Source organism: Amblyomma mixtum, chromosome 6 (assembly GCF_055824585.1).
Source record: "Amblyomma mixtum isolate Tamu chromosome 6, ASM5582458v1, whole genome shotgun sequence".
Classification (NCBI taxonomy): Eukaryota; Metazoa; Arthropoda; class Arachnida; order Ixodida; family Ixodidae; genus Amblyomma; species Amblyomma mixtum.
This window is the reverse complement of record NC_143017.1, coordinates 54,988,128-55,473,568: the sequence shown is the minus strand read 5'-3', so window position 1 is coordinate 55,473,568 and position 485,441 is coordinate 54,988,128. Positions and strand designations below refer to the sequence as shown.

The 485,441-nt window shown below is 46.7% G+C and overlaps 6 protein-coding genes across 6 annotated transcripts in view; 2 read left to right on the top strand and 4 right to left on the bottom strand.

Moving 5' to 3' along the window:
* Positions 1-19,595, bottom strand: part of tmod (tropomodulin) — a 123,076-nt gene extending 103,481 nt beyond the window's left edge. Inside the window, exons 1-3 of the mRNA XM_089547982.1 lie at positions 19,276-19,595; positions 19,097-19,195; positions 14,464-14,564 (exon numbers count right to left, since the gene is read on the bottom strand). Of these exons, the coding sequence (XP_089404108.1) occupies positions 14,464-14,564; positions 19,097-19,114 (119 nt within the window). The 5' untranslated portion in view covers positions 19,115-19,195; positions 19,276-19,595. The remainder of the gene's footprint in view (positions 1-14,463; positions 14,565-19,096; positions 19,196-19,275) is intronic.
* Positions 19,596-42,938: 23,343 nt separating this feature from the next.
* Positions 42,939-97,144, top strand: LOC149339187 (uncharacterized). Its single transcript, XM_089547979.1, has 13 exons — positions 42,939-43,097; positions 52,808-53,047; positions 56,923-57,171; positions 76,600-76,784; positions 80,745-80,879; positions 84,223-84,346; positions 84,893-85,065; positions 87,741-87,848; positions 89,828-89,899; positions 92,741-92,909; positions 94,889-95,019; positions 95,134-95,292; positions 96,796-97,144. Exons 1-13 carry the CDS (start codon positions 43,034-43,036, stop codon positions 97,132-97,134), a joined length of 2,148 nt encoding a protein of 715 aa, XP_089404105.1. The 5' UTR covers positions 42,939-43,033; the 3' UTR covers positions 97,135-97,144.
* Positions 97,145-111,434: 14,290 nt separating this feature from the next.
* LOC149339186 (uncharacterized) lies at positions 111,435-155,320 on the bottom strand. Its single transcript, XM_089547978.1, has 13 exons — positions 155,141-155,320; positions 152,398-152,616; positions 149,548-149,781; positions 147,272-147,417; positions 143,632-143,757; positions 141,344-141,443; positions 134,733-134,905; positions 131,887-131,994; positions 124,556-124,624; positions 122,220-122,388; positions 115,813-115,949; positions 115,022-115,186; positions 111,435-112,018 (listed from the first exon to the last, which is right to left on the bottom strand). The coding sequence occupies exons 1-13, from the start codon at positions 155,223-155,225 to the stop codon at positions 111,554-111,556; spliced, it is 2,196 nt and encodes a 731-aa protein (XP_089404104.1). The 5' UTR covers positions 155,226-155,320; the 3' UTR covers positions 111,435-111,553.
* A 5,076-nt stretch (positions 155,321-160,396) lies between these two features.
* On the bottom strand, positions 160,397-212,328 carry LOC149339185 (uncharacterized). The gene is made up of 14 exons (XM_089550886.1): positions 212,292-212,328; positions 211,471-211,689; positions 204,958-205,191; positions 197,725-197,731; positions 188,049-188,092; positions 186,832-186,992; positions 185,960-186,091; positions 183,022-183,297; positions 175,627-175,728; positions 175,325-175,393; positions 171,934-172,099; positions 163,372-163,482; positions 161,202-161,353; positions 160,397-160,432 (listed from the first exon to the last, which is right to left on the bottom strand). The coding sequence occupies exons 1-14, from the start codon at positions 212,326-212,328 to the stop codon at positions 160,397-160,399; spliced, it is 1,746 nt and encodes a 581-aa protein (XP_089407012.1).
* Positions 212,329-229,860: 17,532 nt separating this feature from the next.
* Positions 229,861-372,126, top strand: LOC149339184 (corticotropin-releasing hormone-binding protein). The gene is made up of 8 exons (XM_089547977.1): positions 229,861-230,413; positions 298,928-298,985; positions 333,785-333,942; positions 355,400-355,610; positions 357,238-357,425; positions 362,104-362,212; positions 366,345-366,501; positions 368,383-372,126. The coding sequence occupies exons 1-7, from the start codon at positions 230,309-230,311 to the stop codon at positions 366,491-366,493; spliced, it is 978 nt and encodes a 325-aa protein (XP_089404103.1). The 5' UTR covers positions 229,861-230,308; the 3' UTR covers positions 366,494-366,501; positions 368,383-372,126.
* Positions 372,127-434,593: 62,467 nt separating this feature from the next.
* LOC149339183 (uncharacterized) lies at positions 434,594-436,936 on the bottom strand. Its single transcript, XM_089550417.1, has one exon. It carries the CDS (start codon positions 436,585-436,587, stop codon positions 434,599-434,601), a length of 1,989 nt encoding a protein of 662 aa, XP_089406543.1. The 5' UTR covers positions 436,588-436,936; the 3' UTR covers positions 434,594-434,598.
* Positions 436,937-485,441: the final 48,505 nt, after the last annotated feature.

Genomic DNA, 485,441 nt, shown 5'->3' with positions numbered 1-485,441 from the left:
ATTTCATTTTAATCAACATTCCATATAAAGTGTTAGTTTGGTTTGGTTTTGTGGGGTTTAACGTCCCAAAGCGACTAAGGCTATGAGAGACGCCGTAGTGAAGGGCTCCGGAAATTTCGACCACCTGGGGTTCTTTAACGTGCACTGACATCGCACAGCACACGGGCCTCTAGAATTTCTCCTCCAAAGAAACTCTAGCCGCCGCGGCCGGGATTGAACCCGCGTCTTTCGGGCCAGCAGCCGAGCACCATAGCCACTGAGCCACCGCGGCGGCCTATATAAAGTGTTAGGTGGTATTCACAAACACGCTTGAATGAGCTTTCCGCCTGGTCAGATAGCCTCGCATGGAGAGCGGTACTCTGTCAACAGTCCAGCATTAAAAAAAACAACAAGCCATTGCTGAATAGAGTAAAATACCCCGCATAATAAGTATGATACGCCACGCATTATAGCGAGTGCAATGGATCCAAGGGTGGCCAGGTCTTGCCCAGGAACGCGGCATGTGAAAATCGCAGTGTCACAAGGAGGGAACGGACCTCAGTGCTTATCGACATCGCACCACAGGACACGCAGTGACGGCAAGGCAACAGCGTCTAGAAGTCTGGATGCATCGTTTCCAGAGAACGGAATGAAGATGAATCCAGGTGAGCTCTTCCGTGCCACCCCCAGCACCAGCACTAGTCGGCACGATATTGGAAATGTATTGGCAAAGGCAGCTCCTACAACGAATCAGAGTGAAACCATCCATTTCCAATAATGGGTCGATCACCTGTGTTTCTTGGGCCGCTGCTGAGCTGCCAGCGCGGTCATTATCTACGAAGCCGTAGTGCGCTGTCAACCACTGAGACTGCCCCAACCTTGTGGTGTAATCTAAACATGTGAAGACAGTTGGAAGTTGTAAGGTCGTCGCTTGCACCCGCTTGTACGCGTTTCTTTTGCTTGTGTTTTTTTTATACAGTTACGCCCCGAGCCGCTTCGCCGGGATGCCGGGCGTCCCGGGCGGGGAGGAAACTTTTGCCTTTTGTATGCTGTTTCGAGTTCTGTTTCGTACAGCGGTAACCCCGAGCCGTGTCGGCGGGGTGCCGCGGGCCTTCGGGGGCGGACCTTTTGTTTGTCTGTTGTTTGTCGTGCGGAGCGGGCCCCCTGGACGGACCGCGCGTTCATCACCCGCATTTGAGATGTTTGTTTCCGCGGGTGAACTCGCACTTTGCGTGGAGTGAGCATTGAGTGTGCAACTGGTTTAGTTGGGTCTCGTTCTAGCACCGACATGTAAGGCGTCGTGTGTCCCCGTAGACGGCGCCGCTTCGCGCATGTGCGGGGCTCCGGACGCCTTCGACAGACCACACCTCGCACATCTGTTAGGTGCCTGGGTTTGCGTTGTTTTTCTTTGCCGTATGTCGCAGCCACCGGTCGTAAATTTGCGCTTCTCCGCGGGGACGGACCAAGGCCCAGACGCGCCGGCGCCCCAGCCCCGTCCGCGGTAAATGGATTCCCCGAAACCGGGGGAAAGCGTCCTTGGTAATATGAGAGCGCTGAACGAATGCATGTTTTTGTGGAAGCCCAGCCACGGCCGCGAGCTCTGAGCGGGCGGCAGTTGAGGTCGGAGCTGGGTAGGAGACGGACTTCCTCCCGCATGCTCGCTTAGGACGACGGATTGTCTTAAGTCCAGGGGCGGCCCAGCTCGGTTATTCTTTTCAATGCTGCTGTCATCATTATAACTGTACTGTACCTTTTTATTGCAATCAAGTGTTAATTAAATAAGTGTTCTCAGTTAATCCGGCGGACTCGAGAGGTTCTTTGGGCGAAGCAGGGAAACGGGACCTACTAAGAAGAAAGAAGAATCTACAAGCAACAACGAGTGAAGAAGAAGAGGAAAGAAAGAACGAAACAAACCGAAGAACAACATCATAATTGTTTTACTGAAGTCCACTCATTCTAAGTGGGAAGCACATGCACCTTACTACGCCTGTAAGCTGAACAGCCAGACAACTTTGAAGTTGTTGTTGTTAGTGGCTGTTGAATAATAAAAATAACAATGGAAGGAAAAGGTGTTGCTAGCCGAGACATCTGCCATCGAAACGTTATGCCCCTGAGCTGCGGCTAGCAGGAATAAAAGGACAGAGAGGCGACAGGGAGGGCGAAAGAAAGCGGAAGCGATAGTAAAAAAGGATAGGGGCAGGGCGGCAATGTACACTGCGTACAAACACAGTATAATTAGAAAATTTGTAATCACAGAAGACAGTCATTTTGCAGCAAGAGCTGTTACTGCCCGCTTCCCGAGAATGCGGCGTGGTCGGTGTCTTGCTTCCGCCAAAGAGGGCGCCTGTGGGCAGGGGGAAGAGGCGATGGGGCGAACGAGCTGCCCATTGGTCATCGCCAGGAGCGCGCAAGCGCCAGCCTTTCCGCGTTTCGCTTCGCCACCACCGAGTGCATTGTTTTAAGTGCGACGATATGGTGCGCTTGAAGTAATAAAGAACTTCTGTAATTAAAGACGAATCAACAGCCGTGCTGCCGGCATAGCAACCTGCTCACTCCACGAAGGAAGAGGTACGTCACTCGACCTCTTCGTTGACTGCGACGACGTCGGGGAGGTGTGAGCCGTGTACCTACAGAGTGGACTGAACCTTGACGCCGCGTACATACCCCAAATGCAGCCATACCATGAGATGTGTCATGTCTTACTCACAAACTCGCATTACGCATGCTCTTCTTTACAAAGATCTTCAGGGAGAAACCTTGCGGCCAATACAGAAGTAATACTAACGTCAAGAAAATCTTGCATGCACCGAGTTTTACAAAATGGAGGCCTAGTTCACAGAATACAACGCATCAGTGCACACTTCACCGACCATCAAGCCGGACTAGTAACTCTTAATTTTGTCGAATAATCAAGTTCGACGGGAAAGTATCAAGAACAATGTTCGACAAGAGCAACAAAGGCCGCGAGCCAAGTTACACGAAGATGACGTAATAAACGTTAATAATCTTTGACTGTCGGTCCTGTCCCATCAGTCATCAGCTTTCGATGAAATCCGAGTTTCTCCACTTACAGTAACCGCAATTTGGATAGTGAATGTGAAAACGATAGCTTTATCAGGGAGTACTCCCTATGCTCGCGGCATCGTCATCATCCAGTAGTATGCCTGTCACAACAGAAAACTCAGTGACGCCACCACTTCGGGCTCACGTGATCACCCTCTGACCAATAGGAATGTAGCACTGCCATGGTCACTTGCTGGGTGAGCAGAGTGTGCCATCTGTTGCCGAGTGATCTAAGTAGGTCCGCCTAGGCCAGGGCGTTCCTTAGCATTGTGGGTTTGAAGGGCGGGAACGAGTGGTGCTTTCCGGGGTTTAAAGAGAGAGGGGGGGGGGGGGGTGCGAGCAGATCCATTACGGTCTCTGTCTGGCGTAATGGGGGAATAAATCGCAATGTTTCCTTTTGCATTTAAGGATTTGGCGGTGCCTAGGGGAATCCTCGCGAATAGACGTTCTGCAAGCTGCGTGCACATTCCAGGGTTGTCGCTGATGGCATGCTCGCTCTCGAAGATTTTTGGCTTTGGTCGCAAAGTCCCTTCATGCCCACTCACCACCGTGAGTGAAAAGAAGGTCTCCACAAATAACACTTGACTTCGAGTGAGAGGATGTTTAGTGCTCAAAACTAGGAAGAGGGCCAGTTCTGCGTCTTCCAGAAGGCTTGAGCTAGCTCTCTGCCAGACCTGAGTGCAATCCGGGAAACCCGAATTCCCTCACTCGTAAAAAACCGCTACATCACCCAAAGCGATACGTTTCAGACACACAGCAAGGGCTGTTGTATCCGCGTCATCCTTCCTTCTTCTCGATGCTTGCTTGAGAGCTAGATAAAAAACAGTGTCACTATTGCGTCCGCGGCAGTATCCGAGCTGTCTGCGATAAAAGTCAAGAGCCACGGTCTTCTGAACAAAACATTCGTATCCTATAAAAAAATATGCCGTATTATTAATATCTGACCAAACCGATATGGGAGCCTCCATACTTTTCTTGCATTTAAATCGAGCGAATATTGCTGAAGTCTAGCTGGAAACTGAATTCTCTATTCCGTGCGTCTATCGATTGGTTAGCGATTATTCGGCAGAGGACAGTTTTCCCTTTCGGCAGACGACGAGGCGTAGTTGTCGGGTGGCTTCTTTAGACCAACTCGTTTAACCAATCCAGTGAGCAAGCGACATTCTAAACTTCCGACCTCGACTAAACTCACAGCTCCTCTGGCAGTCGAGTGATGCCAGCACGACACGACAGCACCCTCTCAGACCCATCCCACGCACACCAAGCGGACTCAAACCGCCACTCGAACTCGCGACCTCAATGAAACCTGTCAGCTCTCGTTTCATCCCACGGAGTCGGGTGTCGGCACCGCGCCGGGCGCAGCTCGTACTCGCCTGCCCACGCACACTCGTATACATACAACATCCCCCCCCCCCCCCCCCCCCCCCCCCGTTCTCCTCTTTAACCGTTCTCCTGTAGACAAGGCGGGCGTCCGCATTGCTCGGCGCGGGCGCGTTTCCTTGGGGCTGGAAGCACTGCGCATCCTTGGAAGGTCGCGCCTGGATCGCCTGGCTGGGCTCTCAGCGCGGAATGCGCGCAACGCAAACTCAGCACTGCTGTGCGTCGGGAGAGGGGCCTGCTACCGCCGCCAACACAGCCAGCGAGGCAAGGTCGGCCGGGAAGAGGGAAGATGCGTCCCTCTCCCCTCCTATTTTAGCGCTCCGGGTTCAGCCTCGGCGCTGGGACCGGCCGCTCCACTAGAAGATGGGCCCAGTGCGACTTCCTCCCGAGATTTACAGCCCACCACTCAGTCCTTTACGTGGAGCGTTTACTTTTCTTTTTTTCCCCTCAGTATGCCACGCGCACGCACCCTCGCCACTCTTGGTTCCGCTCGAAGAAGCTGTGCGCGCTCGTTTTTTTTTTGTTTTTTTTTTCTAATGAACACGGGGCCTCTGTTCTCCGTGCTCTCTAGGGCGTGACTCAGGCTCGCTGCGCTGACGTAACCGCGGCCGCCGGGACACTGCCGAGAGCGACACCGGAGGCTCTCCCAGAGTGCCTGCTCCCGTGCTCTTTTACACCTCCGAGCGGGAGCACAATCAACGCGCGTCGTTCTTGGAATGCGTGACAGAGTTCCCCGGGACTGCCGGCGTGTGCGCGCAGCAGAGCGCTCTTGTGAGTGTCACGGGTTATGAAACGCTTAAGTAATCTCCTTTTTCCCGACCCTCCGCTAGTCGCGTGCGCGCGAAAGCAAGGCGCGATAGAGCCTCCTCCGGCGTTTCCCGTCATTCCTTGCGTGTTCGTGTCCTGCTCATCCGTTAATTAAACAGTCGCGATTACGGACGGACGAGCATCGTGTGATTGAAAGGCAATAGACCAGGACTTGTCGCATGTCGCACGCTAGGTGGCGCAGGAAGTGATCTGCGCGACGTTACACATGGCTGGCATCTACGACGTTGTTTCTTCTTTATCTTGTTTTTTTTTTCTCTTTTGCTTTAAGCTCCGCGCCATCGCTCGCAGTATCACTTCTTGATATTTAGAGCTAAGTTTAAGACTAGGGGTGTGCGAATATTCGAAATTTTCGAATACATTTCGAATATTATATTTTTAGTATTCGTATTCGATTCGAAATCTAAGTATTAGTGTTGTTTCGAATATTCGATCCAACGCGAATATTAGTATCTAGCCGAATATTCTATTGCGAGCACCGGCGTTCATTTCGGTCCGCGAGTCCTACCGACAGAGAAATAACAACATGGTGGCGCCCAGAGCAATGCGTAACGTTGGGCCATGACGTAGCTGACTGCGCTCGTGAGCTTCTTTGTGGGTATGACTGCAAAGCTGGTATAGTCAGAGCTGTGAACGAAATTCCTCGCAATACGTGCCAGTTCAGTGTCTGTGGCTGTGGCATTTTCTGTGGCTGGAGAAGTCGTTTCAGCTAGAAGGGAACGACTCCTGCCTGACCATGTGGAGCAGCTGGTTTGCCTTTACGACAACATTTTATGTTCATCCCAGCAACGCGTTTTTGTGCTTATGGCAAGCTAGCCTTAATCAATGCTGTGTACTAGCCATCTTCTCTGATATTTCCACTCTTCTAAGAATAATGTTCGAGACTTTGATACTTTTTGTGCGGCCACATACGCCTTTTGTGTTCATTTAATCATTGATAGTTAAACTGTGATGTTCTTGGGTGCTCAAATAAATGTTTTGTAATGGTTAAATGCGTCTGGCCTTTATTATTCGATATTCGATTCGATATTCGGAACCAAGTATTCGTATTCGATTCGTATTCGAAAAATTTGATATTCGCACACCCCTATTTAAGACTCTTTCTATACGCACTGGCGTCGTCACTGGAGCGCAGAGTAATAGGGAAGTTACAGGCTTGTTTAATCTTTTTTTTTGTCTCCTTCATGTTGACGCCCGCGGCGTTAAGTGCTTGGGGATTAGGATTATAAGCGCTGGGAAGCTGGAGATTATGAAAACATTTTCTAATAACGATGCGGGCCGAAAAAGAAAAAAAATATATGACAAATATGGCGTAATATTCATTAATCTGCGCAACGCTCGAGACTTCGGACACGTCGCAAGTGTAATCCCCGGTCCTTTTTTTCTTCACGGAAAGGCCTGCACTTGTTTTGCTACTGAATTAAGTGCTGTTGCCGTTAACAAAAGCACCCTGGGAGCCATTTTCTAGGTTTGACAATGATTTGACACACCGCTTCTTTTAACGAAACCGTACTGTTCCAGCCTTTTTTGCAGGAACGCCTTAGGGGGAAAGTAGTTTTCACCAACAGTACGGTTTTTTTGGCATGAATAATTCAATAACTGCTACAATTTTTCGTGGAACTCAGGTATCTGGATGGGATTAGTAGAGGCACGGTGGTAAAGTCTGAGCAACTGATAAAATAAAAAAAAAACAATTCCGAGCAAACGAGCTTCATTCGTTGCCATCGACTTTGAACGGACAAAAGCACTGTGGTTAGTCGACTAGTACAATCTTTCGAACAATTTTTGAAAGTCTTCGTTTCCTCTACAAAAAAGCAAGTGTATTTTATGTGTCCAAAATGATTGGCCATCGTTACCTTTATCACCGACCTGGATTCACTGGCGCCGATAATGCACGACGAAACCGACATTTCTAACACTGGGAACTATGTTATGAGCTTGACAACGTGTCCAGTTTCACCATAGGCAACAAGACTGCAATTCGCCTGATTCGCCTGATTCGCCAATTCGCCTGCAATTCGCAGCACGATGCGTTTTTTTTTTTTTACCGCCATAGTGCGCAAAATAAGATGCACAGAACCGTTGCCTCGTGGGTTCACAGTGTCAGACGATCATACTTCTTCGATGGGAAACGTTATTGAGACCCCAACAGCACGGCCGAATACTCAGTACATGTTTGCCCAGTCAGACGTAGTCGCGAATGATCACGGCTTTACCCGTGTTGCTTTAACTGGTAACATAACGGATATGCGCATGAGCCAAGGACTGTCCCAATAGGTGCGGTACTGCGTGCAATGCTCGTAAAGCACAATATGCCTTTGTCTACAGTAAGGACGCCGTGGAACCTCCTACCCCACTACTAACTTACACCGACATATTTCACCACTTAAGATTATCCCGTCGGGTCTACCCTCCGCCGGCTAAGACACTTGACAAAGGAGAAGAACGCCACCTCCGAGAGCTACAGACCAACACTTGCAACAACCCACGAAGACTACACGCAATAGACCCGGAGTCATTTGACTCACACTGCAAATTCTGCGGGGAGAAGGCGGACTTGTACCATATGGTATGAGCCTGCCAACGAAATCAGGCGATCGCTGTTAATAACCAGCCAACGCAGGAGGGGTGGGAGGCAGCTCTGTCCAGCTCGGTCGAAACTAGCCAAAAACAACTCATCGAAAGAGCCCGGACAGCAGACTACGCCAATGGGGTTCCGCACTGAGAGCTCCAACTGCCGCTACAACCTCCTAAACTATTCCATTAAATATATTTTCACCACCACCACCTCCAGTGTCTGGAGCATAATGCTTGCGGTAAAAAAAAAAAAAAAAACTAACTCAGAACAAGCGCATAACGGCCCGGGACAAGCGTTATAGCGGCGTCGATTTCGGAGAAATTCGACGCAGGTTTTGCAGCGAAGTAAACGTTACTAGCGAAGTGGTGGAATAGGAACCGCTTGCAATATCACTGGCTTTTTCTTTGGTCGTGGCGCAGAGAGACGGAAAAGGGCGGCAAAATACACCTAAACTCGAAACAAGTTTCAGAGGAATCGGTTATAAATACTCGAATGTCATCTCGTAAACAAGATAGCCTGGTTGTTTTCGCGAGTGAGAAGAACTGCCTCGGGCATTCGCACTCTCACGAGCTGGTGTCGACAGAGGCCCAGAACCGACTGAGACTGAAACCACAACAACAACAACAAAAAGAAGTGGCGAGGAGGTGGACGGAGTGGAAAGAGGGGGAGCGGGTGGTGGAGGAAGAGAGAGACAAGGACTTCCTCCGGTATGGAGGGGCTATTTTCGAGCAGCGTGAATAAACCTTAAAGGCTGGATTTATACGCGCACTCCGTTTAGACGGCGCCGCCGCCGCCGCCTTTGTTTAGACACAGAGCCTGTTCTCGTTCCGTCGATAGATTGGACGTCGCTCTGACGGGAGGGAGGAACGGATAACTGGCTGCTCTTCGGAAGGGGCCGTCAATCAACTTCGCTAGCTACAATTGGCCGCACAAGTTGAGCCAGAATTGCTCTCTACTGCACAGCAGGTGCTGTATAGATACTGTTCCGAGGGGCCTTCCCAATACCCAACAAACCAAACTGGAGTAGTAGCGGAGACGAAAACGAAAGTTTGCGGGACCTTAAAGAGGTTGCTCCGCTGGAGTAGTAGAAGAAAGGAACAAGAAAAAAAAAGTTATTCCGAACTGTCAAACTGGCATTAAAATTGACAGCGAACAACGAGTTTATAGACGAGCCTATTTTAGCCTCGGCACACGGGTGCGGACGACCCGCTCCTACTCTCGACACCAAGCGCCAACTGGCGGTGCGCACAGAACTTACGCTTGTGTGGACTTGCTGTTAATTTCTGTCTTCGATGAGCTGTGCCACTTAGAGTGCAGTACGTGCGCCCTGTGCACCACTACTAACATTTTCCCTGCTCAAGACAGTACGCCAGATATTCGACGAGCATTGTTACTCGTTGACGTGCTTTGCGAAGGTAGTGATGAGGATGCTGTGAACTGGAAATCGATATTTGCAAGCAGATTCTTGCTCTGGTGTACCGTTCGTTGCTGCCATTTTCGTGCACTGCCATCTATGATAAATGAGTTTGTGTTTTCTGACCTTCTCTCGAAGATTTTATGTATTATAATGCGCATTTTTTGATTTTACTCGATGGTGTAGCGATCTGCAAGAGGTATTCGTGTCGGCGGGCTGCGCGGTTCGGATTATTCGAGCGAAACGAGCGGTTTTTGATCACCACCGGTTCGTCTTCTCCATACGAGTGCTGATCTTGGCATTGCTCGCATTAAGCTCTATTCGTGTAGCGGAAATCAAGCACGAGAGTGGCCAATTTATATTACTGCTTCTCTGCGGAAGAGAGCAGACGGCGGGGCAAAGGAGTGACTGTGGTGTCTCTCTGCTGCTGGTATTCACCTTAACTACAGTAAAATGCACAAGATTTCATTGCGTTCCCTGGCAGTGTCCCAAACGGCAACGTCACGCTATCATGAGCGCTGAGAGCTTCCGAATGAAATAGACTTGCCTTCTTCCTGCACAAGTCATGCATGCTAATATCTATGCAAGTTTTGGAAAGAATCGGTGTAATAATATAATTGGGAAGCAGCACCGAAAGTAAAAAAAGAAAATATTTTCAGCGAATAATTATGTAGGCAGAGTTCTAGGCCATTACTGCAATGATGCGACGAAATCAGCAAAGAATCTAGAGCTTCACAAAGTAGGCGCGAATTTGTGTCGTAGTAAAACAGGAGAAATCAACGCTGTTTTTCGAGCTTATTTGGAACGAAGGAACCTGATATGCAAGCCACTGCAGTACAGTTAAACCGGACCGAGAGGCTATAAAAATGCTCGAAAAATTTCAAAACTATGATGATCTAAAACAACGACGGTAATATTTTGTCTTCAGTGCTGCAAAAAGGCAGGATTTTTTCTCGAAAGGAATTTCACTCACAACAAGCTGTGACTCGGGCTTTCAAGTATTACTTGCTTGTGCGCACGTCGCATCTTCTTTTCTGTGGAAAGTGCAAATCGTGAAGTTTTGCTTACTGACGACTGACATTAAAAAAAGACACTGTGCTTTTCAGATTTCGTTTCGTGAGCGTATTTGGTATGCCATTTAGCACTTGAAATTTTAACCGTGAGGAACAGCTAAGCACGCGGGAACAACTTTGCGCAATGTTTATCGTGTATCAGCCTTCACTTACGTATGCACTTGTAATGACGTCCAATATGGAGACGGCAGCATTGTCTGGCCACGAACAGACCGGCTGTAGCATTAACCAAGTGTGCAGGCAATTGCACACGTATTGGCAATGTTTGAAAATAGCCAGATTTATCAGAACTGGGGAGGCGCTCTTTAAAAAAGAACCAAATATACGTGCGCGTGAACCAAGAGAAGAAGCAATTTATATTACAACGACCCAAAAAAAATCAGCGGCTGTTACCGTCGGCGATAAATAAGAAAAAGATCAATAAATACTGCAGATATATCCATCAAGCATTGTCAGTTTCTAAGTTTCTTAGTCATGTCTTTCGCCAGCTTGAGTTTGGTACGTTTTTTCCAATATTTATGCAGCTGAATATTGTCACAGCAGCTGGATTGCCACAATACATAACACATTTCTAACATTTTCGCATGCAACATATTAGAAATCATCATGAACTGAACAATTTAATGCGTTAAAATCCAGGAAACTTGCCTCAGACTGATTTTCTTGTCTTGCTCGCACGATTGATTTGCGGCCCATCATTGCCTGTTGACTGGTCAGCTATATTACATATTATAGAGCGCGGACGTGATTGGCTAGTACCTTAACCGGTCACGATCGGCATCGAGACGGTAGCTCATATCCCTGTGACACCCGTACTTTGAGATGGCTATTCAGCTCGGGGACTTCGAGGTTCTCAATCGCGATCGAATTCGAAGGAGTTGAGCCACTGCCAGTCGGCAATCTCGATCGCTCTCGAGAAATTCCATTAGTTCACACCAAGATGTGGCGACACCGGTCACCGCCAATAATTTTTCATGTATGCAAAACTATCAGTTAACAAGTTTAATGTAAAAACGGGTTTAAAAAGAAATGTTTATTCGTTATAGTAATATTAAATGTTCTTCGGATAAGCGTAGTAGCACTAATGAGTTTTTGGTAGGGGTGTGCGAATATTCGAAAGTTTCGAATATAATTCGAATATTATATTTTTAGTATTCGTATTTGATTCGAAATTCAAGTATTCGTGTTGTTTCGAATATTCGACCCGGCGCGAATATTGTATCTAGCCGAATATTCTATTGCGAGCACCGGCGTTCATTTCGGTCCGCAAATCCTACCGACAGAGACATAACAACATGGCGGCGCCCAGAGCAATGCGTAACGTGGGGCCTTGCCGTAGCTGACTATGCTGGTGAGCTTCTTTGTAGCTATACCTGCGAAGCTGGTATAGTCGGAGCTTTGCACGAAGTACCTCGCAATACAAGCCAGTTCAGTGCCAATTGAGAGGGCATTTTCTGTGGCTGGAGAAGTCGTTTCAGCTAGAAGGGAACTACTTCTGCCTGACTATGTGGAGCAGCTGGTTTTCCTTCACGACAACCTTTAATGTTCATCCCAATACCGCGCTTTTGTGCTTATGGCAAGCTAGCCTTGATCAATGCTATGTACTAGCCATCTTCTTTGATATTTACATTCTTCTAAGAATAATGTTCGAGACTTGGACACTTTTTGTGCAGCCACACACACCTTTTGTGTTCATTTAATCATTTATAGTTGAACTTTGATCCTCTTGGGCGCTCAATTAAATGTTTCGTAGTGGTTAAATGCATCTGTAGTTGATTATTCTATATTCGATTCGATATTCGGAACCAAGTATTCGTATTCGATTCGTATTCGAAAAATTTGCTATTCGCACACCCCTAGTTTTTGGAGAAGCAGGCGTCGAGTGTTTTTGTACCACTGGCAACAATGGTATTATACCTGGTGCACAGGGTTCGGTGGTTTCCTGTTTTTTTGTTTTCCTGCAAAATAAGTTGTGTATTTTAAAGTTCTATAATCCTTAAATTCTTTCTGGCAAATATACTGCTGATAGACCACGTTGTTGCTGCTCGAAGGGCTTCGAAATCTCTATAGAGTTCCGCACGGCTCCATTGGAGCTGCCCGTATAGCAACACTCATTGAAACGATAAACTATCGGTTCGAAGGTCTTCTAAAAACCAGTGTGAAGGAGGTATAATCCACCAACAAATCACGGACCAACGTGATGTCTGATTGTCATACCAACAGCTCACTGAGCCTGATCAGAAATATCGCTTTATAATTAATTGTCATGAAGCGATATACAACACAATGATCGTCTTAGCGGTCATCTGTTGACGTCGCATCAGCTGTGTGAGAATGAAATATTAAAAAAATCCCTCTTGTTTGGTCCTCTAGCTACTTTCATTAGTTTAATGCACTTTTCCTGCCTTCAATTCCGCAATAACGCTTTTAGAGGCTGCTGAATAACGATTAAAGTCAATCTGAATCAAGCTCTCGCATTCAAAAAGAGAGATTGCAGCTCAACTATTTACGCTGAGAATGTTGCTGGCCTTACGACTGTAGAGATTGAAATTTAAAGATAAGAGTTCCTAATGCCTTATGCCAAAAACTTCCAGCCTGAAATATTGTGCCCTTGCCAGCTATATTTTTCATCCGTTTTATTACTAGTACTTGCATCTCTGTTGGTATTCGAGAGCAGGCGTTATTGTTCTTCTTTTTTTGTGCAGCAGGTGTCCGATGCGAAAGCGCCTGTACGTCCGCGTTTCTTTCTTTCTTTTTTTTTGCAAATGAAAAAAAAAACCGAAGTAAAGAAGAAAACGAAAAGAATGAGTTTTAAAATGCGAATATGGTTCGTTCAGCCTGTTGCACTGGGCCGCATGCTGACACAATTCCTCCAATCCTATGTGACGCAAAGTGCAACAGCAGTGAGAGGTCAGCATGAGGATGTAAACGTATGCCTGTTTCACCTTATATGGTGTGTGTGACCGTGAAGAATGAGTAATGAAAGAAAAAGGCTTTTCGTCATGAAACGGGCGATTTGCGTTAATTACAAAAGTAAATAATAAATATGGGGATGAACTTTTAACGATAAGAGTCACGAGTTTGGTTGTAATGAGCAAGTTTTAGAGCGCCATCATCGCATCCAGTATCAGTTACCATAGATGCGGAAAAATATAACTGCTTTGCTGTCGCATGAAACGCAGGTGGGCGTGGCAAAGCTTGCACCCCAACTGGCCGCCGAGCGCAAGCTTCATTCGAGCGGGAAGCCGTAGGCAATATTTTTTTTTTGCTCTTAACGATTGCTACTTGAGGCGCCGATGGCCCGCTACAAGTTGATAGTTAAAACCAAATGCTTAGGTATTATAATTAACATTAACAGCATGTTCAGCAAATTATTCGAGTATTTAACGCATCTCACCCCTTTCATGACCTTCGCCTTTGTAGACATGATGATCGCAAAGGAGCCAGCATTTTATAAAAAAAAGCCCATTATTGAAACTCTTCCCGCGAACGTCTTGTATAGGACCCCACCAGTGAACTGTAGGGCGAAAAACGTCATTTCAGGGCTGCAGGTATTTTCATTTTGAATAGCTCGTCAGAAAACTCTGCTCGCACCAGTGAATTCAGTCGGCTTTTGGACAAACCGAAAAGCGTGACTGCACCGCAACCTGCCGATTGTAGCGTACGCCAAAACAGCTACGAGGGTTACATTTCGTTACCGGTCACGTGACAGCCACTGTGTCAGCGCGTTCTTACATGCCGACTCCGTCAATACAGCATCCTTAAGACGATAAGCAGCAGGATTCCTCAGGCGCAAAAAGTTGTAACCGTACCGAACTACCATCCAGCTTGATAACATCGCTGGAGCTGGAACAGCATCCTAAGTTGTTTGTGCATCCGCTCGGTTTAGCAAATCGGGCGAACTACGGACTTGGCTTCGAAACGCTGGGTTGCAGCGAACGGTGTCGTGCGCCCTATATGGGCACAGCGTCGTATTACCCGTGTATTTAAACAATGCTGACCGGCGCAGAAGGGAGCACAGTCATGAGGCATCATCGCAGGCGTGCGCATGCACACACAAAGCATGCAGACGGGTGCAGAGCGCGCATTGTCATCGACATGCGCGCTCAATGCCGATGTGTTCGGCGAGGACACCAACGCTGTTTACTCACTTGTTGTGCGACGAGAACATGCCGCCCCCGGAGCTGAACACTTGTATCCGCCGTCCTATCGTTTTCGAGAACTCGCTCGTTCGCTGTTCGAAGATGCTTCCCTGCGCAAGAAAGCACATGCTTTCGGAACAGAGTTCCCAAGCCTGGTGGAGGCAGCCGAGACAAGCATAGGCAGACAGCGTTGCAGATCGTTTAAGTTTGCCGAGATGCGAAGCTCAAAAAAGGCTTAGAAACTGACAAGTAGTGCTGCAAGTTTTAGGATCGGCACACTGCTAGGATACGGGAAAAGAACTTGGGGAACACTTAAGTTAAGGATATGACGCGATAACGTTGAAGTGTCCTTACGGTCGCTTGCAGCTCCCCTGGCGTACCCTTTCGTAGACATCGACACGCTTGTTGTTATCGCATACTGCTTGATTACAAATCATCGTCCATGTGAATTGGCGACGCTAATTAGTAACCCAGAAGTGTTCGTGTAATGGAATTCGCTTACTGTGTGGTCTGGGCTGCTCGTGCAAGGTGTCCATTGATCCCACTAAATGAACGTTCCTCAGTGCTGTACAGGTGGAGTGCCCGGTTCCCGACCCAAAGGACGGCGGTTCGATCCCGTTCGACCACCTTTTTTTTCTTTTCAGCGAAACTGCTTTTTCTACGTCACTACCCCCTCGAACAATAAGGAATTTCCAGTCGCAAGGACGCCGACGTTGAACGGGACCATTGACGCAAACGCATTTAATGAAAGGATTGAAAAACAAGGAAATGAACTTCACGGATGTTGCGTAGAATATATAGACTCCCTTAAATACGTTGAGGCGTCTGTCCCGCACGCCCTCCTTGATGGCAAACATGACATCACAGTACACAACGGTGCAGTGGAGATCGAGAACGGGGGACACGTGCTTTCTTGCTTAAGAACATGCAGTGTACTTACGGCGTAGTAAGACTTTTTAAACGAGTTTCAAAGTTTCGCTCTACAGCAGTTGCAATAAAACATATGCCTGTAAAATATCCAAGGAATCTTAAATATAGACGCTGCTTGTATTAGAGCTGAAAACTAGTTTTATATTATGTATAGTATTTTTTTTTTTCTAGTAATGTACCTTTTTCGTAAAATGAACTGTCCGCGGAGTGTTGCAGTTTTGTAGGAAAGTGACAACCAACGCTTTACACAAGTGGAACTAAAATTATACGCTCCCAACTCCCAACAAAGACTAGATTTGTTATTTTTTATCTTTTGTCGATGCAATAAAGTTGCCAACAATGAATGTTTTCTTTTTGGTCAGAAAAATACAAGTGCACATAGGGTATTGATTCTAGTCCCAGTTATGTAAATGCCATTAATTAACATCTGTGAAAAATATTGCTGGCATACGCCGAGAAAAAGATACACAAACCTCCAAAAAGGTTGTTTTGAGAAAGACGCCAATAAAGTCTATGAGAGCCACCGCGGCGGATCAGTCGCTATGGCGCTCGGCTCCTGACCCGAAAGACGCGCGTTCGATCCCGGCCGCGGCGGTTGACGTTCTTTGGAGGAGAAAATCAAGAGGCCCGTGTACTGTGCGATGTCAGTGCAGGTTAAAGAAACCCAGGTGGTCGAAATTTCCGGAGCCCTTCACTACGGCGTCCCTCATAGCTTAAGTAGCTTTGGGACATTAAACCACCTTAAACCCTAAAGTCTCTCGAAAACATTCTATTCATCAAATGTTCCCTTCACAGAAGAGCTACAGGACGAGCCCTTGTGGCTGAAAAATGTACTAAGAAGAAAGCCAAACTCCAAACCAAAACCTTAATTAATGATCAAAAACACCAGAGCGTTAAATTTTTGCAAGTATCCGAAGCAAAGCGACCACGTCGAGGTGCAACCGCTTTTCCGGTTGACGTGCGGAAGAAAAAGGAGTAAAAATTATTTTTTAAATGGTGTATGCTGAAGTGCAATATGCTTTCTGAAAGATGAAGAAGTTTTCTATCAGATGATCGCAAAAGCTCAAAATCAAATTTTTTGATAAAACAGTCTCACCGCACCCTAAGCGTCGCCCCTACTTTATAAGTAGTTTGGAGCGCAGTAAAGATAGCTTCAAAGTTTTGGTGTGAGGACAGCGTCTTTGGAAAGATTACCGGCCCTCCTCGCCTGCTCTCCATGTTTGATCGGGTACGATGATTCGTGCATGTCTAGGCGTTGTGTACTATGATCCCCTATAGGGCAGCCAAACAGAAAGTGGTAGCTCTCGCTTCTGACTTTGCTTGTTTTCCCAAACCTTTCCTGTCTGTGTTTGCTTACTTTTGCGGACGCCATGCAGACGGAACTGCCACCTGAACAAACTTCAAGGAAGCTGTGCGCATCGCTCTTTGGGCATGTAGGAGTGGGAGCGAAGATCGATAAATATTTGTGCGGGAATACAAAAGCAATTCAAAAAACGGGAAGAAAGCTATCCGTTCTTGATGCGAAGTGCAGCCTTTAATGGTCTGGAACACCCACGGGTTATTGAAATCGAAAGGACCTGGGGTCTCGATTCGCTGGATTACTCAGCAAAGACAAACAGAGATATCGGAGTTTGCAGGTGAAACTTTTCTAACGGTAGTTAAAAACAGTGCACTGAAAGAGACAGTTAGCCACATGTAATCATAAGAATTTTCGAAATTTGGAATCATAAATATCTCAGGTTCGTCAAAATTAGTGTTTTACATGACACGGGACATATCACAAGGAATTCGAGCTTTTAGATTTTGTGTTTAGCCCCAGACAATATAACTGATAATCCTGTGTTCAGCTCGCAAAAAAAAAAAGTCTAACTCACGTGATTAAAACTGGAACGCAAACTTAAAATGGAACGTTAAGTATGCTAAGCTTTCGGCGGAACCTTGGGAATGCATGGAGGCTGCAATAATCATGACCTACTTTTGCCTATTCTTTCTTGGCTCGACTATGTCGCCAGAATCGCTTGACATTTTCCGGGGCTTCGTATTCTGATCTGTACCTCACTTTTCGTGAACAGGTACTCTTGATGTGGCTTGTGTTTGCCGTCTCTGCGCGCCTGCTAATGCAGTATAACCTAACCTTTCAAGCATCGCTTTCATGATTCATCCGTTATCCTTATGTACAGCTCAAGTTTTGTTCAGACAGGACGGATGATTTGTAACCACATAGGCTTATTGCAGTACGTTGCTTTCATTTTTCTTTTGATTTAATCCACAATGAGAAACCAAAATGAACCTCACGCGTGCACTTAATATTGGTTGACCTCGGATTGTAAAAGTGAGTCCCGGCTTTCCAGTGAATATCCAGTTAGTTCTCACTTGGTAACTTCGGCGCACATGAATGCGCCGCATGCTTTAAGGAAGTTAAAATAGATTGTTTTTATGGGGTTCAATGTCTCAGAGAGACTCATGTTATGAGGGACTCCGTAGCTGAGGACTGTCGTTTATTTCGACCACCTAGGGTTCCTTACCGTGCTCTGACATCGCAAACTACACGAGCTTACAGCTTCTAGCGTTTCGCCTCCATTGAAACGCGATCGTAGGGGCCGGGATCTAACCCGCATCTTTCGGGTCAGCAGCCGAGCACCATAACCACTGCGCCACCGAGGACGGCAAGTTAAAGAGCTGACGCGCTTCCTCTAGAAAGATAACGCCGTACAGTTAGGACTATTTTATGCTATAACAAACGTTTTACGGATGGCCCGTTTTATAATTAGTGCACGACTACTCTATTCCAGTCTGGCTGAAGCTTATCTCCAAGCTGTTCCTGTTGCAGGTGAGCATAAAATGAACCGCTAAAGAGAAATTAAACACATCTGTTTGTTGCTGCGCCAATCCTCATCTTTCTCCGTTCCTTTGTCCCGGTTAGAATGCAAGAATTCTTTGTCGAGACAAAATGAAAAATATATTAAGACGGCTTAATATTTTTCTTGGCTTGATGAGAACTTAAGCATGCTTCTCTAATGAGACATATTCCACCTTGCACTGACGCAGTGTCGCTCTTTTTTTTTTCGTTTTTATCTCTGTGTTCGCGAAGCTGGCAAGCACGGGGCGGTGGTGACCTCGTTAGCGCAACAACATCTCGTTATAGCCCAAGCAAGTAAATTGTGTCTGCGTCTTGAAGACTCGCGAACCAGGCCTAAAATGTCGCAGAGATTAACGGACCGCTATTTTTGAGCTTTTATGCAGCAACCCCGTTCTACTTTATTGCGTTGTTTACTATTTTTCACAGCGGTAATAGTTGCCAGTAACCAGTTTCAGTGCAAGTCACAACGAGCATTGAGTTGAAAGATGCTCGGTTATATAAAACACAAAAGTAGCAAATCTTTGCACACCAGAGAAGAAGGAATTGCAGTTCAAAGCATCGGGACTGATGCTGCATTCCGCCATAACCTTTACCTCGTTTTTCTACGGTTCGCGATAGCGGCGAGATACAGCTTTTTTACAGCTGCACCGCAAAAACACGTAGTTTCCTTATTGAACGGCATCTTGCAGTCTGCTTAGATGCTGTCTTCTAATAAATGGCGCCAAACTATAAAATAAGCTGAAGGAAAACAAAACTTTATCTGTTAGAAAAGAATCATCTTAGTCGCTGTTTGCGGAAGCCGTACAATCCTTTTCTGGCGAACGCATCCGTCAAGAAAGAGGCGTAACCCACCTGCATTAGTACCTCCATCGTGACAGGCAGTGGTAGCTGTATGTAAACAGATGATCCTCCAAGCGGAGCCTAGGGAGACGCCCCTTCACACTGGGGGCCCTGGGTGGCCCGTCAGGCAACAACAAAAAAACACTTCCTTCAGGAGCACTGACCACAGCACAGAGGCGGCAAAAACAGACCTCCTCTTCTTTTTCTTCTCTCTGTCGCTCTTGTTCGCGGCACCACGAAGATTGGGAAGTTTGTTTCTCTGGGTACGCTGCTTCTTCGCGGTTATCCTCGGTGAACGCTGAGCTCAGATGTCGAACGCATCTACGGAGTTTGTTGAGTAGTGTTCCTGGACCAAATGGTTTGTCCCCGGTGGTCAAAGGGCAGCAGTGTGGAGAGGAGGCCAACGATGGGGCGTCCCACAGGAGCCGCGTTGTTTTGGAAAAAGGGGCCCTCTTTTTTCTCGGCCAGCGGCGTCTCTCGGAAGATGAGGAAGCTCGAATGCCAGGGAGAGAAAGAGAAAGAGAGAGAGAGAGAAAAAAAGACGAGAGTGGAGAGGAGGGCAGGCGCTCAAGGGGCGCTTGGCTGCATCATGAACGGGAGGAGGTAGCGGGCGGGTGAGTCGGTGGCTAACGGGAAGGAACAAACATGGCGGCGGCAGTTGCAGTGGAGGCTGTAGCAGCTGATATGACTTCTGGCGTTATACTTTCTTTGTGTTTCTGTGTTTTGCACCAATCCTCCTCTTTTTTCGTCGTCGTCCCTCGGTTTCGGTCTGGACGGGCTCCAGGTTGCTTTAAAAAGCGACCTCCCTTGAGAAGCTCGCGTTCGGTTCATTCCTGGACCGACGGGGGCCCACAAGGGAGGGGAACTCCGGCCAGCGGGGGAGGATGCAGACGCGAGGCTCGCGTGGGTGCCGGCTTCGACGGAGACGTAACAGCTCGCGGGTCTGAGCTCGCGGGAACAACATTGCTCTTTGGGTGTGAGCGCAGGCAGACTGGTGGGCACCCGCCGAACTGTGACGCGATCAACGTCGGGAAACAGACGAAGACGATGGACATCATTAATTTGCAAACAGGCGCGCAAGCAAGACTCGTCTTGTGGCTCTTTGGCTTTATTGCTGTCATCATCTTTCCGGTTTATTACGTGAATTTGCCTTTTCAAGAGAGATTGTGAAGACCGTGCGCCTGGGGCTTTAGAGATAAGTCTTCGTTTGGAGTGGCCTACAGCGCTCTAAGCGTGGGGTTCTGGTAAATGTCAAGCTCTCTCTAATAGACATTTCGCTGTGATGAAGCTCATCCATCCATCTTAATTGGTTGGTTTGGTTTATGGAGTTTAACGTCCCAAAGCGACTCAGGCTATGAGAGACGCCGTAGTGGAGCGGTCCGGAAATTTCGACCACCTGGGGTTCTTTAACGTGCATTGACATCGCACAGTACACGGGCCTCTAGAATTTCTCCTCCAAAGAAATTCAACCGCCGCGGCCGGGATCGAACCCGCGTCTTTCGGGTCAGCAGCCGAGCACCATAACCACTGAGCCACCACGGCGGCCATTTTAACTGCTTCAGAGAACATAGCTCGTACGCATAAATGACGAAGAGAATGAAGGAACGCCACCCCCCACGTTGACTTAGACGACAACACGTGCAAGCGTTGTTTCGCGTCCAAAAGGTCGGCTGGCACGCAAATATAGAATGAAAAGAAAACACAGACGCGCCGATCCATTTCTGTAGTCGTAATCTAAATATACCGCCAGGCGTTTCGTCAAAGCGACGCGGGTGCGAGTGACCGTGACAAGGTTATCTGGAAACGACGCCCAGCGAGGGATGCCAACGGGCCGCGGAGTCCGCCAGTTATTTCGAAAGGAAAAACAAGGCGTCGTTTCGGTATTGCTCAAAGGCGATAGGCCGAAGCCGGGACAACAGACGCTAGTCCAGCGGCGGCAACTCTTGTTTCTGCCGCACTTTCCTGCGAATTTTTGTTGCCGTCAAGCGGAGACGCCACTGTCACCACGCCGGTCCTCCCTCGAGTCCTCCCACTTGGGACACGGTGGATGGAACAAGGCCAAGGTCTCCGCTCTCGTGTCGGCGTCAGCTAATTGCGTACAGCGCTGGGAAAACCGCGGTCATGGCGGAGCCAATCAGGAGGTGACGAGGAGCGCTTCCAACGGAGTATCACTCCACCGTCGCTCTTGGCCTCGGTTGATGTCATACGATGTTTGAACGCGTCCCGAAGCCGGCAGCCTTCAAGTGTCACGCGCAGAGTTTAACGCAGTACTGCTGTAAACCTGCATAGTGACGGCGCTATATCCTCCCACGGCCAAACTCAGTGTGCCAAGTTCGTGGCACGAGCTTTGCGCCGCTAGTGCACGGAACTAGTCTGTAGAAACGTGGCATAAATTTGCGGCGCTGAGTGAAGAGCCGGACGGGTAGGAAGCGGTGCCGACGTTGGTGCTCCTTCTTTATGGGCTCAGCTGGGACGGTCCGGGGCGACGGGCAGGCTTGTCCCAACATCGTAACCCTGTCCCGTACCTTCCGGTTAGGCTTAGCGGGCCGGGAATTTCGGGAAGAGGCAAGCGAGACTGGCGCGGAAAGTAGCTGTCGTATTTTTGCACCACGATTACCACCACTGCCGCTGTTTGTTTGTTCGCCTATGTCGTCCTTTTCCTTGATGCTGGAACCAGGACTGTGAGGAAATATTTATTAGCAAGTAAATGCTAGCAATGCATCAGCACATACCGTTCAGAATTATCTTAGGGTATTTTCACAGAGGCAGTAATGCACTGCTCTTCTTGTAGGAGTCTACGAAGCCATTCATACCGAACAGACTTCAGTGACTCGTCTCGAGCTAAATGGTTGCTCATCGATTATCGAACACAGCATAAAAAACACAAACACACACACAGTGGACAAGGAACGGTGCACAAGGTTTGTACCTTCCTTTGTCCACTCTATGTCCCTTTCTTTGTTCTCACAAGAGACTTGCTTATTGTGTTTCGGATGCAGCAGTGTACAGAGAAAAGCACTATGCATTTGAAATCACGCTGTGAGGCTGCCTGAACTTTGCAGCCAGTGGACAGCGTCTCCAAGAGCGGGTTCGTAGCGGTGCATTAACCAAATCTGTTACAAAGAATGAAATTTCTCTCTTAAAACTACGAACAGCAAATTACAACTAAATGTTTCGAGGCATGTCTACACGTTCACTGACTATTGTGTTGGGAAGGAATCATTCAGCTGCTTCGTGCTCTTGTCAATATGCGCGATGATGCAACAGGCGCGTAATTCTTCACGGTCGTCTCTATACTCTGAACACCGCGAAGTTTTGCCTCTGCCTAGTCGGGCTGTTGAAGATAACCAGAAAGAGAACGAAGGGGAGGTTATTATCTGATGGTGCATAGGTCCGCGCTGATGTGAGTAGAATTTGTAAGACTCCAGCTGGGCACCAGGGGGATCATATTGGTAGGAACGGAATGATGAAAATGTGAAGTGAAACTGCGGTTAGCTTTTGCTTCTACGCAGTAAACATACACCGAAAAAACTGTAAGGAAAATAAACACGTCAATATACACTTGCCGTCAAAAGTAAATGGAAGGCGACTTTAGCCGCCGCTTTGGCTCAGTGGTTATGGTGCTCGGATGCTGACCCGAAAGACGCGGGCTCGATCCCGGCCGCGGCGGTTGAATTTATCTGGAGGAGAAATTCTAGAGGCCCGTGTACTGTGCGATGTCAGTGCACGTTAAAGAACCCCAGGAGGACGAAATTTCCGGAGCCCTTCACTACGGCGTCTCTCATAGCTTTAGTCGCTTTGGGACGTTAAACCCCATAAACCGACCGACCGACCGACCGACCGACCGACCAACCAACCAACCAAGGCGACTTTGTCAAAAAAATTTAATTTATTTAAATATGAAGCATAACGGTCCATATCTGTTGGTGCACGTTGCAATTCGCAAAATCACAATAAGGCCGCACATATGTATTCATGGATGCATGAACTGGGGGGGACAATGATTAAAATTTTTCGTTAATATTGTCTTCCATTTACTGCTGACGGCACCAGTACATAAGCGGCAGCGCTAACGTAGAGGCTATGTCGTAAATAACAAACCCAGTGCAAGTCGATGAATGAGAATAATTGTCCAGCAATACGTTATCCTAAAGAGAAACTTTCCAAGAACTGCAAATAAAGCTACCTGAAGGTCAATATAAAAAATTAAAAAAATAAGAGAATGCAAAATGAGAAAAAGCAGATCCTAATTACACCAAAAGTTCGGCATTTAAAAAAGCGGAATAATGACAGATCAGACTACAGTGTTCCTTTTCGGCGAAGGTAATTTTGACGTTCGCGGCGCATGTCACGTAGAGGAGTTCGTTTGAGAAAATCCAGCAATACTGGAAGGCTGCCCACTAGGGCCACCTGGCGCTTTTCGAAGACCTTGCCCGCGAGATTCTAAGGGAGGCAGTTTTTGCTGAGGTATGACGCAACAAATGTCAATTTTCTGCTTGTGAGATAAAAGTAACCTTTTCTGGAACTGCTAGCTTGGGCTGTGCACTACATGAAGAGTATTTATCGGTTCTTCTGGTGCAAGGACTGCTTCGAAGCAACAGCTGCGCGATCGATTGCCTCCACAGGAAATGGCTGCAGTTTCGTCATCACAGTAGGTCGTCGCAAAACGGAGCTCTGTGGTGATGTAAGCTACGAAACTCAGCTTCCAAAACTGCCCCTTTTTCGCGATCACTTCGCGGAGGTCAGTAGACAGTGGCGCCGCCTATGAGCTGGGCAGCCAGCCATCGACGGCGCCCGGCAACTTTTGGCTCTTGCATATATCCGGGTTAGGAGCAGCGCTGAGTAGTTCATGCGAATACCACATGTGGCTCGGCAGTCTGCTAACCTTCGAATTTTGGTTCAGTCAAAGCTCCAAATTAATGAGAGACGAGCTTTGTAGGGAGTTTGGCACCTGGTGAAATCAAACAGTGGTGGTCGTCACCGAAGGCAGTGTTTTTACCTGAAGCTTGAAGACAATGCGTCAAGGTGCGTTATGTGCCGAAAAGTTCATGTGGCCCGGATACAGTGTAGGGCAGTAGGCGCCCGCTAGAGTGTGATACCTGTAGTAATATTGCCCATTTGGACCCTATAGGAGTGTGTGCGGTTATGCGAGCAGGGAGTGACGTGCAGTGCAATGGTCGTTGGAAATTTTTTGGAAGTGTAGTAGTCTTTTAAATGCGATAGAGGTAAAGGCCTCTTTACGCATAAAATCCGGCGTCGGCGTGGCCGGCGTTGTTAGCGAAAAATCACGAGCATGATTCTGGCAGGTGGCGCCCAGAGAGCAAACTAGCAGACAGGTGGGCCACCTATGTCACGTGACCTTGCCTCGTCATCACAACCTGCCCACCGAATAGTAAGCAGTCTTCCCACCGTGGTAGGAGGCAGCTAAAGATTGGTCGCTCGGGAAGAGCTACCTGGTTCGCACGAGCTCCACCAGTGACAGCACCTGCCATCGCAAGGCAGTGGCGCATCGCTCAACCGCTGCACCACTGCGCCAGGAGGGGTATATGAGGACTCCCGAGGATCTATGAATGTAAAGTAGAGAATGGCTTTCTGCATATATTATATTAACCCGTTACGCTATCGGGCCATGCTATTAAGATGGAGCTTAAGTGTTAATTTTAATTTAACACTTAAAGCTTAAGCTTTAACCTTTAAGTTAAGCTTAAGTTGACCTTTTTACAGCCAGATTTCATTGCAGCTGATTAAATTTTTCTACCAGTTAGAGAGTTACCTTATTAGTCAACGGTACAGCTCGGAAAGCTTCGCACTATCTTCACTACCAGACGATATGAGAATGTATCATTCTCGTTAGGCAAAGATATTCGCTTTTATAGCTGAATCTCCACGAAATATATTAATACCTGGACTTTTGGTTCGTACGCGCAACACATAGGTAACTAATTATTATTATGAAACACCAGGAAACAAATTACCACGATTGCTCAGAAATGTGTATGAAATTAATATTATCCTTGAATTAACCACGTATAAAATGATATTCTCTTTCTCATGACTGAACTGTGCAGCAATGAATGATGCTCTTATTGTGTTCTTTCTGTATGCCACTGTGGAATTCATGTGCCATAACACTGGATAATTGTCTCTTGTACCTGTATTCTACGAACTCTCTAATTACCACACGTTCTAAGCCACTGTGTTGCCACCAAAAGTTAAGGTCGGGGGTACGTAGCATTTGTCAAGTTGTCAGAAGGCAGTGTTTACTATGGACACCCTGCCATCATGTATTGCATGGCGGCGAAATAAACATTACTGTTATTATTATTATTAGGCTGCTTGTACCAAAGTAACGAAGCCGCTGATTCTACTTATGGCAGCACGGAGGGCGACGTAGAAAAGAAATCCGCCACTGCGGCTTATTGTCTTTGGCGCTGTGTTGCTGGAAAAGACTTTCTTTTTAGATACCAGTCTTAGCCAGAGCGGTGGAAGCAAGCTGCGGGAACATTTGTTTACGAAGACTTTTGTGCACATCAATCGATCCCTGGCGGTTAAATTTAAACTAATAAACTTTATAACAGTGCGCCTGATTCCTTGAATGCGCAACGTTAACGTATAAAGCAATCTTGAACGATTCAAAAGCGCAGGACCAAGATTAAAACGTACTCTGTGCTTGTACGTCTTTCCAACTCATTAAATGGTGAATTGATCTTTAAGTAGAACTGCAGATTGGGCTAGTTGGTGTAGGTTCATAATGATGGTTCAACAACGCAAACACACACAGACCAAGAAGGATACAAGACACAAACACAGCACTGTGTGTGTCTTGTCTCCTCCTTGGTCTGTGTGTGTTTGCGCTGTTGAACCATCATTATGATCTTTAAGGTTCGTTTCTCATTCACTAATAGCGAACTATAGTAGTTCGCTGTACCACACTGGCAGAACAAGGTCGTTCTCATTAAAAAAAAAAAAGAATTAGATATGTGCTCAGGAGGCGTTGTTTTTTCGGAGCTGGCTACTCCTCTCGTTATAAATCAAGCTGTAGAGTAATTTCTAATCTAATATTTATCAGATTAAAGAACTGAGTGAGCCACGTGCCTGCCCGTACCCTCTCCAGCAGAGCTGGAAGTCAACATAGATGGAGCTGGGGTCCGGTGTCGTCGCTTCCACAAGTGGACTCGTCTTCGTTACGAGCTTGACAGAGAAGGCCCCACTCGTCTTAACGCTGGCACCGAAGGACGTTAGTTTAGTCTTGGTCCCAGAAAGCCCCCCCCCCCCCCCCCCCCCCCCGCTTTCCTTTCCAGCGCCTCCTCGCTTCTTCCTCAGGCGAGTCAAGCTGTCAAACCGTTGGCACGGGCTCCACCGTTGTCTAGGCATAGTCCTAGTGGGGTTTTTACTATTCGCTGACAGTTCCTCGCACACCGTCTCTGCGTGGCAGCGGCTTCTAGGAAAGACCGTGGGAAAACACTGGGCCTGCTACGCAGCCAAAACTAGCCTGTGCAGCGGCAATGTCAATAATGTGCGAGCCAGGAGACCGAATAAAAGATTACTTACTTTACGCACCTTCACCAGAGATGTCCCCTAAACCCGTAGACGCACGAGCTTTTCTTCGAAACGAGTAAGATGAAATCAAATCAGATGAGGCCATGTCAGAATCACTTGAAACCACAAATTTTCGGGGAGAACATAAGAACGACTAATATTCTCATTGGTGACTTATTTTGCATATTATGTATATATCCATTGCTAACGTGCCCTTCCTTAAAAAAAGTTTTAGACAATCTATTGAGTGTCTATAGACGTCAGTCTAAAAAGTCTATAGACTGTCTATAGACAAAAGCCTATAGGCAATACAAATGCCATAGACAGCCTGTAGACAATCTATAGATTTATGGCCGTACACTTTTAGTAGACTTTTCTCTATAGACAGTCTATAGACTATGAATAGACAAAAAGCAATATCTATAAGAAGTCAATAGAGTCTATAAGAAGTCTATAGACTGTCTATAGACCCGTTCGAACCTCATGCAAGGGTACTGTTTGATAATTATTAAACAAGCAATAATAGAAGAAGGGATTGGTGCGATAGCTCTTAGCCTAACTAAAAGTAATGCTCGACATAACTGTTCAAGACTGAAACTTTGCTCACTATAGAAAATTGAGTGCGTAACAGACGGTATTAATTAGAGCACTTGGAAGAAGCGCTAAGTTGCAACTGATTGAAAAGCTTCCCACTTGGCGAACAAAACGTACGCAATTCCGGAATAGTTTTAACACACTGCGTGTAAAAGAAAGCAATCCAGAGTTCGCGGCAAAATAGATATGAACTGCGGAAATTTAATGCACGGTAAGTACCTGCTGGGAGTGTCACTGAATAGATGCAAAAAGACCGACCACAGACACCGATGCATTCAGGAGCCTCGGGATTTATTTTAACGGAAGGCAAGCGTCCATAAGATAGTTGGCGATTTTCTTCCAATTTCGCGGGAATGCACGCGAAGAGCCCTTTTTCAGAAGAAGGAAAAATTCAGGGTGCACTTTGTTGACCTAAAGTGCGGTGAGGCAAAAGGCTTTAGCGCGGTGTTGCTGCTTGTGCCATTGATGTGTGGTTAAGGTGTTAATTAAATACACAATTGTTTCTAGATCTTAAATGCTGGAGTCTGGAGGACGTTTGGGAGGTGTTTGCCTTTCTGCAAACACTCTCCAGCGTCATAGACAAGGAGAACTAAATGTTGCGGGAATTTTAAGCTGACGAAGCCAGTCTCGTGCTGGCTGACCACGACAGTGTCGTATGTATATAGCGTTATGTGTATTTTTGTTGTGCAATGTCATGAGCCAAAGACAGGCAATAAAGCAAAAAAAAGGAGGAAGTAGCGTAGCCATTAGCACGCTCGGCTGCCGAACGGAAGGATGGTGGTTCGAATCCCTTCATGCACAAAGATTTTTTTTTCTGGTCTGACTAGAAAAAGCGTGACACCTCTGCTGACAAACCTCTGCTGACAACCTTCTGTCGATAACGATGAGGTATTCCTTAACATTTTGCTAGGGGCGAGAGCAACAGACGCGGTGCTAAGGCATGTGTCAGACCCCGTCTTTCTGGTCATGAAAACCCTCGCGAATGTCCCGAGCGAGCCTGTAGCAGCAGTGCGCCACATGACCTGCCACTGAACAATCAAGGGCACCTGTACGTATATGACATGCAGTGGAAAGACGTCGTGCTCTTGTCTTTCCATTGCATAACCTACACGTACAGTGGTGAGCAGCCTTGTCTAGAGCGCTTGAGCAGTGCGCACTTGGTAACAAAAACCGAAATTAGAGAGCAGCCCTTCATTACCGGGCAAAGTTTTCGTGCCTGCTTTGTTTACGAGGCTATCTCGCGCTACTTCCGTGCAAGCGTTGCAGCTGGACCCTAGAGGCTGTCACAAAATCTCGATTTGTTTGCAAGGAAGTGCACCGCCCGAGCGCTCTAGACAAGGCTGCTCACCACTGTACGCCCGAGTGCGCGTTCTGCGCCGACATTGGGGCCTCTGAGCGCTCGATGCTGGGTCCACGACCATGCTGCGCGATGTGTTTGCGGCGATTGGCGACAGCTAGTGCCCTGCTTCCGCCCTAACATTGTCTCAGACGCAGCGGCCGACGCCCAGCGGCAATAATGTCAGTGGGAGACAAGCGCTCGGCCGTTCATGTTAAGCCTGCTGCCGGTGGTAAAGGTGCCCTGCGTTGTTCGGCGTCAGGTAATTAAGCGCCGCGTCTGCGCTTTATGTCCTCTTCCATAGAACATACACAGAGCACATAGAAAAGCCAAACGACGACTGGTGTGGCAGGAAAAAAGCGATCGAGAAAGGTGGCGGCCAACGACCAGGTCGTCTGCGTGCAGAGCAAGTAATACCATTTCTCGGCTAATCAAGTTCCCGGCTGATTTGCGTGTACCTGGTCACTGCATTCATCGTTTATGTATTCGTGATCCTTTGCACATACGTGTGCGTGCGTAACTTATATTTCTGGATAAGCAGTGCCTTGCTCTTAAAAACAAGTGACTGACAGCAGAACGTAATAGCAGTTGGACAGGAGAATTTTTTCATAGGCCAGAGCAGGGCTAGACAGCGCAGAAAAATCGCCTTTGCGGGCTTACAGCGCTGTGGGTGTCAAGTGAGGCAAAGACGAAAAGCTAGTGAAAAGAAAAACAAGGGTTTGGTTTGGTTTGGTTTGGTTTATGGGGTTTGGCGTCCCAAAGCGACTCAGGCTAGGAGAGACGCCGTATTGAAGGGCTCCGGAAATTTCGACCACCTGGGGTTCTTTAACGTGCACTGACATCGCACAATACACGGGCCTCTGGAAGGAGGCAATTGCTATGTTGACCACAATTTTAAAATCATTACCTATTGCACTGTCCACGTATCAAGTGTGAACCAATCCTAGATTACAGATTGTCTACTTCGCCGTATCTGCTGCAAAAGTGTGTGGACCGAAGTTGGATGGGAAGTTTAGTATTTTAATATGCAAACCATGCACCTATTGAAGATTTTTTTCAAAATGTAACAGTTCTTTAAATATGAAGTGCGCAAATAGAGGAAGCAATTCACAATGGTAATGAAAACACGTCGTTTTCAGTAATACTAACACAAATAATGCGTAACGAGAAATGTACGCGTATTGTATGTACAAACGCTAAAAATCTGGCTATGACAAATTCAGACAGATTTTACAACGAGAAATCGAAGACTGAGTAAAAACCACGGACGAAAACAGAAGAAATGACATTACGAGTAAAATTAAAAGCAATAACCATATATGAGATCATTATAAGTAGAATTAGGTGATATTAAAACTTTTGCTAATGTAAGTACAAAAGAGCTGCAAAATTCATGTCGAGCAGCAAACTGGGGGAAGAAAAGAAAAAAAATTGTCAGGTGTCCATGGCCTGTGCAATATGAATTCCACCTAGAAGCCACCTGAAACCATTTTCCGCACTTGAACAGCTGTTTTCACTATATAACGGTGGCTGTGTAAATGAACAGCAAAAATACACATCTTAGCAGCAGTTAAGATGCCAGCTAAAACAACCTCTTGAAATTGTTAACCTATTCTGCCATCAGTAAAGCGAAGGCTTGCATATCACCAGCATTGTTTTGTACGCAACGTAGCATCAAACAGCATGTGGCTGGACTAGTGCACTGCACGGGCCCGGGCCGGGCCCGGGCCTGATGTTGCGGGCCCGGGCCGGGCTCGGGCTAAAAGCTGCGGACCTGAGCCGGCCTTGGGTCCGTACAGAAACGGTTGGTGTCCGACTATTCATTCAGTATTGCAGGGTGAAGTACACAACTGCGGCATTGGAGCAGCGACACGAATGAGCTATGAGTATAGTACGCGCTGAGAAAAAAACTAAGCTTTATTCATTGACTTATTTATTTCCCTATTTCCAGGCCGCGGTGGCTTAGTGGTCAGGTTTCTTGACTACTGAGCCAGGGAACCAGGGTTTGCTCATAGCCTCGGTGGCCGCATTTCTATTCAGGTGGCAAGCATGACAGCCATGTGCTTGTAGTATCATTGCTCGTTGAAAAAACCCAGGCGGCCGAAATGATGCGGAACCCTTTGCTTCGGTGTTTTTCACAGCCTGACACCCCTTGGGCCCTTAAGCCCCAAAAACATAGCTTTTATTTTATAGCTATATTTTTCTCATGAGAGAAAATTCACAAACTAAAGCCAGTTTGGTTTTCTTTTTGATCAGCTGACCAGAACATTTCGTAAATAGCCACAAAAGCTCGCGAGATTTTGTAAATCTCATCTCATAACCACATCTATCCCTCCTCGCTTCTTCAGCCTGGTTGTCATGGCAAGTGTTTTGCCCTGTAAGTTATCTCGCGGTTTGCGAGTTACCTTCTGCTCCACCAGTAAGAGTAAAATTCAGCCGGCCTTAACTGGCCATTGATCGTTCGTCATCCCAAAACATACCTATACACTATTAGAAATGCATTCGGGAAGAACATATAAGTTTAGGACGCTTATAGTCTTCAAACACGCACCGTGAAATACTCAAGCGTTTTAGCTTTTTCTTTCTGCTGAAAAGCGACCAGTTCGGCTATGAGTTCAACCTCAGAGATCGCGTTCACTAAAAAAAAAGTCATCCCACTGCTTGATAGGCAGCTTTAATGTTTATACTTCGTGGGCGGCAAAACATAGCTGATTAAAATCATGGGGGAATGTAAAGTAGTGTATTACACTCGTATGCAGCCCTTTTTATTTGGCTCTCGGAACTTCCGAGTTTATCTTTGCGCACCTACACGAGATCACTGTCCAAAAGACGGGCCTGGCGAGCACTACTCTTAATGTCTTCCTCCTGGGTTAAAAAGAACCAACTTTCTGCAAGCCAAACTTTGTTTCAGAACCTTTGTCGGCCAGTTCCTTCGGTCTAGTAGCAGTCTACTTGCTCAGAGTGAGCAGTATACCTCAAGCGTTACTGTGAAACGGGCCGGGCCGGGCCCGGGCTGGGCTTCACTCCGGGATTCACGGGCCGGGCCAGGCACACTAGAGCGATAATTTAGCGGGCCTGGGCCGGGCCCGGGCTTGAGGCCGTGGGCCTGGGCCGGGCTCGGGCTTCAAGTCCCGGGCCCGGGCAGGGCTTGGGCCACAGATTGAGGCCCGTGCAGTGCTCTAGGCTGGACTGGTTGGTGACTGGAGAACATGATGAGGAAATAACATATCTTGTATCGCCTCTGCTTAGGCCTTGTGTCTTCGCGCTGTTTACTAATCAAACTATTCGCACAGCCAGTAGTCAAACGGGCCTGACCAGCAAAAAACGACAGTGTTCTCCTGCCAGTAGAGAGGGTTAACCCCGTCGCAAGGTGAATAAGGTAACAACGCTAATTACGCAACTACGACAGTACGGCCAATGTGGCTAAGCAAGAGCGGCAAGGGTAGCCACGGCAACACGATACTGTATTGACCGTACGCCTTTCTAGCAATGATAAAACTTCTTAATAAATGCATTCCACTGATGCTCCAGATCAGGAGCATCCGGATCATGATCCGGATCCCCCTGATTATGATCCGGATCCCCCTGATCCGGATCATGAGAGGGAAATAACTAGAAGAGTAAGAATGAGGTGGATCGCATATGGAAGGCTCTCTCAGATAATGAATGGCAGTTTACCAATATTTCTCAAGAGAAAAGTCTACAACAACTGTATCTTACCGGTACTCACCTACGGGGCAGAAACGTGGATAACTAAAATGGTTAAACTTAAGAACAACGCAGCGAGCTATGGGAAGAAAAATGACAGGTGTAACGTTAAGAGATCGGAAGCGGGCGGAGTGGATGACAGAACAAACGTGGATTAATGACATTCTTGTCGAAATCAAGAGGAAGAAATGGGCTTGGGCAGGGCATGCAATGCGAAGGCAAGATAACCGCTGGTCCTTAACGGTAACGGAGTGGATTCCAAGAGGGCAAGTGTAGCAGGGGGCGGCAGAAAGTTAGGTGGGCGGATCAGATTAAGAAGTTAGCGGAGCCGCAATGTCCGAAACTGGCAAATGACAGGTTTAATTGGAGAGACATGGGAAAGGTCTTTGCTCTGCAGAGGGAGTTGTCATGCTGATGATGATGATGACGACTTATGCTCCGCCTTAAGGGTATTACGTAATAGCGTTAATGGGTTAATTTTTGTACATTCGGAAGTGGTCATTTTCTACATTAGATTCATACATCCCAGGGAGTCCTCATACACCTTCCGGCGAGGCGGTGGAACGGTTAAATGATGCGCCCCTGACCTGCGATGGCAAGTGCTGCCACCGGAGAAACTCCTGTGACCCAGGTTGCCCTTCCCTTACAATCTCTCGCGACCAATTATTAGTTTAACTTGCACTTACCGCAGCGGGCAGTTTGCTTACAATCCGGTGGGAAGGTTGTGATGACGCCACATGCTCACGTGACCTAGGTGGCCCATTTGCCACCTAGGTTGCGTCTCTTAAAAATTTTTCGTGGATTTTTCGTTCACGGGCAATGACGTCGACGACGTTTCTGGATTCTTTGGGACACGGGCTCCTTAACACTACTGCGCTGATAAAAATTCTACGATGTTAATCTAGAGAGATTTTACGTCCCCATGCCAATTTATTCTTCCTGATTTTGACCAGGATGTAAGTTCGCGTTTGTTCCCTCACCCACTCTGATCTCTTCCTGTCTGAACGTTACATCTGTGATGTTCCTTTTGATAGCTCGCTGCGTTGTCTTCAGTTTAAGTTCAACTATTAGTATCCACGTTTCTGATCACTATGTGAGCACCTGTAAGTTACAACTTTTGCATACTTTTCTCGATAGGATTACTGGTAAATTTGGTTTTACCCAGGCTGCAGCGGTCGCATTTCGGCGGAGGCGAAACGCTAAAGACCCGTGTACTCTGTGGTCAATGCACGCTAAAGAACCACAGGTGGCCGAAATTATCCGGAGCCCTCCATTACGGCATCCCTCAAATCCTGAGTAGCTTTAGGACTTCAAATCCCTAAAACCAAACCAAATACTGGTAAACTGCAATTCATGACCCATATCCAGGAATTCGGAACAGGCGCATTTTTTTAATAACGTAAGATTGCATTATAACAATCAGTACACACGGAGATCCTTCCTAGGACGCTTGTAATTTCTGCTATTTATTGTCAACAACGCAATCCATTGTTTTTCTACGGCAGTCTTAACTACTGAGCGCGAAGCGCAGGGCTAACTTTAAAAGCAAGATTTCGCTACGCATCGCAAAATTACACCGTTTCCATCATTATGTTCATGAAAGTATTTTATGATACTCCACAGTTCCCCACCTCCCAACGAAATGTTCTGTCTAAGAAACCTTGACTTATGAGAGTGCCTACCAAATGCACTCCTCCCCATTCTTATCCTCCTTCTAATTTCACTTTCGTGGTCCGTATCGAATGTCACCACTTGCCCTCAGTAACCGTATTCCCTTACCACGTCCAAGCGTCACTGCTCATCGTAAACTGCTGTTCCTTTCCGAGACTGTTGGAACATTACTTTAGATTTCTTCAGATTAATTATTAGACCCACCATTCTGCTTTGTCTGTCTAGGCTCTCGGTCAATATTTGCAGTTAGTCCCCTGAGTAACTTAGCAAGGCAATCACATCAGCGAATCGGAGCTCCATTAACATTTCTCCTTAGCTCTTCCGAATACAGATCTCTGAACACCTGCTGTGCACAGGCGGTGAATGGTACTAGAGAGATTGCTTTTCTACCTGACACCCGTACTGATCGGTATTTTACCACTTTCCCTGCGGAAGAAATAGATGTATTACAGTAATTTTACATAGCCTTTTCTCAATCCTGAATACGCAATGCCTGCACGACTGCTCAGCTTTTGACTTCTTTCTTGTAATATATGAGGGATCAGCATACAGAGGCTGGCTATACTGTGCGCATTCCTCTATCACCTGATGGGTGGTGTGAGTATATTCTAATGTCGACTCACTCAGAGTACCTGGATAACTTCGCTGCTCGACGTGTCGCCCGTTCTCCTTTCGCCTTTGCGACGCGTTCAGGCACCTTGGCTGCGCTCCGAGGTTCGTGTGCAGCTACATAAAGCTGCCATGATCAACATAGTCGAAGCGGTTCTGCTCCGGTGATGTGAAGGTGACCATGATGATGATCTGCCTCTGAGCCGCGGGGCAAACTGCTTGTGTTTTCATCCGGCAACTATGACGCCCCTTAAAGCGGCGCCATCTGTTGCACTACGCCCACTTAGTCGCTAGGAAATGGCATTAGCTGGGCGTGCTTTGCCAATTGCAACTGTAAATTGTAGCCGTTGCTTTGATGACTGAGTGGTCTCACGGGTCAGCCCGCGAAGCTTATAGACTTGGGCCGGCATTAATTGGCGCGAATCCCGTTCAGGTCACTGAGGAAGTTTTTTTTTTTTTCTGCCGGGCACCATTCAGACCAAGAATTCGGAGGAGGACGTTTCTTTCAGTGCCAGTTCAGCGCTAGGTTTAGAGCCTGCCACAATTATGGGAGTTGAGTTTGACGTGAATAAGAGCTGAAGCATTCGACGTTTGAAGCGTGCCTCATGACCTCTTTGTTCCCCCCATGACAGCGGGTATAAAAATGGTGGTGAGAAGTTGTATTTTAACAAAAGATTGAAAGGTCCTCTAGGGTAGGCTCCTACTTGTCCAATAGTCCATGGGCCTGGGCTTCACGGAAAGCTCCACTGCCCATGTTTGAACAGCTGGGTGAGCAACTCGCAGAGTGTCTTCCCATGAGGAGGGGATGGGTTGGGTTTGGGGGGGGAACTGCCATGAGTTGGGGGCACTCCCACAGGTAGTCTATGAGGCTGTCCTTGGTCGCCCCCCATGCTGAGGTCAGCGGGAGGTTCACGGTAGGGTGGTAGCAATGAAGGAGGTGAGGTGATGTAGCAGTGTCTGCAGTTGCCGCCAGTCCGCATTGTATTTTGGATCTAGTGTACAGTGAGGTGGTGGGACAGTGAGACGGATGTTCTTGTAATGAGTGGTGATTTGGTGGTTTGTGACTAGAGCCCCCGAGGTTTCCTGCGTCTGCGCAGGTTCTGGTGCCGGATCTTACGGGGCCCTAAGGGATAGTTCTCTTTACAGCGCATGAAAGCGCTGATTACCGGGAATCCATGCATGCCCAGGAACCAAGGTCATAGTTATCTCTTGGGTAAGCGTGTGTCCTGATGCGAGAATGCGTCGGCTGGTTGGTGTGATAGCATTTTGCTATTAATGACTGTACGCAGCTTGGGAGTCGGTGAAGATTTCTGTGATGTTGGGATCTTGTGTGGTGTGTATGAGAGCCAAGGCGACGGCCGCACTCTCAGCCTCCGTCCGTATGGTTGTTGGCGTGGAGGGTGGCTGGGGTGCCATGCTCGTAGGCAGCGACAGCGGTATAATAGCCTAGTAGGGTGTGATGAGCCACGGCCACTTAGAAGATGTCGGGTCTGCCTGTATAGTGTTTGATGCAATATTCAGCTCGGGCCCGGCGTCTGGCCTTGTGTGGCTCGTGGTTCATATTTTTGGGTAGAGGTCTGATGTGCAGTTGGGCTGCATGTCAGGTGGGATGATTTGATAGTTGGAGGCAGGTGAACAGGTGGTGGGGGCCAGGTGAAGATGCCGTAAAGGGTGTTGGCCGGTTTATGGGCTGGTTAGCCGAAGTTGCTTCATTGAACTTCGAGTGGTTCCGTGAGAGTATTGTAGGTTCTCGTTTCGAGCAAGTTATTTAATCAGCTGCGGTAGGCGGAGTGCTTAGATGGTCGCCTTTCAATTAAGAACGTCACCTTGGTCTTGTTGCATTTTGGTGATCAAGTGATAGGGAAAGTGGTCAGTAAAGCGGCTGGTGATGAGGGCGTCTGTCATATTAAGGGTTCCCCTCTCAGACAGGCCAGCTGATAAGAGCAAGGTCTTAGTCACTACGGGCTCGGAGGACGATGTTTCCTTGGAGGTGTCCTCGTACTGCAGTTTGTATTGCGATCCGAAGAAATTGGGTTGAGTCCTGTCGGAGGGCGAGATCGCCAAGAACGCGGAGCGCAACCTTGTCATCGGAGCTTGAGAGTAGGGGTAGCCCTTGAAGGGTGTGTCGTTGCCCTTTTATTGGTGGGAGTGCTCGGTTTAGCTCCTCATGTAAGATTTCCACCCCTTGACTCTTCTTGGCACCACCACTATGAACCATAGTGCGTGGGGTGGATGAGGGGGTGGGCCAGAGTCGGGGCGCGTGGGGTCGGCTCCGCTGGAACCCGTGGTGAATGTTGTGCCTCCGATTCCTGTCCGGAGATCGTGCCATCCGCTTTCATTTGGTATTGCTTACTGTCCATAGTACAATTCTTCAATGGTCTATGTCATTGCAGGGGGGTCAATAGCCGTGTTCACAGCTGCTGTAGCTGCAGTCATATAGTCTCAGTGCGGCGGCCGCCGCTTCGGAACTTCACAGTGGGCTAGAAGTCCGAAAAACGGGGTAGAAAGGGGTATTGCATGGCGTCCGCATTGGAGACTTGGGACGTTGGCTGAATTGAAATTATAGGGGACACGTTGCCGAAAATGTGAAAGATGAAGTTATTGAAGATAAATAAGCTATCGTATAATATCGAACTCTCGATTAGGACATCCGGTTTCGATCATCATCAACACCGAGAGAGGAAAATTGACGAAAGGAAAGTGACATCTGTGTTCCAGTTGAATTTAACCGGACTGTGGTGACAGTGAACCAGCGACAGCTACTTCACAACTGAACGTTGAATAGCCTCGTCGCTCTGCCTGATATACAGCCAGCCTGTAAAACGCTACAACGCTTCCTTTCCAGAGCTGTAGTAAAACGAGCTTTTGGGCAAGTTGGTTACTTAGCTTGGACATGACTGCGACGTGTGTCTTGTCTGTGTCTTGTCTCGAGTGTTTTCTTACCTATGTGGCTGTCTTTTTTCGCGCTGCAGTTATTGCCAAGCTTTCCTCTGCATCCACGCTACTACTTGAAATGACCACATGCTATCTATTGCAGTCTTCACATGTCGTATAGGCCAGTCCACTTCTTTGTCTTTTTAGCCGACACCTCAGAGGTTGGTCTTATTGATACAAACCATTTATTTCATTATTCAGTCCATCGATGTCATCTTGGTGGCTCTTCTTTTTACGTTTGCAGCTAAGCCGGCCATCCAATGCCCTCGCCAACAGTGGCTCAACACATGCAACTGTTTTGAAGCTAAGACGCTGTAGTCTCAATGGCGTATATGTAGACGCACAGTTTTTGTCGTACTCGCGCTAGAAAGCGACAAGCGCTAGTATCCAAAGTGGAATATCTCATGGACGTTTCAAAACGCTACAGACAGTTCTTAAGAACATTCACATTGCCGTCGCTGCTCCTATAATGTGGACGTTTGCTAACAAACCAAGGTAGCGACTATATAATATGCCTTTAGGGCATCGCAATGCAGACACTGGAGCAAACGCGGAATGCAGACAGCTAGAGCTAATTTCAGTGAATCTCTCTGGCGATGATAAGCATTCTTCTCATGGAACCAAATAAATATTTGAATGAGAAACCATGGTGTACTCCGGTGTGCTACATAAAACCACCAGCGTGTTAATGTGTAGGCAGGATTAGCCTTAGTGTGGGTTTCTCAGCTACAGCCCCGCCTGTGCTGCTTAATAAAGTGGAAAAAACTTCTGCTACTACTGCCCTATAATGTCATTTTCTTGAAGAAACTTGAACAGTATTTTTGCCACTGCGCGCCACTCATTTTGCATATTCCGTCACCTCAGATGACAGCTTGTTTCACGCTAATCACAAAGCGTGGGTAGATTGAAAGAAAATGACGGATATCCCCCCCAACAGCACAATAGTGACCTTTGTGCAGTCATGCCGGCGTGTAGGCAGAGTTGCTGCGAAGACGATAGAAGATAATCGTATCGCTCTCCACGTGTTAGGCCTTCTTATAACGCAAGGGGCAGACGTAAAATGAGGGCGAGCTTGGTCTAGGACGTTCTTGAATGCAAAATGGGATTTCACAAGTTCAGTTTCCAGGCCTTTCTTGTTGGGAACCTGAAGTCTGTTAATTCCTGATTGAAGGCGCTGCAAAAGGCAGCATGCACAGAACTTCTGTGCTTCCGACAGCTGAGTATGGCTTTCGCATCGCAGATGGATAAGGGCAGGTGAGGGTGTTGACTGTAATTTTCTTTATTGTGCTCTCTAGCTTTTAAAATCTCTGTTTTCAGTGATGGTGGCAACTTTGTCATTGAAACGCGGTGATTACAGCTACAGGTTAAAGTTGAATTTATCGTCAGTGTTGCTTTAAGCGGCATTCTGCGAACAAATACATTTCATTCGCGACAATATACTTTCCTTCTGAGTTTCCTTAGAATAGTACAGTATTATTGCGTGTGTTCGTTAAGATAACTTAAGCCGCGGCGGCCGCGAACTTTGCATGACGGATCCCGGAACGGGTCTATGGGCAAATCTTAGAAGACTCGATTTGGGCGGGCGTTATTTGTATAATACATTTCTTAGACTTTCAATTTCAAACAGACGACAAGAAGTGCAGTCATGCTGTTATCGTGATTTAAAAAAGGACTCACAGGACGGTTACCTCGTTGTAACGCGAGATTCAGTCAGTGCTGTTTGCGATGGGAATATTAATATTGTTTATTCATTATTATTTGTCCTCTTTGAGAGAGTTGTAGTGCCACCCGTGACAACACTCTGTTTGGACCGCTCGGCGGCACGCGTTGCAGTGACGTCGTGCGTGACGTCACTGTACGCTGGCCAATAAGCAAAAGGAAATTTTTACATGCCTATTTTCCTGTTTGTAATGTTGTGTAAGAGGTTAGTTTGCTTGGATTACCACATGGTATACGCCTGTGATCGGTAAATAATTTATAATTGAAATTCGGTTTCAACTCGTGCACGATGGCTGCGACGTCAAGGTTCAGTTTAGATTACGTGATGCATAAAAAAAGCTGGTATGGCCGCTGCTTCGTCGTTTGATTTTTATTGCAAGCCTTCTTCGAAAGCAGTAACAATAAAGAAGCTGCAGCGATTATATAAAAAAATTTTATGTCTCATGTGACCTACACTGAATCTTTACGTCATAGCCCTTACTGGTCTTTTGAAACCGAAACAGCATGAGGGAGGAAAAATCTATTCTCATTTATTTAGGGGCCGAATAGGCGAATACAACGTGGTAATCGATGTATACGAATAATGTGTTACACATCACTACAAAGAAGAAAACATGCAACCAAATTTTTGTTCCTGTGCTCCTTTAGAGGGGCAGAGACACAAAGTATTTGGGTCTTCTATTTTTGCCTTGAAAAAGGCTTACGGGCCTAGTAATTATGCAAATTTAATGAGCTCAAAATACCAGTGCGCAGTATTAATAAGTAACACAGACGATTTTGGGCCGAAGTACGCCTTGACCTCGTTGTCAACGGGCCAACCTGGGCTACCACAGTGCTTGATGACGTCGGCGTCGCCATCGAATGTGGTTGTTTCCGTGAACAATCACTGGGTTGGGTGACGTCACAATAATTAGAACAAGTACACTTTACCGTCACTAGATGTGGGTGAAAATTCCGAGTGGCTCTCGAAAAAGCATCAAAAATAATATTAAATTTAGTTCCACTCCACGCCTGCGACTGAAGTTAGCCAGCTAGGATAGAAGGCATCTCTTCGCGCTCATGTAACAAATCACATCGTTTGTTTAAGAAACTTTGTGTGTACCCGTTTAAGCCTTCGCGAACGCTACAGGAGCTGGAAACGTGCACTTAACAGCTGTGCTGTAAATTTCTTACGCGGGGCATCCCCTCCTTCTAAGTCTGACCCCCCCCCCCCCCCCCCCCCCCTTTGTTCTCTCGACCTTAACAAAAAAGCTCAAAGAGGAAAATTACCAAGGTGACGCCGAAGGAGTGAAAACGGCCCTACCGCGTGATTCATTCTTAAGGGCTAGCCAACCGCAACCCGGCATGTTCTGCTTGCGCTGCTGTTTGGCATGGCGCTTCGGAGGCCAGCACGTTTTGTTTATATTTATTTTTGAGCCTTCTTTTTTCCCCCGGGCCGTTTACAACTGAGCCCGTTGACAACTCAATGTTGATCTTATGAGAAATGCTGCGCTTTTTTTTTTGTGGCGCATGTTAGCGAAGCAATGTTTCTCTGGAGGCGCTGTGCAAGGACTTTTCGCTTCTCAGTTTCTATGGAAGGTTAAGCTGTATGAGGGCTGTAGATTATGAAGCAAGGAGCTCTTAAAGAGTGCAGTACTTTACCACTAGCTCGTTTCTGTCGACTGGACTGAATATGCCCTTTGTGCATTTCGTTTCTAAACGCGCTGCCCCTATCTCGTTCCTATATTCTGATAAACACGCCATCTTTCACTCTTAGATTCTAAACGCGAATTACTCCTAAAGGGATTAAAAAGAGAGTAAGTCTTCCTTTAGCACACTCTCTGATAGGGTAGGTTATGTTGCCCCTGTATTCTGGGGCAGATTTCCATTACTAAAGATACGGAGTACTTACGATTGGCAACAGAAACATTCCCTCTTCGAACCATCCGAGGTTCTTGCAGTTACAAATATTTGAACTGAAGTTTCAGTCGTGTCTATTTGTTAACCTCAGACCTCCACTGCCGTGTTTTTAGAAGTCTCCTTCCATTTCTAATTGCTTCAAGTTGCTATGCTGTGAGGAGGGAATATTCCTCTGTGGCAAGCAGTAGTCATTCTGTGTATTTAGTGATCCAAGTCTACCACGAGATTTGGGCGGCATACTCCGCCCCTAAAAGAGAAAGCGCTAGAAGAGTGCTTACTCTATCTTCTCTCCCTTATAACGTAATTAATGTTTACAGTCCAGGACAGAACTACTCTAGCCGGACGGGGGGGGGGGGGGGGTTTCGAAGTAATTCCACTAGTCAGCCCCCTAAAGTGCACAGTTTCCAGCGGCAACTTTGAAATCATTGCTATCATCTTTTGGCACACACTTGGCAACTTTTCGTCCAGCCTAAGTGCGCCACATGGAAAACACAAGAAAACTGGAAAATGTACGGTTGGGCTTTATGTAACTTCATGTAACTTTTTTCGGTGAATTTTTTTTCCTTTTTACCGAACCTAGGCAGCCTATAGTTTTGCACAGTTTGCAAACGCACTTGTGATTTTTTTTTTTACTATGCTATCATCGCGGCTTAAAATTGAATATATGTTGCAGAATCAGCCTGAAGACCGATTAACAGTGCTGCTAATTAGTCGGGCTCTTGGCTACAGTTCCCTCTGCTATCTAGATCTGTGGTCCATGATGGTTTCCCGACTTCCTGTATACCATGAACAAAATTTACGTGCTGGATTGGATCCATGATTTCCCAAGTCACTTCGTTCGAACTACGGTAGCGGTCGTACATTGAGTCGCCTACAATTCTTTTTTCTGAGCCATGGAGACTATACCATCGCTGCCTAAATATTAGAACACTATAGAGATCAGTGATAGTTTTTATGACGTGTAATACTTTTGCTCAAAGCCATAAGGAAGTAAGAGGGGTGAGAAACACAAACAAAATCGCAATGCCTAAATTCGGGAATCGCAGTATAGTTACAAACCAACTTTACGCGCCACTCGTAAGTTTTATTTTGTTTCATTTTCGCGCAAGACACCAGTGGATATGCTGACTTCCTTCACAAAAACTTCGTATATATTTTCCGGTTACATATTTTAACAGCCGCCGCGGTGGCTCAGCGGTTATGGTGCTCGGCTGCTGACCCAAAAGACGCGGGTTCGATCCCGGCCGCGGCGGCTAGAATTTCTTTGGAGGAGAAATTCTAGAGGCCCGTGTACTGTGCGATGTCAGTGCACGGTAAAGAACCCCAGGTGGTCGAAATTTCCGGAGCCCTCCACTACGGCGTCTCTAATAGTCTTAGTCGCTTTGGGACGTTAAACCCCACAAACCAAACCAAACATATTTTAACAAAATTACGATCTGCGCTTCCATGTGACTTTGGTGAAACCTTCCCAGTGCGAAAAAGAGGGGAGGATAAGAATAACGGATAAATTACGAAAGAAATGCCCATAATGCAAAATTTCTGCACTCCCGTACCGCTTAGATAACGGAAACACAGATAAAAGTATCGCCTCAATAAGGCACGCATCAGAACCTGATAGCGAACGTTCTTTGTCGCTTTATCGGCGAGGCGTATATAAGTCGGGCGTATAGACTCGAGGGGTGAGCAGTATCTGCTTATCGGGATATGTGTCGCCTTTCTCGAAACAAAGGTAGGCTACAGAGACGAGATGCCTTTATCGCTCCTGTCTACGATAAGGAGACGGAAAGAGTACTGCAACCTATAAGCGAGTCTCCTCCTCTCCCCTCTGCTAGAAGGGGGCGTCACTTTCGCGTTCGCTGCTGTTGCCGGCAGCAGCAGCAGTGTGACGCGTAAAGAAGCTCAGAAAGAGTGCGGCCGCGTGCATCCAAGACCCACGCAAAATGCTGCGGTGGCTACGCGTCGCCTTTCTGCTGACGGCCAGCGCAGCATCGGTCGGCGGCCAGGGTAAGCGTCGCCCGCCCACTGTATATCACATTGGAAGCCACGCGCCACTACTGAAACTGCAGGCACCACGCGCCCCTATTTGTAGTTTACTGGCTACGCAGAACTATACTGAATCAATCAGATTTATGACTTTCGTTTGCTACAGTATATCCATCCGCAGAAATTACATGTAGAAATTCCTGATAACAACTCAGTAGGATATGACCTTCGAATTTACAGAAAGTTTATTCCTAAAGTTCGAACAAACTATGGCAAACAAACACTAATTTACCAAGTTCCCTCTCTTCTCAATAGATTCAAATAGGACGTTGACTTTTCTGTCAGCAATGCTACATTTAAAAGAAACATTAAACAATACCTAATTGCCAACAATGCTCAATTTTGTTCCCTCTAAAACTTCCTTCGAATGACTTGTTCGTGAGTGACAGTACGGCCCCGATTCACCCACGTCTGCAGTTTATTATTGCATGTATGCTATTGATCTTGCTTGTATATATAATTGTGATTATGTTGGTCATTTGACTCTCGCTGTGTAGTTTGTGTTCCGGCAGCTCTTGCGTGTGTATATTTCTACACATGTATGTACTAATTGTTCTGTGATGTATGTTTTGCTTTTATTATTTCACCCGTCTTCTCTCTCAAACTGTTAGGGTGCCGGGGCATCGTCAGGCTTTTCAGCCTTTTGTCTCGGCTGCCTCTTTCTGTAGAAAGAAAAACAATAATAAAACTATAGCTCCTTCAGGCTCTACTCTTAACCAAAGGATGCAAAATTTCAAGAGTTTTGCAAGAAACATGTTACGCATGAGCGGAAGCAATTTCCTTCGTCTATGATTAGTTAAGCAATTCAGGCCGGATCCTCATACGTCTACGTCACGATTTAACGTGACTTTCAGAATCTCGGTAATACTTCTTGCGACCCACTCCTGTCGTATCAAGTCGTTGTGTGAACAACTCAGCAAATTTTAGACTCGTGTTTGCTCGTGTTTGCTAAACAAGGAGACGATGACTCATACTCATTGGTGGCATATCAGAGAGGACATAGAAGACGGAAGCGCCAATAAAAAAGAGAAACGATTTTCTGCGTTAGCTTCAAATGCCTGTCTTCTACGTTTGCATACATGGTTTGGTTTGTTGGTTTATTGGGGTTTAACGTCCCAAAGCGACTCAGGCTATGAGGGACGCCGTAGGGAAGGGCTCCGGAAATTTCGACCACCTGGGGTTCTTTCACGTGCACTGACATGGCACAGCACACGGGCCTCTAGAATTTCGCTTCCATCGAAATTCAGCCGCCGCTGCTGGGATCGAACCCGCGTCTTTCGGGTCAGCAGCCGAGCGCCGTAACATGATTTTTCAAACTTCAGCATATTTTATTTAGCGCATATTTGTTCCATTGTGCGTTGTAAGCGACGAATTAGGTAGTGTTCAGGCCGCATCCACAAATTTGGACACAGCGCATAAAGGGGGCAACCGTCATGTACAGAGACTCTTTTACGATGACTACCCCTGGACTGTGTGCGGTTGGTTAATAAAGTTTTATTCTTTTTCCACGTCTCAATTCTCCAGGCGGTGATCAGTGCTTAGAGGACCACAGCAGTAACATTTATTGAGCAGAGTTCCTTCTACTTGACTCCGGCGAATTCCCCCCGTACGGCGAGATTCACAAAACTCATCGGACGCCATTGAGTTTTGTTAAAGAACCGGAGTGTTTTTCGTCGGTGATGTTGATTGCGTTGTCGTCTATTTGGGTACCACGAAGAGCCGATGTGTCTGCCAGGAACTTAAGCTCTCACGTGAGAGTAGTTGTGGGAATATCAGCCCATATATCTGCAATTCGACCGAGAGCGCAGCTTCTTATATTAACGCGTCTTCCCGTCTGTCCTTAATTAAATTTCGTCAGGCAGTTAGTTCTACCAAAGTTGACTGTTCCGGCAAGGAAGATTTCAGGTATACGACTTTTGGGTTTGCTCAAGGCCCGTAAATATGCTAAAGGCGCGCACTATGTACGCTTTTTAGGTCAGTACCGGATCTAGTGCGCGACAGCTATTTGCATAGGTATATGTGTGCACAAGATGAGTTGTACATCAGGAAACTTCCGTATAGGCCCACCTGCCCTGCAAAAATGTCGGATGCGTCCATACGTAGCGTGATTTTTTTTTTATTTACAGATTGTTATTTTGCAAAACCGTGAGGCATAAGTAGGTGCGGTCTGTTGATGTTGACTTTAGAGCAATGCGGTCTTATGTAGCTCATATGGGTTAGTAATTGGTTTATTGGTTTGGTTTATTGGGGTTTAACGTCCCAAAGCGACTGAGGCTATGGGAGACGCCGTAGTGAAGGGCTCCGGAAATTTCGACTACCTGGGGTTCTTTAACGTGCTCTGACATCGCACAGTACACAGGCCTCTAGAATTTCGCCTCCAACGAAATACGACCGCCATAGCCGGGATCGAACACGCGTCTTTCGGGTCAGCAGCCGAGCGCTGTAACTTCTGAGCCACCGCTGCGGGGCGGAATAATAATTAGACGATTCATTAACTTAAATTAAGTAATAAACTTTGTATTTTTACTTTAGGAGGCAAAGTTAGTTTGCGAAGTTGACGTCCGTCAACATCGAAGGTTAGCTCTGTTTTTAAAATTTCTTAACCGGCAATGGGGTTCGAAGAATCTAACGTCAACAATGCGCATTTCAAAGCCTGTTGAGTTGGCTTTACCGCATTACAGATCTATGAAATGCTGTCGATGCGCGTGATATCGTCGCCGAAATCAAATTAACTTCTGCATCAACAAATAGGCCTACTGTGCCTTTATTTGATGCATAAAAAGTGCGAGAGACGCATTTTATAAGCCTTTCAAATGCGTAGTTTTGACGTTCGATATTTTGAACTGCATTGCCGATTTAGAAAATAAAAAATACGGCTTACCTTCGATGTTGACAGTCATAAATTTCTAAATATAACCTAAGATATAAAACAAAAAATGTTATTAGCTGATTTATTTTTGTAATGGCGTTTATATTGATCCATATAAGGTGCGTAGGTAATGTCCATGTCGCTGTAGAATCCAGCCCAACAAACCAAACCGATCTATCTCCCACAGTTTTTGAAATTAAAATCTGTTAAGGTGAAAAAACCGGCCTGCAAATTCATAAAATATCCACATGTCTTTTTTTGTCCAGGTTTTTCGCCCTTCGTTTGTTTCGTTTTTCCGTCTATGAAGGAAAGGGGACCCCCTCCAGAGATTTTGAACTTTTATTTTCTGCTCATTTTCTTTTTTTTGCCTAAATGAAATCCGACATCGTTTTAGACCTTGCTCTTTAAAGCGTTTGTTTAATTTGAACTGATTGTAAATTCTTTTCTAGCGCCAAAAATAAGGTTTGGTTTTGTGGTTGCGTTAGTTGTACAATATGGAAAACCGGCAGGGTTGCTCGCCATGCTGACGCTAGATCCTTTGCGAATACTTTGAAAACTCTCCGTGACACACCAGAACGGTCCAAGAAAATTAGCCTCGTACGCAAAATTGGATACATGCTCTCGAAAAGGTGGCGAGAGCGCTGTCTAATCAGCGCGAAGAGCGGCTAGCTGGTTTGAATCTTAATGTTGTACGATCTTGTTTTCACCTGCTGAGCGGCCTTCAAAAAGAGGTTCTTAATACTAAAATTAGTTCTGTAAAGTGAATCCTGAGAAAGTAGGCGGAAAAGGCGCGTCTATAGAGTTAGCGCGAACTTTGTTTACTTGAACGTGAAGCTGCTGATTGCATATTGATGAAGCGCTGGTAGGAAATGTGATGGCATGCACAATATAGCTGAAGCGACCGTGTTCGATCTCGCGCCAGTCACTTTTTACACTCTAAGGATCCGGCGTGACAAGGTTTCCTTAATGACCTTTATTCTGGAATAACCTGACTGCGGAAATCCTGTTCATGTGCTCTTGGAGGCCGCTACTTGGAAAAATATTTCCGTGGCGTGAATTGTTACACGACACCCTTTGATACTGCTTCTGCCATACGGAATTCCTAAACTCTTCAGCCGTTAACACTGCCGTAAGCCGCGTCCCAGGAACAGAGATTTTTAATAGGCTGGCTCGGCAACACTTTTTTTTAGATCTTGAACACCCCGAGTGGTGACAGATTACTCCTTTCTAGCCCCTCTATTTGTGTATCCGGCTTGCAATGTATAGTGTTCACTGATCAAGGTAGTCATTTCAAGGAAACGCAAGCTTGAGAAAATCGAAAGCTTCGAACTCAAATGTGAAAGTCCAGGAAATACAAGCCACCATATGATCCGGTTGCTCGCACTGGCGCTTTGCCACTGACCTTTACATGTATGCGTAATGTGTAGCAAATAATCGTTTGTGAACCTGAGGGGATGTCAATTTAGCATAGAACCAGGAAACTTGAGCTTCCAGATCACCCAGCCTTGCAATTTTTTTACACTGTTGTCGTAATCAATGCAAATCACACACACCAGATCTACCAAGCCAGGGGTTAACAAGCAGTGATGAGTTGCAATTTGAGCTATTGAAAAATGTAAAAATAGTGATTTGGATATCGTATACGGACCATGAAGGAGTCATGCCCCCATGAATTGGTTGACATTATGGATAAGGAGGCAATCAAAACTTAAAGCTAGTAGGATCACAAAAATTAACAGGTGGAATCAGAGATTACCTGCAGCAGGTGGTCAAAAACAGGTGGCACGCCGGTAGGACAAAAGGCAAGGATATGTCCTTCTGCCGTATTTTCACAAACTACTGCACATGCTGGAGAAGACAACTGCTTGATATGACGTGCAAGTAGCCTACTTGCTAGTGCTGAAGTTGAAAAGGTTGAAGCTTAAACCTGACTTCCCCACAGGGTAGAAGAAGTGGACGAAAGCTCAATCTAGGCGATATGAAAAGAAAAACAAGGATGTCCGGTGAGTAGAGTAATTGAATGTCTAGTGGAAAAAAAAACTTAATGCAGTAGAGACAGAACACGGCAACTGCGAACGTCATTCCTTGTCTTTCTTTGTTCTGGTATTTATCTGCGAAAATTTTTCCCCACCAAACGATCTATTTTACTGAATGGCAATATGGGAGTTGGTCCCCCCTCCCAAATTTTAAAGGATCCCCAGTAATTTTACAAGTAGGCGCACCCCACAAAAAGGATTAAGGCAAGTTAGCGGGGATTGTGTGGTCCATTAAGGTGAATTATTGGCTCTGATTAGTATAATTAGATATGATCATACAATCGTAGCTACTGGAACATTATACAAGGTGATGACTCATGAATGCCATATAAGGGAAACGGAACTTTTGTGAGCCGAAGTTTTGGCTGGAAAATCTCAAAAATATTAGACACTCATTTTAGACACCACATCAGGTAGCTTTAATGCTATCACAGTTTCTCCTTTAAAAATGTAGTTAAGGAGGCCCTGATGTTTTTATTAAGATGGTATTGCAACCAGTGAATGTCTTTGACCAAAATGATGTCCATCTGAACTGGTGTCAGGTGTTGAGCAGTTTGTTACTGCGCCCTCCATGTTAGCTCTATGAATCGCGGACAGACTCGCTCTGGCCTCAAGAAGAGGGCGCGCGGGGCCTAAGTGGCTGAAATTGCATCTCTATAGTTAATGTCGACTTTTTGCCATGTCTGCATGTAGTGTCTTCTCTAATTTTATTAAATATCATAAGAAAGTAGTTTTCTCTTCGCCCTTAGCGTACAGCGTGCTTGTCGCACGTCGGACAGCGTTGTAGCACTAAGAGTACCTCCGAACGACCGTCCAGACACTGTCGTAGCAGAATACAACGCGACTCTTTAAAGGGCAACTGAAGCGGTTTTAGAATTCGACGAGTTTAAGGTTGCCGAATGTGCACGACGTGCAGGTAAAGCCTGCGAAATCGTTTTGCTCTAGCATTTTAAATGGTGGCGTAATCGTCGAATAAAGTCGTCGTCAGCGTTCAGGCTTCAATGAAGTGCACAGCGACGGTCAGAGGCCCCTATAATGACGTCACGTATGACGGCACTATGTTTCCAGCGAAGAAACGGTGATTCCATGGAAGAAAACTAACGCCATAGAAGGTAAAGTTCACGATGCATTGTTTGGCGCTATCTGACGACGCACAGCAGCATGCAGGCGTAAGGGGCGGGCATCTGAAATTTCGGCAACAATGACGTAAATTCCGAGGTTCCTCGCACTCCTCCGACGTAGTGAGGGGAAGCCTAAACATCGTCGCGGTTTTAATCATCGATTATGTCACCATTTTAAATGCTAGTGCAAAAATAATTTGCATGCTTTAGCTGGAAGCTTGATAGATTCGAATTCTTGAATAACCTAGAAATATCAAAAAACCGTTTCAGCATCCCTTTAACGCGATATCGTTAAGGGCCCCGTGCCGCAGAAAAGTCAGCGTCGTCGTCGTGTGCCGTGAGTGAAAAAATTCATGAAAAATCCCCAGAGAAGCAAACTAGGGGGCAGGTGGACCACGTAGGTCACATGACCCTGTGGCGTCATTACGACCCACCCATCGGATTTCGAGCAAACTACCCAGCGGTGCAGGTGGCAGTTGAATTAATTTTGGGTCGAAAAACAGCGCCAAGGGACTGAAGTCAAAGATGAAGGATTCCTTCATCTTTGTCTTCCGTCTCTTCGCGCTGTTTTTCCACCCAGAATGAACGTATACCAACTCGCCCAACTTTCCATTCTACTACCGGCAATTAAATTAAGGATTGGTCACGAGAGGGTGCTCTTTAAGATACGCTTACGGTTGGCCTTCTTTTTGCATTGGCTTTAGGGAATAGGGATGTGGGGGTGCTCGCGAACGCGTACGGGTGTGGACGGATGATGTGATTGCGAAGAACCTTTCTATATATAGTAGTGGTGGAAAAAAAAAAGCTTGGGTCAAAGGCACAAACGATTTTCCACGAACCTGAGACCGGCGAAAAAAAGGCGGGTAAGGTCAAGAGCACCTGGTGCACGTGCAGTCCCGAGCGAAGCAGGAACTTAGCACTGGGAAGCATCGGTTAGCGGTGGCGAGGCTGGTCCGTGTCTCTTCGAGGTCACTCTCCGTGTTGACAAGCACATTACCAGCGCTGATCGCGTGGAGAAATTCCATTAAGGCCTCCGCCGTTACCTGCGTCGCGGTCGTAACAAATTTCCAATCTTTCACTAAACCGATGCGTCACCGCCTTTATTCAGGGAATAAAAAACTTCGCCGAAATTAGACCGCCGCGGCCGCGATCGAATCAGCGTCTTTCGGATCACCAGTCGAGTGCCATAACCACTTAGTCACCACGCTGGCGCCTTCATTTTCTTTATTTCTCATAACGGGGTTTCGCATAGCGGAAACGCAAGAGTCGAAGGATTACAAGACAACCTTTTAGAAGACCTGGGATGAATTCTCAGGCGTAAGTTCGGCGCAAAAATGATGTTTACAAAGGACAACACGCAACACATAGATATTGCACCCGGACTGTTTGTTGCTCGAGAAGATGCTTGAATGTAGAGCACCTGTGCACACACAGCTGGAAACAAATAAAGTAAAAAAAAAAACGGGGACAGAAGCGTGCTAAAAACAGCACCATGTCTTTGAGAAAATGTAGAATTCGAATGGTAGATGTTTCTATATTTCGCTGCCAAAACCAGTGCCATTTTCTTTATAAAGCTTCCAGCAATTTGCGAGTTTAATTCTCGCTTTTGGCAAATATTTCGCAGTGATAATGTTTATTCTGCGTATGCAACTGTTGAGAGTATTTTTTATTTTTCTTGGGGAAACCTTGAGAAGAGTGCTCTTTGCACGCTTTGGTGGTACAGGTGTGTCTTGTTGGCCAGGTAGGGAGCTACTGGACCAACGGGTACGCCCCATACCAGATAGAACTTCGGCGCCAACGTTTGCCGCAGCAATGTCAACATGAAGACTTGCCAGAGGCAAAGAAATTTTACGCCAAAGAAATAAAGTTTACGCGAAAACTTATTTAGAACACATAGTACAGTGAAATAAAAAAAAAGAACTAGGCATGCTTGTTCAGCTACAAAAACTTCCCACTCTTGGCCGAGATGAATGTACAGCGTATAGAACATTCTACGTGAGCTGTTTGACTGCGTCTAGAGGCCCGCTATTTATAGGCTCAAAGTTTAGCGTACAACTTTTTGCATAGCGGAAAAAAAGCGCGTGAAGACGACGACAGGACAAAGAACCACAAGGACGAGCTGAAAACCATTACTTGGCTACTCTTCTGGTCACTCCATGGTCATTAAGAACGGCATAGCAACTTCATGCTTTAAAGCTACGATCGCGAAACCCTGTCTTCACTCATTACGAGGTGCTTATACAGACAGCGCACACACCTCTAGTGTGCATGCAACACAAAATCAAGCAGGACTCAAATACATAACGTGATATATATGCACGTCTGAGCAGTATATTCAACGAAAGCAGTGATACACATACTGTTTTGTACATAGAAAACAACAATGCATATGAATCATGAACATAAATTTCGTGCTGCAGGATTATTGTACAAAAATAAAATCACATTTTCTGAAAAACTTAACTACAGCGAATTCAATCCACGAAACTATAAAGGATATTCATTCAAAAATTTTTTTATATACTTTTTAAATACCTTTGTGGATGTCGGGAATTCCCAATATAATGAACTTTGGTTATGACAAATGGTGCCTGAAAAATTGATTTGTTTCCCATAGTTCGACTCATAGCTACAAGTTTTCTTCGTGTTTTCAGATGGTATATTAAGGCAGTTCTGTCAGGGAGAGCGACATAGAGTCAATTAGGTAAATATGTAGCAGTAAACTAAAGCAATAAATTTAATATCCGGACAGAATAGCAGATTTTTGAATAAGAGTATTGAGGTACAGTTTTACGGTTTGCGATAATAGCCTCCAATAGCTCTAAGGGATTTTATTTTGGAGGACAAACAACCTATTAAATTTCCCTGATTAAGTGTTTCTCCATACGAGAATGCAGTTGAATATTTTTGATCAAAAAGTGTGTAATACATTGAAATCTTGAGCTAAAGAACTATTAAGTCAGTGATTTTATGTAAACATCCTAGAGTTTTACGCATATCTTGTACTAAATTTTAAACACCGTCCATGAAAAATTTTCATTAAAAGGAACAACCAGAAACTTGTGATTCATGACAAATTTTATAACACTGCTATTAAATTTAATACACTGTTTATCTGTGTTGATGGGCCTTAATATTGTGTAAATAGTTTTAGTCAGGCTTAAGCTTACTTCATTTGCCATCATCCAATCCCTCAATTGACTGCATTAGACTGTAGCACTAGTGATGTGCAAGGAAAAAAAATGCCCGCCAATGGTCCCTCTTCTTTTTTTATGTTTTATCCTATTTTTGTTTGTTTTCGAAGCGCTGATACGCGTTGAGAGAAGGCATGAAAGGTAAGACTAGGCAGTGTCTATAGACTTCCTATGTACTCTACTGCCGTCCTATAGATATTTCGTCTGTCAATTCGTAGTCTATAGACTGTCTGTAGAAAAAAGTCTACTGAAAGTGTATGGCCATACATCTATCGATTGTCTATAAACTGTCTATAGGGTTTATATTGCATATAGACTAGTCTACAGAATTTGTCCATAGAAAGACTATAGACTTTATAGACGATATTCTATGGACAGTCTATAGACTGTCTAAAGATATTTTTGTAAGGGTATGGAGTACGCTAACTAGACGAATGGTCTTGCCACGCAGCAATGGGCAAGCTACCGGCTTCGTTCCAAGCCATGGGCCAGTCCTACACGCTCAGCGACTGTTCACCGGAGGCGCGCGCCAGCGAGAGCCCGATAGCGGCCGGTTTCAGGGAGAGCTACCGAGAGGACGCCGACACGGGGGACAAGAGGGCAGCCCTCGTCGTCGACCTGGGCACCATTCCGGCCGTGCGCTTCGTCGAAGACAGCGCTCTCAACGAGACCGTCCAGATCGCCGAGGGAAGTGAGTGCGTCGTGCCAGGAATCCTGGACAGCCCCCAAACCTAGAGACCTGTAGGGCTGCTATGGGAGCCGACAGATATTTTCCAATAACTAGTCGCACAGACATGGGTCCGGACTTTCGCAGATTATTTAGGTTTTTCGATGATATTCCAGATCATCTCAAGCAGCGACAATATAAAAATGATCTGTAGACAGTCTATAGAGTGTTTATTGACTCTATTGACTTCCTATAGACATTGTTTTTGTCTGTTCATAGTCTATAGACTGTCTATAGACAAAAGTCTACTAAAAGTATACGGCCATAAATCTATAGATTGTCTATAGACTGTCTATGGCATTTGTATTGCCTATAGACTGTTCCCTAGGATTTGTCTAAAGACAGTCTATAGACTTTATAGACAGAAGACTATAGACACTCTATAGACTGTCTAAAACTTTTGTAAGGAAGATGTCCGATCGAGATTTTGTTCTCATGCCCTTCGGTGTTTTAAAAACCGGAGTCCAGGGAACCGACCGAAATTTCAAGGCGCGTTGGGGATCGAGAACTTAATTTTTCAAGAATCTTCTGCTACGATCTCTTTTCGGCAGGGGAAACATAGAGGAAGGACTCAGCTTTCTACTCTTTAATCTTTGGTTTGTGAGAACAACGAAAAAAAGTGTCTAAAATTCATATCTTTAGAACACAGTCCCGTAATCCCGCGCAGTCAGCGTTATGAAGATGCGACTTCCAAACCGCGAGGACAACTGATCAACGTTCAACTGTTGTCATAATTTTTTTTTTCGAATGATATCAGCGTGCTTTTTTTTTAATGTTGCAGCATGCGCCACATGATGCCAACAAAGGAAACTAGGAGTGTTTGTACTGAATTCCTGGGAATATTTTATTCGTTAATACGTGCTCACAGACACACAACACAAATGCAGCGAAGGAAGGCTATACTTAAGGCTAGTTGGCTTCTCTGCGCGAAAGGATGAAGGGATGAAAGGACAGACAAAAGAGGGAGCTGCCCATCGATAATGCGTCGAAAAAAAAATGGTGGGCGTAAAAGCTACAAGCTGTCTCTGAGCCCTCTCGGATAGTGCGGTTACAAGTCATGCTCCTTTCTACACACTTGGCTGACGAGGTCAAGGTAGAGAGTTCTTACCTCGCAGGATGGTAGGATGATGAGCATGATGATGATGAGCAGGATGATGAGCACGAACCCCACTGTGAAGTATGGGATAACATAATTTAGGGGCTGCGCTTTAAAGGTATGACGCGAAAGCTTTTATGGGCTGACGTCCATATATGCGGAATTGGTCGTTCTCGACTCTACGTTCATAAACCCCTGGGAGTCATCATACACTCAGCGCCACCGTGTTGGCTCAGTGGTTACGGCGCTCGGATGCTGACCCAAAAGACGCGGGTTCAATCCCGGCCGCGGTGGCCGAATTTCGATGAAGGCGAAATTCTAAATGCCCGTGTACTGTGCGATGTCAGTGCACGTTAAAGAGCCCCAGGTGGTCGAAATTTCCGGAGCCCTCTACTACGGCGTCCCTCATAGCCTGAGTCGCTTTGGGACGTCAAACCCCCATAAACACCCATAACTCATAGCTCAGTTGTGCAGCAGCGGTTAAACAATGGCCCTGCGATGACAGATGCTGCTATCGATAGGGCTTGTGCGGCCCAGGTTGCTGCTCCTGGGCAATTTCTCGTGACATATAATTAATTTAAATGCCACCTGACACGGTGGTCGCTTTGCTCACAATACGGGTGGCAAGTTGTGAGGACGCTATAAGGTTACGTGGCGTAGGCTGCTCCCCTCGGTTGTTTCTCCGCGTATGCCGCTGACTATCAATCAGTTAGACAGGCAGAGCAGAACGGTGGGGCTAAGAATTAACATGCAGAAAACGAAAGTAATGTTCAACAGCCTTGCAAGGGAACAGCAGTTCGCAATTGGTAGCTAGGTGCTGGAAGTAGTAAGAGAATATGTCTACTTAGGGCAGGTAGTGACCGCAGATCCGGATCATGAGAGGGAAATAACTAGAAGAATAAGAATGGGGTGGAGCGCATATGGCAGGTTCTCTCAGATTATGAATGGTAGCTTACCAATATCCCTGAAGAGAAAAGTATACAACAGCTGTATCCTACCGGTACTCACCTATGGGGCAGAAACGTGGAGGCTAACAAAGAGGGTTCAGCTTAAGTGAAGGACAACACAGCGAGCTATGGAAAGAAAAATGATAGGTGTAACGTTAAGAGATTGGAAGAGGGCGGAGTGGGTGAGGGAACAAACGCGGGTTAATGACATCTTAGTTGAAATCAAGAGGAAGAAATGGGCTTGGGCAGGGCATGTAATGCGAAGGCAAGATGACCGCTGGTCCATAAGGATAACGGAGTGGATTCCAAGAGAAAGCAAACGCAGCAAGGGTCGGCAGAAAGTTAGGTGGGCGGATGAGATTAAGAAGTTTGCGGGGATACAGTGGCGGCAACTGACAAAGGACAGGGTTAATTGGAGAGACATGGGAGAGGCCTTTGCCCTGCAGTGGGTGTAGTCAGGCTGATGATGATGATGATGGTAAGAACATGATGAACCTCGCGGTCGTCAATAATAAACTCCTTAAAATAAGTGCCTTTATACTGTCGGTTAATCCAGAGACTGCAGATGAAGCTGCCATAGCACTGGCTTGTGTAGGCCCAAAAGCGAAGTATATCATCAGTGACTCCAAAGTTGCCATCCTAAATTTCAGCAGGGGTCGGGTCTCCCTCCTGACCAATACAATTCTAAGCCGTCATGTAACAGACCGAAGAATTACGCTAGTCTGGACACCAGCACATGCATCCCTGCATGGTAATGAGACGGCCCACGAGTTCGTCCGAGGCTTTTGCTTCCGGGGGGACCCGAGTGAGGTGTTATTCATCACGCGGTCTCCGAGCGAGGCACGCGCGTTGTGCCGATAGACGGCGCATGCATATAGGGTGGCGTAAAGCCTCTTGATAATTTTACAAGCGGCCTTAGGGTGGAGTGGAGTTGTTGTGGCATGGGTGGCATTAGAAGGTGGCGTCAAGGCTCCATCTTGGCGCGCGGGCGATCTCATTCTGGCTCCGTCTCGAGGGGGAGGTCGGCAGGTGAGGACGAATAGCGGCGCTCGCGTAGTGACGTCATCTGACCGGATCACCCGCATGCAAGGCACCCTCTCGCCTCGACCTATCATCCTCATCTATGCAGCGCGGGCGTTGCCGAGGATATACGTAGCATCTGGAAGTTCGCAACGGGGGCCGGTCTTGACCATGTCGTAGAAAGAGCTTTAATGAAATTAACTCGGCCGTGCAAAGACGAATGCTTCCGCATTCTCACACGTAAGGAGTCTTAAGTGTCTCTGCAGCTTTTATTTAGTTGCAGTCACATTTACGGCTTTCGTTTGATCGCTAACTTCAAGGCGATTACATTAAGTTGTTCTCAAGAGTTTGGCGTTAACAATCGATAGATGCATTTTATTCTTGATTATGCACGTTTATGCTTTGCTCTACTATTAAGCAGGAAAATCCTCTCGCACCTAATTAGGCCTCCCAGAAGCTCTCTCTACAGCGCCTCTTTCTGTCACAGGATCAAGCAGGCCCACACACGCAAGCAGTACAGTAGGAGACAATACGCCCAGGAATGCTATGGCATGTAATAGATACTTCAGCATACACGCTAAATTTTACGAAATGAACGGCGTCGTATCATGTCCTGACCAAAAACTTTCCGCATTTACCAGCTGCCTATCGACAACGTTGCCGAAGTTAAAAATCTTGACTGCGTCCTTAGTGGAACTGTGCGAGTATCATACCACCGTTGCCATGACCGAGGTTCATTGAACATAATAAATGCGCTCTGACCTTTGTGCTTACAGGGTGCTCGAGGATCAACATGGACGCGCTGAACATGCAGAACATCCATCTGCTGAAGGACGAAAATGGCTCCATGGCGTTCCCCGTGCGCCAGATGCTGAGCCTGCCACCGCCGAACGAGCGGCCCGTGAGGGGGACGTGTCGGGGTCAGCCCTGCGTCACGTGGACCGTCCGCCAGCAGCCGGTCACCAAGAAGGGTGACGACGGCTCGCTCATAGTGTCTCGCGACGTCTACTCCCTAGTGTGGACCGGTGAGCAAACGCCTTTGACGACCACAGCGCACACATAGTGCAATTTTCTCTAAGTGAGCTCTATTTAAAGATCATTTATTAGAAAAATTCGGCTTCCAGTTCAGGTTGTCTTTTGTAGCATTAGCTCAATGAGGAACCTTCTCATCGAGTGATGCGTCTTCGGCTGCGCGATGGACAAAACCATTTTTAGTTTTCCTTAGGGACACGGGTTTAGTGGACGTACTTTGATAATCATGCGTGCTTGAGAGTTCGTGAGGGTTGAGTACGCTTGATGTCACCTCTATTTTCCCTTTTTTTTTCTTTTCCTTTCACCCTCTTCTTTCATCCTCACCTGGAGTAACATGCCAGGCCCACAATCAGGCAGAACACTCCTTTATTCATTAAAGTCTCCTCTCTGTCTCTTTTCCTCCGTTTTCGGGAGTCGCGGGATAACACAGCCCACACTCCAACGGAACAAAAAGGCTACGAACAGCGCAGCGGGTACGACTTAGGTGCCTTATGTATAGCTCAAATATTCTGGGATTTTTTAACTGCGAGAGCAATGCTACTGTGCAATGGCGACCACATATGAAGTCTTCACTGCTATGCAGACGAGTTCAGGAGTGCGCGTGCGAAAGTGGGTGCACGAAAATCTGGCCTGCAAGCCGTAGAAGGCAGTTCTGCCCCTTGACAGCTCACCTAGAAGAGATAGTTAGAAATCAAAATGCGGCCATACGAAGGCATCGTCGCGTGCTTTTCAGCCACGAGGTTTGCGGTCGCCGCTGTCGGAATCCTACGCCACCTTCAGGACTCAGCTGAAACTTGGCGGTTCAGCGTTTCGCACACGTTCAACGCGTGGCAGCCATGTGCCTCGGACGGGTGACCACTCACAAGCGCGACAGCGTGTCTTTAGTGATGGGAGGTTGACACCCAACTGCGCGGGAACGCGGACGTGCTCTGCATGGGCTCCGTGAATCGTCAGTGTTCTTGACCGGAAAACCCCAGTTTAATGCAAAGTGTTTATTGGATGTGTTCCGTGAAGTTACGAGGACCATCTGGACACCAATTTTATCTCTGTGAGTAGAATATTTTTCCACTTACGGGACATTAAAATCTTGAGGCGGCGAGAGCCACGCTACACCTAACGCCGACGTAGCGTCGGCCGTGGCCGAAGCAGGAGACGCATGGGCTTCGCTGGCCCTACCGGGGCTGAGCAGCCTCGACGGCGGTATGGCATCAGCATCGACTGCGGCACACATTACGGCCCCGGTTATTGAAAATAACCCGGGTACGGACCAGCCCCAAGCCATGGAGCTTGCAAGCACCAACAACGCTGGAGCTACGAGGGGACCGCAAGAACAACCAAGAGTCTACCCAGTCAACGAGACCCCGTGGCGAGTGATGAATTAGTGGAGCGCAGAGCCCAGAAGGATAGGAAAGCTACCGGTCAGGCAAGTACACCTTCGGAGGCAAACAAGACTCCAGTGAGAACGAGCGAGCCACAGCAGCAGAAACCTGGAACGCCGGGACCGAACGCCATGGTCCCGAACGCGCCACCGGCGTCCGCTGCAAACAACCAGCTGAAGACACCCCCTGGTAACAGGCGAGATTTCGTACAGCTCCCGAAAGGAGGATACAAAATCGTATTCCGACCGAAGAGCCACAACCTAAGAGTGGGAGATTTCAAGCCCAGCGATTACATACAAGCCCTGGTGAAGGAATGCAACCTAGTATACATCGGCGACATGCTTGTCGCGGTGAAAGCCATCTCAAACATAATAATAGTCCGGACGCCAGATGGTGCGAAGGCAGAAGCTCTGCAAAAGACGAGGAAGTTGTGCCTCGGAGACAAACAATTCGAGTTCAATGCCTACTGCTCCACGGCGGAGGGAACTATCCGGGGTGTGGTGCATGGAGTGATGGCCGGCACCACGCAAGAGATCCTAATAAACCACATCCAAGTAGCAACGCCGGGAATTCGTGCAGTCTACGCAAGAATGCTCGGGAAGTCAGAGTCAGCGCTCATCGCGTTCGACGGACCGAGGTTGCCCAAGACAGTCGCAGTGATGGGAGGACTTTACAGAGTTTACCCTTACCAACCTACGAAGCAGGTGTGCTTGAGGTGCCACCTGCAGGGGCACCGATCAGACGTCTGCCCGGAACCAGAACCCATTCCGCAGTGTCCTAGATGCAAACGTGCCAACGTCGACGGACACGAGTGTGGGGAGCCCAGGTGTGAGTGGTGCGGCGAAGCTCACGCCACGGGCGATATAGGATGTAAGAGACGTCTCAAGCGGAAAGGCCAGCAGAACCAGCAAGGCAAGAAAAAAGAAGGCAGTTGCCACGGTGGTCACAGGCCGCGGTGGTTCGACAGCGAGGAAGCCGAAACGAAAGGAAAGAACGGATCCTCGAGATCTGCGTCTCGGAACAGGCGCGGCGGCAGCAGAAGCCGAACGCCGTTCTTCAAAGAGGGAGACTTTCCGGGGCTAGCAGACGCGAGAACCACCGACCACGATGCCGACAACGCCTGGGTTCGAGGGAACGCGCACGGAGCGTCCGCATCTAAACAGAAGACCAAGCAGTCCAAGAAGGTGAGTCAGTCTAGGAGCGAGTCTCCAGTCTATCCCACTGCTCTAGACTATTCGATACAGGCTAGATTCGAAGCTCTAGAAGAAACAAACAGGGAACTTAGAGAGGAAAATGAACGACTAAAAAGGAGGCTCTCGTTTATAGAACACCGACAACAAAGAGAAGAAAATGATACAAACCGAGGAAAAGTACACGGAGTACAATCGCCCACGACGAAAACAAGCACGCAAGGGCCAGCAGACGTACAACCGCAAGTAAGGGAAGAAATAGATGCTACTATACCACTGCACCAAATACAGGAGCAACAGAAAACAGTCTTGGCGACGCTGGAACAAATCATGAGCAGACTGAACGCAACCGATCAGAGATTGGCAGAACTGTTCAGGAGACAAAACAAGAGAGCACCGGAACAGGTCGACCTAAACGAAAGCGCGAAGATCTTCGCGGCGCAGCAGTAGTGTCACATCATGGCTAACGCAGAAGAAAAATTTACAATATGGCAATGGAACTGTAGAGGATTTCGAAAAAAAAAACCGATTTCAACATACATGTAATGCAGCATAACCACCCTCCCACTGTAATAGCGCTGCAAGAAACTAACACTTCGCCGAAGATAGTCGGCTACGACACCATAGTAGATGAAAGATTTAAAAAAGTGGCCATTTTATGTCAGAAGGGGGTCACTACGCACAAGCACACGACACCAGAAGAATATATAGAACACCTTTTAATAGAGGTAATACCTAAGAAGCGCGGAGAGAAGAGCCTATTCGTACTTAACATATATTCACCACCTCGCAAGAAGAGACATGACTTCAGAGAAATAATTAGAGCGGTGATCGGCCTGGTAAAACAAAACCACCTTGTGATTGTAGGAGATTTCAATGCTCCGCACAAAGAGTGGGGCTACAAGATGAATACAAAGAAAGGAAAAACCATCCTAGATGGAGTGGACACGCACGGGCTGGAAATCGTTACCGATAGCAGATACCCTACTAGGGTCGGAAGACACTAGCCCTGATTTGACCACCATAGAAAATATCCTAGACTACGAATGGTCTAACACCGGGGAGCAGTTCGGAAGTGACCACTACGTAATTCAAACGCAAATTAAACTTACAAGGTTCAGCACAATCCAGAGAAAGACAAAAATCACAGATTGGAAAAAATTCCGTGAACAGTTGGAGAATGAAGCCGGAAGAACTGCGATAACGGACATCGAAAAGTGGACCAAACGACTACGGGAGGTCCACAGAGACAATACTACAGAGCTAGAGGTCACCGATGAATTTCCACGTGCGGATAAACGATTGCTACATCTTTGGGAGGCTCGTAGGGGACTGACGAAAAGATGGAAGAAACAAAAACATAACAGGAAATTGAGACTCAGAATAGCTCAGATCAATAAGGAGATAGAAGACCACACTGCAAACTTACTTAGAGATAATTGGCACCAAATTTGCAATGAACTAAACGGCAACTTGGGTAGCGCTAAAACATGGGCGCTGCTCAGGCACCTCATAGACCCGACAAAATCGAAAAGAGAAAACAGCAAAACGATAGAACGTATCACGCACAATTTTCAGGGAACGGACGCCCAGATTACAGATTTTCTTTGGTCCAGGTACGTCGGAAGCACGCAAGTGCCACCCTGCACCATGGTATATTCAGGGACAAGGAACTCGAAGCTGGATGAACCGATAAAAAACTGCGAGGTATACGCGGCTGCCAGGTCATTCACAAGAAACACAACACCGGGAAAAGATCAAGTAACAAATGCAATGATCAGAAACCTCAGTGATGACCAAATCGAAAGCCTGACTGGACGAATCAACGAGCACTGGGAAAGGGGCACGGTCCCGGCGGAGTGGAAACACGCTGAGATTATCGTGATACCTAAACCAGGGAAAAAGCCCAGTTTGGAGAACCTTAGGCCCATTTCACTAACTTCATGCCTCGGTAAACTATACGAGAAAGTGGTCAAGACTAGACTGAGCATTTACATGGAGGACAACGGTCTGTTTCCGGATACCATGTTCGGGTTCAGAACGGGGCTCTCCACGCAAGACGTGATGCTCCAGTTAAGAGACACGGTACTAAAACAAATATCGGGCACTCGAGAAGGCGTAATCTTGGCCGTAGACCTCAAGGGGGCCTTCGACAACATCGGCCACAATGCCATTCTCACAGAACTCTCGGCAACAAACTGTGGGGAAAGGATCTTCGCATACGTAAAGGCCTTCCTGTCTAACAGAACAGCAACGATCGTCATCAACAACATTAGGTCAGAAAAGAAGACGACGCCAAACAGAGGGACGCCACAAGGATCCATCATCTCACCTTTGCTCTTTAACATAGCAATGATTGGATTAACTAGGAGACTGAAAAACATCAAAGATGTAGAACATTCAGTTTATGCGGACGACATCACAGTGTGGACGACAAAAGGATCGACGGGAAACAAGCAAGAAATACTGCAAAGAGCGGCGGATGAGATCGGTCAATTTGCTTTATTTAGCGGGATGCAGTGCTCCCCAGAAAAATCAGAATTTATTAGACTTCACAAAAATAAAGAGGACAGGGGAACGATAGAATTAGAGATAGATGGACAACCCGTAAGAAGGACAAATAAGCTTCGCATCTTGGGAATGTGGCTGCAGGAGAAAGGCAAACGGGACCATACCATCCAGCTCTTGGAACACTCCACGAAACAGATATGCAGGATGTTAAGCCGGATTACGAACAAGAGAAAAGGGGTGAAGGAGCGAGATGCGTTACGGATCACTTCTGCGCTCATCATACCGAGGATGACGTACGCGCTTCCGTACCTACAACCTAACAAAGGGGAAAAGAACAAAATGGAAACATGCATCAGAAGGGCGTATAAGCAAGCCTTAGACGTCATGACCTGCGCCTCGACAGAGAAGCTGATGAACATGGGGGTGTACGGCACCTATGAGGAGCACAGCGAAACCATGCTCAGATTTCAAATGGAAAGACTTAAAATTTTAACAGCCGCTGGCCGCGCACTACTGATCAAGCTAGGATACCCGGCAGAAGACGAGGGCGAAGACAAGACAGACATTGACAGCCAAATTAGGAGCACTTTCTTGGTTAAACCAGTGCCCAGAAACATGGACCCGAAGAACCACGAAGGAAGACGGGCGGCGAGATCATTGGAGTTGGACAGGTTCCTAAAGAAGAAACAGATGGTTCTGTATGTTGACGCGTCCAAGTACAGAACGAAGGAAAACGCTAGGGCGGTAGCAGTAGTGAACGCCAATGGGAATATAGTTACTGGTGCATCAGTGCGCACAAGGACAACACAAGCAGCGGAAGAGATCGCCATAGCTCTAGCCCTGACTGAAGCCAATCGGCAGGGACTGAGTTACTGGATAGCCACGGATTCTCAGGCTGCAGCAAGGGCGTACAGAGATGGAAGGATCGGCCGAAAAGCCGCGAGTATCCTCTTCGAACAAAAACAACACAGACATGGATCAAACAACACAAATATTCAACACACCATCATTTGGGTCCCTGACACTGGGGTTGAGGGAAATCTCATGGCAGACACCGTTGTCCGAGGGTTCACGAACCGGAGGGCGGGTTTGCCGGTGGAACCCTTCAGCACGCCAGAATCTTACGGGGAGGCAATGAAGGCGTTGTTGGGAGCGCGCAAGAAGTACTCGGCTCCGGCGGATATCCTCGACAGAGAGCAGGCCACCACGCTCAGACGACTACAAACAGACACCTACCCAAGCAGAGCCATGTATCACAAAATGTGGCCGAAAAGATACGCGAAAGAGTGCGTGTGGTGTGGGGGCTACGCCACAACGTACCACGCCACCTGGGGCTGCGAAAAAAGCCCTTTACTACCAAAGGTAAATAGCCCTAGTCTAGAGCAGTGGGAGGCCCTCCTGGCTGACTCCGACCCGAGCACTCAGCTTATGCTGGTGACGAGGGCCAAGGCAGCGGCGGAGGCCAACGGTATCCTGGACTAGGGAAGACCGACCACTGTAGCTCCACATCTATCTATCCCCATCCCCCTACTCCCTAACTCTTCCTTTTGAAAAAAAAAATAAATGTTTTTACTACTACTACTACTACTTAGTGATGGGAGGGTCCGGCAGAAAGCAGAGAACTTCGTAAAGATAGTGCTTCGAAACTCGCAGTATTTTTATGCTTCGTGATCTGTGCAAGTCTACAGTGCAGTGCTGATGTAGAGAATGGACGCAAGGACATCGAGGGCATCTAGGGAAAATTTGTTACTGCGGAAACAGAAAAAGGAAATCGCGCAGTAATTCTCTGTCATCTCGGTGGACACCCGAATTGCACCGTACACGAAGGGAGGAACGCTACCACCCGTTCGGCGCTTTTTTAGAGAGAGAGAGAGAGAAAAACTTTAATTTAACAGGAATTCGGGGCACGCCCCAGGGTCCCCGCACGACCCCACTGCACTCAAGTGTTTATGTTCCTAAGGTTCACAACACTGGCAGCACGGCCGGTGGCGATGGTCTGCACGGCCGGGTCCTCCGAGCGCAGCAGAGTCTCCCAGTCCTCCCAGGTCTTGAGGTTCTCTAGGTCCCGCGGGGGAGGGTCCGCCGGGCAGAGGGAAAGGATGTGGAGGGAAGAAGCGAAGGGTTCTGGGCATAGGGCGCAAGCAGGAGTGGGGAAGGAGGGATGATAGTGGGTTAGGGTAAGGGGCGAGGGGAGAGTATGTGTTTGTAATCGGCGCCAGAGTGTTGCGTGTCTGTTATCTAGGGATGGGTGGGACGGGGGGTAGAGCTAGCGAGAGGCTCTGTATGCCTGGGTCAGCTCACTGAATGAGTGCATGCGATCCTTCGTGAATCCCCGATCCGAGGCCACCTGAGCCCGGTATAAAGAACCTCGGGCTAAAAGGTTGGCGGCCTCGTTTCCGGGATTCCCGGAGTGCGCAGGCACCCATATCAGCTCCACTTGGCGGGGCGGGGGTGCATCGGGCGAGTCCAGTATGTCAAAAGCAGGGACATGAACTCGGCCTCGAGCAAACTTTAGAATCGCAGTTTTAGAGTCAGTTAAAATATACCGGGCTTCCGTGCGGGTTATAGCAAGTGCAATGGCGGCTTCCTCTGCAGCCTCTGGGGAGGTGTCTGGAGGGAGAGGTAGTGTGAGGAGGGTGGATGAAGAGGAGTCCACCGCAGCTGCTGTCGCTTCTTCACCCGTGCAGGCAGCGTCCACCCATACGGCGTCCGGCTCGGGGCCGTACGCTCGATGGAGTGCCTTCGCACGGGCTCTGCGGCGCTGCTCATGGTGGGACGGGTGCATATTCCTCGGGAGCGGCCTGATGAGAAGCTCTCGGTGAAGGGATCGTGGGATGGCGAAGAGGGTTGGGTCGTTGGCCGGTATTTTGATTCCCGGGGAGTCCAGGATATACCGACCTGTGGAAGTTTTTGTGAGCCTGATGTATTGGGCCTGTCGGTGGGCCTCCACCAGTTCCCCGATCGTGTTGTGGAGGCCCAGGCCTAGTAATCTGTCTGTGGGTGTGTTGAGGGGAAGATGAAGTGCTACGATTTTAGAGAGTCTCGTTGAATCTCGTACGGTGCCCGCTGCCCGGATGTTCTCGTTTCAGTGCCCGGATGTTGGCTTTCGGTCTCGGCGTGACGTCACCACATTGCTGACAACGGGAGCTAAAAGCATTTCATGCTTAAAACTGCCTCTCCCGTAACCGAGAGTAGAGTAAGCATGAAATGTTTACGGGCATAATGCGAAGCGCACGCGGACACGACGAGACGCAGGTCTGACAAGAATGTATATGCAGCGCGTTCGAAACTGTCCGAAGTGCGTAGAGGCGAAAGCGTTTTCAGCACCACTTTGCGTATGTGACACTGGTGATGTTACCACTGGATTACGTCACACATAATTCATGACGAATAATGACAAATTACTTATTAGTGTGTAATGAGTGATTAATGACTAAATACTAATATACTGCTAATTAATGACGCTTAAGCTTCGCCTTTAGGAGTGGAACGCGACAACGTGTTTTAGCGCTGCCAGGCAGTCCCTGGAACGCCACCACCCGTTCGGCGCGATGCCTCGTCCTTTGAACGCGACGCTTTTTGAGGAAAGGAAATTACGCAGTAATTCTTTGCCATCTCGGTGGACACCCGAACCGCACCGTACAGGAAGGGAGGAACGTCACCACCCGTTTGTCGCGATGCGTTGCCCTTTGAACGAAACGCTTTTTGAGGAAAGGAAATGGCGCAGTAATTCCCTGTCATCTCGGTGGACACCCGAACCGCACCATACAGGAAGGGAGGAACGCCACCACCCGTTCGGCGCGAAGCTACCACACTGCCGACAACGGGAGCTAAAAGCCTTTCATGCTTAAATATTGTGGCATGTATGTGCTTTTTGCACGCGTTATTAGAAATCAGAGATTATAATTACGTGCATTATCAAACGCACAGCCCGACTGATATCTTGATAAACATTCAGAAGGCACTGGCAGGAGTTATTTTTTGTGACTCGTTTGGAGACAAACCGGCGCTTGCATGCCGGTCGCGTAGGAGGGCTTAGAGTCTCGTTAAATTTCGTTGTCTCGTACGGTGCCCGGATGTTCTCGTTTCAGAGCCCGGATGATGGCTCTCGGTCTCGGCGTGACGTCACCACACTGCCGACAACGGGAGCTAAAAGCATTTCATGCTTAAAACTGTTTCCTTTGTGCTTTTTCCCCTGAGGCATGGAAAGTTAGAAAAAAAAAACGGACATAGTTTAGTGAGCAATAACGCTGAAAGTACGATGGCTGGCTGAGTGAAAAAAAAAGTGAAGATGTGCGCTTCGTTATCAATAATATTATGAATAAGGTAGAGAATAATACAGGGTTTAGTCATGACTTCATGATTAGTTAGCAGCTCATTAAAGAGGCTTAAAATACTGCGGCACAAAGTACTGGCCTGCTGTATTCTCGTATCGTGCATTTTACTTTCCATTCAAACTTCAGAGCTGCAGCCAAGGAAATATAGATTGTGTTTCAACTAAGACTTTACACACTTTTTAAAACTAGGCTTTTCGAGTTACAAGAGCGCTTTTTTCGCCATAGCACTGGCAGCGGTGTAGCACATCGGAATAGATCAAAGATCTGTTAGCTAGCAGGATGGTTAACTAATATTGAATAGTTAACTTCTTAACTATTGCTGTTAGGTTCTTTTATTATCGAGAGGCGTGTAGCCCACCTTAAGTAATATCCATAGCAGTTTTTAGAATTTCGAAAACGGGGTTACCCTCGTCGATGTGGCCCAGCAAATTTTGGCAACATCAAGCCGAAATACACGCGCTTTGCTTTCAGGCAAAGCAACCTCTCCGGGGCTTGTAACTGGTCGAAATAGCCAAAATTTGTTGGGTCACAGCGCCAAGGTTAACCGTGTTCTCTAAATTCTAAAAATAGTTATATATGCTAAACAGGGTGGGCTGCATGCTTCTGACTAATTAAGGAGCCTAAATGTAATAGTTAAAAAAACTCTGCCTCTCCCGTAACCGAGAGTAGAGTAAGCATAAAATGTTTACGGGCATAATGCGAAGCGCACGCGGACACGACGAGACGCAGGCCTGACAAGAATGTACTACATGCAACGCGTTCGAAACTGTCCGAAGTGCGTAGAGGCGAAAGCGTTTTCAGCACCACTTTGCGTATGTGACACTGGTGATGTTGCCACTGGATTACGTCACACATAATTCATGACGAAGTAATGACAAATTACTGATTAGTGTGTAATGACTGATTAATGACTAAATACTAATAAACTGCTAATTAATGACGCTTAAGCTTCGCCTTTAGGAGTGGAACGCGACAGCGTGTTGTAGCGCTGCCAGACAGTCCGCGGAACGCCACCACCCGTTCGGCGTGATGCCTCGTCCTTTGAACGCGACGCTTTTTGAGGAAAGGAAATTACGGAGTAATTCTCTGCCATCTCGGTGGACACCCGAGCCGCACCTTACAGGAAGGTAGGAACGCCACCACCCGTTCGGCGCGATGCCTTGCCCTTTGAACGCAACGTTTTTTGAGGACAGGAAATGGAGCAGTAATTCTCTGTCATCGCGGTGGACACCCGAACCGCACCGTAAAGCATTTCATGCTTAAATATTGTGGCATGTATGTGCTTTTTGCACGAGTTATTAGAAATCGGAAATTATAATTCCGTGCATGATTAAACGCCTGCTCGACGGATATCTTGATAAACATTGAGAAGGCACTGGCAGCAGTTATTTTTTGTGACTCGTTTGGAGACCAACCGGCGATTGCATGAAGGTCGCGTAGGAGGGCTTAGAGCGTCTCGTTAAATCTCAAGTCCCGTACGGTGCCCGGATGTTCTCGTTTCAGAGCCTGGGTGAGTGGATTTCGGTCTCGGCGTGACGCCACCACACTGCCGACAACGGGAGCTAAAAGCATTTCATGCTTAAAAGTTAACTATTCAGTATTAGTTAACCAGCCTGCTAGTTAGCGCGTCCTAGTTGTATACTGATGTACTACATCGATGAAAATGCTATGTTGAAAAAAGCACTCTTCAAACTCAAAAAGCCTATTTTTCAAAATTTTGTAACGCCTCAGGCGAAACACCGTGCAGAAGTGTTGCATTGTTCTGCTCCGCATGAGGACGCGTCTGCATACAGTGAAAGATGTAAAAATATGCTTTTGAATCTGCTGTATCCCCTCTTGACCGTTTAAAAATGCACGAAAAATTTACTCCCCGAGGAAAAAAAACGTTCTTTCTGGCCCAGGCAACTTTAAGACACTTCTGCCTTTCATCGGTAGAAAAACTGAGAGTCGCTAACTTCCAAACGCAGGGATGAGAGAGAAAATTATGAGTGATTTGGTCAGAAAACACTCCTGCATTGCAACGCCAGCAGATGCTGCGTGAGAGTTACTTGTGCACCTGACCACATATTTTGAGTTCTTAACTCCTTGCAGCGTCATTAGGCTGATTACTTTCATACAAAAGCAAGTCAAGCGCGCATGCGCAGCAACCTGGCTTGTTGACGTTGGTTAATATTGGCTGAATCGCTCATATGCAGCCTTTAAGTTTCTCGGGATACACAGAAGTACATAGCAAACTCTTGCTGACTGTAACTTCTCCAAAACATTTTGAATCTCTCTCTCTCTCTCTATATATATATATATGTATATATATATATATATATATATATATATATATATATATATATATATATATATATATATATATATATATATATATATATATATATATATATATACAAAAGCAAGTCATATATATATATATACACACACACACACATATATATATATATTGCTTACATGTCATCATCAGTCCCCACTACGCTGTAGACAATTAGCCGTGACACAACCGAAACAAAACTCAGCCCGCTCTCTCCGCGTGAACGTTGCTCCAACAGCTGGTGCTCAGTAAGCACAAACACCAAAATGTTCTGGGCTTTTTTTCTGCTTGCCTCATCTTCCTGTCATGTGCAACCTCCAGGAATCGCCAGCCTCTCGAGTGCCTCGGTGGCGGCACGAATGCGAGGCTTGGAAGCTTGAGGGATTCAAGCAGGTAGCGTTTTGGCTAGAAAGTTACCCAAGTGTAGTACGTCATTTATCACAGTGCCTTATCTTACTGCTTCTGGCACTGTGGTGTTATTCGCTCAACAGACGCTTCTGTCCAACTATGCCGATAGGTATGCTTGTCAGCTTCCTTCCTAACCATGCTACTTCCATCTATCGGCAGCATCATCCTAGGCCTCACAACTTCTATACATTGTTCCTGGAGCCACATTAATCAGATGAAATCCTTGAAACGCCGTCTAGTTCAAGCTGATCAGATGTCCTAATATTCGATGGTCTAGCAAACAGCAGTGTTTGGGAAGCCAACGTACGAAGGAATATTGATAGTATGTGAAAAAGAATTCGTAAAAAGACACTTTTGTTGTCAAACGCCGGACGTTCCAGGTGGCACATCGTGCACAGATTGTTGTTTCAAGTCTTAACGGGACAGCATTCAGATTGTGGCCTTGCAAAACGAATCGGTCTCTCCGTAATGAAATTCCCTGTTTTGTCGTCGTTAGCCCCACTAAGTTTGCAAATATGAGGACAAGAATGTCGTGTACCATTCATTATTCATTGGATTATCGTATGGAATTGTGCTTGCTCGACCCACTCTTCCACCTCAATCCATCCGCCCATCACCACGAATCAACATCAACCCACTCACTAATCCCTACTAGTACACAGGAATCTCCACTCGCTAATACCTACTAATGCACCTTAATCTAAAACCTTAAACCGTTCTCTGCGGTAGGCCTACTTCCAAAATTTGATTGTACTTTGGAATAGTTGGGGTTTGGCCAACATCCGAATGCTGTCACATTTTCTTCTTTGAAGGTGGGGTTAAGAAGGTGCAAAGTTTATTTTCTGTTTCAAATTTTCTGATATTTAAGGAAAAAACTTGTTTCTGTTTTTCCCGTCGTTCAAAATTCCTGGAAATTTTACATCTCTTCGTACGTTGTTCCTTATTTTGGAGAAAGGACGCGCACTTTCAAAATAAAGGAAAATACGTACCGTTCTTCTCAAAAACTTATTGCGCATCTTTAACATCGTTTGATTTCTGAAACCTTGCAGCATTCAGTTGCGTCGTTTGTATTTTCGCAAATTTGCTAGAAGTGCCATCGTCTTTTAAATAATATATTGCTCTAAAGGTGCTAATCTTTTCTTTGCCCCCCTTTTTCTAAACAAAGTGACGAGAAAACAATCGCGGTTCAGCCAAGCGTAATTTTTTTCGCGTGGGACATTCCGCGTGGTGCAACCAAGAACACAGTAAAGTAACCGCATAATAACACAAAAACACGATTGATTTTCGTAACGGTGTCGACATCGAAGCAGGCCTAGAAAGGACCGGCTGACACCGACAGTAGGGGATTTTGCGCTTGAGTGCTGTTTCGAACCATTAGCCCAAACCGCTATTACGGTCGAGTACCAAATACCCCACTAAATTGTTGTTCGAAATAATCTGGAGTGACTCGACGTTTGGGAATAAAGTGGTCTTCCAGGCTTATTTATTGCGAGCGTTTCTCGCCAGTTGCTGTATTATACAGAATTTTGAAGTTTTCCCCATAAAGGATCCCTATGCCAACTCCGTATACCGTTTTAAGACAAGGATAGTCGCAAAAACAGAATAAGCATAACCTGAGTTCTACCGTAGTCGAGAAAAAAGTGAAAAAAATGCCATTTCAGAGCAATAGCAGCAGCTTTTCAAAATTCGAGAAAAAAATGGCGGCCCTTACGCGAGCATATGCGGTATACCTCTTCTAATCGATCAGCGTCCTTTGAAAGGCACATGAAAATAAAATGGTATCTTAGTAGTCAGTAAACAGCGCGCGGGGCCGGTATGTAGTGTCACTTCGTGCTAGATAAAAATGCATATTCGCCGAGCTGTCGCGTGGGTAAATAGGAAAATGTCAACGTAATGTCAACGTAAAACCCACGCAACCGCGGTTCCTCCCACGGCCAGCCGATTCGACCCGGAGTGCGAGTGTCGCCCTCTCTCCATCGCCAGAGGCAAGGAAGGTTGCTACGCGGGGCTCTTGCTTCGGCGGTGGCGAAGAATGCACTCGGCTTCGTTGCTAGCTTGACCTGTCAGCCTCCTGAAGTGGTGCCTGTCGCCCTGATTCTCTATGGGCTAACTAATGCCATGCAGCCACTTTAAAAAAAATACTGAAAAATAAAAGTGTCCGGGCCCGTGACAAAGTGCAGCGGGCCCAATCCAATAGAAGTTCAAAAATAATCGATAAAAAAGAAATTTTGCATAGCAGAAAGAAAATGAAATGATAAAAAATTGGCAGTGGTTTTGCTCTGGTTAAACCTGGAGGATTGCGACAGCAACTAGGTGGTGGTGTGACACTTTTTATTAACAGCCTAGCCTTTATGTTATGCGTTCAATAGGTCCTGGGCCAAGGTGACCAGGGTGCGTTGCAGTTTCAGGTCCCGGGAGGCAAGCTAGATGGGCCACGGTGGGGGTGGCGGGAAAGGATAGGCGGGGGACTGGAAGGCTACGTGGCACTTTGTAAGGTAGTGTTCTATGTCTGCATATGTGTGTGGACAGTTTGGGCGCTGACGTGTGGAAGTGTGCCGGTACAGATAAAGTTTGGCTGGTGTACGTAGGAGATTAAACTGTATTCGGCGAAGAATGCAAGCTTCACGGATCGATAAAGATGGGTGTGGTGGTGGCAAATCAGCTAAGTCCAATTTTTGCTGCGTGTAGTATTCGTCGACAGTGTGTTTGTAAGCCCTGACCGCCCGCTCCGTCGGTGGGCTCGTCCATGGGATCCCCGGCGCCCGGTGTATAGTTTCGCAGGCAAGCTGGTGAGCCAGCTCATTGCCGGAGATGCCCATGTGACCAGGGATCCACCGAAGGGTCACTGGTCGTGGGCTTAATGCTAAGAGGGCGGCATCTAAGGCCGATCGGGTAGGGAAAGGGAGGGCTCTCTCATGGAAGGCACGCAGAGCTGCCTGCGAGTCTGTATAGACAACGTATTGGGGGGCGGGGGGTAGGGTGGCAAAGTGTGTGATGGCATCGGCGATCCCGTGTATTTCTAGGGCGAGCGTGGACGGTGAGGAGGTGTATGGACCGGTTGTGTGAGTGCTGGTTGCAGAGAGGGAAGGGGGGAGGAAGAAGGCTGCTGTGGAGCCCGCGGTTTCCGTTAGACAGGCGTCTGTGCACGCCAGCGTCGCAGCGTCCAAGGGTGGCTTGTGGTTGTATGCGTATGCCTGGCGGCGGCCTGCGTGTGTGTGGGCGGACATGTTGCGTGGAATGAGTGCGAGGCGGAGGTTAGGGGGGTAGAGGTTAGGGGGCCAGACTGCGGTGGGTCTGGGAAAGAGATGGGTGCGTAGGGAGTCTGTGATAGTATCCAGCGTCCAGGTGATGAACTGGACAGTCGGATGATTTGTCTCTCTCGGTGCAGGTTAAGGAGGGCTGGAAGGGGATGGAAAAGGCCTGTTCTGTACAGGGTGTCTGTAAAAGCTCCCCTAGTGTTGCTTTGTATAGTGTATTGAGGGCCCGGATTAGTTTGTCTTGTTGTGTACTTGTAAGGGGGCAGTAAGGGATATAGTATAAAAATTTGTTCAGGACCAGCGCTTGAGCAAGACGGTTGGCATGTGTCTCGTAGAGGCCGGCATGTTTTAAGACTACGCGGCGGAGTAAGTGTGTGATTGAGTGGCATGTGCGTATGGACTGATTGATGGCAGAGGTGAAAGTGTTGGAGGTCAGTGGCATACCCAGGATGCGACAAGAGTCGACACGGGGGATGCGTTGTCCGGCTAGGGTGAGGGAGATGGAGGGGTTCATCCTACGTTGATATTTACTGCGTGTTATGAGTAGAAGTTCAGATTTCTCCGGAGCGGGTTGCAGGCCCGCTTGGGAGAGGTGTGAGGAAATGGTGTTAAGTGCCTGTTGGAGTGTAGTTTGGACCTCTCCCGGTGAGCCAGTGGTGACCCACAAGGTGGAGAGAGAGAGAGGCGATGGAGAGCGCGCGGCGGCGGCTCCGGCACGCCAGCTATGCGCCGCTACTGCGCATGCGCAACTGGCGAGCGCGGCGGCGGCACTTCTGAGTCACACGCGCAGCGACGGCGGCGACGCGCCATCTGTGCGCCGTGTGACGTCACTGCTCCTCGCGCATGCGTAGTATGGCTTTCGTCAGCTCCGCGAAATGTCTCGGCGACTCGCGTAGTGTTGCTTTCGCAACAAAAAAGGTAAAAAAGAAGTCAGTGGTACTACCGGAGCCGTGACCATTAAAAGGCCTGGTAACAAGGAGATTTAATGTAACAGGATAAATAACGATTAAATATATTCTTGCTGGGTTGGCTTATCTTTGATGCAATCAAAGCATCTTTACCACATTTCGCTAGTGCAAGAGATAGATAAAAAAAAACTACAGAACTCCAGCCGCTTCCTTGCCCACTCGACGCGAATCTACTTACATAAGAGAAGCTTAAGCTAATGCCCTACCTACTGGGTCTTCTACAACCATCACAAACTCACTTGCTTTGCGCAACACACACATGTTGGTATCACCCACGCGCTCTGTGTCGGCCGGCCATTTCGCACTCGAATTCCACGTTCCCTATTTCTGGGAGAGCTGAACCAATCCTACTGCCGTAACCCGACCAACACTGGGACCGGTTTGAGTTGCTCATATCAGCGACACATTGGGCAACCGTCATAACGCGTAACCCGTCCACTCCAACCACCGTCCTACGCCTGGGGCACGTAATTAAGTTCTCGCTTTTTTACTATGTCCTCGAATTATCCTCTTTAATGGCATTAAATGTCAGGCCACTCGATCCGGCGCAAGATTTAAGGGATGGCTGCTTAGATTCGGCATAACTCTCTGAAACAAGTGTCCGAGTACAAATATTTAGATCTTCTTTTTTCTTCCAACCTGTCCTGGTCAAAGCATATTAACACAATATCTAATAATGCAATGCGGAGGCTCGGGTATCTAAAACGTACACTTTGTGTTGCCCGCCAAGAAACTAAATTGGTAACATACAAAGCTTTAATTCGTGCACTTTTGGAATATGGGTCGGTAATCTGGAAACCTCATAAACAGTCCGATATAAGTAAGCTGGAATCCGCCCAAAGGAAAGCAGTGTGGTTTATTTGCCGACGGTATGACAGAAAATTTTCACCTTCATCCACTCTTCCTGCCATAGGCCTTTCCCGGCTTTGTTCTTGCCGTGACAATGAGTGTTTAAAATATATTTATGGTATTGTTAATTCATCCCGCTTTGCTTCATTGTCTGAGTATTTGCAATTTTCAAAACCTTCATTTACAAGGAGCTACCACCCATTGAATGTAACACCCATTCACGTGCGCACTGACGTGTTCAAATTTAGTTTTTTTTCCATGTGTTATCGAAAGATTGAAATCTTTACCCTACCCGGTGACGTACGCTCCCTGGAATCAAACTTATTTCTCAACCTTGTTGCAAATCTGTAATTAGTCTGTTGAATTACTGTTCTGTATTTTTAACTGCGTTCACTTTTGAATATGATGTCCCTCTCTTCCTTTTCTTTTTTTTCTTCCTCCCACTCCTGCAATAGCCCCATCGGGGCTGCAGTATATGTAAATAAATAAATAAAATAAATAAATAAAATCACTGAGGTGGTGCACAATGCCAGTGGGTCCGCTTTGTGCTGTTTGCCTGAAAAAAAAAAGAGCCAATTCACAATGCTTGGTATAAGCGCCCCCTTTGAATCGTAGTGGTGGCAGGCACCAGCGAGCTCAGAATATTACGGCGGTTATTTCCTTTTAAACCTTTTTTTAGAACCTTAAAGGGCAACTGCAGCACTTTTTCGAGAATTTCGCGATACTAAAGGATTTAAATCTATATAGGCTATAGGTAAAGCATGCCAAGTGTTTTTGGACTAGCATTTAAAACAGTGACGTAATGGGCGATTGAATTTTGCGCTTCTCCTCAATGCACCGAAGGAATGCAGAAAAGTTTAACGTGACGTCACGGAAGGTATGATTTCCAATTACCACTGTCGCCAGCCACACCCTGCCCTGGCTCGTTGGACGCTACCAAATAACTCTCGGCAGGGTTTGCCTTCGGTGGCGTTGGTTTTTTTACTTCAAAGCAGGCGTTTGTGCGTTGGAAATGTACCGATACCTTCGATGACGTCATCATGCTCCCCCCCACTTGGCGTTGTGCGCTGCGGAGAAGCTTGAAGGGCGTCCGGATTTTAATCGGCGAGTACTTCACTATTTGAAGAGCTAGCCCAAAAAGACTTAGCATGCTTTACCTGCAAGTTTCACGCATTCGACTCTCTTAAGATCGTTGATTTCTAAAACCTATGCAGTTTCCTTTGAAGCAGTGCTATTTTAGAATTAACCCGTATTTCAAATAAAAATTTACGAAACTTCTAGTGTACATGGTCTGCCTACTAAAAACCTATCCATAGGTGACTTCCCTGTGAAAGTGACCTATGGATAGGTTGACTTCGTTATCCCGGTCACGTTATCTTCGTTATCTATGAATGCTGGCGCCTCAAATACGGCGATCTCTCGGGCGTCGACAACTGTGCGGATACTGAAAGAACCCGGAGAGCGCCCCCTGCGAGCATGAGCGAGCCCTTTTCTTTATTGAGGCAGCCCTCTTGACTCTGTAGCGCTCGTGTGTTTCCATGAGCGTCACAAAATATAAAACTTGGTATATCTTATCTGAGATAGGTGTTTCGATATTTTTTTATGAGCAGGTATTGCATACAAGGAATACGTCTGAATTTTTTTTATTATTTCCCCGTCTGACCGAGAGGCAACATGCAGAGGTAGCTAAAGAAGCTCGGAACGTGGTTTCTTTAGCCTACATGCAGGAAGATGAAATGAGCACAGCCATATGCTCCTCCAAACTTGTTGGCACGAAATAACTCACTTCTTGCAGCACCAATTTTTGTTAAGGTAGAAAATTCGTGCATACTGATTAAGTTAAGCTGATTCCAAAATTCACTCACCCATTGCGTATTCTTGACAATCGCTGTCAACACCATGTGGTTGAACGAGCTCGAAAGCGACCAGCAGTTGCCCGTGGTTCGTGTAAAAGACTAACGCCAAGTAATTCACTCTTGTAAAATATTATAAAGGGATTTATGATAGTCCCAAAGCTGCCTTAATTTCATGTCTGACAAGAAAACCAGCATAAAACTACAGCGGACAAATGAAAGAGGCGGCAAACACGGTGCTGCGTCCCTCGTTTTTTGGGCTGTTTTTCTTGCGAAACATGATACCTTCACCGATAAGCCAAGCTGGAAGTCTTAAATGAATTCTCCTTTCTCCGCATCCCTCGCGGTTCAGATTTTACGGAAGAAAATTCGTGGTCGTCAATGTCTCAAGAGCGGAACGTGCCCCTGGAGCTGCGGCTCTGCCGCGAGGAAAACACCACTAGGCCCGGCGATAACAGCACCGAAACGACCACGCAGCTCAACGTCGTGGAGATACTTCACTTCACCCACGACGCGGTGCTCGGCGATGATCTCGAGGTAAGGAAGGTGAAGCTTCACGCGCGCGAGCTCGAACGCTGCACAGACCACTTAGACACAGTGACCTAGAATAGACACTGTAACGGGCAGTTGTTTCCACTTGTTCCTAGCGGCGTCGTCACCAACGGCTCGTTTTAAAGAGTGTTCGACCTCAGCGCCCCAAAAGCAGGTGGAAGAAGTGGGCTTGGGCAGGGCATGTAATGCGAAGGCAAGATAACCGCTGGTCCTTAAAGGTAACGGAGTGGATTCCAAGAGAAGCCAAGCGCTGCAGGGGGCGGCAGAAAATTAGGTGGGCGGATGAGATTAAGAAGTTTGCGGGAATATGGTGGCCGCGGCTGGCGAAGGACAGGGTTAATTGGAGAGACATGGGAGAGGCCTTTGCCCTGAAGTGGGCGTAGTCAGGCTGATGATGATGAGGATGATGATGATCGCTAGTATTACCAGGACAATCGAGTGATCGTCTTGGTGGATTTTTTCACCTAAATCACTCTTGGCCCACTGTCTGGCTAATTGGAAAGAAATATTTCGTCTTTTTAAGCACCAGGTGGGCGCCGCAGCGCGAGTTACCGAATCTGTGGAAGAACTTAGCGATGCCATAACAACGCGTTCGAGAGTGGCCGACTGAAGCGCCATCGCTTCGTTGTCCGATGGTAGGGACAAACGCCCAATGCACACTGCCTCTTCTCATCATCATCATCATCAGCCTGACTACGTCCACTGCAGAGCGAATGCCTCTTCAATGTCTCTCCAATTAACCCTGTCTTTCACCAGATGGGGCCACCGTATTCCAGCCTATTTCTTCTTAGCACCCTCCGCTGCGTAACAAGTCTGACCGCCGCCCCGGTCAGCTGCTTCGCAGCCACTGGGGTTTGAGGGCCGAGGGTTAATTGGGTTGTTCATAGATGGTTGCGGCCAAGTACTACACCAGGGTGGCGAAATCCTGCTTTGGTGAGGAAGTGCGTTGCCTCTTCTAGTACACGGTATCTTAGCTGCGTGTGGAGATCTTGGAAGGCACTAGCGACTGGGAGCTTTGTTTGGAGCGGCGCCCGAAAAGGGTTGGGCGATGCTGGGCATTGCGCAAAACATAGAGGGAAAGATAACTGTGACGCAGCACTAAGCGTCGACGTGGTCCAGCGCCAGAGTCGCCAAGGCTTGCTGGGGGGTGCGCTGACGCCAGGCTACCAAGGCCTAAGACATTGGGGAAGGGGGGTATGGGTAAGGGGGAGACTGAGTAGCAACAAAAGAGGAGAAGAGGGAATGTTCTTGATTAACACATGCGTCAGGGAAACTGAGAGCGTGCAGGGGAGGGACGGAGATGGCACAAGAAAGAATAGGCACGTCTCAGGAGAGAACTGAGCCGCATCTGGCCAGTAGCTGGGAGTGATGAGATATTTGTCAGGAGGATGTAGAGTACGAACATATTTTTCAAGTTGCTGTAGTTCATTTATTTCAGGCTTGTAACTGACACTAGTATTTCAAAAGTCTCGAAGGTTGCGCAGTGACTGCAAGCCGGTACCGAAATTGCAGCTTGACCGGATATCTTAACACCGACGATCCTCTGACTCAGCATTTGATCATCAATGCTTTGATACTGGCCCATCATGTTCTAACTGCACTTGAACGAATGAATATAATTAAACTAAAAACGCGGCAGTTAGCCTTTCAACTTTCCTACGAAAGGTCATACATTTGTTACACTAGCGTCTTTTGATTAAAGATAAATGCAGATAATATGCTATCAGGCTCATGCACGCTTACGCGACCGTCGCCGGCCGTAGAAAGACCGGAACGTATAGAGAGTTTAATATTCATGTTTACTACATTTCAGGGCTCATAGCATCTCGCAACGCGTAGTCAGACATGAACTAACTGTTGACTGCTATTGTGCAAAATCAAAGTCAATGATGGACGCCGAGGTGGCTCTGCGGTCATGGTGCTCGGCTACTGACCCGAAAGACGCGGGTTCGATCCCGGCCACAGCGGTCGCATTTACATGAAAGCAAAATGCTAAAAGCCTGTGTACTGTGTGAAGTCAGTGCACTTCAAAGAACGCCAGGTAGTCGAATTTTTCTTTAGCCCTCCACTATGGCGTTCCTGATAACCTAATTTGCTTTGAGACGTTAAACCCCATAAAAACCAAAGTTAAAGCTGACAAGCTCACTACTTAGCAGGCAAGTAGTAAAGAAATTAGCTTTTGCTCATAAAAATGACAGCTTTGCTCTTAGGGCTGAAATTCATGAGGTCTGAGCTGTAGTCTGCTCACGACCGTACATATGAGCAGGAGGCAATTCTATGACATCCCTCAAAGCTCATTTATATGGCTTAGGGATGTTGGACTCCACACATCTTAAATTAAGTCTAATGCGCACACGTTGTACATATCTGCATCGATCGGTACCTCCCGCTGCTGCGCCGCATTGCGCTGTTACAGCCCAGCCCAGTGCCTGAAAAGTCGGGTTACCCTGAAGGTAATATAGCATTATACAGTTTATAAACAGGAATATTTTACTAAAATTTTGAGGTCAACTGCTGTTGCGCATTACGCGAGCCAGCAAGAAAGTCTTTTCTGCTAAGAGCTCAATCATGTATTGTTTAACAAGCGCACCCAAATTGCACAATGCAAGCCTGTTCAGGCGCGATGTGAAATGGCATGTAAATTTCTTTATACCACTCCATTTTGTTCTGCAGCGCAGTGCCGTACGAAAAAACAGCGTAATTAAGTACAGCGTCGTAGAGTGTCGTCGAACGGTGACTAGCATTACCAGGAATTCGGGACAGTGCCCGACAGCGCCGCTAAGCCTACCGGCCTATCACGTTGTGCATCCATTCGGTGATTGTCTTTCTTTTTTGCGTCACGAATGATGAACGCGCTATTTTTGAATATTCAAAGCCATGCACCACACACTGGCAGCGAAAGGAACCATATTCGGATACAACTCAAGAACGAAGCGTCTTTTCCCCGACAAAGGACACAATTCCAGCCATTGGCGTCGGCCGATTTTCATGACCCTGCTAGTGTCACAAAGCAGGAAGTGGTAGACGAAAGAGGATAATCTCTTCACTCTATGGTCGGGTATAGACCCTTCTCTCCAGTGTGGCGCCGCTTCCTGCTTTGCCACGCTAGCAGGGTCATGATAACGCTCCTCCCCCCCCCCCCCTCCATTCCCTCCCCCTTCCCCTGGTCCCCAAGAGTGATGCCACTAAACGGCCAACATACGCCGGGACCAGTATCTTCTCCCCAGAGAGAGAGAGAGAGAGAGAGAGACTTTATTAAAGCAAGTGTGTGGTGGTTACTATGAAATATTCTGGGGAGAATATTTTACAGTAACCACCACTACCACCATGATAATCGGCCAACGCCATTGGCTGGAAGGGCCTCGTCTGATGGGGAAAAGCCGCTGCGTTGTTGACTTGTATCAGACTGTAGAAGCGCTTGTCCCGAGTTTTTGGTAATGTGTCACAGAGCTGTAGTTAGCTTAGCCTTCGAGCTCTCTGCATTCCAAGCGTGGCCCAAAACCTGTGGTTTTAACAGAGAGCTGCTGTTATCAATCACGGCTAGCGTTTTACGGAATGAAGACTAGGATGCAGAAAATAACTGCAATTGACAGACTGGTAACAGTAAAAGCTCTAAAACGTACCAAACTCCGCAGTGAACAGAGAGGCTAAATGCTTGCTATCTCTGAGAATATATGGCACCGTATCGGTTAAGATTACGAGCAGAATGGCTTGCCTCGCTCAGGCAACGTAGGTGTACTACGCTAGGCCTGGTAAAAACGACGCCATTAAAGATGTTCAACCCGGCTAAAGGCGTGTCTTCCGTGTGTTCAACAATAACCGTCGTAGTTTGTAGCTAATACAAAGGTACCTGGAATGAGTTGATATGCGTCAAACTGCGGTTTTATTTTTTTTTCTGTAATAAAGTTATTTGCGAAAAAAAAAACGGCTTCTTTTATTTTGCAGTACCCTGACGGAGTGTATTGCGAAAACTTCGTTTCCCAAGAGTGGAAGCTGGACACATCTCCGTTAACCTACATCAGTTATTCGGCCGAAGTCACTCTGGATGAGGATGGCTTGAATTATTTAGCTGATTCCCGTGTAAGTACGCATTCTTTACCCTATACTTCGCACTGAGTTATACTGTGGGAATATCACGTTATCTTCAAAATGTCTTCTCTGCGCGACGACCTTTCAACGTTGTGCGGTCTTAATCTTAGCTGAAAGAGGGATACGATATGTCTGTGGCACTATACTTTATTTCACTCTGGAGATTTGGGTAGCATGAATATAGGGTGAGTATTAAAAGAAGCTTGAAATTTCAGTGTTTCATCTGTTGCGCTGAAATAAGACGGTTGATGAACTTAAATATCTTAGCATTATAATGACTGAAAACCTAGAATGGATGAAACACGTGTCTTAAGTTGCTAGCACCGCCCTCTCCATCCTTTATTCCTTGAAAGAGTCAATAAAAATTCGCTGTGGCTTAGCTTGGTTAAGCCCGGTAATTGCGAAAGCAATATCCGTACCTACGCCATTGTTCAGCTGGTAGTGTAGCTGGTGGTGGTGCTTGTGGTTGGACTTGTGGCGATGCATCTGTTACACAATCCAATGCAATCCAATCCAATGTAATATAATCTATTCTAATCCAATCCAATCCAATCCAGTCCAGTCAGGCCGCCGGACGGAGCGACACACGGACACGCGGACGGCGCGAGATCGCGAAGCAATGTTAAGCCGCTGGTGGTTGGCACAGCTACTGCTTTCTAGCGACGTGAGTCGAGCCTAATCTCTTCAGCGTAACGCCACAATCGCGCTCCTAGCGGAGAGTGCAGGAGTTAGGCGCCGGTGGTGGCACCGCCGCGGCTTGCGACCATCCATGCTTGCGACGGCGCGATTCGGTCGCCCTTCTCTTCGGCGTGACGTCACAAAGCACCTGTTGCGCTCCTAGCGGAGAGCGCAGGAGTTAGGCGCCGGTGGTGGCACCGCCGCGGCTTGCGACGGCGCGAGTCGGTCGCCCTTCTCTTCGGCGTTATGACACACATGACGTCACACAGAGGTCAACTAAAGGTCAATGGTGGCACCACCGCGCCACGGCAAAGGCTGAAAGTGCAAGTAGTAAAGCTTTCGCTTTAAAAATCGGCAGGTGCTTAGCTCTGATTAAGCCTGGATAAACAAGCGAAAAGCTGCCGTTATGCTTTGTTTGCGTCATGGCTGTCGCAGTTCGCGCACAATGCACTGGGAGCACCACGATAACGATGGAGGCAAGCGCGTTATACAGCCCTCCTTCCGCATGCGTAGTAACTGTGGTAAACACGCGGCTGCAACGAAAGGTAAAACGGTGGCGAGGAGGCGAGCGCGCAGTAGTAAGCGGCGGTGAGGAGGCGGCGCACATGCGCCGTAGCGCGCGGCTAAGGTCAGGCGGCGTAGTTACGGCGGCCGCTCCGACCACCTGCGCCTCTTCTGTGACGTCATTCGGTTCCGCGCACGCGGAGCTGTGGCTAATTCTGATCACGGAGCATACGCCACACCCGGTGTTGACTAGCCTAGTGAAGCTTTTCGCTTCAAAAGCAGCTTCTCCAGATACAAAACTTCCGGCGTATAGTTAGATAACCCGACCGTTGCTCGAATATGGCATAGTATCGTGGTTCCCATGCACGAAGGTAAGCACCAGTAAATGAGGAAACATACAGCGCAAAGAGGGGACATTTATTTACTACAAACAGAACCTCTGCTTTTCACCTTTAGAACTCCTGGCTAGGGCTCGCCTACCTACAATTATCAAGCGGGCTATGTTCTGACAGCTAAAAGTATTTGTACAAACTCTTCAGGAACATGCTGAGAATCGACAAGAGGAAATATATGCTGCTAAGAAGGTCAAAAACTTCTAGGAATAAATACAATACATAGACATATTTAACATAGACACTTACCATTTATCATTTTTCACGTACGCAATCCGTGAAGTGAGCCTGTTTTCTCAAGCGCTTGATGACTTCACATCTATCACTGCATTCTCAACCATTATTTCTAAGTTTGTTTTTCAGGCAGGAATTTGAACTTTTTTGTCTATTCTTCCGAGTGAATTGATTTCAGTATGCCAGGGAAGTCCATATTGTCATACTGTTTAGATGATTTCTGTGAGCTCCAATTTTTCGAGTGTTTATATATTCTTCATATGTCCCAACCCAGCGAAAGCCTATTTTGGCCGTTGCTAGTAGTAAATAAAATAGTCAAATAATTATCGCCTCAATCCACGTACTGTGTTTCACGCAGTGGTTAATTGTTTCAGAGGATTGCGACATCGATGCGCGGTAATCCTATAAACAATTTGTTGTTGCCACTGTGGAGCACATTCGATCATATACGCAAATGAACAAAAGCTAGTCACTCATATCCCTGAAGATTGATAAATTCGTCATTGTAGCCTCATTCTTTTCTGGAAAAAGATAATCGACAATCGCAACATTTCTGTTATGAAAGCCTAAATATGGGGCTATCCGTTTGTCTTTGTGCTAAGGAGGGATTGTGTTCGTATTTTAAAGATGCTGACTTAGTTCAACTGACGAGGATAACAGCAAACAGTGACTTTAGAAGCACGCATCGATTGGCTGGAGATGAGGAAACGGTCCTGCGCTTAGCTACGACGTAACGAGCCGTTAGAACAGCCCTCAAGAGAGCGAAGCATGTGTCTTTAGCCACACGCGCTTGACTCGACCCCTCCGGTTCTCGCTGCGTAGTTTCCGACACCGCAGGTAGGGCTAGAGAACTTGGATTATTTAGGCTCGTCACTGTTTGTTCATATCCGAAAGTGTCAAAGCGGAGAAGGTACCTCGACATCACCACTGTGCGTAGTAGGAGCGCCGAAAAACGATGACATCGAAATTCTCTTTTCCCAAAAAGACAATGTATTTTTTAAAAGTGTGTCGGGGTTTTGGGTATAGTATCTGTTTTTTTTTTGTTTAGTGTTCTTTCTTTCCAAAGGTTGTTCTCGAAATCTCGGTAAAAAGGAAGCTTTCTGTACGTCGATAGGGTAACGAACGTAAACTGCGTGACTGAACGTTTTGTATAGCACCTGAAAAGTGGAAACGCTTAGCTTGCTTCAGCCAGCCCGTGCACACTCACATGAACCAGTCCTCGCGATAGCCGAAGGCAGAACACGGGCTCTGGCTTTTTCCAGCAAGCTGCGATTGGTCCCAGACGTGAAGTCTTGAAACAAAGCAGTACAATCGTGGACGGGTGAGTGTTTTGCTTAACTTTGCGTTCAAGGGTTCTTAACGGCGGCATTCAGCGCTGCTATCATTTTTTTCCCCAGAAACAAAGGGATGGCGCATAGGAATTGAGATTATCTTAGAAGCAAAGACAATTGTCACATGAGCTCATATCAATGGGTCTTTGAAATCTGTAAAAATGCAGTAGGTGAAATGTAGGCTTTTTTTTTTAGGTTCACATGGACACCTTGGAGAGGCTCTATCGGATCGACTTCACGCCAGAGACGGCATATTTCAACAACATCACCGTACCGAGGGGCGTGAAGTCAGTAACCCGAATCATTTCGGGAATTTCCGGTGAGAGTGCCGAGCTTGCCGAACGCGGGTGCGGAGCTCGAGACATGCGCTCATATTGTTCTACAGTTGACGTCGTGCTTCGCAAGCTCATTTCATGAATTCTTTACAAAGGTAGTCACGTGATTTAAGAGTTAAAGAGAAAAAAAAGGTCGGCTTTAAAGGAAACGCTGCCAGAAAACTAGTTTCCTGCTCACATTTTCAATTCATAAGAACTGCGAAATTATTTATAGAAAATGAACTCCGCCGATATTTTCTATTGTCTTCTCAGTGAATTCACTGAGTTAAATTTATTTACAGAGCAATGTCGTAACAAAGATAGTCGCGTTATTGAAGAGCTAAAGAGAGAGAAAAAAAAGGTCGACCTTAAAGGAAACGCTGCGAGAAAGTTAGTTTCCGGCTCACATTTTGAAGTAATAAGAATTGGAAAATTAACGAAAAATGAACACCACAGACATCTTCTATTGTTTTCTCAATGGGTTCACTGAGTTAAATTTATTTACTGAGCAATGTCCTAAATCACGTTTGTATTTTCTTTTTCAAACGCAGGCCTTGTGTTCGACATACAAAGCATCAGCAAGGGAAAAACGCGGTGCCAGCGCAGAAAGCTGAAAAGACTGCCTTTCATGAAAGAGGCGATTATAGATTTTCAACACATGTCAGAGCTTTCGCCTGATCTTTTCTTCGGCACAGACCGGACCAAGTACGTCCTCAAGAAGAAGGTAAATGGGCAGAATACACGCGAAGTGTCTCAAAAAAAGCAAATATTCCGAAAGCGAGGAAGAAGAGGATAGTGGCGTGCATTGGTCGGTCGTGTTATGCTACTAATCTACTTTTGAAAGGCAAGACAACAAGAGAAATATTAGATAATAATAGTTAAAAGATAAATAGTTTTCTCTGTGGTGGAACGAAAAATGTTTTTAAGGGCATATTAAAAAAAAAACTATACCAAAATGGCTCATTTTGGTACCGTATAAGAAGCACCACTGCCATCCATGTTATAAAAGGAAAATATTTGACGAACCCTGTGCGTCAGAAGCCGTTCAGAAAGCCATTCACCCATGTCGAGGTGAGCTCGTCATAAGCGAAAAGAGTGGCGCAGTAGTGGAGGGCTGACGAGTAATAATGGCCGGCTCGGGTTCTTTGACGTGCCCGTGCAGGGCACAATAGACGGGCATCTTTGGTTTTGTTTATTAGGGTTTAACGTCCCAAAGCGACTCAGGCTATGAGGGACGCCGTAGTCAAGATCTCCGGAAATTTCGACCACCTGGGGTTCTTTCACGTGCGCTGACATCGCACAGTACACGGGCCTCTAGCATTTCGCCTCCATAGAAAATCAGCCGCCGCGCCCGGGATCGAACCCGCGTCTTTCGGGCCAGCAGCCGAGCGCCCTAACCACTGAGCCACCACGGCGGTTCACGGGCATCTTTCATTTAACCTCCATCGGAACATGGCCGTATGGGTCGCCATGCGATGGAAGCCGAATGCAAACTACATCCGCTAACTATTAGTGGATTTGGCGTTCTTCTGCTGAGTCTAGCGGGAAGGAACCTTGCCGCGGCGGCCGCATCTGCGGAAAAAAAATCAAAACGCCCTGTGCTGTGCGATGTCAGCTCGAGCTAACTAACTAACCTCGGTAGGTGAAGTTTATCCTGCAGAGTACTCAGATACGTCGCCTCCAACAGGCAAAGTGCAGCGTCAGGAAATTCAATCTCTCTACTTTTGTCGCCAGCAGCTCAGGGCTTGAAAATTAAATGCTGTCATGGACCGATTAGCTAGAGGAAATTGCCTGGTGAATACTGCGGCGATACTTCAGGAACATAGGAAGTCTAAGGTGGAGCACGGTAAAAGCCGCCGTGCATCCGGGTGGGGCTTGACTAAACGGGTTCGAACACTAGCTTTCCGAAGCGAGCCTGATAGGATGAATGACGACCTCATATTTCATTCAAACCATTTCGTATTGTGCGACTCAATGAAAATTTTGGTTTTAATGGCAGCATCACTGGACCCTCTCCGCAGAAATTTATGTCCGAGTTGTTTGTTCCCTATTGTGTTTTTCACCTTAGAGTGTTCAAAATGAAATTTGTGCTCTTTTGGATGCATTCAGTAATATATAAGGTTAGGTTAAGCGTGTTATAAATAGCGGCGCAGGCTGAGACATTTTATTCTTCCTAATATGTAGGCCTGCCTCACGTTACTACTTGTGCTGCGCGCTTCCAATGGCTAGCAAACGTTGTTTGGGGAATCAGGCTCCGCAAACTTATCAGTTAAGCTAGAAAACTCCCACAAGGCTTAGTATGCACTTTGACGGAGATGCTGAGGATGCATTCGCCTATGCAGTAAACGTCAAGAAAACTTATGAGAAAGATGTTTGTTTGGTGGAGAATTTTCCTTATCAACTGTTCGTGGTAGTAATGTACTGCATGCCCTACGAAATCACCAGTTATTTCTGTTCCTTGATTTTTTTAGTAATATAAAGCATGATTAAGAAAGAAACAAATGAATATCGAAAAAAGCTGAATAAAATTACTTTCTTTCCATTCTGAGCTCACATACAGCGCCGATATTTAGCTCGCGGATTTCAACAATATAAAGCTTGAAACTGGGGGGCTTTACATGGGCCATAACGCAATATTTTAACGCCTAGCACATGCTCTATAGACAGCTGAGCTGTATAGCGAGACTTCCTTTCCAAGTATTTCCTCAACTGCACCTCAAAGTTTACTTATCTTTTGCATTGTGCAGACAAGTAGATCAGGCCTAGTGCAAAAGCTGTCAGCGTGCGCCGCACAATGCGTGAGAGGATACATATAGCACACGCTTGGCAGAATGGTCTGAAGCCGAAACACTTCTTGTGTCCAGCGCAGTCCACATAATTTTATGGAGTCTAACCGAAGCCGTAGATTAAAGGCGCACAAGTCAGAGACAAACGTGCATGTCCTGTACTCGCAAGCCATGTACGTACGGAAGAAAGGATGCACAGGCCAAGCAGCAGGTGATAAATGGACGCGAGCCGAAACGGAATTTATTCTCACCCTACCTCACATAACTGGAACAAGAGGGACCCGACGCTAAACAGCGACTGCGAAGTGTAAGAATCAAAGCAGCTAAAAGAACACGACAGAGCTTTCAGTGCTTCAATTTTTTGAATCATCACACATGCTTCTAGTTATAAAACGTTTAGGAAAGACTACCAAACATTATCGCTACATCAGCCGTTCTCTTCTCGACATGCTTGTGAGTTAGATCCTAAGCTTCATTTCATAATAGTAGAAGTCGGGTATATACGGTGTATTGCTGAGAGCCACCTAATGACGCTGTACATTTAAATAGTACGAACGAGTACATTGTGGATAATGCCAAGCAGCTCAAGGGCCCCGGCTTTGGTTCTTGGTAGACACGCAGGCGAGGGATCCCGTGCAACGTGTGGCAGGGCCGACGAAATGACTGGCCTCCCGGAGAGAATATCACCACTGTCTGGGAATGGTGCGTCAGAGAGCAAAAGGTAAGCCATAATAGTGATAGGTCAATATAAGCAGATAATCATGGGCTCACTGTAGTTGCGCCTGCCGTCAGTGGTCGGCGGTTTATGTGACAGTCTATTCTTGAGGATGTGTAGGTGTCAGTGGAACACCATCGATTTTGTGTGTTGCATTTCGCGTATCTTGAGTGGAACAACAATATCCTTACTGCAGAGCAGCTCTTCAGCTTGCGCATAGCAAATCTCGCTGAGGCTTTTCGATATCGCGACGTAGTGCAAGCAGTGTTGCGTTGGCAACACATTTTCTTGTCTGCTTTCTTGCACAGTACTTCATAGCTCATTGTCGCATATGCCATAGTTAATCGCATATTGGTCAATGTGCCTTATACATCGACTCCACAAATTCGGGAACCGGCAAGAAAAGAACAAAAAATGAAAAGTCGCATAGGTGGACCGATAGAATCTACGATCTTCCAACATTATACTAAGTGAAGTCCACTAGTACAGCTTAAAACACATCGCAGCTGCGTCGGCGTAATGATGACCTAGCACATGAGGCGGCGTAATTGCGCATCGAGTGTGAATTCGAAACCTTGCCCGAAACAGACAACTTCAACCTCAGCAGCGTCTTCGATGTCGTACCTCGACGGCTGTCACCTTCAAAGGGTGTGCGGAAAGTACGGCGTTTCGCTTTTGCTGCTTTCCCCATTATCTGGCTCACATTACGGTGACATCGGTCTTGTGTGCTGCCGTACTATTTTTCGACGCCTGCGCACGCAACACGCCGGCTAGCTTAACCCTTTGTCCGTAAAATCTCGAAAAATGTATCAAAATCGCCAAATTTGTTGGTGATTTTTGGCGAAAAGAACTGATGTCAGGCTTAAAACACGCGCTGAAGGCGTGAAACGTGTTTCAGGGCCAACTACCACCCCCAAGTGCTGAAAATGGCAATCAAAGCACTTGATATGGCAAGGGGAGCAGCGCAACATCGGGCATGACGGGTGTGACTAGTCATTGGTGATATTGGTAGTCTCCCATGAGGAGTACAGCTCGGGGCTGGTGGTTAAATAGTTAAATGCTGCCGATATTCCCATGAGGCTGAGCGACGGGGGGAAATTTCGTTTTTGTGATGAGAACACGGTAGACAGAGCCTTTTTCGTGGTTCTATTGACAAGGTGCAGGCTTGTGAAACTTTTGTGCGGTAATTAATGGTATTAACTGCCGTAGTTTGTAAATGCATTAGGGCGGAATGATGACTTGGCTTTTCTCAGCAGCGCCACTAGCGTCGTTGCCTACCTTGCTTGTCTACGTTTGCAGCAGTCTACGCCTGCCTTGGCCGTGATTCCCGCACTGGCCGAACCTTAAGTTAGGAGAATGCGATTTTTGAACAGCAGGTCGACCCATGTGCGAGCAAGTAAAACAGTTCTCGGGGATTCAAGGGCTAGTTTACTCAAATAGTGAACGTATTTCGTGTATTGCAAGTCATACAAAGCGACCATATCTCATCCGCCCTGTTCTCCTCAAGGGCTTTGAAGTAGCACTTAATCGTGGAATATCATTACTAACCATACAAAAGGAACGCATCACAGTGCCTGAAATACTTTCAGTTTGTAATTAACACGTGACTAGGACGAAACAGCAAACGAAACTGGCGTGCAAAAGCTGTCGACGAAGGAAAAACAAGCCAGTCAGTAACAATCGAAACTAACAGAGCAATTGACAAGGACTGATGTGTGCCGGCTTAGCTCAGTAAGCGAGCAATGGTGGTTTAACCCTGTGCAGGTAAAAAAGTGGAGTCTTGCGTTCGCTCGAGTCTAGGACCTCTCACATAAGTGCAAGGCAAAACCGAGTTTGCTTCTGCTGTCCACTACGAATATTGAGAGTATCTTTCACGAGATATTAAAACACTCACAGCAATCGGAGGTCTTAATTTCGCTTTGTTCCACTGAGTCAAATATTGAAGTCTGTGCATATTGACTGAAAAACACTCTGAAACTCTTCAGGAAAAGCCAACGACTGGCATGTGGGACTCTCCAAGCCTTCCTCTGGTCAGTCTGGAAATCTACCACTCCCAGGTAAGGCTTCTTAATTCCGGTCTCTTGTGGCGTGGGCGTGAAATTCGGTGCCCCGTCACCCGCCACCTTAAAAGGCAGAGCTCCATTTAGGCGAATTCTCGCGTGAAGGCTGCATGTGGCGCCGTCGCACGGAGTGTTTTGCTCTCGTCGCTTGCCTTGTCTTTATTTTTGTCTTGGCAGAAAATTTCGTTCGTCAGCCCGAAGTCTCCTCGCGATTAACCACTCAGATAACCGCTGGCCGTTTCCGGTTTGCCATATTGCTCCTGCCGCGTGACGTCATCTTTCAGCTAGCACGCCGACTTGGTCACTGCCACTGCCGTTGCACCGCCATCGTACTGAAAATGTCCTTTTTGGCATGGCTGCGAGGCACAGCTGTAAAACTGAGAAAAAAAAATTACACGTGTTTTAGCTCTGGCTAGGCCTGGTCAGTTGCATTAGCTTTGACGCTTTTCCAGTCGTACAGCGCGTTCTTCTGCTGTCTCTCGAGCGCGTTGTCTCTTTTTAGCTTGGTCCTGTCGCCGTTGCTTCTCTTTAGTGCTCTCTGTAACAAGATTCCACCGAGACGAATCGCCACCTCCTCGCCCTCTACCTCGGCGGAGAGCACGCATCTGGCGGGAGCGAGCGACTACGCGCGCGGCAGCGGCGCGGTGTCCGACGACGGCGACGCCACCTGGCGGAGCTTGGCTGACACATTTGCTAGGCAACGGCTGTTCAAGGCCATTCTTACCTACCGGCCACCGGCTACGCGGCGAGGCGAAAACCTGGCATAGTGTTGCTAGCGCAACTAAAGACAGCAATGTGGTTGTCGTTAACTAAGGGCTAACAAAATCTGGAGCGGGATATCGGCGCGCATTGCGGGTTACTGGCACTTGATCCCTAGTGCCGATTCCCAGTGCCGCTGGCCTCCAGCGGTCGGTGCAGAATCATTCGAAGCGCATATGCTCACTTGCGTAGTTTGTTCATCCCGGCGGTTTACTTCGATGGAGGCGAAATACAACAGGCGCCCGCGTGCTGTGCGATGTCTGTGGACGCTGAAGAACGCCTGTTGGCCTTAATTACTTCTGAGTTCTCCACTTCTGCCTCCCCATAGCCCATGGGTTGCTTCGGTCAAGGCCCATAATTTGCAGTTGGCTTAGTTTGCTCATTTACAAGCGGATCAAGGCGACATATTACGAGAGTGTTCGTTAAGACTGAATCCGCAGGCATTGAAAGAAAGCGCACCTCCGCTGGTACTCGTCGCGTAACGTCGCCGTAGCTTGCATTGTGTTTCCCCACAAAGCGACAGAGCGAAGGTGGCGGTCCTCGCCGCTCCTCTTGAACGTGTGTTATGAGCCAAATTTCGGCGGCATTTTCTCTTCTTTGTAACTGTGCGTGAGACACTACTTACTATACATTGATCACCACGTGTCATTCGCCTACAATCTCTAAATAATTTAGAGTTAAATTTCCACTTTCACGTGTATGGGTTTTCGAAACTGCCGAAAGACGGCTGTGACGTCAAGGAAGAGAAAAGGTCACGAGAGGCATGAAAAAAAAAATGCAGTGTAATCGCTGCTTCTTCGCTCGTTGTGATTCTGGCTCTTCAGGGAGGCTGACTTTAGTGTTGTAGTTAATTAAAGCGAAGAAACAGTGAATTTATAATTCATGTTTTTTTCCTTGCCTTGCTTTTTTAAATGCGGTAAGCATACGTAGCGCAAAAGATTTTGTCACGAAGTGTGTGAGGCAGAAGAGCCGGCAGCGAAAAAGACGTCGTGGCGAGGGGCTGGAGGAAAGGGGGAAACACGTTTTGAAGTGCGCTCTGGGCTGCTGTCGACTACCCTGGGAGTTCAGCTCCGTGGCCCTTGTTGGCGTGGATTGCAGCTCGCCGTTTCAAACTTATTTTGCATTATTTTGACCATGAAAGACATCGCTCTCGCTCCCTCAAATTTCCGCTCTCACCAAATTATTTGCTGTCGTTTGTAGTGTAAAAGGGGCACGTGCTAGCGGCCTTGATACTCCGTTCGATTCGATTCTGAGGATAATGGAGGGAGCGCATGGTCTTTCAGAACTTAAGCCCGGGACCATTTGTTGTATGTCAGGCCTGTAATACAACTATACGCTAACTTTCTTTCGGAGAAACAGCCTCATCGTTTCAGGATGCTGCTACTGAAAACTGGTTTGGTTTGGTTTATGGGTTCTAAAGTCGCAAAGCGACTGAGGCTATCAGGGACGCCGTAGTGAAGGGCTCCGGAAATTTCGACCACCTGCAGTTCTTTAACGTGCACTGACACCTACAGTACACGGGCCTCTGTAACCACCGCGGCCGAGATCGAACCCGCGTCTTTCGGGTCAGCAGCCGAGCGCCATAACAACTGAGGCATCACGGTGGCCTACTGAAAACTGATGGTCTGGAGGAATGATGAATAGCTGCTATATAGCTATCGCAGGGTTCCTTCTCCGAGGAGAATGGCAACGAATTAAGAAAGTTCTAGCGGAAACTTTGCGGCATCTCCGACTAAAACTAAAATTGTTTTTAACCGGCTTTAACAGATTACATGATCGATTCGATATTAGGTACACATAAAATGTTTTCAGACATGCGTTTCTGCATCTCGTAGTGGAACTGTTCTGTGTTGCCTAAATATAAAAAAAAACATAATAATGGAACAGGAGCACCAGTGACTCTAATTTAGTGCTCTTGCAAACGTGCTCTTCTTCTAGAGCTTCGGCCCTGTAAATGTAATAATAAGCAGGCGTGGCTGTTGACATAAATATGGATAGTTGTTAATGTCACTGTGTATCATGCCTGAGGAACAGTTTGATCTAAGTTGTATTCCTCGTGTATTATGAGCTCCTTTTCAGACTGCCGATGACATTCATGATGAGGAAGGACCTCACGAAAACTGGAGGAAGCTGACGTTCTCTTTCTATCGGGTCGATAGCGCCAACAAATGGGTGACAGACCTACAGGCCTTCGATGTCACCGAATGCATGGATGAAGACATAGACCCGATGCAGTTCGAGTTGAAGTGTAAGGACGATATATCGCTGCTTGGGTTAACGGCGTCCATGGAGAGTTTTTGTTTTTAGCTTTTGAACAGCTTCAGAATGTCCGACACTAGCCCGGCGTCGAAGGAGGTTCTAATGAGCTCTTTTGCAGTCTCATTAAGTAAAGAAATTCGTATGCAACAATAATGCTAATTTTCTGTCATAGCCTATTTCACTCTGGGACGTTGAACTCAATATACTGCTGTTGCAAAAATGGGTGAGTGTAGTTTGGTAGTGTTCGTTTCATTTTTATTTTGTCATAAATAAGCAAGTTCACCTAAAAGGGCGAATACTTTCCAAAACAACATATCGACACCATCGGATCACCTTATAAAGGTGAAAAAGCCTCACCGATGAATACAGAGATTAGCAGCTTTTTGCATGCAAACAACATGAGTAGCGAGAAGGTATAGGTTAGCGTGGTAACTCGAAGGATATTTTTAGTGAGCGTATTTTAACAAATGTTACTCAGCGGCACTCAACTGACATCCGCATCAAGCTTTTCCAACAGCGGGCGTTATCCGACTGAGTTTCGTGCGCCTGTTTTTAGTGAATGAAAGTACTTGCAGCTACTCATGCTCAGGATACCATGAGTGATGAGCCCCAGCTTGTTCGCAAGCTGGTAAACACATTGATGACGTCATGCATGACTGCCACTGCCACAGATGGAGCCCAACCAGCTGCAGTAGCCTATGGACGACTGGGAGCTTCGCGGCTGAGAGGAAGGCTACTCTTCGCCGCAGTGTGGGTTAAAGGTGCACTGAAGAGGAATCTGAACTCGTCCTTTTGCCGCGGGAACTTCATCTACACGTTCCGAGCATCCTTAGAAACTTCGATTCATTACGCTGTGTGGCCGATTTCCCTAATTAAATCGAATTAACGTCCGGCTCCCGCCTTTATTTTTTGAATTCTCCCCGTACGGTGGGCGGAGTTGACCAACGCGGGGAGTGCCTTTCAGCCAGCTCCGTGGAGGCTTGCCGCTCTGCCATCGACGGAGTAATACGTAGTAATCCGTAGTAGCAAATAGGCCGCGCGTATTTTTATTTCTGCGGGCTTATTTTTCGGCTATACTATCTGCGAATGAAACTACTTATTCACGGAAACCTAAAAAAACAAAATAAAGCGAAAGCAAAGCCTCTACGGAGCTGGCTGAAAGGCACCGCACGAGTTGGTCCACTCCGCCCAACGGACGAGGGAGAATTAAAAAAAAAGGCGGGAGCCGGACGTTATTTCGATTTAATTGGGGAAATCGGCCACACAGGGCAATAAGTCGAAGTTTCTATGAATGCTCGGAACGTGTAGATGGAGTTCCCGCGGCAAAAAGACGAGTTCAGATTCCTCTTCACTGCACCTTCAAGGCCTCGAATTCAAATTCGGTTGCCCCAATTTGGCCTCCGCCGCCAAAAGTAGAGTGGTCATGCCACCGAGCCGGCAGCGCTGTACATATGTACTGTAAAACAGTTGCCTATATTTCAATACACCAGCGTTGAGGGTGCCGTTCAGCGGAAAACACAAAGTCGGCGTTGGCGTGTCGAGAAAATCGAGATTGGTGGAGATGATCATGACGTCATAACCAAATGACCTCGTGCAAGTAGTTCAAACATCCCACAACGATTGAAAGAACATGGTCGCGTAGGGACACGAAACACAGCCCCAAGGGTCGGTCGTGACCTGAGCGCGCTGTTCCTCGACCACTGAGGAAAGTTCGTTCGATTTAGTTAAAGGAAGGTCTTGCGTGTTTTGTAAAAAAATGAGAATAAATATAAGATAATATAAAAAATTGAATAGTATGAAGAATAGCGTCCGTATCTCCGAAATGATATGCAAAGAAGACTCCAGGCTGCTGAAGAAATCCATTAATATGCTATCGCGCATACCCCCTTTTTATTACCTAGAGCTTCTGAACCGCGCCTAATGGGAGTTTTCTAATGTATTTCAGACTGCTTTATTCTTGCCTTGCAGATCCAGAAGCTAAGTACGAAGACGTAGTGAATATCACCATCGAGCCGCTATTTTTGGCGATGTGCAAACATCACATAGTGCAGAGTTTGAAGAGCAAGATTGGAGTTCTTAGGGTTGGAAGGATTCGAGCTGTAAGTTTTTTCGTATACATTATTAAATTGGTACGAAGCAGATGGTATGATCTGCTTACCAAATCATCGAACTAAAGAAATAATGAATGCAATTATCTTTTTTTGTGCTCGTAGGTGTTTGACGAAGAAAAAAAGCTGCACATTCAGTTTGTGTTACTCGGCAAGTTTCCAAATATTAAGGGTGAGCCCACACTGGAGGAGATGCAAGGGTCGCTTGAGAAAGACGTAGACGCTGGAGCGTTGAAAATCGCTATGACGGCTCCTGGAAAACAGGTAAGGAAACTCGCCCATGTTCTGGGTAGTGACCCCTTTTCTCCCGGGCGTGTCTTTGACGGAAACCGAAGGAACTCTCTGCTTTGGTCTCTTCGCTCATGCAGCGTCAGTGTCAAATTCTTTAAGGTTGCAGCGGACTAGATCGTAGTTGAGACCCTATGCTGCAGTTGAGATCGCAGTTGAGACCGCAGTTGAGACCGCAGTTGAAACCCCGCTTTGCTATTGGCACTCCAGCCCTCCTTCACTTTCAACAGCTGGCGAAGATTCCGAAATACTAGTGCAGACTCGCTGCACAACACTGTGGAAAAATGCGCTACGCGCGTAATGGCATGGAGAGATTAGAAACGGACCTTTCGCGTTAATTCAAACCTTCACTTTGGTGCTGCTTGAGGTTAGCACCGCAACACAGTTAGGTCTAATGCAACTTGCACACAAGCCTATCTGTTCTCACTGGCTCCGGGTTGGGACTTCTATTTTCGTATCCTTTTCTGTACCATATACTATTTTTTCTTACTGTCTGTCGTCCGTCCGTCCGTCCGTCCGTCCGTCCGTCTCTCTGCGGGTTGAGACTTCTATTTTCGTATCATTTTCTGTACCATACACTATTTTTTCTTACTGCCTGCCCGCCTGCCCGCCTGCCCACCTGCCCGCCTGCCCGCCTGCCCGCCTGCCCGCCTGCCCGCCTGCCCGCCTGCCCGCCTGCCCGCCTGCCCGCCTGCCCGCCTGCCCGCCTGCCCGCCTGCCCGCCTGCCGGCCTGCCGGCCTGCCGGCCTGCCGGCCTGTCCGCCTGCCGGCCTGTCCGTCCGTCCGTCCGTCCGTCCGTCCGTCCGTCCGTCCGCGCGTTTCTGCGTCTGTCTGCCTATCGGCCAGGTTACCTCTCTGGGTATTCAAGTTCCTTCCTACGTTCGCAGTCTTACAGGGAGTCCAGCGTTGTATAGCATAGAAATTCGATTGAATCAAAATGTCCTTGTGATATTCGTATTTTGCGGTAATTGAAGCGGCTCTACGTTCCCCTTATCACTGCGTTCGCCCTTTGACATGGCAAGGATCATAGTCGAAATAAGGCAGTCGTTCTCTCATACCAAACCAGACGGTTTAAAAAAATTGGCGGAAGCTTAGCTTTGGTTAAGCCTGGTAGGTTGCGAAAGCAGGTGTTTTGTACTGCATATGCAGCGCCTCTAGTGGGAAGAGCGCGCCGTGCCGTGGCAAGCGGCCGCCGTTACCCGACGAGTCGAGTGCTGTTGCCCGTCTCTCGCTCCTGGTATGACGTCACGCTATGACGTCATTAGGCATGGTATGACGTCAGGGGTCATTTTGAATGTCACGCATGGCTACCGACCGCCGCCGCGCGACGACTCGACTTGGTAGCCCATCTCTCACCCTGGTATGACTTCAGAGGTCATTCTAAAGGTCAAACATGGCTACCGGCCGCCGGTACGCGAAAGGTCGTTCATGAGCGTAGTATTGCTTTCGCAATAAAACAAAACGTTTCCTCTTCTCCAGGAGAATATTGAGTTCACGGCCGTGCCACATTCGCTGCGGAGCGCCGACGAAGACTTCTTGCCCAGCAACGAACCAGCCCGACGGCCCGCTTCCGTCACGCTGTTCCGTTCTGGACAGCCCGGCTGGTCTGTCCACAACGTGACCTTGGACTACCCGCTGCCTGCCCTCCTATACAGATCTCAGGCGCACCACGAGGCCAGCGTGGTCTCGAAGAATGAAACCGCCGGCCACTCAAAAACTGTGCACACGGTTATATTCGTGGGTGCGGCGGCTGGACTGTTCGCTATCGGTGCCATGGTCGGTGTTGTGTCGCTCCGTCTCCAGCGCATTGTAAAGTAGGTGTGAAAAAAAAGAAAAAAAGAAGATTCTTTACAAACTTCTCTAGTCTATCTCGTGCCTTGTATAAAAGAACGAAGAAATTTTCAATTGACAGGTGTGCGTGTAGTTTGACTGTGAAAGAGCGGGCCTCAAGACCTTGCTATGACTTCATGTGACCTTGCTTTAAAAATATCTGGCAAATCGGGCAATTATAGTGGAGCTCCATTTAATTCTCAATATTCCATTTTGTTTTCTCTAAGACGGTAAAACAATCGAAATCATAAAAGCAAGTAGAGAAGACGTGATATATATTTCATGTTTTGTCTCTTCTGTTATTATCACGTGCATTACGCTGAGGTCCATTCAGGCGCAAGATAAGAACATCCGTGCGACGCGTCATACATATACCTGCATGAATGTCAAGGGCGAGACGCGAGAGAACACAGGCATGACGAGGGCGTCATATGCAACTCGTACTATTAACAATAGAAAATTCGATATATTATTCGCTGGTGAGGCTGCGCTCGGTTTGGGACCTACATGCGGGAATGCGGCTGGCGGACAGGTTGGCTGTAAGCGCATGTGACACATCCCATTACATGAATTTTTGTGTTTGACCCTTTAGAGAAGCACAAGGCTGACATTACTGTCGCCTTGTCGGACAGGTCGCTGAACGGTTCCGTAAACCAGAGGCCCAGAAGGAACCTTCCCACCGTTGTCGACGAAACACTCTGCAACAGAGCCTGTTTTTGTTGCTTTCCATACGTCGAATAGCGCGTACTTTTGGTTCACGTGTAAACCTTTACCTCAAGGTATCGCCTCAGTCCACCTACCATCATAGGTACCTTCACTTTGAGGCAATGATTCTTCGATCGTGCGGGCGCAAGACTCATTGCTGTAAAGGTAAGGTGCTTTAGTAACTTCGAAAGGGCTCCGTAAGCTTAGATATGAGCCTGAACCGAGCTACAGTCATTGCCAATCAACGCTTCCCACTAAAGTTTCTAGTTGTTTCGATCAGCACCAGACAATGAATAAGGAAGAAGGAACTAGTAACTCGGAGGCCCTTTTCTGAACTGATCAATTGCCTTTACCCAATCGGCTGGATCGAGTGACAGCAAGCTCGGATAAACTTTATCCTAACGTTTCTGTGAACCGGGCCAAGCGTGGTTTCAACGCTGTGTGCCCTTGAATGTCGGTCTCCTGGAGAGTTCAAGCGAGCAAGCACACCTGGCACTTGCAAACGCCCCGGAGTCTCTGGTATGCTGACTACCTCAGACATTAAGGCAACAACGATTTTTAATTCAGTGAATTTTCTACTTTCCAGGAAATGGAGTTTTCAGCGTGTTTCAGATAATTTTAAGAGCTCAAATTGTTTCACTTTTTTTTTTCAAATTGAAGACGTTTTCTACCAGCTCCAGCGAAAAAAAAAACGATGTAAAATATAAAACTTGATATTTAAATGAGGGAATATTTGATTACAGCTTAGAGTATCACTTGAAACGAATGTGGTCAAACTCCTCTGTCGCATGAGGTGGCGGGAAGTCCAGCATTCCTCGCTATCCCGATAACGTCATGCAGCGTAACTAATTACCCTCACTTGTATTGCTCAGTTGATATAACTGTACAAGGTCGCTCATTATGAAAGAGAACAGGGGAGCGTGTGGCGGTCACACTAGGTGAAGCTCTACCGCCGAGATCCAGCGAGAAGAGGAGGCAAAGGTGGATGCGCATTCCTGCAGGTGCAGTGTGCACGCGACTGGTACGTATTGACATACTTGGTCCGTGATATGCAAACCGCCCAACATTTTGAAGGGCTGGGCGTGGTTTTAATCGTTTTAATCGTTTTAAAATCCTCCATCGACCACGCCGCACAAAGACGCCACCCCGATAGGCCCACGCCGCATACAATGACAACATCGACCACGACACGAACCGCCTTCAAAACGACGCCGCTACCCAGGAAAGCTTCGGCGACATGCCCTACCCAAGACTTACATACCGGACTAAGCCGTGACCCGACACCGAGGACGACGTGCAACTCCTGAGCCAGGACATCTGACTTAGAAGTGGTTATCAATGGCCGGAAAGTTACCGCTCTAGTCGACACAGAAGCCGATTATTCGGTGATAAATGGGACATTCGCTGTGGAGGTGAGGAAAGTCACGACCGTTTGGGACGGCCCACAAATTCGCACCGCAGGGGGCCACCTCATTATACCATCAGGACGATGCGCAGCGCGAGTGACCCTCAAGGGACATATCTATCCCGCGACTTTCGTAGTGCTACGGCAATGTTCCCGCGAAGTGATCTTGGGCATGAATTTCCTTAATGAGCATCAGGCGATCATCGACCTGCGATCCAAGATGATCGCACTTTCCACGGAGGAGGCCATCCCGTCGATGAGAACTCCGGAACATCACGTCACGTTGCGCTTAGTGTCCTGGAGGAACAAGTGAGTCTCCCACCCAGCTTCATCACCGTAGGCGCTACGGAAGCGAGTGACACTGAAACCATTATCGAGGGGAACATGCAGTTGCTTCTCGACCGAGGAATCGGCATCGCAAGAGGCATCGCACATTTCCGCAAAGGACAAGCCGAAGTACTGCTGACTTCAGCGAAGAATACCGACACGTGAACACAGGAACGACGATTGCATTCTTCGACGAAATATCCGACGTACGAGACTTCACCCTCTCCGACCCATCCGTAGAATATTCGCCTGACGAAGAGAACTCGCCCGCTTTCGACATAAACCCAGCCCTGCCCAGCAACAGACAAGACCAGATCCGCAATCTCCCTCGAAGCTAAAGCCAGTGTTTCTCGTCATCGCCGAAGGTCCGACAAACGCCGATTGCCAAGCATCGCATTATAACCGACCAGCACGCCCGACCTCTCCGCCAGAGCCCCTACCGAGTGTCGCCGCGAGAACTACAAGCCATCCGAGACCAAGTGGAAGAAATGCTGCGCGATGACGTCATCCAGCAACCGAGGAGCCCGTGGGCGCCACCGGTTGCTCAGAAACTTCGATTCTGTGTCGATTACCATAGCTTTAACAACGTGCCGAAGAAAGATGCGTACCCCTTCCCCCGCATTGACGACACACTGGACCGGCTCTGCAACGCGAAGTATTTCTCATCGATGGACCTCAAGTGCGGCCATGGCAAATTAAGGTCGGTGAAAGAGAACGGGAGAAGACTATATCCATCACTGCGTATGACCTTTTCGAGTTCAAGGTGATACCATTTGGTCTCTGTTCCACACCAGCGACGTTTCAGCGAGTAATTAATATTGTGCTGGCAGGCCTGCAGTGGCAAATTTGTCTGGTATATTTAGATGACGTCGTTGTCGTCGCCTCAAACTTTGAGGAGCACTTAAATAGGCTTCGAACACTACAAGGCGCAATGAAGTCGTCCGGTCTAAGCTTCAAAGCAGAGAAGTGCCATTTTATCTAGGAGGAGCTGATGTTTCTATGACACATTGTTAGCAAAGAGGGAGTGTGCCCAGACCCGCTGAAAACAGCTATCGCAATGTTTTCACCGCCTACCGATAAGAAAGCTGCGCGCAGATCCCTCGGACTGTGCGCGTATTACCGACGATTTGTCAAGAACTTTTCGCGCATCGCTGAGCCCCTCACCCACCCGACAAAGACAGACGTGCCATTTAAGTGGGAATCACGTCAAGCAGGAGCCTTCAAGGAGCTTCAGCGTCGTTTACAGTCCCCACCGATCCTCGCGCACTTTGATGAAAACGCGGAGACTGAAATTCATTCCGACGCAAGCAGCGGGGGCACAGGCGCCGTCTCCATTCAGAAAACCGGCGGAGAAAGTAATCGTATACGCTAGGTGTTCCCTGTCTGTGGCCGAGGCTAATTATTCTACAATTGAGAAGGAGTGCTCTGCCATCATCTGGGCTACGTCGACATTCCGCCCTTACCTGTACGGACGACCATTCAGGATTGTCAGCGATCACCACGCACTCTGCTGGCTTGCCAGTTGTAGGACCCCTCCAGCCGCCTCGCTCGATGGAGCCTGCCCCTCCAGGAGTTTGACGTCACCGTCGTTTACAAGTCTGGACGTAAGCACTCCGACTCCAACTGCCTGCCACGAGCCTGTGTAGATGCACCGCCGCTGGACGACAATGAGGACGCCTTCCTGGGACCCATCAGCCCCAGCTCTTTTGCACAACGGCAACGCTAGGACCCCGGCCCGCCTCATCGAGTACTTTGAAGACAAGGTTACTTCTGAGAATGTTTTTGTAGGCTAGTTGGTGCATACTGAAAGGGGTTTACAGCGCAGACATATAGACATGGGAAGAAATGAAGTAAGAGAACAGAGCGCTGTCACTGTCACTTCGAAGTGTCATTGTCACTTCGTCCATTGCAGGGAGGCCACGGCCACGTTAGACGCCCCGCTGTCCAACATCACCGAAGAGGATAATATCGAAGACTGCCGAGCAAGCTTTTAATGCGAAATCATTTCTACGGTATGTCGGCGGGGTCGTGTCCCCAAAACGTGTCCGCAAAATCTGCCCGCAAAACGTGTCGGCAACAGTTTTGACGTTCTCAGAAGAGGTAGCATCAACAAGTGGGTGCAATCGAAAGAGGATGATGTGAGGATGCTGCGCAAAAAAATATGTCTTTAGGATGATTAGTTAATTAATTAAAGCCAAAAACGTAAAAAATTGTCAAAATAGCGCAGACATCAATATAGTGACTGGACGTCAAAACAGCCGTGGACGGCAAAATAGTGCAAAAATAGGCAAAGCAATGAAAATAAAGTTTGAAATGAATTGAAATGTGTTTGATGAGTGATAAATAATTGAACTAAAAAGTTGCATTGACATAGATTAATTAGTGGATGAATTATCAGCAAGAACCATTGGATGGTTGGGAAAGCAACCACGGAACCAAATAAAAAAAACAAACATATGCTTGAGATAGAAGAAGGTATAATCAGAGTAAATAAATCGATCTTTCGTTAAAGCATAAGATAATTACTCTAATTCAGTAGTCAAATTAACAAACAAACAGACAATGATAAAGAGAGGTAAAGAGGCGACGAGTGCCGAAGAGGAGCCAATGCTTCGCTCTCTCCCAATGTGGGTCACCGCAGTGGTCTCTAATTTTTGCTTTCGTCGCCGTCGAGTCATTCTTTTCTGGGTCCAGGTCAGCGCAATGGACAGTTTGCTTTTCGACGAACTTTTGGCTGCCTTCCTTAGTGCTTCGACTGCCGTCACCACTACATGACATCTACCCAGCACCTCCACCAGTCTTCATGCAGTGGTGACGGACGGCAGTCGTTCCAAAAGGAAACTTTATTGGGCTGACTTGCGCCCAGAATGAACTGAATTACTCTGCGGCCACGAAAGCAACAAGCTTGCTCGGCGGTCGTCAAACAGAATGGCCGCCCCTCTCGGCCACGCTCAATTTAAAGCTGATGGCGAACTTTCCCGATACAGCGTCTAAAGTTACTGCAACATTTTGGAACAATGTAGAATCGGCTCCGCCTGGATGCGATCAATCGAGATAAGCCTGGTCCCGTCTTGCATGCCAAAGAAAGCTATAAAGCTGCATCCCGGCAGCTTATAAGAATTAACAAACACTACAAACATTCGCGCCAATATTAAAGAACGTCATGTAATCGAATTCAATAAGAAGATAAATTGGTAAATTGGTTTTTAACGAAAGGAAATGTCGCAGTATCTGTCTCTCATATCTCGGCGGACACCTGAAACGCGCTGTAAGGGAAGGGAGGAAGGTGGGAGTGAAAGAAGAAAGAGATACCGTAGTGGAGGTCTCCGGAATAATTTCGACCACCTGGGGGCCTTTAGCGTGCACTGACTTCGCACAGCACACGGGCGCCTCCTGCGTTTGGATTCCATCGAAAAGCGGCCCAACGCAACATTCCTCACAGTACGCGTTTGAAAAGACAGGGTATAAATTATTTTATCCTTATGTTGTGCAATTTTCTAGCTCTCAACGAAGAGAGGGAGTCAACACAATTCCGGCCACTTCTGCAAGGTGATGAGGTGTGATATTGATGCGAAATTGGACACGCCCCGTCGAAGGTCGGCAGTGGAGCGTCTTCTGGTACGAGATGTTCAGGAAACGCACCCTTGTCGAGGATTCTTTCCGCGGCACGCGCTTTGCTTTTTGGGAGAAAAGAACGAAAAAAAGGGTTCTGTTACGAAAGTCAAGCCGCCTGTAGATTATTTCGACTCTCCACGCCATTTGAACCGAGGAATCTTGTGCGTTTATAGCGGTTTCAAATCTGATCGGTTTAACTAGTTGAAAATTTAACTTGCTTCAATTTAAAACAGTGCGGCTTGTTTTAAAGGCAGTTGTAGCTAATGCGTGACAGGTTATAGAAATGCCTGTTGTTATAAAAGCGGTCAGTCTTTATTAAAATTTGTGGCCTACTTGTTGAAATACAGCAGGATGTGGAGTGTCTTGTGACGACACCTTTACTGCGCGTTAAAGCGCCGTATGAGCTGTACGGCGATGCTCTTCTCCAGGGCCGTCTAGCACTTCCCAGATATATCTAGGTCTCTGTCTACGTGACTGGAAGTAAAATAACCTGCGTATTAGTCTTAGCTCACGGCACTCAGCAAGTTTTCAGTTCAGAACTTGTACCGAACTTTGGAAGGAAAGTTCGAATCTATTTCGGGCTGAGTGCTACAGAAGGTTGCGGAAGATCGGAGTAGAAATTGATAGATTTGGAGAGCAGGAGTCTCCAGGCGAACTTCGCGGGTTTCAGGTGTTAAGGCCAGTATTCGTTCGACGTTTTTTTCCGAAGAAGTTTGCGCGGCAGAAAACGTCGCGGTGGCGGGACGCAAGGCTGGAGGCACTCGGAACGAAGAAGCACCGGCGCGGCACGGCGTATCCCTAGACGCGAAAGCAAATGTGATCGACAAGTGGCAAATACCACTGAGCGAGGGGGTCTGTGAGAGCAGCGACGCTGACCATTCTGTTAAAATCACGAAAAAGTGTTCATTTCGACACCACTGTAGTAATTTTAGCACGCGTACATATTTATCTATAAGGATTTGCGTTCTCGAATGCATAAACTGGCGTACCCTGGGATTCGTGCTCAGCCGCGGATACCAGCGACGCGGGTTTCTTCGAAACTGTTTGCCTCAGAGAGGAAGTACACGCATTCCGATCCAAGGTTAGGTCCTGTTCTCTCAAAATTTATTTATTATTTATTTATTTATTTAACAATACTGTCAACCTTCGTGTGAGGGTCCTTACAGAGAGGGTATAAAAATTTCATAGAAAAACAGCACTATTCAAAAGCATTGATAACATTAGCATGAAACGGTACATCATTCAGTCAAGCATCAAATGGCACTTTCAAGCAGATGGTTATCCAGAGATCGTTCGAATTCATGCACATCACTCTGTTCCACAACACTCATTGGCAAATCATTCCACATTTCAACTGCATGAGGGAAGAAGGAATGTTTGAAAGTTTCACCACGGGCGTTGGAAAGCTGAATTATTCGACCATGATTTGTTCTAGAACTGCGTTTGCCTGGTGCTTGTATGTATGTTTCCTTCTGAATATATGACTGTCCTTGGAGCATCTGGAACAATAGCTTCAGCCGATTTTTTTGTCGTCGTGTTGTCGTCGTGTTTGTCGTGCTTGATGAAGCGTTTCTTTTCACGATAATAACATTTTCCTGCCAACCTTTACAAACCAAGTTTTAGATAGTCTATAGAGTGTCTATAGACTTCTGTCTATAAAGTCTATAGACTGTCTATAGACAAAAGTCTACAGGAAATAGAAATGCCATAGACAGTCTATAGACAATCTATAGATTTATGGCCAAACACTTTTAGTAGACTTTTGTCTATAGACAGTCTATGGACTATGAATAGACAAAAAGCAATATCTATAGGAAGCCAAAAGAGTCAATAAGAAGTCTATAGACTGTCTATAGACCATTTTTATGCGGGAAAATCACTGCAGTTTGTCTATTCTAGTTCACTATAAGTTCGTCGCTCACGGCGGCCATGTTGGCCGCGGCAGGCGTAAGCAGTCAAACCGGAAAAGCGGGCTTTCTGCGCTGCTATTGGCTGCTCCAGGCGCCGCTCCCGGTCTCATCGGACGCCGCGCGTCGAATATCTGGCGGGCTCAGATTGGCGGCGATGGGCGTTTTTCTCGATGCTGAGCGTCGAGTGCGCGCCGTCAGGTGAAAATCGCCTACCTTGCACCGTGAAAACGCTTCATCTATCCCGGCCTTTACACGCCGAGATAAATTCGCCGATACCACAATGACCTCCGATAATAGCAAGTTGTGCAACTTCGTTGCCTATCGGTTGCAACAACGCTATCGTGCTTCCCACGAAAATTTCTGATACGCTCGGTCATCTGCCGTCCCGACACGTAATAAGGGGAGGGCTGATTACACGGGTCGTCTTTTAGATCAAAATACCTATTGAGGTGCACTTTATGAGACACGCAAGAAAGAGGAACAAGCTTGTGTGTATTCAAGTGAAATACGCTCGAAATGAGGCATTAAAAAACTTAAGTTAAGCAGCTGCTTGGAGCACACTTTAGTTAATGATAGTTTGGTATGGGCTGACCATTTATTCACCCTGAAACATTAAGCCCCACGAAAATCGAGGACGGCGACGGAAAATAGAGGCGACAGGACAAGCCACTGATCGTCGATTCGTCACTCCACGAAGGGTCGGGCTTCGTCATCGGAGTAACCAGAGTCAAGAAAGCAGCCCTCTTATGTCTTGGGGGACTTCTTGATTGGTTTGGTTTGGTTTATTGGGGTTTAACGTCCTAAAGCAGCCCAGGCTATGAGGGACGCCGTAGTGAAGGGCTCTGGGAATTTCGACCACCTGGGGTTCTTTAACGTGCACTGACATCGCACAATACACGGGCCTCTAGAATTTCGCACCCATCGAAATTCAGCCGCCGCGGTCGGGATCGAACCCTCGTCTTTCGGGCCAGCAGTCGAGCGCCGTAACCACTGAGCCACCGCGGCGGGGGCTGAAGACTTCTTGAAGCTTGCTTAGATATTTGTGCAAAGTTGAAGACTGAAAAAAGCAAATAAATCAGGAATGTTTAAAGGAATGTGGCTTCAATCCGGGTCGTAGAAGGTGAAGGCCACACCGTTTTGCTGAACAAAAGCGCTCTGCAGTCCACGCTCCTCTGGGCTCATGACGAAAGCGCACTAATAAAGGCACTCCACTAAAAAGTAATGTTTGAATGTTTTAATGCGGTATTGGGAAGCTTTTCGCCCGCATTGTGTCTGATGCCTGCGGTTCTTGCGGGCTTGTCGTGTATCTGCGTAGCTATGCGGAACTTTCGTTCTGCAAAATGAAACAATAGGCTGCCCCCACTTACCATTCCAGGACAGTGGAGACTGAGTGGGGATATCAGAACTGCCGAAGGAAGGTACGACACCGTTGTTTCATTCGCCCGGCAACGACGTTGCACGAGCAGTGTCGACCAGTGGCCATTTCAATATCGGAGTATCGCCTTCAAAGCCCTATATCGCTATATCGCAAGAGTTACGAATAGCTTTGCTTGAAGATTGGCCTTATCTTCCGTTCCCGTAGTCTTATCTTTCTTCCATAGCTTTTGACAGCACATATCCCGATCGTAGCCACGTGGAACCTCGAGTAAAATCTTAATATGACGTTTTTTTTTTCCCAAAAATAGTATTTTGAAGTGATAAAGCACGGATATGGTTGTGGCTCGTAACAATGCGAGTCATTCCCTAGTGAAAAAAAAAAGTACGTTGTTGGGCGAGCTGGTAAGTGCACATTGTGAAGGCATAAGCGTTCGTGCGCGTCTGTTGTGCCTGCTTCGTTCTTTTTGTGCTGGGTTCCTTTATAATAACCTCAGTTTTGTCTGAAAATCTGATGCAATTATCATTCAAATGTCATAAAGATGTTCAACTTTCTTACAAAATCATTCTTACGTCATAAAAATGCTCTACAATATCATTAAAACTGTATAACATTTGTATGACAAAGGCTGTACGGTTTTATTGCGTCTTACGACTTTCTTTTACCGTGGTTTACAGGCGTACTTATTGTCGAGAAGCGGACGACAATCCATATGCGCTTAGCGGATGCTGAGGAGAACTCCATATAATTCTTGTCCTCAGTTACATTCGTATTCGATTTTCTGTAGCTCTTGTGATGCTCCTTCGGCAGAAACAAGAATATTTATTGTGGGTAAATTTGGAGCTCAAAATTCAACATTTTTTTCCTGTCACTCGATTCCTTGTTGTGACGTTTATGAGGACGTCAAGACTTTTATAAACTCCATGGTCACTGCTGGCAAGTGGTCGGAGTTGTAGTTTAGCCTCAGGAATTGACATTCGGAAACAGTATTAATGAGAAAGCTTTTCTTGCCTCACGAGTGACGTGGACAGGATGTCTCACCACGGGCTGTGGACAGCGCGTGTTCTCATGCACTGTCAACCATACAGTAAGAGTGTAATTACGATTTCTAACGATTAATAATAATTGAATGAAAGTTTGAATGACTGAATAAGAAATAAATAAATTCAATAATAAGGTGATAAATTTCGCTAATTACTCTGGCTAATTCTAGAAATTGACGAATTACTAAAAGTTCCTGTAAAATTTAGGAAAACACTTGGCCTCATCCGCAGGATAGCCAATCGCTCTGGAGGTGCCCGTTCAGATACAGCTCGTCGACTTGTTCGTACTGTCTTTCAGCCTCGGCTCCTATACCAGGCTCAGTTCCAACAACTTACTAAACGACAGTGGTCCACACTTGAAACACTCAACCACGAAGCCATGCGAGTCATTACTGGCCTACCTCGAGCAACTCCTATTTGTCTGTTGCAGGAGTATGCGCAGCTCAACACACTAGAAGATTTAATTACCCAGAGACAAACAAATAGAGCGCGGAAAGTTTCTCTTCGTCCGATGTTCGCACCTCAACAACCTCCATGAGACTACTGTCACATCACATCAAACAAGCCTGCCCGTCATAAGAAGTCGGAGCTCTTCTCACCGCCGTTACCACAAGGTTTTTCTACGCAACATGACAGGTGTACTCTTTACACAGAGGTCGCCATAACCCCAACAGGAGGATCAACTGCTTTTATAAGCCCGACACACCCTCAACTCTATGGCCGACAAACCTACTCTACTGACACTTCATCATTTCTTTCTTTAGAGCTGCAAACAATATTAAATGCCATAGCAGCTTTACCTGACGACCCTCCTTATAACCAGGTGCACCTATGTACCCATTCCCAAGAAGCCGTGAAGCATCTAAAGAAAGTCCGCGGTACCCTTCGGGTTTCCCAGGCCATACATGCTGCTTGTAAATCTTACCCGGTGCCTATACGCATTCAGTGGGTTCAAGCTCGCACAGATGTCCACAGCATCGCACCTGACATATCTCGTGAGACTGACACTCCACAAACTCCACCTGCCTCTTTGCCACCAGATCCACTTCTGACACATCTAACATCTTCAGCCTCCCTCAGGCAGCGTACACGTGCTCTTATTCCCCCGTGTACCTACCCCCTTCCCCCCAACCTATCACGGGTGGAGGAGGTCTCTCTGAGGCGGCTGCGTGTCGGAGTGGCCCTTACGCCTGCTGTTCGCAACCAGTGGAAAAGTGACAAGATTCCTGCGCCGCAAAAATGCCCTCACTGCGAGGCACCCGCTTCCGACACCAATGTCCCCCACCTACTGTGGACATGTCCCGGAACTTCACTGGTGCGCGCTCGAGTTCTTCAAGAGGCAGGACTGTCTGCAAACAATGACTCTAGTTTGAACGTGTGGGTAACTAAAAACATTTACGCCCGAAGCTTATGTGACTATTTACACGCAACCGGCCTTCATGCATTTCTGTAACTTATTCTACCTTTCGTGACTAACACCACGTCTTATGCCGCGCGGCACACTCAGCGTCACAAATAAATAAATAAATAAATTTAAGAAATAAAAATATCAGTAGAACTAATTCACGAATAATTAACAAAACTTAATGTTTGATGTAATTGGCGAACTAGCTAAATGTTTATTTAATTAAACTAATCGATAACAATTATGTAATAGAACGCAGTAATTAGCTCTTGTTTGATTAATTGAGTTATTAATTATTGTTATTAACTATATAAATAATTTCCATAAATGATTAATAACATTGCTAAGTGACAGAAGACGCAACAGAACTCGAAATGCTTTCGCACTTTTGCATGTAAGGAGACTTAAACTAACTTTTAATTTTTCTACTTTAAAAATAGTTTGCTTGCATAAGTAGCCAGCGGTAGCTACAATTGTATTTCGGTTTTTAACCTTTCCTAGCTTAAAAAAAAGCTCTTTTATAAATGAAAGGTGCCCCTTTGCTATTAGAATACCGGGCTCCACTGACACAGGTCAACTTTAAAGGTTGCACTAAAGAGGAATCTGAACTCGTATTTTTACCGCGGGAACTTAACCAACCGCGGGAACTTAACATCAAGCCTACTTAATAGCCAGCCTAGAAGCCGTCCAAAACCGTGCAGCCCGCTTTATTTCCTCCAACTATGACACCCGCTCTAGCATTACCAAAATAAAATTATCTGCTGACATCGAGCCTCTCGCGCATAGGCGTATAATTGCTCGTTTATCATTATTCCATAAATTGTACTATTGTTTTCCCTCACTTCGACACTCCCTTCTGCTCCCTCCCCTCCGAACATCACGCCGTCTTTTAAACTCCATGAGCATCCTAAGACTTCATGGCTCCTCAAACGCATTTAACAAGTCATTTCTGCCTCTTGCCATTAATGAATGGAATTCACTACTCGAATTAATTGTCACTGAACGCGATGCTCTTAAATTCCGCCAAATGCTGTCATTGCACTTGAAATCCCAATGCGGGTAACTGTTGCCTTTGCGTTTTATTTTTATGTTATGATTGTTTGATCTACTACTGCACCTGTCTGCCTGATTTATAAACGTGTTTTTCTTTTTTTCTCTTCCCCAAGCAACGATTGTTTCAAGGTATACTTTTTCTTCACTGTATACTTTTTTTCACTGTTTTTTTCACTGTTTTACTGTACTTTTTTGTATATGTATTTTTTTTACCTAATAATGTCATTACTTGCTTCGATGTTCGCCCCCCCCCCCCCCCCCCCTTTATAATACCCCGCCAGGGGTCTTTAAGGGCCAATAAATGATGATGATGAACACGTTCCTAGCATTCTTAGCAATTTCTAAATAATATCCTGTGCAGCCAATTTCCCTAATTTAAATCGGATTCAACGTCTCGGCTTCGGCCTTTTTTTGAGCTCACCGCTGACGGTAGGAGTCAGCCAACGCGTGGAGTGGATTTCAGCCAGTCCCGTGTTGGCCAGCCGCTCTGCCATCGGCGGAGTGATACGTAGCGATCGCCGAAAGCAAATAGTACACACGCATTTTTATTTCCGTGGGCCTAATTTCCAGCTATATTGTCTGTAGATGGATCTTATTTATTGACGGAAACCTAAAAAAAAATAAAGGAGAAATTGAAGCTGCCACACCTCTGACTGAAAGGCACTCCACGCATTAGTTGACTTCACCTATCTTGAGCGGCGAGTTCAGAAATAGGTGAGAGCCGGGACGTTTAATCCGATTTAAATTAGGAAAATCGCCCGCACGGGACAATAATTAGAAGTTTGTGAGAATGCTCGGAACGTATAGATCGAGTTCCCGCGGTAAAAATATGAGTTCAGATCCCTCTTTAGTGCACCTTAAACGTGTCCTCAGTTTGTATTTACCAATCAGGAAAAGAACTGTCGGCGCTCTATAGATACTGCCGGACAAAAATCGACCTACGTGCAGCGCCTGCTTGTAAACAATGTGACACACTCTGAGAAGTAGCTAGACATTTGGAATGAAATAAAAATCAAGTATTTTTGAAAGGTAACGAAGACACATTTGGCGGACGCCAACTGAGCATTGACGATCACTTTAGGGTACAGAGTCTCACATCAGGATCACGAATTATCACAAAGAATGACATGTTACTGACACGGTTAATAAGGAAGTATGTACTTTTATAAATACAAATGTGGATGATAAGCGAGTGTTGTTAAGAAAAGATGTGTTATGCCTAATAGTTTGCTGTTTTGCTTGCCAGCCCTACACAATACTGTCCCGTGAACGTAGTGTGTTTCTGACAGCTGCTCTATTCGCTTTTAAGTGCAAATCTGCGCCTCTTACATAGCTGACAGCAAAATATTTTGTTGCTGAGAAGAAAGAAAGAGGTGTTTGGAACGCGGTCACGCTGCTGATTGCAGGTTTTGCACCTGCTTTCTCACGAATTTAGTTTCACGAAACAACATGAATTCTGAAAGTTTTAATTTATAGTCGTAAGTTCTGCGTAAGGTGCACGCCAACGTCCGCACGCTCAGCGTTCGTCGAGTTGCGCAGCGTCCTTGCGGCACATGATGACTTAATCCTTCAATGAAACACTGTCGTTGGCCGTGAAGCCGAAGGGAAGTACAGCCTAGTGACTCCGTACGTCGCCGAAGCACCAATGAGAGCACCGAGCACAAAGAGTCCAACCGTAGTGCCACCTACGACCCCTGGTGCATAACGAGTCGACAGCGTGCCGAGCGCAGCCGGAAGCTCTGTTATGACGTCGAATGTTGGGGTCGTGGTTTCTGTGCCTTCGTGTTCGTCGTCCGTGACAACGGGGTAGGTGATGATTTCAAAACCGGCAGTGGATACGCTGACGGTAGTTTCACTGGGCGGTGCCTCGGTCGACACCTCCTCAGTGGGTGTGGTCACTTTCGACGCTTCAGTCGTCGCTTCCGGGGTGTTCGTGGTAATGGGAACTGGCGCTGAAGTTGTTACCGGGGGAGGCGGTTGGGGCATTGGAAGCACTGGAAGCCCCGTTGACCAGGATGACGCTGTTAGGTTGACCTGAAGTAAAGAAGCATAAAAATTCTATGAAGCGCACTTAGTTTAATGGTTTCGTTATGTAGTGTCACCCGCCAACTTAAGACAAGGTACACACAGTCGTGTGAACGCAGAAAAGGCCAATGCAAGAAACAGCCGGCACCGGCTTTAAGTACAAAGCAACGTGGAAAGGACGATTTTATAAAACGTGATTTAGTTGTTTTATTTGGAAAGTACGAATACAAAAATGCAGTCGATAGTGCAAAAGATTGATAATACAGTTCATTGTAATCCTGCAGAAATGATAGTTCGCCGCAGATAGTGGCGTTTCGGCATAATAATTTCTCTGAAGAGAGTATGGAAGAGAGAAGGTGTGGTAGATGGTCCTTGGCGATCACAAAATGAACAAGGGAGGGGAAAACCTCAGGTTGCTTGAGCCAACGTTTCGACAAGGGGACTTGTCTTCGTCTGGGCCACTCATGTTTGGGCCCTATACCATGCAATAAAATAAGGACATATGTGTACTCACGTAGCGGTTGCTACACGTTGAACACATCTTACTCGAAGCTATTGGGCAATGATTACCTGTTAAGGCGTTTTCTCTAACATTGCGCCCTGTGCGCGCTGTCTATAGCGAAGCATGCGAGTTTAATCACACTGAGCTTATTGCTGTTCGGCTGAAACTCTTCATTAATAGGGACACAGAGGAATTGTTCTATAAAGTGATCGCTACGCTGACTTTTTCCGAGCATTATAGAATGCTCGAAAGCATACTTAAGCAACAGTATACTACTAATGAATTGCATTTTACTTTACGCTGGATAGATGACGCAAATGATCTTCTTCTTTTTATTTTAACTAAGAAGGGCACAAACTGGTCCTAAACGAAGTGAGGTTAGTGACGCTTTGAACCTACCTCAGGAGCGTATGCTCAAATGAAGTAGTGTCTTTGAAAGAACAGAACACATCGGCGGCTTCTAAGAAGGAGAGTTCTGCGAAGTGTTTTAAATTACTGAAATACCTGAAAAATATTTTATTTTTCAACCTGTCCAGTCACACCAGCCACCGAGAAGCTCCTCCAGCTCTTACGTAAGATTGCACTGCGGGAGATGACTGAAGTGCTAGTTGCCTGAACATAAAATCTGTGTACAGAATTCAGCAGCTCACAGCGTCCACATAAAGGATGGTTCAATGCATAAAGTAAAACTGCTCGTGCAGGTCTCTTTTATGTCAAGTTTAAAGAGACAGTAGAAGGCGCATTAAATGACGAAATGGATTAAAGGAGAAAGCTGAGATCAGTTGCAGGGTCAGTATTACGCCAAAAGGAAAACGTAGTGTTTTGAGAGGACAAAGAAAGGCGAGGACAGGACAGATGCTATCGGTACAACTGAACGAAAACGAACAACGGAAAAACATCCCATCACTAAGCAACAACACACATGCGCAGAACTTCACAGAATGCAAAAAAAAAACTCTAACACTGATAACACAAAAATCAGGCAGTAAAAGAAGAAGAAAAAGAGGGTTCGTTCATGAAGGCTGTGTTGTAAACTTAAGTGCGTTCCAGAGAATTTGTTCCTTGTCCAAGACATAAACAGAAGGTGTGCTGATGCAGTTGTCGCTAATGCATTTTGTGACTCCGTGGGCTTTGAAGATCTCCGTCGGCATTTTATCTTTACCACATCCTAAAACCTGAGTACGGTGCAGAAAGGGAAAACAACTTGATCCATTTCTTGCAATGCTCTGGCAAGTGGTCGCCAGTTTGTAAACGAAGTGAAGAGGCATGTGAAGAGGCCCTACGTTTAGACACTTGCACGTCTGCCGAATGTACACACTCCCAAAGCGGTGAGAAAACTGAAAAACCATTGAGCCATCGCGGTGGTAGGACTTGAAGAGGGCTGACCTAAGCATGTGGTTGCTATGCCTCTCTTGATGGGCTTAGAATGCGAAGAGTCGAAAGGCAGTAACGCTTTCTTGCACCGATGCTCGCAAGCCCAGCAAAAATGCTCAACAGGATTTGAATACAGGTGTATATATAAAAACTAAATGGAGTAATGAACCGGTAGTTGAATGGAAAAGGTCAGTGAATTCATGATCCGGAGCCTTTCACTACAGCGTCCCTCATAGCCTGAGTCGCTTTGGGACGTTAAACCCCAAAACCAAACCAAACCAAACCAATCCAAATCGATCATCCGTTTGAATCGGGTTTGGATCGAGTCTGTAACTAAAACCAAATCATCTCTGGAAGAAAATTTAAGAAAAACAAGGAAAGCCACACATCCTCTGCACTTAATTACGCGCGCAACCAAATGTGCGTACTTCTCCTTTAACCGGCTTAAATTTCGGGCATGTTCCCCAATCATTCGTTGATATAACGGCCGGTTTCTCCGACATAAATCTTTCCACACATCATGGGAATATGACATATACCACTACTTTTGAACACTTCACGAACGGATTGTCATGTCGTACTTGAAATCCTCGTTTTTTGGAACCGCAAGAATGAACACCACAATAATTCTGAAAGGACACCAGTCCCGCCTCTCCAATAAGAAAGTTCCTCAATGTGCAATGAGAAAGCACATTCTGCACCTGTCACTGCAGAGAATGTCAACTAATACGGCTGAGCTGGAGACTTTAAAAGTGTCCACAGTAACAAGCCTGCTCAAATGACGCTGGAGGAACCTGCCTATATACAAACTTGCCAGCTATGTCTCTCCGTAATGATCGCTCTGAAGGGGCACTCAGGCTTGTGCATTTTTGACCCTTTGAAAGTCAGTAGATCAACATTGAAATTAACCAGGCTGGCGCTGATTCCCACGAAGTGAGCAAAAAAAAAAAAAAACAGCGCGGTCACTACCACCCAAATCCGTCCCTGCATTCTTGAGAAGAACACAGGTTCCTGTTGGCGAGAGCTGAACCATTCGTGTGTTTTCCAGAAACAGCCACCAGTGATGTCTTTCAAAATACAGATGGCAGACTGTCACATCGAAATTGTCAAAGAAAAGGCAGTGTCGAATTTCTTACCCCCTTGTAAGTTATTCCGAGGCGGCCTTCGCCGACAGCGTTATTCAAGTTATTCATCATGTCTTCGAGAGTAGCCTGTGTGTCCTGGATGCCTACTGTCACTCCAGCAGGGAATCGGTCCAGCAAAACAAAGGTGACAAAAAGAACGTTGTTTTCTGAAAAATACTGTCAGCGAAAAGAAATAAACAGGAATTCGTGAAACAATGCACTAGTAAGAAAATGGTGGTCACAGAAAAATGAAAGCGAGCCTGATGTAACGTAAGTAATTACCGCATACATAAATGGTTTTATAGCTGGTTTTATTTATACAGGGTGTTTAGATTTTAGCCAAACAATACGTTTAGCGTGGTAGAGTTCGAGAAGTTCACCAGCATGTGCAGCGCACGCGTAGGCACCTATGCTGTGCGCGCACGAGGAAGCTTAAATATCACAACAATTATGATTTTAATTAATTATGATAAAGAAAAGTCGCCACGTCTTTTTGCGAAGTAAGGGCAATTATAATACTTTCGCGGTGCCGGTAACAACGAAGAGACTGTCCTTCACTCACAGGCACCGGGGCCGAGGAACCTCAAAGTCCTTTTTCAAACGCCACCTGACAATACACTACTAGACCTCGGAACAAAATGCGATTGATAATGTAGTCAGCAAAGCCACATGTGCTGTGAAAGCGCATCTGTTGGCATTAGACGATAAAAAGATGAAAAACAGGCTTCAGAGGAGACTACATCACTTAAAATTAAATCACAACGTTACAACGCTTAGCAACACTGCAGTTGCAAAATGCTTACCCCGTAAATATTCGTCACACGTAAAGAATGGTCTGATAATGAAGAAGCCTGGTCGATTGCTGTTCGCCACGCTGACAGAAACTTCGGGTCATTAAGCGTGGGCGCCGTAGACAGGCTGGCGTAGTCAGGGGCTGAAACTGTAAAGAAAGTAAGAAGAGAATGCCTAGAACCGCCACTTTAGATACGGCTTTAGGAATGCCTGGTTAAAAAATAGTTATTTATTATATATATATATATATATATATATATATATATATATATATAGGTTCCGAGAGCATGAAGTACTTGACTGCTTGCCGGAGTATATAGCGAAGCATCCGCTTCGTTAAAGGAAACATATTTATTCGACTCGACGTTGGTCTTTCGATCGAAACGTCGAGTCGAATAAATATGTTTCCTTTAATGAAGCGTATACTTCGTTGTGTATATATATATAATTTTTAAATCCTGCTCATGAGTTTATAAAAACACTCAGCTGATGATTCAGGAGCCCAAAGAGCGCAGAAAAATCAGAGTGGTGCGCAGCATTGAGTAGAATGGTCGACAGTGCATTGTTGCGAGCATATGAGTGACATGAGTAAGCCGGTAATCACATCAGGCTGAGCTTCAGACGGCGAAGAGCCGCAGGCAGCCCATCCTCGCGCCATTCGAGACTCTTCTTTTTCTGCTGGTTCATTGAAATATGACCTAAGCCTTGATTCTAAATTCTGCATCCGACTGTACCATTTGAGATTAATTCCTCGTCAAGCGTAGTACCAGCCGCAAGATGAATGAGAATTACTTCAGAAACTTGCTTAGTTTCCAAACAAATGCTTCGTGATGCATTATAATCAAGGGCATTTTTGACATTCAGCTGTGAAATCGGCCACCTCGTTTGTGAGTAGCTGTTTTCATAAGATTATGCTAGAGTGTGTCATCGAAAGCTTATAGTATTATTTTAAAAGGTTTTTTTTTTCTTGAGGCAACCTTGCTGAAATATCAGAAAAGGTAATGAATTTAAGATATAATGAATTCTTTGGTGCTCTTCTTGTCGAGTTAAAGTTGCCTGATCAGGGGCCTTAAATAAACAGCGAGGTGACCACGATGTTTTATAAAACATTGAGCTCTTTTAGAATATGCAATTACGTGGTATGAATTCTCTAAAAATGATGGCCAAAGCTCTCGTAGGAAGGATCTTGGGGTGTCGCCCGAGTTCTGCAAGCTCTTGAGAACAAAAGGACAAGTCAGAAAAACGTCTGAGGTTTCTTAATATTTTTGTAGTATCATAGCAGAGGGTAAAACGTTTTGTGCTGATTATATTTCATAATGATTTGTGTATTAATTGCCACTTCAAGTCCCCCTTGCTATAGAAATGCATCAGAAGTTTTCTTGACCTGCCTGTATTCTTGCGCTTATGATTGTGTATGTATATACGGAGCGTTTCAGAAAATCTCGCCAATAATTTTTAATAATAGGCTTTTTGAGAAATGAAAACGGCGTTGACGGACATTATCAAACAGGGGAATTATGTTAACCAATAAGGTGGTCAGCCAATACTCGAAAATTATCCGCTTTTTACCTCAGAATCAGGCTTCTGGTTGCCACCAGAGATTCGTTGCTGGCTTTTAGTAATAGCCATCATTTTGGAAACTCGATTACCCTCGGCGCTGTGGCTCAGCAAATTTTGGCTATCTCTTGCCAAAAGACGTGTGCATTTGGTAAGCCCGAACGCAAAAAACACTGACAAAACCCCAGAGCACGTCATTCTCTGGCGCAAGTGCCATGGGACCTTCTCTTTCCCGCCTGCGCTGCGTCAGGCCACACGGGAATGAGAAAGTCACGTGGCACTTGCACTGTGAAGTGTGTGTGTGTGTGTGCGCGCGCGCGCGCCCCCACAGAACTGGATAACATGACAGCAATGTCTTGGTCTTGCGCGGTCGTAAACGAAAACCGTAGCTGAACAGAAAATTCAGCTATTTTTCGATGTCCGGGGAGAAGTCGTGTGCTCTTTCTCTGCAACTGCTTTTATTAGGAAACATGCATGATAATGCGCTTTTTATCTCGCTTTTGATAACGCCTTGCTTTGCTCCATACAGATAATTTTCCGGGCTCTTGTGTTTCTTTTTATCTTGTGGGCGGCAAGGATTTGCTCATCTTGATCATTCATTGATTCCATTGTCGATGAAGCATGCCGGCATATGACTTTCAACCCACTCTTCCATCATTCTACGCCCCATAACCTTAGCCTCAATATTTATTATCAGAGCGATCAACTGAAAGATAAACTATCATTCGTCACACTTGTACCTGCAGATAGTTTTGCCGCTTTTGGGAGATTGCCAGGCTGTAGAAATAAGAACTGCGGAAAGAGAACGCGTACAAAGTGAAACACAGGTGCACATACGCTATTGCGACGCTTGTAGTAGAACATTTAGGTGCGTTGGATGGTTCACGTATGTAGTTTTCTTTGCATTAGAGGAGACATGTTGCGTTGTACAGAATGACAGAATAGGTGGAGTCCTAGGAGTGAAACGCTGTCCACCGTGGCAGGTTCCTTTGCGATTAACGACTGATCGCGAGAGGTTGCTAGGGAAGAGCAACTTGGGTCAGGTGGCAGCACCTGGCATTGCAGGGCAGCTGTCATCGCTTCACCACTGCACCATTGCGCCAGTAGTGGTACGGGGACTCCCAGATATCTATGAATGTGAAATAGGGAATGACCAACGTCGCGGCGTTAAAAGATGACGAGAACGAAGACGCCAAGGACGAAAAATGAAAGAAATTAAACAAAAATCGGTGTGTGGTGAATACGCGTAGTTCGTAACGGCGACCGCGCAAGCATTTCCGTCGTGTCGCCCAAGCGAGCGCCATTGAGTTTTTTTTTTGTTTTGCATCATTATAAAGGAGACTGGTTATAAACCATTCAAATTACACGCATGAATTACGCATGAATACTGGCTGTAAAATGTTAGCTGAAACGTTTCTATGATGTGTTACGTTCCTGGCTAAGCAATGTTAGTTAGGGGATCGCGAAAACGCGCGTTGCCAACAACGGAGGTGGGCGAACAGGGAAGGTGGTTCCAGTCCTCTGAAAGGCTGGGAATGAAAGAGTGGAAGGAAGTTTTCGTGAAATAAAATGCAATTCCTACTCTTTGTGCCTGATCAGTGCAAGGGGGGATATACAATGGGGAAATTGATAGCGTCATTATGCGAAAAGAAGTCGTAACGAATTTTGTGATAAAAACAAAGCCGACAAAAAATGCGATGAGAGGCGAGGATAGTTAGCCGTAATGAGTTTTTCATTGAAGTTATGGTTGCGGTCTGTTTGAAGTGTTGTGGCGTGAAACGAATGGAGTTGTTTTGTAGTAGTTCAATGGAGTACATCAAGTTGCCACGGCGTGGGGTCCTAAATGAATGCGGCGTGTTCAAGCTCACTGCACGCATTATAGAATTTGCGTACAGAAAACGATGTGAAAACAAGACGCAGGTACACACACACAATGGCGCACTTTTATCTGTGCACTTGTGTGTCGCTTTGCCTTTGCTTTCTTTTCGTAGTTTTAAATGAGTTACAACCATGAAGCAACTATCCCCTAAAAATGTTATACTTCGACGCAGTCAGGACTTTCAATAACATCTTTAATGATTCGGAGCAAAAGCGCAAACAGGACAAGGGACAAAAGAACGAGTAGACACACACAGCGCTGTGTGTGTCTACTCGTTCTTTTGTCCCTTGTCCTGTTTGCGTTATTGCTCTGAAGTATGAACCAACAAGCCCGAATTTCAACGATCTTTAATGACCTGCTTCACTCCAGCATCTTTTTTTTGCCTGAGTGTGATGTATTAAATAATTCTGGCAGGTATTTCCTTGAACACACGTGTGTGTTTCCTGCCGTTGTTTTTTTTTTTTTTTACAGTTAAAAAGAACTAACATGTCGACATTGAGCCGAAAGCAGTAACGGGTGGTAAACAGCCTCCTTAGGTAGGAACCTAGTAGCAGCGGACCTCTGAATCCTCCTCGCCCATTCCACGGTGCCTCCGCGTGCTATATGCTGTGTAACTCTTCCGATCCGGGCCTTGTGTTGAATTGACGCCTGGTGAAGGGGCGGAGCCTTAGGGTATTTAACCAGCGCCCTAAGAGAGAATGAACGCTCTGGGCCTTGGCGACAAGGCTCATCCAGTCGCTGGACGCGATGAACTTTTAATTATTGACTGTTAGCTCTTTTGTACAATATGTAAATACGTTTCTTCAAAATGTCATTAAACCTGTTCGTGCTTCCGTTCCCAAATGTCAACTTCCATCCTTCCGCGTCCCTTCTCCGCCCCAAACAGGCTACCCTGCGTCACAACAACTGGTAGCAGCGGTGGGATGCTGCTGCCCGGCCCATAACAACTGGTGCCAGCGGTGGGATGCTGCTATCCGGCCCATAACATTTGGTCATGCTACCTGAGCCGTAACACCACGCAGAAGCGAGATTAAAAAGTGACGGCAAGATCGGACTACCGACCAGCCACCTTCCCGCACGAGCCCCTAGCTAGGCGGCTGCCCAGTCAACCGCTATCATCCTCTATCCACCTTCACCCACCTCCAGCCTCTAGAAAAATTCTGTCGCGTGTGTGAAGCGTCGGTTTGACTGAAAGCATTTAGAGTAATAACGTCCAAGTGACAGCCGAGGGTAAATCCAACTGTTTTCGCAGAACTGTTGCATCATGTTTGATTAATGTTATCGACATGAAATGCAAATAATACTGCGCACACGGATTTTTTTTACTCAGAAGTCAGCTGGGCCTATTCATCTACGAAAACTCTGTCCAGCTTAAAATTTTTCAATGGGTTGTAACTTGTCATGACTTTTTTTTTCCCGCCATCTTCGATATCGGAGCCAGCAAGTGAAGTTATCTGATAGTAATTAGCCATGGCATTGTGTATCGCCTGAAGCTCCAAGGCAAGGGGGAGCAATTATCCGCGCTATATGCATTGCTTCCCTTCCACTCGTACCCACTTTCGATATTGTTCACATTTACACCGACTCCCTTGCCGCCCTTAAACAGCTTAAGGCTGTCCGGCGCACATTCCAAGTTACACAATCCAGTCACCAACTTTGCACAAAATACCCCTGTCCTGTGCGTATACATTGGATTCGCGGGCATGCCCAGCATCCGCATAATATTCATGTGGATACAATGACACACCTTGACACATCCGATATCCCGCCGCCTTCCCTCTTCCCTCAGATCCGTTCCTGTCCCATGTTTCCGAGAAACAGTCTTTGCGTCAGCGAACACGCGCTCTAATTCCTCCGTGTTCGTACCCTCTCCCCCGGAGTCTCACTCGGGAGGAGGAGGTATCTGTGCGCCGGATGCGGGCAGGAGCGGCTCTGACTCCTTCTGTGCGTCATCGGTGGCATGACAAACGTTTTGAAGTGACCGACAAATGTCCCCATTGTGGTGCTGCGCCCGACCAGTGTGACGAAAAACACTTGCTGTGGACTTGCCCGGCTACAGCTTCCGTGAGACGACGCTTCCTAAGAAAGGTTGACTTGCGATGGGACGTTGCAGACGACTATCGCAAGTGGACTCAAGATAATCGCTTTATCGCGAACTTTTGCCGCTTTTTAAGCGAGGCTTGTTTGCACTTCTTTTTATGACTTTCTTTCTCTTTTTCATTATGCCTAATGGCAAACAGCTCGAAAAAAAAAATTAGCCATGGCGTCACGTGAGGAGTGAAAAAATAGGAAAACAGCGTTACAGCGTATGGTCAGCGCGAACGACACTGGAATCATATTTGTGATTTTAGATTGCTATCGGTTACAAGAATGAATGCATTACGACGCCAGTGTTTGGCCTGGTTCGCAGTGGCTCATTCGTAATTTAGCCGAGCTCATTATGTCAGGCTATTTACTTTAAAGCTTTTTCCTACAGGCTGCCTCTTTCAACTAGCCACACTTTTTGTTATTGCATGCATAACAGTGACATGAATTTGCTCTGCGATCTGAGTTCTATGCGCTGTGAAGCTGACACTCATCACTTTCATTAGTTTTAGCTTTTGCTTTAGAACTGACACCACTTGAAGCGCATTTTTCCTCAAAAGATTAAGTACACGAACCAGTACTGACTACTGAGTGGGGAAAATTGCAAATATATATTTCATCCTATTAGTATTGTACCTGTATGAATAAGAAAGCGTGATTATAACCGCAACTGGCTTGCAGGTAAATTTATGGTCTGTACTATTTATAGAGCACTAAAAAAAAAGGTGCCCACGAATAGCAACAATGAGAAATAAGAAGAGAAAAAAAGTGTTATGTCTTTGCACACAAAGGTATTTACTATCTTCGGTTAAGTTAAGTTTCAGATAAATGCAATGCTTGACCCGCACGCTTTACTGCGGGAAGACTCAGAAAATTTCACCATTAGTTGGTACTCACCTTTGACTTCTAGAAATGCATTCGTCGAGTCGTTCCCCTTGTAGCAAGGAGAAATGTCGAAGCCGTGCAAATCGATCAGTTCCGGCGGGTTTCTGAAGGAGTCGTAGAAGTGGTAGCTGAACCGTGCACCTTCTTCAAGGCCCAGAGGTTTGTCGCTGTCACTCGAGACCTATGACAAACAAACAGGCACAATACATACAGGCTACCCAGCTTTGAACAGCATTGCTGTATTTTTAAGCTTTCTTCATCTTGCGAACAGCCAGCCTCTGTGGGAATTTTCCCTTCGTGCTCCCAAGTGGATGTATTCTACGAAAATGCACGTGCCCTTTGCCTTTTTTTTCGTTTTTTTTGTGTTCATATTGCTTTGTTTCTATATTATACTTATTTTAGCACATTTATGCTCAATTCGCCGTTTATTCGACTGCTTTGATTTGTTCAGAATTCACTTCTCCCAGCAATACTCAAGCGACTGAGTACACCTAAAGTAAATGAATGCAGATAAACGTCTGTTTCTGGAGGTTGCACATTAAATATACAACAAAGAGAAAACAGAAAAGCAGAAGAAAGCTGGGTGACATAGAGCGTTGCAATAGCCATTACACAGTGCACAGCCAGGCGTAAGCCCAGGTGGCGGCATCTACGAACCTGTAGGACAACTATCCGAACCCTTTGTTTCGCGTTTATTAAGTTAGCAATTTTGAGTGCATGCAGAGAAATTGGGAATTTCCATGAAGGTAGTTTTACTGGTTACGTTCCAGATCATCAAATGTCGCCTCGGCATATGCATCTGTGAATGCATTTTTGTCATGTGGCATGATATCATCCTCTGCTAGTTAGTGTGATCATTATCAGCTAGTCACCAATCAGAACCAATTCGAATGTGCAGTCAAAAACCGTTACGGTTATGATCTCCAATATTTTTTTTTCTGAATTGCTGATTTCTTTTTTGCCTGCAAGTAATACATTTATTATTCCCAGTGCTCTCCTGTGTGAGTGGTGGGCATTTGAAGTTGTCTCGCGGAGCTTTTTACAAATCGCTTCCCGCGTAGTTAATGGTAAATAAATCGAAATAGAACGAAATTAGCGGGAATAACCTCTTGCACATAGTGAAAAGTGGCACGCAAAAAAAAAGAGCGCTAAAATACAAAAAAGTAAGAGTAAAAAGTTTTGCGCGCCACAAAACAAAAATTGAAATCTCGAACTAACAAAGAACTTCAGAGAGCGGTTCACCAAGAAGTTAAGTTCCTCCATATATTTTCTCTGTCCCCTTTCCCTCCGCTTATCTTTACTAAGGTGACGTTCACCGGGGCATTGTATTCTTAAATACAATTTGTGCCTCCAGCAAATATACAGCGTTTATGACGCTATAATTCTGTGAAGGTTATTTTGCTTTTCATGTGTCATCAGCCCTACTCTGCGCTATTCGTCCACTACCCCCTAGACTTTTTGCAACTTGGGGTTATTTCCCTCAACAGAGACAGTGCGTGGTCTCCTGTGCGTACTATTTAATTTTCGGAAGGCACTGTCACGGCTCCTCGAAGTCGAAACACCAAAACATGCCTAATTGAGCGCCTCCAAGACCCACTTCAGACATTCTTGGATCACTTTCTTTGCGGTTTCTTGTTATACAGGTTATCCGTACCCTAAGTGTCTTATATATAACAGATCGATCAGAACAACGGGTGTAGATGTTCTATTTTCAGTGTCGGTTCTTGATTCTTTTTTTTTGCTTGAAATTCTTAACTTGACTTTCTCCTATAATGTTGTAATTCAGCTGGAAAGCTCCACGCCACGGGAAAGTTGGACAGGATGATTTACGTGCGCAATAAAATGTCCCTGAAGTGCGTACTGAATAATGTAATCACCATAAATCATGAGAGACGGCCTATGTGCAACGACGCATCCATTAGGTAGAATGTTCTATGTGGCGTGTTCTGTGGAAACTGTAGAAACTTCACGTAGAAAAAAAAAATTACTGTTTCGCTTAGGAAAAAAAAACAGAAAAAGAAAGCACTCTGCTGGGATGCACCTAAAAACGGAGTAGGTATTTTTTTTTTCTGGTGTCTTTTGTGAGGTTAGGGTTAGCTGTAAAGAATTTGGAGGTTTGTTCTTAGCCATGATAAAAACCGCGCTTAAAGTGCTCAGAACGAATATTTTTTTTAGTTTTGTACATAAAATTCTGTCTACCTTCTTGTCTTACTGAATATCACAAATGTCTAGGGTTTGTTATCGAGAAATAAACAATAAAAAGGCACGCTTGCAATGTCACCAAAGTTAAAAACAAAAACGCCTCTTGCTGACACGTAACGTTCCAGGAGCAAGTAATGAATTCTTACCTGCACTACGGTCATATCGAGGCTCACCATATACGTGCTGCCCCTGGTGCGCTTGCTCTCTTGACCTTCCTGAAGAGGTAAGCATCATCATCACCATCATCGTCAATTATTTCGTGGCGCTCTCATGAAATTACAAGGCGCTGCAACATATGCATGCGCAGAGTAATCTCAATACTCGTCGTTCAACACGCACTGTACATTTACAGGACAATCATATTTTACTCAGGTATAGTAAAGCTCGCGTTAGAAAAATCTGGTTTTCTGTAGGAACAATGTCTCTTCGGAAGACCAGTCCGTGAAAGGGCCAAGAGCAGTAGCAAGAGAGGATGGTTTTGCAGCGCATCTAAATATGATAAAGGGGACCAAGTGCACACGTGTTCGCGAAACTGCTCGTTGGCTTATTTGCTTTTTGTCTCCTATGCATTCTCTAAACGGAAATCAGTAAAAAGAGACTGAGCTGTCATCAAACGCATTCCTTTTTATGAAAGGGAGTTCGCTAGAGGAGAGCTTGCTTCATTTTCAGTTCCATATAGTCGTATTTGGGATTAGAGTGTGGCTACAGCGCTACAGAAGGAACAGAGAAGGAAGGACACAACACGGCACTGTGTTGGGTCCTTTCTTTCTTTGTTTTTTTCTGGCACGCTGTAACCACGAAACACATGACAAGCGAAATAAAATATCCGTCGAGGTTAGTTGAAGAGTAAGTGAAGACTATGTTTTTGTGAGGCACGGATAACTAAAGAGTTAGTTCGAGGGGTCGCAGGCGAAAAACAACCCCGAACAACATTGACTGGCAACTTAACGGGCTAATGGTAAAGTTAGGAGCGCATGTAAGGCAAAGCGAAGGGCGGAGGCCAGCTTTCTGCCAGAGATTCTGGCATCGGCCGGCGAAAGCTAGATGAAGTATAAGTTAAGCGGGTGCACAAGACAGTGACGGATAAATATATCGGGAAAAAAAATAAAACGCAAGAGCCCCGTCGTACCATATGCGCATATAATTGCGCATTGCCTCATAGAACTATGTGTGCGTTCTGGAGTCGACGTCCTTTTCTGTGTGCTCAACACACTTGGTCAAATTTCTCCGTGTGCTGGAAGAAAAGTCGAAACTACAGCAAAACATGTCCATTCCAAGTGCTGCGCGGTACATGCAAATGAGTGCGCCAAGTGCATAACTGATGTTGTCTGGCCTACCTCTATCTATCCCTTCTTGCATGTGATATGTGTATTTGTTGACAACGTGCTGCATAAAAGAACTTAAAAAAATTCGCCTTCATCGAACGCATGACCCTTCAAGCATATTGCAGCGCATAGATCCTCGCGTGGGCGCTGCCCTGACATAAAAAGCGCAGTCGTGTTACACGGGATCAGCGATAAGTGCACGGGCGAGCTTGCGTAAGACTTCCCATCGAAAAAAGTAAGGACGCAGGCGTCAGGTCACCGTAGCATTAACAACAAAGGATGGAGTTCGCATTCACCGATTCGCGGATGCCTCGAGTCGATTTTGTGCTAATGCTTGATTCTGACCTACACGCACTTCATACGACGTGCGCGCTCCCGTGGTCTTAATGTCAATTTTATTTTTACATAATTCACTTGCGAGTCAACGCAATGGTAATTTCTTGCTTTCTATTTCGTATTCTTCGCTGTAAGTTCTTATTATGCATCCAGAGTAACCACTCAGGTTGGCACCCTTTCCGTTTGTTCAGCACGACAAATATAAGAAGCCAGGTGAAGAAAACAGGAAGTTCGCTCACTCGCTTTTGCTTTTCAGTTCCCTGCACTATTCTGAACATAATTTCATGCGTCGATATGGCTGTGCCAAACTTTGCGAGAAAAAAAAGCACTCAAAAGTATTCGTTTCAGCAATATCTCCACGCAACTGCCTTTGCACACGATTATCGTAACAGGTATAAGCATAAAACGTATTTTTGGGCTGCAGTGACTTCTTGTCCTGCTACTCTTCCTTTTGAAGCACTGCAGTCTCGTGCATTGCGTCGCTCAACGGGAACGATGCCATATTCTTCTCTTCAAAAAAAAAAAAAAAAAAGCTCTGGCTGGGATACGGATAACTCAGACTCTGGCGCAAGCTTAGGGCGTACTTATTCTGCCCCGGATAGGAGATTATGCAATAGCGATGGAATGCAGGCTAGCCAGTGCTGGCACGATAAGATTTGCAGAAGAGGCGGGTTTGCAGCGGGAAGCTGACTTTCTTTATATCATTATCGAGAACGCGGTGCGTGATTTTTTTCAGGTGCATTTGATACTGGATCATACGTTATCAAATCGTGCCGCTAGTGGGGAAAGAACTGCAGCAAACGGCGGGCCTTTGTGAGCTGTGAACAGTGCTCCCAGCTTGCTGGGCGCAGCGTGCTTGCTGAGGTGAACCGACAAAAGCGCGGCATTTTCAGCGTAGAATTTCGGCATGATGGCACTGTGAAAAGGACCCCAGACGATATTTTAATAAAAAAAATAGGAGCTTCTTACATTTGAAGTAGTAATAGTTGCACTTCAAAAACGTTCAGAAAAGCAAGGTTCCGGGCTATTTGGTAATGTATTTAAAAGGAAAAAACAGTGTGAAGAAACAAAGACATCACGCTTGTCTGTGTCGTTTCTTCGTGTGTTCGTGCTTCTTCGTACTGTTCCTTCCTTTTTAAATTCAGAAGCATATTGAACAGTAATTGAAATATAGGTTATCCTTTTCTCACGGGAGGCTGAGAAACTGCGCCAGGGTACAATCAATCAATCAATCAATCAATCAATCAATCAATCAATCAATCAATCAATCAATCAATCAATCAATCAATCAATCAATCAATCAATCAATCAATCAATCAATCAATCAATCAATCAATCAATCAATCAATCAATCAATCAATCAATCAATCAATCAATCAATCAATCAATCAATCAATCAATCAATCAATCAATCAATCAATCAATCAATCAATCAATCAATCAATCAATCAATCAATCAATCAATCAATCAAATCTTTTAGTATTGCAACCACCTTTTCATATTTTGATCAATGACTAGATATTACAGTGTCTGCATTACTCTTCATTCCTTCTATGATAGTGCTCTTAATTCTTTCCCTATTGTGCCCATCGACCATCTTTAGCCCTCTAACGAAGGATGCGAAAGTCGATTTCAAAAGGTTCCCCGTAATTCTTGAACATGTTGCGCCATTTGCCTTGAAGCTAGAAAACTAGTCTAATTTTCTCTCTAGTTAGTTGCTCTTTCGCGTGGCGACGAATTTTGAAGCGCTTGTGAAAACAGCGGAGTTGAGAATGGCCGCCTCCGCCAGCGTGGCGCGTGCTCTGAAATGCGGCAAATTCCGTGATTAGATCAGCTACGCCCACGACTGATTTTGTCGAGGGTCTAGGCAGCAGTGACTGCGAGGATGCTACCTCATCATACGACTTTAGTCGAGGGGGCGAAGCTGGAATACGCGAGGAACAAGCTGAGAACATATAGGCTGCAGCGCCTGGGTAATTTATTGGGGCCCAACTCAGTCGGCATTTTGAAAAGGGTATTTTGACGTTACCGATGTTACTCGTCTCATTTTTTTGGCTTCCAAGTCACGTTGGCAGAATTTGATACCACCTGCGTTTCGAAGGGTTGACTCGACTGTTTTGCCGAATGGCGGGTCCAAGTACACAAGGTGCCTAAAGGGATTCTTTTCTACGTTGAAAACTGTACTTAATTCTGTTTAGAAGTATTTGCTATTACATAGACAAGCATGTAGCATTTTTCAAACCTTCTAAAAATTACTTTCATTTTTGACAAAAGCATATGTTTGCAAGTTCTGTAGAAATTTTATCTAGAAATCTTGATTTCAGAAATAAAGTTTTATAAGAAGACATAGGAAACGTTAATGAAGCTCGCATAGTTAAAATGTGTGTTTAATTGACTATCATACATTGCATACCTCATAGTTCGTGGACATGGAGTGTTTAGTGAAAACCCACAAAGTATAGGTAATTTTTCCATTATAGGCAAAGAGTTAAGCTGTAAGCCGCTCATCGCGGCCGTTTGTATCAAGACTACAACAAATTTTTACAAAAGGCCACCGAAATATAACAATTATTGCACTATGCGGGAAGCGAGCTCGAGAGTGACTGTATGGAACCAGCTCACATCATTATTGACTCAATAGCGTTAAAGACCCCGTTACGTTGAAAATCTGGCAACGGCGTTCTCGGCGTTGGGAGCGATGAATGGGGTGTCGTATGGTGGCCCAGGCAGCCGCCTCCGGAGAAGCAACCTAGAAAGGCAACCTTGGTCGCGTGACCTCGTGGGGTGATCACAACCTAGGCACCGGATTGTGAGAAGACTAACCACACTAGCAGGTCGCAGTTAAATTAATGACTGATCGCGAGAGGTTGCTCGCGAAGAGCAACTTGGGTCTCCCAAGCACCACAACAAGTGGCAGCACCTTCCATCGCAGGGCAGCGGCGCATCCCTTCACCGCTGCACCATTGCTCAAGGAGTGGTGCGAGGACTCCCAGGGACATGAGTGTAAAGTTCAGAATGCCCAATTCCGCATATATGGGCACTGATTCACGAACGCTATCACGTCATATCAGTAAGGCGGAGCTTAAGTGTACCCCCCAATTATTCTACTTGAAGAAACAATGGTCTAGCAGTCTTTGCTCATTGTCTCTTTTTCTCGCCCTCGGCGTCAGTGACTCCACTGATTATTTTTTTTTATTTCGGCTGTCCTACCGGCACCGAGCACTTAGAAAGTGCCTGACTTTCCGTGCCCGACTTTCCATGCCCGACTTTCCGTGCCCGACTTTCCGTGCCCGACTTTTCGTGCCCGACTTTCCACGCCCGACTTTCCGTGGCCATTTCTGAATTCGCTCTTTCCGTAGCACAGCTGTTACCTACTCTATGAGCAGGTGCACCACGCTCTTTTCCGTCCGCCGCGTTCAGTGCGCGAGCGGCGCCGATATTACGTCATCTCTGCGCCGCGAGCATGCTAGTGGCGACACCGCGTCAGTTGAAAATTCGATCCCCAAGTGTTTGACTCCCAATTCAAAGAGCGCCTTCGCACTACGTACCTACTAAGTTGCCGGACCTAACGCGTGGCATGTGACGCACGCGAGACGCTGATGGACACACCGGCCACACCGGTGTGTCAATCGGTGTGTCCAGAATGGACACACCGGGCACATGTTGTATGCAATGGAACTCGGCCCGCCGCGATGGCTGTACGCCGCCCGCGTTCTACGGCTCAACTCGAGATTGGTTTTCAATGCTCGGTCACGGCGGTCGCATCTAATGCATGCGAGGTGCAGCAGCGGTCATGTGCCGAGGTTTCGAATCGAGTTAAAAAAGCGCAGGCAGCCAGAATTAATCCCGGCATATTCTATCATCCCAATTATCATCATTGTTGTCGTCGTCCTCAGCCCTGCTACGTTCATTGCGTGAACAAGGCAGCTCCCGTTATTGCCCGTTGCTGTGGCTCACTGAATTTGACGTTCGGCTGCTGACCCCGAGGTTGCGGGTTGGATTCTAGCTGAGGCGGCTGTATATCAGTGCAGAAGAAATACGAAAACACAAATCTGTGCAGTGTCCCCGCACGTTTAAGAAGCCCAGCGGGTCGAAATTAAACCGGAAGCCCTCCATTGCGGCGTCCCTCATAGTCCGTGCGCCGCTTAGTGACGCTATACACAACAGTTTGCAATTCTCCATCTCCCATTGATATTCAAATGAATCGTTTAGTGCGCAAGCAGCGGCCACCTCTTTATTTACAAATTTTCTGATCTCATCTGCCCGTCTCAATTTCTGCCTCCAACTGCTTCGCCTTATATACCTTGTACTCCACTCTGTTACCCGAGTGAATCCTTATTTAGCAAGGCGGAAATTTGGCCGAGTTGGTAAGTATTCGTGATTTCGCTCACAGCGCAACAAGAACGGGACACGGGACGAAAAAGTTACGCAAACAAGCGCTGTTTGTGTCACTCTTTCGTCTCTTGTCCCGTTCTTGTTGCGCTGTTAGCAGAATCATGAATCATTACTTTTTCTCTCCGTTGCATGTTCCGGATAGTCTCTTTTTCTCCGCTTTTTGTTTCTGTAATTAGTTGAAGCTTGTTTCTTAATTAGCGTTCGTCCCTTTCTGCTTCTGAACATGATGTAATATCCAGTTTTTTCCTAACTCACCGCGCTCTCCTCAATTTGATTTCGAGCATGTTCCTTAATTCTTCGGCGCCAAAGGCCTTGGATGTTCATGGGCGTGCGACTGCATTTCGGAAGCGATTCTTATAGCTCGGTATCGCGGTAGTTACCCGCGTTACCAGCGTGGTTATGCGCATGCGCATCGGGAACCGGACTGGGAAGATGACTAGCGATCGTGACTAGTTTTTGAAAACTAAAAGCCGTTATTCCTCCCGCGGATCCAGTAGTCATACTGGCCCATGACATTCATGAATAACGCGCTGCCACTGATGATTGCGCATAATTACGCTTTCGCCGGGTGCTGTCGGCTAACCGAGCGTTACCTTTGAACCAGTGCTGGCACTGTTTTCGAAGAAGGCGTGTCAGCGTTCGTAGAAGAAAAGGGCGCTTTTCAGTCTTTCATTCAAAAGCACTGTCCGTGAAAAGTTGGATGCGTTTTCCGCTCATGATCCCTGCGGAGCTGTCGCTCTAGCCGTGCGTAACTTCTACGAAATTAAGCTAGTTGCCTGTCGAGAAAAGGCTGCAGGTATCACTTGCCACGCATTTCAGTTCGTTGGTTGGTTGGTTGGTTTATGGGGTTAACGTCCCAAAGCGACTAAGGCTATGAGAGACGCCGTAGTGGAGGGCTCCGGAAATTTCGACCACCTGGGGTTCTTTAACGTGCACTGACATCGCACAGTACACGGGCCTCTAGAATTTCTCCTCCAAAGAAATTCCAGCCGCCGCGGCCGGGATCGAACCCGCGTCTTTTGGGTCAGCAGCCGAGCACCATAGCCACTGAGCCACCGCGGCGGCGCATTTCAGTTCGTGCGCGTATCAACATTTTACAGGTCTTTACGTAACAAAAAAAAATAATTCACCTTTTAAAATCTCAAGGGAGGAGTTTCTTAAGAGCGCAGCTAGTCCTTCGCACCAATTTTGCTGAACCTGTCAAGAAGACCGAACTTTGCTTTACGAGGCAGCTTTGCCGCCGCACTCACCCGCAGGTGGTATGGGCTTTCGCAACTGACAACCAGGAGGCCTTGCGACGATCACTGACACGTCTACGGCTACATATTTATCTCGGCCTGCCCAAAATCGCCGTTTTTTCTCAACCGTTTGGAGACCTGGCTGGCACTGACACCACTGCTGATCAAGAACGGAATCTTACCACGAGGATGAAACACCACTCCCACAGCGTGGATATGCCATCCGAGTCCGGCGGCCAGTCCGTGCGCAGTGTTTCCCACACGTGGCAGGGGATTCCCCTCTTCACCGTCTGGAAGAACGCGAACATTCTCTCAGCGAAACAAGCAGCACATATACGTTGATATCCTTTTGAGTAAGGAAGCGACAACACAAACGCTCGATTATCGCGTAAAACTTGGTAATAATTGCACACACACCCTTCATATTGTACCTGACTTCGAAGAGATGAGAGTTATTCGAGTAATTTGCTGTGTAGTCATAAATTTTATGAGTGTGAACACGGGAGCGCGTGCCTGATGGCAGCGAACTTTACTTGTGGCGACACGCGGCGGCCGCTTTCCGAAACGAAGTGGAGAGAGACGTGCGTTCCTTTGCTTGCCAGAAAGAGGCAAGACAGCAATACACTTTCCACCACTTTGTGTAAAAGCAGCTGCCACATATCACCACAAGTAAGGTTTGAGGCTCGCTGCCAGGGGCTCCCGTGTTCACGCTCACAAATTTTATGACTGTACGTTCGTTTTCATGTTCTTAAATACGTTTTTATAATTAAAGTGAGGAGACATTTTTTTTTTCTTGCAGGTTCTACTCCAGCGTACGTTTGCCCTTCTCAAGTACAGGTGCATAATTGTCGGGCTGTGAGGCAGCAAAAACATTGGCGACGCTTGTCACATTTATTCCGTGTACCGTTATCTGTCTGCCACCTTTACCTTATTTCTTTTGCATAAAGGACAGTATGAGATAGAAGTCGCCAAGGTTGCCTCAAAAGGCAATGGCATCAGAAGCATAGGTGGGTTTATGACCTAATCTTGGAAGGGACGATCGAAGGAGGTGGTCCGAGATGCACAACTTATTACTTTGACTTTTGTCAAAAAAACTGGCGTTCGGAGTGCTTCTCCTAGAGTAAAAGAACCGTAAACTCCTTGTCTACCAGTCGAATGCGTTTTTCAACCGCAAGAAAAAAGCACGAAGGGTAACGGGGTGAGAACCCCTCATGGTTACAGGAGTGCTGTAGAGCGAATCACGAGATTTGTTCGTCTACGTTGCATCACGTTTCACCAAAATAAACTCGACGGAATTTGAGGGACAAAGCGATGAACGAGTACACATGTTAGTCGCTAACAGCCTACTTCTGTCGCGTCTAATATCATGCCAGTTAAATCAGAGACCTCACTTTGCTGGCTGCCTGCAATTGGTGACAAACATATGCTAGCAAACGCAAAATATGCGACGACTTAGGAAGGAGTCATTGACGCAAAAAACCTGTAGGGCATTTATTATAGTCCAGCGTTGTTTGCCACCGCCCGCAGTGTACTTGATTTGTTAATGAAGGTTAGCATGATTGACCACGTTACTTACTTTTTATTGTGTCGTTTTGTGTTGCGATGGCTTCGTTATCGTTAACGCTATGCAGCGTTAAGAAACCTTTGTGTTTGTGCTCCTTAATTGAAATCGAATAATTTTGGACCACCATAGCAGGCAAGTGCTAAGCGAATTGCGCGGTAAGCTATGAACCGGTACCACGTGTTCAAAATGATCGCGCATTGAGGACAGGCAGATATCCTTACGAGAGAGTACTACTCACGAGCATGGATCTGTTAAAAAACAACAACAAAAAAAAAACATGTCCTATGGATGGCTTTTGCGACGTTGTTCTTATCACTTCGCCTTTGGTATACTGTACCCTTAAGCTATGTCAGATTCGGGACAGAGTACAGCTTGCCGCTAAGCCCAGCGGTCTATCACACTACGTTGTCGTTGTTATAGCCTTTGACACTACGTTCCGCAGCCATCCGGCCTTTCTCTTTCTTAGGTCACGGATGATGTCAACGCACTATTTTTGAATGTTCAAAGCTATGCGTCACGTTGCGGCAGCCAAAGGAACTAGAAGCCCTTCTCGCGAATACCCTTGAAATGATGCTAAGTTGTCTTTTTTATGTTTTTGCAGACGCGAAGAGCTTTTTTCATTAGACAAGTAAAGAGACTGAGTGGCAGAATACGCTAAAAAAGGGAAGAAAATTACGGCACGCAATGAGTGTTGCATGATGATTGTCATCATGTCATTGACGATCTTTTTTTTTTGCGTTTCGCTGATCACTACCAACTCCGGCAAAAAAAAAAAAAAAGAGACTATCGGCCGCTGTTTTTCTGCGTGTTCTTCTTATGGGCGAAAGTTACCCTTTCTAATATCTCTAGGTTTACTTCAGCATGCATATGGGCTTGCAGAATAGTTTCGGTTTGCTCATCGCGCTTTTGCTAACAGTTTGTAATGAAATTGTGATGCAAGAAAAAAAAAAAGATTTGGCTGTGACTACTCGTTTCTTTAACCGAAGCATTATGACGTGAAAGGTAGTTACTTTTCCCGCACAGAATCAATGCGAAAATTCCGGCCTAGAGCATGGCAACTCCGCCCTATGCAGTATTTCACTTTTGAAAATGCCGTACGTTGCATGGCCACATTGAGTGCAACACGCAAAGCGACCAATAATGAATCAATTCTTTTTCAGTGTTTCTTCACCAAGCGTGAAGGTGTTTCAACTGGTTTTCTTTTGTATAATTCAATTACTAATTTACAGCGTGTAATTGCTAATTTTGTTTCAATACGCAATCAGACGGAAAACAGCAATTACCGTTCGTGTCTTTTTATCATCCACTTGGGAGACAGTTTGTAGTGGCACACGTGCTAAGTATTGTTCGTAACAGTTCAGACAGGACCGGCCTTGTGCTTACAGTGTAGGCGGCCTAGAGGGTAATGCTCCAACACCTTACGTGAAACTGAAAGTTCGTTATTGAGACAGCAGAGTTTCTTACCTGTTTTTTGTACGTTAAGTTGATGTCGTGGTCGTCACCAACGAAAAATGTTTCTGGTGTCATGTGCTTTATGTAAAGAGGGTCCGTGATCATTTGGACGTCGAATTCTAAATCGGGCAATTGTTTCACTTGGCAACGGCTCTTGCGCTTCGAAGTAATCGTGTAAAAGGCATCTGAAAGAGCACACATATTTCTGTTTAAAACAACGCATTACTTCCGCACCTGTGTCCGACATGCATGATGTGTTGCAGTGCATGCGGCGAACACCTTCAACCATCATGAAGGCCGCTTCACTATTTCGTTTAATAATTAGCTCCGTGACATTCTTTACTAGTGATACTCAAACTATTTGACTCGCTTGCTAACGCACGGTCATACGCGTACACGTGCTTACGTAGACTGCCATTGGTGAGGTTCACGGGTTGGCAAGCTTACACTCACTTTACCCTCACCTTACGCTCACGGGCTTATGGCATTGAACGGAAGTTTGTTTCATTAATTTTATTCATTCAGTAGTGCCGGTAGCCATTTGGAACGAATGAAGCAGTGGCTACAACGCGTTTCGTCATGGTCCCACTACTACGACGAAATAAAAATAGACAAGGGTAAAGAAATACACACAAAACCAGCAAGAGATACGCAGTCAGTTAGCAACACACAAACATATTGGCACATGGGAAAAAGAGGTGAAAAGAAGAACGCGAAGCTATCGCATATGGGGAAAAAGAGCGCCTGAAAAAGACTCGTATGTCAGGTTGACGACCTCCTTCGGCAGCACGTTGCAGTCGTCAGTAGTTCTTGGGGGAGAAAGAACCATTGTATACATTTGTTCGACATAGGGGTAGCGATATTGTCTGGCTCAGTTTTGCTCGGTGCGGTTGTGCTGTGTTATATTACACAAATGTATGCAAATATTGGCATCACTGATTGTTAACAGTGCTGAACAAAATTGTAGGGTGGTGCAACTTGCACCGGGATTCTAATATGTAAAGATTGGATCGTTTATAAAGATCTGATTCGGACACCTGCTTACAGAAACCATATAAGCAAAACGAAGCGCTTTTTTTTTTCTCTGAATGCGCTCTATGCAGTTAGTTTCTTTTTTCCTGTGTGTATACTAAACTATAACTGCTTACTCAAGCAACAGACGCAAAAGGGACACGTGCGCAACCCGTTTAGTCTTACTGTTACAATGTTTCAAGCGGGGCTTGAGTAGCCCCCGTCACTTTGATGCGGCTAAAGCTATATGTGGAGTCTATAACTATTCTCAAATATTTGAACTGATCAAAACAGGAGATTTTGCTTGGTTTTTCGTTTTATGGGGTTTAACGTCCCAAATCGACTCAGGTTGTGAGGGATGCCGCAGTGAAGGGTTCCGGAAGTTTCGACCACTTGGGATTCTTTAACGTGCACTGACATCGCACAGTACGCGGGTCTATAGAATTTTGCTTCCATCGAAATTTGACCGCCGCGGCCCGGATCGAACCCATGCCTTTAGGGTCAGCAACCGAGTGTCATAACCACAACCACCACGACGGCTGAAAACAGGTGATTTGGTTATTGTTAACGTTGTACACGGTGGTTTGTAATGGCGGGAAACAAATATCCGTCAAGTGAAAAGTATATAACAGCTGTATCTTACCAGTACTCACTTATGGGGCAGAAATGGGGGAGGGGGGGATTGGTGCTCGAAACTTTTAAATAAATAAAGCGTCGAACTTTAATAGTTAAGACTACCGTATGAAATATTAGTTAATTAACTAGCTAACAATCCTTAGCGGTTCACAGATGCACAACCCCACCTAGAATACGACACCGATGAAAGCGCTATTTTAACTCTAAAGGCTTATTTTTGAAAACTACACGCAGCCTAACAGCTTCTAGCAACACCAGGGTTATTAGGCTGATTTTGCTAACAGGACATTTTTTCTCTGTTTGGTGCCTCCATAATAATAGGGATAGCTAAGGAGAAAGTTGTGCATCTTAATGCGATCGTTTTCTGGAACTCTTACGAAGAACCTGAAAGTTGCTATACTTTGTCTGTGAATGAGCACTTGATGTACATTTCACTCGACGTTTCAACTGAATTATCTCTAGCGTATTGATAGGTTGGGGCCGTTTAGCATTCTGAGTTTAAGAGGGACATGCTTTTGCACACGCTCGCAAACTATTTGATTGGAGGGCAAACATTAGTGGTGAACAGTGAGAGTACCATGCGTGGGAGTTTTACCTAATGTTTTATAGTATAAATGCAGAATGTCCTAAATACTGTTGTCGGCATGATTAAAATCACGAAGCGTGGTTAATGTGATCGCATATTCCAGGTCGAGTTTCTACTGGGAAACCAACCCGGCCATAGGGCGTCAGAAACAAAATTAAAATCGGGGCATGGATTTCTGTCCGACGTGATTCGTGTTGGTGTTTCAACCGCGTGCTTCAAATCGCAGGCAAAGGCAACGTCAAAGAGTAAGTGTGAATGGAGACAAGGAGGCTGAGCGCATGAAAGATTTTAGGTTTATATCGTCCCCTATGACAATCTGTACTTAGATTTTCGTATGTTGGCTTAGGAAGTCATGCAGGAATTTCTACATGGATGAGTCGGTGTTCGGAGACCCGCAGACGGCGTCGAGAAGACTACTTAGACTGAAAACCTTAACCGCTATCTGGACCATTTCTTCGCTAGTATTATGAACTACCAGGGGTTGGTCAAACATTTAGGGGAATAATTTCTTGCGAGTTCGTTATAACGTCACTATTATAAGAGGTGGTTTCGTGAAGCCATGACTCAGCGGGGATAGAATCCCATGTGCAATTCTTGCTACGACGACTTTCATATTCATCGCTTGTGTTTAGGTTGGTCCGTACAGTAACACTCAGCACAAAAAATAAGTTATCGTAGTGCTGCTGAAAGTACGGTGCTACCATTCGTTAGTAACATGCAATGGAAACGGCGGCAGCCTTGTCCCTGTGCAACAAGCGACACTGTATAATTACTTTCATCATCCAAACGAATTGTTTTCCACAAATTTTAATTTTATTGCAGGAGAGTACGACGTTATCACTGTTTTTTCTGTGCTCTTCTACGCTTGTCCGAAGTTATCGTCGGATTTGTTGCTCAAGCAGTGAATAGTCCCCCGAAATTCTAAACGTGATGATTTCAGTTAAATACAGTTTTTAGGACTTTTGCTTTGTCCCTTCGTGTTCGTGTTTGAGAATAATTGATAGCCAATTATTTCCAGGAGGTTTTCTAATTACATGGATGCGTTCCATCGGTACGTCTGATTCATTTAACTGATCTTCAAAGATTTGGTTAGAAACTGTGCGAGCTATGGAGTGGGCCGGGTCTAATTTTATTTACGCTAGGCGATAAATGATTAGGTTATTCTTTCTACGTCTGCTCATCAAGCCATCAACTTTCTTCAGACGATGGTGAACAGTTTTTTTTCTTAGCCCATGAGCCATGAAGCCGTAGACAAGTCGGCCATTTTTTCTCTCTATACAAGACAGCTTTAATAAGCTAATAAATCCCCGAATCGGCGCTTTGCATTAGTTTGCCTCTCCTGTGTCGTCTAGTACGGTCTCAAGCATTGCCTCTGTCAAGGGCTCTGGATTGGGCTTACGTGGCCACAGGAAGCCTGTAAATCCACAAAACAATAGCACTCCGGGATCAAGGGAACATGCAATAATATGTACTCGAGTTTTGGTCAGTGGGTTCGATTCTCGCTGCGGCAGTCGGATTTGAATAGATTCGAAAATCAAAAGCACTGATGTAGTGCAATTTCTGTGCAAGGAATTCAGGCAGAGAGTCATGGCAGAGATGAAATAATTACCGACTAATATCCACCCCGGCGCCTCTATATGGCTACTATGTAGAAGCTTCTAAAGGTTTACAGATAGAAAAGAAATCTACGGAGCCTTCTGAAAATCATCTTAGTAGAAAAATTTGTCCTCGTCCTGGAGTAATATTTATTTTCTAAAGCATAATCCAGCTTGTGAAGGTATGTCATATTATTTTGACTACCACCCCGCCACGGTGGCTCAGTGGTAACGGCGCTCGGCTGCTGACCCGAAAGACGCGGGTTCGATCCCGGCTGCGGCGGCTGAATTTCGATAAAGGCGAAATTCTAGAGGCCTGTGTACTGTGCGATGTCAGTGCACGTTAAGGAACCTCAGGTGGTCGAAATTTCCAGAGCCCTTCACTGCGGCGTCTCTCATAGCCTGAGTTGCTTTGGGACTTAAAATCCCAATAAACTAAACTAAACTAAACTAAATTAAACTATTCTGACTAACATTGTCCCTGCTTGGAGCGAAGATAGAATCGGTTTTACACAGGCATAGTTCATTGCCCTGCTATTGTTTAGCATCTAGAAGCCCAGAGACACACAGGAGTAGCGTGCCTGTAGGGATGCGGCCTGCATTCGAGCATCCCGATTGTGAAACAAAATTTCGCTGAACATCTGTTCGCCAACGAGTTGAATTACATGTAAGCGGTACTTTCCAAATTTCTTGAAACCGATATAGCTAAGTTTGATCGAAATTTGTCGATCAATCGGTTTGTATGTGCTACTTGATAAACCAACAGACTAAGCCATAGAGCTCTCCGTCGTGGAAGTGCAGTGAAGCGCGATGTCCATGGTTACAAAGCGCAGTGAAGCGCCCGTCACCATGGTTTGTATGGTCGGGATTTTCCCACTGCACCGGATGCAAAATAAAATAAAGAAAAGCAAAGCCCAATTTTGCAGGGCTTGTCACATTTGTGAGGGTAGGCTCTTTCTCTAATGTTCGGCCTCGCATTCACTTCGAAGCACGAACTGACGGGCGAGTTGGTTATGCATGGAAAGATTGAAACAGCGCGAGGTCCAAGGTCAAAGAAGAGAGCAGAGGAAAGGAGGAAACGGACAAGACTGCGCTGAACTAACAACTGACATTTATTTGGCACGCTGTGCGTATAAATACATTTAGGCACCAAAATAGAAAACACCGCAAAGAGCTCATTCATGCACCCTGAATCCTGCAAGACAACACAAGCTAAGATGTGCAATTCAGAAAGCCCAGTTCTTTTTGTGAGAAAGATACTATTGGAGCATTTAAACAGGTATCACTATGCTTCTTGATATTCGAAGCCTCGATTAATACACTACACAGCTGGTCTTTGTTCCTAGCAATGTCAGTTGTCATTTCTGCGCTGTGTTGTTTGTTTTCTCCTTTCCTCTCCTCTCTTCTTTGGCCTTGGGCCTTGCGCTGTTTCAATCTTACCATTCACTTGGGTGTCACAGGGTCTTGGCTCGTGGCGCGGCTAGCAAGCATGTTGTCACTCAGTCACTTGCTGCCATAGCAGAGCAGGTAGGTCGCCCAAAGCAGTACCCGGAAGGAGAACTTCGCGAAAGTCGCCGCTTACGCCTGTGCATGTGACGACTAGGTGATCCGTGATTGGGTTTTAGTGAAGCGGACCGAGGAATATTTCCTGAATCATGTTCAGGACTATTTTAGGTTTCCGCGGTGTCTTGTCTTCGGTACACCCATTTCCGTTCCTGGTAGAAAACACCAAACTACACTCCACGGGCTTAGATGGCGCTTGATGTTTTTTGTTTCGTGAGCAAATGTTCTGCCTTGGAAATGTACCTCCCCCCTCCGCATGACATCATCATGCTTATCCTACCTGGCACTCCGCATCGCACAGAAGCCTGAACACAGAAACCTGAATCGACGATTCCGCCAATGTTTCATAGTAGCGCAAAAAGCCAGTACTTCAAATGGCACCAGCACAGCGTACTTCCCCTGCAGGTTTCACACGTTCGATTCCTTTAAAGGAGTATAGACACCTAACTTTTTGGTGCGTGTTTTTTTCTTTGTAATGATGCGTAAGGTATTACAATCCACGGATTAGTACATGGTATTCCCCTGTAACCACTAAATAATTTATAACCGAATTTCTTTCTCGCGCTGTTTCGAATTCTGTTTCGACAGCCGAACGATGGCCGTGACGTCAAATAGAAGTTATAGGTCACGTAAGGCATGAAAAGCTGCAATATAATCGATGCTTCTACGTACGTTGCCATTACGGCTTTAAGGAAGGCTGGCTTCAGCACTGTAGTGAATTAAAACGATGAAGCAGCGAATCAAAGTTTTGCCATGCCTCTCGTGACCTATAACATCTCTTTGATGTCACAGCCATCGCTCTGCTGTTGAAACCGAAACAGCATGACAGAAAAATTCGAATATAAATTATTTAGCGGTCGCAGCCGAATACCACACGTTGATTCATGAATAGTAGTGTCTCCGGCATCAATATAGAGAAGAAAACACGCCACCAAAATTAGGTCTCCGTACTTGTGTATCTTCGTCGAATTCTAAAACTTTTTCAGTTTCCTCTTAAAAGTGTTGGAAAAGCTGCGAGGAGGAAAGAGGAAGAAAAAGATGGGCTCCCCGATTTCTTCTTAACAAGGTCTATCACTAAACTTGGCAGACTGCAAACTAACTAGACTGCAAAGCGTCGTCATCCAATTATGCCATCGTGCCTTGAGGCACCGTCCTTATGTTATAGTGGCGTGCGCGGCCTGCGCACGAACTCAACGGCACTAAGTGGACTCTGGAGTTCCGTCGTGACTCACCTTCGTTTCCCGATACGATTAGCGTTCGCTTGCGTGACTTGACCTCATTAGTAGGGACGTAGTCGATCCGGTGCAAATTTCGCTCCAAATCCATCCACACCTGCATTGTGAGCCCGAACGTGGAAGGAAAATACATGTTAATGAAGTTAGATTTGTATACCTGAAGCAGTCGAGTAGCACAAACATGCGATATCGTATCCTGAATCAGCTGTGAGCCCAAATCGCGTGTTAACGTTTTCTCAAGAGTCATTTCGATATGTGGTTAATTTCTCGTTACCCCAAGTATGCATGCCAGTCGTCTCCTAACTGTCCGTCTGTTTTGCTTTCTAACTGCCTGTATGAGTGATATGTGAGGCAGCCGGCCCCTTTTACACTGCTCCACTGTCACGCCTAACCTCCGCCTAACCTGAGCACGAGACAAAGGGTGCCGCATCTGTTCCCGCTGGCGTTTCAGATGTTTACTGTGTTCCTGCAGTACCTTATGCGTTTCATGACACTAACAATTAATCGCCACCGTCTTAGAAGCCGCAATCGGTTGTGTTAAATACACTGTAAATAGTGACATTGTTTTTGTGTTTACATTTTGCCACACAATTTACAGCAGAATGTTGAAGGTTTCTTCGGAATAAGATTCTGGTTTGAAGAGAGACGCACCTGAGCCTGCGCATTGCTTGCAATGGAAGCAGAAATTAGACGCATAAAACATGCCCTTTCCTTAGGTGACTGCACCTTGAAGGTGGTTTATTGAATCACATTATTGTGAAAATTTTAGACTCTGCTCAAACGACAAAAATTAGCGAAGAGGCGTTGAAATGAGCATGAATTGACAGTTAAATTAATTAATCAGCCTATTTCCTAACACATTCCCATAGTGTATGAAAAGGGCTTTCATAAGATTAGAGCTCTCGCAAAAACATCAAATATACGCCAGTTCGTGAAATGTCGCAGGTCATTTTGGAGGCTAAAAATGGAGAAGCGTGCGTAAGTGCCACCTCAGTTCCCGCCGGCGGGGCTGGAAATATTTTCCGTAGTCCCTTCACACCGGAGAGCTGCATATGAATTCTGGTGCTTCTTGCGCGAGTAGGTCTGTGTTGCCAAGACGTAGTACGCAAAAATATAAACACGTACGCAGTGACGGAAAGGGACGAGCGCTGTACTCAAAACAAAGAGCCCGATGTACGTACGTGTTTTCATTTTTGCACTGCTACGTTTTCCGTAAATATGCACCAACAAGCCCAGCTACAAGTACTTTCCAGGTCGTTTCATGGCGGAGTAAATGTGCATATTTAGCTGGCAAATGCAAACAGTTGGCGGGCGAACTGGTCCAGTTGTCCTCTTACTGAGTGCCCGTACCTCTTTGGGCTGGAATCTTTCTAATAATGTTGCAACTATTCAAACAACAAGTCCGCCTAACGTTCACGTCAGCAGGAAATGGCTACAACTCTGCTTTGGTTGAGACCTGCTATGCTGTAACAGGTCTGTGATATAGTAAGGTAATGTTAAGAAATATTGAAAATAATGGTTCATTCGTTAGACGCATAGCAAAATCCTACTTGTAAAGTATTGCCATTGCTCGCAGAGTGCCATAGAAAACCAACGGTGAAAGTTTTTGACGATAGCAAAGCATTAATTAGAAAAGAAAGGAAAGCCTGTCGACGGGAGATCAGCGGATGTATTGATTGCTAAAGTAAAATCTTACAATAAAAGAAAAATAACATTTATAAACTCCTTCCCGTTGATAAATATTTTTATCCAGAATTGCTGGGTATTTTAGTAGCAGTTACTCGCTTTGGAACATTCGACTGCATGGCGGAATGAGCGATGCTGATCTTTCACCGCAGAAATTCTGAAAACTACATCGGTCGACATTCACCCTGTGTAAGTCCGGTTGTTGACCTTTGCTTTATCATTTCACCATATTTTGTAGACTGCGCAGAAGTACCGCGAAAATTCTTCGGTTTTGGTTTGGTTTTATGGGGTTTCACGTCCCAAAGCGACTAAGGCTATGAGAGACGCCGTAGTGGAGGGCTCCGGAAATTTCGACCACCTGGGGTTCTTTAGCGTGCACTGACATCGCACAGTACACGGGCCTCTACCATTTCTCCTACAAAAAAAATCAACCGGCGCGGCCGGTATCGAACCTGCGTCTCTCGGGTCAGCAGCCGAGCACCATAACTACTGAGCCACCGCGGCGGGGCCGAAAAATCTTCCGCGTACTCTGTAAGACTCGGGCAGAGTTTCTAGCGTTGGTAGGAAGTGCACATGCATGTGTTGTGGAGATTACTCACGTCACTGTAGTACGTAGAACCGTCCGGCGACAACATCTCCGCGTGATAGTTGAAGACCTTCATATCCGTGAGAGGAGGTCGGGAGATGGCCTTTTTGTACCCGCCACAGAAGACGCCATCCGGAAGCTAAGAAAAATTATAAGGGCAGCAGTTACGAGATCCGATGAAGACCCCAAACACGCTGCATGTGAAAGCAGTCACAAATTCCGTTATTTTAACTTGTGTAGAACAGCAGAGGAGAGTGGATAGAACAGCATAGGAGCAGAGGAGATTTTTCCATAAATTACGCAGGTTTAATCCGAAATTTTGCGGGTCACCTTGGACCGCTTGCTACTATTACGCATAACTTCTATTTGAGTTTTGTTGTTAACACACGCCTCTTAACTACCTGTGGGTAATACTAACCATAATTTTTGAAAGCCACTCTCAGATAACTGTTCAGTGGTCTTCTCAATAAAATCTCATTGCAAGTTCACCTTCACTCTGATGAAGGGATCATAGCGATGTTTGCAACTCTAATCATTCTCATTTACGGGAGAACGTATGCGTTTTCCTGATCGTGTGGTATATGGCTACTTAAGATAAATGTTAGCAAGAGCAAGAAGCAGGCATTTACAGCATGACGCTCGAATCGGTCCTTTTTATACAGCACTATTAATACATAAATGGAGCGTAGGCACCAGCATAAATACTTCAGTGTTAACTGTTCTCTTGGCTAAACATACAACCAGACTAGACATAGACCCATCTTCGCACGAACACTGAAATATCAAACATCACCCTTACTATTATCTATGGCAGAGTGGAACTCGTTACCGGCTGACATAGTTTCTGAAACTGAGTTATCACATTTCCAAACAAAACTTTCATCGCACCTTGGCCTACAAAATTCACCGTGATATTTTCAATATTGTCGAAGCATTAAGTCTTATACGCTCAATCTATGTATCTTTCAGCGACTGCAGTGATGTGTACTTGCAATTTGTATATAGTTATTCTTTGTATTTTGTTAACTACTGTGTGCCAATAATCTGTATTGTGTTGTTTTCATGCCCTCCCCCCCTATGTAATGCGCACTTGGGCCTTTAGGGTATTTAAATAAATAAAAATAAATATAGATTACATTGCCAACAAAGCGAGTATAACACTAGGGTTAATTCATTAAACACTACACATGGCTACGGGCAACGATAAGCTTCTTGAGTAGAAAGCTCCATCTATTCAGACCACGGTTAGAACGCTCTTCTGCCACCTAAAGTTAGCACCAGGCTCATTTTACACAGTAACATGGAGATTACAGAATCGACTGATCCATTTACAACCTTGTGACTACGCAGGTGACATGACTGCATAGCTCCGAAACTATCTGAACCCGCGGACACTTAGCGATGTACACACGTTTCCTCACTTGAGTATTTCAAATTTGCGACAGGATTTTTACTCCCCGAATGGCGTATATTCACCCTGGCTTAGATATTCTTCTCCAGGAAGACTACCTATTGGAAGTACTTTATCGTTATCTTGGATAGACTAGTTCCAAATATCGCCTATGTTTTTGACCATTACACAACGGAAGAGGCTAGATTGTTACCTCGAGCCTGTTATTATAACTCTGAACCATTTTTTACAGCTTTGTTTTATTCGAACACATCCTGCATTCCATGGACGGGATTTCTGATATTGAATTATATTCCCCTAATTAAATACACCGGAGTGGGCCTATAAATATATGTCATTTTAAGAAGAAGGGCATTCGCACAAGATGCATTGCCATCCCTAGGCGCGAGATTGCGCTCGACCGAGCTGTGCTCGGGCGGCTTTTGATTTCTGAGCCCATTTACACAATCCCAGTAATAAAAGCCTTTTCAACAAAATGAGTAAACACGCGTCTCATGCAGCCGTAACTGACACATACCTCGACATTGAACTGAAGGCACTATTGGCTCACGCAGAGACGATGTTTGAGCTCAAGAGACAATTCAGCTTTGCAAGTTTCTTTTTGTAGATTATTTGTTGGCAAAGTGCGTTTTTTCCGGAGTGACGTTTAGATTTACAGACCGAAAATAAAGTCGAGCCCGGATACATCGAGCCGGGATTTTCGGAACTATTGGCTATATCGAACGCACTGATTATCCCTTTGAAAACCTTGCGTAAAAGTGTAGGGAAGTAAGTCCCGCCGTATAGCGAACTCCGGTTGCCCAGGTCTTTCGATATATCGAACTGCGCGCTGCGCCCTCGCAAGTGGCGCTTCTCCTAAAGGCGCTCTTTGATCACTTTGAGAGTGAGAGAGAGAGTTGAGATGCTGTAAGCTACAGGTGGTGTTAGCCTTGCGGTTTTTCATCACTCTGAACATGGCCTATGCCGGAGTTCGGCCTTCAGCCTCTTGTGCTCACTTTCCGAGGGGTACACCGCTGTCATGCGCTGATGCCAGCCTAACAGAACCCTTCTGGCGGCCCTCTCCTGGCGTCCTTCATAGCCGAAGGCATTACGGAAACCAACCACATCTTAATTTTAATTGACTATTATACTCTTCATTTTGTGTACGGTACTAACAGCATATCACTATTAGAAGTGACAGAGTATAAATATTTGGGCCTATGGATTACTAACAACCTTTCGTGGTCAAAACACATAGACGCTGTAGTAGCAAACTCAATGCGGAAACTATTTTTCTTGAGACGCTCCCTAAAGTCATCCCCACCTAGTGTTCGTCTATTGGCGTACAATTCCCTCATCCGTCCGTTACTAGAATATGACGTAATCATTTGGGACCCTTTCACGTTAACAAACATTCAGAAATTAGAGCGAATACAGCATAAAGTAGCTAGATTTGTTTTTAACTCATATGGCCGTGCATCTGTAAGTGAGCTCGTGAGGCGAAGTGGGTTACCCCCCGTCACTGAGCGCAATCGTGTTTGTCGATTAACGCGCGAAATAACTGCTTTAAATATTCTTTTTTTTCCGAGGACAATTACTGATTGGAACAAACTTAATAGCGAGACTGTTAATCAAAATTATTTACTTCTGTTTGAAAAGTGCCTGTAAATGTTGTGAATTTGTGTGTGTTTATATGCTTGTATTTTGTTTTGTCCCACCCTGCTATGATCTGTACAAGATCGCAGTATCTATAAATAAATAAAAAATAATTATGATGTACTGGTAGCAGGATTAGACATCTTACGATATGCAGTAGGCCAGTGGCTAGTTCCAAAGCACCACCCGGTGGGTGGCGCTTCTATGCGGTACGCCTAACCAGCGCCTAACCAGCGCTTAACCAGCACACCGGTGGTCGACACGTCGCTGCAAGAACGGTGTCCCTACCTAGGGTGCAATGCACTCTTGCTTCTAGGTTACAGATAATTCTATCTATTGTTATTTTTTATGCGTGGAACTATCCGTGCACCGAACTATTTTGCGATTCCCTTTCAGTCCGTTTTATCCGGGCTCCAGTGTAATATATTATATTGACTGCTACATCTCTAGGCAAACACATCATATTAAGGTAATATTGTCTCCCAGTGTCCTTTGCCGGGCCTCGATACATCGCAGAATGATGAACACTGCCCTGACGTTGTTCGCGAACGTTTTCTAGCAGGTGTGAAGATAAAAGCGGTCGTGGGCGAGATATCTAAAGAGTTACCTGCAAAAGATCGTCGTGTATAGCGGTATCCAACGCTGTGAAGCTGTATATATTAATTTGAATTTCGTCGCCTTCCCCGTTGGCGTACCGTATGTCAACGGAGACGGGTGTCTGGATGGTGTCGGTAGTTGAGTCCCAGGAAATCGCTAAAATAAAAAAAAAATAGGAGTACCAAAGATGAGCATGAAGCAGCATAAAGACTGCAAGGAGTGTTATTAAGGAGCGGCTTTATTCTAAGGCACTCGCCGCTTTTTGATAAGGACGGCTTACACAGCTGGTTAGAGCGGCCTTACAAGAATAGGCGAAAGAAGAATAACAGCGAGCAAGATACTAAAATGCGTGAAGAATTAAACGCAGCCCTATATCGTGCTCGCACGCACGGAGAACTTAGGTAAACCTTTTACAGGTAATCAGCAACTTATGTTCAATCCTTGTGTGCAAGCCAACTGGTACATCAGAAAGAAAACTGACCAATGAAGCTTCTGGAAATTCATTTACTGACCGATGAGCTTGGGCACCTGTTTCTTCTTCGACCAAGAAGTCAACAACAAAACTGAATTGTTCAACCCTTGCACCTGCAGGGGTTGAATAGAGAGTAGCAGCAGTATTTTAAATACTACTGCTATCTATCTAGTATATCTATTCATTTCATGTTTACAGACTGTGGTATTCATACAATCTGTATGTTGTGCTCTCTTCCTTTCAGGAGACATGAAGGCAGCCCAATGGGTCAGGGAACAAACGCGAGTTAATTATATCCTTTCTGTAAGAAAGAAGAAATGCCCATGGGTAGCACATGCAATGTGGAGAGAAAATAATGGATGGTTCTTCAGTGTAACGGGGTAAATTTCAAGAGAAGGGAACCATGGAAGGGCTGGTAGAAGGTCGGGTGGACGGATGACATTACAGCGTTTGTGGGGATAAGTTGGTCACGGCTGCGCACGGCAGGGTTAATTGCGATGAGATGAGAGTGGGCGAAATTGGGATGATGGGGTACAACTTGCGCATTGGTTTCGGCGCTGGTTATGACATCAAATTTACTGTGACGTCAGGACGATATCTGGAGGGATTGACTAGAATGAAAGCTAAAAGTTGCATATTTAAAAAAAAAAGCATACAGCGAGAGGAGCGCGTTAGAGCCTCCAGATATATTGGACATTTACTCTTCGCTGACGTCTAGCGCTGCTTGTAGGTGATCGGTTCTGAACTCACCGGGGCCACGTCCATAATGAGCCAGCCGACATGTCTTGGATTTAGTAAAATCCAGAAACCCTTTATTTGAAATAGGTCAGGCTTGCTTCATTCATTACTCATCTTGCAGGTATATCAGTTGTTCTGGTATGTTTGAAAAGCGTTTCTATCTATCTACTTTCCAGTGAATGACAAAGTACTCGTCGTCTTGTTTAGATGTCAGTTTGCTGCTGGACAGTGCAATAAGCTTTATATCAAGATGCCTTTTTAGCCGATGCCCTGCGAGGGTTTTAGCCGCTGAAGCAGTGCGCAGCGTATTGGCAAAGAATCACCAAGCAATAACTCGTCCGGTGTGCCTTTGTAAAAATACTGCACAAGACATTCTAAACTTTACGCGTTGTAGGACGTCATTTTATGCTATTTAAGGTCTTTGCTTCGGTCAGAGATAGTTACGTACTATTTGCAATATAAGAAATTTCAATGAGAAATACAATGAGGGAAAGTAAGTCTGCAAGAGTTGGTCACCCCCCCAGTGTGGGAAAAAACAGTAGGCACTTAAGTCTCCTTACGTGCTATGAATGCGAAAACATTGTGCACTACTGGTGTTTCCCTTGGAGCGTTTGTGTAGCTTAGTCGCGTTGGCCACCAAACCGCACACAATTTGGAGATCCATGCGTTAATTCCCATATATGTAGAATTGGTCCTTCTCTCTTTAACATTCATATATGGCGGCGTGTCCTCATACCACTACCAGCGCATTGGCGCAGCTGTTAAGCGATGCGCTACTGGACTGGCGGTGAATTATTTGGCCTTACAGAGAGGTTGAATTTAAGTAAAACAAAAACTCAAGCGAGACCACATAGGAAAGCAGATGAATCTATGAAAGCAACAACATAAGCCTAAAATCGAGCTTTATTAACCGCCGCGTGCTGCTTAGGCAGCGACAGGTTTATGGCTACATCGTTATTTAACGCTAATTTTTGGCGTATGACAGTCCAAGCTGATTACGCGCCATTAAGCGCAACATCCCTAAGTAACGCAAGTGCTTGCAGTGATTTGCGATTAACTTCCCTTCAGCAGCTTACCGTTTACTGCCATGGCGATGACGAGTGGCTTTTTGTCGTGCTCAGTGTCGATCACCCACACGTCGCAGGACATGTTACGCGCCGGATAGTGCGCTTCGTCTGGGGTCGAGTTCCACAGCTGAGATGTGACCAGGTCTCTCAGGTAAAAGTGCGGCAGTCCGTCTTCTGACGGCAGAGGGCCGAAGGTATGGCTGTCTGGTTTCGTGCTGATTAAGTTGCATGATGCGTTGTGATCTGAAATAAAAAAGAAGCAGGAGCCTACCTGAATATCCTGAAGGCGATTGTTTTGTTGCGAAAGCAACACTACGCGAGTCGCCGAGCCATTTCGCGGAGCCGAGGAAAGGCCATACAGCGCATGCGCGAGGAGCAGTGACGTCACACGGCACACAGCTCGCGAGCCGCCGCCGTCGCTGCGCGGGTGACTCAAGAGGTGCCGCCGCTCCGCTCGCCAGTTGCGCATGCGCAGTAGCGGCGCATAGCTAGCGGGCCGGGGCCGTCACCGCTGCCACGCGCTCTCCATCGCCTCTCTCTCTCTCTCTCTCTCTCCTCGTTGCTTTCGCAATCCTCCAGGTTTAACCAGAGCTAAACCACTGCCAATTTTTTTTTACACTGGTTTCTCATGAACTCACGCATGAGTAAATTGCCTTACATGCACTGTATGCACGGTTAATAGAGTCCTGACTTGTAAGATTATCAAACCGTAGTAATTTATCCAGTGCCTCCATCCTGACTTCAACAACACTCGGGCTAAATGTTTTAGACCTACGTGGAACTGCTTCGTTGAACAGTACAGTGAAAAACGAGAGGCAATTTGAATCGCCTCTTTTCAATCGCACTTCAAAGTTTCCCCTCAGTAATCAACTCTGTGAACGCGGAAACGAGCAGTTTCTAAAACTGACATAGTGATTGGATTACACTTCCGATACAGCAAAGCGCTTACACCTTAAAGGTGAACTTTACTGATCTTTAGCGGCAGATTGTTTTGCGGCAGTCGGGGTCTACTGCCCAAATAGACATATACCCACGTCTCTGGGTCTGAGAAACACGATAGAACAATTAGAAATGCAATTCTCCGAAATAGGAATGTCCCTTTCTCACATTCTGACATTAAAGACGCAAAGATCACCCGGCGCCTAGGGGGACGGGCAGTGGTAATAAAGAGAGTGAGGTTAACCGAGAAGCATATGTTTTTTTAAGAATTAGCTCGGATCAGTAATTTGGTTAAAAACTCGATTTAATTAAATAATACTGGCGATGTTACCACAGATATCCCGAATGGATTTTTGCCGGTAGGAACCATGGCCGGTGAAGTGCAACCTGCTTTTCGAAAAGATTTTAAGAAATAATGTGAAAGCAGCTGCAAACTCTGCAAGAAACAGTGGCTAGCTACAAGCGAAAAAAGAAATTAAGGCGTCTGAAGTTTTTTGTACTACAGAGATAACCTTCCCTATTGCACTCAGTCCCAGCCAGAAAGTGTAGTATATCTTCTCTAGGTGACGTAGCCCGACGGCATGTAGAACCGCGAAGTTTAAAAACAGAACGGCGCCATGGTAGTCTCTGGCCTGACATTCCTTGCAAATATAAATTCCTCCTAAAACCGCCAATTCTGCTATCGCTATTGCCATCTTACTGAAATATATATGAGATAATGCCAGTATTTTGTTACTTTTCTCCGACAGTACACTGTCCCTTCGTGGGATATATTCTCAGAAGCAAAGCGGCGTATGTGCTGCGAGTGCTGTTTTGTATACTTTATGTACCCAAGTAAAATCGACTAAGGGAGAGTTGAAAAATGCTTAAAATGGACCCTTGTACGTCCCGCTTCCAGTCTGCACATAGCTGGAAGAGTATTTTGAGGTAAAACCTTTATGGTATGACCCTCCTCAATGGTGAAAAGATGTCGGCTGAAACTTTTTCTCTATTTGTACCGAAGTAAAAGGGCCCAAGGAATAGTTGACATTGGTTTAATGGAACTTTCGTAAGCTCTGCTTCGAGGTAGCACAGGTACCATCACGTAACGCAGAGCGTTACGCGTTGGTATTGCCAAACTTGAAAAATTTTGATGCAGAGGCCTTTCTTTTGTTTTGCGCCAATGTAACAAATTCCAGAAGAAAGAGAGGTTGTTCCTGCCGGCCCCACCGTGGCTTTGGCGTGTCCGCAACCTGTATCTTGGTTCTGAATTGAATGAAGTACTATTATTATTATTATTATTATTATTATTATTATTTGTGTGGCTGCATCTGCATTGCAGCATCAACAGCAAAAATGTCTAGACGTGTGTAGTTATGAAGAATCTGGTGTATTCTCGATAGACCAATAGAGAAACCTGGTAAACTGTCAATCCTACTAGTAGATGACCACAGTCTTCTTGAACGTCAGCTTTTAAACTCAGGAAAGTGGAACATTTTAAAGCAAACACTGTGTATGCGTCGGAATGTCACCAAATCAAAACGAGTTTTTTTAGCCAATGGAGGTTTAGTCAACAGTACACCTTTGCCTCCTGTTCTTCCAGGTCCATATAAAAAGAAAATATTTTAAGAACACGGCTTTTCCTAAAGACAAACACTTAAACGAAGAAAAAAATGCATTGAAGACAAGATATATCGGTTAAAAAAACGCACACTAGACGAGCGCTGCTTCGAAGGCGTATTTCAAGCCGTTTCTGCAAAAAGTAGCCCTGCAACTTGCGTACAAGTTGCGTGGTGGAATTCGCTCTTATGGAGTAAGTACCCAACAAACCCGAATCTTGTTTCTTTGGGACATGCGCATACGGCACAATCAGGAAACAAGAACCTTGCTTGGACGACACTTTTAGGCGACTGTTGAACAACTGGTACAAAGCATCCTTACCTGAAGATCTGTGAAGAAAAGTCTGCCTCGTGTCTATATCTTGAAAGTAGGTGAGCGTCTTCCCATCTGAGTGTATTCTCAACGCCGCTTTGAGATTCGCACTGTCGTAGAGTTCCTCAAAGAAACGGACTTCTTTGACTGTGGAGTCCTCACTCGGCCTCGAGATGATGATTTCCCCGAGTGCTCGAAAAGACCCATTGTAAAATGGAGGAGATGGTCCTGGAAGGACAATAATAGAATGCGATAAAAATAAAAAAAAAATGCGCGTTGTTACAGGATACGTAGACTGATAGCGACGACATGGTAACCTTGATGAGGAGTTATAGACCTCAAAACAGATTTTTTTCGGGTTTTGTCGGCAATTGCAATGTCTTGAATGCAGTACTTAATGGAAAGTGCGATGCACTACCTTGTCAATGAATTCTGTAGGTAAAATTGAGGTGGCTACGAACAGAACGCGGAAGGCCCAATACTGTGCCGGTTGTGTTTTGGTCCTAATCATCACCACATCATTTTAAAGGGCATATATACGTGTTGCTTGCTCTGGAAACGAGTTACTGTAATGTCACGCAGAGGGAGAAGTCATATGTTTGACTGAGACCCACTCAATTAACGCCCTAAATTTCGGTGCTCTAGTGTCTCGTATGTGGGCTGTCCCGTATTCTTGCATTAAAATAGCACGTGAACCGCAACATTAGTGACGTGCCTGCACATCAATACTTTCCATAATTTCTGGATTTTTTTTTTCTCCGGGATTTGAACATGCTCAACACTTGCCAAAGGCTCCACTTGTGCCGTTGTTCAAGTGCTCTGCGGAAGCCGATGCTAGAACTCAGCTCGACGCTTTGTTCTAGCGACAGCGCGGCCCAGAAAACGATCAGAACAATCTACAATGGCTACTGTAGAGATGTGGTGAGGAAATGCCTTATCTTGCAATTAGGACTTCGATACACTAAAGATAATGCGAGAAATCCTGCTTTCCTGTCTTTTCTTATTTTCTCGCACCTTCACTTGCGCTACTTCTTTCAAATTTTTGCACTTTTTGAGGCATAAATTAGTTGTTGAATATTATTTCCTGTTTGTAGAATAAAAACTTGAGCGAGAACATACCTAGTCCTCTAACGAATGAGAGTAAAAGTGCGTGCTCTCAAAGCGTCGTCGAGAGGTGTAATAAGAAGCTAAGTAAGAGCTCAATACTGAGCACGGTGCAATTCAGTAACGCGCCAAGATTGGCGAGTGAGCACTGATTTTTGTTGCGTTTTCGAGAATACTTAAAGCAAGAGACTGCTATGAAGTCATATCGCAGACATATCAAACAACAGACAAAACACTGTATTAAACGAAAAAAAAATCATGAACGTTCAGTCTTTGTAAAATATATACAGAGTATGCTTCCGAGCCATGTAGCGGTACTCTTAAACACATTTGAGCGTCCTAAGCTTGGGAAAGCTGAAGAATTAAGTTCCTCACGCCTTTATGTGATTAGGGTACCTGAGTACGCAAGAGGAACCGCGCTGCAGGGCTCAGAAGCAGAACTCTTGAACTATATATTTTTGACAACGACTGTACATGCGCTCGAGCTTTCTCTCCAAAGCTTGTTCCAACTTGTTCTTTCAGAATGAAGTACGTATTGCTGTCACACTGGAGCGAGCATTTCATTGCTCGGCGGAGTAACTGGTTGAGGGACAGAAACTTGCACTAAATATCTGAAAATTCATCCTTGCAGGGATTTCAAGATGCAATGAGTGATGCTTGCGAAAGAAGAAATGTAAAAATGCTGAGTTGTACCAGCGTGAGAAGAGAAAATGCATGAAACAGAAGAAACTTTGTGAAGAGCGATGAGTGTCGTTTCTTTTGAAGCGAGCATATAATATTCTCTAAAAATCCTCTTTCTGACCCTTAGCCTGAGTGCATGAGCCTTATACTTTAGATTTATAAATGTTCTGCAGGGCCTCCTACATGTATCGTGACATATGAGTACATTTATAGGGAAACGTGCCTAGAGAAAATCAGCAACCAAAAAGGCGTTGCGAAAACACCTATAAGGTCGGTCCTGAAACAAGATAAATGTTAACGCACTTAATGCAGGAGTTGTGCCTTATATTTCGGTTACAGCAATGGTACATGTCCAATATTCTAGGACAAACATTTTGAAAATTGACAAATTGTGTGATACTTTTATAGAAATATCTAAATCAATGAGACATTTTTCTGATATGTAGCAAATTCATTCTGTTAAAGTGTTTCAATTGGTTGCATAAAAGTTAAGATGCCACAGACAACCCATGGGGAGCACTTTTGACGACAGCAAAAACGTTCATTGAAAAAAAAAAATGCAAGACTAAAGTTGGATGATCTACAGGTGTATTGATTGTCATAGCGAAATCTTATATTATACGAAAATATTGCATTATTAAGCGCTTTCCTGATAAAAATTGCTTTTGTCTCGAAGTGTTGCGTATGAAGAAGAGGGACGGAATTTTTATTTAAGGCGCAGGCGCAGTATATCAAGCAGGGACTCCATAAAATAATGAAAACGTTACCGACAGGCACAAATATTTACCCGCACATTCACCACTGCGCTCAAAATATAGTGCTGAGAAACGCTTCCATCGACCACGAATGTACCAACTATCAAAAAACAGGACTTAAACGCTAGAGACTGCACATCACCTGATACCACGGGTCTCATCCCAAGGCATCACAGATGAGTTTATTTGCCAAAATAAGCATATGCACTCACCGGAACGCAGCTGGGCTGACGCCGAGTGGTCGAAGGGCGCAAATGCAGCCCAGATTAACGCCGTAATAACAACTACTAACTTCATGTCGATGCGTGAAAACTCATGGAATAAATAGTTGGTTAAACGCTTTCGCCGAGATCGCACTGGGGCGTCACACAGCTACTTCGCATCGCGTACAATGTGACACGCCTCATGATCCTCGATAGCGCTTGCGCTAGAGTGGGTCGTCGATAAGAGCGATATGTGGGACTGAGCATGCAGTCTTTTATTATAGCTTTTGTTCGCACGCCCAGGTCATGATAACGCACCTGCAGATGTCAGATTAGCGCCGATAAGCTCACTGGCGAAGCCACGAAGCGCGGATAAAGAGCGAACTTCAACCGCAGTGCTCCCTGCTTGTAAGGTTGCTGTAACGACAGCTGATTGAACACGTGATGTGAGGCATGCTTATGTATGTTTACGCTCGAAATTGTTTTTAAAGCGCCAAGTGCCAATAATTCTGGTTGTTAAGGGGTGCTTGCATCGAAGAGTACAGAGTGGGTGAGGAACAGCAATTGTTTGGACAGATCAAAGGTCACAGAGGTGATAGAATTTCAGAGGACCTCGCTTTACGGGCTTTCAACACGATGGCCTTCAACCCCGGGCATTCAAGCTAAATAAGGTCGGTGAGATTAGACAAGGTGTCAAACCATGGTTTCAGTGAAATTCTCGAAGCACTGGATCGAGCACGTCGGGCACTTGGAATGCGGTTCAAGCAGTTGAAGTTTTCATTGTGTTTTTTAGTGCTCGAATGCGTGAGCGGCGACTTCAATACCCATCGCATGCTGGGGTACAGTTCCCTAGCAAATGCTAAGGGAAAAAGTCTAGCATTACCTGCTTCGAGTGTCCGTGGAGCCAATGGTTTGCCGCTTGCAATGATGTCCCCTAATGGAGGCCATCGTTCACGGACCTTGACTTCAACCATCGAAGTTATTCTCCCACTGTCTTGAGAATGCCCGTGTTGGCTTCGTGCGGCTGTCCTGTGATTTTCAGGGCTAAGCAACAACGTGGTCGCGGTACACGCTGCAGTGTGCACTCTTTTTTCTTTCCTCCTCTTTCTCTCTTTCACTCCTTTCATCTCCCTCCCCAAGTGTAGGACAGCCAACTAGGCATTGCTCGGTTAACCTCCCTGCCTTTTTTTCCGTCTCTCTCTGTCTCAGGGCTTATGACAGCAGACCCCTGAAGCTATAGTAAGTAGCGGCGCTGACAGGAGGCGCAGACTAGCGTTTTAATTCAAGGCGCTTAACCTACACCTTACAAAGGCAGGCGCCAAGCAAACTGCTTTGTTCAGTCGAGGCGGTTCCATAGGAAGCAAATAAACTTGGCACCTCACATGGGACCGTGAAAGCACGCAACAAGAAAGTAGAGCAGAGAATTCACGGCTCGCACCTCTGGTTGTGAGAACCTTGGACCAAGAGCAATATAGTTGTTATGAAACACATTCCAGAGGATCTCTCCGGCGAAGGCCTTTTGGTCTCTTGACGAACTGCTCTTGTGCAGGCTCAATATGAAGGAGTGAAGTGTGGAAGATGAGGTCTCAAGCAACGCTCTCGCGTTACAGCCTACGAACAACGAGGGGAAAGCTCAGAGAAGATGCACTACGGTAGGCGAGCCAGGAACGTGTCATCACGGAGCGGACGGAAAGGAAACAGGTCGTCCCAGTGAAAACACTAAAGAATCAATGCAGGCTGGAGTTCAGTACGGCTCACAGATTACGGTAAACAAGGGCAGACACCCAACGGTCTTATTCAGAGAATGGGTGCAGCGCATAGCGTTGGTATGAAGTGTCATTGGGAACACAAATTCCTTTTTTTCATGGTGACGTTTGTGTTTGCAGTATGAGTTCATTTAGGGACTGCGCAAGCAAACGAAGGAGCTGAAGGATATGATCTAAACAAACAAACAAAGCGGAGAGAGCAGCGATAATAATGGTTTTGCGTCGTGAACGTGGTGCAATCCTGTCAGAAAAGATGACAGGAACGTGCTCAAAATACGAAAAATATTGTATCTTTCACTCATAAAGACCAATATTCCTGTGGCATTTTAGTGTTTTCTGTGGAATATATCTACGGTAATGTCGCGAAGACAACAGACAGAGCAGTACTAATAGAAGTTTGTTGTTACTACAAAAATTTCTATTCCGTGTGCAGCATATTCGGACAAAAATTTTGAATATTAGAATATTGTAAGGAACTGCTATATAAATATTGAACGTAATGGTCCATTCATCTGATGCGTAGCGAAACCTTTCTTTTAAAGTTTTTACACCACTCGCATCGAGCAGCTAAGACTGGCATAGTAAACTAATGGAGAACGTTTCCGAAGATAGCAAAACCATTAATAGAAATAAAAGATGCAAGACTGCCGACATAAAATTTGCGGGTATATTGATTGTTATAGTGAAATCTTACAACATATGAAAAAATAATGCGTTCAAAAGCAGTTTCTTGTCGAAAAATGCATGTGTCTAGAATTGCTGGGTATGTACTACAGCTGCCTGTCTCAAAATACCCCCAAAGTATTTTGTGGCGACAGAAAATTCAGAGTTGCGTTTTTTGATAGAGATATCTGCAAACAAGTGAGTGAATCACCAAGGTTAATAAAGAAAACATAATAGGCTGAAACACTTAGGTCGGAACTGGTGTGCCTGGCTGGGTTTAAACATCGCTTCTTGCGAAGTTATCAACCATTTAGCAGCCTAACTGAGCGATAAAGGAAAGTCTCTGTTTAGCGGCACTCCATTAGATAAAACGTACTCTTCTAACGACGATACGGGTAGTCCTGAGATATGTAGGCGGTTATGAGCGAAGCGCTGAATTGCTTCAAAGAAACATCTATTCAAAGCAGATATCAAAAGAAAGAGAGAGAGAGAGAGAGAGAGAGCAACTTTATATGCAGCTCATCACTGAGGACGGATCCCACTATGATGCCATCAAACGACAATTAAATAAAAGGCGACTGAATAAAAATTCGACGCATGCGTTACTCAAGCCTCACTGCAAAACTTAATATAAATCAGCTTCTTTCCAATTAGATAGTATCGCTGAAGAGTTGAGAAAGCTGTAAGAAATATCCAATAGCAGCAGAAACTCTAGTTTGCAGAAGCTCTTAAAGAATAGAAGGAATGATTTCAGTAACGCCATAAGCTCGTGGCAGGGTGGCACATGGTATTGACAACGTCTCTAAGATGGATCGCTTCCCCTTACTGCGCCTTGAAACTCGTGAACTTTTCAACGGTGAAGCCCACCCCTCCTCACCAAAGTCGGAGAGCAGAAAAAGGATGGATAGTTTTCGCTAATATCGAAATAAGGGTTAAAAAAGTTTTATTTTGAATTGAATATTTTGTAATTGAATTTCTCTTGTCATGAGTTTTTGTCTCGGTTTCAACAGCCACATGGCGGATATGACGACAAAGTTCAGTAAAATACGCTGTGTAAGCCGAATTAAATGTTCGTCTATGCCAAAGAAGTGCCTTTTCTGTATAAAGTGCAGCATTAGCAAAAACACTCTGCGGCATGGAACTTGGCAGGTACTGCTTGCGAGCCGTAACGATATAGATCGCATGTGACTTTCGTCTTGCCGTTTTACTTTGCTCTAGGTGCCGGCTCGTGTTATTAACTAAGCCAAGCGTCTATCAATATTAATACTGCCCAAAGCTCTTCCATATGAGAATAACTGGGTACGTCATGCACAATGCCTCTTACCGCCTTCAAGGGGGAAAAATATAAATGGCGGAAGATTTAATGTGGTTACGCACAGTGAGAATCAGGTGCACCAGCACTTCTGTTTGCACTTCGGTTTGCACTTCGGTTTCAGTTCGAGGCTCGTTTTTCAAAGCCAAGCAGGCGTCAGACAGAGATCTCTGAAATTCAACTTAAGCTCCTCTTTATGGACGTGACACGACAGCATTAATGGATGAATGCCCATATACGTAGAATTGGTCATTCTCTATATTACATTCATAGATCTTGGGAGTCCTCATGTCATTCCTGTCGCGGCAGTGCGGCGCTTGTCCAGTGGCGCTTCTGAGACGCAGATTGCTCTTCCCGAGCAACCTCCACGTCACGGATGGAGGCTTCGGACTGCCAGCGTCGGCGACATCTGAGATTGGGTTTTTAGGGCTGGCGCACTAATAAGCTGCTTTTCTTGCCCAAAACTGCTTTAAATATTGTGAGCAGGCATTTATTGGAAAGGTGTAGATCATGTGTGCAAATCTGATCAGTGCTCGTTGAAGCACACTTGCTTTGGCGTTACAAATAAATCACTCGAATGTTTATTTTTTCTAGGTCCTACCATTGACGGTAGCGTTTAGGTATGTGCATTTTGGAACGGAACTGTTTTCGTCTTGTGCGCGTGCTTAGGACGAAGGAAAGCGTCAACTCACAAGCGGTCTACTCACCAGTTTAAGAGAGAAATACTGCGTGAAAAACTCGAAGGAAAAAATTTCTTCACTCGTATGGAGCACGTTCCATTGTAAGTTGCTTTCTTGAATTGTCGTGCTGAAATATAATTTTTTTTTTTTTTGGCGGGAAGCAGGTAGTCGCGTTTGTTTCCCTTATATTTCCATGGGGCATTTTTTTTTTTTTTTTTTGCACAGGCTCTACGAAATGCAGGCGTACATCTGTGCAGAGAACAAGCTGCAGGAAAAGGTTTTTGATTCTGCACAAAACGATTAAGAATTCACTTTTAAAGAAAACGTTTAGAAGTTACATACTCGACTGGAAGTTTCTAAAGCATATCCCACGTGCTGTAGTAATGCTGGAGTACTTCGAAAAAGAAGCTTGCTCGCTGTAATGCTGTAATTGTAGTAGAGAGTTCTCCCTGTTTTAGTGAGTGGTGTGTTGGCTAACTTCTGGCTCCTATTAATTGTATGCCATGCTTCGAGCATCTTTTTTTTCCTTTCTTCGGTGACCATGTTATACTTGGGCAGTGCAAGTAGCTTTCAGTTTATGACAAAAAAATAGATTTGAATTCCTTGTCAAAACAGAAGTATTGCGTGTAACTACGGCTGCACAGCCTTACCTAAACTCGATTTTAGTATTAATAACAGAAGCAAACTCAGTTGTGGCAAACCCATGTTTATTATAAGGCTCAGAAAGTTGCAAGCGCGACTTTTTTAGAAGTCCTCGGATGGCGAAGAATTTGCTTCCCATCGCATCACAAAAAGGCTTGTAAACACATCGATGCCTGCTGGTTCAGAGTTCGCACCCGCGACCTCATGATACACACACCTCTTCTACTTCGTTGAACTCCTGAAATAAGAAAAAGTGCTGTTAGCAAATCAAATTAATTTGGAAAACATCTGGTGCCAAATTTGGTGCCGCCAATAAAACATCTCGAGGTTCTCGGGTCATTACTACAACGTCTCTACTGATAACACCGGTCGTTATAAACGGTCCAATACAGCTGCTTCGATAGGAGGAAGGAGTATTTGTAAGTGTCTGCCGTTAATGAGCCAAAAGATATGAATGGGCGAGCTGGCAAGCGGCAAACATGTTTCAAATTAGGAGAACTGCTTCCAAGCCGAAGTAGAGGGATGTAGCACAAGACTTTATAAAATTTTGCAATCTTTTTAGTCTGATATTGGAAGAAGACGAGCAAGACAAGTTTCCCTGTGATGCGTTGCTAGGTTTGATTCTTTTGTATGTCAGAAAACGGTTTATGGTTTTATGGAGGTCTGACGTCCCAAAGCGACTCAGGCTCTGAGGGACGCCGCAGTGAAGGGCTCCGGAAATTTCGACCCCCTGGGGTTCTTTATCGTGCACTGACATCGCACAGTACACGGGCCAGAAAACGTATTTCATAGATGTTCCAGATGCTAAACTATACATAAAATTCCCCGGCATGCTGTAAACTTCTCGCATTTAACTAAAGAAACACCCAAGTTGCTTGCGTCTAGATTAGCCCTACGTGTCATAGGCTAAAGAATCTTTGCCGAGTCCAGTCGACGTTTACGCTGTCTTACAAAGGTGGCAAAAAATATTGCACATAAGAGAGATGCATGCGCAGCTCACATATTACCTTCTCGTACAGCACTTTAAGGGCTTTTTTAGAAATGGCTTGCTGCAGACGTGCAATGCTTGAGTCAAGGTGAATGCTGAGGCTTCCATTTATGGTTCCGAATATGGAAAATTTCAGCGTCCTTTTTTCACCGACTGAAGTCTGTTGGGAATCAGTTAAATATCATGAGACTAAATCAATCAATCAATCAACCAACCAACCAATCAATCAATCAATCAATCAATCAATCAATCAATCAATCAATCAATCAATCAATCAATCAATCAATCAATCAATCAATCAATCAATCAATCAATCAATCAATCAATCAATCAATCAATCAATCAATCAATCAATCAATCAATCAATCAATCAATCAATCAATCAATAAATAAATAAATAAATAAATAAATAAATCAATTCCCCGTAGTGCTAGCAAATGTTCATTGACGGGTTAGGGCTGAGCATCGTTACATGCCTGTTATGTTTCTCAACAGTACTTTTTTTTCTTGCTGGTAGCTATAGTTGCTTTGCGCACAACACGCACGAGGGCGCGGAAACTTCACAAAATCTGCCGGCCACAAGAGCATCAGGCTGCTATGCTCTGTACCAATAATTGAGCGGTTAATTGCTACCACGGCGCTCACAAGCGGTAGCTCTACTGACACAGGGTAATCCGTATTAGGCTTTACAATTTCTTAACATTGGACATTGAGCGGTGTGTGAAATGCACCTTTGCACATAAGTAATGCGGCCAGAACATGAAGTAATGTGACGATATCGCCGACTGCCTCCAAATTAATTAAAATATATTGATGAACTTTTAAACGCCAGCGGCTAGAGTGAATGTATATACTTGTAAGATAGACGTGGTAGCATTTATAGACGGCTCCATTTGGTAGAATATTTTAGAGCCCGCGTGTTCCGAGATATTTGCCCCTTAAGCTTCCACTGATTTCGCGCAGTTACGTGTGCAAGGCAGCTGAAGTCGACGCGTAACTCCTCTCTAGTGTGACGCAGGTGTTGCATCGGGTGTTTTTGTTGCGGAAGCAACACTACGCTAGTCGGCGAGCCATTTCGCGGAACCGAGGAAAGGCCATACTGCGCATGCGCGAGGAGCAATGACGTCACAAGGCGCACAGCTGGCGAGCCCCGCCGTCGCTGCATGGGTGGCTCAGAGGTGCCGCCGCCACACTCGCCAGTAGCGCATGCGCAGTAGCGGCGCATAGCTAGCGTGCCGGGCCCGCCGCCGCTGCCGCGTGCTCTCCATCGCCTCTCTCTCTGTCCTCGTTGCTTTCGCAATCCTCCAGGTTTAACCCGAGCTAGACCACTGCCAATTTTTTCCATTTAGTAGCCGAAAGTGAAAGGAAGCAGTTATCAGTAACCAGTCGTTTCACGCCACTGGCAGACGAAATGCCTCGTCAGACCGGAAAGAATCTCGTGCCTATTGCCTGCACTTTGCATGCGCAATTACGCGTACCCAGCAGAAAATTTGGACTCGAATGTCTGGCAACGCATGCGTACTAGGACAATTCTACCAATTGGAACTGTGTAGTAATACAACGGCTTGTTAGTTTCTAATGCAAACGTCACCGCCTACGCAGTCACTAAAAAGTTCTTACAAGACTTCAGTTAATTAGTTGCCTGATATTTATAATTATTGTCACATTTTGTGTCTCCCTGAACGCATGTTATTTGCAAAGGTGGATTTGATGTGCCTCTCCGCGCCTAAATTTAAGAAATCTCTGCAGCTTAATTTTTACCACCATGTATATTTCGGTCCCTGTAGCGTTTTCTGCGACGAAGTAAGGTTTCAAATATCTTTTTTACTTATAGGGAAAGCGTACGTCTACATACGGCTAAATTCAGCATTCTCTAACCATTCGACCATAATACTGCAGAGGTGGAGAGTTCAGCTCCGAGCCATAAAATTGTACAAAGGTAAGTGGTTATAGAAAGGTAAGGTTATACAAAGAAAAAGGAAGCAAAGACGATATGTTGGCGAAAGAAACGCTCTTGACAACCTAAATACAGTCCAACAGCCTTGTAACTGCATTCTGTAGATGAAGTTGAAGCTTCGTTTTTATGAGGGGGTGCATTAACGACCAGATCGGCGCTTCTGCGACGACTAGAACCTTGTAAACATAAGTTAAAATTCTTAAGGCGGCGTGCTATGCACATACCTTCCAGCTTGTTGCAGCTTTTATATGAAGGACTGGTATTTTTGCAACGCTTGTGAGAAGCTTCTGAGCAGCAAAACGAAATTCTGGCTTCTTGTACACTTTGCTGGATCCTGCTTTGTCTGCAGCATGAAAATGGAAAGTGCACAGGTGTTAAATTTTCATGTAGAACTTTGCTTTAGTTCGGTGATAGAAGGCATTCACAGAGATCAACGTTGGTACCTACCTCGAAACGGTATGCAAATTAGAATTTTTACTAGTAGCAATCGCTTAATATATCTGCATTTCTAGATGTTGAAGATACAGGGTACATGTGGACATTGTTCAGTTCTCTCACGTGGCGATCTTATAAACGATTCGAAATGACCAGCGCGAAAACAAATGGAGACAAGAGAAGAAACACAGACGACAGGATGGGCGCTGACTAGCAACTGTTTATTTTCGACGAAAGCCCAGCACAGTAGATGCCAATAACCACGTGACAGTCATGGGGGCCAAAGATTAAAACTTAAAGAACAGTCATCTCAGTGGTTATGGTGCTCGGCTGCTGACCCGAAAGACGCGGGTTCGATCCCAGCCTCGGCGGTCGAATTTCTTTGGAGGAGAAATTCTAGAGGCCCGTGTACTGTGCGATGCCAGTGCAGGTTAAAGAACCCCAGGTGGTCGAAATTTCCGGAGCCCTCCACTACGGCGTCTCTCATAGCCTTAGTCGCTTTCGGACGTTAAACCCCGTAAACCAAACCAAACCAGTCATCTCAGGGCGGCCGACACAAGCATGAAACGAAAAAAGCCAAATGACTGTTGTTTAGGTTGTAACCTTTGGCCCTTTTTACAAATTCGCCTTTTTTCGTTTCATGCTTGTGTCGGCCCCCTTTGATGACTGTGCTTTAGGTTGTAATCTTTGGCCCCCATGACTGTCACGTGGTTATTGGCATCTACTGTGCTGGGCTTTCGTCGAAAATAAACAGTTGTTAGTCAGCGCTAGTCTGTGTTTCTTCTCTTGTCTGCGTCTGTTTTCGCGCTGGTCATTTCGAATCGTGTCCCACCAACTGGCCCAATCAGCAATTTTGATTGAACTTATAAACGAGACAAGCTTACTATGAGGCAACGGTTACAAAAGCGCCCATACATATACACTAGCGCTCTATAGCTCGACGGAGCCCGTTATTTTTTCTTTGTTTCGTTAGGAGCACGTTGTTGTTGCCCTATGCACGAAGTGCTGTTGCTGGTGTCCGTTATGGACGTCGCTAACACTTACGGAAAATCGTCTGTCTGCTCCCTATGAAACTACGCGTTGGTTATTCGCCCCACTTGAGGATGGTTGTAATAATTAGAGAGGAGTCACAATTGAGCTCAGAGCATTAAGGGTATGTCGCGACAGCGTTTATGCGTTAATACCATATATGCGGAATGCGTAGTTCTCGTCTTCACATGCATAGATCCCTGGAAGTCATCATACCATGTCTGGCGCAGCGGTGAAGCGGCTAAACGATGTGCCACTGCCCTGCGAAGGCAGGTGCTGCCATCGATGAAGCTTGTGAGGTCCAGATTGGTCTTCCCGACCAATCTCTCGTGACCAATCATTATTTAACTGCTGCCTGCCACGTTCGAAAGTTTGCTCACGATCTGATGGGCACGCTGTGATGAAGTCACACGGTCACGCGGCTTAAGATGGCATGACAAGGTGAAGTGACCGGATCATTTTTGGACCATGGAGGGCTGCGTAAGGCTCAGCAGAATAGTGTGCCTCAGGTTGGCCATAGGGTGGCCAACCTGGGAGGATAGGGTGGCCACGTGGGTTTCCTTATACCTCGGTCTGGTTTTCGCTGCAAAACGGGAGCCTTAAGGCTCTCGCGTTGAAACAACAGAAATCTTGCTTGTTTACACTTTCAGTAATCAAGAGACAAACACAGAATAATGCGAACTGCTATGACACCAATTACCATAGGGTATCTTCTAGTCCTTGAGATGATTTGGCGTATGAAACACTCAGTTCGGAGCTATATGTTACTTTGGTTCATGATTATTTCTGAAGCAACTAACCTCGACTTGAAGCAAAACATGACTTGAAGCCTAAACTACTAGGTCCCTGCTAAATGGAAGGGAACAAAATTTAAACATTCAATTAATGATTGTTCCTAAATTATGCGTAACAAGCGCACTCTTTTTCTGTTTTCTAACTATTTTTTCTACGTGGAGTATAACATCCAGGAGTCATATTCAGCGTCGGTGAAGAAATAACCAAAACTAACTATTTTCCTCTTGAAGTATGACATCCAGGAGTCATTTTCAGCCTGGGTATAGAAACAACCAAAAAGTTATTCTTTTTTTTTACAAACTGAACGTTCTCTTTTATATTGGATGGACTGACAAAACAAGCTACAGTGAATCAAATTACAAATTTCGCGCTCATCCGCGCTTGAATACTGAACTCCCATAATCCAAAGATAGAAGAAGATGAATAAACGTACGAAATAATGACAATGAAGGGCAGTGCCGTAGCAACAGTGTTATTACAGATCGGTGTAGAGTAAAGGCTGAAGTGCGCAGAAATAATCTCTATAGGCTCGAAACCAACGCTTAAGAACATTAGCGAACATCTACAAAATTTAACGTAAAGGGCTGCTACGCACTGTGATCGGTTTGCAAAAAGTGCCTACCGAAAATAGCTTAGCACAGGTTAGCATAGGTTAACATAGTTAGCATACGTTGGCAAGCTTAGCAAAAGCATAGATGAGTATAGTTTAGACTCACAATTACCGTTACTTCAGTCTTTGTATCCACAGCTGGAAAAAGTGTTCATGAAGATGAAAGGCATAATGTTCATCTGTCTTGGGTCTCCAACTTGTCCCAGCGCAGCAAAAACTTCTTTTCACCAGACCTAGGTATGGGACTAAAAGGAATTGCTTTCCTCCCTGCCCTCTTCATCATGTTTAGCACTGAGGATCTACGTCGGTAAAAGTTATGTCTAACAATTTCGGGCAAAAATTTCGAAAATTAGAAAATTATTATATACTTTCACGGAAATATTGAAGGTAATGGTCCATTGTAGTGGTATGCAGCAAAATCTACCGTTTAATTTCTTTCCACCAACTGTATACAATAATTAAGACTCCAATACAAAAAAAAATTTGAGAACTTTTTCACAATAGCAAAAATGTTAATAGAAAAAAATTGGACTGCCCCCGGGTGATCTGCAGATAAATTGATTGTTGTAGTGAAATTTTGCACTATATAAAAAATTGCGCTCATAAAAGGTTTCCCGCTCAAAAATGCTTTTGGCCGCAATTCTTGGGTATGTGGCGGGCCCTGCTGGAGTCGGAGTGGGAAGAAAACAAAACAAATGACGACAGCACCAGCTTCCATAGCGTCCTCAAAAAAAAAAAAAAAATACGGGATCGCTTAATTATGACAACGCAACGTTATGGCAGTGCATTAGCAATAAGTCTTCTGATTGCTTTTAGTTGCTTCTCTTCTACTTAGATATTGATTCTCTTGATATTTTCTTATATTGTTTGCCATGTATTTCATGGCTCATTAAAGGTTCTTTCTGAAACTTTGCTGAGAAAATTGAAAAGCAACTTTGCTCTGCTCTGAGTCATTCACAGTCACTTCCATTTTCGCTGAGTCATCATTAGTAGTTCTCATTTTTGGCTGAGTCATTCTCCGTCACCGGTGGTCATTATTAGTCATTATCAGTTTTACGATAACTCTTTCCTTGAAAGCCAGCTTCCGGCCTCTCCTACCGGTCCCCTAGGAGTGGAGAGGAGGATTTCATTCTCTCCACATTTCCACCCGCCAACCGGGGCAGGTGGATCATCTCATATGCCAGATAGCAGGCAGAAAATGAGCAGATACTACACCGCGCAACGCTAGACGCATTTTATTCATGGCGGGGCTTCTACGTAATGTTATCTTCTAATGGGGCTTGAAATGTTACATGTTTCCTGGCAAGAGAAATAGGCGTGCCTAGGAACTCGGAAATAAGTAGATTTGGGTGAATTGATGCCCTCAAAAGAAAAAAAAAATTAGGTGTGGTTTATCTCTGGCTAAGCCTGGTCAGTTGCGTTAGCTGCGACGCCTTTCGAGTCGTGCAGTGCGTTCTTCTGCTGTCTCTCGAGCGCGTTGTCTATTTATAGCTTGGTCCTGTCGCCGTTGCTTCTCTTTAGCGCTCTGCATAACGACAAGATTCCACCGAGGCGAAGCGCACATATTCCCCCGCGAAGCGCCATCTCCTCACCGTCTACCTCGACGGAGAGCACGCATCTGGCTGGAGCGAGCGACTACGCTGAAACGGAGATCGGCTGAAACAGAGCTCGGCTGAAACGTTTGCTAGGCAACGGCTGTTCAATTCCATTCGTGCCTATAGTGGCCACCGACTATGCGAGGAGGCGAAAACCTGGCGTAGTGTTCCTAACGCAACAAAAAAGTGTAACGCATTAGCCCCACTAAGGGTATGACACGAGAGCGTTAATGGTTATTTATATTTTCTTAGTACCTCATTTCTAATTACAGACACCCATTAGCATACACCAGTAGTCATACTAGACCACGTGATTGAATCACCAGAACACCAGGTCTCCCTTTTACCAAATCTAACTCAAAGCGCCTGAATCGACAATGGGTAGCGAGTCTTACTTGCAGCCCAAGGGTCTTCGATTTGATTCCCAACTAATTGGACGGCTTTATTTTCACCGTAATTAATTTACTGCGCATGCCTGCGCCTCATAATGACATTTCAGTCACGCTAGGACCTCACTGCCAAAAGTTAATCGAAGTTTTAATCGTTTTCACTCCACAGCTAAACGTTAGATGACAAAACCCTCTCGTCCAAACCTGTATTGGTGTGACGATGCGCAAGGCTCCTCCGAACGTCAGCTCTAACGCAGTCACGTTAAAAAATCCGCAGACCACGGTAGCGGATCGTGCACTCACCAGTCGTCCGGATTAGTATCACCATCGCTTCCAGCCGTTCCTTGCGGAGAAATGGCAGGGCTCTTGTCGATTCATCATCATCAACCTGACTGCGCCAACTCTAGGACCAAAAGCCTCTCCCACATCTCTCAGTCCTGTGACCGCTGCGGCGTCCCTATCCCCGCAAGCTTCTTAATCTCATCCGCCACCCAACTTTATGCAGCCCCGTGCTACGCTTCCCTTCCCTTAGAATCCAGTCCGTTAGCCTTTACGACGTTGGATTGTCTTGCCTTCGCATTGCACGCCCTGCCCATGCCCATTTCTTCCTCTTGATTTTGACTAGTATGTCATTAACTCGTGTTTGGTACCTGGATCATTGTTCCCTCTTCCTGTTTCTTAACGTTACACGCCTGAAACATTGCGTAGCCGCGAACGTTGTATAAGCTGAGCTGTCGTCACTTCTGATCACAATTGTTTCAGAGCGATCTGAGGACGTATTTTATAACGTTTCATCTCATTGGTCGTGAAGTCAGTTTTGAAGAAACCTTCGTCAGGTTGGGAAGCACATGACCAATTAAAGTTGCCGCAAACCTGGTCGCAACGCTGCCGCCAGCCACTATGCTGCTGCTGCATCCCTCCCAGACAAGCGGAAAGTACAATGCTTCGTCTATTCTACGCGCAGCTACCACACAGTTTCGTACCTGCTACAGGATTAGCGCCGATGAAACTCGCCCTTTAGAAAAGTATTCTATGAGATTCTGCTGTAATGTCACTGACTTTAGACGTCTTGACTCTAAATGGTGACAGCAGGGACGGTCTATGGTCTTCTGTGATTTAATGTGTGCGTAGATGGTGTCTTCTGGAGTGGTCTATGTTATTCTGTGAGTGAATGTGTGCATGGATGGTGGCTCTGCAATGGATTATGTTCTATTGTGACTGAATATGTGTATAGATGGTTACTTTTGGAGTGGATTATGTTGTGCTGTGAGTGAATGTGTGCATAGATGGTGACTGCGGGAGTGGCCTATGTTCTATCAGCGACTGTGTGCATAGCGGGGCAGATGTGACCGGTTTTAGGATATTATTAACATATAAGTGACGCTACGCTGGAGCAATTTCCGGCAGAATAAGCAAGGCTAATTCAACCTGTAGCATACAACAACTCAACTGACTCAGCTTTAGACATCACACTCAACAGGTTTTCCAGGTTACCTCTGAGCGCAGCTACTGACGCATGGGTGATGAAAATTGGTCTCCGCGTTTCTGATTAAGACATGATCTGTTTTCTTTTGTGGAGATGTTGATTAATTTGTCTCAATGGTTTAACACCGAAAGAAATTAATCAGGTCTGGCATGCAGTAAAACTAGTAATGTCCTTACTGCCATTCTTTTAACATCTCTTAAAAATGACACAGAAACACTATGTCAAACCTACACGAAACGATTATATGTGCAAATTTTGCGTAAACATAGAACAGCCCACGACCAAACCCCCGCAATTAATTGGTCGAACGGCTCTCATCGACTACCTGATAAGAAAATAAAAATAAAATAGAAATAGTTAAGGGATAGAATGCAGCGGGAATACATGCCAAACCTACACACTCACTTGATTCGAACCTTTTAAACCCACGGCTTCAATCTTATATATCTGCAATTAAATGTCTCCTAAAAGATGTCAAGGGGAAGGTGTTAATGATGAGAGCATTCAAAAACCCATTTTGTTGTCATGTACGCAATCTCTCGGAGGTAACATTCAGAAAATTTAACTTCAGAGCTCTGTTAATAGATGTGCACTATTACTGCATGACCAATTGAAAAAAATTGTCTGATGCCAAAAAAAAAATACACGCGGAAATTCACCACAAAACTTGTGATGTCAGTATGGTGCAGAAACGTCCAAGTAAAAACTTATCAAGTATTTATGATATCTGTCTGATGCAACAACACAAGTATCGCCTTTGTCATTAATTTCTGGTGGCTCGCATGACCGCCTCATGATACCAGAAATACAATATTCATTTCTGTAAAGGCGTCAGGAGTGTCAAACAGTGTGTATTCTTCGTCGTCGGTTCCCCCGGGCTGCACATGTATTGGATGTATTTGTACAAGCGAGTGGCGGCATGAGCGTGTTCCTACCCGACCAGTGTGACGTCATACTCCACGGCCTATGACACCGGAAACGAAATCCAAAGACAGCGCATCAAATGAAACGAAAACATAATTAAGTTTCAGAAAATATTGCCTCCAGTTCACTTCTCTCGTGGCAGTGACTGAGCTGCCTGCTTCTGTCGATTAGTAAGCGACATAGAAAAACAAACATAGAAAAGCTTCTCGAGATTCATACTCGATGTACTGGAAATAAATTTTTGGGAGCTTCGCCTAGTGTAAGCATATGGCGTGCTCAGAATATAATATAAAAGTTCTTTGTTCTGAATCAATGAATATCAAAGTGTAACTCTTATTTACAATTACGACGTGTTTCTATTAACGATTTTGATTTCTCGACAATTTCAGTAACCACTGGTGTGCCGCAGGGTTCTTTATTATGGCCACTGCTGTTCCTTATTTATATTAATAACTTGGCTGTTACGATTATCTCTTCCATACGGCTTTTCATCGATGATTGCGTTTCATATAGAGCGATTTCTGACAATAATAATGATATTGCACTAATCCGATCTTCGCAAAATATCATCGTGGTGCCATACTTCGTCGAAGAGGCTTAACGCTTCCAAAGGTAAGTTAATAGGGATATCGCGTCATTCTGCTAACCCTTCAAATTTCACTTATTCTGTCGATAACACGAAACTAACATTAGTCGATTCGTATAAGTATCTCGCAATTAATTTAACGCGCGATCTTGCGTGGAACAAGCACGTTGCTTTCGTGTCGGAAAATGTGAGCCGGACACAAGGCTGCCTGCGCCGAAATTTTTCATCTGCTTCAACTCCTCATAAACTCGCACTTCATAAATCTCTAGTTCGACCTAAACTCGAATACGCATGCAGAATCTGGGATCCCCATAGCGTTTTAGTTACAAAGGCTCTAGAACTTTTCCAGAATCATGAAACTCGGTTCATCATTTCCAATTACTCTCGTTACTCAAGCATTTCAGCTATGAAACATTCCATCTGTTTACATGACGTAGCACCTCATCGCAATTGCCTTAGACTGTGTCTCTTTCATTAAATTTTCCACACCAGTCTCGATCTGACACACCAGTTATTACTTGATCTATCACACGTTTATCATGTGAAGATATCATGTTTAATATTGGTGTTCCCCCATGGCTTACTAATATGCACTTGAATTCATTTTTGCCGCGCCCAAGTAAAGATTGGAACCACCTTTCTGCCTCTGCCGCCGCCATCACCGATAACACCGCCTTCAGGAAAGCTGCGACCAATTTCTTTTTTCTAATAGCTTGTTCGTTTCAGCCACTCCTGTTTATAATGCCCTCAGGCCTTGAGAGTACGTAAATAAATAAACACGTTATCGAAAACGTGGTCGTATTTAAAGAATAAAAACGTTTTTCTGGAAACTAAGCCAGGAGCGATGGCAGAGACGTTTAAAAGTTATGCTCTTGTAAGTGCTTCATGGTTGGACCATTGGTAGATATAATTTCTAATGACACGAAGAAACAAGCTTACACAAACCTTTAAATGTGAGCACCACAGTCCTCACAAACGTAGAATCCAGATAACAGGACGAAATATCAAAACCTTGCAGTTCTACAAATGGAGAAGTAGCTGGGTTGAAATCAAAGAATTGAAATGATATCGTTTCGCCAGCTTGGACAGCCAGAAATGGTGCACTGGAGACCTGAAAATAAACAAAATAAACAGCGACTAAATAAATAGCCGGGTTACCATCTCTGAAGCTTTCGCACCCGAATCAAACAAAGCAGATTTAGTACTATTTTATGCGGCTCAGGCTTCTAACCCGTAAAAAGTTCCTTTAATGAGGCGTATGCATTCCTGGGCATGTATCGCTTGAAGGCGAAATTGGATGAGTCAGAGGTACATATATTTTCAAGCATATCTAACTATCGCAATCATGCGAAGCAAGTCGTCGAGAAGTATTAAGGGAAGTAGTGGAAAGGTTTTGCTATGCATCCGAATACTCCATTATGTTCAAAGACACAGTCCTTATTGCGGGGTGGGACTAAAATGAAAAGACGGGAGTAATCTCGTTATTTCGACGATTTATTTGCACATGCTGCAACCTTCTCGGCTCTACAGCAGGAAGGGGTAACCACAAAATATAACGCCGATCATCAACATCCAAGCAACACGAGAAAAAGGTCAATCACGCACGTACGTACCATAACTTCAGTACTGCTTAAAATCTGGTTCAATGGAGGTTGGCGACCACTGCCAGAAAGCGAGTTCCAGTTATCGGTAGATAGCAAAAGCCGTACTTAAATAAGTTTGTCCGAGTGCTCAAAGTAACAATATTTAGCGGATAGTGCCTTATTGAACAGAATGGTTTAGTGAACGGCAGGTAACTGTTTTGTAAGAGGTGGTAAAAAAAATCGGCACTCATCCAATGTAAGCTCTTCAAATAATCAATGGAAACGGGAGTTATATTAACTGGCGAGAAAGGGGAGGAAGAGAAATTGCTATCATAAAAAAGTGAAACCTGCTTCTGCGTAGCCAAAAGTTTCTGAACTTCGCTTTTCGAGCGCGGGGTCCAACCGTAGACGCATAATGACGAACAAGGCACACTACATATTTTTTAATATGAATTTTAGTTTCTTTGGAGCTCTAGATAAAAGATAAAGAATCCAAGTTTCTCCAAGGATTTACCGCATTCTGAATAAAAGCGCACAACCACCACATGTTAGGCATGTAAGTTATTCCAAGGTACTTTAACCTGAAGGATACTTGAAACATTGCTTATTAACGACCCATTGAAGGAATAATATAAAACTGAATGGTAAGGTTTGTTAGTGAAAATAGGATAGCAGTTCTCGTCGTCTTTAGTAAATTATTGCATCAAGGACAGAAACTTGAAAATTAGTGAATAATGCAGATGTGATCCTGGGAGGTGTTAATGAGGCAAATAAAGAGGCAGCCAGCAGCTTAATGATGAATCTCAGACGGGATGTTCCCTGAAGGGCCATAAATATAAATAAAAAAACAGGAGTTGGACAATAACTGAGCTTTGAGGGACTCAAGAGGAATCCCTCATGGAATCAGGGGCATTCCGCACGTTGAACGACGCAAACTGAGGCCGGTAAGAAAACCGCAAATTTATCAGCTAGGCGAGCATAACTAAAAATGCCTGTGAGATTTGCAAAAATCTTAAAAATTATTGCTTTGAAATCTAACGAATTAATTTTTTTCAATCAATCAAACATATATAATTAAAAATGCCTGTAGTTTTTGAAGTTTAAAAGCTTCGTGAATTAAAATTAACAAATTTATTACAGCATCAATAAATTAGGCTACTGTGCCATGAGATACCTGTATAGTGCAGGAAAACTCGGTTCATTCTGCCACTTGAATTCTTAGAAAATCAGTTCGCGTTAAGGAAAGCTTCAAGCACGAAAAATGTCGAGCTGTATTCTTTATGGTGGGGAAATTTAGAAGTTCATGGGCATTTTTACAAATTTACAGGAAGAATTACAGCCGTTTAAATTGAACAGGCAATTCAAATATCCAATAATGTCAGCCTTTGCCGTTTTGTACATTTCTATCCTTCATAACTGCGAAGTCACACACTTTGCAGTACCGTTGCCCATCGTAAATCCCCGCTCAACATCACCTTCATGTTCGATCAACTGTTATGATTGTAAAGGTGCACACCACGAGTACTCACAGCGTCGAATGTTTGCCAGTTCTACTGCCTAACGAAATCGTACATGCTTTCGTAAGCGAAATCTCCCACCAGCAAATCGGGGGTTCAGCTCCCAAACCTATCAGCGAGCAAGAGCAGTCCGTGACTAGCCTCATCTCACGCGATCGGTTGTCATATCCCAAAAATACTAATGGGAGTGAACGAGGCGCATAGAAAAAGCCCTTATTCCGGCATGCACGTGAATGCGGTCACTGGTGAACTGAATCTGAGAGTAGCCCCAAGAGACCTTCGTACTTTCAGCAGTGTACAACATTCTAGCACTTCTTCCGTCCTCTCTTCCCTCGACGTGGCTACCGCCACATCCCTATCCATGTCCTCCTACGTCGTGGCAGCCACGTAGAGGGACATGGACGTAGAAACATGGGAGAAGTCTTTGCCCTGCAGTGGACGTAGTGAGGCTGCTGATGATTATGATCAGTGTATCTGGTTTTATGCGGCTGTGCGTAGGTGCTTCATGCGGCGTTCATCGAGGCCTTCAAAAGTACTCTGCTCCTCGGTGGGGGCCTTCAAACTTGAACAGAAAGTGTTAGCTCATTTAGCACTGTACCGGCGCAGCATATTGGGTGGTGTCCAAGAGCGATCCGTAGGCGGTACTTCGAAGTCCAAGTCATATAATAGCAACCCGGTTCTATAATTAGAGCGATGCTATGGCAGGAAGCCAATGAAAAGTATTGAACACAATATAGCGCAAAGGGTTGCCGAATACGCAGTATACAATAAATTGTGCTAAGCTGAAATCAAAGAGGATATTAATTTAACGGTAAACCAGAGTTGCCGATATTCTGACACTGATAATCATTACCCCAAGAGCTTAACGACGCAAACGAAAATAAACGTCTAGAGGTTGAACTATAAGAAATTGTCTTTCAGTTCCTGTTGAAGGAAGCGTGGTCCTTAGCAGCCATGTCTGGTGTTTGGCTCGTGTGAAAGGTGAATAGGTTAAATAAATCTTAACACACGCCTAGTGATGCACTCCTCTGTAAAAAACGCCATGATCTGCGGACATGGAGAGCCATTCACAAGGGACGGTAGGCATCTTGTCGAAGTATTCTAATACGACTATACTTGCGGCCTATAAGGAGCCTTCGCTTTCGATCTCATTCATTAATGCTTATTTCCTGCTTGATAGTTGTGTGCACAGCTTCTTGATTCAGCTTTTAACGAAGCTGTCAGATGAAAACTTACCTCCAAGACATGTATGTCCAAGCTAGTGATATGAGACGAACTTGCATCAGGTGGCGATGAGACGTAAAGCTGAAAAAAAAAACATATGAACTGAACAAATCATGATACTATAGTTTCCAGCGTCTGTAAAGTATTTTATTCCCAATTGAGTTTCGGGGGTCGTAAGAGGTTGCATTTAGTTCTAGCCACTCGTGTTGGTGATGCCAGCTTAATCCTTGCAACAGGCATGCAGTATATGCCTTCCAACAATGAATGGATGAGACGCTTGTCTCATGTTGTACACATAAGGCAATCGATATTACCTTGTCTACGAAACACCACTCCCACAACGTCTTGACGCCATCCGAAGGCCAGTCGAAGCGCACAATGTCCCAAACGTGGCAAGGAATTCCACCTTTTACTGCCTGTAAACAATCATTTACTGTGTTATGAACTATATGGCATGAGGTTTGTTGCTACCACCAGTACTTTAGACCAGTAAAAAACACGATGAATTTTATTCCAGACATTACCTTTTAGCCTCAACTTCTATAGTTCCAAACAGTGGAACCTAAGATCTCTACGCTTTGCAGAGAATGCAGAATGTCCAAATACAATGAATAGAATGATTATTTATTCTCAGTCCTTTGTACAATGCTTTAAGGGCGGCCTATTTAGGCCACTATCACTGTAGAAACATCACATTTTCCTGCCGGCTTTCTCCTCAGGCATTCTTGTCCATGTTTGAATGAGAGAGTCTCTTCCCCCTCCACACACATACGCGCGCACGCGCGCGTGTGTGTGGAGTGGGTAGGGAAGCACAAACAGAGAATATAAAGTTTATTTATTGTAGAGCTATTCGATTACAGTCACATATCGATCTTGAGCTTTTTTCCGCTCACAGGGTAATCATACGCATCGGCGCTAAACTCAAACTAAAAATAACCGCTGGCCGCGTGACGCATCACGAGGCCAGCGGTGCTTTTTAATTTTAACGTGAAGTCAATCATAGAGGAACAAATAGAGAAGTACAATAGTGGAGAGGATAGCGGAAAAATTAATGAATGGGGTTACCTTCTCAGCATTGGAAGACCTTACTAGAGCCCGTTCTCTACCACCATCTCATACACGAAAGTCAAAGAACTAAGGAAAAATATTTTGCTCAGTTTTATAATGAACACATTGCTTTAAAACCAATGTTACTCTTGACTGAAGCTGTAATCGTTGACACGACTTGCGTGTTTAGCTTTTTAAGAGAGAAAGGTGTTCTCGGCCACCACTAAATTTTTGCCCACTGCTTTGCTTCGTTTTTTTGATACACCTCAGCCACCTTCTCATTCCTGAGAAGAAGGCTGAGGTTTTTATTTGATTGGTTGGGATGCTCAAAATCATTGCCCGGCCAAGGATGGCTACTGAGGCTACCCGACCTTCTTTAAAGTGTTTACTATTAGCCGTGATCACTAAGTAATACGAGCCAATGTTTTAGGCCCTATATACGCTACCGACCATCTTAATATTTCTATACAGTTGTTCAGAAAACAATTTCCCTATACTTCGAGCTTGGAGCATGCTAGCTTAGCTGCCTATGTGCCACAAAACTCGACACAACCATCTGTCGGCTTTCAGAAGCGGCCACTGCGTGACTCAGTTGAATATCGTCTTTAGTGAGAAAGTTCGGGCTGGTCTTTGTTTACATTTCGAATAGCTTTAAATTCTTTGGTACCTAGGCGGATTCCGACTAGCTGTGAGCGTCGAATACACAATCTCTCTTGTTTTAATCTGTATGGATGATTTAAATTCGTAGCGTTTACGTGGATTATATTTGCCGCGTTATTTATGAAGGTTTGCTTTAGTCTCACTGGAGGCTCTCAAAAATAAAAAAAATTGAAACTAATTCCTTCCAAGTGGCTAATTAGGCAACGTGATTTCTTGTTAGGAGCAGAACTGCCTGTAGACGTCGATAAAATCTTCACGCGCTGTTGGTGGGTCCCTCCACGAATTTTTTTTTGTGTTTAGATATTCTCTCATATCAGCATCGCTCGCAAGCTGGGAGTTAGAGGGGCGTGCTAAGTGCTGAGTTCGCACGGGAGCCAACACGACGCGAGCGCCGTGCCCGTGACGCCGTATAGCAGTCCCACTGCAGCATGGTGCGCCTTCCATGGCATCCTCTTCAGAACGCTTGACTGGCGCGGTGCTTCTCGAGTTCCCGTCTAGTGTTCAAATAGTTGCCTTCTTTGACTGTTACTTTTTGTTATGTTAGATTTGAGAGAACTTGTGTTCAAGTGGTACTTTAAAAATGCTCCATTTCCGGGTCTTGAGTAGACCTTACGAGCAACTGGGTGCGTTCGCAACTAATGCAATGTTCTCTCTATGCCATAGTAGAAGAATTACGAAGAATGCTAAAAGTGTCTGTTCTCTTGGCGGGAAAAGCGATGCGGCACTTCGCGCTTACCACACACAGCGGTAACGCCGAAGCACATCGTAGTGTCGCGTAGCGAGCTTCGCAGATTTCGCGCGCCAGTTTCTCTACAAGCTGAATGTGTTCTCCCCGCCGTGCGACTGTTGCTGTCCGTGTGCTCCCTGCTGTGCGGAGAGCCATTAGAGGGGCTCACACTCCGACATTTGGCAGAGCCGTTTTCTCTGGGGCTCTTTGTAAGCAGGCATTGTGCGTCTCCTCCCCGGCCTTGTGTGAATGTTTAGTTAGAGTAAAACGCAGTAAACTGCGAGGGGGCGAGGTCGCCCAAGGCCGCGTCCGGGCCACCAGAGTGGGCGCGCGGACCCCCTGTGGTTTGCAGGAGAGTCGCGCGAAGTGATTGCCTCGGGCGGCACACTGCCCAGCGGACCAGATATGCCGGAGACGAGCCGCGAGGGCTGAAGGCGCGGACGGCGGGTCGCGTGGTGCACCGACTGCGAGGTTTGCGTTCCCTGTGTTTCGGGTGTCGTTTTGTGTGTTTGTATCTGTGTGCCGCGTGGAAATGCGCTCGCTTTCGTGGAATTTACGCGGTGCTCTCGAGTAAACAGCCTCGTGGGCACCGGCTTGCTATTGGCTGCTTCTGTTTTAAAGAAATCCTTGTCATTGGCTCCGACAACAGCAATTCCGATTGGCCACTAAAAGTGTCCCCAGAATCCTGGGCAAACGCATTTAAGAGCGGGTTTTTTGGCGCGAAGAGGGACTCGGGAGAGGAACGGCTCCCGGCTGCTGCTCGGGACCTCCGCTCCAAAGATGCTGCACGCCCCGGGGTATGACTGACTGTTTTACTATGTGACCTCTTATATTTTTGTCTCAGTTTCCAAGTTTAACCAGTGATTCGCATCTACCTTTAATAAATTAAGTTGACCAATGCATCTAATCGACGCCTGCTGGTCCCCTTCTTCGATGCGGCGGAGCCACCGTTCCGTCCCGACGTACGCTTCGTTACAAGTGGTGGAGGTTGCGAGGTAACGAAGACCCCGCTCTACTCGAAATGCGACCCAATCTGAGAAGTGAGCAACGCCGGACACTCGCAGACATCTCGACGATGACGAGCCACCAACCGAGACCATCTATCGCCCCGCCTGTCTTCAAGGGAACCCCGGAGGAGTCCGTGGCGGAATGGCTGACCTGCTACGAGCACGTCGCTTCGCTCAACTCATGGGACAACGACACAAAGGTGAAATTCCTCTATATTTCTTTGGACGGAGATGCGAAAAAATGGTACACTACGGAACTACTGACTGGTGCGCCAAGTTCATGGATCGAATGGGCGGCGAAGCTCAAAACTTGCTTCAGCAGCCGCCACGCTTTGGAAATCGCCTACTTGCGCCTGCAAAATCGAGTGCAGCTGCCGTCAGAGTCTCCGGAGCAGTATTTTTATGACATTCTGCAGCTGTGTGCGAGGGTGGACGCCAAGATGCCAGAAGTGGATCGACTGCGTCATTTGCTGCGGGGCCTCCAACCGGCGACCATGGAGAAAATGATAATCGCCAACCCGAGCACATGCGCAGATTTTTTGCAGACACTGCAGCGCCTCAGCCAAGCTGCGCTGATGGGACTCACTGCTCGAGGACTGCCGACCCAAGCCAACGCCGCCTACCTGACAACCGAGCATAACGCTTGGGGAATGGCCACCCCTGCAGCACACACCGAAGCTACCTTCCAGCCAAGTCCTGCATCACCTATCTTCGGACAGCCTCACGTGCTGCCCACCTGCACAGCAACGTCCCACGAGCAACAACAAGGGCACGCAGGTGAGAGGAGATTTGAGTCAATTGCCGCCTCCTTGGAGTCGTTATCCGCGCGGTTAACGAGGATCGAAAAAGAACTCTTTCGTGGCCGTGCCCCGTGGCCCCCGAGAATGTCACATGCTGAAGACGGAAGAACACGGTGCAGCTCCTGCAATCGAAGTGGCCACATAGCTCGTAACTGTCGCCAGCGATGGAGAGACGAAGACCGCGAGCGAATAAATGTGCGCGCCGATCAAGCCCCCAGTTCGGGAAACGGGAACGGCCGGGCCTAGGTGGTCAGCCCAGCCGGTCAGTATGTATGAGGAATGAGAAACAGCGTCTCAGAGTCCCAGTCGAGGTTAACAACTCGAAGACCACCCACTTGATTGACACCGGCTCCGACAACATTAGACCAGATCCGGAGAAAAAAGCCGCGATCGAAAAGCTCCCAGCCCCGAAAAACAAGAAAGGAGTTCAGAGTTTCCTGCGAATCTGCAATTATTATAGACGCTTCATCAAAGACTTTGCTCTAATTTGCCGGCCTTTGACTAACTTGACCAGAAAGAATGTTCCGTTTAAGTGGGATGCGGCCTGCGAGGCGGCAATTCAAGCGCTCAAAGAAAAGCTGACTACATCGCCAGTTTTACGTCAATTCGAGCCCGGCAAGCCAGTCGAAATCCATACCGATGCCTGCGACTACTGTATTGGTGCCGTGCTGGTACAGAGGGAAGACGGTCGAGAGCATGTCGTCGCGTACGCCAGCCGTCACCTTAACAAGGCAGAGACCAACTACAGCACAACAGAAAAGAAATGCCTGGCTGTCGTGTATGCCTGCAAGCAGTTCCGCCCGTACATTTTGGGAAGCCAATTCACCGTAGTCACCGATCAAGCCAGCCTCGCATGGCTGATGAATGTCAAGAATCCGAACGAACGCCTCATGAGATGGTCCCTGCTATTACAGGAGTTCGACATGACGCTGAAACACCGCCCTGGTGTGAAGAATGCCAATGCCGACACTCTTTCTCGCCTGCCACATGAACCGGCACCGGTTAGTGAAGAAAACTTTGCACCGCTGCTAGTGCTGGGTCGCGTGGATATAGGTAGGAAGCAGAGGGAAGACCCTTGGATGAAGGAGATGATCCAACACCTCGAGAACCCGGATTCACCTGTTGTCAGAGCACTGAGAAGAACGGCACGGTGTTTTCGATTAATCGACGGTGTGTTGCACAGGAGGGCGAATGGATTCGAGGAAGACTGCGACGCAATGGTCATTCCAAAAAGCTTACGAGCTGAAATAATAAGAAGCTGCCACGATGATCTCACAGCGGGCCACCTAGGAGTCAAGCGCACCTGGGAGAAAATACGTAAGCGCTACTTCTGGCCTAAGATGTTCGCACAGGTGACGAACTACGTGCTCTCTTGCCCTGACTGCCAGACTCAGAAAGCCCCACCTGACAAGCCGATCGAGTTCCTCCAGCCTATACCTCCGACAGAGCGGCTTCACCAGGCGTGCGAAGTAGTCGCTCAGCGCGGGAAGCAGCGGCAGCAGAAGAACAAAAAGGCATACAACTCGAGGCGACGTAATGTTTTCTATCCGGGAGACCTCGTGTACGTGTGGACACCTTCTCGGTCGAAGGGGAAGACCTACAAACTGCTCCACAGGTACCACGGGCCGTTCCGTCTACTTCGGCAAGTGGCAGAGAACAACTGGGAAGTCGTCAATCGCACCGGTCGCAAGCGAGATGTCGTCAACGTCAGCCGTCTGAAGCGCTGCCACACTCGTCTGGATTCAGAAGAGGACGCCGACGACGAGTCACCAGACAGCGATTGCGGTGGTGATGGTGGTCGTGAGTCCGCGCACAGTGCTAGTGTGTATGCAAAATCAATACCTGCTGTGTCCCCTACCGTGCAACCCAGCGATCACGAAAAGTCGGATGGCAGTGCGACTGAGACGTACTCTTACAGCAGGTCGTCACCTGATTATGGCCGTGCGGGGGCTCACACCGAGCCCAAAGTGGTCAAGACGCATGGGTATGAAAGTGACACCGAGGAGTACTACAGTGCAGATGAAGGAACAAACTGAAGTAACTGTTGGACTGCCCCTTCCCACAGACAACTTGTGTTTTGTGCCAATCTGTACATACGGACATTTTGAGAGTGCAATGTAAAGTTTTCGATTGCATTGTTAAATCTGTATGTTTCTGCGTCCTGCCTGTATCATGCTTATCTAAGTAATTTACGCGTTCGTTTTTCCATGCCTTGTATAGTACAGCAGATGTATTTATTGTATTCAGTTTAGTCTTGTTGTGCGTTACTGTCTAGTGGATTTTCTTATTTTATTGCCTTGTATCAAGTGTGCACGCCTTTCCTTTGTATTCGATTCTTGTAAACGAGTGGGACACTCTTTTTCGTAGGAGGGAGGTGTCGCGTAGCGAGCTTCGCAGATTTCGCGCGCCAGTTTCTCTACAAGCTGAATGTGTTCTCCCCGCCGTGCGACTGTTGCTGTCCGTGTGCTCCCTGCTGTGCGGAGAGCCATTAGAGGGGCTCACACTCCGACATTTGGCAGAGCCGTTTTCTCTGGGGCTCTTTGTAAGCAGGCATTGTGCGTCTCCTCCCCGGCCTTGTGTGAATGTTTAGTTAGAGTAAAACGCAGTAAACTGCGAGGGGGCGAGGTCGCCCAAGGCCGCGTCCGGGCCACCAGAGTGGGCGCGCGGACCCCCTGTGGTTTGCAGGAGAGTCGCGCGAAGTGATTGCCTCGGGCGGCACACTGCCCAGCGGACCAGATATGCCGGAGACGAGCCGCGAGGGCTGAAGGCGCGGACGGCGGGTCGCGTGGTGCACCGACTGCGAGGTTTGCGTTCCCTGTGTTTCGGGTGTCGTTTTGTGTGTTTGTATCTGTGTGCCGAGTGGAAATGCGCTCGCTTTCGTGGAATTTACGCGGTGCTCTCGAGTAAACAGCCTCGTGGGCACCGGCTTGCTATTGGCTGCTTCTGTTTTAAAGAAATCCTTGTCATTGGCTCCGACAACAGCAATTCCGATTGGCCACTAAAAGTGTCCCCAGAATCCTGGGCAAACGCATTTAAGAGCGGGTTTTTTGGCGCGAAGAGGGACTCGGGAGAGGAACGGCTCCCGGCTGCTGCTCGGGACCTCCGCTCCAAAGATGCTGCACGCCCCGGGGTATGACTGACTGTTTTACTATGTGACCTCTTATATTTTTGTCTCAGTTTCCAAGTTTAACCAGTGATTCGCATCTACCTTTAATAAATTAAGTTGACCAATGCATCTAATCGACGCCTGCTGGTCCCCTTCTTCGATGCGGCGGAGCCACCGTTCCGTCCCGACGTACGCTTCGTTACAGTAGAATGTCTCTAATAAATTGTGTAATTCACTGAGGTGTCTTACTAAGCCTACGAATAGGCCTTCTTCACAGGTGGCAAGCGAGAAAAGAAGTACACCTTCAAAGTGTTTGTTAACATTCTGAAAAAAAAAAAAGAAACGGAAATGAATTCACTTACCGGTTTCTTGTAGTTCATGGTCGCAGAACTGTTCTTCCCCACAAAAAACGTTTTTGATGACATATTCTCCATGTATTCCGGGACAATAATCATCTGCCTGTCTAAGAGGACTTGAGTGATGTTCACGGCAGAGCACACTGCTTCGCTCTGGGGTCTGGGGATGCGATAAGCTATACTTTCCTTTCCAGAGAGGATTATAGTGCTTGGAGTGGAGGATGTGGCGTCCCAAGAGGCGTAGTCTAGCCTTTGCAGTTTGCGGTTCACATCTACAAAACCCTGAAAGGCAGTAATAAAAAATAACAACCGCTTAATACTTTATGATAGCGACTTTGAGCCGTAAGGGTTACATTCTTAATTTATTGCGCCGACTGATTGATTCCGGCCGGTACAATAAGCCTCTTCCATATTAAAATATTACTTCGCTTGAACGAGTTCAAAATTACTCTGCCCGTTTGATTCTTTCTTACTACAACCGAGAAGCAAGAATAACGGAAACGAAAGCTAATCTGAGTCTTCAGTCATTGGCTTCGCGACGACAAAAGGTTTGCGGGCTTACCTTATTTCACAAGTTATATTATCCCTCCAGCCTAGACAATAATTTCTTTCATACACCCTATTACATATCGCGTCGAGTTTACCATCCGCACAAAGATGCCATCCACTTATGCAACGCAGTTTCTTTCTTACGCTCATTTGTACCCCGTACTTCTAAAGAATGGAACGATCTTCCTAATGAAATTACATCTATTACTGACATAAATAACCATCGCAAAGCTTTGGCTACCATTGTACATATAAATTCTGACAGTTTTGTTTAGCACTAATCTGTTTATTGTGTTAGCTAACAATGTAGACACAGGATTAATCTTTTATGTCCCTGATTTTTTTTCTACCATTGTTTGTTGCATATTTTCCTGCCCACTACCCTCTACAATACCTGTAAGGTCTTGTGCGTGAAAATAAAAAAAACAGTAAATAAATAAACAAAAAAAAAATAAATATGAAAGATGATTGCAGGTTTCGTGAGCGGTTACAGCGTTTAGTCTACCGAGCACGCAGTCACAGGCTCAATTCTAGGCCGCTGCTGTGGCATTCCGCTAAGCGCGAAAGACAGTCAGCCGTATGCTGTGATTTCAGGGCACGTGAAATAAATCTGGATAGTGAAAATTCGTCCGAAAGGCTCCAATATGTGCCACCTAAGACCTTATGATTGATTTGGTAGGAAATATTTAATTATTATTACTCACAAAGAGTGGCGTAAATGGTCCACAACACGGAATGCAGCCGAGGATGAAACAGCCAAAAGCGTTTTTCATTTACGTTGCTCTTAGTTCGCTGTTGTGAAATAAAAGTCGAGATATTCGCCTTTACTGGGAGACAGCTCTGACGGTTAACTTATTAGAATCTGTTAACGTCCGTAGGCAAGTTTTGAATGTTTGAAGATTTTTTCCACAATGCGCACACCTTTTCAACGCGGCAAACTTAATTGCATGAGAGTAAGTCAAACTCTTTTGGCTCTGTTGCAGCTTACAGCAAACGTCACAGACTCCGTGGCTTTTGTGCCTTCCGGATACCTTCCTTGGCTTTCTGTCCAGACCATCAAATCTCTCCTTACGATGAGTTTAAATCAGATTACGATCTAGGTTATTGCACGAGAAGTCTTTTCAGAGAAATAAATAAACGTATTAACAGACAACCAGTGTTGGGAGTGTAAACATCGATGAACGATTAAAAAAAATGATCTCTAGTGCAACCCGTCTGAACCTAGTAAGAGTTGCGAAAGCTCTGTTAAAGTAAGCACACGCCACACGCTTTTATATTGCCAACGGCGTGTCACTTGATTTCCGGCAGTTACGAGAGTGCCGTCGGCTTCGCATACGCAGCTATGGCGAGGCCCAGCGAGTCACGTGATTCGATAGTTGCGAAGCGAGCGAGCAGCTGTGGCGAGGCGTGGCGAGTCACGTGTCATGACGTCAGAGCCAGGCCTCCGCTCCTCCTGATTTGAAGGTCAGATTTCATAGCCACATGACCTTCGCTTTGTACTGGACTAGAACTTTCGCCCTAAAAGCCGTACGTAGGCGCATGCTCTAGCTCTACAGTGATACAGCAATACTGCGTTAAGAAAGACGCTCGCAAATTCTTTCAACACTAATGCAACAACACACAAATCTGGTGTCAGCAAGTCCTGAAACAAGCCATGACTAGCGGAGCCTTCTTAATGGGACGCTTCAAAATGTTAGAGCTCTTTGCTTATGTATTGACTTTTAGTTGCAATAGAGGCTTACGATTGAATTAATTAGGCGTTTAGTCTCTCCTTTAGGGCCTTCTGTGCGACAAATATTCCAGCAACGATATCCTATAGGTGCGTAAAAATTGGGCGCTTTCCTGTTGTACCGCAAACCGCAATGAGCGGCTGCAAATCTTAAGCATTCTTCGTTCGAGGGGCGGTTTCAAGCAAAGCGACGCCTCTCGATAGCCTCTTCTACCCCTGATAAATGCTGAACAGAGATTCTCGGTGTGCATGAAAAAAATTGGAGGGGCCATTCAAGCTCCGCCTGGAGAATATGACGCGATAGCGTAATAGTTTAATTCCCGTATATGGAGAAGGTCAGTCTCTGTTTTACATTCTAGATCCCTAGGAGTCGTCATACCCCTCCTGGCGCAGTTGGCATACTTTGGTTCGGTATATCCGAGGTTAACAGACTGAAGTTCGTTATATCAGAGGTGGCATACTAGGGTTTGTGATATCCGAGGTAGCATACTAAGTTTGCATAGGCAGCGTGGTGGGTAGGTTGCTACATGCCCCTTGCCCTGCCTATGCGAACTTACTGCGACAGGTGGACCACCTGCCACTTGCTACATGACAGACGGCGGTCCCCATTCACGCTTACACACAGACCCTTCTTCTAATGCTAACGCATCAATAACCCGTGCTTGCCTTGAGAAGATAATGACGCTTCGAACTGGAGCTGTGAACTCGTGCACTGTAGCGAAACACTCGCATATTGTAGTACACTGGGTGTGGAAGACCGCTCTTGCGGTTGCCTTCGCATCGAACCCCGTCTGGAATCTGAAAACGTGTGGTTAGATCGCAAATTAAAACACTTCACGATGCTAGCTTTCTACGATGAGCTTGTTTTTTTTTAATAACCGGAAAATCGGCTGTAAACCATAAGTGATAGATAACAGCACTGGCTCTCTACTGCGTTCAGTACGTTCCATATAAGCGCAAAATTTAGGCTATTGTACGCTTGAGAAAATTTGAAGCGTTAAACAAGCGCATCCTTAATCAAGCGTCTGCCGTGTTAGTGAAGCACGAGCAAGCTGATTGAAGCTAATGTTACGAGCCGTGCATGGTTATTTAGATGCTATGCTGCTTACATTTTCAAACTTCCAGCACTTCTTAAGAGCCCCCTATGGTGGAGTTAAATAGGAACATTGTCGCTGCAGATTAAATTAAAAATTACTACATGTTCAGAACACTTCAAGAAAAGCACGATATGCGAAGCTGCTCAAAAAGCAATATGACGATGGTTTGGTTTGGTTTATGGGGTTTAACGTCCCAAAGCGACTAAGGCTATGAGAGACGCCGTAGTGAAGGGCCCCGGAAATTTCGACCACCTGGGGTTCTTTAACGTGCACTGACATCGCACAGTACACGGGCCTCCAGAATTTCTCCTCCAAAGAAATTCTAGCCGCCGCGGCCGGGATCGAACCCGCGTCTTTTGGGTCAGCAGCCGAGCACCATAGCCACTGAGCCACCGCGGCGGCCAATATGACGAGATTTATCTCTTATCAATACTGATTTACCTCTAGCAGTTTATTCTGAAATCGCTTGCTGATGAAATCAAAGCTGAAGATGTTCATTATGATGCTTTCACTGACGAGCGGTTCTTTCTCAAATATGAAATGTGCTTGCAAGGGTACTTGGAGCGTTGCGTCCTCTGGGATGTTCATAGCTGCTGTTATGTCTGAAAAGGAATAAAAAAATTGTATTGAATGAAGGAATGAATTATACGGCGCTGAAAAGATTAACACAGGCAGCCCAAGGCGACCTGTGGTTTTGTTCAGTTTCAGAAGCCTAACGAATACAAAGCATCATCCTTCACGTTGTTCCTTTCAGTGCATGGTATGGGCTACGATAAATTCTTCCTGGGCAAATGCGTAGCTCAAAAGGCAGAACTTTTTCACCCGAATACTAAAAAAGATTAAGCAAGGGTTTGATAGCCGACCACTTTCAGCAACAGCAGACATTTTCCCACTGTTGTGCGTAATTTTATTCGATTAATTTGAGTGAAATCTCATAAGTAATTAAGTAATTATCTCTTTCCCTCCGGAGACGGTACGTATATATGTTTTTTTCGTACTTATGCGTCTGCGTTCAGTGTATATGCACCGACCTATCGTGTCGCTGTTTTTATAATCTTTTATTGCCCAAGCCTTACGTAATTTTAGTTTTCATCGAGAGTAAATTGTGTTCAGTTGTCCAAACGAATGCTGCTGTTGCCTCGTAGGCGACGGAGATAATCGATCTGATACTGCAGGTTTTCTCCTCGCCTCCCTTACCGCTCATGAAAATAATGGAATAAAAAAAATAACACACATTGTTGCTCGATTGTAGCTAATGTACAACTCGAGAGACTTCGTCTTTGAGGACGGACTTTGGGATGAGATATGGATTAAATTTTGTTTAAAAGTCAGTGACTAGTCTTGTCCTCTCTTGCATTGCGCCTTATATCTAAGTTTTGTAACTACATTAGATTTGTGCTTGCCAAACTCAGCCGGGGAAGCAGCGCGTTTATCATTCACCCTTATTTACTTTACCGCTTAAAACTGCCGATAGTTTTCTCGGAAGTTTATCATGGTCGTCTGACAAACGTTACAGCGAATTTGTGCTTCATACTTCTGTTGTAATGTGCATGATACGCCGTTCTGAAATGAACTATAGCTCAATAAAAAAATAGAAAAATAGTCTGGCTTTGGCATGAACTGGTCAACGCGGAACTTTTCAATGCACTCCACTTTACCTGTAACGTTTGGTGGCGGTCTCTGTCGCTTGTATGTTGTCGAGCTAGAGGGCCCTGCATGGAAGATGCGCGGCAAGGAAAAAAAGAAGAACGAAGAAAAGCTCTTCATTTTACGCCTTGACGATAAAAGAAAAACACTCATCGCAACGCTACAAAACGGCCAGAAGTTTAAGTGCACAGTTTTGTGCGGAGTCCAAACGCTTAACATTGAACCTGCATTATTGATACGAACGCAGTTTCTTCGCCTTCACAGGAAAAATGAATTTTAAAAAGGAAAACATTTCAATATCTGAGCCAGACCAGTTTGTCCGCTAGGATGAATAAGACGCGATGCAAAACTAGTGAACAAATCGGTGCACTTTCAATTTTGATCGAACTCAAGCAAAATCGTTTTTTTTTTTGTAGTTTCGTTAAAGCGAAAGCATGCAATGCAAGCTCCCATCGTCTGCTCCCGATGTGCAAGCCGCTGCGAAGAGATTTAAGGTTATGCTGAATTTTATTCTTATAACACCATTTACCTCCACATATTTCATTTTTTTGTTTATATCTTATGTTCTTGTGTCTGAAGCTCATTTATTCGCATAAAATACATAACATTGCCCCTACCTTTTGGCAGTATTTATGCAATGCCGCATATAATCTTTGTAGCAAGAGAACCCCGGTTTTAGGAAACCCATTACAAAACAAACGAAAGAGCGGTGCGTTTTAACGCAAGAAAGAACCCTTGCTAAATGCTTCAGCTTCAGGTATTCTGTCATCATCTGCTAAAGAGCGTTCTTAGACGTGACAGTTTTGGTGGCCTGATGCCACATCGTGTCCAGCATTCTCAGGCAAAAACTTTGAATATTGAAAATATGTTAGATACTCTTATGGAAATATTGAAAGTAATGGTCCATTCTTGTGATGTGTAACAAAAACTTTCTTTTAACGTGTTTCCATCGATCGTATCGAACTGAAGACTGCCATAGAATACCGATGGGCCACGCTTTTGAACAGAAAGAAAACGTTAACAGCAAAAAAAAAAGAAAAGAAAATGCAAGGCTGCCGTAGTGTGGTGTGAGGATACATTGATACAAAATTATACAAAAAATTGAGTTCATAGACTGTTCCCCGCTCAAAAATACTTTGGTGCAAAATTGTTAGGCATAGCTTCACGGCACGGCATAAAGTAGACAGCTTTCGAAGCTCCATCATATTTTTTTTCTCCTCGAACGTTCACACCGAAGGCTGCCGAGGCGCGTACCCAAAAACGCCAGCTAGTTCTTGGTTGCGAAAAAAAAAGCCAAGCAAAAGGCTTTGCTGAGGTACTTGTTGTTTTCGTTTTTTTTTTAAAGACTTGTTATTGAAAACACACAGATTACGAGTGACAGAACACGGGGCACTGGCTTCAGGAAGAGCGTTCAGGCGTTAGTGGCATCGATAAAAAGATGAAAGAAGATTCGGCATGTGTTTTTGGCTCTTGGTTCGGCTCTTCTTAAAATTCCGAGGCATGGAGCACGGGTACTTATCCTTGCAGACTGCCTTTCAGCTTTAGGCTCTCTCCAAACTTCTGGCACCTCTCTATTGAAGCGTTCCCTTGGGTGTTTTGTTCCGCGCACAGTAAGGGAGGTCCGCTTTGTCTGGGTACCTGGTCATTCGGGTATCTATTTCAACGAGGTGGCTGAATATTTTGGCCAGGTCAACTCTCACTGCCCCTGTAATACATCCCGTACCTCACCTCACTCTGTTGGAGACCTCCCGTTTCCAGCGGTTCCAACATATATCAGCCAGCTTGGGTGATGCGTTGCTGAATACCGTGGATTTTGAACATTTAAACTTCCCATGAAATGTCTGGTTGTGTAAGTCAAGGCTGTGTGAAGTGTCCATGACGCTTTTGCAATGCAGAATCCCCCACCTCAACTTGTACTTATGCAGATGCGGGTTCGCTATGACAAACATTTGTAACTCAAGCGGAGAAGTTGAAGCAATAGACCATTTTCTCCTCTCTTGCCGGCGGCTCGCATTTCTGAGAAAACCGTATTTGAAGGTCCCTCTTTCGAGGTTAGGACTCCCTTTGTCTCTACCAGTTCTTCTCTCGTCTGGTGCGAGCGCCACAGGATTCTCGTCAAGCACTATTTGCGGCTACCTTCATGATTACATTATTGCAACTGGTCGCCTACCATGTTAACACCATATAAAATTCCACCGCATGTCTAAAAAGGGTATTTTATTTTATTCCTGGTTATCTCATTTGTTTAATTTATTTAATAATTTCCACAATTAATATATTTTCTAATTTCAGTCACTCTACTATTCTACTGTAGGAGGGAGTTGTGGCTCAGCGGAACCTAGGTCGCTTTGCAACGTTCAGCAAAGGTTCAGGCCAAGCGTTCGGGCTGCGAGCGCGCTTCCCACCTAAAGATCGTCGTAGTCTTTCACCCCCACAGTTCACCACAGTGAGCGAGCGTGGCTGCTACACTACAGTACTTAGATTTTAGCCCCCAAACCGCAGGAAAAACCATTAGTGTAAATAAAGTTTTCCCTTCCTTCCCCTCGCATATATACCTCTTTGGCATTCACCACCGTACCATGGCCAATCCCCCGCGTGGGTATGTGCCATGTTTACAGCGGAGAAGAAGAAAATAAAATTATTGCTTAGATTTTTCTTTCTTCGACATTTCCTCTAGTGGTATGATGTATGCATATTATTATAACAACTAAAGTACTGGCAAGAGCTTGCATGCATATAAAATGAATCGCCATGAAAATAAATCTTTGTAGCAATGTTTAAGCTGAAGCCAAAACATATCGTAAATGTTTATGCTGCAAGACTTGCGCAGCACTGTACATTGTCACATAATTTTGATAGTATTAATTGAACGTTCTTTTACTGCGTTTCGATAACAGAAAAATATAAAACTAGAAGAAACGATCTTAGCCGCGAATGCTCATAGCACAACCGACGGACAACCCTGAGCTGAAGCGTCAGTTGTCAAAGAGGTTTAATGTGGCCCGAACACCACCCTTGATTTGCATCTTATGGTTACAACAACCTGGAATACGATGAAGGGGGCTAGGGAATTGCACTGAAACATGCGGCATGCGGAATAACGTAATCCAGGCTCACCCGTTGAGCATGAGCTACAAAATGTCCCTCTGTTACTCTCTCAACCCGCTATGCAGTGAGTGGGGGTCGCTTACAACCACCGAATCGATAATGCGTTTAAGTGAAAGGAAACACGGTTCACGATCTCCAGAAGGCTAAGCATCTACGACTACTTCCAGATGTATAAAGTGCTGCCGTTCGGGGCTTACACTCCTACATCAATGTTGGTCAAACAAGCAGTAGATCCCGCCGCTACTGGCTTTTCAGGGACACCACGCTGGTACAACAAGCTATTGATGAAAAATAAATGCGTTTAGAACACGTACGCGAACTTTCGGACGGGGTTCGTCATTCAGGAACTTACGTCTGCAAAAGGAATCGACCTCACAAGTGAATCCTGACTTTAAAGAGGCGTATAGGTGGGAATGTGGGCGACATCTCTCGCAAGGTCTCTTTTACACCGCTACATCTTTTGTTTAGCCGCTCTCTCAAAAGAGGCGCAGGAGGCAGCCGCTGCTCACTGCCTTTTTGCAGCCTTTCATTTCCTCAAAGAAGGAAACTCCGAATTAAACAAGTGCGTAGTGAAGCGGAGCACTTATTTCGACGAAGGCACTGCATTGTGCCCATTCGAAGCTTTCGCTTTCTTTTTTTTTAGACTGCGCGAGAACGCTTCCTTCTTTTATCGGAGAAAACAAGGAACCCTGCATTATTGAACAATGAACTGAAACAAATAGACTCAGCAGAGTGGTACGATAAGCATAAGCTATTTATTCTTCATGAAGGGCCTCTACCCGGAATTTGAAGTGTGGGCTGCAGCAAAACGATCTTCGCAAAAAAGGTCAAGCCGGTGGAGCCAGTGCGAACAAATAATATGAACCGCAACGCTTGCTGCTAGCAAAAGGCAGAGGCTGGAGGATGCAAGCACACACTTGGGAACGTCAGGCACTTTGAAAAGTGTATTAATCTAGATCTAGTGGCGATGGTGCAGTTGGAGTTTTCTGTTCCAAAATTGAAGACAAGATGGTTCAGCCCATTCCCTGGAGATCTAATAAGCACAGAAACGTCCAGGAGAACACAACACATGTAGGTAATTGAATAGTATGAAACTTCCAAACGACACATCGACGGTGCGAGCAGACGGCGCCACCAGCGGCCACCGTGATCGTTTGTGTGCTGAACGGTCTCCAGCGAAATAACCTCTACGTCCAGCTTCTTTACCTCGGATCGCAACCAACCTTTCTACAAGAGTGTTACTCCATTCCCGGTACGCTAGGTAATCGAAATTCTAAGCATTCTGAGAGGTTTTCCGGCCCACCGGGATCTGGCTGGTCACCTACGACGGGCGCGCCGAACTAAGCTTACATCCGCACCACCATGGCAACGCCCCCGTGCTCGTCAACATGCGCGCCGCCGGCACAACGGGGAGCTCGACTAGCCAGTCGACAGTTCAAGCCTTGAACCCCCAGCACTGTGCCACCGTGGCGAACCGGCAAGCCACCGCAGCCACGCTCGCTAAAAAATTTGCAAGTCACCTCAAACTCGACAATACTTTGTTCCCTGTGCTTTGTCTGTTCATCATGGATTCAGCCTGCGTAACCAAGACTGAACGAGACAATAACTGCATGAAAGTGCACGCCACGCAAAACATCCTGGCCATCGATACGTACCGCCCTGCCGCTGCGGACAAGCTGCTCAGCAGACAAGAGAATGAAAGGAGGTGGTCGTTATGACGTACAGCCGGCCAAATCTTTAGCTGGCGTGCGTGACGGCCGCGTTTTCCGTGCTCTTGGAGCTCATGACGGCGCAAACTTGCTGAGATATCAAATCTAAGCACAGGCTCACTAAACCCGTGCTTAATATTGAGCTTTCCCCAAGCTTGCTTCGGCGCAAAGCGCAGGAGCGCAGAAAAAACGGCCATCGCGCACGCCAGCTAAGATTTGGACGGCTGTACATGACGGAAGCCAACAGTCATTGAAACGAAAGAGCATAGGGGATTTTTTCTTCAATTTGTAGTTTACTTCAATGGGAGATTAATAGAAGGAGAAGAAAAAACAAACACACGCCGCCAGTGGTATCCGAGCCCACGACATCCGAATTCCGCGTCCGGTGCTCTACCAACTGAGCTACAGCGACGGCTGTCCAAACTTCTGCTTTCGGGAATTTGATGTGTAGTGTAACCGAACCTTGAGAGTAGGGTGCCTCGATGGCCGGCGCCGCTTTCAGGGTGAAGACACCGCTCTTGACGGAGGCATGTTGGGCACCACTCTCCCGTTCGGTTGCATTGAGCTCAATGCGGCGGCAGGCCGTTTCGAAGAGAACTGCCACTACCGCGTGGAATACCGCTAATCTGATGTTCTGCCAAGACAACGTGGTAGCTAGAGATGGTTTGAAAACTGAACCAGAATTAGTTACGCTAAAGTATTATTTTTCGCAGCTCGTCTGCCAAGAAACTCGGAGCCTTGTGAACAGCGGTTACATTCTCAAAACTGGAGTAGCATTTTCCGGTGCAATCCCTTGATCCGGATACTTTACATATCAGTTACTTTTACAACAATTAGGATTACTAATTTCGAGCTACACTTGAATATCCGTGCGACTCGCCTTTCAGACAGCTTCTCGTTACCTATGAAATCAAGTGCGAGAGGTCGCCTTTGACGGCTGCTAATTTCAACAACTATGAGGACGCAACGTGAAAGTTGTCCATTATAGCTCCGACCCCAACAAAAATTGTTCTGGAATGCAAATGTTTCGCGTATCCTACCTCGAATATTTTGGAGTTGTCTGTCGGCTTCCAGCCGTGTCGCCTGACCTGCGATTCCCACTTTTTTTCTGCGCGCCTTGCCCCGAGCAAAACTAAATAGCTGCTGTCCGTTTCTAGTGCTGGCAGAACACGTGGGCACAAAACAGCCTCTTGTAGCTCAATCCCGACTGCAGCATCACTCGCACGACACTTCCTCATTTTCCGCCAGCCGGGTCGGTGGTGTCCCGATCAGTACAAGGTCGTTGACTCTTTAATAGACTTCTCCTCGTTGTAAACGTGCCATCAGAGGGGCGTGGCCCAGTGGGCAAAATTGCGCCACGAGTTTGAATTCTTCGAGCGTTTCCCACCGCCTTTCTTCTACTGACTACAACCACCTTCTTACACGTCACGCTTCCTGCACCACGTTGTCGAAAGTCGCATGTTTTGTCTGCCAGACCTGAAGCACATGAGCCGATGACGTAGACCGGGAAAATTGCAGTCGTTCCGCAGCTGTACAAAAAGCAGAGGCGCGATTCGGCATGCGGTTGGCGCTGTAGCATTTGGCGCCTTCAGCTGAAATGATGGAGGAAATGGTAGGTGAGGGTTAAAACCTGCCATGCCACATCAAAATTTCCCGAGCACTTTCTTCACACGCTGACGAAAAAGACGTCTCTCAGTAAGGCAGCCGTATTATTGTGGTGCTCCCGCTGTAAGCGCATATGTGAAGCTCTCTTCAAGGCATTTTGTACAGCTTGTTTATTTCATTGCTATGCCACGAATACTCTGCCACACCCTTCTACTACTTCGCGTCAGCTCGCAATGAATATCCCGGTGCCTTACCTACCTTCAGCGCGTCAGTAAGCAAAATAAATTGTGGCTGCGTGACACCAATAAAAGGAGGCTTTTCCCCACTAGTGACTTATTGCTCTTCCTTTTCATATTGCTTAAAAAAAAAACACTACTCGGGGAAGGCCCATTTCGTTGCCGTCACGCAGCCACATTAATAAAAATCGTCCCACGAGTTCCTGGGCGGGCATATTCTCGAGCTTTCATTTCCCTATTTTCGCTTCTTTCGGTGACAGCAGCGGGGGATGAGAGCTGGTGTGTTGTCTTCATTCGTCCATGTTTTTCTGCACACCTTGCGTCGAACATGGTTTTCAAGCTAGCCCGGACCTGTGCCTTAATGAAAGATCTATTTCCTTGCCTGACGACTATGGAGTGAGGCGGCAAGCCAGCGTCTCTTGGCAACTGGAGCTGACGGTTCCGCGGAAGCGAGGAAGGCGGCGTGTGTAGCTCCGACTCCCCTTTGGTAGTTTAACCTCGCCTAGGTAATGGTTATTAAGGGCTGATTTTGTGAGTTTTCTTTGTGAATCATTCTCTTGTAATGATTTTTTTCTTCAGTCTTGAAAACAAGAATATAAGCGTTTCAATTGGTTTTATTTTTAATGGGGTTTAACGTCCCAAGTGACTGAAGTATGAGGAACGCCGTAGTGGAGATGTCCTGATAATTTCGACTACCTGGGGTTCTTTCAAGTGCGCTGACATCGCACAGCACACAGGTCTCTAACGTTTCTCTCCAATCAAAATCCGGGATCGAACCCGCGTCTTTCGGGTCAGCAGGAGAGCATCAGAACCAGCCACCACGGAGGCTAAATAAACGTCTTAATTAAATTTTTCCTTGAATAAGGACACTTAGCAGCTACGAATTAGCAAGGCGTCATTGCATCGCTTCATTAATCTGGCCTCCCTACCAACCTCGACCCGCTACGGTGTTCTTCAGCTCTCCTGCAGCAGTAGCAGCTTAGGGCAGGAAACTGGGCCAACAAGTCAATCGCGATCCAAGTCTAATAACAAGCGGCATCCGTCGACTCCACTTGATGCAGCCACCATCACCCCCACCTCCACAGCTACCTACCAAGCTTCGAAGATGCAACTGCAGACTTCACCAAGTCACCAGGTGAGTGATTAATCCCCAACTTCCATAGCGCATCCCTCCCGTTCCTTGCTACACCCGTCCTTCACCCTTCCACACCCCTCCCACCCTCACGTCTTCATCCTTCTCGACCGAGATCGCTATTGATCTCATCCAACAATCTGACTTCTTGCACCCGTTCTACTGGCCCTACAACGACTGACGGCTCGCGTCGAACAACAGAGTGGCATCTCCTCTCCCTCAAGTCCTTTGTCAACTCCACTCCCGACACCGACTCCAATGCTCACCCTCGAGAGCGCGCCACCGTTTCTCCGGTGCCTAATCTCGATACAGTGGAGGAAGACTGCCATGATGTTGTGATATCATGCATAACAAAGATCCGCTCCGCAACCCCCTAATTATTTGCCAGTGGAATTTCAGCGGTTTTCGCCGCAAGGAAAACGCCCTCCTACAACAAATGCGAATTACAGGCGTCAATCCAGACATTGTCGCACTTCAAGAAATGAGCGGTACCTTTTCTCTTCCGGGTTACGACTACTTCACTGAAAAAAGAATCGTCAGGAAGAGAAAAGGGCATCAAACACCCCCGCCTCCACTGAATTTAGTTGTTAGTTACCTACAGCGCACCATCCCCACCATTGAGGAAGAAATTCACACCTCAACTCCGGGACGAAGGAGCATGTCCTCACACACTCCACCTGTCGCGGCCATTGCTTCTCGGTTTTAAGCTGCTACTGGACTCTCTCCGACTCTAAAACCAGCATCCCGCCTTTGCACACGGCTCTCCCTGCCTCTAATATCCCCACTACTTCCGTCCTTCCTGGCCACTTCAACTGCCCACATCTTGCATGTGGATACGACGAAAACTAGACCGCTTCACCAGCGTCCATCACTTCGCCCTCGTGAATGACTCGTCCATGCTTACGCGTCAAGGCTATGGGACACAGTCTGACAAAAACCCCGATCTTTCATGGACTCACAGCGGTCTCCGCGCTTCATGGAATAATACGGGCAGTTCGATGGGGAGCGATCACTGTATTCCTCAAGTAACCCTTACTTCTGTGAAGGCACCTGTGCCCCTGCATTACTAACGGCTGCACACGCTCGGAAAAAGGAAAACGCAAACACGGAGCATGCCGGCTCGAACGGGGAGAGGAGGGAAGCACGAGAGGAGAACGGGAAGGGCTGCGAATCAACGGCTCCTGTGGAACCGGGTGACCAGGCTTGGGAAGCTGTCTTCGCCCGATTTAGCGCAACCGGGGGTCTGCTGTCTCCCTCTCGCCTCCTGCTGCCTCGGACAGCGAGAGTCGTGTCGGACACTGCCAGTCGCTGCCCGCCCAGGGATCCTGCCGACGCTGCAGACTCTTCGTGCCTGTCGACCTAAGCTCAGGGCCTGCTGCCGCAGGGCAAAGATGCCTTGCCCGGGTGACCGGACCTGGGCGGCCGTCTCCTCCCTGGCGTGACCAGGCTTGAGAAGTAACGTAGCCACTGCTGCGGGAGATCCGCGCCCGGTATCCTGACGTCGCAAGGTCAGGCCTTGGACGGTACATGACCGCGCCGCGTCTCCAGGAACGGGCAGCTGCGATGTCCTCCGGGACTGCTCATCGGTCATCGGCCGTACTAAGTTCGCGCCACAGATACACCGTGGTCTCCTCGCTGAACTGGACGTTACACATTCGTGAAATACTTTCACTCATTTCTAGTGTGTGTTGTTATCCTTCATCCTGTAGTGTACCTGGATAGTTTTCATTGGAAATGTTTTTCTTCTGCTCGCGCTCATGCTTGGTCTGGTATAGTTTGCTTGATCCTCCGCGGTCCCACTTCGAAGGACGTTGGTACCTGCTTGTGGTACTTTTCATCCTTACAATTTTCGAGCGATGATCCCGGCCACCGAGACCACATTTGCCTCCCACTATGCTTGTTGACTGGCCAAAGGTTCCGCCGGTTCTCGACTCCTTGTCCATTTCAATTGAGGACACCGAAAACTGGTGTACTACCATTACGAAGGCTGTTTCTCAACACGCCGAAAATATCCGCCGCTCTCCCGATTGTCCATACATTGACACTCACTTCTACGGGCTATGGAATCAACGTCGCCGGGCCATAAAAGCTTGACGCAAATGTAGGCCTAGCCACGCGTTGAAAATAAAAGTTGCTGACCTAACGCAAGCAGTTCAAGATTACGCTGACCGACTATAGCCTACAACAACTGGCTTCAGCTCTGCGATGAAATGGTCGATAAACTTCACGCGCACACCAAAAGTCTGGCACATTATGGGCACCCTACCTGGGCAGGGTAAGCCTTGCAGTGCTCTTCAAAATCTCCAGCTGGCGCTCCCAGTCTCTCAAGAAGAGCTAGACGAGCAAATCGGAAATCAATTTTCCCACCCTCTAATTATCCGCTCAGCTTTCCGTCATTCCCTTACACGGATGGCAAAGAAAACAACCGAGGAATGAATTCCGGCTTCACGTTCGCTGAAATTCAGGCTGCTCTACGCTATCTCAAGCAGAACACAGCACCCGGCCCCTAAAAAATTACCTACGGTATGCTCCGTAACATTCCGGGCACAAAACTTGATGAGCTCATTCAGATCACTAACACTCTTTGGCGCTCTGGGGAAATCCCTGCTGCCTGGAAAGAGGCACAAGAAGTTATGATCCAAAAACCTGCAAAATCCGCTTTGCTCATCAGTGCGACATGTGGCTCGTCCAGCTCCTACAACAATTGAACCCAATTCCCCACATGCTTTACCGCGTATATCACTCGTTGCAATAATGAACTCCGAGAACAAGAACTCCGCCTAGTCATTGAAGCACTCGTTTGTTCTGGAGAAATGTACGCCTACTCCTATTAACGACTCCCCGCTTCTCAAGCAAGCAAACTGAAAGCTTCTCTGCGTCGCTTCAGTCGATTGGCGATGGGAGTTGCCATCTACGCCGCAAACGCTCTTGTCACAGACACCGCGTTTTTCAAATCCCTGGACGAACACGCGGCAGCACACTGCCGAGACGAGATTCACCGTCTTTCTACCTCTTAACAAGGCAGAAACCTCATCAGCCTTTGTGGACATTCGGTAGCCCACCTGCCTCCGCTCCAACCATCTGTTCCCCCATGGAAAGCCTCCCGAGTCTTACCGCAAAACCCATCCCAAGCCACATGTCACCAACGAGAAATTCCAGGCGGCGTGAAGCACTGGCCAGTCATTTAACTGCCCTGGGACACGACACTTATTGTACCGTCGTCCATATCCTGCAGCATCAAGTTTTTAAGGCGGAAGCCTTTAATGCCTCATACAGTCGTTAGCAGACGCGTCGGCAGCCGTGTCGACAGACGCGTCGGCAGGAGTGTCGACAGACGCGTCGGCAGCCGTGTCGACAGACGCGTCGGCAGAAGTGTCGACAGACGCGTCGGCAGCCGTGTCGACAGACGCGTCGGCAGAAGTGTCGACAGACGCGTCGGCAGGAGTGTCGACAGATGCGTCGGCAGCCGTGTCGACAGACGCGTCGGCAGATTCGTCCGCCTTTCGGTGTCACTGCAGGTTCCAGCATGAATAAAGGCGCATCTAGTGAATGCATGGGCTTCATAAATAAAATAAAAGGAGCAAAGTGAAGAAAAATAAAAAAAAAATAAAAATAAGAAAATAAATAAAAATAAAAACAAAATAAAAATGATGTGAAAATAAAAATAAGAAACAATAAAATTAACAAAAGGAGCAAAAATAAATAAGAAACGAAATATGAAAAATAAAAAGTAAATAAAAACACTTTAAATAAAGCACTTTAGAGAGCCAAAGTGCCCCCTGAATTTTTTACTGCATTCGTCAGCAGTCGAAGCACCTCCCCACATCTACACACAAAAGTACCCTCCTCAACTGAGACAGAGGCACTGGTCATAGCAGAGGTGATCACCCTTCACAATCACTTCTCGTCCACCACACCATACGCCCAGACTCGCAGGCTGCTCTACAGGCATTGGAGGCTCAAAAACTTCCGCCGCATAACCAGGATACTTTGTTACACTACCTGACCGCCACCCTACGCTCCCTGTTCGTCTTGAAAGGATTCGTGGTCATCAAGGTATACTGGAGAATGAGCTTGCTCACGCTGTGGGGCAAGAAAAAATTCCACCGGACCCTCCGACTGCCTGGCCAGCCCATTATAATCCCAACACAGACAGCGCTACACACTGGCAGGAACTTCGGGAACGCCTTCACGAACAGCGGCGCCTACGACGAACCCTTCCCTCCCCCTTCCATTTCTTAGGCCGCGCCGACGCCACTCTCATCCGACAGGCACAGATGAGCTCCCTTCCCTGTGAACTATATACTCACTGTATCCTTTACAAACCTGGCAACCCCACCTGTCCCGTGTGTGGTGAGCATCGCTCAAACATTCACACGTATTGGTTAAGCTCCTGCGCCCCTGCGCCTCTTAACTCCTCTACGATACCTCGCTGACACCTCGTGCCTCCTTCCCATCACCTCACGTATATAGGCTCCATGAACCGCTCCACCAGCCCCTCTGCAGCCCGTCCTCTGGCCGCTTCACGTTGTCCGCGTCCGGACCATCCAAACGACACGTGATCCCACTGCGCCTCGACCGCTGGCCAACTAAGGCTCGGACTTGAGCTAAAGAAATATAATTTTCCTTCCCCTTCCTGGAAGTGCAAAACGGGATAAAAGACAGTGCGTGCCTGCACGTTTTTGCTTATGCTATTTAGACCTAAGTATGGAGATTGTCTGGGAGAAGATGCGAGGGAATCGGCAGCCATTACTTGATAGCCTAGTTTCGTGTATCACCGCAGATCAACACTGGATCAAACGCGCTACTACCGTGGGCCGAACATACCTCCTCAAGCGTTCCCGTGGGCTTGCGATTTGACCCGGAAAGCTTAAAACGAGCTGCCACGTGGGGTTATTTCCTTTACGAATACGAAGGATCAGCTTTCTACCGACAGAGAAACGGCGTATCCTGTGCTAACGCCAGTTGTTTTCAACTTGCCATCGAAGAGTCAAAATAACTGCCCTTTAACATTCCTCACCGGTTCTGGCTTTCCTAAAGAAAGAATGCATCGAGAGAAGCACGCTTAAGGTTGGGTTCATTTTCGACGCGATGTCGAAAAGCTATTTCTGGGGTCATGGCGAAAACACGAGACATGCAACAAATACCTACAAAATCAAGTCTTCTAGTTTAAATGAAATAAGACCAACAACTGTCGTCGATTGATTACCGATCAGCAGTTTTAAAGTTTGCTCTTTCAGCAATTTTCTTTAATGTTTTGAAAAGTTTAGGCTTACAACAGTATATTTGTTTATCGATTACTGCTTTCTACTTTTTTCCGGGAGGAGTAGTAATGACGGCGAACAACTTACCCGCTTCTCAAGCCACTTCCTTTATGTTTTTACGAAGTGTTTGTAAATCCCGACTTTGCGCGTAACGCAAATAAGCAGGCTATAATTAACGCAATTTTCGTACTACAGCCGGTATACACTATATGCAGTGATTAATTCTCGTCGAAAAACAGCATTCTTACAAGACTTTCCGAACCTGATACACATTCCGAAGGGAGCAGGTGAACCGACCGCGAATCTGTACCATTCCTGAAGCTACACTGTGTTTCTCACGCTTTCTTTGTCGACTGTACAGTCGCATAGAGAAGGCCGCACTTGAAGATAACATTCAAAGTCGTGGCCTTCCATATCCACAAGTGTGGATGCGGAACTCGACTAACAATAGAGCTTTCGGCTTTGTTCATGCAGCATGCGTTCCAAAGACTATTGTTTCCGACTGTACATAAAAATTGTATAATCTCAGATCCTGCCATAATCAACATTATGAAGGCAATTGGCATTAAAAAGTCATATCCAGGAACTCTGCACAAAAGCATTTTTCCAAAAAAGAAGAGTTAATGAAGGCAATTTTTCATATACAGGGTGTTTCAGGGAAGTCTTCAAGTAATTCTCAGAAATAGGATCTTTGAGTGAAAAATATGGCTTTCGAGGCATGGTATTCCCAGGGTTGGCGGACACCAGATTATCCTCTGAGCTAGTAAGCTGGTTGACTGATTTCTAATATTAAACTTTTAACTCTTATAGTCAGGCGCCTGGTTGCATCGAGACATTTGTAACCGGTTGTTAGTAATCGCCAGACAAGATTTCGTAATTTCGACTGCTTACGTGCACTAGAGGGGTTGCTTTGCCTGCATGTTCTTCGAATACGCATGTATTTTGGCACGATGTAGCCAGATTTTGTCGAGCCACCGCAGCGAGGGTGTTCACGTTTTCGAAATTCTAAAAACTGATATGGCTATGACTAACGGCCCGCTACAAATCTACAAATCGGCCCGCTACAAAAGTCAATTCTTGGAACTTAGTTAACCAGCTTAGTAGTTAATTTGATTCACCGGTATTTTGGTGCGCCAAACCTGGCAATCCCATGCCATACAAATGCCATTTTTTTACCTCAAAATTACTACTGTTAAAAATTATTTAAAATCTCCCCTTAAACACCTGGTATTGCAGGATTTCTCTACAACAACGAATACTTCCGCAAATCTCCCATCGGCAGGCTTGCATATTTTTGCTCGTAGAGTTTTTGATATCGTCAGAAACTTGCCCGATTGGTTTTCTATGGCAGTCTTAAATGCTCGATGCGAGCGATGGTAAAACTTTAAAAGGAGTATTTTGCTGCACATAAAAACAACGGACCATTGCCTTCAATATTTCAATAACGTTAGCTTATTCTATTGCAATATTCAGAATTTTTTTCCAAGAATGCTGAGCATTAGCCCAGTTCTTCCTCTATCGACAAAAATTTAGTCTTCGCCGTCTGTCTTTTGTTCCGTGGGACGCAGACGTCTCTAACAATTACTTCAAAGTCTTCGTGCCTGCAAAACGAAATACACAGCGGCTGATAGCATGTGCTGATTTTGACAGTAGAGAGGCTGTGCACATGCCTTACGAAGTCAGGAGCCAATCATCAGGCACGTGCTTTGCTTCCAACGTGGCTTGTGCCGTCAAGACGTGTGGTATACTTCGAATGGAGCCAACTAGTGTGAGTAACCGCGCCCAAGACCAGTAAAGTGAACTCAGCCAAGAAACGTAAACACAGACTGCATATATGAGCGTAAAGACTTTGTGATAGCGAGAACTGCGCTGTATATTCCTTTATATTCCCTAACAATATGTACTCTGTACAACATAAAACTTAAACGTGCATAGTCGCCTGACTATGCATGGGGAATTACGATTGCTGATTATTTCTTTCCAGAACAAGCTCTGCTATGAGCGGCGAGATAAACTGAACATTTAAAAACACTCGAAATATTTAGTTTCAAAAGTACACGAGAGGTGGGACCATATTGTTGAGCATCATTTTCATGATTAGAAGGGCCACCTTAAAATGCCTGCACAGCCAGGGCTACCACCCAAGCCATCTACCCGACCTAAACGTTTACACAAACGGGCCTCAATATCGTCATCATTATCATCAGCCTGACTACGCCCACTGCAAGGCAAAGGCCTCTCCCATGTCTCTGTAATTAACCCTGTCTTTTGCCAGCGGCGCCCAACATGTCCCCACAAACTTCTTAATCTCAACCGCCCACCTAACATAACTTTCTGCCGCCCCCTGCCACGTTTGCTTTCTCTTGGAATCCACTCCGTTACCCTTAAAAACAGCGGTTATCTTTCCTTCGCATTACATGCACTGGCCAAGCCTATTTCTTCCTCCAGATTTCGACTAGTATGTCATTAGCCCGTGTTTGTTGCCTCACCCACTCTGCCCGCTTTGGTCTGTGAATGTCATTTTCTTTCCGTAGCTCGCTGCGATAACTAATGGGTTAATGCGCATATATGCAAAATTGGTCTTCCTCTACTTAACACTTATAGATCCCCGGGAGTCCTCATCCCTGGGATTAGTGCACCATTCTACGAGGTGAACAACAACAACAACGACAACTTAAGCTGAACCCTTTGCAACCTGCTAAAACGAGCCTGTACTTCTTTCTTCATTTCGTACCGAAGGGTGTCTGTACAAAAAAAAAAGTTGGCAGAGACACTTTAAGATTGCTTACGTGTGAGAAGGCGTGAGCCCGGCCGTTCACATTGTGAACGCAGTGGCCGTGTGGCGCGGCGTGACGTGAGCCGATGCCGCGCAGCTAGCAATTGTGCCTCTGCATGGCTCTACGTAGCCGCCGCCTCGACGCCGCCGTACCCCTTCTGATCTGCGCGCTAACTTCATGAAGGTAGTTGCCGTCGTACCGCGGAGGCGATAACTGATGGGTTAATGCCCATATATGCCTCTACTTAACATTGATATATCCCTGGAAGTCCTCATCTCTGGGATTAGTGCAGCGGTTAAATGATGCTCCACTGCCTTAGGATGGCAGGTCCTGCCACCGGTGGGACTTGTGTGATCCAGGTTGTCCCTAGCAACCTCACACGACCACTCATTAATTTAACCGCGTCCTGCAGTTTGCATGAGGACGCCATCTTTTATGGTAGCATACAGGCTTAGCGCACGCACACAGACGAGCTTTCACTCGATGGGGCAAGTAGGACTTGAGCCTTACAATGTCGAAACAAGGTGCCGCCAGAAAAAAAAGAAACAGCATTCAGTAATTTGATTTCCGTCCTGGCAGCTGCTTCTGCTTTTAAAAACGTTGCACTCGCTGCGAACGTAGCTGGTACGTCGATAGACAACGCGCATGACAGACAGGCACGTAGTCAGAAATCTTTTTGTGAAGTGTCCAAGGCCATTTTCTGTATCGAGGGGCGGAGGTTGCGATACATGTCCAAAAAGAGCACTGCTAAGAGAATTGGGGGGGGGGTGCGTGCAGGCTCCCTTCTGCCCCCAAGCACACACGCACACCCTGGATACATCCCTGTGACGATAACTTCTTTCTGAAGCACCTTCCTTTACAGTACGCCGCGCCGACGTCTCCGCGTTTTCTAAATCCTCGTGGAGCTACTTCATAGCAAATATTCAAAAGTCACACAGCGGCAACCGCAATTCGCAATCCGCCAAACAATTCTATCGTACGGTATCGTACTGGCTCTTCCACGTCTGATCAGGCGCGTTCTCAGGAAGCTGTCAACGACCATTTAGCGCTGCAAATGCAGCCACCGGGCGACGTGAAGCATTTGCTTACTTGTCCACGTCATGGTTCCCGCAACCTTGTAGTCTGTAGTATGAAGGCCGTGGATGCGACTGAACTGGCCTCGAACGATGTCTTCGATTCGCGTCTGTACTTTTGTAGAAGACTTGAGCACAAGCAGGTCTCGAAGGAAAAAGTACATTCTCTCGTCGGGTGCCGAAACTGTGGTGATGAACTCATTTCGAGTAAAATTTGCTTCTGGAACATCAGAGCACGTCGTGATCCCCCCTGGAAAGTGATCAACGTGCGCATGAAAACAGGAGCTTCGGGGTGGATTAATTTTATCGTTTTTTTTTATTTTATTTATGGATACTGCGATCTTGTACACAAGATCATAGCAGGTGGGAAACAATGTATTAAGATACAAAAATACAGACACATACGAACAAAACATAATTGCACACAGACAAATCAGAATTGCACATAGAATTGCACGGAGAACAAAACAGAATTGCACATAGAAAAATCAGGAAGAAAAATACCGCGGCAAGGTCATAAAGAAACAATTATTTCAAATACTCTTCAACCAAGTGCAACGATCTCTGCCTGACAACATCATCCGTAAGGTTATTCCAATCAGTGATGGTCCTTGGAAAAAAAGAATATTTAAAACAATTAACTCGGGAATTTAATGGCGTTATGGAAAGAGAATGGCGATTTCTAGTTTGGTACCCCGAGGAATAAGCAAGGATATTAGAGGTGTCAACTTTGAGATTATTATGAATTAATTGAAAGCAAAAATTTTAAGCGACATATATGCGATTTTTATTTTTATTTATCGTGATGGTGATTCATCACTTATGGTGATTCATCACCGCTTGTCAACTCAAGGAATGGCAAACACGTTGCAGGGCTTAAATTCATCCGCAAACCTGTGCCCTTTTTTGGAAGCAAAATTCTTCCTGCATGGTCAGGTCAGATGAGCTGTCGTTATAATTTGTGCTTGTTTCTAAAGCACTGCCAGTTATGTAAACCCGGCCTTGGCAGTAAGCAAATTTTGTTTTGTTCTAAGGATGTCATTTGTTCTAAATCCACGTTTTTCTTGAACCAGTGTAAACAGTATTGTTAGAGTATTGAACCATAGCTACACTTCCTAGTGCACTGCATTTGAAAAAATGATGTTCTCTGCTACACGTCTCACGAGGACTTCGTGTTCACAGCATGAGCACGGCAGACTGCGTTCCTTATAGTTTACGTAAGTATTGGGCAGGCCCCCATCGGAAATAAAGGCACTGACCGGTCTAAAAACACAGCATAAAATTTGTTGCTGTCACAATTGATTTGTAACGTTTTTTACATGAATTTGTAGTCGCAACAAAAATTTCTGTGGTAACAACAGATTTTGTGTAGTCACTGCCGAAACGCACTATAGGAGTGCAGTCTACAAAACAGCACTACAATGAAACTGCACTATTAGTCTATTAAAGAAAAATGCCGTTACCCCAAAGCCACAAAACATTTTCTAGCTTTTCTGACACGATTCTGTCGTTTTTCGTCTGGGAGGGGCAAAGATTGAAGTAGTCAGCCGAGCATTGAAAGGAGATACAATTCTCAGAGATTTTGTGTAGTGAAGGTGATTGCGGAAAAGGCGTGGGCATACAAAGTGATTTCAACATGAAAATTAAATTGGCCGGCGACTGCGCTTCCCGGCAACGCGCTTTTTGAGGGCAGCTGCCGCGGAATTTGTACCGTAGGCAACGCAGGGTTTCGGCTTGGGCAGCGTACAGCGGTCCGCCGCCGTTAAGCCTCTCCTCGGGCGAACTGAGGATGGCGCGCGCACCGTGGCGCCATCTCTTAGCGGGTCGCCGTCACGGAGCCCGTCTTTTTACTGCCGCCGTACTCTCATCCTCCGCTTTCCTCCTCGCATCCTCTTAGCTATTGCCGTACCTCCGCTAGGCTACGCCTATGCTCTCTTTCATCACCCGCAACTATGCTGCTTGTTCACTTATCCGGCTACGCCGAGGCCGACGTCGAGGGATGCTGCTGATCGGGCGCTGAAGAGCTGCGCTTTAAAACAAAATGGAAAATAGTGTAACCTAAAGCAACAGGCTATTTACCGGTAATGAACCAAAAGAGGCACTGAAATTCAGATGACCTACGAAGTCGAAAAAGGTTTGGTTTATTCGATTTATTGAATTTAACGTCCCAAAGTAACTCAGACTATGAGGGACGCCGTTGTGAAGGGCTCCGGAAATTTCGACTACCTGGGGTTCTTTTAACCTGCGCTTAATATTTTATTAGCTTTATTATTATTTTATTAGCTTAATAAATGCGCTAAGGCTGTGATCCCGTACAAATGTTATACTCACTGCGTATAAACTACTTTTAACGCACACAAGAGAGGGGTATGTGATCCAATAACACTTTTTTCCAGGCGCTCAAAAAGACGTCAAAAGAGATGAATGAGTAGTATGGTAAGCGGAGGTAGAATACAGGGTGATGATTCGAAGACTAACAGCTCTCCAGAAAAATTCGGCTGCCCATCTTCACACAGCACGAAAAGAAAAATTTATCGCGCCGTGTTTGCGTGGAAATTAGCTTGTGTTGTGGAAACCCTGCACAGTTCTCCGGTCCACGAGCTACGGGGACGATGCCGGTGTACGTTCGTCTATATCCTCCTCTTGTAGGCTTTATTTCGCGCGTGTGCAGCACATCGAACCCTCCACGGTCGGAGGTTTCTGTTCCACACTGCATTTTTTATACGCTATTTCCAGTACGTGGTAAAAAAAAAAAAAAGCCAGCATAGCGGCAATGTTTCCGCTTGCTTTGCTTATCCAATAATTCTATCCGATTTATTTTTTGCCCATAAACCTGAATTCCAATGAAACCGCAGTCCAAGCAGTGCGACGTCTTGAGCATAAAGCATTTTTTGTGCAGTACATTAGGGTTTTGGGTTTTCCGCGATGCGAGTGACGCTTTTGTTGTTTCAGGTATATGGAATGTATGACCCATGATAGCAGTTTTAAATCAGATCAAGCCCTGTTGCTGTTATGCTTCACACCTCACCCTCCACCCGTCTAGGCGTCGCAGCGGGTGTGCGTTTCCGCTGCTGGTCCCTGGGTTGCGGGTTCGATCCCACCCGCTGTGGCCGTATTTGGACTGAGACGAAATGCAACAGCACCCGTGTTCTGTCCAATGTCAGAAGACGTTAAAGAACTTCAGATGGTCAAATTTAATTCTGAGCCCTCCATTAAGCCGTCTGCCGTAGCCCTTGTGTCGCTCTGAACGTCGAGCCCTGCAAATTTTTCGTCGCCCTCTTCTTTTTAGCTCTGCTATTAATTCCATGGGTTTGGTACAGAGACATAAAGTATGCGACGACAGCTTAAAAGAAAAATTCGGAGATCTCTGCGAGAAATTCTTAGGTGTGCACAGTGCATCGGCTCAAATTTATTCAGTTACGTAAGGAAGAGTTTTAAAGAAGTCATTTATTGCGTACGGCATAGCTCCTAATCTTAGAGCGGCGATAAGAAGCGCACTGGGTAGGCAAAGGAATAAAATCTAGGAGCATTCAGGTTAACTCGATGATGCGATTTTCTTTCGATCGTCAATATTTTAATTTCATGTTCTGCTCCAACTCTTATTTCATTTTCTCTTGCGCCACAGTTTACTCCAATTCCGAATCTATTCTAACTCGGTTCCCTCTAAGATCTGATTCTATTCTTATTCTATTTCTAAGTTTTATTGGATCAGTATTAGTCATTTTCATTCTAAGAGCGTGAGCCCTTATTCATCACGTTTCTCGATTTCTTGGGGTCTGCTACCACCCTTCGGCGCGAAATTTTATAAGTCCCAGGAGTTCAAGATGGCGGCCCATCGATATAGCGGTAAATCGATATAGCAACCCAATTGGTGATTTATGGTGACGTCACTGATTTTTTGACGTCATTTTTTTACTGATTGTTTACTGATTGTCGCTGATTTTTTTAACTAGTCTCGTGACTATGTTTAATCGATGTTAACTCAGTAATTAATGAGGAATCATAAAACGAATTATATATTTGGAATCCTCGATATGAGTAGAAAAGCTTAGACCCCAAAATTAACTAATGAATTTAATATTTAGTTATGATTATGCTTATAATTAATTGCTTAGAATTAACTAACCGATAACGTCCTGATCTAACAGAGATTCTTAACGGGCTCGATGAGTAGGACATGTTAAAAACCAATGTTGTCTAATTCGGTTAATATTTACATATAGTTAGGCTTATCATGGCGGCCATGTCGTCAGCACTCGGCAGCTCACAATTTCGTACCTCATTGCGACCGGGCACCTACCGCATTGAGGAAAGAAAAAATAGCACTTCAAAGATTCGAAAAGCTTTTCGGCCCAAATTTGTCAAAATTATCCGACCTCGGTAGGAGCCCGCTCGCCGTAAGGTATGGAAAAGTAGCCTAATCATGTGGCAGTACATCACATGGACGACAGATGGCGTACCAACAGCTAACGCTCGTAACTCCAACGTCTTCCAGACGGTGGTGGCATTTTTTTTTTTTTGCTCAGTCAGTCTTAGTCCGGCCTCTTCTTCCCCTCCCCTAAAGTAGTCGGCACATTTCACTCCCTCCACCTGCTAAGCTTCCCAGGTGGAGGCTCCACAGAGACGCTGCCGCCGCTGCCGACTTCGGTCAGTCTTTCTCTTTCATGGTCCCCCTAACGCTCCCGCATTACAAAACGCGAGATGCGTTCGGACTTTATTTGCAGCATCCCGGCGCGAGGCAAGGCGAGGGGTCTGCGTCTGGTCTCAGGTCATCTTAGTTTACGGTGTTGGGTGCGTGCTTAGTCTTTATTGCGGCAAACTTCTCCAGATTGGTCAGTTTGATGGAACCCTTACGACAAATTGGAGTTTACATGTATCATTTATTATCGCCATCTGTTCACAAAAAGGATGCCTCAAATGAAAACGCTAGAAAAGTTCAAACAAATTAAACACGGGTATTACCCCCATGAACCGTTTTCAGAAATAAGCTGCGATGACGTGGATATATTTTCCGGCACAAAAATCTCTAAGGCCACACTACACAGCCCTTCTACTTCTAACCAGTGGCCAGGGGGTTTGTAACTGGGCCGACATCATCACTGTCAAACGTCTGAATAGAACAGGGGGAGAAAATGCTTCATTTTGAACTGAAAATTCCAGCTAAATAATACACTTTTTGCTGCCGGACGCTGTTTACTGGCTAAATCGGTCATTGATGGCGAAATCTGCATTTAATTTTTGGCCTTTTCTATCTTATGAAAGGGCTGTTTGCCCTGAAATTATCGCTTCCTTATTTAAAATGCGGTGATCTATCGATAGAGGCTGACTTCAGTTTCTCCTAAGGTGTTCTACCTTGGTCGCTTCATGGACTCAAAATTTGAGACTATGAAGCTATATCGTAGTCGAAAAAAATGTCAAAACCACGTCAGAAATATGACAGAATGATTTGTTTTCCTGTCGTAACTGGAGATATTTCTGTACTTCTGCAGTATTTTCTGTAGTACTGTAGTTTCTTCTGTAGTGCTTTTTTGCAATCTGTGGTGGCTTTCGATCGTAACTACACAAAACTCTGTTGTTACTGCAAAAACGTATGCTGTCACTACAAGCTCACGCGCAAAGATATTACAGAAAATATATTGTGACGGCTGAAAATTTTCTGTTGTGTTTTTGGAGTGGGGTTGCCTTGCTTCTTTTCTGCGCCGCTGCCACAACAGGGGAATGTCCGAAGGAATCTGGAATACCCTAATATTTTTTCAGCTCAGGGAGGATATAATTTTCCGGACAGGCTGGACGAGAGGTGCGCTTGTGTATTCGTTCATGCAGAAGCGTGTAATGGACTACTTTCATGTGTGCTATTTGAAAGAATTATCAGCGATCTTCGGTACCGCCCACCTGTCATACAAACCTATTCATTTCGAAACAGAAGCATCCTCTGTTCTTTTAAAACAGCTATAATTCGTTAACTCTGTCAGGTAATGCAATTAAATTTGGAATGCCACAAAAATTAACAAAAAAAAACAATCGTATCTCAACTTCCTTAAAGAATTTTAATCGGAAATTTTTCAAGAAATGAACGCTGTTCTAGCTGCACTTCTGCGCTCTTCGGTTGTATGAACGTCTGGTCACGGTATTGGCTTCACTGAGAAAGAAAAATACTCTGAAGGAAAGGAGGAGAATAAAAATAAATGAATAATATCTAATTTATTTGTTTTTAAAGTGGATGCAGCAAGGAATAAAATGAAAAATTTTTCTTTTTTTTCTCCTCGTTAAATAGGCAGCTGAAAGCATTCCTTCCCCTAATGCGCGAATGTTGACAGCCTTAGAGCACTTGATTCGACAAGTGAGGGCTAAGTGAGCAGCCTAAGTCTGCTTCCAAATAGGAATGAAGCTGCACAAACGAATTCATATCACCAAACAAAATCAAATGCAATAATTGCGTGATGTTTGCAGCGAAAACATTCGGTCAAACTATTTCTCACCCTTTTTAAAGAACCAGAGGAAAAGAACAGCTATTACAGGCTTGACTTACCGTGATTGCGCACGAGGTAGTTGCGTTTAGTTGCAAAGTCCTGGATGTACGTTATGACGTCTCCTCTCTTGGTTACCCTGAAGGCCGACTTTTTCTGGAAGCTGTCGTACACTTCTTCAAAGAGTGTGACTTCGGAGTCTCTGCGTATCCCATTTAAAACGAAGTCTTTCCTCGTAAATTCTCCTAATGCGGCAAAAGAGCCGCTATAGAACGGTGCACCTGGTGAAATAAGTACAGTGTTCGTTAATGCGCATACACTAATATATTTCATAGAATAGTGCTTTTGCTCACATATCAAAGGAGTTCCATGCCGATACAAAATATACAGAAAAAAATTCGCACTCGAAGCAGTAGGTTTGATACAACAGAAAAAAACAAAGCAGAATGCGCCCCTTTGTAAGCGACCGCAAGATTTTTGAGTAAAAACAACATACATTAAGGAAAACGATAAACTTGAGTCGGTGCACAGCGTTCAGGTATTTGCAACATATCATTCTACGACTTTACTATGGCTAAGGAAACATTTTTGTGTATCGCAACTATAAGGTTCAAAATTTGTTTTCTATGACACGTAAAAATTAACCATGCATGCAATGAATTTTTGACGCAATAAGCCAAAATCTCATAGGTAAACAATGATTTTTTTACCTTGAACGTCTATATGCGTAGCACACAGGACTATGAGAAAGAGGTGACACAGTTTCGCCATTAGGAGCAACTATCAACGCCGGAACAGTAAAGTGAGAAGCCCGTCAAAGATGGTCACTATGCTGCTAACAACATCCAGTCTTCGGTGCTCGAATACTAAGCGTTACTGGTACGGCCAGCGTAGGCATCGACGCCCATCAACTCTTCCATTGCCATAATGCTCACTATTGTGCGATATCACGATAACAACGCTTATCTCTGCACCGACGACGCAGCAATCGTTTTGAGGAGGTAGCTCACTACTGTGGGCGCAACAGAGATTAATTAGAACGATAAAACAATACATTACGCGTACACACGTGCCACCATGATATTGAACTAGGTAAGCTTCATATATCTCACGTGTGTGCTTTCCGCAATATTTTTTCAAAATTTTCGTTTTGTCGAGGGTTGGCACGCAAGAGCATTTTCTACAGTGAATGAGCAGTTGAGTGACTTCGAGTGTTCCATCAGACGCTCGTTGATGCACCTTCCTGTTTGTCCAATGTAGGACGCATCACGCGATAGCGGTATCTCATATAAAGCCGAGGCCACACAGGGTTTTAGATATGGTGCCTTGTGCGTAATCTTGCACGCGCTTTTCCGCTGATCTTCTTGACTGACTCTTTTACAGAGTCCTCCTAATTTGTTGGGCGCCGGAAAAGCTACGCGTATTCCGTGTTTCCCGGCTTTTTTCTTGAGCCCGTGTCTTTCCTCGTGGCTTTCCTTCACCGATCCGAAGCTCTCGCAGTAATTTTTCTGCCAAGCTAGCGAGGAGCGACATGGGGAACAACGCGTCTGTCAACAGTCCGACTTGAGCCTGAAAGCTGGTCGGGACGGTGTGAAAGCGCGATCTTGGAAGTGCGTTCCTTAGAGCTGATGTGGCAATGCTGCGCTTCACTCGTTTTTTTTTCTTTATTTGTTCCTCAGACAGTGTCTAAGAGGAGGCCAAGGCTAACGGCTAAGAGCCTGACGAGGCCTTGGCCCCTTGTACAAATTTTTGCATCAACGAACAGAACTCAGGCATAATACTTCGGCCAGTAGCAGGGAAAGAATGTGAACAATTCTTTAAAAGGCAAAATTTTACCGTCCTGTACATCAGTCTCACACGATCCAAAGTTGTAAGAAAACGCGGATTATGTAAATATATCCAGGTTTGCATACAAAGGGCACAGGCAATAAGAAACATCAAGTGCAAAACCGGCACTACAAACATCAAAACCAATACACAAGAAAACAAAGCCGAAAGTGCGCTGACGAAAACGGCAGGAGGCTCTTCATAGAGCGTGGCACGTATCTCCAGCAGGTGTGATCTGGTGTGATTATGAGGCCTCCTATGCGGATTAAAAGGCCTCATGCCCTCATGCTAGCCACGTCCCTTTTTTTACCCAACCGCACGCCCAATATCCATCCTTGACCTGCATCTTGTTGTTTTCGTTTTCTCACGTCACTCTTCCCACAGGCATCGTTCCTTGTTAAAACTTCTATAGCTTTTAAGAATTTATGGCTTTTATCCTGCACTCATCACCACCCCTGACGTTGACTCAGCTGACAGCCTGCTTCCAGGCTACTTAATGTGTGTGCACCCTTCGAATAAACTTCAGTTGTAAGTCAGCGCCTGTGTTGTACGTTCATCTTTCCTGTGTCTGCGCTATTCCATTTTAAGAATTGTTTAACCAACTAGCCCTCAACAGCACCCTCGTAGAATATCCGTGTTGAGTTACGTGTATTCGGTAATGGCGGCCAATAGGCGGAGCTAGTTACTCAATATCCAGGGTAGTTGGGCATAGGCGCATTGGCAGCAGTAGCAGTGAAGACTGGCTAGTGGATTCGCGTTTTTTTTTTTCTCCTTTATGAAGTTTCCCATAGTAGACTTGCATTTCAGCGCTCACATCGACGATTGGCCTGGAAATTGTTCATAAATGTGAAAGAGGAAAAGTACGGCACTCCGTGTGCTCGCCGTCGTCGGTTCAGTTGTTTCGCATTTTGCACAAGATCAAGCCCACACAGTACCCAAGTTACTGTTATTGGTGTGGAGCAAGCCCCACACTCCACCATACATCTTGGGAATGCCAGTACAAACCGGACAAAACGTTGATAGTACCACACCCGACACACGAGCAGTGGGAAACGGCCCTGACCAGCGGCAACCTAGACCAGCAAGCCTGAATCATCCAGCTAGTACGCAAGTCAGCTGCCACAAGGGGAGCCCTGAACTAGGGGTCCCGAACACCCGTCTCCTGCGAATTAATCTATCCTAATTAAAAGTTTTCCCTCTATCTCTCTCGTACAAGTAATCGACATTCCAGAGTCAGTAGCGCGTACGCACCTGAGATGAGATTATGACAACTTGCATCACGCTAATCCGCCCGAAAGTTGAGTACGCTTCTACCATATGAAATCCTCAACAAGCATACGTCATAAACAACACTGAATCCCTGCAAAACCGTGCTATTCACTTCATCTTTGAAGATCATTCAACCTTCACCAGTGTCACAGCATTAAAACAACGTGCCGAGTTGGAACCACCATCATGTCGACGCCATTTCGCTCGCCTAACCTTACTTCACAAACTGCATCACCATCCCACCCTCCACGACGACTTCTTTTTGCCACGCCCTGCAGTCTTTCCTCGCCGTGACCACGATGACAAAATACAACGCATAACGTGCCGTTCATCGCTTTACGAGAAATCATTCATTCCTCGCACCATAATAGACTGGAATAACCTGCCATCACACATAGGTACTGAGGTTAACTTACAATTCTTTCAGCATTTGTTAAAGCAAACCATGGACTAACAGAGCAGAACGTTGGGCCAGTTGGTGTAGCGACATATTCAAGAAAACTTTGCGCAGAATAACACAAGACGGAGGGAAAAACACGTACACACTAAAGAGCGTACGTGTGTGTATACGTGTTTCTCCCTCCGTCTTGTGTCATTCTGCGCAAAGTTTTCTTGAACTAACAGAGTTTGTACTTTTGTTTTTTTTTTCTACATTATAGTTTACTTCGTATTTTATTCTGTGTTGTTTGTCGTATTATTTGTCTGCTTTCATAGCTTCATTTCATACTTAGTTATTACATGTATTATTCGTTTTATTTCAAGTGCCTGTGCCGTATTTCACTGCTTGCATCCCCCCCCCCCCCCCTTCCTATGTAATACCCTCGCACGAGGGCCCTTAGGGGTATTGTAAATAAATAAACTCGTATTATGAGCGCAACTCTTTTTTTGAGCGCGGGCACACTGATATTACAGACCTGGTGTCCCAGCTAAATCTAAACAACCTTTCAAAAAGCACGAAATGTCCAAGCCGCGTGAAACCAAATGACTTTTCTTTAGGGTAACGTGACCTAGTCTGCAGTATTTTTGCTTCTTCAAAGCTAATTAATTAGTTAAGGCTAATTAGGTGACGTTTTAATCGTTGGCTCGAGACCAAAGTGTCAATGGAGAAGTTGTAGATCGCTTTGAAAAACATCTGACTGAAACGTTTGACCAAGGTACCGCTTACGTCAAGCAGGTTTTCTTTTTAACCAGCCTTAAACCATAACTCCCACAATAAGAAAATGCTGCCACGTGACAACGCTACTAGTTCAACATCCCAAGACGCGTCTTAGAGAACAAAATTCGTTTTTTCCGAAGTGCTCTCTCCGGTGAGCCTTTGCGTGCACATGAAGGCAGAGGTGTGAGCCAGCAGCTGGTCACGTGATAGCTTTAACGCCAATAAATAAAACTACGTAAATTGTTCTTAGGTTTGCTAGAGGGTTTTCAAGACGATGTACAACTTTCCCTTTGAAACTTTGTTTCTCAAGTCAATAATTTACAAGCTAGCTTATTAGGCTTAACTAATTAATTAATTTTGAAAAACGAAAAAGATAATGCAGACTAAGCCATGCGACTCTGCAAACAACTCAGTTAGTTTCACGGGGCTAGGATACTTCGTATCTTTTAAAAGCTTGGTTACATTTAGCTGGGACACCTGGTATATATTGAAGCGGAGAGAAAAAAAAACAGGGGGAGCACTCAGCCGGCGGCCATTTCAATATGTATTCACTCCTCTCGCGTACTCTCTCGCAATTCTTCGCCTTTACTGAGGCACACTCTCGTTCTTTTTTGGCAGCTAAAACTTTCCGCCGGGGAGAGGGAAGGGAATAGGAGAAGCACCGGACTCCCTCCGGTAGGTGCACATTTCGAGGCTGTCCCTTCGTGGGACCACAGTCTTGGAGAAAGGCATCGAGCACTTCCAGGGGCGTGATTGCTCCCGTAAGCAAGCGAGTGAACTGGTCGTTGACGACTAACGTTTGAAAGCATTTGAACGCGTAGGCAGCCGCTGAAGACAGCCCGACATTGGCAAAGTTGAGTCTACGGACCAAGGCCGCATACACGATATCGCTCTGGAGGGCCGAGGCTGCGGCGTTCGACCAATAGGCTGCACCGGACTGACGGGCGCTAACGGGACGACTGTGCGCGACAGCGGTACTGTTACAGAATGAGCTGGCTGATTGAAGCGGCAGCACACATAAACATACACAAACACGAAGAAGACTGGCAGAACGTAATGGCTAAAGCGCTACGCACAATCAGGCCCCGTCGCGCGGGACAGTTCAGTGCTACGGACACAGCGTGCATCGGCGATTAGTCTTAACCAGCGGAGACATGTAGCTCTTTGCGAGGAATGGTGGATTCACCGCACACTACTACACGATCTTCTGGCTGGCTGTCGTGGGAACACCGCATAGAGCCGTGATCGGACCACACTGTGGCGACGGCGACACATAGCCGCTGCGTTAGACTTTAAAGAACACGCAAGGTGTCTAGTTTTTAGTCGTTAATATCTCCATGCTGGTATGTGTCACGGTGGCACCAGAGCCGGAAATCCGAGTCTTAAAGCTGTTCCGTAGTAATCATGGGCGCCAGGGACATATTGTTTGATGTGAGCAACATGCTCCTGAAAGATACGGTGCACACCATGGAGCCGATGCTCGGGCAAATCCTCGAGACAGTATAGGTCACGGGACCCAGCCGGGAGCGACCCGGTAGGGGCCCCGGAATCCAGGCAAAAGCTTCGCGGCACGGCCAGTAGATAGGACTTTGCAGTAAAAAAGCAGCGAGCAAGCAGAGAAGTGGCGGAACCGCGCCAGAGGCCGCCTACGCATGCGCATGAGCTTGACTGAGGTTGCGCTGGGCGTCCAGGCGGGCAAGTTTATGGAGACGCAGTAAGACGGGAAAAGACGAGTGGCATGTCGAGAGGAATGCAGGGAATTCTACAACAGACGACGGAAAAGGGCGTCACAAGCGTTGTTTCATGCGTGGCAGCGTTGGCGACGAAAGCTGCAGCAGGGAAAAAACGGTCCGAGATGGTGCGGGACGGGGCAGCGCAGGCCTCCACTATATCCGTCAGGATGCGGTTGACACACTCCACGAAGCGATTGCACTACGGGTGGTTAAAGTGTGTAATGGAGTGGTGAATGCCCAGACAGCGGAGGGCTCGTTGAAATACATGCGACAGGAAGCAGCTGCCACGACTGCGATGGGATATTCCAGCACAACATACCAGAGAACGAGATTTCGTTCCACAATTAAGACGGTGCGACTGGATGACGTTTCGGGCACGGGAACTGCTTCGACTCGCTTGGAAAAGTGGTCGGTCATGACCAGCACGCAGTGTTGCCGGCGCGTGTCTTGGGGAAACGGCCCAAACGGTCGAGCTAAACCAGTTCGGAACGCGAACCTGGGGAGGAACAGCTTACAGGGGAGGCCCGGGTGTGCTCGCAGATGGATTCTGGTATTGGCACGTCTGGCACGATTGCACGTGTTCCCAGACGTCGCAGAACATATTAGGCCACCAAATGCGCTCCGACACGCGAGCGTAGGTCTTGGCGCGGCCGCGGTGACCCGCAGTGGGAGCATCGTGTAAACCGCGCCGAATCTGGGGCCGTAACGCTGCCGGAACCACCGCTAGCCACATAGAAGGTCGGCCACGTAGCCGCTTCACATGGTACCAGAGGGCGTCCTCCAACCGGTAGTCTCGGCGCAGCTTGCGGTTGGGCGCCCTAGCACCTGTGCTGAGAGAACGGATTATGGAAGCCAGGTGGGGATCATCAGCTTGCGCAGTCCTCAGTACACGAGAGCCGTCACGGGCAAAGGGTGGGGAGAAAAGAAATCGGCATCGGCACGATGGTAAAATCGTACACCTGAAGTTGTAGAGACCAGCGCCCGACCTTTGCTTCAAACTTTGACCCACTTTTCGCGTGTCACTCTCGATGTCTTCATGTTTCATGCTCGTTTTTATCCCCACGAGTAAAGCTAAACAGTCGACCTTGTCATGCATTTCTTCCACGGGTGTCTTCGTTCCACGTACTACTTCCAATGGTGCGCTAGTGCAGTAGCAGTCTAAACACAAATATGCCTATATGGTAGTAAAAAAGGATTAAACTGCCCTCTAGAGCACTGCCTTTTATAAAAGTTAGAGTACAGCTACCTTCCGTTTTACTCATTTCTGTTTACAGTGTACATTCCTTTGCTTCTACGGCTGCATATTTGATCACAGCTGGTAACGCAAAAATAAAAAAATCGCTTTATGGCAGGACACTTTACGACCTTTTCTGCCTGCACCAGGACTCTGCTTGTAATGAGTTCTTGCTAGAGTTAGGGATGAGGAGTTGTGCGTGCATGGTTTCTCCCTGGAAGCGCATCACGCAAAGAAAAGCCGGGCACACCAGGAATCCTGGAAGTAAGCTCAATAAACTGCTTTCCGCCTTCTCCAGCTGGTATTGCCGTGCGGAGGCAGTGAACGCGGTGACAGGGCTGCAGAATAAAATATCTGGTTGTTAACGAGAGCTCAGATTAAGACGTCCTCTGGGATCTGCTACGAGTCCCACGATCCACACGATGGGAAAGTTTGTGCAGTTCACCGGTTTTCGAAGAAAGTTAGGGACGCTGAAAGACTGTGCGTGCCGCAGCTAGTTGTAGGATGGCTCTGAGACGTTCGTGGTGCTCTTACCATAAACTCTCTCCCCGGTCATTACTTAATCCATTCATGACTCATGTTTACTGCGCTCTAAATAATTAAACACTGGAGGCAGGTGCAGAAAGGAGATTCCCTAGTTTGCCCGTATCCCGTTCAGGGAAGCAGGGTCTGTACTGCAGGTGAGCAGACTTTTCAGTTTTAACGAACATTTGCTGTCCAGGGAACTCCTCGCTGGTGACCCAGAAAGAAGATACGTTTAGTGACAGTGAGGGTACCTTAATTCAATTTTCGTCGCGGGTAAAGGCAATTTTGGGGTTTCTTGGGGACAACTGACGTTTGTTCGATAGTAAAGGATGGGGTTGTTCCGGTGAAAATTACAATACTCTATTTTTTTTTTTGGCGCCACTAGATTCAAAATTGTGACGTTTATGACGAAACGGACTCCGTGGTCCTTGATTAAAATTGGATGACAGTGTGTTTTAGCATGACAGATCGGGGATAAAAGCATTGATCTCGGTACAGTGACACCATTGCGTTGATTGGTTTTTCTCTAGGAGGCGTTGATGGGCTTTGTGACGTCAGTGTTTTTACAGGTTTTGGTGTGTCCACTGGCAGGTTTCCTTCTCCTGTTGCAGAGTGGTAAGACCAATATGACACAGCTTTTTAAATTTACGGCGCTGAAAATTTTCGGGGCAAGGAAGGCTATTCATGCTAGAAGAGCGTCTCACTGTGTGCTGTCGTAAATGGCGCTTTTCGGTAAGCCTGAAGGACAACCTGCACACCGATGACATGATTCACGTCTGTGGCCTCCTGAAAGAAATGACAACATCAATCGAAAAAGGTCAGATGGCTCGTACCGGTAGTCTTCAATGTCCAGGACAAACTGTGGCTTGTGATAGCCATCTTTTTTTTTCGTGAGGCAGTGCACTTGAGACCTACTCGGGTACGTGTACGAAACTGCTGTGTCTTGAAGGAGCACTGTAAGCACTGTAAGGGACACGAATAGCTGTCAGAGCTTTCTGCAGCGCAGCTTGAAGCACAATATAATGAACTGAAATCTCACTAACTCTGTGAAACTGTAACCTTTTGTTTCGTCCAAAAACTCAACAGCAGCAGATAGCGCTTCACGTGTGTCACAGCACGATGGTGACCATTGCCAGTATCGTGTTTGCCTGGTCTTCGTTACACTTGATACTATCAAAGTCATAATTCATGCTTTACTTCCGGTAGGAGGCATTCAATCCACTGTGTCAGTGTTTAATGCAATCATGTAATCCAGAATCGCGGCTGGCCGCACACAGTGACCTCAAAGCGTGTTTGGCGTAGCACTATATATAGTTCACTTTATACCATGCCGTGCGCATGCGCGCTGAGATTATTCGTAATTTGGACAAAACTGGCTTTTGCCAGCCGCGGCTTACAAACACGCATGCCATTTACAGCAGCGAAAACATTGTTTTTCAGGTCAAAACCCTCCAGCACTGACCAAAGACGAATAAGGTGCGTGGGCGTTGCATTTGGTAATTTAGATCACGTTTCAAAGCTTTCAATGAGAAGAAGTGTACTCTTTACCTTAAGATGCATGCAGGATGCTCGCTGTACCGCGGCAGGTTGGTTAGCTTAGCACATGAATTGCAGTTGGGCATCCTGTAGGCATCTGGAACTACATTCACACTGCGGCTTCAAAGCAAAAGCTATAATTGTTGTCTCACACAACCATGACTCTCCGCCGCAAACAACACAGTGGAGAAATTTCACCCGGACATTTAGAGGTAACACTCGCAGAAAACGGCGTATTACCGAGTTGCGCGCATCCAAGCAGGAGGCGACAATTTTGTCGCTTAATATAGGGCTATTTGAAGCTACAATGGCGAAGAAGTGAACGAGGCCACACAAGCGCAAACTTAGAACCGAAGCGTTTTTTAGACACGGGGAAATATGCAAAGACACACGCACACGCACGCACGCACGCACACGCACGCGCACGCACGCGCACACGAACACCCACCTACCCACCCACCCTCCCCCACACACACACACACGCACACGCACACACACGCACACACACGCACACGCACACACACGCACACGCACGCACACGCGCACGCACACGCGCACGCACACGCGCGCGCACACACACACACACACACACACACACACACACACACGCACACACACACACACACACACACACACACACACACACACACACACACACACACACACACACAAACACGTTTTATGAGCACGTGCGAGAAAATTACGGCTGTTACTACAAGCTTTGTGTTGTTCCTAAGACTGGGTGTCAGATTTGTAGTGCTTGTATAATTTCTATTATATAAGTGGAACACGAGAGCACCTTTATTCAGCGTTCGTGCCATTCCATTCCCGCACCCCAAAACAGCCCGAACTGTGTTTGCAACATTTTTTCTTGATTATGCTTGTCTCTCTTTGTTACCTCCTGTTACATCACTTTTTGCGTGCAGCTTAATTCGTTTTTTGCTGGATGCGGAGTCAAAGAAGGCACTGACTGACAAACACACGAAGAAGATTCGGTTGGAAATAGAACCGATAAAAGTAGCAGGCTTGACTTAACCTTTATCTCCCTCTTTCATTTGCGCTTCCCGCAGTCAACCCGAGAGGATAAGGAACCACTGGGCCGTCTTCGAACAGAGAGTGCCCCCCCCCCCCCCCGCCGTGCATTAAGGCAATGAGGCCGCAGGGATTCGCAAATCCATTCTCACGTAAAAACACTTTGTAACTGTCCCGCGCCTACGTGCTCGCCAACAACGATCAACCACGAGGAACGACGTCTATGGTGGTGCCACGCAAAAAACGAATCGCACAGACGTCCCCACACTTGCATATAGCGCTCGAACGACGCAGCAGGGGGTATACTGGTCCCATCTACCGGTGGCCTAGGGCTCGAAACTGTAGTTTATCCTACACGCACATTCACATTGACTATCAGAAAGTCATATCGACTCCTCCTGCAGGCAACGACGAATGTCGGAACTGCACTCCAGAGTGTGACCAGTATACGGATTGCCGAACGCATGAAAAAGTCTTGTGACCTCCAGAGAAGTTTCTGCCAAAAATTAGAGACGCATGGGCGCTTGTTTGCACGCACGAATGGAGGCTTCCGAAAGAACGCGTCACCGAATAACGCGCCCGAACGCAGTGATTGCATAGTAGTGTGGGCCCCACAGTACCGGCTGACAGTAACTGCGGTAGCTCGCGCAAGGGTAAAAGCCGTGATCATTTAGAACTAAATGTGCAATTTGTATTCGCCATCGATGGTTGCACCTTCTAAGCCTGTATCCAAAGTTTGAAAATTGTCATCATTATGTCGTTTGCAGCTTAGTCGGTGTTAAAGAAAATGGCATGCATACGACTTTTCGGAAGCAAATCGTGAAACTAAGTGCACGCCTGTAGGCGGGTGCCGTATGTTAGGCTTAACCTTCATCAATGAGGCTACTGTGCACTACTCGATAATCGGTAATGGAAGCTCAACACTCAGTCGTGGAATCAAGCCATTGAGCTCTTTAGGTGTTTGTTCTTCACTTTAACTATCATAGGCGGTCACGGCACCGACTGCAACAGGGTCGTTAGACGACGTAGTAGTGCACTCTCAAGGTTCTAATTTGTGTAAATGTGCACCAATCACTCGACTCTCGCTGTGTGATCGAAGTACCTTTGTTAAGATTTGCTAAGGACGTCTGCAGGACCGGCCGTGCGCCAGAAACCACAAAGCAGTCAGGGCTCATTTTTTACTTCTGAAGCAGCGAACGTACGACCGTGCCTCTCCGCGTACTCAATCAGAGCGTCGCACGGCAAAATGTGTCGAGTACTTTCTGTGACCGGCAAGATGAACCTTTTTATGGACCTGTATATTTACAATGGGGCATCGGCATGCTTATGCGATTAAATATATGAATGACAATGCTCCCTTAATCTACTCCAGTGTGGTTCCGCGACTGCGTTCAGTTTGAACTTTTAGCTTCACATTTGGTCAGAAAGATATATCCCAAGTAGCGTACAGAATATGAGGTGTTGCTATAAAGAGAGACGGTGGCCTCTTTCTGTATACAGACTTCATCGCGGCCGCCGCGGTGGCTCAGTGGCTATGGTGCTCGGCTGCTGGCCCAAAAGACGCGGGTTCGATCCCGGCCGCGGCGGCTGAATTTCTTTGGAGGAGAAATTCGAGGCCCGTGTACTGTGCGATGTCAGTGCACGTTAAAGAACCCCAGGTGGTCGAAATTTCCGGAGCCCTCCACTACGGCGTCTCTCATAGCCTTAGTCGCTTTGGGACGTTAAACCCCATAAACCAACCAACCAACCAACCAGACTTCATCGCAGGGTCTCCAAGGTACCGTCAGGTGCAGAGAATGGAGATTTGCGTCCTGTTTACTGGCCTGGCCGTCTGTTTGGGTAGAGGAAACGAGATAAAAAGCCAAACGTTACGCTGAAAGGTTAGTTAGGTGAGCCTTTTGGGCAACATAGATTATATGTGAGCAGATTTGCATAGTATCGATCACTCATGAAATGCAACGAGAAGTCTTTTTAAGCCTTGCAATTAATAAGTGAAAGTTTTATTAAAACAAAGAAATTTCGCAATGTGTGCTTCAGGCCTCTCTGGCGTACGTATTTATAGCATCTTATAAAAATAGGCAGCTCAAGAGGTTCGCTTCTGATACGTGTATAATGGGGCTCTCTGGCCCCTATGGACCCTGAGTTCCAACAGGATGAGGCCGAGAGTGCTGTTTAAGCTTTGAGAGATTGTGAACGGTAACGGTGCCAAATGAACCACACTGCACATCCCAGAAGGAAACCCGGTGGCTGTTCGACAAAGGCTGCACCCTACTACCAAGTGTAGTTGAAATATGATAATGCTGCTATTTGGAAAAGTACGGTACATTCGGCGCGGCTAGATGAAAAAAAAAACTGACTTTTTCGTCTGCTAAGCATTCAGACAAAAACAGTGTATTCGATAAGTATCTTTGTGGCGCTAGAGAGTACAAAAAATTATGACGCACCGCTAAACACCACTTTTTTAATAACACTAGTCCTCTATGCTGCGTAATGACCCAAAAAAGTTACGGAAAATTTTCAAACCTTCCATTTCAACCATTATATCTTCGTTATGTGCTGACAGCTGAAGTGTACCTGAACACAAAGTGGCTGACGTTGTCATCATCGTACTTCTGGCCACGTGGGCCCGAGCAGGCAGCAACGAGCAGCAAAGACGGCGGCAGACACGTGTAGTGCTTGTGATGCTCCCATCCTAGCCTAAGTGGATTAGGGCAGCGGACTTCCTTGAGCGGAGGTGACCACGGCAGCAGCGGTGAATGCCGAAGATGCGAAGGGGGCTTACGGAGGCACTGACAGCGACAAACCGCAGCGGAAGCGGCGGCGACGCGGCGGCGACGTGGCGGCGCCAGTCAGGCCGAGTGTATACCCTCGGGTCGCCGGAGGACGGAGTGGTGCTACGCACAGTCAAGCTGGCTGTTACTTGAAGACGGCTGTGTCCTCGACAGAGGTCTCGTGTTCTGGACATCCGGCGGGGAAGCACGTTCGTTCACCTGCTGGTAGACTGCGGGAGATTCATTTCCAGCCGTGTTGGATTAGTCAGCATCTACCCATTCCCATCGACCGAGCTGCGAGAGAGCGGAACAGCCCGCACCGCCCCTGCCGTGGGTGGTAACACCAGCGTCCACTTCGGTCCATCCGACTGGACAGTGCTCTTCGAACTTTATTCCCCAGTCAGGGATCTGGGGAATTCGAACCCTATTTAACTCCGCTGTGAGTGTGGCCGAGAAAAAAAGCCTGTTAACTCCCGTCGACTCCGGTTGACGAAGAAGTTCCCTTCCACGGTGAGTCACTCTCAGTCGCTCTTTTGTAAATAATGTAAATAATCGTATAAAGTTCCTCCTAACCCAGTCTCCCATCCTCCTTGTCCCATCACCGGTCCGGCCATGCTGCCCGGGTCGCAAAAACGTGCTAAATAATGCATTTTGCGCTGTCTTCACTATTGAAACCCTTCTAAGCCTCCCAGTGGTCATCTTCAAATGTAACCTGCGGCTACGCCCTGTACCACCCCCACCTCCCCGCTCCTGAAACTCACACCAGCGGGCCTTTTCTGCGCCCTCCGGATGCATTGTCCCTCGAGGTCCTCGCCATTGCGCATGCCCTCCAGTCATTTGCCCTCCTTCCCTCTCTTCGAGAATACACAGTCTATTCAGACTCGCAAGCCGCTATACACCACATACAGAAACGCACCCTAACCCCTTCTCTTCAACAGGAGGTCGAACGAGCGGTCTCTGCATTGCAGCCTTCTATCGTTTTCCTCCGCTGGGTCCCTGTGCATTCAGGGATTGACGGCAATGAGCTGGCCCATCAGCTCGCCCGCGGCACACTTTTCCGGGCACCGTTGATCCCCTGGCCCAAGCCCTTGGACGACGGTGGGAGACTCACCCTTCGCCGCACCATAAAAGAGGTCTACCTCGAGCTGCGCTTCGACAAACGCCTTTACCCTCCCCCTCATCCATCACTCACAGTGCCGGAGGCTCGCCTTCTTCGGCACGTTCAAATGAATGCAGTCATCACCCCGTCTCGCCTCTTTCTCTATCGCTATCGATCGGACCCTTCCTGTCCCATCTGCCCCTGTATCTATGCGGACCTTGCCCATTGCCTCTTCTATTGCCCGGCTGTTCAGCAATCGGGTTCCTACCCCCCACCTTCTTTATCCATCACCACCTGGCTCGACTGGCTTGGCGCTGAAGGGGAGGAAGAACAGCGACTTCTGGTCGCCCAGGCGGTCGACATGCTCGGCCTGTAAATTTTGGCCGAATAAAGGTCTTCTACTACTACTACTACTACTACTATAACCTTCGACCCGAACGGTATGCGGCACAGCGCGAAACAGACGAAAACACAAAAGTGACACCACAAACGAGAGCTATGGTGTCTGTGGTTCTGTTCCTTTCGTGCTTTCGTCGGTTTCGCACTATACCACCAGCAATGAACTTTTACCAAGTCGTCCAGCTATTCATCATTCTTCAGTTTATCTCTGATGACATTGATCCGCTCGAGCCCCAGTAAATACCAACCGATATCAATCACGAGTGTTTTTTTCAAAATTAACTAAAGAATTCGTCCTCGGCGGGAGCTGATGACATTAATGCTGAAGTGCTCAAAAATACTAAGCATGTCGGTAGCTTTGTTTTGTCGCTCATATTTCAACGGTCGCCAAGTTCTGGTACCAATCTCGCTGACTGGAGGGTTGAGAAGGTCGTTCCTCTCTTCAAAAATGTTATCCGCTCGAGCTCCAGTAACTACAAACCGATGTCAATCAAGTGTTTTTTTCAAAAGTTATGGAGCATATTATTTATTCTCAGGTTGCAACTTCCCTATCTTACGTCAGCTCCCCCCCCCCCTTCCCTCCCTCAACCAGCATAGCGACTCTTGTGAATGCCAACTTAGTCTTTCATCATGATGTTCACACCAACCTTGACCTTAATATGATACCCACTGACGCGTATTTTTTTTTTTTAATTTTGAGGAAGCCTTTGACAAAGACACGCATCGTCACCTGCTACTCAAACTGCGAAGACTTAACTTAGACCCTTGTGTGCACACTTGGATTAGGAGTTTCCTAAGCAGTCGTCTGCACATTGTTACCAACTCCGATCAATCCACTGTATTTCCTGTCCGCGGTGTGATCATCCCCGAGATAGTGTACAAGGTCTCCTACCTTTCTCATTCATATTGATGCCCTAGCAAACAACATAACGTTATATAAAAATCTGTTTGCTGACGATTGTGTTATATACCATTCCATAAATGACCTTTCTGATGTCACCGCTTTACACAGCGATCTCATCAAAGTGCAAGACTGGCGCGAAATCTGGCTCATGATACTAATGTCAATAAAAGCAATTTAGTCTCTTTCCATCGCCGACGTAATTACTCTTCTCCTAACTACCTCCTTTAAGGTTGTCCTACAACTCAAACCTACTCTATCACATTCCTATGTATTTATACCTCCAGCGATCCTTGTCCAGTCATAATACTCATACAGCTAACTCTGCCAGTCTTGTCCTTGGCTACTTACGACGTAACATTGCCATAGCACAACCTTCTATCAAGCGAGTTGCTTATGTTTCGCTTGTGAGACCAGAACAAGAGTACGCACATTATATATTCGATCCTCACCAAACGAACCAGTCCAATCTACTGGGATCTCTTCAGTATCGGGCTTCGTGGTTCATTCTTTCGACTTACTCTTATCTCACAGTGTAACCCAACATAAAACTTCATACTGAAGCATCCCACCTCAAACTAGCGCGCTTTTATTTTTATCATAAGTTTTTTCACAGCTTGTCAACCGAAAACGTGTTCTTACGATTAGACCATCGTTTAACCCGTCATAGCCATCGCAAACCCTTCTACCTCCAGCGCGCCCACACCACAACAATCCAAAAATCATTTTTTTTCTCTGTACTACCCTAGACTGGACCGACTTTTCCAGCCAGATCACTTCCTTAACAGGTTCTCAACAATTCTACACTGCCACCGAAGATCATTTCTTGTCATAACAGCCGTACACCCCGCCCATCCCTGATGTAACACCCCTTGAATGGGGCTTTTGAGGAACTAATAAATAAAAATAATATAAAACAACCAGAGTTTACATCGTTTGAACCAAACGGCACCAGCCTCCTTCTGTGCATGGCCAATTGGAGTCTCGTTCTTAGTAAACCTGATCACTAATCCTGGCGCATTAGAGTTCTGCAAAACTCTTATGAAGCCTCTCAAGGCTCCCGTCTGTACTGGGGCGCTTGAGCTTAGCGATTATTTACAAGACAGCTGTCGCAAACTTTCTGGAAGACGACCCATGCCTTAAAGGCGGCATTTCGAAAGGATTATTGCTGAAATCCCGACCCTTTTAGCGAAAACACACATGAACAGCATGGTCTTGAAGCGGCAATTCCTGCTGACACGCTGACGAAACTTACTGCTGGGATCCTTACTGACGAACACACTGTACCCGGTGTTAAATGCGTTCTCTGGGCTGTATTGTCGGAAATTGAATTCCTTGAGGCTCACTTTCAAAACATTGTTTGCTCGAATGGAATTCAGCGAGCAATGTCTTTCACTCTGTCTTCTACAATTGCAGTAAGAAATGAGTTCGCACCTTTTCCAAACGTTTTAAAGGAGTGTTCGCTCTTGACAACTTGAGGACACCTGTGCTGTCTGGAACAACACCAGAAAACACACACTGTCACGAAAGTGGAAGCTCTTGGATTAACTTTTTATATTCAAATGACCAACTCTATGAAGCAACAATACCTAGAAGGTGGGCATTTCTCGGACACTCTTCTCAGTGCGATCTAAGCTCACTACGGGGGATGTGCAAGATTGCTATTCTTTCCTAAACGGTCAATAAAGAAATTCGTGGAGGAATCTGGCTTTCTCCCATTCGTGTACGTGTTCCGCAGTGAAGTTCGCGCACAGAGAACATGTGGTAGTTCTTTTTATGAAAGGGGTGTCACAACGTCACCAGCTGCACTGCATCAAAATGCCAAAATTCTACTGTCTTTTTTCGTTCTACTTTTTTGTTCTACGTTTTTTTGTTCACTCAAGTACACTACTGCAGGCATTGTGTTCGCATAATTAATTTCCGCAGGACTTGTTATCTGCCGCCATTTGTTGCTTCTACTCCAACTTTCTTATATATTTCTTCACATATACTGTAAGTGGCTATTGCTTGCTCTCAAGTGTTCCGGCAGTTGTAAGCAGTGAAGCCTGCAAGTGTTTTTTTATTTAGCATAATGGAATGGTCACAAAGGACACTTGGAATGAACACATGAAGATTTGTTCTGACAACTGTGAAGTAAATGGCTCGAAATCCGGCTAGTCTCGCCGTGTTCCGAGCGAATCAGCCAATCCACGTACATTCTGCAGTGGTGCCTTTTAAAATGCGTTCTACAAGCAGCGGTGTTCAATTAAACTAACTTTTACTCGACCGAAACAAAAACACTGAATGCGATAAGGAACAATAAAAGTAAATATGCACGTTGCTGATCGCAGTTTCATGGCTACCCCTCTGGATGCAGTGCAGTTGCTTAATTGTTGTGACATCCATGGTTTAGGAATTCTTACCCCGAAGTAAATTATCCAAACATGGAAGACATTAAAAACAAGAACGGCACTGTTGGGGTGGGTGCGAAACGTGCTGACGTATTTATTCTTGCCGTTTATGGTCGCGATCTAACCAAAGCGGAAACAAATTAAGAGGTCTAATGTCAACCAAGCTCAACGATGTTCTTTGACTCCAACGTCGACACCCTGAGAGTGGGATAATTCCCTTGGAGCATTTGGCTTACGTCGGCCCTTCCGTCAGCGGCTGGCGACTCTCTCCCGTCGTCGCGCACCTCCCATGGGCATCTGGGCTGGTGCGTGGGCCGGGAGGAACGAATCGGACCAACGGTGGCGAGGCGGCGGCGACAGTGGCGACGCCTGGCGGGACTCATAAAAGGCGCCCATCCACGCACCGCCGCAGCCAGAGTGGCGCAGATAACTCACCGGCGAGCCAACGGCTGCGGCACCAACAGTCGCGCAGGTGCTGCTGACACTGCCGCCATTTCGGATACGACCGGCAGAGGAAACGGCGGGAGAATATAGGACGACCCTCGCTGTAATTCCCTAAGTTCAGGGAAGAATCCCCACTTAAACGGGCGAGTGCATTGAACGCGTGTGAAAACTTCTCCCCAAAGTCCCGAGAAAGTCCAGGACAGGAAGTGTGGAACAGCGGAGCGCCAGGCAGTCGCGGAGGACGGTTGGTAGTGCAGTCGGCTTCTGCTTCTCGAGCGGACTGACCGAACCTCGGACGGCGCCTCCTCCTCCTCCTCGTTTTCCCTAACTTAGTGCGGAGGGAGGTCGTGCTCTCCCGCGGTCAGCTGCCGGCGTCTTCGGGCCGGGCGTCACGAAGAGGGCGTGCGCGCGCGCGCTCCTCTCCCGCGAGTTTTGGGGAGCGACCGCCGCATCCCGCGCGGGCGCACCGGACGCCGCCGAGGGAGGAGCCCCGCAGACGGTCGCGCGAGGGTCCCCAGGGAGAGCAGCAGCAGCACGCGCGCAGCAGACGCCGAGACCGCGCCGCACGGAGCGCACGAAGAACCATGCTGGCGGCGCGAGCCATGTCCCTGGTGCGTGTTGGGCTCCTGCTCTGCTGCGCCGCCGCCGTCCGGCAGACCGGCGTTGCCGCGACGCCCCTCGGGGGGAAGGTGAGTCCCTCGTGTTCTCCTTTATCCCTCCCACAACCGTCGTTTCCCGGACAATTTTTAGACAGCAGTCTTTTGGGAAAGAGTTGAGAAAGTTCGCTACGAAGTTTTCGAGTAGGGTCCTGGTAGTTTTGAAGACTTGTTGACAAAGTGGTGCCTGTTAACTGCCGCTAGAAGGGTGCCATCTGTTTTTTGCGATAACAAATGCTCCCGTGATTTGAGTTTTTTGTCAGTCCGTCTTCTTGATTATCATACTTTCTTGGAAACCGTCAGATATTGCACTTAAACTTTTTGTTTCGATAACTCACTGAGCCATATCTTCGGTTACTTTGCCTAAATGCAAAAAAAGGTTACTTTGTTTCCACGCGGACCGATGTTTTGTCGTAGGAACATCGAAAATCAAGGGCCTCACAGCTCAACAAAGTGCAGTTTTCTCTATGTTTTGCACTTCTTTTGCTACAAGGTTTTATCTTCGCAGGTTGTACGATTATTATGTCTGATTATGCGCTACGCAAGCTTCATAAATAACAATTGTAATATGGTGGGGATATTGTGTTTCTCGATTAAGGCCGAACGGCAGTTCTTGAAATGAACCAATTTCGCTTTCGCAGTTCGTTCTTTTCGAATAATGTCATTTTTGAATTCGTTACATCGAAATTCTTTATTTTTGAACGGAATCGCATATGAAATTCGGAGAAGAAATTCGAACCTTTGCTACATGAATGAAAACATACGATGCATTTTTTTGAAGAACGCAGTTTCTGGCACCGTAAGCTGGTGTGCCGAATCCGATATGAGTTCGGAACTTTTGAAGCTCTATTTTTTTTAACAATTCAAAGCTGCTACGAAAATTGACAAACGCCAAGTATAAGCTCTTGGCCATGTTCAGTCCTGATTTTTCTTTTTGTTTTTAAAGTGCCAGATTCATTGCAAGTTACAAAAGTTTAAGAAAAATACCTGAGGGCTTCAGCGTTGCAACAGGTAATCCCACAAAAAAGCCCGAGCTAATATTTTTTTTATTCAGAATACCCTAAAGCCCTTATTTAACACTGTTAAAAAAAATGGTAGTACTAAATTTTGTTTCTCATTGCATAGTGTAGTCACAGAACTCTTTTGTTTTTCCGAAAATAGTTTACTTTTGGTCCTGAAAAAGATAGACGAAGAGGAGCCCTACGGGCCCAGGAAACGTGCAGAGGCGTGTCGCACGCAGCTTCGCTTGAGAAGTAGCAACGGGTGCCGTAGAGGATCATTTGCGCGTCTTGCACGCGTGGAACGCGCGTAAATGTTTAGTGTTAAACCTCGCAGTCACGATATAACCAGAACGGCCAAGAAGTACAGTCTTTGTCAAAAGTTTAGAGCCCAGGGCGTTTGCTTCTAAGCCTTGCAGTGGGACTCCTGAAGCATTCGTGGCAGCCCTACCGACTGGAGGAGGCAGGACCAGAAATCATCTCACCTTCAGCAAATTCGTAGCGCTGGAGATGCGTTACGAACCAGGCAGTGTGCTTCAGAAGCAAACCCCCTGGGCTCCAAACTTTTGACAAAGGCTGTACCTGCTTGCATTATCGTACCTAATGTTGTTTGCATAGTTTCTCTTTATTTTTCCTGCAATTTTATTATTGCTTGATCTAAAAAAAATGACACGCACGTTAACGTTCTCGAAGGTTAACGGCTCACAGGCAAAGAAAAGAGTTTCGTATGGGGTGATATGACATTTTGATTTAGTTGTATCATGCATTGAAACCTCACACATAAAACCTGTGAAAATTATGGTGTCTTCCTCGACTAAATTCACTTTTTACCCAGCACCAGATAGCTTTTTTTTTCTAAAGTGGAGTCGAATAGTTCGGAACCTTCTATTCATTATTTTTCTTTGCTGTCGTTGTCTTATAAATACAATGTTTTGTGGTTCCTAAATCAGCTCTCATCCTTCTCTAGGCTAACTCACCGGAAAACCTAGTCGTCATAAAGCCGAGTGGACTTTTTTATCCGTTTCTTCTTTCTATCATCGCCTGCACTACAGTTATGAATCTCGCCGCCTCTCCCGCGTTTTAGGCAAAGCATTCAGCGGCGCGTGAAATCGCTGCCGTGTACATCTGTCCTGACTAAAGCAGCTTCCGGCGCTTCGGAGGCGTTCGAACTACGTCAATTTACCCGACAGACGCAAACGGCGCTCGGGACACATCTGCACGTGTCAGCCGTCTCGTTACGCACGTCGGTCGCGATGTTTTGCAAAACAGCCATGGCGCACGTTCCAGCGCAGCTCGCTTCGTTACGCTTACGCTTACAAACGTCTGTTTGCGCGGATAGGAAGACTAGTCCGCGCTCCCGATGGAGTTGCCTGATTTTAATTGTCCTTCGGTCGTCTCATTTATTCCCGCGTGACTATGAACTGATTATCTGCCTTGAATAACGGGTTAACTAATGGCACAATACTTAATGTAGCAGCATTGCCATCTCATAATGAATCACCGGAAGAGGTCGAAAAAAATCTTCCTTTTTCTTTGTGCTTGATGAAACAGGGCGCAAGGCGAGATTGAATGCAATAAACCTACTCCGCTGCGTTTGCTGCTTTGGTGACAGTTTTGTTACTTGGCTACGTTATCAATTAAATGTGCGCACAGAAGAGTAGACGGGGCCTTTCGGTGGTTTGTAAGTGCTAATTGTATCAACAACCACGCTCAACAAGCCTGACGACGTAACCCCGGCGTTAAAACACACCGATGAGCCGTTTAAACACCGGGTTTGATTTAGCTACCGCATACTGTAAAACAAAAGTGGACACAGAAAAATAATTCCATAAAAGAACGACGGCTCTATTCAACAGCGGAAAGGCGAGAAATGTATTTCTAATAATGCTTACTTTTAAGAATAATGCGCAAAAACCTAGTGCTCTCGCTCGAGAGCAAAGCTTGCCTCTTTCTCGAGCACGCATAAACAAGACTTCGCAGCCGCGAAAGCAACCCGATTGGCATCTTTTTGTTCGCGGCATCCGCAGGCGAAATGGCTGAAGGAAGGATTTTACTATGTAAAGGGTAAAGTAACGCAAGCGCGCACTTCAAGCGGAGCAGCGGCGCACCTCGGGACTTTTCGTACCGGCGTGAAGTGCAATAGCAACTTTACAATCCATTTCAGGTATCGCCTTTTCATTATACAACGAAGGATAGGGAAAAGAAAGACCTTTTCAGAACCAACTTCAATGGGATGTAATAATCGCCAAAAATATTTGTTCTGTTCTCTTTCAACACAAGCTGCCAAGCTGCATAAACTACCGTGATGAAATTACCTGAAGCTCTTGACATAATTTGTTAAATTGAAATACCGTATTTTCGATACCCCCGCGGAGAGTGCATTAAAAATTATTCGCAGTTCAGCAGGTTTCTTCGACAGTTTTTGTACGTTTTTTTCTTTTAAAAGCCGTGAAAGACACGGCAATGGGGTTCGTGCGGATGGACAGTGCAGCATGGTGTTTATGTCCGTGGTATTAGGTAGTAAAGAAACCAAGTTAAATTTTATTAACTAGCTAACTTTCCAATTTTTAGTTTTATGACACACTACTGTGCGGCGGCGAATCATACGCCAAGTGAGTTTGTAACATTTCTAAATAAACGTTGCGCCACCGCGGTGGCTCAGTGCTTACGGTGCTCGGCTGCTCACCCGAAAAACGCGGGTTCGATCCCGGCCCCGGTGGTCGAATTTCGACGGAGACGAAATTCTAGAGGCCCGTGTACTGTGCTATGTCAGTGCACGTTAAAGAACCCCAGGTGGTCGAAACTTCCGGAGCCCTTCACTACGGCGTCCCGCATAGCCTGAGTCGCATTGGGATGTTAAACCCCGATAAACCAAACTTAAACTGTATTTAGCATACAGTCATAAGTAAACGTGTGTTCTAGGTTCACCTTTATTTGCCAAGAAGTATCTCGGTTTCTGACCTATGGGTTGCATGCTCGCTTCGCTGTCTGAAGGTTCTTGGTTCAATTCTCCGCGCCTCCGGGGAAGGTTCCATTTTTCTTTGCTGTCGACGTCACTATCTTACTGTATAACTCTGACGTCATGTGAGAGCATTGTGACGCCACTGACAACACCGTCGGTTTTCGTGGTCGATGAGCCATACAATGCTTCTGCTTTAAAAACTGAGCAGCGGTCCTTTGGCGTCAGGCCGACCCGCATCTTTGAGCTGCCGGAATAAAATGTCAATCTTCAAGGAAAGACGCAACGATCCAAGCGCACAGTCGCGACGCCAAGCGATACGCTGTTGTGTTTCGCACTGTTCAGCGATGGAGTGAAGCTGGCGGAAATGGATCGGTGCGACTGGCGACAGTCGTGACTGCTTTCTACGCTTTAATAGCACCAGAAACGCACCATATACTGGACGTCTGCATGACTATACTGTGACAAATGACCGAACCAGCCGCAGTGACCCAGCCGTCGGGGTGCACAGCTCCTGAGCCGAAGCACTCGGAATCGAGGCCGTCCGCGGTGACCGCGTTTCGGTGGAGGCGAGGTGCAAAAGGCGCCCGTGTGCTTCGCGACGTCAGTTAACGTTAAAGATCACCATGTGATCGAAATATTCCGTGTCCCTCTACAATTACGCAGCTTTTTCTCTTTCTTCTTTCACTTCCACCTTTCCACCTTCCCTCACGGCTCAGTTGAGATGTCCACCGTGAAATAAGACAGCTGCTACGATTCTATATAAAAAAGTAAAGATCTATTTTAATTGGCCGAGTCGGGATCATCAAACGAGGAACGTTAAGAGTCAGGTGAGCGTCTTCCGTACTCTAGTGTGGACGTGTTGTTTTTCGTGATCGAGAGAATTGGGAAGGAAAGCTGTGGATGGTCGTTGACCTGGGTGGCAGTCCCTATTCCGGGACGACATTGGCTGCCGCCGCTGCCCGTGCTCTCTGGACCAGGGCCCGCTGGGCCTCCAGATCCGAGCTGGACAGGGCCGCCTCCCAGCCCTCCCAGCCCTCCCTAGTTGACTGATTTATAACTGCTACATTTGTATTTAACTGGCAGGCCCACACCATGTGGTATAGGTCAGCATACTGCGCGCAGAATTTGCGCCTGTCTGTGAATGTCGGATCCACGTGTTTTAGTACGGCGGGATTTAAGAAAGACCCGGTTTGGAGCCGTCTGAGGTTGCAGTCCTCGGTTCTGTCGAGACCCTTGGCGGGTCCCGGGAGTACCCTCCTGCAGAGGCGTAAATGGTTTGTGATATCCGCGTAAGAGATTAGCGGAATCGGTATGAGTGCCGTGGCAGAACCGGGGAATTGAGTGGAACCCGGGGGAAGGAACGCTCGGGCAGCCGCTTGAGCGGCCTCGTTTCCCTCAACCCCCTGGTGACCGGGCGCCCATACTATCTGTTTTTTACTCATAGCCGAATTTGAATTGCTCTCAAATGCCAATAGTATTCCTCGGGCGAGCGGCGCTACAAACTTTTAAAGGCCGGTTTTCTTTTTTTTTTTTTTTGCGCCGCATGTTACGCAGTTTGAAAAACAGGCGCGGTTTCTTCACTGACATATCCCTGGACTATCGGAGAAGCGCCCACATTAAACAGACACCTCCCGCACACAAGAAGAAGGAGCAATTTCCGCACAACGTCATAGATTACAGAGCAAAAAGTGAGCAAGGTGGGCTAATAAATTTAGAGGGCATGGAGCCTATAGCGTGACTAGAAAATTGCCCGCATGTTGGGCGTATGAATTACACCCAAAACATTTTTTGCGCGTATGGGAACGGCGCACAGTGTTCAATGAGCGTTTCAGAAGAGCTGCGAAAAATTTAGTTTAATGCAATTTGACAGCCGAGAGGCGTTTATTTAAAGATGCACATCTAGCAATAAAAATGCGGAGGCTCTGATAATAAGATATTTCATTTCATTGTTTCTGACGAGTTGATGCATCCTGATTCTAGAAAAAATAACAGCTCCAACACATCGCTTATGCCTTGTGTTTAACAGCACATGTGTCTAGTGTTTCGTCTTTCCTTCTATGGTTACATGTGTTAGCACTGTTAGGTTTTCTCTGAATATGGTAATGAGTGCAGGGAAGTTATTGGTAACTTCAGCGCTGAGCTTCGAAGTGCCTTAGTCATCAGTTAGGCGCTTTAACTAGGCTCAGATATAGCTACTCACGTGCTCACTTTGTTCGGGGCGCGTCCCTAAAGGCGTTCGCCTGCAGCTTTCCTCGGAAATGCGTTGTTGTACCACTAACCTTGCGCTGACGGGTAAAATGCTTAACTCCCCGCGTTTATGTGGCCGGGACGAAGAAGACTGAAACACAGCTTGCATGGCGCAATAAGTGGAACGTGTTTATCCTTAAAGGTCAACTGAAGCGGTTTTAGAATTCGATGAGTTTAAGGCTGCCGAATGTGCAAAGTGTGCAGGTAAATCCCACGAAAGCGTTTTGCTTTAGCATTTCAAATGTTGCGAAATCGCTGAATAAAGTCGTCGTCGGCGTTCAGGCTTCTGTGAAGTGCACAGAGATGGGCAGAGGCCCCGATCATGACGTCACATATGACGGCACTACGTTTCCAGCGAAGAAACGGTTATTCCATGGAAGAAAACCGACGCCATCGAAGGTACAGCTCACGATGCATTGTTGGGCGCTATATGTGGACGCACAGCGGCATACAGGTGTAAGCAGCGGACATTGAAATTTCGGCAACAATGACGTCACTGCCGAGTTTCCCCGCATTTCTCCAACGTAGTGAGGAGAAGCCCAAACATCTTCGTGGTTTTAATCGACGATTATGACTTCAATTAAAATTCCAGTGCAATATTGCTTTTCATGCTTTATCTAGAAGCTTGATAGATCCGAATTCTTGAATAACCTCGAATTCTCAAAAAATCGTTTCAGCTCCCCTTTAAGGTGGTCCAATATTCAGATATGAATAACAAGGAGAAGAATAAACGCTCCTCTTTGTACACCAGCTCGCTTTGTGAGTTGAGGCGAAGTTTCATTTTTGCTTATCGGCACAAAAAAAAAAAATAACCGAAGTTTTTTCGAAGAGGCCTTTCAGATTTCGCGCAAAACGAGCATAACAGTGTGGTTTAAAAGTTGTTATAAATGGTGGCGATGCTTAAACAGAATTATAGTGGATCACAGGCGCATCGTGCTCAGAACTCCTAGTATCGGAAACCATTTGATGTAAACTTTTAGGCTTTGCTGTTTTTATGAAAGTCGCAATTATTTGGTAGGGGTTTTGCTTCAAACTATATATGATGCATAAAGGTTACCGGATTTGAATAATATGAGTTTTGTACTGAATGTTTCTTGTAATATTTTTATAGTTACGTTTTTGGTAGACAGACCTACGTAAAGTATATATCTGCGTAACACAGAACTTGGAACTTCAAGGGGAAAAAAAATTCTCCGAGAAGATTCTGCCCTTGAGCCAAGTCACTTGGTGGGAGTTAATGTAGCAAACGAAGCATGAATAGGAGTAAAGTGGTGGACTGAGGGCGTTAGCTCGTTCCAACGAAATTGCTAGGAGTGCCCAAAGACACACATTCCAGTTAAAAGGATTTCTTAGGAATTCGAAATCTGAATAGAATTACAGAAAAATTGGGGTTGCAAGAAATAAAATTACAGTGAGGAAAACATAACGAAAAATAGAGTGCGCTTTCGCATATACAAAGATCTCAAGCAGGTTGGCTTCTCCTCACATAGAATGAGTATGAGGCGAAGCCAGGTTAAGTGTTGCGTGTGAAACCTTATTCCGGCCTTGCAAGACTTCGGGCGCTTTTGCTTGAGTTCATGTCGCTTCATAAATCTGTCTCACTGTCAATAAATGATCCTTAGAGAAAAATGCCTTAGAAAGCTGCTGCTTTACATGAGAAATTTTGGGAAACCTTTTTTGTTATACATCTTTATTCGTTTTCAAGAAGTAAAGGCCCAAGAAGGCCCATGTCTGCACAAGCGCTGAATTACGCTGCTTGCAACGAACAAGAAACAAATAAGGCGTTTTATGTCTGAGAAAAGCACATATACGCGTATAAACGAAGCTTGTGTCGCAGGGTGTAAGCTTTTTCAGATTACGTCTTATATAGTGGGTCGACTTTTCGTTTTTTCTTTTTGAATTCCGCTGAATTTTTTCCTGTCCATTTATGAATACCATTTTCGTTTCTTGTTTGTGGGGAAGGGGGAAAATTACTTTGTGCGAAAAAATTACCACTTCGGGGAAGGGGAGGGGAGGGGGGGGGGGGTATATGTGGCACTCCTGTGCAGTAAAAAATCCTGTTTGCTAGCAAGAGCTCTTGATGTGCCAGTAATTAGCGCGCCATATGCATGGTTGAACAACGCATGTAACGTGGAACGCAATCACCGCATGATAAAGTAAGGAAGTGATCGAGCCATAAGAAAAAACGTAAATAGAAATTCACTGCGAAAAACTAGGATACCTGAAAACTAAACCAATGAGAAAAACCTTAGGCAAATGGAAGAAAGCATTTCTACCCAGCCGCCTTCATAACGGAACAACTTTATCTGGTTGAAGGGGCAGGAGGGAGGGGGAGGGGGGGGGGCAAAAACTGAAAGTGTATTTCTTGTTTGTTACATACTGCTTACCTTCTCACTCAAGGGACGAACTGTGAAAGATGCAAACAGTTCACAAGAACAAGTAAACTTTTGGATTCAATAGGAAGAAAAAGCGACCGCAGTAAAAATCTACGAGGAAGAGCGCCTCGGATACGCATGATGACGGCAGCACTGAAACTGCCGCTGGACAGTCGCGGAAGCTAGAACGTGACACTTTCGAAGACGCTTAAGCATGGTTTCTCACTTCCGACGCTCCGTTACAGCTACAGTCGTTGTCAGTGTCCTTATGTCATCATCATCATCATCATCATCAACAGGACAACGCCCACTGCAGGGCAAAGGTCTCTCACATACCTCTCTAATTAGCCCTATCCTGTATGAGCTGCGGCCACTCTATCCGTATACACATGAGAAAACTTCTTTGTCAAAGTAAAGACCCTAACGAGGAGTTGATAGTTTAATTAGAAAGCGTTAGTTTAGTACACGAAGCTTGACGAAGAAGTGGAGCCTCAGAGTCTGCACCTCGCTTCCGTCTAAAGCAGCGCAGCAATGCTTGAAAGAGTAAAAATGCACAATTCAATTCCATTATCCTCTTGTAACTGTGTTTGCAACTCGAACGCAATAGCCAACAAGCTGTGGAGCCACCATCGATACTGATCTTTTCCAATAACCACCAAAGACACTGTTCTTTTCGATTGAATCCGAATTTCGAAAAATAAATTCGCTTTACTTTTATCGTTCTTTTTTTCGGATTAAAGTGAAAATTCCAACCCTTAATCATATTCTGTGCTGGGCATGAAGGTTGGTTGGTTTATGGGGTTTAACATCCCAAAGCGACTCACGCTATGAGAGACACCGTAGTGAAAGGCTCCGGAAATTTCGACCACCTGAGGTTCTTTAACGCGCGCTGACATCGCACAGCATACGGGCCTCTAGAATTTCGCCCCCATCGACATTCGACCGGTGCTCACTTTCTTAGTTTGGTTGATTACATAAGATTGTTTCTTGCACAAGTACTTCTTCCAGGAGGTGCCGAGAAAAACACTTGTTCAGAACCCCAGAGCCGCGTGTTAGAGCTGCGAAAGCAGCTGCAGAAGCCTCGGCGACCAGCAAGGCAATACAATACGGAGCAATCTTGAGTGCGGCCTATTTCGAATCAGATGTTGTCGCTAGGTGCCGCTTCTGCAGCGGGTAGTGTTTCCCTCTCTAGAGGCTCTCATCCTGGAGCTTGCGAAGCTGGCTAATGGGGAATGCAACAAACGGATACACTCCTAGTCACCAAATCCTCACGGAAAGAAATAAATAGAACAATGCAAGGAGCCTTTCCGACATAAACATTCAGTACTTGAGGTATTTGCGCGTAATGGAAGAATACGCCATTATTGGAGTGATTTAGGCTTTGCGAAGTTTGTGTCTAGAAGGAAAGCTGAAGGTGTTAAATAACTGGAATTGTTTATAGTGTAACTTACAATTCTAATTATGCTTATTTCTGTTCGAGATGGTATGAGTGATTGTTTGCAATGTCATAAGCTTAAGAGAAAAGTGGCGTAACTTTTTTTTTTACCTTTCTAAAAGGACCTAAGACGATGATGCATGTTGCTAACACGGCGTAATGTGTAATCCTGCTTGAAGACAGATGCGCTGAAGTGAGAATCGGAGAGAAAGAATGCGCCTGCCATAAAAATGCGGGTCTCCTTTCTTTGAACTGAAGGCGCCATGTAAGTTTATTCCGCATGACGTTATAAAATGTATCTTGATCGCTCTTACAGCGGTCTAAAAGCAGAAGCGAGCAAAATGCCTGGCCTACCTGCGTTTCGTTAACGGGATAAGTGTTCGTTATGTGAGGAAATAAGTTTGCATGCTGAGAAAAATTGTACTAATAAACTCAACGCAATGCACTTATGAAATATCTTATTTGGAGATACACTATGAATAAAAATATTTATTTGCACCTCACAAGCTCCGACGAGCAGTGGGTGAGGGGTGCATATAAAAAGAAAGGAATATACAGAAATAACAAACCAGAATAACGGTAGAAAGGACGCGGTACAAAGCAAGTACCCGAAAAAATACAAAGGTGATTCGAAACAAAGTTAAAATAATATTGAATGGGAAAATAGAAACTACAAACACAGAGCGAAGCATGAGTATGCGAAAAAGAAGTAACCAGGTGCAGCGGAAACATTGGTATATCAGAAACAGCACCTAAAACCGTAGTGCAACATTTGGAACAATACCTAGGCGATAAATGCACACACAGGTGCTTTTTAAACTCTCCATAGATTATGTTGCCACGAAGATCAACAAAGATATAATTGTTCCCTGTAATGCAGACTAATCAAATGAAATAATGATAATGATACAGTTTTGCCTAGTTTTATGAACTTCGTTTACTTTGTTTTTGTCCTTTAGACGACAAAGCAGTTGTACATTTCTGTCTTCTAGAGAAACAATGTTTTTTCACTAACATTTACCAATCAGCATATGTTCATGGCGTGTTCCAGCGATTGAAGAATAAAACAACATTCCAGAGGCTCGGCAATTGTTTAACGCATACTATTCCTAGTGCTGCACCGCTTTGAGGGCTTCATTTCACATCCCAACATTTCGAATTCATCACTTAAACTGTCATTTTTCAGAAAGGCCGGCAAAAGTCTCCCGTTCAGTTGCAATAAATTAGGTGTTTAGTTTTTCCAGTGGGTAATAAGCTGATGAAATCAATTTACCCCACGCGTTAAGCTGGAGAAGGGACATCAAAGTAAGATCGCTTTTCTATGTCTCAAAATATTTTACACATAGAAGGCCCATCTAACGAAGTTGGCGCAGTGTTTCGCCGACTTTTGCTAAAATTGGGCATTTTCTTCAAGACAGACACTTATATAAAAGAAGCCCTTACAGGTTTTTTTTTTCTTTCCATATGCTTCTGAAATCCCGTCGCTAATGAGGTCCCAAAGATTTTCTTCGGCAAAATAAAAAAGAAAATATACTTGCGTGCGGCACTTTACGTCATGATGGCATACTGGGCTTAAACTTACAGCTTAGCATAGCTTAAACTACGCGCAGCACACGTAGACGAGGAGAATGAGAAGCTTAATCTCATTATACTTTTTGTGTTCACCTTTCTGCTAACACTCCGCGTCAGGAATATTCGTTGTGTCACGGACGTAAGACGTCTTCAGTGACGCGCAGCAACTGGTCGATGCTCTGATGTCACAGCACGATGCGATCGCCCGGAGCTAGAAACAAGGAAAATAGTGCACCTGGTCATTTACCCGTTCTTTATTGTTGTCCGGAGACATGAATAGACCGGAGATTTAAACTCTTGTTAGCAAGTGCAGAAAAGGGTTGCTGTTCAGATGGGACGTAATTCTTGGCGTAAGCCACCTTCACCTGTCCCTACAGCCTGCCTTGTCAGCTACGCATGACGTCGGCATGACGCAAAAAGCGCGACATTTTGCTTAGCAGATCAGGTTTCGGGGATCAGAAAAACATAAGTAATTATTTTTTTTTGAGAATTCTTCCAACGCGAAGTCGTCCGCATTACTTTAGACGGCTCTTTTCAGTTATTCCTCGGACATCCGATGCATCCCGAAGCCTTGGGAGATGTTTTTTTTTTACTTGGCTGCTGCGAAGGTTCAGTCATTCTAGCCCCTAGTAGTGGATAATATTGCGCATGAGGAGGAAGAGGACCAGGGCGAGGAGGAAACGACTCCACTAGAAGTCAATGCAAGGGCGCCGTGAAATGAGAGGTTTGCGTGGTGTGTGCCTGTTGATGGTCTCAAGTATTACGTGATGAAAGGGAAAGGCCTGAAAACTATTGGGAGGTAGCGTTACATATAATAGAATATGTTCTCTATTTTGCTTGGTGTCCGGACAGATGACTGCCGCGGCAAAGTACTATTCAATAATTGTTATTCTAAGCACTACGGTGCTCTTTTAATGGCGTTTAAATTTTGTTGATAAACTTTTCTGCCACATGTCATTCATGGAGGTCTAAAGGACGTTTTTTAACCCAACGGTCGGACCGAGTAAAGCGCCCTTAAATTGTTTACACTAGTTTTTATGCTCCCATTAGCGGGCACACTTGGATGCGAAAATTTTGGCAGCAGATTAGAAGGACGCGACGTGGTGAGTGAGGTTGCCGAAACTTTTGTTTGGCTCTCGAAAGCGGGTCGTTGCAATTCGTATCCCCGTTTGTGTGCGAGACAATGCGGTTCAAATGCGTAATATTTATCGCGTTCTAGCACCTTTTTTCTCTAGCTCATAGTGCTGATGTGCACACAGTAATTCAGCCTGGATTAGATACAATTTGAAACAGGCACGAGAACGTCTAATGTCGCGCGCTTTTTTTTTTATGCGCAATAAACATTGCAAAAAAATATACGAGAAAAACATGCCACATCTCGCAGTTTTAAATGTAATCTGTAAGGTTTAGTCACGCATATCGGTTGTTTATTATTGTCATGATCTTTATCACCATATTTTTTGCTCGTTCTTATCCTTTCTTTTTCTTCCTACTTGGACATGATTCGCCCGTTGCGCTACCTGCAGAAACTCTTGCGAACGCATAATCGACCCAACACACAATGCACAGCACGCGGGTCTCAGATTCTAGAGGTCGATTTTTCATTCCCATTGAGACCAGTAGCTCATGCTTTGATTTCCTTTTTCGGAGATATCTACGAGACCTCGCGTATAGTACCGGTACTCTGAACATTATACCAGATGGTGCCTGGTGCAGTCACACACAGCTTAATGTGGTTGAGCACATGCGCAGGGACGCTGAGCGGTATACAATGCAGCGCACCAACATTGTAACTCCCAGAAAACTACACCTGTTTATTTTCTTATTAGCATGGACTAACAGCTCGGCTTTGTAAGAACTTCGAAAGGCAGTACAGTAAGGATTTTGCCCTGTCCCGCAATAATGGAAGGTGTGTGAATACGACTCTACGAGAAACTGGAAATTTTGCTGGAATATCTGCAATTTTGTGCAATATGTGGTACTTCATGTGCGATTTAGCTTTCCGCATAATGAATTCCCCCCATGTGCGAAGTTCTCGGACAAAAAACTTTGAATCTTAAAACTTTTAAGGTTGTGTTAGCGAAATATTAAACTTAATAGTCTATTCTTCCAATGTGGAGCAAAATCTTTCTTTTAGCGTTTTTTCATCGCTTGCATAGAGCAGTTAAGGTTCACGTAGAAAACTAATTCGGAACGCTTACGATGATGGCAAAAATGTTAATAGAAAAAGAAATGCAAGCCTGACGACAGGAGTTCTGCGGGTTGATTGATTGTCAGTGAAATCTTGCAATATATAAAAATTAGTTCATAAACTTGTTTTTGTTGAAAAATGCTTTTGTCTACAAATGTTGGCTATGTACGAGAATATGTAATGAACACCCTTTGGACAGAAGGCTATAATAAATGATGTTGATGCGACTCCATTTGTGGCGCTCATTTTCCTCAGAATGTTTGTTGCGTTCGCAGCCAGGAGCGCGATGCAGCCCTGTTTTACGAGTTCAGCCACTTCTGTGTTCCATGCCGGATTAGTCAGCCCATGAAGCCTTCCTTATATTATTAGAGTAGCAAAACGACTAGCCCAGACGAAAAGGGCTGTTCATACGTCATTCGCAAGATCGTCTGGTCTTATCCTGCACATAATTTTCGTTTTGTTGGGAAAACTTGATGCCCATAACCCGGAGTATTTTCAGGACTCAACGCAGCCGTCTATTTGGAGCCTATGGTATTAACTCCCTTGCTTTGACCAATGACGGCCCGAAAACCCGCTCTCATATTCGTGGAGAAACACAGGTGACTATGGCTTCAGAGTGCAGCTATTATCTGATTGATTCCAATGCATATAGGCGCTAAGTAATAAACACACAATCTGATGAGCGTGACGCCATCGCAGTCATAAATACGTCAGCGAAAGTTTCGTGACTGGTCTTTTGGCCAAGAAATAACATGCGCAATTCGATAACGTGAGCCCGTTATTTGCCCCAGGTTCTTGTATCTGTCGTCCTCCGCTGCCATCTTAGGGCTAATTGCACGTTGGGAAACACTAATGGCGCCACCTAATACGCGTACATCGTCTTTGTCGTTAAGTCGCACAGCGCAGATGAATGTCGAGCCGAAATAATCAAAATAAAAAGTTCCCTTCTATTTGGGGTAAATTCGATCAAATGGATCTGATAGGTTCCTTGCTAGGCGGAAGCTGCCGCGGTGGATCAGTGGTTATGGGCTCGGCTACTGACCCGAAAGATGCGGGTTCGATCCCGGCCGCGGCGGTCGAGTTTCAATGAAGGGGAAAGTCTAGAGGCCCGTGTGCTGTGCGATGTCAGTGCACGTTAAAGAACCCCAGGTGGTCGAAATTTCCGGAGCCCTCCACTACGGCGTCCTTCATAGCCTGAGTCGCTTTGGGACGTTGAGCCCCATAAAACCAAACCAAACCTTGCTAGGTGGATCGCTGTGGGCAGACCTATGACGTACAATGCGCTGTCTAACCACGATAGGTTTTTTGCGTGCGAACCGCTTCGACAATTTGACTTCTATTTATCCGCTGCCAACCATGGACGGGCGCTCATCTTGCCAACTGACGCTCTGCCGCGATTGATAAGCTGCACATTCAAAACGAGCTTGCTGTAAACTCTCTAACTTTTCGACGGCCACAGACAGGGATTCATAGAGATTTTTAAAGCTGTGAAAATTCTGTAAGATTTCTCCAAACGTGCGCCACGTGAAAGTACCCCGAGCTTTACGATTTCATTCAAGCATGCAGATCAATACAAGTGCTAAAGACATTGCGCAACCTGGAAAACGCAGTTAGATGCGCGCAGCGCTGTAGTGGCGGCGGAGGAAGCCACGGGCACAGGACCGCAAACTAGCAACCAGCGCAGACCGTTTACAACAATCGAGAAAGAAGCGAGGATAGAGTTTGCCGACTGAGACAGGTATCGTGTCTGAGGAATGAATGGTCTAGGTGTAAAAGGAAAGAAAACATGGGGGCGGGAGGAGACATAATTCTGCCATTTCCGTTCATACGCCTTTTCACTGTGAAAAGGCGAACGATTGATCACAGGTGGCGAGGCGATGTATTCAAACTCAGAAAACGCATTTCACATAAAGCCCCACGGTAACACGCTTGCGAAGAAAGGCCGCTTTATTCGGACTACTACATCGTGTAAGAACTAAGTGCTATTGGGGAAAGTGAGGAATCTCTTCTCAACAATGGGATCATGCACAAAGGTTCTCTAGCTCTATAATCTACCGGATCGCGAAGTGCTATTTTTGGTGGGGAGTTAAAGAGGGTCTATTCCACCGCTCCTAGAACAGCATGACACGAATGACGAACCTATATAAGACATGCTTAGGCCCTGAAACGTCTGGGTCAAGACGTCTGGATTAACCGAATTGAAGTTAGTGCTTTTTCTTTTTCTTCTCTATTTTCCTTTGTTTTGGCAATGTTCGGTGTCTGCCAGGCACTGCCACTCAAGCTGTTTGGGGCTTTAGTAGGCCTGATTTATGTTGTGTGATAACTGACATGAATAGAAGTACGATCTATCTATCTATCTATCTATCTATCTATCTATCTATCTTGCTTCCTGCACACACTGTGCTCAAAATATTATTGCGTTCAAACGCAAACTATAATGACGTAGTGAAATACCAAGAAAAGGCGAGTACTGACTAGCTGCACCACAAGCTTAGTTGAATGTTAGCGCTACTCCCGTCGCTTATCTGACCTTTATCCTCTCGTGTTTCTGCGCTACGTACTGTGTAACGATTCTCTAATGCTTTCGTCTAGCGCTATGAGCGCGGCAACCGTAAGAAGCAAATTGCTGCAATGGCTCCGCAGACACAGCCGATCTGCTGCTGGATGTGTTGTCATGTTTTCAAATGCTGTAAGGAAAATCGGAACTGCTTGTGCCCTCACACGCGTATCCAACAACTCTGCACAAAAGTATTTGTGAACAGTAACCAGCTTGTGGGCACAATGTTTTTCCTATATTGTAAGACTTCACTACAACAATCAATATATCCGCAGATCTACCGTTGACGGACTTGAATTTTTTTTGCTTTTAGCATTTTTGCTGTCGTCAAAAGTCTTCCGCGCTGGCTTTCTAGGGCAGTCTTGAGTGCTCGGTACGCGCTATGGAAACAATTTAAAAGAACGACTTTGCTATAAATCGTAATAATGGCCTATTACTTTCAATATTTCTATGACAGTACCTTAAAGTTTTTCAGTATTAAAAATTTTTGTCCAAGAATGTTGAAGATGTACTCCTATACGGGAGTAAAAAAGGAGCAAGCTATCCTTAAGCGCGCTGCCTTTTATGAAAGGGAGTGTGGTATAGGTTTCGTCTAGTTTTGGGGCTTTCACTTATCAAAGCGACTCAGGCTATGAGAGACGCCGTAGTGAAGGGCGCCGGAAATTTCGACCATCCGGGGTTTTTTAACGCGCACTGACGTCGCACAGTACGCGGCCTCTTAAAGTTTCGGCTGGATCGAACTATGAGGGACGCCGTAGTGAAGGGCTCCGGAAATTTCGACCATCCGGGGTTTTTTAACGTGCACTGATGTCGCACTGTACGCGGGCCTCTTAAAGTTTCGGCTGGATCGTACTATGAGGGACGCCGTAGTGAAGGGCTCCGGAAATTTCGACCATCCGGGGTTTTTTAACGTGCACTGACGTCGCACTGTACGCGGGCCTCTTAAAGTTTCGGCTGGATCGAACTATGAGGGACGCCGTAGTGAAGGGCTCCGGAAATTTAGACCACCCGGGGTTTTTTAACGTGCACTGACGTCGCACAGTACGCGGGCCTCTTAAAGTTTCGGCTGGATCGAACTATGAGGGACGCCGTAGTGAAGGGCTCCGGAAATTTCTACCATCCGGGGTTTTTTAACGTGCACCGACGTCGCACAGTACGCGGGCCTCTTAAAGTTTCGGCTGGATCGAACTATGAGGGACGCCGTAGTGAAGGAGTTATTTTTTATGATGATAGAATCGATGGTGTTGATCTTGTAGCCTTCTAATGGTTCGGTGATCCGGCGACACGTTGCGGAACAGACAGGACACTTCTTCGGGACTATGTGGTTTATTCACGAGCGCTCAATGGCGACTTCTCTCCGAGCCCTCTCTCAGACCTCGCCCGGACTCCCCTCCGATGTCGGCCGGTCTCTCCGGACTCTCCCGAGCTCCGCTCTTCAAGTCACCCCCTCCAGATCTCCCATCTCCGCCGGTCTCCCCGGCCGGTCTCCAAATCCCCCTTTTGGCGCCAAAACTCGCCCTTAAATGCACTTTCCCAGCATTCTGGGGACCATTTTTGTAACCAATAGGAAATGCGCTTGTCAGAGCCAATCAGGAGAATTTTGTTCAAACTAAAGGAGCCAATAGCACGCCAGTGCTCACGGGGTTGTTGTTTACGCGAGCACCGCGCGAATTCCACGAAGACGTTACGCATTTCCGCTTGGTTACAGCACCGACCCATACAAACACACAAAAACACCAGCGGCGGCACAGGGAAGTCAAACACTCTGCCCGAACCGCGCGCACTGCCCTGGTCGCGCTCCCCCCTTCGCCGCTCGCCTTTGGGGCATCCCGTCTGTCACGCGGTCTGCTGTCGAAAGCAATAAATTTGCACGCGACCCCCTCTCGAAGCCCCAGGGGTCCGCGCATCGGCCGCGTCTTGCGGCCCGAACGCAACCTTGCAAGGCCGGGCCTCCTCACTGTCGGTTAACCGTCGTTGCCGCCCTCTGCCGCGTTTGTCTCAAAACAAACCCATTTCGGCGGCGCCGGGATGGCGGCCTCTCGAGGAGACCCGAAAAACAGCCAACACACACACAAAACCAAGGGGGCCAGGCTACCGGCTTCGGGGTGCGTGCGCAATGGGTCCCTGAGCCGCAGCCCAGCAACTCAACTGAAGGGCTCTGGAAATTTCAACCATCCGGGGTTTTTTAACGTGCACTGACGTCGCACAGTACGCGGGCCTCTTAAAGTTTCGGCTGGATCGAACTATGAGGGAGGCCGTAGTGAAGGGCTCTGGAAATTTCAACCATCCGGGGTTTTTTAACGTGCACTGACGTCGCACAGTACGCGGGCCTCTTAAAGTTTCGGCTGGATCGAACTATGAGGGACGCCGTAGTGAAGGGCTCTGGAAATTTCAACCATCCGGGGTTTTTTAACGTGCACTGACGTCGCACAGTACGCGGGCCTCTTAAAGTTTCGGCTGGATCGAACTATGAGGGACGCCGTAGTGAAGGGCTCCGGAAATTTAGACTACGCGGGGTTTTTTAACGTGCACTGACGTCGCACAGTACACGGGCCTATCAAAATTTCGGCTGGATCGAGCTATGAGGGACGCCGTAGAGATGGGCTCCGGAAATTTAGACCACCTGGGGTTCTCTAACATGCACTGAAGTCGCACAGTACACGGGCCTCTCAAAATTTCGGCTGGATCGAGCTATGAGGGACGTCGTAGTGAAGGGTTCCGGAAATTTCGATCACCCGGGGTTTTTTTTAACGTGCACTGACGTCGCACAGTACACGGGCCTCTAAAATTTTGCCTTGATCGAAATTCGAACCCCGCGGCCGGGATTGAACCAGCGTCTTTTAGGGAAGCAGCCGAGCGCTATAACCACTGAGCCGCCGCGGCGGCTGGAGGGGGCTATTGGAGAGCTTAGCACCCTTTTTACACCTTTCAGTTTAGAATGTAGCTGGAATCATAAACGGTGGGTTACAGCAGTGTTAGAGCATGCCGGAAAGCCTTCAGGACGGAAGTGAAATATTAAAAAATTCAAATAGAGGGCAACGGACAACTCAGATTAGCGTAAGCGGAGTGCCGCCAAACCTCACTGGGCTTATTCTTATCCTGCGTGCTGTTTTTTTGTAGTATTGTGTAACTCAGAAAGTTGCCTGCCAGAAAAAAAGTTGTTCTCGTCTTGCTAACTGGATTTCCCATTTTTTTTACCAGTTTACGAATGAAAAGACGGTTGCAAGTTAGTTTCTGGTGCAAGACAGCTTAGTCATTTCTGCAAAAAGGGACCACATCTTTCTAAAATGTCGACCAGGCAACACGTAATTGCCTCGCGGTGCACCGTCTCTACTCTCCACCGGGGACGGCTCCAGTAGACCGCATGCCTCGTACTTGGTAATAAATTTAAACATGAAATCACCAGCAATTACAGTAGGAATCAATACTAACAACGCTCAGACACTGCGTTCTCCTCTGTTTACTCTACCTGACGCAGTGGGTAACTGCCTCTCTAATGGTTTCGCTGCTGGACTGAAGTTGTAGAGTGTTTTCCCAGCCTCAGAGATCCTGTTTTATTAGTTTTTAAGCACTGATTCGATGGGTGCCGATCCCGAGCAAAATCGTCGGTTGCCTGTTTGCATTGTCGGTTCGCCTCGCGTGAGCGCTCCGTCCCGCGGCACCATCCACTCTTCGTCGGCTTCTGCTTGGCACTAATCCGGTGGTATGTGCCATTTTATTTTAAGCAAACCAACCATCTAATCCGGTGGTCCTGACCCGAGCAAAATCGTCCGTTAGGTGCCCGCAGCTGGCTTAGCGCGAGCGCTGCAGCCACTGAACTGCCCGCTTATCGTCGTCTTCTACATAGCAGAAAAAAAAAACAAAAACAAAATTAGCTATCGAATATCGAGCGTTAACATTGTTCGAATCCTAGTCGCGAGCTAGACAGCGTCTTAACTAGTAAGCTTATGCTACACGGAACGCGAAATCGTATGCCATCACCCCGAACACGCTGCGACAAACGTTTGAGCCGTCGTGTTCATATGAAGATTCGTATTCGTAAAGACGTGGAATTGGGGCTACATACGTCGTCGGTTCCAATCCCTGCCGCTAACTAGATTCTAACTCAACTAGCAGGTTTATGCTGGATGAAAATCTGAATCGTCAGGCATCATTCGGAACATTCTGTGGGAAACGGTTGGCCCACAATTGTACACGAATGCCGGTACCAATAGGCCCAACTTTGACACCTGCCAGACAGGGATATTATATACCGGATCGGCATAGTTCAGTTTACAGTTGTGGTTCTCGGGCATCACGCTGCCGCCTGCTATTACTTGTTCCATTTCTTAACCACCTCGGATACCATGGCAACCACTTTGTTACGATTTGTGCTACAACGCATAACGCTTAGAAGCGGAACGCAAGAAGTAGAGCTCAGCGCTCTAATAAAATTTCGTTGCTATAGAGGCCGCCACCTTGGATTCTATCCGTGAAATCATCACAACTTGGACGCTCGGAACGCACCCAGTATAACGCTTTAAAATCCGTGCTTACACACTGATTCGAATTTAGTGAAAATTTCCTGCACTTTTTTGAAACAAAGTTCAGATACACTCGCGTATTCAGATTTTGGTTCAGATTAAAGAATCCGAGAACAGATGCAATGCCCAGTGCTATCACAGTCGCCATCTTGCTGCTTACGCCGAGTATTCCAACCCTTATATACCCTTCTGAGACACACAACATGGTTCACTCGCAGTGTTTGCTTCGCCTGAAATATATTGGCGTTGATGAAGTTAGGACGCTGGTTTCAGTATTAGCAGGTTGAAGATTCAGTTTCCAGCTCGTCACGAGATGCCTGCTTCTCTTTATTAGATATTACCTAATCACATGCGACCAACCGCGACAGGCGTGTTTCCAAACCATCAACGGTAGAACGCACCAACTCAGCTGCACCCTCTAGCGAAATGTAGAATATTTTTGAGAACGATGAGTGCACAATTAACACCGCAGATTTTAGTTGGAACATAGAACATGCTCCACTCTAATAAATACTACCAAAAAGAATTGTTGTGCCCCAGTGGATTACAGCACTGCTTTACAAGGCGCAAGGAAGCAGTTCGATTTCTATTTTGATTGGCCACCCTAAATCACCTTTTTTTTCGTATTTACACCGCGCAAACCATTGGTCATTTTCCCGGGGAGGGGGGGGGGGGGGGGGTGCATTTTAGGTAGCACTTTGAGACTCAAGCAAAAATGGCGGTTTAAGCCACTCATTAGAAACTAATCTTACTCGTATTTTTCTTTATTTTAACAAGCAGTTATCGCACACCGCTAATAATTTACTATTTCCCAACGCGGTGTGTGTTGCCTTGTGTGTAGGTAGCATTATGAGAAGCTTTGGAGCAGAAATCGCCGTTCACAATTGTTTCCGACCAGCCAGGAGACAAGACCAGGAGATGCTCAGCTGTGTCGTTGACGAAATGAAAATGCGTCTTTGGGAGATCCTGCAAGAGCTTGCCTTTCTACTTAGGTCATTTCGCTAGTGCGTATATCGCTTTTCAACAGCGACGTTACCTCTGTTAATCACACGCGGATAATTCAGGGAGCACTGGAGTCAACTCTGGCACGAAAGCTATGCACTGGTGTGTTGGTTTCTGTTAGTCGTTGACATAAAACACGCAATCAGCTAAGTTTTGACGTCGACGGAATTTAGTTAAGTTGAAAAGCGGGTTTCGGCCCTCGCCAGAAAGGAAAATGAAGCGACCTAATGGGGCGCGGGAGCACGAGACTCCAGCTATACTCGCTAATAGACTGTGACTTCCTTGAAGCCACGAATTTATGCGTGCGCCTAGAATAATATCCGCTGTAAATACGGCTTTTCTCAGCATGCAATAGCTATATCCTGGCGGCTGCACCAGTAAAAGAAAGCCTACCTTTATCGTCATTTTTGCTTTTTTAAGGTATATCTCCATTGAGAGCCACTAATTTATTTTGTTTTTCCTTGTGCTAAAGTCATCTTCCTGTTTGTATATATTAACCTTTTATAAGGCGTACAGAGAATGGTGCCATTAAAGTGCGTTTTTTTTTTCATAGTAGAGTGTAAGGCGCGTTAAAAAAAAGCAAAAGTAACGAAGAGGCAGTTTCGTGAGAATGAGCGCTCCATTTTAATTACAGTGCCTGTCCCGGAAGTATGCGCTTAATTATTTTCATTTGTTAAGCTTTGATTTTTACCTTTTTCGATGTGATGACAACGCGTCAGGTTAGTAAACTACTTTGACTGAATCTTTTATCACAGTTTTCTCTTGTGGCAACATTAAAGTTAACGCAGACGTGGTGAGTCCTAATCTCCACTCAATAATAAAGCGAGATAAACTCCAAAACAAAAATAATGTTCCCAACTCCACGTTCACTTGAGTTACCGTTATTAATGTCGCCATCCTAGCAATCTATTATTCTAAACCCTCTAAATTTCCCGAATTCAACTCAATTTACGGGCAACTTTTTCTGACTAACATTCGTTTTTCTTTAGTCGAGCATTGCTTACGTTACAGTACTAATTGCTAATAACCAAGCGCTAACAGCCCACACATGCTGCACTAATGCATAAGCACGCGAGTAAAAGCCTAATTACTTTTTTTTTGTCACATTAGTGAATCACATGCCGATGAAAAAAGAAAACATGCAAATCAAGAGGGTGAAAAAAGAAACACCATGAAGGCTCCAAATGGGCTGTTTAAAATTTTGGTTCGTTTTAGTATGGGCAATCAGTGAGGGAGCTAACACTGCTTCAAAGCACCCATTTAGATCTTTGTGGAGCCCCTTTCCGTAGTCGGAGCTGCAGTTAGCGTATGCTGTGTACAGAGCCGAGCTAAATAACAGGTTGTGCTCGACGGTAATGAACTCGCAAATTGCAGTCGTAACCAGTTCGAACTCGCTGAAAGAGTGGAATAACAGGTGACGTTCAGGAGGCTCTGATGCTCCAGTGGATGTCTGTTTATTGCTCCATTACTTGAATACACTATAAAGGCTGATTAAAAAGGAGCTTCGAAGCCTCACGGGGGGAGTTTTCACGTCCTATTGCTGGCGGGATAAATGCTGCAAAATGGGCCTGCTCTTGTGACGAGATGGATAAAGGTAGCTTGCAGCGTCGCTTTGCACCGAAGTCGTAATTACCGCGCGCGTGGATATTCACGTCGCCTCGACGGCAGTAAATACTGTTCATGCAATTTATTTGTGCGAATTTTTTGCAATATGAGCCTCTCTACTTGCGTGGTAATATAAATGAATATGCCCTTTGACTGATTTGCAATCATGATAGGAAAGAGACCGGTCGGGATAAGAGTATTTCAGAGAAAAAGATTACAAAAATATACGGTCAAGCTTTGTGACGTGTGTCCGGGTGCGCTCGTGAAACGCTTGCACGAGGTTGCACTAAGCATACTTTTGAACGTGGCCAATCCGGCAGGAAGAAAATAGAAACGCAAATTCCAGGAATGTCCTTTCGGAACCAGCTGACCAGAACGCCTCATGAATGCTGAGTGGCTCACTGCAGCCTAATGTGTTCGTGGTATGCATAGCTTACAGCACGTTTCTTTTTACTTGCTTCGGAGATGCCTAGGCTTGCAAGTTAATTTGTCACGTACCGCGCATGTCTTTGCAGTTAAAAAAAACAGCAAACAAGACTTTGTATATCCATAGTACCCGCTAACCGCAAAGGTTAGTGACGGCTGGGCCGTTGGCTGCACAGCCATCCATCCATTCTAAAGTGTAATTCGAGACTTCGGTATAAAGAAAATACGCTTGAAAAATGCTCCAGCTAACGCCTTGACGAAGTATTATATAGGGGATTATGCTGAATGTGCTTAGTCCACCTTCTTGGAATTATAATGCTTGATGACGTTCTGTCTAATTACCACAGCGCGCATGTTTCTTTTTGCCCCGAAAAGAAAATAGCTCGAAACAAAACAAAAAACAAAATTGCAGTAAAATAAACCTAGAGCAACCACGACGAATAATGTTGGTCAGAGTTAGTACGAAACGAGTTTCTTCCTTGCATTATTTCCTCCAACGGGGTCTCAGCGCCCACTTCACGTTCCTTTAAAAAGGTCACGGAAAGAAATAAGCCGGTGCCGGGGCCTTCGTCACTTTTTCTCGAGTTCAGTTGCCGTTCTGCGACTCATAAGCTTAGGGAACAGTGTGGGTCTCTGAGGAATGACTAAAGCTTAAACGCTTTTAAGTACGATGTATGCGTTTTCTGAACAAAATGTACAAAAAGAAGGAAAGCGAACCGTAAGATCTCACGATGAATACTGCAGCGCTTAGAAACCAGGACGAAGAGTAGGGAGAGACAACATAAGCGCCAACCCCCGACTGACTTCATTTGTAGCACGTGCCGCTTTTTTATAATGTGGGAGCATTAAAAACACCCCAAAGACATTTGCGTGGAAACTCAAATCCCGTTAATTTTTCATACATACTATCCACCGAACCAGGAAAAACAAATTTTCTTTTTTGGCGACAAAGAAGGCACGCTGACGCAGTCATAGTTTAGTTTTTCTGCGCCACCAGCGTCGATAATCTCAAGTGTAAAATAAACGCACAGGTGACCATAGGATGCGATGCGACAAGTGCTCCTTAGCAGTCTTGGCTACTCATTTCGCTTTTACATTTATAGCCTTCTCATTGGGTATTTGAATCTGATTTCACCGCCACAATTTTTCCTCCGCTCCTGCGTGGGCTTCTGGTGGGCGGGGCCTCTGGAGGGTGACTGATGGAGGTGAGCTGTGGGTGGAGCATCGTAGGTGGGCGATGTATTTTTACCGGTGGTGCACCATCCCACACACACACACACACACACACACACACACACACACACACACACACACACACACACACACACACACACACACACACACACACACACACACACACACACACATACGCGCGCGCGCGCACACACACGCACGCACAAACACGCGCACACACACACGCGCACACACACACACACACGCGCGCACACACACGCGCACGCGCGCGCGCACACACACGTGCGCACACACACACACACACGCACACACACACACACACACACACGCGCGCGCACACACGCGCGCGCACACACACGCGCGCACACACACACGCGCACACACACACGCGCACACACACACGCGCACGCGCACACGCGCACACACACACGCGCACACACACACGCGCACACACACACGCGCACACGCACACGCGCACACGCACACGCGCACACGCACGCGCGCACGCACGCGCGCACGCACGCGCGCACGCACGCGCGCACGAACGCGCGCACGCACGCGTGCACGCACGCGCGCACACACACGCGCACACACACGCACACGCACGCACGCACGCACGCGTGCACGCACGCGCGCACACACACGCGCACACACACGCACACGCACGCACGCACGCGCACACGCACGCGCGCACACGCACGCGCACACGCGCACGCGCGCACGCACGCGCGCACACACACGCGCACGCACGCATGCACGCACGCACACACACACACACACACACCCACACACACCCACACCCACACCCACACACACACCCACACACACACACACACACACACACACACACACACACACACACACACACACACACACACACACACACACACACGCAGGATATTGGCTAGTGCGACTCTTCTTTCTCCTTTACCATTCTTCACCACTTCATCGCCGGGATCTTTGACTTGATGTTAGATGTTCTTAACCTAAACTAATACGCTGTGTTCTGACCTCCGCTCTGTAATGACTGTAAGCTTGGATAAACAGGCCGCTGCTATTATTTGCTAATTAACGTGATTCTTACGTTCTTATTAAAATCTGCTATATGTCGATTCACGCCTGATAGGAAACGGAAGTTGGCCCTTTAAATTGGCCTCTCAAGTAAAAGGAGACTAACAGTAATATTTAAAACGTTATATTGTAAATAATAGTTATACAGCCTCCTAGTCGACACGTCTTAGCTGTATTCTAACGCACTACACCGCTGACAATGTGATGTGGAAATATGCGGTCTTCTATATGAAGACGGCTTTTTTTTACAAAAATATCAGAGCGTACTAGATGAAGCTGTCTTTCACTAACCGCCTATCACCTTCTAATTACGACTATGCATCACTGCGAAAGGTACATGAATATAAATACCTTGGCGTCGTTTTTTCTCACAACATGACATGGTCAAACACATCTATTACATCACAGCAAAAGCTCTTAAAAATGTAGGTTACTTGCTGCGCACAGTACGGGATGCTCCTAAAGAAGCCAAATTGCTCATGGACAAAACTCTAATTCGCCCTATTCTTGAATACGCTTCTAATGTTTGGAATCCACACAAGCAATGTGAAATCGATCAAATAGAATCTGTACAACGTAAAGCTGTCAGATTTATTTTCCGCCGCTACGACGTTCATTTTTCACCCTCATCTGCGATGTCCTCCCTAAACTTAAGCCCGCTCGCATCCCGCCGGAAAACTGAGTCCTTAAAACTTCTTCACTCAATAGTCCATTCTTCTAATTGCCTTTCAGAGGCTAAGCACATCTCGTTTTCAAAACCATCTGCAACCGGGCGCCATCACGATCTTAATATCCACCCTTTGTTTGCCCGCACTAACGTTTTCAAATACAGCTTTTTTCCACGCACTGTGGAGGGTTGGAATTCTTTGCATGGTAACATTCGTGCATTATCAACCTAATCTGATTTTATGTCGACAACTGAGTAGTAGCATTGTATGTTGTTGTTTTCAGCGTTTATATTTGTAATGCTTGTATTGTACCCTTGTATGCGTGGAATTGTTCCACATTTTATGTACCCACTCCTGTTATAGCCCCTAGAATGGGGCTGCAGTATTTTCAAATAAATAAATAAATAAAATAAACGGACGGTATATACCCTGGCGCTTTTTGCTGCTGCGGACGTGTGCATAGCAGACGTTCTGAAGAAGCTGAAGTGCAGCAGCTCACACGTTAGTCCTGTCTAGGGTCAGTGCCACCAAACTTCAATTAATTACATCGTTGTACCTGGGGCGAGCTTTGCCACAGAGACAAGTGCGCCACGTGGCAATGATAATGGGCTCTACAATGCTCCGCTACGGGCGAGGTCGTGTTGTGAAACGTCTCTCGTTTCCTTAAAAGAGCAATACAGTTGCAGTATTTCGAACCTTCTCCGACTGCTTAAGTTTCGTAGGCTTACTTCGTCATCACTAACCTTGATCTGGTATTTTTCACACTGTTTCTATACGCTTTCTTTTAGCACCTCAAGCATGATATTCATTGCAAAAAAAAAAACGTGTTTATTTCTTTAGTTTCTTATTAAAATACGGTGTAGAGTTGCTGAAAATTATGTTAAACATGCCCTAATACTGATGGTTGGTTTTATTCAACGGTGCCTTTCGTTCCTTTTTATAAAAATTAATACTGTTATTTTTAAGGGCACCTTTATACCTAGGTACCGTTTTAGAATGACAAAGCAAAACAAATTACCGTAAAATAAATTGCATTTCAAATCAGACTCTGAGGCTTTATTCAAACCGAATAGGACACGGAAGGAGCTTGTATGCCCGTCGTCTGCCTAATTGGTGGACTCTATGCTGTAGAACGTATTTGTGAAAGGTGAAAAAAGTGTAGAAATGTCTAAAACAATTCTATCTCAAGTTCTTCACGCGCGCCGAAAGTGACAGCGTGTCAGAATCGGCGGCTGATTAACAAACTTAGGCGTTAAGTTTTCAGTTCCAGGCATGCCTGCTTGTACCACATGTCGCAGGTATTTCAGGTAATCCCTAAGAATGTCACATTCCCATTTTAGAACTTCGCCAACACGGCGTCTCTCCTGGTTTGTTTCCTGTCGAAGGCAGTCGCTCAGCATTGTTTTGAGGGCTGCTATGAACGTGGAGCCCACGGAGAACAAGTACGCTGATAAACGCCAGCACATTCTTGAATTGGAAAACATTACATCTCTATCTTTGGAAACGAACTGACGTCCTTTGCTTGGTGAATAAGAGGCCTGGTTTCGATGCAGAACCTGAGAATGTTTTCCAAAGGAAGAGGAGTCGGCTCATTGTTGTCTTAAAACTCGTACTTCGGGAGAAAGTGAGATACAACACGGCACGACAGTCTTGGAGGGCTGGGCACGATGCTTAAAAAAAAATCTTCGATAATGGTACCCAGCAATTTCCCAAATACCATTTCGTTCACCCATACAGGATACAAAACCGGAAATAATTTCCGATGCAGATACTCAATACTTTACCGTCGATACTTTGACACAATATTAATAAAGCCCGTAATATATTTAGCTAAAGAAAGAAATTTCTCCGCGGTTTTTGGAAACTTAAATGTATTTATTATAGCGTACTGTTTTTGAAATGGTTTAAACAAATTTTACCGCGCTGTTTTCTTTTAACTCCAAGCGCCACTATTGGCGCAGCTGGTTTCGTTAGAACGTTGGCTTCGGACAAAAGCTGTGGTCACGTTGAACTCATGCAGTGCCGAAACATTACAACAATGTCCCATTTTTGTTGTGGTCACACATTCAACAATGTTTTTGATGTGTTTATTTTCTATTTTTATATAATGTTACAAATAAACGCTCGGAAAACATTTCCGTAACGTTAATTAATCTTTTAAACGAAGCGGATGAAACATCCTCGAAAACGGTAAGGCAACGGCGTACGAGCATCGCTAAATTGTCCAAGCAACGGTATGTTCGAAAAAATTCGAGGATTAAAATTTTCTGCTTTGCGGGACAATAAAGTTTCCATTCTAGTATGTAGTATATTAACAATTAACTCTTATTCATTTTAACAACAAACGCTTATTCATTTCGCCTGTTCGCAATACAAGACATGCTGCTAACGGTAATTTTAACCTTCCTGTTCATAAGAATAGATACGGTGAGAGAAGAACTGAATTCATTGGAGCTAAGGTCTACATTGCATTGTCGATAGAAAATGACACTTGTTGCCGCCGCGGTGGCTCCGTGATTACGGCGCTCGGCTGCTGACCCGAAAGACGCGGGTTCGATCCCGGCGGTGGCGGTTGAATTTCTTTGGAGGAGAAATTCTAGAGGCCCGTGTACTGTGCGCTGTCAGTGCACGTTAAAGAACCCCAGGTGGTCGAAATTTCCGCAGCCCTGCCGTACGGCGTCTCCCATAGCCTTAGTCGCTTTGGGACGTTAAACCCCACAAACAAACAAACAAACAAACAAACAAACAAACAAACAAACAAATTTGAGACACTTGCGAGAAATTTTAAGCTTTCTTCGAAGTTGCTTTTTTTGCAGAACTAAGTAAGAACGGGATTTTGCTATCTGCATTTTCTTTGAATTCAGTATGCGTATTTTGTTCAAATGTTTCGAACTTTCCTCATGCGGTTACCCAAATTCTGTTTTATATTCGTCCGGACACCGGATGATTTCGATGTCTTATTTCTCTGTTTGTATTGTGTTTAAATCTCAGTTTACACATTTCATGTCGCGGTTGTCCAAATGTCTTGTTTTGTATTGGACCGGATACCAGCCATGTCAGGCTATCGGTCCAAATACTGTGCACAAGTTTCCCTTTAATGAGAAAACAAAGCTTCCGTTGAATTTGAATTTGTAAACGTACACGCTTTGCAAGGACCATGCAACAGCAGGAGCGATATACTTGCGCTCCACAGCACAGCACAACATGCAACTCCACACATTCACCTCCGAATGGATGCCATAGAATTAAGTTGACATAGGCACCACAGAGTTGTGTCCCATGAGTTACAGTGGCGCATGCGTAATAAACACGGTTTTGTAACAAAACGATGTGACTGTGCAGGCAATCTATGCCAGTCACAAGCTTAAGGATTTAGTTGCAAAGTACTGCTAGTTCAAAAACATCTTTACAGCAAGAGTAGTGCTAAAAGTTCAGAGGCCATATGCTAGGAACTTTAATGTTGTATAATCAATCAATCAATCAATCAATCAATCAATCAATCAATCAATCAATCAATCAATCAATCAATCAATCAATCAATCAATCAATCAAAGTGTTAATTCATGCGTTGAAACTATATAAATACGTGAAAATACAGAAGGAGGTCCCATACCTAATGGTTGCACCAGGGTCTCCTTATAGCATTATGAAATGGCATTATGACTTATTTATTTGTAATGCTAAGTGTGCCGCGCGGCATAAAGCGTGGTGTTAGTGACTAACGGTATAATACGTTATAAAAACGCATAGAGCCCGGTTGCGTGTAAAAAGTCACATAAGCTTCGGGCGTAAATGTTTTTCGTTAGCCACACGTGCAAACTACTCGTATAGTCATTGTTTGAAGACAGGCCTGCCTCTTGAAGAACTAGAGCGCGCACCAGCGAAGTTCCTGGGCATGTCCACAGTAGGTGGTGGACATTGGTGTCGGAAGCGGGTGCTTCGCAGTAAGGGAATTTTTGCGGCGCAGGAATCTTGTCACTTTGCCATTGGTTGCGAACTGCAGGCCTAAGGGCCACCCCGACACGCAGCCGCCTCAGAGAGACCTCCTACACCCGTGATAGATTGGAGGGAAGGGAGTAGGTACACGGGGGAGTAAGAGCACGTGTACGCTGCCTGAGGGAGGCTGAATATTTTAGATGTGTCACAAGTGGATCTGGTGGCAAAGAGGCAGGTGGAGTTTGCGGAACGTCAGTCACACGAGATATCATGTCAGGTGCGATGGTGTGGACATCCGTGCGAGCTTGAACCCACTGGATGAGTATAGGCACCGCGTAAGATTTAAAAGCAGCATGTATGGCCTGGGAAGCCCGAAGGGTACCGCGGACTTTCTTTAGATGCTTCACAGCTTCTTGTGAATGGGTACATAGGTGCACGTGGTTATAAGGAAGGTCGTCAGGTAATGCTGCTATGGCATTTAATATCGCTTGCAGCTCCAAAGGAAGAGATGATGAAGTATCAGTAGATTAGGTTTGTCGGCCGTAGAGTTGAGGGTGTGTCGGGCTTATAAAATCAGTTGATCCTCCTGTTGGGGTTATGGCGACATTTGAGTAAAGAGTACAGCTGTCATGTTGCTTGGGAAAAGCTTGTGTTAAAGGCGGTGAGGAGAACTCTGACTTCTTTTGAGGAGCAGGCTTGTTTGATGTAATGTGACAGTAGTCCCATGGAAGTGGTTGACGCTCGAACATCGGACGAAGATAAACTTTCCGTGCTCTATTGGTTTGTCGCTGGGTAATTAAATATTCCAGTGTGTTGAGCTGCGCATACTCCTGCAGCAGACAAATAGGAGTTGCTCGGGTCGGCCAGTAATGACTCGCATGGCTTCGTGGTTGAGTGCTTCAAGTGTGGACCACTGTCGTTTCGTAAGTTGTTGGAACTGAGCCTGGTATAGGAGTCGAGGTTGAAAGACAGTACGGACAAGTCGACGAGCTATATCTGAACGGGCACCTCCAGAGCGATTGGCTATCCTGCGGATGAGTCCAAGTGTGTTTAAAGCACTCTTGCGCATAGCTGACAACCAAACCGTGCCCTTGCCTGAAGCATGAACGTGCAGGCCTAAAACATTGGTATGTTCCACTTAAGGAAGTGGGGCATTGTCAATAGTTAGCACGAACGGAGTGGCTTTGGAAGTACGGCGACCAGCTTTGTTGCCCACATGGACATAGCAGGATTTGGAGGGATTTAGGGAGAGGCCAGTGTCGCAAGAAAGTTGTGAAGAATATTGAGGGCATTTTGCAGGGAGTCTTGCTGCGCCTGAGCTGAGCGATTTGTGGACCAGAGAGTGATACCGTCTGCATATGCTTGAAGCTGAACATTAGGAAGGGTGGAGAGACTGTGTATCAGAGGAATGAATGCGATGTTAAATAAAATTGGGGTTAAAACTGAGCCCTGCGGTACACCGCGATTAGAAATGAAGCGGCCTGTGGGCTTACCATTCACGCAGATAGCAAATGTCCGTTGCGAGAGAAAGGCATGAATTGCTCGACATAGCTGCAAGTGCATGCAAAGTGATGACATAGTGTTGAGAATGGCTGCGTAGAGAATGTTGTCGTGGACCTTCGTGATATCTGTTGCTAGGACCATGCCAACGAGACGGCTGTGAGGTGAGCGACGTAGCACGTCGTTGGCAAAGCGGTCCAGACCATCCTCAGCTCCGTATCCTGGTCGGAAACCAATTTGAGCAGACGAATATATCTGGTGATGGTCGAGCCGCCAGGAGATTCGAGTGGCAAGTAGTTTTTCATACAGTTTACAAATAGTTGGTGTAAACAAAAATCGTTCGTAAGGCTTCAAGAGTTGCGTATGATTTTCCGGGCTTTGGTATCGGAACTACCACTGAATGTTTCCAATCGGATGGCATTTCACTGGATGTCCAGATTTCGTTAAAAATTCTTAGAAGAGAAGTCAATTATTCACCGTCCAGATTCCGGAATAGGGCATAAGGTACACTGTCATGACCAGGTGCAGTGTTAGGGCGAATGTCCTCAATGGCAGCTATAAGCTCAGCCATGGTGAACGGGCATGTGATCTTGTCCTCTGCCTCATGTTTGGGACTGATTGGAACAGGTGCAGGTGAGCAATCATAATTGGGAAAGAACTGAAGGGCAGCTTGCGAGGCGAATTCATCTGGAGAAAGACGAAGGGCAAGTCGAATACTCTCAGCGTAGTCTTTGACGGATGGCTTGCGTTCCATGGAATGAAATACAAGCCACGATTGGCGGTTGCCGGCAGGAGTATTGAGTTGAGAACACCACTCTGTCCAGCGCTTGTGCAGAAGGCGTTTATAATACCGACGGTCTTTAGCGGTGACTCTATGAAGTTCCGTTCGTGCATTCGGATCTGACGGATGCTGAGTGGCGTATACGTCCAGCTGCTTGCGCCTTGCCCAGAGATTAAGCAGGTGAAAGTCAGGATTTGGTTGGTCTTCTTTGACAGTGGAACAAATTGTGTTGTCAGCTAAGACAAGCATGAATGTAGAAAGGGCTGAGGCAGGAGTTATTTAGAGCAGGCGACCATCTGTGCGAAGACTGTCCCAAGAAGTGATATGGATCTTGCGGCGAATTTTACGTAATGTACTTGAGACTGAGTCAGTTAGAATGCGGGAGTGATCACTGCCCCAGGTGTCTGCTTCGCAAGACCAGTGAGGATTACCGGGGCCCAGCCACCACGTAAGGTCCGGAGTTGATGGAGGAGAATGCGGGCGGGTATAACTAGAGAAGTTGTTGAGAAGTGTAAACGACTGGTCGAAAAACGTGTCGTAAATCTGATCTCCACGTTTAGAATTATGAGTGTATCCCCAGGCTGTATGTGGCCCATTAAAATCTCCTCCAACTAGTATGGGTACACCTTGGTATGAGGTGCGCAGATGTGTAAGCCATCAAAAGTTGAGAATAGAGGTTTGGGGCCGACCATAGAAAGAGACCAATAATACTGGAGTACGCTGCGACTTTGTGAGAACGGCAATTACTTCTTGACGGGTATTGCACCAACGAGATAGGTCGACGGGAGAATGTGCTGTCGAACAATGAACATATATAGCTGCTTTACCTGGAGCAAGACCACTGCGGCGGTCAGGTGCTGACGGATAGTGATATGCACAATAACCAGACAAAGGAAGGATGGCATTATGTTCCTGTAGAAGGAAAGCCCAGGCAGAGAGTTTGCCTTCTTGAATACGCAGCTTCAATTCAGGGAGCTTATTAGTGAGAACCCGACAGTTACATTATATAACATGGGAAGTAGCGTTAGTGGCCATTCGCTTGCAAAAGAGATGCAATCATCTGAGGCAGTTGCTGCAACAGGCTAATCAGGGATGACGTTGAAGTTGTAGTTAGAGATTGCTCGGATTGTTCATATTTTGAGCTTGAACGATTAGGCACATTAGATAAAGGAGGCTCTTGGCAAACAGGCGCGACTGGCGGTAAATGCGGACGTTGCAGTAAGAGAGAGCGACGTCGGGAAAGCTGGTCAGGTTGTTGGCGAACGTTGGCGATCGCATCATCGATGGCAGATATCTGATCAGGCATAGATTTGATTATCGGAGGAAATTCATCTTCTTTCCGCTTTGTACGAGAACCTGGCTTTAAAACTGAGGCATAGGAAGGGCGGACACCAGACGGTGAGGGCAACGATGCTGGCGGTTTTTCAGTATCATCTTCATCTCTGTCTGTCGATAAGCCAGAAAAACGGTTGGAGATCTTGACTCCAGCCTGAGTAGGCGCAGCCGGACGACCTTTCTTTCGAGGGCATTTAGATTAAGTGATGTTGTGGTCGTTTGTCTTACAAAATGGACACGTGAATGAGGGAAGAACATCTGTTGGTGGTTTGGGCAGAGTGTCTTGCGATGCAGGGCACAACTTTTTGATGTGACCTTGTCGCAGGCACCGATAGCAGAAGACTGGTGCAAGACGGAAAGGTTTCGGATGAACGATTCGTTCATTGTAGAAAAATCAGGTGCGAAGTTCTAACGTCCCCAAAAGCAGGAGAAGAAATGTGCCTCGGTTGCCTAATCGGCGGGCATTAAGCACTGAGTGGGTGTCGGAGTACAGATCCGTCATCACTTCCTTCGGAGGTGCATTAGGTTCCAGGTCATAAATGACACATCTTTGCAAGCCAGATCCAGATGCTAGGTAGGCCTGCACAGGTACGTACTGTGACTCGCTGATATATAATTTGTCAATATGACAGATCTTTTCAGCACCGGCAAGTGACGCTGCTTGGACAGTGATGGAATTGGAGGGGCGATGGTTAATAAAACCGCGGTACCCTGATATGCGCAGTGCGCGGTCAATGAGCTGTTGCACCGATCTTGAAGGAAATGACGTTATGTCGTATTGCACGGTAGGCTTAATGTGCACTCGGGAGGAGCGATTAAGTTCGGGGGTGAATATTGCGATGGTGTCATCTTTGAAGGGGTAGGATCGGCTGGGGTGGCCTTTACCTTTTTCGCAGCCGGTTCAAAGCTGGCATCAGAGACAGTCCGCATAGGAGTGGTGTAGGGGTAGGCGCAGGAGTATGCAAAGCGGTAGGGTTTAACGATAATTCGACCCCTGCAAGTGAAGACGGCGACTTGAGTAGCGATGAAATACCGGGTGTAGCATAGAGTTTCTTACTATTACCTAGAGGGAAAGCTGGCAAGCCGTCTATGGGAGTTTGCATGGAGACCCCACGTGACCACCTCAGCCACCATGGGCGCTCAAAGCATCATGGGGCGGTGAGCTACTTGTTGCGGAACTGTAACTTTTGGCCAAAAATTAATAAAAAAAATAAAGCTGTTTGATAGCTACAAACGTCCTAACATTCAATATCTTGTCTAATGATTGCAACAAACGAGCAGAAAAGCATTTAGGTGCAAAGTTTGCCCAAAATTAGAGACAACTCGCTCTCCTATTGGCCTAGTAATGAACACTATAAAAACTAATATTTCGTACTTAACAAGAGCACTTTTAAAAATAAATATGTTTTCAAAAAAGATGTTGTTGCTTAAATACTATAAGAGGTTTTTTAATGGCATTTCGGAAAAGTGAAACCTTTTATTGGCGTCGTGTGTCGTCGCGTTTTCACTACTATGGGTTTTGCCCACTGCGTTCGCGCGAAAGTCGTCTGCGCACACACGAACTACGTTTTCGGAATGAAACGCCTTAGTACTGCCACTCTGTGTTCCCGAAAAACTACGACTGTGCCGCAACAAGTAGCTCACCGCCCCATGATGCTTTGAGCGTCCATGTTGGCTGAAGTGCAGCGCCGCCAGCTTTCCCTCTAGGTAGTAGTAAGAAACTCTATGGGGTGTAGGAGGAGCTGAGGTGCTGAGGATGCATTCTTGAGGTGGAAGGGTAGGCGGAACAGCAGACGCATTAGTAGCAGGATGTGATCTTTAAATGTCATAATTACTGTTCATGTCCGTTGGCCAGGCTGAGGTAGGCCTGCGCGCCCCACAAAACGAACGTCGGCATTGTGAAGGCAGTGTCGGAGGGTCCGTCCCGAGATCTTGTGGCGTTCTTGGGATCTTCAGGCAGCGTGAAGAGGTGTCACTATCGCCGGGAAGGTAAACACAGCCCATAAAAGCACAGAAGTAGCCAATCGGTACAGATAGGGCGACAGCCTAATTTGGTCTTCTGACATTATGACTTAAACGTTATAAAAATGTTGAGAAGACTATATTAAAGCAATGTTCATTCGGAACGTTAAGCGAATGTTTACTAGCGGATATATTATTATTATTAATTTTTAACATTATAATGAGATTTAACACTCAGCATTAAAATAATTGTGAAGACGAAGACGACCGTTCTGCTTAGCGGCGGCGCTGCCATCGCTGCGCGTGCTGTGTTCTCGCCTTCGCCGACCACGGACTGTTGCCGCCCTGCTCCCGAGGTCCCAGTGCCTTTAACAAACCCCCATCCTACATTTGGTGGAGTCGCCGGGTAACGATATCGGCTCTGGAGCTCCGTAGCCGCACTCTTCCGACACCTGCGATGCCTGTAGACATCCAACACCAAGCCGTGCAAGCAGGCCCACCGACTGTCATCTGTGCCGGCTCCCTTCGCCAAAGGGACCCGGCTATCTTCAGCGGCACAGATGACCATGACGTGGAAGACTGGCTCGCATCCTACGAGCGGGTGAGCCTTTATAACAAGTGGGATGACGAGACAAAGCTCAACAATGTAATTTTTTATCTTACCGGCGTCGCAAACTTATGGTACCGCAATCATGAAGGGGACGTTGCGACTTGGTCAGCCTTCAAGACGAAGTTCTCAGAAGTGTTTGGTCGCCCAGCTGTCAGACAACTTCGCGCCGAACAACGCTTGCGTGAACGGTCGCAGCAGGTCGGCGAAAGCTTCACTAGCTACATAGAAGATGTAATCGCCCTCTGCAACCGAGTGAACGTCAGCATGCCGGAAGCTGACAAGATCAAGCAGATCTTGAAAGGCATTGATGATGACGCTTTTCAAATGCTGCTCGCTCGGGACTTGCGCACCGTTTCGGAAGTCATCACGCTGTGCCAGAGCTTCGAGGAGCTGCGTAAGCAGAGGGTCCTGACTCGTCAGCACTCAGCTCAGCCAGAGTCACTTTCTGGACTGACACCCGCAGCTGACAGCTCCTATCTGCTGCAGCAAATGAAGGACTTTGTACGTGAGGAGGTGGCCCGTCAGCTTTCGCTTTTGCCTCGCCCTCAAGGGTCGCCATCATATTTGGCCCCGGCTCTCCAACATGCAATTCGAGAGCAGGTTGCTGAGGTGCTTCCGTCAGCGCATTTATCACCACCTGTCGCAGCTCCGCTGGCGTACGCTGACGCCGCCCCAAGACCAGTCGCCACCCCTCTCAATTATGGCAACGTCGCCCCAAAACCTGTCGCCCGTCCAATGACTTACGCTGAAGTCGTCGCACAACCTCGGCCGCCTACGTACCCTATAATGTCAGTGCCCGTACAAGCGCCGGGCCCTTTTCTGCGACCATCTCCACGAGACCGAGATCCTTGGCGCACGACGGATAACCGGCCTATTTGCTACACTTGCGGATTGCCTGGCCACGTAGCCCGCCATTGCCGTCGCCGTCTCCCAGTTTCGGCCTCGCCGGTCGGGTACTGGCCTCCAGGGCGTCAGTACTCCGCGTCTGCTGAGCCCCGTGCGTCCCCTCGTCCTTTCTCCCCCGACCGTTCAGCGATTACCGACCGCCGTTCCCCTTCGCCGCGACGACGCTCCATTTCTCCGATGCGTCGCCGCCCAAGTAATTCTCAGGAGGAAAACTAGATGTCGCAGTTCCTGAGGCAAGAACTGCGTCCTCGTCGAACTACCAAAGACCTCAGCTGGCCCCTGCGAACCTTATTGACGTTTCGGTCGAGGGAATTTCTGTCATGGCCCTTGTAGACACTGGCGCCGCAATTTCAGTAATAGACGCAAACCTTTGTCGCCGCTTGAAGAAAGTTAAGACGCCAATTGCCGGTCTCTCGCTGCGCACGGCCAGCGCTCAGCACATCAAGCCGACGGCAGCTTGCACCGCTCGAGTTTTAATTCAGGATGTCCTCTACACGATCGAGTTCGTCGTACTGCCGTGTTGTTCTCACTCTGTTATTTTGGGCTGGGATTTCCTTTCTCGTCATGCCGCTGTCATCGATTGCGCTCGCGCTGAAGTCGGGTTCTGTGCTCTGCCCCAATCCCTGCCGGACGCTGCTCCTTCACCGCCATGTATTAAAGCCCTCGTCACCGAAGACATCGACCTGCCTCCATGCTCTTCCGTCCTTGTGCGCCTCTCTTGTGCCCCTTCTCGTGATGACACTGTTCTTTTCACGCCAGCCCATACTTTCCTCCGGCGCAAGTGCCTTCCTCTGCCTTACGCCGTATTGACTATTTCTGCTGGCCTTTCCGTACTGTGGGTCTGTAACCCGTTTCCCTACCCTAGTGCTCTGCGCCGTGGCGAATGTGTCGGCAGTGTCCAACCTGTCGCGGCTATTTTAACCCATGAGGAGACTGCCGGTTCATCGCACATCAGTCTCGCTGCGCTCAGCCCACCATCTTCTACACCCACTCCTTCATCTACCGAACTATTTCTCCGCTCCATCGACGCAGCTCTTCCACCGCATCAGCGCACGCAGCTTCTCGACTTGCTCAACCAGTTCCGCGCCTCCTTCGACTGTCATCACAGCTCACTGGGCCAAACGTCGACTGTCACACATCGCATAGACACAGGTGCCCACGCTCCTCTACGGCAGCGCCCCTATCGTGTGTCGGCACCCGAGCGCCAAGTTATTGAAGATCAAGTCGACCAAATGCTCAAGAGCGGCGTGATTAAACCCTCAAGCAGTCCATGGGCTTCGCCAGTTGTGCTTGTCAAAAAGAAAGACGGCTCCATCCGTTTCTGTGTAGACTACCGCCGCCTTAACAAGATTACGCGCAAGGACGTATATCCCCTGCCACGCATCGATGACGCGCTAGACTGCTTGCAAGGTGCCGAGATATTTTCTTCTTTAGATTTACGTTCCGGGTACTGGCAGGTACCCATGGAAGAGGCCGATCGCCCCAAGACAGCTTTTGTAACACCTGACGGCCTATATGAATTTACTGTGATGCCTTTCGGTCTTTGTAATGCTCCCGCCACGTTTGAGCGGATGATGGATACCATTCTGCGTGGTCTGAAGTGGAAAACCTGCCTCTGTTACCTCGACGACATCGTCGTGTTTTCGCCTGACTTTGACACTCACCTTTACCGCCTGAAGCATGTTTTGACCTGCCTCTCTGACGCCGGCCTCCAGCTCAACTTAAAGAAGTGCCATTTTGCCGCTCGCCAACTCACCATTTTAGGCCACGTTGTTTCCAAGGAGGGTGTCCGTCCGGACCCGGCTAAACTTCGTGCTGTTGCTGCGTTCCCTCGACCTACTTCTATCAAAGAACTGCGCAGCTTCCTAGGGTTGTGCTCCTACTTCCGTAGGTTTATACGCAACTTTGCCTCAATCGCTGCACCTTTGACACAACTTCTGTCCGGCAGTTCCGATCTTTCGCAATGGTCCCAAGTGTGTGACGACGCCTTCGATTCCTTGCGCCGTATGCTCACTGCCCCACCGATACTTCGCCATTTCGACCCGACCGCACCCACCGAGGTCCATACTGACGCCAGTGGGGTAGGCCTCGGCGCCGTACTCGCGCAACGTAAACCTGGCTTCGCCGAATACGTCGTTGCCTATGCCAGCCGCACAATCACAAAGGCTGAATCTAATTACTCGGTCACTGAAAAAGAGTAATTTAACAATACTGCAGATTGGGCGAGTTGGTTAACATACATCTTGAAAAATTTAGCGCGACACACAAGGACAGAAAGAGTAGACGACACGAGCGCTGACTAACAACTGGAAGTTTATTCGAACACACGTAGAATTATAAAGGAAGAAAGTGCGATAAAATCGTTGGTCAAAAACCAAAAGAAGAAAACTAAACACAACAGTCACCGCCAGCTCCTGCTATCAAGACGCAAAGCACTTGTCCAGATAAGCTACCTCTTTTTCCCGTATATTAACGGACGGTTTGGCCACGCACGTGTTATGAGCCTTGGCGATACTATATGCCTCGTAAATTTCCCTACACAACACGTTGTCATTCTTGTACACAATCGTAGTGTTGTCAAGGTTCGGGGAGCACTTGCTGGTCCCGAGATCCTTGCACTCACGGCAGTGCAAAACAAGGTTCGAAGACACCGGTTTCCTGCAGTCCAGTGAATTCTTGTGCTCCTGCAGCCGCACATTGATGCACCTGCCCGTTTGGCCGTAATCAGCGCTCGTGTCGTCTACTCTTTCTGTCCTTGTGTGTCGCGCTAAATTTTTCAAGATGAAAAAGAGTGTCTGGCGATAGTTTGGGCCCTTACCAAGTTCCGCCCTTACCTCTACGGCCGCCCGTTTGAAGTCGTGACCGACCACCACGCGCTGTGCTGGCTGTCCTCTCTGAAAGACCCATCCGGTCGCCTCGCGAGGTGGGCCCTTCGCCTCCAGGAATACGACATCCGCGTCGTGTATCGTACTGGCCGCAAACATCAAGACGCCGATGCTCTATCGCGCTGCCCACTCCCAGCCAATACTTCGAGCCTTTCAACCTTCGACGCCTCCTCACAGATTCTTCACATCAGCGCCATGCCTTCAGCGCAGCGTGCCGACCCATGGATCTCTTCTCTTCTTGACTTCCTCACAAACCCTACGGCTGCTTCTCCGTCGCGTGCTCTTCGTCGCCATGCTTCCCATTTCTCAATTCGTGATAACCTCCTTTATCGCCGCAACTACAGCTCAGATGGCCGCAAATGGTTGCTAGTTATTCCCCGTCACCTTCGCTCGGAAGTTTGCGCCCATTTTCACGCTGGCCCGGAGTGTGGTCATGTCGGAGTGTTCAAGACCTACGCTCGCATCCGGCTACGATATTATTGGCGTGGCATGTACACCTTCATCCTCAAATACGTACGCTCGTGCCTTACCTGTCAACGTCGCAAGCCGCCACCTCAACGTTCTGCTGGAGAATTGCAGCCGCTACCCTGCCCGACACGCCCATTTGACCGCGTCGGCATTGATTTATACGGCCCCCTTCCGTACACTTCGGCCGGCAACCGTTGGGCTATCGTCGCAGTTGACCATTTAACAAGGTATGCCGAAACCGCCGCCCTTCCAGCTGCCACAGCCTCCGAAGTTGCCTCGTTTATTTTAAACCGATTCATCCTTCGTCATGGCGCCCCTCGCGAATTGCTGAGCGACAGAGGCCGCGCCTTCTTATCCGATGTTGTGAAGGCACTGCTCACCAAGTGCAATGTAATTCATCGCACCACCTCCGCATATCATCCGCAAACCAACGGTCTCACCGAGCGCTTTAACCGTACCCTCGGTGACATGTTATCTATGTACGTCTCTTCAAACCAGTCTAACTGGGATCTTGTGCTTCCGTATGTAACCTATGCGTACAATACCGCAACGCAGTCCACTACTGGCTTCTCTCCTTTCTTTCTCCTTTACGGCCGTCACCCTTCTGCTACCATCGACACCATTCTGCCGTACCAACCCGACGCTTCCGAGTATACGCCTCTATCTGAAGCCGCCCAGCACGCCGAAGACTGTCGCCGCATCGCCCGTGCTCTCACAACTGACAACCAGTGCAGAGAGAAATCCCGCCACGACCTCAATCAAACAACGCCACACTTCCCCAATGGCTCCCTTGTGTGGCTCTGGATTCCGACAAATACTCCGGGCCTGTCGTCAAAATTTCTCGCCAAATACCATGGCCCATACCGTGTCCTGGCGCGTACATCTCCAGTTAATTACACATTCGAACCTCTCGTGCCGTCTTCTGATCGCCGCTGCCGTGGACGCGAGACTGTTCATGTCCAGCGCCTCAAGCCATTCTATGACCCAGCCATCCTGCCCGCGCCCTAAGTCGCCAGGTTGGCTCCTCTTTTCCCCGGGGGCAATTGTGAAGACGAAGACGACCGTTCTGCTTAGCGGCGGCGCTGCCATCGCTGCGCGTGCTGTGTTCTCGCCTTCGCCGACCACGGACTGTTGCCGCCCTGCTCCCGAGGTCCCAGTGCCTTTAACAAACCCCCATCCTACATAATGTTTAAATTGAACGTCAAATTAGCGCTTCGATAAAACATATAACGTTATTTGTTGATTTTTAACATTAACATAGTGTTTCAAACATTACTTAACCTGGGAGACTATTCGATTTATAAGCAGCCTAGGAAAGTATTTTTTTTTTCACTACCATGCGAACTGGCCTGTGAACATTTGATTATACATACGAAGAAACCTGAACCTTTTCTCATGTTTTTCGTTTCTTACTGCGCACTTTACCGAGTTGCCACTGCCTTTCCCTTGACTAAAGCGTGCAAGTCCCGCGCGTTTGGGAAAGCCGAACAACCATTTTTCGAGCGCTTTCTTTAACTGTTTGGAGTTGAAGCTCCTGCGTTAATCGCTAAAAGGAAAACAAAACTAAATCAGCGGGAATAAGGAAAAACATCGTGCTAATCTCTTTTTTCAAGTTTCTTTAAAGTCTTAAGTAAAAGCAGTCGCTTAAACCGTCGGTCTGAAAGAGCCCTGCGATGCGTCCGTGCTGTACGGAAGCACTTGAAAAAAAAAAAAAAAGCATCACTGCAGGAGCAGGCGAACACTTTGCCGTGTTGTATTTCATAAAGACGCCTTTTCATCAACGAACAAAGGTGATGCTTAGCCACGTCGACTCGAGAGACGTAGAGGGAGTAAAAAAACACTTCTTTCATTAGGACCTTTTGAAAATTATTGTGCTTTTTAGCGCTTGCTTCTCCAATCGAAGATAATGCGTTAGTTTACGAATTTATTGCTTCCGTTGCATGTTTTGCTAAAGGACCTTCAGGTTTTTCTTAGTTCGCATGATCAACTAAATGGGCCGTTCTAGGTTATGAGCTGTAGCACAGATCACGGCACTCAGGATAAATAAAACGGGCAGCTCTTCTCACAGCGTGATGGACGTGGAATCCACTCGCTACTTTGCTCGGCGCTATATTCTTGGCTGCTCACATACTGCCTCAAAATCCGCGCTTTCGAGATCACGCCACCAAGCGAGAACACTCGATTTCTTTCTGGATAGAACATTAAAAACCTACCGAGGGCTCTTAATTCTGCTAATGTGCTATGAATGCGAAAGCAATCTGCACTACTGCTGTTTCCATTGATGTGTTTGTGCGTTTGTGTAACTTAGTTCGCGTTGGTCACCAAACCCCACATCATTCGAAAGCTCCGTGGGGTTATGCTCATATATGCGCAGAATTGGTCCCTCTCTACCTAACATTCAACAATGGCGGCGAAACCACTACCAGTGCAGTGGCGAAGCCAAAAAAACATTCGCTGTGGCTTAGCTTGGTTAAGCCCGGTAATTGCGAAAGCAATATCCGTACCTACGCCATGGTTCAGCTGGTAGTGTAGCTGGCGGTGGTGCTTGTGGTTAGACTTGTGGTGACGCATCGGTTATAGAATCCAATCCAATCCAATCCAATCGGTCGCCGCTTTATACAGCTGTATAACGTCACAACACCTGTGGCGCGCCTGGCGGAGAGAGCGGGAGTTAGGCCGCCGTTCATGTGCACCGCCGTCGCACACGGACGGCGCGAGATGGTCGCCCAGCTCTTCGGCGTGACGTCACAACACCTGTGGCGCGCCTGGCGGAGAGAGCGGGAGTTATGCCGCTGTTCATGTGCACCGCCGTCGCACACGGACGGCGCAAGATGGTCGCCGAGCTCTTCGGCGTGACGTCACATAGAGGTCATGCGAAAGGTCATTTCATGTGCACCGCCGTCGCACCGCAAAGGCTTGAAAGTGAAAGTAGTATTGCTTTCGCAGTAAAAAATCCCAAAGTCTGGCTAGCACTCATAACAGTATCAAAATATGCGGCTTTCCTCTTTAGCGTCAAGTTTGCTAAAATTTACGGCGCAATAAAAACTGATTTTCGATATCGATACTCGTCTACTTCTGTTTTTGGCAAGCGATACCAAATAGCGGTACATAAAGTGCACCGAAAGATGTTATCTTCCATACAGCCGATGCGTGCCTCTTGGCATGCCAGCTGGGGCGGTGGTACTGATATGCACTAGTAGTATGAGCAAGGAGAAGAATAAGACTGCTGAAAAAGGAAGGCTCCACCTGCATGCTCCGGGAAGTCATCTAATCGCGATTATCTCTGATTTTTAATGCGAAAGCATTTCTTGCCTCATGAGTGGCATGGACAGGATGTGTCCCCACGGGCTGTGGACAGGAAGTGTGGACAGGGCGTGTCCTCATGAACTGTTGGTCAACCAGTAAGAGTGTAATTATGATTTGTAATGATTGTCCTCATGAACCTTCGGTCAACCAGTAAGAGTGTAATTATGGTTTGTAATGGTTGTCCTCATGAACTGTCGGTCAACCAGTAAGAGTGCAATTATGGTTTGTAATGGTTGTCCTCATGAACTGTCGGTCAACCAGTAAGAGTGTAATTATGGTTCCTAATGGTTGTCTTCATGAACTGTCGGTCAACCAGTAAGAGTGTAATTTTTGTTTGTAATGGTTGTCCTCATGAACTGTCGGTCAACCAGTAAGAGTGCAATTATGATTTGTAATGGTTGTCTTCATGAACTGTCGGTCAACCAGTAAGAGTGCAATTATGGTTCGTAATGGTTGTCCTCATGAACGGTCGGTCAACCAGTAAGAGTGTAATAATGGTTCGCAATGGTTGTCCTCATGAACTGTCGGCCATCCAGTAAGAGTGTAATTATGATGTTTAACGTTATAATGATGGAATGGAAAGTTTGAATGAGCGAATTACTAAATAAAACAAAAAATATTTACAAATAAAAATAACAAGGCAAATAAGGCGACGGAATTCGAAATGATTCCGCAGTTCTGCATGTAAGGAGACTTCAGTGCACCTTTTACTTCTTATTAACGAGACAGCGTTAGAGCGGACGCTTGGAAAAAAGCAGTGTGCGTTTTCAGCCTAATTCAGGATTGGTCGACAGGGTTGTGACGTCACACACTGAGCTTTTCAATGAAGATGATTAAAACTCGAGTTAAATTGTTAATATGAGGTCGTTATCATGACTTAAATGTCATTACGTTTATACAAATTTTACATCAATAGTTGGTGGTAAAAATAGGATTGGGTTCGTTAGTTTGAAATCGAACCCATTATCCTACGGTTGGAAGTCAGACACGCTATCCCAAGTCCACTGAGGCACTCGTTCGACTTGCTTATATAGTTACCTTGTGTTTAGATCTTGTGGTGTAGCGCGTGGTTTAATACGCCTACTGGTGTGTGGTAATGAGGAAAGAGGAAAAATGAAAGTAGCAAATAACCATTGACACTGCTGCGTCATACACTTAAGGCGGAGCTGAGTGTCCGGCTAATTTCCTACACAATGTATGCATTATGGGTAGTCCTCCCTCGTGTGAAACATGAACGCCGTAAGTCCCACGACAGTAAGCTAAGCTCCTAGTTTTGGACCAATCACAATAGGCACGAAGGCAAGCTTTTTTTTTCCCGGGCTAGGCCTGACTGGGCACTTTGACCAATAAAAACACTAAAAAAGGGTGAGGAAGGTGCAGCTAAATCACTTGGTTTTCCCTTCTCTCCTCCCTATCTCCGTCTGAGCTGCAATTCTTCCCGAATCAGAGAGCTGAATTTTGATAGAACTCGCCGCGGTGGCCTATTGGATATGGGGTTGAGTTGCTGACCCAAGGCCTGCAGGATTGAATCCGGACACCGCGGCCGCATTTTGATGAAGGTGGATGAAAACCTGCCTGTATGCTGTGCGATGCAAGTGCACGCTAAGGAACCCCAGGTGTTCGAGAATACTCCGGAGCCCTCCACGAGGGATCTCTCATAACCTCATGCGGAGCTCTCGGACGTTAAACGTGGCCCGCATACCATACCATACCATACCATACCATACCATACCATACCATACCATACCATACCATACCATACCATACCATACCATACCATACCATACCATACCATACCATACCATATCATATCATATCATATCATATCATATCATATCATATCATATCATATCATACCATACCATACCATACCATATCATATCATACCATACCATACCACACCATACCATAAAATTTAATGCGTGTGCCCCACGCGGAGTTAGGGGAGTTCGGCACATCAAATATTTCCTTACAATGATGCCGAAAGATGTGACTTTATGCTCTTGCACCACACGTGTTCCTTTTTTCTTCCTCTCATCCCCACTTTCTAAGCGCAGCTTAAAGTTATAAACACTGCCCTACATAACAAAAAAGAGACAGGTATAAGAATACTGCCGGCCTCGTCGTTTGTCAGGCTCGTCATCCCATGTACATTTTTCTTTGTGTGCTGAAAAGTATAACTGCCCTTGCTACAAGCGCTGCTGATGCGTGCGCCGTCGTCACGTTAGGTAGAAAGTAGAATGTTGGCACTGCGAAGCACGATGTAGAGAAATAGGTGTGCTCTCCGCAAGCTTGTCTTCTTACGCTAATGAGTTGAGCTCGCCAGCTGAAACCATGCTCCCAAGTACAAAGTCAGCGCCAGAGGATGGGGTTCCCGCAGATCGTACGGCTGTGCCTGAGGTTGATGTCAGGACAGCGCGAAATGAGCAAGGACGATGGAGGCACAAGAACAGAACAGGGTAAGCGCTTCTTCCTCTCTCATCCTTGTTCCTTTCGACACGTCCTGACATCGACTACAACTATGAACCAACTAGCGAAAACCAAAGCACTTCTTGTGTCTGAAATTAGTCATATAACTCTGCATGACAACAAAAAGGCGAGAGGGAAACCTTTGCGCAAGTAACTTCTAATGCGCCCATAGAAATGCACATTAAAAAAGTCACGTGCCCAGAAAAGAACCGATGCCGATGAAACCTGCGGCCGTGCTCAAATATCAAGAGTTAATGTGAAACTGGCTGCAGAAACGATATCCGCCGTAATAAATAGCTAAAGAAAATAACTTGGAAAGGACACGAACGCGTCTCTTATAAACCTGAATGCGAATATTTGTTCGATACGCAGCAGAACCAGTGCTTATCTCACAGCACTTACGGAGGTATCACGGTGTAGGCAGGCTGGCGTACCTTCGAACATTAACACGCTACACTTTTTAACGACACATATATAGGTAAGGCACAAAAGGCAGGAAGCCGAAAGAGGCGGGAGTCTTTTCTTTAGCTGTCGTCCAAAGAGATTATTACCGATAAAGGAGGATTAAGGGCAGGCTGCTGGAAATTCATGCGACTCGTCTCTGTGGGCGAAAACCCAAGCCTGTTGCTTTTCAACGTGAAGAAACTCTCTGGCATATTCCTAAGGCGGTAACAGCTAACACTATAGTTCTGAGATCTTGGACTTGGTGAAGGGTACAATATCAAAGCGACTGAATGCTACCCGAAAAAAAAAACAACTTTTTACACCCTATAGAGGTGAGCGACAAGCGAGGAACGCGTCTTGGTTACTTAACTACGAATCCACTGCGTCGTTAAATATTTCTATCGGATGGAGAATTCCCGATAGCTGCACTTAATAAAATGCACTGCCTACAGGAAATCATTTACTGCGACGGCATTTATTAAGCATTACTTGAACAGCCTACCTTCAACATTGAATACCCTAGCAACACTGTAACAATTTGAATTGTATTTTTTTTTCGGGGCTCCTATTCTTTGCTGCTTGGAATGAAGCTGAGTAAATGGAAAGAAAATATTTCAAATGTTTGTCAGGTGCTTGAATCACAATTAGAGAGAAGCTTAAGAAATTTAATTTGTATTCCTTTTTCAATAGCAAAGGAAAAACGACCTCTAAGAACTATTGCGCCTTTTGTCTCAAGCGCGCTTTTCTACGCGACGGGTTTTAAAGATCTCTGCCATCGTCATTAGTACCAATGTGAGATGCAAGTCGAGGAAGCAAAACTGGTTGTCTCGGCGTGGTCCGGAGCTATTGTTTCAAAAAGATTTCCTGAAAGTTTCGAGGTATCAGTCGCCTAAGACAATTTTATTGCCATATAAAAAAGAAAAAGAAAGTATTTTAGCAGCTCTTCTCTCTGCCGAGAGGTAGAAATTTGGAACATTGGTTCGCGTTTTTTGTTGTCTTTATTTTCGCTGGATTGAAAACGAGGTGGACCAAACTCCCAATCCCTTTCGTCAACGGCCTCCCTTCTTCCTTCTACACCCACTCGTCTCCCCTTTCCCACTGCATCGTACGGGATTAATCGCGAAGTGCCCCGCAAGACGCTAGCTCCGCTAACAGGATTACACGACCGTTGCGCGCGCAATCGTTTATTTACCGGGAAACGCGTCCCCCGGCGGTATACTTTTTTTACGCTCCGCCATCCGCGCCCGGGCCCGGAGAAGTGGCCCCATGAGGATTAGGGGGCTATGAGCGCTGGCTGATCCGGAGCTCGGCCGCGGTGCTGATGCTGTCGTTGCTGCTTTTCGCGAAGGCGGAGACGGCGGCACCGACGTTTGTGAGAGTGAGTACCACATGACGGACGCTGATCGGGCGCGGTGTCGAGCACTCGGCCTAGTGGTGAGACTGAGAGAGACGCCCACGATCGGAGGCTAACGAGCCTCTCCTCGGGTTTTTCGCGTCGCGTGGCTCGAGGCAACCTGCGCGGCTCCGTGATCGGGGAAAGCAACGAATCGTGATGGCGGACGAAGGATAAACGACCGGAATCGTGCGACAACACGGCGGAGAGGGCGAGTGCAGCCCACTGCTGCTGACCGTTACCTGTCTCGGTGGTGCAGCTCGTACTTGCAGGCGTCAATCCGGACTGCTCCCCCCCCCCTTCCAATGCTTTCCCATTAGACATCCTTACATATATATCTCTTCCTCCTCCCCTCTCCAAAAAGTACAGCCCCCCCCCCCCCCCCGCACCTCCACACACTCCTACGCACACTCCCTTTCCACTGCGGTTGACTTTCTCGTTCACATTCACTTCGAGCTTACGCTCACAGTGCCTTAAATCCCTCACCCTATTAGAGCCTTAAATCTGGAAAAAAAGTAAACAAAATATTAAGCAACTTCTAGAGGAGGGGAGCCCGGACCAGCATATGCAGAGGGCCGTAAAAAATTATTCTTTTTATGAAGAGCCGCATTATAAAAGGGGGCGTGGAAAGTTTTAAAATATTCTTCGAACAAAGCCGGTGGAAACAATGAATCCCTTTCATGGAGCGATCGCTCACTGTGACTGTGCATTGAGATGCCCCATTCGTGAAGCGAGCCCCTTGGAGTCGGCTGTCTTTAGAGGCAGATGCCAGAGAGCGGCAGTTTGGCTGGCGCTCTTCTAGCATAGCGCTCTCGCCCAGGGCAAACTGAGGACAACGAAATGCCACCGTATTCACACTTTCCTGACCCACAGCCATGTCAACTACCTGACCCAGTCCGAGGTAACATTTGCATTAAGCAGGTGATGAAGATGTTAGGACTTCGTTTCGACATATAGCGATGCCACTAAGTGAGGATGGTCCAATATGCGGCTATAGTTGTAAATCATCATGGGGGGTACAGCGAAAAGAAGACGAAGGACGAAGCAAGAAGACTACACAGACGAGCGCTGTCTGTTGTTGTTGTTGCCTTGGTGGCATGGCACATACCCACGACGGGGGATTGGTCAGGGTTCAGTGAAGAGGGCCCAAAGAAGGTAAATTGGTGCCAAGCTAATGATTTAACTTTTGGTACGTATTCCGAGGAATTAAAGATGGAATTATAGATAAAAAGAAATTATGGGCAGAAATGAATGTGTAGTCTTCTTGCTTCGTCCTTCGTCTTATTCGCGCTGTACCCTCCAATGATGAATTATTACAAACTCGCCCAGCTGTCCGTCCTTCTTCAATATAGTTGTAAAACATACCTTGTGACAACCCCTCACAGCTTGAGCCCTGGGTCACCCCGACCAACTACGAGTAATTATCAAGGGACTTTAACTACGAGAGGGAGTAAGCGAAATTGTGGCTCATGCTGAGAACAGTGAAGATCGCCGGCCGTACCGCTTGCTTTTAACGCGGCAGTGCCAAAGGCCCCATGGTCCAGAAAATCCGGTCTGAGCGTAGGCGGCCTCCGTGTCGACATTGTTGGCGTTGTCGACGTCGGCTTTGTGAGCGATGAATCACGGGCATGGCCCTAGCAGGTGGTCCCCAGAGAGCAACCTAGGTGGCAGGTGGGCCACCTGGGTCAGATGGCCTTATGACGTCATGCCAACCTGCCCACTGGATAGTGGGCAAACTGCCCGCTGTGGCAGGTGGCAGTTAGATTAGTGATTGGTCGCTAGGGAAGGACAACCCGGGTCGTGCAAGCCCCACCGGTGGCAGCGCCTGCCATAGCAGGGCAATGGTGTATCCTTAACCACTGTACTACTGCGCCTGTAGTAGTATGAGCACTTCCGGGGATATACAAGTGCAGAGAATGACTTTCTGCATATGTGGGAATAACCGGCTACGCTATCGCGTCATACCTTTAAGGTGGAACTTAAGCGTCCCCTCCAATTTTATTAATTTTCCTTTGGATCGGTTAACACTCAGGTATACCGCGAGCTTGAGAAATATCTGTCACATTTCTTGGACTCGACAAAAAGACATCCCAAATTTTTCAGCGCATTATCAGCCTTCGTTCTTGTGCATCCTAACCCATCAGTAGTAAGAGAATATGTCTATTTAGGGCAGGTAGTGACCGCTGATCCGGATCATGAGAGGGAAATAACTAGAAGAAAAAGTATGGGGTGGAGGGCATATGGAAGGTTCTCTCAGATCATGAATGGCAGTTTACCAATATCCCCCAAGAGAGAAAGTCTACAACCACTGTATCTTACCGGTACTCACCTATGGGGCAGAAACGTGGAGGCTAACAAAGAGGGTTCAGCTTAAGTTAAGGACAACGCAGTGAGCTATGAAAAGAAGAATGATAGGTGTACCGTTAAGAGATCGGAAGAGGGCGGAGTGGGTGAGGGAACAAACGCGGGTTAATGACATCCTAGTCGAAATCAAGAGGAAGAAGTGGGCTTGGGCAGGGCATGTAATGCGAAGGCAAGATAAACGCTGGTCCTTAAGGGTAACGGAGTGGATTCCAGAAGACAAGCGTAGCAGGAGGCGGCAGAGTTAGATAGGTGGATGAGATTAAGAAAACTGCGGGGATAAGGGAGGCGCGGCTCTCACAGGACAAAGATAATCGGAGAGATATGGGAGAGGCCTTTTTGCTTTGCTGCATGCAGGGGGCGTAGTCAACCTTATGATGATGATGATATATCAACTGCTACTTTTAGTAAGTTCCTCAGCCCCGGGTTAAGGACGCATTCAAGCTACCTGAGAGGCGCGCCACATTCATACCTAGCAACGCAAAAAACTGAACGTGCACTACAGATTTCATTCAAGCTAACACTGTGTTTAATCACCGCCATCAAACAAGTCCTAGAGTTGTTCGATGCCCTTTGCAGTGCAAAAAAAAAAGATAGCAGATTTGTGTGCTAGTTGTCCATCGATTACCGTGCATGAAGACGGAGTTGTCTTTCCTAGAGCATCGGAAAACGGCAAACGGCTGGAGCAGAAAGCGGGTTTATATTAGTTTTTTATTACTTGTCAGATGGCCATACCTACCAACGCCGAACTAAGAATGACTCAGCTCACATTAAAAACGACAAAGCCTGACGTGTAAAGTTTTAGCAAAAGAGGTGATCAGAATGAGAACAGAACGAGAATTGGAATGGAATCGAAAGTTGAATAGAAATGGAATAGAATCATAATTGGAATCCATTGGCGAGTGAGGGAAAAATGCGTTCTTATTTCGTCCACATCAACCGAGCATGATCGTCCCGAAATTTGGTTTAGTATGTTTTAAATTTTTTCCTTGGACACGCAAGCGCACGCCCTTAAAGTTTTCGTAGATTTTGGCAGATTTTCTCGATTAAGCTTCAAATGCAAGTTCGGCGAGTAGCATGCATCCTTTTATTTTTGTGTACTTTGGCTTTTCTTGCGGGTCGAACGTGTACCATCAAGCGCCGCATGCTACTTGAGCAATCACTGCATTCTAGGGCTACGCCACCCACTAAACCGTTTTTATCCTCGCCCGCTAACAGTTATTAAGATACTCGAACAGTGGCCACAGCGACCGTCGGTGTTAGAAGTCCTGCAGGCAGTGCTGCTTCTATTGAGGGATGTTGTCTTGAGCGAACTACTATGAATTTTTCATATATTAATTGCTTACTTAGTTAATTGCAATCATAGAGCTTTTTTCTCCCTCCACTTTATATTCGACCATTCCTTTTTCTTAGCGGAGCGTAGCAATACGGTACCTCATCCCCGTTAACCCCCTTGATTTTCATTCCACCTTCTTCTCTTTCTGCCTTTGGGTTGGTGACGTTCTTATGCCCGCGCTCTGTTTCCGAAATGCCATACGGTACGCCAAAAAACCAGACAGCTGCCATTGCGGGTGTAAGCGCGCAGACAAATTGTCGCGCGGGCACATAACCCTTTTGATGGTGCTTATAACGAGTTCTGTTTGCGAATATGATTGGCATGAGGGAAAACGTTGACTTCAAACTTATTAGACCATGTTCTTTAGAGCGGCATTGCCGCAAAGCATTCACTTCACAAGTGACGATAACGTTCAGGTCGGAAATGCAAGCATGAGCCTTGTAGTGGGCAAATAAATATTGCGTAAACACACTCATTAAGGTTTTTATTAATGTTCTCTTGGACTTGATGAACAAGTTGTCAGGAATACACGATGCAAAAAAGTAAATTAACAGAAAGCATTTGTTGCCACCGGTAGCAAGTAACAAGCAAGAAATGGCCTGAGTCGGGCAACTAAATATAATTTAGCGCTACGCAAATGTACCTAGCAGCTTTACACCAGATGTTGGTTACACTGTCCTCAACAGTTTTATCAGTGGCCCAAAACAAAGGGAACGAAAGGGTTTTGAAAAAGTAAGCTGCAAGACTTTTGTCGACCTACAGAATCTTTTTATTCTGCCGCATTCCCCACAATTCTGTTCCATTGACTGACTGCCGGTTTGCTAACGATAGCTGAAGGTTCTCAAATTCTCAAAGGCGACCGGGTTCAGTGAGATACACTTCAACGCCCAGTGTGGACACCGCGTCGTTACGTAGGGGCGCATATTTTACCTGGTTCTCAGTAACTGTTGAGGGCTGCCTGTCAGCGCGGAGCCGTCAACAATTACTTGAGCGCTCGCATCTTCGACACGGTCGCAACATCATCTTGAAAAAGCTGGCAGTTATTCAGTTCGAAGAATTTTATCTTAAATAAATCCCAAGCTCACACGCATGCCGCAGCCCGAATCTACATGAGATTCCCTCTGCACGTGGGATATTCTTCCGAATACCGAATGATATGCGAAGTCGAGCTCAAAGCCGAACGCATGGTGAGAATGCATATTTCTTCGCGTGCATTCTGTGTTGAGAAACCATCGCACCTCTTCTTTTGCATATCTCGAAGCTAAGAGATGAGCAAAATTATTTTGAAACCTTTCATGAGCGTTGTTATTAAGCAAAGCCCTACTGCCCCAAATTCAGCATCAGCGAATAGCATTTGAATACGCCTTAGTAACACAGTTCAGCTTCGCAAATGCTTTCAGTGCGCTTCCGTACTGCTGTCATGCGCTTTTTCTTTCACCTCCGCCGCTGCTGATTGAAGCTGTCGCTAGGTGCACATGCTATCGGTGAGTGCGAGAGCGTTCAAGGTCAGATTAGCTGAATTCGTTTTTATCGTATCTACATGCTATCAGAGATAAAAAAAAGAATAGTCCCTGAACACGAACGAGAATAGTCCTGTCTGTGGTCGATGGTGTGCACAGAATTAAAGAGGAAGATGGTGAAGAGATCACCCATCTCGGAGCATTGAGTATTGTCAACCAATTCTGCTCCGGCATGTTTATGGAAATAAATGTCGCGTTATAACTTATCTAGGCGTAATACCGACATGATTGGCCATTCCTACTATACTACGCGACCGCTGTGCTGGAGCTATGGTGAGAAGCATTGTGCAGTTTGTTTCAGTAGCATTCTTTTCTTACTTATGGAAATGCTCTGCACATACAACAGCCAGGACGAAACAAGAGACACACACACAGGCGCAACTGTGTGTGCCTCTTGTGCTTTGTCCTGTCTTGTATGCGCAGAACATTTCCATAAGTATGTATAACCAACTCGCCTAAAACGCAACGCATCGTTTCTTGTCGGTGACGCTGCCAGAAAGCACCGGCCGCCTGTGTCACGACCCAGACTGCTATCTTTTCATCGGTGGTGGCACAATCTTGTAGCTGGGTATGGCTGCAAATAACGCTAAGAGGCTGAAAAAGGCGGGACGTGAGGACCCGTCAAACGACAATGGCTTCGATTTATTTACTCCCGTGAATCTGAGGAGCTGTAATTTCAGCTAAAAGGCGAGATAGCCTGGTCTAGGATACAATGATGAAATTTACGTCTTTCGAATTTTTATATCGCCTTTTTATTTTCGACACATAGAGGCAGTTCTCAAAGGTCCTTGAGATTCAGATGGCCATTCCCGAACCTCCATTGCCTCTACAGCCGTGGAGTTCAATGGTTATTGAAATTCACCGTGCGGGCACCGGCTGAGATTCATTTTATTGGATGGCCATTGACACAATGGCCAACGAAACTGCCCCTGTTCTGAGGGCATCAATTGCACGCGCTTCTAGAGGGTATGCTTTAAAATGAAGGCAATTGTTTCTTTTTTTAAATATTGCTCATAGTGACGAAAGGAATATAATTGGATAGTTCACAGGCGTTAATTTTGTTGCCACTCGGATGGAAATGTACGCACTAGTGGCTACTTCAATCGGTTGAAAACCTCTGAAGCATTTGAACGGCCTCCCTTTGTCCGAGTTTCTGCAGTGGCGTGCAGTTCCATCATTACAACGGTGTGCGTGGAACTGAGCCATGGCTTGAAGTTTAAACAAATACGGGCGTGCAGGAAGGCTATCTCTGCTTGGTGCACCTTTCGTTTCTTTGAGGATGTTCGTTTTATATTACCGGGAAAATCAATTTTACAAATTCCTGCCTTCTATGAAAAAAAAAAGATTCAGGCATTGCCAATGATTGAAAATTGCTGATCGTCAGTCTGAGCAGCGAGTTTTTCTTGATGCTGCCAGGCTTAGCAGATGCATTCAAAGGATAAAATGAGACAGGAGGTCGCAAACTGCTACACCATTAAGGAAGGCGCTTTAGTCTTCGTGCTCAGCTTCCTGTCTTCCTTACGACGGGCTAAGGAAAGATTAAGCGCCATGCTGGGAACGTTGGTTTGTGGTGTTATAATAGGGGGGATAAATATGTTCTCCCCGCTGTACCGCTGCTGACATCGTTCAAAACCGCCGACCCGACCCCGTAATCATGAGCGCTACCGAACGCATGTCGAACACGGCGAGCCGTGCTCTAAGCGGGGACAAAGGAACGAGACTGTGGCTGACAAATACAGGGGACTAATTGCTGAAACAACGATAGTGCCAGATAGCAACAAAATACGCAAAAGAATCGAGGTCGTCCAACTCATCAGCACGGTAACGATCTAATTAATGCTCGCCCACGCTAGGGCTGAGAAGAAGACAATTTGAGGGGAAAATGTCCCCACTAGGCCTCGCTTCGCTGGCGGAGAGCGGGGCGCCGCTCCGGAACGTCAGGGCAAGACGAATGCCCTTGCCATGGAGGGAAGAGAGCTGTGTCCCGCGCCTGCGCAGCAATCACGCCGTTCGTGGCGCTCCTGTCGCTGCGACGCCAGCGCCCTCCCTTGTTAGTTAAGGTGACTAGAAATGACACCGCGGAGAAGCAAACCGAAGTAGGTGGTTGTGGCAAGTCCAAACAGGTTTCACTTTACCTAACTAAATCACTAGTGAACACATTTGCCAATTGACAGACATGCAGACGCGATAGAGAGAAGTCAGGAAGAAGCGATTCGTGACAAAAACAAAAGAAAGTAAACAATCATCGATAGAGAGCCCGGAAAGCCAGCCCAGTAATACCCTGCTCCCCTGAAAAAAAATAATGTATGCCGATGACATTAATATCGTTTTCACTGGTGCCGCGAAAAAGGATTTAGAAAAATCACCTCTTAAACCTTTCCAGCTGGTTTTAAAGCAATCGGTTCAATTTAAACACAAGTAAAAGCAAATATATAATTTTTAAGCTAGCAAATAAAGAATATTCCTACTCCATTCAGCTGTAATTTAAAAGCTCATTATTGAAAGAAGAAACCGAGCAAAAGTTTTTGGGCGTGTGGTTTACAGAGGACCGGACATGGAATACTCATGTTGACAAATTAAAAAGTGAGATATCCGCAGTTACCGGCTGCATATATAAAATACAAAATGTGTTACCGACCTGGTTAAAACAAACTCCATACTAGTCACTTTTCTATTCAAAACTTATTTACAGCATTCTGGTATTGTAGACTACAACCGCTTTAAACTATAAAAAGTTAACAATTATGCAAAGGAAAATATTGAGAATGTATGAAAACTACACCGGCGATAAACAAGCGCTTCGAACGAAGCCGCTCTTCATGAAATATAACATGCTTAAGACAGATCAAGTTTATTATTGCAAAGTACTCAAGTGGGTTCACAAAAATAGGGTACACACCGGGCCTGTCGACAGCTGCAATTATGTGAGGCAAATGTTGATTTTTCAAGTAATTATTATATTTAACAGTGATCACTTCGACATGCAGTGAAGGCCTTCCAGAGCTTCAAGAAATAATGCTGCATGCTATTAGTGAAGAGTGATATTACATTTTTATAACTTATTTTTTTTTCTCCATAATACATAATTCATTCTGCAGTCATGCAAGCGATTGACTACTGTATTTAGTACCGTTTCAGTATCTACATTATACGTTAATATAAACTTTTGCTGTTTGTTCGAAAATGCACTTATTTAACGTTCTGTCAACGCACATACGCTGTTTTTGCTGGGGCTAGTGAATTCTGTTCTTTGTGCATTTCGTGGCTTTGCTAGAGTCGATTATAATTGCTATTCATCACTAGGAAACATCAACAATATTCTGGAGATGTGATGTCAAATTATCTTCAAATTTCGTTGTTGCTAAATTATGTGCCTTGTGTGAATATTATGCTGCCTTAAACTGTAGGGGCGCAGAGGCTCTGTCAGACATCTTGTCTTTACCTCTGCCCCCGGCACGGAGATTGAGGATCCACTCCCAACCCTCTTTCCCTTTGTTTTGTGTGTTCAGACAAAATGTAAGATCAAGCCCTAACAGATAGGCCTCCGCACGCACCGCTGCTGTATCACGGGTAAACCCATAAACAGCAAGAACAGTATAGGTGATGAATGCGACTCAATGTCGGTTTTTATGCTCGATTTATTTTTATTCTGCTATAAATCTGTGCACTTCGTCGTGCTTGCTGATCCACGGTATTAATCACCATTTTTCACTGAGCAGTTAAGGAGTGCTGCATGCTTCCAAAATGATTTTCCACCTATGCTTTATAACTTTTCATGACATTTTTACGCCCTTTTTCATATCTTCTATATGAACTATTCAAAATTATTTTAGCTTCATGAAATTCAGTGGTAACAACGGACCTGCAATTTAGGCGTATTCTGCACGAATAACACTAACTTGTTTTGGTAACAAACGAGCTAATAGCAACAAAACTTTGTAAGTGATGCAGAGCCGGAGGTGTATAGCTGTCACATCTTCGGCAACGTATGCTTATGGTTTGTCCGTGATGTGCACACAGCTATGTGTTTTCGTCGTCTTTCAAGCATTCAAAGTGCGCGGCCAATTATCCCGACAGTTTGTTTTAATGACTGTAAATTAGAGAGCTTGCAGCTCCTCATGTTTGAAGAGCAACATTCTTTGTTCACGCTGTACTCTCCGTCATCGTAACTATGCGAACTACGAAAGCTCCGGACTGAGATATCTCATGAGATTTTGGCGTTCGACCAGAAGCTCTTGCCGAGCACTTGTTAAGAGAGCTTGCTAACTCTCTTGATGCTTGTAGTAGGAAGCACCGAGCAGCGCACTGCAAAGGTTACCCTAATTCTGTGGTTATTCGCACTAAAGTGATTTTCGACAGAAAACAAGACGGAGTTTAAAGGTTTTCGTGACTGCTGTCTTTCTTCGTTGAGGGGTCAGCGCATGAGTGAGTGTACCCTCCGTTGGCCTTGCTTGACAATGAATAGGGGCCCCTACGAGTCGATAAGACGTGTTCTATCTTCTGTCTACGACTGCTCCTTGCCGCCTGGACAAACGTGATTTGCTTTCGGTTTCTTTTCATAAACTTCATGTACGTTTCATGTACGTTGGTATCTTGCGACGAATGTGCGCGCGCAATCATCTATACCTCTGGACAAAGGCTTTCATAAAAGAAGTTACAAGTTGCGTCATGTAACCATTTTTTTTCCTCTGTATTGTCGTGTTACAGTGCCGATGCATTTTTTTTTTTGTCGAGGAAACTGCCGCATACTATGCTGAACCGAACAAGAAGCTGGCAATGGCCTCATGAGCGCTCTGTGCCCACGTTTGGCCAATAAGAGATTTTTGAACACAACAATGACTATATTCGGCAGGCTTCCCTCTATCCTTGTACTGAAGTAACGTAAATGGAGTTTTGAGAATGACAGTACAAAAAAAAAAAAACGATAGATAACGTGCGCAAGGGGGGTTTGGCACGGCCGCGCTTCCTTTTTGCGGACTTCTAAGTTGGACAGATAGGGGGTGTTATATTAATGACAGTAATAGCCTAGAATGCGTTAAACTGAGCACGTCAATCTACTAAACGTAATGATAACTCAGGATAGCAAAAAAGTTCAGCAAGACTTCTCTTGTCTGCTGGTGGGTATGGACATTAGCTAAATAATCGGCTGTTTAAATTTGCTACACAAGGAGGTTACAGTAAGCCTCGCGATTCAGAGGGGATGCCAATAAAATCCATCTATCAGTTCATCGGTGAGTCTAGTAGGATAAATATTTTGCTTGATGTCACCTTCAGGTCAGACAAACGTTACGCAGAAAAAATTGCAAACCACTCCTTTCAGTCCAAAGGCAGCAGTGCGCTTGTGAACTATTCATCAATAGTTATCATAGAGAAGTGTTCTGTGACTTTTTTGTTTTGTTTTTGGAGCACAGCTCTTAGCCGCCCGTTCATGGCTTGCGCGTTATCGTCGTTGTCGTAACCGGCAGAGCTCAGTAAAGCGAAGAGCACGGTGAGGCTGATTGGTTATCAGGAAATGAGAGTCGTGATAACTGTCTCACTTCTGGGTGGATACCTCAATCGTGCCATGGTGAAAGTGAGAGAGGTGGGAGGGAAACAAGAAGGAGATAAAGAGGTGCCGTAGTAGAAGGCTTTGGAATAATATCGACGAAGGTTGAGAGAGAAGGAAGGGCGAGAATGAAAAGGCAGATGGGGGGTAGTGGTGGAAGAGACAAAGGCGGAAGTGGAAGGGGGAAAGTGGAAATTAAGGATATTGCGTGGGCAGGTGAGAGGGGTCTCGCCCAGTGTCGAGCGGCTCTTGCGCAATTACTTCCTAAAAGCGTTTACGGACAGTCACCATGACTCGAACGTGCGCCGCAACCACCTGCGCAAACGTGACTGCAGTGAATTCAATAGCAACCAAATACCCTAGCGACCTTCGTTTCAACCGGTACTCATTTTAGGGTTTGTGAAAAGCCAAGGAATGCCTTGATCAAGTGAGGCGATTCTTTGAGCAAAGATTATGCACCCCTAATTGTACCAGATGTTAGTGGCTTATTGTGTTCGCATCAGCGAAAATCTGCGTCACAGCTAATAGCGCAACTTGAGCCAGTCACGAATCGGCAGTCGAACCGCAAACCATTCATACATAGGTTTCCTCGAAGCTAAGTACCCGTGCTGCATTGAAGGTCATAATAAGACAACAAACGGACCAAGAGCGAAACCAAAACCCTCGATGTGAATGGTTTATGTGTGCGCATGCATCAGCATATAAAAATTACAGACCGTCAACGAAACTGATGCCGCAGAGAATGCGTTAGCATTAGTGTTCGCCACGGGGAAGGAGCCACTTTCTTTGGCGGTTGAAATGTCAGACCTTGTGAAGGGATGGCGTGATCCTCAAGTGTGAAGCACCATAACCACCTCTCCAGTCTCCTCCATCTGCCACTCAAGCTTCAATCATTTCGTCCTCTTTATTCTTACACTGTTCCTCGGTAGAGGGAAATCTTCGCTTCATTTTGTCACCGGCCGCCTTACTAATGAGTGATTTGTCTACTGTCTTCTTTAATGATTTTAAATTGACCCTCGTTGGTCATCTTCATCTTGGTGTAAAAATTTTCACAACACATCCCAGGTTGAGTTTGATAACTTGATCCTGTTGCAGCTGCTCATGGCATTAGCTTTCCGAATTCTGCTGTCAATTGCTCCACCGTAGCGACATTTAATGCTGGATATGGTCCACAAATGAGGCACACACCTGATATCTGACTGAACTACATGGCTCTAAACACAATCGCCTATAACAGTCGATAATTAACTCGTGTTGTCACCATCTGGAGTCCAAATTTGAGTTTTGGAGGAACTTTAAAAGAAGGCCTGAAGCTTTATTTCTGCAGGACTATTTTCCGCGGGGGTAGATAATATCCTGAAAGAAACTTTGAAGGGCTCCTGTATTCATGGCAAAATCCATTCCTTTCGGCGTTGTACACTGGACAGCACCTAATATAATGGTGTGTATTACTGCACACACTACATGTCCAACACAGCGGAGACGATGCCAGACCCGTCTTATACATGGTATAATTGAAACAGCGCAAGACCCAAGACCTAAGAAGAGAGCAGAGCAAGAAAGGAAACAGATAACACCTTTCCTCTGCTCTCTTCTTAGGCATTGGACCTTGCGCTGTTACAGTTATACCATGCATAACCAACTCTTCGTGCTTTCAGATCTTATACATCCACGGAGACGTACGAGCAGGGCCCATGTGAATGCGATGTTGCAATGTGGCCTTATATCTTTTTAGATCCCGGCCGCGGCGGCTGGAATTTTCTTTGGAGGAGAAATTCTAGAGGCCCGTGTACTGTGGGATGTCAGTGCACGTTAAAGAACACCAGGTGGTCGAAATTTCCGCAGCCCTTCACTACGGCGTCTCTCATAGCCTTAGTCGCTTTGGGACGTTAAACCCCATAAACCTAACCAAACCTTATATCTTTTTAGTCCCTTGGTCACACATGACTTGTTGGGTGAACTCCAAAGAGTTCGGAAATGGTGGCGCACCGTTTCTCTGAAAACTCTCTCGGGTCTTGAGGGAGCTTTCTTGAGTTTACTTGGCACTTAATAGTCTTAGTTCCCTTGGTCTTGATGTTCGAAGAGAAACGGTTCAAACCACCATGGTAATTTGCGAGCCTCGACTGTACTGTCTCTATTCCTAACATGCGCAATAAGCGCAGTTCTCCTGTGGCGGCAACGCGTTATCTCGTACTCGAACATTTACAAAGAAAGTATGCCCGCGATCTTCGAATTTTCACTGGTGGTTCTGTGGAGGAGCTAGAGCAGATGCTTTCCCCATTCTTTCTTTTTTTTTTAATACTCCCTGGTCTTTACGTTTCGCTGAAGTAAGGCCCTCCACAACGACCGAAAGAGTTGCCATTGGGGCGGCTTTACGCAAGCTAGGGTCTTGTACGGTTCAACCTGTTGTTTGTTATCCTTTCGGATTCAAAATCTGCCCTTCAAAGGATAGAGTGTGGGTTCCTTTCAGATGCCTTGTCTCTCAACTCTCTACGCATGGTGCATAATCTGCACAGCAGAGGCATCTCCATACGATTTCAATGGGTGGCCTCACATATACGTGTCATAGATAACGAGGTGGTAGACAGCCTCGCTCATGCAGCGCTGTCAGGTAATCCATCAAGGCATCACATCTACCTTGTCAAGATTTCTGGCACCATATCTACAAAAACCATCGTGGTGGCTCAGTGGTTAGAGCGCTTGGCTACTGAGCCAGGGTTCTACTAGTAGCAGTAATAGTATGTTTATTTGGCCATATTATGTACAATATGCCCTCAAGGTGAGGCTAAAGGAGGTAGACCAAGCATGCCTCCTGACAAGGCCCGCACCCCGGTTTGAATCCGGCTGCGGCGGCCGCGTGCTGTGCGATGTCAATGCTCGTTAAAGATCCCCAGATGGTCGAAATTATTCCGGAGCCCTCCACTGCGGCACCCCTTTCTCTCTTTCTTCTTTCACTCCCACATTCCTCCCTTTCCTTACAGTGCGTTTCGGTTGGCCACTGGGATGTGAGACAATTACTGTTCCATTTCCTTCCCTCAAAAACCAAAAACAAACCAATCACATCTACTCTTGCCTGGACTGTTGGAAAGCATGGGTCGACAGACTTGGGTTGCGGCTTATGGGGCTCGGGTAGCGTGTCCGAGTTGTCGTTTTGATCCAGCATAGCAAGCACACAAAGAGGACCGTCTTCAGGTGCGTCTTGTTTAGCTTCTTTCCGTTCTTGTACTTCAGCGCCTAAGATAGTAGAGCAGAAAGACTCCATTTAAGCGCAGTGGATATGCGAAGAACAGAATTAGGATAAGAGTGCACGTTGTTGGGCAAGTCGGTCGTATATCGTTCAGTACGGTACTGCACAACACAAACATGGACTTGAAGTGTATATGGAAAGGCTCCTGGCCCTGTGCTCTTCCCATTCGTGTTGAGCAGTCCCTTTCTTAAAAGTAGTGAGCTGGTCCCATAGAAATAAAACAGAAAACTTGGTGAACTGCGACCACAGATATGCCATTTCATTCCGAGCTTAACCACTTTAGTGGGAGGGAGAAAAGGAGAGGCTGCTCTCTGGCCCGGACGTGAACGTACCCTAAAAAGGTGGGGCGACCACTACTCCACAGCCATACCTGTAAACACGTGAAGCAAATCGCCGGCAGAGGTCACGCTAATACGACAGCCATTTCTGAGGCGCTGTTGCTGGAAGTAGTTGAAACGACACCGACAAGTGTGTGCGTGTGCGTGTGTGTGCGTGCGCGTGCGCGTGCGTGTGTGCGTGCGCGTGCGTGTGTGCGTGCGCGTGCGTGTGTGCGCGTGCGCGTGCGTGCGCGTGCGTGCGCGGAGCATCCTTCCTTTTCTACACACTGGAAAGTGCGAATGTCCCGTGGTTCAGGACCTGCAGAAAAAAATGGCTCTTAAGAATCGATGCTGCGATGCTTGCGCCGGCTTGCCATTTCATGCTTGTGCATACCTTACCACTTTCGTCGCTAACGTTGACGAGCTTGTGGTCGCTCGAGCTCCACATAGCGATCCTGCTCGGTACACGATAAGATGCGCCGCTCATTTTGAAGGGCAAGGAGCGAAACAATCGTGACGTTTTTTTTTTTTGGCCATTCGATGACTACAGCGCAACGAACGGGACAAGAAGCAGGACACAGGCAGAGACACAAAGCAGCGCTGTGTTGTGTCTCTGCCTGTGTCCTTCTTGTCCCGTTCGTTTCGCTGTAGTCATGGAATATCGGAACCAACTCGCCCAGCAACTTACCTTGTCAAATTTTTTTGGCCGCCAAGGCCGTTGCAGGAATCCCGAGCCTCTTTGAAAAAACGACATGTAGGAAGGTATACGAAGGCTTTCAAAGTAAACTGCTTACTGTCGAAATTTGTGGACCTCAATGAAATTTTACTGCGGCAATAATGAACAGCGACGTTTGCAGTCGCAGGTATTAGCATGGCTTTAGTTGTCAGCCGGCGCTCCATCGGTCTGGTGGCCCTATTGGGTCTGTTGACTTTATTTCCAGAGCTTTCTTAGCTCTATTTCCCTGCTCTATTTAAGTGCGACTCGGTGTTTTTAAGCTTAAGTGCTTATATTATCGCGAATAGTGCAAAATCTGGTAGAACCACCTATGCGCGATCGCTGTCCATTGCTATCTCGGAATCTCACGGGGCCTAGGACGAGGTAAAGGTTCTGAAGAAAAACGCTTTAACTGTCTCATTCTAGAGACACAACACCAGCGCACTGCAAAGAAAGGAGAGAAGGGAATGAAATATCGAAAGCAAGATAAATAGAGTGTAGTGATGTAGGTGCCACATGGCCGAGTGTTTTTGCGGGTGACTGTAATCGACACGTGCTGCGAAAACAGGTACAACAGCGCAGAAAACTTGCATCTACTATCGGGTACAAAAGTGGTATACTCCACGCGGCGGGAGCCGGAGCAACGGAAAACTGCGTTGCAACGCCATCTACAGGTGGCGTCTGGGATCGAGACAGCCAATGCGTGACCTTCATTATCATCAGGCATGTCGTTTGGCTCGTTTCCATGTTTCGTGCTTTAGCAAGCCAAAATGCCTCAGTTTTCTGTTGCTCCGGCTCCTGCAGCGTTCAGTGTATCACTTTTGTTCCTGTTGTGTCCCCTTGTTGCTTTTGTGTGTGTGCGCCCCCGCGTCCTCCTCCTAACGACCACTCAATCCTCCTCCTAACGACCACTCGCATCCCCTCCTAACGACCGCTTGCCCCTCGTCGCACGCTGTCGCCGGATGCCCCCCCCACGGTGCGCCCCCGCACCCTCCTCCTGTTCTGGGAAGCCACTCCCTGCCGTGGACGCTTCTCCACTCCCTCCTTTCTTCGGGCGGCCAGTTCGGCTCCTGCCTCGGTCGACGCTGGTCGCACCCTCATCGGCTTTAAATAAACGAAGTCTAAAAGTACCGTGTGCGTCTTTCGCTGCATTCAACACAGCGACCGGACACGACAGTGGCGACGAGAAAGTGGATTCGACCCGCGCTACGCAACGCTATTGACAAGCCATGGCTACGCGAGGGTTTCCCAATCAGATACCAGAATTCAACGGCTCATCGTGGTCATCGTGGGTTGGACGCCTTCAGTTCTACTTTGAAGCTAACAACATCACAGACCCAGCCTTGAAGAGGGCCAACCTGCTGACGCTGTGCGGGGAGCAGACCTACGATACTGTCTGCGCCCTTATTCAGCCAAGCACACCAGCGGCAGTGTCTTACGACGACATCGTAAAAGCGCTGCAAAAGCACTACGACCCAAGGCCATCCGAGGTCTACAGCCGGGCTCGCTTCCAACGACGAGATCAACTGGGAGGAGAAACTGTGAGCGCCTACGTAGCCGCGCTCAAGAAGCTCGCTGCCGACTGCAATTTTGGAACGCTGTCGACAACAGCTACCGGGCAGGAGGGAGACGCAGCTTCTTCTGCTAACACCACCATGCTTCCCTTGGACGTGATGTTACGCGACAGATTTGTGTGCGGACTGAGTGACGAGTCACTGCAGCAGCGCCTGTTCGCTGAGAAGGACCTCACATTCAGCAAAGCTTACGACATCGCCGTTCGAGCGGAGAGCGCCGGTCACCAGCAGAGAGGGATTCGCCGGAACACCGAGCCGGTACACCAGACAAGCAACCAGGTGCGCAAGCCTTCTGTTGTTGTTAAATCGGTCAAAAAGGCACAACGCTGCTGGCGGTGTGACGACCAACACAACCCCCAGGGATGTCGATTCCAGTCAGCCACGTGTAATTTTTGCCACAAGCGAGGGCATATCGAAAGAGCATGCATTACGAAACGGAGACTTGCCAAGATAAAGTCACCTTACCAGCCTAATCACAGCGTCAGCGCCTCAGAGAATACGCCGCTATCTGATCTCCATGGAACAACATCAGCAACACCATCTGTGTTGTACGACCTGAACACCATGAATCTCGGCACGCGACCGAAGATTTTTACAGAAGTAAGCGTACATCACCAGCTGATTAAGTTCGAGGTGGACTCCGGCGCAGCCTGTACTCTGATCAGTGAGGACACGTTCCGAACTTCATGGCCATCTGACGCACCAGCCCTGCAACAAGACGACACGCACCTGCGAACGTGGTCAGGACAGAATCTGCCACTATTGGGCTCTGCCAACGTGCAGGTTAACTACAACGGCCAGACCCATACGCTACCTCTGCTTGTTGTGAAGGGCACAGGATCAAGCCTTCTAGGGAGAAACTGGTTTTCTCCACTAGGCGTGATGATATGCGGCATACACCAGACGCCGAGCCAGAACATGGTTGGTAAACATCAAAACGCCGATGCGCTAAGCCGTCTGCCACTAGACGCAACTGTTGACGAACCATTTCCACCAGGAGACGTTCTGATGTTCGAAGCACTGCCAGAACCTCCGCTTACAGCAGGCACAGTTGCAGCATCTACGCAGAAGTGCGCAGCTCTCCGGCTAGTTTACACAGCTGTTCAACAAGGCAACGTGCATAAACTCAAAGGGGACAACTTCGACGCTTACCGCAGGCGAGCTACAGAGTTGAGCACCCATCGCGGCTGCATCATATTTGGGTCCCGAGTTGTGATGCCGAGAGAACTACGCGCACAAGCTATGTCTCTCATCCACGCCGGACATCGGGGCATCGTTGCAATGAAAAAGTGTGCCAGAAGCTACATGTGGTGGCCTGGCATTGACAACGACATCGAAACAGTGGTGCGAGAATGCAAGCCTTGCCAGAGCAGCCGGAGCGCCCCGCCGAAAGCTCCTGTCCCAGAATGGGAAAAGCCAGACACACCATGGCACACACTGCACATTGATTTTGCAGGACCAATTGAGGGCTGCACTTTCCTTGTGGTCGTAGATGCCTACACAAAGTGGCTTGAGATAAGGCAAATGGGACAGACGACTTCGGCAGCAGTCATTGACAACCTCCGATCACTATTTGCAACGTTCGGCCTGCCGCGCAAGGTAGTGTCGGACAACGGAACACCGTTTGTGTCTGCGGAGATCCTCAAGTTTTATCGCGACAACGGGATCTCATCAGTTACATCGGCCCCCTACCACCCAGCGACAAACGGACAAGCCGAGCGCTACGTAGCCGAGCTAAAACGCGCCCTTGAAAGAGATCAGACAGGCTCGCTGCAGCGCCGCCTTGCGCGCTTTCTCTTCAAGCAGCACACGACGGTTCAGAGCACAACAGGCGAGACCCCCTCGAAAATGATGTTCGAGCGTGAAATGCGAACCCAGCTCACAGCCATCCTCCCCGAGCCAAAGGCAGAGACGTTCCGGGAAGAAAAAGCAATTCCGCGCTGCGGCACGCTTAATGAGGGGCAGCGCGTCCTCGCCCGACAGTTTCTGAAAAAGCCACGCTGGGAGGAAGCTACAATTGTCAGACGCATAGGCCTGCGCTCTTGGCTCGTCAACATACATGGCACAGTAGCACGCCGACATCTCAACCAGCTGCGTAGATTTACGACGCCGTCTGAGAGCTGTCCGCCAGCAGAGAGGACACGACAGTCATCTTCCCACATAGCCTGGCACCTCTTCCCGGAAGAAGAGACTTCGCCCAGGACAGACCTAGGAGACACAGCGAACAACAGCCAGCCTACAAGTGTTTCTCCCCCGAGCGCACAAAGCCAGCGCGCCTCCACGCGTGAGCGCCGACCCCCTGCACGATACCAGGCAACTTTCTAAGGGGGAAGGAAGTGTTGTGTCCCCTTGTTGCTTTTGTGTGTGTGCGCCCCCGCGTCCTCCTCCTAACGACCACTCAATCCTCCTCCTAACGACCACTCGCATCCCCTCCTAACGACCGCTTGCCCCTCGTCGCACGCTGTCGCCGGATGCCCCCCCCCCCCACGGTGCGCCCCCGCACCCTCCTCCTGTTCTGGGAAGCCACTCCCTGCCGTGGACGCTTCTCCACTCCCTCCTTTCTTCGGGCGGCCAGTTCGGCTCCTGCCTCGGTCGACGCTGGTCGCACCCTCATCGGCTTTAAATAAACGAAGTCTAAAAGTACCGTGTGCGTCTTTCGCTGCATTCAACACAGCGACCGGACACGACAGTTCCCGATAATACTTCTGACGCCTGCGCGTTGATACACCGCGCGCAACTCCACGTTCCATTGTCTGGTTCAATCAACGCCATTGCAGCCCCTCACCGCTGCCCGGTTTTATGTTGCTCATATAAAGTCATTGCCTCTTTTTCTTCAGGGGTTGTTCATAAAGCTAACTGTTAAGCCTTTCATCTTTCTCTGTCTCTCTTGATGCGCAACTTTAACTTTCTTAAGAACGGTGCACAGGGGAGCGTTGAAACCGACACGTATTTTTTGCCGCTTTGTACCTTAAGCATTAGGGCCTATGGATAACCTTCACGATCAAAGCTCCATAGACAGATGGTGGTGGCTAATATTAGTACCACTACAAGTTAATATTTTAAAATGTGCCCGCTCATATTTGACATGCTGCCTTTTCTTTCTTCTTTCAGCAACACCTCGTCCAAAATCCAAACCCATATTTCCGGTTAGAGCATGGGACGGGTGCTGGTAAGTAGTGAATTTCTTTTATGTGTCTCAAAAGCTTACGTACTGATTATCAGAGAATTATGCAGTTTAAAAGCCTTTAAAAGTCTATATGGAAATGGAACCATAGTCGTCACAACCTTCATTTCACCCGAAGGGGATGAAAGGCATTAGACCTGATAAAAAAAACTGTTAAGAGCAGGAGAACAATCCAGATCAGTAAATTATGTGCACTTAAAGAAAAAAAAATTGCAGGAAAAAAAATTAGCGAGAAAAGAACGTTAAGAAGGTGAGTGACCTAGGCTTCAACGATCAGCGTCTATGCGGCATGCCTTTCTCCTCATGCCACGCATCCGCACAAAAAATGACAGAGCATGTTACAAAATCCGATTCAGTGCGAAATCATGGGCTTTTAATCTTGTTTGTTACCTGTTTGAACTTGGCTTAATACTTTGTTTACACGAGACATGCATGATTGTTTGGCAATTCTTGGGGAGTGGTTGGGCCAAATTTGGTGGCCGCCATCGCGTTTGGCACACTGAAATGAGCTTGAAAGCGAATTTTGGCTCAAATCAGCCGAGGTCAAAATTTGGGAGTGGGTGTGGGCCAAATTTTGGAGCTCGTGCCTGGAATCGTGTTGGGCAAAATTAACTATAAGGACACCTATTTCGTTTCCGTTTCTGTTTTGTTTTCTGCTTTCGTTTTTCTGCGCTCCGAGATACAATTTTCCTCGGGTCTGACCCTCAGTATTAGTGCTTTTGCACTAAAATTGGAAATTTTCTGCAGCGAAAATTGAAAAACGAACGAAATGTTAGCAGGGAGAGCGTTGCGAGGATTTAAAGCATCAGGATCAACTACAACGTGCTGGGCGGGGAGTAATCGCTGCGTAAACCCTTAAACTGAGTGACCGCATTGTACAAAGAGCGATAGCGCGCAGAGCCCCTGGCGTCTACGACGACTGATGCTGCTCCTTATATTCGTGTTGTGAAGCACAACTCTGTCTTACACCGCCGAATGGATCCAGCGTACACTGGCGCCTGTATACGCGCCCATAGAATCTTGTTCACTCTTTCCATTTATGACGTCTGTGTGACGTAGCTACCTGTGTGCACGCTCATTGATACCTATAGGGTTGGTGGATGCACTGTTTGGAGCACTTCTCCCGCTCAGCCGCAGTCTCCGCAATGCAGGCGCCCTAACTTTTTCGCCTGTGTGCCTTCGTCTGTATCCTCATTCTGTCGCCGGACTCCATCCGCCTTTGCGCCATCAACACTGGTGGTAGCGCAAAAACTATGTGTAGGGGTAACTGACACTTTACAGTCAGAAGGATTGGAGATGAACGCCCCATTTGAGATACGACGGACAGAACCGGACAAGACACCACACAATGGAATATACTACCTTGCCAACTTTTCAAATATGGTAACATGGGTCATCGCCATGTCCGAATATAGCAATCATTCCGGAGGGAAAATGATCCTAAGACGCCACATGCGGTCAGCAGCTTCCAGAAAACGTCACTGACCGCGGTTTTGCCACGGGGAACGTTCGCGAACCGTTGCAACACTGATACTTCCCATTTACTTACAGCAACTTGCAACCACTACAAACACGCCACGATGGCTCAGTGGATAGAGCTTTCAACTGATCCGGAGTACCCGGGTTCGAACCTGACCGCGGCGGCAGCTTTGCGATGGAGGCGAAACGCAAAAGCCACCGTGTGCTGTGCGATGTCAGGGCGCGTTAAAAATCCCCAGGTGGCCGAAATTACGCAGCACTACAACAGCTTTTTCTTTCTTCTTTTTCACCTACCTTCCTCTCTTTCCCCATGGTGCGTTAGAGGTGTCCACCGAAAATTGAGACCATTACTGTCTCATTTCTCTTCCTAAAAAACGAAACCAGTAGCGGTAGTCACGTGTAGAGGTCGCATGACTTTGAGCAGACGTACACATCGGCATCGGGGAACATTGCCGTCCTTAAAGAAACTTCTTCAGTAAGTCTGGACATACACTGTCGTCAGTAAAGAGTTTCTGTTGAAAATCTATACAATTATGGCCTCATACTTTTAGTACACTGTTATGTATAGGCAGTCTATATATCACGAACAGACAAAAAGAACTATATATGCGAAGGCAATAGGCACGATAAGAAGTCTATAGAAAGTCTATAGGCCTTTTGTAAGGGCGAGGCAGCTTTCGCTGTAATATCACAGTAATGCAAGGATTGTTTAATGGTATGTTAGCAGAACAAGTCATTATGTGCCGCGAATCGTTGCGGCACGTCAAGTTAAATCTAACATAGCAATAAAGTTTAGCGTACCATCAATCCTCCTTTGTTGGCACAAGCTGACCGTATAAATAAATAAATAAATAAATAAATAAATAAATAAATAAATAAATAAATAAATAAATAAATAAATAAATAAATAAATAAATACAATAGAACTAGGAGGTGGTAATTGCCAGATTGATGTGCAGTGCGTGCGGCAAGCGCATGCCGATGACGCGTCACCCACAGCCTATTATGCAACGTCGTTTAAGACTCTCCAAAAGACACACAAGGTGGTTGTCAGGGAATTGCGGAAGTTTGCAAACTATGCAACCGGCAGTGTAGCGCCCGGAGTAGCTAGTGTCAACCATGCTACACGGCTGTGAGTGTCACGAAAAATGGTCCTAGCTCATGCAGGTCTGAAATATAGGGGTTTTAAACTTATCATCCTCACCTAGGGTGGAACGTCACTTGGTCACATACAGATGAGATGCTTCTCTTGGCTGCATTGATTTGCTGCTAGTGCACCAGAACACAGCAACTATACAAACACAGTAAAGTTACTTGCATGCAGGGGCCTAGAAACAGAGTTGCTTTCGTCCTGCACCGATTTGCGCCATGCCATTCTTCAAATGATGTTATGTATAGTTGAAGCTTTCCACCAAAAAGACGCTGCTTGGCTATTTCAGTGGCCATTTGGAGGGCGTGCTCAGGACTCAATAAGCGTGATAGCAGCTGCGACTTCTGCGCGCTTGGTTTATCCGCCAGTGAGTTCCAGATATACGAAGTACACACACCTCCATTTACTGCAAGGGCTGCTGTTATGTCACGCTCGAGAAGAGCGGAAGTCGGTACAGAAAACTGGGTGAAACGAACCAAACAGCTCTTCTGAAGAACGCCCCGCTCGCGACTTAGCACCGAGGTATGTTATGTGGCGTTAGAACTGCGGCGTAATCGCCACACGCTACGCTTGAGGTGCCGTTGGCGCACCTCAACCGCAACGTGCGCGCCATTGATATTTCCGCCATGAGTGCGGATGGTCTCGTATTAGAACACTAGGTGGCATTCGCAGCGCCCTGGGTTGTTAAGGAGGTGTGTTGTTTTGTTGGCACAGCTAGGCTCTCTGGTTGCTCGCACGAGCTGGGCTGCCGGTCGGAAGGCCGTTAAGTGTTCGGACGTGGTGGCTCGGAAGGAAGGAAATGCTGTGTCGCGATACACAGCCCGGAAACTCCGGTGTCGCTCGGTTGGTCACGGCCGCAGTTGAGAGAACGTGGTCGTAGGCCCTACTCCGGGGAGACCGAAGTTCATACCGCGGCATGTGTGAGGCGCCTCCGTAACGGAGGTGGACCCAGAGGAATAGCGCAATCACTTTTAGCCTGTTCTTCTTATAGACACTACAAAGAGTTTGCTGCTTGCCTCGCAGTCGAAAGAAAAAATGACAGAACCGGGTCAAAAATGGGACAAAATGTTTTGCCATTTTTTCGTAAGGACAAATTTTTGCGTTATTTGTCGTATTTTTCTGCAGTATATCTTGAAGCACTTATTTTGTAGTCTGTAGGGCTTTTCTGTACTAACTACAATAGACTGTTTTGTTACTACAAAATTTCCGCTATTATTACTACAAGTTCTTGGAAAAATACACTACATAAATTTTGTGTTCTTGTTTTTTTGACTGAACTGGCTCTTATTGCTTGGATTTTTAGAACGGCTTTCAGGGTAGTTCAATGTTTTTTCCTCTTGTTTATGATACCTGAAAAAGTAACTAGTTTACACGTCTTTGGACTCATAGTCAGGCACGCCTTGCTATACTGCCCGGACGTGGCGACTTAGTTGCTTAGCATTGCAGGGAAAAAATGGCCGCAGCGTAACAATTCATTGTGTCACTCCATTTATTTGCGGTCCTTCTCTTTTCGTCATTTTTCTTGCCTTCACTGAATGGACTGTAAACTGTGTCATATCTTTGCTGACATATTCGCTTCGGTCAGACCTCAGTGATATGCTGGGAGCGAAGAAACGGAAAACGAGATAGGCCAGCCTCAAAAAACAGCAAGGCTCAAATCCGGACGACTGCCTCCGGTTAGGGTAGGAGAATAAAAGGTCGAAAAGATATAACTGGAAGAGCATGTGAACGCAAATAGGCATGCGAATTCTACAAACGCAAATAATCACGGCGCTTGATACACGTTCTTTTTTTTTTACCTGAATAGTGTTTCACACAGAGGTGGGCAGAGAGAAATTCATGAACGATTTAAAAGAGTCCTTATTATGGATGACTGCTACGTGATCATGCGCCGTTACTTTTATCTAAAGGCACCAGTTTAGAAAAGTTGACAGAATTAGGTGACGACAAGTGCCATGACGAAGCAGCAACAAGGCTCCTGCTACGCCCTGTTAAAAAAGCCCCGAAGTAGACTTTCTCGCCATCTACTGACAACATGAAGCACTCAGAAACGTCCATAGAGCACCTTTCTGTTTCTTAATGGCAAGTTTCTGAGCCAGTATCAGTCATCTCTGTCTCTTTATCATCATTATTATCCCGGCCAGGTCACAGCAAGACAAGGACCTCTTCCATTTGCTCTTTATTAGTCGTCAGGCACCAACCACATCCGCGGCATCCTATTCGATACCCTAAACTCCTCTCTTCACCTTACTCTCTCCCACCACTGGCTACTTTCTCGAGGGAGATACCCGAGGAACAGATCATCGCACATATGTTCTGACAAGAATGCAGCTTGCGAGCTTAGCGAGAACGTTCGTGCAAGGCTGTTTTTCTGTCCAACGAGACATTGAAGCGAATCTAAATCACAAGGACACCAAAATAAGGGGTCGAAAGGTCTATTTTTTTCTTTAATTCGAGAATTCTTTATTGTTTTCTAAATTAAGATGGCAGGTGACAGCCGATGTGGCCCATGCTCTTAGGCAGAAATTGATGGAAACAAATTAGCCTAACAATACTTGGACAAGGAGGCTTGCGTTCGTTTGAGCCCAGAGAAAGACAAGCCCTCAGGCTAGTGGATGGAGGTTTCCAAACCGCTCGTTGTTTAAGTCAGTTCTTGAAGAAAGTAATTTTAGGCGATAGTTTTATACTCCCCATCAGCAGAACAACCCGGTGGCGACCTGCGTCCGTCAGGATATTTCCTGAGTGGCCAAGAAATCAATGACTTCGCAAGATCACATCACATCACCAAAACGGATGTGACGTGATGTTATCCCTAGACAAGCACCCAGATTTGGAACCGCCCTCATACGGCCCACCCTGAGCAGTAGCTAAGTCCACAACGCATGGAGCACTGATTCCTCCTAAACCTACGAACCCTATCTGGCTTTCTTCTGAGCTTGACATAGCAGTCCTTGTACGTTGAACAGGGGCTGGTAGATCGTAGAGCGTTCCGTGCCGTCGCTAACGGGGAGTGCTACTACCGCTACGCGGGGAAGTTCAGGAATGCGCCGGACGCGCCGCGGCGGCCACCACAGTGAGTTCGCCGAGTTACCGTCGATGGATCAGCATGATCGATCAACTTGTACGACATTAGGAGCACCAACACTCGATCCATCACCAGCAGCACAACCTTGGGGACGGTGAAATTGCGGCGAAAGGGGACGCAGTGCACACCAGAGGAGTTAACCTACCTGCATTCCGGCCCGCAACAATACCCGGGCACCGAATTCTCATAGCGAAGGCCTGAACGAATCTTCTGGACACATTTCCGATGAGCCAACGTGCCAGTTTTATGCGCAGTGGCCACCATCATTCATAACTGAGTCTTGCGATCCCAGAAACAAGTGGGAAACAAGACACATGAAAAGTCGACGACTGAAACTCTTTCCCAAAACGATGTCCAGTTTCGTGTCGCTGACATAAGTGCGCCTGATAACGTCAGAAAAGAGGAACGAACTGAATTCCGTTGAGGCGAAGGGTAGCAACATCTGGTTATCGTTATGTACGACCATGAAGTTGAAGCGCTCGATGAAGAGTAACGACTCAACATCGGCGCGTGACGTAGTTTAGGAGCGGCACTGCCTTGTCATTGAGAAGGGCCGGCTCGTGTAAACGGACGAGATGACCACTCGGGAGTTCGAACGACCCAGATCCCAAAGAAACTAAACTGAGCTAAAAGAAACGAGTTTTGAAAGAAGGAGAAGGCTCTCGCTGTTTAACCCCCACACCTATTCCTTCCGCACAGCAATAGCATGCGTGAAAGGGATATGTGTAGCTGCAGGCTACACAATCGAAAGCTTAGGCCGTGAATATTGCCTACTGCCGCACGCATGCAGTCTGACCTTAGCTTCAAAAGTTCACCTAATGTTCATTTTTGGCGTCCTGTCACCATTAGCTTTGTGAGATGATGAGACCAGTAACTATAAGATTTTATTTTTCAATTTTGTTTTGTTTTTAAAAACACAAAAACCAGCCCCTTGGCAGCCGGCAGAAATGCATTCTCTCCTGTCTTCTGGGAAGAGGTTTTCTCTTGTAGAAGTTGGTGTATCGAGCAGCTTGAAAAGAGGAAAAGACTAGGATTAATGGACGAGCAGGGGTTTGTTGTCGGCAGCCTTTAATACTATACGTCGCAACTTTTAAGCACCATAGAACATTCACGAGCTTTGGTTGAAATACTGACGTTTCACAATATGAAAGCCGGCCGAGCAACAGTCATCCGCAATAAATTAGGCCGTATGAAATTACGTTATATTCTAAAAAATCCCGGTTTACTTGGTAGCTGGTGACCGCAAAATGCATCCAGTTTCAAAGTAGGTGGTTACAAGTGTCCTTTTAATCTTTGACTGTTCTGAACCGAGACGGGAAGCGTATAAGAAAATAAGTTTTACGTTTTTATCTAATGAAGAGCACACCTTATAGCATTGACCATCGTACTTCCAAGGCATTTTTGAGATCTTGGGACTCACTGGAAAATTTTGTGAATTTTTTCCAGGTTGGCCTAGCGAGCTCCTCGTAGGCGAGTTCTTTCACTCAGTCTCTAACACCGCGAACCGCTTGCATGGCGTCAAAATGCGTGATATTATTTTTATTCTTTATATATTTGCTAAGGGGAAAAATCTTTTCCGCGTAAACAGCCTGCCAGCTTAAATCGCTACGCTTTGTCTTTGCTTCATCAATTTCTGCACGCACCGTTTCACCAAACATCGCTCCATGCTACCATTTTTAACATCTTTGTTTAATCAGGAAGCTTTTTTTAGCGTGAGCGCTCCCATTCGTTTTTCAATGAGTAGACTGCACTCAGTTGTCCGAACATTCATGCACAATTTAAAAAATTTATTGTGAAACTCTGTACGGGGATTAAAACGGCTCGTTTACGTCAAGAAAGGATTTCTTTTTATCGTTCATACGAATTTAATCAGACATACGACTCGTGTTTTAATTAAAACTAAAGAGTGTTTAATTTATAACCCTGAAACGTGGTACCTGAGGGATTTCATCCTCTCAAAAATCATATATATAGAAATTTTAAAAATTTGAGGACAACGGCTTTTACCACATTGCTGAAGCATGCAACCATTGCATCCTATCCAGGCCATTTATGAAACATATTTGCAATGTACCAATTGCGAAGTAAAGCTGGGAAGTAAAGTTCACATACCTTCAGTTATGTGAAAGAGAGCATGAGGCTTGGTCAGTAACTATTCTTGCGGAGCTAATGACTTGCCAACTTCCACTGTCTTGAAATTAGTTCTCCGCACTGTAAGTTGAGGAAATTGCGGCTACAGCAATTTGTTTTTCTAGTTAAAGTTCCGATTTGCACGTGCAATGGAGAATACCCAGGGCCAGAACTTATTTGTTCCAACTTGTCGACCAGTATTTTACCACTCACCGGACAAGGATCGTAGGACTCCTGCTGTACGCGACGCTTTCCGCACTTGATTTCACCCTACTGCTTTCTGCGCATGCTCGGTGTTGAGCGAGTGCGCCAGCAGGGCGTCAGAGCAGGAGGCTGAGAGATTCGAGTCGTCTGCTTCCACGGCGGCGCGTAACTGAATATGCAAGTAGGCGATCAGTTTTGCCCGATAGCAAAAATGGCCTCGCAAACACAACAGCATTGAAGAAGGTCTACGTACTGTCCTCCTCCGCTGCTCGGCTCCTCGGCGCACGCATTTGTTTCGTTTTCATAAGCATTTCGCTTTCATCTGCATTTTTTTGCGAAGGGCAAGTAGTCCATCACTCCCCCTCAGGAGCGCGCGCTGAATAGCAGGAATTTTGGAAAAATAATAAAGTAAGTGCCCTTTATGGACCTTGTAGGAGCTCTTAGAGCAATGAGAATATACGTGGCACATAGATTGAAACCGAATGTTTATTTCTCCACACACATTAAAGTGGAAATGGGGGACATTGAGCAAAAAGCTGCGTAGTGCAGCTTGAACTAGCACCCAGTGCCCCATGAATACAATGACAGCAGTGTGTTTCGCGAACATCAGGCTTAAGGTGAGCTTAATAACCCCGTCAAAACAAAGAAAGAAAAGGGACAACAACAGTGTAACCCTGACCGCGTACACAACAACAGAGATGCACATAAATATTAGGAACAATATACAATGCAATACACCAAACCTATTTACAGTGATGCGACAATAGACTCGAAAATGCACATGACAGACAATAACTGTTTCTGTGAGATGTCTTGTATACAAACATTATTTGCTACCAATATGTTAAGGCAATTTTCTAGGTTATAGGATGAGGACTGTTTACGGTATAAAATACGGCAAAAGGGTAGAAGCCAGAGTAAAAGACATCAGCTATTGTACACTGGTGTGTATTGATGTAGATTAAAGGCTGCAAAGAACAGCTGAATATTTGTTCCAACTGCATTTTTGTAGGCACATAACAATATGAACAGGTGCAGTATATCAACACACAAAATACCATATTGGTCAAAAGTAAGGAAACGCATGGGAATGCCAGGGTACAATTGCAATCAATCTGACAGCACGTTTCTGTGGAACCAAGACCTTGTGTTTGTTATGTTTTGTTGTGGTACCCCAGACACTTATGCAGTAGGTAATAATAGGAAGTAAGTATACATTATATATCAGAATCTTTATCTTTGTTGGAAGTGTGTATCTATGTCGACAAAGATTAGCTCTTAGCGGCCGCATTTCGATGGAGGAGAAACACAAGATGTACGCATGTGTTTTTGGCAATGTCAGCGCGCGTTGAAGATACACTCCCACCTTCCTCCCTTCCTTGACGACGCGGTTGAGGTGCCCACCGAAAACCGAGTTAATTTACTGCGTCTTTCATTCCCTGAAACAAAAAGACCTCGAATGATTGGTTATCGGAAAATGAGCTGTTTCACTTCTCCGAGGGCAACTCAACCACACCGTGAGGGAGGAGAGCAAGGTAGGGGTGAAAAAAATTGGCTGTGGCTTATCTCAGATGTACCTTCACATACAAGCGAAAGCTTTATTACGCCGTGGTTATGCTTGATTAACTGCTGTTTAGACAGAGACATAGACTAAGATTATCAACATCTATTGCTCCTTTCTTGGCTTATTTGCTACAAACACAGATCGATGGTATGAGAAGTAGTTTGCCACCGGACTGGACACACAGTAGTTAGACGCTACGCTTTCCCGCTGAAACACCAGATCAATTGTACTTCGCCACTGTGTTGTCTGAACGTTCGGATCAGACACTAAGTCCTCATCAAACCTGACCTTCATTCGCAACCGCAGCTGATGATGCTGATGCTGATGATGGCCTCAGGCTTAATGGCACATACCGACGGCGGGGGATTGGCGAGGGTGCCGCTGCAGCCTCCACGGCTCTTCGTCGTCGTCTTTTGGCGTCTTTCAATCGCCGCTGAGCCAGGCGACGCTCCCGTTCTTCGTCGGTCTCTGGTGCCAGCTTGGCACGTTTCCGTTCGTTTCTATTCGCTTAATATATCGCATGGTTGTCACTGTCAGCTGGATGATCAGACTCGGCCCGCCGCCTGCGAGGAGACGTCGCCTCCAACCTACTCGCTTCGTCCATAGCGAGAAACTGGCAGACGCGCACGCGAGAGCGGCGCCTTCGCCTTTTCGAGCGAACGGAGTAGTCACGTGACCACAGCTGTCAAGATGGTGGTCGGCGCAGCGGCGGGCGCGCGGCTGCAGCTGCGCGAACCACGTGGTTAGTCACGTGACAGACACACGCCCACCGCTCTTCCGCTTGAAGGGGAAATGTGGCCTCCCGGTACCGTTGACTGCTGCTAGGTCTAGTGAAGCTTTCGCTTTAAAAGAACGACAGAAAGAGATGTCGTATGTGGAGGGCTCCCGGATAATTACGACCACCTGGGAATCTTTATCATGCATTGACATCGCTCGGCACATAAGCGCCTTTGGCGTTTCGCCTCCGTCGAAACGCGGCCACCGCGGCCGGATTCTAACCAGGTTACTCCGGCTTAGTAGCTGTGCGCCCTAATCACTCGGCCACCGCAGCGACCGCAGCGGGTAACAACGTTCCTTTAAGACCAGGTTTCATGTCCAGCGAAAAGTGAGACAGTTACTCGCAAAAGGCGCCCGTGTGCTGTGCGATGTCAGTGCACGTTAAAGATCCCCAGGTGGTCGAAATTATTCGGGAGGCCTCCACTAAGGCACCTCTTTCTCTCTTCTTTCACTCCCACCTTCCTCCCTTACCTTTCGGCGTGGTTCACGTGTCTACCGAGATATGTGAGACAGATACTGCGCCATTTTCTTACTCCACCCTTTCCTTTCCTCCAAACCAATTTTTAATGCAGCGCCCTAGAGTTAAAATTAATCTGAAGGCCTCCACTACGGCGTTCCTCTTACACCATGCGTCGCTTCTGGACGTTACAATCGGCCATTTAAAACACTACAAGTTTCATAAGTGCTGATATTGGAACTAGATTAACCCGACCGGCATGAGAATCTGGACAGACGGTCTGTTCTTACTTGTGTTGGGACATGATTAAAGCCGCTGTGCATTCGGTTAGACGCAAAGCGCTCATCGATTTTGTTGGGATGGTTTTTCATCTATTGTTTTTTATTGCGAAAGCAGTATGGTTGACGTCACAGCAAAACACCACCAATGTCCGATGTCGCGAAATTCTGTGATTGGCCGAGAGTAGGCCACATAACTTTGAGACTTCATCAGACCCTGCCCACTGTGGCAGGCGGCAATTATATGAATGATTGTCCGAGAGAGGTCATGTGATCATCAAAACCTGCCAACTGTGTTGCGAGCAACCTGATTCTAGACAGCAACCTATATAAATAGAGAATCTAAATCAGAAATGATAAAAAATTGCGATATATGCAAATGTCGGAACCATCACAGCAAAGCTGAAACCTGCTACTACAGCTTGCAGTTTTAATACGGCGGTCTATGGGCCGAAAATTGGAAAGAAGCTGACGCGAACGTACAGAGAAGTTGCAACAGAAGCTGCGACAAAAGTGAAATCTAATGCGATTGCATTCCACGAAGAGGGTGACTTAAGCTCACTACAGTTTTGTTTTGGATCTTGTTCCTCCACGGGAATTTGGGTTTCAGTCAGAGGTAAAGTTTTTCCTTAATGTACAGTGTGTTACACCGAAGACTTTACACTATAATTAAAATTAGGCTGTTTGAGTTAGATGACAGCTTTGATCGGCATAGCATTGTCATCGGTGCAGAACATCAGAATATAGATACAAGACAACTAGCAGGCTGGTTAACTAACACTGAATAGTCAAATTTTTAGCTATTATTATTAGGCTCCTTAATTATAGAGAGGCGTGTAGCCCGCCGTAAGTAATATCTATATTTGTTTTTATTTTTAAATTTCTAAAACGGGGTTACCCTCGGCGCTGTGACCCGAGAAATTTTGTCTATTTCGAAGAGTTATGTTCCCTGGAGAGGTTACTTTACCTGCAAGCTTCTCAAAAGCGCATGTGTGTTGGCACGATGTAGCCTTCTTCTGTCGATGAAGCCGGTCCAGCAGGTAGGGCGACGTAATATAAACTTGCTTAACGCGATGCAAAAACAGGTGAAGAGCGAGAACGAAGAGGACGTCGCCGGAGGAACGGCAGCCGAGAGGCGAGTGAAATTGGCTTCAGAGGCCGCCGAACAGAGGGAACGGCGACTCGAATCGCAACGAACACCAGACGTGGCTTATCGCACGAGGAAAGCCGAGGAACGAGGGGAAGAAACTTTCGGCGGAACTCGAAGTTTAAAGCTTGTCAAAAACTAAACAAGGGTAAGCAAAACAAAGCAAGCGCAAACGCAACTAAGTCGCATTTAGCTTGACCAGGTAATTCAGGGGCCAACTTTTTCCCCCTTGTTGCGCCAAGAAGAAGACGGATGCCGGGGTGCGGATTCCCTCCATCACTTCGCTGCTCCTAATTCAGAACGGGAGGAAGTACAGGGGAAAAATATTTACCAGTTTAAAGAATACCTTGGTGCTCGGGCACCGAATATATTTTGTGGGGCATAAAAATGCGTAATGCAGCAAAAATTCAACTAGGCGACTCCAAGCAATACAGAAGAGAAAGACCATTGTTTTGACTACAAGGAAGAATAAGAAAGGTTGGGTTAAATACTTACTCAAAAGTATCAATGTTTTGCCTTACCGAACTAGTGATTAACTTTGAAGCAGCCATGAACGATGTATACTAAAGTGGCAGTAAAAAATAGCGATGCTTTGAAATTTTACTGCATGTCAAATTCACACGACTTTTAAAGCACGGGTGACCTTAGAATCGCATTTATTGTTTACCTGCAACTGCGACACTTCTTATAATTTTCCTTGTGAAATGTGATAAGAGAAATCTGAAGAGTTCTGGTGCAAAACTAAATCTTGAATATCATTTGCAGACTAGCTAACTCAGTCCGTCTGTTTATTCCTTCACTGGTGCCCGCAATTATCTTGCATCTTCATGGAAACAATCAACATATGACATATGTATTGATGCCAATAGTGAGGGCTCAATCTTAATGTGGTGTTTGCAAACTAAACTCATATTCCCTCAATCTGGCCTGATAGGCTGTGCAAATGAAAGAATGAGAAACTCTCCCAGAGGAGAAACAAAAATTTGAAGGTGTAAGTGCGCCACTTATTACACTGCTGTAACAGTAGCCGAAAAAGAGTGTGGCCGTAAAGGACTAGGTTTCCCGAGAACTTCGGGAATAAACTGATGAAGAGTAGGCTAACGCAAACCAGTGCTAACCGGCTGTTAGCAAAGGTTCCCTCTTCCTTTGAGTAGGTAACGCGGAAAAAAATGGGGACAGAAGTGAGTGGCAGCACAATTAAGCCCCTGATTGTAGGCTCAGAGAAGACAGTAAACACACTGCTGCCTTTAAGCTTGCTCATGAACATCGGTGTTTGTTGGCAAGGTAAATCCTACTCTAATGCCAGTAAACACACTATATATGTTCTAGTACTCAGTGTTTCTGTTTTAAGAAATTGTGATCCCAACTAGCCGACAAAAGAAGAAAAAATCGTAATGAATCAGGAAAGAACGAACAGAGCATTCCATCAAATACTGTGCAAAAGTTGCATTCAGGGCTTGCCAAACTGAACTTTTTAAGCCCCTGCTTTTGCTGTAACAAACGGACACAGCACTACGGTAGGAAGGGCTTACGCCTGAAAAATGTGAAATCCACGGATCCTTTGTGAACCCGAATATTGCTGGCATGCAAGACAGGATTCAAATGCCGCCAAAAACTAGGTGCAACTCAAGCGCGGTAGAGCGGACGGTAGGTAAAATATACACGAACCGGGTAGTGAATCAGAAAGAGGAGGTTTGTTACCACCTCCTACGTGCTTGTCGAAAAGGTGCTGTCACTGCAAGTCAATACTAGCGAAGAAACATCAGACCGCTTCTGCCCCAAAAGTGCAAGAACGCGAATACGTCAGCATAAAGAGAGTTTGCACTTGCTTCATGCTTTCGTAAATAAAAACGGAAGAACTTTTTGTTTGCTAACACTGCTCTGATACAGGGTAAATATTGTGGCAATATTGATCTAACCTCGAAAGCACATTACATTTTCTCGTGACATAAGAATACAGCCGTGACCAGTGCTACTTATGCCGGCATTTCGCATAATCTCGCGGGAAATAGTTTTAACGCTAAACGATTGCAAACCAATAACAATCAAGCATTAACAATAACATTAACATTAACAATAACAATAGCAATAGCATTAATCAATAACAATCAAGCATTAACGTTGAAAGTTGGCACCATTGCTGCAGTAGCGGCGGACTTTTGGAACTTCTTCACATATTCGGTTTTTGAGGTCAGCTCTGCTGGTCAATTATAGCCTACTATTAGAAGACATTACAGGAACACAGTAGCAAGAACATCATCGGAATGAGAATAAAAATGACACGGACTGCACCATTATACCTACGGCTGAACTCTGTCCGTACATAGTGCTATCGTCTTACGATGGTAGTCAGCGTCGCATTATTCGATAATGTCACTGGCTAGCATGAAAAAAGGGCCAGACGTGCTTTGAGTATCAAGCACGTGTAAAAATCCCGATTAACACTCACTGCTGTATACTTCTACTGCATCTTCTAGAGCTTTTTTTCCCTTTTCCTGACAATCATGACTTCGCTGTAAACAGCTTACTTGCGCCTCAAGTCTTCATTAAAACCCTAAACTCCATCTTAAGCAGAAGGTTTGTGAGAAGATTCACAACAATAAGGAGCGCGTTTCACTGAGACCCAGCTTCATTAGAGTGAGCTTCCTATACAAATTCCACAATTTAACAATGTAGAAGACAACTGCACGTCTTGGGCTTTCAGGTTTCATTTTTCGTGCTCGTAATTGCAACGAAAAGAATTATTCCAAACGAAAAAGAAAATCAATATTTCATTTCCTGTGTTGTATCTAAAACAGGTTCCGCGATGACAGCACAAAGATGGAAGTTGAAGACACCCTGCGTCGCCTTCTTCGCATACGCTTTCGATTAGCATCGATAGTTTTTATTTCGGAAGAACGCTGGCAAGTTACAACCTTTACAGGGTCTAGGGCCGCAAACATCAGTACATATTCTTACAATTCATGTGGAGCATGAAAAATCTGTAGCATATCATGTTTATCTTAACTGAATTGCTGAAGCTGGTAGTTGTGATATGCGCCATAAAATATTGTACACTGCGGCTTAGCACAGTGCCGAACGACCCAAATAGTGCGTGTTCAAATTTATTCGAAACTAATAGAATACGGACTAAGCAAAAACATTCGACAGAGGTATGTATGGTTGGTATAGGCACCGAGTTTTCAATCTGTGGGAAGGGGGGGGGGGGGGGAACAGGGCGCCTGATAGCACCCTCTCTCTTTTTTCATGCTCCATAGTAACAGATGTACACTGGCAGAGAAGCCATATATGTGAACAGCAGTTTTATTTGTCTCTAGTGATGCAAATGAGATAAGGAACGCATTGTTCTTAATAAGATGTGGCTCTGCAGCCAACAAAATACAATGAGGAAGTTACATATCGGTTTTCTGTTTGTTGGAGAAGTTGTTACGCAAAAATGTAACAAGCGGTGATCTTATGAACTGAGAGTTCAGAGCCAACACAGAAATGAGTGAGGCCAGTTTGCAGATTATGTTTGCTTCTTCCCTGGGTGCAAGCCTTTGCCTAGCTTCAATGACGGAGAAAAGACAACAAAACTAATATTCTAAGGCACTCTTCATGCGAAAACCAAAAGGCGGAGTTACAGACGGCTTAGTCTGAACAGCACATTCATAGTTTATGTTTCGGGTCAAGACAGGATTTGAGTGTTCGGCGAGGGCTGAATGTCTTGAAAAGGCTGTGCACCAAAGAAAAACCTGCGTATATCTAGTTGGCATACATTTGATCCCGCAGAGAGACTTGGAAGAGGAGAAGTTCGAAAAGCTCCCGCTGCTCCGTCAGATCCATTGAAGGGGAACCGGATCTAAAGCTCTTAGTGTTCTGCTCCTTCTTCTTTGCTGGTATGATGGGAGACAAATCTAAGTACAACGAAAGTTCAGGACTCTGCCTAAGACTGTGCTGTTAATCCAACTTTTAGGCAGCTGTATTTCTTTAGTCGATTTGTCTAGAACCGTGCGAAAGAGCACATGCTGCCCCCCCCCCCCCCCCTTTCACCCCTGAATCGCTCAATCTCCAGGGAGCGGCGGGGGGGAACTCGATCCCCTACCTCTCCCCAGGGGCCCAGACCTGTCCGCTCGGTATGAAGGATTCGGGATCGTGACACTGTCCATTCTAGTCGAGACGCATGTTTTCGAGCTCGGTTTCCAAGGTCATGGCTCACACTGAGTTGTCGCTCCGCTCTTCTACTGAAAGCCTGCTGTAGATTATTCGCTTCCATCACCAGTAGCAAAGGTAATCTTTCTGTAGGTAAAACATGAAGGTCATAGGCTTAATAGACTGACATCATGTTGTGGACTTCCAAAAGGAAATTATTGTTGCTTACTTTGACAGCTAAAGATATAGCTACAGCCAGCGCGCTCTGATAGCTCTGTCTGGACCCCGGAATTAGTCAACCTGACTGTGAAACTTCTTTTATTTTTTCAGTGCGCATAAATTTTACAAGCCACGCCAGCACACCGTACGATGAATCTAGCAACATATGCGAGTTTCTGTTCATTTTCTTAGTAAATACTACTAGCTTCCAGTTACTAACTGCAGGTAGCAGTCGTTACTACCTTCCTGTTACTAACTGCAGTTACTAACAGTGTAGTAACATATGTGACAATCAGTTACTACGCCAAAAGTTAGTAAGTACTGCTACCTCTTTTCTAAGAGTGTAGAACTCTACTCAGGTGTAATGCCCTGCCGTAGCGCCGTTGCTAGCGTTTAGCTGTTACGCACGTATTTGTTTTGCGCGAATATTAACACAGATACTGAATATTCGGGTAAATTATTGGTTGCGTATGCGATTCGGTTCTATCACTTTTCTATTATTATTCGATTCCATTTCAAGCAATACTATCCGTATGCAAATCGGCTCCAAAGCTGGTCTACTAACGTGATAGCGCAAAAGGCCCCGTTAAGCGAAAAACCAGGCGTTGGCGTCGTTACAACTGGAAATCCTGTATAGCACTATTACATGTGTTTTTCAAAATTAGAAAATGGACGCAAGCGCAATCGGTTTTATGGGTACTCTCCACAATTTTTGCATGTTACAGACAAGCACATACCGCACCTCAGTCCTGCATTGTATTTTCTTGCGCAAGAAAAGCACTTGTTCATTACAGAGTGCAAAGAGATGCAAAGAGCCGCGCATGCAAACTAAATGCACAATAAACGTGAACTCGACCAAACATACCAAATTTTCTGAGAATTTTGAGGGACATTTTTAAACCCATTTCATCAATAAGTTGAAACATGTGCTACGATGTGGCAGCAAAGCCTTTTAGCTGGTTAGTGGCAAGAGAAAGGGAGATTATGACATGACGAAGGGTAGCGCTCGAAATGAAGTGAAATCGAATCACGCCGAAGTCTGTCGTCCAAAATTTAATCCTCGAACTTTCCGGTAAGGTCAATCCGTCGTAGAGTGAAATTTAGAGAGAAAGACAACGTACTGATTGTGCGACTTGGGAAGCAGCTACAGAGCAGCCCAGTACAAAGGGGGGGGGGGGGGGGGGAAGCAACGAGCATCGACCAAAGGGCATGGCGTTAAATGTTTTTTTTTTTTTTTTACGCCTGTGAACGTAAGTGGCTTAAAATCTTAAACTTCTCCGAGGAAGAAGGCGCCTTTCTTTGCACCAGACCTGCCAGTTTTCTTCCGTATGTCCTAAATGACCCCATTTACTCTGGCACCTGTGTCGAGAAGTGGATAGAAAAAAAATTCTTCCAGCACGGAAAGGGCGACATCAACGATGAACACTATCAGGCAGCTGTCGGCAGCCGGACTGTACCAGCGAGAGCAAACTAACTCTCAATTACGTTTTTGTATTTTCCTTTCCTATTCTCCACTTCCGACGACAAAACAAGTGGAACAAGGAAACCGTTCTTCTATAAATGTACTGGCTTTTTCAGAGGTTCTCAGACCTCGGGGTGAGCGCCTAAATCCTCCACTGCGGGTAGTACTGTAGAAGAACTTCTTGCTGGGCGAGTTGGTGCATAGCTTTCTTGGGATGGCGTTGCGCACACGAACAAACGTACACAGGAAGAGGCAGAAGACAGAAAGAGCGCAAACTATCAACTAGATTTATTGCTTTCGCAACAGAATATATATGCAGCATACACACGTGCAAAATAGAATAGGGAGAGGGAAAGAAAGGACAGGGGGGAAGGGAATATCAAGTCAGGCCTGCATAGGTCAGCGAAAGCTACGGATAAAATTCCTTTCCCTATCATATAAGGTGACCGAGGTATCGCTAATACAATCTCCGCCTTTTTCCCTGATGTGGAAAGCTTCTAAAAGTTCGCGGGCTATTTTGCTTTTGCTCTTGCCCAGAATCTTGATGTAATTGAGCATCGGCTCACAACCAGAGCATGAAATGCAATGGGCAGGCAAGTTCGCCCCGTCTCTTTTTCTTACAGATAGATCATGCTCCCCTGCGCGCTCATTTATGCAGCGTCCAGTTTGGCCGACATACACGCGTCCACACTTGAGCGGGATTTGATACACCACGCCCGTGGCACATTTGACATATTGTTCTGCATGTTTTATTGTACATGCGCTCCGTGGGGCTCCTTCCTCGGCGATCCTGGGGCATAACCCAGCAAGCTTTTTTGGAGCGGAAAAAACCAACGGAACACCATGCCTGTTTGCCACTTTTTTTAAATTGTGGGCGACTTTGTGCATGTAAGGAAGCACCGTCGGCTTCGCACTCCGCAAGCGCTCAAGGTCACAGCTATGCTTGCCTTTCTTTGTCTTCTGGAGAAGGTTCTCGGCTACCGCTGTGATGAGCGAGCAGGGGAATCCGGCTGAAAGCAGCCTGGTGATCTGATTATGGAAGCTGGAATGCATTTCATGCTCGCATGATTTGGTTAAGGCTGATTCTAGGCACGAGTTTTCAATTGCTCTTTTCACAATCTTTGAATGTGCAGAATCAAATGGAAGTAGTGCTTTCTGTGCTCGAGGAGCATATTTCCAACAGACATGATGCGAGCCAACCTGCATTTTTATGTCTAAAAACTGCAATGAACCGTTGGTTGGGAGTTCGTGCGTGAAAACCAAGCCTTTGCCATGTTGTCCAAAAAGAGTTAAAACACTGCTAACTGAATCAGTGTAGGTCAGCGTTTTTTGTTTCGAAAAAACAATTAAAAAATCGTCAACATATCTAAAACTCTTAAGAACACCGTGGTTAGTAAGCTCTACATTCAAGGAACGGTCAATAGCAGCTAAAAATATTTCGCAGAGGATCGGGGCGACACAGGATCCAATACAAATGCCTTGTCTTTGAATGTAAAAACTGTCTTTAAAAGAGACAAAGGTGGCTTGCAAATAAAATTCCAACAGGGACATGAAGCTATCTAGAGAAACCCCAGCTGAGTTTTGGAACCCTATTTCACCAGAACACTCAATGCATTCTTTGACAGCCGCGAACAATTCATTATGAGGCACTGAGTAAAATAAATCTTCCACATCAATGGAAAAGGCGTAGCCAATATTAGCAGTGGAATCCAAGAAACCTACTAATTCACCGGAGTTTTTTGTCGAAAAACTCCGAAGCGTGGCCTTGTGGTAGAGCATCCGCCTCGCATTCGGGAGGTGCTGGGTTCGATCCCCAGTGCCGCCGGGTACCCACCGGTTTCTTTAATGGGTACAAGATTTCCCCTGGCCTGGTGCTCGGCTTAATAAGGGTGAAATGCTTGGGAAAAGGGTCTTAGACCAAACAGTTGCCTTGACGGATGAGTGATAAGTTCCCCCGGCAAGCAACCATAAGTCCGCCTCGTGCGGCATAAGCCCAATTTGTGGCCCTTTTTTCGCTTCTCCCTAACGTACACCCCTAAAGGAAGCCGAGCGCCAGGCCGGGGGACGCTTGTACCCTTTTGACCGGTGGGTGCCCGGCGGTGGGTTGGTTTCGAACCACCCACCTCCCGCAGCCGAGACGGGCGCTGTATGTCGATGATTATAATTTCTTTAAAGCCAGGGGAACTTTCCTTTCCACCCCGTCAGGACTTTCAAGTTCCGAGCATGCTGATTGAGCTCCGCTATACGTCCTAGGCCAAAACTTGTTGAAGTGGGAACTTTTGAAAGAGGGCGATACTTTTCCTCACTCTGTTCCAATCAGTTCTGACAGTGACGGAGGAATGTCGCGCAGGCTGCGGGAAGCAAGGCTGTGTTACCGGAAGCTCAACGCGCTTGAAAACTGATGTTTTGCACACGGCACTCCGTCTTCTTTGATTGATCACGGCGCTCTGTAAGTGATCGTTAACGAATTGAGCTCTGGGTCTTTTTCTGTTCAGCGAAAAGTTTCCACACGCCATAATGCAGCGGTCTAACCGCGTACGCCACCCAGATAATGACTGTTGATTCTTGAAGTAGTGCATGCAAAATGAAAGTTACAAAACTTAACCAAGGTCTTGATCAAGCCAAACGACAGGTTAAGTGTACATCATCTAAGAATTTGATCTTTTTTAAGCGCACTCATTTGCGAAGACAGGCTTTGTTTTTCTTCATAAAAGCATCGATGTTTACATGCATTCTGCATGAAACAACGATGCTTGTCGTGAATTCTCATAGCGAAAAAGGAACAAGGCAGCGGTAGTTAGCGGCACAAAATCACGCTGAAATCGTTCATGTTCCACGCATACAGCACGCAATCCACTTAGTTTTCCCGGAAAGGACGGGCGGGGGTGGGGAGTTAGGTGCTTCTCGATTGGGAAACCTTGTACGGTCGTAATCAGCGCCTGACGCACGCAATTCAGATATTCACGCTGGTGCAGGATGAGGAAGTTTTCAATCTATGCGCCGTGAGCGTATTAAGTTTGCAATCTGCGGCCTTCCTTGTTTATGAGCTTGCAAGTTTATCAGAGGGAACTCGCCTTGCGGGAGCATTTTTGGATGTTTTGTATTATAACGTTTTGTCTCGAGCAGCAGAATTCGGTTTCTTGGGACTAAATTTCCTGGCTCAGTACTTTCTTGCAAAGTTTGTCTCCGCTTCAACTCTGTAAGTGTCCAGGGAAACGTGTTTCTGAAAAGCTATGGCTTTTAGGTATCTACTTTGATGCGTGTGCCTTATTTCCGCACCCTTAAGTGTTTTCTATTGCTACCACGCAGCACTTTGCGTGACACACCTCAAGCACTTAGCAGAGAAACTCATTGAAACGCCATTTTGGCGCGCTAAAAGCGGACTTCAAATGTAGCGCGGTCCGTGGCTGCGAGCAGCTTGGCTGCGCAAAGGCGACCTGCACGTGCGCGATGATGGCACGCGCTACGAAGTATAGGGAAGCGCACCTGAAGTTTGCTCCCACTGCACCAGCGCCACTTCTCCCCTGCCGGTCATTTTGGCGTTCCTGTCCGGGCACGTCGCGGGCGGAGCGCATTGAGCCAGCAGCCTGTCGACTGGTATGCACGTGCTGCTCGCGCCGCTGACACTCTCTCTTTCATTGTGAGCACGTGCCGTCCTGCTCGCGGGCGCACAAAAGTGTTGTTGCCGCTCGCTGTGAATTCCGCGGCGTTCTAAGAGTGGAGAAACTTGTTGTGTCTGGAGCTGTCACAATAGTTATCTGAACATCGACGGCCAAGGACTGCCCGTGGAATTCTACAGATTTCCTGGAGATGTCCTACATTCTTGGGGGAAAGAAATTTAATATTGGAAAATTGTAACGTACAGTAACGGAAATATTGAAGGTAATGGTCCACCCTTTCTATATGCAGCAAAATCTTAAATATTTTTCATCGCTCGTATCGAGCAGTTGACGATAGGAAAAACTTTAATACGAAAAAAAAAAATGCAAGCCTATCGATGGGCAATTGCTATAGTGAAATCATCCAGTATATGAAAAAAAAAATGCGTTTATACACTTTTTCCTATTAAAAAATGTTTTTGTCCGGAATTGTTGGGTATGAAGTGGATGAGAACGAGAAACGGCAGGCCTCGATAACTGCTGTGGGCAGGGTGAAGTAAGCTTTTTCCTGTTGCTAAACACGTTTGGCATGTTGCACGCGTAATATTATTTCTGAGCAGTTTTTGCTGTAATTCACTAAACATGCAGTGTTTAGTAAAGCTCGCCCTAACGAAACACATTTCTTTTGCCATTTTTTTATTTTGGAGACTGACAACAGCTAGCGGCATTATGCAGACGCGTGTGAGGCAAGGTCAGTGATCGCCTCAATGTTCCGACTTGTGATGCCTGGCTCAGTTTTCGAAGCTGCTTTACATGTAAAACATTTCTAAAAACAAAAATAATCAAAATGTTTGCTTGCACATGAATGAGTGTTTGCATATGAGCGATGGCTCTGCAAATAAATTGTTTTGTGGATGCGCGTGCGCTGTAATCGGCATTAAAATAAATATACCAACCGCTTATCTCCGTTGTAGCGATTGACCAAACTAGAGCATTTTTTCTCTTTGCCGTACATAGCAAGAAGCTGGTAGGCGCATTTCGTGAGTGTTTTCGTTTTTCTCCTCAGCCTCGCGTGTCGCTTTAAGGCCACTTTATTTTAAATAAAAATAAAAATTATTCCCATTATTATTCAGCGAAACACGTAACAAAATCCTTATTATTTGGCCAACAAACCTGCATGCACCTAACTGCTCAGCCACCCAACGAAATTAAGCATCTTGCGAAGATGGCCGCGCCAAAAAAAAAATGGTATTTACCTCAAATACCACGTCTTAAATGACCTCGTCATTTACTTGCGATACACATTTCGCCGTTACGGTACCGGATTTTTCGTCAACAATCTGCTTCACGTAGTGGGCCTGATCCACTAGCAGTTCGTTTTTCAAGTTTGCGCAGCGAAAAAAAAAAATTCACTGTCCAATATTTCTTTTAACCTACATCTCAGAGTGTACTGCCGCGACCGAAAGAAATGCGAACAGCGCAGTGCCTAGGCGCTCCGCTGTTGGAATTTATTTTCGTCACGCTTATACTTGGCTCGCAACACAAATACGCTAGAGACATCCGTGATACAATAATGTACCTCTCTAGCGTCTTTTTGTTTCTACCCAGATAAAAACGCATTGAAGATAAATTCCGAATGCGCAGCGCGTGGGCGCCGTGCTGTCCGCATTTTTTCCTAGCGCCCCTGTACATTTTGCTAATCCTCTGAAGCTCGTCAGCGTTCAAGCATGTCGTGTCCGGTCGCTGTGTTGAATGCAGCGAAAGACGCACACGGTACTTTAAGACTTCGTTTATTTAAAGCCGATGAGGGTGCGACCAGCGTCGACCGAGGCAGGAGCCGAACTGGCCGCCCGAAGAAAGGAGGGAGCGGAGAAGCGTCCACGGGAGGGAGTGGCTTCCCAAAACAGGAGGAGGATGCGGGGGCGCACCATGGGGGGGCATCTGGCGACAGCGTGCGACGAGGGGCAAGTGGTCGTTAGGAGGAGGATGCGAGTGGTCGTTAGGAGGAGGATGCGAGTGGTCGTTAGGAGGAGGATGCGGGGGCGCACACACACAAAAGCAATAAGGGGACACAACAAAGCACGAGGGAAAAAGCTCGCGTCTGCACAAAGATTTTCAGGCTGGCCAACACGTGCAAAGTACGTGCAGAACTGGCTTTTTTTCAGGAGAAAGCGCGCTGCTCGCCCAGCTTCTCAATGGGAGGGAGACCGGTTTGCCCGGACAAAAGTGCGGAGTCGGCCGGAGAGGGCGCTTTTCAGTGGCGTCCGCAGCGCCCCCCTGCGAAGCTGCGGTCCCCTATAAGCTTGAGCGTATGCGCTATACTAAACTGTGTAACGAAGGGACGGCAAGTGATTGAGAGCCACGGTTAGAAATTTTCCTTTTACTGATTACTTCGACGGCATTAGCAACAAATTTTCAACACCATGCCTTCAATCAGCCAATCAATCAGTCAATCAGTCAGTCAGTCAGTCAGTCGGTCGGTCGGTCGGTCGGTCGGTCGGTCGGTCGGTCGGTCGGTCGGTCGGTCGGTCGGGATCGGTCGGTCGGTCGGGATCGGTCGGTCGGTCGGTCGGGATCGGTCGTTCGGTCGGTCGGTCGGTCGGTCGGTCGGTCGGTCGGTCGGTCGGTCGGTCGGTCGGTCGGTCGGTCGGTCGGTCGGTCGGTCGGTCGGTCGGTCGGTCGGTCGGTCGGTCGGTCGGTCGGTCGGTCGGTCGGTGGGTCGGTCAGTCAATGAATCAATTTATTTTATTTATTTATTTATTCGATACTGTCAATCCCATCAGGGATCGTAACAGGGAGGGAAATTCAAAGTACAGAGGCACACAAAAAAATAGCAATGGTAATTAATCAAAGTACATAAAAAATATAACACGAAATTATACATTAGAAGATACGAATAACAAATAAACCAGAGTGAGGAGCATGTGACATGATTTTGGCGGACAGTAATACCACAAGTAAAAACACAAACGGAAGGAATAACTTGGTAATGACATATATGAACTCAATAAATACTAAGATATAAGTAGTTGATTTTCCACACGTGTGCTAAAGGAATTCAATGATGGATTACTAACAATGGATGTGTTCAAGGTGTTCCATTCGCGTATAGCACGAGGGAAGTATGAATATTTGAAAGTGTCAGTACGGAATGAAAACTCGTTTAGAGTGTGCATGTGTTTATTACGTGTTTGTCGCGTTTGTGATTGTGATATGTATCTTGAAGTGGCGACTTTTAATTGATTGTGTACGAGTTGGTACATGGTTTTAAGGCGCGCTAGTTTTGCTCTGTTTTGAAGGGTTAGTAGTCCTGCGTGTTTGATTAGTTCTGTTGGTGAGTCTGTCAACCTGTGTCTATTAAATATACATCTGACCGCCTTCCTCTGCACTGCTTCTATTTGTTTAGTGAGCTTGTTAGTGAGAGGAAACCAAACAATATTAGCATACTCTAGAATTGGTCTGACATATGTGTTATATGCAAGAAGCTTTGTTTCTGATGGTGCTAGTTTGAGGCGTCTATTAATGAAAAATAACTGTTTTAAGGCGGTTGATGTGACATTGTTAACATGAGAATCCCATCTGAGGTCAGAGGTTAGTGTTATGCCCAAATATTTATATTCGGACACCGAATCAAGAGGAATATTGTTTAATGTGTACTGAAAATTTGATTTGTGTATCTTTCTGGTTACGGATAAAGCAACTGATTTTTTTACATTAATAGTCATCTGCCATTCTTCACACCACTTGGTCACTGCTGTTAAAGCGTTATTTAAAGCTATATGGTCATTGACGCAGTTAATTTCCTGGTAAAGTACACAGTCATCAGCAAAAAGTTTAATATTGTGAGAAATACTAGTAGGTAAGTCGTTTATAAAAATTAAAAATAATACTGGGCCAGGAACACTACCTTGTGGCACGCCGGATGTAACATTAGTTGTTTCGGACTTAACATTGTTAATTTCGACGAATTGAGTACGGTCAGTCAAATAATCAACGATCCAATCTACTATAGGGCCAGCTCCAAGGGTTGCATTAAGTTTCATAATAAGTTTGGAATGTGAAACGCGGTCGAAAGCTTTCGAAAAGTCTAAGAAAATGAGATCGATTTGTTTCTGCTGATCAATAGCGAAGGATATGTCATGTGTAAGTTCGATTAGTTGTGTGACTGTAGAAACTCCTTTCCGAAAGCCGTGCTGAAAAGGTGTTAAAATTTGATTTTCCTCTAAGTAGGTTGTTATGTGCTTTAAGATAATGTGCTCTAGTAACTTGCATACAGTGCTTGTTAGTGAAATTGGTCTGAAATTTGAGGGATCTGATATGCTTCCTGTTTTGTGTATAGGTGTCACTTTAGCTAGTTTCCATTCTTTAGGAATGGTGTGCGATGACAATGACTTGTTAAAAAGTATTACTAAATATTTTGCTACCCATTCGGCATATCCACGCAAGAAAATATTAGAGATTCCATCAGGTCCTGATCCTTTCTTTGTGTCCAAGTTTAATAAGAGGTTTAACACTCCTGCTTCTGTTACAGTAAGGGGTTCTAAATTATTTCCTGAGCAAAAACTAATACGAGGCTTAATTCCGTTGTCTGTAGTGAAAATAGAAGTAAAGTAGTTATTCAGCGTGGTTGCAATATTTCTGTTTTCCTCTGGAGAAGCTTGGTTATCTTTTCGTGATTTAGGGTTCAGGTGACGCCAGAACTTTTGGGGAGCATATTTTAAGAAACGAGTCAGCGTATTAGTAAAGTAAAATGCTTTAGCTGTTTTTATTTTGGTTTTTAAATCAGTGATGGCCGAGTTTATTTTTTCAATTCTTTTTGGTGATGGATGGCGTTTCTGCACTTTTTTCAGCCGTCGAACTTTTCGCTTGGCATGAATTACGGTTCGAGTTATCCATGGATTACGTTTGCGTATTCTGTTAGTCTTGGTAGGCACATAATTAGTAACGCAATATGACACAACGTTTTTGAATCCCTGCCACAATGTTTCTATGTCAGTATTAATGTCATCTGAGAGTTGCTGAAACGGTGTTAGTTCATGTGATAAAGTATCAAGTATGGTAGTGTCGTCAGCTCGGTTGTAGTCTGGGTACGTTATTGTAGATGGAAAACAAGGGGCACTATGATGATGCGGGACAGAACACATTACAAGTTTGTGATCAGACAGGCCATCTAAAATTTCAACCTTTGTTTCTGGACAGGAGAAGTGACTACTCCGGAAAACTAAATCTAAAACATTGGAGCTGGTTCCTTGCACACGTGTGGGTTCTGTTACAATTTGCGAGAGGTTAAAAGAAAGCATTATATCAAAAACAGCATCAGCGCAAGGTGAGGTATGGTGCAGTGTATTCCAGTTAATATCAGGAAGATTGAAATCCCCTAAAAGTATTAGTCTCGCCCCCTTAACATGATGCTGTATATAAGTATACAATGAATGAAGTATGATAGGATCAGAACAAGGACTAAGATAGACACAACCCACAACAATTGAAGAATCAGAAAAGCAGAGTTTGCAAAAAATTGCTTCAACCCCCTCAACTTCAGGTAACGTAACGAAATGTATATCTTTTCTTATCACTAATGCCACGCCTCCGCCTCGCGTCAGCCTGTCCTTGCGTGCTATGGAGTAGTTGGGGGGAATTACTTCAAAGTCTTTGATTTCTCTTGTCAGCCAAGTTTCTGTTATAGCCATGAATTCTGGCTTTAAACCTAATAATAAAGATTCCAAGGGACCGAGCTTATTGATAATACTACGCGCATTAATGTTCACGAAAGTTATTTGGGACGTTGTGGACGGCGCGTGCGTAGAGCCCGTGTACTTGTGTCTTGGTTTTTTGCCTCGGTTAGTAAATGTGTAACCCGATGAGCTGCAATTGGTGACACTTCACATGTTTATTAACATAATACAGGCACTGTACATGTATGTTTTTACACAGGATTCAGGTTATTCAAAGGTTAATGGGTATAGCGCAGTTTAGAGCCCCATTCATACTAAAACATGCACAACTCACTCTAGAACCCAAACTAGATAAGGAAGATTGCTCTCCTGCGGTCAATCGTGTGCGCCAATGGCGCGGTAAAGAGCAAGTTTAAAGCGGGTTGCGTCGGCCTCCTGTACTGGTCTCCAGAACACGCAATACCGAAGCGAGCAGCTGCATCACGCATGCGCGAACCGACGGCTCGCAAGTGTGTGAGAACAGCCCACCCGTGGAGGGTATCCACTCCATCTCCCACTCCGCTGCAATAAGTGGTCAGATGGAGCTTTATAAAGCAACGGGCTACTACGTCTCTGATTTGCAGCTGCAGGCGCAGTATGTTTCGTGTTTTGTAATAATGACAATAGGTTTATGTACAATGTAAGACGGGGAAATGCAGGCTGAAGGAAATGAAGGATTCTGTATATTAAAAGGGGGGAGCTAAGCGAACAGCCACAGGGATGTCAAGACTATGCAAATGAAGAGATGCCACTTTACGCTGCCTCTCGCGAGCAAGGCAGATCCACTTACCGATATGTGTTTACACCCTGCGGGATTACAAATGTACTCAAGCGTCGACTCGCTGTAGTAGATAGGCGGGCCTTGTACAACCGTGAACACAATTTTACAGGACTCGGCTGTGTGTGAAAGAAATGTATTGGCGCATTCCCTCGCCACTAAGGTGGTGTTCGTTCCAGTGCACTGAGCCTGTCAGTCCGCTCAATTTCCCAGGCCTTTCATGAAACGAGTGTGCCTGACAGCACTGAAAATATGTACTCTTTATTTGTAAACCACCATCTTGCAAACTTTTGTCCTTGGTTGTACACGCATGATAGTATTTCGGATAAAACTAGTCTGTTTCCAAAACCGTAGTGTCAGCGATAAGTACTTTACATTGTCTTGAGTTTGCTGTTTAGGCTTACTTTGACAATTAATCTTTGAGGCGAGAAGAGAGCAGAGTCTGTCAGCGAGCATAGGGGAGTTATTTATATCACAGTTGATAGGACGCTAAGAAAGAGGCAGGGCGTGTAATGCGACGACAAGGTAACAAATGGTCTCTTCCGGCAATACAGTGGATTCCAAAAGAAGACAAACATAATGAAGGCGGCAGAAAATGAAGCGGGCGAGTGAGATTAGGAAATGTCCGGGGATAAACGCGGCGCAGCTGGCACATGACACTGTGAAAGGAAGGAATATGGGATAGGGCTTGGTTATGCAGGGGACGTATGATTAGGCTGACGATGATGTTGGTGCTCGCAATAATCTGTGCACACAGTCCTATAGGCCCGCCGAATTTCAGGAATCGCTTGATGTGTGACAAAAGGCTTTTAAGCTTTCTCCATCTTAGTTAACCACAGAAACTTTATTGATTGCGCAAGAAATTGCACGCTACAAAAATAAAACCCGTGAGCAAGTCTGGCGCCGTCGCAAAAGTGCTTTCTTAAAAATTCAGTTCACAAAAAGAAACATCTTGAGAAAAGAAAGCTACTCAATAAAAAGTTGTTCACAAAGTGCTCAAAAAATTTCTTCATTATATTAGAGTTAGTAACGCCACTTCCTATAACAAAACGACTGAACTCAGTCTGCTCTCAGTGGTGTAGTGATACACAAGGTGTTTCACGTAACTTGAACAAAGGATTTTAAAAAAGCGGAGCATTAGAGATGGGTGAGTCCAATGACACATAGTTTCCCGTCGTGCGGAACTCATAAAGATACTTTTTTAAATTCTGTTTCACTAGTTATAAAAGTAAGCATGATTGTGCAACATTTAAAATTTTCAGTTTAGTGTTTAGTGCATTTTGTTAAGTTCTAAAAGCAATTACAAAACAGCCGATGGATTTTTTTGTAGCAACGTGCCTACAACGCTGTTATTTTTTCCGGCGTTTACAGAGAGCCCAAGAAATATAAAAATACCACGTGATTTCTCTCCGGCACTGTCGCATTGTAGCGCTACCAAACCTGTTCTGAATGAACAAGGCGAGCGCGCTCACCGTCCTGTTTCATTGCGCGACTCCTCTATTTCTGTCTCCGAAAGTCAAGCAAAGCTTCACGCTTTTTATTATCTGATCACATGAACGGCCAGTCGCGTGGTTTAGCGCAACTGCGTGGCCAGCGTTGAATCGCATTGTTCAAAGCAGCTCCGAAGGCGAGTGAACGCCGCCGGTTCCGTGCGCCGCCGCAGCGCCGAGGCGCGGCGTCACATGGTATGATGTCACAGCCACGCCCTGCTCCTCCGTCGCTTGAAGGTCATTCTTCGGAGGGACATGACCTTGAGGTTTTGCATGTGACAGGTAGAGCTTCCGTTTTAAAATGCTTTTGTCTACAACTGCTGGGTATGATCGCGGTGGCATGTTCAGCGGCGTCAGGGCAGGCCCTGTTTCTGAAACATGGCTGAAAAAAAACTGCAGCATACCCTGCGTCCACTTCGAATGAATTTTTGCAAAACTTTTCGAAAACCTGAAAAGGAATTCGATTTCTTTCGAATAATTTTGAACGCTTCCTATTTGGTTCGTGCAGCGAATTTGATGGCTAATATTCGCACACCCTTTCAATCTCGAAGTGAAACCGTTCGAAAAGAAGACCAAGGGCATCGGCGGTTCAAACTTTAATCCATGCTATCCTTGAAGTGTACAGATAACATCAATAACGGTTATTTTTTATTTTAGCACTTCAAGGTGCTAAATGTGAAACGCATGCTTAATTGCAGCTATCGGGCGTCGGGCGTCCATTGACCGTCACCAAAGAAACTTAATCTAGTTTCGTTTAGTTTGGCTTGGCGTCCCAAAGGAACTCAGGCTATAGTGAAAGGTGAAGGGACGCTGTAGTGAAGGGTGGCGAATTCTAGAGGCCCGTCCGTGTACTGTGCGATGTTATCTCACCTCAAAGAACTTGACTGGGTCGAAACTTTATCAAGTGTCGGTGCGTTGGATTGACATGGAATCACTTCGTGTACAACTCGCGGAAGCCCATGCATATTAGCGACTTATCGTTAACTCCCGTAACGGTAATAAGTTATGGTAACCGAGCATGCGGCGTCGTCGCCAATTTAGACAGGTGTGTGGTAAAGAGGGAAACTGTGTTCTATAGGTCTCTATTGCAGCTAATATTAGCAGAAATTCTTCTCGCTCCTTCAATGCAATTTATCTTTTTAGAAGTCTCAGAAAAAAATTGTCACTGCGCTACTTGCATGCCATTGTGTAAGCTGGCTTGCTCCTTCATTCCTCTAATATTTAACCCACAAGCCAAAAATTTATATAGTAATTAAGGCTACGCATCGCAATAGGCTAACCTTTGGGAAGATTTCAATGTTCACTAAATTTTGTTTGCGCACAGTTCAAGGGAAGGGAGAGAGAGAAGAAAACAATTTATTGCAAGCAGCAAGAAGAGTCAAGGATGTTCTGCGCCATAGCCACCGAGCACGAGTTGCATGGTCGCAGGCTAGCCACGCCCACCACGTAGACATTGGGGTCAAAACACTCCTGGAGCATATTAGCCACTACTTACTGTGGATGAAAGATCAGATTGTGAATGAACGTACCACATATGATCCCGAACAGGAATACTTATTAGCGAATTATCTTGCGTCCGATGGTATATTTGTGCGACAAAATTTGTAAACCTGGAAGATAAATGGCGTGGAGTGAGTTTCATGTTATGTATGCAAAGAACTTCCTTAACGATCTATGGTAGTACCAGAACACGAGATGTAGTGTACTCATGCCGTGTGAAATATCTTTGACTTTGGCTGAGAGTACTGCTCAGTGATGATTGATTGATTGATTAAAAACATCTTTATTTCCTGAATATTCGTAGAACATGTGGGTGGGCCGCTCAGTCCGGTAGTTCACTGGTTATTGCTGCTGCGCTGGCCCTCCCCACCATCCAGTGCTGACGGTCAGGACCATCGCTGAGCAGAATAGCCTCCCACTGCTCCTCTGAGGGGTTTCGAATGGGGTCAACTAAGGGATTAAATTGCCATGCCCACACCATGTGGTAGAAGTTAGCTACCTCTCCACAGTGTGGGTTTTATTATGCGTGCTCAAAGCCCACGCACTGTGCTCAGTCTGAGAAAGTCAGCCAGCGCTAAAGTACTGCGCCTATAAGTTTGCTACTTTAGTAAAAGAAGCATGTTTTATGATGTGTACACACATTATGCGACTGTGGCGATGTCCGCATTTCATGCCTGAACAATTGTATAGCAATGTACGGCCAGGCGAGCTCAAGAATATATGATTGGCTTCACGGCGCCATCGGCACAGGAGGCGGTAGATGATTACACCATCCCGCGTACGGGAATTAGGCTAATTAGGCGCGTTCAAATAATGCTTGCAGAACGCCGCACTATACTAGTATGCTTGCAAAAGGACTCGCAAAGTATGTCAGCTTCTTTGAAGGCCACCTAGCTTTCCGATCTGGAGATGCAGTAGAGATACTTGGTCAATTTCCGAGGGACGACAAACTATACCTTAGCAGTCTTGAAGCTAGCTTGCATACTTCATGGCACGCCACATTCCTCGCTACCTTCCAAGGAGTTCGAAATTTAAGAGTGGAGGACAAACAAGCTAGCGGGGTAGCTCATTCTCAAGGCACCGAGAATAATCTGAAAGTTTCTTAACGAAGAAAGTCGACCACTAACAATATCCTTTATTTTATAGAAATGCTGAACTTCCACAGTTCCACAGTAACGATGCAAAAATAGCGGGGTTTTAATTGAAATTCGGAGCAATTTTTGTCTACAAGTCTATATTTTGATTCAAAATTTTCTTTAGCAAAAGCTAAAGCAACCGAGCACAGAAATGAGTTTTTCGAAACAAGCACTTTGGAATAAAGAGAGGAATGAACTAATTCGACAGGATGTTTTCTTTAAGTTGCATTCATTTGTGCCACTGACATAAACGAGAAAGATATGTGAAATATTCACTAAAACTCACTTTGAATATTCATATCCACCATGGAGTTTGTCCGTTATAGATTCTTGTAAGCATGTCCGACATTCGTGTATAAAAATTTTGAAAAGAGAAAAATTATAAGATGATGGTGTAGAAATATTAAAGGGAATAGTTGATTCTTCTGATATGTAGCAAAATATTTCTTTTATGGTGCTTACATCACTCGCATCGAGCAGTTAAAACTGCCTAAGAAATCCATTGGGGAACGCTTTTGACGATAAAGAAACGTTAATAGCGAAAAAATCCAAGCCTACCAACGAATGATCTGCAAATATAGTGATAGTTATAATAAAATCTTAGAAGGTGCTAAAAAACTGCTGTCATAATCTTTTCCCGTTCAAATATGCTTTTGTCTAGAATTTTTGGGTATGCACATTCTTTGCTGCCACTTCATGGTGGCTAATCTATGGAGAATAACATATCGGCCGACTACACTGGCGTGAAACGACTTTTTGATCGTGTTCAATTTTGCTCGTAATTATTCCTTTCCAATCCGATCGACAGTCCTAATTCATTGTTGAAGATAAAATGTAGTGTTCTGCATTTGAACAAAAGTCTCTTTTTGCATGCTCTCTGGCGTTGTGCACTTGTTATGAGGAATAGAGGAGGCGCATATTACTTCTAAGCACTTTGTATCTTCACAATCGTGCTCCGCGAATATTGGAAGTGTTCATCAAGCTTATATCACCTTTAATGTGCGCACAATCCCGTGTAAAAGTGGTCTATTTACTTCCTATACTCTTGCATTTCTCTAGATACTTCGTTTCCTATTTTTTGATATTTCGTTTTTGACGACAGAGAGTCTCTAGACTGGCTGTTGGCAGACGACTAGTCGAAGTGTATGGCCATAGACTGCCTATAGATCGTCTATGGCAATTGTATTGTCAATAGACAAAAACGTTTTTCTATAGAGTGTCCAAGGACTTTATCGGCAAAAGTCTACAGGTCGTAAATGGATGTCTAGGGAAACTGCTGAAAGGAAAAATTTCATGCGCTTACATTCTCTCAGCGACTAGTGCAGTACGCAGCAGGTAAGAGCGCATAAACGTTTACTTTTCTCTTTGTATTGCACTGATAAAAATGTTTGGTTGTATAGGGCTTGAACGTCCCAAAGTGACCCAGGCTATAAGGGACGCCGTAGTGAAGGGCTACGGGTAATTTCGATCACCTGGTGTTCTTTAACGTGCACTGTCATCGCACAGTACACGGGCCTCTAGAATTTTGTCTACATCGAAATTCGACGGCCGCGGCAGGGATCGAACCCGCGTCTTTCAGTTCAGCAGCCGAGTGCCGTAACCACTGAGCCACCGCGACGGCACTGATACAAATGACCACTCGTGGGCGCATGATCGCTCCCGTATTACATCAGACAGAAAAAGACCGGTACACGTTTAGTGAGAGGTCGATAATTTTGGCCCATTGTACCTTTTAGAACGCGTGCTCCAGCCTTGCGGCTCATTGTTTGTTATGCAGTCTTATATATGAGCATCAGGCGTCATTCCTCTCGCATCTCGAACCTTGTGAGCAGCGCCTAAGTGCCCAGTTCATCCAAGCGATCCATCGTTGTGTGAACGGAGCCTAACATTGCCTCCCCCCTCCCGAAACGGAAAGTTATAAGCTAATTTATTTCGGCGTAACATGCTCCATATACAGTGCACACATGTTCCTGTTGATACGGGAATCTGTTGAGTGGCGAAACGCACAGTATATAGTGCACTTAAATAGCGTGATGCCAACATCAGTTGTCTGATAAGCCGTTTAGTTTGAATCTAGTCTTCTGCCAGGCGAGACATTGGATCCTCGGCTCTAGACTTCGGAAATCGCAATGGTAAATCTTGTCCAACCGACCTGCCCAAATTGCCACCCTCATAAATCTGACTGGGGCAGAGTAACTAACATAGCTGAAGCCCTGCGGTTCTTTTCAGAAGCTGTGTAGTCGGTGAACCGTGCCGACATTGCGCAATAATAGTTTCCGTGAACGTACCGAAACATAAGGGTGCAATATGTAATGCATTTATACCTTCGTACGGCCGTCATCCTTCAAAGCTATCTATTCCTGCCAGCCCTTGCTATCATCAAATGTGCAAAGCCATCGCAGCGCTATAAAAGCTTGCACGGATGAGCGGTACTGTGCGTGACGCCGTGTCTTTTCCCTTCCCTTTCTTTTGCGTGCCACGCAGACTGCATATTCCACAAGTCCGTCGAAGGCGAGTACACGTTCATCTCCAATGGAAACGACGGCGTATGTGCCCTGTATGTTATCTCGGAGCCCGACTTCGTCGTCGAGTTCGAGATTCTGCGCTTCGACGTCAGCTGCACCAAGGGTGGCCTGCTCACTGTGAGTGTGCTCCCCACCTCTCTCTCGATCTCTCTCTCTCGCGACTCGCACGGCTTGGCGCACCTGCACTGCTCTGAGGTGTGACTTCGTGGAATGCGAATGTGGGCGACAATTAAAGCTGTACAGACAAGTAGACTAGCCATAGCGTCATTGACATGTTCCTTTTAATGCGTTAGCATCAAAGGGAAATTGCATAGGATTTAGAAATCGACGAGCCTAAAAGGGTCGAATGTGTGAAACTTGCAGGTAAAGCATGCGAAGTCCTTTTGGGCTAGCTTTTGAAATGGTGACGTGATCGCCGATCAAAATCGCGACGGCCTTCAAGCTTCTCCGCACTGCGGAACGCCAAGTGTGGGGCGTCTGATGACGTAATCGAAGGTATCGGTGCATTTCCAACATATAAATACCTGCTTTAAAAGAAAAGAACGAACGCCACGGACGGCAAAGCTCGCTGAGCGTTGTTTGGCAGCATCCAACAGTGCAGGGCAGGGTGTGGCTGACGGTAGCGGTAATTTGAAATAATACCTACCGTGACGTCACACTGAACTTCACCGCACTACTCCATTGCTTTGAGGAGAAGCGCAAAATTTAATTTACCGATTACGTCACTATTTTATACGCTAGTGCAATACTTGGCATGCTTTACCTACGGCCGATATAGTTTTGAATCCTTGAATATTGCAAAATTCTCAAAAAGTAATGCAGTTGCCCTTTAAGCGGGTCGGTGCAAGAGGAAATGGCAGAAGCCGTCTGTCAGTAGCCAGTAGCAGGCGACAACCTGACAATCATGCAAAGAACGAACTGAGTATACTACCTATGCGAACTTAGTATATTTCGGATATAACGAATCTCAGTATACCAGATCGGATAATACAGCCATCTGGTCTGTAACCTTCAATATAACGAACCCTATTATAACACCTTGGATATAAAGAACTTTCAGTCCATCGGTCTTGATTTTGCCCTAACAAAAGGCAGAGGACACGAAAAAACAAAGCTCTGATGAGCTTGACTCACTTCTGAGCCCAATGTAAGAAAAGGTAAAATTGGTGCGATTGAAATAATACAGGGAGCAAAACCGAGGAACTAACAGGAAGAGAAGAGAAATCACAGACATGAACCCAACGAATAGATAGTAATTGAGAAGAATAGCAGCGAATAACGGGTCACGCGAACTAAAAAAAATATTGCGGCATAGAGCAAACAAGATACCGCAGTGTATGCAGTACAGCGCAAGTTTGAAGGTGCAGGACAAATTCATGCGCGCAGTTTCCGCAAGGTCTATGCTGACCAGCAAAGTCATAGCACAGGAAGGATCACTTCGCATAAAAAGCCACTAAGAAAGCAACAAACAAAGAAACGGTAGTTAACCTTTAAGGAAAATCAGCAAATCCACTCTCGAAAAGGTCATGATTTCAAGGCCGCTTGTGGGCTACTCTATTCAGCAGTAACGGGAAGAAATAATGCAGCATCTGCGCGCCGTAGTTAGTTCGTAGGGTAGCTATAATGTACAATTTAGTTAGACGCAGTGAGTACGTTAATACGACGGTTACAAGTTCCACCAGATTAGGTGGCAAGCTGCCCTTGTTTGTTAACCTCGGATATACCGAACCTAGGTATGCCATCTTAGATATACCGAACTTTCTAGTGCGCAGCTCGGATGTAACGAACTTGGTATGTTGGAATACATTGGATATAGCAAACTTCCGGGCGTCAAACACAAATCTAACAAGCGTTTAGCTGTTAACGCAATCAAACGATCCACCGAGGATTGCCTATGAGTTTTACTGTCCTCAGGATTTAACTATTCTTCAATTCCTAGAGTGTAAACGTATTGAAAGAGTGAAAAAGGGCAGGAAAACATCAAAGATTATCAAACAGGTAGTCATTAAGCTTCGTGGGCCGCTCGAAAATTTGCTACGCGATTTTTTACGTCCAAAACTTGCGCCTTGCTGACGAGGCAAGTAGTACTTGAGCGCTATTGAGCAATTTAGACAAGCTGGTGCTCTTTTATCATATGATCGTTAGCCCAATTAGGTCCGCTGCAGAGCAAGCGGCTCTCTTATCGATCCCAAGTTAAATCCGGCCCTGCACCAGCTGTGCCCACCCCATTCCCGCTAAGTCCTAATCTCCTCTCCCTGTTTGAATCTCTGCCGCCCGCTGCTACGTATACATTCCATTCGAATCCGCTCCCGTTGCACCAGGCGAACGCAGATTACCAACTCTCCCTATGAAGCGCCCTTACGGTTCAACAACTTGCATAATGCCGCTGGCCAGTGCCGTGAGCTCAGCTCCGACGACACTGCACCCAGGTCTACTGAAGAACAAAAAGCAAGAATGTTTATTTCCCACAGCGTCGGCTGTAAAACGATATAGTATTGTGGACAGGCGCAGCGAACAGGATATGCCTGAACAGACAGTTTTAGCTGAGCGTTTTTACGGCCAGCGGGGTGGAGCGGGCGAGCGGACACACCAACGGAGAGGCGCTTGAGAACAGAGTTTTAGCCGGGCGGATCGCCCGTCTTCTCGAGCGTAGTAGAGTCGCTGGCTCTGCTGCTCCACCTATCGGTCGTAATTTGAATTAGAGTGAAAATATACCAATTAAGCCTGCTAATAATGCGCTGAAAGTGTTTAGTAAACGTAGATTCTGTGTTTTAGTTAATTATTTGGTAAGTGTTGCGTTTTAGATGTACAAAAGAGGCTGCCATCTTGAATACCCATACACGCCCGCGGCCTCTTACGCACGCTCGCGCGCTGCCTACCGCTCCGCTGGAGAGGGCTTCCCAGCGGGCGTAAGCTTCGCTCCGTATAACGCTGGCCGGCCTGGCGTCTGCGCTCGTCCGCTCCTCTCCGCTGGCCGTAAAAACGCTCAGCTAAAACTGTCTGTTAATGAAGTCCACGCTGCGACAGTGTATGTTAGCGCTGTTAGCTTGGCTCTATCGCGAGTACTAAGAAAAACAAGTATGCGTTCAAACCCTCGTCCCTGACGCTTGAGGTGCAGCCAAGGAGCTCCATATACCGGATGCAGCAGCCGTTTGCTTGGCGCTATTCCTTAACTTCCGTTCCGCGTGGGCTCACTCGTTCGAGAATCACGCACTCGTCCAGACTTCTAACCTGCTCCTCACGTCGTGGCGAACTTTAGGCATAGCTCTCAAACGCATTTCCGCGAGCAAACGTAAAAAAACAGTGCCGCTGCTTTCGCGACGTCGCGCCCCTATTCAAATGATTTCCAAAGGCACTCCCGAAGTAGCGCAGTCCGCGATAATAGGCTTCGCTCTCGCGCCTATTTGAATTTGAAGCGGAGCGCGAAAACTGGCCCCGGCTACAAATGCAAAGAACTTCTCAAATGGGATTCCGCCTCGGCACCTTTCATTACGTTTTGCTTTCGTTGAAGGCGAAGCACACTTTGCATAACAAACATTCGCAGTGAGGCGCCAAGGAGGCGCCCACTGCTGGTTCTGCCGAACACAGATGAAAAGCGATAAGGAACATTGCAGCTTGCCGTACAAAGATGAAAGGCGATAAGGAACATTGCAGCTTGCCGTACAAAGATGAAAGGCGATAAGGAACATTGCAGATTGCAAAGCGTACGGACAAAAAGTACCGGAAGAAGGACCTCTGTGCGACGCCAGCTGCTGCTTCGTCGCAGGCGTTGCTCTTTGTCGCCAGGAATGACTCCTGTCACAACACAGCGCTGGCGTCCCAGGGAGAAAAAATGATGACGGAGAACCACCCACGAGAACTCTGCATCTTTTGTTCATCGCGTCGAGTCTAGAAATCGGCCTTAGTGTGCGCGTCATACAAGCTAAACCTTCATTGTTGCATTTTAAGGAGTATCTCAGAGTGAGGCAGGCGTGATGGGGAGGAGGATGGAGAATATGATAGCGTACTCACCATCCAAACTATGAGGGACTGGGTAGTCACTCAATCCATTCTAATAAGTAGAAAGGAGAAAGGGTATGGCTCGAAGAGTCAGTGAGAACCTTTTAAGGTTGGTCTGTTCGACAGATTGCGGCATTATAGCGTTTAAAAAAAAGGCTCCCACCTAAAACACTATGCTCTTAGAAACAATAAAAGAGCAAAAAATAAAATCAGGTGCCGCAATAATCGGTGATTTCGTAGGTAAACCGCAAGCGTCACGACTGATTTTTTCGAGCTGAGCCCTGGACTGTGGGCCTATCCACAAGCGCTCCAGCTGTCATCCTCGTCAATAAATGTCCAATCAATTGATCGATCAGTCAATCAATCGATCGATAATCAATCAATCAGTCAGAAGCTGTGCTTCACCGCCATTCTTTTTTGAGTATGGCGGCAGCCGTATAGATGTATAGATATAGAGGCGTATAGATGTTCTCGCGCAGTGCAGAGTGGAGACGTCACGAATGTTATTCGAGTGGCGGGAAAATATTTGAACTTTTTTCTCACCAATAAATGCGTGCTTTGCTGCCGGACCAACGTTAACATATCGAGAACTGTTTACTATCTTTTTACTTGATCTTTTTAACTTGATCTTATCTTTTTACTAGATCTTTTTTACTGAGAATGATAATTCGATGGAGTTGCCCTCAGTGTTCTTAAAAAGTGGGCGTGTCGTCGTTTAATGGTGATTTTGAGAGGGAAGGCATACGGATACATTATAAACAGAGAGCATATGCAGGGACGGTATAATACGATGATATATGCATATCAATAGGTATAAGTAGAGAGTGAATGTGCCATACAAAACATCCGAGCAACTAGAAATTTTCGTTGCTCTTACTGTCTTTAAATGCGATTGAAATTTTTTTCCGATGTTCGCGACTGGCCCAAGCGATTCCACGTCCCCACCGTCGCTATATGGATACTTTACATGTGCATACTTTGGTTACCATGGAAAACTGTTGATGAAGCGAGTCATCCTTAATAACGAATCGCGAAGCAAAATTATTCAGAAAAAAAAACACGCTAAAATTTTGCTTCTATGCATAGGGGTGGCCAGTGAAGTTCGAATTAGGCATAATCTTGGTAACTACAAGCCCATTATCTTGATAGCAATTAGGCTTTGAAATGACTTGGTTCATCTTAAAGCGCCTAGTGGCCATTGATGCGCTTGATGACGTCTGATGGCTAAATGACGTAACTCGTTTGCTACTATCCGCATCCCACGAACCACTACTGAATATCTGCACGCAGTCGACTGACAGATGCTGAATGCGGATTTCTACGTGGCATAAGCTGCAGGATTTCATAGTCATTCATGCAATACGGAAATCAGTAAGCCGCATCCTAGTCCTAGTTGCTTTCGCGCCATTAAACTGCACTCCTTTACATTCCTGTGCAACGAGAGTAGAAAAGGGTCTTCACTCAATCATTTGCACTTTTGAACTGCATTCCTCTGGTGTGCTGAACTAAATGTGCAGGGTTGATGCAGTAGAAAACTCATTCACATTCACATCCATACTAATGCGGCAAATATACATGAGCCCCTATAGGCTCTGTACATTTTCTCTTCAGCATCGTCCAGACAGCCAACTTACATATTAAACAGGCGTAAATTGCATCTAAAAAGTTTGGTCCCCTGAAATATTTTTTTAATTCGAGTCTTTGTTATTCAAGACAGTCATATTAACAAGGTACGACTGTATTTATATCACATTGGCTGCGAGATCCAGATTTGGGGCTGTGTTTAGTACTATGTTTTTCTCCCGGCTACCCCTTCTGCAGCCTCTTCGAGTTGGTAACATTCTGGTAATGCTTCTGGTAACGCTTGCATTACGAGAATCAGTGGGCAGCCTTATTCGTTATAACTATGAAACCGCAGGTCAGAAGAAGCAGCAGCTGCCAGTGTTAAAAGCGTTAAACCTTACAAAAGTGTGGTCGCTAGATGAAGCAGGTGCGACGTGACGACTTTCGAAACAGCGCTCCTACTTTGCATATTTAGCACACCTGCATGTTCAAGTACCAGGGGGAACACAGGGGCAAGGAATATGAAAGCGAAAGGCTAATTCTAATTCACGAACATATTTTGTTTTAGCTTCTGCATAAAACAAGAAAAAGAATATTGTTCCGCGGAAAACCACTTACGAAAAGAAAATGAAATAAAAATTGTACTTCGCACACTACTTGTGGAATGACGGTTGGTTGTGCCAATAGTCGGTGCTAACTTTCATACTGCTTTGACGTTTACGAGAGCAATTCCCTGGAAAAGTTGATTCACTGCGAAAAACGAGCCACGTGTAAGTATTTCCGACAACCAAAAAAGTTCATTAATGGCCTCAGTTACAAAAACATCTTCCAACAGTGTATAGACTGTGCATCGGCGTTTGTTTATAAAGTGCATAGAATTTGTACAGACAAATCCTATAGACTACTCTGTAGACAATACAAATCTCATAGACAGTCTATAGACAATCTGTAGATTCATGGCCCTATGCTTCTAGTAGACATTTATCGATAGCCAGTCAGTATACTATGAAAAGAGAAAAGAGAACATCTATAGAGGGCAATAAAGCAAAAAAAAAGTCTATAGAAGTCTATAGACCATTTTTATGATCTATAGAAGACCAGTTGCTTGCTGGTCCGGGACGAATATGCTCAAAAGTGTTGCAAGAAATAGCTCTTGAGCGTTCGCTTGAGCGCTTCGTCTGTGCCACTGCATTTCTAAACATTCTTGATGCCTTCCAAATTTACAACAGCTTACGTTGCATAATCTGGACGAAAAAGGACATTTCACCACCGACGAAGTTCCATAATCCTATTCCCGCTCTTTACCTGAAGCTTAACAGCCTCTGTATTATTCCAAGTAGAGAGATATACTTCAAAATATGTGGAGACAAGACGTATATGAAATTGCCAACGAACTTAAAAAAAACACAGATGTCTGCCTGCACTTTAGAACGAGCTAAGAAAGTCTCAATAGGTCACATGGAGCGCTTTCACATTTTCTTCGGTTCGGCATGGGTAAAAACTGGTTCGTCGTGGGCAGGTTAGGCAGCTAATAGTCCATGATGATACTCGCTCACTCTAAAAGCGATAGGATGAGCGTGGACATCTATATAATGTTACAAGAAAGAAAAATGACATTTTTTTTCCATTTTTGTTGCGGAAGCAACACTACACTAGTCGCCGAGCCATTTCGCGGAGCCGAGGAAAGGCCATAATGCGCATGCGCGAGGAGCAGTGACGTCACACAGCGCACAGCTGGCGCGCCGCCGCCGTCGCTGCGCGGGTGACTCAGAGGTGCCGCCGCCGCGCTCGCCAGTTGCGCATGCGCAGTAGCGGCGCATAGCTAGCGTGCCGGGGCCGCCGCCGCTGCCGCGCTCTCCCTATCGCCTCTCTCTCCTCTCCGATGCGCAGTAGCGGCGCACAGCTAGCGTGCCAGGGCCGCCGGCACGTAAGCTGTGCGTAGTGACGTCACTTGCTCCTCGCGCATGCGCAGTATGGTCGTGCAAGAGCACACGAAACGGCGAGACTGTGGGCAATGCAGCTCACGCAACAATATGTGGCTACGCGCAGATGTTGCTTTCGCAATCCTCCAGGTTTAACCAGAGCTAAACCACAGGCAATTTTTTAATTGTATTTCTGACCGAATACGAACTGCGTGCCGGCTGCTGTGCTCACTGCTAGGAACGACAGCTGCATATCGCGACTGAGGCAGAATGCTGCTGAAGGAAAACGAATTCGGACAGCTTACTGACGCAAATAAGTTTAAGCGCTCAACTTCGCGCTCCCTATTAGAGCACCACGCCTCTCTCCATTGTGACATCCTTCACCCTCACGTCTCCTCTTCTACGCACATTTCTAACCACATACTCTTGCGGCGGAGCTGAAGTGTCTCTTCCAGTTTTCTGTCCTTTTCTAGTTTCAGCTTTCTTTTCAGTTGCCAGACGATGGTTGCGACGTCACAAGTTAACATGAGATGATTTGAGGCAAACGTCAACTGCAGTTTAGCCGTTGCCTTTTCGTTTTAATACATGTTTTAATGGTGAAATGGGGCCCAAACTGCAACGGCAGCAAGTGAAAAATATCTACTATATTGCAGTTTTTGTATGCCTCACGTGACTTTATGTTCACTAGTGACGTCGCAACTATCTTTACACTGCTGAAGCCGAAACTGCATGAAAAAATAAATTGCATTACAAGTTTTGTATAAAATGCAGGCGAATTGCATGTCGTGATTCATGTTTTCTAATATTTATTTTATTATTTTTATTTCCACAATACTGCACACCCTCATTTGGGTCCAGGCAGGGAGGGCAGAAAAATACATTCACTCAATACAAGAGCAGTTGCATCGTAAAACGCCGAGATGAAAAAATTGTCTTTCGCATCATTCGTAAGAAAAATACGACGCGAAACGTTTGGTGTCTCTACCCCTTTAAAGGGCCACTGACCAGGGTCCGGACATTTTTGAAAAACAAGCCCACTGCATAGATGAGGCATCGAAGATAACCTCTACAAAATACTAGAGCCATGCGCGCCCCGAAAAGCTGCAAAAATTCAAATCAAAGCCCGCTCGTTCTTTGCTTCAACAAAAACGTCCCCGCCCCACTGCTCTGAACCCCCTTGACGTAAGGGGGTTACTTTCGCTAAAGGCACTCCATTGGTGCATCGTTCTGACTGGCGGGAGAAGGTTGGGCGTAGCATTGGCGTCGCGTCGTCTGCACGACGCTTTCCGCAGCGCCTTGTTTTGCCACATGCCTACAAACCCGCATGAAGGAACAATAACAACAACAAAAAAAAAACTGCGGAGCGAGCGTACGGCGACAGCCTCGAACCCTAGCCATAAAAAGTAAAAAATAGTAAAACTGAGTGATTGGTTCGCCCCCCCCCCCCCCCCCCCCCCCCCCCCCCGCCGTGATCCCGTCACGAGACGCTCTGCGTGCGCCCTCCCTTCTCAGTTTTTTTTTCTTCTATGCAAGCCCCCCAAAACAAGGTTTTAATTACTAGTGCAGCAGAGCCTTTCCCTCGCTCACCCACTTGACCGCTCCGCACACACACCGCTTATCCTTCGTGCATCTTGCGTACGCCTTGACTCCTATGAATGATTCACCACTCCTATTCATTACTGATTTTTTTCTTCAATGATATGTATGCCCACCCCTCATGTAATGCCCCTAGTGGGCCTTTGAGGTACTAATAAATAAATAAATAAATGACATGGGCTTTGGAGCGGAGAAAAGACAAACACACAGAACACAAACACGCATGAAGAAAAGCAAACGGGCGGTTGCCGGGTCCGCGCTTCGCCGTGTATTTCGAACTCAACAGACTTCCGCCCCTCTACTCGTGAAACGGTGGGGAGGCCTAAAAAAATGAAAAGGTGGCTCGCTAACTGAGAATGACAAACAGATGTATGAAAGGATGCGCTCGCTAACAAGTCTAGCGGCGAAACACCGCGAGGAGACCCAAAGATCAAGACAGAGAGGGTGTTAGGAAACCCGCAGCGCCCCCTCCCCCTCTGCTCTAATAGACCCAGTAGCAAACACCAAGAAAAGAATTCTATTGAAGGCGGGGCCATGACGTAGGCATGTGACGCACTCCACAGACACCACGCCTCCGGCTTACATCGGAGAACGAAGGGGTGATTTTGCCTTGCCGAGCCTACTCGACGAGGAGAGGGAGAGAAAAATCTCGAGGAGGGAACGGAATGAGAGGAGGCTCGCTCCGAGAGGGGTAGAGAGTGTTTTCGACAAGAGGGTGGTCACAGGCCCTTTAATGGGCCACGTTCGAAGCGGCATTTGTTCTAAGCAGAGCCGGCAAACGTCATTGATTGATTCTGCCTGGCGCAGCCCCGAAGATGACGCAGCAAGTGTTTCCCGGAGGACCCCTGAATGCGAAGAAAGAACTATACCTGCTCTCGCGCCTAGAGAGATATTCAGTAACAGTTTTATGTATCAGGTGAAGCGTGTGCCAGAAAAATTCATTGAAGAAGTGAACGCGTTGTTCAGAAACCGCACGTGAACAACGGCAGTGGGACGAGTGAGATTTTTTAAATTTCTTTGTTCTCTAGAAGTAAGCAATGTAGAGAGAAAGCGATAAGGAATTGCTTCCTGTAGCTGTAAATATTCACGAAGATCTATCTGCATAGCTACAATGTTCTCCATGCCATTTGCATGCAAGATTAATACCGCCAGAGGAATAATTTATTCAGTGCACGTTGTGTTTTTTGATGCATGCTGAAGGCTGAAGTCGACTTCAAAGAAAGCACTATGTCTCTGACGCCGTTAAAGCATCGCACCTGTGTATTCCTTCTCTCTTAAATAATATACCCGTAGAGTGTATCCTAACGATAACGATTTTCTTGTTTCAGCCAGGCTTTCTTTTTCTTCTCCTAAATTGGCAGCATAAGTGGCTCGCCGCACAGCATGCTGAATTTGAAAGAATTTTCTTTCATTTTATTCTTTCCGGAATTTTGCGCTCGTCACGTGGGTCCAATCACCATAGGTGAGAGCACGCTTTTGCATTTTGAACTTGAGTATTCAGCTTAAAGCCTACGCTGTCTCACAGCAGCCATTCATATTTATGAAGCGGGATTATAGAATAAAAAAAAATATCGAAAGCCGTCGCTTCTTAAAGCGCACTTTTGCATAAGCAGCTTACTTTCCTTTAGAAGTCGGCAACTTAACGACCGTTTTGTTCGCACATAGGAAGGAAATATACTCGTACTCAAGTGGTGACTCCTGTGCGAAAACAAAAAGAACAAAAGGCATTTGCCACCATAATATTCGAAGACAAAGCACTATGCTACCCTATTAGCGGAGATCGTGGCCTTTAGTGAATAACAAGTTTCGTTCTTAACCTCGAACCTCTGTGCCATCCCCGCGCCCCTTGGCTCACTGCGGAGCTAAGGACCGAAGCTCTAGTAGCTCACCTGGCTCTTGGAAGAGAAACTACTGCCAACGGTGGTGGCTGCCATTCCATGTAAGAGTCTAATGTCCATCGCACTTATTCGTAGCTTACGGGTTTAGCTGACTAAGGCCGACGTCTTACTTGGTGTGGTAGGCCTCGGATTGCAAGCTTGAAATGCTTATTGACCCGAAGAACAGCGCGAAACTGGACGAGGACTGAAGGAAGACACACGCACGGTAGCTGTTCTTCAGGGAAATGTCATACCAATTCGCCTAAGCTTCAGATTTAATGGTTTGGTTTGGTTTATGGGGTTTAACGTCCCAAAGCGACTAAGGCTATGAGAGACGCCGTAGTGGAGGGCTCCGGAAATTTCGACCACCTGGGGTTCTTTAACGTGCACTGACATCGCACAGTACACGGGCCTCTAGAATTTCTCCTCCAAAGAAATTCCAGCCGCCGCGGCCGGGATCGAACCCGCGTCTTTCGGGTCAGCAGCCGATCAGATTTAATGCTCTTTGAACTCCATCATATTTGGTTCAATAAGTAAATATATTTGTGGTGTAAAGACGAAGACGAACATTCTGTGCAGCGGCGGCAGTGCCATCGCTGCGCGTGCTTTGGGCTCGCTTTGGACCGCAGACTGTTGCGGCCCTGCTCCTTCAATAAGGTCCCAGTGCCTTTAATAAACCCCCGTCTTACATTTGGTGGAGTCGCCGGGTAACGATATCGGCTCTGGAGCTCCGTAACCGCACTCTTCCAACACCTGCTATGCCTGTGGACACCCAAAATCAAGCCGTGCAAGCAGGCCCACCGACTGTCATCTGTGCCGGCTCCCTTCGCCAGCGGGACCCGGCTGTCTTCAGCGGAACAGATGAGCAGGACGTGGAAGATTGGAGCGCGTCTTACGAACGTGTGAGTCTCTATAACAAATGGGACGACGAGACTAAGCTAAACAATGTCATTTTTTATCTTACCGGTGTCGCCAATTTATGGTACCGCAACCATGAAGGGGACGTTGGAACTTGGTCGGCCTTCAAGAAGAAGTTTCCCGAAGTGTTTGGTCGCCCAGCCGTCAGACAACTCCGCACCGAACAGCGCTTGCGTGAACGGTCGCAGCAGGTCGGCGGAAGCTTCACTAGCTACATAGAAGATGTAATCGCCCTCTGCAACGGAGTGAACGTCAGCATGCCGGAAGCTGACAATATAAAGCAGATCCTGAAAGGTATTGATGATGACGCCTTTCAAATGCTGCTAGCGCGGGACTTGCGCACCGTTTCAGAAGTCATCACGCTGTGCCAGAGCTTCGAGGAGCTGCGGAAGCAAAGGGTCCTGACTCGTCAGCATACAGCTCATGTAGAGTCACTTGCTGGACTGACACCCGCAGCTGATAACTCCTCTCTGCTGCAGCAAGTCAAAGACTTTGTGCGTGAGGAGGTGGCCCGTCAGCTTTCTCTTTTGCCTAGCCCTCAGGGGTCGCCACCATATTTGGCCCCGGCTCTCCAACATGCTATTCGCGAGCAGGTTGCTGAGGCGCTTCCGTCCGCCCATTCCCCATCACATGTCGCTGCTCCACTGACGTACGCTGACGCCGCTCGCAGACCTGTCGCCACGCCTCTGAGTTATGCCAACGTCGCCCCAAGACCTGCCGCCCGCGTCCACTGACTTACGCCGAGGTCGTTGCTCAAACTCAGCCGCCTACGTACCCTACAGTGTCAGTGCCCGTACCAGCGCCGGCACCTTATATGCGACCCTCTCCACGAGGCCGAGACCCCTGGCGCACGACGGATAACCGGCCTATTTGCTACACCTGCGGATTGCCTGGGCACGTAGCCCGCTATTGTCGTCGCCGTCTCTCAGTCACGACACCGCCGGCCGGGTACTGGCCTCCAGCGCATCAGTACTCTGCGTCTGCTGAGCCCCGTCCGTCGACTCGTCCGTTCTCCCCCGACCGCTCACCTCTTGCCGATCGCCGTTCCCCTTCACCGCGACGCCGCTCCATCTCTCCGATGCGTCGTCGACCTAATAGTTCTCAAGAGGAAAACTAGATGCCGCAGTTCCTGAGGCAAGAACTGCGTCCCCATCGAACTACCAAAGACCTCAGCTGTCACCTGCGAACCTTATTGACGTTTCGGTCGAGGGAATTTCTGTCATGGCCCTTGTCGACACTGGCGCCGCAATTTCAGTGATAGACGCACAACTTTGTCGCCGCTTGAAGAAAGTTAAGACGCCAATTGCCGGTCTCTCGCTGCGCACGGCCAGCGCTCAGTACATCAAGCCGTCAGCAGCTTGCACAGCACGAGTTTTGATTCAGGACGTCCTATATACAATCGAGTTCGTCGTCCTGCCGTTTTGTTCCCACGATGTTATTTTGGGCTGGGATTTCCTGTCTCGTCATGCTGCGGTCATAGATTGCGCTCGCGCTGAAGTCGGATTCTCTGCCTTGCCCCAATCGCTGCCGGACGCTGCTCTCTCGTCGCCATGTATTAAAGCCGTCGCCGCCGAAGACATCGACCTGCCTCCGTGCTCTTCCGTCCTTGTGCGCCTCTGTTGTGACCCTCTCCGTGATGACACTGTACTTTTCACGCCCGCTCATACTTTTCTCCGCCGGTATTGTTTTCCCCTGCCTTACGCCGTTCTGACTATTTCTGCTGGCCTATCCGTACTGTGGGTCTGTAACCCGTTCTCCGGCCCTAGTGTTTTGCGCCGTGGCGAATGTGTCGGCAGTGTCCAACCCATCGCGTCTATTATAACCCGTGAGGAGACTGACGAAATATCGCACATCAATCTCACTGCACTCAGCCCACCATCTTCTACGCCCACTCCTTCCTCTACAAAACTGTTTCTCCGCTCCATCGACGCAGATCTTCCTCCGCCGCAGCGCAAGCAGCTTCTCCACTTGCTCCACCAGTTCAGCGCCTCCTTCGACTGCCATCACAGCTCCCTTGGCCAAACCTCGACTGTCACACATCGCATCGACACAGGTGCCCACGCTCCTCTACGGCAGCGCCCCTATCGTGTGTCGACAACCGAGCGCCAAGACATTGAAGATCAAGTCGACCAAATGCTCAAGAGCGGCGTCATTCAGCCCTCAAGCAGTCCTTGGGCTTCGCCAGTTGTGCTTGTCAAAAAGAAAGACGGCTCCATCCGTTTCTGTGTAGACTACCGCCGCCTTAACAAGATCACGCGCGCGCAAGGACGTATATCCCCTGCCTCGCATCGATGATGCGCTAGACTGCTTGCAAGGTGCCGAAATATTTTCTTCTTTAGATTTACGCTCCGGGTACTGGCAGGTACCCATGGAAGAGGCCGATCGCCCCAAAACAGCCTTTGTAACCCCTGACGGCCTATATGAATTTACTGTGATGCCTTTCGGCCTTTGTAATGCTCCTGCCACCTTTGAGCGGATGATGGATACCATTCTGCGTGGGCTGAAGTGGAAGACCTGCCTCTGTTACCTCGACGACATCGTCGTGTTTTCGCCTGACTTTGACACTCACCTCTCCCGACTGAAGCACGTTTTGACCTGCCTCTCTGACGCCGGCCTTCAGCTCAACTTAAAGAAGTGTCATTTTGCCGCCCGCCAACTTACCATTTTAGGCCATGTTGTCTCTAAGGACGGTGTCCGTCCGGACCCGGCTAAACTTCGTGCTGTGGCTGCGTTTCCTCGACCTACTTCTATCAAAGATCTGCGCAGCTTCCTGGGTCTGTGCTCCTACTTCCGTAGGTTTATACGCAACTTTGCCTCAATTGCTGCACCTTTGACACAACTTCTGTCCGGCAGTTCCGATCTTTCTCAGTGGTCCCAAGTTTGTGACGACGCCTTCGATTCTTTGCGCCGTATCCTCACCGCACCGCCGATACTGCGCCATTTCGACCCAAACGCACCTACCGAGGTCCATACTGACGCCAGTGGGGTAGGCATCGGCGCCGTACTCGCACAACGCAAATCTGGCTTCATCGAATACGTCGTTGCCTATGCCAGCCGCACGATAACAAAGGCTGAATCTAACTACTCGGTCACTGAAAAAGAGTGTCTGGCGATAGTTTGGGCCCTTACCAAGTTCCGCCCTTACCTCTACGGACGCCCGTTTGACGTCGTGACCGACCACCATGCGCTATGCTGGCTTTCCTCTCTGAAAGATCCATCCGGTCGCCTCGCGAGGTGGGCCCTTCGCCTCCAGGAGTACGATATCCGCGTCGTGTATCGTACTGGTCGCAAACATCAAGACGCCGATGCGCTATCCCGCTGCCCACTTCCAGCCAATATTTCCAGCCTTTCCGCCTTCGACGCCTCCTCACCTATGCTTCACATCAGCGCCATGCCTTCCTCGCAGCGTGCCGACCCATGGATCTCTTCTCTTATTGACTTCCTCGCCAACCCTACGGCTGTTTCGCCTTCGCGCGCTCTTCGCCGCCATGCTTCCCATTTCTCAATACGTGATAACCTCCTTTATCGCCGCAACTACACCTCAGACGGCCGCAAGTGGTTGCTAGTTATTCCTCGTCACCTTCGCTCGGAAGTCTGCGCCCATTTTCATGCTGACCCGGAGTGTGGTCATGTCGGAGTGTTCAAGACCTACGATCGCATCCGACTACGATATTATTGGCGTGGCATGTACACATTCATCCGCAAATACGTCCGGTCATGCCTTACCTGTCAACGTCGCAAGCCACCTCCTCATCGTTCTGCTGGAGAATTGCAGCCGCTACCTTGCCCGCCACGCCCATTTGACCGCGTCGGCATTGACTTATACGGTCCCCTCCCGTACACTTCGGCCGGCAACCGTTGGGCTATCGTCGCGGTTGTTCATTTGACAAGGTATGCCGAAACCGCAGCCCTTCCAGCCGCCACAGCCTCAGAGGTGGCCTCGTTTATTTTAAACCGATTCATCCTTCGTCACGGCGCCCCTCGCGAACTGCTGAGCGACAGAGACCGCGCCTTTCTGTCGGATGTTGTGAAAGCACTGCTCACCAAGTGCAATATAATTCATCGAACCACCTCCGCATATCATCCGCAAACCAACGGTCTCACCGAGCGCTTTAATCGTACCCTCGGTGACATTTGTCTATGTATGTCTCTTCAGATCAGTCAAACTGGGATCTTGTCCTTCCGTACGTGACCTACGCGTACAATACCGCAACGCAGTCCACTACCGGATTTTCTCCTTTCTTTCTCCTTTACGGCCGTCACCCTTCTGCTACCATCGACACCATTCTCCCGTACCAACCCGATGCTTCCGAGTATACGCCTCTATCTGAAGCCGCCCAGCACGCCGAAGACTGTCGCCGCATCGCCCGTGCTCTCACGACTGACACCCAGTGCAGAGAGAAATCCCGCCACGACCTCAGCCAAACAACACCACACTTCGCCAACGGCTCCCTTGTGTGGCTCTGGATTCCGACGAATACTCCGGGTTTGTCATCAAAATTTCTTGCCAAATACCATGGCCCATACCGCGTACTGGAGCGCACATCTCCAGTTAATTACACTGTAGAACCTCTCAACCCATCTTCTGATCGCCGCCGCCGTGGACGCGAGACTGTTCACGTCCAGCGCCTCAAGCCATTCTACGACCCAGCCGTCCTGCCTGCGCCCTGAGTCGCCAGGTTGGCTCCTTTTCTCCCCGGGGGCAATTGTAAAGACGAAGACGAACATTCTGTGCAGCGGCGGCAGTGCCATCGCTGCGCGTGCTTTGGGCTCGCTTTGGCTGACCGCAGACTGTTCCTGCCCTGCTCCTTCAATAAGGTCCCAGTGCCTTTAATAAACCCCCGTCTTACAGTGGATGTAAACAAAGGCAGCGCTGCTGTCGCGACCAGTGCTGGTTTAGAAAGAACATAGATTACACGGTGTACATCAGTCAGTCAGTCACTCAGTCAAATAAATAAATAAATAAATTCTCTTTTTTACAAAAATACTGATGGCGGACAAAGAAAAATTCAGGGGGCACTTTGGCTGTCTAAAGTGCTGCAAGCCGAAAGCGTTTCCTGGAGCACTGTTTGTTTTTTAGTTACTTTTTTATTTTTCATAGTGGTTTTTTTTTTCATTTTTGCTCCTTTTCTTATTTTTATTTCTATATCTTATTTTTACTTTGTTTTTAGTTTTGTTTATTTTCTCATTTTTAATTTTTTTTATTTTTCCTTTTCTTGACTTTATTCCTTTTATTTTATTTATGAAACCCATGCATTCACTAGATGCGCCTTTATTCATGCTTGAGCCTTCGTGGCGGAGTGGTGGCGTCTCCGCTTCAAATGCCAAAGGCCCTGGTTCGGTTACCACCCTCGGCGCAGTTTCTTTTAAGCAGTGACGCCGAAAGGCGGACAAATCTGCCGACACGGCTGCCGACGCGTCTGCTAACGACAGTATGAGGCATTAAAGGCTTTCGCCTTAAAATGTAGTCATAACGACCGCTTCAGAAACGTTGTCATCCCCACAAAGGGGCAGCTTTTCAGCGGCTAAATTCGCCATATATAGCACAGATATAGCAACTGGAGACATGTAGGAGAAAAAATTAACGTACACAAATAAAATTTTTGTGCTCACAAGTTATATGGTTCGAACTAATGTAGTGTTAGTTTTACTGCTGACGTTTCTGAAATAGAACTGCTTAGTTATTAAAGGATCTTATGCCCCGAACGCTTGCGAAAACTTCGAACATTTTCTTCCGGAGCCTCTGAGTACGCAAAATGCATCTTGTCGCCGTTTTGTCGAAACCTCGGACAACGCACGACAGTACATCCTCGTGACGCAACACTTACAGCTTGCTTATACCGGGTGTTTCACCTAAGAGTTTACGGAGTTGTTAAAAATACGCTTTTTAATTAGAAGAGCGCTTTTTCGGCAAAGCATTGTCAGTGGTGTAATACTCCAGAATACAGTTAAGACGTTATAACTATCAGGTTGCTTAACTAATATTGAATAGTTAACTTTTTGACCATTACTATAAGGCTCCTCAATTATAGAGAGGCTGTGTAGTTCACTCTAATTAATATCCATATCAGTTTTTAGAATTTTGAAAACGCGCTTACCCAATGCGTGTTTTAAACGAATTTTGGTCATTTTTTTACGAGGTGCGCGCACTGGAGAGGCTGCTTCGCCTGCAAGCTTGTCGAAAGCGTATTTGTTTTGGCGTGATGTAGGCAAAATTTGTTGGGCCACAGCGCCGAGCGTAACCGCGCTTTAGAAATTCTAGAAACTGATATGGATATTATTACGGCGGGCTACACGTCATCTAATAAATAAGGAGTTTAACAATAATAGATAAAAAGTTAACTAATGAATATTAATTAACCAGTTCGCTAGTTAGCACGTCTTAGTGTATCCTGAGGCACTGCGCCGCTAACAATGCTATGCTGAAAAAAGTGCTGTTCTAACTAAAAAAGTGTATTTTTGAAAATTGTGTAAATTCTTCGGAGAAACACCCTGTACAGGCCGTAGTCTCATGGTTCTTATCGAGTGTTTGTTGACTGGTGAGTACTGGTGCCGAGACATGTTTACCACTATCTCATGCCATTTTTTTTTTAATAGGCGACGTTTACGCTGCTTTCTTATCGGCCCTTGCAGATCACGGCTTTTAACGCTGGCAGAACAGGCTACGAGGAAATAAAACCATCTCACAGAATTACCAAATGGCTTAAAGCCATGCTGTAGGAAACTGAGTCAAAGTATTGTTCTTAGTAAAAACTGATTCTCTGACTGTTTCTATTTATGCTCATGTTCTTCTGGCAGCAAAAAAACAAAAGATTCAGCGATTAAAAATTCGGTTTCGAAGCACGAAGTTTACTTCGAACTTGACCAGTGAGAGCAACAGATATCTTTAGATTTTTTTTTTCCTTTTCTAGCTTATCAAAACTCTGTTTTCGGCGAGGGTGGTTTCTTAGGCGTTAGAACGCCGGAGTCTATTGATACAGGTCCACATCAATTTCTCTTCACTATTTCTTTAAAAAAAAAAATATCAGCTTGGACGGCAATTAGATGAGGTTCGAAAAGGGGCTGAAGAGAGCTGTTTGATTGCCCTAAGCATTGCTGCATGAGTAGAACTTACTGTACGCACGAAAAGCGCTATTCATATCTAAATGCGTTTGTGCAATAAAAACATTAACAGACGATCTAGCGTGGCTAACCGCGGGGAACCCTGCAGAAGAAATAGTTACAGCGGTCACTTAAGGCCCGTACATGCTATCAATGCGAAATCATCCTTTTACCTAATTATCTGAACCATAAAGGCCTTTGACCTAAAGGCCTTTAGCCTAAGAGCCTTTACAGGGAAGGCATTTACCATGAAGGCATTCACACTAAAGGGCCTTTCCTAAGGCCTTTACCACAAAGACTTTTCATTTTAAGGTCTTTACTCTGAAGGAGTTTACTTTAACGGCCTTCACCCATGTGTACACACCTGGCAGGTTGCCAATGACCCGGTGAGCAGTTCGGCCGCTTGCCACACAGCAAGCTCCAGGGACGTAGTACGTGCCGTCTTTGGCAAAAGTAGCCGCTCAGCTGCGACTTCAGCTGAGGGGGGGGGGGGGGCTCTTATCGCCCGGCGCTGGCTGCTGCTCCGCGGCTGTGAATGTAGACTGGCTGAGATAAGCGGGCGCTCTCGTCCACCTTCCTTGGATGGCAAGAAGACGGTAGTTTAAGAGCGTACGTTGTTGGGCTAGCCGGTCAGTCATGGCTAATAAAAGGGGCTACTGCGCACAAAAAGACACGGACAAGAAGGTAACACAACAAGCGGAGACTCGCGACTAACTTTATTTGAAAAACGACACTCCTTTTATAGCTTCAAATGTCCCATCCCACACATAAGTTTGATAGAAGGGTCACTTACACAATCTTTACCCTTCTGTTTGATGCAAAACGCCTCAGCCAACTCACGCGCCACCTGGTCACGGCTCCTCCTCAAAACTTTGGCATCTGCCAGCAAAGAAAGGCAGGCATGGTTTATTGTTTAGTGTTTGCTTGCTTTGTAACACCTATTGTTTAATATATGTCTTTCATCGATTGCCGAGTACTGCCCTACAAGCCTTTATGGCTTGGGCAGACTTGTCTTAAAGATTGTATTCTGTTCTCTGAAAATAAAGGTGTTTATTATTATTATTATTGCGCGTAGCATCCGGGCACGCGCCACAATGCAGGGGTAAATTCGACCCTCTTCCTGATTTCATCGAAAGCTGGTGTTCCCTTAAGCGATCATTCAAACATCGGCATGTCTGACCGATCTATACCCTGCCACAGGTGAGGGGAATCTGGTATACGACACCCGTCTGGCAACTGACGAAACCAGCGGCATGACGCTTCACGCAGTCCGCCTTCCTCTTCCCTCCGGACATGACCTGAGGGCACAATGAGGCCAGCTTGCACGGGGCGGTAAAAACTACCGCCACACCGTAACGTTTCGCCACATACTTCAGGTAGTGGGAAATCCTGTGAACATACGGTAGAACCGCTGGCCTCATTTCCTTAGAACGGCGAGTGAAGGTAGGGGTGTAATAGCTTTTCAGAATGCCTGTGGTATAACGCTGAACAATTTTATGTATTTACTTGAGTTTTATCTTGGTTCTACCTTTGTAACACTTAACGATCAGGTCCTTGTTCAGCGCAAAGGAATTTGCATTGGTTCCTGTGTGGCACCTGTACTGGCTGACATCTTGCCAGCGGTGTAAGTGACCCTTCTATCAAACTTTATCAGAATGGAGACAAGCTTTTGGTTTCCGCATGCGTGTGATGTGACAATTTGAAGCTATAAAAGGAGTGCCGCTTTTTAAATAAAGTTAGTCGCGAGTCTGCGCTTGTTATGGTACCTTCAACAAGTGAAGGCGGGCTAGTTGGTGGTTGACAATGGAGTGCATATTGCAACCGCGCAAAACGACGTAGGACGAAGTGCTTTCCTCCTGTGCTTTCCTCTCTTCGTCCCTCGTCGTTTTGCGCGGTTGCAATATGCACTCCATTGTTATGGTACCTTCTTGTCCGTGTCTTTTTGTGCGTAGTAGCCTCTTTTATTTACTAAGAAGGTAGTATATGTGGCGCGCAACTGAATTTGGCACCTTTTGAGTGCCGACATACTGAGTGAGGGCGCAGGCTTACGTCAGCCAGTTTACACTGGCAGCCGGAAGACCAGCGCCGAAGATAGCAGCGACGCCGCTCGGGTGCGGGCCCGCTGCGGCCGCCGGCGCGGCCGCTCGGTTACTTCAGGCAAAGACGGTGTATAAGTGATATGATCAAAGCACTTACGAGCCACCGCGATGGATGCGGTTATGGTGCTCGGCTGCTGACCCGAAAGACGCGGGTTCGATCCCGGCCGCGGCGGCCGAATTTCGATGGAGTCGAAACGCTAGAGGCCCGCGTACTGTGTGATGTCAGCGCACGCTAATGAACCCCAGGTAATCGAAACTACTCTCAGCCTTCCACGACGGCGTCCCTCACAAACTAAGTAGCTTTGGGCCGTAAGACCCCATAAACCAAACGAAACCAAACCAAGGCACTTACACGCTAAAACAGCAGGACTTCTAGTTCTACTCCTGGTCCACAGCGAGTAAGGTGTTGATATGGCTGTTTATTACCTCGCTTCCTCACTCACTGAATTTCCCCTCACCAAACGGTATCGGCGTCGTTTCTTCCGCTTCTCCACCGCAGGTGTTCGACGGGTGGGAGAACAATGGCGAGTACTTCCCCAGCCAGGAGGACCACCCCAAGCCGATGGACCAGCGGTTCGCCGAGTTCTGCGGACCCATCAAGCCCTGGAAGCCATTCATCACGTCTCAGAACGTCGGAATCGTCCTCTTCAGGGTTCCCACGCGCGGAAACTACTTCTCCGTCCTCGTCTCCTTCCGAAAGAACCCGAAACGTGAGAGCGCCTGCTGCGCGCATCGCACCCAAACAACCGAAATTATTCGTGGTGGGCTCAAAAAACAAACAAACAAAAGACAATACAGCATATACTGCATGTTTTTGCTACGCTGATGTCGAGGTAGTGCAACAAGTAGTACTGAGGGTCGTAGAAGTGGCTGCCAAGTATCGAAGTACAAATCAAAATGCTGCGCCCATTAGTGTGGCATCTAGACACAAACCGCGGTGCTTTAAGGACTTTTGACACTAAGGAAGTCCGTGCTATTATGTGCAATCGTTTCCAAGCATTTAACTCCAGAAGAGCCGAGCCACAGGAGGGAGAAAATCTCGTACCCATTAAAAATTGGTGTGTGCCCGGCAGCACTGGTTGCCCGGCAGCACTGGGGATCGAACCCAGCGCCTCCCGAATGCAGGCGGATGCTGTACCACAAGGCTAGCAAGCCGACTACATCGGACTGAAGGAAACATGAGCAGGCATTTAAGATATAGACGTTAACTGTTCATGTAGTAAAAGTAGCCACAAAAGTTCTGCAATTACATTAACGGAGGCAAGGTTGCCCTGCCTGGCAGCCTAAGCATGCACTCTGGAACCGGAGGGGCCTGTACAGGAAAACAGTTTTCTATGCTTCTGGGTCAAAGCATAGGCGCAGGCTAGGACTACACCATGATGTCATATAAGGGACGCGTTTCACTCAGGAAACTTTCATTACCCCATTCAGTCTTAGGCTAATGACTGCGTTCGTTTTATGTTTTGTTCTTCTTACAGACACTTTACCGTGTCCATGCCCTCCTTCCCCCTAGATTTCCTCTTTACCTGAGCACATCCGTACATCTAATGACTCCTCCGATATGCAATTGTGTGGCGCGTGCTGCGCCTTCTCTCTATGGTTTGCTGCAAAGCTGGCCTAGACTGAGCCAGTCTTGGTCGGCGGTAACTCCAAACTGCTACTCTTATCCGTGCCTAAATAAGGAAGGCTTCTAAACTTCCAGACGCACGTACTTTTTTCATAGCTTTCTCGCCTGCGGCAACCCCGTAGGCAATGCTCATCGGCCGATTGTGTATCCCTCTTACCTCAAAAAATGCTACGTATGGAGGTGTCTGAAAACAATTATGCGTTGTTTTCACAACGCAACTCGCTAGCCTTTATGCTATGACTCTTCTGCCAGTGCCTAAAAATGTCAGCGCACCACTTGAGCTTACATTGGGTTTACTTTCATTCATACCCCTGCGCCTCATGCTGGTAATACTCATCAGATTCCCATACCTACTCCCAACTGCTGCCATTGATTCGAGTACTCTAGCTTTCCTTCGTGTGTTTCAAAGGGAAGTGGCCACTACGTAACAAAGAGAAGTGAACGGGAGAATGGCTCAAATAAAAGAGCCTCTAAAAGAAACAAAGGTTCTGCATTAAGGTATTTTTTTGGGCGAGTTGATGACAATATTATGAAGGAACACGGCGCTAAACGAACGGGATAGACGAGAACGGAGCTCGTGCACGTCTCTTCTCTTCTCTCACGTTCCTTTAGCTCTGTGTTCCTCAATAATAAACACAACTCACGACTAACTTGTTCGATGAGAATCCCAGCCGAGCCACACAATATTCGTTTGTGACTCGATTGCGCAGCCTGCAACGTCATGCTCCTGCCACTCTCCGAGAGTCCCATCTACACGCTACGCAACTACGGCCGCCGGGTAAACTGCAGCGCCGCCTTCATCTACCCCATGAACTTTCGAATCCTGGCCACCAGCATCGGCTCACAGTCCTTCTCCGGATCCGGCAACGTCGAGTTCGAGACGGGACTCATCAACAAGGTACAGTGCCCGCACCGCGCGCTGGGTCACATTTTTGTTGCGAAAGCAACACTACGAGAGTCGCCGAGCCATTTCGCGGAGCTGAGGCAAGTCCATACTGCGCATGTGCGAGGAGCAGTGACAACACACGGCGCACAGCTGGCGCACAGCTGGGCGGGTGACTCAGAGGTGGCGCCGCCGCGCTCGCCAGTTGCGCATGAGCAGTAGCGGCCCATAGCTAGCGTGCCGGGGCCGCCATCGCTGCCGCGCGTTCTACATCGCCTCTCTCTCCTCGTTGCTTTCGCAATCTTACCAGAGCTAAAACACTGCCAATTTTTTGTTGTTGTAGACGCTAACAGGCACCGCAGGTGTGCGTCGTTGGAGTATCGATGCGACGCGTTACACTGGGCAGTGCCAGCCAATGCCTTCCCTGAAAACCAACGTCTTACTGAGCGCAAACTGTGCGAGAACACACGACTGTAGATGAGGAGAATCGGTTCTGAAGAGACGGAGATCATTTTCTAAGCACGCAAATAAAAAAAGGCTTTTGAAGGAAGGAAAGGGCGCAGTGACTGTCTCACTCCTCGATGTACACCTCAACATGACTGGCTATCACGAAATTGAAAGGCGCGGTAACTTTCTCAATTCTCGATGGACACTTCAACCGTGCAGTGAGAGATGGAAGGAAGCTGGGAGTGAAAGAGGAAAGAGAGAGTAATGCCGAGGTGGGGACTTCGTAGTAATTTCCACCACCTGGGGATCTTTAAAACGGCTCTAAAGGAGGCTCTCAATAAAGGTGCAGTATGCCTGGGATGTTAATGGACGCCGCTTCCCGAATATCCTCCAGAAGGAATATTTTAGAGAGCAGCTCGTAGGCGGCCACTCCTGCGTTGAGTATCGCCCTGGACCTCGGCGTAACTGAGCAAGCTAGCACATCGGAGGATGAAAGAAAGCGAACGGAGAGTGCAGCTGAGAATCAAAGATGGCTATAGCGAAAAGAGCATGAGGAAGAAGTTGCTAGCGTGCAGGTGGGCCCCACCGTGGGTATGTGTCATTAAGCCTGAGGACCTCATCATCAGTATAATTCTAGACCACACTCAAAGGCTAGGGCTCCCGCTAGCTCGTCTCCTCTCAAGGCCCTGGTCCTCTTCTCTCCGCGACCTCCACGGTGCCGCGCACGTGGACTTACGGTTTGAGGTGGTTCGAGCCCTATCGAGAAATCAGGGGGAGGGGAGACGCAGCTTGACACGAGCTGCGGCGCCTACTCCCTTTCTCGGTGCCTCCGCACACGTCCAGAAGTTTCGTGCTCGGTTATTTAACAGCGTTTGCCGCATGACGTCAAGAGGTTCTTTGTCGGGATTCGTCGAAGTGAGTAGACAGGCCTCGGCTTTTGAGAAGACGTGAAAAACCAGCCTTGAGCTAGAATGTTAATGTGTCAAATTGGTAGCTGAGTGAAGCTTCTCTTTCTTGTGTGTGTAAAGTCTCAGGCATTCCTTTCTGAGCATTGAGTACGCAAATGGTGGAAGTGGAAGGGGCAAGAAATGGAAGGCGGTATATGGTATACAGGTATATCACGGTATGCTAAATCTCTCTGTCGTGCACCAGTTTCATCGGCACACGCCAGTCAGTATGTCGCGCTCTAATACGAAAAGCTTCGTCAGGAGCCAGTTCACGAACCGTCCTGGAATTGTTTCTGGTGTATGGCCGCCATTAACAGCCAGAAAAGAAAAAGTGAGAAACATGACAGGACAAAGGACTGAGAAAAAGCGACTGCTTGCTGGTACTGTTCCCCACTCGGCCCTTTTTTTTACTGTTTTTTACTATCTACGGTCTAAGCCAGTAGCTCCTTTCCCGCACCTGTTAAATACAGCAACGTCAGTGATTCGAGCCATGTATCCTCATTTGTATTCTTCGTATGTGTTCCCTTGTTCTGGACACACGAGCGAGTCTTTGCTTACGTCACCTGAACGGTGCGCATGACGGCAGATGCCTGCCTTCCTGGCATGGTATAATCCGATTTGCGAGCTTCCATGGAAAATCGAGTTAACCGAACTACCTCATTTCTTCGGAATTTAATTCTGGGTCAGTCCCAACGCGTGTTAGTCCTAATTGGCGGGGACAAACGGCTCGGATGTCAATACAATGCCTTGGGCGATGGCGATCCGGAGAAATGGCGCGCAGTGGGGACCGGAGAATCTGGTCGCATCTGACCCCTGCATTCACTTTCCCGTCTGGCGCCGGGAGTCTGAATGTTTATCAGGCCGTGGGCGCGTGGGACCACCTTTAATTTACCCGAGGCTATCTGCTGTGTGTTCTGTTTCCAATGTAAACTGTTTTCTTTTTTTGCTTTCCCAGATACGGTGTTCTCGGGACTGGATCGGCATAGCTTGGTTGTAAGCAACTTAATTGCTTAAGTCGCTTGCAAAAATAGAGTGAGTTGCTTAGGCATTGCTAATTCCTTGACCTTCCCGATGGGGGAAGTGCCGAAATAACAACGGGTCTAATTGAAGCAAACTTCTGATTTGTCTGCCCCTGAATCTCTTCGACAACAGCAGCACGCAGTAAGAGATAGCTGAAGCAAGTTTGCAATACTTCGGAAGAAAAAAACCTGTATGTTTTACTTCAACGAGGATATTGCGTACCACTGGGATTGATAAAGTAGAAATATGAATGACTGATAGCGAAGCTTCGTTTGCAAAAAGCTTAGATGACGATCGACAGGATGGGCTTTCATAAGTGACTATAAAAGTGATGAAAAAATAGGTTTAGTTTATGGTTTGGTTTATGGGGTTTAACGTCCCAAAGCGACTAAGGCTATGAGAGACGCCGTAGGGGAGGGCTCCGGAAATTTCGACCGCCTGAGGTTCTTTAACGTGCACTGACATCGCACAGTACGTGGGCCTCTAGAATTTCTTCTCCAAAGAAATTCAACCGCCGCGGCCGTGATCGAACCCGCGTCTTGGATATAAATAGAACGAACACTATTAAAAAAAAAACTAAATGAGTTGTATCAAAAGTTTTGGAGCGCTGTTATGCGATAACGTCTTATCTGCAGGCTATTTAGGTTGAGCAACAAAGTTGGTTTATCTCATCCCCAGTTGCAACCGTCGCTTCATTCTTCTATCCTGTCTCACGATCTCAACCATAAGCTAAATATTTTTGTTCTTTTGTTGTTACGGTGAGAGCGGAAACTTTCAAGGTCTCGGTAACAAGAAAATTCCCCGCCTGTCGAAATGCTCTTGCGCAATCCTCCGTACGTGAAATGCGTCAGATTTCAGTAGTTTCTACGGCTGAGAAAATAGAAGGAGAGTACATCAAGGAAAGCAGGTAGAAGGGCTTCACATATTACAGCACAAAATAAATATATACAAAAACATGCATAGACATTTTCCGCTCACGGTCTGCTGTAAAACGTCGAACCGAAGACGCGTCACGTCAGGGAGTGTTGGCGTGGCGTTGACAAGGCTTAACGACTTAGCTCATTATAGGCTCATTACGGCATGGCACTGCGGATGGTCTCTACTGAAAGCGAACGACTCCTTCAGCCCTTTAGACACGCCTTATCTTCTACTATCGAGGAAAATCTGAAAATTTGTGTGTGCATATTTGGAACCTGCTATTTCACAAAAGTAAGATTAATGGATCAAAAATCTTAGGGAATTCGCGCATGCCGCACATTTTCACGCTCACAAAATCGCAGCCTTATTTAAAAAAAAAAACGCGCAACATTTATGCCCAATTAATTATTTTACTTATAGTCGGAATCTTTTTCCGCAACGGAAAATCATCTATAGTCTCGTTTATTAAAACATTACACAGCGTGAGAAGAAGAAAATGACACCATCAGACAAAACTTCACAGGAGCAACGTAAGCTTCAGAATTTTTATTGTATTGTATTTTTATTGTATTGAATTTTTATTGTATTTTTATTGTATTGTATTGTATTGTATTTGAAAGCGATCCTTGTTTCCAGGCACGAAATGGCTCTGCCAATCTATTCACCACGTATTTGAAATGTAGCCGGTAATGCTGATTTTGTGAAAAGAGCTGTAGACGCCTCGGAAAAGAATTCAGTAGGTACGTGCACAATCGTAAACTCCGTTGTGCAGAGGGTTAATAGTGGCGTATAATTAGCCTTTTTATATCAAAGAACGAAAGAGCGAATTAGAGATAAATGTAATAAGAAGACGAAAGCCGAATATCGCAAACGTAAAGCGTATGGGCCACAGAAAAACCGTGCCATCTCCATTGCTCTTGCCTGACTTTTCGTACCGAGTTTCGCGGGATAATACGTACCGAGTTTCGCGGGATAATACGATTGTTCAGACAACAGAGCTGTGATATTTCGCCGGATCAGTTCGGAAGTCGCTGCATACAATAGGCAGCTTACTCAATCTTTTCCCTGTGTGCCAATGATTCGGATGACAGATTTTGTACGACAAGCTTGCTGCACTTGATCGGTGAAAAAGGCGTCGCTCTTGCGTGTAAAATATTAATTTCCGTTATGCACTTAGCATTCGCCAGTCCCTGAGCACTGATGAAGGCACACAATAGAATAAGAATGGCTTGCAGTACATTTGCGTAGGCTTTTACCACGTCCGCTGTTAAGCCTAACGGCTGGCTCTCATTTTTGCCTCTATTACACCTGGTGTTCTATCTGTGACTTAATCGTCTGCGTTGCTTCCTGTCTCTAAACAGTGCCGGAAGCGAGGCGTGCGAGATTACGCTGAATTCATGGGAGGAACCGGCCTCGGAATGGACGGCATGATGGTCATCCAGGACGTCTGCGGCCTCGACTCCATTCCAAGTAAGCTGACTCGGTGGAACTTGGAGGCAAATTAATGGCCAAAAGTTTAATTAACGAATTATTTTTGAAGCGGCCTGAATAGTCGCCTCGAACCGGGGTAAAACGATGCCATCCATAAACTACAGCAGTTCGTTACTCTAATTCTGCCGCTCCGACTACTTTTTTTTTTTTGGAAGAGTGGTTCGGGCTTTCGATAACACGTTTTGGCGGGCTAGTTGGTTAAGCATCTTGAATAAATAGCGCGAAAGAAGACGAGCACAAAAGACAATGAAACGGACGACACAGCGGTGAATCCACAGCGACACAGCGCTGTGTCGTCCGTTTCCTTGTCTTTCGTGCTCGTCTTCGTTCGCGCTGTTTATTCAAAACGGGCTTTCGAGAAATTTTCATTTGTGCCGCACTCATGAAGCTTCAGACAAAGAGCAATTTTAAAAGTGCTTCGAAACACACCTGTTGCCTGGCACCAATTCGAGCCGTCTATGTAGTGCCTACATACAAAGCTCCGCCCGAAGGAGCAGATTTTGAGATGCTAGTCAAGATGACGCCAGTGAGCCGTATCTCGCACACACGCGAAGAAGGATGCGAATAGGATTTAATAGTTGAATCGCTGTAGAGATTTCTAAAGCCCCAAACTTCCAATAGGAAGTTTGTTTTCCGTGTGCGGTATTCTGTGTATATCATAGCAGCCAGGAAATAAAACAAGTCCCACTCAAAGCGGCCCAAGCGTTGCCCCATTCCACAGTACCCTCTGGGCGCACAATGCATGTCTTTGGTGCCCCGGTCGCCTGTTTGCTTGCGCACGCATCTTTAATCAAAGCGGCATGCGAGACGCTTTCCCACCTAAGCTCAACGTGTCTGAGCGCAGCTTATAAACTCCATAGGAGCGCAGAGGCTTCAGCAGGCACGCGGTGCGTATATTCGCGCATATTAAATGCGTCAGCGCGGAAACCGTGGCGTCGCCTTCTCCGACGTGCAAACGCAAGACCCAGCGTCGACGTTGAACCTTCTCACGCGCTGCTACCCGCAGCAGCCATTAGTTTTCCTTCAGCGACAAACGAAACCGGGCCGGTCTGCAGGCGTCGGTTTATTGGCCTCATAATTATTCGGCCAACCAATAGTGCACGGGGCGCGAAATCGCGGTCGCATCGGGTTTCGACTTTGATACCACTGGGTGAGAAAAGCGAGGCGGACGCCGCGGCAGCTAGTTGCACGCAGGGCAAGGAAAACTAGTCGGTGCGGCTTACTCGGCGCTTTGCGTTTGGAGTCCCCAAGGCATGCCACAATTTGTTATTCAGTGGACGGTGATACGAGCAAATAGAGGTTTAGGAGGCGTTAATTGCTGAATCCATAAAGGTAATGCAGTTTACAGTGTGTGTAAGAAGGAAAAATTTAATCCGTATTCTTTTGAAACTGAAACGTTTTGGAGGCCCCTCTAGTAAGTAGCGCACCCTGTAGGACTGCCCACACTGCTGTATATATGTTCCGCAAGTGAATGCCGGATGTAATCATTAAGGAAAATCATTGCTTTCTCCGCTCCTGATTTCAAACTTTTTAAAAATGTCAAATAAGAGTTTGTGCTGTTCACTTAAAATTCTTATACAGTTATTATTTTGGTTTAATGTATCGCTACAGTTATCTTCAAATAAAAGGCACACTGCGTAATGCCACGGCGACTGCCTTCGCGGTCTCGGGGGTGCACTCGCGACGGAATTCCTCGGGCGACGATTGAATACGACGATCTCCGCGTGTCATCGGCTACGTGGATCCCATCGGAGAATTGCAGTGCCGATGCAAAGGCGGGGCGGCTTCAAGCTCCGAATCCCCAACCACGTATGCCGTGAATGCGCGCAATGGTCCGCAGGGGTATCGTCTCTGGATGCTGCCTAAGCAAAGGCAGTTAACCACGAAGAGCCGTCAGGGAACTGCGACGGTGGAGGAGCGTTTCTGACGCGGGTTTCGCCCTTAGGCAGGCGCAGTGTCCACTGGAATCCTCGCATAAATGGGCGCTAAGTGCGCGTTTAACCTTATAACTACGGCCGCCTACGTGGAGGGTCAAGGGGACGCGGACGTTGGGAGATTGTTCTCTGTTCTCCATGTGCTCACGCCGTGCTGCGAGTGTCAAATGCACTGCCTGCAACTAGAACGCAATGCGAGCATGCCTTTCTCGCCTTCTTCGAGCGTGGGTACCAAAGACTGGGCATGCGGTTTGCTTTGGACGCCTGCGTGGGTACGGGGACGGCTCGTTTACTGAAGAAAAATTGTTCCCGGTCGTCCCTCTGGTAGAGGCGTCACCCGAACAACACTCGCTCGCGGGCTGTCTCCACCCGAACTCAATTTTCTGGCTCATCATTCCTCGTTACCCGAGCGCCAGCGAGTCAAGCGAAGGAAATAGCGCCGTCCGTTTTAGGCGCGACCGCCGACGTCGCCTCGAACCGCGGCAAAACGAAGCTGTCTGGCAACCACGCGGAGGCGAAGTTATTATGTAAAGTCAGCCGTACCAGCCTTGCAATATTGCGGGAAAGGTCGAAAACACCCGCTGCGGTGTGCATATCAGTAGAATGAGGGGTATTTTATGAAAGCCTGTGCTTTAAGTTAAATTAAAATTCTAAGCCTTCGTTGCGCCATTCAAGCGGTGAAGCTGTCACCGGCACCGCGAACTTCCAGTTTATTAATATTTACGAAAAGCAGCTTCGCGAAATGGAGAAATAAGACGCCTGCTTATTATTATTTCAGAAGCGTATCAGCGGTACGTAGTTCCTGTTGGCTATCATTTTATTCTCACAATACTTTCGCATAGTACTAAGCAGCCCAGCATAGCAGGCAGTCCGAATGCTAGCTGTCCCGGATTGGTCCTGCGAATTATTTTTGCTTTTACCTCCCGTCAAGTGTAGCTGGTGCCAGCAGTTCGTTTCAAACATGGAGGAAAAATAACTAAGGAGGGAGCATGACGTCACGCGGCCAGCGTTCGCAAGCCGAGTGTTTTGAAGTCGTTTTCTCCCTCAGTTTTTCGCTCTCCGAGCCGGTCCTTTATGTTTCGATTCCGGTATGTTTTAGTGCGCGCGTATGCGCGACCCGCTGCGCGGGCGTCTACAGCAAGGAAGTTGATCTACAGTTAGTCTGCCGCGCTAATCGGCGCATGCGCGCGCTCAACGGGGCTAGACTTTACCGCACGCTATCACGTGGTGTGATCCCGGGGGGGGGGGGGGGGGGGACACACTCTCTTTTCTTTTGCTATATCTTTACTTGTTAAGACTAGGCTTCAAGGTTGTCGCCGGACGCTCCCTCCTCAGTTTTTTTTTCCTCCATGGTTTCAAACGCCCTGCCATGCGAGCAGTGGCAGTCTATTAGAATGAGCGAAAAGTTCAGCTACCTTCGACACACACCGTTTTCCGGTATATGTGGGGAGCGTGGGCGCACTCCCTGGAAGTTGTCCGAGCCGTATTGAAAATGGACTACTAAGAGGAAGCTTGCCGTCAGCTATTTCACCGCGCACGACAGTTGGGTCTTATCCGGCGACTACGTAGAAGGGGATACCGAAACCGATGGGTCAGAAAAGTGTTTGTTCTCTAATGGTATATGGGCGTTTAACGTCCATAAACCATGAGCGACTCACGCTATGAGGGACGCCATAGTGGCTCCGGAAATTTCGACCAGCTGGGTTCTTTAACCTGCACTGACATCGCGCAGTACATTTCGCCTCCATCGAAATTCGACCGCCACCGCCGGGATAGAACCCGCGTCTTTCGGGTCAGCAGCGGCGCACCATAACCATAAAGCCACCGCGGCGGCGGTCAGGAAAGTGTGATTAATATGAAACGATAAGAGAATCAAATGCTTAAACGCAATGTTTTAACACTTGCAGTGATATTGCAAATGCCGTGAGTGAAGGGTCTCACGTACCTTACGTGGTCACGACTAGCGGGCTGCAAAAAAACGGCGGAAAGAAAGCACATAATTCATAAATAACCTCTACCGACTTTTCTTTTGGCGACCATTGTCTAGTTGAACAAAGGCAAAACCCTGCCTCGTGTCAGGCAGGCCAATCTCGAGCACGCCGGCACTAGGCGAGAATTCGCGGCCAGAGTAGTGGCCTGTACGTGAGTGTCACAGTGCTCGGTTTCCCCTCTCGCAGGCAAGAAGGCCATCGGCATTCCGTGCGGAACCACTGCGGTGCGCCTCGTGTCGACCGGCAGATTCGAGGACTCCATTACTTTCGGCTACGAGCCCATCATCGAGAGGGAGCGGGTTCAACTCTGTGCCAAGGCCCTCATGACGGTGTGACGCAGCGGGTGAGCACCATGGGCAGCTGTAACGCCTACGATTGACCGTGCAGAAAGTTTATTCCTCGTTTTACCTTGTTCTCAGCCCCTTTGCTCGCCGACTACTTCTCTTGGCGATGAAGAGAAGGCTACAGGGGTGGAATGGCTGTAACTGTGTCGTTCCGCTGAATAGCTCGGCCGCTCTACGGTAGACCTGCCCACCTGACGCGTTGCTCTCTCCGTCGATGGTTCATTCTGTCAGTGGTGTAGCTGGCGCCATCTATGAAAGCTTCTTGTAACGAGACGCAGCAAGAAAATTATTGTAATGCACAAAACTTCTACTTTTCCATCACTTTTTAATGTGCAAAGTTTGCAGTTTGTAGTTGTGTTAGAACTATGGCTTAAATATCCAATTTTGAAGATATACTATGCTTTACGAGAAAATTGCATAACTGGAAGCGGGGACTATATTCCGCCGCGTAGGAAAGAGGTGTGTGTTTGGTTCCATAGCTTCCGATGCATTGGCACAAAAAGTTGTCGAAGAGCATAGTACTGAACTCATCTTCATCAGCATAAGTGCGGCCATTACTGAAATATTTCTTGGTACACGCGCACGGAGAAGAAAAGATGTGACCACCACTGGACCATGCCGGACGGCACAGTGACCATCCTCTTTTTACGACCACGTCTTTGCGCTGTTCTGACAATCTTGAACCAACTCGCCCATGCTTCCAGTGACAGTATGTCGCGATAGGAATGTCGTGGTCGTCTAGTATGCTGGAAAGCACGTGTTCCGCGAAGCGTTCCTCGTTTTTTCTAGCTTTCTAGACACTAGTTTTTGCGAACTGCCTGCGCGTAAGGGCCAGTCACCTGATAAGGAGAGGGGCCCAGGCAGATAGGATGGTAAGCGCCGTGTTGGTACACCTCTAGGCGTATTCAGATGAAAGCCAGAATGGTCGCAAAAAATAAGCCATAAGCACGGAAACTATCCTGACGTGTTTTTCTTAAAATGGCGAGCGATGCGCGAAAAATTGCGTAATTAATATACGGGCGTCAATTTTTTCAACGTGTTCGAAATGCAAGGCTCCTGGTGCCTACGATTCTATCTTGTGAATTGCTGAGTAACATCAGCGCTGTTAGTGGACGCAGACTATTGAGTACAAGCTGACTCATAGTGGTTCAAGTTATTCAACATGTCCATTTAAATACTGTATCTGAATCAACGAACACAAAGCCCCCTTGCGTCTCGTACTGAAGCGACAATATATGTATGTACTACCCAAATGAAATCAATTCGCTGACGCATAGGCAGAAAACAAGGACCCACAAAGGCAGCGCTGCCCAACGCTAACGTGTATCCTAGTTGTTCTGTGTTAAAATAAGGCACAACTCGTTTTTTTTTTTTTTTAGAAAAAAACAGCGCAGGAACAGGGACACAAGAAAAGAAGACGACGGGACAGGCGCAGACTTGCAACTGAAAGTTTATTGCACAGAACACAAAAAAAATATACTCTACAAACAACCAGGAGCACGCATGTGTCCCTGTTCCTGCGCTGTTTTTTTCCCAAGATGTACCAACTCGCTCAGGTCGCCGTTTTAGTGATGTTTTTTTTTTTGCTCTTGTCTTTACGGTCACTGATGAGGTCAGAGGAGTAAAAACTTGGTGCATATAATATATCAAGGCGAAACTGTGATGCACTCATTGGTGACGGTTCTGTAGCAGTTAAAGACGCCGGACGCTGAGGCATCCGGTTTCAACGCCAGTGGTTGAAATGCGTAACCATTCTTATAATACGGCCCTCTCATATCTCTTCACACATGTGCTGTCATCGTGGTTTTTGAGTGCTTATTTGCAGGATTCTCCATTCTCACTGTGTTGTGCACCTCCGTTTTCTTTCTCGCATTTTTTAGACTAAGGACCGCATGAAGACGGAAAAAGATCAAGATACACAATCCAGCGGTTCCGACAGCATCTACAACCACTCCACGACTGAAGCCAAGAAAAACAAAATGATCAAGCGCGCCGAAGATTAAGTGATGCCCTCGACATTCTTTTCTTGACCCCTTTACTTGCGCACATCTCTACCTTTTTTTTCTTCGAGAATGTAAATATTCCCCTTATTCTTCCGAGTTTGATCCATCTACTTGCCAAGGAAGCGCGCTTCTCGAACACTTGTCCACAGTCGGGCTGAAATACACCGCTCGGGGAGCAAGCTGGATGTGGGTGACTGTTCGATTCGCACCTGACGTGTGTTCATTCGTTGGTTCCTGCAGAATGAGACCTGTTGGGCGGGCGTTGAGATTGCGATACTTTTTGTACATCTCGCAAGGCTTTCACTCTCAAACGATGAGCCCCAAAAGAACCACTACCTCTCTCTCTTTTTCTTTAGCACCTGCTCGCTATGAAGGAGTCTCGAAACTGACGTGAGGGTAAAGAAAGAACAACCGCGCTAAAGCCTGTCGGAATGTTGGATATCAATCTTTATTCAGCTGTATTTCCCAGGAATATTTCGCACGCGCCGTCTTAGAGCGTTGGATTTCTGCGCTGTTACCAATTTTATTCTTTCACTCGCAATGTAGAAAGAGCTGTCATAGTTGTTTCCTAACACAACCACTTAGCATTACATCCCTTTAAACGAATGCGCTGTTGACGCACGTTGTTTTGTGACGTTTATTCTTACATCCATTTTATGACAAAGATAACTTCGTGTGCTGTTAACAAGAGCCACAGTGCAAGAATTAGGAGTCGGCGACTTAGTTGAAAATGCGGCTGTATTAGCAAGTTTTTCTTTTTGTCGAATATGGTCAAATTCTGCATGCACATCAAAGCGTACTTATGTACACTCTAAATGTTAATACTACAATATAGGAATATAAAGAAAGTAAGCTCTCCTCTAGCGCACTTTCTTTTGTGAATGGTCGTGCGGTAGAGGAGAGTTTACACCATTTTTATTCCTTTCCCTTTAGGGTTCACGGATATGACCAACTCCTTTAAGTGGTCTAGGGAGACGAATGCGAATATAAAAAAAAAGTTGTGCAGAAAGCATGCTTGTCTTAATAACCAAAAAGCAAAGAAGGCTTCTTAAAAACCGACATTCAATGCCACCTCATAACTTAAAGGGAAGCTGAAACGGTTTTTTGAGAATTCGAGGTTATTCAAGAATTCGAATCTATCAAGCTTCTAGTAAAGCATGAAAAGTATTTTTGCACTAGCATTTAAAATGATGTCATAATCATCGATTAAAACCGCGACGATGTTTCGGCTTCTTCTCACTGCGTTGGAGGAGTGCGGGGAAACTCGGCAGTGACGTCATTGTTGCCGAAATTTCAGATGTCCGCTGCTTACGCCTGCATGCTGCTGTGTGTCGTCAGATGGCGCCAAACAATGCATCGCGAGCTTCACCTTCCATGGCGTCGGTTTTCTTCCATGGAATAACCATTTCTTCGCTGGAAATGTAGGGCCGTCATACGTGACGTCATTATCGGGGCCTCTGCCCGTCTCTGTGCACTTCAGAGAAGCCTGAACGCCGATGACGACTTTATTCGGCGATTACACCAACATTTTAAATGCTAGAGCAAAACGATTTCGCAGGCATTACGTGCCCGTTTCGCACATTCGGCAACCTTAAGCTCATCGAATTCTAAAACCGCTTCAGCAGCCCTTTAAGGCGGACCTGAAGCACCATTGAGAGGACAAGACGGCATTTTCCGCAGAATGGTATTAGTGAGGATTCCACGGTTCAAAGGAATCTATGACACACGGAAACAGCGGAGAGCAATGTAGGCTTCTTCTCTCGCAACTCCTTTCCTATTCTATTTTGAGTGCCAGGGAGCAGACTTATTGTGACGTCAGTGCCATCAGCACTGAGTCCCATGATTAGCGGCGACAGGCCGGAGCCTTCACATGCGGTGCGGCGCTCCCGTCGACGCATGTCGAAGGTACTATCCGACAATAACTGCGAAACCTAAACGCGTCACACTTCATTTCGCAACTCCCTTTTGTGTTAGGAAAACCCTTTCATGATGACATCACTCGTGAAGTGACTCCATCGGTTGGAATGAATCTATCATGATTGCGAATAAGATTATTAAAAGTTCTATTAACCGTGGAGTTTAACATAGAAGCACAATTTGTCACTGTTCGTTTTTGGAACGCACCGCATTTAAGAACAAGACATGCAGGACCCGCATCTCTTCTCTTGTTCAGTAAATGTCTAGTGCAGTCTTCTGCGTGACTTAATCAAGAAAAGGTTGAATGAAAGAGCACAGAAGAATTCATAATAACCGCTTCAGTTAGCGCTATGCAAGCGCCGGTTGTACTTGGGTACTAAGTGTCCCATGCTTTTTCTTTTTTGTTTCCCCCCCCCCCCCCCCCATTCGAACACCATGAAACCGCTACCCACTATGAGTCGCTCGCAAGGAAGCCGCTTTATTTTCATCCTAATACAGGCCTAAATTCCAGTCCGTCATTCGCAAAGCATGTTTCCGTATTAATAGGGACACTAACCCAGGAACGTTGCATGTGTTCAAGCTAGCGCATTTGAAGTAAACCTGTCAGTAACTGTGACCCCTACTATGGTTCCGGGACAGCCCTCTGACAGATACAATACAAACCCGGGTAAGCTTGTTAACCACGGAAGAAAATCAATCCGCGAATGATAGGTAGACAATCACAGACGAGGCATCCTCCAAGGGACTGAAATTACAAACCTTTGCAAAGGCTGCGGGCATGGTTCTACTCGTTTCCCTTTCTCTGTTGAGTTGTGTCGATTGAGCAGCGTAAGCGCGGATAACTTATGCGCTGTCAGGGGACAAATAAAAATGTTCCGAGGTTCCTTCAAGCTTCAGCCATGGTTCAGACGCCCGTTGCCAATAGACACCTTTAGCATACCGTGTACCGTGTTACCGTTACCGTTAGCGGAGTACCGGGTGCGCGCCCACCGCCGCTGAGCCTGCGCTGATTGGTCCCGATGCTTTCCGCGCGCGCGCAGCTGCCGGGGACGTGGCGCCATCTGGCGCCTTCAAGGCGATTTGCGCATGCGCATTGGCTGCGCGCGGGCTCCCTGTACTCCGGTAACGGTAACACGGTACACGGTATGCTAAAGGTGTCTAATGACCGCAGCCTGGTGAGACGTGACATTCTTGGTTGCCGGTTCGATTCCTTTCTCTTTCTTCGCTCGCTTCCTTGACCTCCCGCGTCGAAACAGCCCCCGAGGCCTCCACCCGCCAGCTGTAGCGAGGCGTAGCACTCCTTTGCGAGCACCTGCATCAGTTCGACGGACGCGGACGGACGTGGCCCGCGTTCAAACGAGGCGCGCTACAGAGCGTGGCCTGTGGTGTGCACGCTGTGTATACATATTATAAATATCTGTACAAGCCAGTGTTTTCAGCGTTGTTCGTTTGTTTTGTCTTTTTTTTTTTTGCAAAAGGTGGAAAAGAAGAAAAAAAGACGGGAGGGACAGAGGGGGAGAAAGAGAGAGGGGTGGAGAAAAAGAAAAAGACAACTACGCTGTTCCTGTTTTGTCCCCCTTTCCCTGTACAGAGAGTGCACAGTGCGCCAATGGTGAAAGTTGTTGTGTCATTCCCGTGTGACCATAGTTGTTCCGAGAACGAAAAAAAAAAGAACACTGTATGAATAAAAGTTTCCTAAACCATGCCGTATGAGTGTTTGTTGAGTATTACGAGGCTGCAATGCGATGAGGAGACAAAAAGTTGATCATGTGATGTTACGTCACGTCCACTTGTGTTCCCCGCATGCGGGAACGGCCGTCGTGAGAGGCTGGAGGGAAATTAACTGCAGTGGGTATCGTCTGATTCCTTTATCCATAGAATAAATAGAACCCTCACCTGAGCAAAAAACCCGGCGCTGTCTGGCGTGCATCCAGAAAAATTAAGATTGGCTGTAGGGCATTTAAGTCATCTGTATGGGCACCAGGGCGGGGAAAGTCCATTGACTGGGGGAACTTATCGTCACCAGCCATGCAGTGACGTCAGCAGACCGGCGAATGCCCATTGGCTGGGGTAAGTTACGTCACTAGACTGAAAGTGACGTCATCAAACCAAGATAGTTTGTGTGAAGCAGGTGGTAGGTGGTGCGGAAGGAACTCGGCCAGAACAGCGCCTGGGTAGGGCAACTTGGGTATCATAAGTACCACCAGTCACTCCCGGCAAAGGCATCAACAGCTTTTAATGCTCACGCATTGCCAAGATATAATGAAATTAGGTGTCCCTGTGTTTTCGCCTTAAGCTACACTCACTATTCTTCGCACTCCAGGGGAAGAACAACATTTGGAGAATGTAAGTCAATGTAAAGGATAACAGGTGATTGTAGTATCGTTTCGTGGCGCGCTGGCAGGATAAAAACAAATAGGAAAACGTTCAGGTGGCTGACCCATGTCACCATCGACCAGCAGCTACACTTTCTTAACATGATAAGAGCAGCAGAATTGCGAGACAACCTGCAGTGTTCTTCCCTGATTATGAGCAACAAGTCTTCGTCGCAAATCAAGCAACGCCTACTACGCGTCACTATTCCTGCAGATACAGTCGTGGTCAGTCAGCCGCTATACCGAGTCCTGCTCTACCTTTTTCGGCTAGTGAGGTGCGCAAAAAATCTAACGGCAAACTCTTCTGTCCTGATTCAAACATCAAGGAAACAAACATTAATTAAAACAGTGCAATAAAAGAGAATGATTTCTTTCTTTTTTGTAATGATCAGCACCGAGGAGCGTACTGCCCATAGCAGAGCAGAAATGGTATCGAAAAGTAGATGAATTTTGCAGAGCCTTCTCTAGGCAACTGATAATTTCTGTTGCGATATGGAAGGAAGATGGTGCAGTGATTTTTCATTTCATTTCATTTATTTTACCCTCAAGGCCCGAGGAATTAAAGAGGGGAGTGGTTGTGTACAGTGGTTTAGTACAGGGCTTCTGAGTTCTAATTATACACTGGCAGCTAAGGCGGAACAAAAACGCTGATGATCGATGATGGAGGCTGTACTTCCGGGAAGGTGGTTCCAGTCCTTTGCTGTTCGTGGAAGGAAAGACTCTGCTGCGCATTTTGTTTTAAAGGAAGGAATGCCGATTTTATTCGCATGATCAACTCGTGATGCAACATACGACGGAGGAATGATAAGATCGCGACGCAGTCTGGGGTTATGATACATTATTTTATGATTTAAGCAAAGTCAAGCGTTCTTTCGGCGGCTAGCAAGAGATGTTAACTGTAATGTATTCTTCGTAGAGGTTGCGCTAGCGGTGCGGTTATAGTTGTGAAGGATGAAATGTGCCGAGTCATTCTGAATTAATTCAAGGGAACTGATTAGGTTTTTCATGAAGGGATCACAATGAACGCAACATATTCCTACTTATTGCGAACTACGATTTATAGATGGGAAGTTTCAAGGAGGTGGGGGCAAAGAAAAATTTACGGCAAAGGTAGCCGAGGGCACGGTTGGCGTTGTTAATTATTGAATTGATGTGAAAAGACCAAGTTAGATCATTTGTTATGTGAATGCCTAAATAGCGGTATGAAGACACTTGTTCTAGTTCAGTGTTATCAAGATGATAAGAAGTGGGGTGCGTAGAAATGCGTGACACAAGTAGTATTTATATTTGGTTTTGTTTAGTTCCATTGACAGCGTGATACACCACTCACAAATTCCATCAATGCCTTTTTTCGAAAGAAGAGTGTCGTTAGAGTCGTTAATTTCCCGAAATATTACGCAGTCACCTGCAAATAAATGAATGTGAGAGGTAACGAAAGAGAGAGGTCATTAATATATATCAGGAACAAAAGGAGCCCAAGGATGGAAGCCTGTGGAACCCCAGAGTGCACGGAAGACAATGGAGAACAAATTTTATTAGCTATTACAAACTGTGTTCGATTAAGAAGGAAATATTCTAACCATGTTAAAACATTTGGGAGAAGATTTAGCTTGCTAAGTTTAAGAAGTAGTAGTTTTTGACAAACCTTCTCGAAAGCCTTAGAGGAGTCTAGAAGAATACAGGCCGTGCATGAACGACGATCCAGAATAGCGTGAAGATTGTGCTTGAAGGTAAGTAGCTGCGTCTCGCACGAGAAAAATTTGCGAAAGCCGTGTTGCCTACAACCTAGCGATCCGAGCAATAGAAGCTGAGAATTGGGTTGAAGCACGTCTTAGCCATGGAATTCCAAAAACTTTGGACAGGTGATAGTCTCCCCTTGTCCTTAGCTGCAACAGCAAAGCGGAAAGGGTGCGGACGTGATAAGCTTATTTTTTTCTGCGCAACACAACTAGCACGTAAGGAGTGTAGAGGGTTCTCAAGGAACCTGCCCCAGGAGATCTGGTGTTGGGAGAAGATTTGCTAGTTGGGTGACCGATTGCTGCGTTGAAACACCTGGGCGACCCGCTGAAGCTCGAGGGGGTACGCTCTAAACACGAAAGGAGCAAAGAGGCAGTAAGCCGTCCTCTAGCTCAGCCCCTTTTATAAAAGAAAGTGTGATAGAGGACTGCTTAATCTCTTTTTACTCCCATATAAGCGTATTTGTGTTTAGAGTGTAGTAGAGCAGCGGCACAGAAAATTGTGTGCATCGACTGGCGGCCGGTCAGTGCACCTTAAAGGACCCCAGGTGGTCGAAATTATTCGGCGCTCTCCACTGCGATGTCCCTCATAGCCCGAGTTGCTTTGGGACCTTAAACCTGATAAAACCAAACCAAACACATATATCTGCTATCATCGGTCGAGATATGGATAGAGCTTGAGCTTTTCAGTTCCACAACAGATTTCTCCGCACGGAGGGCATTAACCACACGTAATGCAGGTAAGAAGACAACTTGCTGTGAACGGTGGGAGTCATCCCTGTACTTACCATGCAGCAACAGTGATGTATGTCATGATACGTCGAGAATTCCTGACCATCAAAAATGGTCAGGAAAGGTACACGCGGTTTAACAGCCGGAAGTGGCACATGGCAATGAGAGACGCCTTAGTGGAGGGCTGCGGATTAATTTCGACTACGTGATGGTCTTTAACGTGCCCTGACAAGTTATGAAGAGGGAAATGCGTGAATCGGAAAAATTATTCGTTACTAAATGCATTCCAGGCATCGAGGCATGCCCGGATGAAGATTATGTGTATTTACGGCACTGACCAGGACCGACGTATCCTATTAACTTTCAATTTGCTAGTTTTGTCGTGTGAAGCAATCAGAGATGAAAGGAAGCTCGCCGTGAAATAAGGTGGTGCGACTGCCTGCATAAGATGCTACGTTCATATGTGCCAACATCGCAGGTGGTCTGCAGTGCGGAAAAATACGGCACTACAGTCACTGCGCCTCTTTACAATACTCAACAAACTACTATTGTCCGTTTTCTCTACAAGACCTTAAAACAAAACGAATCAAAACTGGACTGAGGGATGGCACAGTGGACTGAGTCGAATAAAATCCCAAGTTTCGACGTGAACGAAATCGAAACCATTTTCCTCTGTTGTGCTACGGTAGAGTACGTTAAAGAGCCCATCCTTGTCGAAGTTAGTCCAGAGGTTCTGACTAAGGCGTATCTCAATCAATGTCTTGACTTTCGGCTTGATAATGTTAAAAGCCCAGTATGCTTAACCCATTAAACCCCCCCTCACAAATACTTCTAGCCTGCCTCTTGAAAGTCATATCACCTCGAACCAGTAATCACAATATACTTTCAGCATTCCCTGGAACATGTTTGAGTTCTCATTTCAGGCCTCATTCTATCTTCTGTTAAAGAGGTGACTATGGAAAACGCACGTTTATTTACTAGCCTGGCTGCCCGTCGAAAAATGCCTGTCACAATTTCCGTTCTCATTTGGTTCCTTAATGAGCTGAAAACCTGTGGTCACGCGTACGCACTGAGCAAAGAGCGCCACAGCCAGCCTTCTCACCCAGCAACACAACCTCAACAGGAGGAATACTGCGACTGGCCTGCAGCAGCTACTGCGGACCGCTCGAGTGGGCTTCCTTTATTGGACAACCTTCAGAGTAGCTCCCGCTCGTGTCCACTGGTGGTGCAGAGATGGCCTGATTGGTTCCACAAGTTTTGTTCCGAGTCTTCCATAACTAGGGCTCACTGCGAAGAACTATTGGAGCAGCATAGTCGTACCGGCTGCAAATAGGCGCTGAGGTGTAAATAGGCGTTGAAGAGCTCAAGCTGTGTATGGATCCGGATTGGAAGCGCCGGTCTCTTTGTTGCATTTGCTTCTAAGCGCTCATGTATTACCGCATCCCGCACTAAACTCATACGACAGGAGAGAAACGACGACTGTTCGTACCCATTATTAGACCCTGTAATAGAATAATGGCGTTAACTTCTGACCGTCAAAGAGGTCCCGCAAAACGAAAGAAATCAGCGGCGGTGAAAGCAGCAAGTGTGCTTGACAGTCGTCGACGATCAAAATGCCGGTAGTATTATAAGCAATGATAAGCTTTCAAGAAAGATCAGGTGCCTAAATTATCGGCAACAATCTCCTAGGTTCTAGAAAATGGTGAATGTAGTTACAATCCTTCAACATAAATTTGATCGCTTCTCACGACGCCATAGGGCTGCGTGCCGCCGGCGGTATAAACAGAGGACAGAACCAAAGAACAAATAATAACACATCATTTCACGGTAGTATTTTCAAGGAAAAGTTTATTTTCATATATTCCATAACACACTCCCTCCTGCAAGTCTTCCCTTTGCATGGTTTGCTTTTTACGCATGCAAGGAAGCACTTGTGGCAGGCCACATGCATTGCGTTCTTGTGAAGTGAGCTGAATTTTCGCCCTCACCTTCCAAGACATTTCGGCGTTGACGGATGCAGAAAGAGCCCCAATGTATAGCTTAAATGGAAGCTCTGCGTCTTGAAACCTTTCAGTAAAAGGCGTACAAAGTAGCGCAAAGGCCCCAAAGACAACGAGGAAAGGTTGATGTTGCGTGTAATACCCGTGCCACATGGACAGATTTAATGCCATTTAAGTGATTACTGCCTTAAATTTTAATGGCATTCATGCGGTGCCACACGCCTAAATTTAATGGCATTGGCCTTACTGCCATTCGCGACCTACTGCGTTCGCCACAACTCATTCGCCCGTGCAATGCGTACTCTTGTTCCCAATCCACATGCAGAAAAGCATGAAGCTTTGTTAGTAACAACTTCCTAACCAGTAGAAAACGGTTAATTCTTAACATGAGGCATCTATACCGCATTTTCGATGCAAAGAGCGCCATTTTAACCAGCCTTATTGACAGGTACTCTCGACTTGTGTGCTGACATGCGTTTATGGCTACTTTTTCGACTTGTAAAGCAGGAACAGCCGTATATTCTGGAAAATCGTTTTTACATTACATTTGAACAACATTCCCGATATATTGTGCTCATTAGCAATGTTTATATTCAGATAAAACTTCTGACTACCTTGCAAGCGTTATCGTCATCGTTACTTTCGATAGTGGCATTAAATGTGGACATGTAGCACCAACTCCGAAAATAAAGGCATTAACAAACTTAAGGCCTTAAGGATTTACTGTCATTTCTTGTGTGCGTGTGGCAGGGGTATTACTCGTGTGTCTGTGGGGACGTTTGAGCTACAACACATCATTATCATCCTAAGTCTCACTACTCCCAGTGCAGGACAAAGACTTCTCCCATATCTTCTCCGATTAACCCTGTCCTCTGCCAGCTGCTGCCCCTCTATCCCCGCAAACTTCCTAATCTCATTCATCCACCTAACTTTCTGCTGCCCACTGCTACGCTTCCCTTCCCTTGGAATCCACTCCGTTGCCTTTAAGGACCAGCGGTTATCTTCTCTTCAAATTAGGTGCCCTGTACAGGCCCATTTCTTCCTCTTGATTATGGCTATAGATGTCATTAACTCGTGTGTGTTCCCTCACCCACTCAGTCTTCTTCCGGTCTCTTAGCTTTACACCTATCATTTTTTTTTCAATACTTCGCTGCGCTGTCTTTAACTTAAATTGAACTCTTCCACAACACATATGTTATGGAACTTGCCTTTTAGAGAGGAGATGCAGCTGGCCAATTTTGTACTAACCTGTTCTGGTTGTAAGAATTGTGGACTAAGTGGTTTCTCCCCAAAACGAACACCTCTACGTTTGAAAACAGTGGCTATTTCCACCACCTATCTACAGGCTGCATTCCAGACACGGCCGCTCACCACTGAAAGTTACTGCGGAAGCTTGACAATAGGTGCATTCTAATTTATGGAAATCTCTTGCCTGCAGAAGATTTCTGCACAACAGGAAAGCTGTGTTCTGCAGCCGAAATCAATTAGCGGAGCTTCTCTCGCAGTTAACCTTTGAGCCAAACACTCCACAAAATTAATGTGTCACAGGAGCCTGGCCTTTCTCTACTCATTATCGCTGATTTGTCTAGCCAGGTTCGAAACCGGGCAGAGGCACAGTGCGTGAGAGCAACACTGGGCTTCGTCTCCCCATACGCGCCTAAGTGGAAGTCACTGAAATCTTTACACACAGTTTACATAACGTGGTGTAATGATGTGGGGTAGTCAGCGCAGTCACCAATCATCAAAGAGGAATAAAAAAAAAAGTTGTCGCTTCATTGTTTTCGGAGGAACTCATGCTCACCAAGCAGTGTTCTATAAACATGACTTACCTTGTTAGCAACTAATCACGTGCCCAGCGCACTCACAATGGCAGCGTAATGCGGCAAAGCTGGGGGCGGTTGTCATCTCTAAAATATAGGACTTCGGGTTTGCCAGTCAAAGGATGTTCTCACCTGAAAACATACTGGGTAGATGCCGTTAACAATCGGAGATTTTCACTCATGAAAACGGAGGTCTTCTGGTTATAGCCATGAGAGCAGATTAAAAAAACTACTCAAAATTTTCGTATTATCAAGACGTTCGCATGTTATGAGGTCTGAATCTTCATCCGTTGTCAACGGCAGCTGTTTTGTATTTTTAGTGTTGGAAATCCACTCGGTACATGAACTGTGTATCCTACACCTGCTAGGGAGTCCACTAGACGACCGTTTACTCCCATTTAGGCCCTTTTGCGTCTGCAGAGTAGTAGTTTGTTTTCCTCCAAAATAACAAGAAATACGTTGATACCCACCACCAACCCACCGACACACTAGCGCATGCTCGAAAGCTCCTCTTCGCAGTTACGACCGTATATCGGTGGTGAACGGATATTAAAAAGGCCCGTTTATTCGTCATTTCCCTTTTGTGTTGAATTCTTCCTCTTGTGGGCTAGTTCGGCGTGGGTCCAGGGTAGCAGTAATGACAGCGTTGATATTTTTATAATGGAGTCATAATAAAAGTGACGTTCATGTTCATGAACACATCAAAGAGACCATTTGTGGCAGCACATACACTGCGTAATTGTGAATCAGCTCGTTGTCACAACGCAGTGACGGCAGTTCGACTGAGTGCTGCTGAGAGTCCCAGTCGCTAAAGACATTTTCCTGTGAGGGAACCAGTCTAGAAGCTTTGACAGCTACCAGGCATGATAGGCGACAATCAGTAAATTGCGATGAAAACATGTTGCGGTAAAAACTGATGATGTCACTAAGACGTCTCAGCCTTATGCTTCCACACTCTAAACACAAATACTCCTATATAGGTGTAAAAAGAGAGCGGAGATATCCTCTAATGGACTCAGTTTTATAAAAAAAAAGAGTGCGCCTGAGTACAGCCTGCTCCCTCTTTACTCCTCTTTTTTTTTAGAGTGTAGTTATTCCAAAGATGGCGGTTTTTTTAAGCGATATTTTTTTTTTAGCATTCCCGAAATAACTCTTTGGAACTTACGGTGTCATTCTGAACCTTCGAAATACTCTGCTACTGCTTAGACACGCAGAGGGAATGAGGGATCAATAAATATAAACATACTGAAAGCCATTCTCTGAGCAAGGGCGTTCCCGCGTGTTTTCTTTGAACTATTGGCAAGGAACAGCCACGTAGAAGACAGTACATGTTGGAAAGAAAGCCGCCGATCGCAAATTGAAGTCTTTTGAGGCTAGCGACCACGACGTGCCTATTAGATCCGAGAATGACATGAGTTGCGCTTGCGCACAGAACAGGTGTTTAAATGTAGCGAGACGGCTGGAAAAATGGACTAATAGGACCAGACGCATTTCCAAAGCCATTCAGGCACGGCAAGAGCGACGTAAATATCTGAAGACGGAATGACTAGCGCATGCTTCTAAAGGCCCTCTTTGATGGATTCGTCGCTGCGGTGTGCCAAAGGAACCGCTTGAGGTTCAGCTTGTACATGAGAACTGTGAGCTGCTGCTTTGCGAACCTGGTTAAGGTGGTCCCACAAGATATCAGGAGGAGTAACAGTGTCTGAATGCCGACTGAATTCATATTTTTTTTTCGAGCGGTATAGAAGACTTGTTATATTCAGTGCCACAAGAAGAACTTTTGACTGTCAAATCATCCATCGAAGAAATTCGTTTGCAAAAAAAAAAGCCACACATTCAGTGAGAAATGTTTTTAATCATTTGTAACACTGATTTAAGTAGTGATCAGCTTTCTGTATGGAGTAAATGCATTTGTAATGGGTCCTGTGTTCCTCCGGTACGCAGCGATATTTTTCTTAGCGCGGTTGACAGATCGGGAGAGATTTTAAATGTTTTCAGATACATTCACTTCTTACTTCCTGTAACGTGTGTCTTCCTTTCTTGATAAAGCTCGGGAGTGAGTGAGTGAAAAACATTTATTTCTCCAAAAATCAGGTTTTAGCGGTGGGCCGATGTCTTCATGTCTTCGGCCTCTTCACAAGGTTGGCGCCCCTATTCCAGGGCACCGCTGAGTCTTGCTGCTTCGCAGGCGTGCTGCACCAGTGCCCTTTGGGCCGTGAGCTCGCTGCTGGTCAGCAGGCCCTCCCATTGTTCCGCATTCGGGTCATTTAGCTTGTGAAATGCTCTGTTACGTTCGCATTCCCATGTGATGTGATATAGCGTGGGGGTTGCTCCGCACCGCGGACATGTGTCCCTGTATTGTGTAGGGAACATCTTATGTAGTATGTACAAATTGTGGAAAGTCCCTGCTTGCAGTCTCCGCCAGCAGACCGCCTCGTGCTGTGTTAATGTTAATAAAGCTCGTAAAGTTTCAAACAATTTTAACCAAAACGGACAAGGTCTCTTTTTACTCACGAGCAACTCACAAGCGGGTATTGCAGTTGTTTAACCTAATGCTTGAGATCTGCGAACGCCACGTATGTTGAGCTTACCAAACACGTGGAAGGAAGGAGGCATTCTCACTTCGGACTCTGCATTCCAATGCCGTGCAAATATGTATAGCGTCCCTATGCATAGAATCGGCTTTGAGAAAATCGTGCGCAAATTACATGTAACGAAGGTTTGACAGTCATATGCGCCGGCTTGTAGCGAATTTTCCTCTATCGCTATAGAGATCTCTTGCCGAAGGCCTGATCCAGAAGACGAAAACCATGAACGGCGAGTAGAGGTCGGTGAACTAAAGTGATACGTTGAGGCCAGTGGTGGTGGGTTACTCACACAGGTTCTGTCACTACCTCAAGAGAGTTGAAAGCTTCCGTGCAACCCCCCCCCCCTCCCCCCCCCAATCTTTTTCGTTTTCGACGCCGAACAAGCTTGCAAAGATGTGCCCTCGCACCTGCTGTGATACCAGGCATGGCTGCCAAATAAGACACGTAATAATCTACATTCCCTGCTCCGTCGGTGCGGCGCATTCCTTCCACTCTCATTTGGAAAGATGGACACGGGGCAGACCGGTCGACGCATTAATGAGCGACTCGAGGAACATGCGCGAGAAGTAACAAATAACGAAGACAAGGACGCACAACCGGTGTCCCACAGTAATGCTTGCCGCGATTACGCACCACGTTTTAAAGAGAGTCAATGCCCGGCTGAGGTAAAAACAAACACGCGCGGCTGAATTTGTAAACAGTTTGCATAAATTGTTGTATTAGTAGTGTTGAATTTCTGGACTTTTTTCTTTTGTTTGTGTAGCCTTTTTACATTGCACTGTTTGTAAAATGCCCCTCCTGCTAGGGCGAAAGCATTGACCTGCAGTATGGTTAAATACATAAATAAATAAGAGGGCGCATTAACAATAAATCCTTATACGCCGCCAAGTACGATTTCTTGAGCTGGGGACCTTGTTACCCTTGCATACTTGCAGGGCACAAAGGAAAGAACCGTATTCACTACGTGCATTAAAACGCGCATCGCATAAGCGCAGACAGGTAGAACTTCCGATTAAGGCTAATCTGTTCAGCACAACTAAAACAGGGTCATGCCAGGGGAGAAAGAACACATGCGCTGACCGCTAACATCTCGGGCTTTGTTTGCAGTTTTGTCACTCATTGCCCGCAGAGCTGCGCACTACAGTCACAAATAACAAACCAGCTCGCATGTCTGTCTTAAAGAACTCGTTATTGCGCACTCGTAAAGAGGTGGGTTCACAAAGCACCTAGTCGTTGAGCAACCCGCAGTCGTTTGCGTTTCAAACGCCTGTTTTAACCCGAATGACTTCTCGGGGAAGGGCCTATTAGTGCCTTATTGTTGTTGCGTACGAAGTCGAAATGGTGTCTTTAGATGTAACCATGACATACTCTGCACAATGCAAGGCAGCTTCACCATTATTCTTAATGCGTGGATCACTGTTATACTCCGCAATGACACGGCGCATTATGAGATGAGCGCTCTAGCAACCGCTTGCACACCATTACTGAACCCTCTCTCTTTCCCCGTCGCTAACTTAGCGCCGACTCTAGCGAAACAAAAGTTGAAATATACTGAAAGATTAGCGGAATTCGCGGGCATTACGCAGCTCTCATTTCCCATCACATTTCCCATCTCTGCGACTCAGATCGTTATGACTGCAATCAAGGGTTCGGCTTAGCTAATTTTGTATATGGATCCAACTAGCGTTATTCCATTTTTTGCGGATGGAATTCACCCGTTTCAACGCAGATTGAAGGTGTAGCTAACACGAGTCGAACGCGAACTTCACAATAATGCCGTTAAAACAAATTAGTCAAAGCGCAGCTTAAGCTGAATATTCCAGGAAAAAAAAAAGGCATAGAAGTAAAAGCGTAAATAGTTCGCTGCTCTCTCCCTCGATGTTTTTTTCAATTTTCCCCAAAACGTGGACTCCTTTTTAAATTCTGTCGACTTCATAAACCTTTTCAAAAACAGGTCCATGTGTGCCGCCGTATTGGGCACTGGGCTGTGCTCGTACTACAGGAAAGAGTTGAGAATTAAGCTCCCCCACGCTCTCCGCACAGCCCAGAAAACCGGTTTTCCCGAGGTTCGTGAATAGGTCTATATAAGCGCAGAAAATCACGATCAACAACAATTGGTGTCGACATCGTCACGCAGTGACTGGCGAGTCACACAAGTCTTCGACGAGCGCATCGATCCCTGTCCTCCAAGCGGTCGCTTCAACAATTGCCGTGAAGCGCGATATCATCACCGCTGTAGGCGTCCACTAGATACACAAGTGCATGTTCAGTTCATGTACAAGTACATGCGCAGTTGGTTGCTGAAAACAGCAGTAACCGTAGCAGAAGCGCTTTAGACAGCGCGCTAAAACGTTCCTTTGTAAAATAGCAGTTAATGCCCCCCCCCCCCCCAGCAGAATATTTGAAAGCAAAGTAACTTTGGCGAACCTCTGCCCGATATGAAAACGACTCGGCAGCGCCAACAGCAATATGCGCAGTTGGCATTCATCGGAATGAGAACAGCCGTATGTTTTGGCCGCGCTTCGTTAAAACATTACTCAGAATTCCACTTACGACACCGCTTAACTGTCGCTAAAAGTCGCAAGCAACGCCGAACCACTGTGCTTAATTGCGACACTACTGGAGGTCGCCTAGCGAGCCCACACAAGATAAAAAAAATGTTTCCGGCATTGAGTTTGAAGCTGGATTTCTTAGCAAAAATGGATTAGCGCGTGCTCCTCTGAAAAATTAGTAGGGTGACGTCAGTTAAACCATCAGTTCACTTGAAAAAATTATTTTCACTGCAGTTTTTCAAGCGTATACCAGTGGCATTGTGTGTGAGGCTAGTGTATTTTGCCGCCTTGCCGCGTGGTCTAAGGATAAAAGAGTCACTCAAAAAAGCGCGCCAACGGCCTCAATTGTAGAATGTCGAGATGCACAAAATGGCGTAAGAGAATTCTGCGAGGCAGGATAACGCTGTTGTTCAAGCGTGTGAAGCATTGGACATCATTCGAAGACCAACTCGCCTCCTCTTGTTAATTCTTGCGTTTTTATAATTGCACTTTGTGAGCAGAAAGCAAATGAAAATGCTGCTTAAGAGTTCCTTAAGATAATCATGGTGATCCGGACACTAATATTTCCTTACTTATTGCTGTCGCCTTGTGTATGATAATCAAACGAAGAAAACCTCATATCCATCAGTCCGTATTTTTAGCGGGACGCCGGTCGAATAGACGAGAACTGTCACACAAAAAGGGATCGTCGTAAAAATTTATTTTTGGCTCTATCTAGGTATGTAAATTTTTTCGAAGGTGCAAAAACATTTGCGGATGCAAAAATTTATTATAAAAAAGTGTCGCGCCACTCCATTCAAACTTGTGGCCTTTAGATCCAAAATAAATGGCTGTCCCCATTTTTATTTTAAGTGAATGGTGGTGTGTCGTAGCCTCTGCGATCCGCACCAAAATGCGGTGTTCGACGCACGCAGTTTACTTACGAAAATGGCCGGTGGCGACCGCAGCGGCTGGGACAACGGCCTGCGCTGTAGGACTGTTCATTGCGCAATTTCTGACGGCTCAATGCTACTTATGGAATAAGCAGCTTTCAAACTCAGGAGTTTCTTAGCCAGGCCTTCCATATACTTAGAGAGCTTGCCAGTTTCTTGCCTAGCTACAAAACCCGCTATTTGTATTCTGCACTCCTCAGGGATATTTTGGGAGTTATCATTCATCTTCTCAGCAGTATAGGTTCTCGCAGACTTAAACGTAATCACTTGAAAACGACAAAACAAACCGCAGAGTGGGCGTTATATGTACAATAGCGGATCTGAGGAAGTAAATGAAATGTCGCTGATGTTTGTGTGTGCTTGAAATTTATTTTATTATATTTATTCCTTTTATCTCTCCGGCCAGCGCTGAGTAGCTCGTGGTAGAGTACGACTATTTCTTGTAAGTTGTTTTTGCGTACCTTCTCAGTGCAATAAGTTGAGGCGCATAATATTGGCGGTCGCCAGGCCTACAAGGGGCTCCGAGCAGTTCTCCTGTACCCATAGAGCACTGCCGTTGCCCGAATGTTCTACTCAAAGCTGTTGGCAGTAACTGCTTAATTAAGAAAGGGCTCATAGCGAGCATAGCTGGTACCACTGTCGACTCCCCATCACAGGAAAATGAACGCTAAAAATGTTTTGCGTATTTAGGCTGGCGCTTTCTAAGAGGCGTGGCATCTGTACGGCTCATTGTCACTAGCGTAGCGTAAATAAACTTGTTGGCAATTAAAACTGCTTTATTCGCTCCAGATGGCACTACGCCTCAAAACCATGAGGGGACACTTCAACTCCGCCTCATACACTTAAGCTCCGCCGTAAGTGTATGAAGCGATAACGTTAATGGGTCGCGTCAGTATCCTGGGGTCCCCTTTGCGTGTCGCTTCGCAGACAGGGACACCGTTCTTTCTTTCACCATCGCATAACGTATAACCTACCCTTAAGTGTACTGACCCTCCCGCGCAAGTACTCCTTCTCTGTCACCTAGGTTGTGTCTAAATGCTCATATGTCAGGAATAGGCCATTCTATAATTTACATTCATACATAACTGGGAGTTTGCCTAACATCGCTGGCGCAGTCATGCCGCAGTTGAGCTACGCGCCACTGCACCGGTAGGTGGCTGTTACCAAAAAAATCCACCAGTGGAACTGGTGAGACACAGATACCTCTAGAGATCGCTCATTAATTAACTGCCACCTGCCACGGTGGCCAGTTTTCTCAGAGTCCGGTGGACAGGTTTGCACCTGCCACGGTTGGAAACTTGTGACGACATCACAAGGTCACGTGGCCTTGATGAAAGTGGGTCACACCCTTTATCACTCACAACGCTATGACTCTGATGACGCCGGTATGTGTGCAGAGGGGGAGCCTCAACGCTATCACGTGATACAAAGTTATGGAGTATAGAGTCGCAAACTCACACAGGGCTCCAGATTAATTTACCCCACGCTCGATCATTGACGTCATTTACACGAGCCTTGGACGTAATTTCGCCAGCGCGCCTCTTGTACGACACTCAAAGTTTACCTGCATGACTTGGGGCGCTACATGGGAGGGGCATATGATGATGATGATGATGATGATGTCCTCGGGCTGAATGGCACATACCCACGGCGGGGGATTGGCCAGGGTGCATAGCGGATACAAACGCACTCATGTACATGGAATGGAGTATATTTAAAATTTTGGGACGCAGAGCTAGAATTTGTACAAAACAAAAAATACGGAGAAATACATTGACAATAAGCTTGTTTATACCTCCTCCTTCTCCTCCTGTGACGTGCGTTGTTCCGGTGGTGCAGTGAACGAGCCCTCTCTCCTCCTACTCAATCCCTCAGCCACTAAGTACCCGCAAATGTCTAAGTTTCCAAACTTCGTTGATGAACGCAGTCATGCAAAAACCTTTCAAATGAATGCGTCCCTGCGAGTCCTTTTGTTTCTCTCTTTTCACTGCAGTTGTCGAAATGGCGTTGATCGTCCTCCAGATTGGTTTTGTCGCCTGTATGCACATCTATTTCTTTCATACCGTGGTGAACCCCAACATGAACTAGCATGCATTATGTCATCACTGATATTCACTTGCCGGAAGTAACACTTAATTATATCCCTTAAGCAAGTGTAATAAGAGCTATTGCTGCTTCATAATAAGGCATTTACTCGCAAGATTTTACGCCAGAGTAGCATGAAGGACGACTTATTATCCGCGGTGATTCGGCAGCCGGGGACATTACCTTTACGGTAATTTAGTTATTTGGAAGCAATCACTTCGTTGCGTTATAATCGAATAATGCGACCACATTTTCAGCTGCGGAGAAGTACTGGGGACACAGGGGCAGGCTTCTCAGAAAGACGTGCAACCAGCGCACGAAATTAGTGCGTTGTAATGGGTAAGACCAACAGGCAAGCGTGCTACGTTCAATTTGAATAGGAGGGACGTGATAAGTTACAGCACCACCTCCACCTTGACATGTTTAATCGAACTGTTTCAGCTAATTGTTAGAAGTTGCACAACAAATTGCTACAAATTTTACAACCGCCAGTGCTTTGACATATACATCCTTTTTTGAGAGCAATTAGCTGTGAGTGTGACGATGGGAGCGTATGGCTCGATACCACTCGCCGTTTCGCTGGCGCATTCGAAAGAAGCTTAGTTTCCAAAGCCAATTGTGATCATAATTAGGAAAAAGTGTGAATGCAGCACATCAGTTGAAGGCAAAATAGCAGTTATCTTTAGATCCGTCACAGAACACATTTTCGATATTAAACAAGATAGCACTTTTTTAAGCCCCACACTCGAGGGGAAACGGGAGGATTTGGCTTTCCCAGACTTCCAGTTTGCGTGGGGAGAAAAGGCTTGAGCTTTCCAACCAGGACGACAGGCATAATCCGGCGACGTGAGAGACTAACCCCCTAAACGGCAACTGCAGTTAGCAGGCGGCTAATGCGCTCCAACTCGGACCAAGAAAGTGTATTTCGCCTCCGCCCACGCATACTCTAAGCTGTGCGTGGAGTACTTCACCCCGCCCCCCCTTTTCTCCTTTCCTTTTTTTTTTCTCTATAATTTGTTGTTTACCACTTCAACCTTTCGCTGACAGCATGGTTCAGTTGACCTGTCTGAATGAGACATGTACGGTGTGTTTGTACCCTCTGGAACTTCCTCACACTACTGAGCCGCAAATAGATATGTCTGAAAGCAAGGGGAAATTTTTCAACAATACAGCTTTATGGTGAGCTGAACTCTCCTAAACGTGTAAAAACTCCGAGGGTTCCAAAAGGTGCCATTAGCTCCGGCGGTTCACTATGCGGAAAGTCAGAAAGTGTGTAAACCGATGTTTGATAAGTGCCGAACATTCAGAAGAAGCAAGGACCGAACCACGAGGGAAATAACTGAGGCCCAAAGGACAGTAGCTCGGGGTGACCTTTGAGTCAGCACACCTTCTCTTGCGCTATCTGGAAAATAACGGGCGTAATAGGCAAAGCGCGCGACACGTAATTAGGTTTTTTAAATTTCTTTTTTTTTTTGCGCATTGTACCAGTTTGCCACCTCTCTCGCGCATCATGCCATGTGTATATGCGCATGAAAATTTCATGACTAAATTAAGTTGTATGTCAGCGCTGTGTGTGTCTTTTCTTCCTGTGTCTTTGTCTTTCACGCTGCTTGAAGGAATCGGAATATATACTGCTTCCGTTTATTGACGCCGCCATTTTCTGCGGACATCGCAAGGGTGCCCGATGCAGGAGCGCTGCTTCGAGGCACCCTAGCTCTCTCTATAGCGCGGCGCTATAGAGCAATGCACTGTTTCGTCTTGACGCTGATCCTCATCGTCTCCCCCCACCGCGCTGCATTGTACCTGCGAAGCAGCACCCTCAGCGCTGGGCCCCTGTTTTCCGTTCCAGAAGATATCATCACCTGAGAGGGTAGCACCTATCCTACCCCATTTCTTTGGGTCTACAACGGAAGTGGACCCAAGTGCGGCAGGGAGTCAGATAAGCGGGCGGGACTAGGGAGTTTGCGGTGATAAGATGGCAGAAGCTGCGAGAAGATTGCGTGAAATAGAGTGGCACCCAACACTCGTCTAATGAACGTACTACGTGGTGAAATCTCTCTTTTTTTTTTTGCGGAGGTTCGAGGGAAGAGAACCAGAGTGATTTTAGTTTGTAATGCGTTATCATTAGAAACCTCACCGCTAAGAAAAAAAAGTGAACGCCGTCCAGCGGCGTAGTGTCATGTACTTCCCACCTGCCACCTGGGTGGGAGGTGGTAAAGAGAGAGGGGAAATCTATGCCCTCGTAGGGGAGAGGAAGAAGAGACAAAGAGTTGGCTGCCACGGGGAGAACCCCCCCCCCCCCCCCCCGTTCTCGATGAAAATGACTTTCTAAAATTGAAAATTAGTGCTGATGATACGAATAACACAGAAAAAAAAAACGAAAATAGCTGTGTATCTCAGAAAAGAGCACAGCAAAGTTGCTCAGCTGTTTGCACAGCAAAATCGTCAAACAGCCTTTAATGAGCAAAGAAATACGTGGAAAAATACAAATTGCGTGAAAAATGCTAACTCATTGTCATCGCATATTGATAATTAAGCGTCCTAGTATTTTTTTTCTCACAGTATTTAAAAATAAGCTCGTATATGATGATATAAATCAGTTCAGAAACGATAGAAGTAGCATCAGAATGTTTCGGTTTTAATAATGGTCACTCTACCTCAAGCAACTTTTTTACGCTGGGATTAGGTTAATACAAGGTTACTTGATAAAATATGAATAACATCCCACAGACACTGGTCAGCAGACGAAGCAATAAAGTTTTAAGTTTATTTCTTCTCTGCTATCTCTCAACCACTGCCATGAGCTCATAACCGCTGAAAAGTTTCTGACTTCGTGTTTTTAGAGACACAGCCGGGATACGGCAGAACAATCGCGCGCCGGAACTGATACCTGTCTTCGCATAAGCCTCACCATTGACAGTTCACGATAACATATGGTGACATGTATTCAACTTCAACTCAAGGACAGCGCAAAGAGCTATGCAAACAAAAATGACAGGTGTAAAGTTAAGTTAAACACAAGAAGAGGGCACAGTGGGTCAGGGGTCAAGCACAGGTTAATGACATCCCAGTCGGAATCAAGCAGAAGAAATGGGCTTCGGCAGGGCATATAATGCGAAGTCAAGATAACCGCTGGTCCTTAAGGGTAACGGACTAGATTACAAGGGAAGATAAGCGCAGCAGGGGACGGTAGAATGACGGAGGGGGCCGCAGCTGGCAAAGAACAGGATTAATTGGAGAGACATGGGAGAGGCCTTTGTCCTGCAGTGGGCGTAGTCAGGTTGATGATGATGAGAAGAAGCGTATTCGGCTTTTAAAGGGACACTGAGTAAGCCCTATCTATTTGATGTTCTCAGTAAAAATTCATTCTTTGATTGTTTCTCGCTATGCTGACATTTCTCCGAAAGGAATTTCTGCATTTAGCGGCCAGAAAATTCAATTAAATAACTTCCCGTCAGTCACCTTAAGCTTGTGACGTCCTTAAGGAAAAGGACAGGTTGCTTTGTTTTGAAGCCGGTAGCGGTTTACATACCCTCTTAGACTTGGTGCCCGAAAACTGGTATGGACACACTTATTTTGCCGATAAAAGCAACACCAGTATTTCTTTTTCTTTTGCTTCTAGCTTCTAAAAGCTCCGCTTTCGGTGAAAGGGGTCTCTTATGTCTTTAAGGTTGTCCCTCGTCTAAAGTAGGGAGGCTTCCAGGGCATCCAGAATGTCTCCGTTTCGGGGCAGTGGCTTCAACTAACCGGATCCCGACCTGCTGCTGCGTATTACGGTATTACGGAGACTGAACCAGCCGCCGACATGAGCCCGCCGGCGTACAGTCATTGTCAAAAGTTCAGAGCCCAGGGGGCTTACTTCTTAGCCTTGCAGTGGGACTCCTGAAGCATTCTGGGAGGTCCTACCCATTGAAGGAGGCAGAACCAGAAATCTTCTTATCCAGAGGAAATTTGGAGTGCTGGAGATGCATCACGAACCACACAGTTTGGCTCAGAAGCAAACCCCCTGGGCTCCAAACTTTTGACAAAGGCTGTACCGTACCAAGCGCGTCGTTGGAGTTAAATTACTGGACAACCGCGTTGTGGTTCTGCTTGTGATATTACTTAGCATGCAAGCACATTAATGCTTCGTTATTTAGGATTCAACTTGTGAAAGTGAAAGGGATTGTTGTTGTACTATTGAACTAGGAAAATAAGCCACGAAGAAAGAAATTCAACGCCACTTAAAACAATAACTCTCACTGTCGCATTGCACCGCTCTAGGTCTGAACATTAACTATGTAATACGCGGCAATCGTGATAGCCGTGATTAACAAAGCGGTCAGGGGAAATCTTGTATCCATCGGATCACGAGTCGGCCCCCGCCGCTACCCGGTATCCAAATACACGACAGTCGTGATTGCCGTATATTACCGCACTGTGTGTAATCCCAAGCATTTCACCCTTGAAAAGCCGACAACGCGGTCAGAGGAAAGCTTGTACTCATCGCATCACCAGTCGGTACCCGCCACTATTCTGTATCCAAATTTTCATTTCCCGCATGCCAGACGGATTTTGAAATCGCTAGGCCGCTGCTGCGGTCGGCCATTGTGCTGCTGCTGTATGTGCTGGACACCTGATGGAAGAAATTTGAAAAGAGGAAAGGCTCGATGATGACAATAAATGCACTCTCAACTTGTTCTCCGTCGAGTGAAAGCTACCAGCCCTGGGCGACAGCTACTACTACCTCGCGAGCTATCCAAACAGATCAACGCTACGACCGCAATCATCTCGGTGCTTTGATGACAGCGCCGTAGCTAAGCCTGAATAAATTAAGAACTTGGTGGATCACTCGTATAACGTACACACTAAGCTATTTTCGTCCGTTCTGCAGTAACGACGACCGTTAGCATCCGAAGACGAACAGACGAAGCTAAGCGACGAACAGGAGGATGAAACACATCATTTGTAGTCGTCGCTCTCTTCCTGTTTTCTTCTGTAAGTCCCCAATTTTGACGGCATGTGCGCTACTTAATAAATTGTTTTCTTTTATAATCGAAACCCGCCAGAGTACACAACAAATGAAAAAAAAATATGCGACAAGCTAGTTGTTAAATCACAGAAACATCGATAGCCGTGCGTAGGCCAGGACTTCTGCTCCACGAAATGCTTAGTGGCATCGGAGCGATCGGCAACATAGAATGTGGCGATATAAATACAGTCGAGCTCGCATGTAACGATGGCGGATATAACGAACGCTCGCTTATTACGAATGTTTGCGGCGTTACAGTCAAAATATGCGTTAGGGCAATGGCAATAGGTCTCAGTTATAGCGAATGAGGAGGAGCCATAAGCTAGGACCTGAGGTTAGAAAACTCTCGCTTCTAGCAAGCGCGGAGTTCGAGGAACGTCTCTCAGACCCGGTGACACCGCCCCGGAGAGAAAATAAAAAGGCGGAATTGAAACTGTAGGTAACTGCCGGTCAGCCAGTCATTGCCTGAGTGTGCACCAGGTGGTTAAATAATCCGAACTAAAAGCAGAAGTAACTGCGCATGGTCATGGATCAAGTTACGACAGCGATTTGAGTAGTTTGAACGCCTTGCTGCCTACGCTGTGGTACACGTGCCACCCGCCCAGTCAGCTCCACCTGTTGTGCTGTTACCATGTAAAGGCAGTGCCAGATAGCAGAGAGTTGCGCGCACGTGAGCTGCGCTCCTTTCTTTGGTGCATATGCCGAGGAACAATCGATGACGCTCTCCAAAACAGACGTGATCACGTGCATGCAGATATGTGGAAACGCGTCGTTGATGCATTAAAGCTTGCCAGATGCTGACTGGAATGACAACATCCCAGTAAGCGAAATACGTGGGCTAGCACTTCTGCTTTCCCTCTGGTTTCGGTTTTGGTTCCAGACGCGGTTTTCAAGATCAAGCATGCTTCAGATAAAAATCGGTGAAATAGCCAGTTTTAATGATAGTGCACTAATACTGGAGCGGACACTTAAGCTTCGCCACTGCTGTATTACATGACAGCGTCCATATATTCGCAATTGGTCAGTCTGCGCTTCCCGTTTATAGATCGCTGGGAGTCCTCATACCACTCCTGGCACAGTGGTTCAGCTGTTAGACGATGCACCACTGCCGTGCGATGGCAGGTGCTGCCAAAGGCGGGGCTTGCGGGACCCAGGTTGCTCTTCCCGAGCAACCTATGACGACCTATTATTAACCTAAATGTCACCTGCCATGTTTTCTTACACTCCAATGGGCAGGCTGTGATGACGTCATAAGGCCACGTGCCCTAGGTGGCCCATCTGCAACCAAGATCGAGATTAGCCAGACACCCTCTGCTGCCGATTGCGGCTGACGATAAGATCTTGCATGCTATTGCCACGGCCGTGCTATTACCTTTGAGGCGGTGTTGCCTCAAGTGCTTTCGCAAGTCCTACTCGTTTTAACTACGGTAAAAACTCTGCCGTTTTTTCTTTTGCTAAGTTTAAGAAATTCTATGTGGTCGGAATGCTGATGGCGCGCTCTCAGACCACTACATGGCATAGGAAGACGTCCGAAAGTACACTGCTACACAGAAATGGGCGCGTGCACCGCCATTGGCAATGCTTCAAGCCCAGCGAGTGGATTCCAGTGATTCTTGAGGGCATGTGCAGCTGCGAGTGAGTTCCGCGGCTGAGGGGCTGCCGAGATCGCCTCGTGGAAGCGTGTCACGGCGGTGACATCGCTATATAAATGAATGTAAGCTACGACGGCGACGTGAAAACCTCCCAGAAGGCGAGTTTCAGACCTGTTGAAATAGTACGGCAGTGTGTGAGCACGAACATTATGTCTAGGCTTTCGCTTCGGTCTTGCGACCCCAATTTGAGTGAGAGAGTTGGGACAGAACATAACCGCAAAAGAACCTTTGAGTGTTTGAAAAACTTTTCTATTGGCATACCATGCATCCCACGGCGGCATACTGTAGTGAGAGCGGCCTGCTTATACTAGTGCAATAGGTCGACTGACTTACGACGCTCTGCTCTGAAGGCTATGAGAACGATAGACTAGAAGTTGCCTCCACCCGCGATACATTAGTGGTGCGGGAGAGTCCCAACCTAGGGTGTCAATCTACTCTGTCCCTAACAACACCCCCATCGCTCCTAACTCTACAACAGCGGCAGAGATCCATCCCTCTCATAAAGGCTTTATTCATTCATTTCTCGTAAACCGCACTGACCAGAGGCGGATGCGCCTTTCCAAACGATTCTGTTTTCAACTACAACGCCTCCCTGTAGGGGGTGACAAGAAATTTCCAAAGGGTTATTTTTACGTTATCTTTTATGTTTTAAGTGTTCCGCATTATATATTCCGTTAGAAATTTCCCGCGTCCAATCTTAACTCGAACATGAATATTTTCCCACCCATAGTAACTCATGCGGGATCACGGCCGGGTACTCGTAAAGTACGCCACCGTCGAGGGCGCTCTCAGCACAGTTCTCCTGCGTGCGGTGTCAGTGGCCTTTTAAGTTTTAAGTCTCCTTCCCTATAAACAGAAATGAGTAAAAAGGGAGTAGGCAGTCCTTTATCCCACTCTCTTTTATAAAAGGGAGTGCGCTAGAGTGCAGCCCACTCCCTTTTTACTCCAATATAGGAGTATTCGTGTTTATAGTGTGGCCGCACAGGTCGCATCCCAATCGCTGAAGCCGCTGCACAGAGACGAAGACGACGTGGACGCCTTGGCGGCCTTCCTGTGTTAGACGCGGCGAATACCATGCGAATAACTTCCACTTTTACACAATTTGTATTTAGTGATAAGCGCGGTACTTATGAACGCAGTTATGTGCTCGAGTTAGAGAAGTTTAAATCTACTCTTCTCATCCATCCTCACAATTCTCAGGATTCTCATCTTTTCGCAAATAACGATATATTATTCCACATTAGCGAATACGATTTTCCTGCTCAGGCAGGTGGCGATGAACACGCATGAAAATGTACATTCCTTACATGTGAGCTTAGAATATCGTTGTTCTCATCTGTTCTCTTCTCTATAACAAGGTACCCATGTGGGCTATAACAAGGTACCCAGTTGGTGTACATCAGACATAACCTCACAAGCGAAAGTACGAGACACCAGGGGTAGAAGGGCCCTAGGTTGGCCGTTTCTCGATTAAAGTTCAGTTGTTAGTCCAGCGTTGTCCTATGTTCTCCTGGCGTCTCGTACTTCCGCTGGTGAAGTTATGTCTGTTCTCTTCTCATTCTAAAATGGTGAAATCATCAACTTGAATTCTTTACATTCTGCATGGTCTTTCTCGTTTGCAAATAGTACCCACCCCTCCGCCCCCTCCGCTTCGGTCAAAGGGCAGTGAACTATTTGACAGTGTGCTCCCTCGGGTATCTCTGAACCGAGATCCTCCAACCGCTGTTCTTACTTTTATTCGGTAGAGCCCACGATCTTCGCTTTCTTGTACCCTGTCTCTGTCTCTCTCCGCTTACACCATAATAGAACCTACTTTACACCCGCTTTTGTTCCATAAAGCTTAACAGTGTGTCTGTTTTCCACCTTCCCTCGAATCTCGAGCGACAAATGCTTGTAGCCTGTGGGCTGCTCGCAACCCTTCGTTCTTCAACCTTCGCCTCATAACGCTGTGTTACGACCATTGTTAGTAATATTTAATTGAGAAAACAACTCCATTCCGCTGCCAACACCTCTGTTGCATCATGCACCATTGACGCATTTGTACCTTGCTGATCGAAACAGGGGAGCACGTATGCCGACTCAGCACGTATGCCGACTCACCGAGCCGAGGAGCACGCTTGGTATGCCTAGCTGAATTCGTGCCTTAGCTAGCAGACTTCTCCGACCATTCCGATTCTAACGTCCTGGCACCGTGCAAGGATTTCCTCACCACTTTTAGTGCTTCACGTTTTGGCTCTGTACTTTCCGCTTTTAACCGAAAACACCCGTAAACGTCCATGGTAATAAAAAATATAGGAACGGTTAAAATCGAAACGCATCGGTTTCTGAGCATGTTGAGGCTAGCCGACGACTGTTTTCACAGAGAAGCTTTCGTGCTACATTCCTCATAAAAGCATAGAAATACTGAGGAGAAGGTCATAACGGTTCCACGATATTCTAAACCTGGTTTAACGGCAATATTGCTGCAACTCTTCGTTTCTCCCAACACAGAGTGCAGTGGCCCCGGCCGAACACCTAAACGCTGGCAGCCGACTGATTTTTGGGGAAAGTTTTCGTCATTAGCTGCGAATTTGACTAATGAATTCGTGGAACCATTTTTTTATGTGCCCCGAAAAAAGGTAGAATTAGCGGAGCTCATGGGAAAAATGATGAGCCGGCTCAGTAGAGTGTGCAGTTTGTAGGCTCTCGCGAAAAAGCTGCCAGAGACGGCGGCGTTAAGACCTACGTTCTGTATCATTTATTAAGTGCTGAAGAAAAGAGCCCCTCCACCTTGATCACCCATGATTGTTTTCCAGCAGGCTTCCGCGGATATTGTGAAACATCAGCGCCCAATTTTGCTGTTATCAATGGCATTGACAGCGTACGAAGAGGAGCCAAAACATGAACATATCTGTCTAAAGTCCGAAATGTTCGCCAACACTTCTTAGAATTGCCTAAGAGATGTGCCTCGTTAGTCCAGGTTATGACTCTTTCCGACGAAGAGAAACCTGTCACTATGTGGAGTAATACACGATCAGAAGGCCACTTAGACCTGCACAGCCTAATGAACATGCTGGCTGAGGACCCAAATATAATACAATTGCAGCACTTTTATGCCTTTCTACAAGGTTCTCAAACAAGTTTCTTGAATGGCATTGACTTCTATGACTTCTAGTTCGCAGCTGACCACTAGATAAGCTGTTGATCTTTGTGGAAAACGGATTTCCGTGTGCAATTTCTGCACTACTAACAGACAGACTCGCAGCGCGATACGAATGTAGGATGAAGAAGCTTCAGCCGGCGGTCCAAGCCAACCGCCGTATTGGGTGAGTTCTGTCGCCAATGTTTCTTCTGGAAACTAACCCGCATTGTACGGGACCAGCTCGCATTGTTCGGAACGTCTGTTAACGTGTACTTCGATGGCGTCAACACAAGCATGCGAACACAATCAAGTCAACAGGGTCGAGTGTCCTACTATTACGACGATCTGCGCATAGCGCGTGTACAAGTGAGGCAGAAAATTCGCTCTTTGATTCTATCGCCCCTTTTGTAATGCGGAGACTTTTTTTTTTCACAGATAATCAGCGCTTTTAGTTTTTGCATCATCATCATCATCATCAGCATGACTACGCACACTGCAGGGCAATGGCCTCTCCCATGTCTCTCCAACTAACCCTCTCCTTTGCAAGCTACGGCCACCGATCCCGGCAAGCTCCTTAATCTCATCTGCCCACCTAACTTTCTGCCGCCCCCTGCTACGTTTGCCTTCTCTTGGAGTCTACTCTGTTACCCTTAAGGACCAGCGGTCGCCTAGCCTTTCCCTTCCATTTCCATTTCCAGGCCATTTCCTGCACTTGATTTCAACTAGGATGTCATTAATCCGTGTTTATTCCCTCACCCACTCTGTCCGCTTGAAGTCTTCATCCCCACCGGTTCAGCGCGATTGGAGAAGCCCTTTTGAAGTACATGATAAGCGCGGAACGTCTGCCTAGACTGCTGTTCAGTGCTTTTTCTTGCGTTTATAAAGGCTTCGGAAATAAACTAGTTCGGGCGGTCATTCTCTGAACCTCACTAAACCAATGAAATCATCATACAGCCTCTCAATGGTGGGCCCAGCTTCGACACCAGAGCTGTGGTAAAAAGAAAAGAAACAACAACAAACGATTCGAAACCTCTGTCCACACGTCGGTTTCTCCCTTTCTATTTTCTGCTGGCTGCCCCTGTCTCTGAGGCGGAGTCAAAGCTCCTTTCCCTCCATCATGCGCAGTATACTGACGGCGTACGCTCTTTTCACTGAGACCCCCGAGGTTATCATCGTGTTTGCAGACGTGCGACCCATGGGAACCAGACATGCTAGCTAATAAGTTACTTTGGCGGACATGGCCGCGACGCGATGGAGGAACCCACCATGAGGCGGTGGGATCAGAGAGTGCTGAATAGGGCATACGACGCGATAATGCCACAAAACAAAGGGATAACTATGACATACTAGCTGTTTTCGTACTTATGACGATCAAGCCCCCGACAAGCTGTTTGGAAGAACCCGCAGAAGCGGATTCATTCGGGAAGACGCGATTGCCAACAGACGTGTTTCGTTATGCGTCTTGCGAGCTCCTGCCTTGGTGACGGCGTCGGACCCGCTTTCATCGTGCAAAGTGGGTACCCCCATCATAGCGGTGCCGTTAAACCAATAATGACTTCGCTCTTTTGAGCACGCCTCAGCAGGCTATGCGGGCAGGAAGCTTTGAGAAAGCTCTGCGAAGAGCGGAGGGGCACAGCGACCTCAAGCTAATCCAAATAAAATACAGTTAACGAGGCCGTAAACGAGGAGCGGCCTGACAGCGTCCATCGCGTCTTTCCCTCCTTTGCCCGTTAGAGTGTTCTTTCGCTTTTCATCGGCTTTAACTGTGCGTTCGGCGACCATAGCTGCCTTGACACACGACTTGCAGGGGAGTCACATAAAGCTGCCAAGGGCTCACACATATAACTTTTCCGTGTTTCTACGTCAAACTAAGCATAGCGTCTCGTTATCTTATGTGTTTCCTATTTAGGCTCACTGAGCTGCATTTTAAAGATGAAGGAGCCCGTCAAGGGGAGTCTGAAAGCCCATTGCTTAGGTATGATGAATGGCAACGATGACGTTTCGATGACGATGATGATGATGATAAAGCCCCTCAGGCTTAGTATCCCAACGGTGAGTGCACCACTTGTGTTTTCAAAGTACAACTGCCAGCGCAGTCGAAGAGGTGTCATCTACTAATAAACACATGCCAATTTAGCCGCTAGCAAGCACTCGTAGGTGCTTGCCAGTGTTGCAATAACAACACACTTTGGAAGCCGTTTCGACGATTGCATGTGGTAGTTTGCTCAACCATCGGCTAGAGTTTAGCTTTGATTACACGGAAATTTTGCTTTCTTAGCTGTTTGCATTTACGAAGTGCATTTGGCTTTGGGGGCCACCAGTTCTGTTGCTGGTTTTCGGGGCAGCTTAAATGTGACCTTCAAACTATGCTTGCGTGAATTAACAGATAATGGAAGCAGAGAGCGTAGCTGTATGATCGCTGCTGAATTCCACTAGCGCAAAATTTCCGAGCATTGTTTCGCAGCCGAAAACAAACAAGCCTTATGGAAAGCAATTAATCAAACACTGGGCGCGTTTTTTACGCCACAGCAGGCCGGCATGAGGAGTGTGTATGGGCTACTCAGAGGAATATCCTTGCTATGTATGCATGCCACAATGGACGTGAGAAAGCCTTTGGCTGTAAGAAAGCGTTTCGCTCTAGATATATCAAACAAGGCCAATCCGCCTTTTTCACAACATGTGGCGCCCCCTGGGGAGTGGCAAATATTCATTTGCTGCTGGTTGAAAACAAACGCACGGGGAGGACGCAGGTGTGATCTGGTTCCAGGAGCAAGCTGCGCATGCGAAGTGGCAAGTGTGTGCTTGACAGTTGCCGCCATCTGTTGCATGCGCCTGTCAATAACATGAACTGCGCGTGCGCACTGGGAGCTGGCGGTTTTATAATCTACCAGAAGAGACTGAGGAGAAAAGGGGCGTATGAGTAGAGCGACCCTGCGTAAAAGGCGGATTAAACAACTTCGGGGGCTGCCGCTCTCTCAAGCACTCTTTAACGCTGTTTGATAAAACGTAGCTATACAAGCCAGTTCATTCACTGACATTCACACCTTTCCTTTTTCGGATTCAGGCCAAGGGGGTGGAGTAGGCGAGGACATGGGAGAGCGTAGCAGTCCCCTCCAAGGAGTAGCGATTTGAGCTCTGTGGCCGATGGCGTAGGCGCAGGGGTGGACGATCGCAGCAGCTCCCAGAGAGGCTGCAGTGCCGTTTTCCTTGACCATGGCCTAAGTGTAGTGGCGAAGGCAGCAACATCACCAGACGTCCATCGGTGCTGCACTCCGCGGCTGGCAGCCTAGGCGCAGGGGTGGGCGACTGCAGCAGCTCCCCAGATGGGGCAATAGCGTCGTTCTCCCTGGCCGTCGGCGTAGGTGCGGGGGTGGACAGCTGCGGCAGCATCTGCAGAAGTCCATCGGTGCCACGCCCCCCGCCCGCAGCCTAGGCTCAGGCAAGGACGATCGCAGCAGCTCCCAGTAAGGCCCAGCAATGCCATTTTCCCTCGCCGTCGGTGAAGGCGCAGGGGTGGACAGCTGCTGCAGCACCTGCAGAAGTCCGTCGGTGCCGCGCTCCCCGGCCGGAAGACTAGGCACAGGGGTGGGCGACTGCAGCAACTCCCCGGATGGGGCAACTGTGGTGTTGGCCGTTTTAGTAAGGATAGTCGAGTCCGTGTTGCTGTCCCTGACCAAGAACGCCTTTATTTCGCGGACACAATATATATATATACACGAGATGACGTCACAAGAAAAGAATACAAGACATTCTACAAAACCGAAACACGAACTGAAACAAGCACGGAAAACACATAAACCACAATACAACATACTCCCGTCCTTTGGGAAAAAAATTCGAAGAGACATTGAAAATTTACACAGAAACAAGAAAACACACACTCTCTCTTCCTGTTCACAAAAAGAAATGTACATGGAAGCACGCAAGTCACTTTGACACAAAGTGCTCGAGTCACAAGGGCTTACGAATAGTCCTCTAACAGGGCCAGGAAATAACTACAGTCAGCATGCATTTGAAGAGAGAAGCGGCAGATGGCCTTCAAATGAGGCCCTGATGGCAACAGCGCCACCTGATTGTCTTGACGTAGTCCTTATCCACGCACTTGCAACTGCCAGCGTGACATCGCAGAGTCTGGAAGGTGCGATGTGTTTATTCACGGAATAACCAACAGTGACTTCACGATAACCTGTTGACGCCATTAGCAGGGAGACTTTTCTTTGAGGGGTGTTTGCTGCTTTCTTCTCGAGTTGCACCCCGCTGTAGCGGTTTTTAATTAGCGACTCTAGTGCAGCTGCAGCTTTGCGAAGGCTTTTTGATACCGTGCCAGTCTACCCTGAGCCATACGTCAGCACCTTCTGGAAGCGGTCCGTCATCTGTGCCGCAATAGGCAAAGTAATCGTACCCTCGAGGTTAACGGTACCTACTCTCTGCAAACGAGTGATGCTGTCCGCATTTGTAGAACCTCCATCGAACTTACAGAACAGCATGGGATAACAATGCTAATTTGCGAGCGTTTTCTTCAATTTCTGAAGGGGTTCATGTTTGGAAACTTTGCTCCGTGTTATATGCAGGCAGAGCTCTAATGGTGTGCCTACAGAGTTTTACGAATGCTAAAACTTTTCTGGAAGCTTTCCCACATAGCGTGAAGTATGCACTGTAGTAACTACATATCGCAGGGCTGCACGAAAGAGGTAGCTTGCCCCGTTGCTGCGATCGAATATTTCAGCGGATATTCCGATGATTATTAGAGAAGGCAGTCAAAGTGCGGCCGCTGTTAAAATGCGCAAGTGTAGCGTCGCGAGAGAGTTGTGCCCCCTCCTGTATCAGCAGTGCGTTCGAATCGCTTTCTGTACAGAGCAGCTTTCTATGTGTTGTCGATTTGATGGCCTTGTTAAATGGTCGACTGAAAAAGATCGTTTAATTTTACATTGCTCGTTGTGCGGCGCAGTTTCGCTTGACAAAGCAATACTCACTTTTCAACCACCTCGTGTACTGTTTAAAAGTTGACTTTTAAAGCTGCCTAAGGGCGTGCAGCTGTTACTAAATGCTACCGATGAGACTCTGTGGTACTTTCGCAGAATAAGAGTCTATTTAAATATACTATTTGTTTAAAATTGCTTGGACAATTAAAACTTCTTACATTCGAATTGGGCGGCCGAAAGCGCTCACACGTCTTTCTCTTTTGTGGCAATGCGTATTTAATCAGCTTATGGGGTGGTGTCAAATGCTGCTGCCACTCACTGCTTAATTACTAAGGGCCAAGGTGCGCCATGTAAGCTGGGCTTGTGCCTCGAACCTTGCATTAGGGCCAAGGTTAATCTCTAGCGAATTGTTCGGCAGTCCGGTGCTGTGAGCATTAGGGCAGTAAACGCATGAAGCGATGCTCATCCCGATGCGAAGCTCTAAGCGACGGCCGTTGTCTGCTGCTTCTGCACTACACCGGCACGAAGCGACGAGTTGGCGTCAGTGCGGCGCATGCAGTTTAGGCGACAGTTCACTCCCGTCTTACTATGTTTAGAGTGTACAAGCAGTGTTGTTCGGTTGCTGCCACTTCATCTCAGTCACCTCACATCAACATACGAGTCGACTTGCGCCAGCACCCAATTTTGTAAGACCTTAAACAGCATGGGTCACAATAAATCGGTACCTTACAACGCTCTTTTCCTTTTACAGCTCCTACCTGGCTATAATTGAACGGTACAGATGCATGGGTATGCTGACGAAGCGAGCGTTGGCAATTTCTTCGCTGAAAACGCGCCAGAAAAATGAAATTTACTCGATAAATGGATCGGAAGTAACATAAGTACCCGCAAAGCCTTCTGCTGTTGGCTAGTCTCCACTTCCGGGTGAAGGGTGAAATTTTTCTGCCAACACAGAACCCGAGCGACGTGATGAGCGACGACGTTTCTTCGGCCCTCACCTCATCGCGAAACTCCGACGCGCGGCGTGGCGCCACAAATTATCGTCGCATGCGGTAAGAGCTTAATGGGATGCGGAGGGCGTAGGCGGTAGGCTACGCGTGCGACCATGACTCATGCACAAACACGAACTGTAGTTCATTCGTGCACATAAGCTTGGGGTCCTGCGTGACATACGCGGCGAGGGAAACGGCGAGGGTTAAAGCGATAGGGACGTTGAAGACGGCGAGGGGGGAGCGCGGACAACGACGAAATGACTTCGCAGAACGTTCAATATTGAGCTGTCGGCGTAAAATAAATACCCTTGAAGGAACCAAATTACAGTAACGTTTAAGGCAGACAGCTGGGCTAGTTGGTGTTTAGATTGAGAGGACATAGTAGTAGCGCTTAAAAAACAAGGACGACAGGGTAGAGAAAGACAGCACAGGCGCTAGCGCCTGTGCTGTCTTTCTCTACCCTGTCGTCCTTGTTTTTTAAGCGCTACTACTATGTCCTCTCAATATTACAGTAACGGCCTACAGGGGCGATGGCGATGAAAAGAGACGCGAACAGAGGGGAGCCTATCCGCCCTGCTTTTCGTATTTATTTCTATCATGATTTTACTTAGGTGGTAGCAAAAACACGCTAGAGTCGTCCATGATGCCTTCTGCGATGACTGTAATGCCTTTTATTGCGAAAGCAATACTACTTGCACTTTCACGCCTTTGCCGTTCCGCGGCCGTGACCACCATCGTGCCGCGGCCGTGACCACCATTGACCTTCATTTGACCTTGATTGCATTGGATTGGATTAGATTAGATTGGATTGGACGGGATTGGACTGGACTGGACTGGACTGGATTGGATTGGATTGGATTAGATTATATTACATTAGATCAGATTACATTGGATTGGATAGGAGTGCATTGGATTGGAGTGGATTGGACTGGATGGGATTGGAATGGGTTTGGATTGCATTGGATTGGATTGTATAACCGATGCATCACCACAAGTCTAACCAGAAGCACCACCACCATCTACACTACCAGCTGTGCCATGAGGTAGGTACGGATATTGCTTTCGCAATTACCGGGCTTAACCAAGCTAAGGCACAGCGAATTTTTTCCTTCCATCCAGGAAAAAACACGACGGCACAAAATTCGAACAGCGAAGTTCGCCGGCGCCGCGTTGTTCGCATTTTTTTTTTTTCATAGTGACTGAACGTCAGCAGTTCTGAAAACCACGGTAATTATCGATTTAACTACGTGCAAACTTTATTCACTAACTTTCCATTCGCATAGAATGGTAGCGAGGGCAATGGTGAGCTCGCAACCGCAGTCAAAACGATGCCATCTCTGTTTTGAGAACAACGAAAATGACAGTCTCTAAAGCACAGCAGCGCAATGAAATCTCATGCTTCGTTCCGTGCCAAGCCAAAGCAGAGCACATGATGTGCTCCTAAAGTGCAGTGTAAACGCAACGCCCGCTGTAGACATGCTTCAGTGGCTACAGGACAACTACAGTCGAGCGAAAATATACCAGGGGTCCCAGCTAGATGTAACCAAGCTTTAAAAAACACGGGATGTCCTAGCAGTCTGAAAACAACTGAGGGTTGTTTAGAGTCATGTGACCTAGTCTGCAGTATTTTTTTCGTTCTTCTAGGTTAAATAATTCGTTAAGATAAATCAGCCAACTTTGAAATTATTGACTTAAAGAACAATGTGTCAATGTAAAAGTTGTAGATCGCTTTAAAAAACAGCTGACTGAAACATTTGCAGCAAGGCACTATTCACGTAAAGTAGATTTTTTGCCGCTCTTTAATCATAACTCGCACAATACGAAAAAGCTTCCTCGTGACAACGGTGCCATTTCAGCGTCCCAGGACGCGCCTTAGAGAATAAAATCCTGTTTTTTTCTGAAGCCTTCTCCTCGATGAGACTTTGGGTGCACATTGGGGCAGAGATGTGAGCAGCAGCTGGTCACGTGATAACTTTATTTTAAGACCAATAGATAAAGCTACGTAAATCGTACCTTGATGAAAACAGTACTACTAGTGGTTTATTGAGGCGATATAAAGCATTTTAATTGACACTTTCTTCCTAAAGTCAATAATTAAATAAATAACTACTTAAGCTTAATTAATTGTTTAACTTTTTAAGAACGAAAAATACCCAAGTCTAGGCCACGCGACACTGAACAGCTCTCAGTTGGTTTCACTGGACCGGGACACTTCTTTTTTAAAAGGTTGGTTACATACATTCAGCTGGGACAATCGATATATGGCCTGCAGTTATAACGAACTCTCGCTTATTACGAACGAGGGTGGCTACACCGTGAAAAATGCGACCCTGTGAATATATCCCCCCTCTTTAATGACGCAAACAACATTGTCAATGGTTTCATAATATAAAGCCAGCCTCATTTCCGTTCAATGATTGCTACTTTGCATATGAAGTGCGAATTCTGAATACGACATGGGTAGGAGAAGAAATCGATGCTTGGAATCAAAAGCGGGCAAATATACTCCGGGAACATAAAACAAAAACGCGGAACTCTGAAAACATTGATGTGACAAGGAGTACATAGAACAAAGAGGAAATTCGTTTCTTTCTGCGCACCCTCCTTTGTACCGCGCGCTGTTGTGCAATGCACGTGCTCGGTTAGAGCTCGAAGCTATCGGCCGAAAAAGAGAATGGTGAAACATCAGGGCCTACGCACAAAATCCAAAGTTTTATTCCTGAGTAGCAGATCAGCACCAGTTAGCGTGCTGGTCTCCACGTGACGAGTTTCAAGCGAAGACCAGGAGAAGGCGTATTAATGCGTTAGTTCCGGCTAAAAGGAGCCAGCAAATTTTTACTGCCGTAATGGTCAATTAGACTGCATCAAACATTACTCCATCGGACAGAGGAATCCCTTGGCGAATTCTTCATGCATTCGTACCAGCCTCCTCGAGAATGTAAAGCGTGTTACAGCGGTTTAATTCGAGCAGTTTAACATATGAGCAATCACCTTCAAGTCGCCTAAGGCTGTACCTAGCTAGAGGCCAGCAAGCCAGTACATTCGGGTCGTCAAATTAGCTTATGGGCCGGGCCACGTTTACGAAGTGTAGCTCGCTTGCATACCTTCCCGTGCCGTTTAATAGGAACGGAATGGCTCTTTTGATTATTTCTTTTCTAATGCTCAATAATTCATTTTCTAATGCTGTTGGAAGCTAAACGCCATTTTATTGCTATTTTCTTGACGGGTGCAGATAGTAAATTTAAGGGCGATATTGTGGAACTAATATGCACTGCACATTAGAAGTAAACTAAGCTAGACGAATTGATGCTGATCAGTAAGTGCAAGAGAGCTGATGGGACAAAATGACCATACCAGAGAAAATAAATGGAGGTGTCGTACCGCCTTCCCTCCCTTTCCTGCTCTGCGCACTTGGTCCGCTGCCATGAAGCTGCCATGAATGCTTTAACTATGATTAGTTACATGGCGTCCCAAAAACAGCTTGCTGACAGAAGAAGTCTCAGCGAAGAGCGCGTGATTGCATTAGAGCGCTTAGAAGGTGTCGTGATATAGGGAGTACTTTGCAGAAGGTGACGCGCATGACGTGCTTTTTTTTTAAGCACTTTTGAGAAGTGCATTTACTGGCAAGTTCGGATACAACGAAGGCAATCCACATGACTTTCAAGTCCTTTGTTACGGCGCTCGGCCTAACTGGAAATTCATTAAACACGAATTTCGGTTACAACGAATGCAATCCGGGAGACGATGAGGTTCGTTAAATGTGTGCCCGACTCTATCCGCCTTATTATACCGCGCCATGCACTTTGTAGCGACAGTTTCACTACTAGACTTAGGGCTTCAATCTCAGACCATGTAAATTTGACCTTCAGTTCAGTTAGAGGTCACACCATGAAAAAGAGAAAAATAAATTATATCAATATCTATCACTGGGAGTCGAAACCGCAGCAGCGCGAACAGATCTCATTTAAGGGCCGCTCAACAAAAGCACAAGGCCACCGCCGCAGCAACACGAGAGCGTTGTGCACTGTAGAGCGTCGTCTTCATCAAATTCCATCAGCTCCGTCCCGCGGCACGGCTTGCACGCCATCGTCTTCTACGTAGCACAAATCCGTGCTTTCCCTTCGATTCGAATGTAGCAAACATTCTCTGTAGTTTTTGCTTTGTTTCGTTGCTCTCAGCTCTCAAAAGTCACTCACGTATTTGGCAATGACCGTGTGTCTTTTTCCTTGCACCAAGGCAACAACAACAACAACAATAGCACATGCTGGCTGCTCGAAATGGGCGCCGAAGGCACTGCAACACACCAAAAGCGGAAGCTGCATTTGAATTCAGCTTATTGCGCTGCACCTCCTTTATTTACAACGCTGGAAAAGTCACCAGACTCTCTTGCGCTGCAGGCCTTTACAGAAAGTCTTTTGCTTTGTTTCAGAAAAAGACATTGCACCATCTTGGCTATAGCCACCCCACTGAGGCAATCAACTTAAACAGGAAAAAGATTTATACGGCCCATTACGACAAAACCTCTACTTGTCGGCGTCGAGGTACAAAAAAAATGGCAGAGTTAAGCTTACCGGCTTAGCGCATTATTCAGCGCAAGCTGGTTAATTAGCGGCGTTTCCGGCAGGTAAGGTCGGCACGGCGCATGCATGCAACGAGGACGGTAGTGCGTGGCACAAGCATAATTAGGCATTTTATGCACGCGTCAAGCCAACCTGACGCACAAATAGCTACTTGAGTTTGCTTTTCTATTTCGCGCACGTCTAGCTCCTGCGCTTCGCCTCTGCTTTTGAAACTTGTTCATCTACTTGTCTTCCGCGTGTTTGTTGCGAACCCGATTAGGTACTTTGCATAGGCTCTCTGTTTCGAACTCGTTTGGCCACTGGGCTTCGCCGCTTTACGAGTCAGCATCACCGTTAGTTGTGCGGTCTTGCACGTTCAGCTCGGATATGAACACGCTTTCAACATTCCCGTAAGAATGGAAACTATCCACCTTCGATGGCATGGCGAATTTACGAGCATCCCACGACGCACACTTTCCTCGAACATCCATCGACCCCTTATTTTTGTACCTCGTCAACGCGGCACTGAAGTCTGCTTCTCGTCTTTTGAGGAAAGGAAATGGGGCTGTAACTGTCTCATACCTCGGTGGGCACGTTAACCGAATGAATGAATGAAAAACTTTATTGTGCAATGTTGTAAGGAAGGATTATTTCTCGCAGCCTAGGGGGGACCTCAGTCCAGGGCCCCAGCGGCCTTTGCAGTCTTGCAAGCCCTGTCGACCAGCTTGAGCTGCTCTTCAGGCTTCGAGCTGGACAACGCAGCCTCCCACTGTTGGTGTGCTGTTTATCGGCGCTGCCTGCATTTTCTGACGGGCCCATGTAACGTGGTAAAGCGTTGGGTGTTCACCGCATAGCGGGCATTTGTTGTCATATGTGGAAGGATAGATTTTGCTGAGTAAACTCAGATTGAGGTATGTATTAGTCTGCAGTTGTCTCCAGGCAACCGACTGCTCTCTACTAACCGCAGCCACACCTGGCGTGCGAGGAGGACAGGAAGGAAAGGAAAGGCGCGAACAGCGCCGGTGGGGGGGGGGGGGGGGGGGGGGGTTGAGGGGGACGGCAAGCAGGAAGGTGGGAAGTGCCGCTGCTTGCCAGCTCCGGCGGAGCCCTCCACTACAGCAGCTCTTTCTCCTTTCCTCCTTACACTCTCTCCTTCATCCTTTTCCTCACGCAGCTGTTCTGAGTCTTTTGAAAGCTTTATGGCTGACTCCGACTGAGTTCTCAGCGCTGCAATTGCATTATGTAGTTCTCCGTGCATCCGCTTTGCAGCGTCGTTTTTATCATCATCATCATCAGCCTGACTACACCCACTGCAGGGCAAAGGCCTCTCCCATGTCTCTCCAATTAACCCTGTCCTTTGCCAACTGCGGCCACTGTATCCCCGCAAACTTCTTAATCTCATCCGCCCACCTAACTTTCTGCCGTCCCCTGCTACGTTTGCTTTCGTTATTATAAGTGGCATTAAACCTATGTGTAGTTGGTACAGCTAATTTCGCAGATAACGTGAACTGAGACTCAGAATAAACGGAAATATTTTTTGAAACTAGTTTAAGCCACAGCTCGCGCATGTAGCGGTTCCTAGAACAAAAACCCCCGAAGCTTTGGATGCCCGCTGTTCTAAAGAAGGCGCCTGGGAATTATGGTAATTGCTTGTTTGGCAACACAGTTTCCTTATGGGGTTTAAAGTCCCAAAGTGACTCAGGCTTTGGGACAATGCACGAGCCTCTAGTATTTAGCTTCCATCGAAATGCGCCTGCCACGACCGGAAAGGAAGTGGCGTCTTTTGGGTGAACAGCAGAGTGCTATAACCACTGAGCGATCACGCCAGCCGGCAACACCATCATTCACCTCCTAACCATTGGTTACGGCGTTGGCTACTGAGCTTGAGTACCCGGGTTCGAACCCGACAGGTGCGGCCACTTTTCTACGAAGGCGAAATGAGCCTGTGTGCTTTCGACGGGAGAGAGTGAACGGCGGGAGTGGGCCACTGGTTAGTTGTGAGGAAAGGAACGACGCAGTAACTGTGCGCAATTAATTAATACGCAATTAATCCGTTCAAAGTTTAAATAAATTCTAACAAGTGGGCAGTCCGCGTAAACATATTTGCATTACACTTCAAGCTACCGTGCAACAATCTAGGGTTCGAAATCACGTTTCAGGGAATAGAGAAAACTCTCCCTTTCCTGTCGTCCTTTCGTTTATGGTAACTTCTAGCAGGAAGGTGATCATCATTTATTTGCACTACGTGCGGAGAACGTAATAGCATTATACCGGCAAAGGCGTCTTAGGTACTTCCGGGCCCGAATATGCCAGCGAAATGGACCCCGATTGGCAAGGCCGACCGGCTCCCTTAGACGCCCGTGTATCTGTGAGTTGCCATTTGGACTCCTGACCTAAGCCTGACGCAAGATTCAACGTGCAATTCGGTTCTAGATCGCCCCATTTTCACCACATTTTCAAAATTCTAAAACTGATATGGCTATTACTAACGGTTGGCTACAAATGTCTGATTGCAATCAAGTGCCTGTCTGTGACATTTAGAGTTTTTATTACAATCTGATTAATGACTATACTAGTTCACATGATTTCAGGTTTTTTGACGTCCACAAACATTAACAGTACAATGCCACAAAAAACTGCTCTTCACCTCAAAAAGCCTATTTTTAAAAATTGGTAGGTGTCTTCTATGAAACACCTATGAAACACCCAGACGAAGACAAGTCCCCTTGTCGAAACGTTGGCTCAAGCAACCTGAGGTTTTCCCCTCCCTTGTTCATTTTGTGATCACCTGTAAGAAGAGTATGATTTATGTAGCTGCCTGTTTTATGAGAGAGTATTCCAATGTCATAGGGAAACTGTGCAGCTGCACAACAAGGAATCACTAAATATTTTTTCTCCACCTTTTCACATCGATATTTAGCTATATAAATCATAATATGATGACGCTTGCCAAAAACACTGAAACTACTGCCGTTACAAGAAACAGCACAGCTGTTTCCCACCGCTAGACGACCACGTGTCGTCAGGGTTGATAATTTGACCGTATTAAGGCCTTTAATGCCTCATCGTTGTAAGCAGGAGTTGTCGACAGAAATGTAACGCTTTTCAATTGGTCGAAATGGTCTTGACGTCACAGTGCGCGAATTTCAAACGGGGCGAATTGTACTTTCGCTAGTAACCATGCAACCAATTAAAGGGATCGTATAGGGATGCTCAAAGTAAGGGGGACTGAGTTTATTTAATTGCTTAATTAACCATTTAGCCTAATTAACCTTTATAGTCAGAGCAGATGAATAAATAAACCCGAGTAGGAAATCGGTCGAGTTGGAAAATCGAACCAGGGTCTCCGGAGTGCGAGACGAGCACGCTAACCACTCCGCCACGCCAGCTCAATGGTTTGGAATGAACAAAGGCGCGTCTTATGAATACGGTGTCTTCGTTCACTCTCATCTTCCTCCCTTCTCGTTACGGTGAGGTTCGGGTGTCCACCGAGATATGCGAGACAGATACATTTCCTTTCCTCAAAAACCAATTTACGGACGAGCATGGCGTAGAACCGAATGGGCGATGGCGTTCTGTGGACTCTCTGGCAGCGTTGCAAGACGCTGTCGCGTTCAACTCTTCCGAGGCGAAGCTGAACATCTTATACCCCTGTCAAGCGGGCAAGTTAAGTGCACTTACGGAGAGTGTACTTCGCTAGGAGTGCGTTCACGGACCACACTTTGCTGGCCGAGTGCGTAGCCTCGACGCCAGCGATTCCCATGGTACAAAATTTATAGTGCATAAAAAGTGCTTACAACTTTATTTTACGTGCTATAACACCTGTTAAAAAAGTTCGTTGGTTATAGCTACAAGCGAAGTAACATAACAAGTAAACGTGATCAGATGGAATATCGCTGCCCGCTGCCACTTTGTTTGTTGTCAAAATTCTGGATAGTCTTGGCTGGTCTTGGCTTTTCTTCTATTATCCTTTTGTTTTCATCGTTAAAAACTGTTGAACCTCTTTTTATTTGCGCTATCACGTTAAGCAGTCAAATATTATGAGTCTTTATTTCTTTTCCATCGTCCTGTTCAGAAATTCCGCTCATTTTCTGTCGCCATCTTTTTTTTACTACGAGTGCACCTTGCTTTCCCGTTTAGCACTGCGTAGCCCAAAGTGTCACTCAGGATGCCGAAGAGCACAAACCGCTTACACATGCAACACACATGCATACCAGAGGGGACGGAGAACATCCCGGTGCTGTGGCGCCACATGCTCTTGGTCGCTCCGCTCCTGCGTAACATAGACATGGCTTCACATGAAGGCAGACGACAAGCGCGGGTTCGCACGCTTGAGAGGCAATATGGGTATAAAGAGGGCGTCTATTACGTGGACATCACAGGGCCGTCGCCCACGGGATTCTTCACGGCTGCCGTAGTCCACCGGGGAATGAATGTCGATGGGCTATCTTTTCGGGCCCCAAATTCAACACGAGCGGAGGAAGTCGCAATAGCTCTCGCTGCCGCTGATCCAAAATCGAAAACGGTTATTACAGACTCTCGCCGGGCCTGTGAACATTATCTTGCAGGCGAAATATCACCTCTGGCCTCGCAAATTCTAAGACGCGCTCTCGCCGATCCAACTCGCACAAAAGTGATCTGGGCTCCTGGCCACCAGGGTCTACGAGGCAATGAGGCCGCTGATGCGGCCGCCCGAGCGCTCACACACCGGGCTCCTCATCCTAGCTCTCATGGCTCAGAAGCTCATAAACCGCTTCTGCGGTTCCGCGAAATCCTAATTTATTATTGCGACAGCCACCGTCTCTACCCGGCACCTGCCAAGGGGCTGAGTAAGGCGGAGGAGCGAACTCTGCGGCGCCTGCAGACAGGAACCCTTCTCTGTCCTGCAATAGCAAAACACTTCGATCCGAACACAGATGGGCGCTGCCCGCACTGTGGAGAGATCTGCGATATCTTTCACATGGTGTGGGCATGTACTCAGAATCCTCACCTTCCCCCCTCCCCCACCCCCACCCGAGAGGCATGGGAGACTGCCCTCCTCAACTGCTCCACACTGGAGTCCCAAAGGGCTCTGGTCAAGCGGGCGCGAGGCGGGGCCTCGTCATGCGGTGTCCCGGACTAAGGATACCGACCATGCAGCAGGGTTATTTATTTTTTAACCCTCAAGCTCTCTATGATTACAGTTTTTCACCACCACCACCACCCCGTAAGTGCTCTTAACTTGCGCGCTTGACAGGGGCATTAACCACACATAAGCGACACAAGCAGCAACACCGCGCTTAAGGCTTTCGCCTCACCGCAGTTTAGGTCAGCAAACTGCCCCTCTGAATTTTTCATTAGCTATTATCCAAATATGAACCAACAAGCCCAAGCATACACCCTTCTATTATCCAAGTTCCTGCTGAAACGCTCGTGTTTAAAACATACGCATGTTATCTCTTTCATGAGTTTTTTAGCGGTATCAGTATCCTGTTGAGCACTTATAACTACTTCACTGCTTATGAGAGAGTTTCTTGTTAGGTTTGTCGATCTGCGTTGTGCTGAGTTTTATGGCCCATAAGCGACTAAGGCTAACATGCGCGAAACGCAAGGTTAAATCTGTCCGCTTTTTGGAAAGGGGGTTAAATTTGTTTAAAGCTTTAGAGTTGTAGATATTAAACTCTGTGTACTCCGCTAGCACGCAACGTATGTATTCCACACCTAGTGTAGAGTTTGCCCATTTGTACTCTATCAAAGAAGCGAAAGTATAAAAACCATCACTGTTATGTACAGAGCCGTCGAATGCGGTAATTTAAATTGTTTGTACAGAACAGATACCGTAGACCACTTGCAGATTATTGATTTGCCCATGCTGCGGCACAGCTGGCCGGGCATTTCAAGCAATGATGATGATTTGACTAATATCTGACTGACAGAGTGTTGAAAATCAAGCGCTCTACTTAGGTCCAACTTGTCATTCCCCGGCAGTTCAAGTGATATTTCTTTTTGTTGCCGCTTAGAAACAGAAGCCGTGTACGAAGCTAAACCCATGGGCCAGCGCGCAGCCGACTACTGGCTTAAAACAGAAGCGCTTGTTTCGTCATCACCGGTTTGTATTAGACAGCCTGAGAAAATCATACCTATAAGCATGCCAGATTCTATCCTATTGCAAACTACAAAACCGTTGGTACTTACTAGTAAAGTAAATCTGCTGTTTTCAAGAATTTACGACGCTGTCTACGTAGTATTACTGGTAACTAGAGTAGTAATAGCAGTACCAGAGCTGTTGCATGTTTGTACTACTCCTGCAAAATCTCATTAATCCCAAATCACATCACTTCTACTTCCTGTAGTCCTATAATAGGCCGGTAATTTGTTTATTTTATTTGCATATACTGGTGTGTATCATCATTTCTCACAGTTATGAGCAGACCCTGCAGGTGACCTACATCCCCCGGCAGAGACTGAGAGCGAAGCGCGTTGCTTATGACCTAATAATGAGGTGCTGCACGCCAATAAATGAGACAACCAGTCACCTGACTGAATTAGTTCGTGGTTATCGGGCTGCTAGGGGCGTTGTGCTGGCGCTCGTCTCCTGATTATCACTCACGATTGCCTTCAGTCAATGTAAGACGCTATATCTAACACAGGGACGCTGCCAGGACACCAAGGTGGGCGCCGTGCTGGGAAAGCGGCTCCAGCGACTGGGATCCAGACCTGATGTCCCGCAGAACCCAGAGAGAGTGCGCTGCAGAGAGCAGGACTCAGACCGACCGCCTGCAGTACGCCACTGCCGATGGGCTACCAGACATTTTGGCGCCTGCTCACGACATTCCCGGCGTGCGCCAACATTGATGATTTTTTCTTTTGGATTCAGTGCGGGAAATTTGAGCTTGACATTTCTTCTGTGACATGTGCGCAACAAAATAAACTACGGTGACAGAGATTCAACGCCGGCTAAAAAAAAAAGTTTGCTTACTGTCCGGGGGACAACGTGCCCCTCCACGAAGCAGGTTCCAAACAAAGAAGGCTTAAATGCACAAGATGGTCGCTGTAAGTGCTGCCGAACAAAAAAAAAAATCTACTTTTTTGGTTCTTCCGTAGGTGATCCAAGAGCTGTAGACACAAGCAGTATTCTATTAGATATGCGCGCGAGTACTGGAGTATTTTGAGCTCATGGCCAGTTAATGTGCTGGATAGCATGGCTACTGCCGTTTTTTGGCCCTAGACATGTATTGCGGACTGCACTCCGTACTGAAATAGTCAGCTTTAAAAGCTAATATTAACCTTGTGGCCGCCAAGCAAGTTTTTTCAGAATTATATGCGCTGTGCAAACTGCCTTTCGCGTTAGCACGCAGGTTTCCTCAGAAGTCAAGTGACTTTTTAGGATTAGCTGCATAAACATGCAGAAAGTCGACAGTGAATAGATCAGAAAGTGTCATTCAACGCACTGCAACGTCTGCATATCTGTGAACAGCCGAAATAGAAACCCCAGCTTTTTATTGTCTTAAGGCCGCAAACTATGATTTATAAGTGAAATGATAAGATGCTCCCAAAACTCAGATGCTAAAAGTTAACGTGGACAAGCCTTTAAAGAGTACGCTTGTGTTAGAAAAGTAACTGTAGTCTTCGAACATGGCTATAAAGGATCATTGAATTACTTTATTTGCTTCCTCTTTTGTTACTGACCGGATGACCCATTGCTCTGCGCTATTGTCTCTCTCATTAACGTCCTCATCGCACTGGCTACTGTATCGATTTGTGCAGGACTCTTCGGCTACTTTAACTGTCTTATCCATATTGGTAATGACATTGCCCTCTGTGTCTCTTAGCACATACATCTTGCTTTTTTACCTGCGCCTAGTTTTCTCTCTACTCCTGCCTCGGTTCTTTAGAGCATGCTCGATTTTCTCAATGTTTGACTTATGTCGGCTACCTTGCGCTTATTTATTGACTTTGATAGCTCTGCCAGTTCTATTATGTCCGTAGGGTTAGATCTTTTCATGGTCTGGCGTTTCTTAATCAGATCTTTCGTCTCCAGAGGTAGCTTGCCGGTCCCCTGTCGAACCACCCAACTGCCTACTTGCACTGTGCACTTCGTAGTGATAGCCGAGAGATCATCGTTCATTGTTTCATTATAAAGGTTGCTTCCTGGGTTGAAGCTGAATATCTGTTGTGTAGCGAAATCCTTAATTCCTCTACTTTCTCTCTTACCACTAACGCGTTAATGGGCTTCCGCTTCACTAGTTTGTTCCCTTTGCTCTTCAAATGTAGGCTAATTGGAGACCTTACCATTCTGTGGTCGTTAGAACGCACTTTTCCGAGGACCTCCACGTCCGGCACGATGCCAGGGTGAGTGCAGAGTATTAAGACCATTTCATTTTTCGTCTCATCATTGGAGCTATTCCACGTCCACTTCCTGTTTTCTCGTTTGCGGAAGAAGTTATACAGGATCCGTTAATTATTTCTACCTGCGAACTCCACTAATAACTCTCCCCTGCTATTCCTAGAACCTATGCCATAGTCATCTACCACTTGATATCCAACATGCTTCTTGCCTACCTTCACACTGAAGTCGCCCATCGGTACAGTGTACTGTGATTTTACTTTAGTCATTGCCGATTCCACATCGTCATAGAAGCTTTGAACAATCAGGTCATTATGCCTCGATGTTGGCGCTTAGGCCTGCAACACCTTCAGCTTGTACCTCCTATTGAGCCTAATTACAATGGCTGCCATCCTCTTGTTATTATATAAAACTTCTCTAGGTTGCCAGCTATATCCTGTTTGATGAATCCCTCAACTAGTTCTCATCTGTCCGCTAATCGGCGATAGCAGTAGGTGCCTGCCATTTTCTAGTCAGGTTACAGCAGATCTGTTTAAGGATGGAGGGGAGATTCTGTTAGAAAAACTATGCCACTCAGTATATGCAATGCCTTATGACTTGGAGCGTACCAGAAGCTTGGAGCAACGCTACAGGTATCCTACTTCATAAGAAAAGAGACGTCATGGACTTGAAAAAAACTAGACAAATCAGCTTACTGGCGGTTGCCTACAAGGTATTTACTGAGGCAATGGCTAATTCAGTCACGGCAATCTTAGACTTCAAACAACCAACTGATCTGGCAGGCGTCGTAAAGGGCATTTTACAATAGTACCTATTCACACTATCAATCAGATGACCAAAAAATGCGCAGAATATAACCAACCCCTATATATAGCTTTCATTGATTACAAGAAACCATTTGGCTCGGTGGGACCTCAGCAGTAATGCAGGCATTGCGGAATCAGAGTTTAGAAGACCCTTATTTGAAAATGGTGGGAGATATCTATATAGCGAATGCACAGCCACCATAGTCCTTCATAAAGTCAAGATTAAAATTGCACTAAGAAAGGGCGTCAGACAGGGAGAGATTCTCGCCAATACTATTCGCCGCATGTTCATAAGAAGTATTCCTAGCTGAATTGGGAGCAGTTGAAGATAAGTGCTAATGGAGAATACCGAAATAATTTGGGATTCGCTGATGACATTGCGTTGCTGAGTCACTGAGAAGATCAGCTGCAAAGCATGATCAGTGAGTTAGGCAGTGCAGAGAGGTGGGTCTGAAAATTAGCCTGCAGAAAACCAAAATATTGTTCAACAGTCAACAAGAGAACAGTAAAGTTCAGCAAGAGAACAGCAGTTCACAATTAGTAGCGAGGTGCTGGAAGTGGCAAGGAAATACGTCTACTAAGGGAAGGTAGTGATTGCTGATCCGGATCACGGGAAGGAAATGACCTGAAGAATAAGAATGCGGTGGAGTGCATATGGCAGGTTCTCTCAGATCCTGAATGCTATTTTCCAGTATCCCTTACGAGAAAAGTGTACAACACTTGTATCTTACCGATATTCACCAATGGGGTGAAAACTCGGAGGCTAACGGAAAGAGTTCCAAAGCGACTCAGGCTATGAGGGACGCCGTAGCGAGGGCTTCGGAAATTTCGACTACCTGGGGTTCTTTGACGTGCACTGACGACGCACCGTACACGAGCCTCTAGAATTTTGACTCCAACAACACTCGACCGCCGCAGCCGGGATCGAACTTGCGTCTTTCGGGTCAGCAGCCGAGTGCCATAACCGCTGAGCCACCGCGGCGGCTTTTTCTCATAACTAGAGCTTGGTCACTGACCGAATGAACGGGCTTTGCTGAGAGTTTCCTGGCTTGCGGAGTAGACTGCACTTGCAGTCAGCCCGCTTTCATCGCAAGCGCTCAACGTTCCTATGCTCAGCGCTACGACCTTCGAAGAGACTGCGCCGAATATACAACCGACCACCTTGTTTAATTCTGGACTGAGTCCATCAGCGAGAACTTATCTAAGAGCTCCTAGGCAGGTTTTACGGGCCCCGTAGAGTTATGCGCTCCTCTGGGACAACTATGAGTTTCTACCGAGGGAACAGGAAAAATGCAAAAATGAACGCGCCCTGATGGGGTCAATGCAAACGCTGTCGAGTAACTCTAGGCGCACGGCGTACATTTGAATTGTAGTTTTCGAAACGCATTATTACTCTCCCGGTACCCATGCGCTAACATGTAGAACCCAGTTTGACCATGGGGACAGAATATTTAAAGCTACAACATGCGGCATCACAGATATAGAAATGTACATTCACTCCGTTCGAAGTCAAAAATGAGCAGGTTCTTCGAACAAAGCAAAACATTTTACTTCTGCATTTTCGGCTGTGGCTTACAATTTCCCTGATTCATGTTCCCGGGTCAAGTGTCTACCGAAGGACATATTCAAAAACCAGTTGTAAAGGAGTATTTCTCCGAAAGACAGAAAACTGCGGCCTTTGCGAGTTGGAATTTTCTTCTGGCCTTACCGCTGACTTAGGCTGAGAGATTCAGTGGCGCTTATTTAGAAATATATATGACTGACCATTAGGCGTGAGGTGGAAAGGAATTGTTTTGTCATTACAGTAGCGATGCAGATGCAGAACTTCCGACTACTCCGGCCAACAAGTGAGACCGCAGGTCTGGGCATATTGATCTACTGTGTTCGCGGCTGCCTATAGTTTGTGCACTTACTCCCCCAGGGACACCTGGGGAACCCAAAGGGTGACGTCATCGGCGTAAGGTGCATGATGGACCACATGAATATTAAGGTATGGCGGGAGCCTTGCAACAGCTATATTAAAAAGAAAGGGAGATATGACGAACCCTTGCCAGTGTCTTTGCTGGTTGGTGGGAACTTGTTAGAGGGAAGATTGCCGATGCCGATCCTAGCCCTGCATTTGGATAGGAACAACTTCCCATAGGTATTTACGTTGTGACCACAGTCCATGGAGGTGAGGCCGCTGAGGACGGCCTCATGTCTTAAGTTGTCAAATGTTCCACGCAGATCGAGTGCTGTGTGTTATCTCTACCTCAGGATGTTGGCAAAGACATCCTCCTTGAGCTGAAGGAGGACACCTTGAGTGGCCGGGGCGAAAGCCAAACAACGTGGGAGGGCGGAGTTTGTCTTCAAGGTACCTTTGATGAGAACCGAGGCAGGTTGTGAAAGAGATTGGACTAAGGGTGTCAAGGGCTGGTTGTTTGTCAGGCTTTGGAATAGGACAGTTTGAGAAAAAACAGCGCTTGCAGACAAAGGACCAGAACAAGACGGACACATAACTGCGCTGACTAACAACTTTCATTTCGGAAGGGGGCCGATCCGCGCGTTTTATACAGAACTGGAGGGAATGATGCGCACGCGCTCAGATCAGCAAAGTGGGAGCATGGAAAGAGCCAACACATAGACCAACTATTCTTATCGTCACTGATAACCAACAACGCAGCCAGAACAAGCGAGAAAAGAAAAAAGAAAGAAGAGAAAAGAAATAGGAAAAAAGAAAAAAAGAGAAAAGAAAAAAGAAAAAAAGAGAAAGAAACAACAGGGGAAACAAAGGCAGGGAGCGTAAAGAAACAATTCCAAAAAGTTCTAAAAAGATCCCGAAGAAGCCAACAACCAACACGGCTAAACGAATGTCGACGAAAGGTGACAAAGATGAAGGCACTAAAAACTGGTTGGTTGGTTTATAGGGTTTAACGTCCCAAAGCGACTAAGGCTATGAGTGACGTCGTAGTGGAGGGCTCCGGAAATTTCGACCACCTGGGGTTCTTCAACGTGCACTGACATCGCACAGTACACGGGCTTCGAATTTCTCCTCCAAAGAAATTCAGCCGCCGCGGCCGGGATCGAACCCGCGTATTTCAGGCCAGCAGCCGAGCACCATAGCCACTGAGCCACCGCGGCGGCGCACTAAAAACTGAACAAACAAGCATAAAAGGTGCAGGAAAAGCCTGCGGAAGATGTAAAAAATTGGCACGGCTAAAAGATGACGGAATTAAAAGCGTTAAAACAGATAAAGGCAAAAACCTGAGAAGCCGATGAGAATAAAAACAAACAGGAAAGGTGGTCACTAAAAAATGAAATTGAACAGACAACAGATCTCTAAAAACAAGCAATGAATCGTAAAAAAACGTGTGGGCGATAAAACCTAAGGTGAGATAACTGAGAAGTTTTTACAGAAAAGTTTAAAATGGAACACATCGCAAAAAGTGGGCGCCAACAAAACACCACAGGATGAAACCAAAAGAATGCACTGAATCAAATCGAAGCAGAGAGGAATGAACACTCTTTGCCTAACAGCGCAACTGATGGTATGCTAACGCACTCATCTTTTAGCTTGGTAATAGTGGCTGCTTCAATGATTTCTCGGGTCAGCTGATTTAAGTTTTTTGCCAGAATATCTGTTTCCTTGAAAGGGGGGAGATGCGTCGGCAAGGACTGCAATCACGGCAGTGGATGGCCGGACCTTTTATCCTCAGCATTAGCTTTATGCTCTAGTAACCGCTTGTTGACACATCGGCCTGTTTGGCCGATGTACTTCCTGCCGCAGGGTAAAGGGATCGAATAGACAACACCCGACGAGCATGCTGCGAACGGATCCCGATGCTTAACTGTGCAGTCTGGAATTTTTTTCCCCAGAGCCGTTGACCTTTCTGCAGAGTCTAGAAAGCCGGTGAGGAGCAGAGAAAATAACGTCTACCCCTGCCCTTTTTCCAATTCTTTTTAGATTGTGGGACAGTTGGTGGATGTAGGTATTACAGCTACCTTTTTATTGCGACTCTGCCCTTCCCTTGAGCTTAGGTTCTTTCCTTGCCTCGTTTTCAACATTTTTTGAGCAACTGAGGAGAGGAGTAAGGCCGGGTACCCAGAGCTGAGAAGCCTGTGCGCTTCTCAAGATGTATCCCAACTCGCCCAGCAACACACCTTGCTCCAGAATTTTCATAGTACCAGATAACTGCCACTGTTCCACGTTGCTCTGCTTTTCGGTTGCTTTTATTTTTTTGTCTTTGTTCGTTTGCTGCGGTTTTAGTGCGCCAGCACTTATAGTGTCAATTCCCTGTCTATCTATTTGTCTGTCTGTTGTCTGTCTGTTTGTCTGTCTGTTGTCTGTCTGTATGTCTGTCTGTTTGTCTGTTTGTTTGTCTGTCTGTTTGTCTGTCTGTCTGTTTGTTTGTCTGTTGTCTGTCGGTCTGTTGTCTGTCTGTTTGTCTGTCGGTCTGTTGTCTGTCTGTTGTCTGTTTCTCTGTCTATTGTCTGTCTGTCTGTCTGTCTGTTGTCTGTCTGTCTGTTGTCTGTCTGTCTGTCTCTGTCTGTCTGTCTGTCTGTCTGTCTGTCTGTCTGTCTGTCTGTCTGTCTGTCTGTCTGTCTGTCTGTCTGTCTGTCTGTCTGTCTGTCTGTCTGTCTGTCTGTCTGTCTGTCTGTCTGTCTGTCTGTCTGTCTGTCTGTCTGTCTGTCTGTCTGTCTGTCTGTCTGTCTGTCTGTCTGTCTGTCTGTCTGTCTGTCTGTCTGTCTGTCTGTCTGTCTGTCTGTCTGTCTCTGTCTGTCTCGGTCGGTCGGTCGGTCGGTCGGTCGGTCGGTCGGTCGGTCGGTCGTTCGGTCGGTCGGTCCGTCCGTCCGTCCGTCCGTCCAAGGCAGGCTGCTGACCTGCCCAGCGTGTCAGGCGGCAGCTCATTTAATCGTAAGAGGCTGGTCGTGAAAAGCAACATGGGCCGCACCCTAACCCAAGCAACCCAAGTCCCACCGATGGCAGCACCTGCCATACAACAGCAGTGGTGCGGCTTAACCGCTGAAACACTGCGCCAGAAATGGTAGGAAGACTCCCAGAGGTCTATGAATGGAGAGAATGACCAATTGCGGCTATATGGACATTAACTCATTATCGCTATGCGATAATCAGTTAATGACCATTCGGGATCATCTGGATCTGAACACCGGAACCGGATGTGACAGTCTGAAAATGACACAAGTGGAGAAGTTTAGTTGCATTATAGAAGTGTTTCGCTCTAAAGCTCTTTGTGCATATTGTATTGTTTGATCAATACCAATGCTTAGTTATGTCATCCACATACTGTCCACAAGACAATTGTAATAAGGTTTCACGTACTGCAAGAGCAACTGTTTATGGAAAACACTGTAGCCCAGAAAGTGTGCCAAACGACGCTCCACTCGAAAATAACGTGCTAATACGCTATAAAAACATACGAAAGACATTTACAAAGAGTAATATCGGGAGCATCATTCCAGCTATCTTGAAAAATGTGGCCTCGCATATTTTAGAAATGTTTGAATCGCAGATTCAGTCATATAGGCTTCGCAAAAAGGTTCCAGATACTAATTACAGACTAAGAGTGCGCCCTCTGGAAAGCATCCATTCAGAACTCATCCAAATGCACCCTTCTGACCGCTATCACACACAAAAATCCAAGCGACGGCGGTATCAAGTTAAAAACCTATTGGTAAGGCAATCCCTGCAAAAGGGAAATACACAGCAATTGCCAAAAGTAACGAAGCAATTAGGTTTTTTTTTTTTTAACAGTGAAGCGGAGCACTTCTAAATTCGTGTTAAGTAAGGGTAGCATTGTTCTCGACGCTCGGGACCTTTTTGGTCATTAGGGGCGCCGTCAGGGCTCTAGTATATGGCTGCCAAGCAAACTGGCTGTTATCTGGTTACTTTTGGCAGGCTGCACAGTAGCGATGCAAAACTATCGATAGTACTATCGACAGTTGATTCACTATCGAACTATCGATAGTACTATCGATAGTGCGCTATCCATAGTACTATCGATAGTACTTTCGATAGTTCTATTGATAGTACAATAGATAGCGGTATCATTGCTGCTTGTTATATATAGTTCTATCGATTCTGCAAAATCAAACACGCGTACCCACTGCATCCTAAACCTGGTTTCCCGAGTGTGTGGTATGGAGGTGATGGTATGAGACTGACAGGACTCGCAGGTTTTCTGGACCTATGCGTCACCGAGCTCTGCAGACGTTCCCTACATAAAGTTGCTGGATAAAATGTTAGCGTGCGAATGTCCTAGTTGCGAAGCATGTGTGCGAAAAGCATTTCTGCAGGGGTTACGTCAGCAAGACGACGTCTGCTGTGCACGATGGTGTCGTGTAAGCCAGCACAACTTGTGCTCTTTCTTTCATCGGATGCAGTTCTAAGCATTTTTCTGAACTGTCCCTGCAGTCGAAATTTACCCGGAGACCTCCGCTACGGCATCCCTCATAGCCTGAGTCTCCTAGGAACGTTAATTCTAATTAGACCGTAAAACCAATCAGGTATCGCAAATTTTTTGGTAATATCGCTGGCCAACAAATGCATAATATTGATACATGCATTCGAAGAAGAGACAGAAGTAGTGCATGCGCTAGAAGAGGAAGAAGTTAGTTGGCTCTCTCGCACGTGCTCGAACCACTGGGTGTCCGCCGCAGGTTTTTCGTCTCTGCGCGGGTGTTCTTTTTGGCGTTGCACGCTACAGTTTGGTGGAGGTGCGGGGTACGCTTCCCGACCTGCAAACTCCGTACAGCGTCACTACGGACCTCACACCGGTTCACCAGCGACCCAGCCGCCGTCTCCGCGGAGAGTCGCCTGAATTTGGGCCCCTTCCCCCGCCAACAAGGACGACGCAGCCTCGACCGCCGAGTCCAACCGACATGGCCACTGACACCAGGACCCAGCCGCCGATCCAGCCTCTACCGTCGAGTCCAACTGCCATGGCCGCTGACACCAGGCCCCTGGCGCCGATCCTTTGCCACCCACCGCGAACACCGCCATCTTTTCACGGTGACGTGTTCGAAGACGCTGAGGACTGGCTGGAGACGTTCGAGCGGGTCGCACGCTACAACGGCTGGTGCGACGAGCGCAAGCTGAATAACGTCTACTTTGCCCTGGAAGAGTCTGCTCGGACGTGGTTTGAAAACCACGAGGCTACACTTCCCACCTGGGAGACGTTTTGCCGGAGTCTCCTGGCTACGTTCCCCAACGCTGACCGCCGGGAGAAGGCTGAAGCTGCGCTGCACTCCCGAAATCAGCGCACGAACGAAAGCGTGCGCATGTACACCGAAGACATGGCCCGTCTTTTCAAGCGCGCCGACCCCAACATGACAGAGGAGAAGAAGCTGCGCCATCTCATGCGTGGGGTTAAGCAGGAGCTGTTCGCGGGCCTCGTGCGCAGCCCACCCCGCACGGTGGCGGAATTTCTAACCGAGGCGACCACGATGGAGACGACGCTGCAACAACGGGCCCGCCAGTACAACCGGGACATCAACTGCATGGTGCCCGAAGGCTTTTCGTCGTGTCTCGGCGGCAGTGCAGACACCTTGCGTGAACTAATTCGCTCCGTTGTCCGGGAGGAACTGCAACGGATCCGTCTGCCTCAGGTTGCACCTGCGCCGCTGGCAGCGCTGTCCGAAGTTGTCAGGGACGAGGTGCGACAGGCTGCGCAGGCACCTCCTGTCCCCGAAGCGCCATCCCGGTTCGATGACCGACCCACGTACGCATCTGTTGTACGTCGCACGACAGGCTACGGTCCCATTACCCCAACGCCTGGAGTGAGCAACATCGGCACATGTCACGCAAGCGTGCCTGGCTACGGTGTGACCCCGTCGACCTCCGTGAGTAACATCGCCACGTATTCTGCAACCGCATCTGCTACAGCTGGGCCACGCCCTCGCAAGTCGGATTTGTGGCGTACACCGGACCGCAGGCCTCTCTGCTACCACTGTGGGGAGCCTGGTCACCTCTACCGCGCCTGTCCGTACCGCCAAGTGGGTCTTCGCGGTTTCCATCCCGGCGCACCCTGCCCTCAGAACGGCGAACGACCGCATGAGATTGCACAGCATCTCTGGGCACGCCAGAACCCTGCCTACTCTGGAAGGCGCGAGTCCCGTTCCCCTTCGCCTCTCCGTTATCGCTCTTCCAGCCCTGGCCGCCAGAGTAGCTCTGCTGGCCGTCGCTCGCCGAGTCCTCTTGCAAGCGCTCAAATCCGCGCAACTCACCATCAAAGCCGAGAAATGCCATTTTGGCTTTGAGGAACTTCGCTTTCTTGGTCACGTTGTCAGCGCACAAGGTGTTCGCCCGGACCCTGACAAGACCGCTGCCGTCTCAGGTTTTCCACGCCCAACTGACAAGAAGGCCGTTCGCCGGTTTTTAGGCCTGTGCTCCTATTATAGGCGCTTTATTCAAGATTTCTCGAAAATCGCGGAACCGCTGAACGCACTGACCCGTGACGACACGCCCTTCCTGTGGGGGACCGACGAAGAGGCTGCATTTGTCGAGCTTCGCAGCCGTCTGCAAAGCACTCCGATACTCGGCCATTTCGACGAGCATGCTGCCACGGACATCCACACTGACGCCTGCAATGTTGGCCTTGGTGCAGTACTGATCCAGTGGCAAGACGGTGCAGAACGGGTCATCAGTTATGCTAGTCGAACACTTACGCGCTCCGAGACCAATTATTCTACGACGGAGAAAGAATGTCTTGCAGTGATATGGGCCATCTGCAAGTTCCGACCGTACCTCTACGGACGACCCTTCCGTGTGGTAAGCGACCACCACTCCTTATGCTGGCTGGCGAGCCTCAAAGACCCCTCAGGACGCTTGGCTAGATGGAGCTTACGCTTGCAAGAATACGACTTAACAGTAGTTTACAAGTCTGGCCGCAAGCATCAGGATGCGGATTGTCTGTCGCGCGCGCCTATCCCAATCAGTACCGAAGAAACCACCGATGATTTTCCTTTCCTGGGCTCTGTTAGTACCACCCAAATGGCGCAGCTTCAGAGGGCGGACACGGAGTTGGCGCCGCTCATCGATTACCTCGAAGGCAGTGAAGCTCCCATTCCGCGTGTTTTTCTTCGAGGGCTTCACACCTTCACTTTACGGTCTGGTGTTCTCTACAAGCGCAACTTTGCCAACAGCGAAGAAGTGTTCCTACTTGTCGTACCATCACAGCTGCGGTCTGAGATCTTGAGTGCCTGTCATGATGCACCATCCGCCGGCCACCTTGGAGTCAGGCGTACACTCGCGCGGATTAGACAAAAGTATTATTGGCCCAGGTTACTCCCATCTGTGCGGGCCTACGTCAAAACATGCCGTGAATGCCAACGTCGGAAGACTCCTCCATTGAAACCGGCCGGATTTCTTCACCCCGTCGATCCACCGAAGACCCCTTTCCATCAAGTGGGCATGGACCTCCTTGGCCCATTTCCGAAGTCTTCGTCTGGAAAGCGTTGGATAGTCGTTGCGACTGACTACCTCACACGGTACGCTGAGACCACGTCTCTTGCCAAAGGCACTGCTGCTGAAGTGGCGCAGTTCTTCGTCCACAACATTGTCTTGCGTCATGGAGCACCCGCCGTTGTTGTTACTGACCGGGGAACTGCTTTCACGGCCCGCTTAACCCAGTCAGTGATGACTCTGACGCACACAAGCCACCGACGTGCTACGGCGTATCACCCGCAGACAAACGGGTTGGTAGAGCGACTCAGCCGCACACTAGCCGACATGCTATCAATGTACGTTGACGTCGAGCATCGAACTTGGGACGCCATTCTGCCGTACGTAACGTTTGCGTACAACACCGCCCTGCAGGAAACAACCCGACTGACCCCCTTTCAGCTTGTCTTCGGTCGCCAGGTGACCACTCCGTTGGATGCTATGTTGCCCGTCGACCCTTACTGCGACTCTGACGCTGACATCGACGTAGATACCTTCGTTCAGCGTGCTGAGGAAGCGCGTCAACTGGCCCGCCTGCGCATCCACCGTCAACAGGAGGCTTACGCCACTAAGTACAACTGTGGACGCCGTTTTGTCAGTTATGCTCCCGGCGACCTTGTGTGGATTTGGATACCTGTTCGTCGCCGCGGGCTCTCTGAAAAGCTGCTGCGCCGATACTTCGGCCCTTACGAAGTAGTGCGCCGCATCAGTGATGTGACTTATGCAGTTGCTCCCGCCCCGATAGCTTGTTCATCGCGCCGGTCGCACCGAACTGAAGTCGTACACGTTGTTCGCATGAAGCCTTACCACGACCGGCTACCTGACTGAACTGCGGTCCACTGCAGCTGTGTTCTACCCTTTCGCTGACTTTTCTCTCCTAGCCGCATCGTGTCGATGCTGCAGAAGAGGGGGGCAGTGATACATGCATTCGAAGAAGAGACAGAAGTAGCGCATGCGCTAGAAGAGGAAGAAGTTAGTTGGCTCTCTCGCACGTGTTCGAACCACTGGGTGTCCGCCGCAGGTTTTTCGTCTCTGCGCGGGTGTTCTTTTTGGCGTTGCACGCTACAATATCAATATTGTTACTATCGATAGTGTTACTAGCCATAGGGCTACGAGCGACAGTACCGCTATCGGTAGCGGTACTATCGCTAGTAATACTACCGTTAGCAACATTATCGATAGTAATACTATCGATAGTATTACTATTGATAGTAGAATGGATAGTGTTACTATCGATAGTAGACTATCGATAATACTATCGATAGTCTATCGGTAGTAGCACTATCGATAGTTTTTTTACGCTGTCGATAGATTCGAAAAAACTATCGATACTATCGATAGTCAATTTTTCTATAGTTTTGCATCACTACTGTACCGCCGATGCTGCTTAAAAAGATTTGTCGGATCACACTGCATGGACGTCTGTGCTTTTTTTCGATTTGGGAGCACACTAGCCAGTAATATTTGTGCGCTGCGTCGCATTTGCGACGCGTACAGCCAGCTCTGATGGAGCCGCTACGTTCTTTACCCATGTGGAGACCTGTGACGTGGTCGCTTTGTTCTTCGTATGGAGAATGATGCAGCGGTGCAGGGTGCTGGAGTTTGCGCTCGCAAACTGTCGCACAAGAAAAGCGAATCAGCCCGGTTTTTTCAGAGCGCTAGCTGTTGGGGCTAACCTTCTCGGCCTCGCCGTAGCCGTGGCTGTCAACCGCACTCGTGTACACTTTTCTTGTAGAGGAAAGATGAGGCACGGTAACTGTTTTACTTCTCGGAGGACACCTCAACTGCGCAATGAGGACAGGGAGGAAACGGATTGAAAAAAAGGGGAGAGAAAGAGGGATTGAAGGAATGGAGAGAGGCAGAGGCGACTTTGTGGAAGGCTTCAGATTAATTTGGACAAACTGGGGCATTTTATCGTGCACTGACATCGCACATGATACGGTCATCCTTCAAAGCGGACGGATTATATGGCTCATCGGCAGCGATACCCGGAGTTGTCCAAGAGTGGTACGATATCCCTAATGACCTCATCATTGCATCGCATGACGTCAGCAGCTGACCATAAGATAGTGATGGGTGATGGTAGACAATGAAGCAATGACATTAGACGTGGCAGTAGTCGTTGTTGATAGTGATCGCTATAGCGATAGTGATAGTTGTAGTATGATAAAGGGCATCACCAAATAATGAAGTTCATTACATGACAATGGACATGACAAAGAACAATGAACGCCTTCTTTAGAGAATCTGTTTCTAAAACCGCCGCGTATCATTGGTGCAAAACACTGAAAAAGTCACACTTCAGTTTTATTTGCTGTTGCATTTCTGTCGTTACTGCTTATTCTGCTACTATTTTAAAAAACACTTCATGTGGAGGTTACCGGCTGTGCACCTTTAATAATGCAACATTAACCTTTATCCCCGCTAGTAGTCGTCCCAGAAGATCCCGCAGGGCCCAGCAGTCCGTCCTCGATGGCGCACTACACGATGTTACTCTGTGCGCTACCCCCAGACTTTTTCGAATGATGCGTGATGTGATGTCGGGATCCCAGTAGATCGAGCTGCTGTCTGGAACCGGAGCCAATCTCGACATCTGGGCTGCCACCATGCGTTGGCCGGGAAAATAAATCAGGGGAAAGCCAGCACTTCTGTAAGATAAATATTTGAAACTACGAATTACATTCAAAGCAAATGGCAGTATTTGGGCACATTCGAAACATTTGGGTTGATTTCAGACTAGGAAAGAAAAAAAGGACAGCTTTTTCGCTCTTCAAACTGAGAGCGGCGCCTGCGTGCGCCCCTCGTTCTCCAACTCCTCGAAAGGCCCACTTACAGGTCCACCGATCAGAAGTTGGACCACGTGACGGCACGGCACATTCTCCTGGCACAGCAGACCAAGACAACAATGCTGCATTCTGATTCGTCAGGATGCTATCACGTGAATGCGATAGCGTTATAGGCCCCATTGGGACAAGACGCGTCGTCGATCAAATTACGCACAGTAGCATTGCCCATGGGCAAAATACAGAACGGCAGCAATACACCGAAGATTCAGCCGAACAAAATGCGTGATACGAGATTGGTCTTCTTAGAGGCTTTTCCGACCTCACATACCCAGGAATATGCTTGTACCGCTATCAGCAGCCGCGCAGTTGCTCAAGTAATTCATAGTAATTTTTGCCACATTTCCGCAGACGGCACCACAAACCCTGGAGAGCGTCATGGAGAGAGTTTTATGACATATAATGAGCTTTGTTGTTCACTGTATGCTGCAGTTAAAGGCACGATTGGACGTTCTTTTCAGGCTATCTACGGCCCTTCCCGCTACGTAAAAACGAGCGCATATTTACATCAACAAAAGGTGGCGAACAAAAGAGCGAACTAGATTTCGATTATTTGCGTTTCTTGGCAAACAGACACCCAAAGTGTGGCGGAATAAAAGTAAACATCACTATCTCCATGCTATGTTTGCTAATGTGTGCCATTCAAAGCCCCAATGGGAAAAATTTATGTTCCGCTAATATTTGAGAAATCGGTCTGCCGGGAATTCGAAACAATGGGCATGTGGTCCATTTCGTGTAGCTAGTGCGAGTTGTGCGAAAAACCAACTCGAACCAACTCAAGTGCCCAGCAACAATAAAAAATATGTCAGTTTTCACAAAATCGGAAACGAGGTGGTGTTGAACGCTGGCTGGAGGTCGCACATACGCGCTACCTTTTTGTTTATATCGCTTCTCCTCAGCGGCACTGAACAGTTATATAAAGAGCGCTGCCTACTGAGAACATGTAAACATCATAGTGTGTATGCAAGCTCAATGTATTATTGAGTACACGTCGTACAAACACTGTCGCGACACTAGGCATCAATAGGCTATGAAGGAGCAGCAGGTATTGAGAGGCATTTCTTCTGTTCTCGGCTTTCTTCACCGCTCCTTTTTTCGAGCTGGCACCATTCCTTCTGACATGCATGGAGGAAGGAAATCTAAGGAGAGGCCCCATGTATTCCAGACGCATTGCGAAAAGCGCACCGGAAGTCACGTGCCCTTTCTGAGCCTACTTATGGGGCAAATAGCAACCGCGTAATTGCTGCTAAGGGGCAGCGTGGCGGTCGACACGCAAGGTGCGTTGGCGCCGCGGGAAGCGGACAGTACCGGGCAAGGAGGGAGCTGAGCGCCGCAGAGGGCGCGACCGCATCATCCGTGCTGATTAGCGAAAAGTGACGTCACGGCTTCTCCTTACTCAATTTTTTTCCTTCCTCCATCCATGAATGTGAGCCAACTAGCCCCCTTGCAACCCTTCTTGAACACTTCCGTGCCAGATAGCGGCGACATTGACGTGTTGGCCTTCGCTGGTCGTGATCTGTTCGTTACGCTCTGGAAACGAACGGTACTGTTCTACAACTAACTGCAGGGGTGCTAGCGGCTCCACGAACTTTTTTTGCAGATAAAAACATATTCATTTCAACGCACCGCAACTGTAGAATGCATAGGATAAGTTGTTAGCGTGAGATCACGAAGGATTGCCTTTCGAGTTAAGAAACTAACCAAACGAAACTACACTGGTTATGTGGCAAAATGGTGCCTTCCCTACGATGTTTGCCCACATGCTACCGAGACTAAGTTGGCAGCATGAAAATAACAAGTGTTGGACTGTCGGTCGCTTAGGTCCGGTCAGGCGAAGGAGTTTGAGGAGCGGCAAAAGGATGTCCCATTAAATGCGACCTGCGGCCGATCTTTACGAGAAAGGTAAACGCCTGGCTTAGCGTTGCGTTTGGCCTGATTCGACGATAATTTCACAGTTTATCTCTTTTGCGGTCGCGCCTGTGCAATCAACTATAAAACTCTCAGGCGACCATCGCTGAATCGTTGGAATTCGTTAGCTGCCAAACGTAAGTTACATTCGGGGTAGTAGGTTTATGTTTATCATATCCGAGGTCAGCACGCCATATTCCACACATCCGAGGTCCGGAGGCAAATGTACGCTATATCGGAGGTAACACACCAAAGACAGAGGAGCGCAAAAAAATGCGAAAATGGATGTACTAGGGTGATAGGCTACGAGCGCTCGCCCCGTTTCCTCACTCCGTCCGTGCTCGTATTTTTTTGCTCTTATGTGTCTTTCCTGAATATGCACAAACACGGCCTGCTACTGGCACACTCGAGAGCACTTAATAACAAGCAGAGTAATAACGAACGCTGCTTCTTACAGTCGAGGGCGATCTTACCGTCATAATATGCATTAGGGAAATGGGACTGCGTCTCAGATAGAACGAACAACCTTGGGCGCGTAACTCGGTTAAAACGAATGAGGAGACACCGTACACTCACCCCTGCAGCCGAAAAACTCGCGCGGAGATGGAGGAGCCTTCCCAGGCGCTCGTGCACTCTTCTCCAAAATGAACGTGAGAACACAAAGGCGCAAATAACAAAGGCTATACACTGCCGACAACACAGTACAGTTCTACAAAATTCTCCCGTCGGAAACGCATGTAGTGAAAGGCAATACCCGCACTGATGAAAGACACTGCAGGCATTTGCGTTAACTGCCTAATGAGCACGTGGAGGAACAGGTGCCACTGGAAGCGGCCCTTGACAAGTCTCGCGCACTGCGATGCTTTTGGAGCTACATTTTCGTGCGCGAAACGACGAGCACAAAGGCCTGGATAACGCGTGATGTATTGATTTTATGCAATGAGAGTGCGACCAGCCACAGGTTCTAATGATGCGATAAGTATTGCGCACGATATGCGCGCTCAGTGCCTTGCTGAGTTCGACCATGAGGTAGCGAAAAAATACTTGCTCCAACTAGGGCTTGATAATTTTGCCATGCATCATACGTTGCGTTCTCTAGCTGTAGTGAAAACTTCCTTCACGCCACCAAATGCCAAGTGCAAGATTCAACCACTGGACGTGGGTATTGCTAACGCGTTGAGATGTAACAGCATCGGTGCGTCATCCTGCTAACGCTGACAGCAGTTCAAGCTACAAATGGCGATGATCTGGTATCGGATATCGTCGTTTGCTGCTTTAGAAATGATTAAGGCAATGTGGATGCAGCTGACTTCGGTGTGAATCAGGAATTGCTTGCGTAATGCATGTTTTATGGGGCAATTAACGACTGATAACACTGTTTAACATTCACGTGAATCGACGCATGTGGACTTGTAATAACGCGTCGCTGGCGCACAGATGGCCGCACATGACTTCGCTTGAGGGTTACATCATTGGTGCGCATCATGACCCAGGAATCGTAAAGTTATACAATGTCGACGACATTGTACACGCAGAAGCAGAAAGAGCCCTGCCGGACTGCCGAAAATCTGTTGGCGATCAACAGGCGGCCGACGTGCCTCCTATTAGTTATACCTAACCTACTCTATTTTCAAAGCGCATTTGGCACTTAGGGCCTTATGCGAGGAACAAAACACGACCGCTCTTGAAGGCTTGTAAAGCGCCGTGATACGTTCTACTTTCAAGAAGCCAATGCGCATGACAAACTTTGCAAGAAATATCGTTGGACTTCGTATTTCAGGCGCTAAAATGAGAAATCCACTTATTGCATAGCTCGGATAAAACGAAGTCAATTCGCGCCACTGTCACATTCGTTATACGTGAGCTCGACTATTTGTTAACGCGTAAAAGTTTGTTACATTCGAGGTTAACATATGGAAGACCGTTATATGCGAGTTGCTTACTATGGTTCGGTAAACTGTGGTTGTATACAAATTGCATATAGGTAGTGCACTACGTTCGTTCGCTTGGTTTCAAAACGACACAGGCGATGAGGGACGCCGTAGTGAAGGGCTCCGGAAATTTCGATCACCTGGGGTTTTTTGACCTGCACTGAAATCGCACAGTACACGGGCCTCTAGAATTTCGCCTCCATCGAAATTCCATCGCCGCGGTCGAGATCAAGCCCGCGTATTTCCGGTCAGCAGCTGAACGCCATAACCACTGAGCCACCGCGGCGGCTAAGTTCGTTCGTAGTCCGGTGGGTAGGTTGCCACATGCCATTGGCTACTTACAGACGATGCCATTACAGACTTGCCATTTCCACTTGCAGTGATTCTTAAGTCCTTTAGAGGAAACTTTTCTCAAATTATCCGCAGGAACAATCTTTCGTCCTCACCGTTATGTCCTCATCGCAGTTCCGAATAGCCGCGGGGCAACTTCTGACGTGAACTATCAGGTGCAGCAGCGTCGCCTTGCAAAAGAGGTCGCAAGGAAGCAAGTTGCCTGCGCGGTTTAAAAGTTAACTCCGAATGCAGCTTTTTCTTTCCAGTATAGTGACAGATTGGGAGGTGAAGTGTACCCCTGTCAAGCGCGCGAGTACCTGCCTAAGTTTAAGTCAAATTCAAGCGAAGGTAAATTTGTCCGTCTCATGCCAGTATTAGAACTGTAAAGCAGGAAAACTAATTGGCACCAGTTTTAAATATCCAGCTCAGAAATGCCTGCTCCTATTCGTCCAGCTAGAGGAAGCTTCAAAAGGTTGCTGAGAATTGTTTTCAAATAAAATGCTACATTAGAGTGCGACACGTGTCAACGTTTGGTCTACTCATCATGGCTCATCACTTCCTTCTATGTCCGTTTTACAATTTACGATGAACCATTGCGATGCAAAACTTCTTCGATATAAACGGCTGACTGAAACGTAAACCAGTTTTTATATGCAGCAAGAGACGCAGTTGAAGCCTACTGCATGTTATGTATCTTATAAATTGATTCATGCCCAGCAATTGCTTCACAAGCCAGTCACAAGGCAAAATAACCGCTTTGAGCATCCGAGACGGTCAAAGAACATGTGCTGATCTTGCTGTACAATTGTCCTTCTTCCTTGAGAGCTGTGCTCGCAAGCATACGCTAGCCCTTTTCTATTTCTTATCTGTGAGCAATAAGTGGTGAGAAATGCGAGTATACGTGCACACACTTTATATATCTTAGCCTGCTAACGCAAAATAATGCCTAACAAGAACAGCTGAGGCTTCATAGCCCGGCTATGGTACCCCTTCTAGCCACCATAGCCCGGTGTTTCTGCGCTTGCTCCAAGATGGCGGCCATGAAGGCGGTGTCTCCACCCTGTACAGCGGTGCCCACATCTAGGCACTCTAATCCAGAATAATGCGGAGCGCGCTCTAGTGATCAGATTCCTGTCATTGGTTCCTCAACAGAATTTGAGAAACGTTTCATACTAATACATAAAACTGCCGTTTTGTCACTCGCACATAAAAGCGGGTACCCATTTCTTCTGTGCAACGCAACGCAACAGTTAGAAAGGCGAATCGTGCTATAAACTAGGTTCGTGAAAACATTGCTTTAAGAACACATCATCTTTTCATAGTGACGGTGAACCGGGTCAGTTAGCCTCCCTGGGACCACGACAACCACACCAGCACAAGCGTGCAAGCAGATTAAGTAGCGAAGGAACTTGAGGCGCTACCGTTGTTTCGAACACTCCTTAAAACTAACGCGAAGACACACAAATCATCGGCCCACCATCCAATGCTCCCCCCGTACTTACCTTCTTCGAATTTACCACAGAGGGGCATCGGTGCCGTCCAGTCTGCGCGTCGGTGTAGCCTCGGGTATGGGCGACCGCATCAGCGTCCTCAGACGAGCACTGGTGCAGTATTCGTTGAGCGATAACCTCGATGTAACGTAAGGCGACCGCTCAACCTCCCGCAAAGGGACATTGATGCAGTATTCATTGGACGACGACGTAGACGTGGTGTACGGTGACCGCAGGAGCGCCCTCAAGGGGCCAATGGTGCCGTGTTTCCTGGGCCTGGACGCGAGATAGGGCGACTGCAGGAGCGGCCCAAGAGCGGCGTCGGTGCAGTGTTCCCACGGCAATGGCCTAGGTGCAGGGCAAGGCGACGGCAGAAGCGCCCCCAAAGCGACATCTTCACCGTGCACCGTAGGCGATGGGCTAGACGCAGGGTAGGGCGCCCGCAGAAGCGCGTCCGAGTGGACATCGTTTCCGTGCTCTCTAGGTGATGGCCACCGTGCGGGGTAAGGCGATGGTAGGAGTGCCCCCAAAGGAGAATCGGGACCGCGCTGTGATGGCCTACACGCGGGATAGGGCGTCGGCAGGAGCGCCCGCGAAGGGCCATTGATGCCGTGTTCTCTGGGAGGTAGTCTTAATAGGGGGTAAGGCGATGGCAGGAGCGCCCCTAAAGCACCATCTGCAGCACACTCCGTCGGCAATGGGCTGCACTCAAAGTAGGGCAACCACTGTTGCGCATCAGAAAGAGCATCGGCCTCTCTCTCCCTGGTTGGTCGCCTCTCTGGTGAGCGAGGTAACGGCAAGAGCGGCCGAAAAGGAGCCTCTGCGCCATGCTGCCTCAGCGATGGCCTAGACGCTGGATAGGGCGTCGGGAGGAGAGCAGGCAAAGGAGCATCGGCGCCTTGCTCCCAGGATAATGGTCTAGATGCGAGGTAAGGCGATGGCAGCAGCGCTCCCAAAGCATCTGCAGCGTGCTCCGTGGGCAGTGGGCTGGACGCAGGGGAGGGCGACCGCAGGAGATCGCCAAAAGGGACATCGGCCACGTGCTCCGTGGGTGATCGACTCCGTGCGGGGTAAGGATCCGGCAGGAGCGGCCCTAGAGGATCAACTGTGGGGTGCTCACTTGGCGATGGCCTAGACGCGAAAGAGGGCGTTGGGAGGAGTGCTCCCAAAGGAGCATCGGGGCCATGCTCCCTGTACAATGGCCTAGAAGCGGGGGAAGTCGATGGCAGCAGCCCCCCCAAACTGGCACCTTCATCGTGATCCGTGGGCAACAATGGGCTGGACGCAGGGCGGGGCGACTGCAGGAGCGGGTCCAGAGGGACGTCGAGCTCGTACTCCATGGGTGACCACCGCCCTGCGGAGTAAGGTAAGGGCAAAAGCGGCCCCAAAGGACCACCTGCGCCGTGCTCCCTGGGCGATGGCTTAGGCGCGGGATTGGGTGTCGGGAGGAGCGCCTCCAAAGGGGCATCGGCGCCATGCTCCCTGGACAATGGCCAGGATTCGGGGCGAGTCGATGGCAGGAGCGTCCGCGAAGGAGCATCTGCGCCGCGCGCCTTGCGTGATGGCCCAGACGCTGGGTACGGCGACCGCTGGCGCACGCGCAAGGACTCATCGGTGATGTAGCCCCTGGGGAATGACCCAGATGTAGGACTGGGCGACCGCAGGAGTTCCGTCAGAGGTCCATGTATGCTGTGCTTCCTGAGTGATGGCCTAGACGCTGGGCGAGGTGACCGCAAGAGCTCTCTCAGACGAACGCCTGTGTAGTGCTTCCTGGACCTGCGGTGGGGTGAGTGCAGGCGGGCCTTCAAAGGTGCGTTGACGCTGTGCTCTCTGTGCGATGGCTTGGCCGCTGGGTCCGGCGACCGAAGCGCCTCGAAAGACCTGACCTTCGGACCATGGTGTAAACGTGGCCGCCTTAAAGAGTTGCTACTACTCCGACGGTGCCTATGCCGAAGGCAGGGAGACCGACAAGATTTCCCAGGGGAGCGACGCGAACCGATGGCTCGGCCCATTGCGTCGGACTGTTCGAAAATGGCACGAGGAGCGTGAGCACAAGCTCGGTTCAGTCAGCGTCTTTCACTTCTTTGTACGAGAACTCACAGCGCTTGAGTTGCAGCTAATGACATCGAAAATAGCGCTAAGAAATATAGATTGCTCAGTCCCTCCTTTATCGCTACCCTAACAGTGCTGTTCAGGTGTCAACCAAGATATGTGAGACAGACACTCTGCTATTTCCTTTCCCAAAATCCAATTTTCAATCTTCAAATATAAATTGCGTAGCATCATGATGTTACATTTAGTTCGTTTACCGGAAGCTGGTTGCGAAATGAAAGGCCACGCCAATTTGTAGCAATTTTTAACGCATAATATTTAGTAAATCGTAGTAACCCTCGTGAGGAAATACTGTCACATGGCTGTGAAGAAAGCCTAGGACTGGGCATCGCAAGAGAAAATCTTGATCACGGAGAACAAGCTGCGTGCTTTAAAAACGCTCCTGATGGGCATCATCTCGCGTCACAAAACAAATTACGAGGAACTTTAGCGGCTAAAGTGGCGAAAGGTGAAAGCCTGAGTGCTGCATTCTGCTACGCGACTGTTCACTTCACATTCTGTTGGTGCAATAATTAACTGCGAATTAATGACGCTTAACCTTTGCCTTTAGGAGTGGAACGCGACAGCGTCTTGTAGCGCTGCCAGGGAGTCCACGGAACGCCACCACTCGTTTGGCGCGATGCGTTGCCCTTTGAACGCAATGCTTTTTGAGGAAAGGAAATGGCGCTGTAATTCTCTGTCATCTCGGTGTACACCTGAACCGCACCGTAAAGGAAGAGAGGAAGTGGAGTGAAAGAAGAAAGAGAAAGAGGGGCCGTAAGGAAGAAAATGAAAATTGTATTTCAGGAAAGAAAATTACGCAGCAACTGTCTAACCTACCTAGGTGGACACCAGTCGAAAATTCTATTCTAGGAAAGGAAATTGCGCAGTAACTGTCTCACATATTTCGGTGGACACCCGTCAAAATTCGAGCGCAGTGACGTCATGACCATTTCGACCATCCTGAAACGCGGACAAATTTGCTAATACGTCTTGGTCACGACAGTGTGAGCCATTAAAGGCTTTCGCCTTAAAATTCAGGCGGGAACTTTGTTGACCTAAAGTGTGGTGAGGCGAAAGCCTTAAGCGTGGTGTTGCAGAAGTGCTTGTGTAAATGATCTATGGTTAAAATGTTAAGCTTCGAGTGGAACGTGGCAGCGTCTTCCAACGCTGACAGGGAGTCCACGGAACGCCATCGCCCGTTCGGCTCTATGCCTTGCTCGTCGGTAATTTCGTTTGTGAGGAAAGGAAATGTATCTATCTCGCATATCTCGCTGGACACCTGAACCTCGCCGTAATGGGAAGAGAGGAAGATTGGAGGGAACAAAGACACGGTATTCACTAGACGCGCCTTTGTTCATTCCAAACCAGCTCGCTCGCATGGCGCAGTGGTTAGCATGCTCGCCTCGCACTACGGAGACCATGGTTCGATTCCCCAACTCCACCAATTTCCTACTCGGTTTTATTTACTTATCTGGTGTGACTAGAAAGGCTAATTGGTTAATTAACTAAGTAACTAAACTCAGATCCACTTACGTGAAGAATCACTGTACCATTGGTTGCGTGGTTACTAGCCAAAGTACAATTGGCATCGTTTGAAATTTCCGCACTGGGACGTCACGACCATTTCTACCAATTGAAAAGCGTGACATTTCTGTCGCCAACTCCTGCTTACAACGATGAGGCATTAAAGGCTTCCGCCTTAAAATTACGAGGAACTTTAGCGACTAAAGTGGCGAAAGGCGAAAGCCTGAGTGCTGCATTGTGCTACGCGATTGTTGCGCATGTAGCGATGATAGGATAGGATAGGAAAGACTTTTTTATGCGAAGCATACTACTTTAGCTACCACTTCGGCCCTTCACCGTGGTTATGCGCCTCCAAATCACGTGATACATGACGTCACACCACGTGACACGATGACGTCACGACAGTAGAGAAACGGGGGCCCACCTCGCGCCGTCGCTGTGGTTGTGCGCCTCCAAATCACGGGATACATGACGTCACACCACGTGACACGATGACGTCACGACAGTGGAGAAACGGGGGCCCACCTCGCGCCGTCGCTGTGGTTGTGCGCCTCCAAATCACGTGACACGATGATGCCACACCACGTGACTTGTTGACGTCACGGCAGTGGAGAAACGGAGGCCCACCTCGCGCCGTCGCTGTGGTTGTGCGCCTCCAAATTACGCGACACGATGATGCTTCGCATTCTCCAGGCTTACCCAAGTTAAGCCTCAGCCATTTTTGCTCTATAAGGGTATTGTGCTAGTAGCAGACGAGAAAGAAGAGGTCCATCTTCCTTCTTCTCACAGGGTCGGTGCCCCTATTCCACTTGCACGTAAGCATGCATGCAGTCTATCTGCCTGCCTATCTGCTTTGGTTCCTGGTAGTGCCGGGCGTTTCTGTTTGGTGAGGCCGTTCCACGTTCGGGGTTTTTTTGGTCAGGATTCAGGTTAGCACTGTATATTTGAGTTATGTGAGGTTGCCTTTGCGCTGGCTGTAGGCATGGCTTTCACCTCCCCGGGTGGGGGCTCGGCAGCCTGGCTCGCCAGCCTGCCGGTCGAAAGCTTGCCTCTGATTTCTTTTGGGAGGAATGGTGTAGATGCGATTCCGGTGGCGCTTATACCGTTAGGTGATGGAGTATTAAAAATGAAGCATTCTAAAGCGATCCAGCACGAACTGAAGAGTCTGTCGAATCACTATCTCGACATCTCTGAAGTGCGACCTTTTGGCAGGCGTGGTATACTTTGCAAGTCGGCAAACATTGAGTGTGTGTTGAATCTGCTCCGGTGTCGTACTTTTACTGCAGTTCCGGTCAAAGCCTTCATTCCGGAACAGCTTGCGTGCACCAAAGGTATTGTCCGTGGAGTGGACCCGTCATCTTCCGCCCAAGAAATTCTGGAGGAATTCCAGGACGCAGGAGCCGGGGTTATTTCTGTATACCGCTGCTCGCGCGAGGTCGCAGGAGTGCGTGTTGCTACAGAGTCAGTAATTACAACTTTTGCTGGTCGCATCTGCTCCCCTGAGCTGAAAATATGGCCTATTGTATATCGCGTGGACCCGTTGCATCCTCGTCCTCTGCTATGCACAAACTGTTGCTGATTTGGACATAGTGGTAAAGCCTGTAAGTCGGAGACTAGATGCCGGGTGTGTGGTGAAGGTCACTCCTCCGACAGCTGCACTGCTGGTGAACCCATCTTTTGCTTGTGCAGTAACGCCCACAGTGCTGATGATGCCACTTGCGAAAAACGGTCACACGAGCAGAGTTTATTGGAAAAAATTGAGCAAAATAGATGTTCCCGAGCAGACGCCCATGCGCTCCTTAACCGCAGAAATCACTCTTACGCCAGCCTTGTGCGTTCCTCTGCTCCCGACCTTGAAGCCACGCTGTCTGCCAAGATTGTGTCAAGCGTCGAAAAAGCACTGTCAGTTGTGGTAGAGCGTATGCTCAGCAGCTTTACTCAGGCTTTGTCTGAGATTGCTGCGAGTCAGGCAGTTTGTCATCCCCCACCTGCAGTGCCGCCAGTGGCGACTTCACTTCAACCCTGTGCTGAAAGTTCGATTGGACCATCATCTTCCAATATACCGACTCCCGTGCCTTCTTTCGATAGCATCCCAGTTAGCCCTCCTCGCAGCAGTATCTGTACTACTGATGTGGAAATGACCTGCCCTACACAGAAGCGTCGTGCTTCCACCTTTCCCTCTAAGTCCTCCGTCCCCCAGTTCAAGACTAGAAAAGGCCCTGCTAAAGTCTCCTCAAAGTCTGATATGCTAAAGGAGGCTGTTTCAGCCTCTATTCTCGACTAGTTATCATGGCTGGTGTAAAGGTTCTACAATGGAATTGCCGATCTCTTGCTTCTTCTCTTACAGATTTAAAACTTCTTTTATCTTCCCATGATCCAGATATAGTGCTCTTGCAAGAAACTTGGCTCTCCTCTGTAAAATCACTTCATTTAATAGGTTTCGTGTTTTTCGAGCGGACCGCATACATGGTAGGGAAGGTGGGTTAGTGACCCTGATTTCTTCAAAGCTGTGTCACCGCGCATCAATTAACAAAAAGGTTATGCTTCCTGACTGTGAGCTCTTGGCTTTTGATCTTACTCTTCTGCACTGTGCTCCTGTCACAGTTGCTAACGTATATTATCCAGCAGGAGTAAACAGAACAGACCACCTGGACAGCTTGCTTGGCAACTCTAATAGGGTCGTTATTGCTGGAGACTTTAATTCACATCATGTTGTCTGGGATACCTACACTGACTCTCATGGTCAGATGTTATGGACATGGATGTCGGCAAATAATGTGCGCTGCTGCAATTCTCGGGCCATAACCTTCATCCGTAGAAATTCGAGTTCAGTTCTCGATTTTTCCTTGGCAGCAGGTGGGGTAGGTATAGGGACATGGTCCACAGTTGACAGTGGTACGTCTAGTGACCACTTGCCAATTATTTTCACCATCTTGGTGCGCCCACTCCATGATCAGGGTTCTGCCCGAAAGTTAGTTAATCTTGCAGTCTACAAATCATCTTTGCGCGCTTCCCTTTCATCTGATGTTTGTTCCAACGGAAACGACAGGGCTCAGCGAGTGTTTCATTCTGTTTTGAAGGCTACAGAGAGTTCACAGTTCATTGTGGGGTCTGCTGTTAGCAATAAATCACCATCCCCATGGTAGAACGCTGCGTGTGAGACAGCCTTCCGCCGTAGCAAAGCAGCATGGAAGAGCCTTTCGCATAACCAGAGCCCTGCTAATTGGATCAACTATAAATTTTCCTCGGCCTTGTTTAAGAGAACAATAGCAAAGGCAAAGGATGGCTACAATCAAGATTTGAATACCTATTTGTCAGCCCCAAACAATGGGAAGGTTTTGTACCGTTTTATGGAATGGAATATCCACTCCTCAGCCATGCAGTTAACAAGCTCGGCTGTACTGTCTCCACATGAGGCGAAAGATGAGTTAGAGGCGAATCGCACAAGGGCTCGCGTTACGCTTTCAGGAGCAGCGCAGAGTGCCCCTGCTCGACCCCTTCCCCTGCTCAGACTATGTGGCGGTTGATAAATCACAACTACTAACTGTACTTTCTTCGATGCAATCTTCGGCTCCGGGTTCGGACGGTGTTACGGTCGGTATGTTGAAAATCTTAGCTCAAGAATTCTCTCAGGACCTCCTCGATCTGGTCAACGCTTCATTGGAAGCTGCATGGCTGCCACACTCCTGGAAGGTGGCGCATATAGTACTACTCTTAAAAGATTCAAAGAAAGGATTCCATCTTGATAATATTCGGCTGATAGCTCTAACATCCAATTTGGTAAAGCTCGTGGAAAGAATTGTGCACAGCCGCCTGTCAAAACATGTTTCAGAAATCAACGCATTCTGTCCAGCTGTCACAAAATTCAGCGCATTTTAGAAACAAACAAAGAAAAACCGCCGCGCTCACGGCGTCTCGCCGGCGCGAGCCCAACGGGAGAGAGGGAAAGCCCCCGCCGAGCGCGTGCCTCTCTCTCCACCGCCACGGCGTGCGCCGAGGAAATGAGTCATCCACGCCGATTGCTCTAGAACATGCGAGTCGTTTCTCCGGCTGACCGGGGGAAGAGGGGGAAGCCTTGCGTGCGCTAAGACATGTCCCCCTCCTCTGCACTCGGACGTCGGCGACGCCGCCACAACGGCGCCACGCTAGAACACGCTGGAACCTTCGCGAAACGACTCCTGACTTTAACCAATGAGGACGCGCGGCCGGCGAGAGAAAGGAAGGGAGACAGGACGGGAGATGCTAAGCGTATGTGCGCGCCTACTTTGGCGCGTAGAACAAATAGACGTGAGAGCGAGCCTATAAAAGAAGGACGCTGACAGCTATCAGTCAGTCCGGACCGCCGTTTAAGCTTCATCGAAGCGCGCCCGTTCGACTCCCGGGAAAACACCACTCGGCCAGCATCGGACCAACGAGGCAACGTTCGCCAGTCTGCGGGACGGCATCGTCATGGAACTCTGGTCGTCGGACTGCCGCAGTGCCCGGTGAACAAATTGTGTTTTGTTTGTTTACCTCTCTCTCGTGTGTTAGTGCACTATAGGTGCAATATTGCCTCTGTATTGTATTCTCTCTCGAGTTTGACATTGCACGAGTTGCATTGTTTCGTTAATCACTTTGTATGTGTCTGTACTAATGACTGTGAAATCCTCTGTATCGCCTCTTTGCTGTATAAACTTTGTTTTGTTTTGTAAACCTCTGGCTCCGACCCATTCTCTGGCTTGCGACCAGCGAAAGCTGGGCACCGAACGCCCAAAAACCTCTTGTCACTTGGTAGCTGGTCTCCGCTGAGCTTGCCACGCTGAGTCGAGGGCATCTCCTTCGAGTCCGAGACCGCTACCCCCACACGCTCTAAGGGTGTCTGGGAGCTTCCCACTAAAAGTGCGCGAAGACTGGGTGACACCAGCCCAGATTGGCTTTTGCCGCAGATGCTCAATATGGTCTGCCCATGTTGATTTAGAGAGCAGAATCCGCCTTGCTATGCGAAACAACGAAGTATCAGCGTTAGTGACGCTCGACATTGCTAAAGCATACGACAGTGTTGAACATTCTATACTTCTCACGAAATTGTCAACACTACACCCGCCGTACTACGTTTATGCGTGGATCCATGAATTTTTAGCGGGACGGTAGTTTTTTTGCACTAACGGCACCTTCACTTCAGACACCTACGCCCAGACCAGAGGTGTGCGACAAGGTTCTGTGCTTTCGCCACTTCTTTTCAATATTCTGATGTGTGACATTCCCATCCACCCTGATGTTACAGTTTATGTTTATGCAGATGACATTGCCTTCTTTGCCTCGGCAACCGACATTCATGCCCTGTATCGTTGTCGTCTTCAGGCTTACCTCAATGCTCTCGAGGTTTGGCTTAATAGCATTAATATGGCGTTAAATGTGCACAAAAGCAGTGTGTTACGTTTTCAATCCAACATGCCTTTATATATATCGTTACACTATCGCACGGACAATATACCGCAGGTGGAATCCTTGCGGTATCTAGGCGTAATTTACGATGCTAGTATGGACTGGCGGCCCCACATCAAGAGTAACGTTGAGAAAGGAGAGCGTGCGCTCGGTCGGCTACTTCGAATAAGCAATAGGAAATTTGGCATGCGTCGGGACACGCTCCTACTCCTTTACAAAGCTTATGTCAGACCCATTTTGGAATTTGGCTGCGTACTCTTTTCTGGGTCCGCCAAATACAAGCTCCGTCCGTTGCTGCTGTTAGAAAGGCGTGCACTGCGCCTCTGCCTTGGTCTCCCTCAGTCAGTTTCCACCGCAGTTCTGTACCTGGAGGCTCGTATTCCCGACCTTAACTCTCGTTTTCAGCTATTAACTGCCAGGACTTTCTTACGGGCATTTGAGTCTGCTTCTGGTGTGGCTATACCTATTTTTGTTTCCCACCCGGCTCTCTTTTTTAGGCATCATTGCCCAAGGTTCCGCCTCCCTCAGGTCGTTTTTACTCAAAACCTTTTATCGATCATTGGTATAGATCTCAGTTTTGTGTGTAGAGTAGGTTCTGCAACGCCCCCTGTGGATATTGCTTTTGATTATATTTTCCCACCTAATGCAAAGTTCTCCAGTCCAGGACACTACTTAGTCTGTTCTCAGAACACCTTGACTCTTTCCCCCACCACAGTGTGATTGCTACAGATGCGTCCGCGGCTGGACAGAACGCAGCCGTTGGCATTTTTTCTGAGGATCTCTCTTAGAGTTATTCGCTTCGAGTCCCGGATTACACTCCCATATTTCTTGCGGAGTTTATGGCTCTTGGGCTGGCTTCTTTAAAGATTCCCTCCAGTGTCTCCCAGGTGATATTCCTGTCAGATTGCCTCTCTGTGTTGTTGGCGCTGGATTCTAAACGGGACGATCTATTCAGCCGCTCATTAAAGTATTTCGTTCCTGGTTGGGTGAAAGAGGAGTGCTTCGTTTGGATCCCAGGTCACTGCGGTATTTTTCAAAACGATGCAGCAGACTTTTTAGCAAAATCTGCTCTCAATGCACCGGTCGCGTGTAGCGTCTCTAATCTGATCCTTTTCGGAATGTCTCGCTTTCAGCGCTTTCAGCATATTACCACTCTGGGTAACGATCCCTTGCTCTCTACTGTTGACTACCACCATCTCACGTACCCATGGAAGGTTCGTGCATGTAAATCTTGGCAGTTTGAGGTTGCAATGACACTCCTGCGGTGCCGAATTCCCCGCTTAAATCTTTATTTATGCAGATGCGGGTTCAGTCCCTCAAACCTTTGTGCGACTTGTGGAGAGGTGGAAACACTGGAGCATTTCCTACTCTATTGCCGGAGGTTTGCACTTCAGAGAAGGACGTATCTCGAAATTCCAATTTCTCGAATGGGACTCACTTTGTCGGTTCCGCTTCTTCTCTCCTTCGGTGCTAGCGCCAGAGGTTTCGCATTGCATCAAGTTTGCGATTTCCTCCACAATTACATAATTGCTACCGGCAGGTTCCCTTGCTAATGGTAGCCAAAATGTCCGCATTGCAAAATCATTCAGAATTTTTCTTGTATTCAGTTCTCTAATCTTTATGCCCGTTGTTTTTTTTTTCATTCATTTCTCCCATAATTTCTTTTTATCTATAATTCCATCTTTAATTCTTCGGAATACGTACCCAAAGTTAAATCATTAGCTTGGCAACAAAAGGTAATCGGCACCAATTTGCCTTCTTTGGGCTCTCCTCACTGAACCCTGGCCAATCCCCCGTCGTGGGTATGTGCCATGCCACCAAGGCAAGAACAAGAACATTCCAGGGCTCCGCTGAGCTTCGCTGGCCGTTGGGCGTGCTGGATCAGACCTTGTTGGCAACCCAGATCGCCGCTGGAGAGCCAGCGCTCCCATTGTTCCGCACTCGATTCTTTACGAAAGCTATCGTTCTTACTGCATTCCCACAGGATGTGGTACAACGATGGTTTGCTACCACACCACGGGAAAGTGTCCCGATATTGCGTCGGGTATATCTTGCTACGGATATGCAGGTTTGGGAATGTTCCTGTCTGCAGTCTTCGCCAGTAGACTGCCTCTTGTTGATTTAGATCACGATGAGGCGGCGGATAGCGGATCCGTAACCCCTTATAGTAGTCGAGAATGTCTGTGTACGTATCAGGCCGACTCGGTCGGGTAGATTGTCCGATTGGGAGGAAGCTCGGCTCGTATACCCTCGAGCTATCTCGTAGGCGCGCACGTTCCCCGCTATGTCGGTGTGTCCTGGCGCCCAGTAAATGCTATGTGTGACTTTTGGTAGGGTCGCGCTCTGTAGGAGCCGGAGCGCGGCGCGACCTATGCGGCCGTTCATGTAGTTACGGCACGCTTCTCTAGAGTCTTTAAGGATGGTAAGGGACTTGTTGCTTCGATAACCGGCTACCACACCTAGAGCAACGGCCAGCTCCTCCCGTTCGGTTACCATGCAATCCCTGACTGAGGCGCTAGCTAATTCCTTTAGATTGGAATCAATACCTACCGCCACTGCACTGTTATGTGAGCTTCCTGTATACGGAGCAGCCGCGTCCGTGTATGTCGTTGCGGATTTTGCAGCTAGATTTTGTTGTACATACTTCGCCCGGGCTGCCCTACGGGCCGCATGCAAGTTGGGGTCTATGTTCCGGAGAAGGGAGCGAACCTTCAGCGTCTGGCGAATTGCGTCTGGTATGCTCGCAGTACGATTCTCGATTTCTGCAGTTGCGCCTAGCCCCAGTCGCCTAAGAAGCGAGCGCCTCGTAGGAGTCTGCTGGAACCTGGCTAACTGCGTGACCAGTTGGGCTTCTTTGATCTCTTCGAAGGTGTTGTGAATTCCAAGAGCTAGTAGTTTTGCATTGGAGGTGTTCAATGGTAGATGTAGGGCTTTCTTGTAAGCTTTTTGGAGGATGGTATCTGCACTATCCACTTCTCCTTTGTTGAGGTTGAAGTACGGGAGGGCGTAACCCACACGACTGAGCACCAGGCTCTGAACCAGGCACAGGGTATCCCCCTCTCGCATGCCGCTCCGCTTCTGCAATACGCGCGTGATCATTCTTGCGACCTGAGTGGTCGATTGCTTGAGAAGGCCGAGCGTATGGCCGCATCGCTACTTGCTCTGCAGCCACATTCCCAAGACTCGTATCTTGTCTCGTTCGGGAATTAGCTGTCCTTCGAGGCAGACATTGAGGGACCCTTCCTTGTGTTTCCCTTTGTGGACTCGCAGGAGTTCGGATTTTTCGGTGGAGCAGGCGAGGCCTCGTGCACTGACATATTCTTCCACGTAGGTAGCCGCTGCTTGTAGTCGTTCTTCTTTCTGGCCAAGCGACCCGGAGGTAATCCAGACCGTGATATCGTCAGCGTACATGGCGTGCTGTATGCCTTCGATCTTCTCGAGTTGTCTCGCAAGTCCGATCATAGCCACGTTGAATAGTAGTGGCGAGATGACGTTCCCTTGAGGTGTGCCTTTGTTGGGGGTCGAAAATTTATCGCGGCGAAGGTCTCCGAGCCCAACCGTTGCAGTTCGGTTGGAGAGAAAGGTCTTCAAGTAGCTGTAAATCTTCTCGCCGCAATGGAAGTTGTCAAGTCCTTCCACTACAGCCGCGTGGCTAACGTTGTCAAAGGCCCCTTTGATGTCGAGGGCCGTAACCGCGTTCTCGCCTACGCTTGGGACGTTGGTGAGGACTTCCTCTTTTAGTTGTAAGAGGACGTTCTGGGTGGAGAGGTGGGCTCGCAAGCCGAACATACTGTGGGGGTACAGGTCTTCGTCTTCCATGTATATTTGGAGCCTCCGAGTAATGACTCGCTCGTAGAACTTGCCTAGGCAGGAGGTGAGTGAGATAGGTCGGAGATTTTCGATCTAGATTTTCTTACCCGGTTTGGGGATCATTACGACCTCCGTATGCTTCCACTCTTCAGGAACCGTTCCTGCGGCCAAGTGTAGATTGAGGAAGGTGGTCAGTTGGTCGACCGCCTCGTCGCAGAGGTTGCATATAAGTGCATTCTGGATCTTGTCTGCTCCCGCCGCAGTGTTGCGCATGCATACCTTTATGGCAGCGAACACTTCTTCCCTGGTGATCGGCCTGCCTAGGTGGGTGTTCGGTTTCCCCAGGTATGGTTTCGCGTATGCCGCAGGCAAGGTCGTGCCGTAGCATTTCTCTTTGACTTTATCTAGCAGTTCCTCTTCCGTACCCTCGAAGGTGTGGACGAGTCTGCGGATAGCTTTCCCGCTATCCGCAGACTCGCTATCCGCAGGGTCGGCGATGGTCTTGAGTATACGCCACGTTTTGGCCGTGTTGAGGGTGTCGTCCAGCGAGCTACTGAACTGCTCCCAGCTCTGCCTGGCTAGTTGGGTCCTGTTAAAGCGCTGCTTCTTCCAGCGCTTGTTGAGCCCTCGGCGTGCCTCCCATAGCCTGAGGAGCCGAGGGTCCACCTCTGATGTTTGCTCGGTGCGATCCACTTCCTGAGTGTACCGCTTCTGTATGTATTTAATTTGTAGCACCAATCATCTATGGAAGTAATCCCTCCTTCTAGGTCCGTGCAAGCCTTGCGGAAAGTCGGCCAGTTGGTGATCTTAGCCGTGCCGAGCTTGCGCTTGATGTTGGTGGCTGCTATCGTGGTCTTCAGGATATAGTGTTCACTGCCTAGATTCTCCAGCAGATTCTCCCACGTTACATGTTTCGCCCCCCTGACAAACGTTAAGTCCGGACACGTATCCGGGCAGACTGAATTGCCAAGGTGCGTGGGTTGAAGTTCATCGCTACCTCTTCTGCTTGTGTTGCACTGCGGGCTCTGAAGGTGAGGCCGTTAACTGCGTTGCTGTTGTGAACTACCGCGGCCGTGTATCATCCCCCGTGGTGAGGGCTGGAGGCGTCCACGTAGTATACATCTGTTTTGTTGCCATAATGTCGGGCTAGGATTTGCGTTCGTGCCAAGCGCCGACCATTATGGTCTTCGTGTGACATGCTGGCGGGAAGAGGCCGCACGTGGAGGGCATGTCTCCACAGTTCCGGGATGTGAAACCTGTCTTCCATGGTGGGTGGGGACTTTAATGTGGATATGGACAAACAGGTATTCCATACCACTTATGCCGGAGAACAACCCGTTCCTCTCGCTCGTAACGCCTCCCACGGCTGTGACAACCTCACGAAATACTTGCATAGACCTCCTCTTTGAGAACCAGGCAGCAAGTCGAGCATATATCCATCTATTTCTCCGACGACAAAGCTTCCTTCATGACTATCAAGAAATGTTGTGTTTTTTGAATAAGGAAAATGTCGGAAAAATAATAAGATGAAATGAACGGCGGCGCAACAAGGACACTAACAAGAAAGGGACATCACATGCGCATGTGCGGTCCCTCTCTTGTTAAGGTCCTTGTTGCGCCGCCGTTCATTTCATCCTGCCCCAACTCGCCCCTCAGGCCATTCTTTTGAAAAATAACAAGTATGTAATTGTGCAAGCATGCCTTGATCGAATTCTTTGCCTCAGTCTATCGAAAAGCTGAAAGAGCTGATCAGCTGCGCTGAAATTTCACATTAGGAGGTAACGTAATCATCGGCAATTTTTTTGCTCAGTTTTAGGGATGACTTGCTGATGGATTTATCAGAGAATCCTGATATTGCCTGAGCTTCTACTACCACCATTGTGGTGATGTCACGGCACTTGCGTAGAACGGCCTCTCTTTCAAAGCCAGGTTTGCAGTTTTTTACATTGGCTGCAGTGTTTGCTTAGCTCACCCGAGGTGACATCTTCTAGATCTCTACGATTTTCCTGTAGCCTTACATTCAGGCATCTCCCCGTCTGGCCGATATAGATATTACCGCATGACAGCGGGATTGAATAAACAACCTCTACAAGACGAGGACGATGCTTCGTCATACACTCTGGTTTTCTAGTTACGTCAGAATTAACCTTTCTACACAACTGATGCAATTTATTTGGGGCCTAAAAAATAACATGAGCTCCTGCTCTGATCTTTTCCCTCCTGGTCTCCTGATCTTTTTGAGGTTATGGGACACAGTATGGGTGGTAGGTGGTGGTGAAAAAATTTATTTAGAAGGGATAGGAGGTATGTTTGGATCAGCCCGTAAGGGACCGATCCTTACAAGCACTGGGTGGAGGTCCCTAGTAGGGGACCCCAGTGGCGGTGGGCGCCGCCCGGGCGCGCCCGACCAAAGCTTGTTCGGCCTGTGGGCATCTAAACTTTGATCTTTCCCCACGTTATTATGAAAAATTGTGGACCTCAAGAGTGCACTTCAAGTAAAAATTGGTGGACCTAAGCTTACTGACTTGGCGCATTGATCAGCGAAAGCTGACTGGCATTAGCGGCCGAGTGGCACGGAGCTGTAGGCCAGTTTTGACGTTTTTCAGGCGACTGTCCGGTTGGGCGTCTCTACGCTCACCTGTAGACTGTACCTTCTTATTGCGGTGTCCGTTCTATCCAACTCCCTGCACACGTTGACGCGCTGATGGTCCCGCTTGCAGGAAACAAACAAGACTGTCCGGTTCCCAGTGTAACCTTATTCGCTGTCGCGACCGTCCCCTCGATATCAGTAAAGGGGAAGCGCATAACTGGCTCATTTTTTTTTTGTTTTTTTTTTTTTTGGTGGACGCCAGAACCGCGTAGTGGCAAAACATATTAGAAGGCCGCGTAAGCTCCGCCTTGAGACTGGACGCCGTAGTGGCTTATGCTCCCTTTTGAGCGAAAGCTCTTCTTTACGATCCAATTGAAAATTGCAAAATTGGTTTTTGAGGTAAGGAAATGGAGTAGTAATTGTCTCGCATTTCGGTAGAGATACGAACAGCGCCGTAAGGGAAGGGAGGACGGTGGCAGTCAAAGAACAAAGAGAGAAATAAGTGCCGTATTGGAGGGCTCCGGTAACATTTCGGCCACTAGGGACATTTAACTTGCACCTGCATTGGACACCACACGGTCGCCTTACGCATTTCGCCTCCATCAAAACACGGCCGCCGCGGCCGGATTCGAACCCGGGAACTCCGGCTTAGAAGCCGAGCGCTCTAACCACTGAGCGACCGCGGCTCTTCTGGCCTATTGCGCCAGTGCCGCATTTTGGCACAATGTTGTCAACGCCGGTTCATGCGGCGCACCTCTCTCTGTCACTACCGCCGCACAGCTAAAAGCCTAGATTGAGGGGTCCACTGACTCAGTGATCTAGCTTTGTGCCTAACCTATAAGGACTAAAATGCGCGGGAGCAACTTTTATTCGTTCGCTGTCGTAGCTTTGGAAGACGCGTGTCGGAAGTCAGTCGACCTCTCCTACACTAATGGGAAGGACGCTCTCACTACTATATGCCGCAGTGGCATATTGTGCTGCGGTGGTGGTGGTGGTGTAAAACATTTATTTATACTATATACAAGAGAGGTATAGCTTGGACCGTGCCTGAAGGGCACGGCCCTCACAATCACTAGGAGGGATCCCTAGTCCGGGACCCCTGTGGCCTCCGCGGCGGCCCGGGCTCTTGTCACCAGGGCTCGTTGGTCCTGGAGAGTTGAGCAGCCGAGCAGGACATCCTCCCAGTCCTCTCGGGTGGGGTGGGAAAGCAGGATTGGCAGGGCATGCCCACACAATGTGATACGTGTCCGCAAACACTTCCCCCACAGTGTGGATACTCGCCCGAAAAGGCCGAATTGAAATGTTTGAGCACTGCCGGGCACAGTACCGTGTTGGTGTAGAGGCGAAGTAGCCAACACTCCTCTGCGCTCAACAGGCCGTCAACGCTCAACAGGCCGCCGAGCGTTCACTCCGCGTAGAAGACCCCAAAAGGGAGCCGATAATTTGCAATACAATTTTAAGAACTCCCACTTCCGCGCCTTGCGGCGAGCAGCGGTGCGTAGCTTTCGCCCGAATCCGGTCACATTGCGCCATCTAGCGCTCTTTACGTCAGCGGTGGAATGCCGTCATTGGTTCGCCGCACCAGCGCCGTCGACGCCAAACGAGTTTAAGAGACGTTGGCTCCGCCCCCTGGGGAATTCCCACGCGCGTCAGCGGTTGGCGAAGGGGCCGAGTGCGTCAGCCGGCCGACCGACATTGCAAAGCGCACAAAGTGACGAGAGGAGGGGGAAAGGCGCTAAAACGCGGTAATTCAAATTCTGACTACAAAATAACTCAGCTTCCACAAACCGCATTAAAAAAATATAGTTGCTGCAGGATATTTGTGACGCTGCGCCCTTTAGCATCCTAGGCTTGTCGCATCTTTGTTGAGACCCCCTTTCACAGCCCCTTTGAGTGTTTCATTATGGCCACTGGTGAAGTATATACGGGCTGTACGCTGCCGCTGCGTTTGATGTGACTATAAGAATACACTTGTGTCCATGTGAACCGCCCCTTAGTTGAAGTTTGAAGTTGATTTATTTACTCAACATTGAGAGGGACCAACGAGAGAAAAAAGCTCCAATGAGCTTGACAGGCTCTCGAGCCCCCAAAAAAACTAGACGGCAGCACTCCAAAGACAACAAATACATCGCTGAAGTAAAACGGTGATACACACAATGTGGGAGCATAAGATTTCCTATTTATCCTACATTAAGTTGAAATGAAGGCACAAATTCACCCCATTACCTGACAGAAGCAAGCTTACACTGCCGCTGACAGGGGCCAACCGCGGCCCATCCTGCGATCTCCTGGCGGGTCTCCGCAGCAGGTGGATCGCAAACCTAGAGGGCAGTTGCGATGAATTGGTTGAGCTGGCCATGCCACATTCAAAAGGGCCCTCTAGGCACAAGCACTTAGAGCCTTCCGCGAAGGCTTGCGCCCGATATGCAAACACGAACAGTGGCTCTACCGCGGTAGAAGCTGAGCGATACCACCGCGAAGCAGCACAAATGCCAAAATTTTGCACGCTGAGGCCCGTAATATTCACTTTCATGCGAATACGTGACCTGTTCGATCCTGGTTGCTAGCGACGAATGCCTATGTCCACAGCCTTAACCCACTCTGACACTGCCAGGTTGCGGTGAGCGCAAAAATGCTCTGTGGCTCGAGCAGACGATGGGGCAGTTGGTGAGAGTGGGGGAACGTGAACAGTTTACAGCCCAGAGACTCTGAAAATGATTGGACAGAGCCATGTTACTGTGCTGATTTTTTTCTTGTGTGAACTGCTTTCCTTTTGATAACATATAATCCTGAAGAGTGCCGTGTTATATTCCCTCTCTTGCCCTCGTTGGGATCGTATTGCAGTGTATATGCAACTTCGTGAAAACAGTGCAGTCATGTTTTCTTCATATTGTATTCACTGCAATGTTGTTGCATGTACCATGTGTCGAATGTTTTTACCAGAGGGTTTCATTAGTGCGTGTTTGCCTCTGCTTGAAATGTTAAGCCAAGAATCGTGCTTACATCTGCATGCAGGCAGCTTCCTGAGCATTTTTTTTTTGTGGTTGTTAGTAGGACTCAGAAGGGCTCCTTTTCTTTATGTTGTTGGTACAGCGCCCAGTCGACGGCCGGGCCCCTTCCGGTTTTTTTTATGTTGTTGACGGCCAGGTCTTTTGTGCTTGTGTGTACGGCAAGCGTCCACCAAACATTCTTGGTGGGGAGGTGTTAAAGGGACACTGAGGAGAAATTGAAGTTGACTTGCATCGACAGAATACCAGCTCCTGATTACAAAAACGACATTCATACTGACAACAAAGCTCTAGTAACGTAGAAAAGAGCAAGAACCAAAATACAGGTATCGCCGCCACAGGCCAAACTCGCAAGTACAAGCTTCATGACGTCATAGGACAAAACAGTGTTGCTAGAACCAATAGTTCTAGCAACACTAGGACACGAGAAGCTACGAATCACTGAGGTGCAACAAATGCATGCGCAAATATCCTTGACGTCGCTAGATGGCGCCACGTACCCGACAGCTACGCGCACTCCTGCAGCGCCGGGACCAATCAGCGCCTGCCCACAGCGGTATGGGGGCTCCCGGTATTCCGCTAACGGTAACAAGGTACACGGTATGCTAAAGGTGTCTATTTGCGAGAACTTATTTGACGACTTCTAGAACGGGATCCATTGTAACGCTGGCAAAACGCCGGTGCAAACGTAAACGAAGCGACGGCCGCAATAGCCAATAGATGCCTTCAACGTGCGGCCGGCGGTAGCTTTCTTTTCGGCTGCTGCTGGGCCGCACTGCTGGCCGCCAGAAATCACGGAGTCTGCGTTACGTCATGTCCACGTCATGTTTCACGTCACTTAGTCCTGTGTCGTCATAGCAGAATCCCAAGTTTGAATCAGAGCGGCGGGAAAAACTTTTTCAACTTCGAATCCAAATTTCTTAGAAATAAATGCATCTTTCGCTGCCGGCCAAGTGGCAACAAAGCCATGAAATGCCGAACTATCGGATTTTGCTATAAAAAAATATTAATAGAGCTCTCCTCAGTGTCCCTTTAAGCTAGAAGCCTACGGCGCCAGTAGCTTCTTTCGCCCCTCTCCGCAGGTCCCAAGGGGCCGACTGGGTACGTGGAATCCTGCTCAAAAGCAGAGCTGGTGGCTTGAAATTGAATCGACAAATTAAAGCCGCACGGTCTCCTCTCAGTACGCAGGGTGTACCAGCCAGCCGCGGGCGCGTTGGTTTCCGATTCCGAAGAGCTCGGTGCCACGTGGGGGCATGCGGCTGGGCGAACCAAGCTTGGCTTGTGGGGAAATCACCCTTAGGCCCGAAGGCGGGAAAAGTGACGGAGCTAGTAGCCCACTTGGGAGACCAGTAACGGTTAGTAGAAAGTAACGGTTAGTAGACCTGACGAAATCATAGGGAGCCATCAAGCTCCTAAATACCATGACAGGCTCAGCCTGCTTCGCATCCGGTTGACGGGGCCCGTGCAGACATACCTTGTGGTAGCACGCGATGTGAACTGCGGACACCAAATGAGACTCCAAGCCGATGGAGCATGGACGTAGGAGTTTCACATAGTTTTCAGGGGCGAACGCCGGTGGTGCGTCGCCGCCAAAGCCGTGAAAGGGCTCCCGCTGTGTGTGCCAGTACATTGGAGTGAGAGCCGAAGCACTGAACGGGTGGTGCGAAAACTCTGTCATATTAGTACTGTTGGACGGTCGGGGTAGCAGAACCTGGCCTGGAAGAGGCGTTCCTAGTCGGGGCCCTGTTAGGTTTCCCTGTCTCGGACGGTCGGAGAGTCCGGACGCGTTCCCTGTGGTATGGAAGTACGCTTGAGGCCAAGGGCTGCACTATTGAGTGCTATATGAGTGCTCGCCCTCTACGGAGGCCTCAAAAGGAGCTCAGAGGATCAAAATATGAAGAAAAAAATCCTTCTGTCCCCAGTCTCACCTACTTCCCATAACCACAACCCAATTTCCCACATCGTTTTCTGATAGCCTATCCCATCCCTCTACTTCCCAGGGGAGCTCAGGGGAGTCACCCCGGACCCGCTCCTCCGGCGGTGGGTCGTTTTAGTAGAGATCCCCACATGAAGTGAAGTGAAGTGAAGTGAAGTCTTTATTTCATAACAAAGTGTACAAAAGGAAGTACTGGTCTATCTAAGCACATAGTGCTTGTTAGAAGACCAGGCAGCCAGTGTTGCATCCTTAAACTAGGATATAAAGCAATATACATTCACAATATTCACATAACGGGAAAAAATAATAATACAAGTAATACAATCCTATGCGAACAAAATATAAAAACGATAAAATGTAAAAGAAAGAAACCCGTCGTTTCCCACTTGGCAAAAAAAAAAAATCACACATTACAAGACAAAGTTGAACACCATTTCCTTACTTCTCTCAGCATTACAGCTCGTGATTTTAAATCGTACAGTATCTCACTTAATTCACTGAATATCTCAGGTACATAATAATTTCTGGCTTTCTTTCCATAGTTTGTAAAGACTCGTGGTTTAACATATTTCTCAGTTTTTCGTAGTAATACATCTTTCTTTACTAATAGCTTAAAACTGTTAGAATAATAGTAGCGGGTCAACACAGTATACTTAAATAGCTCATGCACTGGAAGTATTCCTAGTATGAGCCGCCGCGGTGGCTCAGTGGCTATGGTGCTCGGCTACTGACCCGAAAGACGTGGGTTCGATCCCGGCCGCGGCGGCTGGAATTTCTTTGGAGGAGAAATTCTAGAGGCCCGTGTACTGTGCGATGTCAGTGCACGTTAAAGAACCCCAGGTGGTCGAAATTTCCGGAGCCCTCCACTACGGCGTCTCTCATAGCCTTAGTCGCTTTGGGACGTTAAACCCCATAAACCAAATATTCCTAGTATGCGGTATTTCTCATGTGTCTCTATATGTTCCCATTCCGTTCCATAGGCTATGCTATTGACAATTCTTTTAATTATTCGGTTAATATGTTGTTTCTTGTGGTCAGAACACATACCATACAAGGTGATACCGTATGTGATAATTGTTTCGGCTAATGACTTATATACAGTTCTTCGAATGTTGACAGGACTTTTCCCTCGAAGGTTATACATCATGGCTGCGACAGCCCTCAGTTTTCTGCAAACGTAAATGACATGGTCACTCCAGGATAGGTGCTGGTCAAAAAAAATTCCTAAATACTTGACCACTGGCTCGAACTGTAATGGTTGGCAGATGCATGAACTACAATTAGAAGAATGCAAATATATGTCCCTATTTAACGAAAGCGCCTTACGAGGATTTCTGAAGCACATTAATTTCGTTTTTTGTGCATTTATAAAAATTAAATTATGAGCGAACCAATCTACTATCGCTGATAAGTCCTCTTGAAAGCTTTGATATCCCGTATTATAATCCTGAATTTCCAGAGCAATTGCAGTGTCGTCTGCGTACTGGAAAATTTTTTATTTCAGCGGTAGCAGGCCGAGGTCGGAAACATATACGTTGAAAAGTATCGGTCCGAGAGTGCTCCCTTGGGGCACACCAAACTTTATTATTTGAAGTTCACTGCATGTCTCTTCTAGTTTAACGCACTGAAGTCGGTCGGAAAAATAATTTACAAAAAATTGATAAAAGCGTCCTCTGAAACCTAGCTTCACTAATTTCTTGAGTAATAAGTTGTGTTCTACCGTGTCAAAAGCCTTGCTTAGGTCTAAAAATGGAGCTAAGACTACGTTATTATTTTCTATTGATGCGGTTATATAGTCGGAGAATTCCTCTAGCAAAGAAGTTGTGTTTTTATTTTTTGTGAACCCGTATTGCGCCATGTTATTCAGGGAATACTTTTCGCAAAAGGATTGCATTACAGAGACAATATGCTTTTCCATTATGTGTGCAATAGTGGACAATATCGCTATCGACCTGTAATTTGTGCAGTCATTTCTTTTACCGTTTTTGTAAACCGGCCTCACAATTGAAATTTTCAATTCTTTGGGTATTATACCTGTTTCAAATATCCCATTCAATATCTTAAGGAGGACCTGTTTGATAATCTCGAAGTTTGTGCGCAAATCCCGAGAGCGAATTTTATCAAACCCTGGTGGTTTAATCTTTTTCATGCCCCTTATTATATTCCATAGATCCATTTCAGACATCGCTGGGAGATATGCAGATTGCGCGCATGCGCGTTTCGGTTCATATTCATAATCTCGGTCACTTTGCGTTGTTCTCAGTTTCTCAGCTGCAGCGATAAAAGTTTTATTGAACCTGTCACACAAAGTCTGAAGGTTTTCTTTTGGAAAATTTCGTTTGATGGTATCATCGACACCGGCTGTTTTGGATCTGCCCATCAATTCGTTTGCCGTACTCCCAAGTTTTTTTCACGTCATTTCTGCTGTCTGCAAATCGACGCATCATGTATTTCCTTTTTTCCTGCCGTAACTTTGCCGTCACTGCGTTTCGCAACATTCGGAATTCTGCCCTGTGATCCTCATTGCCAGGTTCTTTTCTACACTTTTGCCATGCTTTGTCTTTTTGAAAGCACAACTCAACAATATCACGCGTGATCCATTTCTTATCAGGGTTCCTTTGTTTGATTGTTATGATTTTAGTAGACATTGCGTATATCGTCCTAAACGTTGCAGTAAACTTGGAATATAAGCTAACATGGTCTAACACTAAAAACGCATTCCAGTCCGTGTTTTTTATGTATTTGTCAACTTTCTCGTTATCTATGTACTGTTTCTGTATTCTGGTGTCACAGTCAGCATTCGTTTTGTCAGACATAATTATAAAAGACGTAAAGTAATGATCGGCTAGTTTGACTCTAATTACACCGCTTGTGTAGCACTGATTTCTTAGCCGAATAACAATGTGATCAATGCATGATCTTGTTATTTTCGTGCCCAAGTATTCCTCTCTTGTGTAGTCATTAATTACATTTACCAGCCCATATTCAGCTATGATATTAAGGTAATCTGTAACAGCCTTCCTCGATACTTGCATTACGTCAATATTAAAGTCCCCTACCAATATAAGGTGCTGCTCATTCATGTATTTCTTTAGTAGTGAGTTTAGTTCCATGCCGCCGCGGTGGCTCAGCGGCTATGGTGCTCGGCTGCTGTCCCAAAAGACGCGGGTTCGATCCCGGCCGCGGCGGCTGGAATTTCTTTGGAGGAGAAATTCTAGAGGCCCGTGTACTGTGCGATGTCAGTGCACGTTAAAGAACCCCAGGTGGTCGAAATTTCCGGAGCCCTCCACTACGGCGTCTCTCATAGCCTCAGTCGCTTTGGGACGTTAAACCCCATAAACCAACCAACCAGTTTAGTTCTTGTAAAAACAGATCTGTGTTCATGTTCGGCGGCCTGTATATCGCACATATGGTGTAGGTAACATCCATTTTGCTCAAGGTGACAAAAATAACTTCCGCATACTTGAATTTTACTGCGATATTATGAAATACCCAGTTATCTTTTACATATATAACTACTCCTCCGCCTTTTCGAGTTTCCCTGCATAAAGCAATCTGAGAGTACCCGGTCAGTGTATACCTACTCAGTTTGCTTGTATCGAGATTGACCTCTGTGATCACTATTACGTCAATGTTAGCAAGCCTCGCGTGTAAATATGCGCATAACTGATCCCAGTTCTTCTTTATGCTCCGCACATTTACGTGTATTAAGCCAAGCTCTCTTTTTGTCTTGTTTTCAGCTGTAGCGTTGGAAACGTGTAGGTCCCAATCGCGGAAGGAATCGAATGAAGCCATCTAAGACATTTTTGCAAGATCATTCTCAGTGGCAATGACGATCACACTAGCGCCTTCCGATTTGCGGGCTAGAAACCTGCCATTCCGTGTCCAGATAAATTTATACCCGAGTTCCTTGCCGAGCTTTCTGCACTTCCAAAACAGTTCTTTTTGTGCTGTCGTGAAGTTTTCATTCACGAAAATATTTTCGCTTCGAAGGGCGTGTTTCTTTGTCAGCCACAAGTCCCTTGTTTTCCGCTCTGTAAACCTCACTATTATGGGTGCGATTTTGTCTTTCTGTGCCTTCAATCTGTGCACAGCTTCAAGTGAGTGTTTTTCAGGCACCGGCAGATCAAGCTTCCTGCTAAGGTCCACTAGGACCTGGTACAGATCCTGGTCCTCTGCTTCTTGAACGCCGTGTATTTCAATATTCTTCCGTCTCGAATATTGTTCTCCACTTTCTACTCGTTCTCTGAGCTTTGCGATTTCGTTATCTTTTTCTTGCATGTTTTGTTGCAGTTCTTGTGAGGTTTTCTTTAGTTCAGCAATTTCCTTCTGCTGATCGTTCACCTTTGTCAGGAGATCTTCAAACTTAGCCGCTAAAAATTCAGTTGACTTCTCAATGGCCTCAGTTGTGTTACACTGCTTATCCACCATTTTTTCAAGATTTTCAAGCCTACCCAAGACTTCCACTATCTTCTGGTTTAGATCACCAATCAGCCTAGCCAAAGAGCTGTGCTCACTTGACTCAGATAGTGCTTTTTTTCTGCGGTCTTCCGCATCACTGCTATCTGAATCAGTTTCATCATCTTTTCCTTCTCTGTTACACGTGTCACATTCCCAAGCCTTGATTTCACCCTGATTCATTTTCTTCAAATTCCTGCTGTACACGCCCGAACATTTGCCAGCATGATACCTTTTCTTGCACCGATTGCAAATTAGATGTTGCTCATCTTTTTCAAAGCATTTACAACATGTCACACACTTCTGCGGCATAATTGATTTCTTTACACCTTCGGGTGGCAAAATCCCAACTGCCCACGGGCCAAATCTTTTAAAATACCATTGCCTTTATACCCGCGATACATGAATGGTGCAGGAGAGATTTATTTATTTATTTATTTATTTATTTATTTATTTATTTATTTATTTATTTATTTATTTATTTATTTATTTATTTATTTATTTATTTATTTATTTATTTATTTATTTATTTATTTATTTATTTATACAAATACCTCACGGGTTCCACACTTGGAACATTGTGTGAGGGGAGGGGTTACAATATTTAGCAGACAAAAGATGGTAGAAAGTGGAAAGAACAAAAGTAAACAATATTAAATACATTGGACTGCAAACAATTATTACACCGTACTTGAAGAAAACCGTATTATATTGACACCGAAGAAAAAACAGCAAACAAATAGGGGCTCATTCAATTTTCATTTCATTTTCATTTTCATCCATTTCATTTTCAAATAGCGGCTCAGGTATTCATTTTTATACCTCAATCTATACTTTCACTGAAGGAATTGAACTGAGAGAAGGGTATATAGGGCCCTTCGCAAACGCCTCGTTGCAACAGAGTGGTGTCGTAGTTTCTAATGGTCGAGACCAGTGCATAGGCAGCCTGAAAATAGCCCGCATGGAACTTTTCCGGCAGTTCACCCCTTTGGCTCATTCCGGTGACATCCCGGCGCACAAGCAACGTAACAACACTGCCGGCATTGTTCACCTAGCTGTTTTACCCTACAAAGAAAGCTTCCGGCAGCGAACAATCAAACTTAACCTAAAGAATCTCAAAATGCTACCAAAAGGTTGCCTTTGGTCAGCATTCTGAGATTCTGTGGGAGAGGCTGGTAGGTTAGGTCAGGTTCTTTGAATTAGGGGAGGCACACTCCAGGGGAAACAAATATCGCTTTGTCCTATTTTCTTTTTCCATTTAGCAAAAAATTTCACGAGGGAACAGAAAAATTAGGAGATCACTTATGCTCCGCCATGAGAGTAGACGCGGCAGCGCCTTTTCATTCTTTTAGAGCGAAAGCTGTACTTTACAACGAAACTGAAAATTGGAAAATTCGTTGGTCATGAAAATAAATGGCGTAGTAATTGTCTCACATCTCCGCGGACATCTGAACAGCGCCGTAAAGGTAGAGATGGTGGAAGTGGTAGAACAAAGAGAGAAATAAGTGGTTTAGAGCGGGGCTCCGGTATCATTTAGACCTCCTGGGTATCTTTAACGTGCACGAACATCGCACAGCACACGAGCGCCTTTGCGTTCCGCCTCCATGGAAACGCGGCTGCTGCGGCCGGGTTCGAACCCGGCAACTCTGGCACAGAAGCCGAGCACCTTAACCAATGAGCGCCGGCGGCGGGTCCGGCCTGTTGCGCCAATGCCGCGTTTCTCCCATAATATTGTTAACGCCAACCTATTCGGCGCACATCTGTGAATACCACCGCGTAGCTCAAACGCGATTGACGTGTCCGCTGGCCCAGTGCTCCAGCTTTGCGCCTGAAGGACTATGGCCTAAGCTATAACGACTAAAGGGTGCGGGAGCCACATTCTGACGTTCGTTTTCGTAGCCTTGAAAGTTGCCTGTCATAATTCAGTAGACTCTCCTACACTTCTTGAAAGGCCGTTTTCACTACTGTATGCCGCGATGGCATGTTGTGCTGCAGTGCTTGCTCGTATCTGATGTGCTAGAGTGGCCGTGCCTTAACGTGGTATGTGCTCAATTTTGTGTCTCGCTCGCGAGAAAGATGGGCAAGTCCACTGAATATGTTGTAGATCTGTTTTGCAGTGTTCGTGGCAGTGGATGTATCTAACATTCATAAGTGTTTGATGTATGACAGTTGACCACTTGTGAAGTATGTACGAGTTGTACGCTGCCACTGCGTTTGCAATGACTTGATGAAGATCTCTTATGGCCAAGTGAGTTCTGCCTTAGCGTCGAGCACCGGCGCTGTTGTTCCTGCAGAAAACCGATGTCGGCTGCCTGCTTTTGGTGTTGTGGGAAAAGCCTCAGACCTCAGCTTCCTGCCAAACACGGTAGATAAAAATCCCTAGCGAAAACTTTTCAATGACTCCAGACACAACGCCCTTTATAAGACGAGGACACCAACATTTATACCCTGTATTCCAATGACACTTATGTAAGAGGTTTAATAAGTTACACCTACGAAGACAAGACCACGCAATGCATTCAAAGGAATAAGAACAAATACATCATATACAACACGCTCTCTACTGCTGTAGCCTTTGACTTCAAGAGCTTCTGTCTTTGTCGTCGGACCGTAGACGCGTTATATGCAGTGTGACTTTGTTCTCTTTTCGTGAGTAAAAAAACTGGCAATGTTCAAAGTGTTTTTATCTTCACGAGGCAGAGAGAAAGCTTCTTATAGCGTCTCTCATGTCCAGGCCGCTGTCGTATGTCGGCAGGTTGAGGTTGCAGCTCAGGCGTTGTGATCCTTTCCCAACACGTGGACGATGTGGGCAACAAGCAGGGGCCGCAGTGTTGGGAGTAGCCCATCATGAGGAGCAGAACAGCTTTTTACAGCAATTGGTTAAATGTGTAGGGGGGCAGGATTGTGTGTTCGAGGCAAAACAAAGACTAAATGGAGCGGGGAGAGGTGAATTATGCGTGTTTGTCGTCACGTAGACGCCTCATACCAGGCAGATGAAGCTTTCTGGTCGTTGTAGAGGTCACTGATTTGGCAGGGATTCGCAGGGAGTAAAGTGTGGGGAAGGGGAAGATAGGCGACGCATTCGTCACAACTTATCTCTCAGTCTGTCTCTTCGGTGTTTGCGGTACTTAGAAGGCTCGTCCTCATGGTTGCAATCATCCGTCCAAGGGGAAGGGTTACTTGGAGACGGTTCGCGAGCGAGGGCGCATGCCTTTTCTCTCCATTTTATTACCTGGTGTCCGTGAACCCTTTCCAGAATGACGTACAGATGTGAATGCTCGGGTACAGGGGCGTTTAGCTGGCCATGACACTGAAACTAACTTTAAGGTTAGAAGCAAGTTGTGATTTTCTCATGCCGATATGGTTTAGCACTTAGCGGCCCTGAGCCCTCATCTCGCGGTGCTCTTCTTTGCAAGTCCCTTCAGATAATCCATTGCTTAAAATCCCTGAACCGCGTCCCACCCATACCATAAAATATGCAGCTACAAATACACTAAGCGCCGAAAACAATTTTGCACACTTCGTATACACTGCAGGAGCAGTAATGCTGAAAAAAATCAGCCTGAGCACGTATAATGCGCAAAAACGTTTCTGATGCAGATTACAGGTGAAAAATCTCGGCGGAGGCCAGCAGACAATTCGTCAGCACAAGTCGCCGCTGGATTCCACGTTAGCCCAATCCCTCACCTGAGGAGCTCGCTAAAAGCCATATACTACGCTGCATGATTTTCAGGAACCGGACATACCAAATAACAGATAATCGCCAACAAGACATCTCACGAAGCGTGCAGTCGCTTCTGAAAGAGCATACATGGATTGAAAAAATCTGAATCCACGTGATCGAATCTGTGCATGGTTAGGCGGAAGACATAATTCATTAACTGAAGGTACGTTTAAGCAACTCGGTCGAGTTTATAAACGGTGCGGCGAAAGGTATAGCTTATTTGAGGGATCAGGTAAACCTCACCACTATTTGCACCCGACTCTTGCTGCTCCCGCATTGTCTTTGTGCCTGAGGATTCACCTCTGCATTAGGATTCGACTCACGTCCGACATCAATGAGGCGTCAGCTCATACTTTCAGCAAAATACAGTTCACAGAAACAGGCAGTTTAAGGAATAATGCCAACTCTACGCCAGCGAAAAAATCCCCGGTTATATACACACATGGGCTCTTGTCGCCACCGGCTACATGAAAATAGAAACCATAAGAAGGTAGAATATATTTCTTTAATTACTTCGCCTTTAGGCCATCTCTTAAGCAAAGGGTCCGCGGAAGCCGTGGATAGGAAACATTGTAATTTTCATTCCTAGAGAGGAATGCTTAGTTACGGGTGTGGCATTTGGTAGTCTTAACTTTCTCACGAATATTCACTCTGCCCTCATAATCCCATTATCGTTTGACACAGAGAACTTCACTCTGAAGGAACCAGATTAGGCTGCTTTGAGGAAAGAGACTTACTTCCTTTCTTCTCCAGTAAATAGTGGCCCCATGCTGAGCCTGTTCTACCTGTTCGTATATGTCTAGAAATTGTTTGGATATTTTTTTCTTCTAAAACGAAATATATTATCATTGTTTATTCTTCTTTAGAGGGAAATCCACACATTTTGTTTAACTTTCTTGGGCAAATGACAAGATATTTTTCATATGCAGTATTTTTCTACTGAGCGGAGATAATGCTTTGCAACCGGTTGATGAATATGTTCTCGGTTGACCCTTCACGCAGAAAAATGAATCAGGCAAGTTGTATATCGCAGGTGAAAGTACAGAGCGTGTGGACGGCAACAGTTTCGAACGATTTGTCCCTTTGGTCAAACAGGGACCTACTATTGTAATTATCATGTTAGAGCTTGGATAGCCGCGCGGTAATCCTGCCTCTCGTAACTCCGATTAACTTGCGCACCATGCACCTAAACTTACTCGAGGGCTTTTCCAGTGACCATGCATGCAGCACGTTAGGACGCGAGCGTTCTCGAAATCATTCTATTCCGTGGGCCACAGATCACTGTTCAGTGCACACATGCGGCGCACAACTCGGTGGCGTCCGTAATACCTCCGTAAAAGATTTTCGCTAAATCCTCGTTTACGGACTCGGTCCGGACGCAGGCACTGTAGTCGGTGGTATCTTTGACATGGCGCTGTCAAACGGTTTTAGCGCTGTGCACCGGAACGGTGACCGTTTGTGATGAAAGTGGCGGGCAAACTAGCGGCTGACAGCGAGTGCATTCTACTCCACTTGCCAGCAAATTCCCCGCAATGCAGAATCATTCAGCCAATCACTAAGCTGTACTTTTTTTTTGAAAAGGTGCGCTCTTCGCTGCATATGACAAGTGCGCAACCAAGGGTTGCCTCGTTTCAAAAGCTCGGCTTTGGAAACGCGACGCTTCATAATCCACGACTAATTGTGTAGTATTATCTCCCCTAGATCGCTTCGATTTCATATGGTCATCGCAGTTCTATGCCTGAAGTGCAATCTGCTGGATGCTGACCAAACTGCCGCAGTGTGAATGCCGTTGGTCTTACGAGCAGCCGCGGGCTTAGGCCTAGCATCTGAGATACGCCGAACTTATGTGCCGTCCAAGAGAGCGAATAATACCGGAACATAATTTGCTGAAATAAAATGACTGTATTACGATTATAAGATGATGCATGTTATTCAGGATCAAACAAGAATTCGTGTGGCCCCAATGATGACTTCATGCGGGGTGAACTGACCTTCTACGATGAACGTTCGCAATATCAACGGATGAGTCCAGAGTCACCTGAAGTCAGTGTGCATTGTTCAGCCGTTCTCTTCCCAGCACTTAGGTTTGCACTTTCTCTGGAAGGTGTGCTTCACTATTATATAGGTGACGTTCAGAAGCAGTGCTGCTTTCGCGTTGACAAATTAGCAGCAACAGCTTTTATAACGCAGGGCAGCACCGCTTGTTTTGCGTTCATAAATGAGCATAATAGTGCGTTCGATTGCATAGAACTAATTCAGTGCTGCTTAAGAGGAATGTTCGAAAACTGCCTAACTTTTTTTACCACCAGCTTGCTCTCTAAAGGCATGGTACACGTTACTTTTCTCATTTGCATTTCGGAGGCGTCTTATTTATTTACCTGCAATTTATAATTCGCGGGATAAGACAAGCAAAATGTATTTACGCTTCGGGTGTTGACAATTAATCACAGGTTGCAATGCGGTGAATGACACTATGGCCTATTCACTGTCGACTTTTCGTATGTGAATGCAGTTGTACTTTGTTAGCAGACTTCAGAGCAAACATGTGTATGTGACACAGGCACACGAAAGGCAGCTGGCATATTATAGGCAGTTCGGACAGCGAATACAGTCCGGGAAGCTTGCTTGGCCTCCAGCTTAATCTTTGAACTTGGGCGACTGTCTACGGAGTGCCGTCTGCAGTTCATTTCTGGGGACTAGAAACTGCATTACCAGTGCTGTCCATCACAATCATCGGCTATGAGCTCGAAATACAGCAGTGCTCGAGCGCAAACCAAAGGCATCCTCTATTTACCTACGGCAGCTGCACCATCCTATGGAAGGAATAAAAACGTAACCATTTATTTCTTCACCTGGCCTTTTCTTTCTTTCGCTGTGGTTTATTTTATTGCATAACTGCCACAGGAAAATATATCGAGCTCAGATTTCAAGCACTAAATCCAAAATGAAAATAGAAACAATGTTCAAGCGCGCCAGGAGCGGCGCCAGCTGACAACAGAACATCTGGCAGCCCATCGAGGTGGCGCACTGCAGGCAGTCTGTCTGAGTACTGCTCTCTGCAGCGCACTCTGTCTGGGTGCTGCGGGTCACGAAGCCTGGATCCCAGCGGCTGGAGCCGCTGTCACAGCGCAGGGCAGACCTCGGTGCCCTTGCAGCCTTCCTGTGTTAAAATCGGATATTCAGAACCAGTTAATTTCGCTAAAGCGGGGCTTGTATATAGTGAGCAGGAAGACCGACGGTTATGCAAACAGAGCTTGAACAAAAACTTGACCTGTAGACAGGAGTAATGCCCGAAAACAGCCACACACATCCTGCCCTTCCTTTACAGGGCAGAAAAATTGCGACAGCAGTGAGCCTCCCGCATATATTGCTGGAAGACCTACTGCCAGGCCCACAGGCTAAACATCTCGATTGCTGGACATAATTTTTCGACGGAGGAGAAGCGTATAAGGCTCTCTTGTTTCATGCCATGACACTGCACGTTAAAGGTACGCAAATGGTCGAAATTGTCACGAAGCCCTCCACTTCGGCACCTAATTCTCTTCCTTATTTCACTGCCTCTTTCAGTCCTTCCGTTACCGTCCGCTTCTGGTGCTCATTCGAAGAGTGAGACAGCTTTCTTCGAAACAAACTTTCTTGTCATAATGACCCATTTCTATCGGTTAGTAAATGCAAAACCGAAGGGTCTAATTATGTTGCCGGAGGTGTATGTCGTCTGCGCAGCCTGCTGTAATAAACTATGTGAGACGTGATGCATAAAAATTACCGCGTGATACCTGCGATTGGAAGACACGACTGTGACGGGCCGATATTTGGAACAGTTTTGACCATCATGGGTTCATTAACCTGCTTTAGAATATGCTTCCGAATACGCATGAATTTTTTCAGGCTGGCTACTACAAAGCCTTCGAAGACCAAATAAGCGTTGGCTTCTCTTTTAGGCAATTAATGGGCTCCGAATAACGAATTTAGCTATGAGTATTCCGCTTTTGTTCCCAAGTAGCTAGACAAAGGACTAGCACTTGAAAGGTGGGGAATGATAAAAAGCTGCGCCTAAGTAGTGGCATTAATGTGAAATTATATGCTTCCAAATTATTTTGAATACCGTGTCAGCCTGACTTTAGTAATATATTCGCCATTGCTAGAAACACCCGCCCAGATAGGAGGAAGCATGGGCAAATCGATCGTCCCTAGCGGTCCACGCTATCTTCTTCGAACAAACAAGTCGGCATCTGCGCACCTAACATAGCAGAATGTACCAACAGTTTAATTTTTTTGTGTTTTCGCTTCTTTGACCCCAGGCACAGCACAAATTTCCCACAGTACCTAGGTAGAAAGATAAGGGTATACGGGCTTCAAAATTTACGATTCTGATATTGTAAACAATTTTGATTGTCCTAGGAAATAAACAACTTCAACACTGCGTTTGGTGCATGTTAGCCTTGATCACTTATGCGGCAAACAACAACACAGTGCGGATCTCCACCAACTAGCCCGCCAGATTGTGTTATTTATGAAGAAGCTTCCCCAGAAGCAGTAAAGTCATTTCAAGTTGGCAGTGGCATACTGATACCGGTGAAAACGAATGAAAGAGATAGCTTTGCTAAGGCTAAGCTTTAAACACGGGTGTTTCAGGAGACATTTGGATAGTCCTTAATGAATGAGGTAAAATGGGAAGTCTGACAAAACGTAGGCATATAGCGGCGAGAGATAGCTCTTCTGTCGAGTGGAACAGCAGCACATTATCAGCGGTTTCTCCCTCCACCTTCATATGAGCTATCAGAGTCCATATGAAAGGGTGCCATGAGAAAGAAAGTAATGTTCAGAAGTTCACAACGCTCTGAGCTGCGTAGTTTCGCTATCAATAAGCAATACTCACTCGCAAAACTGACTCCTATATAACACGTATAGGGCTTGTACTGTCGCCCTCAGCCATTAAGTCTTTATTGAATTCCACCAAAGAGACCCCGTGGTAATTATTCCGTGTTAAGCCTATTTGAATAAATATTAAGCCATCTTATATAGACAGGTGGGAACAAACGAAGAACCCTATGAGCCCAAAGGTAAAACCTCGTCGTCATTAGCGAATTTCAGCAGATAGAACCTCGCGCTAGGCGATTGATTTACGGAGTTTGTCCCACGTGTGGCTAGAGAACGGTAGTCAAAAAGCGGATCGTCGTGAAAGGGCATGCCGCTGAAAATTGGCGACGAGTTGGAGGAACGCGACGGGGAACAAGACGGGGTACAGCGCAGCAGTTCCTGCGGTAACTGTGGCATGTCTAGGACCGTTTCCTACATGAAGCTGTACCACTGAATTCAGCCCATGGCGTTTCGTGTCTTACCCCTTTTCGGAATCAGCTACGGGGCAACCGGCGTAGCGCTCCCCGGGTGGTGGCGTGGGCGCTGGGGTGGGCGACCGCAGCAGCCCCGACGGTGTCCAGGACTGCAGACCGGACAGCAGTGATGGTGGCCCTGAAGAAATGCCGTTTCGCAGGTGGACTGCGTGTCAAGAACAGCAATGGCGATACACGTAGCAGCGACCGGCATCTCGATGGCTGGCTCATAGCGCCATGGCCGGATGGCGTCCGGCAGATGGGCCATTGGTGTCCCGCGGTCTGAGCAGTGGCGTAGCTTCGGGTTGCGGTGACCAGGAGGGAACAGCTTTTCCGACATGCGGAGCTTGACCTGCGGCGGCGGACACAGGGTGAAAGGCGGAGGCGACAAGCAGGATGCTGGGCGTCGCTGCATCAAACACGACAGCTCGTTCATGGCGTCACACGAGGAGCTGGTGCGGAATGAGGGGCGCGTGCAGCGGCGATAATCAGTGGACACTTCTTCCACTTCCTTTACGAGAGCACATGGCTCGTATTCGAAGTGCTAAAGAACGCTAATGTATGATTTCGCTTTACTTTCGCTGAAGCAATTGAAGAGAGGGAAGTGTACCAAGGCCCTTCGCAAATGCCTCGTTGAAACAGTGGCATGGAAGCCCTGCTGCTGATGTCGCATTTTGTAGTGGCAGAGGCCACTGCGTCGGCAGCCGGCAAAATAGCCCGCAAGGAACTTTTCCGGCAGTTGACCCCTTTGGCTGATTCCGGTCACATCGCGGCACACAGGCAACGAAACGACACTCTTTTTCCGGCATTCTTTTTCTAGCTGTTTTATTCTGCAAAAAAAAAAGCTTCCGGCAGCCAGCAATCAAACCTAACCCAAAGAATTTCAAAATCCTACCTAAAGGTGGCCTTAGGTAGCATTCTGAGATTCTGTGGGAGTGGTTGTGTAGGTTATTTTCTTTGGATTAGGGAGGTACACTGCCAAGGAAAACAAATATCTGTTCGTCCTATTTTCCTTTTCCATTTATAAAAAAGAAATTCCGAGGAAGGCCGTCCATCTTGCGTATTTACAGCCTGCCAATAAGGCGACATGGTCGGCATTCTGTTTTTTGACCGATTCTGTCGGTTTCCCTCAAATAGCCACTTTCTATTGTAATGTGTTAGCATTGAAAATTGTTTTGTGTAAAAGTACGCGGCGTGGCTAAATTTATTGCCGAGTACTATTCTAGTAGGAGCTTCGATCTCTATCCTAGCAGAGCCGCCCCCCCCCCCCCCCACTCTTTTCTTCTATAAAGAAAAGGATGTCATCTACAGCCTCACCACATGTCACTTTCCACTAGGCCTTTGCTACACGCTATCGATGTAAGGGTGCCAGTGGACATCTTTCTCTCGTCGGTTTCACTATGCAGCCGCTGTGTACCGCCGACACCAAAGTGCCCAGCTTTCCCCATGAATGCCGTCGTAATGCACCAGCCACTCAGTGTCACCCGAAACATATCATCGTTCTATCGCGATATTTGTTGTTTTCGTCATTTCCAGATTACACTGAAAAGTGTCATTAGATGAAGCAGCCACCTGATTTCGACATAATTTCGACAAGGGGGTCCCTGGGGTTCTCCACGAATGCAGCATATTGCCTTGAGGGGCTTGGATCTCTTGAGTGTCAGATCTAACACCCGCCAGATCTTGCGTGACCTTGAACCATTTTCATGTGTCAGGCATTTGAAAATGTTGAAAAGTATTTCTCTGACTGAAGCAGAGAGAAAGATTTCATTTCGTCTCTAATGCACGGGTCACAGTCTTACATCTTGGTTGACGGTGCAAATGGGCGCAGTGTAGTTCTTTCTTAAAATTTTGGTGATGTGGGAAATGAGCAGTGGCAGCAGTGTTGGGCGTAATGCAGCAGGATGAGCGACACAGCTCTTCCACGAATAGGTTAAATAGGGGGAGAGGGCATGTGTTCGAGATAGCTCAGTGACTGAGTGGAGCGTGCACTGGTTCAATATGTATGCGTGTTGTCAAGATAGGCGCCACGTATATGACAGCGGGTGTGGCCAGGACAATTAAGGATGTGGTGGTTGTAAACGTCGCAACGTAGAGAGGTAGCTCGTGACTCGTCTAATGCAAGTAGATTAGCGGCAAGTAAGGTGTGGGGAAGGGGGAGGAAGGAAGCGATGGGTGCGTCGTAGTTTTTTCTGTCAGTCTCTTTAGTGTTTGCGGTGCATATACCACTCATTCTTTGGGTTGTAATCATCCGGCCAAGGTCAAGGGTTGCGCAGAGACATGTTGTGACCGAGGGCATGTAGCTACAATGACGTAGCTAGAGATGCGAGTGCTCGTTTAGGTATACGTGTTTAGCTGGTCATGTCGCTCAGACTAATTTCTACATGAGAAACTCCGGCCGGTTTTCCTATTGCAGTGTTGTGTTCTGCTTGGAATTCCGGAATATTCAGTTCATGGTGCTTCTCTTTGCCAGTCCGTACAGCTATTCCATTGCTTGCACTGCCGCATCTGCGTCGCATTCATACCACAAAATATGCACCTAGAAAAACGCCACACCAGAAAGAAACTGTGCGCACGCTGGATGCAGGAGCAGCAATGGTGATGAGAGGGAGTTGAGCTCGTGCTATGCACTAAAAGGTCTCCGCTGTCAGGGCACAGGTGAGGAATCACTGCGGCGGCCAGCACGGACCATTGTCCGGTACCCGACGCCGCTGAACTACACGCTAGCATCACCCTTACGTAGAGGAGCTCGCTAAAGCTGCAGCTATATATCACGACTCAAGCTTCTCTGGAACCAGTAATACTGAACAACAAATAATCGTCCCCAAGACCCCCGCACGAAGCGCGTAGTCGCTTCTGATAGAGCGGACATGGATTGAAAAAAATATTTTAATCCACATCGTTGAGTCTGTACAGGATGCAGTGGAAGTATAATTATTTAATCGAAGGAGCATTTAAGCCAATCGGTATAAACGCCGCGGTGCAGGTTTTAGGTTATTCGAGGGATGGAGTGAAACCCATCGCTACAGTTTCCACCTCTGCCTTCTGCTACCGCGTCGTCTGTGCAGAAGGGGGTTCAGTTATGCCTGGGAATAACTGCACACACGCGCTTCCTAGGGAACAAGGGAACGAGGTTTCCTCGGGGACGGTTAGGGGCACAGCCTGAAATCGGGAGCAGGGAGCGAAGACGTATGTACTAGTCTTACCAGGACTACTTTACGCTTGCGTCGGAAGGACTACTTCGTTTACTCCCCATCATAGCGCACTGTCTATAGAGAACTTGCCCTGTAACAGCAAGCTGCAGACAGACCTCGCCTGGCTTGAAAACTGACCTGATCCCCCTCTACCCTCCCTGACTCATTCCTAAAGAGTAGCTTCTGTGCTAGCACCCCTGACCCTTTACTATATGCTTTAAGAATGCTCAAATCCAAAAACTATCAATACCGATAGTTCCCAATAGAGCGACCGAAGACTCTCTGAGCGTCAAGCTTGGGCAGTGGTTGTATTCTCATATGCTGTTCTTTCAAACACGCGGCAACAATACTTTCTACCTGCCCAGAATCCCGAGTCCACGCTGTTGTGAAAGTGAGTTTGGCAGCTTGACTGCATTTGTGAATGGATAGTGCTAATTATGCACCGAATACAAATGTACAGCGCTGTTGTATGTTGCCCAACTATGCTGATGCGGGCTAAGTATATCACTTAGGTTGGCAAACAATCTAATGCCGTGCCTTTGTCATGCCTGTATTCGGTTACTGTAATCCTGTTCATACCCCAACTTAAGATGCAATCATCTGCACGATCGCCAAAAATAAGCGTTTATCTCCCGCTACAAACAGGGATGCACAAGAATATCAACGACTTCATAAATGATATAAATGTCTAAGTTGATACAAAATGCCGCAACACTTCTCGTTTTTGAAGGCTTCTGCCTCCTCGTACAGCGGCCGCATATTAGCAGTGAAACATACAAAGAGCCACTAACAATTTCGTTCTTTTATTAGCGGCTGAATTTCTTTTCCCTTTGTTTATCCTGCTGTAGTCCTGCCCCAACAATTATCCAGTTGGACGATCCATACGCTGAATCCTAAATAGGGCAGCATTAATATTCCTGAGCGCTAGGAATCGCGCGCTCAAATGCGCAAGGTCGAGCAGATCATCGTCGGTGCTGAAGTGGATGCGGCCTGTTTCCGTGATGTTCACAGCTACCGCCTGTGTTGGAGTACTGCGCGATATGAAGTCGGGATCCCGTTCGATCGAGCCGCTGTCTGGGGACGGCGCTGGCGTTGGTGCCTTGACAGCCTCTCTGCGTTAGGCCAGGAATTAATCACGAGTGAATTCGTAATTACGCCAGCAAAAATTCAGAGGACCACGAATTCAATGCGGTTCAAGCGCAGTACATGGGCTCAAGTTTGAGAACTTACTTAGTAATGTGTGTCTCTGATTACAAAAGTAAAAAAAAAAACACTCGCTCTTTGGCCTTAATTGTATGAAGAGTTAACGGTACCTGTAATGATACCGGTAATAAGTGTAGACAAAGTGCCCCCAAACATAAAGTACCTTTTTCGTGGAGCAGCGCGCTGCCAAAGTTTCCGGGAACAGTGAGCTTCTTTAGGGCTATCGAGGGCAGGCAACCGTGAAAGTCTGGGCAGATAATGAAGTCGACACTAAGCGGTTATTCGCTCTGTGCACTGCGCATTTGCTCTATAACAAGGAAATTTCCGTCTTTTAGAATCCTGGTTACATTCACTGAAGTAAAAAATCTGTCCCCATTGATCTCCAATTAACCCGGCAGTATTCTGCTTCACCTTCAGCGAACCTATTCCTGTAAGCCTAGTTTCAGCTTCCTGCCAACCCTTGTTATGCTTTCGTTTACTTGGAGTCCACTCTTGTACCCTAAGGCGCAATCGGTTACCTGTACTACGCATCACATGCCCTGCTGATGTATAATTGGTTTGGTTTGGTTTATGGGGTTTAACGTCCCAAAGCCACTAAGGCTATGAGATACGCCGTAGTGGAGGGCTCCGGAAATTTCGACCACCTGGGGTTCTTTAACGTGTACTGACATCGCACTGTACACGGGCCTCTAGAATTTCTCCTCCAAAGAAATTCAACCGCCGCAGCCGGGATCTACCCCGCGTCTTTCGGGGCAGCAGCCGAGCACCATAACCACTGAGCCACTGCGGCGGCGATGTCTAATTCGTATACACGGCTGCTACTAGGAAAATAATTCACATTTGCTACCAGATCAATTACGCTGCCTTCTGTCTCTTAGCGTTGCTCCTAACATTTTCCTTTGCATAGGAAGCAGCGTTGTTCCCAGTTTAATTTGAAGAGTTTCCTTAAATTCCAAATTAAGGACCCATTCAAATCATGAATGGCACTTGAGCAATACCCCTCGAGAGAAAAAGATACAACAGCTGTATCTTACCGGTACTCACCTATGGGCTGGCAACGTGGAGGCTAACAAAGAGGGTTAAGCTTAAGTTAAGGACAACGCGGCGAGCTATGGAAGGAAAAATGATAGGTGCAACGTTAAGAGATCGGAAGTGGACGGGATGGGTGAGAGAACAAACGCCGGTTAATGACATCCTAGTCGAAATCATGAGGAAGAAATGGGCTTGGGCAGGTCATGTAATGCGAAGGCAAGACAACCACTGGTCTTTAAGGGTAAAGGTGGAAATTACAAGAGGGCGGCAGGAAGTTAGCTTTGCAGGGATATGGTGGCCGACACTGGTGAATGGCTGGGTTAATTGGAGAGCCATGGGAGAGGCCTTTGCCCTGCAGTGGGCGTAGTCAGGCTGCTGATGACGATGATGAGGCGGATAACCACAAGATGCAACCTTGAGTCTCGTTAACACGTTGTTCCTGACATTAGTGCATCTGTGATATGTGCTCCTGCTTATTCTTTATCGCCAGCTGTTTGCCTGATATGGTGCGACTTTGCGATCACTAATCATGACGGACTGGCGTGTTCTCTTGCATTTCTAATTCTAAGGAAAACAAGAAACAGCGACCTCTAGGGTCTGCTCCTGTGTCACTTTTCCTAGGCTAATAAGCTGACCCGGTGTACTGTCAGCGTTTTTCAATCCTACCAAGTTATACAAGGCGTGTCAGTTTTTTTTTAGCATACATCTTGCTTTTGCTGAGCAGTAAAGTCAGTTCTGTCAGACCTTCGAAAACAGGGCAATAATCTTAACTACTAAGCAGGTTATCTCTATTCTGTTACTGGAACTATTAAAATTAGGCGCCTAATTTATTATTAAGATTAGCCGCCTAGCCATTTATATTAGCCATTTCAGTTCTTAGAACTTATAAAGACCAATTCGTCTTGGCGCTTTGCCGCCACGAGTTCTGGTGATCTCACCTGTCATCCGAAAATCGCGATGCTATGCACCGGTCGCAGTCACACTCACCCGCATGATTCATGAACTTGTCGGCGAACAGGGTGCGTGACCTGTTGTGCAGCTCTCTGGTCGCAGCTCGCCGTACCAGTTCTGGTCACAGGTCGCTGTGCCAGTTGAACTTTTTTCGAATAATGCCCTTTTCGAATCTAAGTAATCACAGCAACTTTTTGCCGCCTCCTACTCTGTCGGCATCATCGCAGCCACCTCTCGAGCCTAAAATTTGCATCGCCAGCTACGCTGAAGACACAGGAAGCAAGCACTTGGTTTGCAGCATCATTCAAGCGGCCTCTCCACGGTGCCTAATAGTCTTCACATCCGGGCACTCAGACGTTAGCAGTCCCTCCTTAAATCCATTTCCGGTGCAGTGAGTTAACCGCAGCTAGGAGTGCACATAGTCCATTTGTCCAGTGATGAGCAGTGCCCTGTGATGCCCACGGGTGCTGGGCCAGTGCAGAGCACCTGACCGAGGACCTCATAGTGTTTGTCGAGGGCGTCAGCTTAACTCCAGTAGTCCCCAGAAAGCTGTCAAAGGTAAACCATCGTGCTCCACAGTCGGTCAAAAACAATGTAGCCCGTGTAGTAAAGAGGCCGCGTGACACGCACGTCATCGTGTGACGTCTTCTCGGCGCGGCTTTAAAACAAAGCGCGGGATGGCCGGAATTAGTTGCGCAATAGCACCTAAGGCAATCACGTTTTCTAAATTCTAAACCGGTATGGTCCTTACTCGCGGTCAGCTATAAATCTGTAACTGTAACCAGACGCCTATTAGAATTTTGTCCAAACCAGCTTCGTAGTTAAAATGTTTAACTTTTGTGGCGTCCGCCACCATCCGGTATTATGCAGCAAAAAATCTCTTTACACATATAAAAGCCTATTTCTAGTAACTACCAGGACTTCGTTGAAACCATCTATGTACAATCGGGAGCAAAATTAAGAGACCTCCCCCCCCCCCTCCCCCTCTTGTTCCGAAACTGGCCGCTCTGCATGGGGACGCCACCTGACGAAGCCTTCCAGCTGTGGACTGTCGAGGAAGGAGGGGCCCTTGAGTTGGGTGGGTCGTTCAGCACCGCAGTTCCCGGCTCCGAAGGACGATGTCGAGCTCCATTAAGGAGGAAACTGTACAGCGCGTTTATTTGACCTATTTACAGCCAAGAAGGGAGTCCTCGGTCACGTTGTTGTTGCGACTGAGAGAAGGATGAAAAGGAGAGTGCATGGGCCTGCCGACTGGCTCAAGCTGAGCCACCACCGCTGCCACGTGCAGATAAAAACGTCATCTCTTTAAATAGGCTTCGGATTCCCCAGATCCCTGACTGGGGAATAAAGTTCGAAGAAACAGGTCCAATCAGATGGGCAGTTGTGGACGCTGGTGGTACCACCACGGCAGGGGCGGTGCTGGGCTGTCCCGCTCTCTCGCAGCTCGGTCGACGGGAAGGAGTAGACGCTAAGTCATCAAACACTGATGTGTCAGTTTGACCGCAGTCTCCCGGCGGGTGAACGAACGTCCTCGTACTACCCCGCCGGATGTCCGAAGCACGAGGCCTCTGTCGAGGACACAGCCATTTTTCGATTAGCAGCAACAGCTTGACCTTTCGCCGCACCACTCTGTCCGGCGACCCGAGGGCACACTCAACCACTTGACGGCGCCGCCGTCGCCGTCGCCGCTGCTTCCGCCGCTGCTGCCGCCGTCGCCAGCCCTCGCCGCATCTTTGCTTAACGATGTCTCACGTCTGGCAGTAATTCCCCCCAGTCCTGTGTTCTCCTATCTTAACACGCCCAGTGTGCCGGTCTCGGCAGCAGGACGGCTTCGTCAGGTGGCGGCCCCATGCAGAGCGGCAAGCTTCGGAACAAGAGGGTAGAAGGTATCTTAGTTTTGCCCACAACTGTACGTAAAGCGTTCTTGTATACAAGGTTAAGCGCAGTACAATTTGATCACTAAGAACACCCGCTTCTCACCTGGAATCGATATATTCGGGTGGCATATTCATTATTGATTGGTCGAGAAAGGTCACGTGACCTTTTCTTGTATCACAGCCTGCCCAGCAGGCTGTGAGCAACCTAGTTTGTACACATGAACCTAAACAGGGATTAGAAAGTAAAAATCTGAAAAAATGTGATGTTTGCAAATGTCCGCACCATCATATCATAGCGGACACCTCTTATTGCCGCTAGCAGTTCATATAGAGGCTGATAGGACTGACAATTGGAAGTTAACTCACACAAACATACGCAGAAATTTCCACAAAATCTGTGGCAAATCTGACATCTCGTGCTGTCGCATTGCACTCTTAATGGCATGAGCACCCATAGTTCTTTTATTAGCAGTATTTTTTCTGTATAATGAACGCAAACTTTAAAGGTAATGAAGGCAGGCTTTTTCAATAAGATTTGTTTCTGGCTTGATTTTATAGCCTGGCTTCTAGTGACACTCAAATTTATACTGGCGAACAGCGCAAAAAAGGCGGGACAACAACAAGACAAGCGCAAACGGTTATCCGGATGAAATAATTTCCAGGGCTTCCGAAAAGCTGATAAAATTTGTAAAAAATGGCCGACCCAATGAAGGCAAGAAGGTGAAAAGACCAGCGGTGGTTCCTTACACGCACGGCTTGTCTCACGGTCTCAAGAAGGTTGCCGGCAGGTATGATGTCGATGTTGTGTTTTCTGCTCCCCACAAACTGAGCTCCATGTGCAAGCAGGTTGCACAGGCTAAGCAAGAGAAGAAGGAAGGCTGCCAGGTACGCCATGTTTCACCCTCTGTACCATGTGCAGAAAACGTGGTGTACAAAATTCCCTTCTCTTGCGGTGCTGTTTACGTCGGGCAGACCGGCAGATGCGTAAACAAAAGGCTCATGGAGCATGAAAACACAAGAAAAAGTGACCCTCTTAGCCACGTTGCCGCTCATTGTCAAAAGTGCAAATGCCTTCATGAAAGGGAGCAAGAAAGGAAATTGGAACAGGACGGCGGGCTTCCGCGCACAAAGTTCCGCTGCAAAAAGTGCAAGTGCGCACCGGAGTACAAGAAAACTGAAGTTCTGTTCCGCCATAAAGATAAACTCACGCGCGAAATAATGGAAGCGCATCACATCCACAGGCAAGGTGTCGAATGCATCAGCAGTCCTTCCGTGGCACTTAGCAACAAGGAATTGGCTTACATCACTTCACATCTGACATAAGTTTTGATTTTCACGGCCCTTTTCACACTATCTTCTTACTTCTTTGTGTTATGTTTTTGTTTTTGTATATATACCCTTCCGTCCTTCAATAAACCCAGTTGATAGTCAGCGCTTGTCTTGTTGTTGTCCCGCCTTTTTTGCGCTGTTCGCCAGTATGAATGCATACCAACTCGCCCAGATCTCAGCCTTACACTCAAATTTCCTGTGTGACCTTCTGTTGGAGTTTTTTTTTTTTTTTTGAGTGAAAAAGCTAGTGGTTCCCTTCTCATGTGAAACTAAAAAACGATTAGGAGCAGCTACAGCTGCCAGCTTCAATTTTCGCTTCTGTTCGGAAGAATGTTTTTTTTTCTGCTCAATTAGTGTTTGCATGAAGTTCAAATTATTACAAAGCTTCTATGCTTCGTTAGCCCTATAGTGCTTAGCTCCTTTGGTTGTTATAATAATGCCGATGCTGGATATCACCGCTGTGTGAGCAACAAAACTTTTCATCACAACGACAATTCAATGCCATTTCAACCTTTCAGCAACAAAAATGCAGTTCAATAGTATTTCAATTATGTTTTCTTGTAAGTTATCACGAATGCTCGTGGAAATATGGCCGGTAAAAGAAAAAAATACCAATTCAGCACTAATCAATAAAGTATTGATTAGTATTGAGTGGACATGGGCGAGCGGCTACCATGCGGTCGCTAAGTTCTCCATTTTGCTTTCTTGTGCAGGTTAGTTAATCTGAATCGCTATTTGGCAAACGTACAAGCAATGTATGTTTGCTGCTCTTCCCTTGCCCACAAGTGCTTGCTGCCACTTTGAATGATTGTGTATCCACTGCAATCTTACTCTTACTTTCCGGCGATGTAGAACTAAATCCTGGTCCTAACAAGGATGTGGACCGTCAGCATAATGAAATTACGGCCGCTATAACTGCTTTTTCGTACAAGTTTGATACACGACATGAAGAAATGGTAAATGCCATAGCTGAAGTAAAGGTTAACCAGGAAGCGCTGTCTGATACTGTTTCAGACCTTTCTAATAGGATGACTGCTGTGGAAGCCGCGGTTGAGTGTCTCGAAAACATGTCTTCTAGAAGCAATCTTACTGCAGCAGTCCAAGAGGCTGTTTCAAATGAGAGCGTTTGCGCTCGCGTCCAGACTGGACGAGCTGAAGGACCAGTCAAGACGCGACAACTTAATATTCTATGGCATCTCTGACCATTCGTCACAAACGTGGGCACAATTGGGAGCCCAAATCCAACACTTTCTTTCCAAGTGTATCAGTCTGAATTCCTCAGAAGACGCCATTCATAGGGCTCATAGGTTAGGCAGCTTTGCAAATGGCAAAAGACGACCTGTTATTGCTAAGTTTGCGTCCTATGAAACGCGAGAATGTATACTTTCACAAAAAGCAAAGTTTAAAGAAGATGGCGTTTCTATCGGCGAAGATTTTTGTAAAGCTACCCGTAAATCGCGGAAAGCCATTAATGATTTCGGCAAGGCTAGCGGCCAGTTCTATTCTTTACGCCACAACAAATTGATCATAGGTAACAAATGCTACGTCTATTGCGCAGCTACTGACGAAGTATGCGAAATCGGACCAGCAAGGAGTGCAATTAGCCCCAAAAGAGACATCACACCACTGGGTTCGCCCATCGCACATTCAAGCTCAGCATAGCTATCTCATGATCGAACGCAAACAGACTGCATATCGCTTCTTTTCACTAATTTCTGAAGTGTCATCCACAAACGTACACCACTATCGTCACATATCGATGCATGCACGGCTGATATTGTTGTGCTCACCGAAACTTGGCTCTCAGCAAAAATAAAGAGTAGTGAAATACTAGATTGCGAAAACAGTTTTACAGATACGACCGCGATTTCCGAACAGGCGGAGGTGTACTGACTGCCGTGAACTATGCTATCAATTCCTTTTGCTATCTCTGTCAATTCACCATTATAAATCGTTTGCATTCAAGTTACTTTTCCAACGGGCGACCTTATCTTTTGCGCTTGTTATAGATCCCCATCCTCACCTACTACTTTTTGCACCGATCTTCATGATGCCCTGAATAAATTATTTGTTCGACACCCGAAATCACACTTATTCCTACTGGGTGATTTTAATTTCCCAAACATAGTGTGGCCAAACGGTATTCCCTCCCTTAAGCAGCCATCCTCCGAGTGTACTAATTTTAAAGCGAAAGCTTTACTACTTGCACTTTCAGCCTTTGCCGTGGCGCGGCGGTGCCACCATTGACCTTTAGTTGACCTCCGTGTGACGTCATGTGTTACATCACGCCGAAGAGAAGGGCGACCGACTCGCGCCGTCTCAAGCCGCGGCGGTGCCACCACCGGCGCCTAACTCCTGCGCTCTCCGCTAGGAGCGCGATTGTGGCGTTACGCTGAAGAGATTAGGCTCGACTCACGTCGCTAGAAAGCAGTAGCTGTGCCAACCACCAGCGGCTTAACATTGATCTCGCGCCGTCAATGTGCGACGGCGGTGCACATGAACGGCGGCCTGACTGGACTGGATTGTACTGGACTGGATTGGATTGGATTGGATTAGAATAGATTAGATTAGATTACATTACATTAGATTAAATTGGATTGGATTGGATTGTATAACAGATGCATCGCCACAAGTCTAACAAGCACCACCACCAGCTACACTACCAGCTGAACCATGGCGTAGGTACGGATATTGCTTTCGCAATTACCGGGCTTAACCAAGCTAAGCCACAGCGAATTTTTTTTAGACACCTGCGCCGATTTTAATCTAACCCAGCTAACTAACAAACCTACACGTACCACCAGCACTTCGTCTAATATTGTGGACTTCTGTTTTACAACAGCTTCAGATTTGGTCTCTCCGCCAGCGTACCTAGAAGGACTGAGTGACCACTCACTGCTTCACTTCACAATTAGGAAGAATGTTAGTCTTAAGAAAATAGTTAAGACCATATGTGATTACAATGCCGCCGATACCACGTCCATCACATCTGGACTAGAATTATTCATTGCCGACTACACTCAAAACTCTTCGGAACTTACCGTTGAAGAAAACTGGTCATTGTACAAAAATAAACTGATAGAATTAATAGACGGATACGTACCTAAAATTAGGATTGTCTCAAATTCTACCTCTCCATGGTTTACCAGAACCCTAGGCCGCTTATTCAACAAAAAGAAGCGTATTTTTCGTCGCGCTAAAGCATCTAACCTTCCTGAGCGCTAGGCAGCATATCATCGCATTCATGCGGAATATCTAATGGCTGTTAAAGATGCAAAAAAGAACTTTTTTGACAACAACCTCCCATCACTTCTGCAATCTAATCAGTGTAAATTCTGGAATATTGTTGGGGGCAAAGAATATAAGGTAATTCAACTAACCCGTTCTGACAATATTACAATTCCTCCGAACCAGTGTTGTTCCGTTTTAAATGATGTGTTGGCTTCCGTTTTTCAGAAAAGTGCTAATATTGTACCGTCTACTTTCTCTTATTTGCCAATGGACCCTATCAGTATTGACCGGGTCGGCGTACAACAGTTGGCTGGGAACTTGAAAATGTCTGCTTCACCCGGTGACGATGCAATCAACTCTAAAATGCTGAAACTCACTGAACCCTACTCTTCTATTATGCTTTCGATGCTTTTTTCCCAGTCTCTATGTTCCTCGGTACTTCCAGGTGATTGAAGGGTTTGCAAGATTGTTCCAGTACCTAAATCAAGTAACACTCATTCTCGCGATAACTATCGTCCTATATCACTCACAAGTATACCATGTAAAATTTTGGAGCATATCATACATGTATACTCTCATCTGATTGATTTCCTTGAGTCTAATTCCTTCTTGTCACCAGAACAACACTGTTTTAGGAAGACATTTTCATGTGAAACACAGCTTATATGTTTTACTAATGACCTTTTTGCCTACACTGACATGCGCATTGATGTAGACTGTGTGTTTTTGGACTTCGCGAAAGCTTTCGATACTGTCTCCCACGATCTACAAATTCTTAAACTTAGCATGCTTAACATTGACCCTAAAGTACTGAACTGGGTTAAAAGCTTCTTATCGAATCAAACCCAATATGTCTCTGCTAACGGCTGTTCCTCTTCTCACACTTCCGTGACATCCAGTGAACCCCAAGTGTCGGTATTGTGACCTCTTCTCTTCCTAATTTACATTAACGATATTCCTGAATGCATTTCTCATTCTTCTATCATGCTTTTCGCAGACGACTGCGTCATCTATCACAAAATATCTAGCCAAACTGATTCTATTTATTTTCAGGATGATCTCACAAGCGTATCTAACTGGTGTGATAAGTGGTGCATGCGACTAAATGTTAATAAATGTAAAATGATGCATGTATCACGTCGCACTAACATCACTGATAACAAGCGTACTTATGTTCTTAACGACATTCCCTTTGATTCAGTTAACTCCTACAAGTACCTAGGTGTTCATATCTCACGCAACTTATCATGGCATAGACACGTCGAACATGTCACAAATTACGCCAACAGGACTCTTGTATACTTGCGCCGAAATTTCTCTACCGCGCCTCTGCCAATAAAACTAACCCTTTTAAAACATTAGTACGACCAAAGTTAGAATATGCATCTGCAGTTTGGGATCCTCATATAATCACACTGCTAAACACACTAGAATCCATTCAAAATCGTGCAGCACGTTTCATCTTATCTAACTATTCCCGTTACGCCAGCATTACTTCTATGAAAAACACACTTGCCTTACCAGACCTTTCTTCGCGCCGAAAGTGTTTTCGACTGTGTCTTTTCCACAGACTGTATCATGATAACCCTCTATTAAAGGATCATATTTTTCCGAGCCCTTCATACATTTCATCCCGTTCCGATTATATATTTAAAGTTGGTGTTCCATTTTCGAAAACAAAATTGTGTCATGATTCTTTTATTCCTAAAACCAGCGTTGACTGGAACGACCTACCTCCCTCCGTCGCTGCCATTACCGATGTTGAGAACTTCAAGAAAACTATGTTTTCTGCCATCATATAACTTCAGTTTTGTATAACTATGCACTGCATTTTTTTTCGTACCACTCCTTTCTGTAATGCCTTCGGGCCCGGAAAGTATTTGAAATAAATAAATAAATGGGTCTATTTTCAGCCAATTTCACTCCGGCATCAACGGCATTATCACAGCTTCTATACAGTTTGTCGCAATTTGTAACGGCCGAAAATCTCTATGTACGTAAACTGGCAACTGACAAAAAGATTTCGCAAGATTGCTGCCGGCGCGGCGAGATTTTGTATTTTAGTAATAAAATTCGTAGCAAAGGAAAAGCTATGAGGACACTTCATTACATTACAGGGGGTTGCGGGGATTGTGGTAGTGTGTGGGTTGGGGGGCTAAGAGATGTGAATCAGCATTAGGATCAGCGAATTTTATGACAGACCACAACGCCTTGTTTTATCCGTGATGAGGCTGTTGTTTGCAGCTATGCAGGTGAAGAGAGGGGGCGGGAAAAGGGTGATACATCACGTGCTGACGACGTCATAGGGCTTAAAAAATCAGTGCACTTGGACTGTCCACGAACCCGACGCGACCAATCCGCAAATTTAATTACAGACCACAACGCCAGGTTTTTTTCCGTGACGAGGCTTGTTCGCGGCTATGCGGAAGTGGGGGGGGGGGAGGTGGCAGGTGGCACTTCAGGTGACTTTATGACGTCAGAACTGTCTCGACCAATCATCGTATTTTTCTGAGAGACCACAGCGCGTGGTCTATTGCGAATTTTGTGACAGACCACAACGCCGGTTTTTTTTTTTTTTTCGTAGTGCGACTTGTAATGCTTTGGCATCAATAATTTCACTCTTAATTCCGTTGAGATAACGGCGTTGAATGAAGTAGAGTCATCCTGGGAGAAAATTTTGGAATTATAGTGTAGTCCCACCACTTAGACTATATATCCGTATACATATTTCCTAGCCTATGTTAAATGCATCGCGTTATACATAGGGTGTCCCAGCTAAATGTAACCAAACTGTTAAAAAAGGCGAAGTGTCCTAGTCCAGTGAAACCAACTGAAGGTTGTTCATAGCCGCGTGGCCTAGTCTTGAGTATTTTTTCCCTCTTCAAAGTTCATTAATTAGGTAAGTTTAATTAGCTAACTTTTTAATTATTGACTTCAGAAAGAAAGTGTCAATGAAGAAGTTTTAGATCGCCTCTAAAAACCGCTAGTAGTGCTTTTTCCGTCAAGTTACGATTTACGTAGCTTCATTTATTGGCCTTAAAAGAAAGTTATCACGTGACTGGCTGCTCGCTCACTTCTCTGCCCCAATGTGCACCCAAAGTATCATCGAGGAGGGGACCTCAGAAAAAACTGATTTTATTCTTTAAGGCGCGTCTTGGGACGTTGAAGTGGCACAGTTGTCATATGGACGCTTTTTCTTATTGTGCGGGTTATGGTTAAAGGCCGGTGAAAAGTGGTCCCCATTGGTTTTCTATGGTAGTCTTTAACTGTTTGCTGCGATTAATGGATACACTTTAAACGAAAGATTTTGCTGCAAATCAGAACAATTGACCATTACCTTCAATCTTTCCATAGCAGTATCTAACTTTACAATTTTCAAAATTTTATCAGAGAATGTTGGACATGAACACTTCAACCAAGCTTGTTGGCCTTAGAGTTTGAGCAACTCAGAAGAGTCATCAAACAAAATACATTATTCAGGTCAAAACCCGTATTTAATATCAATACTGTCTACACAATCGCCTGTAACTAGTATAAAATAATAGGACGCGCTGGCCCGTGTGCAAGAGCTTCTCTGTGAGGCTCCGTATCGCCGGTGAAAAATAAAAAAAGAACACAGAAGTGTCAATTTCTTAAATTTGTATTTTGCACCGGATACCTCCGACGTAGTTTATATTGCGGGGGTCCCGCCGCAATCTGTAGATTGGAAGGTTTCACGCGTTCAATTCTAAATAAAAAAAAAAGCGTCAGTGTTCACATGTGCTTGAATTCACGCGCGCAAGGGTCCAGCAGCCCGTCGTTCGTCACTGGCGCAGTGAACGCGGCCGCTCTAAGTGCTGCCCTCGGCCGCTGGTTCTGTCTGAGTACTGCGCGGCGACAGGTCGGAATTCCACTTGATGGAGCTGCTGTCGAGACGCGGAGCCGACCTTGGCAACCTCTCTGCGTTAGTGCCCGGATGAAGGATGTGCGAATTGATCTTGAGAGGTAAACTCGTCAAATTACGAAATAAATTCTGCGGAGAACGAAGTTTGGGCTCAGTTGTGCTTTCTTGCTATCGCTCCCCTCTATACTTCTCCTCGTTATCCTCTCCCTTTCTCTTTATCCTCGGCCAGCTGCAGCTCAGGGGCCTACGATATTAGATAGCAATT

What these genes read in the sequence shown, in the direction of transcription:
- LOC149339187 (XM_089547979.1), top strand. Translation starts at nt 43,034, where the DNA reads ATGCTGCGGTGGCTACGCGTCGCCTTTCTGCTGACGGCCAGCGCAGCA. An exon ending in GGTGCGTCAGAGAGCAAAAG is followed by an intron (nt 87,849 to 89,827) that starts GTAAGCCATAAT and finishes GAAACTCTTCAG; the next exon opens with GAAAAGCCAACGACTGGCAT. An exon ending in TGACGGCTCCTGGAAAACAG is followed by an intron (nt 95,293 to 96,795) that starts GTAAGGAAACTC and finishes CCTCTTCTCCAG; the next exon opens with GAGAATATTGAGTTCACGGC.
- LOC149339186 (XM_089547978.1), bottom strand. Translation starts at nt 155,225, where the DNA reads ATGAAGTTAGTAGTTGTTATTACGGCGTTAATCTGGGCTGCATTTGCG. An exon ending in TCGATATGACCGTAGTGCAG is followed by an intron (nt 122,389 to 124,555) that starts GTAAGAATTCAT and finishes TGTTTGTCATAG; the next exon opens with GTCTCGAGTGACAGCGACAA. An exon ending in GTGTGACGAATATTTACGGG is followed by an intron (nt 115,187 to 115,812) that starts GTAAGCATTTTG and finishes TTTCGCTGACAG; the next exon opens with TATTTTTCAGAAAACAACGT.
- LOC149339185 (XM_089550886.1), bottom strand. Translation starts at nt 212,328, where the DNA reads ATGGAAGAGTTGATGGGCGTCGATGCCTACGCTGGCC. An exon ending in CGTCGATGCCTACGCTGGCC is followed by an intron (nt 211,690 to 212,291) that starts GTACCAGTAACG and finishes TTATTTCACCAG; the next exon opens with GTGCACCGTTCTATAGCGGC. An exon ending in TGTGGTGCTCACATTTAAAG is followed by an intron (nt 163,483 to 171,933) that starts GTTTGTGTAAGC and finishes TTCATGCTGCAG; the next exon opens with ACAAAGCAGGATCCAGCAAA.
- LOC149339184 (XM_089547977.1), top strand. Translation starts at nt 230,309, where the DNA reads ATGCTGGCGGCGCGAGCCATGTCCCTGGTGCGTGTTGGGCTCCTGCTC. An exon ending in CGACGCCCCTCGGGGGGAAG is followed by an intron (nt 230,414 to 298,927) that starts GTGAGTCCCTCG and finishes TTCTTCTTTCAG; the next exon opens with CAACACCTCGTCCAAAATCC. An exon ending in CCAAGGGTGGCCTGCTCACT is followed by an intron (nt 333,943 to 355,399) that starts GTGAGTGTGCTC and finishes TCTCCACCGCAG; the next exon opens with GTGTTCGACGGGTGGGAGAA.
- LOC149339183 (XM_089550417.1), bottom strand. Translation starts at nt 436,587, where the DNA reads ATGGGCCGAGCCATCGGTTCGCGTCGCTCCCCTGGGAAATCTTGTCGG.